This window comes from Cheilinus undulatus, linkage group 3 (genome assembly GCF_018320785.1).
Source record: "Cheilinus undulatus linkage group 3, ASM1832078v1, whole genome shotgun sequence".
In the NCBI taxonomy this organism is placed as follows: domain Eukaryota; kingdom Metazoa; phylum Chordata; class Actinopteri; order Labriformes; family Labridae; genus Cheilinus; species Cheilinus undulatus.
The window spans coordinates 41,765,165-42,195,445 of NC_054867.1; the positions used below are offsets into that span (position 1 = coordinate 41,765,165).

The 430,281-nt window shown below is 39.2% G+C and overlaps 6 protein-coding genes across 9 annotated transcripts; 3 read left to right on the forward strand and 3 right to left on the reverse strand.

Moving 5' to 3' along the window:
• Positions 1-15,563: 15,563 nt before the first annotated feature.
• On the reverse strand, positions 15,564-24,428 carry LOC121507047 (elastase-1-like). Its single transcript, XM_041783187.1, has 8 exons — positions 24,389-24,428; positions 24,180-24,283; positions 21,049-21,149; positions 20,573-20,698; positions 18,291-18,427; positions 17,999-18,141; positions 15,809-15,958; positions 15,564-15,633 (listed from the first exon to the last, which is right to left on the reverse strand). The coding sequence occupies exons 1-8, from the start codon at positions 24,426-24,428 to the stop codon at positions 15,622-15,624; spliced, it is 813 nt and encodes a 270-aa protein (XP_041639121.1). The 3' UTR covers positions 15,564-15,621.
• A 3,202-nt stretch (positions 24,429-27,630) lies between these two features.
• LOC121507175 (elastase-1-like) lies at positions 27,631-36,256 on the reverse strand. 2 transcript variants are annotated; one of them, XM_041783370.1, is made up of 8 exons: positions 36,200-36,256; positions 35,969-36,078; positions 35,772-35,863; positions 35,523-35,648; positions 35,132-35,268; positions 33,997-34,139; positions 32,912-33,061; positions 27,631-27,741 (listed from the first exon to the last, which is right to left on the reverse strand). In XM_041783370.1, exons 1-8 carry the CDS (start codon positions 36,237-36,239, stop codon positions 27,646-27,648), a joined length of 894 nt encoding a protein of 297 aa, XP_041639304.1. In that variant the 5' UTR covers positions 36,240-36,256; the 3' UTR covers positions 27,631-27,645. The 2 variants fall into 2 exon arrangements, with proteins under 2 accessions (XP_041639304.1, XP_041639305.1); XM_041783371.1 differs by lacking the exon at positions 27,631-27,741 and adding an exon at positions 32,674-32,815.
• A 390-nt stretch (positions 36,257-36,646) lies between these two features.
• Positions 36,647-42,406, reverse strand: LOC121528438 (elastase-1-like). Its single transcript, XM_041815914.1, has 8 exons — positions 42,248-42,406; positions 41,863-41,960; positions 41,669-41,769; positions 40,780-40,905; positions 38,179-38,315; positions 37,941-38,083; positions 37,653-37,802; positions 36,647-36,774 (listed from the first exon to the last, which is right to left on the reverse strand). The coding sequence occupies exons 1-8, from the start codon at positions 42,285-42,287 to the stop codon at positions 36,763-36,765; spliced, it is 807 nt and encodes a 268-aa protein (XP_041671848.1). The 5' UTR covers positions 42,288-42,406; the 3' UTR covers positions 36,647-36,762.
• A 29,804-nt stretch (positions 42,407-72,210) lies between these two features.
• Positions 72,211-380,501, forward strand: asic1b (acid-sensing (proton-gated) ion channel 1b). 3 transcript variants are annotated; one of them, XM_041783362.1, is made up of 11 exons: positions 72,211-73,500; positions 86,919-87,114; positions 344,664-344,814; positions 350,260-350,387; positions 361,929-362,079; positions 362,935-362,991; positions 363,510-363,663; positions 370,000-370,091; positions 370,436-370,515; positions 375,290-375,391; positions 379,113-380,501. In XM_041783362.1, the coding sequence occupies exons 1-11, from the start codon at positions 73,139-73,141 to the stop codon at positions 379,206-379,208; spliced, it is 1,569 nt and encodes a 522-aa protein (XP_041639296.1). In that variant the 5' UTR covers positions 72,211-73,138; the 3' UTR covers positions 379,209-380,501. The 3 variants fall into 3 exon arrangements, with proteins under 3 accessions (XP_041639296.1, XP_041639293.1, XP_041639295.1); XM_041783359.1 differs by lacking the exons at positions 72,211-73,500; positions 86,919-87,114 and adding an exon at positions 277,760-278,889; XM_041783361.1 differs by lacking the exons at positions 72,211-73,500; positions 86,919-87,114 and adding an exon at positions 328,735-329,453.
• Positions 380,502-392,197: 11,696 nt separating this feature from the next.
• smarcd1 (SWI/SNF related, matrix associated, actin dependent regulator of chromatin, subfamily d, member 1) lies at positions 392,198-415,513 on the forward strand. The gene is made up of 13 exons (XM_041783407.1): positions 392,198-392,420; positions 402,202-402,377; positions 403,212-403,254; positions 404,283-404,405; positions 404,863-404,985; positions 405,200-405,316; positions 406,018-406,119; positions 406,299-406,460; positions 407,409-407,506; positions 407,911-408,046; positions 409,788-409,910; positions 411,572-411,673; positions 414,064-415,513. Exons 1-13 carry the CDS (start codon positions 392,235-392,237, stop codon positions 414,115-414,117), a joined length of 1,545 nt encoding a protein of 514 aa, XP_041639341.1. The 5' UTR covers positions 392,198-392,234; the 3' UTR covers positions 414,118-415,513.
• Positions 415,514-419,141: 3,628 nt separating this feature from the next.
• On the forward strand, positions 419,142-429,323 carry gpd1b (glycerol-3-phosphate dehydrogenase 1b). Its single transcript, XM_041778218.1, has 8 exons — positions 419,142-419,296; positions 424,266-424,443; positions 424,556-424,696; positions 424,855-424,993; positions 426,338-426,450; positions 427,315-427,551; positions 427,657-427,763; positions 428,733-429,323. Exons 1-8 carry the CDS (start codon positions 419,253-419,255, stop codon positions 428,827-428,829), a joined length of 1,056 nt encoding a protein of 351 aa, XP_041634152.1. The 5' UTR covers positions 419,142-419,252; the 3' UTR covers positions 428,830-429,323.
• The last annotated feature ends 958 nt before the right edge of the window (positions 429,324-430,281 follow it).

Consider the following 430,281-nt stretch of genomic DNA (forward strand, 5'->3'; position numbering starts at 1 on the left):
TAGGTCTCAGTCTGGCTTGCATAACTGGACACTGCAATTTTACTCCATTCTTTTCAAAACTGCTCAAGCTCTGTCTGGTTGGATGAGGATCAGGTGCGAACAGCTTTTTTCAAGTCCAGCCACAACTTCTTTATTGGACTGAGGTCTGAGCTTTGATTCGGCCAATCCAGAACAATCACCTTGTTGCCTTTGAACAATTTCTGTGTTGTTTTTGCTGTATGCTTCAGCTCATTGTCTTGCTGGAAAAACAAATCATTTCCCAAGCCATACTTCTCTTGCAGACTGAATACGATTGTCCACTAGGATTTTCCTGTATTTTGCCACTTTCATACCCTCTTCCTCTACAAGCCTTCCATGACGCTTCACTGAGAAACACCTCCACTGCATGATGCTGCCACCACAGTGCTCCACAGTGGGGACGGTGTGTTTGAGGTGATTTGTAGTGTTTGAAGTCTGCCAAATATAGCATCTAGCCAAATCTGGCACTATTTTGGTTTCTCCTTCTGTATCCATTCCCTGACGTATACTTTTCAAAAACCTTTTCTCTGAGTTGCCTTCCAGTGACTTTTAAGGGGGTGAATATTTTTGCAGTCACTTATTTTACATTACATGTTTTTATTTAATTGGCGTTACTTTGTAGAAATCAGTTTGCACTTTCATATTAAAGCCAAATAGCTGACCATGATTGATTTATAAAGTCAATAAAAGGGTAAAACATGCAAGTGTGTAAATACTTTTTACAGGAACTGTACATAACATAGATAAAAAACAACCATCACCAATCATCATGTTGGAAACTTGAGAGGAAATTTTAAAAATTATACAAAAAAAAGCCAATTTATTCAAGAACTAACTAAAAAAAGAATGAAACCAGAGAAATACAGATTTCTCTTGCGGTCTCATCATTTTCCTAGGGCTGTCTGTTCACAAGGAGTTTCTCTGTGAAATATTCTTACTTTAAGGGCATCTTTTAAACTTGTTTTTATTTACCTCCCACCCATGGCTTCATATTATTTTGATTTTCTAATGTCTCATGCTGTCAGCTATCTGTTATTAGATATTAAGCAGCATGTTCAGAATCATCTAATTGTAGGAATACATGATGAAGAAGCAGCAGGAGAGTTTGGGGGAGCTAAATTGTTTTAAATGTGACTATTATAAGAATTTGTTTTGCATATCACATCTTGGGAAGACATAAGAGAGCAACATGATGTAAAAAGAGAAATTCATCTGTGGCTTTAATAAATAATGTATGCTGAGTCATAGCTGGCTCCTTATAACGGACACGTCTTTATTAATAGATGTGGGACTTAATCAGCAATGACAGACTGTCCCATCACTGACCTGCTGCACGGAGCTTCTGCAGCCTCAGTCCACGTGTACTGCAGTTCTCCCTGCTTTCACCGGGTGGCACTGTGTCCCCATCACAGGTGTTTCTGTAATCTCACCTGGTGTTCCTACAGGATCTGATGTTTGTGCAGAAGAGAGCAGTTCAGGTCTCTGCAGGAAAAGAACATCATGGAGCTGATAAGAGCTTGTGTAAGACTGACCTGATGTCCTGAAGGAGATCTCTGCTAACCACACTGAGCTCGGTGGTCCTGACACATCCTGAACCTTTCTCACTGCCAGGTAGTCCTGCTGCAGCTCAGCAGACATAGACCACTGCAACAAAGTAATTCAGTTTCTTAAGTTCTTTCTCAACTTTGAAAATTGTGTGGATTGTTATAAATGCCTCAATCTGTGCCACCAATTCCACTCCCATGTAGGAAAAAGCCTTTACTGAATATTTTGTATGTTTAAAGAGAAATCTGTCTCTGATTTCCTCATCAATATGAGCTCATTGACCAGAGTGGAACACTGTGTTCTCTATTTCCTTGAAAGACCTCAATAAAATCGACCATTTGTAGGTGTTAAGACTTTGAGAAAGTCTGAGATTCATGTGCTTAGGGGAGGTATCAGTATGTTCTGTCTGAAGTTTGTAGCTTTAGAGAGTAATAACTTTTCAAACAGTACTCCCTCAGTTCAGTGTGAAGCACTAAAAAAAAAAAAACAGATTTTAAGTTTGTTATAAAGAAGATTGATCCATTATCACCAGACCATTTATGGTAATGAAAAAAACATAGTCTATTGAATTAAGTTTCAAAATCATGAAACTGGCAGATTATGTGGTTCTGTTGGCTCTTCAGCCAGGGACCTCAGGCATGCGCTGGGGCGGTTTGCGGCCGAGTGCGAAGGAGTCGGTTACAAACCCGAGGCCACGGTTCTTTGTCGGAAAAAAGTGGATTCCCCCCTCTTGGTGAGGAGTGAGTCTTTGCCCTAATTAAAGGAGTTCAAGTATCTCAGGGTCTTGTTCACAAGTGAGTGTAGAATGGATCAGGAGATTCACAGGCGGATCGGTGTAGTGTCTGCAGTATTGAAGGCGTTGTGGCAAAAAAAGGAGCTGAGCCGAAAGATGAAAGTGCTCACTTCCCAGGTTGATCCTTGTTCAAGGAGCCTGATGAGGGGGTTTGGGCATCTGAGGATGCCTCTCGGTCACCTCCCTGTGAAGGTCTTCCAGACACATCCAACAGGGAATAAACCCAAGATCTGCTGGACAGTTGTTTATATCTCATCTGGCTTGGGAAGACTTTGGAATCCCTCAGAAGTGCTGGAAAATGTTGAATAGCCTTGCTTTGTTGCTTAGCCTGCAATCCAGCCCTGGATAAGCAGAAAAAAATGGATGGATGGATGGATGGATGGAGGGATGGATGGATGCTTGGATCATGAAAACTTGTAGACCTTGCAGATCCTAACTGTAAGACCCCACATCTGTCAGAAAGAAAATACACACTAAAAAGCTCAAAATAAAATCAGATTTGACTTCAGTTATGTTAGGGTAAAGCAGGCCTTGTAGCACCACATTATGTAATAACGCTGCATTGTGTAATAATGTCATACATTTTCAATTCAGTATGTAATAACACTGCATTGTGTAATAATGTCATACATTTTCAATTCAGTATGTAATAACGCTGCATTTTGTAAGCCACTAAGTAGTTAGGGTTAGGGCAAGGTAGTAGGGTAGATGTTTGGTCTAGAGCCCTGAAGGGAGGTTAGGTTTAGGCATAAGTCACTAAGCCGTTAGAGTTAGGGCAAGGTAGTTGGGTAGGGCATACCTTGGAGCCTACACTAAGTCCCATGGTTAGGGTTATTACATAATGCGGCGTTATAACATAATGTGGCTTTATAGGCCTATTTAATTAGCTGCCCAGGGGCCACATGCAGCCCAGGACCAACCCTCAAGCAGCCCAGCCTGTGGTCATGCCAGAGATCAACCTGTTTTGCAGTTTTTCATAACTTTCCACAGTATTTCAGACTGTGAATGAAACACTCCACGTAGCCTAGCAACAGCCTACCCACAATGGACTGCATTACTTTGAAGTGTGGCTAGCAATGCTGACAGAAGTAGCCCCAAGACATCGAGTATTAAAAAATGACCTTTTCAACTTCAGCTAACTGTGCAAATTTAGTTTTTATGCACCTAAAGATATGCCTGGGTAAGATGTGACCAAAATTATTGTTACAGAATTTCATTTTATTTTTTCATTCTATTTATCAAATTTTTATTCAAATGAAAAAAACATTTCTCTGTTGTTGTGTTTTATGCACTTTTTGATGTGCTTTTGTCATGCTGCCAAGCTTAAAACAAAGACTATGAATAAAAAGTGCATATTTTTCATCAAATTGATCTGTTTTCATTCGACATTTGACATTACCAGCTGCTCACTGGGCGCCGAACATGTCTGGCCCAGCTACACTTCTTGATTTTTAAATTTGGCCCAGTTGAATTTGTAATTGAATTGCCCTGGGGTTAAGGTTAAGGTAACAGTTAAGATACCTGAAATTGAAATTCAAAAACCTGAACTGCAAAACCTAACAACAAAAAGCTTGTCCTCCATTAAAATACTTTAACTTAGCAAAACGTAGTTTTTTAAATTTTCAGCTTTTTCACATAGTTGATTTCCCTTCCTGAGAGCGGTGATCTTTTATTTAGCTGACTGGAGGTGTGAGCAGTGATTCAGAGAACATTTTGTAGTACACGCTGTGGTCAGTTGGCGGTGAGCCTGGTTGTAGTAGGAGTTAAGGTCAGTAAGAAAAAGGGCACACAGGAAATATGCACTTCCTGTAACAGCGTGAGGGTAACACAGCCGGAGAGTGTTTATTTCGCTACTTCACTCCTGTGCTAAAATGAGAGATGAACATTTTTCATCACAACCAGAATATAATTAATCAGGCAGAAAAGTGATAAATGGGTTGTAATTAGTTCTACACGTGAAGAGTTTTTCATTAAAGTTGAGACACTAACTTCCTCATATTGCAGATACATTAACATTTTGATTTAGTTCCATCGGCTCACAAAGAGCTGAAAAATGTTGATAGTCATTAATTTTGTGCTGATTAACTCATGAAACAATCAGTGATTAGTTTTGCAATCACGGCTGGATATCTCAACATTATGGGCTGAGATAACTGAATATTCAAAGAGACACTGTGCTGTTCTCTTCACATTCAGGCTTCCTCTGATGAACAGCTATTTCAGACGTAACAACACAACCAACAAGTGTATATAAGAAAAGCAATCAGTTTCTTGAACCTGCATTTTGTGTCTGTCACAGGTTACGTAACGAATGATGTCCACATTGAAAATACGAAGCAATTGTCATCAGTTTTTTTTTAACTTTGGTGATCCTGACTTTTAGATTTATCATTTCAAATAATGCTGCAGACAGCTTCAAATCGCTTCTTTCAGTACAGTTTAACACTGTTAAGAATAGGTTGGAGTGCATGTACAAAATGACTCACTGATGTCCAGTTGTCTCCAGTTAATGTGACACCGCTTACACTTTTAGGAGTTCCATTTTAGTAGATTTTAATGTGCAACTGTCTGAGAGCAAGATGATGACTGCCAAACTGCTGAACTCATGGCTTTCATTCACCAAGTGGACAAAAGTATTTGGCTGCCTGACCAGCAGAGACTGTAATGGCATTGTATTCAAATACATGGACTTTAATATGGTCCCTATTTGCAGCTATAGCAGCCGCCATTACTCCAGAAGGCTTACCACAAGATTCTGTTTCTATGGGAATTTATGCCCATTCATTCTGCAGTGCATTTATTATGTCAGGCACTGATGTTGGGCGAGAAGGACTGGCTCGCAATCTCCATTCCAGTTCATCCCAAAGGTGCTCAATGGGGTTGAGGTCAGGGCTCTGTTTGAACTCATCATACCATGTCTTAATACTCTTCTGTTTTTGGGGCACACTCATGTTGGAATAGAAGAGGGCCTTCCCCAAATGGTTACCACAAAGTTGGAAGCAAGGCATTGTCTAGACCATTGGTTCTCAACTGGTGGGTCTGGACCCAAAAGTGGGTTGCAATGGGTTGTGAATGTGTGCCAGGGGAAAAACATGTAAAATAAACTCAATCTACAGAAGCCCTAAATGGACATACAGTAACTTCATACATGTATTATTCAGGTTCCAGTGATTACAAGTAAAATTCAGTGTTTCTCAAGATTTCTACTTATTCATCTCCCCTTTTTATAAATAAAGCTGGTTTGACCAAGTAAACAAGAAAATTCTTGGAGAAATTACCAAACTTCCATGCTATCTCGGGAAAATGGAGTAAAATAAGATGTATGCATGCTAATCCTTCTGTAATGATGTGCTTTTCTAACATGTTTGTTTTGTCCCATCTCTTTGCTCAATACGTTTTTCTATTTAGGGTCCAAACATGAACATTTTTTGGAGTGTTCTTTTGTCTCCATGGTGTAATAGTGGCCAAGACTACTGATTAACTAACATTCATGAAATAAATGAAGATTTTGTTTTCAAATTGGGTTGTGCTTTCTCTTAAGGAGGAGATGGTGGGTCCTGATACCTGGCCAGTTGAGAACCACTGGTCTAGACACTTCTGCTTTCTAGTAATGTCATTACAGTTGACCGTGGAATAACAACATTTCACAAACCATCTTATTGCAAAGGTGGCATCCATCAAAGTAAAATGTTGCAAAATGAATGCAAATTGATACTGCATGGCTAGGTGCTAGATTTCATATACCGGTGGCAACAGGTCTGATTGAAATACCTGAATTTGATACTTAACAGGTGTGGCCATATAGTGTATAATGGTGCACACACCAAAAAGCAGTGGTATAAAGAGTACAACAATACTGTGCTTGCAAGTCAAAATACAGTTACTTAAATAAAGTAACATTTCTTGTCCACAAATTTTTTAAAGTACAAGTAAAAAGTCATATTGTAGTTAATCCAGAACAATTCAAATATGACCAGCCAGGTTATTTGATTAAATGCACACCTTTACATGTGCAATCCAACAGCATATTCTGGATGTAATGTGCACTCATTTTCCAGCTCTGTGATATTGATTGCCATGTTATAATGTGACCTAACAGCTGGACAGATTCATACAGTTACTGAAAAGCTTGAACCATTTACTTTTTTTTTTTTTCTAATCAGTAATGGATGCTTTGTGAAATGTAGTGGAGTGCAATTCTCCCCTTCAAATATATTTAAGTACAAGTAAAATTATTAATTCTTAAAAACTTGTTGAAAAAAAAAAGTGCAAGTACATAAAAAACAAGTATATTAACTGTTAACAAGGTTCCCATTGGTTCTTCATTCAATCATTCTACATTTCTTAAATTATAATGCATTATAAATTATGTTGATACAGTTGGGTCTTTACTATTTTAACATTAAAATTAACCCTAAAAGGACCTACAAAAGGGTAATGTTTATGCTAAATGCCAGCTGCCTTTTTTGTTTCAGGAAGCAAGCCAAGTTTGAGACTGACAGATTCTTCATGACATTGTTTCATAAATCATTTATCAAGTCAGCTTTCATATTTGTCATTTTTCTGCTGGTGTGCATCTCAGAATCTCAAACAAATTTATCAATATGGTGATACAAATCTGTAGCAAAATAATCGTCCCTGTTTGTCATTTCCTTGCAGATTTATCGATTTAAAATTGATTCACTGTTTAAATTAATAAACTGTTGTCAGAGAAGGCAGAATCCACATGCCTGTTTTGAGGACTCAGGAAAATGTTACACAAGCTCACGTCCATTTAGCATTCCCTGCCCTCAAATATCTAATCCGATAAGAAGTTATTCATAAACTTATGCTATTTCCACATATTTTTGTGAAATTAAAACCTGTATAGCCTAATAAAGTTAAGTGTACTACTGAAATTGTGCTTGTCGTTGTTGAAGTATGAGAATTATGCTGTTTTGTTTTTTTTTGTCAAAAGTAAATGACAAGCATCAGTGGTATATCAAATGGTAAAACATAAAAGATTAAAAGGCCCACAGTCATTTTATGGTGTGTCTTTCTCTTTTCAGCAGCATTAGGGGGGTTCTGTTTTTTTTTTCGTAATTTTGTACTTGGATATTCATGCAGCTCCAATCATCTTCCAAGCTGCTCAAAGAGGATAAATTCACGCTTAACACACAACAGACCGCAGAAAATTTTGGAAAATAATATTTAGAACCATACAATAATCAGGCCTTTGCTGACTTTGGTCAAAGGTGTGGAATCTGACCCAAAACTAGGTAGGATTATCTTGTCAGGACAGGTAAGGGAGCATATGCTGGTTCAGCACTTCACCGCACCAACCTTGGTCCTGTACTGCTCTGGCCTCCTGATGGCCATCATCCAGACCTGCACCAGGCCCATCTTCTCAGGTAACTTTCCAGCAGACCTCACTATAATGCATATGGCTGCCCTGGTCCAACCCATCAGGTCCTAGGTACCCATTATGCAGTGAGCTTGATCAGGCCTGGAAAAGCATGCCAGGTGCCCTTAGAAGCGCAGCTGCTGCCCCCTCCAGCAGAGCAGCTGACCCCTCACATCCCCACTCTGCAGAGCATGTCAGCATTAGACACACAGGCTTACCAGTAATACCCCACAATGCACCAGAGAAACAAAGGAGTCCAACTGAAGCCTCTGGCCACCAGTCAGCATCCAGGCCTTGCAAGAGTATAATAAGAGTGGGAGGCCACACTGTCTTGCCCAGTGAACCCATCACCCTATGGGCAAGGTAGTGGGTTCTGCACCAGCCTTCAGCCTGATGCAAGAAGTTTGAGTTCACAGAGAAAGTTCACGATGAGCTTCACGGTACCAAATTTTCCTTAGATCTTAATTTATGGGGTTGGATTCTTGTATTTCCTCTGTTTGTTTTGCTGGACAGTGTGAGTCAGGTGTATTTAGGAGACTCATGCCACCTCTGGGTACAACAATAATGTTGTTAATTTGTTTTATTGGGTTTTCTGCTGTTGTGTGTTTATGTTTTGTTCTATTGTTTGCCTTTGCACATTTGTCAAGGCCCTTTGTAAACCCTTTGTAAAGACCTGTACAAATAAAGTTATTGTTAAAGTTATTATTCTTACTAGAATATAAGGCTTTGTTGAGCCAGCGTACTCAAAGAAAGTTTGAGCATGTGGATTTTGTTGTAGTGTGAGATCTCCAATTGTCATCTTGAAATTTCTTTAAAAGCCTTGTTTATCTCGTAAACACCCATGTTTCAAAAGCACAGCACAAACAGAAATAGATTTACTCACATAAAGTTATTATATAGTTTATACAATAATATATTCCAATATTTCCTCCATGCTTGATAATAATAGAAAAACTAAAAAAAGTTTGACACATTACAGATTCAAACCAGCTCTGTTGTTCCTCTGACTTGTTAACATGCAGTTTGCATTCCACTTAGCTTAAATTTACAGCAGATGGCCGTGTTACAGCATGACGGTATGACAGCCATTACTGTGGGATGTAGAGCCATCATCGCCACCATATGGCAGCACTGCTGCAGACACACATTTTTCACACACAAACCTTTAACAAGTGTGGACTAAAATGGACAAAAAGTTTTTAAAAAGTGTTAAAGGTGTCATTTATATCACTTGATTGATTTTAGTATTTTCATTTTCTTTATCTGAACGTTGAATGATGATGTTTCTCTTTAAATACACACAGAGAAATGTTGTGTTTTCTTTGCATTTTAAATTCTTGTTTTGTTTGTGTGATATCTAGCTTATACGTTTTGACAGTGATTCCCTCCCTCTGAGCCTGATGAAGGCTGACACATTTATAACTTCAGATTTAGAATCGCTGTTTATGCAGCCTCGGGGATTTCCTCAGCTTTGATTTGGAAATGATTTGACAAACCATGCCACATTTAGAGGTATATTTTTCTTTCAGAAGAAAGCATCCATCTGAAAAGTGGCATCATATTTTGTGCAGTGATGAGTGACACCAATATGCATCTATATGTTGAGTGAGTTTCCTGTGTGTTCCTCTTTTATTGTGCAACAATAGATCCCAATAGAAGGCAAAGTATAAAATGAAGCACTCTCATTAGATTAGATTGCATAAGATTTAGAAGTGAGAAGATTAACATTTTTGTACCAATGAGATATAATAACATATGTGTATTTTTACAACATCAGTAGATTAAAGCAGGGGAGAAGCGTCGAGCTAAGTGCAGTGTTCTCTAAAGAGCTGCCTCTTTAGCTTTCTCTTGAAGTAGAGAGGGGCTCTGCGGTTTGAATAGAGCTGGGTAATTCATTCTATCATCGGGGGGAGAAGAATGGAGCTGGTGACTTAGGGGCCTGGTGTTATGAAAGTACCAGGCACCTTTCACTAGCTGAGCATAGTGGGCAAGAAGGAATGTAGACCTGGATGAGGGATTCCAGGTAAATAGGAGCAGTTTTAATAACTCCTTTTTAAGCAGTGATTCAAGTTTTCAACTTGATGCAAGCTGCAACTGAAAGCCAGTGTAGAGAGATGATCAGAGGAGTTTGGTTTGGTTTGTTAAAGAGCAGACATGCTGTAGCATTCTGGATCATCTGCAGAGGTTTAAATGTGCGTGCAGGGAGACCTGGGATATAACAAATGTGATATTGCAATATGGTTCGATGCATATTTTACAAAGATATGCTCATTTGAATGTTCACTTCTAGTTCCTGTTTGTTCTGAGAAAACCAGGCTCAAAGCTTCAGGACTTTTCCTACCTTCAGGCAGGCCAGTTAATGGGTGTGAACAATAAGGCCACATTTACATGAAGTCCACCCAAACCAAGCTTCTGAATTGGACTGGTGACACTCATCAAAATATTCCCATAGGAAATCTGCCTTCATCAAATTTTCACTGTCGAGTGATCCTGAAGTTGTCCCAAGTCTGTTGATAATTCTTGCCACTTCTTCATCGTCTCTTCTACTTTTCTTCACTGCAGGGCACATCTTGAGGCTTGTTAATAAAAGGTGATAACTAGAAACAGCTGTATTTCCGTGCTGGGGGAGGGGTGGGGTTTGAGCCATGCGGGGTTTGTTATTGTCCATATCAATGGGCAAAAGTGGGAACAATGCCAGGCTGAGTGGCCAATTATCACCCCGCAGTTTCGCTTTCCCCTCCCCTCAATCTCCCCGCAGCAACTCCGAAAACAGGGCATTTTAAAACACAAAATTAATGCTTTTAAATGTCACATTTGTGTTACTTTTTTTCATTGAATGAGTAGTTTAAATGTCGGACTTGCATAAAATGAGAAAAAAAACAAAAATGATAATTTTGAAGAAAACGACTTTGTATCCATTTTTCTCAACCACCGGAATGCCGACTTGCAGGAACTTTATTTATAACCAATTGAGTGTGGCTTCTTACTTTTTGCGATCCTTTGAGCAGCCAAATAAGAAGCCCTCTGTGCATTTTCTGAGGTTGTGGTCAACTTCACCATTCGTCTTTTCTGGCTGATGTATTCCTCATCCTTTCATTTTGTTTTGTCCTTAAACTCTGCATGCTTTATTATCAGATGACACTTTAGTTTGGCAGACTTCAATGCTTCACATGAAGACACAGAACACATTTTGGTCTTCTGTCGCTGTTCTCAATAAAACCAAACTCCAGATAGCTGTCATCATATTTTCTCAGTTTAGCTGGTTTGGATGTATCATTACTTGATGAAGTGGACAGGCTTAAATATTTATCCATGGTTGCTAGCCGGACCTGCACACTAAATGCTTCCTGAGCAAAGTGACTGATGCATGATGAGTGGCAGATTTAGGTGATAAGTCACAATCATATCTGGGTTTTTATTGGCCCAAAGCTGACTTATGTGGGAGTCATTGGTTTAGTATGGTTGTTTTAAGGCGCTGTGGTTTCTATATGTATTTATTTGGTTTTAAATGACATGGCATTACTTTAATAATTTATTCTAAATTAGTTTGTGGACCCCCAAGATGTGGCTCGTGGACCCCCAGGGGTCCCCAGTCCCCAGTTTGAGAACCACTGCCATATGATATCATATCATATAATACAATACAGCATGATACAATATAATGCTGTATGTCACAGTACATTCTGATCTGATATTTTATATGATAGGACATAATAAAATTAGGTATGAAAAAATACAAAATCAAATGATATGAGCTAACACCATACATGTGAGGGCATTGTGTTTTTCTACCCTCTAAGGCTGGTGAGGGATTAACTCAGAGCAGAGTCAGGTGTGTTTGGATGATTGGTCTTGATGAAGACCAGGTGTGAGAAGATTATATATGTTCTCTCGGGCTCCAGAGCTCTATGCTTACTCATTCTCTCACCATCAGGGATAGTGAGAGCTTCTCTCTGTGTTTCTTGTCTAGTAGACGTGTGTGTGTGTGTGTGTGTGTGATTCTACATGAGCAGCACATTCTTCCTCCTGTCATTTTTGTACAATATCAAGCTGCTTTTATAGTGTTGTTTCTCTGTGCTGGGTAATTCTGACACAGCCTTCTTTCTTTCTCCTGAAACACAGGCCTGGTGGTCACTTCTTCTCTGTTGCCATTTCCTTTGTGTCCTTAATAAATCTAGTTCCCACTTAGCTGCTTGGCAGCTATAGTTTAGTTTCTCCTTATCTCAGCACTATTTAGGAGAGCTTGTTTTGTCTTGTAACTTCTAATTCTTTTTTCACCCATGTCCTATTTAATCAGTAGATATTAGTAGGTATCAGGAGTCTGCAATCGTGCCCCAGTCCACCTCATCCTGCAATACAATGTGTTGTGATATAGTGGAATAATACAATAGAATATGACAGAGCTTTCATTTCAGTAACTACAATATATTCAACAATTTCCCTGGAAACAAATTCAGAACTAGAAAGGCACTCAGGGAGCACAGACCTCCGCCATTAGCCCAATCTCCCAGTAGTGAAGAATCCTTTAAAAACATTCCTGGATCTGTGGGGCGCAGGTGCCTGAGTGGTTTGAGGCGCGCCCCATGTTCGTGGACAGCCCGGGTTCAAATCCGGCCTGGGGCCCTTTGCCACATGTCTCTCCCCCGCTCTTGTCCCTGTTTCCAGCTCTATCCACTGTTCTCCTCTATCAAATGGGGGCGCAAAAATGCCCAAAATAAACCTTAAAAAAAAACATGCCTGGATCCAGATGGTGATCTGGATCACTCCCAAAATCTAATTCGCCGATTACTCCCTCCCCGGTGGGGTGAAGACATGGTGAGGCAAAGCACTGGCTTCGCTACATGTGGACTGTCATGGCAGAAGCATTGCCTGCCGGTGCCAACAGATGCAGTGACAGTCTCACCCATGGTGTCACTGGACGACTGAAAGTCACGACAGAGGTTGAATATTCCTCTATTCCTCCCAGCACTGTGAATATTCTCGGAAACGATGATTAATGATCTCGCTGTCTTTCTCTCTGTTACACTCTGACTCATCTCCTCGACCGGGCGTGCGTCTTTCAAACTCTATAAACTCCAAAACGTTGAATAAGTTACTCATGTCCTCCATCTACTGGTGTAAAGTGGTAACAGTGCAGACCACTGCCATTAGCCCTATCTCCCAATAGTACAGAATCCTTTAAAAAATTCCTGGATCCACACGGTGATCCAGATCACTCCCAAAATCTCAAAAGTTTTGTACATCAGTTTAGGGGTCACCGTTTAGTTGGATGTTTAACAGTAAGGGTTTCTCCCGGCTGGTGGCTGTTGGTAATAATCAGGCTGGGATGTTTTATAGAGAGGAGGTTGGTGTTGCTTAGTCAGATGACAAAATCAAAACCTGTAGTTCACCTTTTTGTTTTAAGTCTTTAATGAATGTTTGGATGTTCTATCTACCTCTTGTCCAGTGACTCCCACTTTTCCTGCTGTGAGTCATAGATGTGTTTCTCTTAACTGTCATTGTGGTAGAATTAGTGGGGGGCAGATGGGAACAGTAATCTCAGCTACCTTTCAGAAATCCACATTTAATTTTTGTTTTGACTCCGTTTTGGTAAAAGTGCGGGTTTGTTTACCAATTTGCAACCCACTACCAAAGCTTTGTCTCATGGGAAATGAAACAATACTTTATTGTTCTTTTTTTAAGGTAATTTGTCTAAAATGCTGCATTCATTTAACTGCCTCTATTGTAGCATCAATAAATACAGAATAAAACGATGAAAAAGCATATACCATTTGAAGCATTCTGCACATTACCCATATATTGTAAAGATTGCATTAAAACAACAGCAATGGTGCTGCTATAAACCTCTATGGATTAGAAAATAGTCTTTTTCTCTGGTGGGCACAAACCCATTTTTAAAGTGGTTGAGTTTGCATAGAGGAGACTGTATTATCTGCCAGATGGTGAGCTCATATTCAGTAATAATAATGCCCATGTATTATCATAACTACAAACCCTATTTCCAAAAATGTTGGGACATTGTGTTACATGCAAATAAAAATGGAATACAGATACTCAGAGTCACAAATATTATTGTATTTTTATAAGTATTCACATTCTGAGGACTGAAGACACTAAGTGCTGAAGAATAGAAAGTGGAATTATTTTTTATTCCTACATGACTTACACCTCAATGTGCGTAACAGTGCTGGGTTTCTGGTGTCTTATTTTGCGCTGAATAAGGTACTGTACCTTTTCAGTGGAAGACAGATGTAGACTGCATGCAGGTCAGCTCCTGCATTCTTTTACTGTGAAGCCATGCTGGTGTTACTCAGGCAGAATGTGGATGAGCATTGTCTTACTGAATTGAACAGAGGCATCCCTGTAAAAGACATCATCTGAACTGAAACATATGGTGCTCCCAAACCTGTATGTGCCTCTCACAGATGTGCAGGTTACCAATGGCAAGGGCACTAATACACCCCAACACCATCACAGATGCTGGCTTTTGAACTCTGCAGTGATAACAGGATTTTCCTCTTTAGTCAATGAGTTTAGGCCCAGAGATGTGGGCTTTTGCTTATTAGACTCTTAACTTACATTTTAAAGACTTTTTGGGAGGCTTTATTGTATTAGGACAGCTGATGAGAGGCAGAGAGAGAAGGGAAGACATGAACCAAACAGCCACAGGATGAGGAATTTTTCCCACAACTACTGCATTGAGGATTATAGTCTCTCTGGGCACCTGTTCTACCAACTGAGCTAAACTGGTGCCCTTAACTTACATTTAAAGATGCAGTTACAAACTGTGTTATTTTAAAGTGATTTTCTTAAGAGTTCCCAAGACCATGCTGTAATATCCATCACAGAACGATGCTGGTTTCTAATGCACTGTTGCCTGAGGGATCAAAGGTCACAGGCATTCAGTCTTTGGTCCCTGGGTGCAGAGATTTCTCCAGATTCTCTGAATCTCTGAAATTATTTGATTCTGTTTTTATTCATGTTTACACAATGACCCAACTTTTTAAGAATTTTTCTGTTGTAATATTTGCTTTCTTTTAATGTAAGTCAGGGAAAACGATTTCTTCTCATTTATTAGTCAGCACTCGTTCAGATCTCTCTCCTCCCTCGCTGTTGATCAGCTATCAACCAACCATCGTTCATCTGTCATTTTAAAACCTATCATCCTCTCTTCACAGTTAGCTTTTCGTTTCAGTGGGGATGCTTCAATCCTCCTCCACCCCAGCCACCTCCATTCAGCTCATCAGTACCTAGATCTTCTGTTCATCTCATCCTGTTTACTTCAGTCTCCTCCTCCAAGCCAACTCACTGGCTTCTATGCCTCATCTGATCCTGCATCCCTCATCAACACCACCACCAGTGTCTAGAATCCCTAAGGGGTTATCCAATTCCTGCGTTTGCCTCACTACCACTTCAAATCCATGCAGTCATTATGATGGAGGTCTAATCGCCAAAGACATTACACATTTCTCTTTCATTACAATTTAAGTCTCTCCTGATTGAGCTGTCATTTTTTTCTGCCTGTTTGGAAGTTCTGTTGTCTCTTCTATGGTGACAGGAAGGATATTTTTTAAGTTTATTTAAATCATAAAAGATATTGTCACTCCTTTTTTAAGCTTTCGAGTCTTTTATCACTTGCTGTCTGAATATATTTGCTTTATATTTTCAGAAACACCTAAGACACTCTTCACCTTAAATTACTTCTTTTTTTATTAATCTGAAGATGAGCAGAGCCTGCTATCTCCCACACATCAAACAATGCAAACAATGGAGCCAGAGTCCAAAATGCACATCATGAGAGATTTTTATTCTGATGGAGTTTGGCAGAAACCGAGATGAATCCAGAGTGGTTTGCTCGTCTCCATGGTGATCGTCCTCCTTCTCAACCCATGATCTGGCAAAGCAAGGACACATGAGTCATTATGTGATTATCCTCAAGAATCCATCAAAAAGCTGCACAAATAGACGTGTTTTTGTGAAGGGTGGAGGGAAACGATGATTAAATCCTTCAGATACAGCAAGCTTAAAGTGAAACTTGTGTTAAATATTTTCATTTTGGTTTTACTTACGCTGTTTATCCAGCTGATGTAGGCAGAGACACGGGTGAAGACAGTGGGCTTCCTGTGGGAGTTGCAGCCATTGGAGGACACAAAGCTGGTGACACCATGGATCACCCACTGGCCATTGACGGCGCAGTTCAGGGGGCCGCCAGAGTCTCCCTGAATTCACAGAAAACAAAAAAACAACAGTAAAAATCAACATATAAGGACCTTCCAGTAAAGCTTGAAGCAGATACATCATTCTCCAATGCCTTCAACTCATTCCTACTTCTCATATCCTCATCCAATCCATGACAGCCTCAAGAAAGTTTGGACACAGAGTGAGCTTACAAAACTTTGACACTTTGTGCAGTTTAAGCACAAGTCTGGATCATTGTTACTGACTTATGCCCCTGCTGATGCAGCAAGTAATCCCGCATGTGTCCCCCAAAATATCTTCTCTTGACAGGACGGGGTCAGACCTCAGCTGGAGGAGGGGAGTGGGGTGGGGGTGCTCAGTTTGACTTTATCACACTGGAGTGGGACTGCATTGTGAAAAATTCTTCATAGTGTTTCTAAGTTTCCCAGTCTGCTTATTCTTGAACATCAGTTCTGTTTGTTCTAAATTCAGGGTGACACTGAAGAAACTGGGTTAAAAATCTCAGCTGTGAAGAGCCTGCTCTGCTTTTACTCACATCCTCAGTTCAGACTTAAAACCTTAATTCAAAAATCAAGGGTTTATTTTTTAAAAAAGCTTTGCAAAACTAATCTTTAGCATCATAAAAGTGAATGGTATTCAAAACTGCACTTTAACAGAGAGTGGTCATCAAAGAGAATTACATGATGACCACTCAACAGTTACATAGAGTCAGAAAATAAAACTTTATTTTAAAAGCATCTTGGTCCTGCTTAATGTAAAGTATCATGCACTGTCTCTTACTGCTTCACTGTATCTCAAATACTGTTAGAAAGTACGCTGTAACTTAAATCACTGTGGACAAATGCCTCACCTCATATGCATATTTGCACAAATTAATCTCCTTACCATGCCAATAACTAATGAATCTTTTTACCATACTCAAATGCTGCAACTAATTAATCTATCATGGTAACTCAAATGCTATAAAAGGCTGTCTGGTAAAATGCCTCACTTCTTATGCATATTAGCACTAACTGATCTACTTACCTTACTACTTACAAATTTTGTTTAATCTATTTACTATATTCAAATGCTGAGTTCAAGCTTGTTACTGTGATGGATGCCACCTTTGCAATAAGATGGTTTGTGCTGGATATTTCACAGTCAGCTGTAAGTGATATCATTAGAAAGTGGAAGTGTTTAGGAACAACAGCAACTCAGCCAGGAAGCAGAAACCCACGTAAAATCACAGAGCGGGGTCAAGGACTGCTAAGGCGTGTAAAAGTGGCCAACACTGCAGATTAGATAGCTGAAGAGTTCTGACCTTCCACATGCATTAATATAAGCACAAAACTGCAGGAGGAGCTTCAAGGAATGGATTTCCATGTACGAGCAGTTGCGTGCAAGCCTCACATCAACAAGTCCAATGCCAAGCCTCGGATGGTGTTGTAAAGCTCACCAACACTGGACTGAGCCATGGAAACAGTGGAGTGATGAATCATGCTTCTCTGTTTGGCTGTTAGATGAGGCAGTCTGGGTTTGGGTCAGGCACCTTGTCTCCGATGAAGGGCACTCTTAATGCTTCAGCATACCAAGACATTTTAAACAATGCAGTGCTTCCAACTGTGTGGCAACAGTTTTGAGGGAAGGCCTTTTTCTATTTCAACATGAATGTACCTGGGTGCACAAATAAAGGGCTATAGAGACATGGTTTGATGAGTTTGATTTAGGAGAACTAGGCTGGCCTGTATAGACCCATTACTTTAACCCCATCGAGCCACTTTGGGATGAAGTGGAACAGAGATTACAAACCAGGCCTTCACGTCCAACAACAATGACTGACTTCACAAAGGCTCAACAGACTGAAAGGGCACAAATTCCCCCAAAAAACACTCAAAAATCTTGCGGAAAGCCTTCCAAGAAGAGTGGAGGCTGTTACAGCTGCAAAAGGGGGTCTGACTTCTTCTTAAACTGCATGTATTTGAATACAAAGTCATTACTGTAACTGTTGGTCTAACAGTCAGGTGACCAAATACTTTTTTTCCATATACTGTATGGAATATGTTCCTGTCTTTTCTTACCTGGCAACCAGAGTCACTGTTGCCTCCACCACAGACCATGGTGTCCTTCACAGTGCTGCCCCACCATGCAAGGCTGGAGCAGGTTTTGTAGTCAACGATGGGCATGTAGGCCTGTTTCAGATTAACAGAGAGCTGACCGCCAGCTGAGGACGGCACATGAAACATCATTATCCAACCGCTACCACATCATTTACACGCTGAAGTGTCTATAGTGTTATAATCAGATAACATAATTTCCTTATGCAAATATTACACATTTTATTACATCACTGTATGGCTGTGTGAGACTTACTCTGGGTGCGACCCCAGCCGGTGATGTAGCAGGGGTTGTTGTGGGGCAGGATCTGACCCGGGGGAGGCAGAGCGCCGAGCTGGACGTAGTTGTTGAGATAAGCATCAGAAGACAGACGCAGGAGAGCGATATCATATCTGAAGGGCAGAAATATGAAAGTTGTTTTTATTCTTTATTTCACACAGAATCCTGGTCCAGTTCTAGTAAGACTGACAGTATGCTAAAGCTACATCCAAGGTCATCACTGAACGGGAGGCAGCCATCACAAAAAGCTTTAAGTACAACTAAACCCCGCCCATACCGCAACTCTGTACGGCTCTGAAAGTACACTCACTCACTCACTCACTCACTCACTCACATACAGACCCATGTGTGGCTGACACCTGCAGCCAAGAAGTTATATTTTTGATTAATGTAAAATAAAATATCAGTGTCAAAATTCCATAAACAGTACCTTTAATGATAACCAAAAAATTGCAGTTTTTTGGGGTAAAAAAAAAAAAAGAGAGAAAGAGAAAGAAAGTATCAAGTGCAATAACCAAAATATAACATCACATTGTTATAATAATTTGGCTAAGGCTATCAAGAGTAATCCAGTTAATCCCATTAATTTAAGGACCACAAATATTGCTCTATTTTTTTCTAAATCATGATTAACTTCATGCTGTAATATTCCTTTCAAAACACTTTGGTTGCAGCACATCAGTGTCTCCTTGCAGCCACTGTGATGTAAAGTCCGCCACTGCTCCTCAAAGGCTTATTTTACTTAAAGACCCTGTAAAGTGAAATCCAAAATTTATGTCTTAACACACCAGATATGTTGGAATATGCTTGCTGTAAATGTGAAAACACTGAGATCTTTGTGTCCTTGAATTCTGGATTTAGACTGTTAGAAGGTTTGCCACCTCTTTCCTGGCTGGATTTAATTTGAGTGGGGCAAATATGGGGGCTGGTGTTGTCACCAGCCCACAGTGGGGAGTTATCCCACCCCCCTAAAGCTAAGATGATATAAAACCCCGAGCAGTTAATCTTAGTACAGTCTGTTGTTAGCTGATGTCACAGCCTTGATTGAAAGTTAAAAGTTAAATGCTGTTTTTTGTTCATTGTGAGGTGAATTTGCCAAATCTCTCAGCAACAGTAGTTTATGATCATTAAAAGCACCATAACAGAGGTTTGAGCCAGAAAACTGACTTTTACTCTCCTCTGGCACAGAGCTAGGCAGCTGTGCTTTATCATAAGGTCAACATAAGGTCAAGGGTCATGCTAAAAGCATGAGTGCTTTCTTCCACTCAGATCGTAGCATATTTTTTTTTAAATCTGAAAGGATTGTAATTATTGTGAGTGGGTGTGGCTTCAACTCGTTCAAAAGGCACGCCCACACCATCCCATCCTGAAGCAGGTTGTACTGCAGGAGTGTCCAAACTATGGCCAGGGGACCAAATGTGGCCAGCAGCCCATTTTTGCACAGCCCGCTAACACTTCTTTTAATTAAATAAAATATGGCCCTCAACAGAGCATGAAGCTTGTGCTTGACTGTATTATTCCTCTCCCTTTCTGCACAAAACAGTGCTACCATGCTAATACTGTAAACAAACACTTTGACAAGTTTCTATGCTGTTTTTTTGTTTGTTTGTTTGTTTGTTTTTGTTTTTGTTTTTGTTTTTTTTTTTCAGGACAAAATTATATCATTATATATATCTGTATTCGCCCCCCAGTGGAAAAAGTTTGGACACCCCTGTTGTACTGCCTCATTTTTCATGATTTTGAAGCTTTTTGTAAACTTAGAGATGTTTTATCTGACTGAAATTTAACATAACACAGTGGACAATCATACAACAAGCCTAAATACAGATTTATTTTCAATTTACAGGGTCATTAATGAAAAATAATTTAGTGGACAAGTCAAAAGTCATCTGAAGCTTTTTAATGTTCTCTTATTCTATTTTCAATCCATTAAAACTTCTTTTTCTGTGGTTAAGTTCATGTTAGAATCTTTGATCTACATATAAAGGCAGATCTGTATCCAAACAGGAAGTCACTTACACTTAGTTTAAGACAGTAGAAAATCCAAACAGTTTGCTAAATAGTGGAATTTTAAAATTCAATGAAGGATGCAATTAATTTCTATTAACTAAATCAATTCTAAGGTTAATCTTGATTAACCTTTTGACAGTCCTATAATAACTACATCCACTCTACATTTCTCATTTGCTTCATACATACATAGCCGGAGCTATGCATGCAGGATCAGGTCATATCTTGACCCATAAGAATGCACTCACCCTCCAGCCACATTGTTGGGGTTCCAGTGGGGGTGGAGGTAGATTTTGCTCACGCCCATGTACTGCTCTTTGCCCTCGTGAGAGTTGATGTTGTGATCTCCAAGAACAGCACGCCAGGTCTTACCACTGTGGATGCACAAAAACAAAAAAAATTTTTACTAACCACTCAAAATGGCCTTCCTGATTGTTGGTGATCTCATGTGACCTCAGGATAGCTGCTGAAAAGATCAGCTCTAAACATGAAAACTCAGCTGTGTGGGCAAAAGTGAGTTTTCTGTGAAATATTTTTTTGTCTGATATTAAATCAGGCTAAAATACAAGAACACTGGAGCCTGATTTCAACTTTAAATGACCTTGATAAGAATTTAAAACATCAAGATGTAAAAGATGAAATGCCTGTGTGTTATTTTTCAGCTCTTTTTATGAATGTATCACTTCAGGCTCAGCATTTATTCTGTGAAGCATGGAAGTCATACCGATCCACGCAGTGAGCAGCGGTCAAGACCCATTCTCTCCTGATCAGGATTCCACCACAGGTGTGGTAGTAGTTGCTGCCAGACTGGTACTGAAGAGAGACCTGAGGAAACGAGGAAATAAAAGAGCATTACTGCCAGAAAAAGACACATTCACACTGTAGCTGAGGGTGCTTTGGCAGCATTCCCAACACAAAGTTATGCATAAAGCATTAAAGTGCACTATTAATTTGGCCTGGTAAACTTTGGAGATGTTTGCTTGCAGAAAAATGTATGTTGCAGCGACCTTTAAAGAAGTCAATCTTGTTTTATTTTTGTGCTCAATCTCAGGCACATAAACTTATAGTGTTTCCAAATCAGCTCAGTCTGTTTCATACAGCCACTGGTTTGCCTGACTTTACTCACAAATATATGATCAGCTTGTTAATTATGATGTGTTACTGCTCTGGGGTAGATGCTGGTGGAAAAATAGATTTTGCATGCCCACACATTTATCCATCCACCTATTATCTATGCTGTATGCCCTGTTCAGGGTTCAGGGTCAGCTGGATCAGATCCCAACTGTTATTGGATCAGAGGCAGGTTTCACCCTGGACTGTCATCAGTCAATCACAGCGCTGATATGCAGAAGAAAACAACCAGTTTGCCTCTATAGTTATACTATAGAGGCTTTATCTGGGGTTTAGATGGTGTAGCTAATGGTTGGGTCACACCTCATGTATGCAGGCGGCCCCCGTTCAAGTCCAGCCTGTGGCTCTTTAACCATAGGTCATTCACCATTCTCTTATTTCTGTTTCTGCCTCTATACAATGCTCTATCTTGACAGTACAAGCAAAAAAAGGCCCAAAATACAGTATTTTCTTTTAAAAGTTGTTATTTTTTAATAATAATAATAATAATTTTGTAGGATTACTTGTTTTCTATCATTAGGACAGGAGCTGGTAAAAGGTTCAAGTCTTTAAAAGTGTAAAAAAAATATTAAGAATACTTTTTTATGTTGAAATTTTGAACTAGGACATTTTTTTAAATCAGTATAAAAGAAAAATTAAATGTAAAATAAAAACAATTTTGCTGTTCTTCAGTGAAATGTCCTAGACTGTGTCTGTCAATTAAAAAAATCTCTAGCATTATTTTTCTTGGGTTATCTATGTAGAAATAATAGTCTGCTTGGACCACTAGACTGGCATTCAAAAGATGAAATTCCTCAAGAGATATTGATTTTTTTAAATTTACTTATTTATTTTTAACAAAAGCAGTCTTTTAAATAGGAAAAAAATTCTATCTTTTCTATATTTGATGACAGTAAAAAAATTTAAGGTGGGACACGGTAAAAAAGTAAACATGCATCAATATCAATTTTGCTCTTCATTGGTGACATATACAAGGCTGTATCAATTCATAATGGTGGGTTCAGGCCCACAGGCTGGCATTTAAAGGGTTAAGATTCATTAAAAAATTTTGGATCTTTTTTTATACTATCAAGACAGCATCTAGGAAAGAAGATGTTAGTCTTTTAAAGCAGAAAAAAAATTAAAGATTATTGTTACTATTATTATTGTTATTATTACTGTTATTTATTGTTATTGTTATTGTTGTTATTAGTTGGAATTTATCTATGTTGAATTATTGTTTTGTAAAGAAAATTAAACATGCATTCAGATTTATTATTATTATTATTATTATTATTATTATTGTTTAATCTATTTTAAAATAATAGTGTTGTGCACCACATTGGCATTAAAAGGGTTTCATTTCTAAAAGTTTATTTATTTATTTATTTATTTATTTATTGGCCTGCTGTTTTTTTGTTTTTGTTTTTGTTTTTGTTTTTTTTGTATATTTTTTGTATATTTTTGGTATATATTTTTTACAGGAATGTAGCTGGTAAAAAGATTTAATTCTTTTGAAATTTGAAAAATCCTTGTTTTATATGAATTGTATGACTGTGTGCTTTCTTTTTTTCCTTTTAATTAGACAGCATAAAAAAATCAAACATTCATCAAAATTAATTATGCTGTTCATCAATGACATGTCAAACACTGTCCATAACCAAGCTACCTTTTTTATATTATTATATTTACTTTTGATATTATTGATACTAATAATAATAACTACAATAAAAACGCTTATTATTATTATTATTATTATTATTATTATTATTATTATTATTATTATCATTTTAGTAGTAGTAGCAGTATTATCATCACCATTATTATTACAATAATTTTCACAAATAACTATCATTGATTAATAATAATAATAACAATAATAATAATGATAACAACAATAATAACTTTGTCTTTATTGCACTTTTACAAACATGTGCAGAAGCAAAAAGAACAAAGCAACAAAACTCATGAAAAGACAGAAAGCAGAACAATGACACCACCAACATGAGCAGGATCCAGACAGTTCAAGAACATAAACAAAAAGTGAAATAACCAAACCGTTAATAAGACCAACAGACCCAGACTGTCTAATACATGTGGTCATTAATATCAGCTTTTATAGGTCAGAATGAGATATCATGATCAATTTTAGTTTTCCTCCCGACCTCTTAAACTTCCAACAGTAGCTTGGATAAAGCTAAAGCCGAAAAGCTACATTATATCACAGATTCAACAACTTTTCTCATCTTCACAGTACAGTCATCATCTTTGCTGTGAGTTTCCAGTTCAGACCAGAGTTCTGCCAACATGGATCTTTAACCCAGGACATTTCTGTGAGGCTGATGCTGAATTTGTTGGTTCAGTGCCATGAATTTCTGACATTAAAACACAAACAATTCTACTGAAGTAGCACAAGTCTTGATAAAGTTAGCTAAAGCTTTTTTTTCCTCTTTAAATTGAAGGAAACTAAACTGTGCAGTCATTTTATTTCAGTAATATTTGGGTTAAAGGGGAGCTGGGATTTTTTTTAATCCCTTGTATGACTGTGAACAAAAGGTGGTCAAAAGCCTTTATCCATACTATTCATGACCAAAGCTCTGTTTCCAGAGATCCTGTGAGCTGCAAGTACTGAAAGCCAAGCCATAAAACATTCAAAGGTGTATTTTATCTTGATGATCAAAATCTGTGGTGGTCACAGAAAAACAAACAATGTGTGGAGGTTTTACAGTTGATACAGTTCTGTACCTGCCAGGGCCAGGAGTTGGGGTTGGCCACCTCGCCACCCACAACTCTCTCCTCAGAATAGTCATCCTCCAGGAACCTGGGCTGGGGCTCCAGATCGGCCAGCACTGAGACACAGAGAGCATCAGAGTCAGAAACAGATCAAGAGTTTGATAGGAGAGTTAGTGAGTCTGCAGAGTGTCAAAGGAGAAGAAGAAACAGGCAGTTCTTACCCAGGGCTGCGATAGAGGTCAACAAAAGAAACCTGAACATGTTTGCTGTCTCCTGAAACTTTCTGAGCTGGACTTCACTGCCCACTACTCTTTTATACCCTCTGGCCCCCCATGCTGCTAGAGTATGTGTGCATGTCTCTGTGTGTGAGACCAGTTCAGAACAAGCATGTTCACCTGCCTGTGTTTCATAGTTATCAGTACAGTGTCGACTTGTGGGGGAGGATTCATGTATGGAATAGCTGACAGAGCATCTGATTTCATTTTTTTCCACTTGATTTGGCCTCTACTTTCAGATCTGAGATTCTCCTCTTCTGCTAATTCCCCCTGGTTTCTGTCTCCTCTAAAGCTTTAGGTTTAATTTATTGAAAAAGTGTGTATGCTGATTATCTCATTCCATTATGAGACTTAATTTCCATCTTAAGGTGCATTTATTCTCCTGCACATTCAGATTTATTAATGACTTTCTCAGGATATCCAATCCACCTATCATGAAGCCCCACAGTGCAATCACATCCAGCTCTGAGGGCTCCATAGAAAAGTATCAGAAAGTTGGATTTTTTTTCCACTGGTTTTATTGAAATTTATACAGTTAGAACTTAGAAAAATGGTGAAATGATGTGCATAGGGTGACCAAGGCATGTTTTAACAGTCAGATCTGTTTGGCATAACTAACAAAAGCAAAGAGAACAAAACAGGTCTTTTCTTTGTTTCCTTATTTTTTGACCGAAACAAAAAAACAGCTGATTGTCTTGTTTTTTTGTTTTAGACAAAAAATAAGGAAACAAAGAAACAACCTGTTTTGTTCTCTTTGCTTTTGTTATTTACACCAACAGTGGACCCACAACCATCTCCTCAAAGAGAAATTACCCCAAATTTCCCCAAATTTTCAGCGACATAGTTGACTGAAAATTGTTCCAGTTTGGACTTTTGGTGGAAAAACAGAGAGAAGGGAGCTCTTCACTATAGAGGCCATGGATGGACATGCATGTAGCATATATGAATGTACTCTATGTCCTCTTTCTTTCCATCATAGACTCTTTTCCCATTTTTTATTTCCTGTCACACATTTTTGACCCACTGAAAATAGCTCTGTGACCAACTTTTGTGTCCCAACCCACCAGCTAAGAACTGATGACAGACTCTATGTGACTAAAACTCCAAACATGTCTGTTTTTGTATGCACAGGTTAGTACAAAGTGCACTTTTACACAAGCTGCTGTGACACAAAAATCACTTTGTGTGGCTATTATACTAGCTTACAAAATACCATATCTAAGTTACTTAAGTAGTTATTTTTCTATGGAGGTAAAATCTATGGAGCTGCAGAGATTCACTGCTTTACAGTTCTTATTTTTCTAATGTAGGGACACATGTGGGCACAATTGCCAAGAAATGTTACATCTTTAGGATTTTGATAGTGTTTTTAAGTGACTATTAAATTGGACATGAATTAATACATTTGAATCATATTACAATGAATAAAAGCCATTACAACATTTTGTTATATACCCTGTAAACAGCATCAAAGTTTTGAGGTTAACTTTAGTCAACCAATCAATTCTTCGTTTACTGTTTTAATGACTAAAATCTTTTCACAGCAGATGCTGTGACAGATACATGTTGAATGTTGCATGGAAAAGCTGAATATCATGTCAAAGACAGCCTGATAAGATGTTTGACCCCTTTATTGATTTTATGAATCAATCATGGTCAAGATCATTTGACCAAAAATTACAAAAAAAACCTTGTCGATGTCAAAGTGAAAATAGATCTCGACAAAGTAACGTCAGTTAAGTAAAATATGTAATATGTGTAAAGTAAGTGACTGCCGTTTACCCCCTCTTAGCCTATTTTGCCACTGCTTTTTACCACTTTAAATCAGTTTTATTGTTTTCACCCATTTTTTCTACTTCTTCTTGCTACTTTTAACCTATTTTGCGTGTGTTCTTTTTGACAGGTGTAATCCCTATTTGCCACTTTTAACCCCCCCCAGCCCATTCTGCCACTTGATTGCCACTTTAACCCTTTTTTTGGCCCTTCATACCCATTTTACAGCTTTGTTTTGTTTTTTACCACTCAGCATCTAACTGTTGTTTTTCAGCCATTCTGCAACTTCTTTTCACATTTTTTTTTCTGCTTTTTGCCCATTTTTTGCCACTTCTCTTTGCACTTTTAACCCCATATTTCTATTTCTTTCCCTATTTTGCCACTTAAATAACATTTTTCCACTTTATTGCCTATTTTGCCACTTCTTATTGCTACCTTAACCCATTTGCTGCCATTTTGCCATATTATGCCACTTTTAACCCATTTTTGTCATTTTTTCTTTCTACTTTACCCATTTTTGCTGCTTTTCACCCATTTTTTCTGTCCTTGTAAATAATTATTCAGTTCTTTTCCTTGTAATATGGCTCATTTTTTTCTACTTTATTTTCTAGCATCCTGACATTTGTGCACACCCTGGCCCAGCAGGGAATCATTTATATCTTTACATTGTTAATGATACCAATAAAGGTAATTCTGTTTTAAGAAAAGGGGTTTATACTTTTAAAAAGACTATATTGTGCTACTGTAAACATATATAAATTAATTTATTTTTTGTTTGTTTGTTTTTTCAGAAGGAGTGGTTATTATTCAGTTTAGAAATAAACTGTGGTTTTTCACTGATTAACTTTATAATAGACCATCATTTTGCTGACCTCCATTGGCCCTCAATTTCTGGACCCCTGAAAGTTACCCACATAATAGCGCCTTGGCCTCCCCTGGCAGCAGAATTGCCATGCAGTACAATACATCAGAGTAACTGTAACTGTAATATGCAGATCAAATATGTATGCACTTTGATATATTTCAAATGGTTTATTGTGATATTGGCATCAATAGACATTACAACATTGAACTTATTAAAGAATGTATGCAAGACTGCTATTTTCACATAACTGTACTGGAGTATCAGCAGGGTAAACTCATGCTGCAAAAGTTAGATTTATACTCAGGAAAGAGGAAAGGACCCAGCAGTGACATAAACAGGGAAGATGCCACCATGTAGCCAGAAGCATTTTGATTTTGAGGATCTCCAAAGCAATCACTCTATTGATTCATACAGTAAATCCTTTGTTGGAATGAAAGTTGTTCATTGTGCCTAATTTGACCCCTTATTCAGTTGTTGTAAGGGCTTTAGAGACTAAAATATCTTTTGTTTTGGTTCCAGGCTGGAAACACTGTCTCTGGATTGTCTTGTTCTTGGAGCCAGCCTGTTATGGCCACTCATAAAACTGGAGATTTGGCGTGTCTGTGTTGGCTTCATTACTCAGACCCCGATGTCGCAGCTTGGTATGGATCCACATCATGCTCTGAAAGAGCCACACACTCATCAGCCATGAATAGAGCCATGAATAAGCTCTCATAAAGCACAGAAATTCACATTTCTATCCAAGTAGTTCTGATGAAAACAACAATCTGTTTGGGCTGATTTAGAGCTTTGCAGAAGGTAGAGAGGAACACGCAGAGAGGAGATGATTGGAAGAGATTATAAGATGTGCTACAAGTTGAAAGTTGTTGCTTACATGAGATTAAGATCAGTATTTAAATTCACAGTTACAACCTGAGGCTGCAGTACAGTATTCTCCTTTAAGCCTTGGATTAATATTCATGAAGCACAGGACAGCAGATTTTTATAACTCTCTGTTTTCAAATGATGAAAATGCTCAATAAAAATGTTGTTGTAGCTACCGTATCCAAGAAAATCTGACCTTTGAACCTGTGATTTGGGCTGGAGAAACAATGTTGTACTTTATATTTTGCCTCATGTGTCAGTTTTAAGAAGGCTCCAGGGTGTCAGCATGTTCACCAATGCTGTACTTTAATGCTCCACATTGAAGGCTGCAAATCCTGCTGAGCAACATGTAGACAACTCAGTATGATCACAGCTCTTCACAGCATGTTAGCGTAGAAGTGGCCTTTTCATGGACTACAGTGTACATGCGATATGAGTAACTGAGGGGAGTACTTTGACTTTTTGGGATAAATTTTTATACTTGCTTTCAGAGTTAAATGAGAGGAGTGATAAGGAAAGAGTATTACACCAGTTGCTGATTAGCTTAGCTTAGCATAAGGAGACAAAACAAGATGAGAGAAAGCCTGGCTTTGCTAAAATGTAGCAAAATCCACCCGCCTGCTCTCTGAAGCCCAATGATCAGGGTGCATTTGCATGTAGTACTTGTTTAATCCAAACAACAGTACAGCAAGGTTATAATAGTTTGGGGGTTTTCATTAGTTTTTATTTTCATCTCATTTTTACCTTTTGTTTTTCCTGCTGGGTTTAGTTTTAATTAGGTTTTCCTGCTGGGTTTTAATTTCGTTTTTATTTTGAAAAAATGCTTCATCTTCTAGTTTTAGTGTTAGTTTTATTTATTTATTTATTTATTCAGCAAAATTGGTTTCCTGCCAGGGGCAAGACCCAAAAGGACTCTTCACTTTACATTCCATTTATTCAATTTTGATGTTTGTATATAAATTAAGACCAACTAGAAAAGCACTCAGAGAGCGCAGACCTCCGCCATCTGCCCTATCTCCCAATAGTGAAGAATCCTTTAAAAACATTCAGACGGTGATCTGGATGACTCCCAAATTCTAATTCGCCGATTACTCTCTCCCCGGTGGGGTGGAGACATGGTGAGGCAAAGCATTGGCTTTGCTACGTGTGGACTGTCATGGCGGAAGCACCCATGTTCTCACAGGATGACTGAAAGTCATGGCAGAGGGTGAATATTCCTCTATTCCTCCCAGCATTGTGAGTATTCTTGCCACAATTCGCTGTCTTTCTCTCTGTTACACTCCGACTCGTCTCCTCGACCGGGCATGTGTCTTTCAAACTCTATAAAATCCAAAACTTTGAATAAGTTGCTCATGTCTGCCATCTCATGGTGTAAAGTGGTAACAGCACAGACCTCTGCCATTAGCCCTATCTCCCAATAGTACAGAATCCTTTTAAAAATTCCTGGATCCAGACAGTGATCTGGATCAGTCCCAAAACCTAATCAGTTCTTCCTTGTGCCATTTCTGACATTTCCTGAAAATTTCATGAAAATCCGTTCATGGCTTTTTGAGTTATGTTGCTAACAAACTAACAAATGAACAAACAAACAAATAAACAAACCCACCTGATCACATAACCTCCTTGGTGGAGGTAATAATTGCCATTGTGTGAAGTAATCTCCAATCAAATCAGGGCATTTTACTCCCTCTGGGGTTGGGCATACATGTCAGTCAGTATGCTGCTGTCAAAGATTAGAACTAAGGAGATTCTGTCTTTAATTTAATTTAATTTTAGTCATTTAGTTTGTTTTCATTTTTTTTGAAAACTTAGTTTTTATGTAGTTTTGGTTAACTAAAATGATTTTTACAATTTATCATTAGTTAGTTTTAGTTAATTATAATAACTTAGCCGTACAGTGGTGCCAAAATTTAACTGAGCATAGAGTTGAGTGTCATCTGCATAATAATGGAAGTCTATCCTGTGTCAGTGCAGCATGTGGCCCAGGAGCAGCATGTAAACAGTGAATATAAAGGGACCTAAAACAAACCCCTGGGCAGGAATTTTTACTGTTGAACAATAGAAGACAGATGTCTGGGGCCTCCTGCCCCCAGGGGCTTCAAGATATAGTAACTATACACAGTATGTGCTGTAAAAAGTATTTGTCTCTCTCCTGATTTCTTTCTTTTATTTTATATTGTTGCACATTTGTCACACTTCAGTGTTTCTGATTATCACACAAATTTTATACAAAGATAACCAGAGTAAATACAAAATAAAGTTTTTAAATGATGATTTCATTTAATAAAGGAAAAAAGCTATTCAGACCTACCTGGCCCTATGACCCTAAGACGTTACGGCCAACCTGGTTGTTCCAACTTTGGCAGCAACAACTGCAAGCAAGCATTTGTGATAACTGGCAAAGAGTCTCTCACACCACTGTGGAGGAATTTTGGCCCACTCATTTAGCAGATTTTTTTATATTTCCGCCACATTGGAGGGTTTTGGAGCATGAACGGTCTGTTCAAGGTCACGGCACAGCATCTCAGATGGATTTAAGTCCAGACTGTAGACTCTTGCCAGAGGAGAAGACCTCATAAAGTCAGTGTCTGTGGTATGAGGAGTCAGCCAAAATTCAACCAGCACACCTCAGAGCCCTGGAGCTGTAGAATAACCTTACTCACTCCACACAATAGAGCATTATTTGGTCGAATAGTCAGTTGGGACCAGCCTCAAATAGGGTCACAGTGTCCTCAATTCAATTCAGTTCAATTCAATTCAACAACTTTATTAATCCCTCAAGGGGCAATTGGTTTGGAGCAGCTTGTCCATACAAAACATAGATAAAAAAATCATTAGAGGGGCAATCAGGCAGAAATAATAATGATTAAATTGACATTTTACTGTTTCACAGTCTTTGATTTATAACTGCTCTTAAGCAAAAATTGTCCAGCAAATAACCTCACTTACAGACTGAAAAAAGCTTTCCCACCATGTGTTACAGAAGATTATATAAATGTATACAGCAATAAGCATTTTTTTAAACAAGTATATATTACATTTATATTCAATAGCTAAAATAGAACTATTTCAGTACTGAAATGTTGCTAAAATGACGTGATTATGCTATGTTAATACTTAGCTGATCTGAAGTGTGACTGTGGTAGGTTTATGAAGATAGCAAAGCTGCCTGTTTCCACACATTAAATGCCACAAATTTGCAGCAGAACACCCATTTATTTACTTATTTATTTATTTATTGCTCTGGTACTCATTGGTTGAATAAATTTAGGCAGATGCAAATGTAACTTTGAGATAAACAGATGGATGGCTATTTAGTATAATGAGGAAATAGTAGTGTGACTTCTCTTCACACTGACTTTAGAGAGTCTTGCTAGAAACACCCACATAGAGATATCCTAATAAAACTATGGCTGGGAGCATCTACATAAATCATTGATAATGCTCCCCCAAAGGACTCGCTTTTTATGGAAGATATCCAAGTGTTTTAAGGTCAAAAGTCTGCAATATAAACTTTCAACATTACTGACATTTACCAGATTTTTCATAAAAGATGTGGGAAGTAGAAGTCTGCATTCCAGGGGAAGGAAAATACACAAAATGTTTTGTTATTTGTATTTTCATCATGACTCTTTTTCTGAGTCCCATTCTGATTATAGAGCAACGTATGTACAGTTCCCACTATAGGATGTCTTACCGTGCAGCTAGTGCACCTCTGGAAGAGCCCAGTGCTTTTCTAAATGTCAAAATATCACCTTAGAGGCAGCAGAAAGGGTAACACAGCTGTTTCTTTAACACCATTCAGATTTGACCAGTGAGGCAAAAGGAAAATAAGTGCTGGATTAAGAATATGAAAAATTAAAAGGACAAAAGCCAACAATACAAATCAAATCAAGAATGTTGGAGACAGTGCAGATTCATGGATGCCAAGCATGAATCCCCATATCCTGACAATCTGGGCATACATTTGTATAAATCTGAACCTTACAAACAAGATAAACCACTTCCACATATTCGTTGCATGGGATATTCTTCACATCCATCCAGGCAACAGTCCATACACCGTGAACAGAAGGCCATAGTGACTGGACAAACGTTCTGTCTGTCACATTCATGACAGGCCAATCAGAGCAACTAAGCACATGACATAGATGCCATGAAAGCCACCAAAGTTTAAAAACTATCAGCCTGCAGCTGTTACCATCATTAACTATCAGTGGAACGAGTTGTTTAATTAGACTTTTACTTAAACCAGAAAACTTTCAGGGCTGTTCTTTGCTCTATTCTTTAATTAATCAATATGTTCTCCATTTCTGATCAAAGAAAAAGTCACTGTAGCTAGATCTTCACAAATCTCTTCTCCAGCCACCATTGTTCACAGGCTTGCAGTTTAACTAAAACTCGCCCATAGCTTCTGCCTCATTCTCCTAAAATGATGCTGACTGATCCGGTTCTTCTCTGACTGTGAACACATTTAGCTTGAAGCTTTGTGTGATGTATCTGCCTAATGACAGATGTGGAATCTGACCAATCTATCTGCTTTGCAAGGTTAATTTTTTGGAGTTATGGGATACCAAATGATGAAGTACTTAATCTTGCTTCAATAAGAGACAGTATTGTTAATAAAAGACTGGTACATGTGAAAGATATTGTGGGGGGGAAATAATTACAGAGCAGTTGAATAACTGCAGCCAACACTAAAATGAAGGACACAATGCAGTTACAAGAAACCATAAAAAATACTGGTATTTCTATTATGAATATTTTTATTATTTGTAGATTTGACCAGACTAGCTTCATATGAAATATGAGCCCAGTCCATAGTAGTTTGAGCTGAAAAGGAATGATCCATTTCAAGGATTGCTCATGACCTGAAAGAAGAAAACACAAATACAACTCACATCAGATACTCATGAAATCCAGTTTAAACAGAAAATTAGACTCTTTTTTTCTTTAGTTTTACTGACCGAGTTGATCCAGTCGATGTAGGCAGAGACACGTGTGAAGACTGTGGGCTTCTGGTGTGCATTACATCCCATACCAGACACAAAGCTGGCCACCCCATGGACAACATAGCTACTGCCAACTGGACAGCTCAGAGGACCACCAAAGTCGCCCTATGGTGGCAAAAAGAACCATAAAGAGCCATTAATCTCCTGTTTTTAGCCTTTATTGAATTCTGGGAAACGAGCAAATGACAACAGAAGGTTGGGATGGTGCACTCAGGTTAGAAGCCTCAGTTGGGTTCACACTTCTGCAACAATGGACTGGGCCTCAATGCTTAGAATAGTTAAAAATAACATACCAAAGTCAACATGTGGCTCGCTTTAGCTACATTAGCTTAAGCTAATGTAGCTAAAGAAAGCCATCAAGTACTGCTAAGATATGATGCATAGACCTCTCACCTTTAAATGTTTTATTATTTAAATGTAGTTATTTCATGGATTTAATGGCAAGACTTTATTTATGAATAAAGTTAAATTTTAAAACAATTTTTAACTGAAAATACATTGTACCTGCTAATTACATCCCTTCTGTTCTAACAGAGGCAGCATCTCACAGTAGTGATCGGCAGTCTGCAGTCAGACCCCTCTCATATTGTAGGTACATCTAAAAAAAATCTTTTTTTTGCTGTTATTTAATTCAAACAGTTAAACTTCAAAATATTCAGTTTGTACAAAGTGAAATATTTAAGACTTTCTTTGTTTGTTCCTTTGTTTGTTAATACAAATGGAGCTCCAACCAAGTACTGAGTGCATTAATAAGCATAATTTTCAAGATGGTCAATATTTTATTATTATAAATCCTTTTGTATTGGTGTTTTGTCATATTCTAATGATGTGAGATAGTGGATTTTTGTGAGCTGTAAGCTGTAATCATCAAGATCGAAAAAAAGTGAAATATTTCACTTTGTATGAGATTAATCTCTATTGAAGATAATTTTTTTGCACCCGTATACAGGTGAACAGGTTCAATCACTGGTGTGCCTGGTTTCCATATGATTCACAAACACGTGCACGTTTGTGTGTTTTAGTCCTAACAGTATACTCACGTTGCATGCAGACTTTGAGCCTCCTCCTGCACAGATCATGTTGGTATTGACGGTGCTGCCCCACCAGCCGAAGCTGGTGCAGGTCTGGTGGTCGACAATAGGAAGGATTGCATACCTCAGTTTGTAGGAATTGCTTCCATTAGCTGAAGGTACACATAGATAAAATTAGTGTTTGGAATCAGCCATGTGGTGGATTTCATGAAACAAAGACTTGGCCTACATCGCAGTTTTGAAGCCTGAGTTGCAGTACTTTTAGTGGGGAACATTCCCTGTAAGAATATGTGTGTTGCTGCAAAGTCGCTTGAATTTTTAAAAAAAATTATGGAACTATAAAGACAAAACAAAAACTAACCAGAAATTAAAACTAAAAGATTTTTAAGCACTAAACACAGCAAACATTAACTGTTTTAAAGTAGTTCCTGTCTGCGGTGACTCTGAGGGCAAATTACAGCCTATCTATTATGAGTCATTCAGGCTCTCCTCTGCAGTTTCTAAGTCTGTGCACATGAGCTGTTTTGCAAACGGCACGACGAGATAACAGCCTGCCATTGATTGTCACAGCCCAGTCACAATGTATTCTGGGATATAAACAAACAATATGGCAGCAGGCTAACTCTCTAGCTGCAGGTATGATCCAAAAACCAATTATAAAATTGATAGAAAGACATCCAATGTCCAATGAGTTGCTCATGTGGATTTAATCTTTAAAGATCCAGGAAAGTCACCCAAGCTCCAGGATTGCTAGAAAACATGCTGTAAGAGCTGCAAAGGAATGGATAGCGTCATTAGAATGGCATGACAGAGGATTTACAGAGGAAGGTTACAAGTAGGGGGCCATGATTTTTGGTTCAAAAATTATTTAACTTTGAATAATACGTGTCCCTTCTTGGCATATTCCGCAAAACTGTTCTCTAAGGGTTAAATACTAACATTTATAAAATAATAATAATTTTTTAAATCTTAACTGTGAGACTGACTTTTGCTCCTTTTTGATGGTTGTTCCTTGTTTTTAGGGTGGTACCATGTTGTTAATTTTGATTTAATTAATATTTATAATAACTATTGTCATTTTAAAAATAACCAAAACCAATATTAGTTTGGGGAAACTGCATGTGAAAGATGGGCATCGACTCACTGGAGGTGCGTCCATATCCAGTGATGTAGCAGTTGGTGTTGTGGGGCAGGATCTGTCCAGAATAGGGCAGCGTAGCTGGCTTCACATATGAAGTAATACTGACCGGAGATGACAGGCGCAGCAAGGCGATGTCATTACTAAAAGTCAATGAAAAAGACAGTTGAAGAAGCTTATTAGTTCATTTTTGCATCCATCCAGAAACATCCCAAGCAAAAAAACAAAACTGAGTCCAAGTAAAAATGCCAACAGATGGAAATCTTTACTCTGTTTCAATTCTCTCTTCTACGTCAAATACGTAAAAATAACTCAAGAAGTTGCTCAAACTGGGGTATCAAAACATTTATCCATAGTTATGTTTTACATATGTGAATGCAGTGTTAGTTTGACCCACCCAGAGGAGATGCTGTGGCTGTTCCACTCAGGATGGATGTAAATGTTGCTGACACTTCTGCTTTGCTCCACATTACTATGACTGCTTGGGGTAAGTTCTCCAAGGGCCACATACACACTGCTGGCACTGTTTAACCAAGGGTTAGTTTATTAGTCTCCAAATCAAAAGGACTATAGAAAAGAGGTTATCAGTGAACAAGACATGTCGTACAACATGTGGAAGTTTTAAACCCATCATACTTCATGCTACCTGTCAACACAGTGAGCAGCTGTCATGACCCACTGTGAGCTGATCAGTATCCCTCCACACAACGGTTCATCCGATGTTGAGCTAATACGAGCCTAGCAGGAGATTTACAAAATATTGCCATTAAGAGTAGTTAATTCCACTTATTAATAATGCATAATTCTGCTTAACAAGATCTTTCTGGCTCTTCTTCACTGTACCTGCCACGGCCAGTACCAGTAGTTGTATGAATACACCTCATCGCCTCCCACAACTCTTCCTGTGATGCCGCTCTCTGTGTTACTGGGCTGCGGCCACGGCCTTGCCAGCACTAAAGCAAAGAGACAAATTTAAATATGGAATCTCCCTCTGTTAATTGTATAATGTCAAACATAAAAGATTACATTTTTCAAAAGTAAACTATTCAAATTACATCCGTTACATTTCCTTACCTGACGATGTGAGAGTAGTGAACAGCAGAAACGCCAGCATGTCTGCTGAGTCTCAACGTGTTTTAATCTTTCTTTTATACCCTGCACTGACCTTCATTTGATGAGCACACTGCTGAGCGTAGCAGAAAGACACCTGTGATTCCTCTCAGTCTTTATCAGAGTTTGTGAGATGCATGACAGCAGGTTGCCACAATACACTGAATTTATTCAAGCATGGACAGTGTTTCCAAGAATTTGAGAGTGCTGAACATTCATTTTCACAGCCTGTTTCAACACATTAAGTGATCTGTAATTCATGGCTTGTTATTTTAAGTGCCCTTTTACGTCTTTTTGCACAGTAGAAGGATGATTTGATGCCCAGTGTTTGGCAGGAGAAACCATGTAACCTTTATAATAACAAAAATGACTGCGTTTGTATGAACTCCTCAGTAATAAATGAGTCAACAGTCAAAGTTTAATGAAGTTTATTTTTGTTGAGAGACAAGTCAAAAGAGTAAGTACAGCTGATGAAAATATGGTGGAAAATTTCAGTCTCTGTGCTGCACCATGGATGACTCTCCTGTTTAGTACATGATCTGGAAAACAGGAGAAACAAATAATGATTATCCTTCTTCTCATAACTGTTAAAACTTACAGTAAAGTTCATAAACAAGAGACACTAGCATCTTTATTCTGGTTAGGAGAGGTTTTCAGTGACACAGGGTTAGCTCTGGCAATGGGCTTAGACCTAACCGCATTGAGGGAATTTTTATGTGGTTACTTTTTTGTTATTTTATTGTCATAAAAGCTAAATTATATGGACAATGATTGGTTTATAAAATCATTAGAAGGGTAAAACTTCCAAGGGGATGAATACTTTTTGTAAGAAATGTATCTCTGCCAAGAGAGAGTGAGTGAGGCTCAGCCAAGCAGAGCTGAAAATGTGTGCTTAAACAAGCCATTCTCAGATTTTCCCCTCATGATGTCATGTGGGGAGTTAACACCGCCTCCAGGTTGGGTTGGCCCTCCCCCCGCTTGGAATAAAGTTCCACCTTCCTCTCCAGATCCTCCTCTCAGCAGCCAGCTTAGAGGAGGAGCCACATCCATTAAGCCGCATCTATTTCCAGAGAGGGGCGGAGTCAGGGGTGGAGTCACAGCTCATTAACATTCAAAGCCACAGACACAGAAACAGCTCGTTCTGATCAAGGCTGAAACAGAAGGGTTTTTAGACGTTCAAAAATCCAATACTGGAGTGTTTTTCAGCAACAAACTTCCCAGGCGGGTTCTGGGGGCCTCTGATACCAATATAAACTTGTCTTAAAGGGGTAAAATATGTGACCTTTAGTTCACATGAAAGGCTTTGTTTAAAAAGTTTAGGGCTTGTGACGGTACCCCAGGCAACCATCTATCACCTATGCCCAGAGCCTGTAGCTACTTTTATTACATATTTGAAGTACATATGTGTAATACTGACAGCGTTCATCCAGTCGATGTAGGCGGAGACGCGGGTGAAGACGGTGGGCTTCTGGGGGTAGTTGCATCCATAGCCAGACACAAAGCTGGCAATGCCATGGACGTAGTATTTTCCGTTAACAAGGCAGTTCAGGGGGCCACCAGAGTCACCCTGCAGGAATATATGAAAAAGGAGAAAATTTTAAGTGAAGTGCACGGCAACAAGTTAGTGGTTGACATGTAATTAGATGTTCATGTACATTGTTTCCTAATGAGCATGAAACTATTGCATATATAGAAGAAGACTCACATTGCATCCAGCCTCAGCACCACCACCTCCACACACCATGCTAGGCTTGACAGTGCTGCCCCACCAGCCGCTGCTGCTGCAGACATCATGGCCGACCAGAGGCAGGTAGGCCTGCTTCAGCTGGGTAGACAGGCTGCCACCAGCTGCATAAGGATGAAATAAGACAGGTAAGATTCATGCAGAAATCCCAACGTAGATAGTAACTACTATTCCCAGAATGATCATGCAATCAACCCACTGGAAGTGCGTCCCCATCCGGTGATGTAGCAGAGGTTGTTGTGGGGCAAAATCTGGCCGGAGGGAGGCAGAGAGGCCAGCTGGGCGTAGGAGTTCAGGGTGGCATCAGATGACAAACGCAGGAGGGCGATGTCATATCTGAAATGGAGAACCAAACATCAACATTCATGCAAAATGACGGACTGATTACCAAAAAAAATTAATAAGTAACATAAATGTTTGTTTAGCTGTTATCTTCATTTTGAGGATGCTTGAAGCTTTTTAAAAAGGCAACAATAAAACTATGAAAATAAAATTTTATAAATAATTACTTTTAATTTTTTTTTAAATTAATCACGGTCTATCCACCTATTTCTCAAGGGCATGTCTTGGCTTTTTGGACTTGCATGTCCCAGCCTGCACACTGTACCTGCAGCACTCCTGTTTCTCCTAGGTTTATCCTGTATTCTAAGGCCACTTCTCATTTTCTTATTTCTCCTGGGAAACTTGTAATTTTCACAGCCTCACTAGAAATAGGCTACTTCATATCCAAGGATTAATATGCTTTGTTTGCTTGTCTGAGAATACCACACTTTTTTCATTTCTTTGTCCACACTTTAGTCCTTTTTCTTTCTCTCCATTATCATAATACTTTATTACACTTACAAAAAACAGCACCCTCAGGTCTCTGTTATGTATGGTAGAAGCAATTCTAAGAGTATTGATCATTAATGGGTTAAAAAGGTTAATTCCTCTTTCATGTTGAAATATGGATAATCAAAAGTTATGAAGAAAACTTCTCTATCGTTTTTGCACAGGCATTATTATACTATAATTGATGGCACTGATGTGAAAATATACATGGGAGCCGGGTCAGACATTTATACTATTTTTTATTATTTAAATGAAATAATGGGTTAAGTGCTTTTCTCAGCAAAAAGACAGACAACTTCATGACAGATGATTGTGGAATATTACATTAGAGTATAGGAAAAAAAGTGTAAAACCTCAAATTTCTGTGGACTGAAGCTAAACCTACACCTATGTGACTCAGTTTATCGGCTCACTTTGGAGCAAGTTTGGCATAAAAGCACATCTCCACAGAAGTTGATTTGGAGCCAATGTAAGGAATATAAAATGGGAGAGCTGTGAGTTGCATTGCTGGACCTAGTCAGCAATCTTGTTGCAGATTTTGAACCAATTGTAAGTGATAAAGGGAGGATTTATTCAAGCAGGTAAAAAGGGAATATAAAAACTTAAATGAGCATTTCCAACTCAGCTTGAGATACAATGGATTTTAGTTTTGAGATTTTTTCTAAGATGAAAGAAAAAAGAACAGGTCAGTGATTTAACATGTTTATCAAAAAGGATTGCATGATCAAAAATTACCCCAAGATTTTTAAAAATGTATTTCAAAGAAGACAGGGATTTTCTCTTCATGGGATTAGATGTTTTCTGAGGTATTGATGAGAACCCTATTTTATCAGAAGATAATTATCATTCATCCAACCCTTAACAGTCATGCATCATAACATGTTTATCCTTGTTATTGGGTTAAATTGATGTATACAGTTGAATGTTGTCAGCATACAAGTGGTACCAGACTGCTGACACTGTTCAGGGGAAACATATGTAGAGAACATAATAAAGGCCCCAGGACAGATCCTTGGGGCACACCACCGGGATGCACCCTATCTCAATTTGTCTCCACCAGTCTTATCTACTGGTGAGCTAAGACTTTTTTCTGTCTTAGACCACACCCCTTTGAGTAAGAAAAAATGTGCCCCCCCTTTGCAAACAAAGCACTAAAGCAGTTATTTAAGCCTTGTTTCTCCTACTTTCACTACTTCAGTAACACACTGTATTTCTTTACTTAAGATTTCATTCCATAATTTCTCATTCTTTAACTTGCAATGTTTGGTTATCTAACTTTGAAATCCTCTCAGCTTTAGACACAAAAGAAGAGATGTATTAAAGTTTACAGTTTTAATACTTTGACATAAGAGAATGTGCCACTTTGAAAGCTCCTGGCAGTGTTTCAGAGTAAAGCCCAAAAAAGTGATTTTGATATAAGCTCTGTCTCACAAAAGGCAAAAAGGCTAACAAAGTTTTTCCTTTATTTTAGAGGGCACGTAAGGTAGCTAATTAGCCTTTGAAGCAGTTGCCTGGGTCAGCCTGGTCTGGATTAATCGGATAGTTTAGGTCCCGCTATCATGTCTCTGTGATTTCCTTGGGAAAATTCTCTACAGTTTGAGAACCACTGCATTAGAGTATCTTACAGATATTATGTTCATATGTGCAATTTTTAACTTAGACTTAAAACAACACAGTGTCATCTTGCAAGTCCTCTAAGTTTAATTCTTTAAGGACTCAAAAAAAAGACCCCAGTCCAGTTTTTTGGGGGGGTGAATGCCATTCAAGGCGACCTCTCCTGACCTGCCCCTGCTCTATATACCTATTAAAACATTTGTTGTTTTCAAGAACCAATATCTTACCTCTTTTATTTCCAGGTTCAAACTGTTCCACATACTTAGATACTTACCCATCATTGTTGTGTTAGCACAGTTTCATGTCGAAGCCATGTGGGTTTTAAATGTAAGACATAAAAAAAAGCAGTCCTTACCCATTAGACACTCTGTTGGAGTCCCAGCCCTCGTGGATGTAGATATTGCTGACACTCTTTATCTGCTCCCTGCCGCTGTTGCTGTTGAGGTCATGTTCGCCAATAACGACGCGATAGTCCCTGTAACTGTAATATCAAAAAAGAAGAGGACACAATCAATTACACAGTGTTGGATTTTATTAATGATCAGATACATGTGTGAGTTCAATTAATGTTATATTAAATAGTCTAATGTTGCAGGTAAACACCCAAATACACAAGTACAGAGGATTTCTTGTGCTACATTATGAATATAGAGTATGAACCCTCTTGGTACTATGAGAGTTTGAAATGAATCTGTGAGTTTTTAAGACTGTTAGAAAAACTAAAATAGTTCTTAATCTCTCTGTTGTGATAAGGATTATTTTCACCATACTGTAATCAAAAATGACCTACAAATATACATCTCATGCCGATATGAGTACAGACCAGATCAAACCATTTTTTTGTCATTTATGATTGCACCATGTCAGACTACACACCAGACTAGCTTTGCTGTATTTTAACAGGTTTGCATCACTCTGTTAGACGATAATAGAATGGCATATTGTTGGTTTTACACCACTAATAAAGCAAGTGCAAAATGCCGTCCTATTGGTCAGTGTTAGGATGCATATTGTTGAAATCAGATTAGGGTGTCAAACTAGATGGAAGATGCAGGAAAAATTATGACATGGTTTTGGGGCATCCTGGATGCACACTGCAAGAACATTTCCCATGTTCACATTAAGGCCCCATGTTTGACAGGGGGTGGTGACAACGCAAGCAGGTCAAAATCTGGTTAAATTCATGTTATGTAGTCTGATTTTGAAGATTACTGAGTCTGTGCGTGGATTAATATTTATGTTACCTGTCCACACAGTGAGCAGCAGTCATAACCCAGCCTCTGTCAATCAGGCTTCCTCCACAGGTGTGGTAGAACCTGCTGCCAGACCTGTACTGAAGAGAGATCTAAAGGAGAAAATCACCCGTTATAGATCTGTAAGGCTGCCCTGAATTTCTACATTTTTGCTGAAACAGTGTGTGTCCTTTGATTTGAGTTACCTGCCAGGGCCAGGAGTTGGGTGCAGCCACTTCGCCTCCAACGACCCTACCGAGGCTGTCCTCCAGATACCTAGGCTGGGGCTCCAGCCTAGCCAGCACTGGTTAAAAACATGAAAAGAAGAGGCTTAAGATACAATCATGCTCTACCAGAAGCTTCATAATGTTATTTTTCTCTCAGCCTACAGAGAAAGGAGAAAAGAAAGGAGAGAAGAGAAAGAAAAGAGGGCAGCCAGAGCACAAGAGTGTGCTAGCAGAGCAGAGTATCACCTTGTGTTGACGAACTAAAACAGAGAGACAGACTTGATAACACAAGATCTGATTGAGTAGGAGAGAAAGAGACAGAAAGAGATCAATAATAACACTTTATTTTTGGTCATTTTCTCACCCAAGGCTGCAAGACTTGTCAACAGCAGAAACCTGAGCATGTCTGCGCTGCGTCAGAACGTTTTCGCAAAGGATCCAGAGTGTTCCTCTGTCTTTTATACCTGGACTCGACCTTTGCCGGTGTGGAAAATTTGTTGCTTTTCTTTTGCCCTGATGTGACAGCAGCCAAGAATGCACCTGTGGTTGGTCTCACAGTGTTATCGGTCTGTTAGCACACACCTCCTGCTTTGACCAGTAGAAAAGAAAGACACGTACTGTAGACTGAACGGTTTATCACTCAATGACATAACTCACAGAAATTCAAAGGACTTAGTCGGGTATTTATTTGTGTATCAGGTTTGATAAAGTCCATCATATCTATTTTGGGCAAGAGTTCACAGAACTCTTTGTTGTAAATTTGGAGGTATAAAGTTGATTTGTGGCCTTACAAATACAAAAAAAAAAAAACATTTAACAGGAAAGCAAACTTCACAGTTTAATCTTTGAGCATGATCATTTTTATCTTCATTTTCACCAAATGTTTCAAAAATGGCCCCTCTGGATTCTCTACAAATGAAAAACAACATTTCAGTTGCAACTCTCCAAAGCATAATCTGAAAATAAATTATCTTATGCAATAAAGTGCAAGTGCTTGTGAATATTTACAACACTTAATAATAAAAGGCCCATCTGAAGCAACGTGAATCATGGATTACGTTTGTGGAAAAAGGTTTCTGGGCACCTCTTGTCGAAATGGCTTCATTTCATGCAAATTTGCAATAATCTTGGAGTAAACACAACAAGACTAGCAGTCTTTTATATTTCATATAATAATCCTCCATTTTGTACGGTGTGGTAAATGTTTATTTTAGTTAATGAAGCATTTTGTCGTAGAAAAAACTTTTTATAGTGATTATATTTCTTGTTGAATGTGTCAGAAAATCTAAACTACACTACATATTTTAAGTAATATGCATCTTTTAACAGAGAAATATTACATGTGCTGTCGAGTGGATCCAAATTTGAGGTCTCAGTTCAGCTGCCTATCCCCCTTAAATCAGGCTAGACCCTTTACAGAAAGAGGGTTTGGACCCCAGTGTGGCTTCCAGAGAAGGCCTCAACAGGTTTCTAGGCCTCACAGATGGCAAAAGGAGAGACAGAATAGGGCTGCAGGCAATCAGAATAGGAAGAAGGGAGGCCAGAAGAAGGATAATAACAGGCCAGAGCAGTAACAGAAGAGCACTTACTTACCTTAAGTATAATCAAAATAGCTTAAGCAGCACAGCATTTACTAATCACATAGTAAGTAATAAGTTTTCATCAAATCACATAGTATAAGTGATAAGTTGAAGTAAAAAGTGCTTACATGTAACAAAAAGGGAAGTTGAGAGAAAGGATAGCGGCTCTGCCGGTAAAAGCCAGGTTAAAAGGGCAAGTACAGGATAGCCATTGGTGGAAAGCAGAACTTCTAGCCAGTAAAAAGCAGAAGTAACCTGATAGCAGTTAGAGAGGAAAAGTACCAGAATGTTCGTGTGTAATCCTTAGCATTAGTGTGTATGTACATCAGGGTTGAATCATGGCAGGGAGGAGAGAACAGTGTATGCAAATATGGTAAATATGAATAATGTAGCTTGTATCCCTATATAAGAGGAGGAGACAAAGCACAGCAGCCACCTGTACTGAGGCTTGTGGGATCAAAGACAGTGCCTAAAACCATTTAATATCTTTTAATATATCATTAGCCTCATAGCATAATGCATAAGTCTTTTTTATAAGATTTTCCAAAAAAAAAGAAAAAAAAAATGCCTTTTGGCAAACACATAGGTTTTCTTTTTATTCAAACTGTAACAGTAAGTCCTACCAGATGTCTGAACAAGTTTCTTAAAAAAAATAAAAGCCACAGCAAGGACTAAATAACAAATATGAGTGACTTAATAGATAATAACTAATAGGTGACTTAGGCATATAGTGATTATGGATTATGATTATGTAACAAGCAGTCTGATTGGCTGAGGATATAGGCAATAAGGCACCATGAATCAGCAACATTAGGAAAGCAGAGTTAGGCAGATATTACAGACTTAGGCAGCTATGCTTTGAGGCTAACAAATATATGTTTTTAGGTTGAAAAATTTAAGACAAGTTTTTACACAAATTGCAAACATGTAAGTCAGTCCATTATATAGATATGTTCACTTGAGCACCACCCTGATTGAGTTTCCTATCTGAATGGAGGAAACTATAAGAAAACAACCACATCCTTGTAGTGCAAAACAGTGCCACACATGGATAAAAAAAAATAAGCTGGAAGCTACAGACTGATTTAACTCTTGGTTATGGCTAAGCAATAGCAATGTCAAAGTAATGTTTACCAACCTTATTTACACATCATTTATCATCATTTATTTTTATGTCCTACTCAGGTGAAATTGTTTCCTGATCTCTTGGAACTTTGTATATCATAAAAACTGCAGAGTACTTCCATCAGCTCTCAGACAGTACGCTAATCTTCACTCTATTTATGCTTTGCTGTTGCCGTCCTCTTCATTACATTTTTAAGCAATAAGGCCAATTTGATGGAAAGGGGTGTTTTTCCCCAAATAACTGCATAATGGCTGAGCATCTCTGCGCACCAGTATGTGTGGTGGACCAGCAACATAATAAGTTGAGCATTAAAGCTGTGCCTTTGACTTTTTTTTTTTTTTTTTTAACAAGGTTTAAGTGCATTTACTTGTTATGGAGCTTAAACAAAGCATCACACAGCAGATGTGGTTATCTGCATTATCTTGTTATATGAGTGAGGAGAAGGGCTTACAAGAGACCTTACTTTGACTGGGAATCTGGGAGCAGGTATATCCTATCATCCAAATCCATTTCCTTGTAGGCGTGTTTCAACAGAGCCCAGTTGTTATCTGGCTCTGTCACTTACTCTTACCTGCTTGTAGCAAATGGAACACACATTCAACTCAGGTGTGACATCATTCCCAGCTCTGACATCCAACTTCTGAGGTAAATGGAAAGCAGCAGAAGTCCCTGAATGATGATTGGGTTCAACATTGTAGGATTTTTATAGAAAATCTGTTCATATTTATGACTTTTATAATGGCCCCAATATATAACTCAAGAAGTCTTTTGAGAAGTATCAAGGACAACTGGAGCAACAGTGTGGTAAGCAAATCGAGACTTACAGACACACAGACATACCCCTAATTAGAGTAGTAAGGTAACACCTGGACTAAGCAGTGAATCCCAATTAGCTTGTCATGAGGCAAATCTAGAGCCATGGGAATAAGTGGAACCATACATTATTACCAAGCCTATACAACACGTAAAGACATGGTGACAAACGGTGATACAGAAATCAGCAACATCTAACACTCAGACTCAAGTGAAATGTTAAAAACAGGCTATTTTCATCAGGTTCCTTCTGTGATACTGTAGAAACATTGTGGTGCAAGATAATGAAACACTAATTCAGACTATAAATACCATGTTCCATTTTCACCAAGTTTGTTCCTCTATATCCTTCTACACATTACACATTTTGCCTTTAAAAGGATATATCTTTCTTTTCTTTGTAAATAAGATGAATGGAAGATGATTTGTATGGCGTGTTGTAGTTTGACTTAAATGTGTTATGATATACTGTATATTACTAAACACACTGTTTCTGTACCAAGGTTATTATAGTTAACTAAAACTAACTAATTAACTAAAACTAAAATTCAAAAAGCATTTTAGTTAACTGAAACTAAATAAAAACTAAGCATTACCAAAAAAATGAAAACTAACTTAAACTGTATAGTGCATTTACAAAACTAACTATAATTAAAAAAATAGAGACAAAATATCCTTAGTTTTAGTCTTTGACACAACAATACTGACTGGCACCTAAACCTGAGCCTGGGGAGTGTAAAATTGCCTGACTTGATTGGTTAAAACTTCACAAAGTGGTGGTTTTATGTCTGGGATTATATTCAAACACCATCTTTAGATGAATAAGCTGATATGTGAAGAGTAGCTTGTTAGACTCTGTAAAAATGTATGATGTTCACTCACCCCCCTACATGTACCCAATAAAAACTAAAACTAACACTTAAACTGATTAAGGTTTAATGTTTATTTTCATCCAGGGACAGTGTGCAATGGCATTGATCATTCATACAAAGTAAATGAAAACATGGTTGCACCAGATTTAGCGAGTCGGTAAAACTAAACTAAAACAAACAATTTTTGCAAAATTAAAACTAAACTAAACTAACAAACCCGCCTAAAAAACTTATTAAAACTAAACTGAAATTAAACACAGGAAATGAAAACAAATAAAAATAAAAACTAATGAAAAAAAAACTTTATAACCTTGTTCTGTACATTGTAAATCATCTTATATTTTGACTGGTATTGATCCTCTTTGATACTGGAAAACACATCTATCAGGATTCTGTGAGGAAAGAACAGTAATTATTTTTAATAAAAATTCTTATGTGGGCTGCACAGCGGCACAGAGTTTAGCACTGTTTCTTCACAGCAAGAACATCCCTGGTACACTTCCTGATCAGGGCTTTTCTGTGCGGAGTTTGAATGTTCTCTCTGTGCATGCATGGGTTCTCTCCAGGTACTCCAGCTTCCTCCCACCACCAAAAAAATATGCTTGTTAGGTTAACTGGTGACTCTAAATTGGCCGTAGGTGTGAGTGTGAGCGTGCCTGATTGTCTGTCTCTATGGCTATGTTCACACCGCAGGCCTTAATGCTCAATTCTGATCTTTTCTCAGATCTGATTTTTTTGTTTGCCTGTTCACACTACAGTCAACTTCCAAAAGAGCAGATACGTATCTGATTTAGAACCACAAACAAAAGTGGCCTGAATCTGATTCAAAACGGTCAGATTCAATGTGACTTGCGCTGTTCACACTGTCAGAAAAAAAAATCAGATACGAGTCTGATACATGTGAGCAAAAAAATCTGATTCAGGTCACTTTCAACTGCAGTGTGAATGTAGCCAAAATGTCAGCCTTGGGATTGACTGGTGACCAGTCCAGGGTGTACCCCACCTCTTGCCCAATGACAGCTGAGATAGGTTCCAGCCCAGACTAAAAAATGTCTGGAAGTCAGTCAGAAAGCATGGAGAAAAGTTTTCAAAAGTAAGATTGATTTCTGTTTCAAGGTATCGTATCATGGGCCAAGGGGAGAAAAGTGGGGGCCCAGTAGAAGGAAGGGCCCACAGAGGTTTGTATAACATGGTCAATCCTACCCACTGACATCACCAAACTTTTGCATTCTTTTATTTCTATGATGCTTTTTCAGCCTCTTTCAGTTGTCGTTTGTTTTGGGGGTTACTCCCTTCAGTCTCCTCTTTAGCAGGTAAAATGCATGCTCTATAGTGTTGAAGTCTGGAGATTGACTTGGCCAGTCTAAACCCTTCCACTTCTTGCCCCTGATGAACTCCTGTGTTGTTTTGCCAATGTGTTTTGGTCATTACCTTGCTGCATGATGAAACATCTCCCAATCAATTTGGTTGCATCTTTCTATAAATTGGCAGAAAAAATGTTTCTGTAGACTTCTGAGTTCATTTCTGCTGCCTTCATGTGTTACATCATCAATGAAGATTACCACACCAGTGGTTTCTTTCTTCTTCAGGACGTTCCAAATAGTTGTACTGGCTATGGCCAATGTTTGCGCAATGGCTCTGATTGATTTTCCATATTCTCTCAGCTTCACAGTCACTTGTTTTTCACCCCTATGTTGGTTACACCTCTAACTTTAAAGGCAGTCCTGGGCAGGTAATAGGACACACCTGGGCAACAAAACACACCTGTCAGTCACATGTTCCAACACTTTAACTCACATGAAAAATGTGTGGGGTCAAACTTAAATGTTTTCAGTCTACAGCCAAAATAAAGGAATTAGCCTTACTGTTCCAACACTTTGGAGGGGACTGCTGTCTGCTTTAATTGTCTTAAAAAGAACTTGCATGCATCATTAAATGCATTTTTATGATAACCTAGATATGCAAATAAAAATACACAAATAACCATACATTTTTATATTCATTACACTATAAAAAAAACTTTAAACTGGTTTAAATTCTGTGTAAGTTGAATAGATCAAGCATTACTATTTGCATTATGCATGATGCATTTATTCCTTTTTTAATTAAAAGTAAATATATTTTTTTACAGAAAATATTTCACAATTTGGCCCTCTGTTAGTGAAAATAAAATCTCTGTGGCCCTCTCAGTTACCAGAGTTGCCCATTCCTGCCTTAGGATTACAGCCCAACACTAGATGGTGCTAAAGACCAATAATGTCACAGACTTGTGCCATGTAGGGACACTCATTATAAAGGCATTCAGTTGTATTTTACAGGGAACAGATAGATGACATCCAACTTTGGATTTTCTTTGCAGAAGCCCCAAATCTTAAACTCACTCTAAATTTGGATTTTAGTCTAAACTGAGCTTTAAAAAACACATTTCAACACAAATTTCAAATCTCTGTTCCCAACTAAAACTACTTAAATCCAGTGTGAGAACAGAGCGGAGATGAATTTCTCTCCTCTGCTTCCTTCTGACATTGAACATTTACATCACAGATAGACTACTTGATGATTTGTAAAGAGTAGGTCTCTTGGTAAATATATTCATTAATACTCTAAAAAGGCCATTTTCTTGTTCTTAACTGGTCACGCTGATATTTCTAACAATAGGTTTCTAAACAATACTGAGGCCTCTGATGTGGCTGTCTTTTATTAAACTGGCTTTAATTAAACTGAAAGTCATTAAAACTGTGGATTTAGGATTATTGCTTATCAGGCTATTAAAAAGATAGCCACGCTGGCTGGTAATTGAGCTTGCCCCATGACACAGAGGGAAAAGGTCCTAATGCTACAAGACTTCCTGATCAACAGGGCTCCACGTTGTTGTGTTTTCTCACAGACGTCCTCGTCCCCTCCAAACTCCTCGTGTACCCCTCCACCATGCCAGCGTCTTCTCGCAGAGGCATTAATCAAACGGGGAGATCAAAGACAGGAAGTATTCGGATGTGTTAATTAAAGATGTTTGCACTTGATACAGCTTCCCCTCATTAATGAATAGTCGATTTGGTTCCCATAAAGATGTCTCACAAATGCGGGAAAGGAAATTGAGGTTCGGAAAAAAAATTAATGGAATGCACTGATTGGGTTGGTGATAGAAAAGTCAGGCAGGGTTATCACAGAGTAACTGTTGATTATGTCAATGTGACACTATTTGTAAAGCTCAAACTGTTGTCAGAGTGGAGCTAAACGATTTAACCCCCTATAAGAATAAGAAAAACGCTTATGTTACTCAGCAGACATTTATTACAGCATGTTCTGTCATCTGCTCCTGTATGAAGCTGTAATCACTCTGGACCATGTTTTGGCCACATCGAGACAGCAGAATGACTCAGCTTTATTTACAAGAGTTGTTTCTAGATTAAGGAGTAGCCTCGTAGGAGCTTCCTCCATGGCTGGAAAAAGGAAGCCAGCGCTTAACAGTAAAAAACTGCAGTTTATCCAGTCTCTATTGGAGGCTTGCTGCAAAATCCCAGAGATTTAATTAATACCATATCAAAATAACCATTTTGTCAGCTGTAATACACCTATTTGCAGCCTGATTTAGAAAACAAATTTACTCTGAATGGCCAGTGTCTTTACCCACAATCACTTATCACAGGGTGAAATCTTTTATATCAGCTTTGATTGAATTAAGGCTGGGAGATATTTATAAAAAGGGCCATACTGACCGGTTTGATAGGTTGGTGCAATTGTAGCCATTTACCAGGAGGCTTCAGCCTACCAAAGCTCTGCCTCTGTCTGTTACTAGGTTGACCAAAGTTGGGTTGAGTCAGCATTTCTAATATTGCAAGAGCAACTGTTCAGCCTCAGAGGTGCACTTCAGAAACCAATGGGTGATGTCAGTAAGACTATATTCATGTTTATACACTGCATCATGTAAAGCACCCAACCTTCATTGCTGGCTTGGACCACCTCAGCTAGTCTGATATCAAATGGTCTGGTCTACAGTGGATTTCCAGGTTGCACCACCAGCCTTTCCTGCCTTAACTTTAATATTCGATGTACTGCCCATGTTGCTGAGAAATCTCAGCAGCTGCACTGCAACAAGCTAACATACCTACCATCAAGTGACTAAACCAATTATTTTAAAGATGTGTTGTTTTAATTCCCCTTTAGTTTTTTAACAAAAGTAGCTATGATTGAGTTGCAAACCTTGATATGTAAAAGGGTTTTTGTCAGCAGTGTGAGTCATCTAACTTTGGCTACATTCCATGTCTGTCATCAGATCCATCTTGCAAAGCTTCAACCTAAAAGGCTTGTTCTCAGTCAGAGACCGACCAGACCAACCAGTGTTATTTTGGGTGAAAGAGGCGGTAGCTACGGATGGGGTTTAGTTGAAGTGACTGCAAGTCTGTAAACAATGGCCGCTGAAGACATTTGTGTGGATGTAGCTATAGCAGTAGTTTTATGAGAAACAGAAACCTTTTTAATAACAAATGCAAAGAACTGCAATGCAAGTTTTTGCTCTTCTCCTGACCAGCTTCAACAACCAATTCCCTCCACTGATAGTGAATAACATGATAACAGCTGCTTGTTAAGCTTAACAGTGCCTTTCCCAAACTTTGTCTAGGGAAAGGTTGGCGAAAATTGGCTACCAAGGCAGCTGCATAAATTCTATTTTCATTGCCTGAGGTCCACATAAACTGTGGGATACTCCCAATAGGACAAATACAGTAGCTTATAATGGAACAAAAAGAGCATAGATGTAGCTTCAGCAAATTCATTGTATCAGCATTTATATTTTTAATCTCAAATGCAAATAGAAATGCTAAATAAATTGGTTTAACCTAAGATTAAACCAGATTAAAGCTACTTCTTCAACCAAATGGACAGTGGCTTTACTATTTACAATGTACATTTCCTTTCTCCCCAAATGTGTTTAATTATGCTACATCAAAGAGTTTTACAGAAACAAATGAAGTCAATTACCTTCATTAATTTCTTGCAAAGAACAAAAAATGTAATCCAGTAATCAAAGATTATATAAGTATAGCATACATATCTCTATACAGTTTTCCAAATTTGTGCTTCTTGGCTGATGATTTCATGTTTTCTTAGAAACTAACGCACAGGCCTCATATAAATGGACTTGAGCTTGTATAGTGCTGTTCTGGTCATCTGACTGCTCAAAGCTCTTTTACACAGCAGGTCACACCTTTACCTATTCACACCCATTCCCTCCTTATTTACACACCACTGATGAAGCAGGGGGGGCATAATGAGGTTAACTGGCTTGCCCATTGGCTCCATGCAGGAGCTGGAGATTTCTTTACAGCCCTCACAACGTCTCTTTCCTCAACTTTATGCTTTTTTTCTTGGTCTACCCATTGGACATTTGTTACTAGGTACACCAGTGGTTTCTTTCTTCTTCAGGACATTACAAATCATTGTACTAGCTATGGCCAATGTTGGACTCTGACTGACATTGATTCACACGTTCCAATTCTCCCACCCACATGAAAAATGGGTGGGTTCAAACTAAAGGTGTTACTTCCAAGTTGATCCAGATCTAGATGTAAATACCTGGAAATAAAAGCTGAGACATTGATCTCTTATCTCATATTCATCTTTTCATGTCAAACTTGAATGTTTTTAGTCTACAGCAAAAAAAAAAAAACAAAAAAAAAAAACAGAAAAGGCCTCACTGCTCCAATGCTTTTGGAGGGGAGTGTAAAGGTGCAACTAGCCACTGAAGTGGTTAAAAAGCACCTTCAACAGACGACACCAGAATTACCAGAACAACTAGTCATGCTGTGTTGGCTATGAGTCTCCCAGGTTGTTTGAACTTTTGCAGTGAGCCTTAGGATATGTTTTGCTGCAAAGAATACGCTCAATGGATTCTTTGATGCCCAGAAAAAAGGAGGATGTATTGGTGATCTTATTTGTTGGAGGCTTTGAAATGGGACAGCCGGAAGACAATGAAGGTATTGCTGTAAAGTTAAAATGGCACCCTATGGACACACCTGGTAGAGTAAAAGCAACATATGCATGCAGCTTGGCATAACTTCAGGTCATTAATCACTCCTGTAGCTCCATTTATTATTCCAGCAGCTCTCTTGGTGATTCAGCTCTGCTAGGCTGGCCAGCTAGTTGGCAACTAGTCAAAAGATATGATGGTTAGCAACTCTGTACATCTGCTTGTTGGGGACTAGCATAAAATTGGTTTATCAGAGAGGCTAGACACTTGCAGTGATTAAACAAAACCAGTGAATCCAGGAGCAAAACAATGACCCCAGACGCACTGAAACTCAAAGGGCTGAGAGAACCACAAAGTCAGACAGTAAATATGAAACAACAGTGAACCTCAGAGACTTATGGTCATTTTAGCTGAGTTTCATGAGACTGCTCTTTTAGCAAACAGTTCACAAAGTTCAGCAGGACAATGGGCCCTTTCATGGAAACAGTTTTTCCCAGAAGGTCTTTTTACAGTCAAAGCCAACCTAAACAAAGACATCTGTTCTCAATGAGCTACACTGCATGGCAGCCCTGAATATTCCAAGAAAAAACACTGAAACCTGAATACATAATAAAATGGCCTTTGTTCGGAGCTCTCTTATGCCTTTGATGTACATTAATGCTGTCCTCCACAGGAAACCACACAGACAATATGAGACGAGGACACAGCCTTCATCAAATTCAACATCAGACAGAGATGGCATGGACAAAAGGATAACAAGGACATTTAGATGTAAGCATGAGGGCTGGAGTCATTGCAATGCACTTTGGGTAATGTGCATGGACGTTAAATGCAGAAATGATCTCTCTAACTTCACAGAGTGACGATTAGTTAAAAGCTAAATGGTCGTACATCTGTTTGTGGCCGTGGTTTTATTTCCCTCCTAAAGAACTTTTTCATTCGATATGTGGAAGTGATCGGAGTGCTGAATTACTGCACGACATGGCACAAATCCACACAGTCTACAGCTGCCGACAGTGCATTAGCACTTTTCCCTGATGGCTGAGGAAAATGTGTGTGGGGATGCATCAGTGCTGCCATGCGTCCAGCTGGGTGACAGCGGAGAAACTGATCCACGGGCCTGTTTGCAACCTTTAATTGCAATTATACCACAGCGAAAACAATCAATACATGCTTCAACACACCCACTCACCCTGTGTATGCAGCCTCCTCACCGGCTCACTTTCCCTCTCATGTTTCCCTCCTCACTTTTCTTTCTCTGTACATGTAGAGGTGCCTTATAAGGGTGATGTGGTTTAGAGGAGGAAGGGACAAGGTGGTGGTGTTGCAGCACGATAACTTACGTTCTACTGAAGAAAGATGATCTTCTGTGGCTCCGAGTAGCCTGATTGATCCTGTGGAGGACTGTTCATCCATCTCCGTCCTCCTGTGGCGGCTGCTGCTGCTCCTGCTTTCACCTCTATGTGCTCGCTTGTTCCCTTGCTGCTGTTTCCCCTCCACCCTGGTCTCAGCTGCAGCATTGCTGCCTGGTCCACTACAGACCCCATCACTGCTGCAGCCCTGCTGCCAGGTCCTGGCCCTCAGTTGCAGCAGTGTCAAGGTCTAGTGGAGTGGAAAAGAAGTCTGCTGCTCTAAGCTTTCCTCACTGTGTGATAGAGGGAAGAAGAAGGTGATTAAAAAGTGGCACACCATGATGCTTTATCCTCACCACTCTGTGTGGAATATTGGTCAGGCCATTAGAGGGCCTTTGGGAGCTGATATTCATACTTAAACTGGAAATGCTCATTAATATACCCAAATGGAAGGCCTTTATAGTGGTTACAGCTCATGCCATATCAGTGCAGCAAAGCCAGTTCACTTTAAACCAGAAACCAATGTTGATATCAAATCCCTCTTTTGACCTATTTCCTCTCTGCTTCTGCCTTTTCAAGCTTTAAAGAGAATGCTCCAAAAATCAAAAGCTTACTTTAAAAAAACAGGTGTTTTTTTTAAATGTAACCTTTATTTAGTTAGGTTTTCCCACTGAGATCAGGTTTCTCTTATTCATGGGAGATCTGACCAATAGATATACTCAAACATACACAGTACACCTTAAATTATTTTGAAAAAGGATAAATCATAATTAAAACAGGTGCATCCAGGAAAAAAACTGGGTTCAAGACCCCTCACATAGGATTTAAAAACTTTTGCATTTTGCATTTTAAATTCAGTCTGCAAATTGTTCCTAGAAAAAGCCTTTTTTACCAGCTCAGAACTTTGGGAACAATAAATTGCACAAAGTCAAATGAACACAGGTTGTGCAGTTTGCCTTCCAAGATTGAAAAAGAGAAAAGGTGTTCAGAATTTTGCCCAGATTGACTTTTTAAATAAAGACCTACCAGTGTCCAAGACAATATTTACTTAAAGTAGTTCAGCTGACTTCAGACTTGAAAGTATGATGGTGAGTTAAAAATCCACAGTTTATGATAAATCTCATTGTTCCATGAAGCACAGTGTCTAACATATGAAGACTTCACGCATGCAAAATTTACAATGCATCACCATAATAAAGGAAAGGTTAAAAAAAAGGGAATCAACTTGTCTCTTTTTGACATCAAAGGAAAAAAGAACTTGTTTCTGTGGAAGAAATCAAGCAAGACTTCCAGCTTTGTAGAATTATCCTGAATACATCCATGTAAGATAAGTTTCCATCAAGTAAAAACCCTAAATAGTTAAAAGAACATGCCAAATGTAATTTCATGACCTTATTTAGTAACAATATGCTCAAAAAATATTCTTTTTGCTGCCCTTGAAGAGGTAACTATAGATCAAGTAGTGGCTGATGAAGCTGACTTTGGATTAAATCAAAAGCATTTTGAAGATTCGCAAAAGCTTGTAAAAACAACAGTAAATAACTGAATCTCAGCATAAAAATGAAAATAAGTATTTGGTTTATTCTGTCCAATGCAACTGGTATGAACAGTACATAAGAGTGGTCCCAAAACTAAACCTTGAAGTACTTCCTTATGAATGTGTTGCACCTCTAATGCATCATCTTCTAACTGAACAACCTGGGCTTTATCAGTCAAGTACAGTAGATCACAACCCACCCAACAGCATAGTCTGAAAACCCCGAAGGTTTTCAGATAGTCCAATAACATACTGTGAGGTTGGTATGTTTCACCTAAAGCCACTGATATAAATAGTAACTAAGAGTGGTCTCAAAGCCAAACCTTGAGGCACTCCGGAACCCAAACCTTTAGACTGTCCAATAAGATACTGTGATCCACAGTGTCAAAGGCCTTTGAGAACATTAACTTTAACTGGCGTTACATCTGAGGTAACATAAATCCACAAGGGGGTACCTCAAGGTTCAGTCTTGGGACCACTTTTTTTACTATTAATTGCAATTGCCTTGTTACAGAACATTCCAAATGCTTCTTTTCATTTGTATGTCGATGATACAGTCATCTGTGTACATCTGCCTGCAAAGTAAATCTTCAGCATGCTTTTGATTTAGTCCAAGGTCAGTTTTGTCAGCTGCATATTGTTTTAAATGCACATAAAATCAAACACATGCTCTTCACACCCTCAAGAGCAGAAGACGGAACATTGTCTGAGAAAAATGAAACTAAATAAAGGTCAAGAAATTGAGCTGGAATGTTTTGAAATATCTAGGGTTTTTACTTTGTGAAAACTTGTCTTTTAAAGAGCATATTTGCCAAAAGCTGAAGGTTTTACTTGTTTTTTATGACAGACCCACATTCTGTTTCTCCTTCAATGTCATAAAGAGACTATTTGAGACTACTTTTTACCTATCCTTGATGATGGGGATGTTTTGTACATGAATGCCTCTGCTCAGAGTCTTCACATGTTGGAGAGTGTGTCTCATGGAGCTCTGAGATTTATTACAAACTGTGGGTTTCTTACTCACCGTTGTACTTTATACTCTAAACTCAATAGGACTAACCAAGCTAAATAAAAGTTAAATTTAAAGAGAGAAAAAAAATGGGAAATATTTAATTTAGAAAATGATTCAGTCAGTAAAAATTTGCTAAATTCCCTCCAAAAAAAACAAGCATTTACTCACCCACCAAGACATTAATAGATGAAATTAGCTTGTGCTATGGATATTATAATTAGAAAGTAAAAAGGTCAGTAAAAGCAGCATGTGCAGTGATATCAGTGTAACACAAGAACCTAATTAAAACAAGCCCATACAACAGTGAAGGGAGCCTGTGCAGCTGTTATGTAAAGCATGTTTTTATGGCACCACACATTTATACTTGTCACTAGCTGTCATCATAATTATTCCCTGAGGGAAAGGAGGGAAATTAACTATACGTCAATTAGCACAGTTTTAACAGAAGGAGCGTCAAACAGTTGGAATACCTAAGCTGTGATTACAGCAACTTATTAATTTGAAGCTGAAAGAGTGGCAGCATGAACTGTTACATTATGTCACCCTATTAATGTTTTTTTCCACCACATAACGAACCCTCAAGGGGCATATAACAGTCACATATGATACAGGGAAGATTAAGCATGAGAAAATTAAGCTGTTTGAAGTCTGAAGAAGATGTGAGTGTAACAACAGCAGACCTGTGATTTCTAGATCTATTGTGTGTTCTGTCAATCACCTCGTACCGCTGACAATTGGAAGTACGGAGAGACAGAGAGCGCAATCTCAGAGCTCCACTGGTCCTTGAAATATTACTTTCATGCATGACTTCTGTCTTGGCTGTGAACGGAAGTTAGAGGGGAGAAAATTAACTTGGAGCTCTGTAATTTCGAAATTAAGTTAGAATGGCGAGCACACAGGCGGCTGCCAGGTGCTCTGAGTGTTCAAGACATTGTGCATATATCAATGCTCCAAGGCTGCAGTTTCATATGCAGTGTCCATAAAAGTCCTGCCCTGGTTCTTCACCAGGCAAAGCTTTATTTTAGAGTGGCAAAGAGAAAGCCACTGCAGAAAAAAACTAATATAAAATCTTGACTAGTGTTCGCCAAAGGCATTTGGGAGACTGCATGGTCAATTGGAAGAAAGTTATTTGGTCTGATGAGACCAAAATGGTGCTTAAGGCCATCAGACAAGATGCTATGTTTGGCAGATACCAAACACAGCGCATCACCATAAACACACCATCCCCATCATGATGCACAGTGGTGGCAGCATCATGCTTTGGGGATGCTTCTTGGCACGCAGTCCTGGAAGGCTTATAAAGGTAGAGGGTATGAATATATAGGAAAACCCTGGAGGACAATCTTATTCAGTCTTTAGAGAACATTTATTTTCCAGCAAGACAATGACCCGAGGCATACAGCGACACAGAAATGGTTTAAAGACAACAAGATGGATGTTTTGGAGTGGTTGAGTCAAAGCCAAGACCTCAATCCAATAGAAAATTTGTGGCTGGACTTGAAAAGGGCTGTTCAAGCCTCAAACTGTTCATGAGCTCGAACAGTTTTGGAAAGAAGAATGGGGTCAAATTGCAGAGTCCAGATGTGCAGGGCTGACTGAGACCTATCCACACAGACTCAGTGCTGTGATTGCCACCAAAGATGTATCTACTAAATACTGACTTGGAAGGGGTAAAATTATCTATGCAGTCACTTATTTTACAACACATATTATCATTTAATTGACATTACCTTGTAGAAATCTGTTTTCACTTTGATATTAGAGTGCGTTTTTTTGTATTTTTGTCACAAAAGCCAAATTCTTGACCATGATTGATTTATAAAAACAATAAAAGGTTTAAACATCTAAGGGGTTGAATACTTTTCATAGGCACTGTATTCTAAACTGCATTTGATATCAATACAGGGAGCAAAAGGTAACTTCCTTTGTCTTTTTGCCTTAAAAAAAGTGATTTTATTTCACTGAAAAAAGGTGGTGATCCATTTTTAAGAGTGGAAGATAGCTGAACTTAGCTCTTGCCTCTGTATTTCACTCTCCACTACAGAGCTAACAGTTTGAGTTAAAGCTATTGATTGAGCCCCATGTGGCCAGCCAGCTGCTTGGTAAATCATAGAAAAGAAACTCAGAGGATGTCTATATTCCCTTTGTCTCTCATGGAAATGTCAGGAAAAAGAGCACATCTCTTATTTATTTTATGTGAAAAGTTTCCTAATATGTGCAGTTTTATTTTTACAGTTTTTATATAAAATCATTAAGACCTTTCTCACAGTTCATAACCTGACAAGCACTCTAAATGGTCCGTTATTAAAAGTAATTGCAGGCAATTTAATTTTCAATTTTCCCTTCAATGAAAACTAAATCCTTTCAAGTCATATTACAGACTAGGTGCCCGTTCTGCTAAGCCCATATCTCATACATGCAGTGGTACAATACAATTCAAGTACAGGCAAACACTGTGTAGCAGACCACCTAAGAAATAAGAGACCAGGACAAAGCGTGGGTGTATGTGGTAGAAGTGGTGGTGGGTGGATGAGGGGGGCTCGAGTGAAAGGCTGCATGTGAATATTTAATTAGTTGTTAATGAAAAGAAGTCATTAGGATTAAATCCTCCTTAAGGCTAATTTAAATGTTTTTTGCACTTCTCATGAGAGTGTAAGACCGAGGTGGAGCTACCGTCTTGTCCCATAATGGGGCTTCAGCTGTGGACAATAGCCAATAACTCAAACCTGCACTGCAGAAATGAGCCTAAGATTCACCACCACATACAAAATGAGCAGTTCTCTCTAGCAAGATGTGGTTTTGCTTACAAAACATTTAGTACTGTCACTATTATATTACCTATAAGGCGCTAATGCAGCTTTGTTGTTCCAGATGTCAGCTGTGACTGTGGATCTGCCTGTCGGCCAAAATTGATGCAGAAGCACTTTAACTGCTTTTGCCTGGTGTCTCCATTTGTTAAAATGCCAAAACAGTAGGTGTAAAATAAGTGTAAAGGTCTCACATTAGTAGCTCTCCAAATATCTCATAACACTCCCCTGTTAAAAAGCCTGAGGCTGTAAATGCACAGAACTGTGTGTGATGATTCTTGAACTTTTTATTCCAGGGACAGATTATCAGTCTTGCTGCATGTAAACCTGATGCTAAATTGAACAAGAGACACAGATGAATTACCCATGTTTAGACGCAATCAACTCTAAGAGGGGGAGAGACACCAGTGAGATGACACTACCTCCACAAATTGCATTTCTTTATCTAGACACTGATATTTGGAAATAATGGCCAAAGCATTTGACTTGTGAAAAAGTTAACCATCAAAGGAAACAAGAAAATTCACAGAAACAGCTGTTTGATACTCATATAACTTTCACTTTACCATTTGGTTGCAGACAATTCCCTAAGATAGGTAAGATAAGATATAGTCATTTTCCCACGTTTAGGCATGTAGGGCACTAAGGATTCATCATGGGGCAATGTGCCACAACCTGGAGAGGGCTGGAGAGGGGGTAGATGGCGGCCAGAGTCAAGCTCCTCACATATCAACACGTGTGTTGTTCGGCAGCCAAAGTCAAGACTGACAGAATTTCTTTTGTCCTAGCCTTTTCAAAAGCAAAGCAAAACCAGGGCCCATGCCATTCTTCTACCATCCCCAACAGTACCCTAGGGCCTTAGGCCATGCTTACTTGCTACATCCACCCCTTACTGTGCCCTAAAGGAGTGGACTTTGTTACTTATTCAACAGATTATTTTCCCATTCCCCTGGTAATATGCAAGGACATCTAGAAAACAGCCTGGGTTTTGTCAATCCTCTTCTTAACCAGATGGAGAGGAGCCTACTCCCCATCTATGTGTATTACTTCCGTCTCAATATTTGGCCCAAACATGCCTAAAAGTGCTGCACAGTACTGTAGAAAAAAACTGTATTGTACTCTATCCTGTGTCCACATGTCCACTTTTTTCCTCGAGATGTCTTTATGGAAAGCTAATTCCAACTACTGTAACCATACTTCCCAAGTCACCTGGGACCATTCAGTTTTAAAGCTCTCTGCATCAAACACTGAAATGTCCTGTTCATGAACACCCCCCATCCTGATTCTAAACAAAAAAAATAATACGCCATGGATGTTTGCAACATGCATATATCTGTGGAAGATGGCATTTTCTAAAGGGCTCAAGGAGAGTTAGATCCTTTGGAAGAAAAACAGGTAATAAATATGCTGCTTATTGCACACATTGAAAGTGTTCATTTTCAGTTTCTCACTGTGGAAAGAGCAACCTACACAGCTATATTTAAACAAGAAAACACAAATAGTGTGTAAAGACTGGAAAAAAGCACTGTTGAAACCAACCATTACCAATGTAAAAGAAGAAATATGTTCTGTTTCATTGATGCAGTCCTTGTTTATCGTATCTTATGGCCTTATATATTTGTCTTTATTAGTAGCAGTAGTATTCTTATTCACCATACATCTTACAATAGTTTTGATGTCATGCTCACACTACAGGTCCAAAACCTTTGCGCAGAGCGATTTCAGTCAGAACCACTTTGTCAAGAAACAAACATGATTTTAGGCCGTTAACATTTCGTTATTTGCAGTTATCAATTAGCACTTATTGCTGTTATTTGTGTTTGGTGGTTCTGGGATCCCCCTGCCCCCCCAGGAGCCTACATGGAAAGCATTAAGCAGGAACAGCACATATTCCTGCTCTTTCTATGCCAATAAGGAAAGCGTCAGGCAGGGAGAGCAACAGCAATAAACCCAGAGCAGTGCAGACATCGGTGACAACGGAATGACATTGATTAAGTCTGAATGAAGGAGGAGCTGGGGTGGAGGAGGGTTACAAGAGCAGTTAGAAGAAAGAGTGGCAGAGCATGGTCAGGCCAGAGCAGTTTAAATAAATCAGCATTAGAGTGATGAGCCAATAGCATGCTTAAAGCAAATCGGCCTCAGCTGATGAGCTGTGGGATCAATTGATCATGGCAGCACTTGACTCCATGGCCCTCCTGAACTAATTCTATATGCTAAATGAAGATCTACTTTTAGTTTTTATGCCCCAAACACATTGAACTTGCCCCTAAAATTTTCAAACTGTCCACATTAATACAGATAAGACTATTCTAACTCTGCTAACTTCACTGATTTTAGTTACCCTTTTAATGCATTTTATTGTCCAACTAATTTGAATGATTTTACTTTTTTATTGTTAATTACTGCCAGCAATTTTATGTATAGCTAATCATGTCGTTCTTTTATACTTTGCCACTGAAATCAGAATTTTTGGGCAGATAAACATACATATTACTGATAAAATGTTAGAACTTTTCTTTCTTTATCTCATATTGCAAGCTAGCAAGTAGTTGAAGCTAATAGTTACTGCATCATCAAATATGTAGCTTTTAACCTGCAAATGGTTTAATGTTTTCCCAAACGTTATAATTATCATTTGTCTTTTCAGTTTGCTCAGTAATTTGATAAACTATGAAAGCTAAAATTAGGATGTGTTACAGTCATCCAACCTTGAACCTGGAAAACAGCAGTAGCCCAAATTATAACAGCAATTAAGCTTCCAACCCTCAGTGTGGCATCAGTGAAAGAAGCAGCCTTGTGAATGTAGAGCATTGCTTATTGCAAATAAAATTAAAAATTTAATTTATAGGAGGATTCAAACTTTCTGCAAAGCAGTGGCTTGGCATGACTGCTCTTACCTAAGAAGAACATAATAGCATGTTAGAAAGGCATTACCCTTACAAAGTCAAGCATGTCTAAGAGCAAAATTGCTTGAAAGAGGAGGCTTACTGGTGAACTGCATCACAAAGAGCAGTGGCAATTGGGGGTATCGAGGCTTTCTGTTGATGGATTCCCCTGCTGACGATAAAGGCGCCCTTGACTGATAATGATCATTGCCCACTAGGGTAGTATGCATTTATCTGGGCTGGAATCTGCAGAAACTCATTATTAGATCTAACGACCATCTGTCTATGAAGACCTTGTCTGTCACCTGCTGATGATGTCCCTCACTGAATCAGTGCCATGACAACAGTTGCTTAGAAGGTGGTTTGAGGTGTGGGCTGGAAAAAGACTGAAATCATTAGGGTCAAGAGCCTCTTGCTCCCTCTGTGTCCTGCTTGTGCCAATGGTAAGTAAAGAGACTTGTCAATGGGACCCCAGAGTGTATTCACATTCCCTGCCAGCTCCCACTGAGTTGGTTGGCACACCACGTAGCCTTGGCCAAAGTAAAAGCCAATCAGCATGGAGGGAGCTGAAAGGAAGAAGGACACAAGAGAGAGAGGATGAAAGAATGAGGAGGGGTTGAATAATCTGTTTGAAAGACTGCCCTCACTAATGGTGTCAATCAGTTATTCAACCTCACGAAGTATTATGGAACAATATCTCTGGTTCCAAATATGCTGCCATGATTCAGATTTAAGTAATTAAACAAGAGTATGTAGCTGCATATAGATCTTTTTCCTTAGTTCTGCCTTTTTGACTGTGGTTGCATGTGTCAGTGTCTCTGTTCTACAGCTGTGTCTCAAATCTAGAGTAGCATCCTCTGAAGAAGCCATACTGTGAAGGACACAGCCCTTATAATCTATTTAGGCTACTATAGTGTAGAATGCAAACATATATTGTAAGCATATATCTATGGAATCATATAGAAATTATAAATCTACTCAGCAATATAGATATACATGCATACAGTGTTTTGAGAAATTATTTGCCCCCTTTCTGATTTCTTTGTCTTTCTTTTTTCTTTTCTTTTCTTTTTTTTTTTTTTTTTTGCATATTTGTCATAGTTAAATATTTCAGATCTTCAAACAAACTTTAATGTTAGACAAAGATAATCTAAGTAAATACAATTTTTTTTTAAATGATGATTTCATTTGTTAAGGGGAAAAAGCTATCCAAACCTACCTGGCCCTATATGAAAAAGTAATTTCATCCCTGTTAAATCACGAATTAAATGTCATTAACCCCTTTTTTTGGAAAGCTTAGTTCCATTTCACTAGCCATACTCAGCCCTGATTACTGCCAGACCTGTTGAACCAAAAAATCATTCAAATAGAGCCTGTCTGACAAAGTGAAGCAGTCTAAAATATCTCAAAAAGCAACACACAATGCTCCAATCTAAGGAACAGATAAGAAACAAACTTATTTACATCCATCAGTCTGGAAAGGGTTACAAAAGCCATTTCTGAGGCTGTGGATCTCCAGCAAACCATTGTGAGAGCCATTACCCACAAATGTGGAAAACTTGGAACAGTGGTGAACCGTCTAAGGAGTGGCCGGCCACCCAAATTACTCCAAGAGTATATCAACAACGATAGGTAAAGTGCAACCTTAATACGCAATGATTGTGTACTCTATGGTGAAACTTACTGGTAATGATGTAGCTTGGGAGGTGGTTTGAGATGTGAGCTGGAAAAAGACTGAATCATGCACTAAGCACAAGGAGGGAGACCAAAGACTAGTGAATGTCTGAGACACTATCCAGGGACATCCAGGAATCTACTTCATGAATACCTCAGAAACTCAATGAGGAGGACAAGGAGTCAGAGGAGCTATCCTGGAAGGACAAGCCCCTGCATGGCATATACCACCAACAGATTTAAGGTGTGACTGATATTAGAAAGACTTGGTTAGAGAAAGCTGGAACGGACTGGGCTGAAGGACAGCAAAGAGGCACTAATTTTTGGCCGCACAAGAACAGGCCCTAAGAACAAGATTGATAGAGGCATGGGTCCACCACATCAGACAGGACCCTGGACTACGCAAATATGGCACTGAGACAGACTGAGACATCACAGCGAGGTGCAACACACTGGCAGGCAAGGAACACCATAACCAAGTGGTTGGCATAATACACAGAAACATCTGTGCCTAGTATGGGCCAGAGGTCCCTGGATCAATAAGGAAGACATACCAAAGGTAGCTGAGAACAGCCGAGCCATGGTCATGTGGGACTTCCAGATCTAAACTGATTGTGGCTAATCAGCCGCACATAACGGTGGTCCACAAACAGCAGAATAAGGCAGTGGTGATACATGTAGAAATTCCAGGTGACAGCAACATCAGAAAGAAGGAACATGAGAAGCTTGAGAAATACCAGGGGCTGACAGAACAGCTGGAGAAGCTGTTGAGAGTGAAGGCGACCGTGGTACCAGTGGTGATTGGCTCCAAAAGATTCCAGAAACAACATCTAAGATCCTTGCACAGGCGGTTTTACCATTAGTCAAAGGTAGGCAATTGCCTGGGGCCTCGTCATAAGGGGGGCCTCAAGAATTTGCCTAGGTTTGTTTTCCTACAATTATAGCTCACTTATGTTTTCGCCATTCCCCAGGTCAAAGAAAATTATTCATAGTTTACCATTTAGAGCTGTGAGGAACACAAAAAGACACACGGCAGAGCACAGCTGCAGCATCACCTCTGCTCTCTCAGTAAGGGTTGTCCTGTCCACCTCTGACTAGTTTCTTGCACAAGGTCTTAACAAATGTCAAAGCCAGAGGATTTCACCTTGTAGAACCAAAGTTCTTCCCCTGAGTGGGATTAAAACAGCTGCTCTCAGGATAACAAATGCTTTCTCTGCATAATTGCCCTCAACGACAAACGCAGACATCGCATCACATTTTGGTGAGCGACTTAGTACAATCTCCAGCCTAATTTAATCCTACATTAAAACAAATCTGTAATGCCAGACTAATATAACCTAATTTTATTTACATAAGATCTTATTTTATGTCACCAAGAAGTGAACTTGTGGTCTTGAACACTTAAGTTTAAACAGGACATCATTTATAAATGCTGTGGCATATTTAACTCCAGCTCTCATGAAATGGTAGAAATTCTTCTCATAACGGTGAAATGATTTAATAACTGAACATTCAATCCTAATCTGGACACAGACTGTCCTATGACAAGTGAGGTCAGCATGTTTGATAATGGTGCAGCTCATCCATAATTATGCACGGAGATGGCCCCGTTTATGATGCATGCAGGGATGTCAGGGGGATTCAGAGAGTGGACATGAAGAAGAACTACTCTAGGGGCTCAGACATGTGCTTAAAAGTCAAGTTTTTACTCAGCAGGTGAGGGTTTGTATCTCTATGAGCAGTAATAGCGCCGAAGTGCGATGAATCTCCACAAGATCCTCGTCTCTGTCTCTTTCTCTCCGTGCCTCCCCATCTCTCTCTCTCTCTCTCTCTCGTCTCCTTGCTGGACTCTGTGCACTGTTCCCAGGCCAAGTAAAATAAGGGTCAGATCAGGCATTGTGGACGACAGGTTGCTGTTATAAATCCATAAACAGTCATGTTAAATGTATATTTACAGTTCAGTCTTGTAAATTCATCATCAGTGGGTCCTAAAAACATTAAAATCTGTAAAATTTTTCATATGTTAAAAGGACAGCATATTTTTGCCTGACCTGTTTAGATTACTTGCAGGTATATTCTCTTTCTAAAGTAGCTAATTAACCCTTTAGTGTGCAAACATGCAGCACTCATTAAATGGCAGCTGCATGTAATATTGGATCATTTCTCTTTATAAATATTACATCAGCTTTTGTCATTTTGATGCTGCTAAAAATTCCCCAGCCAACAGGACATCTCATTGGAGCAAATCCGGCCCCTGACCCAAAATGAGTTTGACACCCCTGTTTTCCTACAGTATGATTCAATGAAAAAAATACTGAAAGTAGAGCCTATTGTATTTTTCTCTTAATAACATAATAAAAACCCATGTAATACAGCTGATTTGATGCAGAAATACAAATGAACTGCATCGAGTTCTTGATGGAACCTTGGGCCAGATACACTTACTAAGATACTGTATCTGAAAACATGAAACCCTGAGAACAGGAGAGTACATGAACTTCAGAAAATGATGAAGAGAAGCCACAAGGTTGTGCATTAAAATCATTTAAGTACAGAGAGTCTTTATTCTCATATCTCTTTGGAGGAGATGTCAGATTTACATTAGTTTTTTTATTCTCTGTCTAAGGTGGATGAAGTTTGTCCAGCTTGATGTAACAAACCATTCACTAATACTTAACCTAACAGATGTTGGTTATAATGCAGATTATTTTACACTGAATGGAGTTAAATGTGTTATTAGTGGCGGACTGCACACTTGTACTGCTTCTGTTAAATCACGTTCATATGGCGGTCATCAAAGAAGCTGAGGTGAGTGATATTAGGGGGGACCTCACATTGATCTTTGCCTGGGGCCTCCAAGTCACTAAAACCGCCCCTGGATCCTTGTCCAGGATACCAGGATATATACTGTTAAAATAATATTGATATTTCAACAGAATATGGAAATGATGCGAGAAGATCAACCACAAGTAGCTTTAGCACAGCTGGGTCAAATTGATCTGCCAAAAATGAGACAAATGGAGTGAGGCAAATGACAAACAGCGTTGTTTATGCCAAGTTTAGTTTCAGGACTTCAGGAGTGGACTTCCAAAGAAGTCAACTAAGGCAGAAACTTCTGATAGTTTATTTAAAAAAAAGCAGTTTTGTTTGGGACTTTGAGCTTATCTGCTGCACAGCTTGAGAGATCTCATTAAATCTTTGCATACTGACAGTGAGACCTGCCTGATCTGTCAAAAGTAAAACTAATGAGGTTGTTTTGGCCAAGTTTAATTCCACTAACCAAAGATAGCTAAATAATTAGAATTTAGCTGGTTTTAAAGCAACACATATGGGATATGCAACAAGATATTTCAGAAAAGCAACACACAAATCTAGCACACAAAGTAAGGAAATGTGTGTTTGGTACATTTTTTTTTTTTTTTTTAATTGTGACAATGCTTCTTGGCAATAAACCTTACACAACCGGCCTGTTTATTTCCCATTTAAATGGTGCCACATTTGTATGGATCATGCATTTGTGGGATGAGCAGCAGAGCTGAGTATGTGGGTTGTGCCCCTGAAAAATGTGCCAAATCTTCTCTGCCAATGCCAAACAGCTGCTTCTGCCATTGCCTCTTGTTTGGTGGATTTTATGATTGAAGTCTGAAGAATGAGACATATTAGCAATTTTAAAATGTATTTATTTAACAGACAGGAGCCTCAGCTTTGGCAGAGAAGCCTTGGCAAATTTTTCATGCCTGCTGCTCATCCCACAAATGCATGTTCCTTACAAATGCAGCATCATTTAAATAGTAAATAATTAGGCTTTCCAATGGTTTAAGATTTATTGCCAAGAAGCATTGTTACAACAAAAAAACATCTACCAAATGCAAATTGATTTTTCTGTCAAAACACAAGTTAAAAATTGCTTTATCGTGACTAATTCTAAGGATAAACACAAATCCAAGACTATGACGTCTATGACATGTTGACCAACGGCCTTACATGGGGTTTAATTGAGCACCATATCTGCATCAAACTACCTAGAGATCCAAGCAAACAGCCTACAGCTTCTCACAGCAAGTCTGGGCTACCAGCTTCTCAACTATGCCCATACAACATTCCCCCAACCCTCCTTGTCACACACTATGTAGACACAAGGTCACCTAGAGTCATTGCTCACTCACTCTGGTGAATTTCTGGGCTTTGGGGGTCAGCAAATTCACTCTATAGAGACAGAACTGCTATAGTTACTCTTAAACTAGCATCCTTATTCCCACACAGATGTTCAGACTCTTCCAAGTTTATACAGTTATCTGTTTTATGCAATTTTGAGGGCACAATGAATAAACAACTTTGAAGATTTTTGTCTTTGGAAAGTATAGTATAGTATAGTGAGCTTCTTGGTCACATACTATGCTGTATTGCAGTAAGGATAGAACAAGTAAAAACAATAACTCGTTATACTCTTGCTTTGGATTTGAGTTATCTTGGAGAGTAGGAAATGTACTCGGCTTTGGTTGTCAAGCCATGAGCCAGCATCCATTGGAGGGACAGATTAGCAAATGGTTAAATCCAAAAGCTGCCAAACTGGGTTCTTCTTGTATACTTTGTGACAGATTTCCTCTTTTCCTGCTCTCAAAATCAGCCCATTTTTCAGAGATGAAGACTCCTCAACCCTTTAAAAAAATACCCACTCCCTTAATGGCTGTTGGCGTCATTGCTGACGTTATTTTTTTAGACAGCAGAACTATAAGAGAAATATATAACTGCAAGGAAAAAGACATATGGGAGGAGGCACGCTCACCATCTTAATATGCTTGCTTTTAATACATATATTCTCGTGTGTTGGTATACACATAGAGGGCTAGCTGATGCTAATGCATTTCATTTCTTTGTTCCTGGCTCCTCTTAGTGCTTTCCTTCCCTCACAACACTCTTCACTTGCATTTAAAAACCCAGTGACTACTTTTTTCTTTCAGATTCTTTGTGCAAGTGCATTAAGAGGGGCCTGAATAAATCCTGCTTTAAAACAAACTCCTAATTTAGACAGTCCTTTTATGGCACCATTGCAAATCCAATGAAGTCAAACTTGTTGAACTCAAAATAACCAGTTTGGCAGTGATGCAAAGTTTCACTTTTGTACGTTTAACCAATTCTGCCAACAAATCAAACACTTTTTTTTCAACTTCTGTGCTGTCAATATGGTCTTTGTAAACTAAATAGCCACTTTCTTGATGCAAATGGATAGAAATGTCTACAAAAGCAGGTCTGAATTGTTGGAAAGTCTTAGCAGAGCTGAAGCAGCAAGCAAAGAAAGCTGCACTGACAATAGGACTTCAAACTCTATCTAGGTACCTTGGAGAAGCATAACACTATCATATTCTTCAGTATGGTATAAATGGTTAAAATTGTCCTTTTGGTATCATTTTGGCTACAGAAGACAATGTTAAAAACTAAATCTGTGTTAGTTTTATTGCTAGCATCTGCTTTTAAAGTTTTTTTCTCCGTAATTTAATATCTTCTGTAATATCAAACCCATGTGTGCCACTGCTGCACAATGACTAACCAGAATTCACACCACCTAACTGTAAGGGAGCATGGCTCATCTTCCCAGCACAGCTGATCAATATGAGATGCCACATTGTCACAGTCAATACTATGGCAAATGGCAATTATGGACGAATTATGAACAATTTCATGGGTGAGCTCCCCTCGCCTCTTGGCAATACGGTGTCTATGATAGATTTGGCAGCAGCAGTCTTGCGACACATCTGCCTTATCGCCTGCGTTTGGCTCACTCACTCACTCTGACATATTTGGATGTTACATTCAGTAAACTACAGAGAACTGGCCAAGGCAGAAAATGGATTTGTTCGGGGATTTGTTTGTGACACTGCATACAGCTTTGAGTATGTGGGCACACATGTGTAAATATGCTCGGGTGTGGATGGGCACGACATGCATGTGTGTAAACTGTGAATTGATGCTTGCCTGTATTCATGTTTATTCTAGTATTTGCTTACTAAATGACTGGTTTTGGGAAAGTACAAATCTATTTGGTTTCTGCCTTTGTGAACATTCAGTGCACTCAGAAAGTATTCAGACCCCCTTAACTTTTTTGTTTTTCTAATGTTGCAGCCTGATGCTACAGTCCAAGAAATTCATTTTCATTCTCATTAATCTACACACAGCCCTATAATGAAAAAGTGAAAACAGAATTTTTGAAATTTTATCCAATTTATTAAAAATAGAAAACTAAAATATCACACTGACAGTTGAAATTTAGCTCTGCTCCTCCCATTTTTCTCAATCTTTGCTGAGCTGTCTCTACACCTGATTGGAGTCCAGCTGTGGTAAATTAAATCTATTGGACATGATTTTGGAAAGGTACACACCACTCTATAGAAGGCCTCACAGCTGACAATGCTAAAACCAAGCCATGAGGTCAAAGGAAATGCCTGCAGAGTTCAGAGACAGGATTGTTGCAAGGCACAGATCTGGAGAAGGCTACAAAAAATATGTTGAACTGAAAGTTCCCAAGAGCACAGTGGCCTCCATAATTCTCTCTCCATAACTAGCACAACCAGGACCCATCCAAGCGCTGGTCACCTGGCCAAACTGAGCAATCAGGGAAAAGGGCCTTTTGTAAGAGAGGTGACCATGAACCCAATGGTCTGAGCTCCAGGGATCCTATGTGGGGACTGGACAAAGTTCCAGAAAGACAACCATCGCTGCAGCCCTCCATCGGTCTGGGCTTGTGACAGATTGGCTAGTTGGAAGCCTGTCTTCAGGGCAACCCCCCCCCCCCAAAAAAAAACTCCAGTGTAGATTAATGAAAACAAACAAAAAAAATACATACAATTTTTGACTGTAGCGTCAGGCTGCAAAATAACAAATTGAAAAAAAAGTTAAGGGGGACTGAATACTTTCTGGATGCCCTGTATTTGTGTAAATACAAACTGTATGTGTGAGTGGGTCTGATGAACTTGCAATGTATGATGGATATATAATGAACCTAAAACTACAACATTATTCATTTGGGAACTTTCAATACTTAATCACTGATAATTTAATTTTAAAGCTGTTTAAAAAATTCCATCTCAAATATCTGATTTTTTTTTATATCTAACACCAAAGTAATGCATTTCTTCTAATGGGATATGTCTTTGTCTTTCATTTTACTTCCTGGAAGCTGGGAGTTTTTCATGAGGAACTCTGCCCCTTTTAATTTTGAGTGCTAAAGTAGTCTTTTGGGAAACCTTTATTAAATTATCTGCGCACTAATGGGAATCTTCCACTTCAAGCCAAGTGCCCCTCTGATTGGTATCCTTTGCTCAGCTCAATTACTGCACTGGTATGCTACTCGGGCAAAAATTAACTGTAACTGGCTCTTTTTTCTCCCATTTCCATTCATTGTTCCACCATTACATCCTATTTCATTGGATAAAGTGCCACTGACTTTGTGTTTATAAGGTGTTGATGAGACAAGCTTTTTAAAGACACCTCTTGAAAATTACACGCCAGCTGAGTAAAAAGATATGTTTTCTTTTCAACGAACAGTGCTGAACACAAATTCATTCAAGTGCTCAGTGTCATGTTAAGCCGAGAACAGCAAACTGAAAATTAAAAAAATGAAAACATGATGTAACATTAATTAACAACATGAGCAATGAACACAATTAGAAACGATAATAAATTAAAACATTGAATATGAAATACAGCCAGGGTTATACATTAATCTCTAGAAGGTATTATTTATATGCATTCCTGTCCTCCATCCATCCATTTTCTATACTGCTTATCCTGTTCAGGGTTGCGGATGGGGGGGACTGGAACCTACCCCCAGCTGATACTGGGTACACCCTGGACTGGTCGCCAGTCAATCAATCATATAGAGACAGACAACCAGGCATGCTCACATTCACCTAAGGTCAATTTAGAGTGTTAAATAGCGGTGTAGCTTAATGAGTAAACTGCTGCTAAATATGCTTCAAACCAATATGCCTAAGCCAAAATAAACTTTTAAGAGAGATAGCTTACTTGTTTGTAAAACTAAATACATTTTTGGCTTTTATTCTCATTTTTCATTATTTATTTCAATCTATTTGTGAAAAGCAGTTACACTTACCGTTGTATCTTTTTTGAAACCCGTATTGTTTTGCCCTTCAGGGCCGCCATACCATAGTTAACTTAAACGTCTCCCAACCGTTGACGCAAATCGCTTTCCCTGTAACACCTTTACCATGTAATTCGGTTTAAGTTCACTTTTTTCTTCTTTCTAGTTGACGAACTAAGCGTATTAACCCAATTTACCTTAAGGTCTCGTAAAATAATTAATTTTTGGTCACAATTTTGCCCTCTAACATGACTGAAAGAAACTTAAAGCAGAAGAAAGTTTATGCTAGCTCGTGTTTAATCATCAAAGTTAAGCTAGCTCTGAGGACTGCCAGTCATCGAGATGTGAGTGACTAGGCAGCGGAGGAGATTTGGAGTCATGATATATCGCATTTACTGGATTCGTGGGCTGAATACGCCGACTTTGGATCGCCTGTGGATAACGTAAAGGCTTCTCCGAAGTGACACCAACGTTTAGACTTCGTCACCCGGTGTAAAAAGCACACCGTCCTATCATTGCTCGCTCCTGTTCGGGGCGAATTTAATTGATCCGGGCAAAGCGCGACTGCCTCAGAGGTGGATTCCCTGAATCCACACCGCTGAGCATTTCGTGTATCAGATGCTTTTTTAGGCGTTCTACTCATTGGCTTTGCACTCATTATACTTCCTTATAACTCTCTAAATGAAGGATAAACCAACAGGAATCCAAATGGAGCCGGAGTAATTATCCCTGCATTGTTGTGTGGAGGCTGCTCGGAGGAGGGAATGGACGCAAGCGAGCGAGCAGAGGCGCACCGAGGCAGCTACCTGACAGATCCAGCTCCTCTGTGATGCTGCCGTTTACGCTGGCTGAGAAAACCCGTGGACACCCCGAGGACTGCTTTATAAGACGCTAACGAGTGAGAAATCAGCGGCTATTTGTTATTCTGCACGTGCTGGGATTGCATATTGCATTGAAGAGCATGGAGAGCCAGTGCACTCTCCGCCTGCCGTGCACGGAGAGAGAATACAACACTGCTTTGATTTTCATCTGAATACGCAGCTTTTCTTAACGAGGTGATTTGTCTGCTTGTGTTCTCCCTCCGAACTGCTATCTTTTGTAATTCCTCTCAGATTTGTGTCTTTGTTTAGAGTGTGAAAGCCCAGCATCAACTCGGTCATTGTACAGAAGTGTGCGAGGAGAGGACAGCGTTGGCATCTCTCCATGCGCGCTCCACGCCGGGCTGTTTATTATTATGGAACTGTGACCCTAGCTGAAGTACAACCCATGCTTTCAAAATCTACAATTTCTCTACTTGTTTACATGCGTGGATGTGTGCATTTTGAGGATATCTTTGCTAACATGAGATGCATAGCGTGTTGCTTTACCGGCTCTCAGTGACGCAACATCTTACACAGACTGCATGAGAAATGTATGCGTAAGGGCGTGAACTTGCAGACAGTAACCTCCTTACAATTAAAACAGCATCTGCATATATAAAGCCAGGGTTTCAACCCGGTGCACTTCATTCAGCTTAACTCATCCCGAGGACAAAATGGATATCAAAGCGGACTCAGAGGACATGGACTACAAGCGGCCGGCTCCTATTGAAGTTTTTGCCAGCAGGTCCACGCTGCACGGCATCTCGCACATGTTCACTTATGAGCGGATGTGTATCAAACGCACCCTGTGGATTTTGTTCTTCCTAGGATCCCTGGGTGTGCTGGTGCTGGTTTGTGTGGACCGGGTGCAGCTCTACTTCCAGTATCCACATGTCACCAAGCTGGACGAGGTGGCTGCCCCTCAGCTGGCTTTCCCCTCAGTCACCTTCTGCAACCTCAACTCCTTCCGCTTCAGCAGGGTGACGCGCAACGACCTGTACCACGCTGGGGAGCTCCTGGCCTTACTCAACGGCAGGTGTGTGTGGTTCCCCTGTAGTTTACTTACACTATAAGGTGTACCTGTTGGTATTCATGATGTCAGAGGAAAGCTTTTAACCTTATCTTATATAATTTTGCTTAAAACAAGCTAAATCTCTGCTTGCTCTCTCTAAAATCAGACTCGTTGGCTGTTTGATAAGGTTTTGCCTCAGGAAGACCCATCTGTGAGGATTTAATAGGTGTTGATTGTGGAATTGATTGTGACCGCGGCACAACACTAGATAACAGTCAGAAGATTTAAAGATTTGGCTGAAACGGTACATTTCAATGTCGGTACACATTCTGCTGCAGTTACCAGGAAATTGAACAATTTGCTATTCCACTAAAATTAATTAAGAGCCAGTAATTCACTTCATCCGTGAACAAACAGACCAAGTTCTCCAAACTCCTTTAAACATTTTGTTAAGGAAAATAGAGCAAATCCCCCACTTTTTAGGCCTAACAGATTAAATCAGACACATTCTTGAGTACTTTTACTGTGTGAGAAATTCCATTTTCATTGTCAGTGGCCTTGATTTTTGTTTTAATGTCTGTCTCAGGGGAAATCTTATATGTCACTTGGAAGTGCAAAGCAATGTTTTAACGCCCGCTCTATTGGTTGTTGCTGTAAGGCCACTGAGACATGTGAAAATGACATGGTCAGAGAGTGCAAAACCTTTTCATGGCCCTCTGTAAATTTGACTCTGGACTGACCTCAGCCTTAGGAAATTGAGAAAAAAAGATAGAGCTGTGTTAATAATACAGCGTCATCACTGATCATACCAGCTGAAATCCACACTGCACACATATGCCACTCTATTGATGAAACTGTAAGCGACAGCATGAAATACACCCCTGACATCAATCTCTTGAAATATGTTGACACAGAGAAGTAAAACGTTTTATCTCAGATCATATGAATCTTCCTTCAGGTAACAGATAATGGATGAGCTGTTTCTAAGTGGTTAATATAAAATGATGAAGGACTAAATGCCCCTGGTGCGATTCTCTACCTCATCATTTTACAGTTCATGTGATACGAATATCTCAGCATAAGTAGAGGAGCAGATTTTTTTAAATCCCCTGTTGGTGAAGTGAAGAGAGATGTGTGTGATTCAGAGATGCGGTCTCCTCCCAATACACTTGTTGCCTTTTGCTGTGCTTTGATCATTTCAGACTTTCAGCAGGCATGACAAGCTCACCGCTCAAACTTTGACTTTAAATTTCTTCACTTTTACTCCGCCGCCCATGTTATTCTTATCACGTTTACCAAAGCAATAACGATAACTGTCTTTGACATTGTACGTAATCACACACAAACACGGACAGTTCACTACAGGAGAGCTACTACATCTAAATACCATTCTCCTAAACACAATAGTCTCCACTATTTTTAGCATATTGATCCACACAGCTCTGCAGCCAAAGGCACAGTAGGAGAGCACTTTTGCCGTACATGCTAGAATGACATGAATCCAATTCTCTGCTTTCATACTGAATATCATTGCTCTATGACCTCTACTGTATGTTTGCATCCATACTGCCAGTGGTAGCCTTACAGGAAAGGATTAGGCTCCACTGCTTGGAGCTGCAGCTCCAGTGCTCTGTATAGATTTCTACCAGTGTGCCTATATCCTACATGCTTATTTTCTCTTGTGCCTCTACTCTAAAATGTATGGTAAACAATGCAAAATTTCTTTGCAGGCCAGTCCCTCTCTTAGATATATTAGTAAAGCCTCAAAATGAATTTCTGTACACGAGAACCACCTCAGAGAAGGAACAGGCAAAGACTGAGAGGAAAACAGAAAATGAAAGCAGCAGCACTTGCACCAAGTGACTTTGGAAGGAGCTGATTTCAGATTGAGGGAGGGAACTGAAAGCAGAGGCAATTAACTTGTGTCTCGTAAGCTGTGTGATGAACAAGTCCTTATCCCCATGTAATTAGGGCTGTTTGTTAGGCTACAGAGTTGTCTTGTTGATTAACGCTCTCTCATCTTTCCAACTGTTACTTGCCCCCTCTTGTTCCCTTTGGCCTTGGGGAGGATGTCCCTTAACTTTATGCCAACTCAAACGTTGGTCTGGTATTTCTTGCAGCCACTAGAAACTCAAATCCAAGATATCCAGCTAATTGTACATGGATCGAGACTAACATTTTTAAAAAACCTTTAGATATCATATATGACTTGGGCTGCTTGGATATTTTTAAGATTTTGCAATTCATTCCACATCCAGTGAAGGGTGGAGCTTAGTTTGTTAATAATACAGTGTTAGCTAATGCTACAGATTTGGGTTGTGAATCTTTTGGTTCCTCCTAATACAATCCAATTCTACGGGCATGATTAAATTCAAAATGATTGATAATAGACTCAGACCAATTCCCATTCACAATACATTATACAATACATATTTTCTTTGCACACTTTGGGTCCCTTGGCACCAACTGAACATCGTTTAAATGCCACAGCCTACCTGAGTATTGTTGCTGACCATGTACATCCCTTTTTGACCACAGTGTATCAATCTCCTGATGGCTACTTCCAGCAGGATAATGCACCCTGTCACAAAGCTCAAATCCCCTCAAACTGGTTTCTTGAACACGACAGTGAGTTCATTGTACTCCAGTGGCCTCCGTAGTCATCAGATCTCAATCGAGTAGAGCACCTTTGGGATGTAGTGGAACTGGAGATTCACATCATGGACAAATCTGCAGCAACTATGTGATGCTGTCATGTCAATATGGACCAAAATCTCTGGGGAATGTTTCCAGTACCTTGTTGAAACTATGCATTGAAGAATTAAGGCAGTTCTCAAGTCAAAAAGAGGTCCAGACTAGTACTAGCAAGGTGTACCTAATAAAGTGGCCAGTGCGTGTATACATATCACATACATTTTTTAAAGAACACCAAGTTTCTCTTGTACTAATATAGAGTTGTTACTCTTATTGTGACAGCCAGTTTGTTTTTGAAAGACATTAAACAAGACAAGACAGTTTTGACCCAACAGTAAATGATAAATGTTTTAAATGTTTAAATGTTTTTTTTTTTTTTTTTTTTTTTTTAATATAGACATTCAGTAATGAAAATCAAAGAAATTATTTAATTGCATATCAGGGGCGTCCAAACTTTTTTCACTGAGGGCTACATACAGAGATGGTAGAGCCACTTTCATAAACTTCCCCTTGAGGATATTAAAGATAGTAATGCCAATCAACTAAGACATGCTTAGTGGGTCGCAGATAGCCTACCTGTTAGGCCATGACCCATGGACGTGGGCTGCCTGTGCCTCTTACCCTGACTCTCATCCCTGTTTATGCCTCTATCAGCTGTTTGCTTTTAGGAAATAAAGGCATAAAACAAACCCAAAATATATCTTTAAACAGGTTTGCTAAAGTTTGGGTATACTTAAAGGGCTAGTTAATGGCTTACAGGGCAAAGAGACAATCATTTTAAGGAAGGCCAATTAGATTTCAGGGCACCCTGGTTGGCCCTAGCTATCACTGCCCCTGGCATGCCATTGGTATTGCTATTTGCTGCTGTAATCCATCATGGCGTTATAAATCAAAGTACTGTTATTATTTTGGTTGGCAATATGTTAACTATTTACAGTGAAGTCACAAAAATTTGGCTTGTCAAAATGTTTTTCTACAGAATTAGCATGGCAGCACCACCCTGTGATGAAAGTAAGTAGTACAATACATTTAATCACAAGCTTTACATGCTTTCATTGGCCATATATTATTTTATTTATGGAATTTGCTGAGGGCCAATCAAAAGTGGACTGTGGGCCAAACTTGGGCCCCCAGGCCATAGATTGGACACCCCTGCATTTTATCTATAGTATACGTAACTACCTGTATCAGACAGTGAGCTCTGTAGCGTAATTAATAAAAGAGTGATCTTTTTAATGGAGCTTAAACTTTCAAATTATAATTAGTTATCCTAATTAAACAACAGGTTTGCAGGCTGACTTCCTGACACAATCCGTATGTGCTTGAAATGAAATTAAATACTTTCTCCTTAAGTGCAAATAATCTAACCATTTGTAATTTCTGCTTTAGTCCTTGGAACACACTTTGAATTTTAAGGAATCAAAACCACCTTATGAGCTCAATGATTATTGTATGTTCTGTTGATACGACAGTTGATATATTGATTCAATATTTGCCAGAATCTGCATATCTGACAGTGCTGATGTTCAACTTTTTAAGCTATTACCTGCTTTTATACAATCTATGCAACTGTACTTTTAAGCACATTTTCCTTTGAGAGACCCTAAAGTAGGTTTACTTGCAAGTCTTGAACTATATGGTACAATTTGCGGAAGGAAAATATAGGAATAGCGAAGGCTTTGAATATGAATGAAAAGAAAAACATTTTACCCTCTTAATTGGGTTTTGGTAGAAACAGTTTTGAATTAAACATTGATTCTGTGGAAAATGTTTTAGTAAGCCCCTTGGTATCAGGCTGTGAGCTTTCCATGAAATAAGTAGGAGAAACTCTCAAGTGTCATGTGGCTTTGAGTCTGTGTCCATCACTGTCTCAGGAGGAAGCGGCAGGCAATATCTGTTCTGGCAGTGATGCCACTCTGTCTTAGATGCTATGAAGTTTGTAGCTGAACTACTGGTAAGTTCACTTTAACCTACTCCACTCCACCACTTCATTTGAGTCTCCCTGAAAATCAATTACTTTCTCATCATGTTCTGCAGGTTGAAGTCACACTTAGCAGTGCAGAACATCACAAGTAAATTGCTTGATTTTATTTTTATTGTGCTGCAAAAGCAATTACATGATAATTAACAAAAGAAAGGTCATTTTGAAAAAGATGTTGGTTGTGCTGCTTAAAGTGCCAGATCAGCCCATGGAAGTCAGAGAAGCGAGTCTTCTGCTTACACAGTTATCAAGCTTTTACATGTTTCCTGTGCTTGCAATCATGCTTTAAATTCACTTAAACATCTTGTAAAGTGCCACAAAATGTAATACCTTGGCTGTATCATCCGTCTCAGCAGGTTCATGGGTATTGCTTAGGATTTGGGTCGTGGAAAAAGTGCATTGGGAGGACAGAATGGGGTTATCATTGAACAGAACACAAATAGCAAGGAGCTAAATGTAGCTGTAGGAGATTATAACTTGAGAGAAGAACATAAATAAATAATTTGGCAGAAAGTCAGGTACTGTAAGATGAAAATTTATACATTTTTGAAGGATGATGAATTATTGTCTGCATTTTACGTCTTGTGTGTGTGATTGCTTTTCAACGATAGAGACTCGGTTGGGTTGGTTTCACCTCTCTGTGGCCCTTGTTTGCATCCCTGTGATCTTGTCCAAAGTGGCATAATAACTGTCACAGGTGCACCATAATTAAGATGTGATTATCCAAACTCTGCTGCCAGGAATCATTACAGTTATTCATTTTCAAGGACACTGCACAAACAATCCCATCCTCATTAGAAGAGGAGTTCAATTAGCACTAATTGGATAATTACCTGAGATTAGATCAAGATGTGTTCATTGTTGTGTCATGCAGTTTGTGGTATTAACACTAACTTTATGTAATAGGAGTATAATCTGTGAAGATTGTGGTTTCCATGGAGTTGTGAGGTCCTGTGAGTAAAATTGAGTGACCAGTATCTTGATCAAAGTTCACTCTAAAATTCAGTGATACTCATATTTACTAACTCCTCTCCTGAGGCGGCAAAATGATGCAGATGCTCCCTCATTCGTTGTAGTTCCCGCAAGAAAATTAAAGTGCTTGTGGCCCATAATCCAATTTAGTCTCCCCCGCCCGTATGCACTGAGTTTGCTGTGATTGCTTTAGGGAGCAGTGGCAGGGCAATATTAAAAAATCTTCCCATATTATTGTGATTGTATGCGCCTCAGCTAAAGCCTCCTGACTCTGGAATCCGGGCACGGTGTCTTAAGTGCTCTCCTGGCAGCTTTGTGTTGCTTATAAGACAGAGGCTCACGATACAATTCAATTAAGTTCAGACTTTACCACAACAGGCTGTATCTTCTCATTACAAAAAGGCATGACAATGTTGTGAAGTCATGCCAGTGTGGGCTAAATGTGTTGTGCTTTTTAGTAAAGATGCAGCTGTGTCAGTCAGTAACTGAGCTGTGGTGTGACATGACCTGTGATTTCACAGCCAGTCCCATTACAAAGACATCACATTCCAACAGTTTGTTATTGCGTGCCATACGGATGCAAAAGGCACCGCCCTATCATCTGCATCTGGCTTTCGCTTAACTCTAATGTAAACACATCAGCTATGGATACTTAAATCAGTGGCTTTTCATGGCATAGAAGAAATATCAGGAAAATCATCTTGGGTGAGGGGTGAAGGATTGGTCAGAACTAGGGATGACATGAATTTGACTTCATGTGTAATCAGTTTATTTAAATTCAAAGTTTATATGCAACTTTTATCAAATATTTTTTTCTGTTATTTTACTTGCTTCTGGTAGCAATAAAGCACCACTGTCAGACAGTGGCTATAGCACACGTGAAAGCTGTTTGCTACCTGCTGTGGATAAAAGAATGTGAAAACAGTAGAGGCTGGTGACACATCTATTCTAATAACAGACTTAGCATCTATTAACTTCAGAGACAATACATTTTGCTGCCAATCTCCACTGTTTACTTGTTTTGACTCTGTTCACTTAAAAAAAGCACTCCATCTCATGCAGTAACCCTACGTTTTGTCTTCATTAGGGATTTTCACATACTTCAGAAGAAAAGCTGATAATAGTGGCTTTCCTGCTTAGCGCTGCAAGCAACTTGCAAAGCAGTATGGGATTACAAGAAGTGTGAGGATGGCCACTTTTGACAGCTTTTCTCCCTCATTATGTGAAATTCATTCATGTGAGGTAATGTAGAAAAATACACACCATATGAGTAGTCACTTTTTAATTAACAAAAACATTTCAGTGCAGGAATCTCTCAGAAAATTAGAATTTTCTTTGGACATTTGACAGGGACTTTTGATTGTTATTTCCCTTCAAATGCAAATCCTTAGTCAGAATATGGAGACAGGGCTTTTAGTCTGATATACAGACTGGCTCTAACCCATCCTGCAATTCTTCCTCAGTTTCTCCGAGTAGATTTTGTACCCAAACCTGACAAAGCTAAAACAATGATATTTGATGGCCTTGGATTGAAATTGGTTTGATTTTCAGGCCTTGGATGAACTTCTTCTAATAGTTCTATTTTAGCAGTGGTATCATCAAATCAGTCTATTTGCTCATTTTAAAACAATTACTGTTGCATCTTTGATTGTGTCTAGGTAATTTGGAAGAAATCTTGTCCAAGTTTAAATGTATCTTTGACAATATTGTGAACCAAATTTAGGCACAAATAATCCATAAATTAAATTTATCTCTGAATGGTCATAGAAAAACCAGCCCTTCTTATTGTTTAAATTTCTTTCTTTATCTCCTTCAGACTTTTGTAAGTCAATCACACATTGATCTGTTGTTTCTCTAACACATGAGGCTTGGGAATGACATCATTTCAAACCAATCACTGTCTGTTTTCCACTTCCTTGCAACTTTAAGAATAGTGTGAGCTAAATACCATGGGGAGTCTTTGAAATTTAATTAAACAAGTAACACTAAATGCTTTGTGTATTCCTGAAGGATATAGGTCATCTGTGATAACGCGTACTCTGTTTTAGGTGTTAACAGAAGATCTGATTAAGCTTGGTGTAGAGCCGCTGACACTTTTTTTCAAATTTAATGAACTTCTTTTTATGAAAATGCAACTAATACATTAGAGCCAGTCAGGTCAAACATTTAGTGTATAATCTGTTCACACAGTCACACACAATAGCTGTTAAGCATTAACCCTACAAAACCTCAATTTCCCTTTATCAACAAAGCCAGAGGAATAAAGAAAAGTACCAAGTAATTATGCATAACCTCTCCTGGGTTTATCATCTATTTAATTTATGAGCAAAGTGGTCATCAGCACTGTCTTATATTTAGCCTGCTGTTCCATAACAGAAACGACTACACATGCTTCTTACTTGTCTTTATTAAAAGATAAATAAAAGGAGACAGCTGTTACTCCAAAGATTACAACAAAGATGCTTCTTAAGTTGTATCATAGTTACAAACTAGCAGACGTTCCCTTTCTTAGTAACTGTGGAAATGCTAGGTTTATCTTAAATCTATGGTCACAGTAGAGTTCATTTAACATTCTTCTTAACTTCTAGGAAATAATTGTTGACAGTTGTCTAAAAAAATAGCAGAAGAAAAGAAGGGATACAGTTTGTCTGATGTCTTGCAAGAACAGTCATTTGTGCTGTTATATGTGGTTTAATTCTGCTAAGTAAAATATTCTCCTAGTGTTTCCATCTGAAAAAAAAAGAAGCAAAGTTAGTGTCAGAATGTCTGGAAGAAACTTGACCCAGGCCCTGTGTGGGATCAGGACCCCCGAGGGGAACAAGACACTGAGTGAGTGGGTTTCAAGATGTCCTTCAAATATCAATGAAAAATTGAAAGAGATTGAGAAAAAAATTCAAACAGTCTATTTTACCATTTTGTTAAAATATATCCATAAATTGAGTTCAGTTGAAAATAAAACCATAATGATAAGTAGGTGAGATTTGTACAGGAATTAAAGTACTGTGTAAAAAATCTTTTAAAAAACTGTGTTCATTAAATGTTCCATTCTATACATGGCGATTAGCTGTATTCTGCTCTGGTCTTTGTTACAGTAACAGCCTGTTAGTGAGTAGCACATATTTTATACTTTGCCTCGATTTCCCTCCAGGGACAGTGGTGGTCCCCAGTCTTTGGTACTGTTATTTTTGGGGTTATTGGGATGTGGTTGATTGAACTCATAGTGAGGCTGGTCAAGAGAAGTACAAAAACATCTTCATCATCAAGAGAACTCTCTGTGTTGCTCTGTGCTCTTGTTTTGATAAAGAAATGTGGCCCAGTTCTGAAAACTACCGCTATGCTATAGCTACATCCAAGCTAAACACTACGCTGTCTGCAGCCATTGCTATCACAGACAGGGTAACCACTGCCTTATTCTTCTCAAATGACGCTGCAGATTGGAGCTTTTCAGGACACATTTGCCTAATGACAGACATGGAATCTAGCCAATCCAGCTGCTTTGCAAGGTTAGAAGCTTGCCTTTTTAAACCTGGTTTATGCTTTTCAGCAGAGGCCTATGCACATAGCCTAACGTTTATCTCCTCAAAAATGTATGTAAGCACTGTGATTGGTCTCCTGATGGCACTGGGTGAGTAATGCCTACAGACATCCTGTGTGTGCTCTAGTGTGAGATAAAGGACTGCAGACAGTGATGCATCTAGTCAAATCTACTTGCAACAGCCAAGGTACATGTCCTTGTGGCCGAACAAGTTCCTTTAGCTGATTCAATGGCTGCACTGTAGATTTCCTGTGGTGTCTTCCCTTTTTTTTTTTTTTCTTTTTACTTTGCAATAACTACAGCACAAATAACCACTGCTAAATATTGATCAGCTCCAGCTCCAACATTACACTGAGTTTCATTTGTCATGGTTTTCCATGCACAAACAAGCAGGAAATGTGGCAGTGGGACCAGGAACTGGCATAAAAATGGCAATATTGGGTTGTATTTTGGCAAAGCATTGCTGAGTGCAGACCACACTAACACACAAGCATGTAGTACTTACAACAGCAATTGCTTCTACAGGATTGCTACATACAGATTTATAAACCAGGCTTTAAAGGGCCACCAACTTGATACTGAAGCAGTACGTGACCCTGAGAGGGTTGCTTTGTTTATGAACCACCTCTTGCCACTGATTGAAGTGAAAAATCCTAAAGTTTAAATGTCATTGTGTGCCACACTTGATTTGAAGAGTTTGCTTTGACTTTATGGAAAAGTGTGAAAGAGTGAAGATGAAGGCTGCTGGGCATAAAACATTTAACTCTCAGTTATTTTAAAGTGGCCTACAGACGTTTTTTATCAGATTCTTTGGCTTCTTTATAAATCTTTGTAGTGGAGATGTTAGAAAGATAAATTGTCAAGTATCATTTAATTGGTCTTGGCCAGATTTTTGACATGACAGTGCTGAATTTGACAAGATTAATATTTCTGCTTTTAGCCTCAGTCTTCACAGCACTTGTACCTCTGTCTTTAACTCCTCCAGAAGTATGATGGATTCCCATTTCTCATCAGTGTTATGAGTTCAGTTGAAAGAAATAGTTATTTCAAACCACAGCCTATGCTGTCTCACAAGGTGAATGTTTTATTTCATTCTGTTTGTAGCAAGTAAACAACAGTGGAGCTGCAGCGGAACATATTACATTTCTTGTAATTTGGTAGGGACATGAGTTCAAAACACACTGTCATTCGAATATTAAGGCAGCACTCACAAAAGAAGTATTAAAATATTCCATTTTTTATTCATGGATCAAATGACATTATTCCTGTCATCAAGGGACAAACTTGCTCATGAGCAGACAAAGCTTGACCTTGTGGAATTTTAAAAAAATCTATTAAGATTTACCGCCAATTATGTTTTGAAATAGTGCCTGTATCCATGAGAAATAACTGGGCTGTCATCATCCACAAAGTCATCCACAGATTTATTGTCAGAGGAGAAGGGTATGCCTTTGTCTTTCTCTGTCTCTCGTGTTTTCCATTCTAATTCTGGTGCCTTCAGCTTTGCGACTGAGTTATTCATGTTTGCACATTTAAATTGAGCTGCTCAAAATTATTACAGTAATACAGTGATATAATATGGCTGCTGCTCTCTCACATTACACACAAATTCAATTCTCCTCACCACCCCTATGCTATACGCTCAATTGGAAGACACAGAAAGAATGACAACCTTGTTTCTCTTTTAATTCCAAAACAAATTTAAACACTATTACGTGGCTTTCTTGTGTGTCCAGACAAATCATCCTCATAAGTGTCTGTCAGTAGTGCTTAATCATAGCACTCCATAATTTGGAAGTGTGTTCCACTGATGGCCCATCGCTCAGCAGGGGTCATCAATGGGCTGCGTTTTCCTCTGAGTGAGGCCATGCTAGTTAATTGAGGTTAATTTGTATCTGTGAATGGCTGTGAGCAGGTGCTGAAGGTTGATGATAGTTCTCCAGCAGTGGCATTTCATGAATGTCATTCTCAGCATTTTGTTTCTGAGAACTGCCATTGTAGATGAGCTTCAGCTTGGCGTGTGTTGGTATGCAAAATACTCATACTTTATTTGTATGAGGAGAAAGAGTTTGTGTGTATGCTTCCCCACATGATGCAGCTAATTTTCCAATTGAAAGAAATTGCAGCAGATGCTTTGTGAAGTGTTCGGTTTGGATTCCAATGCTAAATATTCTTTGTTGTATTTTCCTAGAGTGTAGGATTGCAGGAGTGCAGGATTCTCAACTTGATTCAGTGTGTTCTGAACAGTTTATGCTTAAAATGTTAAAACATTGCCACACCTAATTATTTGGTAGGACATTTCACATAATTGTGTGTGGAAAAATAGTCACATTTTTTAGATAATGAGCAATTTGTCCTACTCATCATCACCCTTGGATGGGACTGGCATGCCAACAATGGACTGCCTTTTGCCTTTTTTGCAAACAACATATAGAGATAAAATTGTTAGAACTGGCTAACTGCAGGTTTTCAAGTGTTAGCATTTACTGTACCTCTAGTCCAGTTAGAGGGCAAATATTCTTCCTAGCTGTGCCTTTAATGATTTCTTTATAAATAAATCTGTACTGGTATGCCAAAAATGTTTGTCTGCATGCCAAACTCCTGGAGTGCACATTGAAATGAAACAAAATATAAAATTATGCACAGCTGAATTTGTGTATTGCTCTACAGATTTAGGAAATCACTTAAAGGGATACTTCAACATTTTGGCAAATTTGTCCATTGTCATAATTCCTATAGTCTTAGTAATAGGTTTGTTACCTTTAGTTGTCGGTGCAAGCTGTTTTTAGATCGGCCGCTGCCGAGTTCGGACCTGCTTTGCCAACTCAATGTAAGCAGACGGTATTCCGGCTTTCCTTCATCAAACTCATCCAATACACAATCCAACAACTCCAAAACGCTCTCGTGGACAAGTTGTGACCTGTACATTCACCACGCAATGAAATAATAATGTATAATTATGTAACATTACGACGCATGAAGCAAATACTCGGAACTATTTCTTGAGTGAACCACTGGGCGGAGTGGCACAGTGCAGCAGCCATGCCTGGAGTGTAGTTCTGGCTTTGCATTTAGCTTTAAAACATCTCGGTCTCGTAATGTTCCATGATTATTTCATAGCACCGATATTCATTTATAGCAAAAATTAAAGTCCTTCAGTGAAATTCTGAATTTGTAGTGGCATAGATAAATAAGTACAACAGTAATAAAGCTGAGGATTTTTTTAATCTCTGATGACTGTACGTTTTTTATTGTTCATTGATGTATTGATGCTAGTGCCCCCAACTCAAGTAAAAGCAGCAGACCACAGCGTCAAATAGTCCAGATACAGCTATAAGTCTAAAATCTTGCACAAGTGTATTTATGGCAAACAAAATAAACTCAATGTGAAAAAGCAAAACAGGATTTTATAATAATATATTGTACAGTTGGGTTATTAATAATGATGCATTCATGTTTTTTGTTTGGGAAGGACAAAACCTTAGAAACTTGTGGATGGGGATTAGGGAACGTTCTGTCTATCACAATCATAACAGGCCATCAGGAGCAACAGAACATATGATGTTGTGCTGCCCCAGGGAGTTAACTACATAATGGGAGTTCAACAGGCAGCTGTTATTGCTGTTTGTTATCAGTTGAGACGGTTGGTAAATCAAACTCTTGCCAAAGCTGGGCAGGAGAAGTGCAAAAAACAAACTGTACACCAAGAAAACCTTTTTGTATGGTTCTTTGCACTTCTTTGAATAAGAAAGTGTTTACAAGCTTGCCCTACTTCTGTCCCATGCCTGTAGCTACTGCCTCATTCTCCTCAAATGACACTGATTAGTGTGGTTATTCTTTGTCCAGGAGCAAGTATTTCAGCTTGATGCTTTTTAAGCTGGACCTGCCTGATGACAGACATGGAAACTGGCAGGTCCATCTACTTTGCAAGGTTATGGACTGCTTGGTTTAGAAATGATTCACAGAATTACCGGAAGCTGAGAATGATTCTTTGTCAAAGTTCATTTGACTTTTTGCTATTTGTATTCAAATAAGTAAACCATTTCAAAATTATATTTTTTACTCATGTAATCAGTTGAAAGATGTTGCATGTCATTTTCAGAAAACACTGCAAATAGAATTTAACAGTTTAATCATAAAATCCCACTGTGTGCTGTTATGTTGTGTTTCTGTCTTGATTTAATAAGTGAAGGGATAAGTATAAATTGGAATGTTAGTCCTCGTGTCCTCAGTAACTAAGTCCAGAACCTTTCTGTGCAGGTATGAGATCCGAGACCCACACCTGGTGGAGGAAAATGTCCTTCAGATCCTGAAAGAGAGGGCCGACTTTGACAGCTATAAGCCCCGCCCCTTCAACATGCGTGAATTCTATGATCGAACAGGCCACGACATCAAGGACATGCTGCTGTCCTGCTACTACCGAGGCATGGAGTGCAGCGCTGAAGACTTCAAAGTGGTGAGTCAGGCATGTCAATGGTTAAACGTCCGCTGCAGCTGAGGCTCTGCCAGGAAGAGGGTCAGCAGAGCATATTTGTATTACAAGGTCAGCACTGCTATAGTTTATGATAACATCTATATAAGCTGACCTCAGTTGAGAAATCCTCACTGAAGTTTGCTTTTGAGGAATGAAATGTTGGGATATATATGGTTGTGCATTGTATGGATCTATTCTCGTCCTCACTTCAGTGTGAGGGGCTCCATCAGTCCTGTTCCCCCTCAGGATGAGACTGAGAATGGTTGTGTACACTGTGGCTGACTCACAGGCCAATGGCCTCTGAGTGTACATCTATAATGGTGATAACACAACGTGTCCAAATTTGCCACGAGGCACTGCATGCTGTGAGATAGTTTACAGTCTCAGCAAGCTTGAGCAATGCTCTCATAAATGGTTGATATTTGGGCATTTACTGAACCCTGGGTCAGTGCCATAACACTTTATGAGTAGGAAGTTAAAAATTGTGTCCCTGTGGGAGATTTTCTGGGTGTGTTTGTTTTCCTCATCAATTGGACGGGGACAGACATCCAGTTATTAACTGGAACCTGTGTGACCTTTATATCTGCGGTGTAGTGTCCGGATTCATTACACACAATGAAGTGTCTGCATTTTACCTTGTCCTCATAGTACTGCTTGTAACAACAGTTTGGTTGTCACTGGTTACAGGTTTTCCTTTCATTATTGAATGTGTTTAATCTGCATTTTTGTTGTCACCTGCTAAGTTAAAGAACAATTACTCGTGAGAACAGCTGAAAAAGAGCCCAGATATCTAGCGATTCTTTAAGAGGATGTCTCGTTTGACTTTCTTCTCAACCAAAATTTGTCTGTTAGTGGTTTGTTGCTTGGCAGATGGCATACAGTGTGTTTATCAGAGCTTGTCTGCTGGCAACCGCTGCTAACTGCTGCTGAAAATTGGGTTTACAAGTGTGGTGACTCTCAAGGATACTGTAACTGTTTGGGCCGTAACAGATTTCAAGGATACTGAGCGTCAGAGATAGCTCATGTTCTAGTCTCTGTCAAGATTCTTTTTACTAATTTGCCAGTTCTCATTTGTAATGCACAACCTTTAGTCTTTTTTAACTCTCAAAGTTATAAGGGCAGTAATTACAACATAAGCAATGCAGGAGGCATTTTTATATTAGATGAAATGATGCAGTACATTGTGTTTTAGTCAATCCTCCAAAATACACTGATGGTGAAAACTAATTTCAACATTTATAAAGACATTTACAAAACAATTCCTATTGAGATGAATGAGTTGAATATGACTGTTTCTAATTGTAGAAATTAATCTGTAGTCATTTTATTCATCTGTTGTGTTCTCAAAGATACCTTCAATTAGTAGGTTTAGAAAATGGCTCACTATAAAATTGCACACCTTGCAACTAGTGGCACCCTGCTGTGAGAGAGGAAGCTAATCCAGATGGAGAGACGATCCAACAGATGCTCACTCCAGAGCAGGTAGCATGTGATGATGGCAGGGTACTGATAGGGATGATGTCCCTTGAGATTGCCATATTATTGGACCTTAGCATAGTCTGTGACTGTGCCATGTGGAGAGTCCCATCACCATTTACACCGTAAAAAGTATTCACTCACCTGCCCTTACTGGCATATGAACTCTGTCCAAAATCTCTTTGTATGCTGAAGCATTCAGAGATCCTTTCACTGGAATTAAGGGGCCAAGCCCAGCTCCTGAAAAACAACCCCACACCATAATCCCCCCTCCACAAAACACTTAGCACAATGCAGTCAGACAAGTACTGTTCTCCTGGCAACCGCCAAACCCAGTTGTGTCCATTAGATTGCCACTCCAGAGAACATGTCTCCACTGCTCTAGAGTCCAGTGGAGGCGTGCTGTACACCACTGCATCCGACGCTTTGCATTGCACTTGGTGATGTATGACTTGGATGCAGCTGCTTGGCCATGGAAACCCATTCCATGAAGCTCTCTACACACTGTTCTTGAGCTAATCTGAAGGCCACATGAAGTTTGGAGATCTGTAGCGATTGACTCTGCAGAAAGATGGCAACCTCTGCGCACTATGCGCCTATGCATCCACTGACCCCACTCCATCATTTTACGTGGCCTATCACTTGGTGGCTGAGTTGCTGTCGTTCCCAATCACTTTCACTTTGTTATAATACCACTGACAGTTGACTGTGGAATATTTAGGAGCAAGGAAATTTCATGACTGGACTTGTTGCACAGGTGGCATCCTATCACAGTACCACGCTGGAATTCACTGAGCTCCTGAGAGCAACCCATTCTTTCACAAATGTTTGTAGAAACAATCTGCATGCCTAGGTGCTTGATTTTATACACCTGTGGCCATGGAAGTAATTGGAACATCTGATTTCAATTATTTGGATGGGTGAGTGAATACTTTTGGCAATATAGTGTATCACTGAGTGTCTTTTACTATGGGCTTTTTTCATTAAATACTTTGGGCGTTAATTCTAGACTTTTAACTTACTCAGAGGAAGTCCTTCACTATAGAGACTCATCTGCAAAGACATTATCTTCTACAGTTTGCCATGAAATAATAAGATCCTGCTCTTTAATGGTTGGCCCATCCACATCCACAAAAAGTGATCATTGCAACTAAGGATCAATTGAAATTGGTTTTCAGGGTCAATATTGATACTGATTATTAGCAGTGCACGTGAGCGATATTTGGAACCACTATGCATTTATTATGACAATCAAGATGTCCTTAATGTTGTGGGACATTAAACCTTTTAAAGTCAATCATATCATATTTGATACAATTTTGTGAGGCCTCTGTCCAATCAACACAATCAATAATTTCCTCAAAAACTTTTGTGTGTAGTCTGATAAATGATTTTAAAAAGCCCCTATAATGGATTATCATTGCCAGAAATGCCTGATGCATCAAATGTGATACAAAAAATATGTGAAATTTTATGGCAGTTTTTATTTTTCTGGATTTCAGTAGAAGATTGATGTACATCTCTCAATTTTCTGGCTGTCATTTAAGGTTTCAGGTTTTACAGGGTTCACCCAATCAGACAGTGCTGCGGGAAGGAGATTGTTTGTGGCTGTAGAGAGTGAAAACAAAGCCAGAGGAGACAGCACACCTTGCACTGAAGCCAAAGTACCACACCTTTAAATTAATTTATTTTGGCTGATTAACCCTTTTCAGTTAAGTGAGGTCCATTGTTTTTTACAAAAATTATATCCTCCTCTCATTACCATTAGCAGTCAGTTCTCTGATAAATAGACATCCACGAAGCCCTCCCTCTTAAATATATCATGTTTTTGCATTTTCCCATTAATTTCAGCATTCTTTAAACCCCTCTCCATTTTCCTATTGTCTCACAAACATACATTTACTGTTTATGCTACCTCTGCTAAATTTTATGCCCTTTTATAAGCCTTTCACTTTTTCGAAGGTGAGGGGTGATGTTGCACTGGGGTAAATTCCTTGTAAGTGTAAATACCCTTCTGATGCTGAGGTGTGCTTCAGATGACAAGCAAAGTTCCTCCTCCAGACTTGTGTACAAGTTTGATACATAACATTCTTGCCTGTGGGCATAGAGCGTGTCTGAAAGATTGCAATAAAAGGCATATTAAATGTGGCCCTCTGCTTCACTCATACCTGTGTCCTTCAGTGGTCCTTTGAGGTAGAATATCTCATGCTCTGAGCGATTTTTTCTTTATCCCCGCCCTGCAAAATCATTTTGTACAGCAGTAGCTGCGACACGGCCCACATGGTGCAGCGCAGTTAATGTGCTGATGTGTCCACATTTACTGTAGTTAGTTGTGCTTATGGCAGATGGTGCTTCGCAGGTCTCGGCTGTATTAGTACAGTAGTGGACCTGGATAGAAAAGCTCAGCAGAGAGCATTAATGGTGTGGAAAAAATCATCAGAGCGATTGAAAATAGGAAGAAAAAGTAGCATGAACATTCCCACCAGCCTCTGCCTCAAAAGCCCAGAGCATGGAAACAGTAAAACTGTGATTAACACTGTCGGCAGTTTCTGCTTGTTTACTCCCAGCATCAGCGGTGTGCCTCACTCGCAGCTCCCTGGCTGCAGAGGATCGCCAGAAACAAATGGTCTCTGCTACATATGGCATCAGGGAGTCTGGTTACTGCTCATCTTTTCATCAGTGCTCTGATAGAGGAGGAAATAAAACATTCAGACCACAGCGATGGTAACACTTTGTGCCAGGGTCTCAGATGGGATGGTGAGAATCTGCTGGGTAATATTATATATTCTGATGGATGAGCACACTTGGATGCTTCACTGGTTCTGCTATGTCTGAATTGATTTCACATTGTTTCAGGTTCATGTTCAGGTATTTTCAAAATGATGTACAGTATGTCCTTGTTGAAGGGCAATGTTGTCATGAATTAATGATAACTGGTCCCAACACCCAGGGGGAGATGTTGCCATATATCCAATTTTCCATCATTAATGGAGAAAACATAACTGTCTGGTAACTATGTTGCTCTTTTCTGACCACTTCAGTCAAACTCAGTGTGTCCTTGCTTCCTCTTAGTAATTTGAAAGACTTTTTCTAATTAGAAATGCAAAAGGTTGGACTTGCCCATTTTTTTTTTTTTTTAGCTCAGCTGATATTAAAGAACAGCAGGAGAGAAAAATTACCCTCAATTAATATTAATAGGTGGCCTGCAGCTTTTTAACCACAGCTGTAGGAGATAATAAGAAAACACTAAAAGTGAGTAAAATACAAAAAACTTGATATGATTCTTTATGACCTTGTGTTAAAATTAGATAGATGTGACGATACATGGAGAAGCCATGTATTTACAGAATTACATAAAAATAAAAATAAAAATGATAAAACTTATAACTTGTTGCACCATCATATTCAGCTTCATGCTACTATGGATTCACTGCTTCTAAAATCATTTCGTTTTCAATGCACATTGTCATTTATGTATCTATTCGTATTGGGGTTTCTACCCATGCACTCCCTGAAAAGTCAAAGCATGCTATTTGACTAACCCAGGCAGCATCTTTACAGCAGAGCCTTCTCCGCCAAGTTAAAATGTATTATATTCATTTTGCGGTAAAATGGTGAAATGTATGATGAGTGTTCCTGACTGATTATAGGTTATGATATAGAATGATTTATTGCTTGAATTTATTGCATATTGTATGTTGATATGTGTTTGAAGTCACAACCTCTGTTTTCCCCATTTAAAACACTTCAAGACACCCACATATAATCACTAGGGAGAACTCAAACTGACTTCTAACTTTACATGGCTTAAAACTGACGCTAAGGGGGCTGGCAGAGAGCATTAGGGAGTGAGACAGCAAATGGGAAGGGGAAAAAGAAGCAGAAAGAAAGAGACGGATGGACAGAGAGAAGCGGAGACTGAAGCCCAGCAACAACAAAGTCACTGGAATGAAACTGAACATAATGGTCAAGTGCTGCAGTGAGGCACAAAGACACAACAGCAGCTGCCACCTCTGCAGCAGCCATAGAAGTACTATCAGTAGACACACAGGTTTGTGCTCATTTAACCTCTCAGAGGCTGCACCCTATCTCCCCTTCCCAGCCACCCGATTGTTTCCCCAAAACATAATGAAGTGTGTCAGCTCAACAGGTCTCTGCTTTCCACTCTTAGACTTTCTGTTCAAAACAAAATGCTAGCTTCTATCTAAATGCATGAGGAAATAAAAATGTTACAGGTCAGAGGGGTATTTAGGCACTTTATGAGGCTGAACAATTTGTAAGAATAATCACAATTACATTACGATACCAAATGTCTGCCTGAGGATGAATGAAGTATTTTGGATAGCAGTTAGAGATGTTGAATTACTTTTGGCTCACTTTAACTTGTTCAGAAATATGTAGCAGTACATGTATGTGATCACTCCAGTGGTCCAGTGATGAATATTCTGACAGCATTTTCACTTTTTCAATGTTCCAGTTCATTTGTGTTCTCTGTTAGTAACACAGTTAAAGTAAGTGATTTAGCTAAGATATTATCTGACAAAAACAATTTGTTGTTATGATTTCACTTGTACTTCTACTGTCTTAAGGTCTTTATGGCATTGAACTTCACTACTTGAGAAGAAGCTTAACGAATGGGTGAAAAGTTTGATATTGTAAGGTCCATATTGAGTGATACATAGTGCGAATTGCCAGGAGGATTTCCAGGATGGGGGGATTTCAGCTCTTCTAGTTCTGGTTCCCCCCCCTCTGATGATACATTTTCATTGCTGGGGGAGATACATTTTGTCCCTGCCTCTGCTCGGACTGAATGCATCCTGTTCTGTGGTCTGATCTCAGCATTCACTGTGTGACTGAAACACTGACAACACACAACCAAAATTCAATATTTATGTGCTCACACTGCGGCCTCATTGTTGCGCACAGCCTGAGTTCTCACACTGAGGAGTGAAATCAGGACGGACCAGGGTTAGTGCAAGGATTTCAACTTTGTCTGGGTCTTTTCATATCTGAAGTTTAAATGAATTCGACTTCTTATGTTAAACAAAATGCTGGAGATGTTTGAGACATTTAGCGTAGAGACACCCTGGGGTAACTACTAACGAGACATATTCATTTATTGGCGCTAGTAAAGCATGCAGCTCCTATTGCCCAATCCAAAAATATGTTTGCCTTAATTTTTTGCTGTCCCAAAGACCCATAAATCAGTCATCAGAAGACTGATCTTTGACTTTAATGTAAGAAAATTCTCTCTTTTTGACGGTAAGCATTAATTATTATTTTTTATTGGTCATGGAGAGAAAGAGAGAGAGAGAGAGAGAGAGAAAGTCAGTGGGAATAGAGCGGCGTGCTGCACTTAGTCTGAGCTTAGATCAGTTTGATTTTTGCTTCAAGAAAACATAAAGACAAACAGATAAGCCTGGAACATACAGCTCTCTCTGTCTTTCCTTCTTTGTTTTGCCGGTTTTTAATGTGTCATAAAGAAATGTTAATCTAGTAGTGTATCAAAAGACTTTCAGCAGGTGCAGTATCAGTGACTTTGGATGAGATCGATGAGGAAAATGAGTTCATAAAACTTAGAGCAGTTTTCAGACTTTATCAGCTCAGAGAAGTTTATACAGGAAAAATGCTGTGACGTTTTGGAATCTACTTGTAATTCTGCAAGTGTGCAAGTCAGAAATTCATCCACATCATGAGTAGCTAATTAAGCAGAGGTCCACTGTTGTGTCCTCACAAACTACGCACTTCAGACTCAAAAATCATCAAGTGAGAACAGGCTTGAAGGCTCACAGTGTATGATCGGCTATAGATTAAAGGCATTTTAGCAATGGTGTACCTATATCAACACAATAGCACATGACTAATGCCTGGAGGCATTGAGGAGGACATTTACCCTAACACTGCTTTTATAGTTCCTTTTAAGTTTTAGTGAGAATGATGTTTGAAATAGTACAACAATTTGAGGTCATCAACAAATTAAAAAAGTTGCTTCATTTGAATAAATCTGGTCATCGTGCATATTTGTTAGCATCAAGATGCATTTTTGACCAAGTAAACAAAAAATTAGGTTTTAATACTTTGATTTTCATTTGTTAAAGGTAACACTAGTTGCTTGAACTGACTTCAGGTGCATTAAAAATCACTGGAAGACTTTAAAAAACCTTTTTAGCCAAAGCACATTTATATACATTACAGTTTGATTAATAAGTGCAGAGGTGGAGATTCTGAGCATTATGGGTAGGTTTTCCCAGTGTAATCCAATGGCTGCTGCCATGGTAGCTACTGTATTAGCTGGGATGTAGCTGTATAAGGAGCAGTTTAATCAGAACTTGACCACATTTCTTCTTAAAACAAGAGCGAAGAGCCACCTGGAAAGCTTGTCTTGGCAGAGGAGACATTTTTGCACATCTCCCAACCGGCCTTGGCATCAGTTTCATTCACAGAGAAGATCCACCATTAACAATCTACAGCAGCAGTAACCTGTCAGCTCAAGAGAAGCACATACCCACAACAACTTTTTTGTCTTGTCGCTCTAAATGGCCTGTTGAACATGAAATCTATCCATGCAATGGGTATATGAACCAGTCAACCTTGCATGTCAGATTAAAGTTTATATAGATGCATTGAGTAAAGGCTCAGTGAGCATGGACCCAACTTCTTGCACTGACCTCTTCACAATTGATCAGTTAAATTGCGTGAAACAATCAAAATGCACAAAAACTCCTTGGAAACCTCCTGTGTTCTGCTCTTATGGTATCAAATGTCATGTCCTGTCCTGTAGATGACTTTCTCAAAAGACGCTTTAACCTTGATTAAATTATTTCTAGATGTATGTAAGTTAAAATTATTGACATTTGAAACACACTTTCTGCCTTTCAGCTGTTTTCATCAGCCCATTTAACTCCCTGTCAAATCTTTGACAAGCCATTCACCACCACCACCTCCACCTTTGTGTAACCTCGACTCTTGCGTAATTACCATGATCATTCTATTGAGCCATTGGCTTCATTTCAGCGGTCCATTGGCTCTCAGAGTCCACCCTTGGTGGTACAGAGAACTGTCGCTAATGAGATGTGATCAATAGAGATAGCCTTTCAAAGACACCTGCCCGTGGATCACATTTCACAAACACCCTTTGGATCAATCTAAAGGAAAGGTCACTCTTAGATAACATTCTTTCTTCACATTTATAAGTTAAAACAATTAATTTCTACACCTTTAATCCAAAAAATCCCTCTGACCAAAAGAGTGTTTTTTGCTATTTTAATCTGAAAGTTCTCTTAAGGGCTTAAAGGGACTATATACCCAGAGTGAGCTGCAGTGGAAGGATACTAGCACTGGTATATTTAGGCTGGGACAAGGCTTGGAGCTGGGACCAGCTTCAGAGTTCTTAACTTTTCTTGACATAATCAAATTTAATTACATTAGTTATTAAATGTGATGAATGCAGAGATCAAGAGCCTTCTGAAGTAGTTGCCGTTTGTATATTAGATATTCAGACATGCTTTTATCTCTCATTCCTCATCAACTGTTTTTGACACAACTCACCTTTGTTCCACCCTGTTTAACTCATCACTATTCCAGTCTCATCCATCACCTCAAAGCCGATGATTCTGCTGTTCTTTTTGGCCGGACAATTCCCACCACTTTCCCTCCGGAGGGTAAATCAATCAATTCGCTATTACTGTAGAACTCAAAGACACGGATCAATTAGGTTGTTACTGAGTAATGAATGCATCCTTAATGAAAAAAAGGCCTCTTCTTTGAGTGTATAGAGGCCAGTGGCTCTGCTTGACACAGTCTTTTCTCTCATCATGTGGCAGGTCAAAGAATTAGTAGTAGTAGATTTAGGAGTGCTAGCACTCGCAGTACTGCTCATAGCTGCTTAAGCCTGCTATTTTGATGGGTTATTCTACAGTTTTTATTTAAACTTCTGTACAGTCTGCTTATTGTTAATACTGGGTGGTTCAGCCAACTACAAAGTCTTGTCCATCAAGTGTGTGTGCTCGGGGGGTTAATTGGGAAAAGAAGAGCTGGAGTAGGGTCTAGTGATTTTAAGTTAAAGGGAAAGACCAAAGGGATTTTATGAGACCATGATTTTAAATTTCATTATGATACTGAGGAAAATCACACCATATGGATACCTGTTTTGATGCTACAGCAACAACAATGAAAGTCTTAGGAACTAAAATTGTGTCCATTTCTTGTTTCAATTATCTTATAATTAGCAGCAAAATTGGGCACACAACAATATCCAAAGACAGCTACGGCAAGAACAAAGGGACAAAATATTTGATTTGACGACTTTTAAAGTACTCTTCTTGATAGAAATAGTGTAGTGTTGTCTTTGATTCAATTCAGTGATATTCATTAAACTTTGAACATATTCACATTGAATTATTAAAATGTTTTTCTTCAACCACGATTCACTCTGACTTGAAAAATTACTCTGAATTATAGAGAAGAGAATTTGGACGAATCAAAATAGAAACCATTGGGGAAAAATATACTCTTTGAAATATTGGAAGGATGTTAAAGGGAACTTGATTATACTAGGCCTTGATTTCCTTTTACAGGGTTTTTGTTAAAGCCACATTCTTTGCTCTCATATATTTGACCTCTTTGTTGAATTTTTAAATCACAGAATGTATTTTACAAAACAAGTTGTGTGATGCAGGATGTGTGGAGTGGAGTAAAAGTTAAAGAAGGGAAACACAGAGGAAAGTGAAGTAAGAAGAGATCTGAGAATTCGTTTATGCCACCCTAACAAAAATGGTTTCTAATAATGGGTTGGGGGGAGATAACACAGTGGGGGGGAGTGAGCGAGGGTAGAAAGAGTGGGGGAAAAGTTATCCCTTATAGAATCAATTATAAACACTTTGGTTTAGATCAGAGGCGATGGATTGCTGTGCAGGGCTTTGGAGTGTGCAAGAGAGTGGAAGGGGCAGGAAGCTGTCCTGAAATAAAAAACCGAGGTGTGTATGTGTGCCAGTGTGGGAGCTGGTGTTTGGCTCTGGGTTAGTGGTGCTGGGAAGCCAGTGGGAACAGAAGGAAGGAGGAAAGAGGTGGGGATTGATGGACAATGAGGGAGAACAGCAGTGCACTGGCTGAATGTGAAGCAGGGTCTTCTGAGCTCTTTGGTTCAGATCCTCGCTGCATGCAGTGTTTAAAACTTCCAGTTTGCAGCTGATGTACGGTTCAGATTAAGCAGACAGACTTGGTGATTATTTAAATGGCACAGGCAGGTGGCACCCTGCGGCATTAGTCAGCTAATTACTACTCAGAATCAGAGCCCCCCCCCTTCATTTTATTTTTAATGAACTTATCATATAGGAAAACTCTCCCATTAGCCTAAATGCATTATATTTGGTCCACTTTATTCTTCAGTCCAGCTCATTAGCACTGTTGAATTCCCAAAAGATAAATGACTAGAAATCATGATTAATGGTTTTGACATTTAAAGCTGATTCAGGTAATTACAGCAGCTGATTGATGACTGCGAGTACGAGTGTGCACTGTTTCCTGTGATTGCATGTTGTAGCTTTTGTCTGAACCATATTATTAAAAATGACACTTGGGAAGGTGAGCGTCAGACAGGTCGAAAAGATGTTGCTTTATTTCACAGACGACGGGCTACAGATGTTGTCATCTTGTGCTCCAGCGTCAGGGGAAAAACAGAGCGATAAAAGCAGTTGGAACACCACAAAGTTCCCATGGGAAGCTGTGTTTTCATCTTACCAGCCATTGTCTTGATTATTTATTTCTTTTCTTTGTCTCTTGGGTGCTTCACTACCTTAAAAATACTCCATCACCTTTCTTTTGACTGCTTTGTTGTTGTTTTTTTAAATCCAACAGAGCTTTGAAATGAGGAACATTAATGAATCGTTGGCTGTGACCTTGTTAGAGATTAAAAAAACAAATTATTCTCCTGACTATTAATGTTTTAAAATCTGATTGTTATTCCAAGTAAATTGATGTCTCTCAGCATGTAGGCAAGTACTTACACAAAGCCTGGGGCTATGCTGCATCTGCTTAAAAATTGTTCTTTCACTGATGGGAACATAATCTTAAAATTAGACCTTAAAAAGTTGCAAAAACTCTTCAGCTGCTGAAGTGTTGTAAGTTTAGATTCTAACAGTTAATAAAGTCCACTTCTGTTAGTGACATACACTAAAGGAATGTTGTTGTTAGACCTAGAAACTTGCTGCTCTACTCTACTGGGCCCTTGGCATCTTTAATTGTGGAGTTTTTTAATCTAAGTAGTGCTTTACAAGGTGTACTTAACAGTATACTGCTGTTTCCTTTAAAGCATTATTACAACCCAATGAGGGAGACAAGCTGCTGAAAAGTTATGCCACCAGCCTGGTCCATGGCGCCACTCATCCCAGCATTTTTTGAGCAGTGAGGCAGCTCCTTCTAATACACAGTAAATAGAGGCCAACTTTCAGCCCTAAAGAGTCGGGTTACAAGCAGTGAGTAAGAGCTTCTCTCCTGTGGTTATGATGGCACATCTCTCAGTACCTTGTATGGATATACTGGACCTGTAACCTTGCAAAGCAGATGGATACGCCCGATTCCTTGTTTCTCACTGGCAAATCCATCTTGCAAAGCTCCCATCTGAACCGTTTGGGCCCGTTTAGAAAGTGACAGGACCAATCAGCGCCAGGGGCAGTACTTTCAGGCGCGGCAGAGTTGTGACGTAAACAAGAAGCAGCAAGAGGACGGTGCAATTATGGTGGGAGAGCTTAGCGTGGATGCTGCTAAAGCACCAGTTTTATCAGAACTTGATGGCATTTCTTCCTTAAAAGAAGAAAAAAGAACAGCAGTGAGTTACTTTTCAAAAACAACAAAGGTTGAGTACTTACATGTCTACAGTCACCATGTTTCACGTTATTCCTCGGTAGCTGAGCATGCAAAGCTCGATAGGGGCTATGTCAAGTGTTTTATTGCTCTGATTGGCCTTTTAGAGATGTGACAGAACATTCATCCAATCACCCTCCGAGTTTTTTCCAAATCCTCTGCCTTTTCCCAATCATTTCCTATTGAAGCTTTCCCAGGTGGATGTGTGAAACAAATCCATCTGGCGTGTTATTTTACTGGACCTGTATACACAACCCCAATTCCAAAAAAAGTGGGCACTGTGTAAAATGTAAATAAAATGGAAGGCATTGATTTGTAAATCTCATAAATCCATATTTCGTTCATAATAGGACACAACATATGAACTTGAATTTAATGGCAGCAACACATCTCAAAAAGAAGGGCCAGGGCAACAAAAAGCTGGAAAAGTAAGTGGTACTTTTGAAAAACAGATGGGAGAACTTTTTGCAATTAATTAGATTAATTAGCAACAGATCAGTATCGTGACAGAGTCTCTCAGAAGTAGAGATGGGAAGAGGTTCACCAAATCTGCCAAAAACAGTGTCTAAAAATTGTGGAACTATTTCAGAAAAGTATTCCTCAACATAAAACTGCAAAGACTTTGAATATCCCACATTTCAGTACATGACATCAAAAGATTCAGAGAATCTGGGAAAATCCGAACCAACGGTAAATATTGAATGCTAATGATATTCAGAGGCTCTCAGGTAGCACTGCATTATAAACAGGCATGGTTCTGTCCTGGAAATGACTGCATGGGCTCAGGAGCACTTAAAGAAATAATTTTCTGTCAACACTTCGGCATGCCATCTATATATGCAAGTTAAAGCTGTATCATGCAAAAAAGAAGCCGTATGGGAACACGATCCAGGAACACTGCCTTCGTCTTTTGGCCAAAGCTCTTTTAAAATGGACTCAGGCAAAATTGAAAACTGTTCTGTGGTCAGATGAACCAAAATTTGAAATTCTACTTAGAAAGCTATATGGGGAATTCCAACTTTCATCCAAGTTAAACTATTACAGGCAACCCTTTGGAACTGCATTACCTCCGCCAAGGAGGTTATGTAATCGAGTGGGTTTGTTTGTTTGTTTGTTGGTTGGTTGGTTGGTTGGTTTGTTTGTTTGTTAGCAACATAACTCAAAAAGTCATGGACAGATTTTCATGAAATTTTCAGGAAATGTCAGAAATGGCATAAGAAAGAACTGAGTAGATTTTGGGACTGATCTGGATCACCATGTGGATCCAGGAATTTTTTAAAGGATTCAGTACTATTGGGAGATAGGGCCAATGACGGCGGTCTGTGCTGTTACCACTTTACACTAGGAGATGGCGGACATGAGTTATTTTTTTTCAACGTTTTGGAGTTCATAGAGTTTGAAAGACACATGCTCGGCCGAGAAGACAAGTCGGAGTGTAGCAGAGAGACTCACAATGCTGGGAGGACTAGAGGAATATTCACCCTCTGCCATGACTTCCACACGTAGTGATGCCAATGCTTTGCCTCACTGTGTCTCCACCCCACCGGGGAGGGAGTAATCAGCAAATTAGATTTTGGGAGTGTTCGGATCACCATCTGGATCCAGGAATGTTTTTCAGAAGGATTCTTCACTATTGGGAGATAGGGCTGATAGCGAAGGTCTGCGCTCTCTGAGTGCTTTTCTAGTTCTTACTGGTTTCAAATAAAAGGGAATCTATTTGTATGTCTATTTCTGAGGCCAGAGGCATTATGTTATCGGGTTGTCCATCCATTTGTACATCCATCCATGTCCATCCTTGCCCATCCTTGCCATTCCTGTGAACATGATATCTCAAGAATGCTCTGAGGAATTTTCAGTAAATTTTGCACCTTCAACTAAGGGTGAACTGATTGGACTTTTGATCAAGGGTCAATTCACTGGGTCTCATGTTGACCCCTTCCTTTCTAGACCATACTTGTGAATGCACTATCATCAGAACGCTTTGTAGCTTTTTTCCATATTTTGCACTTATGTTCATCCTACTCAGGGATAAACTGATTTTGGAGGTCAAAGGTCAAGGTCATGGGGCTTGTGTGTGTCGCTTGCTTGTGAATGTATTAATGCTTTGAGGGACTTTCATTAGGCCTCATCCCTACTTACAACATTTCTATAAATCAAACTACTACAGAAAACAGCACAGCCCTTCATCTTGACCCACCACTGTACTTCAACTGCTCAGCCTTGGAAACCTTGCAGAGGCATATAACCATCAGGTGGTGATTCTAGTTAAATAAGCATACAGAGAGCGAACAGCTAGGGCTGCACTTAAGAGCACTTAAGAAGCAAAACTAACAAGTAGCTATTTCAGAGTTAAACAAAGCCCTCATCAAAAGCCGCTGTCAACTTGAAAGAGAAAAAATGAAAGAGAAGGTGGTGGAGCAGTGATGCGTGAGACTCTGAACAAATACTGATAAGTTCTTTTGTTGTCCTTTTTTGATGCTCTGAATGCATGTATGATTTCCTTACTCAGATATGTGAAATTATTATCTAGTTTGATGTTTTCATGGCACCTGCACTCAGATTTCTGGCCTGTCCCTGTCAGTCAGGCAGTCAGTCAGTCAGTCAGTGTGCAGCTGTCTACTGAATTTATGCGAGATACTTCTGGATTTCTTCCCTCCATAAGGAAATAGAAACTTGTCACTCAAGGCTCTGACAACCTTTCTGTGTCCTTGCTCTCATCTGTTTACCCACCAAGGCCTGAAGGCAACAGCTCATCCATTGTTTACTGCATTTGTTCTCAGTATTTTGATATAAAGTTCTGTAGTTGCAGCCTTGTGAAAGTAGGGCTTTGGGAATATCGGTGTCTCATCCATCTACATCTTACTGAGGGCAAACACAAGTTTCAAGAGATGACAAGACTGAGAAATTCTCAAGAAATAAGGCCAAAGAGGTTTTTATATTTTCAAGACAACCTGACTCAGACTATTTCTTGAGAATTTTTTAGCCCTAAAACTTTTTGTCTAAGTCTAAACTCAGTGTTAGCTTTACCACTTTTCTACTGTAGGTAAATGTATTGTTATGTCTCCTGCCCAGTTTGGACAGATATGAATTAGGGATGCACTATAATGCAATTGTGCCAATATATCTGAGATAGCGATGTTTCAGTTATGATTTTAGCTGATACTGATATGATAAACTAAAGGAATTAGGATGAACAAAAAAAAAAGGCATCCACTGTTGGTCCTGCCTAAATCTCCACACACCTTTTCATACATGTCACCAATATTTACAGCCAGAATTGGCTGATATTTACAGCTGATGTAGGTTCTTTGCAGATGACGTCACACAGCAGCGGAGAACAGCATAGTGATTCCTACTTAGGGAACGCTTTCAAAAAGGCCATGTTTTGAGCTGTTTAGGATTATGACAAGTGTTCAAAGTGTGAAAATATAAATATTCTTAACTCTTAAGCTACTTTTGTGTCCCCAAAGTAGTGAAATATTCAGTTAATTTTTTTTTTTTTTTTTAATCACAGAGTAACGACAGAAGGCAGGAATTGAAAAAGCCTCCATCTGAAGCCTGGATGGAGCCGCTTGTGTGTGGATGGTTTCCGCAAAGCAGTCTGTTTTTTTGTTTTACCATGGTAGGGCAGTTTTTCCAGATACATTTACACAGTCAACAGCATGCTTTAATGACTGTTATTGGAGACATATATTTAACTTTGTCACGTTATTAATACCACGGACAGAGCAACAGGAACTGAGCATTACAGAAAATATAATTTTTAACTTTCAGTTTGTAATAACTTTAGCATGATGTTTGATTTAACAAAAATGAAGAAGTATTTACAACAGCAAATATTTCTTTCTTTCAGAACAACCGCTGTTGATGGTAAATCCCTCTAGTAAGCCACTGGAAGAATCGCGTTTCTGCTGTTACTGTTACTGTATCGTACCGTAAGTTCTACTCACATTGGCAGATACAGGAGACCCCACAGGAATATGGTGGATAAATAGGTTGGGTAATTTTTGCATTAAGAGACATGTTTTGTAAGTTACTTTTGGTGGACTTAGGTGTGATTGTGGACTGGAGGGTAGCTGCCAGGCCTGCTGCTCATAACTGGAAGCTGTTCAGTCAACAAGTCTAGGTTGTCCTGAGTAAAAAGCACTTCTCAGTGCTTTAGTGAGCAGTGGATAAAAGTCTAAAGCTTATGGATCAGAGATCCAACTGTTTAAACCTACATGCCTTCCAGCAATGTTTTAATATTCCAGCCCTGCCTGCTGGATCTAGAGCTGAGCACTTTTTCTCATCCTCATCCTAACACTGCCTGAATGTCACTTTTTAATGTTTAATTAAAAGTATTTTGTTTTATACAAAAAAGATTGTACTACTATAGCCCTTGTTATGCATCCTATGCTTTGTCTCTCCTAACCTTTCCCTCTTTGCTGAAGTCAACTGTCAGTCATTATCTTTTAATGTTCCCTTCACTTGCACTCTCTTTATCTCCCTATTCCCTTGGGATGGATTTTTTTCTCCCCAGCTGTGGGGGTTGGAAAGGGAATTTAAAGCATCAGAAATCACTTAGAGATTGCTGAGTGTACAGTTCACACCAGTCCAGTTCACTATGTGCAGAGCCCGGAAAGGTGCAGGGAGCATATTCATGCAGTCCATCTAATTTATGGCTCTATTCAGTATTTAATATGTGTATATGTAGGTTGGTGGTTGGTGGGGGGGGCTTGGGGTGTATGTGTGTGCCTGCATGTGTAAATGCAAGGAGTCCACTCTCAGTAAATCTCCAAAGTAAACATCCAGATTGAAGAGCTTCAGCTTTACAGTATTTGCTGACCTGCAAATTTATTGGTTAAACCCAAAAAGCTAAGTTTGTGGTCTTTTTTTTATCTCTTAAAGCAGACAGTTCCAGAAAGTTGCTCATACTAGTACAAAACTGGAGAAGACCTGCCTCTCCTGCTGTTTTTTAGCGATTTCTTTGTCTAAATGTGCTGTATAGCTGTGTTTTTGATGTCTGCCATCATATATTTACACACATATCATCAACAATGCTTGCTACCAATACTGTCCAGGTTGTATTCGTCATATCAGCAGAGTAAAGGCATTCATGTAATGCTGCAACTCGGGCCACTGCAGCATTTCTCTTGTAATATGGGAAAGTAATTTTGTCCTAATGCCAGTCTGTCGGTTGAAATGAATGTGCTAGGCCCAGGTCACAAATCAGTAGATGGGAGGTGGGGGCAGAGTGGACACAGCTAAAATACTGCAGCTGCACCCTTGCTCCGTCGCTGAGTTTATGCTCCTGTCTCCACGAGGAAGAAGCACTGGGCAGATGAACACTGAGATTATTGTTTATGAAAGGAGGACGGAAGGTTGTAGAGGTGTTAGGAAAAGCTGATATATTACCTAAACAACAGAGAGCAGATCTGACAAGTGGCTCCACTCATGCAACCCTGGGGTCTGTTACTTTTGGCTTAGTCATAGCTGCTGTTGCCAGTTTGCCAACTCTATGTCGGAGTCAATATGAAAAGTCAAATAACCCACAATAATGGCCTTATTTTCAAGTGCCCTCTTCTCACCATCTTGTCATCTTACCCTCGTAGATTTGATTACTGGAGGCCTTCTGATTCATCCTGGTCACCGAGATCACGTCAACTAGCCATCCTTTGACTTTTCAGCATTTTCTAAAGATTGTGACTGCTGAAACAGCAGGAGGAGACTATAATTTTTCTGACATAAAAATCGAGGGTTGAGAATCAGTATTTTTTGCCAAAAATACATCTTTAAAGTTGTGTTTAAAAAAATGCCTAGTGTTTTAATTAGTTTTATTTAGATGGGAAAACTGTAGTGCAACAGGAAGGTTGAGTGAAGAGAGGTATATCCTGTACTAAACCTGGTCACGATATCTATAAAATTAAGTGTTGTTTCATGTCTTAAAATTGGGTATTAGCCCTCATATTTTCTGTATTGATTCTTATTTGATAAGTAATCTGCAAAAACAAAAGCTATTCCTACAGATGTGTTTTGGTTTGGAGTAATAGCCTTATGGGCCAGATGCCATTCCTTTTAATGGTGGCTGGATGACTTTCATTTGAATAATTTCATAGGTGCAAACATTTCATTTGTTATTAAACAATGTGAAGGCATGGTGTAAAAATGATATCAGGTGGAAAGTAGGCAAGGCTGCAAGCCAAGGTTCTTTGCAAGGTGTACAGTAGTGCCCTATGTTTATTTGTAGGAGAAGAAATATATGAACCCTAAACAGATAATTTATTTAATAGCTATGTTACATGACCACTTGTCATCAGAATAAATACCTGATCTGAATAAAAATGCTTCATGTAAATACATCTTTCAGAATTAAAATTGGGTTATGAGGGGTGAGGGGTGGGTTTTGTCAATAGTCGTTCGGATCAGTGACCATGAAAAACACTTGATCTAGTCGTCCCTCCTTGTTTGGGGTGATTTTTGTCTTACTGTCACGTCTGCCCTACTTGACATAACTGAACATAAGTGTTCAGCTTTGTTATTTCTGGAACAGACAGAAACATGGCGGCAGCAAGAGAAAATGGATTTGGTTGTGAAGACAACTATTCCTATTACTCGAATTTTAAAAGAGCTCAAAATTATTGATCAGATTATTTTAGGTACAGACACAAAAGAGTGGAAAAATCCAGTATTTTTGAGCAGGGAGGAATTTAAAAAGAGACGAACTGACAGTGAAGAATTTTCAGGAGATATGACCGGTTGGACGATACTGTGCATACCAGAGCAGTTTTATTCAGATCAAATGTATGATGCATGAGCACACACATCGGAACCGGATCACATCTTTTAGCATCCATCTAAGTAGAAAGTTTAAATCTCAGATCAGAGTAAGTTTTAATTGGATTGGGAAAAAATTGCTCATATAACTGCGGCTATTGTAACAGTTGCACAGTTTGAATATACTGGTCTGTTAGTTTAATCAAGTACTTCCTTTAGTTTAGTTATTGGCCTAAAGCTCACAAAACCAGCCCAACCATTGACATCAGTTTAACACTTTGCCTTTTTTATATGACATGAGAAGCTCACTTTTCTATTCCAAGGCACTTCGCAGTGTCACAGTTAGAAGACACCCTTTTCCAGAAAGTTATAAGAAGTGGATTGTCAGTGCTAAGAGGGGGAGGAGAGCTCCTTTTTTCATATGTATGTTTTTGATAGTCCTTCTCTTTTCATGTCTGGGTCTCACAGTGTCTTCCCCTTCAGACACAAAATGTAGACAGCCTTATTTTTCTGGTTCAAAGCTGCGTTAACTTTGGGTGCAGATTTTAGCGTCATGTGTCAAAGAAATAAAAGCGCCCACTTAACACCAATGTGCATAACCTCATCACACAGATTCTAATGAGCCCATCAGAGGCAAAAGCAAAGAACTTCTTTTCTAAGTTGTTCTGTTTAATAGCATGCAAATAATATAATAACAAAAATCTCCTTATCCTGTCTGATGCCTGCTTATAACATGTCACCCACCCTTTCTGTGTATGCTTGACTGGGTCTCTGTGTGAGCGTGTGAACGTGATATATGTGTGCTCTCATATGCATGATTACATGTGTGTATATTCCCCAAGCTTTCAGTTGCGATCCACAGGTCACTGCACTCTAACCTGATGTGTGCTTCAGATTTTCTAGGAGACATAAGACCTCACACATTTAGCAGGAGTGAAGAGAGCAGCACTAAACAGCTATTACTATGCAGTGTCACAGCCCAGGCCTGCATTACAATTACTGCCTGTCTGTTGGTCAGAGTGGATCTGCTCACCTATTAGTGTCATATTTTAAAATATGGGTTACCAGAAAGGCATCATTTTTTGTAGTTAAACAGTTCTTAATGAACCGTTTGGGTAATGAGGCAGCCATCCATGAGGCAGAGAGGAACAACGGCAAATGTGGTTACTGGCAGCGCCTGCTGGGTTCACTTTGTCATCAACCTGCCTTTTTTTTCCACATGAAATGCACTCAATTTCCTGCTTTTACATTTGATATCATCTCCTCCATCTGTTCACAAACATCAGTATAGCAAAGGGTGATCACAGCCTGATGCATTCATATTATATTTCTCTCTCTTAAAGTAAAGAAAATGCCTCAATCTAGACCTTTAAATCCCCAAACACCACTGAGTCCACTGATTTGTCTTACAGCATGACATTGTGACAAGTAATCAATCCAATGAGCATCACAGGGGACTGATGATTAGCCAAACAGCGCCACGTGTGGGACTAGCGCTGTTGTTGAGTGTTGTCAAGCTGTCTGCCAGAACTAATGAGGAGTAATTACAACAATGGCCACCATAATCATAAGGAGACACTTTCACATAAATGTCACCTGATATCATAATTTTTTTCTCTTCACTTTACCTTTAAATCTCTGGGAAATCTAGCATTTTGGCATGGCTATGCATTGGTGTCACTTTGAAAGGATGTTGGATTCAGTCAGTTAGGTTGGTCTTTATTGATAGGTGAGAATAATCAAATACCTCCCTCCTCTAGAAATTGGTTAGAGTTGAGACTAAATCTGATCTCTAGCACTCAGTGAAACATTTGTCAATGAAAAGTGTCCATAGCAGACATGGATTCAGCTGCAGCTCCTCTGTTCTCTGAGTGTCTGTTAAACCTATATTTAAGTTTACTGTCAGAGCCCTCTGTGTAAAGAATAAAAGTCAATAAAACATTTGTTTTGAAAACTGCAAGCTGACTGGGAAAATATTGAGTAAGGGGAAGCTGGAGTGTCAGACTTATGATTGAGATAGAAGAGAATCAAAAGAGTAAACTGATCTGTCTGATATAATACAAAAACAAGAATTTAATTATGTATGAGAGCTTCTAGTATTTTAACTCCTTGGCTAGTAGACAGAAAAGAAAAAGCACTGATTCATTAATGAGGATGTTCACTATTATTCAGCTAAACTACTAAATACCGTGACCCTCAGAATGACCAGAATCATGAGTCGATTAAAGTGAAATATTGATACCTTATAAAGTATGACCCACAATGTTGGTGGCATTTTTTATGTGTGTTTTTTATGTTTTATGTGTGTGCATCACGTTTTTGCTATATTGACATTTTCATAGTGGTAAAAAAATCTGATATGGATGATCATTAGTAACCTTGCAAAGCAGTTGGATTTGCCAGACTCCAGGCAAATCCATCTTGAAAGGCTCCAATCCATAAAGTTTGTGCTAAACAGAACACTGTTCAGACCAATCGGAGTCATTTTAGGAGAACAAGGTGGTAGCTATGGGCGGGATTAAGTTGTACTTGAATCTGTTTGCAATGGCTGCCTGCAGATATAGTTCTAGTATAGTGTTAATTTTAGAATTTGACCAAGTTTCAGCGTGAAGTAAGGAATAAAAACAGCACTAAATGCTTTTCATGATAGGAAAGATGTTTTGGCTCCTCTGGAGACCTGCTTCAGCATGAGTTTGTGTACGAAGGTAAGGGGTTAGCTGATGCGTGAGTGGGTAAATACAATGGCTGATAGTGAAGGGATTAGCTTGGAGTTAGCCACAGCTGCAGTTTTGTATGAACTGGATAATAATTCGTTATTAGAAAAGATGTTTTCACTCTTCCTCCAGTCTGCTTCAGCATGGGTTTGCGATCGTTATGGGTGGGGTCTGCCTGTATATCCAATAACTGCTTCTGTGGTACCTATTAGCTTGGATGAAGCTGTAGGAAAGCAACAGTTTAATCAGTACTGGACCACACTGGATCCCATGTCTTATTAAAAGAAGAAAAAGAACTTAACTTGGCAGAGAAGACATTTTTGCACATCTCCCGACAGGCCTAAAAAATCTGTGAAGAAAGGAAGAGAAAATGAGCAGTTAATTTTGAAAAAAAAAACAAAAAACTGATAAATATAAACCACTAACCCCATCTGCACCAACCTATTAGGCCATTGCCCAAAAACGCAGCAAAGAGTCAAATGTAAGGGATTTGATGTGTATAAAGAGCTCCCCCCCAGAATCTGGCCACCACTGGACTTTCCCAGACCATGTAGGAAAAACACCATTAGCCTTCTCAGAGCAAAACTATTTGTAGGTGCAGCAAACATTTCAAGTGCCAATTAAATATCACCTTACACCATGTCCTAAGAGCATGTGAGCATCAGACATGTCATCACATTGTATGCTGGCTTTCCACACTACATCTATTAAAAATTTAGTTCTCTACCCTGTGAATTTCAGGCTCCTTTGGTACATGATGTATAATATCTAGTGCTTTTAATTTTAATGTGAACAGATGGGTGTGTGGCACTTTGTATTGACAAGGCTTTGACAGCTTTGAGACAAATAGTTTTCCCTTGTGTTGACAACAAATCAGAGCATAACATTTCAAACATGGATGTTGGCATTGTTAATTCATAACTATCTCCAGTTTGTAAAGCAAGGTTAGAAGCTTTTTTGAGTTGAGTCCTGTCCAACATTCCTGATGCCTCGTCATCTCCTTCTTCCTTGTTTTCCTGACCATCTCAGCGTGACCAACAAAGAGGAAAATAGGAACACCGGCTTGCTGTCAGGAATTACAGTGGGAGACATTGTTATCGGGCTGATTTTATTGCTGAAACTTGCTCATATTACATTTAATTAGGATATACTTTCAGCTTTATCTGTTTGCATGCTAGCTGGGACTTGAGCTTTAATACATGGACAAGCTCTCTTATATGGGTTGCTCTGCAACCTGCATGTTAAGTGGATGGATGGCAACTCATATAGCATGGAGCAGTTTGGTACTACATATTCTAGAAAATGGATAAACAGTGTGTAGTCTGTGCCCAATTAGAAGAGAGTATAACTGCTTTACTGGAGCAATGTGTAACAAGCACAAGCATGTGGAATTTAACCTGTAAGGAGAACTGGAGGCTGTCAGTGCTGGCACTGCTAAAGTTAGGCATGTCCTTCAAACCAACTTGGCATTTTTTGTTTGCAAACAGTGATATTTAGTTGTATTGGATAAATTGCCAAATTTAGGCTTTTTCTGACAGTCTTACAACTTTAGAGAAGCCAAGTAGTATTGATTTAAACTTTGTTTGATTTAAAATACCAATGGAACTGAAAGACTGAATTAGGGCCTGGGTCAATAGCTGTTTTTTTTAGCACTTGCAGCTCTTATTTTTTATTCAAAACCAATGTAGTCCAGCGTACTGAGCACTTAGCACCCTGGGCAGAAAAACCACCCTCAGCGCCAGCTGTTTTTGTTGGCGCCATCAATATCATTTCTCCCTCACTTGCCAATCAAAATCAAGAAGGGGCAGGACTTCTAACGACAGCAGAAGAGAAACCAATCTGACTGGTCTTTCTTCATCATTTTTCAAGGGTAGTTTTCAGGTCTGCAGATGCTGTGTCAGGACAGAATTCCTTACATTGTCTAAATGTCTGCAGTGTGATATTTCTGTGAAATACGCAAATCTTAAGCACATAATGCATTTTAAAACAATGTTACAGATTCTACAAGGGAAAGCGGGATCTATTTTTTGTAACATAGCAACAATAAGCGCTGGTGAGAAATGCTTTGGAATTGCGGTCCTGATTGTTGCCAGTCCCCCCCAAAAAAAACAGCTCTGGACATGCGGCCTCATAGACCACAATCATATGGATGTAAAAGCTGTGTCAGCTCTCACAGTATTAAACACATAGTGTGATACATGTATCCCCCACCTGGAAGCTGTCAGATCTCCTAGTTGTGAGTCATTGTCCCACTGCTCATCATGAGCGGAGAAAAAACAGAAACTTTACTTCACTGACACTCTATAGGAATATATAAACCATGCAATTTGTTTTTCGTTCTGTTATGGCTGCAAAAGGCATTTACTATGAGGCCATGGGTTGAAGGTTAGAGAAGTGGGCCAGTAAGTAGAAGGTTGCATCAGAACATTTGGTTAGAGCAAATTAAAGTGAAGCCAGCCCTGCTCTCTTAATATGTACCATTAATGTGCCCTTGAACAAGACAGGCAATCCAAAATCTGCTCAGCAGCTAGCAGTAAAATACTGGCAAGCCTGTGAACACAGTGGAAGAAAGAATATAAGAAGAAGAGGCAAGTTGATGGATTGGAGATGACGAAAAGGTTTGATCATTTCTATTAAGTATGGCATCAGTGATGACAGGATGTCATCACCCTTGGACTATTTTAAAGCACATATTTTTGCCTCAAGTAAGAGCTCAGATGGAAATTTAATTTTCTTTCTTTATGTTATACCTATTATCCTTTTTGAAGCTATGCAGCTGAATATAATGTGGTTGTTTTGAAAGGAGTGGTCACAGTGGGAAATTTTATGCCAGTCTTTTGCTTGGCTCAACGACAAAATGCTTAAGAGGACGACGTAACCCATACACCGTTTTGTTTGAGGAAGAAATGTTTTCTCGTATACATCAAATAGTAACAAAGAGTCTATGGGCCTGAGAACTCAATTTCTTCGAGTTTCTGCTCAGATGGTTAAGCAGAGGCTCAAAACACTGCAGACCCAGCTCTCTAATCCCAGGAGAGCCAATTTAACACCAACCTTTTCACAGTTTACCTCAAATTATGTGCTTGTTTTCCCCTAAATTATCAACCCCTCTTTACGACATTGGCATTACGACATTTAAGAGCCTTTTCATGAAACTTTAAGGCCGGATAAATTGTGCTTTAAGAAATTACAGATTATTTTAAACTAAAAAATATTGTTCAAGTTAGGGATGAGGCATGTGGGAATGCATTTGTAAAGTAAGTACAACTGTGGCACTTTAAACCAGGATGTTCTCTCAGTATATAATCACCTGTGTGGCTCTGAGCAGCTCAGTGAGGAAAATTCAAATGTTGCATAAATCAATGTTTATTCCTAGGTGTTCCCAAGTATTTTCAAAAGCTCTAACAAGATTATGTAACACTCCCTTTAATATACTCTCCAGAGCTTTCTATACACTCCGGGCCCCAACCAGCTATGATATGGCAGAGCGTAAGAAATGAATAATAAATCTAAATAAGTAATACTTTTACCTATGGGGGAGCAATTCACACACAATTCTCTGTGGAATAGTCAGACAGAAGACATGGCTGAGTAAAGAGCTGATTTGTCCCCTACATGTATTCCTTTCATTTTAAATGAAGGATGGGTGAAACAATGAGATAAGGCGGGTTTATATAGCCGCTCAAAACACAAGGCAACACAACGTGCTAAACACAGGACAGACAGGAATTAAGAAAGGATTTAAAAGAACTACAAGGCAACACAGCAAAGCCAGTCTGCTCCTCGGTCACATTTAATGTGTGACGGTTGACTTCACAAGCTGTCTATGGCTACAAACTCAGCTGTCTAACACCTATGAAACAAAGCAGGCCTTCTTCTTTATTTGATAAATAAGGTCTGTGTTCTTGAGGTCATATTTGATCTGGCTTTGAAGAGAGGGTGTAATGAAATGAGATATACAATGGCAGAGAGGCATGGCTCTTCTCCTGAAGGGATGACACGTATCAGACACAGGGGAGGGAAACAAAGAATAAGAATAAAACTCCATGGGGAGCAGCTGAAATGCTGTGGTAAAATTAAAGAGTCAAAAGTGATGTAGTTGTGCTGCCAAAGCAAGGCAGAGGTCCAGAGACAAACTATTATTGTTCTCCATTCACAACACCAAGTGAAATTGTTTGTAACCTTTCCCTGTTTGAATTTAGACAGAAGTGTGGTTGATAGTTTGATACATGAAGCAAATTACCTTGAAAACTAAGGGTTTGTCCTAGGTATAGGAAGACAAGAGGCAAAGATAAAGAACAGGATAGGTGCATACCTCTTTCTTAAACCAACAGGAAATTAGTTGGAGCTGAAGCAGCAGCAGTGGATGTGACACACCACTCAGGGAGGTAATTAAAGTACTTTAAAACCCTCTGTGTCCTTTGGGTCAGTGTCATAAAATACTGGAAAGAAGTCGGCAAGAGAAGAGAAGAATCCTTGAATACTTTTTGTAGTTGGGCCATTGGGAGGCGTTCCATATGCTGCTTTAAGAAAAGGAGTTGTTGCTCCTATTCATAGCCCTGGTAGTCAACTCGGTTTAAGGCAAATACTGGTTTATTTTCAACAGTAAAGCAACAACATGCAAGAATTTGTAATTCAGTGTGCCCAATGACAGACAAGGCATTGTGGTTTCTCTTTAACAAGACATTTCATGAATGTTTGATGTTTTAAACTTGGCACCAACACCCATTTAGACTGCGTTTTTGAAGTGTTTAAATTTTGAGTGAGCTTATTACACCCTATATAGTGCACTCATTTTTTCCCATAATGCATCTGAATATTACTGAATATTCAGAGTGGCTAGTAACTTTGGAAAACCACTAGTCACAATGGCTGGTGAGCAATAAAGTTTATGTTAAGCCCTGGTTGTAACTGTGGGTACTGATAAAATGCTGATAATATTGTTCATCCCTAAAAAAGACCAATTACATTGCTGTGTGCTTCTGTTCCAGTTCCTTTTAAATGCGTGTTTGGACTTTAAGGACAGTAGTGCAGATCTTATTAACAAGAAAACATACTCACATTTGCTAACATCTTCTGTTGCCTGAGCAGGAAATCTGGGAGATCTCACATAACAGTTGAAAAATCTCAGTTTGAAGGGCTTTATACCCCAAGCACTTCACCACACCCCTCCTTTCCATCATGAGTTGAGACATCCCGCCCCTAGATATGAAATATAGGCAGACGTAGGTCCAAGTGGTAAAGGCAAGAGCTGCGTTGTCTTTTTATATTGTTTCTTTGTATTAGGATTAAGCCTTAGTCTCAACCAGTGAAAGAACACATTTAAAAGACATTATTTTCAATCTAATGCAGTGAGTGAACCATTAAATGACCTAAAGCTATTATTCACAGAAATTTGCTGCTTAATATTGTCTTTAAGTGTTGGATAGACCAAAATGACTATTTAGTTTACAGATCAGACCCAAATCATTTCCATAAAACTGTTAATTATATCTGTTTTCAAGAACAGATGAAGGCTGAAAAAAGGAAAATAATATGGATATTCCATAGTAGACAGAGAGACAAACTGGAGGCCTGTGTCATCTAAACTAAATGTATTAGCTTAAGCATATACTATTATTATGATGTTCTGAGACACAGAGCGCTCCTGGCGTATGGCTTTTATACTTTTATTTACCAGAAAGAGCTGCTGGGAATCACAGACTTTCCCGACTGCATAGTTTTAGAAAACTTATTAATGCTTTGCAAGCAATAAGCACTGTTGTTAGGACCCTGAAAACTAAGCAGGCAAAATGAATGGGTCTGTCAGACAGCAGAGGGAAATGTGATTGAATTTTCTTCCTTGGCTTCAAATGATATGCAAACTTTATTGAGCTGTGTTCCTTTATTTGTGCTGCGATATTTAATTACTAAGAGTAGACGTTTTTACCTGAATATTTTAGCCATCAAGGAGAACACAGAATATTGAATTCTTCCCATAAACAACTTTTTTTAATTTAAACCCTCTCACACTTCAACCAATAAACAAAAAGAAAACTCTCTCACTGCAATCATGTTAAGACAGACACTAAAGAAGATGGCTAAAGTACTTCCTGCATTTCATTTACACTGGGACAGCAGAGATCACAGTGCCTGAGACTTGCATGTTAGACAGCAGAGTGCACACGGGGTGTCATTAATATCTCAGTGTCTGCTGGAACTATTGAGCGTCAGGTAGTGAAAATGTGATCCAGCACTCTCACACCCAAACGCACACATCAATAGCACTTCAACCAATACACTTGGGGGAAATATAAGTCCACCCTTTCCCTGCAAAGACGCCATAATAGGCAATTAAACAGCTCATCCGCCAGAAGCAAAACAAGGTTGATGAAAAGGAATGGAGCATTTAGAGGTTGACTAATTAACTCTAGATCTGGAAAGCAGCCAGTGCCATGTTTCCCTTTTCTGTGTATTGAACTATGGCAGCTGATGAGAGGCTGTATGGATGGCAAATTGCAGCTTTGAAAAAGATCCTTGTGTTACATCCCATTGAATCCTGTTCCACTATTGTTGTTAATCATGTCGTGTTTGAGCAGGTAATGAAGTTTCTGGAGCTGAAGAGTGCACTCATCCATCCTAATAATAGTGTTCATGGTATGCTTTACATGTTATTGTTTCTTCACATAGCAGAGGGAAATAAGTTTCCCAATAGGTCAGTGCAAACAAGCTGACAGCCAAACGGATTACAGCTGGTGTTTGTGTGTGTCAGGATTCCTGTATTTGGACAGGGCGGGGTAATATGACAGCTTGATGAATGCAATCTATTTAATGATAATCATACTTGTAATAATAAGAGCTGACCCATTTTGATTTACAGAACAAAAATATAAACTGAACTCAGTAGGGTTGCTGCAATGCCAATATTTTAAACTTGGATATGATATGAGAATAAATTAAACAATATCAATATCTGTTTTGGTACCATGGCTACATACTTAATAATGAAATAAGTGCAAGCAGTGGTTAAGTGGTCATTTATTTTTTTTAATGTGTTGATTACAAAATAAAAAATGCAAGTCATAAAAACCACCTGATATCAAAATAAGCAGTACTGAACATTTGGACAACCTTATCTCATGCAATTTGTCAAGAAACTTGCTTTAACCAGTATCTTAAACAATAAAGCTGTGTTCTTTTATGCAACCCTTGAAAATTTCTTGAAAATATCTAAAAGCCTGCACCAGAAAGCTTTCTAAATTACTTGTTCACACATGTTCCTCATAGTGGGAAGTCTTTGCTGTGATGTAAAAAAAGAGGCTTCAGTTGGGTCTAGTACTATGATGACAGCTTTTGCCTTATATCGGTACCACATGTAGTTGGCAATCTTCACAATAAAGACAAAAGAACAGAGAAAAAGTACTGGCAGGCAGAAAACATAATGAATACGTTTCAGTATGGGTATGATTGTCATACTGGTCATGCCCTGGTGACAAGTAAACGTCATCACCTCTGCTTGCTCACTTTTTGTGAATTCTCCTGAATATAACCTGCTGTAGTCACATAGCTGCTCTCTCTGTACTCTCAGGAAATGTTCCGAATAAATAAGTGAAAAGTTCAGCTGTCTGTGTTCGCATTTGCTGCTCATCCCAAATTTTTGGAACATTTTCAGGGGTACATGCATGTGAAAAAATGACTTAAGTGGGCCCTCTTTACTGCATGAGCAAGATAGAAATGCTGTTAATAAAATCTGCAAAGTCCTCAAACCTGCTAACTGTTGCATGTGCATAAAACTATAATTGAGCTTTACATCTTCTCCCCAGGGTGCCTGTCTCATAAATGCTCCTCAAGTCAAGACCTTGCATCATTACCCACTCGGGAGTTGATTTATCCCATGTCCCTGTAATTAAAATCCAGTCTCTCCAGTCGAGATGCTATATTTGGGTATTTATTATCTATACCGCCACAGCTATTTGACTTAGGGGCAGACTTTGTTATGTGAGTCACCAAACCCTTACATGCACCTGCAATATGTTGAGTGTTGTTTTTATTTCCCAGAAGAGAGAGGAGGAAAAGAACAGGTAGAATTGGTCCTGACATCTCACCACACATACTTTGAGAAAACCCCTATTTACTGACACCCCTTCATTATGGCTTTATTTAACCCCATGCCTCCCCATGGTCAGTAGACATAAATTATGTAGCATAAAGCAAATCTGATGCAGGTTTTCCTCTGGGTATATGGACCCCTTATGTTTTTGGTGTAATGAAAATGTTCAGTCACACTTAGAGCCGGTGTATTTCAGGACTTATAAGTCCCCATTGTTAGAGGTAATGTGGCAAGATATTATATAGGCTGCGGTATCTGTCTATTGATCTGAAGTTACTGTACCAGTTATTAAATAAAACAAATCATGTGGTTCTGTTTTTGTTTTTGTAGATTTATTTAATGATGAAGAAAGTTGTTTCTGTGGTTCAGCCTGGCCCAGACCCATTTTGATCTGGTTGCTGATTAGCAGAGAAAAATGCTTTAGCGATTACTGTCAAATTAACACTGCATTGTTATTTTTTCGCTACTGGAGGAGGAGTTGTCACATCCGCCCACCTGCCCATCATATTCATGCACCCCTGGTCAACGACTGCATGCTAGGGAGAGAATAGGAGAGTGATATCTGACTCTAAATGTCACTGAAAAATTGTGGTGCTTGTGATGCCAACCCAGAAACATAAAGAAGAGTTCCAACACTTCGGCTTCAACAAAGCCTTTTGATATGCAAAGGAGAACCTCAGTGTGTTTTATGAGGAGAGGGGCTCAGCAGTGGAAGCTTAAAGAAGAGTTTCCATTTTCCAAACCAGAGGAACAGGTAGCACTGATAGTCATAAATATCAGAGGAGTTCCGATCAAATTAAGTTCCACATTACAACAAAATTAGGTCCATCTGTTAAATAGTTTAATGAGATACAGTTGTCAGGTGATAAAAATGGAAGAGCACAAGCAGGATCATTTTTGAGATCTGAGTAATTTTGGCAATACATTATTTTTTTGTAAGTCTTGGTCCCAAGAAAGAGGAAACTTTCCATTTGGGTCTTGAGCTGAAAGAATTTGAAAAATAGTATTTAGCTGTAAGAGAAAATGAAGTCATAGCTTAAACTTAGGATGGGCCATGTCTTTTCCCTCGTGACTATGGGCCCTATAAAGCTTTACCCTTTCCCCCTTGCTTTAGATAACACACTGCTTCACTCAAGATACTTTTTACTGCCACCTCATTTGAAGCTAGGGGACAGGGAGCTCAAGTTATCTTTGCTCTGGCAGATATTTTGTCCCCTTAGGCCAGTTACAACAATCTATGCAATATGTGGTGCGTTTAAGCAGCAGTTCAAATTCATGAACAACCGTGATGGCTAATGTGCACTATTCTCAGTGTTAAATAAACTCACCTCATTACATTTGAAAACTAGAAAAGCACTCGGAGAGTGCTGACCTCCGCCATTGGCCCTATCTCCCAATAGTACAGAATCCTTTAAAAAAATCCTGGATCCAGACGGTGATCCAAATCACTCCCAAAATCTTATCAGTTCTTCCTTATGCCATTTCTGACATTTCCTGAAAGTTTCATGAAAATCCATCCATAACTTTTTGAGTTATGTTGCTAACAAACTAACTAACAAACCCTGCCGATCACATAACCTGCTTGGCGGAGGTAATAATCTAAATATTCCTGTAGTTTTACAGCATAGGGATGGTACATTGAGTATACCGCTGCTTTTGCCACGCGCGATGTATAAAATGACTATCGCAAACATCAAGTATCAAGAAACCATTATTGTCATTGCATAACGGGTGTACAATGAAATTACAGTAGTTCTCTGGCCAGTGCAGCATTAGGGAACTAAGTATAAATTATGTGGAAGTTTGGAGCCGTCAGCATGCATTTCTCGCTGGAGTTTTGCTTCTCCCATTGTCCCTGAACGCATCTCTCACAGCAGAGAGGTCACTACCCCGCATCTACTACCCTGCCCATCCAGAAGACTCTCTACTGCATGCGCGTTTTTGTATCAGCATAGAGAGAAGTGAGTGAGAAGAAGGTAAACAGAGCAGTGTGGCGACTTAGCGGAGAGTTAGCTACATTCAGAGACGGATAACGAGAAACAGGGCTATGTCTGTCATCCAGCAGTCGTTCAGCTTTGAAAAGGAAGAGGTCGAACTCATGCAGTATTCGTTAAGATATGCCGCAAGATGACACCGAGGTAACGGCAGCAGTAAGACAACACATCGCTAAAGGCATGAGCACAGTGTTTTTGAAAAGCTGGGATTAAAAAATCTCAAGACACTCCACTCAGAATACGTGATATGCCTGGGTGCAAACATTTTGCTGAAAAGTCGTACATGTCAGAGAGAAGACGGCCCGGCAGTGGACAAATGTGATCCACTTCACGGGGTGCGTCGGTAGTCGAGTGGTTAAGGCGCTAACCATGTACACGGGCGGCCCGGGTTCAGGTCCGGCCTGTGGCATTATTTCCCGCATGTCTCTCCCCGGTCTCTTCCCTGTTTCCGAGTCTATCCACTGTCCTCCTCTATCTAGTGAAGGCACAAAAGGCCAAAAAAAAAGTGATCCACTTCTCCACAACTGTGGAGCCTTATTTCAGCCTCAGTTAAAAACACAGACAATGCAGAGTTAAAATGTTCCTGCCTCCAAACAAGCTCTTTTCCTATTAATCACACAGGACAGCTTCTTGAATAAGGTCTAAAGACACCCTCATGTTATGAACTTGTCATAAACTGCTCCAGCGTACATCAGCACAGATAATGGGCTAATGTAATCAAAGCTGTGAACCTGAATGGTGGACTAGACTGTAGGATTTTGGCCTTTGGATGTATGCAGGATTGGTGAGTTTTTGAGGTTTGCTTCATCCTTAATGAGAAAAATAACCATTTTATAATCAGCAATAGTAAACATAACACAGAAGACATTTCAGGACTTTCCATACACTGTAAAAGACAGAGCATTTCATGCTTTATGTATTTTTAAAGATTGAATGAAGCCCTTTTGAAATAAAATAGCTAAACTTGACTTAATATTGATTTTTACCCTTTCTGTATAAAATGTTATTAATTTTTGTAAATCAGTAAATTTGAAAATTCATGGCTAACAGTAATAGTGATATTTTAGCATTAAAAATATCATTTGGGTTAAAGAGCTTCTACATATTGGTGTATTAACCATTGCAGAAACATCAAAATGATTTTGTAATTACCAATGCTGTTAATTTAGGGCAGCTGTGGCATAAACCTTACTTTGGTTAGGGTTAGGGTGGTCTAACAAATTTGTTAAGCACTGTATATATCGTGTATCAAGATATAACAATCCCGGGATATAGGGATATCAGTTTTAGGCCATATCACCCAGCTCAGTACAGCATACCACCATACATACTAATGCTGATGCTACTCTGTAAATAATGTTACACACACCAGCTAAAACAGTGAAAGCTCTGGCACAAAATATTACTGAAAAAACATCCTTAACTTCTTGAAAAATTCCCTGCTACATGTCATGGTGCCTTTCTTAAAACCTGCAATATTTTTAAACCTTTTTTGTTTTATTCGTCCTTCTTTCTTATCTTTTGTTCTGTCTTTTTTCAACCTGTGTATCACCAGGGATGAAGCATCACTTCTGTGGTCCATTTTTACCTTTTTCCTTTACTTTTTCCAGTTCTTTCTTTGTCTTTTGTATGCCCCTACTTTGTTTCCTATCTTTTTGCTCTTCCAACACCCCTCTCCTCTTAAATTCTTTCATTTTCTCTTCTTTCTGTATCCCTCCCACTCTTCCTGCAATTCCCACACCTTTAGTTGCTTTGTCTTTAACAGTTTCTCAAGCTGTAACTCCTAAAGCAATCATTTTGCAGTTCTCCAGAAAGGGCACTCTCTATAGTTTGTATTTTTATAAATTCTGTGCTTCAACATCTTTTTTATTCTCAAAAATTGTTGCAGACATACAGATGCCTGCTCAGAAATTATCAGTATGATACCCTGCTTTGTTGGTGTTACTTTTACAGTGTTTTTTAAGGCTATTCCATGAAACCCCAAGTTCAATAAAGTTGGGACACTGTCTAAATGTAAATCAAAAAGAATGCAATGATTTTCATATCTCACAAACCTATGTTCTATTTACAATATAACATAAAGAATACATGAGATGTTTAAACTGAAAGTATACTAGCTCATGTTTACCATTGTGTAGCATGCCCTACTTTCAACAACAGTCTGTAAAGGGATCAGACCTGTCGCTGAAGTTTTGAGTCTCTTTCATGTCTGATGTAAGATTCTAGCTGCTTTAACAGTACTGTGTTGTCTCTGCCAGGTTTTTCGTTTTATGATACGCAAAATATTCTCTATTGGTGAAAAATCTGGACTGCAAGCAGGTCGCTTCAGCACCTCGTCTACTGTAAAGCCATGCTGTTGTGATGGATGTGGTATGTGGTTTAGCATGGTTTTGCTGAAAGATGCAAGGCCTTCCCTGTTGCTCTAAAACCTCTATCTACTTTTCAGCATTGATAATGTCTTTCCAGATGTGTAAGCTGCCCACAGCCTAGGCATTCATGCAACCCCATTAAAGGTGCAGGCTTTTTAACTATGCACTGATAACAAGCTGGATGGTACCGCTTCTCTGTAGTCCACAGGACACACCGTCTGTGGTTTTCAAAAATGATTTCAAATTTTGATTTATCTGACCTCAGAACAGTTTTCCATTTTGTCTCAATCCATTTTAAATGTGCTTTGGCCCAGAGACAGCAGCGTTTCTGGATCCTGCTCACAAATGGCATCTTCTTTGCATGATATAGCTTTAACTTGCATTTGTGTACAGCATGGCAAACTGTGGTGACAGACAGTGATTTCAAGGACTGAATCTTGTTTTCAGTGCAGAGCAACCTGAGGGCTCGAAGTTCACAAGCATCCAGTATTGACTATCAGTCTTGCGCACAAAGATTTTTCCAGATCTCTAAATCTTTTCATGATATTATGTACTGCCATTGGGATATTCAAAGTATTCAAAGTTTTGCCTTGAAGAACACTTGAAATTTCTCCGCAATTTTTAGTTGCAGGTTGTTGCAGATTGGTAAACCTGTGCTGGTCTTTACTTCTAAGGGAGGCTCTGCCTCTCTAGAATGCTCCTTTTATGTCATGTTGCTGACCTGTAAACAGTTAACCTGCATAGTTGCAAAACTCTCCTCCAGCTGTTTTTCATTTGTACCAGTTCCTTTTTCAGCCTTTTGTTGCCCTGTCCTTACTTGTATGAGATGTGTTGCTGCCATCAAGTTGAAAATGAGCTAAAGTTTTTCATGAAATGATAAAATGTCATAGTTTCAACATCTGATATTTTCTATTGTGAATAACATATGAATGAATGAGATTTGCAATTCATTGCATTCTGTTTTTATTTACACTTTACACAGCAACCAAACTCTTTTGCACCATTAAGGGACCAAAATTGCCAGTGAGGAAGAACTGATTATTTCTAAGTAAAAGAAATATACCTGAAAGGGAAAAACAAATCGTTTTGTCTTGATGTAATGTCAACATTTATTGTCACTGTTCCTTTTAGAGGGGATTGTTTGACATTTCATATATGTAACCAACCTAGTTCGTTATGAATAAGTACAAAAACAAAATTTGGTTGTGGTCTAAGTAATTTGTCTGAAGAAAAGAAAAAATAGGACAAATATTAATCATAATCCCTGGAAAGAAAGAGAGGATTATGATTTTTACTTGGACAAATGGCTTTTCTTCCACTTTCCAAATTACAGTTAATATGAGATGTTGCAAATGAACAAATAATGAGCATGGGCCAAACAATGGGCCCATTGTTAAAACGCCTTAATTCCCTTCTCTGCACCAAGGTCAGATTTTCCAAAGTACAATGTATTTCCCATGTTTTCAGCATTTATCAACCCACCACACTGAAGTCTATGCATTCAGACTAGATGATTATATCACCATTCTCACCATACATTGATTAGAGCGGAGACAGATAATGTGCTAGTTTTTGTGTGACACCACCGCCAACAGAACGCTCTTCTGTATGTTTGGCAATGGAGCTGTGTCTGAGAAGCAGAGAGAGAAAAAAACAATGTTCCTGCAGTTGGATGTACATGTGCTAAACATACATTGGTTTATGGTAATGCTGCTGGCTTGCCTGTAGCCTTGGCTGGGATGATGATGATGATGAGGTGCAAATCTAAAAGCCATTACACCTCCCTATGAGTTCTATTATCACTCCTGACTGATAATTGCATTGGGCTGTGGTGCTACGAGAGCGACAGCCCGGTGCCAGTGCCTTTCTTTATGGTTCAGGTCCGATATGATCTTCAGGCGCACTGGTGCGAGCACGCCGGACTTTTTATGGTGTCCTTTTGTGTCACAAAGGGCCAGACGGAGCTGAGACTGTGAGATAGGACGAGGAAGAAAAGGGAGAAGAAGTTAATGTTAATTAAGAGGGAAGAATGAAGGAAGGGAGAGCAAAATCAAATCTCCTTTATGAGAATATTTACTGCCCCTCTGCTCTCGTTTTTATTCATCCCTTTCTTTAAAAAAGAGAGACTGATGAGACTGGTTTCACTATTAAAGGAATGGTGGGTCATGCAAGGACGGCTGAGTGGAGAAAGGTGAACCTAAATGACATCTCTCTCATACCATCACTAATTCAATGCTGTTATTACTGCTGGAAGTGGATTTTTCATCTCTCAATATGCATTCTGACATCTAGTCATCGATGTTTAACTCTCAGTGTACTTGAATAGAAAAAAATAAGGTTCCCAAAGGAGGAGTGTGTTTGTAACGATGGGGATTTTAGCTCAACAAAAATAATGAGGCAGAAGTAACCAAGCGGTGAGGATAATAAGCTTGTGGTCACTGGTGAGATACTCGGTGTTGTTGAGAAACTCCTGGCTGGAGAGAGGCGAGAACATACTCCATTAACTGAGCTACTACTGAGAGGCCTTAGAGTAAGGCACTGAACGTAATTAATCCAGCAGAGCCTTTAGGCATACGTTTGTGTTGATGCACAAACGTCCTGTAGCACAAACACAGCCTGTATAACAAAGGTGGTGAGATCAGTGGATTTGTAAAACTGTTTTGTAGACACATGGTCGGCATTCTGCTGTCTCTATTTTGTTTTTGTTATTTTTGGTGCCAAAAGTCTTTCTTTGGATTGGAGAGTGTGTATAGATTGCCACATCTCTATCCTGCAGTACAGGCTGCCAATCATACAGCCATAAAAACACCCTGCTTTATTGTCAATTCAGCGAAAAATATGGCTTTAAAGCTCCTCTTTGGAATTTTTGCTGGATATGAAACAGACTGAAATTAATACAACTAAATCAATATGAGCTACAAATCAAAGCAGACTGTCAGTTGAGACTCATTACTTCTACAGTGTTATTTAATATGCCAGTCTCTGCTGTTATGGAGTAGGTACAGGACAAGCAGTGTTTCCCACAGGATTTTAGGAGACTATGGGGGTACTCGGACATGCTTCCAGGGAGAAAAAGTGGACATTAGAAACTTAATGCATCAATCTAATGTACTTTGAGAGCCAAATTAAGAAGCTAAATCTGTGAAAACTTGATTATCTTTAAACAACGTTGTGCTCTTGTTGTAGTTAAATTAGAGGTGTATTGATTATAATATGATTGGCTGATTCAAATATTAATTTTTTTACTGGTCTGACCTGAGGATACATATATTGGATGATGAAAACTAGTCTCCACCAGAAAAAATGTCACAGCTTTTATTTCCTACATTCTTGTTTACTTTTATTCCTTAATTTAGGGTGGAGTTGTTATTTTATATTTATCAGCTAAATAAAACAAATTCTATTGAAGTCATTCATGAATTTAATTTCTATAATAAGTTTGCATTCTAGAGAGAAATAAGTTATCATTAACACTCCCATCACTCCTTATACATATGAATAGAAAATTAAATAAATCACAGAACAATGGACGTTTATAGCAGCTTTGTTCTCTTTAACTCCTAAAGGATTTATGAATAATTCAACAAATAACTAAAATCCGAGACTGCTTCAGTAAGCTAGAACTAAAAATCTTTGACCTGACAGCCTCTCTCCTCTCTGCCTCACTTTGTAAACATTATATGTGGGTGCACAAATAATGTTTAAAATCCCCTGTAAATACCGAAATGATAGTTCACATGAAGTGATACATCTAATTGAAGCTCAGTCTCCTCAATCACTCGCTCGCACAATGAGGTTTGTCCAGCCTGCTCACACATAAGAGAGACACAGCGGGAGCAGGCAAACCCATGCAGGTATGCAGATCTGCAGAGGATAAAAATCAGTGTTTTACCAGGTATTTTTTTAGAGCTTTGTCTTGTCTAGGCTTTGAGTGTCCCAAGCTCACAAACATGGTGCAGAGCGTTCGTCCGTGCCACACACTCTGGAGCTGTTGGTTGTGTGTGCAGCGTGGCTCATGTGAAATGTATTGTTGGTGGGGCAAATTAGACAATGGCAATAAAAATGAGACTATGGCCTAGAGCCATGGTCTTGGTAGTGGGAAACCCTGCATAAGCCAAGGTGCCCTTTTCTAAACATTTCCATGCTAAATAACTTTTTTTTCAGATTTGAGATCCATTTTAGAAAAAAAGCAAAGAAGCAGGATTTTTTTGAGAAGACAGCGCTTATTCATGAACAGCAACACCAAAGACAAAATAACTTCCTTCGTTTAGGGGTCGCAAAAACTGACCTCAAAAGTTCCTACAGAAGGGATAGTTGTCTCGTCACTGACTAATGGAGCAATTATTCAGCTAATCAGAACATGCTATATGCATTTACTTAATGGCTCTTACTGAAATAACATGGCAGGAAAAATTAAAATCCAAGCAATATTTTCCCTGGCTTTATACAACATATCAACTCAGCAGTAAGTTCATTTACTTCTCTGTTTCCAAAGTTTGAATTCTTTTTGCAGCCAGTGGAGTTGCTCCCTACGTGTGATGATACAGGATTTGGAAAGTCTGCATTGAGTTCATATTTTAAAAACCAAGATGAAAATCCACTGTCAAAATCTGATAAACTGTGTATGGTGGAGCCCAAGAGAGAGAGAAAAAACTTAGAAACATGTTGTGGTTAGGCACTGTTGAGATTCATTGTGTTTGGATCATGTTCTGCATAAAGAGCCATCACAAAGTGAACATGGAAAACATCAAAAGTTTATTTGCATGAGCCTGTTCTCAGGCAGCTTACAAAGACAGCTCTGAAGCATCGTGTTTCACATTTAAATGGAGCTGGTGAAGCAGTCAGAAGGTTGCTCATCTCCCCTCTCCCTCGAGCTTTTGAAAAAAAGATGCATCTGCAATTATTTTGCCTCTCTCCTGCCTCATCATTACCTCAGAGACCGCCCTGCATCGCTCCCTCGTTTCGTCTCGCTTGTCCATCAAGAGCTGCGCTTTGATATTCATGTAGCTTCATGATTGAGATGCAAAAGAGATAGTTGCAGGGTCCTAGGTCACCCTCGTCTCCTCCTCTGTTTCCTCTTCACCTTTTGCACCTTGTCATCCTCTTCTCCTCTCCTTTTCCTCTCCTGCCCTGGTTCATCCTTTACGGCTTCTTTGAGGCTGTGGAAATGAATTTGTGTGAGCTTTGCAGCATCTTTTTCTATGTGAGTCTCATAGTAATCACTGATTGTAACCACAGTACACATTGAAACATGTTATTAGATCAGTATGAGCTTAACTGAAGGAGGAAAGGAAGGGTAAAACAATCCTTTCTCACTCCCTCACTCTTTGTATGACTTAAGTGTAATATTCTACTGCGTATAGCATCCCATCCATATACGCCCTTGCTCTGTCAGTTTCTATTAGGTAAGCCCCTCCAAATGTAAGGTTTTGAAAATGTTCTGCCTATTAGCCTGCAGCCTTCACTGATCGGCTGTAAAGTTGTGATAATTTGGCCTCCAGGATGAGTTAAAACTACTTCTAATTCTTGAACTTGCGTTCGGCTTGAAGAAAGTTCTGACCCTCTGAGAAAAGAACACATTTGAGAACGAATTCAGGCGAAGCCACTTGATCCGGCTTTACTGTGGATTTGTGATTTCTTCCTGCAAGCTGAACCAAACTGAACCCTTACCCTCTTTTGCCTCATCGTGTCTCCAGGGGGGTTGGGGTGGTGGTGGGGGGGCCTGCTGTAATAGACTTTTTGTTGGGTTTGTCACACATCATTCTGTACTTCTTCATTATCCTGACAGCAAGAAGGTGGTGATGTGTCTCAGCTCATGTTTGTGACACATATGCTGTAATTCTTGTCTCAAACTGTTAGTTTACTCCCACGCCGCTGGGATTACATCTCTGACACTCACCAGCTTTTCAGTTATTCTCACACTCTTAAGAGATACTGCTAGCAAACCATGATCCAATCATCACCTTTTGCTCTCTAGGTCTTTAGAGACAAGTTGTGTAGACCTCTAAAAACATGTTAGCCCCCCACGGCCAGAGCACTTGCACTGCTGACCTTTTCAGACAGGCACGCCTGTGCTCAGCCCCGACCACGTCCGTAAAGCCAAGCCAATATCCAGTGATTTATTTCATTTGGCTGCTCGAGTACATCCTCTCAGCTGAACCTCTCAGCCTAAGGCAAAGATAAAGCTGCAGCCTGAGCCCTGGAGGGATGCTGCGGATGTCCCCCCTCATCAGCACACAGACACTGTCACATCCCCACCCCTGCACCGAAAAATCACCGCAGACACAACAACACAGGACAGGGATCAGTATTAAGAGGTTACTTGTGCCACGTCTACGCTTAGCATTAAGGTTCTGGAGGACGGCCAAACACATTGACTGTGAGCCACTTAAAACGGAAAAGCAGGCAATAAGAAAATCAGCATAGTGGTCAGTAGGCTTCTGCTTGACAACCAAGATGTATCTCAGGGGCTAAAACCCTGCTGTCTCTGTGTCACAGTGAACAGGAGTGGCAGGGGAAGGAGGCAGGGGGTAGAGGAGGCTGGAAATGGGCTTTGGAGGACGTGGACCTATAGAGCTTTGCCTGCAGCAAGAGCATTTGGTATTCACCCTCTGAGGGTTGTGTCAGCAAACTCTCAGAGGTCAGCATCTGAGAGTGCATCCCTCCCACACACTCCCACTCTTTGATATTGGATAAATATCACAAAGTTTTTAGAGAGAGGACGTTAGAGCGTCCTCTCATATAAGGCTGTCATCTGCAGTTCTTTGATATTCTAAGATGTCATGCACAATGTGTTTGATGATGGAGATTTCCAACGCTCCCTTTTGGCTAAAGCTTTAACAGCAATGGTTGTTTTAGACTTCTTAAAGAGAATTTTAAGCAAGAAGTTGTAGCACTTTGATACCACGTGGTAGGTAATTACTGATTCTTAGCTGGGAAAGTGCTCACCCATCACTTTTGTGTATTGCACGGTGAGCACATTTCTCTGTTTGGAGATAAAAAGTAAGTGCAAGAAATACGAAACATGAGTCAGATTAGAGTTTATCTCTATACATAAATATTTATGGCTTTAGATAAACAGTGATGAATCTTGAGATATTTCTCTGTGACAATTTATTTGAGAGCACTGTACGTTTCATAATCTGAGGTGTCACAAGTTGGATGTGTTTGAAATAAGGCTGCTGGTTTCAAGGGGAATTAATCCAATGTTTGATTGTCCAAACTCATCTGAAACACATGGTGCTCATTCCAGCACCATAATCTGCAACACAACAAGACCATGTCATGCTGTCTCCCCATCCTTCTAATGAAACAGAGTATGAGGCTTGGCTGTCTAATGTAAAAGCACTTCATGTTACATTCATTTGTTCAAACAGTGCCATACAAAGGCTAATGGACCCATATAATAGAAGCTTGATACCTCTGTATGGAGAGGTAGCTGTCTTAAAATATCCATAATTTGGCAAAGAAACTATTCTTGTCTTCAGAACATGGTTCTGTAACATTAATAACATGTATTAGTATGGAAAGTAAGGATCTATGATATTGTTTAATCTTGGCACAAGTTCCTAATGATTTATGTTTGTATTTTTAAACCAATAAGACAGAGCTGTTATTTATTTGCATAGTTTGCAAGCTGTTGAACCAAACCATTCAGATGATCTAATGCTGCAGATGGACAGGCAGGTGTAAGTACCTGTACATATAAGGAACATCACATGACAAAGTAGAGTTTTGACACAGATAAGATGGGAAGATGAGGGAAAATGAAAAAACAAACTGATGTCATTATTTGTGACTAGGGATGCAGGATAAAGAAATTTTTACCAATAACAGATGTTTCCAAAGCTAGTTTTGATATTTCCAAGCTCATGACAAAAATGTATAAACTTTAATCCTTAGTCCACATTTTTCAAGTTAAGCCTTGCAAATGATAATAATATGGAGATTTGCATTGTGTTATATTTTGTAATTTACCCGATTCTTTGTGTGTTCTTCTTACTGTTTGGGTTAATCTGCGCCACATGGATAAAAGTGTTCTGGCAGCTACATACAGTTCAAAGAGACTGTACCCATATCTCCAACAGGGCAGAGTGGAGTGGTGCTTCTGGCATGAGCTGGAAACTGACTAGAGCTCATGCGGGGTGCTGCACAGATGAAGTATGTTAAATTTAAGGGTTAGAAATGAGGATAATAAAGTTAAAAAAATTAGCCATTGAGTCCTCTCCAACTCTTCAGACTTTTTATTTAAGTTTTATTTCTTCTTTGCCGATATTTATAGCTGAGGCAGTAAACACTGAAATGTCTGACAATACTTTTGGAGTGCCTGTCGACCAATACAAATATCACCCTGATAGTATTGTGCATCCCAACTGTGACAATAATGTTGTTGTTTTTTTTTGAGCCAGGGATTTGGTTTTCAACAAATGATAATATTAATTAATAAATAATACACAAATACTATATGTATATGTTTAATTGAGTTAGACTGAGATAGTTGGGGAAAAGTTTTATAGTTTTGTTCAGTGTAGGCTGACACTCTATTCTGTAACACTTATCCATGTGTAATAAAAAGGTGACCTCTGCTCCAACATTTTTTTCTTAATTTCCAGTTGCCTGAATTTCAAGTTTCATATTTTCAGTCTATAATGGCCCAAAACCTTGTACCTAGAAAAATAGCTTTCGGCTACTGTAAGTGAACTGACCTATCATTGTTGGGAAAGTGGGAACCTGCCTTCTTTAGTTGAGTGCAGGAGGCATGTCCCTCCTTGCTTTTAAGGCCCTGGGGCAGCAGAGAGGACATTCGAGAAATGCCAAGGAGCTGCTGCTGCCATCACTGCTGCTGTCGTTAGCTCCGTCTTTCGGCTCCTCTCTTCTCCACTCTGCTGCTCCCCCGCTGTCGTCATCCCCCCTCGCCCCCCTTTTTCTTACAATCGGACGTTACATCTTTTCTTTTATTACTCGTTCTATTCTCTTCATCTTTAACTACATCCTTTCTAACTCAGAGGGCATTACATCAAATCTCATATGCTTTCACATCTTTATTTTATGCTTTGCTGGTGCAGTGAGATGTAGACGAAGCATAAGAGGGTTGTGGGCGGAAATCAGATAGGGGGATAGATTTTAAACTAAGTGACTGTAGAAAAACAAGACATAATGAAAGGAAGGTTTGGATTTGTCCATCTATCCAAATAGTGACACATCTGCAGGGGCTGACTGGTATTCTGTTGAACAAAAGAGACACTGAAAGAGAGCCTTTCACTCTGACAAAGGCTTAAAGATGTGAAGATATCAGTCTAACGTTGCAGTAAAGATTCGAAAGATAGCACTATTACAGCTAACTACATTGTTGTAGCTCAAAATAAACAGTAAAATATCCCGTGCGTGATACTGATGCTGCATAGATGGATGCTTGTGGGCATTTCTCCAGATGGTGCGTGTGTGTAGGGTTGTGTGTAAATCTGTCCTCCTCTGCCTTTGTACCTTGCCAAAAATACCTGAGAAGACTATAGTGAGATCACACAGTTGAGGCCTACTGTACTTTTTTAGGATTTCAGACATCAAAACAGCTTGTAGACACCCACACACACACATATATTATATATACATATCCTAACCTGTAGACAATGCTCCAGCTGAGTGTTTCTGTCAACGTGACATGCATGGATCATTTGTGTATATACAGACATTGTTGCCTCAGTGCAAATATACCTGTGTACACTCATGCTAATTTATTCTTAATTTAAAAGATATCAATACACAGCAAATATTGACCAACTCTCCTCCAGCAGATGGCAAATATTGGTAGCTGCTCTTTTGATTTGTGTATTTGTTTTGTAATGGGGGGCAGATATAATTTCAGTTGGCTGGAGAAATAAGTTAAGTATTTTGTCTGCTTTCTATTTAGATTAAACATGGGTCCATAGCTCTCATATATGTCTGTAGATCAAAGACTTGAGGGTTTCTCTTCAATGTCAAGTTAATTTTATGGGAAGGAGTTGCAGCTTTAAGCAGCTTCAGGGTAAAAAATGATGATGAGAGCAGGTGGTGAGTGTGCTGTACTGTTTATGACATCACACATGCAAACTTTCTAATCATCAGAGGTATGACTCAGGAAATTATGCTTAGCCTAGAAAAAGTATGTTATATTACTGTCCCATTACTATTATCAACATGGGAGGCTGTTACCACTATTAAGTGAGAGGCTGTCATCTGCTCCTCATGTGTGGAAACAGAGCCGTTGTTTTTGGTGAGGAGGACGTGATTGTAGCAATGAGTGCATATTGTGGTAAATGAAAGATGTGGCAGGCTATTAAAATGCATGGAGGTTTGATTTAAGGAGCTGTTAATATGCAGTTTGAGTCAGAGTTAGACAAGACAAGCTGTACGCTAGCACTGATAGCTTATTCAGGACAAGTGGATTTGTTTAACGTTTGTGAATAGACCTGAATTGCTTTTCAAATTTTCCGGTTGCATTATGTTCCTAAATGTAATAAGTCTCATCTCGTCCTGAATCTCGTTTTGTCTCAATTCGTTAGATAAGGGTCTCGTTACACCCTTATTAGTTGTGAAAAGGGTACTGTATAAATCAAGTGCAACTACTAACATCCTCTTTCATTAATATACTAAAACATTAAAGAGAGAACATTAAAATGACTGAGTGTAAAACGGTATGATGTAATTTTTATGACCCTGTCCTTCAAAATGATGGACAGCAAAAAAGTCTAGTGTAACCTCTTAAGGCAGGATGCTAAATCAGCATCAGGTCCCATTTAAAATGTCCATTTTTAAAGCAGGAATACACTTGTTTATAGCGTGGTAAATACTAATTACCACTGAACTATCATTAGAACATTTCTTAATTGTTTCTCACTGTACATGTGGTTATATGTTTTATAACTTATGCATTTTCATTATTAAACTGTATAGTTATTTTTAAATGTGCACAATTAGTGGCCCACTGGGCAGTTTGCATTTAGATTTTTAGTACTTTGCCTTTATTCCCAAACTTTTTAGCCCATGACCCCTAAAATAACAGACTGGGACCCCCACTTACCCGAGTGGATGTTTAAACATATAGTGTTGCACAAAGTCATGTGTGCTTCCTAACAGGCCTTTCCCTACACTGGCATAAAAATAACACTAAAGGTCACAAAAGTCTCAAAAGCATACTTTTTGGTCTAATAATTTATTGTTAGAAAGCCTTGAAGCAGTTTACAAGTAATCATTATGTAAATACTGTAGCACTGAGTGGGCATATTAAATTTAACTCTACGCAGGGGAAATCTGTGTGAATCATTTGAGGCCATTTTAAGTATGAAATACTACAATAATAGGTAAATATACCATTCAGAATCATTTAAAATTTTCTTTTCTTGACTGGTAAAAGTTAGTTAGCATCAGTATTTCCAACATGTCATCCACCATTGTTGTGATTCATAACGCCTCTATAAACACCAGTGCATTAGGTCATTCACTGTATAGCCACGTTTTAAACAGTGTACATTACCTAGGCACTAGATTACATTGAGATGAATGCAACACTTTATATACATGTTCAGACTGAAAATGCTAAATGTGCTTATGCTTAGCAAGTCTACTGACTACCATGTTCAGCTTAATAAAGCATGTTGGTACACAGTTGTTTGCTAACTAAACTATTGAAATAGTTCCACTAAGATAATGTCTAACCCAAATTTCATGGTGATCAAACTACTATTAAACTAATATCAGAGTGGGATGGGAGGAAAAGCCATGCAGAAGCCAGCATACTCTTTTTAATTAACCAGATGAAGACCTGTTGAGATCAAGATCTTGTTCACAAGGGCAACCTGGCCTAGACATCAGCAGCACATGTCATAATAACAAACAAACAATAATTTAGAATGTGTAAAACTACTTAGCAATTAAAGTGCAAGAAACTGAAATAACAGTAATAATTAATAAACACAGGCACTGTTCCATGGTCTTGCATTGTCTATCATTTCAGATAGAACAAGTGAAATAACACTTTCAAATCAGTCTGGAGAGTATTCCATGCTTTGATAGGCAAACTCAACTAATTAAGGTTAGAGAGTTCCTGTAAAGCACATCTAACTGTGCTCAAATCAACAGGCGTCAACTTCTCTCTAAAGTCTTTCTTCCCTTGCTATTCTGTTCTTTTAACTTCTTTCCTTGAAATCCCAAAATTCATCAGTGCTGTGACTAAAATCTTTAAAGATTTTGGAAGAAGACTGTTCCAAATCCCCACATACTCTGCTCTGTCAGTGATTCCTCCTGTGACAGCAGCACCATAGTTCATAACACATTCATAATGCATGATATGGTGGGAATCAAGCAACGGGGTTTAACTCTCCCTTTCTCTTGTCTAGGAAAACTGTTGTCACTGTGCTATCACTGCTTTCCTCACCCCTTTGTACTGAATCTTAAAAGATCTGACAAGTCCTCTGGATAAAACTTAAAGGCATCGTGGGAAATGTAGGAAGTCTGTAACTGCAGCATTTTATCACTTAAAGAGGCAGTGTTGTCTCATTTATGCAAAGTCATACATTTCGAAAACGCTTCAGAGGTTGATTGCTTTGTGTGAACAAAGTGTAGCGCACTGAAAAGAAAAGTCTAAAGCTGTACTCCATTTATTTAGCATTAGCAGACTAAATTTAATTTTTGATTGAGGACTAAAAAATTTGACAGGAGCTGAACTACAATTACTTTGTCTGTGTTTGATAAATCAAGGGATTTTTAAATGAAATGTATATCAGAGCATATTCATCTTATAAATGTGTTCATAAATTAAACACTGTCACCAGTTACAAAGTTGGCTAACTGGCCAGGTTGCAGTGGCAGTGGGCCAAGGAAATCAACTCAAGACATCCCTCTAAGCAACACTCCTCTTGGGGGGATCCCAAGGTGTTCCCAAGCCAGACTAGATATATAAGTTAATCCCTCCAGCGTGGTGTGGGTCTACCCTGCGGCCTCCTGCAAGTTGGATATGCCCAGAAGACCTCCAAACGGAGGTGCCAAAGAGACATCCTGACCAAATGCCCACACCACCTCCACTAGCTTTGTTTGTTGCAAAGGAGGGGCAGCTCTACTCTCAGTTCTGGGCCTCGTTCCTCGTACTTGGCTAACTCAGTTAGCTGGATAATTTCAGGATAACCTGACGTCATGTCAGGCTTGTTCTGTGCCTCGAAGCAGGTTGAGCTAAATCACTATAGCAACAGATCAATAAACTTAAACCTGCTCCAGGGCAGGTTTATTTCAAGAATCCATGCCGCATTTCATAGGGAAAGACTGATCTGAGATCGCCAAGATCCTTTATCATTTTCTGATGTTTTTTTGTATGAGCGTTACTGTTTCAGTCCCCAAGGCATTATTTATTTGCAGCAGCTGATAGGGCCATACATCGCCAGTACTACCCAGCACAGCCATGCACTTACTGTCACTCAGACTTTGTGTAGGAACAATTCTAATTTAACACCATGGAGCAAATGATACTCCCTTACCACACTGAATAATGTTCTTGTGTTTTATTTTAACTTGTTCTCAGGTTTGCTTGACATTTGGGTTTGTTTTATATGAAGCGATAAGAGGAGAAAAAGTGCACAATCTAAAAATATAAGAACAGATGACTGGGCCTATAGGCCATATAAAACATATTGTTTCAAATAGTATGCTTTCTGGTACCTTTAGAAAATACACAAGGTTCATTAATGATAGAAAGTAATTAATCTAGGTCATTAGGCTACGAGGTATCATGTTTGTATAGTGGTTTCTTCATTAATACGCCAGGTTTACTTGAAGAGAAATACTTAAGTAACGGTAGCCTCATTCATTCACATCTTACAGGTACGGTAAGCTTACAGCTCATCAGGCTCGTGAAACACTGCGCATGCTCCAACAACTACGGCGGCTCTTAAGGGAGGCAAAACATCTGTTGCTCATATCACTACACGAGGTTACGGCAAACACACACTTAAATTAATAGCGGGCTATAGCCTTATACAGCAATGCATAACTATAGGCCTACATATTCCTTACTTGCGCATTTAACTTGACCACAATCCTTTGCCAAAACTGCATGTCTCCACTGTCTTCGCTGCAGCCAAGGTGTTGGATTTCACAGTTACAATGTTTTTGTAATATTCAAACTCCTTTATGATAGTTTGCTGCTCTGTTTGTGTGAAAAATGTCACGCTTTCCTTATTATTCGCCATGAATTATGACAGACAATCATGATTTCTGTGATCTACACTGCTCCCTTTTTATGTAGAACAGGCATGCACAAGTATCCTGATCACTCATGTCTGGTTCCAATTAACGTCACTGATTTAGCGTAATTCAGCAGTGGAGGAACGGACTTAGCCAGCCTTCAATCATCATGTTAACTGAACCAGGCTAAAAGGACATTAGCTCTGATTATCTGAACCATGGACAAGGAACGGGGCCCTGGATGTCTGAACTCACTATATCTCTTAGGCTGAGCCTTAGAGACAGAATACATGCCCCTAGCAACGGATTTTAATTTCTTTGTAATTCAGTTTAAGCTAGCATTAAATGATTTCCAGGCAAGACTTCTTTTTCCATGTGCCATTATTGTCTGCTGCATAAACACAGCCATCTCTTGGATCATACCGTCCAAGAGGAGCACCAGTTTACTGTTTAGTCTTTGTTGAGTTCACCAGTTGACTCAAAGTTATGCTGTGGCTTCTCTTTATGGTGATTAAGTTAACCAAAAGACACATGATGAATCAGATTTGTAAAAGGAAATGTGCATGCTTTGTCAGGTCTGTTCTAAAGAGGGAAAACAAACTTTTCAAATGCGTGTTTATTGAATGAAGGTCTGATTAATAGTTTTAGATATGTCTCAGGTTGTGGGCAAAATTTCAAACCTGGTTTGTTCAAACAACACAAGCTCACAGCTCTTGTTATTCTCTAAAACAAGCTGGATCTTTTTGTTGCAACAAGCAAGGCTGGACGGACACTGGCTGTGGAAGCACAGGCAAGGTCAAGGTTTACTGTGCCTAACTTTAACATGGTGCACTGAATGAAACCGTACCCCTTAGAGGAAACAGACTTTATTTCAACTTTGTCTGCTTTCTCTTCTCCAGACTTTAGATGGAGACTTAAAATCAATGTCTGTCCTCTTTTTCAACTTTTTGCCTTAACATGCCGCTACTATTGGGATTCAGAAGAAGTTCAGGATTGTTTTTTTTTTTCACTTTAAAACAGCACAAAACTTTGGCATTTTGATTGTGCTTCTCTGCAGAAAGCACTTCCTTCCCCCCATCTGGAGTTCTCCACTGTGAGATGACTTCATCTGTAAACCACCTGTACACCAAAGCCTGCTACGTAATCGGTCAGTACAGTTTGGACTGCAAAAATGTTTCAAACAGAAATCCGAACATTTCCTTTGCTGACAATCCTGACCCCTGTGTACAGATTCTACATTCCTATGTAGAAAATGAAATTGAAGATACAAGACTGAAATTGTTACATAAGGGAACAGAAAACATACAAAATGAAGCTAATTAGTATAGCTTTTTTATTTTTTTTGAATGATGTGGGTGTACAAAGGGTTCTTCTGTCTCTGGTCTATGATCCGTGTTATCAGCAAAGGGGTACTGATTAAAAATAGATTTGAGAAATTATTAAACAGAAGTGATGTGGGTTTGAAATAGTTGTAGCAATAGTTTAAGAGTTTTGAAACTGAGCTTCATTATTTTCAAATATAATCTGAGTTATATGAGGAAAACATTTAGTTTAATAATTTTATAATTCATGGTTTGCGTTATTGACTCCAGCAGGCTGGACTGATGAGGATACAGCAAGGCAAAGCAGCGGGATTCAAGTGATTAAACAGATGTTTTGAAAATGTTTTTGTGATACAGAGAATACATTGGCAGACACAAAATCCCCAAACTGTAGCAGATGAACCTTGAGATTGTGATTAACGACCTGTCTTCGTCTGTGCACGACTCTGAGCAGTTTCTCACCTTCTAAAGAGCAGAGTGTTTGATCACACAAAAGAATATGAAACAAGTCGACTCTCTTTCATGTCCATACAGTTTGAAATGTTTCAAAGGCATCAAGCTCTCTCAATTCATCTACCAGTAGAGTTATTCGCTTATTATGTGTCCCTCTGTGTCGTAGACAGACGATGATCGCCTCAGGGCATGCGACCACAGTGTGTTCACAGATTGGACTTCATTAAAGCGCACAAGATTGCACCGGACAGGGATCACTGAGCCCCTCTCTCCGTCTCCCTCGCTCTTTTTCTCCTTCACTCAGTTTCACATGACAGACCGGACTAGTGTCCCGACGGCAGAGATTAAATATAAAATAAAAGAAAAAATAAATAAACAATGCAAGCGTGGAAAATGGTAAAAGTTATCGTATTAAAACTTGAAAGTGTGATGCAAAAGGAGAGGAGGGGCTGAACTCTGGAACAGGATTATTTCCAGCTGAACCACCAGTTGGCCAGATGGTCACTGAGTGTGTGTGCGTGTGTGTGTGTGTGTGTGTGTGAATGAGCGTGTGTACAGGTAGGTGGTGGTCATCATTAGCCTGTGGTTATATGTCAGATCTCCCTGCAAGCTCAAACTACCTTTAATTCTGTGTAGCCAGACCCCAACATCAAATAAACTAGCCTGTACATTATAACAGCCTTCACCATTAATGTTGCTTCCTTCCAACATAAGATGAACCTCTAATATAGAACTACAAGTCCATGGACAAGTCATCTCTCTCTTAAGATATTGTTTATGGATTCTTTATAAATAGATAGGAACTAGTCAAATCAAAGTGCAGACTGGGGCTCAAAAATGTAAAGTTTAACCGTCTCATTTGTGTTGCAAGGTGGGCAATGTCAGTCTTATGATCCATAGCATGGCACCAGTTTTCTCATTTCCTTGATTAATCTTCTTATTTTCCCCTCAGTAGTCAGATAACTGACCACTGTGCTCCCTTCCTGTAAAATCTACAGGCTACAGACAAAGCTGCTATCACAGATACACCAGCATAATGCTTGAGGTAGATGCTCAATTAAACATTTTAAATGAGTGTTTGAACTATAAGCAGGATCCAACCCCAGTGCTTGTTCATGCTGTGGCTACATACAGACTGCAAACAGCCTCTAAAAGTAAACAATTACTGGCATCTAAGAGCTATGGTTGCAGCTTGTGGGTAGTGTGAGTCACAAGCAGCTCACAGCGAGCTTTCTTAGGGTCAGATCAAATGGACTAAACTTAACTACACCTAATAGGTTTCAGAAGGAAAACATGCTTTGGTTTAGTTTTTAGTCAATACCTGGGATGCTGGAGATCACTGTTCGGCTCTCTGGAGGTGTTGTGCGACTAAGTGAAGGAAATACTGTTGAAGGGGGAATCCCACTTGACAATCCTGGCCAAGTGCTAGCTTCTTGCTGTCTATCAATCTCCATAATGGACTTGTAGTGGCCAATATTGAGGGCTTGCCTTGGTTTAGGAATTTCTTTACTGAGTACTTACACTTGTGTTTACTTTAAATCAAAAACCTGTCATTAACATTTATCCCTAGTTGAGACTAAACTCAGCAAGCAGATCAACACAAATTATTGCCAATGCTTCAAGAAAGTGGTGAAGTTTAAAGCTAACTGCCTCTTCTGCACCACCATTTTTTGCAATATAAGAAAAGCAAGTTTTACCTGACAGTCTGAGCTACTAAGTAAACTCTTTTTGTGTTTTCCTTCACAAATGTCAAAGTTTGGGTGATTTTTGCCATTAACTAACAAAAATGAGAAACATGAGTGACCATAGCCTTTTTTGACTTCCTTTTTTGTACCTGTTGTTTTTAAGCAAACTTTTAAAGTTAGGACTGCCCATGCTCAGATGAAAGATCGTTATAAAGGGGGTGACGCTGGCAGTTCTGAGCAGCTGGCCCTCTTGACATTGGAGGTAGGGCCCAACAATGAGTGTCTGCTGCAGGCCAGACTGACCCATTCATTAGGCTCTGTCATGTTCGTCACAGACTTTGCTCCGACTCGGCTGAGTGAACTCTCTGCAAAGGCCGTATTTATCTTTTGTTTAAGTCATACAGCCACTTTAAATATCAGCTAAATGCACAACTGTACCTTCAGGTATACTGTAAGTGGTTGCTTTTGGCACCACACACTGGGAGCCTGCTTGATTTTGATAAAAGCACAGGGGACGCTTGGTGTTCTTTACAGCTAAAAAGAGGTATGTGCATATTGGCATTGGTATTGGCGAAAATGCATCCAATATTAGTGAAAATCCAATATTTACATCCCTACAGTTAATTGCAGCTCACGTCCAGATTAACACAGGTTAAATATCCCTTTAAGGATACCACTGCTTATTGCATCCTTAAAAGCGCATAGAGCAATATCTAACTGTCATTTTTATGTGTCTCTGTGTCTAAGGCTACTTTGGAGCCTTTGTAGACATAATTGTTTAATGATAATGGAGCCTCATTGTCCTGATTCAAAGGTTTCCCTTTAAAATAATTTACCTTCAGAAATAATTTCATTATTTCCCTGCAATATTTTTAAAATAGTTTTGCTTCATGTAATTCCCTATTATCTCAGCCCCTCCAAAAGTAAGAAATGTGATGTTCCTCCTCTTCTCCTGTCATTGTATTTATTTATACTCAGTAGCTCAGGAGATTGTTTCCTACTACCTTGAAATGCCCACTGAAGGACTGTGGCTCTCTGTTTGCCATATATGTCTATATATGTGTGGTTTGTGTTGTGCATGAGAGCATGTCTGCGCTCCAGCATGCTGGATTTTGATATTTTTATGCAAATCAGTTCTTTCATTTATGCCAGACTGAAGAGGGCATGAATAAACAACAGCTGGACAGAGCATAGGGAATCAAATATGCATCAGGTGGGTGGTTTCTAACAGTAACTTTATAGGTCTATAACTTAAATGCAGACAGACATTAAAATACAGAAGACCAGCAACAGAGAAGGAAGTGGATAAATTACAATATGTTTGTTTGCTGCCTCTGCTCTAAGTTGTTTGCCTGCCAGTCAAAGTGAATGTGGACAAGACAGAAAACAAAGAAGGGAGTTTTTTTCTGGGAAACAGAACAACAGAACTGGACAAAAATGAGCTAAAAAGGACTGATGTATTTTTCCCATGTATCTGTCCATCAATGCAGTCGGGTCCCAACAGAAGCCTTGATCCTCTGAGGCGCTATTTGAAGAATAATTACAAGCCAAATGCAGGGTCACCCGTCAGATTGCTCATCTTCTTTAGAGAAATCCATCTCTGGTAATTATATTTCTCATTAATACCAAGAAAAGACTGAAGGGCAGCTAGGATGAAACAGAAATCCTGCTGACCTTTGATTAGAGCCTGATTTGGACGAGTGATGACCGTTCAAAGAGAATGATGTGACGCTCTTTGATCTCAAAACCATGAGAAGCATGGTTTATACAACTGGGACACATAGTAGCATTGACTGTATTGAATTCATATGACTGTTTTAACCTGGAGGGAAGGTTGACAGGATGCAGAAAACACTTACTGTGTACATGCATTTCCTACAATGTAGCAAATGGTAATAATAAATCAGGTCTTAGTCGAATCATAGGTTAAGAAATATTAACTTTAACAGGAATCAGATAACCATTAGAGCCAGCAACTATTTGATTTAGTCCTAGGAGACATAGAGAGATAGAAACATGAACCCTCTGAGATCAAGGTTGTGGTGTATGACAAGAAGAGACATGTTTTACAGGAAGTTAAGTAACTGTTGAACCATAAATCATAGCCAATTACTTTTTAACTCTGGAAGCTAGCTGTTGTGACGTTCTAATGACCCCTATGGCCATGCATTCATAGCTCTTACAGCAGTGTTGCAGTCAAGTCTGAGTTGAGTCTCCTTAATCTGTGTCTGAGTCCAAGTCTAGTTCAGATTGCCCATATTCGAGTCCTAGATGAGTCCCTAGTACTAAAAACACAGAGCTAAATTATTATAAATTATTTAACATTTTTAAGCCGTTCCAGCTTTCCAGGTGGGCTTCATTGATATGTAAAATGTATGAATTTCTTCATCTTTTATTTTAAAGGATTAAAGGAGCTGTTTATCATTGATCACTGATTTTTATTGATATTGGTACTCTTATTAATAGTCCTTGATGACTGCACTTACATCTTTTTTTAATACTGCTAATTAAATGAACATTTCTTCTTTAAAAGGACAGATTTATTCCGCTTTCTCACAAAAAAACTAAAACTTCGATTTTCTCTGACTTCTACAGAAAATATGAGTATAATGACTTGGATCAAGCAAGGAAACAACAGCGAATCACGAGGACATTTACTGTTCCTTTACATTATTTTGTCTTCACCTATCCTCTACATTTCTTCTCATTGTTTTAAAATCTTGTGACAATGCACTTTCTACCATTTTTTTAATAATGAAATCAAACCAGAACACAATAGAATTACAAGCTAGCCATATTGTGAGTTCAGCCAGTTTCTGTTAATTATTTTAGGATGGGCCAATGCATTTGCAAGTAAAGACCACAGATTTTACCACAGGTTTTATATCGAAACAGAAACATTAAATGCCAGTGACATTAGGGATGGGTACCCTTCACATTTGAATCGGTACAGTACCGATTCCCGGTACCTGTGAACCGGTACCGATACAAAACGGTACCCATTTTCTGTACTTTTTGGTGTGAATAATATGCAATAATAAATATTAACCTCAAAACTTCTTAATTTTAGATATTTATTTTTGAATATCAAAACACTATCAAATAAAAATATTATCAAAGCACCATTTGTAATGGCACATCACAAGTTTTTTTTTACAGATTACTCCAAAATGGAAAACCTAAACTACTATAACTACCCAGTGTTTTTTCTTTACATTGCACAAATGAAAAACCAGCCCCACTGCCCTCTATTCCTTTAATTTCCCCTCTCGGAAAAATGTGTGTTGGGGTCCATGGAGGGAGAATAAGTTTAAAACAAATGAAAAATAGAGTATGGAGTCAAAATAAGAAACTAAATAACTAAATGTATAAAATTTTACCAATTAAAGTAGCCTATTACAAATGAAAGTAAACTAACTACTTCTTCTACCATGAACTACGTGTACTGCCTGTCTTCTTTCCTCATAAAGTTCTTTTTCCAACAAAACTAAGAAGTCATCTTTCCCTAGTAAGCGCAGAGTCTGCTCCTCACTCATCAATCAATCATGCACCCGTCCATACAGAAGCACAACCGTGCCTTAATACGAAAAAACGTCACACACCTGAATCTTGCACACCGTTACATTCTATTTGTATTTACTGAAAAAAATTAATAGAAAGTGGCAAATTGTTTCATTCTGTGATGAAAATAAGCAGTAAGGACAAGCCTGTGGCTCTGTCACTCCTTCAAAATCACTCTGACTCCATCCTGACAGAGCGCTTCATACAGCACCAGCTGTGCCAAGTTAGAGAGATGGAGAGCAACTTTTAGGAAGCACTCACACTAGGCAATGCCTTAATCCAATACCGTGGTTTAATCCAGTGTCTGTTAGGTGACTAAGCGAACAAATGTATCCTTTTTTTTAGTATATTTCCATGGTTGATATCCACATGATTAACAGGCAAATAACAGTGTTTGAAATGAGGATTCTTTGTGAGCGGGTGGGCAAACGAGCAGGAAACAGTGGGAGCCGATCTGAATCATCAATCATCACTTTACCTCCTCAGATTAGAAGTTTTGCCGTGGTAAACCTTGAACTTCCTGTCACAAGTATTGCAGCGTAACCTGCATCGTATTTTGAAAAGTGGAGCACTACCTTCGACAGCTTCCTATCAGCCATGCTTGTTTTGTTGATTCAGTTCGCTGCCACCAACGTCATCATTCATGTGCAATGCTGCCTTTGTACCCGGCATGGAAAATTGACTACTCTTCCACTCTCTTGCAGTCACAAGGATGCGTTAAGGTACCGAAACATGGTACTGTTTGATTTTTGTGAATCGATACTCAGGAGTACCGACAAAATTTTGTCGGTACATATAAAAGTACCAAATTAGGTACCCATCCCTACATGACATTAATCATTGCAAATAAAATAGCCAACAGAAAAGCACATGTTCACATACAGAGTTTCATGTAGTGCATATTTGCCAAGATTCCCCATTTCAGAAAAACAACAATTTTTCTTTTATGAAATGCTGACCTAAGTTTGTGTTTTGATGTGCATGTGGATTTATGGTGTTTTGGGAAGCCAGCAGTTGCAGCAGCAGCAGAGTAATTATTACATAGAGTAAAATAATAACAAGAACCAAAACCATCCCAGAGAGGAGGTTGAGATCAGCTTGTATAGGTTTTATTTCTGTAGACAAGAAACAAAATATTTTGACATGTAGGTCAGAGAACTCTCCAGAGACAATGAACAGATGTTGCATTGTTTCAATCTTTAACACCATCCAGACAGGGAGAAAAGAAAGCACTCGCACTGTCTTGTAATCTTTCCCCTGCTCTTGTTAGCATGCATAAGACATGCAAAGTGCGCTCTGGCCTGGAGAGAAATGTTAACCAGGACAAGAGACATCAGAGGGGAATGGAATAAAGAAAAATCTAATATATTGCTTGAAATGGTTTTAGAGGAAGTGCTGCCTGCTTTGTTTTTTTGTAGACAACCAGACCACTCAGACAAAGTTATCAGTATAAAATGTGCTTTCTTTTTCTCCCTCTCTCTCTCTCCCCTTGAATGTCTGGCAATAGGAAGGCAGACTACCTCCTTTAACCTTGTGTGGGATAAACTGATGCTTGGGAAATGAAGAAAGACATCTTCCTTCTAAATGTGATTGTAAACCTCTCCAACATCAACAGAGGGTGTTTCTGCTTGTTTGATAGATGCCTGAGTGTGAAGACACAACGGTCCACTACGTTTTACTGCAGGGAGTTTAATTTCAATTTGTGCTTTGTGTGTAGAGCCTGTAACCATCCTGAGAGGTGTCTTTCCAACAACTCTATACATAATGGATTGCTTATTTGAAATCCTGAATGTCCCAGTTAAGTTTGTGTCAGTTAAACTCATGAATAATTTCCACCTTGTTTTCCTTGAGCTTGCACTGCCTTCTTTCCTCACAGACACCCTCTCTTTCCTCCCACTCTGTTTGTGTGTCTCCTCCTCAGGCTCTGTCTGGTCTTGAAAAAATATATACGCCTTTTTCTGTCTCTCTTCAACCCCACTGCAAACAAAATCTTCCTGTTTAGCTTTCTTCAAACCTCAATCCTTCTTTGTGTCATCATTAGCCTCCAGATGTTGCCTCACACAGGATGCTTTTCTCTATGAAGGACTTGCTCTTTTGAAGCCTGCTGCCGATGACCCCAAGAAATAAACTTTCCGGAATAAGGCCCACAGAGAGAAGAAGAAGGAGGAGAAAAGATAAAGAGATAAACAATCTGGAGACATTGCCTCTGTCACACTCTGCCCTTCAGAAGTGACTCCGTTGTTTATGACCATATCTAGCGAGCACAACCTCGACTTCTCTGCGCTTGGTGCAGTGTTAACTGTTGTTCTCTGTACAGAGTGGTGTGAGCTCCTCAGCAGGGTCGGCCTATCAGTCATACTGACAGGCTAATAAAGGGGCTCTGTTAGTAAAGAGGTAATAGTAATCCACAGGTGGTCGATCTTTCATTTACTTCGCTCTTCTCTCTCTTCTTTTACTCTCTTATTCGTACTTTTTTTTCCATTAATGTTAAATTCTGTGTCAAATTTTGCACTGCTAGTGTTTTCATCCGGGCTCACATGCTGCTGGTGCATTAAATCTAGCTCTATTTTTATGCCTGGTGGATAGAATACAAGTTCTTGGGGGAAAAGTGGTAATTTTGAAACAAGTGGAAAACAAAGTGTAAGACTCAGTGAGAGGTATAAAGTAAATGTGCCACTGGCTCAGCAGGGCTGGTAATAGACAACATTTGTCGGTTACACTTTGATGAGAAAAAATGGTCTCTACCTGCTTCAGTGTGAGTCTGCCTTCATGTTCCAGCGAGTGTGTGGGAGAAACAGACAGTGCATAGCCAGTCTCTCTCTTTTTGTTTCCTTCAAACTCTCTCCCTTTCATTCCCTACCCTGCCTTCTCCTCTTTTCATCTCCCTGCTTCTCAATTTACTCTTCCTTTCCTCTTTACTTCTTCTTCTTCGTCTTTGCCTCATCGACTCTTTTCCATCTCTCTTGGGTCTTAAGGCCATCCTGCACCATCGCTGGACCCAACAGTGATTCAGCCGCTCAGGTGGCTCCAGCCGGAGGAAATTGGAGCCATGCATCACCCGCCCTTAGATTGACGATAGAAAAAATTCCATTACAGTCTGTCTCATGTCTCCGGAGAGATGTCCAAAAGAGAGAGGAGAAGGAAAGCAAAATAGAGACAGCAAGAATGTTTAAGGAGAGATACAGAACAAGGGAGTATTTTGATAAAGATCGTCCAGCTGGGGGACAGACAGGATAAAAGGGTAATGGCTGCAAAGTATCACCATTACAATGTATCACTGTCATAACAGCTAGAGCAGAGCAGCAGCGGGACTGTTTGAACCCGTTCAGCTTGGCTCTCTGAGGAACTACGACGCGGGGACTGTCAGCCACATCTACACATGGAGTTTATTCGTTTTGAATAGAAATCTTTAGAGTAAACACTGTTGTGCAGCTTTAAGTTCAAGCCCCATCAATTATAGGTGTTTGTCCTGAGGTCCTTTTAAGCTCCTGGGATGTGTTGTGACTCCTAAGCCCTGGAGAGGTGGACAAACAAAATAGACTCTACACTTCTGAAAACTAATTATCTACAGCCAGTGTTCACTTTATTAGGTCCCACTGTACACCTGCTTCTGAGTGCATAAATAAAAATAGTAAGGTTGTAGTCAACAAAAGAAGAACTTGGTGGACTGCAAGTGCTACCATACATGACCAACAGAGTTATCTCTATGTCTGCCTAATCATTGGCATTGTCCTCTTGCATCCTCCTTGTAGTCTAAATGAACTTAAAAATGAGCATAGCAAGCATAACAAATTATTTTAAATTTGAAATAACAACTGACTCAAAGCTGACTAATGTGCACCTTCATATGCTTTCTGTTACCATTGCACAATAACCATTTAGAATTCTGTACAAAATAACTTAACAAATAACTTAATAGACCCTACTGCTTCAGCCTGCACTGTGGGATTTATGAACATAAAAACAAGCCAGCAACGTAGGTTTCTTTGACGACGTGAACCCCACAGGTCAGGACGAGAAGAACATTCTAGGGACCAGGAGACACTGCCTCTCTTCTCTGCCCTCTATCTGTTACAGGCATTAACATTAATTTGTTTACTTTAATAAGATGATAAAGGGACTTAATAAAATATGTTTTCTCACTGGTGAATTAAACAGGCAGCAGGGGTAGAGGCCGTGATAGAGGACAGAGTTGAGACATTCACGGTGTCACTTTAAGGGTTCAGCCCCACCAAATATGTCAAAGCAGCGATTTGCTGAAGCACCGTGCTCCGCCCACCTCAGTGCTTGTATGTCCTTTTTGAATTGAGGTCTTTTCATTGAAGTTTGAACTACAGGTACCATACAGTCAACCAACATTTAATTTTTGTGAATAAATTTCACTTACTAAGAGAGAAAAATTTTGTAAAAGTCCCAACACGTTCTTCCAAAATGCTTTGTGTGTAGCTCACACAAGGTGGAATACCTCTGCACTTCTAAAACAGCCCTTCTCTGTCTGTATGCGGGATACTGTTTGGTACTTAAACCTTGTGGAGTTCCCATTAAATAAAAAGGTATCTTTAATTAAAGACAATGCATAGCAGGAAATGGAGGGGGGATGCTCCATTGGATGGTTGGTTGGATGGATCCAGTGGGGCTGTATCATAATGCAAACAGAATGTTGCGCCTTCCAGCACGTTAATGTCCAGTTAATGATGTTTTTCTAAGTTCTCTGCTGTGAAACAATCTAATAAATACCACACAAGCTGCAACACTACTATTTTGTCAAAACTGAATGTAAGAAAAGCAATTTAATTTACTTTGCTGAGTGTAGCAAACATGTAGCAGTACTAGTGCTTCCAGCCCTTGGTCTTCCCTGAAGGCTAACATAACATTCCTGCTCTAAATGTGATTACATTTTGCTCTGGGTGATATTACAGTTAAACCTGACATGGACTGCATACATTTCTTGCTCTAATTTCAAGATCAGAGTTCTGCCAGCTGCTGTCTGTTTTCTGAGCTGCAAAGTGTACAGGCTGTGTGTAAATTGGTCAGAGAATGATTTTTTTTTTTTTTTTTTTAACTTTTTGGTTCCCAAGAGATTAGAGAAAAAGTCTGCAAAAAAAAACTTAGACATTATTGTTTACTGTGTGTATTACATAATAATCTTTGACTTATAATTTCTTTTTAGTTTTTTCTTTTTCCCTTTATAGTCCCATAATTCTTTAAAATTCTAAAATTCTTTAAAATTTAAGTGACATTACTTCAGCATATGTATTCTTAAAGCCCAGGCTGTCCTGAAAAAAGAGGTTTAGAGCTTGACTGTGCACCACATGGTCGATGTTTTATAAGCTATTTTAAGACAGTAAGCCCGGTGAGACACAGTGGTTAAAAAATAGCATTGGTCTCAGAGGGTTAAAGGAAGAAAAACCCTTTTCCACTCCAATTTGGTCTGGCATTAAACCTTTTAACTGACTTCTGCACTTGCAGATATTTTATTTCAATATGATAAACATCGATAAATCTTCTTCAGCTGCTTTTAAGCCAACAGATAAAAAATCTATTCATCCTTTCAATATGATTTGGTAACCATGGAAACCCATACAAGCTCCATGTTACTCTCTGGTTCAGCATTTAGTCGGATCAAGGCCACAATGAAGTGAAGTTTATATCTTAGGGCAAAAGAATGTCTGAGTTTATACTAGAGATGCATAAACTCTTTTTAAGACATTGCTGTGGATACAGTTGTGGATAAATTTTTTCCCCAAACATGCACAGATTGTAGCCATCAAAAGTCTGTTGTCTATGATCACAATACTAGAGATAGACATGTGTTTGTCAGTGGATGCTCACTCCTACGCACAGAAGCTTATGGTTAGTAAATGCCCTTTAAGCATTATAGATGATCATCAGTTACAACCGTGCTTCTGGCAGCAGCACTGTTGTTTCAGATTGCTTCATGCTGTAACGTGGATCTTTCTGTATTTAGTCAAGATGTGGAGTGATTCTGAAGCCTTGACACTGATCGACTGGTGCAAGAAAACGCTAAAGCTTCATCTTTACATATACTGACAGACCTGGAGCTTGCTCTTTGTGCACTTTAGCAACATTGCTGAAATGGTGTTGCAGAATCCATACTGAATGCCTCTGATATAGCCTTTAATGTAAGTTTAGGTACGGCTGTATATAAAAGTCAGTGCAACAATCAGAAATCAATTCATGAGGTCAGAAAAAAGCATTGCAATAGTCACAGGGCTTACACATAGAGAAAAACAGCCAGGTACACTCATACTCTCACCAACAGGCATCACCAGATAATCCAACAAGCATGATTTTGGACTGAAGAAGCTGTAGTACCCATAGAAAACCCACGCATTCACAAAGAGAACAAGCAAACTCTACACACAGAAAGGCCCTGGGATGGAAATTTAAACCTTATTGGAGCCCCCGCAGCCTGGTAGAAAAATTGCCACTGGGAAAATTCCTCATCCATTCACTGTAATCATTTAAAAAAAAACTAAAAAGACGATGACAAACACAGAGTTAGGGATGGTATGAAGAGATAGATGTAGACTCTTGATCCAGATCTTTCACCTCCTCACGTCTTGTTGCCAAATGTTGTCTACAGACGGGTGGAGAGGGAATATTACAGGTGTTCTGCTACAGCTTCGTTTTGCTAAAGCTGCACTGAGGCGATAAGATTTTACTGACACCAGCATCAACAAGCTGACCCCCATCTCTCATTCACTGTCGGGGAAAAAAAAACTGAGGTGAAAGACAGCAGAGACAGAGTGAGAGGGTGAGAGATGGAAGGAAAAGGAGAGAGGGAGGATGAGATCAGGTGGACAGGGAAGGCAGCAGTGATGAAATGTAAAGGGAAAGATGGAAGAAAGACAAGAGGAAAGGCAGAAAGATGGCTCTGTGGAAAAGGAAAAAAAAAACAGAAACTTGACAAACAAGGGGAAGACAACAACAACGGGAAGAGAGCCGGAAGGTTCAACAGAAGGTCGACATTTATCAGTTTTTTAGGACTGTTTCATGTCATTGAAGGCTGAAAATGTGACCTAAATTTCTGGAGTTGGAGAACATGGCCCAAAATATTTGTACATACCAACACCCATCATGAATGAACAAATGCATCCTGTAAAAAGAAACCAGAACATTGCACTGAATGCATTCAGACCTACATTCATTTCACTAAATCCAAAAGGATAAAATTAAAATAATTTCAATCTACAATTGTTACTCATACATCTTTGGATAGATGCTGTGAAATGCCAGTTAAGAACACCCAGACAAGGCCTGTTTCCACAGTCACCTTTTTATGCTGGCAGCACCTACAACCTTATTTCCAGAGCAATTCTAATCAGTGTTAAGAGTTGTGAAGTTATGAAAATTGGCTGCTGCCTTTTTTTGCCATATCTGTTAAGCCATTTTTAAATAGCACCTTATGCTTAACATTTTCTCTGTTCAAAGAAACACAATGAAAACAAAGTAAAGGAATCTAGGCATTTGCTGCAGCTGTTGACCTGTAAACTTGAAAGGATGAGTGAGATAGGTTACTCCTCCTGTAAACAAAGCTGGCAAGCGTAAGTCCTAGCCCTTCTAGATTGATTGAGTAAAAGAGGTTTGATATTGACAAGCTTGTCAGTGTTCAAGAACTCAAATATTTTCAACTGAGAATGCTGTGAGCATGGCAACAAAAAAGAGATGACTTTAAGGATGTTTTTTGAACTGAGGATGCGCTGAAAATGCTGGACTGCATTGGTATTGTTTTTCAAAATCAGTGCTTCCAGCACAAAAATGGCAGGTGTGGGCATGGGCCCATCTGCTTCATGGTCATGATCTTTGCCAGAAATGCCAGATTTACTGTTTCATATATCCCTTGCATGTCATGAAGAACTAAGTGAACGTCAAAATTCTGTGGCTGGTTCAAGTGAGTTTAGGTTCTCTGCCCCTGAGCAGGTTTGAGAGAGGGTTTTTATCCAGGTTTGGGTGTAACAAAAGGCTAATCAAAAACGCAGGATCAAAAGAGAGTGACAAGACAACATTCGATTACATGGGGTGCAGGATGCAGTCAATGAGAAGATATATACAATCAACATTCAACAGGAAGGAAGACTAGATTAACAATGAGGTGTGAAGAGTGAGTACAGAACATATGGGTTCTTATTAAAACACAAGCTGATACTTGGGTCCACTGAATAGGACATAAAATTCTACTTCCACACGTGATATATTTCACATTCATTTGGGAAACCTCCTCTTTACAAAGTGTTTTGGATGGGCAAGAGTTTTTTAAACAATTTTCTGAAAAACATAATTGGATGAAAATTTTAGCTGTCACCTTCATTACAAGCCAATCAGAGCGACAAGACAACATTTTTAAACCCTAACCCTCAAATGACACTGATTAGTCAGGTTTGTTCATGTACTAAGCAGAATTGTTTCACATTGGAGCTTTGCAAAATGGATGTGCCTGATGACAGACATGAAGTCTGACCAATCCATCTGCTTGCTAGGTTTAATTGTTAGTGAAAGATAGAAATTAATGCTGGGCACTGAGGAGATAGATGGCTGTAGTCTGGAATATATTAGTAATGCAGTTAGTATTGGGTGAACACCAGCCCTGTACACAAATAACAGCCCATGTTCAATAATAGACCGTGCACTGATTTGTTTTGTAACTTTAATACAATCCTGGCAGGTTAATGTACTTAACTACTGATTCAGAGAAAAATCAGACAAAAGAAATTTGATTTGTTGTCATGAACACTGTCTCGGAAAAATTATCGACACACAGTTTGTAAGACGTGTTTCAGTGACATTTCTACAGAGGGGACTACTACTAATTCAAACGTAACCAGTCATGGCTCATTTAACAACCAGACATGAAGAAATGTCAAATGTCATATATATGTCAAATATACTTATCCTCATGTCTCACAATATGAGGATCTTTAATATGCTCAATATTAGTTTAAAAAATCAATAAAGTTATGAATAATTGAAAACTATCTCGCAGATTTCTTTTAAAGGGACAAAGGAGACTTGCTCCGGTGTAGATTTGGACAGGAATTGTACGTCTATATCACTTAAAAAGTAGCATCAAAGATACGTCCCTCTTTTAAGCATTAACGGTTCCTGTAAGTCTGAGTGAATAAAAAATATAGCAAGGAAATCCAAAACTTCTTTCCAAAGGACAAAAAATTACATTTGGAAAGCAAAAATCCCCTTTGGTAACCATGGTGTCCCCAGCCAAGAGAACTAGTAACATCAGCCTTTAAATAACTGTCTAATTCAGTTGGCTGCTTTCTAAAAGTACTTTGGGGATTTGATGTCTGCTTTGAAATCATTTACATACAGTACATGACAGTGATAAAAGAGTGATATGTATCTTTTTTCTATGATCTGTTTTCTGGATAAAACATTCCTCTGACATCCAGCTGGGTACATGGCTTATTTCCAGCTTTAAATAATGCTAAATTTGGCCAAAGCTGCAGCATATTTATTCATGATATCGATCATTGGCTCATTTTGCAAGCAGTCTGAGGCAACACAACATTTATCATTTTTGATCAGTGGGAAAAAGAAAACACCAAAACTTTAACCAGTGTGTTATCTTCCTCATGGTGTGGTTTCTCTGTAGCATCCTCTATGACTCTGTCTTTGTTATCAGTTTGTGTCTGTGAGGCAGGAAACATTTTCTTGCCCGGTTGTTTGAAAATAAAGTACCGCAGGCTGTTTATCAGCCAGCCAACAGTCGGACAGGAGTAATCTGGGTTTGCAACATTGATAACACAAGCCACTGAATATGACTTTGGAACTGTTGACAAGTTTAAAGGCATCCAGCCAGGAAGCTGGTTTCACTGTAGTTTCACTAGCTTTGATGTGGCTGCTTTTGTTTGTGAGTGAAGAAGAGAGAGAGAAGCATGTCACCTTTCTCCCCAACTCTCTGTGTGTATCTCGTGCTCTGCTCTCAACTACAGGAGCTTTTAAGTTTGATGATGAGGCATAAAGAAAACATGTTGGAGCACTAATGGTCTTGCGAGCAGCAGGGGCCAACATGAGAGCAACAAACTGCCAGTCAAACCGACGGACAGAAATTACAGTAATTTAACCAAGGAGGCAGGAGTAGAGAGAGAAATAGGGAAGTAAGGCAGGTGGGCTGGAAAAGGAACAACTAATGACTGCAGAGAGAACGGCAGACATGGGAGAGAAGGACAAATAAACAGGCAGATGGGAACCAAGGATGACACACAAAAATACACACACACGGTCAATCTGTTGTCCTGCTGAATCTTCCGTCATGCATCCCAATTAGGCTCACCATTTTAACAACTGGTTGATCTTTCAACTTAAATCGATTCATACCTTAACATGTAGTTAAAATGCATCAGCAGGGCCTTTAGAGAAATTGCATTGTGTCAGCTGTCGACTACAGAAAAACACTGGGACCAATTTTGAAGGAACTTTGGCTGTGTGCAGGGAGCTTGGAGAGAGGAAGAAGTAGACACAGATAGATTTAGAAATAGAACGTGAAGAGAAAGAGGAAGATAGGGAGAAGGGTGGATAATGAGTTGAAAGGAAAGAGACAACAAAATACTCTATATGGACAAAAATATTTGGACATGACTGTTAATTATTGAATTCAAGGGTTTCAATCAGACTTGTTTCCACAAGGTATATAAAATCAAGCACTTAGTCATGCAGTCCCCATTTGCTAACATTTGTGATACAAAATGGGTCATTCTGAGGAGCTCAGTGACTTCAAGCGTGGAACTGTGATGGATGCCACCTTTGAAATAAGACAGGTCATAAAATTTCATCCCTGCTGGATATTCCACTGTTAACTCTAAGTTATATTATTAGAAATTGGAAGCGTTTAAGAACAACAGTAACTCAGCAACAAAGAGGAAGACCATGTAAATCACAAAGCTGGGTCAATGACTGTTAAGGCGCATGGTGTGTAAAAGTCCCCAACGCTTTGCTGATTCTATAGCTGAAGAGTTCTGAACTTCCACTGGCATTAATGTTAACACAAAAACTGTAGCTGGAACTTCATAGAATGGGTTTCTATGGCCAAGCAGCTGCATGTAAGCCTAACATCACCTAGAGTTGAATGGAGAGGTGGAAAGCAGACCGACATTGGACTGTTGAGCAGTGGAAATGTGTTCTGTTGAGTGGCGAACCATGCTTCCCTGTTTGAAAAAATGGGCAAGTCTGGGTTTGGCAGATGCTGGGAGAGCCTAACCTGCCTGCATACTAGAGGTAAGCAATATGGAAAAAATATCATTTCATTGGGTTTTTTTTGTTTTGTTTTGTTTTTTAGATTTATTTTTGGGCCTTTTTCATGCCTTTATTTGATAGATTAAGGACAGTGGATAGAGTCGGAAACAGGGAAGAGAGTGGGGAGAGACATGCGGTAAAGGGCCACAGGCCGGATTCCAACCCGGGCCGCCCGCATACATGGGTAGCGCTTTAAACCACTCGACCATCTGTGATCCATTTCATTGTTTTGTTATGGCCAGATCACAATCTTGATTTTATTACGATTTTTTCATTTAATTTTTTTAGACAAATTTGTAGGTAAGTGACCAGAAAAAAAAACAACTTTTTCTCTGAATTTTTTTTATCAAATACTGTCAACAAGTCAGGTTTTTCTCCTTTTCTTCTGCATCCTGTTGGCATATTTAACGCAATCTTGATTTTAATTTCAAAAGAGTCGTAAAAACATTAATTCATAGCGGTGCATGTACTGTGACGAGCAATGATGTAAACTTGTCACACTGGCACCTAGAGATGGGAATCTTTAGGCAGCTCACGATTGGATTCGATTACAATTTGATTCTTAATCAATTATTGGTTCATTTTGCTGCATTTGTTGTTTTTTTTTTGTTTACATTTCTGTTGTTCTCACTGTGTCAAACATAATAAAAACATTACATTTGTATTTAGAAAAATAGAGATAAATGAAATGTACACTATCCTCTAATGGAAGATGTGTGTAAACTGAAAATTTATCATTGCACTGAACCACAGCAGCATCTTTCCTTGTAACATTTCATAAATTACAGATGTAAAAGTCTCCTTTTTCACAGATGAACAACTGGTAATCTAAATCTTGTTTCACACTGCTTGTCAAAGTTCCACCTTTTTGTTCCTGCTATTCACAGTATTAAATATTTATATTACTAAAGATTATCGATTATTAGACATTTATAAATCGATTCAGAATCTTCCACCTCCACATTATGATGCATCTATGAATCGATTATTTCTCCCACCTCTAGTGGCACCTGCCTTCTGCTTACAGTGAAGGTGAGAGGAGGAGATGCAGGATTAGTTGTTGCAACATTCATGAATGTAGGCTAAAGGAATGCATTTAAATCAATGATTATACTGTTTAAAACATTTTCTAATGATGATCAGTGTCTGGACCTCGCAGACATCACCGCCTCCCCCCGTAGAAGGATGCTGACATTATAAAGTTTCACTAGTGATTATGTTACCCTGGCTTTTTTACCTCCCAGGCAGAAAGGCTTGTAAATGTCTCAGGAAAACTATGGAGAGCAAAACAATGTTGGCTGTAACAGTAAAACAGTAAAGCCTTACAACAACAGTAGGCTATCTGCCACTGCCACATCTTACTCCGCTGACCGCGGTATGTTTCATCTCTCTTTCCAGTTCGAACCTTGGCAGACCAGAGCACGCTGGTTTTAGAGCTCATCAAAAAACATTCTGAAACTTTGTGTATATTGTGCAAATAAATATTTTTTGTACACCGATGGTTCAGAAAACCAAGATGAAGCTCCGTATAAGACAGTTGGAAAGAACTAAATCTTAAGTTTCACTCCCCTGCATCGGGAGCAGAAGGGAATGGGGAGAGGGAGCAAAGAGCATGAAGTAATAGAGCTGATTCTATGATGAAACAGCATTAGCAGATCGCAGATTAATTCTATTTCTTCACTCTCTGAGATCATCTTATCGCCCACCCCTACTGCATAATAAGACATTTTTGGACAGTGCAATGCTTCCAGCTTTGTGGCAACAGTTTCAAGAGGACCTGGTGCACAACACAAGGACTATAAAGGACTATGATGACATGGTTTGATGAGCAAGGTGTGCACTCAGAGCCTTGGCCTCAACCCTATGGAGCTCCTCTGGGATGAACTGGAAGGGAAATTGCGAGTCAGGTCTTCTTGTCCAACATCAGTGCCTGACCTCAGAAATGCTCTGCAGAATGAATGGGCAAAAGTTCCCTCCAAAATCTTGTGGAAAGCCTTCCAAGAAGAGTGTTATAGCTGTTATAGCTGCAAAAGGGGGGCAACTCCATATTGAAATGCGTGTATTTCAACATAATGTCATTACAATCACTGTTGGTGTAATGGTCAGGCAAATGAATTCTTTTGTCTACATAATGTGAGAAGAAGACGGACAAGGATGAAGGGAAATTAGATTGGCTGGGATGAGGCAGGCTGCAGAAGGACTGACTGGCACACATGGTGGGTGGTGGCACTCCACCTGCTGAGGTCCTACATGAAGGACATCCCCTCTGCTTGTCTATCTGTGTGTTTGTGTTAGCATCAATGGCCTGTATCGTGTTTGGACACGTCCCTTGTTGTATTTGTGTTCTGATGTTTGTTCATCTGTGCTTTCTGTGTCTCACAATGTCCCTCTGAGCAGAGTGTGTGTTAGCATCTGAGTGTGTCTCGTGTTTGTGCTAGTCTGTGCAGCAGGAACTGAATGTTTGTGCACCAGATGTCAAAGATACTATGTGTTGGAAAATAAAGCAACAGCACTAAGAAAAAATGAAATGTGCTTATAGTAACATCTGCTCCCATCATCCACTGTAATAACCTGCCTAAGAGGAAGATTCTTTAAAAATAAGACTCTTTAGAAGACATCCAAGCTTATGGTAGGTAATAATGTATGATGGAAGGTAGTGATAGAGTTGAAAAGATAGGAGAGGGTCAGATTACTACTACTTAGAGTAAATTATTGATACACACCTCACATTATGATTTTTTTCTTTTTAAGAAAGCTCAGCTTTTGGTTACATCAGCTGTATGTAAGGTTAAAGCCTGTTGTATCATATTTGATACATACTTTTATGCTACCTCTGTCTAATTAATAATATCAATAAATTACTAAAAAAAAAAACTTCTGAATACAATCTGATAAATGATGAAAATGCCCTCAAGTGGATTATCAGTTACCAAAAACACCTAATGTATCAAATGAGATACAAAAAATATATGTAAAATTTTATGGAAATTTGGATTTTTTGGACTTTAGTACAAAGTTAAATAATCATTTAAGTCCCAAAAAAATAGAATTTTCTGGCTATAATTTGTGTTTTCAGGCTTTAAGGGGGTGAAGATATTGCACCAGCTGAGACAGTTGCAACAGGCTAAAGTTACAACTGCCTTCTAGTGGGTGTAGTCCTTTAGTCTTCTGTTGGTAGAGTTGTGGTGATGGTTTTTGAATGGTGGGATAACCCTCAAAATTGTTTGATGACTTTCTTTGGACTCATGTCTTTGTTCCCCTTGAGCTGAGACAATATCAGCTGTCAAATAATAGATTTAGGGGGGGTTTAGGACAGCTGAAGAGAGACAGGAAGTATTGGGAGAGAGAATGAGGGAAGACATGCACCAAACAGTGCCGAGAATCGATTACAGGACCAGTACATTGAGGACTACCACTTCTGTATATGGGCACCTGCTCTACCCACTGAGCTAACCTGTAGCCTGATTTCCCCACTTGATGGCACTGCATTTATACTATACTGACTGAAGGCTTAGAATGTTGGCTTTATTATCACGTAATCACAATGCATTGACATTTTCAAATACAATATTGCCTCTATTCATTGAATAGCGACAGCTAGCAGGAGTTATTTTCATCTCTTACTCTGTTCAGACACTAGAAACACGTCATATCTGCTACAGCATTTCTATTTGTTTGGATGAACACTCTGCCAGTTAGGATGAACTTCCTCTCTGTAGTTGAACCAAACAATGGCACAGCTTGAGTTTCAACTTAAGTAACTTCAATTTAGTTTTTTTGTGGGCTATACGCCTTAAATTTAGACATAACTAAAACATATCTGGTCCTCCAGATTACTGTTCTATGTTGATTCTGCACCAGTTTAAGATGAGAAAATTCAAAGAACTAAAGTGTCACGTTCTTGAATAACAAAAGGTATAAATACTAGATATTTAAACATTGATGCTATTCTTCCTATGCTGCAGACCGTGCTGTTAGATGAATATTGTGCTTAAGGTATTGACTCATCACTTCGGTTAAGTAGATATACACAAGGATGTCCCTCAACAGCCCACATACAACTTCATTTCCATTTTCTAGTTCAAAATAATGCTGCACCATGCTGTTTGTATGACACACTAAATGCTAAGCTTCTTATGTTGCGTCTGCAAAGTTTGGGGGGAAAGCTCTGCAGAAAGGCAGCAGCCATTAACTGAAGCTACAGCAGCTTCTAGTGGTGGGAGGCCTCATAACAGTAAAAGAGCTTTGACTGGGATTTCAGGCCTGTGTTTATAAAAAATGGTAGATTACTGGTTTTGCGACTCATATATTTTGCACCAGCTAATTTGACATCCGAACTTAACCATTTAGCTAGCTAACCTCGTGCATCTCTAATGAATTGGTTCCTGACTGAATAGTCTTCCTTTGTTTTGTAAAGTCTTTATTGGCACACATAGTTGTCCATTTTCATGTGTTGGTTAATGGCAGTGTGAAACCAGTACACAGAAGCTTTCCCTTTTATCCACCACTGTTTAAGCTCTTCATTATCACAAATCAAGGCTTGAGTTGATATGGTTGGAGAGGGAAAACACAATACAAGAAATTGCTCCTCCACAGTAAGACTATTGACAATCCACTACTGGCTTATTGTGGAACACCAATCTTGTCCCCAGACTGTGTTAGCTGTGGAGTAATATGTCAGGATGCCAGTAGCTCTACTTAACAAAACCTCTAAGGATAGGCTTTATTGACTCGCCAGGAAAACCAGCAAATTTGAGCAGAGGAGGCTCTTCCCGCCCACACACGTGTTTGGAGTTATTCCGGCTGATTAGACCTCGGGCTCGAGTTTGATGGATTTATTCTGGGAATTACCTGAGGTCACTAAAATCCATGTGATAAAAGGAGTGATGAAGAAATAAGTTGTCTCACCCTGTCAGGTGCAGAGAGCTTAGAGAGGGAGGAGACTCACTTTGAGTTTGAACTGAATTCTTTAGCTGGAGTGAAACGTGGGTGTCAGCAGCAGAGGTTGTATTTAATACCTCCTTTTACTGTTTCTCTTGTGTGTGACTTGAAAATTCAAGTGTAGTGATTATCACATTACGGGTTCTATCATCTAATCACCACGATGATAACTAACTCAGTTTGGTCACAGCAAGCTTTGCGGCAAGTTGTCTCACTTTCATTCAGCTGGCTTTACTTGTCTGTTCTTTAAGGCTGTCAGAAGGCGTTCTCTACCAGTATGTACTGAACTAGGTGCTGTGGAAATTCTGGAGTCTGTTTGGGCCCCAGGCAAAAGTAAAAAGGTTGGTGATCTTCCAATCAGGATTCATCACCATTATGTTATAGATAATATGACGCCAACAAAAATGATACATTCTTTTGAGGGGGGGTGGGGGGCTATTTTGCCCTTATTTGACAGGACAGTTGAATAGAGACAGTTAATATGGGTGGAGAGAGTTAGGGAAGATATGCACCAAACATGGGCTGAGACTTGGAATTGATTCCATGACCAGTGCACTGAGGACTATCCTCAGAATATGGGCCCCTGCTGTACCAGCTGAGCTAATCTAGTGCCTGACACCAACTAAAGAAAGAACAAACTCCACAAATATTTCCAAAGTTCACAAAGTTATACTGGGGAAAGACTAAAACACAACGTTATTTTCCCTCACAAGAGAGTGCAGTCAGATGAAGCCCCCTTAGGGAGGTTTTCTACTGTCATTGCAAATTTTGCACATCTTGCACCACTGCTCTGCTGTGCCATGGTTTAAGGTTTGTCAGGCCTTAAAGCACCTTACTAGCCTGCAGCACCAAGCATTTGCCTTGCATGGTGACAGTCAGTGCCTCTGACTTGATGTTGTCCTGTATGCCTTTCTTTTTAGTTATGTCTCATTTACAATCGATTGAAGTCGACAGGAGGGAGTCTCCTTGTATCTCTTTAGGATGAGAGAGCTTAGATTCAGACTGGGGTAAAATATTTTGCTATTAACTGCTAGAATGACACTTAAAATGAGGATTTCCATCTATAAACCTATCAGTGGTGAAGTCCAATTAGGCTGGGGTCAGGAGGGTTATTAAAAGTTGAACCAGCAGAGAACTGCTATAAAAGGCTGCATTATATGAGGTTGTATTATTTCCCTTATTCGTCAGCTTATTTGCTTCTTTTAAGTTCTTAAGGGTGTTTTTTCTTTCATTTTTCTTGCGCTGATATCTGCTTCCCGAGCCCGTCTTTAATACAATTCACCTCCAGTCCTGACAGCCACACTCAAATGTGCTATTTATATAGAAGCACTAATGATAATGCAGCAAAGATAATGTTGTAATGAAGCTACTCTAAGAGTTATGTGTAGTAGCAACCAAAACTAATGCATTCCTCTGATAACCTTCATATTTGTATGTTGCATTTACTCTGTGAAAGCATAGCCTCTGTTTACATAGTGCCAGAAATAACAGTTTCTGATAAATTGTCAAAGTATTTTAGGTTTAGACTCTTTGGACAAGCTGTGTTTTTTATCATGAGTTTTAAGCTGTTGTTCTCCTGTCAGCTTGTAACAGAAAGTAGGCTTTGTAACAGCACTCTTTTGTCAGTTGTGCCTTGTTAGACATTTATTTAGTCGCTTGTAGTCCCATGTTAAATCTCCCAGGTGCATAAACAGTTGTTGTACCTAATAACAGGAAAAACCCTACACCACAGGGGAAGCTGTCTATCAAATGCACGACATACTGCCTATGAGGAGGAATACAAAAAGCACAGAACATTATGGAAGCAAAACACTGCTGAAACACAACACCAGAAAGAAACTGTAAGGACACTTGAAATAAAAAAGCAGCTAAAATGTGCAGACTGTCAGTTGGAGGTGCTGTATCCAATGTTGTCTGCGTTTCCAGAGATTGGATGTTGTCACACTGTTTTGTCCTGCTAGTAATGCTTGGAAACATCCATATAAACAACACACTAAGTCCAACAGCTTCTTTCACTGGCAGCCATGGAGCTGGCTGGCCTGCATGCCTCAAGCCACAGTACACTGGCTGTTTGGTAGCCCACTGCTGAGTATTCTCTCCATCACCACCATATGTCTCTGTTGTCTCATGGCTGTTTGTCTGCGTCTTCCTCTGCTCGTCCTCCTGATTTCCCCCCTTCATATATCCTCCTCTTCTTTTGCAGCATCTCCACACTCTGTCCTTCTATCTCTGTCTTACACATGTATGCAAACACTGCCTGGTGACAAGGCAAACAACCATCATTTGTCTATCTGTATTCTCTCATTCTCTGCATAACACTTCCCCATGCTGCTAACAACACACAGCACAGTTGTTCTCCTCCTCCTCCTGATGGTGAAAACATGTTAACCACTTGGGGCCTGTGCTTTTGAAAGCTGGTGGAAGAGCTGTGGTTCATTTTTCAAAACATTGTCTTACTTATATGTCACCAGGGATCATACAGCTTTGAGATGAACATTTCAACAAATAAGCTCTAAAAGAAGAAGGTTGAGAATAGTTTATTTTTCTTATTCACATAGAAGGACAAACAATGACTCAATCTTACTAACAGGTATTTTCTGTGCAGCTGAAGTCTGATACTGCGTATTCCTATGAGAAGGGTTGGAGTAACATACTACTTAGGAATGTGTTACCTTAACTTCACTACTATAGGGTTTAACTAGTAGCTGATATTAAAAACCAATAATGAAGTTACAATGGCAGGAATTGAAAAGCACTTATCACTCATTAATTTACATTAAAATAATTATTTGTCAACAATAGGATGAGATGGTGGTTCATTTTCATTCAGTTCAGTAGACGATGGTACTCTAACATCAGCACACTAGCCTCCCGGGTGACAGGAGCAGGAATATAATGACTAGTTGTTGTCTATGTGCTCGAAGGAAAACCTTGCCCACAGCCAAGAATAGTAATCTTGATCTGAAGCATCTAGCCAGTAGGGATGACACAATGATACTGAACCATTCAGTATCCATGGTTCAGTATACCTGTAAGATCTGCATAGTTTTGGTGTTGCATTTAATTGCCTTCTGTAATTCTGGTGTGAGGAAATTCATGAGCATGAGCAAACACTTCATCTAAGATCTTAGCATCAGCCAAGCGCAAAATGCAGGTAAATTTTTTTCATTTGGTGTGTAAATTTGGGTGATGAAATAGTCATGTGTCAAGTTTTAGGCATTTAGAGCACTAAGGATTAATAATGGGGCCCAATGTGCCCTATAGGGGCCAAAGATGGGGAAGAGGGCAGATACAGTCAGGCTTGACACATGTTGACATGCCTGTGTTGCTCAGCAGCCAAGCCAAGCACAACGCCATCTCTTTTGTCCAGGAATTTCCACCCCTTGTAATACATCCAGAAACCACCGGTGGTTTTCAGGCCCTTGAGACATCCACAGCACCACCAGAAGCTCTGCCATGAAGGTGTGGACTTTGCTGTTTTTTCAGTCTGTTATTTTTCCATACTCCTGGTAATATTCAAGGACATCCAGAGCCCGAACAATGTTGTGTCAATCCACCTTCCCGCCTGAAGGTGCCCACAGGCAGCTTACTCTCCACATCTGTGTCTTACTTCTGCCTCAATATTTGTCCCAAACATGTCTCAAAATTCTGCACAGTACGGTATGTACCACATGGCAGGTGACTTGTTTTACCACAGAACTCGTATATAATTAAACTACGCTGAGTCTAAATTGCATTTGGTGCAAATCTGTCTCTACTCCCTGTGCATACAAGGGTATGCCTGGGGATATCTCATCTCTTATGCATTACTTTTTAGGTGAAACTAACTGAACCACAGTCAGAATGCTTGTAATCTGTGGATTGCTTTAAGTGATTCAATGTGGTGTTAAATGAGTTTACTCTCAACAAATCCCTATGCAAATTTTCAGTGAGGGGAAAGCAGCAGTACTAAGTGCATGCGCCATGGAGCCCTGCTAAAAACAGCCTTTCTCCGTTCTCTCTCTTGGCCAGAACCGAACCAAACCGAAAACCATTCTTGTCCTGAGAGACTAAAAACAGTTGCTGGACTAACTTTTTCTCTTAACAATGAACACTGGGATCTTAAACACCCCTTGCACTAAAAAATACATATTAATAAACAACTGAAAAAAAGTTTGTTTTAAATCCACTATAATCCTGCTTGACATTTGCCAAAATCTGCACCATCCAGCAGCTTCAGGAAGATACTCTGGCTTCTGTGTCAGTGACAGTCATTGCTGGAGGCATTATGTTTTCAAGTTGTCTTTCCATCCCATTCTTGTCAACAGGATATTCCAGAGATGCCTGGAGGGATTATCCTCATATTTTCCAAAAATATCCTCCTTGAGTCATCATGAGATATTTGGATTTCAGTAATCAAAGGTGAAGATTGTTACAGTGTTTCTTATAACATTATTGCCTTGATCCAAGAAACCAATGTGCCAATTATTAGAACATTTAAAATTTACCTGCAAAATAATCTTTTATTAACAAATATCTGATGAGTTTAACTGTACTACTCTTTTGTAAACATTATCATTAGAACCTTTTTGAGCATTAAGGATCAAGGATAGCTTTATTATCACTGAACGACATTTTTTATAACCTTGCAAAGCAGATGGAATCGCCCATTTTCTTGTTTCTCACTGGCGAATCCATCTTGCAAAGCTCCCATCTGAACTGTTTGGGCCCGGTTAGAAAGTGACAGGACCAATCAGCAACGAGGGGCGGTACTTTCAGGCCCAGCAGAGTCATGACATAAACAAGCAGCAGCAAGAGGCCGGTGCAATCATGGCAGAAGAGCTTAGTGTGGATGCTGCTAAAGTGTAAGTTTTATCAGAGCTTGACGACATTTCCTCGTTAAAAGAAGAACAAAGAACAGCAGTGAGTTGTTTTCTTTTCAAAAAACGACAAAAGTCAAGTACTTACATGTCTACAGACGCCATGTTTCACATTAGCAAGCTGGGCACGCACAGCTCGATAGCGGCTACGTCTCGTGCTTTGTTGCTCCAACTGGCCCATAGAAATGTTACAAACAGAACGTTTGTCCAGTCATACTCCGATTATTTTTCAAAGCCTCAGTCTTTTCCCAAACGTTTCCTATTGAAGCTTTCCCAGATGGATGTGTGAAACAAATCCATCTGGCGTGTCAGGTTACATTTTCTATACATCCAGCCAGGCCATTTTCTTATCCCTCTAATTTACAAATACATTCCCAGTCTTCCTCTATAACCACTTTCATTCTGTTGTATACACATGGATGCAAACTGCAGCTGGAAACAGCTGGCAGAGCCATACAACTGTGAGCCAGTAATTTTAGATTTATTTCACTGTTAAAGTGTCCCGATAACAACTATGTTTATCTCTTTCTTCTGAGAGTACAGCCTATGTATGCAGTGTATCATAAACATACAGTATGCTGTCTCTATGTTTTAGCACTTGAGTACGATCACTGAAAAGTGAAAAATATATTGCAAGTGCTGCATGAATCCACAAAGATTTAAGAGAGTCAGTGTATCTTCCATTGTGTTGGTAAATCCTGCAATACACTTGTGTGCAAGGCATGATTGTTGGACTGACAGCAACTCTCTGCCTGGTCTGGTTGGCCACGTGTCTGTCTGCTGTTCTGTTCTGCTCTTCTAAACCTACTGGGAGGTGTTGGCTTGAGATATAGTGCATCATTCTCTCTCTCTCTGTCTCTCTCTCTGTCTCTCTCTCTCTCTCTCTCTCTCGCTCTCTCTGTGCGCGTCTTTGAGTGATAGTGTAAGTGTTTGTGTCTCTCTGTATGACCATGTCACAGACAGCCATGATTGATGTGCTACCTGGCTAGCCTGATTAATTACACTCCAGGTGGATGTCAGGAGGCACACTCCAGCTGAATACATATATGCAGTCATGCTGTAACTCACTGACAGGCATGTGCACATAGGATGGAGACAGACAGCATGCTTACTCTGCAACTGCAAACACATGCAGAAAAAAACAACATTAACACACCTCATGGTTGTTGCCAATAATATACAGAAGGATTCAATCTTCCTCTGGAATACAACATAGATATATCTCAATTTTTTTTTTTTCCACTCAGATTAGGGTTTGATGGTAAACCAGTTTCAATACAGTGACCAGCATTCAATACCTTCATTACCAGCTCAAACAAATGCATAATACATACACAAAACAGCAACAATCCCATTAATTGCTGAATCTCTTGTGCATGTTTTGCATTGACTTTCAAAGAGAAGAACCATACAGACACACGCAATAACTGACGAAACCGCTCTACATCCTCCATGTGTCATAGCGGCACACAGTGAAAGTACATTGTGGAATAGCAATCAGGTAGACATAATCTTTCATCGGCAAGTATGACTAGCTTACAAAGGCAAAATCAAGTGAATGCTTAATAGGGTGTAAATCACCAGTTTCATATGATACAATACTTTTTTTTTCACAAAAAATCATGATACAGTATAATATCATTTTTTTGACAATGCGATATCTTCCAAAAACACAAAATCTGCCATATTTTTTTATATATATATTTGATTTGATTCAGGAGCCAAAAGTTGAAGTTGGAAAAATGTTTTTCACTTATTATTGCAAATGTTGTTATTCATTATTTAAAATTAATTGCCTCTTATTACCTTTAGATTAAAACCATAACTATGAACATTTGTATTAAAGCAAACTCTAAAATACCAAACATTTTAAGAGCCAGACATTTATTTTCTTTCTTTTCCTGTATTCTGGTCAATCTAATTCACCATAATGTACCTTTTCTGCTCTGTTTCATAATCATAATCAAACCTTTTTTCCTCCTTTTTCCTATTTCAAAATTTCTTAAACTATACTGATGCACCTGTGGACTTGAACAGCTATTTCTGCATTATTTCAGCCTTTTATGCTTTCCATATTATTGTGGCTTATAGTATATGTGTAGTTTTGTGTCACATTATGAGATTTTAAATGAGATTGAAGCTGTGACACACATTGATGTTGTGAAGCATCAACATACAAGGAGGCATGCAATAGCAGATCTTTCCCTCTCTGCTTAGCTGCAGAGCCTGTATCAAACATCACGCTACCTCAACCATGAGTCAATAATGAGGGGAGATCTGTTTTATCCATAGGATGTGATGATAGGATACAGATAAAACATTGCAAACAGGATTGGTGAAAAAGTAACTTGTGAATTTTGTGTCTGAAATTTGTAGAGTAGATATCTTTTTTATCTTCTTAATCTTGGCTGCTAGCTGTTAGCCCATGCACTGCTAGCTTGTTTAAAGTTTAGGGGGGCATGCAGGTGGGTGGAAACTGTCAATTGAGTATGCAAGAGGACTTTCAAAATTAAAGAAAAAAATTGCTTGAAGGTGACTGAGTAGATCGATGTTTTGACTTTCTGTCGATCTGATTGGATAATTGATCAACCCAATGGATGTATCGATCCACATCAGTGGATCATTACGTCCCTAGTGCTCACTTAATGGAGCATCTTCACCAGTCCATCTGGGCCTTTAACTCAGGATTTGAGTTGGATTGGATCGACTAGACCCCAACGCAGCATTCAACAGGAATAGGCTGAAAGGTGTGTCTTAACTGATGGCTTATTTGTGCTAAGTGGAGGAGGATTTGGAAGAAGTGGATGGTAGCTGTGACTTGTGGACCAAGGAGTGGCTGCAAATACTGTTGTAACTCCACTAAAGGTTGATTAATTCAGTGACAAACACACTTTGTTTCTTGCAAGTTATTCAAAATACAAGTCCCCAGTAATTGTGTTAACATTTTTTGTTATTCAGTGATCATTTAATGAAATTGGGGTTTTCTATAGCAGTTTAACACAACTCTGCAGAGAAGAAATAAAACTTCGAACTGCAGACTCAGTCTACATGCTACCTGACAACATGATGTGCAACAAGCTAAAAGTACAGACTTGAGCTGAATGGGTAATCACAGGCTTGTTTGAGGGGACAAGAAGGATACACTGCGTTAAAACGCATTTATATGCACAGTCCCTTTTAATTTAGTAATATTGTGTTATAATACCATTCCTGCCAGAGGGGGAGAAGCACAATGATACAAATGTCAGATCATATCACCCACCAGTACCTCAGATTTCTATTTAATATACTGTATTTTTTACTCCCAAGGTATAGTAGTCTACCATTTTTTCCAACAATGAATTATTTACATGAAAGGTATCAGAATTAAAGCTGGTAGTCCTTATTTTCTTTCTATCCATTATGACAAGGAAAAAACTATCTGCAAATAATAAACAATGCATAGCACAATTTATCCTCATTAATAAACACATTACCATTGTTTAATGTCCATGCATGCTATCAAAGCAGTAAAAACTGTTATAATAGCATCCAGCTCTGTTGTAGTCAGTGTCTCCTCTGCCTCATCTTCCCCCTCATCCCCCACATCGGCAACACTGCTATCCCAAGTGATAAATAGGCTTCAATTAAGGCTCTGCTTTGTAGACTGCAATGTGTCATCTGTGCCTAGGTCGCCTTAACATTTATTCAATAAGGACTCAGCAGCGAGCAAGAGAGAGAGGGAGGCAAGACAAATGGATCCCAAAGATTCCAGGTCATGTTCGTCTGCTATCTGGGAAAGAGCTCCCCCGATGATTATTGCATTGGCGTCACTGCGGCGGTTTAGTGCCGGTGTTGTATTCATCAAAACAGGCTTGAAGGCAGCTCAGTGTGATTAGGTTATTTTCTTGGCTAACTAATAATGACTATTATTCTTTATGACAAGAGATTCGCTGTGTGTCTGATTCAGTAAACAACCTCAGGCTTGTCTCCAATATGAGACTTTTTTTTTTTCTGTCAAACGCTTATAAAAAAGAAAAAGAAAATTGCCGAATTTGACTCGAGATTAGATGCACGTGTTGTTTCGCACAGATACATCTCCAAGTACACACTTTAATTAGGTATTTGTAGCAGTTTATTTGCAAAGATTGCTTTGTTTGTTTGTTCAAAGACTAAGATGGATGCTGTGTTTGTGATGGATACACAGCTGAGGAGACGAAACGAGGGTTACCTGTCTCCGCTTTGGCTTTAAAATGCTCATTATTGTGACTTGGTGCAAAGCAACACAGGTCACCTTGGGGAGAATTGCTTTTCTGTAACATTTGATTAAGGACCCACTATGTCTTGTGCCATTTTGAATACCATGAGAGTCTGAATCCGCTGAGCCCAAACTGACATTTCAAGAGAAAAGGCGCTGTCATACGTTGATGGTGTGGTAAATCTTGAAAGAAAGAGGGAGGGAGAGAGAGAGAGGGAGGAAGAGGAGGCAATTACTTTTTCTCAAGTTTTATGAGAGACTTCATGAGAGCCATATCTGCTATGAACACAATCTGCCTTCCTTACAGTAAAATCGACTAGTGTTTTCATTGAAGGAAGCATGGTTTACAACTAGCAACTGTTTAATCAAGAGCAGTACGATTTTGATGAGCTTATAACAGCTGATTTAGCTTTTCGCAGGATTGTGTTTCAAGCATGTGAGTTTGTGAGTGAGTATCCCTCTGCTAGATTCATTAGATGAGGCCCTTGGTAGATTGTTTCCTGCCAAAGTAATGAATGATCTGTCCTCTGTGGAGAACTTAAGAGGACGCAGAGGAGAGGAGAGAAAGAGAAGGAGAAACGGGTAGTACCAAGGAAAGATGAGCGATAGATCAGTGAAGAAGTGAGGTGCTGAATGTAAAAGAAGATAGAAGAGGAAGTGAGGGTAGAAGGAGAGATTGAGGAGGTAAGAGAAAGCTTTCAGCTCTTTCACACATGCAGTGCGCACTGTTGGTGCATGGGAGAATGAAAAAGGTCAAATCTGTTTGACCCAGACTTTCTCCTGTAAGCCTACGCCTATGAACTCTGTGCAAAGTCAGGGTGAGTAAATATGTCAACCCAGTAGCTAATAATCTTGAACTTTGATTTTGAGCTGGTGGGCTTTAAGTGATCATTGAGCAGGGTAGAACTGCCTTACACTCTTACTTTATTAGTCTAAGTTTGTAGTATATTATTTCTGACTCCTCTGTTTGAACTGTGAACCCACCTTGTGTTGCTTCATTCTAATCCAGCCTCTTCTTACCTTAACAAACCAAGGGCTTCATTCACAAAGAATGGATTGCAGCCCTTAGCCATTATTTGCTCCGAAAATCTGCTCCGTCTCAAGGTCTTCACAAAGCATGGAGCTGATTGTATTCAGGTGCAAACATGCCCAAAAAGGTGTCATGCTCTGTAATGTTTGCATTTAATTGTGAGAAAACCTGTTTGAAATAAGAGCTGAGCTGTTATGCTGATGGAGAACAATTTTGTCCACATAAAAATGATGAGCTAGAAGAGGATGGAAACCTTTTTAAAGCTCATTGGAATGCCAGGCTTGAAAACAGTAACATTTTTCAGTTAAAAACAAAGCTTTGAACCTGGTTAGAGAAAGCAAGGGCAACTCAGATTAAAAAAGATAATAATCCTCAGTCTGTTACGCATGAATATTGGCACAAATAAATTATTGGCCATGTTGCAAATATTTTATAGTATTTTATTATTCCGATAATGAAATGTTATTTTCATAATAATATTAAACATGCCTTTTCGATCTTTACTTGACTAGTGTGGGAGATTCTCATTGTTTCATAGGAGGATAACAAGACTGTTTGTAAAACATGATCCACAACTAACCCAAAAGGAGGAAAACCTCTTTGAGTTTTAACACAACAGATCTTATAATTCACATGAGTCATCATCCTAATGATGGACTATTAGCGGAATATGAAGCAGCAGTAGTTGCTTGCATTAGCAATTAGCATAAGGACCAAGCTGAAGGCTAATACTAGGCTGAGTGCTGATTCAGCAGGCAAAAGGCAAATCTGTTAATGACAAAATCAGTGGTTCAGTCTCATGATCTTCCACTCCATTTTAGACGTGGTCTTTCCTTCTCTGTTTCATGAAGTTTCATTCAGTCTGATCGATGACGTCAGAAACATCATCTAAACTACAAACAACAGTATTTTTGATTAACATAGAACATAATATTTTCTTAACTCCCTTTGTTAAGACTGCACTGTCAGTGCATATTTTGAATTTTTTATGAAAACATCAGTTCTCTTTAAGTTCTGTCTTAAAGTAACACAGCTGTCCCCAAACTTCTCCATGTATTAAGCATGACAACATGTGATCATTTATCTTCATGTGTTAATAAGTAGATAAATAAGCAACAGGCTTTAGGCGCCATAATTTTTAACTGAGGAATGCGCAATTACCAGTTTTTTATTAAGGAAACATGCCTGATTTAACATATGTCAGATGAATTCTTGTTTGATTGATTGAAATGCTGGATTTGACAATTTCTCAAGACTTCTCAAGATTTATCATGACAAACGTAAAAGAACAAGAAACCACTTCAAACCAAATGAAAGGATGTGGTTTCTTAGTTTATAATGTTTTTTGTTTGGTACAAAAATGTACCAGTTAAGCAAATTCACTATATATTGACCCCTCTTACCCCCAGCTGTGCATTAATAAATAAAATTAATTTATTTCAAAATCAGCGATTGGAAAAAACATTATATCAGTTCTTAACGGTTATCAACCATCAGGAGTGGGAAGATATCTGTATCAGTTCCAAAAATGCTTATCGTGCATCACTACTTTAAATGCTTTTGTTAGCATTCATCATTTCTAGCTTATAATCTGCATGGGGCAGTTGCTATGATGGTTCACCTCAATCTGGCTGGTATGCTAGTATACTGGGTGTACACTGAGGGCACATTCACTACAGCAGAGTTTCTCCTTTGCTGTGAGATACTGGTGTGGGCTACGTGAACTTTTCTGATGGACTTCTGTCCATTTCTTTAAATTGTGAAGAGCAAATTTTTCTTGGGAATAGTTAAGCCATCCTTGATCCTTTGTGCATTTTTTTTTTTTTTTTTTGTTGGAAAGTTTTCACATGACATCTGGTATCAACATTGCAGCACAATCATTACCTTATTTCAACAGTTGTTTCTCCACTCCCACTGCGCTGTTGTTAAGAGAGATGATATTTGTTAGAAGCCTTTTTTGCATAGACAAGGGCACATTTTTCCTCAAGTTTCTGCATAATGGCACATTTCAGTACGCCTGTACAGCACCAGCATACATGGGCAGCGTTTACTCTGCAGCATTAAGTAAATTAAACATTAGTTGATCATTCACATGTTTAGTGAGTGCAAAATGTCATATTTACATTTGTGAGAGCTTTTGTAACAAATACAAGTTCAATGTACTAAAGGCAAGTCAGGGAGATATCAGGGCCTTAATGTCCAGGAATTTTTGTGGGAAAAAAAAATCAGGTTTTTAAAGGGGCTGCAGAGCATTCTTCACTGGAGGTATCCCTGATTGATAAATTATACAGGATTCATCGTTGTTTAAGTAGTTACTCCTCTGTTACCAACAGTAGGGAGGAGTGATTTTCACCTCTGCTAAGGCAAACTATTAACCATAACCACAACTAGATTATTTCCAGATTTGACTGAGCATTCAGCACTGACAATCTCTGTCAATGAGGGACATGTGTGAAAGTGAAGGCAGAGAAATATAAGGACCTGAATGTTCTAAAAATTGTTAGGAGATCATGTGTGAAAGGGGGAACAGAGAGATCTTTGGTTCTGCAGGTTCTGTCACAGTTATAGTCTCAGCCCTTTGTATCCAGAAGATAGGAGAGGCGATCTTTATGGTCGGCAGCATTAAAGGCAATGGATAGAAGTGGAAGTGGAAGCTCTGTGAAGCACACTTGAAATATTATTCAGCTTGACTTCCCCCTGCCCATCTGTTCTCCACATGTTCCACTTGCATCTCAGCTTGGCTTGTTTTGGGTTTCATGTCCCCCTGCAGGCAGCCATTTAAAGACAAGCATCCATGTGTCTCCAGCTCACCTCTGCTGGATCCGCTCATGGTGGCTCAACGCTGTAAGTGAATTGACCTTTGAGCCCCCTCTGTGTGGGCGGATTTCCCAGAATGCTAGGTTTTAGAGGCAGTGTTCACTGGGCGCCTCATTATGTTGGAAGAGGAGTCTCGAGGGAGGAAGACAGGTTTTTGGGAGCAACATCCCTTCTGGCTGTGCTTCATAGAATTTTCTTGGCAGGGAAAATTGTGTTTTTCCTAGTGTTTGTTTTTCTCCGCTCTCACTCTCGATTGCATTGTTCCATTACCATGAATGAAACTGTTGTGCTGAATACAAATGGAGTGCCTCGTGCCTGAAAGGTCTGTTTCACCTGATTTTAACCGGTTTGGTAGGCAACCTCGAGATCTGGGCTCAGTGTTAATTACCTAAAATTAGACAAACAATTAAAATAAAGGCACATCTGGTGTTGTAAGAGTAGAGGAGGCCAAGGTGAGGACGATGCTTTTAAAAGGTTTTCTCTCATGTGTAACCTTCCAGTAGTACAAAAGGACATAATTTAACTGAAATCAATTGTCCCAAAATAATCCTGACTGTAATGAAGAGAAATGTGAGTCATGGTTAAGTACCTTCTGTCCTCGCTGTCAAACCTGGTGGCTTATTAGACATTTAGCTCAATAATTGCACAGATATGCTGTCTAAGTTAAGGGAACTAAATCATTATTATTATTCATATCAGTGAAATTTGTAAAACTAAAATGGAAAGGTAATGCAAGTTTATAACTAGGTGTCAGTCTTTTTGTCTTTTTTGTTTGTGGCTGTTCCTGCCATTGCAAACTATCACAAAGTGTTGTCTAACCACCCTTTCATTCACAGACACCTCAGTTCCTGTGTCAAAGTTGACTTTCTTCGATTTCCTTCCAGTTTTTTATGGCTGAAGGTGGAAGTATAGAGGATGGAATAGGAGGCTCATCTATGTGCACACATTTTCATGTGGATCAAGGCTTGAAACAATGTGTATGCTAACCACTGAATGAAACAGTTAGCAGGCTGTGACGAAGGGTTGAGAAGAGAGGCATGCAGTAAGCATGTATAGAGGTCTTTTAAAAACAACTTTTCTCCATACTCTCTCCTCGTATTTGCATTTATAATGCAGTTGACAGACAGCAGTCAGCAATTTAAGGTTTGTAACATTAACCTACAGCCTGGTGTCAACTTACCCATGCCAATGTTAAAGTGTGCTCCTAAAACAAAGGTTATTGTCTAGTACAAGAGTTGATGCTGGAGCAGCCAGTGATACACATACATGAACTTACACATGCACACAAACCATACATTATCTCTCTGAGACCAACGTTGTTGTATACGACATGAAGAGACACATGTACGATTCTGGCAGGGAGTTTTCAGCAAAATGTTCACACCCAGGCAAATCTTGTATTCTGGGTTAAGTACCTTTATGGGATTTTTTAAATCATGGCTTTTCAACAACACTGGGCTCATGTCTTTAGCGGTGTGTTCTGTTACTGCCGCCGTTATCTCTGAGTCATCTTGCAGCACATTTTAACGAATACCGCTTGAGTTCGACCTCTTCCTTTTCAAAGTGAAACGACTGTTCAACACTGCAGATCCAGCGCTGTTTCTCGTTGTCCGTCTTAAAAGGCATCCAACTCGGCGCGCCAGTAGTCGAGTGGTTAAGTCTGAGTTATTATTGTTAACTTGTTTTTATTGCACATAAAAGTCTTTGAGTTTTATTCCTGTTTAGTTTTTTCTTTTGCCTTTATAGTCCCATTAGTGTCATAAATTTCAACTGGCATCACTGCAGCACACATATTCTTAAAGTCCTGAGTGTGCTGAAAAAAATGATATTTAGAGCTTTACTGTGCATCAGAGAGTTGATGTTTTACACGTTTTTGAGGAGAGACAAAAGGGTTAAATAGCACAGGGTTTGAAGGGTCAAATGAATGATTTTTCTCCATTACCCTTTGCTGCACCTGTAAAATACCAAACCAAAAACTGTGATAAGAAAAGAGTCAGTATTGAGTGGAGAGCTGTCCATATTGTTTCATTCCTAATACCCATACAAACCTGTTCTTTTAAAGCATTTCTAAATTAAATAAACCACGAGTAGAAGACACATAAACCATTTTATTGCAGCTAATGATTTGAAATAAAATCGGTTGAATAGTGCAGCAGCTACACAGAGAATCTTAATAGTGTATGTGCATAAAAGCCAAAGAAATCCCATTTCACTGGTACTGCAGTTTGCTGTGATCTCAGTAAACCATTTCAGTGTGTTGAGCTCCTCTCACTGATGCAGGCCCCGCAGATTGACACTGTTTATGAGTTCTGCAGAGCCTCTGAGCTGGCCAACTCTTCAGCTTTAATTCATCATAGGTATCTAATCCTGTTCCAAGAATTTTAAATTCATAGCACTACAGAGCTTAGTGAGGAACTGAGAATGAAGGCTACCTGTTGCAGTTGCCTTCCTATTAACCACCTGTTTTCACTGTGGTTCAGCTACAATGACTGGCAAAAGTGGAATTGATCTGTTTTTTAGGAACTAAAGAGAGATTCCTTGGTAATAACCAACAAAAGGAAGGTATAGTGTGGTCTAACTGTGGTTCTAGTTCCTCCACTCATTGCTGTGAGCCAGTGTATCGAAGAGTGAGAGAGGCCAGAGACAAATCCAGGTGCTATGGTTCATCGCTGCCTTGACAGAAACTTCCCTGTCTGGTATTGAGGAAGTGTTAGGACACTTATTTTCTATCTAAGTATGTGGCTGTGGAGGGCACATGTGTCACAGACAGACAGATCAAAGATAAAAGACGTCATGATGGATAAAGAAAACTGACATCAAGCATAACCTCCAGGCAGACATTTCTTCTTTTTTAAACCAGTATGGAGAACACAAATGTGTCTAAAGCATCCATTTTTGCTTCAGTTAGGAAGAGATTTCTGGTCATAATTACTAATCACTGGCACAGTTTTATAGCTTCGCTTTTCTGCAGGATAACTTCAGTTTCAATTTGATAAAACTTCCCCAAACAGAAGCAAGACAAAATTTTCTGGCAATCTCTCTCTGTAAATGCTGAAATGTGTGTTTTAAATTGTCGCTGTGTGTGTCTGAGAATGTGTTTGCTGCTCTATTGAGTCTGACAGCGTGCTGCTGTTACAGGCATACTGCTCTTATTCTACCCAGCTGTGTTGGTGACCTTTTTAAACTTCCAAACATCCCTCCAGCAGTCTGTGATGACCTCCAGTACATGATAGACCTCTGCACACAGTTACTGAGCTCTTGGTGGCTTCCGGGTAAATAAGACCTGCTTGTTTAAATGTCTATAAGCACAACACCAACACTTCCTTCATGTACTTGTATAAAGAGATTGTTTCTGGGCATTGACTGCATCTAAACTTTTACCGTTTTTCTTCTTTAACTTTGGCTTTCATGAAAATGTGAGTTGATAATAGTTGAGGAGAAACTGTGCCAACCTTCAGTCTCCCTTAAGCATTTAGACTGTTGCAAAGAAAGTCACAGTGTTATGTGTTAAAAGGTTTATTTGTGCTTTAGATATTGCAATTAAGTGTTGTGCTATAGGAGCAGAGTATAAAGCATGTTAAAAGATAATGTTTCCATAATAGGAGAAGCATTATACTTTTCGAATGAATATTATAACCTTAGTAGCTTAAGATAATGTAAGCTTGAGCTCCAGGAGCCAGTGTACCAGCAGGGTTTAAAATACATCTTATCTCTTTTATCCGACCAAGCTGCAGCTGACTTGAAGACTTGAATTACACCAAGCCTCACTGAGAAGAGTCATAGCTGCACCTGGTCTGTCATCCACATGTATGTGCAAAGCCCTGAGTGTTGCCAAGTAACACACTTCCATCCTCTTTAACTTTTACTGTCAAACTATCAGCAGAAGATATCCCACAAACTAAATGAAAATGAAATATGGTTTTTTGAAACTTCCAGAGTTTGAAGAACTCCAAAATACTGCAAAATAGAGCAGCATCTACACCAGTCTTTAGACATCCAGCAATATGAGGCAATCATGATTTTAAACCAAACTTATGCTGGGTGTATGCTGCCTTCACCAATATGAAGGAAGTTCTGTAGACAGCTCTGTACAGCCCCAAAGAAACATTCTTATAACCTGTCTTATAGTGCAGGGCAATAAATCGAGTTTCTATTCAATTCCCCATGATTATGACAAGATAAAGTGAAATTAAATGATAAAAGTGCAACATGCCATGTTGAAGTAGTAACGAATGCCCCCCTTCACAGCACAGCATGTGCAATTTCACAGTGTTGTGCCTAAAGTTCTTCTTGCTCATATTTTTGTGAACAGTAAATTGGCGCTTCACAATTGATTGAATTTAAATTGTGATCTCAGTTTTGACCTTCCCATGATCAAAGAAACATAGTTGTTGATGATACTTTATGTTCTAATTATACGCTCTGCTCTGCGTCTTGGCCAGGACACTCTTGAAAAAGAGATTTTAATCTCAATTAGATTTTTCCTGGTCAGATAAAGTTTAAATAAAAAAATAAATCAGTAATGCACGTCATTGTCTATTTTAAATGTTGTTTATGAAGTACATTATTCTGTTCAACCCTCTGGGACTGACGTTGTCGTATACAACAAGAAGAGATGCAGGTTGTTTAAAGTTATAAAACTTTTGAACCATAAATTCTAGCCACTTACTTTTTCCCCCTCTGGAAGCCCTCTGTTTTGCAGTTCTAATGACACTATCCATGGCTTTGTAGCCCTCATAGGAGCTTTTCTAGTGAGCCTGGAACTTGGGTGACTTTTCAGGGTCTTTAAAGATTATATCTACACAAGTAACTCAGATACTAAACTTCTTTTTTTTATTATTATTATTATTTTTGAATCAATTTTCAAGCATTTCTTCTACTAGCTTGGCATTAGCTACCATGTTATGTTCCCAAAACAGATGTCACATGGGCTGTGACAACATTGCAAGCTGTTCCATCATCATGTCATGCTTTGCTAAACCACGCATGTGTAAACACGTAGAGACTGAAGTCTTTGCAGACAGGAAATGCTTCGAATAATGACTCAAAATCATCTAATATGCAGGGACTGTTTTGTAAATGTGTAAATATTTCAAATACTTTTTGTCACAGAATGATTAGTCTTTCACTTTTGGTCCCCAAAAGATGGGAGAACATTTTTGCAAAAAACTTTTCATGATTGTTTACTAGGTGTAACAATAGTCCCATAACTTTTTAAAAAAATCAAGTGACTTTACTGTGGCACACATATTTTCAAAGACCAGGCTGTCCTGAAAAGAAGATGTTAAAACTTGACTGTGCGAGCTTTTTAAGACAACAAGTCCAGGCGAGACAGAAGGGTTAAAAAATTGCTTAGGGCTCAGGGGGTTAAACCAGTTTTGGTTTTATATCCTGTTTTGTTAATCTCCTGGTTAAATTATCAACAATTACTAAATTGATTCCAAAAGCAGTCATAGTACACTAAAATACAAGATACCATTTTTTAAAATACATTCTTAGATGAGGATTAATACTGAACACAAAGACTTATCTTTTGACATTCACTTCACTTTGAGTACAAACATTGTGTTGTCCAACACTGGGGCAGTTGGTGCATTTAGGGGCCACTGCTGTGTCATATTTGACCAAATGTTAGGGCAGATGTAAGGGGCAAAAATGCCAGAGCAGAATTTTTGTCTCCATCTAGCCCTGGAATGAGGTCAATAGCAGGACATGAGTTTTTTTAAAACAAAAAATGAGCAAAAAAAAAAAAGGGGGGGCTCCAAATTAAGAGTTATAGTTATTAAAAATTGTGATCTCAGTTTTGATCAAAATAATCATTATTATTTTAGCAAAAATACACAGCCCTACAGTGAATTAAACATAGTATACTCCAAAGCCAGAACAAGCGTACCTGAGGTACATTTGTGCTGAAGTTCGTCTCTGTGTTCACAGTACTGGGTGCTTCCTGTCAGTATGCCCCTAACAAGAATGTAAGGTAATGAAGAGTGATTACTGTGGCTTTTTTATTGGTGTGAATTGATTTTGATTAACTTGAGCACACGGCTCTTCAACCTTTCCTGCAAAGAGTCTCTCCTTATGAAATGACTAAACAAATAAATTGTAACACTTTATACTTATGGCCAAAACTCATATATAAGAGTGAATAGTGCACAAAAGAAGCTTGATAGAAAAAAAGTGATCTTCCTTAGGTTTTGGTCCGTGAACTTAGTTCAGAATTTAACATTGTGAACTGAAATCATAATCAGACCTCGAAAAAATCCAAAATAACTTGCAGAAATTGTCACACAGCTGTGGCTGTCTCTCAAGGCAATACAACAGTTTATTTAATCATTTGATATACAAGCACAGGTGCAGATGCTGTAAGTTCAATTAGTTATCATGTTAATAATCATGATCTTAATATCAATCAGAGTAATTGTGATGGCGCTGCAGGCGCAGGGGTTAGTGCTGTTGCCTCACAGCAAGAAGGTCACTGGTTCACCTCCCGGTCGGGGCCTTTCTGTGCAGAGTTTGCATATTCTCCCCGTGCGTGCGTGGGTTCTCTCCAGATACTCCGGCTTCCTCCAACCACCAAAAACATGCTCATTAGGTTAATTGATCACTCTCAATTGGCCGTAGGCGTGAGTGTGAGCGTGCCTTGTTGTCTGCCTCTAAATGTCAGCCCTGTGATTGACTGGCGACCAGTCCAGTACACCACCTCTCGCCCAGTGATGGCTGGGATAGGCTTCACCCCCTTCCCTCGTGACCTCCAACAGGATAAGGGGTATAGAAAATGGATGGATGGATAATTGTGATTAGGATTTTTGCCATGATGGAGCGGCTCTACCGTCTATTATCCAATGAACATTATCCATGTCTCTCGCAGCATTTTGAACTGCCCTTCACATTTTCTTTGATTCACTGAGCCTCTTTGCCCCACTCTGAACTTCATTGTCTATTAAAGTAAATTAATAGACTACTAACTAAATACTTTCTAAACAGTAAATAGTATATTATCACTATTTTTAAATGTATGATTATGGCACAATAAGGGAGAGAAGCTTAAAAAAGAGGGCTCACACTCAGTGCGTTTGACACATGAATGACAGGGGACAGCTTTCTGTCTGACACTTGCCTTAGTCGATGGGAGAGCCCTTCAGTAAAATCAGACGCTAAAAATGAAGCCTATATGTGAATCAGCTCACCACAGCTTCCAATAGACTTACTGAATTCTTGGAACAATTTCTCTCCTTTAAATGACTAATAATATGCTGCCATTGTGTTTTATACTACCTACCTATACTACCTACCTACCAAATGTTCATTTTCTGTTTATATTACCTGAGATACATAAGTTCCTAAACTTGCACCTGCATACACAGGGCTTACATCAGGCTAGGATGAAGTCTTTAACTAAGCTGGTCATAACTTTCAGTTCTAAATTGGACTAAGTGTGACACCCAGGTGTATACCAAGTTGGTGCACTTAGCTCCAGGAACTCTTGGGTTATTCATCAAAAATGCATCAACCAAAAATAAATGTTTGTGACAGCTGCTAATCAGTTCCGTTCAAGCTGACATGCAGTCACCTGAACTGTTGAATGTGTGTTTGTCACATCATTTGAAGAAATCTTCATCATTTGTGTTATTTGTCTATATGAATGAACTACTGGCTGTTATTAATCTGATCCATCACAGTCCATGTCATTTTTAGATTTGAATCTCACTCTGGCAGAGAACAATGATGTCCCCCCCTTCTGATTCCTACCTAATAAGTTTTGATAAGCGAGGTTGTTTTCAAACCAGGGAAACAGCTGTCAGAGAGCACACCACACCTGAATGAAAAATATCAAGTCTGGAACAAAATTACATTGGAATGAAACCCTACCTGGAAAAATATAATCTTTTTCAATTTAGAATGCGGTTATTACTCAAATCTACGAAACTGAAAATAGCAGGTTTTAGTACTTTAGTCGAAAGGAACAACAATATATTGCCCCAGTGTGATTGTAACCACTGTCTCATCAGCTTTAACAGCTTGTAGCATGGGTGCTATGGCAACAGTGCAACAGATATCAGGAGACTGATGTGCCCAAATGAACAGCATGTGGATGAACAACAAAACACTGATGAAAATCAAACTAAATGTCGGTTTAGATGTATGCTTGTGATGAAGACTGAGGGTTTTTAGCCTCAATAGGCTTGTGAACTGGAGTCTGATCTCATGTGGTCAGAATCTTTTTAAAACCAGAGCATTCATGTGAAAAATTAATAAATAAATAAAAAAATATCAAGCAACGTCTGTCCTTCATGAATAATAGTGAGTCACCACCAGCTGGAAAATAGCTTATAACATGTGACAGGTTTTATTTGCCTCTTATTTTGTATGGTTATTAAATATATGTAGGCCTATGACACATTTCAGATTTGAATTTATGTATAAAGTATACAGTATTTCCCACAGAATGACACTGCACTTTGGCAACAGGGATGTTTCATTTTTTTGTTTCTGCTCTTCATCAACAATACCTTGGGTAAAGACCCTATAGCATCACATACTTTCTGATATGTTTTTCTTGATATTCTGTATCCACAGCAGTTGAGCTGTGTGTGTATAGGCTTATTGTTGATGAGGTAGTTTATTGCAACCATTATCCTGGATCACAGGATCAATTGGGCAGCAGAAAGCTGCCAAAAAATATTAAAATGACAGCACTGACATGCTTAATCTCAATTGGTGCATTTTTGGTAGGGACTTACTAGTGGATGTCTTTATGTTTGCAGAAGGTGAATATATACAGAATTTTTTTTTTTTTTTTTCAGATCAATGTGTGGGAAATACTGTCTCCATTTGTCAAGATACCGGTATTTTAAACTCCAGTAGATAACTTGTAAAATGTAACAATATCAATATCTTTAACAGCAACAAAAATAGATGGCCTAGGCACTGAATCTTGGATAATTTTGTGTTTTAAATCCAAAAATGCAGGCAAAGTCCACTGTCTACACACAGACAACATTTAGTTTACAAAATTGCCACTGTGTATATGCAATTTTGACTGTGTGCAGGAGTTTAAGTGCCATTTGATGGATTTATTTCTCTCATCAGCAACTGTGTAATAGTGGAGAATGTATTGTTTAAAAAGGAGTGATATTGAGAGTATCAAAAGCTGCTTTTCCATCACAGCAACTTTCTCCAGGAACTAGGAACTTTTATAGAAACTATGTATTTTTTGATTATAGCAGTGCTGAGCAATTCTGATTGGTAACAGGATCAACAACTCTCCCAAAGAGTCTTACGACCAGATCATAAGCATTTTAATGGTTGACAAACATTTCTGTCAGGCTCCAGACAGTTTTAGAACCGAAGCCTATCAGGGGAGAGTTGAAACTAGGGATGTTGGATTTTTGCAGATATCTGATATGCTGATGTTAACAAAATAATATCAGCCGATACTGATGCTGATGTTGATGTTTAAATGTAGTTTAGTCCTAAAACTTCGATCCTTAAAACACAATTTAAAGTTTTAGGTTAAATAAATGAACAAACTTCAGTCCCTAAAAGCAGTTTAAAGTGTAAGGAATGATGATGAATAGAGAGAGGTCTGTTGGTTCAGACTAATACTCCACTATCTTATTCTGTAGTACAGCCAATATCTGCAGCTGATATATGTCAATTTTTGGCAGAAATGTTCATACATAGCACATTTTTGAGCTGATATCTGCCCACACAATGTCACACCAATAATATAGTGCATCACTCCCTGAAGCATCTTTAACCACCTTAACCAAGTCCAGTTAACCTGCATAGATCAGACTTTGGATAACCTTGATGCAAGAGCATCTAATGATGTTTTTGTATTAAGAACAGGCACTGTCCCCAGACCTAGACCTTTCATTACATCTAAATTTAAAAAGGTGTAACTCTAATTGAAATGAAAACTACATATACAGTTTCTGCTAAGAAAATATCTAACCAATATATTTGATCTGTCAATTTTTAGATCCTGTACATTTAAATCTTTATTAGTAAAGATCTGATTGTCCATGGTATTAGTGTTTCTGAAATCAAGCTGTGTCAGGGTGCCTTGGGATTAGGTCCCATGGGGAAAAGTAGACAACAGTGGGCCACAGGAACCATTTAGTTCTTTGAAGCAAAGTACCCTTAACTAAATGTTCCTGGTACTTTTGGTCAAAGAGCACCTTATGTATCTAAAATTTTGACAATCTTATATATACCATCACAGTCAGCACCGATCTCAGTCAGTGCTTCACAAACTTTTCACAGCAATCCAGAGACTAGAATATGAGGTATTTCAGACATGTTTGGTCCTCAGAGGATGAATCGTGATGAATAGTTTCTGTTGACAACTATTTAGTATATTGCTGTGACATGTGATACAGCTATTTATGCTACTTGACGACAGGTTTTGGTGGTGTTTTTGTGATCTAATGGTAAATAAAAACCTCAGCAATTATTGGACTGATTGCTGCGAAATTTGTATTGCCATCACTTTACCAAAGATTGAAACTTTTATCTCCATAATTTTCTTTCAGAGCCACCATCAGCATATAACGTTACTCTCTGCCTCTGCCGTAGTTTCCTTACATAGAAATCTGGTAAAGTTGCATAGCAACAGTCAAAATGTATCTTTAATGTTGTGATTAGATTAGTGTTGTGCCGTGCCTTTATACAGCACATCTGACTTTGGTATGACTTTTTACTTGTCTTATTGCCTTTCAAAAGAACAACCAAATTTGATATCACAAAATCATACTTCAAACTGCCATTTTAACTAAAAGTCAAAGAAAATGCAAGAATGGTGTTGGCCGTCTCCTTGGAGCATGAAGAAAAGGTCATCTTCAGTTCATGTAAATCACTGAAGCCTTCTTTGGTTTTCTAATGGGACTAAGCTGTTAACAAGTGAAGCAATGGATTGAGTGGAATAGCTGATATAAATCAATCCACTCAAACAAGTTCAGATTAAACAAGTCTCTTCAACCTGGGTTATCTTTTTATGTTAAAAACTTGTGTCTATTTAAAAGAAGCACCAAACAAAAGAAAGTGCTTTGCACTCATCAAACGATCCAAGGTCGAGTCATGATCTTTCATGTTCGCTTTTATCATCAGTGATATATCTATTTTCATCTGAATCTTTTTGAGCATGCTGGGATGGATGGGATAAAAGTCACTTTAAAAGCAAACAAGCATTTTCTCAAGCAAAATCTTTTCATCAAAGAGAAGAGACACTCTCTTCACTGTAGCGAGCTCTTTGAAAGCTCATGTTGGCAAAAATCTGGACTCAGCAAAGCTGTCAGCTGCTCTCACAATGGATGATTGCTCTGCTTGTTTCTGAGACTTCTGAAGAATGAAAAAAAAGCTTAAAAAAGAGTGTCATAGTGCACAAGGTGGTATGTGTGTGCAGGTATGTATGCACAAGTGATGCTCCACTTTTTCTGTGTTTCACCTAAAAACACCTGAAAAACCTCCAGCTGACACTCCCTGTGTGGCTGAGCATCACTTAAAGCCATTGAGCTGCTTTTATGACTGCATTTATTAGTCTCTCCTTTCATGTTATACTACTCATTCCCTCATCCACTTTCACTCATCGCACTTATTTTAATTGAAAGGCCATCATGAATAATGTCAGATGGCCATGATGGAGGGACATTTGGCTCACCTCACATATGAACGCCCTCAGATGAATGAGTGGCAGCTGTGTGGATCAGCTGGTTATTTATAGAGGACGTTGGCAAGTGTCCTCAAAAACGGTGTTTGCCATGAGAAAGTCTGTGTTGGCAGCGGCTCTGGAAGAAGCGCCGAGACATGTTTGGAGTAGCAATGACTGTGTGAGTGATAGGGGAGGAGAGGATAGTGCTGCTGGATAGCTCCTACTTCAGACTGCCTCCTTAACGCAATTTATTCCTACGTTTGATTCAGTCGAGGCAGATCCAGGCAGGGCCATTTAGCTGCAGCCTTCAGTCTGCACATAAATCTAGATTCCTCTGGAATTTATTTGTTGTTTTCCCAATGTTAAGAGACCACTTGCTTACAAGACTTGTTTTCTCTCTCTTGGTGGAAAATGGCACTGCCAGGAAAGGAGGGGAAGCCTGCACAGTTTTATCTTACAAACACAGCAGACTCTTATCACACTTTGGAAGTCGGTCACACATCAGCTCAGCTCAGCTTACTCTGATTTCATCTGTGAAGAAATGCAGCCAGCAAATACAGGCAGCCACAAGAGAACGCTATGTTGGTAAACCAGTTATAAAAAGACCATTTAGTATATCAGTTTGCTTAAACAGACGGTGAACCACTCATGCATCTTATAGAAAGGCAGTCACTGAATGCATTGGCTGTTATATTCTCTGATGTACTAATACATTAAGTGTTATTTTTGCCACTACGTTAGTCCAGTTGAAATGTTAAAAACCAGTCTGTTTTTTAAAACATTTCTCCTATTGGTTTGACTCCTAAAAAGTTGTAGAAATGACCTTGTTCCCTTTATTCTCTTTATTCCCTTCATTCACTTAATCACTGAGGCTCCCCCACTTGAGTGACACGCCGCAGCTAATTTCAGGTTTGTTGTCAGAGTAATTTAACTCCAGGCAGCTGGGTTTTATGAAAACAAAACAAAACATTAGACTCCAGAATGCCCGATATTTTTTCATACCTTTATATAGCTTGGTTAAACCCTCTTTTTCCCTTCTACTGCCTAAAGGAAAAAAAACAGTTTCCTAGTTTTATGGTAAAATATGTTGCACTTGGATCATTAACAAAGCAGATTTCACATATTTTTGAGTAATGACTTTTAAAATAGAGTCAAATCACAGTGTTCACACTGTGGCTTCCTTTGGCTTGTTTATGTTTCACTCAGAGGCTCAAACAGGTTTCATACATGGTTTTGGTTATTAGGTGAACTTCTTCTCCCTCTCATTAGCCCTCCAGTTGACCATGTAGGAAACTAGTTAGGCCCCGCCTACTGAAGGACAAGCATATTGTTAGGCTTCCCTTCATGCACATTTAAATCTCTGCAGATGATCCTAGTGTTTCCCACACAGATGATACTTGGGTGGCACACCCAGGTATATATTTTCAGCTACTCAAGTGAAACCTTTCAAGAGGCGAGTGATGACATTTGAACCTCTTTTTCCAAGTACTGCTGATGAATACTGCAAAAAGAGACAGGTAAGATGATCCACCGTGCTATCCCTACCGCCCAAGTATGGTCTCATTCTGTGGAAAACACTGATCTCTCTGGTCGTCAACCAACCCAAAACAGCACATCACTCTATTCATCTCTCCCCATTGACTTCAAGTTGTAGCGCGCATCAAATTCATAACCCTACTTCTCGCTTACAAAACAGCAACAAAAACACCTCCTGCCTACCTGGAATCCCTCATCCAAGTCTACACTCCCTCTCTCTCACTGCACTCTGCCAGTGAAAGGCGCCAGGTGCTTCCACCACAACAGAGCATCAAGTCACTTGCCAGACTCTCCTCTTGTGTTGTCCCCCGGTGCTGAAATGATTTACCCAACTCGACTCGATCCACTGAGTTCCTTTTACCTTTAAGTACAGGCTGAAGACTCAGCTCTTTCAGTAACACCTACATACTGAGCTAGAGTTCTCCTCTATAGTCCCCAGTGGCAGAATGAGTTACCCAACCATATTTGGTCAGCGCAGTCCTTTTTTACTTCTGAGAAAGTCTCAGGTCCAGCTATTGTGCTCCCATACCTGCATCTGTGCACCCTGTGTATTGCCTCTAGCCGGCTTGTGTCTGGGCTGTCTATAAGCTGTCTGTGACACTGAGTAATGTTGTTCCCTCCTGCCTAGGTCTTTGCTTGTGTTGTATTTACTCTCAGACATACATGCCTTTGTGCTGAAGTGTCTGCTAAATAAATTGATATTATTGTAACATACAGAGGCATAATTGATGGAGTACCATCACAAGAGTACAGTTTAAGGAGACCCAGCAAACTTTGTCTTAAATACTTAGGGGAAATAAGAATCAAGTTGTCTTTTGGCTGCATATCTGAATGGAGATCAGTTGGAGCATTGAGGAAAAGATAGCGGAGGAGGGTAGGCAGTGCAGCTGGGTTTTGTTTTGTTTGTTTGTTTGGTTGGTTTTTTTTGCATCTTAGAGGCTGGTGCTACAGCTACAGGATGAAGTAGCATATATACTTTAATGGTTAGTCAGTTGGATGTGTTATTTATAAATGAGTGATTTTAATTCTATAAAATAATTTCTTTAAGTTAATTTTAACATCAAATGACTGAGGAGAGCAGAGCAAAAGGAAGTGGAAACCACAGTTACATCCATCCTTGCATACCAAGCCAAGTAACAAGAGAATGTGGAGGCTCCAGCGACTTTTAAATCTGATGTGTGGAAGCATTTTTGTTTCCCAATGTCTAGAAATGCAAAAGAAGAAAAGGTAATGTACAAACCAAGGTCTTACAAAGTTATTTAAACAAAGTATAAATAGATATTCTGAGGCCTAATGCACACCAACAGCACTTTTTGCATATACTCTAATATTCAAAGTGCAGTTGTTGTTTCATAAATTCTGACATCACTTTTTTCAGTTTTCATTTGTTGTTTTAGTTTTCTTTTTTTTTTTTGATACTGCAATAAATACCATAATGTAGACTTGTTATGGAGGTATTATGGTACTGTGAGATTTTAATACTGTTACATCTCTAGTCAATTCTAATGATAAAAGAAAATGATTTACATTGCTTTTGAGGTAGTGGTCTTTTGGCCAACATAGAACAAAAGCAGTATTATTTCATCTCAATTAACATTTTTTCATGATTTTTAGGAGCCAAAATCAGAACTGGAATTGAAGCTTGGTGAATTGCCCAGCCTTATAAAGCTGTATAAAAAGTGGAGTTGCCTTCCTGCAATGCACAGCAAGCAATCCCAGAATGCTTTGCAAGTGGCTTTCAGCTAAAAACTGCTTTTCTGTCTTACTATGTTAAAGCACACCTTATGGAGTTCCATTTTTCATTGAAAAAACACCTCACTTCATAAAAAGAACTACCAGGGTGGAAGTGGGCAGAGCTGGGCAGCTTGTCTCCACACAGGGTAGACATTTTATATTGGGGCTACACCACTAGTCTATGTGAAAATGTTATACTATTTGATTTTTTAATGTGTGTAATCTGCTTGATTAGCTATGAGCTGTCCTGATAAACATGTTTGTTTTTCAGTCACATTTTCAACATATATAATACAATGTATCATAGTGATCTATGTAATGGTTAATATTTACATGTTGTATTTTAATGACATAGTTCATATTGTTATTATGATACAGCATGTATATCAAGCCTTTTGTTCAACATAGCCCTGTCTTTTGTGTTTTATTGAGTGCGACTGAAAGTGAATGGAGGTTTAGTAGTAGAGAATCATAGATAATGTTACTGATGAACATACGTAGATAAATGCACGGTACAGATGGTGAAGGAAAATAATTCCAGTGCTTCCTCTGGAATCAACCATCCCCCAAACACACGTGCAGATTCTGACACACCAGCACATGCTGTAATGTATGAGCATACACTAAAATGATGAAGTTAACACAGCCATCATATGTACACAGACACACAACCACACGCAAAGCCTTCATTAGCCGTTCTCTCATCATTGTTTACCCTGTGCAGAGGCAGAGATGCTCCATTGCTTTTCACATCAATCTGCCACAGCAGTAGCATCACACTCTCCACCTCTCCTCCTCCTCCTCCACCTCCTCCCCTCCCTCTTTCATACATACACACACAGAAAGGCACTCTTCATACACTGCCTCTCTGTGTTGCATCACCCACAGTTCTTTCTCCAATACCAGCTGGAAATCACATACAGTACATCAATTTAACAAGTTTCTGAAGCAACACTTTGCATCCGTTTCATTACTCACAGCAGAGGTGGCCTTACACACAAACAGTCAGACACACACATACACAAGCAAAATGCCCTTGTCCTTCCAGCCTGTCTGTGGCAGATGGTGCTGGACCCACAGCTTCTGGCAGCGCTCACATCTCACTGTGAAGAGAGAAACAGATAAATGCACAGGTGAACCTGGATGGAGAAAGACATACTTTATAGGAAATGGAAGTAATAGTGATGCCAGCACAGACCTCAAATGTGGAGGAATAATGGTGATAAAAGGTTATTAAAACTTTAAACAAAGCCATAAGAAAAGAGATCATTTGTACAAAAATAAACTTTTTTAATTATCTGAAAACATTTTGGTACTTTATAGCAAAACAGGTAAACTTTTAATCTATTCTGTCCTCTCTGAAATAGTTTTTTAGCCAATTCCTCCTCACAAGTGCATTTTTATTAAAAAAAAAAACAGCCAATAACATCATTAATGTCTGATTAACTAAACAATATAGCAAAGTACAGTGACTGCAACTGTGAGCTTGTTTGTGGCAGAAAAAAGAGCATCAATCTAATGATGGTTTTAAAAGAAGGAACTCATTTAAATCTGTTGTGTCTGTCTCTCTAAATTTTTCATAATGTTGTTGAGTTGAAACCACAAATGGATTTTCTTGATTTTTATCTTTAATTCCGTATTCAAATCGCCCAATATACCAGACATACAGTCATTTGTGTAAGTTTTAAGCATATGGGGCGCTAAGCATTCATCATTAGGTCCAGTATGCCACAACCTTGGGCAGGGGAGAGAAGGAGTTGACAGCCAAAATCTGACTTGATTTTTTTATTTCACAGGTCAGGCAGTAACCAGGCCTGGATGTGGCAAGGGAAATTCAATTCAGCTTACCAAAATATTTAGTTTATTTACCAGGGTTTTTTTGGCCTGAAGTTGCTGCACATTTAATGCGAAAAATTATCCCATATTGAATTGCCACTGCACTGATACAGGAGTTTGTAAATAGCCCTAATATATGAAAATCTCTGTCAGGATGAATGGACTCAGTGTTTTCTTTTTCCCTCTAAAAGAATGAAAGAGCTATAAAACCCCTGCCACTGCTTTCTTTCCTTTGCAGTATGAGACAGTTTTCCCTGTCACTGCAAATTGATGCAATGAATTGAAAAATAAATGCATCAGAGGCATTGTGCAAGGTTTGGGTCCATGATTGCTTAATTGGATTATGAGTCCAATTTACATATAAAAAAGTCCCAGTGTACAAATACCTTCACAGTAATTACTGCATAGCTAACAGTTGTTATTACTTAATTCTCACTGGCCAGTTTAGCAGCTACTGCCATACCTTGGTAAATCACTGTTGTTGAGAGGAACAAACTGTTACTCAAAAAAGCAGATGGTTTGTGGGACCGCTGCTCTTTTCACACATTCTGGAGGACTAACTGTAATCATACCAATCAGCAGAAAGGAGCCCTGCTGATTTCATGTCGGGGTTTTTTTCCTGTGTGAAAAATGAAAAAGAGAGGACAACAATAAAGCAAAGTGGTTTTTAAAGAAAATCCTTGTACATTATGAGAGAGAAATCCATAAAACTATATGGAACCAAACCTAACACTTGAATTAACATACAATGGAAAATGTCAACAGATTTGAAGAGCAATGAGTCAGAAAAACTCAGTCAAAAAGTGTGCAGATTTATGCAGCTCTGCTCACCTTCACCATCAGGGGAAATCTTCAGTTTAATGGGATTAATGAAAGTTGTTTTAACTCATTTTATAGGTTCTACAGAGTTAAATGTTGCCATGGCAAAGCTCTAACTGTTGATTTCATCTTCCTGTTTGTTTGGAAGGAAAAATGAGCCTTTCTTTAAACAAATAAAATTACTTATGAGTCAGTTTTTGATTAAAATGATTGGTGGCTGTGTAATAAGTGGGATAATGAATCTAGAGTGTGCTGTTACCTCTGAGGGACCCCTCCAGGATGAGGCAAGACCCTGACATCTCTCTCTCACGATACGTTATCCCTTACAAGATAGTTATAGACGGAAATTTTATTTTCATTTATAGTTTTTTACATTAACATAAAAAAAATGGTTTAGTTCCAACTAAAGTCCCCCAAACTTCTCCTTGGGAAACCATGGCCTCTGTGTCACAAACACTGCTTTATAGGATTGTGTAGGTGAAGCGTTCCTCTAGGCTTCCCCTCCCATGGCATTAAAGTTCTGTGTACTCAGTTCCCTCTTCTAATCACTCCCACATTTCAGCACTCCTTTTGTCACATACAGAAGCACACTTAACACAAACAAATAACCACATGTTGGCAACATAACAGAAGAATAAATTGACAGCTCTGTAAATTGTCCAACATTTATGAATATATAATGAAATGGAAGTGAAAATTTATGTGCAAAGCCTTTTCTAAACTTCTCAAGTCTTTTTTAGAGGGCCACCCCCACACTTTTTTGTTCTGTCCATAGAATCACATAGATTCTTGTTTTGATCTGATGGAGATATACTGTAGCTTCCTCTGCTCTTTACTGGCTTGTAAGTCTGTGTTGAAAGTTTGTGATGACTCAGGGGTCTGTTTTGTACATCAAACATGGTAGCAGCTTTTATATCTGTTATTTTTAGCAGAACACTGACAGTCCATAGTGTTAGATTTTACTTCACAAACACAGCTGAAGCATTGCTATCTGCAAGATTTCACAGGCAGTGCAATGAAGCCAACACATTGGCCTGCCAGTTACTGTGTTATATTCAGAGTTTAACAGGATATTTAAGGCTGACAACAGCAACATAGACTGTGTTAAAAATGATGGCTGCAGTTACAGTGTATGCTAACGGTCTCTCACAAGTACCTTAGACCTTGTAGTAGTAGAGCTGCTAACCCAGCTGTAACACAACTGACCCTACGTTTGAGTGAATGTCAGCGCTCCACCAGAGGAGAAACCGAGAGTCTGACTGTAGCTTCTCATGGCTGGTTAGCTCCAACTACTAGCACTCTATGTCTCTATATGCTACACTGAGCGGTGGTCAGTCAGTTTCCTTGTGCTCCCTGAACCTGCATGCCACACACCGTGGACACAAGGCCACTCTGCCAAAAGCTATTACTCTTCCACTCCTATGTTGAATTTTAAACAACATGTCTGAAGGAACATGTCTGTTGAAAAATGAAGCCAGTGTGAAAGTGCAAAAAACTGCTGTCCCTCAAGAGTCTGAGTCGGCAACAGTAGGGGGACCAGAGGTGGAAAGAAACTAATGACATTTACTGTTTTTGAGTAGCTTTTTGTGTTCTGTGACTTTTTTGAGTACATTTTGAAATCAGTAATTTTACTCTTATGTAAGTAAGATGTCAGCAAAAACCCAATATTGTGTGTCCCTGATAGTGAGAGAATGATTCCACATCATATCCCGGAATAACTGATGTATCTTATTTTACTAGAGAGGTGTGAGTTTACCTGAAAAATCTGGCTGGAGATTCATGTTCTCTATTGTTGTTGCCAACACGGAAAATCATATTCTACAGTACAACTACTCACTATACTCAGTATCTACTTAGTACTCAGTACTTAAGGTAAACTTTTAGATTAAATATATTTCACTTTCACTTGAGTAGATAGTAGACAAGGACTTTTACTTTTACCAGAGTAATTTTTAACCAGAGTAACTTTACTTTTACTTGAGTACAATAGTCGTGTACTTTTTCCATCCTTGGGGCAACTGTGGGGCAACTGGGGCTTAGTAGGTAGAGTTGGTCATTTCTCAACTAATGTTGCATGATCTGGTCAAGCTGTACAACTGCGACTACACCAGATTGTGATTTGTGATTACAGTTACTATGTAATACATAAATAACATCCTGAGACTACTCATTTATTTAATTATATTTAGATTTTTATCTTATTTACAAGCATGTCCTGGCCAAGAAAGGCACCAGCACATTCACAGTTAAAGCATAAAAGAACCACTACAAACACAGATTAACCTACTCACAAAAAGTCACAGAGCAGAAAGTCATCAGTCAAAACATGTCCAACCTGTTGCATCATCCACCAAAGCTACTTGCTATGTTATTAAGAAGAATGCACCCTCAATTAGGGGTGGGAATCACTAGTGGCCCCACGATACGATATTTTCACGATACTTATGCCACGATTTGATATTATTGCAATTTTAATACTTTGTAATACAAAGTATTGTGATACCATATCTTGAGATTTATTGCCATCTGATTGCCTGATTCTGATTCTGATTGCCATCAGAACAAGCTCTGATCTTTGAGATAGGAAGGGAGAAGCTACTTGGTAAGAGGAATCTGCTTTTGGTTGTTTCAGTTGGAAGTAGGTTGTTGGCAGTTTTTGCTTAGGCTGAACGTGTTAGTTTCACTCTCTCTGCAACAATAGGTGAGGCAGTTGACGCGTGTGGCTCCCTCTATTGATTGCTAAAAGTGTAAACTGCCGGGGCGGAGTTTCACTGTAGTCCAAGCTTTAAGAGAGTTTGAATCTAAATTTGCCAGCAGAACAAGCTCTGATCTTTGAGATAGGAAGGGAGAAGCTACTTGGTAAGAGGAATCTGCTTTTGGTTGTTTCAGTTGGAAGTAGGTTGTTGGCAGTTTTGCTTAGGCTGAGCGTGTTAGTTTCACTCTCTCTGCAACAATAGGTGAGGCAGTTGACGTGTGGCTCCTCTATTGATTGCTAAAAGTGTAAACTGCCGGGGCGGAGTTTCACTGTAGTCCAAGCTTTAAGAGAGTTTGAATCTAAATTTGCCAGCAGAACAAGCTCTGATCTTTGAGATAGGAAGGGAGAAGCTACTTGGTAAGAGGAATCTGCTTTTGGTTGTTTCAGTTGGAAGTAGGTTGTTGGCAGTTTTGCTTAGGCTGAACGTGTTAGTTTCACTCTCTCTGCAACAATAGGTGAGGCAGTTGACGCGTGTGGCTCCCTCTATTGATTGCTAAAAGTGTAAACTGCCGGGGCGGAGTTTCACTGTAGTCCAAGCTTTAAGAGAGTTTGAATCTAAATTTGCCAGCAGAACAAGCTCTGATCTGTGATAAAGGAACGGAGAAGATACCTGGTAAGAGGAATCTGCGTATGGTAGTTTCAGTTGGAAGTAGGTTGTTGGCAGTTTTGCTTAGGCTGAACGTGTTAGTTTCACTCTCTCTGCAACAATAGGTGAGGCAGTTGACGCGTGTGGCTCCTCTATTGATTGCTAAAAGTGTAAACTGCCGGGGCGGAGTTTCACTGTAGTCCAAGCTTTAAGAGAGTTTGAATCTAAATTTGCCAGCTGGGGCGGTTAGCGGCTGTGCACAATCAACTCAATTGTGCACATCTGTGGCATATCTCTCTATATAAGTACACAGACTGCGCTGAAGCGTCAGCGTAAGCGTCAGCCCTTGTGGAAACCCAATTGTGTGAAGACCACATTGGGTAAAGACCAGCGAGTCTACCTGTGCGAGTCCACCGAGCAAGGCCACCGACAGGCAGCACTGCCTCATAACAGTCTAACGCACCCCAGCAGTCTAACGCAACATGTGCAACCAAAAAATACAAGTCATATATGGGAACAGAAAGAAGCACAATAGTTACAGAAAACGAAACCTGCATAATCTATCCACTTTGCAGAATGCCTCTTTTCCACAACCTTTTATCACAGTTGGCCTCTGGAACTGCCAGTCTGCAGTTAACAAAGCAGAATTCATCAATTCCCTCACTAAACTGTCTAACATTCAGGTCCTAGCCCTGACAGAAACTTGGGTCCGTCCTGAGAACACTGTAACACCAACTGCTCTATCAGTTGATGCAGTGTTCTCTCATACACCTCGCTCTTCTGGCCGAGGAGGTGGCACAGGCATTATTCTCTCTCATAGCTGGAACTTCAGCCAGTTCAAACCCTTGGACAATAACACCTCATTTGAATATCATGCAGTACAGGTCACTGCCCCAATAAAGGCTTACATGGTTGTGGTATACCGCCCACCTGGGGGTCACCTGGACAACTTTATTGTGGAACTGGACATGTTACTCTCAGACATCCCTGATGATGGCACACCATTGGTTGTCATGGGTGACATGAACATCCACTTGGATAGAGCCCAGGCTACTGATTTTATTTCACTACTGTCCTCCTTTGACTTGAAACTGGTTCAAACGCCTCCTACACACAAGGCTGGTAATACACTGGATTTGATTCTAACTCGCAATTGCTCCACGGCTAATTTGAGTGTAACACCACTTCACCTCTCTGACCACTACTTCATTCAGTTCTCACTTGGCTTACCTGAACTTCAACAATCTACTACTCAGTTAAGATCATACCGCAGAAACCTTCAGTCACTTGACCCAACACAGCTGTCTGACGAGGTCTCAGCTGCACTAGCCTCATGTAACGAGTCCTTCACACTCACTGTTAACGAGGCCACAGACACATTCTGCTCCTCACTGACCTCCTCTCTGGACAAACTCTGCCCTCTGGTGTCTAAGCCTATTCGTAATACTCCACCTTGTCCCTGGCTCACTGAGGTCATCAGAACCCAAAGGGCAGGGCTCAGAGCGGCAGAGAGAAAATGGCGTAAATCCAAACAAACCACTGACTTGAGTGCTTATCAGCAAAAACTGTCCTGTTTTACCTCTGCTCTAAAATCTGCTAAGAAGGTTCTATCAATCAAAGATCTGTGCTGCCACTGATGCACGCAAACTCTTCTCTGCTTTTAACTCGCTCCTCTCTCCTTCAAACCCACAACCCTCCAGTATGTTGACTCCAGACATGTTCGCCTCCTACTTCACTGACAAGGTTTCTGCCATCAGCAACCAATTCTCTGAGCCTGTCCAACTCAGTTTTCTGCCACCAGCTAGTGATGCATCACTTAGCTCATTCTCTCCACTAAGTGAGAGCGAGGTCACCAGGCTTCTGCTTGACTCTAAGCCCACAACCTGTCCTCGATCCGATACCATCACATCTCTTGCAGGCGATTGAGCCCACAATCAGCCCTGCTGTGAGTTGTATCATTAACTCCTCTCTGTCCACAGGTGTTTTCCCAGCTGCTTTCAAGCAAGCGGGTTACACCACTGCTCAAAACCCACTCTCAACCCAGCCCTGGTTGAAAATTACAGGCCGGTCTCACTTCTCCCATTCCTATCAAAAATACTGGAGCGCACAGTCTTCAACCAGCTCTCAGAACACTTGCAGAACAATGATCTACTTGATCAGAATCAGTCTGGCTTTAGGCGGGGCCACTCTACTGAAACTGCACTGTTGTCGGTAACGGAATCACTTCGCTTGGCCAGAGCAGCTGGTCAGTCCTCAGTTCTCTTACTGCTGGATCTGTCTGCTGCCTTTGACACAGTAAACCACCAAATCCTCCTCTCCACACTCTCTTCACTTGGTATCTCAGGATCTGCCCTACAGTGGTTTAAGTCCTACCTCACAGGGAGATCTTTTAGAGTATCATGGAAGGGAGGAGTGTCTAAACTGCATGGCTTATCAACAGGGGTGCCTCAAGGGTCTGTGCTTGGTCCCCTACTTTTCTCAATATACACCACCTCACTTGGTGCAATCATCCGCTCCCATGGCTTTTCTTATCACTGCTATGCAGACGACACACAGCTATTCCTGTCCTTTCCACCAGATGACACAACTGTCTCAGCTCGGATCTCATCCTGCCTTGCTGATATTTCTAAATGGATGAGGGAACGTCACCTTCAGCTCAACCCGCCCAAAACTGAGCTCATTATCATCCCAGCCAGTCCCACTATTGAACCGCAGATCAGTATCCAGCTTGGATCAAATAATCTCTTGCCCACTAAGTCAGCCCGGAATCTGGGTGTCATGATTGATGACCAGCTAACCTTCAAGCTCCATGTGGCCTCGATTGCTCGGTCCTGCCGTTTCGCCCTCTACAACATCAAGAGGATCAGACCCTACTTGACAGAGCATGCTACACAACTCCTAGTACAGGCTCTTATAATATCACGTATTGACTACTGTAACTCATTACTGGCAGGCCTACCTGCATGCACAGTTATACCTCTGCAGTTGATCCAGAACGCAGCAGCACGTCTTCAACCAACCCAAGAGAGCTCATGTCACGCCTCTTTTAATCTCTCTACACTGGCTTCCAGTTGCAGCTCGCATTAAATTCAAAACTCTAATCATTGCTTACAAAGCAGTAACTAAAACTGCTCCTGTTTACCTGGAGTCCTCATCCAGGTCTACACCCTTCTCGCCCACTACGCTCAGCCAGCGAAAGGCGCCTGGTACTTCCAGCACATCATGCTCCTAAGTCACTAGCTCGACTCTTCTCCTCTGTTGTCCCTAAATGGTGGAATGAATTACCCAACTACATTCGATCTACAGACTCCCTGTCTACTTTCAAGAGAAGGCTAAAGACCCAGCTCTTCAGAGAACACTTTGCACTTAGCTAGGCAATTCTCTACTGTTGTCCCCAGTAGTAGATTGAGTCTCAGCCAGACTATTCTCCACTGCTGTCCCCAGTGGTTGAATGAGTTTCCCAACTATAGTTAGCTCGCACTGTCCTGCTCTACTTCTGGGATTTCTTTGCCCAGCTCTTTGGGAATGATCCAGCACTTGGTACTTGGTAAATAGTTGTTGTGAAGCCTAATGAATGGCAATTAGTGATCCCACATTTTCCTTGATTCATTGTTGCTGTCTAAAAACAAAAAAAAAACAAAAAAAAAAAAAAAAAAAAAAAACTACATAAACAACGTATATTTTAGGTACTCTGCCTTAAACTCTACACGGCAGCACTTGCGTCCAATTGAACCTGAAGCACTTGATGGCACTTACTGATGTTGTTTCTTCTTGTCTAGACCATTGCTTGTGTTGTTCTTGCTCTCAAATGTACGTCGCTTTGGAGAAAAGCGTCTGCTAAATGACATTGTAACATTGTAACATACCATTTTTTCAACTGTTTAGCTGACTGAATGTCAGCCTTTTCCTTCATTTTTATTGTATTACCGCAGTGTTTTTTTTTTTTTTATGTGGCACTCCTTGCAAACCCCATGTGTCATGTCCATGTTGTTCATGCCCAGCTTGCATTCCTAATGTCCTTTCCCTGGTGCTGCCATATTGGGTGTACTATCTTTCTCCTGCTGTATCACTGTCACCTCTGCTGACCTAACTGGACAAAGGGCGCAACAGCATCATTGAGTGGAACTGATGCAAAAAAGCAACTGATGCCATTTATCCAATGTCATAGACTTCAGTTCATATCAGCAATTAATTTGAAAAAATCGATACTTGGCAGAAGAAACGATATATTGCTGTGCAAAATATCTTGATACTATGCTGTATCAATTTTTTCCCTTACCCCTACTCTCAACGGGACGAGCTGGAGTGAAAGGTTGTGAATGGGTATGTATTACCTGTTGTGTAAAAAATGCTCGGAGTACTCAGACCACTAGAAAAGCGCTGTACAAGCTAATGTCCATTTGCCAACTCTACAACAAACACACCATGTAAAAAGTCTGTTTTAAAGCATAAATAAACATGGTTACAGCTTGGTTCCAGTAATGATTTTGGACTGAATAGTTCTTGTCTTTATAGGAACACACTCAGACTTGGTCAAATACTTTCAGTCCATTGTTTCAGACACAAAGTAAAGCAAACTTCTATCTTATGTTGACTAGCTGTCTGCACAGACACGTGGATTGTGTTAGAACTTTCTCATGAGCAGGTGCACACAAAAGCCTCTAAATGCTGTCATCCCCCACTCTCTCGCCCCAGTTTCCACCTCCATCCATAGTCTCTCCAATAACAGTACAGAGGCCAAAAAATGAATCTTTAAAAAATCCAAGGTGATGAACCAAGCGAATATTGATTCATTTTTCAAACAGTGGAGCATCGATATGGTTTGTGTTAATAAAACCAGTAAGAAGAACAGATGTGTAAAGTCTGCTACCCTCTTATTTTAGACCAGATTTGGCCCCCGGTGATCATGGAAACAGGTCCATGATCATGGAGACAGGTCCCTATTTAAGGCTGATCACAAAGAATTATTGTCTAAATAATCCCCAAGTGTGTGTCAGTAGGATTGTTTTACTGCTCCACATTGGGTCAGAACCTCCCTGACCTTGAATCATGAATATCAAACATGTTTGGTATTTAAGAACAGCAGATGTGTAAAGTCTGCTACCCTCTTATTTTAGACCAGATTTGGCCCCCAGTGATCATGGAGACAGGTCCAGATTCAAGGTTGATCACAAAGAATCATTGTCTAAATAATCCCCAAGTGTGTGTCAGTAAGATTGTTTTACTGCCCCGCATTGGGTCAGAACCTCCCTGACCTTGAATCATGAATATCAAACATGTTTGGTATTTATGATTCCAGGTCTGACAGACTCAGAGGAAATACCCACAACAACCACTGAGGTCTTGTACACATGTAGCCGGGTATCTGGGAAATCACATATATTTTTATACGTTTAGGCCTGTCATCCACATGAAACCGCAGTTTAACGTTACTAAAAACAATCTTTTCTGAAAACTCCAGCCCAAGTGGAGATTTTGGAAAACTCCGGTTTCGTGGTTACACGTGTACGCCGGGAAACGGAGTTTTTGGTTCTCAAACATCACAGCTTGCGCCGTGTTTGAATCTCTGGCAGAAGAGACAGAATGACAGAAGTTCATTCTGATTGGCTGGCACGGGTTTCAAATCTGAAAAAACACTGCCACCTATGGGTTTGGCATGCTTAGAGCAGCATTTAACAGCGGATTTGCCAGTTATGTGTGGATGAGTTTTTTTTTTTGTAAACGATCAGGTGTGGATGAAAGTATCTTTAAAAACGAATGAAGGGGGATATTCGTTTTAGAAAATACTCATCTACGTGTGTACAAGGCCTGAGAATGAGCAAACTGGGAAGTGTCAACACCAGTTGGATTTTACCTTACTTACTTTTACACCTGACTTACTTTTACAGCTCACAAGCATGAACAGAACTATGCCTTCATCTCAGCCAGTTTCACCCATGTTCTGTTTTTGTTTTTCATTTTCTCTGCAACTATAGCACACGGCAGGACAGACAGTCCAAGATTTAGATTGCCTCCATGTTTGTTTCTCTGCTGAAGTCACATTTGACTACGTCAGACAGTTGGTGTGTGGTCTCATGGTCTGGCTGAGTCATATAGTGGATACATTCAGAGGACTATGAGGTGAAAAATCATTTGAATCTTTCCCCTTTTTTCAGTTAAGATTTGAAAATAGTCAAGTGTGTGGTCTGCCAAAGGTGCACAAGAAGTAGATCCAAAGCTAGTAATTTAACAATGCAACTTCAGAGAAATAAAAAATCAGGATGTCTGTATTTATTTCAGTAATTGTTTTAGGCTGTTTTCAGTTGCTGACTGAATTTGTACAATAGTATAAAATTCCATCAGTTGCTGATAAGGGGAGAAACTTAGATGGGGACTCCTTAGAAATTAAAATGGCACACAAGGCAGAAGTGATAGTGGCTGTGCTTTCTGTGTTGTATTTGACTGCATAATGAAACATGTCTTCACCATGTTCATGCATAGGCTTGTTCATTTGGGATGCAGCTTTTCAAAGTAAGATCAAATTAGTCTCCATATAGAAACAATCCCAGGCAGTACATTTTTTCAGTTTAGGTTAATTTGATTGACTTTAGCTTAGTTAGACAATGAGTGGGTTAAATAATTACTGCCTTGTGTATTTTTACTATTATAAAAATAGCAGTCTGAGTGAAAGAATTACAGTACTACAATGAGAGCAGAGAATATTTCATTAACCTTTGGTCTTCAGTTTGAATGTTTTTTTTTTTTTTTTCACATTTATAACAGCCACAGTCCCTGAGATGTTTACTTATATTTATCGATATTGTGCTGTTAAAGGGAGCCACTTAAATGTGAATTAAGAGTATTGATGGGATTTGGCACATGCTTCAAAGCCAAGCCAAGGTTGACCTTATAAGTGTAGTCAATGGGGAGAGATTGATCATTATTTGTTTGTTAAAGGCCAGCTAGAGAGCAGCAATAATAGCTCCTCTGTTTATTCAGTAATGATTTAACAACACATTTGTAAAAGTCAGGCTAATATGTTCCACCATGCTTCTCTCAGGTGAAGAGTACCATACTATAGCTCCTGAACCAAGACGAATACTTTATATGGCATGCAGTTCAGGAACGCATTCACTTGTATGTGTATTTTAAAACAAACAGAGTGAATTTATTTAGTTAACTGGCAAATTAGGTGTGTATAAAACTGTTTGTAGTTACAATAGAGGCAAAGTGAATGTTAGAAGAGCTGGTTTACGAATCTGGACAGGAAAGGTGATTAAGTAATACCCTCCTCTCCCCAAGCAATTAGTGCAAAGTTGCCCTTGATCAAGTCAATTAGCTCTAAATTTACACAGTGGAAATATTTACGAACCAACAACAGGAAATGGCAGAGCACAGCTGACCTACAGAACTGAGGAAAAGTGAAACTGGAGACAAAGGAATGTATGAAAATATGTGCAATATGTGTAAAGAAGAGCTCTGTTTAACTCTAATGGTAATAAAAAAAAATGTACATCCATTTGTCTTGTCTGAGACATTGTGAAGCCAAAGAGCAAATATCAAAAAAAGAAAGAAAGAAAAAGAAATTAATCAACTCCTTACTAGCACACACTGTACAAATGTACCATCTTGTCTCCACTTTAATAATTAAGGGATAAGTATATTTCCAGTTATGGAGTCACTGTCCGCTTCTGCTGTACTCATTATACAAAAAAGCTCTGTGCATTCACCTACCGCGTTTAAAAGGGTGAAACAGAAGAATAGAGTTCGTTCTGAGCTGACTAATTCATTGTGTGGGTTTGGGGATTTGGCCAAGAAGTAATTAGCAGGAAAAAGCAGCTGTTCTTCTTTTCCTTTTTAAAAAAATATACAATAAGCAAACTACATTTGAAAAGTAACACCATTAACTGCACTGCTGAAGGCCAAATAAGAAATCTCTCGAAGTCTCTCAGACTGCAGGAAAATCAGATTCGTTTCACGAGGCAGATTTGTAACAGACTGTTTGCTCTGACACTTCTTGCAAGATCACACTTTATTTTGTGTCCAGAATTCGCCAACTTATCTGCAGTGGCTTTTCAAAGCAGATACATAAGAACCAGAGACTCATCATTTTCCCCTCTGAACAATCGCTCTGTGAAGTTGGGCAACAGAACTCTGTCACTCAAAACAAAATCAGCAACAGAGACGGCGTGTGCACGCTGGAACTGGCCATTCTGATTTATTATGTGTCTCTCTGGATTCACCCGTCGCTGTCTGTGTCGCATTCAAGTGAAGCAAAAAAAGACACTTTGAAATCTGATTTGAGCGGCTAGAGCAGCCAAACTGAGACTCATCTGTAGAAATCCAGTTGTACTTGGACACACATTTCAAGGCACCTCCAACTGAGGCCCTGTTAGGATTCGACACAGATTTAGGCTGGCAACCTGAAAGAGGCCTCAGATGGTGCGTTTATGCTCAGATGCAAAATATTAAAGTTTTTGACTGGGGAAAGAATGCCAACAAACACAACATAGGCAATTATTCATACAGAATAATAGGTGCAGAGGTTGTACCAAAGGATACCAGAGAGTGTTAGAAATTAACTAATTCAAAGAGGACTTTCTATTAGAAGGCATTGTGTGTGCCATGCCTCCAACAAGGGTTGGGCACAGAGCAGGAGAGCAGTGGAACATGCTGAAATCACATCCATTTAGAGCTGGTGTTTGTAGTAGGAAAAGTAGATATTTTTCTTAAGATTTGGATGCATAATGAAAGTATGTGTCAACTGGTCAGAGGAAATTCCCAGCATTCTTCTGCTGAGGAGGTGGAGAGCAGAGAGGAGAGAGACCTGTATTCCTGTATATGAAGATGTAATTTAGGTCAAGCAAACATTTTATTTTTAAAACCATTTTTTTTTAATCTGATGTTTTTGCTGCTTTTTTAAACTCCAGATCACAGCTTTCTGTTTGAAGTCATCGCAGGCCTTAAAACTCAAATTATGGAGCTCAAAGAGGGACACTGCCAAGATTATTTTGTTGTTGTTATCTGTTCTTTCCTCTGATCTGGTCTTCCCTCCTATTGGACATGCCAAGGAGTTGTAACAGGTCGCTGCAGCCAAGTTGAAGTTTTTCTTTTTAAAATTCTGCACAGTAGCACAGCCGGCATGCGACCTTGTGCTGTGCTTAGAAAACAACACAGACAATGATTTGGTCCAACTCCAGCACACAGCTCAAACCACTATCCTTTCTGAAAGCTCTATATTTCATATGGCAGCAACAAGGTCTGATTATCATTGTCACTCACTGTCACTGTACATTTTTGTCAGCAGAAGTTTCAAACAGTACTTAGTGTTGTAGGTGCCAATCAGTCAAAGAACCCTGCCATTAGGGTCGTGTTGCTTTCTAACTCCTCCACTCAGCCTGCCCCTGCTTAGCCCCTATATGCCACTGATACTGCACTAATACTGCTGGACATGGATGCTTGGCAGTACATCACTCTGGGTTTAGACTCTGCTCTGACAGGGGCTGAGTGGATGCTTAAAGGAATGACCTCATGCTATCTTTACATGCTCCAACGTAGCTCTTGAAGTTGTTGTGGCAGCTGCTGCACATGCAGCAGGCTGTTGGAGCAGCTGTTTGTAAGAATTTCTTCAATAATCACACATTATTGTGACAGAATACATCCTTTAACATTCACGATGACACTTTCAAACACTTATGTGACCTTATGCTGCTGTCACTTCAGACAGTGATTGCAGCTGGCACAACTGTTGAAGTTTTGGCTTCGGCTTTTTTAGACACTTTTGTTCATATTTTTATGAGTAACAAAGTTTAAAGGGAGCTGGTCTCAGATTTTTACCAGCTGCTGATTGTGCTGACTTATTCAGCAGTTCTAGGTTGAGGATTTGCTTCTTTTATGCTGCTCCATGTCTAAGTACTGTTCAAGAATCCCACTTAATAGTTGCTTTAAGTGTCATAGGTAAAACCCTTTGACTTTCAGAAAGAGGGTGCACATTCTATTCATAGACACTGCTTTCACCACTTCAGTTCTGTTCAGTAAATGAACAACTGCACACCTTAAGTGCCATAAATGTACTTACACTTTGTGCATATCACCTTTTTTTTTGATAGAGGAAGGACAGTGGATAGACTCGGAAACAGGGAAGAGATGTGGTAAAGGGCCGCAGGCCGGATTCAAACCCAGGCCACCCATGTACATGGGTAGCGCCTTAAACCACTCGACCACCTGCACGCCTGCATGTTCACCTTTTGTAGTCCCTTTATGGGGTTTGCTGGTGTGTTTTAAATGCTAGATTGTCAACAAGCCTCTTTGGAGTCATTTTTAATGAATTTGCATGAAATGGTTTCACCATTTTGGTTCATATCTATAAATGAATGCAGTCATGTGTATGTTTTAGCCATGTAGGGGGCCAAGGATTCATAATTGGGCCAGATGTGCCACAACCTGGGCTGGGGGGAGTCAGGCGTAAAGGCATCTCATTTGTCCAGGCCTTTTAACCCCTGGTAAGACGCCTGGAGACCACTGGTAGATTATGGGCCCATAGGACATCCATAGCACAACCAGGGGCTCATGCCTGCTTGTATCCTAGGCCATCCTATTCTAGGCTTACTCGCCACAGCCATCCCTTAGTGCCTTCAAGGTGTGGACTTTGTTATTTTTTCAACACATTATTTTCCCATGCCCCTGGCAAGGACATCCAGAGCACCACTGGGTTGTGTCCCCCTGATAGTGCCCTCAGGCAGCTTTCTCACCACATTTATGCCTTTCTTCAGCCTCATATTTTGGCCCAAGCATGCCTAAAAGTTCTGCACAGTGCTGTATATTCAAACTGGTCACAAGAGAAAAGCAGGTAATCCTGTATTTTTAACCAAAATGCAAAAGTTTAATCTTTTTGACCTTATATTGATTATTTATCTTTTTATTATCAATCTATTGCCCACTGTATCTTAAAATGTACTATTATAGACGGTGTTCAACTGCTTGTGCTAGGGCTGCTTATATGTAGTATTTTAAATAAGTTCAACTGTAAATAATAAATCTTAGAAATGTCCTTTCTATATGTGTAATATAGTCATTCCCACCTTAATTCAACTATAAGTAATGTAAAAGAGTATTTAAGGAAGATTAATCTTTGCAGATTACCTCTGGTGTTAAGGGAATCCCTCCATAATGTCAGTGTTTGGTGTAGCAGATTTACACTGGACAGATTTACAAAGTCTTTAAATTATTCAATTCAACTGACTTGTCTTATTGAAAAATTTTAAGCTCCGCATTGCTGCTGAGCTACTCTTTACAAATTCTATCTAAAAAATGAAATAACTACTTGCAGGTGATAAGGCCTTGTATTAAAGCATTTTTTTTAACCAGTGTTTCCAGTAGACTGTTCCTCAGTATGATGCTCCTATATTTCCCTCAAGTGTACGTATTGAAATAGCATCTGCAGTTTATTTGAGGGAGATCAAAGATGGAGGAAGCATGAGTGAATGAATGTCCAATGTCCTACCTGTTAATATACACAATCCAGACACTTCATTACGTACACCTTGCTAATACTGGGTTGGACCCCTTTTGCCCACAGAACTGCCTTAATTCTTCATGGCATAGTTTTAACAAGGTGTTGAAAATATTCTGCAGAGATTTTGGTCTATATTGACATGATAGCATCACAGTGTTCCTGCAGATTTGTCAGCTTCACATCCTTGATGCCAATATTCCATTCCACCACATCCCAAAGGTGCTCTATTGGATTGATTGAGAGACAATGAGTTAACTGGAGTACAGTGAACTCATTGTCATGTTCAAGAAACCAGTTTGAGATGATTTGAGCTTTGTGACATGGTGCATTATCCTGCTGGAAGCAGCCATCAGAAGATGGTAAACTGTGGTCATAAAGGAATGGACATGGTCAGCAACAATGTAAAAATAATCAGGTAGGCTGTGGCGTTTAAACAATGCTGAACTGGTACCAAGGGGCCCAGAGTGTGCCCAGAAAAAATCCCCCGCACTATTACACTGAACCGATGATACAAGCCAGGCTGGATCCATGCTTTCATGTTGTTTACATCAAATTCTGACCCTACCATCTGGATGTTGCAGCTGAAATCGAGACTCACCAGACCAGGCAAAGTTTTTCTAATCTTCTGTTCTTCAGTTTTGCTGAGTCTGTGAGAATTGTAGCCTCAGTTTCCTGTTCATAGCTGACAGGATCAGCACTCAGCATGGTCTTCTGCTGCTGTAGCCCATCTGCTTCAAGTTCTGACATGTTGTGCATTTAGAGATGGAACTCTGCATACCTTGGTTGTAACGAGTAGTTATTTGAGTTCCTGTTGCATTTCTGTCATCTTGAACCAGTCTGACCATTCTCCTCTGATCTATGAAGTCATTTTTGTCCACACAACTGTGATTTGATAGTTTTCCTTTTTCAGACCATTCTCTATAAACCCTAGAGATGGTTGTGTGTGAAAATCCCAGTAGATCAGCAGTTTCTGAAATACATAGACCCGACTGGCACCAACAACCACGTCATGTTCAAAGTCACTCGAATCCCCTTTCTTACCCATTCTGATGCTCTATTTGAACTTCAGCAAGTCGTCTCAAACACATCTACACGCCTAAATGCATCGAGATGTTACCTTGTGATTGGCTGATTAACTATTTGTGTTAACAAGCAGTTAAACAGGTGTACCTAATAATGTGGCAGCTGGTGAGTGTATTTCATAATTCAAGACATGTTTTTGGGTGAGTTTATGAAATACACCACTGAAGAATATTAAGACAGTGCATAGGCTACAGGTAAAGAGAGGCTGCAGGAGAAACAATAAGGGAAAGAGTGTGTTTGTGGAAAAAAAGAGAACTGAGAGCATGTAAGTTAAGAAAATTAAAGTAGTTTGTCAACAGAATCTCAAGTAAAGTTGGAGAACAAGAGCAATAACCTGGCCAAATATGACTGCTTGATTTGGTTAGTATTTTAATATTTGTTTTTAACTGATGATTCTGGTGACAGATAAAAAGCCAAAGAGACCTTCTTAAAATTATTACCCACTGAAATCACTTAGAAGCCAGTCCAGACAGGATTACTGTCATCAGAAAACCTTTTCATCTGCTGAAAAATGTTGGTAATTTGCTGTGGAATTATTACTTTGAAAGTTAAAGACTCGGGACTAAACAGAAACACATCCTCTGCAATAATTAGAAATGATTAGAGGTTCCTGGATGATACTAATCCCATGTGAACAGAGCTTTTATAAGCAATAGATGGCTACTTTTAATACATAATAGTATAAGTAATAGTATAAGTAGCTGATCACTAAATATTTAATGTTGTAACAGACAAACATACATTGTGTCTTTGTTGCCAATTGACTGCTGAACTATGAATGGTTGGTCTGTTGGCATCCATACTGTCTGTTTTCTCAATTGAGGCACTTGGAGAAGCCTCCGCCTCTAAGACTATCTTAAAATAACAGTTGCTGTTGTTAAGTGATAACAACGCTAAAGATGATGCAGCTTTGGTGTGAAAGTAAGTAAGTGCAACTAAACAGTCTGTATTGATTTTACTCCCCCCTACAGCCTGAGCAACTACCAAATTCCTGATCTTTGTTCCTTGGGCTGAGCTTATTTAAGTGTGCTCACAGCTGTGAATACAAATATTGTAATATTCTGGGTAATGATCAGCCTCTTCGTTTTAATAGCTTTCATGCAGTATAAACTTTATGCAAGAGTTTACTGTCGAGATAAAACTCCCTGCGCGCTAAAACAGCTTCCCTCCCATAACAGGAGTCTGAATCCCCTCTGAAAGGATGCTAGGAACTCCCACCCTCAAATGGTAGGATGCGTGCATTTCATTACACGATTCCTTAGAAATCTTTTTGATACTTTGAGCTGTGTAATCCCCCTCTCTCTTTTCTTTCTCTCCTGTATACAAACTGCAGCTGAGAGCCTACTCCCTTTGGAAACTGTCCGCAGCAATTACAGACTTCAGAGAGTGTGCTGCAGGTAGTAGTGGTGTAGTAGATATGAATGACACCGTAGAACATCACAGCTTTGAACTAAAACAATATCTGTCACACCTTGGAGATGCAGCAGTGCTACAGATACCAGATGACTTACCACACTTACAGTCACAGGCTGTCAGCTCAACTTAAAGTCAAAGAAAATCCCAACAGAAGGCCTTTCCCTACTGGCTTTGCTATCGATGAAGGAAGACAAGAGCTTTTGTTCTGGGCATTTTTATGCAGCATACTGAAGCTTCTTGATATTTTATACTAGGAACTCTGGTCATGCTTTCTTTATTCACAAGGCAAGAGACTTTTTCAGCAGGTCAAGGAAAGTCATGTAGTCAGTATAAATAAAAAGTTTTGATCACACCAGGGTTGGACTATTTTTTTGCATGGAGCTTTCTACCATCGAAACACTGAGATTAAAAGGTTTGTCCTCCATCTGCGCCTGACTCTTGCTCCTGTAACATTGTACCTATAAACTTGTATGTTTAACCCTCTGTTACATGTTTAAACTTAAACTCACATATCATAAAATATCACATAACTCACAGGTAAGGAATGGGTTGTAATATGACCTTTGCATTGTTTGGCTAAAAATGATGAGATCAGCTTCAATTGATCAGTCTTTTTTGATTGATGACCAATTGATCATCTGTCCTGATATAACTCTGTTTTCAATATCTAATGCACATCTTACAGAATTAATATTTTTAATTCTTTAATGTGGAAAAACAAGGTTTTAACTATAAATCACTTTTAGCACCACTGTTATCAATGCCGTTAGAAGCATTTTGTGAAAGGAATAAAAGAATCTCTTGTAGAGATGCGCTCTCTGCTTTCTGTGGCTGTGTAGAGAACACCGCCTTGGGGGGCAAAGTGGGATTTCTGCATAGAGAAATGCTACCATAAAGGCCATGTTTTGAGCTGTTTACGACTATTCCAAGTGTTTAGAGTGCTAAAATAAACACATTTTTAATTTCTAAGATACTTCTGTGTCCTGAAAGTAGCATTTTTCAGTCAAAAATTTAATAGTTTAAAAAAGTCGTGTAGAAATGGCAGCAGTAAGGAATTTTAAAAGACACCATCTGAAGCCTGGACGTGCTGCTCATGTATGATCCATTTCCACAAAGCGGTTCAGTAGTTAACTACAGTTTTTGTCATGGTTTAGGACATTAAACTCTGATCTTACCCATCTCAGTTGTTTCCATCCCACCAATCTCCAGCTTTGCTGGGACAGGAAATCCATCTCTTTTAACAGATCCAGGTCATTTAGCTCATCTCAGAGGAGCTGGTTGTTTAACTCCCAAACAGCTCTTCAACTATCACCAGTTTGGCTTTTTGAATGTGGATTAAATTACGCCAGTGGATGGAGGAAAGGAAACTGGCACTCATACAGGAGCTAGCCACAGCGGTTCACATTAACAAGCTGTTTAGAAGCATAGGCTCATTTGTGAACGTGTACAGGTCCATGTTGAGCTGTAAAGTACTAACTTTCCTCCATTCCAATTCATTCCTAATGGCTGTTCTCCTCTTTCTGACCCCCAACAGACATTTGGGATCATGTGCTTGCAGACACCCTATACTGTGGGGCAGTGATACTGTATACCACTGTATTATTTTGGGAAGGTTTGACGTGTTAAAAAATGAATACCACCCAATCCTTGTCATACTCTGTTATATTATCTATAAAGAAAGGCCCAACTTTAATCCACCTTTAACTCAGTTGTGTTAGCTTCAGTGGCAAAGAAAAACATCCAGTTAATGCAACACAAGCAGAGCTTAAAAGCTGTTTTTTAGATGCTACCTTTCAACGCCAACCACCAACTCATTTCTAGCTTCCAAAGCTGCTATTTGACTGTTAACAAAGGCAGGAACGAGGTCTTGATTGAAAGTCCTTGTGCACTGACCACTGACTAGACCAGCACTCCAAAAATGTGCCCATCATTACAAGCAGCTTTATTGTTGTTGGCCAGCAGCCTCAAAGATTACTTTAGGAGAGTGATGGAGTTGCAATGCCCACTCTGTGTTCTCAGATACTACAAGGCTCCCCATATCTGTCTTTACTAATTGCTCATGCCCAACCCTACTTTGACTTTGAAATCATATTTGTGAGATGTGATTTTTTAGGGCAGAGTCAGCTGGTTGGTCAGGTCACCAGTTGGGTCAGGAAAAGACACTACAACTTTGGATTGCCATTCGATACGGCTAATAAAAGCTGACTTTGATGCACATTTAGTCCTTTTTAGCATCACAAATCAGTAGAAGGTCACTCGTTAAATTCATGTGGATGGATTCCTGACATTTTTGCACTTTTATTTGTGATCTTTTGTTTCTTTGGTGATCTCAAGACTTTTATTCTTCTTTTTCCTGTTGAGCTTTCTTTAACAAATCACATAAAAATCACAAGGCTTCTTGGTAAAGAATTGTGTTGTAGGATGCCCATACTGATCCTGTGTATGAGCTGCCTTTACATAGGACAGTTCACTGTCAAACAATTTAACAGTTGCAGTAAAGGATTAAATTGATAAGATGCATCTAAATTTGTTGAATAAAACCTCCCAGTGGATTGATGGAAAACAGGTTTGTCATTCCCCACAGAGCAGGATTTGATTAATCGTGTCACTCTGGCTGATGAATGAGACATTCGGCTTTTTAAGATAATTGAAAATTGAAGAGAGACACAGGTGTTTATTCCATGCATGGGTAAGATTTAGAGCAAAACTTAATTTCAGATTAATAGCCAGTGACTAATGCTGTTTGATTTGTTGCACCAGCTTACCTTAAGATTAATTTAATTACTTGAGAAAGGCATTGCATCGGCTTTTGCTGTGCCTCAACTCTCAAGGTATTTTTCTAGCATAATGACAATGTATAGTGCTGTTGGCTCACAGTGACTGCATTCATTTTGCTTGAATGGTTTAAGGATTTTTTTGAATAAAAGAGTACTTAGCATGAATTGAAGTGCACTGTAAAGGTTAACATCATAGAAGTATTGATAAAGCTCAAGGTGAAGAAGGAAAGAGGGATATAAACCATTGATAACATGAAGAAAAAGATGCCTCATTCTCTGATTTTGGAGCACAAAATAACCCAAGTTGTCCCTTACTGATCATTCAAGTACAAATATTTATTCCCTGTAGCACTGCTGAGATGCTCTTTTCATATGCAACAATTGTGCTCTGGATTCTAACAATGGAGTCTACTCTACTCTGCAGCCAGCCACATCTAAAACAACAAGAGGTCAGCAGGATTTGGGATGCTTTTAGGAAACTTTGAAGTCATGACAGTCCTTAGCAACCTCCGGCACTGCCTCAGCAATAATGGCGCACTTATCTCTACTTTGTTCCTGGCAGCTTCACTCTCACTTTCCTCCATGTTCCAGTCCAAATGAACTGCTGTTCCAGCCCCCTGACATCTTCCCACCACCCATCAGCTCATTGGCACCCTTAATTTTAAGAGTGGGTATCACATACATTATTTTCTGTTGTAATTACTGAGACATTTTACACTAATGGGCCGTCTAGACAGTGTTGATGCACTTGTTACATTTTCGTTTCTGATCATAACAACTCTGAGTGCCTAGCCTTAATTTCAGCTGGACTGTGGGTCGGGTAACTAGAATTTTAAAAGTCTACTTATTGATTCTGATGTCAATTTCTGACTTTATTGGGTTGTGAGGCTGGGCATTATTGGATTAGATGGTGACTGAAAAGTTGGAAACAGTTGCTGTTTTCCAAACTTTGTGAAACTTCTGCAAATACTCTAAATACAGTACAACAGATGACTGCAACTGCACTATATAGATTTTGTAGTCAGTTGAGCCAGTAAAACAATTTTCCTCTGTTTAATCATTTTAACATTAGTAGTGCTTATTTCTGATTACTGTAAAATCTAGACAAACATTATGGAGTGCTGGCAGTGTTTCCCATACATTCATTTATTTGTGGCAGACCGCCACAAATAAATTAAGCCCACCACAAATTGATTTTGGCGCTACCTGTTCGCCCTCACTCTGTGAATGTAGCGTGTCGTTACAACTCCAGTGTTTCCACTACCATTTTATTAGGGGGCGCCCCACCCCCCTTGAAGTTCGAGTTAAGTTTCATTTAATTGTATTTTTTACAATGCACCAGATTGCAACAGAAGCCATTTAAGGATACCTTTCATACAGAGCAGGTCTCTACCTAGTTCCTTTATTAAATAAACTAAATAGCCCTTTGTTGTTCATCTTGTTTACATGAACACATGTGATTTCTGAGTCCTGGTGTTCTGCTTGTTCCATCTGACTTTATAACCAGAGCTGAGCAAGCTCACTGAGCAGAGAGCCCCGCCTCCTCCTCCCTGTGTCAGAGCTGACTCAATAACATGAGAGAGAGTTCTCTCATGCAACGAGTTTATCCTCTAAAGTTGTGTATGAACCGATGTACCACTTGTTTTACGTCTGAGATAGTTAAACGAGTGCTGAATTCCGGTGTGAGATTGCAGCAATTGTCCGTAATTTTTTGAATTCTCGCAACAAGTCTGACACTTGTAATGCAGGAAAATCCTGAAATCCCCCCGTATTCACGCTGTAAACTGACAAACCAGTGGGAATACGGGGGATAAAATCAGCAACTTTTGGCCTCATGTCCACAACAACTCCCTCTTGATCTTCTCACCACAGCAGGCCCCTCACAGGTGTGTGGGTATCAGCTCAGTTCCTATACAGACTATGACTGAGCGGCCAATCCGCAGGCCATCTGAGGATAATTTTATCATTTTCAAATTCATTCATCCGGGATTAATAAACTGGTTGACGACCCTTTTTATCTTTTTTCTATTCCTTGCGTGCATTCTTATAGTGGCTGACGCTATTGGCGATATATATGATCATTATTTACGCTCTTAGATAAACTTCATCCACATGCAGATTACGACAGAAACTCATCAACCATTATAAACGTAGGGGTGTTGACAAAATGTCGCACAGGAATAGAGACAACAGGAGGAGACTGAGACATGCATGTGTGTGGTTAACAAAAGTGAAGAGAGAGAATAAACTGTTTAAAAATAATTACTTGGTTATTTATTTGTTAAATCTTTCAGATGTCAGACTCATTTGCATGTGGGGAGGCCTTTTAGACAGCAGAGGTAAACTTTACTCTTTATATTGTTCTGATACAGTCCTAAGGTTACTCCTGATGTGGCAGCAACAAAAAACTTCATTTCCAACCCTGTCATCCATACATGCATAAATAATGATAGATAGATAGATAGATAGATAGATAGATAGATAGGGATTTATTTCAGTTTTCTGTTTATTATGTAGACAGCAGGCAGTTGTGAAAGGAAACCAGGGAACCAGACCTGGCCATCTGTAGACTTGTTATATTGACAGTTGTCATTAAAAGAAACACATGGACACAATGATTCCTTTAAGTGTTTGTGTCAGTGTCTGTCACCCCATTCAGAGATGAATGGTCCCTATCAAGACCCCTTCGGAAATGCAGTAAAGCCTTAAACTGTACTAAATAAAAATTCACTAATGCACAAAGAAATGCATTTGTATCTCTGAAATGTTTGAATTGTTTTACAGCTGCAATGGCTACATACATATGCACAGTAGTCACATCACTTGACCTGAAGCATGGTGTGCAGGGTTAGGGTAGGGTAGGGTAGCACAGAGAGGCACAGCATACATCTCTGTGCTGTTTGATGGAAACCATAGCCACAAGTTTTCTCATTTTTATGGCTAAGCTGTATCAACAGGCAGTGATATCACTATCAGCATTCAGAGAACTGAGCACTCTGCATTCAGTCTGTGCGTCTCCTGCATGTTAAGACTACAGGCGACACTGCTGCCATCACATACACAGGCAAAATGTGCACAGAAGCTTAATTCCGTGAGGCCAATCTTAATTGAGTATTTTCTCGCTATCAGAAGCACTTCATCCTGGTTCTCATTTATTATGGTCCGTTAACATCAGGTGTGTGCCAATCCTTTAAAGCTCTGCTGTGTGTGCTGCAGTGTGTGACAGTCACAGCGGCTAAACATGGGGAGCTCCCGTTTAATCAACAGTCAGACTGATGGAGCTGAGACTAAATGTATATTTGAATACTGTCAGAAATGGTTGATGACATCACAAAATGACAAGTTAATTTGTTAATTGCAGTCCACCTTTTCCTCCTCTTGCTCCCTGTGTTTGTGTGTGTCAGAGCTGCTGTCAGAAGGCTGATTCAGTGTGTCATGTTTGAAATCTCAGGGTGACTCAAACGCCAATAAGAAAAAAATATAATATGCACAAGAGCCACTGCATTTATCAAACATAATTTCCTTTAATTATTAAAAATGTTACTATATATTTCAGAAGGAATATTGCAGTGTTAGTTTTTCAAATATTGTTCAGACCTACATGTATCAGAAACTATCTACTTCTTTATTACTTTATAAAATCAATAATAATGTGTCAGTTTCTAGTTTCAAGTTGTCTTCAGCCTAGTACAGAGTTAATTCTGGAATTTATGTTTCCATTTCAGTTAAATAGAGCAGTAGTTATTAGCGGGTCAGGTGCCAGGACCCATCACAACCTCATTATGAGAAATTTGGACCTTTTTATTAAAATTCAGCAGCACAAAAATTTTTAATGTAGATTGTTACAGTATGGATGGAACAAAACATGATAAAATAAAGAAACAGGACTAAACAAATGTGTCTGACAGGCAATAAATCACAGAAGGGCATTCATAAACTTTATTTTTACTTTGTTTCCCAAGATTGAATAGAAACTTTGGCAATTTCTCAAGAATTTGCTTTGTGTTTTTGGGAAAGCCAGGTTTTTTTTTTTGTTTGTTTTTTTTTTGTCAAGAAAAAAGATTGATCAAGTTAAATCCTGTATAAATGACTGAAATTTTCTCACCAGTGCCACACACTTTTTCAAAAGTTGTTGAATATGCCAAATAAGTTGCCTGATGTTTTACAAAAATGGAGGAAAAAGCTCCCAGCTTCATGAATATTCTGTCCTCTCCTTTTAAGATGATGTCAATCCTTTAAATTTGGGAAACATTTCATCCTTGCCTTTAAAAGTAGTGTCATTAAAGTATGAGTGTCCACTTAGGTTTTCTGTAAATCGTCTGCCTTTTGTCTCCTCTTAAATTCATTCACAACCCACTGGAAACAGCTTCACTATGATGAAGAAGGGCATGCTTTAGGACATGTCAGGTTACAAGAAGCAGTATTTGATTTCCATTCAAAAATAAGATGCTGACAGCAAAATGCCTTGAAAACATTGCTGTGCAAACCCCATTCATCCACATCTACCAAACAGTCTATGGATTTTGTCGTCTGTTCAGTTTTCTTTTGCCGAGGCGCCCGTTCGCTAATTTTCTTCATTTATAAAGCTCTGAGAACCAAAATGAATTAAGAGTTTGTCCTTTATGAATCAGTTAAACCTTCGCCACCTCTCTAAAATGTTGCTCATCAGTTAATGTTTTCATTATCAGACAGACTTCTTTCATCCTCATTTTTCACTCTCCTCATTGGAGAGGGATAAAATTAAGTGCTCCAAGTATTCATACTAGAGTGCAAGGCCAACGATTGGACACAATGATAGCCTCCATTATGCCACCGACATTCAATTCTTGTATTTTAATTGATTCACAAATTAGATTCTGGAATCAAGAAATTGGTCGGCTAATGAAACGAGTCGAATGCTGTGGGTTTTATTAAATAAACTGAAAACAGACAGCTAGTATCACAGTGACTCATGACAACTAAGAATAAGGATGTTTAACCAAATTTATGATGGTTTTATAGCTAATGTTCTGCAAAGTGGCCACTGTATAGCAGAACAAGTTAAATGTTAGAACAGGAAGTCTTCACTTGTACTGCACTCATCTACGTTAGTCTATATAATGGCACCACTCCACCATAAAATCCCCTCTTATGTGGCATGAAATAAACTCATATTTCATTGTCTGCATGTTCTGTGTGCTTATTGGAGCATTGAATTGCTGTTTGTCTCAGTGATGTGCTCACATTGCTTTATGACTTGATGGATATTGTTGAGCAACATGATGGCCAATTGTCTGGATATTTGAAGGACGTGTACGATGATATCACATTACATGGACATGTCATCTCAGAGATTGTCTGTGGAAATTCCAATTAGCCCGATCTTTCAGGCTGACACAGCCACTCAAGTGTTGTGTCACATCTCTTTCCCTCTAAAAGGATTTCTTTTTTTGCTTGTGTTGTGATAAAGTACAAGTTGTATGCTGTAATTTTAAGCTATGAAGGACACCATGTTTACTCCAGTCGTGTCGCTAATACTGCAGAATTTTCTGGTCAAAATTCAAAATAACAGGTTTCAGGTGCATTTGAGATTTGTTGTGTTGTTCCCTGTAGCGTTCAGGAAGGTTATTTTTGAAGCTCACATTTGTGTTTGAAGTGCTATTCGAGTGAAAATGTTTGCAACAATATAATTGCCCACTTAACCTCCATTCAGCCACCTGCTGGTAGCTTTCAGATCTCCCAATAAAATGTTGAATGAATTGCATGTATATGAGCAATTCTGACAGTGTGGAAACAAACATATCTTGCTTATCTGCTCAAGTAAGTGCTTATGCTCTTAGAAAAATTATGCTAATACACAGTCATGCTCTGCCTCTATTAAATCTCACTGTTTGTGACTTTTGAGTCTGAACAGAAATCTCCACAATTTTCAATTAAAGAGAGCATTTATAAGACCAGTATTGAAAATAAACATTGTTTTTACTTTTCTCTCTAATCCTCAATGATAAAGAAGCCTTTAAATGTCCTCTAATATCTTCTGTGCTGATATGCTATGAACAGATCAGGTACACGGAGAGGATTTATTATCTAAGTTATGCCAAAAATAGCCACGTCAATGCTTTATGAACAAACAAAGACAGCTCCTGCAGCAATCTTTGCAAAACTAGACTATACAACACAATCTGTCATCTGTTGATTTACACTTCGTCTTTGCTGTTTCCTTTTTGGTGCTTTTTATTGACAGGTCTAAAGTGTTGTGGAGCAGACAGAGGCATTCAGTGCAAACAGCACGCTTCCTGCACTTGCACTCCGTCTCACAATTATTGGAAGTCATGAAACAAAACCATGCAGAGTGACGGCTTTATAGATTTGACTTTCTGGGGTCTATATTTGCACACAAAGCTTCCACACGGAGAGTCAGGCATGTTTTTGTCCTTCAGCAATAAATCCTCAAGGCCTTTTGCCCACAAAGCAAACAATACCCACAAATTAACTCATCAGAGCCAACACACAGAGTGATGGCCCCATCCTCCATGACAATACATTTATTTAACTCTCTTTGATTGGAAAATGAGCTGCTGGATTCCACAGGGTCAGCAAGCAGTGGGATTTATTGTTGTAGCGTTGCTGATTTTCCACACAGCACTGTGTTTACTCTACTAATCTGTGCAGTTCTGTATTTTCCCTACTTAGGTGTGTCTAGAAGGAGGTATAGCCTAGGTGTCAAAGCCTTGCTTCATAAGATTGCCTCATGACATCAGGATTTGTTTCCCTGATGTCAGAAGCAAGAACCAGGGCAGTTCCTAGAGACTGATTTTGCTGTTGATTGAACACAGATGCAGACTTGTTGACAAGTCTAAAGGCTTAAACACTCAAAAACCACCTGTCCAAAAATCATACACCATGAAGCCTGCTACTTTGTTCTTTGAAACAGTTAATCACTTTCTTCATTCATCAAATTTATGACCCAAAATGTTCTATATGCATTAACTAGGAAAGCAATGGCTTATTGGGTTTCTGAGTATTGCTAACATTAGCAGTGCTATCTAATGTTGCCAGCCTTCTGTTGCAGAATGGCATCCAGGTTCCTGTGCTGAGTTTGGTTAAGCAGTTCCCTAGTAAAGTTAAGTCCCTAAATGCCATTTTACCCGTGTTGCTTCTACATGATGTCGTCTGGCCACTGTATTGGTTTACATCTGGGCAGTAGAGCTGGGAGCGCAGGCCTATTTAGTGGTGGTTGGCTGTGCTACAGTTATAAAGCCTCTGAGACTGACGTTAGAACCACTTTAGCCACCTACTTTTTCCCTCCATTCTAATGACGCTATCCATGCATTTGTAGCCCTTACTGAGGCTTTTCTCGCAAGCCTAGAGCTTTGGTGACTTTGACAGGTCTTATAAGATTAAATCCACTCCAATATTGAATGGTTTTTAGCTATTATTAATCCATTATCCACCATCTCTCCTGTTAGCTTCGCATCAGCCGCCTTGATATTTCTCCACAATGGATGTCAAATAGCCAGCAATAGCTGGCTGTTCTGTCATGTCATGCTTCGCCAAAGAGTGCATGTGTATACACGTAGAAACAAAGAGACAGCCTTAATCAGGCCTAACTGGCTCATAATGGAGAGAAAAAGAGACAGGGAGCCCGAGATGTGGCTTTCTGTGTCACTGCAGACAGAAATTACTTTGAATAATGGCTTATAATCAGCCAGTATAAAAAAAAATATGTTAACCCTCTGAGCCCCAGAATATTTTTAAACATTTTGTCTCTCCTGGACTTCTTGTCTTAAAAGTTTTAAAACATCAACCGTGTGTGCACAGTCAAGCTTTAAACATACTTTTTCAGGACAACCTGGACTTTATGAATATGTGTGCTGCAGCAAAATCAGTTGAATCTTAAAAAAAAAAGTGTTGTAGGAATATAGACAAATGAAAAACAAACTTGACAAACAATAATGACTTTTTTATACAAAATTTTGCCCCATCTCTTGGAAACCAGAAAGTGAAAAAATAATAATTCTGTGCCAAAAAGTCTTTAAAATATTAAACTAGCCTTGTGTCAATTTGTTAATAAACCATTGATCATAACTTTACTGACCAGTATTTGTAGTTGCAACTACAGTGTATAAATTCAATCAGGGGGTCTTTCAATCAAAGTTATATCAAAGATGACAAGTAGAGACCTGCTGCTCAGCTCCGCCCTACTACACTACACAATATCATTGGACTGAGTCCTCCCTTCCAACCAAAGTCAACAAAAGCCAGATTATCAGATGACTCTTAAGATTATCTTACTACAGAATGGGCTCTGTCTTTGCTGACCCAAAAAGTGAGCTGACAAGCCACCCCATCAGCTTTCTTTAAGTCAGTTTATTGTCACAGCTGATGTTTACCTTTATTTTTGTCTGCACCGCCTTTTTCTAAAGATGAGGTAAATTATTTCTTGGTGAGTTGTCACTCACAGCAGAGGTGCTAAATGTTATAAATACCTTGTATTTTATATACATACTGCTGTGCAATCTTCAGCAATGTCAGTATGAAAGATAAAAAGGATATGTGAATGATTTATTTTACACCATTATGACATGAAGACAGATTGACCAGCTGAATCTGAGCTGTGCTGCAGACAGGACAGCTGCTCCTGACAGCTGTAAGAGTCCAGAGTCTGCCTGTTGTGGATGGATGGATGCTTCCGTGGCACTTATGCACCACTGGTGTGCCTCCTCTAGAAAGAACATCATATGAAACTTTCACCAGACGTTACTTAAGTTTCAAAAGCAATGCCCATCTCAGCGCTATTGTTGATAAATGGCACAAAATCCTGAAATTTGAAAAGAAAAAGAAAGGAGCTGTCAGTCTCTGTCTTTTCTTTATCTTACATTTTCACTGTCTATTCTCGCTAACTTTTTTCGTCATTTTTTTTCTTGTTACATTTATCGCTGTGTTTCATTATAGTACATAGTGATTATCAGAGTGCTCAGACTGTTTCCCGTCTTCCACTGTAATTACGTCTCTCATGCTCATCTCATTATCTAAGTGAGTTGTCATTATTGAGAAATTTCCTCACACCGCCTGGTGTGAGATAAAAGCAATATTTGTCCCGATTCTCATTAGAAGCAGTTGAGCTTCAACGCACAATAATAAATGACAGAAGAGAAAACAGACAATTAGAGTGATGGTCTGCCGGGGAAGCGATGACATTCACTTATTTCATCTTCTATATTTAGGTTCTGTGCTCCGCTACACAGACGTCACGGGAAAACTAAGGAGACCCTTGGGATGTGGCTGTGTGTGTGTGGTGCTGTCTTCAGACACCCTACCCACATGTAACTGAGAAAAGAAGCCTCATTTAAACAATTGTGACTTAAAGGGTGTTGCAATCAATAGTGAGGCAGAGGACCAAAGGGCAAGGAGTCATCTTCCCACTCTAATCACCGTCTTAACCTTCAGCGGATCTGCAAGGCTGACAAGCGCACCTAGAAGCCTGGCAGCCTGCTAACTCCATCTCGTATGCTTGTCTTGGTGCTTTGAAGACACAGACAGCTTCAGAGGTGTTGGAAATGTATGAGAGGGTGTAGATTGCATGTTGGAAAAACTCTTTGTGGAAATGTGGGGCTAACGGAGAACAGCATTAGCATTGGCTCTGTTTAAAATGGCCCAAGTCTGTTTTAACAAAACATTTTCTGGCATTTTTAAGCCCTTTCAGAATTGGAAGTATTATACATCAATGCAATTAGGGCTATCAACATTAATGCATTAATCGCAGCGTGACACCTTTGTGCCCAAATGTCTCATTGCATTTTAAAAAAACATTTCAGTCAGGGGCGCCAATTTAGCTCAGTTGGTTGAACAAGCACCCACATACTGAGGGTTGTGTCCTTAACATATGCTGTATGGTGCGTGTGCTCCCCAACTCTCTCCCCATATTTCCTGTCTCTTTTCAGCTGTCCTATACAAACAAAGGTAAATGACCAAAAATAATAATTAAAAAAATAAACTGCAGACATGGTGCAGATGGCCTAGTGGTAGGTCACATCCCATGTGCATGGTTGGGTCAGTTTCAAGTTTGGTCTGTCACACCTTACCCACACATCATTCCACACTGTCATCACTGTTTTCAATTCTTTCCTTAATCTTCTCCCATAAATAAAGGTATGAAAAGCTTACAATGAATCTTTACAGAGAATGAAAATGCAGACAGTTCAGTGGACAAATCAAAACTCATCTACCCCTTGTGTTAAAGTCCCTGTAAAGTGATAATAAATCTGTGTTTTAGGTTTGTTGTATGACAGGCCAATGTATTGTGAACCACCAGGCCAAATTTGAGCCATGAAAAACATCTCTAAGCTTATTAAATTAAGATTCAAATTAATGAAAATTAGATAGTAGTTTCTGCTCTAGGATGTTCTGGTGCATGTCAGTTGAATGAGCAAAAGCCACGCCCACTCAGGAGAACTACGATCCTCTCAAATTTGAAAAATGCTTCTGATCAGAGCACAACTGCCTGGTTCTGTGCCAGAGCCGAGAGACAGCAGTTGGAGATTAAATTTACTGTTTTCTGGTACAGATCTCTCTTTCGTGATACTTTTAATGACCCCTAACTCCACTGTGACTAATAGATTTGGGAAATTTACCTCACAGTGAACAAAAAACACAGTGTTTACCTGGTTGTTAACTTTCAATTAAGGCAGTGACATCAGCTAACAACAGACTGTACTGAGATAAACTGCGCTGTGATTTTATATTGTTATAGAGGGACGGAGTAATTCCCCATCAAGACTGATGATGTTATGGGCTCTGATTTTTGTCCTGCTTGAATAAAACCAAGCCAGGAAGGAGGTGAACGATTTTGTAATGCTCTGAAACATAAAATTCACACATAGATCTCAGTGTTTTCACGTTAACAGGAACCTTATTCCAACATATCTAGTTTGTTAATATACAAAGTTTGGATTTCAGTTTACAGGGTCTTTGAGAAAAATTTCACTTTTTACTGTTCCCTTATTTTCCTTTTCAATCTTAAAGAAGTTCCTTTTTCCATGGTTAAACTCATGTCATGATCTTAAGTCTACCCGAGGTTCCTTATTTTATTTACAAATTAAGGACAGGAAGTCAGTCAGGAAGACAGGAAGTCCTTAGCGATGAGACAGTATAAAAATCCAAGATGAGACAATGACTCCATTAAGTGGAAAATAGGGAAATTTCATATTTGACTGAAGAGTAGATCAATCGAGATTAACCACAGAAATTCTAACATTAATCTTTATTTAAAAAATCAAATTGCTTGACAGCCCATACAACCCCGAAATTGACTAGTTGTACCTCTATTCATCATGTAATGAGATGAATACTGTTGTTTTCCTCTTTACTTGTCTGAGTATTAATGTCAAAAAAATCATCTTTACATATAGCTCAACTTCAATATCATATTATACAAAAAATACAAAAACAACAGGAAATATGGTGTTGAACATATTGTATGAGTTGAGTGTATTGTTGTATCCCTACTACTAATATACATCCATCAGTTTTCCATACTGCTTAACCTTCTTGTTGTATGGCTGCAGTGCTAACCACTGCATCACCATGCAGCCCACTTTTAAACTTGTTTAATATTACTCCTTTTTTGTTACCTGACATGCCAGAAAGACTTTCACATATCCTTTGCATGGGATGTATTTAATATCCATCTTGGCAACTACCCATAGTGTTTGGGAATGGAAAACCTTTCTAAAAGTTCTTGGAGAGTGATTGGACAAACGCTTTGTCTGTCATATTAACCACAGGCCAAGAGGGATGAAGCATATGACTGAGTGGGCATGTATAGCCCTGGTGACTAAACTACAAAATACAAGCTCCAGAAGAGCAAATACATCTTTTACACAAAGAACAGCTGTCAGTACAGTTCTTCTTTGGATATAGAAATGTAGTCCAGGTCTAATAAAAATGCAGCTAGCTTCATCACAGTGCCATCGTTTACCGACTTACTGTTCGACTAAACCACACCCTTAGCTAATGACCCCTCCTCTAATGATGCTGATTGGTTCATGTGTTGTCTGAGTAGGCGCAATCATTTCAGATTGGAGCTTTGCAGGTTGGATCTGTCTGTTGACAGATGTAGAATCTGGCTATCAATCAGCTTTGCAAGGTTACCTTTTTTGGTACAAATTGGAAAAAAAGTCAAGAAAAAATGGGAGCAGCTGCAGAACTTCCTGCTTGTACAGGTGGCGGAATCCATCAGCAAATGTCCCCATTGTTTTCAGTTTTAGTCGACTAGTGAGATTGAATCTTGACAGAGAAACAGGCTGTCACCCACTCTTGTGCTCACACTGATTCATATCTTTAAGGAATCATATAATAACACAGCTTCTCCTAAGGATTTTCCTTCCTCCTTTCCTTTCCTATTGAGATCTTTATCCAACTGTGTTTCCTTCAGCTTTTGTGTCCCGCTCCACATTCTCTATTTTTCTTCCTCTCCGTCTGTTTTTTTTCCTATTTCCTAAGCTATCCTTCTTCCTTACTGAAAACACCAGTGCCATTGGGTTTCTCTCGCTTCATATTGTCGTCCTGCTCGGAAAAAGCCAGCCTGTTTTTAATGAGCTCTGCGTCTGTGGCTCTCAGCCTGAGGCTGTCCACTACTGACCTGTTGGCATTTGCTTCTCTCGCGTCTCTTCTCCTCCTCCTCCTCCGCACTCATATTTTCCCTCTCACTGTAAAGCTCTTTTGTCTCTTAGATTAAAAATTAAGTGATGGGAGAAACACTTTGGTTTCCAGTCCTCCAAAGCATCTCCTACTGGAGACTTTGACTGGGAGCAATTACTTAGACATAATTCCTTTTATCCGCACAGAAGCTAACCTGGTTATAGCCCTACAAAAAGCCCTCTTTAACCTCAGTGATGAATTGATTTTCTTTAAAAGTAATTCATTGATTCATACATTACATCAACACTTTCATTGCTTCACTGAACACAACTCAGACTGATCTTAGCACCATTTTGGGAGCATTTTCCCCACGATAAGAACCAAGAGAAGGCTGAGGAGTTTAGACCAGCTGGCCTAACAAGCAGACATTTGATCTTTAGACTCTACTCCATCAAAATGGGAGGCAGTGGGCAGTTGATGAGTACAATGACCTTTAGCAGCATATCCACCACAGTGCCCTTCAATCACGGCTGACTGGGAGACGGGGCTCAGTCACCGGCCAGACTGGAGGAGGTTCACCGCTGCATGACTTGACGCTACAACTGCTCATTTCATTGATCCCCTCTGCAGTGCTCGGCAAATTACAGAGACAAGCTGTATTTGTAATCCTGATGGACAACGCATACACCCACTGTTATGTGTGCAACTCAGACCGTCAGCCATCTTCTGTCTTCTTTATTTTGCTCCTTCTCTTTCTTTATCTTGTTTGCTTTTCCCACTGCATTTTTCTCTCACACACAAACACGTATTTACCCTTTAGGTGTGCTACAAAGTTGATATTGACCTTTCCATTCTGCTAAGCCTCTTTGTAGCCTCAAACTATTGTCTTCACCGGGCATTTAAGAGAAGCAGTTTCTGTTTATGCTCATTATTTTGACAAGAACCTATTAAAAACATAAAATCCAAAAACTGCAAAGCTTCTTATCTTACTGGAGCTACACCTTAGGTTTGCATTGCAACTTGGCACGATTGCAATATTTAGGCTATGCTTTCATCTGCAATAACCCCACTTTTTGTTTCCCTCTGTAAGTTGATGTGTTTGACAGCATTTTGATCAGCTACACAGAGGTAAAGTCACCACAGCATGTTATGTTAAAGCTCTGCATTTTTACAGGCGTCACATTCTGACAGAGTGATAGAGCAGCGTACGCTGGAGCACGGTGTCAGCCTCCATCTGAGTCTGTTTGTCGCTCTCTCTCTATCTCTGTGCAACACAAGACGCCCGCAGAATCAGCCACCATCTCTGCCCCTCCTCCTTTCATACGCCGGCTCGCTTTTATCCCATGTCACAGCAGCACCCTCCGCCTGACTGCCTCACTGTGCGAAAGGAGCAACACATACACAAGAAAAACCAACACTATAAACATTAGATACAGACCAGCCATGGGCAGGCTACAGTTTTACAATGCATTTAAGCTGCTACCTCTACGTAGAAATTTAAGGCCAGATACAGCAAGACTTAAATATAAGACCTAAAATAACATGATATTGTTAGAAATCTGTAGCCAAAAATAACTTTTTACAAAACATACATGGCTTCAAATAGATTCCAGCCACTTTGTCTTACCATGTTAGCACTTAGTGACTCCTCACAGTGGTGCTTGTGACATGAATGAGAGTAATGTGATCAAAAGGTAATCAACCAAAGAAGAAGTTAACAGCAGGTTTCAAGAAGAAGAAGAGGAAGACAGCCAGATAATGTCAGACAGTATGATGAGGTGAAAGGAACTGTTAATTCCTGACACTGGTTATGATTAACTTTTTTCCCCATATGCCTAAAGGCAAAACCTTCCAAGATTACCTGCAAAATAAGCTGTCAGTGCACGTTCCCTTGATCAGCATACAGTGGTGGCTGGTCAATAGGGGGCGCTAAGGCGCCACCCCCCCATGACTCTCCACAAAGAAAGGACAGATCTTAAGTTTACTGAATAATTTTTAAACATTTGCTTTAAATATCAATAGATTTATATGAGATAAACTCTTTCATGCACTGTATAAAGGGGATTTATTGAGTGATTTAAATGTATAATGTGCAATAAATCAGTAGATCACGAAGGTGCTAAGCATTTGCGTTTACTTCCTGTTCACTCATTTCCTCCCTGGGGCGCAGGGCTCCTGCGCCCACAGCCTTCCGTAGACCTTCGTTATAAGCTGTGCATGCGCATTTGCTTCTCTTCAGTACAAGAGATTGGAGCTCTGTGGGCGCTACATGACTGTGCCCCCAAAGAGATTACCACTTACTACTCGCCAGACGCCAACAGGCAGCAGCAGAGAGATATGCTTCGTTATTTGAGACAAACAGAGGAAGTCATGCACTGTGGTGGTACATCTCTGGCTTTCTGCCAGAAATGTTGCCTGCATTCGTTGTTAAGCTCATCAAAAGATGCTAGGAAGACAGTTAGCAAAATGCAATAAGAAAACTCAGTGGAGTGTTTAAGAATAAGGCATTTGAGAGGAGGACATTGAAGGAGAAACTTAGAATTAATGAGCTTGGACCTAACTGGCCAGATATCAGGCTGAAGCAACAACGCTGTGACTAATATTAAGAAGTAATTAAGAAAATCAATCAATAAATAATAGTTTTGTGGGTTTAAGCATTTTTGCTGCATTCAGGTCATTTTTTCTTTTTACTTAACCAGTCACTATTAAAGCTGTGACTACTTGCACCTTATGCCTTTTGTAATTTTTTTCTGTTTAAAATAAACATTCAATCAGCTTTAACATAATTTCGTCATGTGTTGAGTTGATAATGTGTGATAAGTTAAAAACTTGAGTTGACTGTGATAAGCGTAACGTATTATAGCCATCTTTTTTAAAAATTTGTTTACCAACCAAACAAATTCAGATATAAATAAAGGCATATTAATATGACTTAACTCTCAGTGTAGTTTGTGCACGTCTTCGCCTACTCTCTATGTTTCCTGCTGTCTTTTATGGATATCACAGTACAAGTATTGTACAATTTTACAACTTTTGTCACAATTTAAACATGTCCTAAATTTTCCATTTTTTTATCAGCATTAATTGAGCATCAAACATTTCATCAAAAATATATGAAACTTTCATCATTTTTTCCCTATATTGCTAAAATCTTGAGAACATTTCATCATTAACTTTTACACTTCAACTCATGTTCAAACTTCTCTTCAAAAATGTTCAAAACTTTTGTCAAAATGTTTCCAGTATTACACTGAAAACACATTTCTGCCGCTCTTTCTCTTTCTTCCTTGCACTCTCCTGACCTTATGTTGCTGATGATATACAAAGCTGCAAACAAAGAGTTAGCACTCACAATAGTTGGCATGCATGTTTGTTGAGCGGGGCTTAGTTGATCGGTAAGAGGTACTAAACGGAGGGGCTGACGGTTCATTCCTCTGGACTGTTTAGGTTACAGACAGCCACTGTAACTGTAAGTGCTTGCTGTGTTGCACGTTTTGTACTCTAGAATTATCTTCTTTAATGGAGATAAAAGTTTTCTACCACAATGCCCTTCAATTATCAGCAACAGTTAACCTTAAACAGTTTGACTCGTGTCTGTAAAGGGCACAACACATCTTTTTCTTATAGAATGCTAGCAGAAGACAAATAAATGTTTGAATACTTAATGAATTGGCAGTGACTGAGTAAGTGTGTTTGCTTGCATTGGAGGCAATAACCAAGAGAAGTTTTCTTCCCATCTATAAGTTGCAGATAAATGTGAATTATGATGCCAAACATGCCTCTGCTTTTTTTATTTTCTCCCTCATTGTACACCATGGTAAATATGACTTTCTGAAGATCCAAAGTTAGTAACCAAGATGTTTCCTCTTGTCCAGACTGGCCTGTATTAGGTTTCTTATTTAAATCACACCACTTCCTCCCCATTGTGTTCTTTAATTGAGTTGTGAAGTTGCTGTTACGAGACCCGACGGTCAAGGTAATGAATTTCCACTCACCGTGTTTAGAGAGATAATTCTGTGCTGTGGTTTGCATAACCTACAAGCCTGACAGGACTTTAAGCCACTTTCACGCATAGAAAGCCGCAGCCCAAGAAGGAGGTTTGGGGCTTTAGAGGAGCTTATACAAGCAAAAGGGATTGAGCCTCCCTCAGTCTCATGGGGATACTCCTTAGGTTGTATTTTTGTCTGCACATACACACAAAGTGAGTTATCTTCTCCCCAGTTAAAAGTGACTGTTTATTCCAATTAAGACCAACAACAGAGAATACTAAATACCAGCAACACAAGACTGCACATAAGCCTATTTGCTGTTCATTTTATTGCGAGGAAAGCTGTTGATATTTGACAAGTTCTTTAAAAAATTCATGTGAATTTCCCTGACCTCGTTCCAATTCCAGCGACTCTTTCTCTGATTTCTCTCCCTCCCTCTCTCACTCTGATGCTATCTCCCCAGGAGGTTTTGTTACCAAGGGCATATGCTGGATCAGCATTTACTTTTTTCCTCTTTTTTTTTCTCCAAATATGAAACGCTCTCACACATGCCCGGTCAGTCTGTGGTGGCTCTGAGCATTCGCTCGATAAGGACATGCAACGTGAAGCACTTCAAGACGAGTGTTGTAGTACACCAGCCGGGCAGGGGGGCCTTAGTCTTCTCTGTTTAATTGGCCTTTACTTAACAATAAATCAGTCTACTCAAAATCACAGAGCGTTGCTACAGACATCTGTCACCAGTGCTGCGGGTGGGCTTACAATGACGGCATCCAACTGGAAACTTTTTTTCACGAGGATTAAAAATGGAGAACAGGCTGAAGAAAAGAGTTAAGCCCAATTGGTTTTCTGCATCCTTGAATGTCACTTATGTACTTCCTGCTGAAAAACGGTGAGTTTTTGCCTCAGTGCATGCATGATAAAGTATGTTAGCACCCCCCCTCCCAGAGATGGCATAAAAGAATTCATAAATGCATAATGCTCATCAGATAGGTTACACTGTGCTCAGCAGCCCAAGAAAGACTTCTTCCTACAGAGATGCCCCCCCTTCCCCTCCTCTCTGCTCTCTTTGTGTGTGCCAGATGTAATAAAACACGAGCAGAGCCGTTTGTGATATCACACATCAAAGACAGAGTAAAAGAAAGTAGCACAGAAGCTCATTTCCATAGCCTTCTAAAGTAATCTGGAGAATCTGTCTGTCAGAATCCGACTTAACAGCCATCATTACAGCCATGCAAAGGTGGGAACCAATGCGTGTGGAGCTCCAGAGCTTCATTTGGAAGTTAATTTTTACTTAGTAAGCTGTATAATAAGGTTAATGCACCACAGAGTACAAGCTCAACAGGATATCCCAGAAATTGATAAATTATTTGCAGCTCAAATTATCCAAAAAGGGAGGGACTGCTCATTGTTGAACCAGCAAACCAAATGAGTCAGAGCCAAGCATGACTCAAAGTCACACCACATCTAATGATCCAAAATAAGACCATGTGAATCACACGCTTGTGTCATGTTTTCAATGATCAAATTAGCATATTGTGACAGCAGAGCCAAAGAGGTATCTCCTAGTTCTAACTGCATGTGTTTACCTTTAAGTGCTTTCATTACATTCTGATGTACCTGTAAAGGAATTGTGATGTTTAGGTAACATAGTGCGCCTTCAGACTAGGATTGTGTTGTATCCAATTTTTAACACTCTTAAAGCTGCCCCAAAACATCCACCCCCATACTGTTCTTATCACCACGTGTTTAAACCCCATTGTACAGGAAATAATTCCAATCAGAGTACTTTTCAGTGAGCAGAGCATGTAGCTCCTCATGTTTCATTCAATCCCTTTTTAAATACAGGTCCAAAATAAATGAATAAACAACAGGGGCGGTTATGATAGAAGGAGTAATAGTGGCAGCATTTTCACACTTTACTGCTCAACTATGGCTTTTTGTAAAATAGATTTTGGGATCACAATTATTAGACACGATTACTTACTGATTTTACAACATCTGCATTACATGCATTCATCAAACTTTAACACTCTTAACACTCTGAAAAACAAGCAATAAATAAATAGTAATTAGTTTAACTTTCTAAGCCCTAAGATATTTTAAACCATTTTGTCTTCCCTGGGCTTACTGTTTAAAGGAGAGATATTTTACCCTTTTAAGACAAGTTTATATTGGTCTCAGAGGTCACCAAAACATGCCTGTGAAGTTTGCTGCTGAAAAAACACTCCAGTACTGGATTTTGCATGTCTAAAAACCCCTCTCTGTCAGCCCTGCTCAGAATGAGCCTTCTCTGTGTCTGTGGCTTTCAATGTTTAAGAGCTGTCTGACTCCGCCCCTGACCACGCCCCTTTTAGTGCATGGATGCAGCACTCCTGATGTTACAGACACTTTTATCCAAAGTTAACAACCTGATTGAGATTTTAACCAGCAATCTCCTAGACAAAAGTCATAAGGGTAATGAACTGAGCTATCCAGCATCATAGCTGGCAGCTGAGAGGAAGATCAGTGGAAGAGGGCGGAACTTTCTTCCAGGCGGGGAGGGTCAACCAAACCTGGGGGCGGTGCCAACTCCCCACATGAGTCATGAGGGGAAAATCTGAGAACAGCTTGTTTCAGCACACATTTGAAAGGTGGAGAAAGAGAGGGTGAAAGGGAATGGCTTTTTTTGGTACTTCAGGGGATTGTGGACAGGCCAGGGGCACATATTTTTGTTAGAAAAGCCTGAAAAAGTTATTTTTGCATAATATGTACCCTTTAAAAAAATGTAAAAAATCAACCCTGTGGTTCACAGTCAAGCTCTAAACATCCTTTTACTCTGATTCACCCTACAAAGAAGAATTCAAGTGTTTTTAATCTCATATTGCCATAGATAACATTACAACCAGCAGTGCACATTTAACAGTTTGATTTCAGAGAACACCATAGCTAGGTTACGTAAAGCACAGTGCCATCCCATGATGCACAAGTAGTAGCATGTCTGAAAGCTTATCTTTTTTGACAGGTTCTTTGACAAGTAAGGTCTCCATCATTAAAAGGAGCTCTGTAATCACTTTTATTAAGTATTTAAACACAGGCAGTGCGCTGCTGCTGGAAATGGACACACACTCTGAAGGCATTTATCATAAACATGTGCACATTACACTGCAGAGTTTTTCATGAAAGTAATTAAAGAAATAATATGTTTTTTTTTAAATACCCGAGGACAGTAGTTTCCAATTTCTTTTTTTAAATTTGCTGCGCCCCCTTTGACAGATGAAAATATTTTCAGTCCCCCAACCACCAACCCCACCCCTCACCGTACAAATCAACATGTAAAAATATGTAAAGAATAGATCAAACACTGTCAATGACAATTTTTGCTAACAAATTTCTATTCTTATTTACTGCAACAATACCATAACAACAACTATTGCCTTGGACAGTTTTAAAAATCTGACTCTGTGGATGATTAATTCCCAGAAAATAAAAAAACTTAGTTAACATTTTTTTGAAATGTAAACTTCCAGTCCTGCATTAATGTCAGACTACTGTGAGCTTGTTTTTGCTACAGAGACTGCCACTTTCAGTTAAAATCTAATGTCCAGCTTTGATCTGTATTGTGCCTTGCTCGGCAGAAAAATCTACAGTATTATCACACTAGTGGAATGTTGCAAATGGGAAGAGTGTGGCCAGGGCTCTCATGCCTGGCAGGGAGTGCTCCTTTTTCATTCCAGTCGAAAATACAGACAATGTCTTGGACTTGAACTGCAATGGCATAGTTGAATCTGAAGTGGCATCAATGAACTGCTCCTCTTCCTCATCAGCTGGTGTACTACAGACTGTCACTGACTAGACAACAAGGCTCAAATTCACCTGGGAAATAGTGGATTGCCTTCCTTTCCTCAAGAAGGCTGCAAAGTATTTCCTTGAAGTTTTGCACAGTGTCCTCTCTGATTCAAGAATGAACTGATTTTATATTTTTTAGGTCAAAGGTTAGGGACACTGAGCCTAATGCTCAGACCTTACTTTTAATATTCTTCAAATCACACAACCACAAAACATCCCAGCCATTCTTCTTGACCCACCACTGATATATATGAAATGTATGGCTCATTTAACCAACAGAGAACAGAAAGACGTTTCGCACACTGCAGGGCTCCAAAAATATAATTATTTATTGCACCAACGTGACGTTTCAAGCAGAGTAGCTCTTCATCAGACTAAATCAGACTTTAGTCTGATGAAGAGCTACTCTGCTCAACTAAAGTCTGATTTAGTCTGATGAAGAGCTACTCTGCTCGAAACATCACGTTGGTGCAAAAAAATAATTGTATTTTTGGAGCCCTACAGTGTGCGAGACATCTTTCTGTTCTATGTCAGTGTCTTTTTCGGCTCAGCACCTGCCCACCTAGGTTTGGATGTGTGTGAAGACTTTTTTCTTTCATTTAACCAACAGACAATAGTTGGGTAGTTCTTTAAACTTAAATTGAACGGATGTTTTTATTTTCAGTATTAAAGATGCGGGTAAGGTCATATTTTATATAAAGATAAATCTTTTATATTTTAAATCACTAAATATACAGTGCTTAACAAATTGATTAGACCAGCCTAACCCTAACCAAAGTAAGGTTTATGCCACACCTGCCCTAAATTAACAGCACTGGTAATTACCAAAATCATTTTTTATGTTTCTGCAATGGTTAAAAACCAATATGTAGAAGCTCTTTAACCCAAATGATATTTTTAATGCTAAAATATATTTATTATTGTTATCCATGAATTTTCAAATTTTCTGATTCACAAAAAAACTGAAAAAATAGTAAAGCACGTTATTATTTCTTGATTAATAGGTCAAATTATAGTTATTTACTTGCATTCCTGAACAGAAAAATGAGTTTTAGTGGTTGAATGCTATGTTTGATTAATTTCTGACTTCTCAGAGAAGCCCAGTGAGCTAGCTCAAATTTGGGTGAATTCAGTTTGAAATTCCTCATTCCTGCTCAAAACGGTAAAATGTGGAGAGCTCACTGAAAATGAAAGAGTCCGCATTATAAGCACTGTACATTGAATCAGTTTTGAGAACACAGTTCTGTCACACAATTATGCACACAATTCTGCAAATGATGCTACAAAGCTACTGCTGAAACATTTGAGAAATAGAACAGCACAGGAAAAGGGTCTAGACATGAGTAAACAACATCAATTAGTGCAAAAAAAAAAAAATCCTCAAGTCATTTCAGAAACAAATGCTGACAGGCAGTGTGTAGTGGCAATGCAGTGTGTAGAGAAGTACATTTGTTTTAACAACAGTCAACAACTACAGCTTCATTGTCAGTATTGTCTTCTGAATGCTCTATCAACAACAGTCTAGTATCATCATTGTCAGTATCATCATTTACATCAAATAAGGATCATTATCACTGTCAGTGTATTGTCTGTGATTTTGTCATTTAGTTCAATGTTGATTTGGTCTATACAGTATCATATCATGCAAAGTAACTGTAAGAAAATGCTTCACACAAGTCCAAGATAAACTTGAAATTCAATTGACACAGTCTCATTAAAAAAGTGAAATAAATAAAGATTAGTAAAAGAATACAAGAAATATCATTTGTAATCTGGAAGAAGCAAATAAGGGGACGTTTATTAGAGTGAGGTGGATTCTGTAAGGACCCACCATACACGGCATCACTTGTTGTTCATGTGGAGTGTTGGCGTTTGGGAACAGAGTAAAGGGCATCGTCCTTGTTAACAGTACCTTGCCTGCTTTTTCAACTATTCTCATGTGACAAGCCAGCTAGTTTTATTGTGTGGATTAATCTCTTCATGCAAGGTAAGAGCAGAGGCAGAGTGGTAACAGGCAGGCCTGTAGATGTAGACAGGCAAGTTAGTCATCTGATCTTTTCTTTAGGACTGAATGAGGTGATCAGAGAGGAGCTTTTACAAACTCTCAGTTGTACCAGATGCTGCAGTTTTTTTCTTAATTCAGTACTAAGCATCTTCTGTATACCTTCTCGAATGTGAATGTGTGTTACATTTCTGATTTCTATTTTACATTATCTCCATTATTGAAACAGACAGTATCTTTCAAAAACAGATAAAACTCCTGTTGGCTAAATTTTAGTGAACTGAATAAGGGATATAGCTTTGGAGCAGTGTTAATTTTGGCATCTTTTTAAATTTTAGTCTTAGTTTTAGTCTTTAAATGAGATGCATTTTAGTTTTAGTCCCATTTGAGTCATTTCTATCCTTTTTAGTTTTAGTCAAATTTTAGTTGATGAAAACTCAAAACATTTTAGTCTAGTTTTAGTCCATAAAAAGTCCTCATGTTTTAGTCTTTACTTTTAGTCCAAGCATTTATTTTCTTGCCTAAATCTGGTAAAAAATCGTGGTAGTGTGTTCTCTGCACTCTGTCGAATATGGGGTCCCTGTTTTCTACAGCTGAGAGGCAGAATAGCTACAACTGCATTTTTTTTTTTGACAGATTTACCCACAGTGGAGAAATATCACGGATTTTGAACTTCCAACGAAGACTACATTACATTTTAGACTAGTTTTAGTCATCTTAATGAAAACTGTCAGTTTTTGTCATCACGGATCTATTTTTGTTAGTCTTAGTCTAGTTTTTGTCATGGAAAAAAGGCTGCCGACAAATATTTTAAGTCATAGTTTTAGTCAACAAAATTAACAATGCTTTGGAGATAATTCCGTGGTTGATTGACTGTTTAAGTTGAAGAGAAGTTCTTCATGACTGCAAAGAGAGAATAAAGCAGATTTTGTACACAAGCAGATCATTTATTGGTTGTACTTGTTCAACTTCTCATTAATGAGCAGAGACCAATGCATGTAGGCATGTAGACATGGTAAACACAATCTGCTTAAGTTCAAACCAATTATAAGAGACTGTGATGCAGCACAGAGAGAGGAAGCACTAACATTTTACATAGAAACTAGAATGGCTGTCTGAGGCGGCAGACCCACGCCTGAGCAGCTTCGCCGAGGAACTTATGCTCCCATTGATTACTATGGTGTTCAAAATTTCGAAGTCCGAGAAAAACCAACGGGTGTTTGTTTGGTGAAGATCCAACTCTCTGTTCTCGAGTTATCTTGTACACATACAAACAAAGAAACAAACAAACAAAGATACCAAACCCTTTACAGAACCCCCTGCCGATTTCATCAGCTTGGGTAATGAGAAAAAGTGTTGGAAAAAAAAAAAAGATTGACATTACGAAATCTTTATCCAAACTGTGCAGGATTTTTACAAACCACAGCCTAGACCTAGATTAATGTATGAGCTTTATGCAACAACATAATGGAAATTTTCATTATTGGTATTTACTGGCTAAAGAACATTACTTTGGTGTGGTAAATTTTAGGGTTGTGCAATATTGAATTTTGCTGGTATCTGATATGTTCAATGTCATTTTAGCAAAGACCAATATGAATACTTTTTTAGTGTTAAAGAACTCAAGTGTCCCTTGTGCGAAGAAAGGTTGAGTCAAGGGAATCTTGGAGATAAGTGGGAAATTTGACAGTCTGGTAGTTGTTCTATGTTTGAGCCTCTATGCAGTTGTGTCTCATGATGGGCCTCCAAGAGTGTGTGATGCCCTCAGCAACTACCTATACCTGGTGATAAATTTGTATATTTTGCTGGCTTTTTAGGTAGATATATGATTTTTACTGCCAGTATGTATGGCAGATAAAACTGATTGTTTAAAATGATATTCAATTTACAATGCAGGTGAAATAAGTTGTTTCTAAAATCAAGATGAAATAAGTTAATTTCTTGGCACCTAAGATGTATAATCAGTCAGTTAATCAGATAATCATTATTTTTATAGTGCCAATATAACTGAAGGTATCTCAAGACACTTAAAATGGGAGCAGGTCTAGACCATACTCTTTAATGTGGCATTATTATAGAGACCCAACATTAATCACTGTGAGGTCAGCACTAGCAACAGTTAGCATAGTTAAGAGGGCAAGGAAAACCTTCCTTATAACAGGCAGGAACCAGACTCATGTGGACAGCTGCCATGCTGGGGAGGGAAAGGGGTAGGGGGTGGGGGTTGAAGGAAAGGCAGAAGAGAGGAGAGGCATGCAGAAAGAGGGACAAGAGAAACAACAAAACAACAAATGGAATATGAATTTATGGCTGTCATTGTGGCAGAGGCTCATTAACTGTTCTTTGCGAGCCCACAAACACTTTCCAAGTAATGTTAATGTATCTGAAAGCCAAGCTTTCGCATTGAAATTCCTTGTATATATTATCATAATATGATAGATGAGAGGTTAATTTTTGAGCCTGATGTTATAGTACATGATTTTTGTTGGTGGGCCCCATTAGATTTTCTGGTTTAAAACGGGGCTGCCCTGGTATATTGGTTATGCATCCAGGCTAGTGAAAGTAATGACAAAGATAGTTTTAACAGTGATTGTTACTGCAGTGAACTATTTGGATAATCAGTAGATAGTCTTGTTCTGAAGTCCATGCTGTACAGATGAGTAGATTTGTTGTCTTGTGTTCTCTGTAGTTTCCTTTCATTCTGCTTACGCTGTCATGTTCATACTTTCAGTTTTGGAGGCTGGTTAAGAGTTTAGCAGAGATTTATGCATATTCGTGTGCATTTGTATATAAATTTGCAAGCTAGCGCAGGTTCACGAAATATTGATGTGCATCAGTATCCGTGGTTAGCGACGTGAGACAGAGCTGTGGGTTTGCTGTGAGGCTTAGAGATGGGGAGAGGTCTAAATGGAGACATATCGGTGCAGGTAAAGCTCTGCTGTGCTACTCCACAGGACGGCTAATGAGGAAGTTTAGCCACAGGGGTCTTTCTATTAAGAACAACAACTGCAAAAGGTGGGGAGAAAAAAAAACAGATCCAATCACAATCCCTGCAAGAAAAAAAAACAGCTGTGAACGGCCGGTTCTCCATCAGTTTAGACAGCTTCGTTCCCTTGAGGTGTGGTTCAAAACAGGGGTAGGAAAAGGAAGGAAAGGTGCAGCACAAAAGAAAACAGCTGGTGGTAAGGAAGAGAGATGGGGAAGTGGTTCATGGGAGAGTGAGAGAGCAAAATGGATAAAAGTCCACATGAGAATAAAATGTAAGAATAAGAGATTTCCTCCTGAAGAAAATGTTTAAAAGATTTCCTCAAGCAAGAGCTGAGGATGAAGAAATATACTAACAGCTCAATCCTGATTTGCTGTCAAGTCCAATATATCAAGGTCATATAAAATTATGGTGTCAGTGTTGTGAAAAACACTCATATTTTTCCACTATCGTGTCTAGAATGTTTTACTTCAGAGTTTGCCCTCTACCCAGTGGCAAAGAAATGAGTTTTTGTTTATAAATGCAGAATCCGTCGACTCCTATGGGACCAAAACTGAATCAGCAGGTTGTTTTTATATAAAATGTTGCTGTGATGCTAAGTAGATTCTGGCACAGGTTGATGTAAAAATGATGCATGTCTTATTTGTTCTGATATTCTTGTTGTATTTTATTGATAATGGCCTCTGGCAGTGGTAAGAAATTTAGCAGAGAAAATGTGTTAGATTATGCCAAGGTGAAAGTGAATTAGGTGAGCGCTCCAGACATAAACAAGTCTTAAAGATTCCCTAGAGATCAAAATCAAGGTCAAGATTGTGCACACTCAACCTCAAATTGATTTTGTGTTTGCATTAAAGAATTCTGTCAAAGATTTGAAGACATGTTTTTTCTTTATGGGTCAAAAATTAAATCTATATTTTCTCTCCAACTCAGAACTGCTCTCCCTTGTTGATCTACTGTATTGATTTACTTCTAGGTGCTCTTCTAGGTGGATAACTGAAGGTGAAAAGATGTTAAGAAGTTCTTTAGTTTCACTCTTTCTCTGGTGTCATTTTTCTTCTTTGGGTCTTTGTTACTCACTTTGAATATGATCAAGATGACAAAACAGAGTAGCTGAACCCCGGAGTTTCAGCTGAGGTGCATCTACTCACCTTTAGAATGTCATGGACAGATAAAACACACCCACTCACTGAACCATAATAACCATTCAATATAGACCTACCATGAGCTACCTGACTTTAGAATGATGGTAGATACTCAGGGGGACGGTGTCGATTGAATGCTATAAATCTTGTTGTAACAGAAACCTGGGTTTTTTTGGGGGGAAAATGACGCTACCAACAATCCTAGAGTATGACAGAGATCTCTCTGTAGAGTCTGCTGTGACCTGCAATCTACTGCAGTCAGCTATTAATTTTATGAATGGATGTTTTGCATTTTTACTGCAGAGGATGCTTCCTGTACATGACACACATTTGTTTGTTATCAAGAAAAAGATGGCTTATTGGGGGGGGGGGGGCTAGTTTCTCCAAGCAACGTCTCTGATTGGTGGAGTTCACTGTTCCCCTGCTAAGTTCAGCTGTCATCAATTAAATAGTCAGGTTTTTTCCTTTTTACTCCAGAGGATTTGAATGAGGAAACAATAGTATGCTGACTCATAGAGAACATGTGTTTGATTTAAGAACAACGTGATGTGTTTGTGATCATAGGATAAAAGAACTACACTGCCTATTTGTGAGCAACCATAGCTCAGTAGGTAGTGAGAGTCATCTCTCCATCAAAAGGTCAGAGGTTGATCTCCAGCTCCTGTCAGTGTCCTTAGGTAAGACACTTAACCCCAAAATAGTCCCTCTGTTGAGTCATACATATGTATGAATGCCTATTATGTGGGAATGGGATTAACTAATACTGATAGGCACTCTACATAGCAACCTTCACCATATGAATGCAGAGCAAATGGGTGTGAATAGGGAATTGTGACATGAGGTATAAAAAGCACTTAGAGTTGTCTGACTGCTTAAAAGGTGCAACTCAAGCTGAAATCCATCGACTATTTCCCAGCTTGGACTGAAGTTCTTTACTACAGAGGATTAAAATGGTGAAGTTTACTTCCAAAACCTTTGCCATGAAAGAAGTGGACATTTGTCCTGTTTCCCATTAATAACATAGACTATGACACCTCACTATAGTCTAATCTCCTCCAAAGTCTAATTCGTCCCATTATAAACACATTCTCATAAGACCAAAACTGTACGTACGCATGCGACAGGTTTTATGCTGCGCATACAGCGAACAGCTTCATAGTGTACAGCACAGGCAAATGCTGTGCTTTTTGTGTGAGAAAGCTTAAAACACATACAAACTAGAGGAGGCTTTAAGGATAAACACTGAGCATTCACTGCACTTGTTCCTCTCCACCAAATGCTATAGGATCAGCATGTGAAAGTTCGCTGCTCCATGAATTCCAAACTTCTGTTGTCTCTCCCTCTGTCGCACATGTACAAGTAAGTTAGCGTGCTACGTTTATCTAATTAATATTTTTGTAATATCCTTTTTTAAATGATAAAACCTCAGTGTGTGAGCATGTTTACAAAGATTGAGCATCATTCAGAAACAGAAATATAAATCAGTATTGAGAATCAGAGGATATGAAACCTGATCAGATCTCATTACATGCACCCACAAACCCTATTTAATGAGACAGAGAAAAGGAGAAACTACGTGAAGTAATAGCTGAAAGAAACAGTCAGTGATTATAGTTATCTATCCATTTTTCTATACCGCTTATCATGTTGGGGGGCATGGGGGTTGGAGCCTATCCCAGATGTCACTGGGTGAGAGGCAGGGTACACCGTGGACTGGTCGCCAGTCAGTCACAGGGCTGTGATTGTAGTTATTTGTGAGATATTTACTATTTCTCCAGTCAGAATCTGCAGCCCGGTAAACTTCTCAGTTTCTATGATTTGATTTATCAAAGAGTTACATTAAGTAAAGATTGATAAACTTTTATTAGAATGTGAACTTAACCTAGAAATTAAATTGCATATTATTTAAATGGATCATTTAATACAAAGCATAACTAATGAATAATTGAAAAACAAACATAGAAAATAATTACAGCATAAATTAGAGAATGAAGATAAAATGAAATAAATGATGTGACAATTTTCTGGTGGAAATCAGTTTGAAATCAGAGATGATCATGTAGGTCATATGACCTACATGTCCAGTTTTTAAGCTTTTTAGTGAATTTATTTTTGGATAAAAAGTTTGTATTAAGTGTTTTATTATGGACATAAAATTGAACATCCTTTAAAAAAGCTTTTTGATAGCATTTATTTAATGACAATAACTTGTTTCATCCAAAATCTTTTTCAGGTCAGGCCAGGAAAAAGATGGAGATTAGAACTGGAGTCTGCATCCCTGGTTTAACAACTACAAGAGCACAAATTTGTTTCAGGACTTCTTAATTTGGCTCTCAAAGTGCAGCAGATTGATGTTATCATTGCTAAACCATGCTAATTCTTTTTTCAGGTGAGCATGCCTCCTGAGCCCCCTAGAAAGTGCGGAGTCCCCCTGCAATAGTCTCCTAAAATCCTGCAGGAAACACTGAAATTGATTGTTGACCTCCATTAAAACATCCCGATTAGAGCCAATATTAAAATCCCCATTTTTACAGCACAGGTAGGAATGTTTGCTGTTGATCTCTGAAGCTCATTTTATTATTGCTTGATACTGTACAGGGGTAAATACTATTTGTTAATCATTCATCTTGATTATAAAAATCAAGATGAATGATTTGCCAGGACGCTAAAGACTCATCTAGGCTCCACCTCTCTGTATGTTTCTTGACTGATTGCATGTTGAAGGTTGAGGTAGCCTTTTTAAAATGGTGACCACCTATAGAGTGATGAGTCAAAGACTCCACACCTTACACATAAATGAGTTATACAGAATCAGTTCACACAAGTGTCAATTAAAGTAAGGGATTCTGTTATAGAAATAAAAAAATGAAATTAAAATGTCTTAAAGATCTTCCAACCTGTGGGAAATTTTGATAGGAGTTTACCTTCTTTTTATTTAAACAAAGTTACTGTTAATACTTTTATCAAAAGTTTTATAGAAAAGTGGATTCAATAAATTGGACTAAATGAGATTTTTTCAGTTACAGAGGTAAGCAGATGCTAAACCAAAATTTAGACTTCAGCTTTCTACTGGAAACTCTTCACATGAAGCTCCTTTCATGATTTTATAAAATGTTGGCAAAAGCTATATCCTAACCTTGCAAACAAGTATTAAAAAAAGCCTTTGATAAACTGAATGATGTCTAAGAGCTAGTTCAGCAGAGCTACGTTTACATAGCCCTTACCATTACAGTATTGTGCAATACAATGTTCACATACCAAAATGTGCTTCAGACTTTGCAACAAGGTCATAAAAAATCATTAAAAGCTTTTCACTTCTTTGTTCTTTCCTTTACCTCTGCTGCAGAAATCTGCCACCTCTTCATATCTGTGTGCTGGTCACTCCTCACATCAGCTCTCCAACAACCCTTCGGGCCAGTAGCAGACTGTTTCTGTGCTGCTGTTGGCAGTTTTTAGACCATACCAGCCTCTTCCCTGAAGGTTTCCTCTCCTCTGAGATGCTGGAGAAATCACTGTGTCACTTCACTGAGCTACATATCTGCTGCTTGTAGTGACACACACGTCATGAGTTGAGTCTCTGTTCGGTTGGTGGCGTGTGCCCCGCAGTGTCAGGGAGCTATGAGGCTGCCTGTGCTGTCTCATTGCTCTCCTGCAGGTCTGCCTGAGGTTCATGTCTCATGTGGTGTTAAAATCTTTATAAATGGTTCAGTTTTCTGCACTCATGGTATTTCTAGATCATCACAGCTGCTGACATTTCTCTGAAGATAACTTAAAACTGATTTCATGCTAAAAGTTGTCAAAGATGATACTTTATTTCTGTCAGTGTTAAAAGTATGTCAATCAGGAGAGACTTAATAAGAGGAAGTGTTTGAAATTGTGAAACGTCTGGTGGATAGACTCCATCATGATGTCTTTATGAACTAGAAAAGGAAATGGCTGACAGTAGGACAGGATAGTCCCCGATGGAGTCTAGACACTGGAGGTGGTGATGGAAGGAGTTGGGTAAGATGAGTTAGAGACTTGTGAGGAGCAGATTTCCAAGGAGCTTGACCCAGACACTGATGAGATGACTTGAAAGTAGCGATAAAGCGATGCAGGATGAATGGAGGAGCTTGGCTCGGACACCAATGAAATGGCTTGGAGGTGGCGATGAAGGGATGTAGGATGCCTTGAAGGAGGTGAACCTGGACACTGATGAGATAATGAAGGTGGCTGGGGTGGAGGAGGGTTGTAGTGGTCATACTGAAACAACTGACTGCGGAGGAGATTTTAAAATATGACAGCAGGATGACTGGGTCGAGAGAGGTCGTGGCTGAGAAGGATTGGCTCAGAGGTTAAGTGAGAAGGCGCCCATACCAGCTGATTAACAGAGCAGGAAAAGGGAGACATGTGAGTGAGAGATTATTAATGAATGAAAGGATGAATGGAAATGAAACAGTCTTCCTGCTACTCTAAGCTTTATAAAGGCCAGTACTCAGTTAAAGGTTGTTATTTCACCATTCACAATAAACAGCAATGGACATGGCTCTCCCACACTGGAAAATTAAGAAAAGAAAAAACAATACTCATTTTTTGAAAATAAAGAATTATTTTCTCACCAAGTACAAACATTTCCAAACATTATAAAAGCAGAAAACACAATAAGCTATTTCAGGAAATCAAAGGCTATACAGACCAGAAGATACACAGCGTTTGATTTTTTGGTTTGTCTGATTAATTCACACAAAGGGCACATTTTGTAATACTAAAACCAGGCTCTTTAATGTTGAATCACTGTAAAGTCTCCATTAAGCATCAGGAGGGACTCACATTGCTGTATTACATTAAGGCTCCATTCAAGAATGCAGGGAAATGTCATTGTGTGCCTGAGATCATTTATATTTAAATGAAAGTTGCCCTTAAATAAGACAGCTTGATGCGTAAATCACAGGCGTGATAAGGCTGATGGTTATGGTAACACATTATTAATGCATGAGACTGAAAACTCTGCTGCTCTCATGAAAACATGCTGTTTCTTCAAACAAAGAAATCCCACAATAACACTTTAAAGAAGCCAGCGTTTTTTTTTTTTAACTAGATATTGTCAACACGTAGCTGTCTAAATTTGTGTTTTGAAAGAGCATGCCTGTGTTCCAGGAGAAAATGATTGGTGACAGGTAAGCAATTGCCTAGCTGTCTCACAGACACACAGAGCCCATTCCCTATTTACGTGGTTGTTGATTTAGCTCCTTTGCTACCACTTTCTTCTACATTGACTACCAATCTTTCCTATACCTGAGCCAGAGCAGCCAAGCAGGAAAATGTTCCTGTCTTTACCCGAGTGCAAGCCTAGCTATGTTAAGGACTTCCGCCATGTCTGTTCATTTTAGGACTATTTACTTGGAGTTTCAGTGTGCATCTGTTCCTCAATTTATGAAGCTGTACCCCTTTGCACAGTGTGATTCCACAGCAGTGCCCTAATGAAGGTCCTTTGTACTTACACATTGTATCCACAAAGGGTAATAGTGATGTCCTTCATGTGTTACCTCATATTCTGTGGCAGAAGCTCCTGAGACAAGGTGTTACTGTTCTGCCCATCCTGTTCCAACATGAGACACTGCCATTGTCTTCCTCTTCTTTTTAAGATCTTCATTGCTATATCCAATGGCAGATCAGGACTGGAAGGACTTCACCTCACAATTTAGTAGTCCTGTCATTTGAATAATATGCTCAGTGTGTAGTTCTGCCATTATTACACCTTTGTACAAAGGGCATCGACAGAAGTGCAATATAGTGTCCTTTGAGTGTGTTTTTTTTCCAGTGTTGTAGAAGCTCCACATGTGTAAGAGTACTGTTCTGCCTATGCCACCCCAACAGTATAGTTACTTATCACATCCATCCCATCCTGTGCCCCAAGTGTGTGGATATTGTAATTTTTCGAAGATAATTTTCCCATGCCCCTGGCAATATGCAAGGACATCCAGCGCAGGACTGGAATTGTGTCAAACTTGTGCCCTCAGATCATCTTATTCACCACATCTACACCTTTCTTCAGCCTCAATCTTTGGCCCAAACATACCTAAAATTTTGCACTGTAGTCTCCTCTTTCTTAGGCTTCTGTCAATACTTCTAATGGTTGATCAAGGATGAAACAATTTCCATTACTCAGCAGATGAGATGCAAAAGACGTGTAATGATCAAGCTTTATGACGGCAGTATGTTGGCATCAAAGGAAAGAAGCACAACTGATTTCAAGTTTCATTTTTCACTGTAGTCTCACAGAAATTATGCTCTTTGGAAGAAAATCTGCACTCAGCGAAAACTTCAACATTCTATTCTGATGATGGAGTTTTTTATGTCAGCAAAACATTAATAACCCGGCTGATTGACAATTTGCTGTCATATCTGACCTGTTTTCAATGTAGTCGTCCCAGAGAAGGTATTACTCAGGGTGGTTTTACCCAGGCTCAGATCTGGGTGCACTTGACCCAAAAGTGTGGTCTGTTTCATATGAAGATTAACACACCATACTGAGTAGTGATGGACTCAGGATTTTTGAGGGGCAGGGGTGAAAATGATAAAAAAAAAAAAAAAAAAAAAAAGGCACCAGCTGTATGTAGTGGGGCACTAGCATACAAAAAGCTGTCCTACATTAATGGTGAAGTTGTTGGAAACACTTTTTATAGGGATGTAAAATACTGTATTTTTCTGATATCCGATACACCAATATTTACAAATTAATTTTTGCCAATACCAGTATCAGTGCCAATATTTCATTGTAGTTCAGACCTAAAACTTCAGTCTTTCAAACACGCAATTCAAACTTTGAGGATGAACAAATTTACATTTTTCAGTCCTTAAAACACAAACTAGCTCACTGACCTGCCATCACTGTTTCTTGTAACTGTCTCTGTTAATTGTCAGTTGTCTATTGTGTTATATGTTTATGGTGTGGAATGTCAACGACTGTCATGACGTCTGTGGAGACAAATTTCCCTCTGGGACAATAAAAGAAATCTATCTATCTAACACGCTTTCGTGTGTAAAGACTAATTATGTATAAAGAAAAAGATTTCACCTGAAGTAGATGTGTTGGTCCAGCCTCAAACTCCACTAAATGATTTATTTTTTGTACAGCCAATATTAACAGGCAGATTTTTATATTGAAATACTGATTGAAAATATCTGTGGAAATGTTCATATCTACCAATACTGACAATTCACTTTATAAGCGGATATCTGTCAATACCGATGTCACGCCAAAAATGTCATGATTCCCTCTTTTTTATCATATGATTATACCTACTACACCTGTGTTATTTAACTATTTAACCATTTATTTCACAGAGACTCACAAGTCAGGATGTCAGTGAAAATAAAACTTCAAACCCAGGAGCTTATGGCACTTTATTGCATTTTCTCAACTACTGGACACACACCCTCAAGGGGGCACGTTATCATATTTAGTCCACTGGAAGGGTACCCCTGTGGGTGCTTCATTATGTTCTATCATAGGGGCTTCCAATAGGGCACTTGTGCGGTGTTTTTAAGGCACCAGAGGGGCAATTCCCCCCTACCCCTCCATGAGTCCACCAGTGATAATCAGGCACCATGCCCAAGCCTGCTTGACGAGGTAGTCTCAGGTACTATTTTTGTGGACTCAGATACGGTCCATCGGGTATGTGAGCACATCTGCGTCCCAGTAGAGGGTACTTGTCAGTGTGGGAAGTTGTCATGGAAAATCTTAAAAATCCCCTGTCTCACAGGTGCACAGCAGAGACACATCTCATCTTTCAAGCTGAAGACTAAATGCTGGCTTCTTAAGAACTGTAAAAACCTCCATAGTAGCAGGATGGACTCCATTGTTATCATAGAGCATTACCAAATGCATGCTTGGCCGACTGTGGCTCAGTAGAGTCATCTCTCAACTGGGAAGTTGGGGGTTTTATCCCTGGCTACTGAAGTCACATGTTAATGTGCCCTTGGGCAAGAAATTTAACCCCAAGTTGCTCCCACTGTTGTGTCAGTAATGTTTAAATGTATATAAATGTCTATGAAGTGGATCTGTTGCTACTAACCACCGATCCACTCTATAGGTGCTTTGCAGATGACGTCACACAGCAGCGGAGAACTCCCCTGGGGGGGCAAGACGTGAACTCTAAATAGAGAAACACCACCAAAGGCCATGTTTTGGGTTGTTGGCAAGCATTCATTGTGCAAAAATATAAACCTTCCTTAACTATCAAGCTACTTTTGTGTCCCAGAAGTCCAAAGCTTGGATGAGTGGTGTCACTTCACACTTGTGTATGTCTGTTTCAACAATCTGGTTTGGTTCAGTACAGTTTTGTTAAAGCTAAGTTCATCATGCACTGATCTTACCCATGTTTCCTCAGATGATGTGTGTCCTAACAAGCTCCAGCCTTTCTCATAAGGACAGGAAACCTATCCATTTTAAGAGATCCAGATCATTGGCTCAGGTCAGTAGAACTGGTTCTTCATTTGGTATCAGTTTGGCTTTTTAAATGTAAATCAAATAACTACAAAAGATGGAGGAAAGGAAACTTGCACTCAAACGGGAACAGCTAATAGCTAAAGTGTGAATGGGCCCTCAGATTTGCCTGCAACATGGCCTACTGCAATTTAAAAATTGCATAGGGTGCAATATTTTTTAAACTGAAAAGTGTGTCAGAATACCAGTTTAATATTTTTTGCAGCAGAGATGTTATGTTCTGCACGTGGCATTCAAGGTTCAAATTTCTCCAGAATAGAAAGAAAACCTTTATTTTTGTATTTGGTTTTATTTATAAGAATAAGAATGACACAAAATGATAATTACCTTCAGTACAACAATTCATGCATCAGTACATTTGCAATATGAGCCAAAATCACAGTTAGATACATTTTCAAAATCTTTCAGCCCTAGAATGATGGTTCTGATGTAAAAGCAGATCAGCAGGGTGGAGGGGATTGGAGAGCAATGAGGCTCAGGGATGGTATGAAACAGCTGTGCCTATTATGAAAATGTCCTTAGTAATATTACACACCTCTATTAGCTCTTTGTCCACTACACAACAGCTGCAAACAGGGAATAAAAGAAGCCATTAGACTCCTAAGATGGGTTATTGGACTATTAAGCGGCTCTTAGCTTGTTACTGCTCTAAACAATCGTTATCATATAGGATTCTAAAAAATCCACTATTGGTCTGCCTCCAGCAGAGATAAATGCTGACAGAGCAGCAGAGGTGCTGTGTTAAAACAGTACCCCCTCATGTATGTGTCCTTGTTTTCTCATGTGGATCAAGACAAAGTCACACTGGTCATTAACTCCATTGATCTTTTTTGAAGCTAGGTAATCATGATTGATTTGCTGCTCGTCAGCTGATTGGCCCCATTGGCATCTGTGTGTGTGTGTGTGTGTGTGTGTGTGAGTGTGGGGGTGGGTGTGTGTGTGTGTGTGTGTGTGTGTGGAGGGGGGGTGAACTGTCCAGCTGCTTGTTCTTTTGATAATGACATACAAGGTTAGTCACAGGCCTCCTAAATGCTTTGACTGCTTTCCAGTCACCTGCAGTGACACTATTAAAAGGCGATAAAAAGATGAGTATAGAGTTTTATTATAGTATGACTACTGAAAAATTAAGTCAGGCTTTAATAAATCATGCAGCAGGCATTGAGCATCAAAAGAAATCCTCTGCAGAGACGTGTCAGCAATTGTAATTTGTAGATTTGTGAGTGGTGATATAACACAAGCAGACGCCCTGCAGTGCAGTGTTGTTGGAGCCTGCCAGTTTCCCCTTATTTCCTCACTTCTTCCGCTCCTCGATCCCTTCCTTCATCCCTCATGCGCTCTTTTCAACCTTCCCCACCCCTCACAGTCGTGCCTGATTCATTTTCCCAGTAACAGCCTCAGTGCCCTGTGATTTATATGTTTATGGTCATTACTGACGTTGAGTAATACATTTCCGTTTTTCCCTTCTTCTCCGTCTTCCCCCATCTCTCTTTTGGCAGAGCCCCGGGGTCCTGCGAGGAATATCAATTACTTTGTGCCTGTTTAATCACAGTCTTCCACTTCTTTTCACAGCAAGCAAGAAAGAAGTTTGTTGTTTTATTCTATCTCTGTCAAAACCGCTATTATCCAGCAAGGACTAAAGCTTTCAAACCCTTTTCATGTTAGACAACAGCGGCAATTTCCTCTCATTAGCCATAAATTGCTGTGTTTTAGCTTGCAAGTATTTCTGACTGGCTTTTGTTTAGCATTCTTGTTATGCATTGCATGCCAGCAGCATGATGATATCTTCGTAACTATATTCCTGCTGTAGTCCCCTTTGCTCAATCCCTGCTCATGTTTCCTATTTTAGGGGGATGACTGATTGTATCTATTTCAGGATGTGACCCATATCTGATACCATCTAAACTGACAGCTAAGTCAAGTAAAAATAAGCAGAGCAGCTGTAACAAAAAATACATCACAATGTGTTTTCTTACACTTTGTGCCTCTTGCACTTGTTTCAAACACATTTCAGTTACACTTCATGTTCTTTTCTACATCTAATTTGAGGCATCGTAGCTAAAATCAAGTGTGTGGCTTCAGCGTATTTTTGTCCCACATTGCTTTGTCTCATTGTTTTTATTGCTGAAGCTGACTCAGTTTCGCTCCCATGGGTGCTAAAACAGTAAAAGATTCAAGAGTAACACAGCGAAAGGAAAGGAATGCATTGTGTCTGTTTGTGGCTCTGCTGGAGCAGCTCAGGGCCAAGTGCCTGGCTCAAGAGCAGGGTCAAGAGCAGAGCTTTAGTGGATTTTTATGTGTTAGCTAAGATGATGTCTTATTTCCTTTGGCTGCACAGATTCCCCCAGCTGGTGAAGGGATTCAGTGATGAGCAGGAGGCTAATGTGAAGGCCCAGTTCACACAGGGGCAGTTGGTGTTAGACCGGCTAGATGAGCAGTATCAACAGATGGACCCACACACACTATCAGCTGGGGTATGAGTATCGAGGGCCAGTGCTTAATTGGTTCTGGTGCCTGACTGGTCAGCACAGAAAAGATAATGATAATTTACTCACAAAACAATGCTGCTACCAGTATTTCTATTATGTTAATTCATTTAAATGTAGCAGAACATAGCTGGCATATTCCTAACTGTCCCCTAATGATGTCAGGCTGCTGGTGTTCAGCAGTTGTACATCTGTGTGTTTACATTCATGGTTGACAGTGTAAAATATTCAAACACCTGTTCTTACTTCACAAACTCAAAGCAGCAATGAGAAGCCTTTGCTTGTGCTGATTATGTGACCCTCCTGTGAAAAAAGCTGTGCTTGATCTGTGCTTAACCTCACCTTTACATTTATGTGTAGGCGTCTTAAAGAAAAGTCTTCTCTTCCTTCCCTTCCCTTGTCAGAAATAGCACTCCGTTTGAAATTTTGCCAGGGAACTGTGAGGGGAAAGTTCACGCAGTCTTGTGCGGGAAAAGACTGTCAGAACTCAACCCAGTGACTATGGGGGCAGGTACATTATTTAAGGCCACGCTTACACTGCAACGATCTGCAGAAAACGGAGTCAATTTTGTTTTTAGTTTCAAAAAAGCTCACTATACAGGCAACATTTTGAGAACAGCCAGTATACACATGGATCCACAAACTCAACTAAAAACACTTTAGTAGACAAGCCAGGCCAGTAGCTGGTGGTGGGACTTAATAGTGAAACAAGATCCAAAAGCAGGTCGTTCTGAGGAGTCGGGTGAATTTGCTCAACCTACCAACCACTGGGGCAAGTAGATAAAAGTGACATAACAGAGTGATTCTGTGACGGTAGAGTCACTACCAACTTCATTATCAGAACTGAGCAAGCCCACATGCTCACTGACCAATGAACCCTGCCTCCTCCTCTCTGTGTCAGAGCTGCTGTCAAATGTTTACAGTCAGCTGTGTGCTTGGACAGTTTGACTCAGTCTCATATGAGAAGCACTGCAGCTGGTGTATCTGCTAAAGGTGTCTTTGAACCAGTGTTTGACTCATCTTAAGTCCCTGTAAAGTGAAATCCAAACTTTGTGTCTTTACATGCCAGATATGTTAGAATCAGGTTTCTGTAAATGTGAAAACACTGAGATCTATGAGTGATTGAATTTTCAATTTGGGCATCAGAAAGTTGTTCACCTCATTCCTGGCTTAGTTTTGTTTGAGCAGGGCAAATGACATCACCAGTGTTGATGGGGAATGACCCGCCGCCCTAACACGGCAATGATATAAAATCATAGAGCAGTTCATGTCACTGCCTTCTCTGAAAGTTAACAGCCAGTTACATGCTGTGTTTTTGTTCACTCTGAGGGTAAATTTCCAAAATCTATTAGCCACAGTGGACTAAGGTTCATTGAAAGTATCATAACAGAGAGATTTGTACCAGAAAACAGTAAATTTAATCCCCAACTTCTTTCTCTCTGCTCTGGCACAGAGCCAGGAAGCTGTACTCTGATCAGAAGTATGTTTTAAAAATTTAAAAGGACCGACTTTCTCCTGAGTGGGTGTGGCTTCATCTCATTCAACCGACACACCCACACCATCCTAGAGCAAATTTTTCTGCCTTATTTTTCATTATTTTAAAGCTTAATTTATAAACTTGGAGGTGTTTTTCAATGCTGAAATTTGGCCTGGTGGTTCCTAAGACAGTGGCCTGTCATACAACAAACCTAAAAGAAAGATTTTAGTATCACTTTACAGGGTCTTTGAGTCCAAGATAGTTAAACAAACCCTGAATTCTGACCTGAGATTGCAGGAATCATGCACAACATATTTAATTTTTGCAGGTCTGACACTGAAAATAGAGGAAAATGCCATTGAAACATTTAATTTTAATCAATATTATTTAACTTAGATACTATATGCAGTTTTATTTTATCATACTTTATTACATGATATTGATCGTTAAACAAAAGTGGCTGGTAAAAGAAAAAAAAAAAAAGTCAGTGGCTGGCAAATCAAAAAGTGAGTGGCTGGTAGAATTTTGAATCCATCAGCCACAGTGGAGCATAGACAAGAATGTTCATTTCCAACCCTGACATGCACCTCCTTCCACAGAGAACTGAGGTATAAACATACGATGAAGCAGGGTTGCTACTCCTGATGACCTTAAACTACAAAGAGCGTCAACAGAGAGAAAAGAGAGAAAATGCCGACAGGGAGTGAGCAGCAAACAGAATTCTCGAGTCCACAATGGTAATTGTTGTCCATCTCCTCAGGCATGGCTGTTGACTGGAATAGTAATGTGCATGAGTGTTCATCTCCATTTCCAGAGGAAACTCCATAATGCCAGTTTACATGGCAGTGAAAATGGTGGTGTTTTCTACTTTGCACTCTGAAGCCACTTTTTTCAGAAACATTTCTTTTTTTAGGCACCTAGATTGTTGTCATGTAAGCAAACAGAAAACATCACAAAAGCTGGTCATTTTTGGATGAAATGGTTGTCAAGTAAAGGTGGCCTAAAATTCTACTGTAGATGAAGTCATTCTTTTATGTCAGGGGTGTCCAAACTAAGGCCTGAGGGAAAACTGTGGCCCACGGTCCATTCTTAATTGGCCCTCAGTAAATTAAAATAGAACAAATATGAATAAAATATGGCCCACTTTAGCTCATGAAGCTTGTGCTTGACTGTATTTTACCTCTTAGTTATGACACGAGGTGCTGTTGCTGTATTTATCCGGTAAACAAACATTTTGACAAGAATTCATTTAAATCCTTTTTATGTCTAAACTGAGATTTCTCTGTAAATTGTGAACACACTGACAACCAAAATTACAATATCTCCGTTCATAATGCCCCAATGAGATGCAAAGGGATTACAACAGCAAATAGAAGCAGAAAAATGCTCATTTGTTCCGCTGTCTGCTTTGTCTCAAAGTCTGATTTACAAGGCATATCATGTTAATCATCAACATCATGCTCCAACACTCCTATAAACATTGGCAGCTTCATGCTGTTTGCTCTTGTTTGGGTCTGAATGTGGAGATGGATCGTCAGCATCCCCCCTCTTTGCCTCATGGAGTTTCATTCTTATTCTGACCAGGGGCAGATCTAGTGAAAGCCAGGGATGACATGGGTGCCTCTGAAATTTGAAGAGCAACCCCAAAATACTTGACAGTGATTGGCTTTTCACCCCCTTTTAGCCATTAAGAGGAAGCTATGATATAGGCTGTTTTTGTCTTTTAGTGTATTAAATCACTGAGTTTATCTTCACCTTTACTGCACTTGTTTTTTGCCAACTTTAATACACTAAAGATGAGGCTTATCAGAGCAGCCCAGTCATCCTTAATTTTTTTCTGTATGTGGACAATCAGCAACAAAATGTTCTATGTGGTTGTAATGTTTTGTTTTTTTCTTGACATGTATTCTCTAAGTTAATGTATTCTCTAAGTTTGTGTGTTGGAATAATAGAGCATTGTGTTTGCTGTGAGTGCATTTATTTCTGATTTTTGCAGCTTTTTTTCAGTTGCAGCACATTTCCATTGTTGAATTTGTTTGGGAATTTTTCTGTCTCTTTTTGACTTTGCTTTGTTCTGAATTTCAATGGAAACCATCAGATTCAGTTGTGACAAGTTTGCAGTTGTCAGTCACTGTAACAGCAAGGAATTGAACTCAGAATAGTTCATAACAGTGGGTTGATCAGTCAAGGAATGCCCCAGTTCTGAAACTTTGAAGGGTCATCTGAAGGTGTGGCTCAGAACTAGCCAGATTTGTGACCAACTATCATAGTACATTCATACTTCTATCTATCTTCGTAACTTAGGTGTTATTTTGTACACATAAATACATTTATGAATCCTGTGCAACAGTATATGCATACACATGTCTCTATTTACAAGTTTTGTGCTACAGAGCTTTGTGCAGTCACAGCACTTTACATTATCAAATGTGCACTTTCACCATCACTTTAACCACGATGTGAAATACACAAGCACTTTAGCACTTAAGCACGCTACCTCCCACCTCCTCAGCACCTTATGCACTTTAACTCTGATGGTCACTTTATTCTTGGTGTGTTTTAACAATATTGCACAGTCACCTTTTCTACTGTTACATGTGTCTCTGTGTCAACTAATGTACTGTTTATGGTGTTGTTTGGTGTCTTCCTATCATTGTCCTGCCTTTGTTATATCAGGTTCTATGTAAATTTGTGCAGCTGTGGGCCATCAGTGTGCCAGGGGACTACAGATGGAAATCATCCTATGGCTATAGTCTGGTGTAATTACATTTTTATGTTCATTAATTTGCACTGTCCCTATTTTAGATAAATTAATAAAAACACAGCTCCAGGGCGGATATGCCCTATGGTCTTAGGCAGCCCAGGTTTGAGTCTGGCCTGTGGCATCATTTTCCACACTCCATATCATATAGATACTAAAAAAGCCTATGTTGTTTATAAATAGGAAACTAACAACTTTGTGTAACAAATACAGCCTTTTTTTGTTGTGGGATCCATCCAAACCTACCTGGCCCTATGGGAAAAAGTAGTTGCCCGAATTTTTGAATCATGAACACTGATCTTATCTGAGTCAAGTGAGGCCTAACGGCCTACAGGTGGATGAGTCATCAGTGTGCTCTGGGAGTAATTTTTGTTGTCCCACCATTCCTTGGAAACTTCACCACTGTTTCAAGTTTTCTGCATTTGTGGATAATGGCTCTCACTGTGGTTCTCTAGAGTCCCAAAGCCTTAGAAATGGCTTGGCATTCCTTTCCGTACAGATAGATGTCAGTGTTTCTCATGTGTTCTTGAATTTCTTGAGATAGCAGCATGACGTGTTGCTTCTTGAGATCTTTTGGTCTATTTCACTCCATCCAACATGTTCTATTTAAGGGATTTCTCGATTCAGCAGGTCTGGCAGTAATCAGGCCTGGGTGTGGCAAGGGAAATTAAACTCAACTTTCCCAAAAATGTGGTTAATCACAGTTAATTCATGATTGAAAAAGGGGGGGGGGGTACTTTTTCACATAGGGCCAGGTAGATTCCATTTATAAATTAAGTTTTGTATTCATGTGGGTTATCTTTGTCTAATTCGTTTGATGATCTCTAAATGCAACAAATATGAAAAAAAAATCAGGAAGTGTCAATAACTTTTTCACAACATTGTACCAGAAACTATCTGGTATATAAAGGTATCTGGTGTATATATATAAAGTACAGCATCTCATGAATTTTTGGGGGGTGATGCATGGGAATGACATGCAGGAAAGGAGTCACAGGTTAGACTCAACCCTGTTTACTGGGCATGACCACCCCTAGGCCATCTGAGCTCAAACATTCTGTACATTTAAGAAGTGTAACTTGACTTGACATGCTTCAGCAACTATCATGCTAGCCTGCAATGGTTTTAGCTGGAAGGCATGACTTCATTTCTTCATCATATGGACTGAGAAATCTTTAGTTTTTCATGAGAAAGTAAATGCATCTGCCTCACTGATTTTCAATTATGAAATCCCAGAATACAAGAGCATGCCTATCAGGTGGGTTTTCTGCAGTGCTGTTAGCCAAATGATTTTTTACCAATCCTTTTTTTGGCACATTTAATATTGGAAAGTATTAATGTTAGGATAGACTGACATCTGTAAAATCCAAAAATGATACCCAGTCCTCACATTAGCATACTGCCATGCATTGAAAGAGACAAAGTCTGAGAGCAGGGGAGCTTCAATAAGAGCAAAGTCAACCCCCCTCATTACTGGCTCCTTGTCAACTTACATCAAAGCTTTACACAGTCAAACACTTGAAAGATCCTGGTTAGCACCAGCTTTATTCTGTCTGATGAAAAACATGCTTGGGTTTTCGTTTGGGTGACTTTTCATATGCAGCTGACTTCCCTCCATATTATCTCTCATCCCTCTGAGCACCGAGCCCTAATGAACCCGTACACCTTGTACAGTACAGCCTTTCTTTCTTTGAATCTAACTTATCCAGCCAGGTAACCGCCTGAAGCTTTTTATCAAAGAGGACTGAGGCAGCATCCTTTCAGGCAGGATTTCAGTTCCTTAAGCAAAGTGTCTTGAAGTAACTCAGAAAGGAAAAGGGCAGCCAGTTCAACTCTTTAGACAAGTAGCAGTTTGTAAATACCAAAGAAGGGTTTTCACTAGTGACTTTGGGAGGGTAAATGCAAAGCTATATAAGCCCTGAATCAATGAAATAAAGTATGAGCATATGGCGTTTTTAACTCTTAGATCCATTATTCAGAGGGGGAAAAACATACTGTATAAGGAGCTTACTCTAGAGGCAGAAGAAAAAACGAAGATGCGAGTAGTGCTGTCCTTATCAGTCAGATAACAGAAGATGTGTTTCTTCCCTAAGCCGTGTTTTCACCAAGGAATTCCTTTTCCACTGATGCAAATATCATCTGGCTTGTAAATTGGGCATGGTGGTATAATACCAAACTACTTGAAGCTGCCACTGCACCTCCTCAGGACATGCTTTAATGACTGTCTCTTGTTGATGTAGAAGCCATGTGGGTTTGCTCTGAAAGTAATGCTACTTTCTAATACACAGATTTGATTGTATTTCTCTCTCTCTCTCTCTCTCTCTCGTATTCCATGTAAATCCCACTGTACCTTCATTTTTTTATTCCTGTGTGTGCCTCCAGAGGATGCAAGTTAGAGAATCCACAGCTGTGAAATGGAAAGTTTTGTTAGATTTGAATTGCAGCCTCAAACTTGGAGAGAAAAACGCATTGGAAAATGAACTTTTTTCTCCAAATTTATTTGAATATTTACAGCCTTCCCATGGGAGAAAGCTCAGAATTATGCTGTACAGGAAAAAAAACACAAAAGAGAAGAGATGCAGAGCTGTGTATCCCGGCATGATGAAATAGAAATGACCTTCCATCTCTCTGTGCTGGATATCTAAGCAGGCTGAATTAACTTTCCCCATCATTCTCACCTCTCTGATGTGAACGGCATACAAGCCAAAGCACCGCCCGGCACCCTCATGTTTATTAATTTCCTCCAGCGAGAGATGCGCTAAATCATTGACCCTCTTTTAGTGCCTCGTGCTCCAAGCGAGCATGGGAACGAGGAGGGCGTATTGATTTTGCCACCTTCTCATCAGCAGCCAGGCCCTTATTTGGGATGAGGAAATGGTAAATCTCATATACTGAGCCCCTGTCAAGGCCTGTCTAGATCCTAATCTTCACAAGTTGATGGCTCTCTAATCTACGACTCATTCCAGGCTGGGGAGGTAAATGTAAAGAATTAAACTTTGCATTAATTCTCAGGACATTCTCAGGGACCTCATAGAGGATGGTTGTTTTAATCATAGTTTGCATAAAACAGAGAAGAGAAAAAAGCAGCGTGGAAAGATGCTAAATTAAAAGGTCTTTACAATAGATATAACTTCTGGATCCTTTATCGCAGGGTTAAGGCTTTATTGTGTGGGGCTTTTACCAGATTATAAGGTAAGTGCTTTGGTTTGAATTGAGAATGTGAGCAATTAAATGTTGCTATCAGTGAGGGATTTACTGGTCAGTTAAAGTAATTATGAATATCTTTTATCAACTCAAGTCTAAAAAGGTGGTCAAATGAAGTGTCTAAGCAGCTGCCTGCTACTAGCTGGGGCCACAGCTCCTGTCAACAGTATATTATTCTACTACCTGAGCAAACAGTGGATGGATGTGGCCATAAAGCATGGAGGAGTACAACTAATACCAGTATTAAATGACACGTGTGCTCTCTTGGTCTCAAGTCGCCCACTGCATGCGACTAGATGGTACTGAAAATTAGCCTCTGTTTATTGTGTATTGCAAGCAGAGGGTGCTGACATATAGTGACATGGACCAGACTGGTCGTGCTACTTTTTAACAGCTTTTCTCCCTCATTAGGTCATAATTAGGGACACACCAATGCATCAGATAAACATCTGTGTCAACTGATATTGGCCATCTAGCAACATTATCCATTTTTAATTGGGCTGAAGAAGTCCCCTGTTTGACAACCTCTGACCCATTTTTACAGTCAAATACATGAGCGGGTCCTATCCCAGAAAAACATTGGAGCTTCAAAAGCCTTATTTCCTGTATTTTGGTGTGTTTTTGCACCAGTTTGAACTAAAATTGAAGTTTTTTTAACTGGGAGTTTTTAAGCAAAACTCCTAAGTATTAACCTTGCAAAGCAGATGGAATTGCTCGTTTCTTTGTTTTTCACTGGCGAATCCATCTTGCAAAGCTCCCATCAGAACCGTTTGGAACCGGTTAGAAACTTAAAGACTTTCATAATAGCCAGTATGTAGGGATGCACTGGTTGGCAGATGCTGATACTGATATTTCAATTACAAGGTTTATGATATTATTTGCCAATGGCTGAAATTTCCAATAGACTGATTATGGATACAGAAATTAAACCAATGAATCTGTGAATCTCTTAAAAAGGGTGGTGTTTTCTAACTGAAAAAGGATCAAGAAATCATAAACTACTCCAGCCTATATTCTGAATGCACAAAGTTAGAAGGCTGCCCAGGCTAAATCATTGTGTTGAAGGTTAATGTCCTCTCTTTGAAGGGGTATTTTGGATTTTTCAAGCTGGGTTGTATGAGGTTTGTGCTGATAGTAGTGCCATTGTGTCAGCTGTTGTGGTACAAAACTGAGCTGGAATACCTAGTTTGAATTTAGTTTGGAGTTGTTTTCTCTGCCAAGGCCTGCAGACCCGAACAGCTGTTTAGATACGCTGAGGTGGAAGGGCATGGTAGCCGAAGCTCACATTGCCAAATAATGCCAAACAAAACGGCTTTCTAGGTGAAAAATGAAATGCTACAAAAATGCTTGATAAAGTGTACAACTGAGCCAGCATTGTTGCTTTGCCCCTTTTTACCTGAGACACACTAGATTACATAGAGCAGCTGTACCCGTCAAGCGCTACATAGCCTTTCAAAAGATGTATTATTTTGCATGATTCATGTCTGACTAAAGTCTTTTAAACCCAGTCTTGAAATAGACAATTACGATTTTTTTCCACGTGATTGAGTCGTATTAAGTTCTTGTTTGTTTGTTTTCATTTTACTGCGTGAGACTCAATGTTTATCGTCTCTGAAATGCACAGGGCATATGAGTGACACAGAGTTTACAGTTTCAGTGCGCAGACTCACAGCTTACAGAAGCAGATGATGGGGTGACTGCAGCTAAGGGGTGACTAAGCTTTGGCTTAGTAGGTCATCTGGCAACTGGAAGGTTGTGGGTTCGATCCCCAGCTGCTACAGCCACACATAACCCTTTAGACAAGACACACAATTTGCTTCCTCTCCTGCTTCGGTGGTGTGTAAATGTGTATGGATGCATTTGAATGGGATTAGCAACAACGTGCTGTTAATTAAATGTGGGCTCATGGCAAATGAACATGCTGAATGTCAGCTGCCTACCAAATCACACATTAAAAACTATTACTTGCATTCTAGAAGTCTGTTCCTCCACTAGCTGAATATTTTTCCCTTCAACTTTTCTTTAGCTGCCGCCAGCCTCTAAATATACCAAAGATCGCATGTTGTTTACAATAGCATTCACTTCATCACCTGCTCCACCCACACACACAATCAGTGGCTGATATCAGGGGAGCAAGAAGTAATCTTGGCTTGTGATGTCTGTGCAATTGCCACAAGAAAACCTGGAAAAATGACAGAGTTCGTAACCTTGGTGGGCAGTATGGCAATGAGCATAGGGACAGAGCACACCAACAAGCATCTGCTTCATGCTAAGATTCCTCTGACTACTGCTTTAAAGCAGCAAAAATAACAAGTGATGTTCATTAGATTTTATTTGTTGAAGAAAACATGTTAGCACATAAGCCTTAACTTGCCATGGAGCTCATTTCCTTCAACACTCCAGTGGAAATAATCCCCCCCTTTTTTAAGGTTATGCCATCTTCTTCCTTGGGCCACTGGAACATGTCAGCCCTGCAGCACTCTTTGTGGGCGCTCACTTCATTTTGAAAGGTGACATTGAGGTGCAAAACAACATGACTCACCTCTAATTAAGTATGAGCTGTGAGATGAGACCATCACAATGACTCAGAGTGAGTGCAGATATCACTGTCCTGTTTCCTTCATTAGATTCCCTCACCACATATTGGACTCCTTATCATTCCAGTTTCAATACTTTGCATGCATGTAGAAAAAATATAAAAATAACTCGTGAGATTTAGCAACCACAGCTCTTTTCAACAATGTTGTTCTGTGCCTGTGTTGGGCCCACTGGTCACATTTACAGGAACAAGCAGTCACCAGGGCACAGGCTCATTATGAAGTTATTGGACGCTGGATTTTGCTGACTAATGCGTGACTTAAATGTTCCTCCCACCTGTTCTATTGTTGGATGAAAATTGATTTACTTTGAGCTGAAATTTTCGACTCGACAGCATGTTTGAAACTTGGTAGGAGCTTTAATGCAAGCGTGTAAAATGTAGTGGGCAGATTAGTGGTCTTTTAGCAGCAGATGGAAAGCTGCAGAACTTAAAACATGGTTGTAAATCAGGTCTCTCAGTAAAATTGCAGAGATCACCAGCCCTTTGTGAGGCCTCCCTTATTAGCCAAACTATCCACACCTCTGACAAATTTTTAGTTTCATTGAAAGACAATATAATCAAGTTAGCAAATTAACAAAATCGAATCTGTTCTGAAAAAGGATGAGGACGTCCAGCTCCTGTGACTGTTTGCTCTCTAAGTCCTGCAAATAAATCGAGGCACTCCCAATAATCTAGTTATAAACTCCCCCTTGGAGCGCTTGTCATATTATCTGACATGACAAATAGATCTGAGCCCAGGCATCTGACTCTCACCCCCTCCCTCTCTCTTACCCTTTTTCCTCCCTCAAGTCATTTTTCCCACCCCTACTTTTCCTCCTCTCCTCTCCCTTCTGCTCTCCTGAGAGATCCTCAGAGGTATCACCTCTGAATACTAAAAGCAGGAGCAGAGTTGCACCGTATGCTTGGCTCTGACATTCACGTGGGATTGGTTGTGATGAGCTGGGCAAATTCTGCCTTAGTTAGCCGTCCATCATCTGTCCAGGAACGACTGCGGGACACCAGAGAATGTTTGTTTGCCACCTGATAGGGGTCCTGTACATTTTGTGGCAGTGATGGAGTAGTTGTCAGCATCCCAGCATGTGTGAGTGTCAGATACAGGGGTGTGTTTAAGTGTGTGTGGTAGTGGCTAAAGGATAGTGGCATACTCTCACTCCCAAGTTGTCTATTATGTTTCTGAACACTTATTGTTTTGATTTGCACAACACATTATCAGCAGTGTACACACATTTTACTGCATACGACAACTTCCCTGAATGCAAATCTACTTTTTTGCCCCTTTCCCCTCTCCTCAAGTTGTCACTGTCAACTTTTGAATACAACAGTGCACAAGCTATCCCTGTCTTGCCGGTGTTATGCATGCAGGGTTTAAAGCTCAAATTTTTTCTGTATAGGAAAGAGGTTTTGATCTGCCTGAGTATGCTGGTCACTGGTCATGGCCATGATTCTTCCGTCATGCTTTGCGTCCATTAAAAATGGTCAAAAAGAAACTCAATATTTCTCTCTTGCAAGCCAGAAACTTGGGTCTCTAAAGATTGAATCCATACTAGTAAATCCAATAGTGAGCATCTTTTTGACCATTTTTAATCCATTTTCAGTCATTTTTGCTGCTAGCTTGGCATTGGCCACCATATTGTTTGCTGACAATGGTTGTCAGATGACAACCAATGGTAGACTGTTCCTTTGTCGCGTCATACTTTGCCAAATGTTGTATCAGTGGAGATGGCCCATTATTTTTTTCACTTTCTAGTCCCCAAGAGATGAGAGCACAAGTTTGTTCAAAAAAGTGTTTACTGTGTGTCACGCATAAAAATCTTTGAGTTTTAATTTCTTTTTAGTTTTTTCTTTTGTCTTTATAGTCCCATAATTTTTCTGTAAAATTAAAGTGACATTACTGCATCACACATATTCTTAAAGCCCAGGTATCCTGAAAAAAGGCATTTTTAAAGCTTGAATTTGCACCACAGAGTTGATGTTTTACAAGCTTTTTGGCACAGTAAGTCCAGGTGAGACCAAATGGTTAGAAAATAGCTTATATCACAAAGGGTTAACCATAGCGATGTTCCTTTATGTGTCAGATTTCTTAACAAAAGGATATCTGATAACAGAGGCTAACCAGCTAATCTAAAGGCAAAAAAATGCTCAGAAAATAGTCAGAAATGACCACAGTTTGTTTCAAATTAAGGTCATGTAAGGTCAGGTTTAGGAGCATATACCAGTTCAGCACTTTGCAGAACAAACCTTTGCTCTGTACCGCTCCAGCCTCCTGATGGCAATCATCCAGGCCTGCACCAGGCCCATGCCCCATCCCTCCATATATCCCTCTGGTCAGTTATTCAGAATTGCCAGTGATTAAGTACTGTTATGATATTTGCTAGGTGCAGCTAGTGTAGGCAGTGCCAGCCCTGCTAACATCCATCCATGAGCTGAATGTGGTTATGCATTTTTTTAGGAGATATCCCAGTTTAACCTGATACAGCCAAGGTACATGTTTATCTCAGTTTTCTTTATGAAGCACAGCCATATCTGCTGCCTCTATGAGATGCTACACTGTGTTTGTTTACATCAGAGTAGTAGGGCGAGGGGAACAGGTCCATTAACTGGGGCCTCAGTTGGCTATGGCTAATGCCCTGGCTAGTAGGGGTGGCTGCATTGCAGTTTGAGCATAACATTTGAAAAAAATATTTAGAATCCATTTAACCGACTGGGTGCCAACCAGCGAGGGTGATGACCTTTAACTGTTCAGTCTAGTGAGTGCACTCATCCTCACATTTCACAGCCAAAAATATCACTTGCTGAAAATCTTTGCCAATGAACATTTAAATAAAGGCTGTTTTAGCAACCCTGCTCTTGTATAAGACACTACAGGAGTGTCTTGATTTTCAGTTTTTGAAAACACAGGTCCACTGACCATGCTGCTGTATTTGTTGAGATGTCGATGGAAACCTGTTGTGTACAGACAGACAGAAAAAACTCAAATTGGCACTGACTGTTCTTTCACAGCATACACCTACTTCTATTCAGCAGTGCTTTGACATGTCTCATACAACCCCACGGTGATGATGGTGATGTGTCCTGCAGCCAGAGTGTCCAGCCTTGTTTGCCCTCTGGCCTCAGGAGCAGCGGTGATGTGTGTTCAAGCTCATAACTGATTAGACCGAATGCCGGTGTGAATTTATGGCTGCCAAGCTCTGACTCATCATGGCAGGATCATTTTTACAGCTGCTCTTTTATCATTCGTGTTAGCTGTAAGGATGGACTTTTTAGCAAAGACTGGTGATGTGGAAGGATTTTGATAACCTCTTTTGGTTGCAGAAGACAGGACGACTTGGAACATGATTGAAACTTCATATTTTTTTTTAACATTTTATGTTCAAGACATTTGAGAAGGAAATATGAAAGGCATGCTCCATGTGTGAGGCAGTTAGGGTGACAACCAACCAAAAACAAGACCTTACTTTAGCTTGAACTGTCAACTCTAGATGCTTCAACTGAAAGAGAATGAATATGTAATGAATCTGGTGCACTCTCTTTGGAGATTATGCAAAGAGAACTTTCATCATCTACAACCTTATTGCCAAAAAAGTTGGTACACTGTGGAAAATGTAAAAAACAAAAGAATGCAATGATTTACACATCTAACAAACTCATATCGTATTCACAGTTGAATATAAACAACCTGTGAAATGTTGAAACTGAGACATTTTACCTTTTCATGAAACAATATTACCTCATTTTGAATTTGATGGCAGTAACACGTCTCAAAAAAGTAGAGATGAGACAACAAAAGACTGGAAAGTAAATTGCACTCATGAAAAACAGATTGGGAAGGATTTTGCAGCCAAGCAGGATAATTGACAACAGGTCAATAACATGATTGGGTATAAAAGGAGCTTTTAAGAGGTTAAGAGACTCTCAGAAGATGAGCAGAGGTTCTCCAATCTTTGAAAAATTTTGGAGAAATCTATTTGTGCAGGGGACAAAGGCAATGATCAATACTGGTTGCTTTTGATCTTTGGGCCCTCAGGCAGCGCTGTATCAAAAACAGGCATGATTTTGTACTGGAAACCCCCCCATGGGCTCAGGAACACTTCCAGAAGTCATTGTCTAGTGTCAACACTGTTCACCATACCATCAGAGAAATGCAAGTTAAAGCTTGTATCATGCAAAGATGAAGCCATGTGTGATCACAATCCTGAAACACAGCTGTCTACCCTGGGCCAAGGCTCATTTAAAATGAAATGAGGCAAAATGGAAATCTGTTCTGTGGTTGGATGAATCAAAATTTGAAATTCTTTTAGGAACCCATGGATGCTGAGTCCTGAGGACTAAAGAGGAGAGGGACCATCCAGCTTGTTATCAGTGCACAGTTCAAAAGCCTGAATCCCTGATGGTATGAGGATTATTAGTTCCTATGGAGCAGGCAGCTTACACATCTGGAAAGGCACTATCAGTGCTGACAAATATAAAGCAACAAAAGCTCCCATCCAGACAGCGTCTCTTTCAGGGGATGCATTGCATATTTCGGCAAGAAAATGCTAAACCACATTCCGTGTCCATCACAACAGCATGGCTTCACAGAAGAAGAGTCCAGATGCTGAATTGGCCTGCCTGCAGTCCAGACTTTTCACCTATAGAAAACATTTGGCGCATCATAAACACAAATATCCAGTTAGAAGACACAAGACTGTTGAGCAGCTATAATCCAACATCAGACAAGAATGGGACAACATTCCTCTCCCACCTCCAGCAACTGGTCCCCTCACTTCACAGACGTTTACATACGGTTGTTAAAAGAAGAGAGGATGCTACACAATGGTAAGCATGGCCTTGTCCCTACTTTTTTTGTGTTGCTGCCATCAAATTCAAAATGAGCTTATTTTTTTCATGAAATGTCAGTTTCAACATCTGATATGTTGTTAACTACTGTTAATAAGATGTGGGTTGATGATATTTGCAAATCACTGCATTCTGTTTTCATTTACATTTTACACAGCACCCCAACTTTTTGGAACTGGGAACATTGAAAAACTTAGAATTTAAATGCATGAAGTTAATCTTGAAGTTTTCCTTATTGGAAAAAAAGATCAGTGGAAATATCTTAGCAGAATTGTTAGCTTGAAGAACAATCATTCCAAGCTTGTTAACTTCTCTTTTCTAGTTTTTTTTCTTTCTGAGAACATCAGTCAGAACCGCCTCCTTTAAATCTGAGAGAAACCCAAAGGTCTCCCGCTGTGTGACAAGCAGCAAAGTCACAATCCACGCTGCGTTTTCGAGCAACTCGAGTCTAATTTTAGAGCGGTGCAAAATTAATGACATTTTTTTTTTTCAACAACCATAATGAAAATCATACACTGAGACTGGAGTTTCTTTCTGAATTTATTACAGTGCAGTGACAGACTTTGAAAAATAGCACAGAAAAATATGGAATGATTTGGTCTGTCTGGCAAAAAGAGTTATTCAGCTAATGTCATGAATTTCACGTAATTCCTGTGCATTCTTTGCAGGTGTCAGTTGGAAATGATGACAAGAAACAGAAGAAAAAAACACATTACTTCTGAAACAGAGAAAGGACTCAACACAGCCTCAGCATGTCTATGAATTATAATATTGTATAAACACAAGCTGACTGTTAAACATGCAAAAATAAGCCTTATTGTCTTTGCAAAAGGTTTAGATTGAGTAACTCCATGCATATCAAAGGAGATGGCTTGTCTTTTATTTGTGTGTATTTAACGATGCAGATGAAGGTCCTGAAAAGTGGCTCAGCGATCACTGATATTAACATGGAGATCCCCAAGCTGTGTGACTCCCAGCCTGCCCTCATGAATGGCTTTATGAAAATGCCACCTTGTGACATATTTGAACTATTCAGCTAGATAACTGTGTCGCTTACGGCTCTTGTGTTAAAAGGCAGCATGCTGTCCCAATGGTACTCATCTTAGGAGCAGAGAGAGCGAGAGACACGAAGGCAGGGAAGGAGAGGTAGAGGACGGGGAGTCCGACTGAATCGAACAGAGATAGAATGGGTAAAAGCCGATTTGGGAAAGGTGAAGAGGAAGGCATGAGACGAAGGGGACCTCACCGTGGGGGTAATGGCTCGAACTGAGGGATAATCACATTCAGAGAGGAGCCGGTGCTGCTGTGTAATGCCGCGGGAGGCAGAGCCAATCAAAGAGCGGCTTTCTTTGACCTCAGACCTCGCTCCTGTTCACATCTGACATGTCAATCAAGAACAGAGAGAGAACGTGCAGACTCTGATGTGTCTCCCATCTGAACCAGCTGGTGTTGCTATGGGTTCCATTGATTTCAAAAGCAGACATATGATATCTTCATTGATTCTCTTCTTCTGCTATAAATTCCATCTGGCATCCATCAACAACTTCAATGCAGCGCTAATTGCAGTGACCTTAGCAACATCGCTCTCCACTCCTACCTCTGCTACAGTCTAATCTTACTGTTTTTTCACGCCAGAAGCACTTGGCAGTCTGACTGCTACCAGCTGCTATCATCATTAGATAACCATCACTACATGGTGTAAATTTCAAGCAAGTCATAAATATCAACATCACTTGAGATGCAGCATGCACGTGCTCCTTCTGTTGCTCCCTCATGTATGAACAAACATTTGAATTCAGTCTGCATAACAATGTGCCGGTCACAAGGAGCTCTCTTTTTCTGGCCATATTGTTGGCGTCCAGGTGAAGGCGCTGCAGTGGGTGGAGGTGAGCTGCAGAAGAACGCAGCACTCAGGCGTGGAGGAGTTCTTCCTTTAAAGGCTTTTGTTGGCCATGACAGTGTGTTGAGAAATCACAATCTGCTCTGTAGTGTTAAACAGGCAGGGACACAGACCTGCTGCTGTGGGGGGCTGTTTCTACAGTTTCTTTTCTTTTAAAATAATTAAACTGAAAAACAAAATTGGACAAATACTGGGAATAAAAAAGACAGTTACATGCCTGACTTTAAGCTCCTATGACAAACTTTTGTTTGTGTTGATATTGGTGCCCCCTGTGGACAGTGTCAGTTCTCAGTTGTCAGGTCTCATCTCTTAACTGATTTTGTCCTGTAAGCTTGGAGGTAGTAAATCTAATCCTTTAAAAATAGTTCAATATATCACCAATCAAAAATTTTTGTACTAGTAAATGTTTTGAAAAAGTTTTTTTTAGGGTTAACTAGGTGTTAGTGCTGCACAATTTGTTAATAATGTGTGATTATACTGCACAATATTAGGATTGTGATAATGATGAAATACATAAATGCTATCTGGGGTCTACCTGCTTAATTATGATAGAAAAAGCAGATAATAATGATAACTTTATAGTGTGTTCCGTACAGTAGCAATAATAGCAAAACACGATTCTTCCAAGGGATTACTAAAGTGATTTAGCGTCAACAGTGGTTGTTCTGAAATAAATATTTGCTGCCATAAATACTGCTTCATTTTTGTTAACTCAATAAAGTTAAATGAGCTGAATGTTTAAATAATATTTTCTGTAATGCTCTGTACCTGTTGCTTCGGTTGTGGTACTAATTACGTGACAAAGTTAAATATATGTTTTTAACAACAGTGTTTTAAACATGCTGTTCACTGTTTAAGTGCATTTGGGATGTAATTCTTTCAATATTAATTCATCATTAATTCAAAACTTGACATTTACCAAACTGAACAGCTGACAACTTCAGTCATGGATAATTTTATTTAATACAATTCCCACATTTTAAGAGGGATTGGTTGGTGGAATAAGGATTTCAGCAACCCCACAAACTAGAAATCTTATCTGAAGGTGGTGTCCAAACTCATTTAACAAAACGTGATCGTTTATTACTATACTGATATGAAGCTAGTAGAGTTAGCTAAATATGCTTGTCTAGGTTATCCGAGGTAATGTCGTCACTTTGTACTCTTTAGTATAGGGCAGAGAAATAATAATATTGTCCTGAGTGAGGTGAAGCAGTCGAAAGTTACATATTTTAATGTCCAAACTGCTCTAAAAATAAGGTTTCACATCTCGTATTCAATGCAAAGTCCCATTTTGATAGAAGGGACCGGAAGTTGCGCCCATATTTCACGCAAAGAATCATGGGGACTAGGAATAAGGTGTATATATATAAATTTTCCCTTCTTTGAAAAAATAGGCACATGGTACTTGCACTATTGTAAACTTCAAGACCTTTCTATTGGCATTTTTGTAAACGTTTCAAGTACCACTTAACACAAAAATAATTGCATTCTTTTATGTGATAATGTAATTGTACAGCCTGACACTGCAATAAGATGAATTGTGGAGCACAATTAGGTATGAAACAAGTACTTTATGATGTTAGCAATGGTGATATTCACACGGTTAACAATGCTGTTCAAAATGTAATCATCAGTAAAACTGTTTTAATAACTACACTTTGAAAATATCCCTTTAAATATTGTCTAGACTGTCTCCTTCACACAGGCAATACCGCTAAATATTTCAGCTGACACCTAGCCCTGTCAGTGGTCAGGGATTAAAATTACCATAAGAAAATCATCAGTCATGTGGCTGAAGGTCTCTTCTCCTTTCTTTGATGATGAAGAGACATCAGTATGGATTTCTATGTGTTTTTCATGTCCACTGAAAACTCCCCTGCTACTCATTGTAGCTTTAAACTTTTGTATGCTCTTTTACAAGGTGTGCAACAGGCATCCGAACCACTAGAATGCAACAAGTAGAGTGATTTTATGGCTGCTCTTAATCTGTTTGGATTGGCTTTAACAGACCAAACAGATTAGGAGTCTTTTGCAGAGTTAGTGGTTCATTTGTGCTGGTATAAAAGCTGTCTAACTAACCCTGGTGCGGTCTCATGCCACCTTTGTTCTGAGTCTGTTGCAGCTCAGTTGTAGTGAGAGCATGAACTGATCTTGATCCAACCTAATTACAGGAAGCGTTGCACTTTTGTGGATTGAACCAGCTACTGTAGCCAGTGTAGCATGCATTAAAAACCACAGGTAGACATTAAGGAGCTTCAGAGGCAGGAGTTTTTCCTGATGCACTCATCAAACTGCAGTTTATTTGAGAAATACTATGAAAGTCATTGATGTTCAGTCTTTTCCCACACAGACTGTCCCCAGACATCACTCCCAGATTGGCATATATTAACAATTTATTGATTTATTTTTGGAGAAATGACATGAACCAAGATCAATTATTAAACGCTCACTGTCTGCCTGCTCTGCCACTCACTTTGATAAACACCAGGTCTGTGCTATGGAGCAGCTTATTACATCCTTCATGTAACGCCCATTCATGGTTGTTTTCTGGATCTCTACTGATAAAAGTTATTTTTTAGTTGTTGTTAGTAAATCCAGCTGTTTGGACATGATGTCATTTAGTAATGATACCATGTTGATTAAAGGTCCCATATGATTCAAAATACACTTTTTCTGGCTTTCAAACAAAAATATGTGTCCCTGGCCTGTCCACAATCCCCCCAAGTACCAGAAAAAAACAATTCCCTACCCCCCTCTCTTTTGCCACCTTTCAGAAAATGTGTGCTGAAACAAGCTGTTCTCAGATTTTCCCCTCATGATGTCATGTGGGGAGTTAGCAGCGCCCCTAGGTTCGTTTGGCCCTTCCCGCTTGAAAGAAAGGTCTGTCCTACTCTCCTAATCAGGGGAGCCACATCCACTTCTTCAGAGGGGCAGAGTCAGACAGCTCAGTAGCATTAAAAGCCACAGACACAGAAACAGCTTGTTCTGAGCAGGGCAGAGGGGTTTTCAGACATACAAAAATCTAATACTGGAGTGTTTTTCAGCAACAAATTTTACATGCATGTTTTGGGGACCTTGAGACCATTATAAACTTGTCTTAAAGGGTTAAAATACGTGAACTTAAAGATTGTTTTGGTGTCTTACTTAATTTGCAAGGGAATAGAGTTTCACCACTCACATAATTTTATGTCATTGTATTTATCTAAGATTTATTTGTGACTCAGAATTATTAGTGCCATTTGTACTTCTCTCAGGCTTGAGTATTGAAGTCACACATTGTTCTTCATGTGTTTGTATTCATAAAACACATGAAATTCTGACCAGTATGAGAGCATTTTCATCATGAATCACTCATTTTGGTCCATTTGTGAATGCCCCCATGTGAACACAAACTAAAATTGAGGTAATCATGCACAAATTGGTCCATGAGTCAGAACAGCACAAACATGCTATATGTATGAAAACATTCTCAGTTACTTTTTTATAATGCTGCAAAGAAGTGTAATCTGGTTTGTTTGACAACAATCCTCCCTCCAAAAAATGACCTATTACTGCTATTTAAAGTATAAATAATGCATAGAGACAAATGGAAATTTGTGGATTTGCCAATCAGTTGATTTTTTTTCATTGAAATTGAATGTAAACAAAAACAATTCTTCAACATTTAACCTAAAATACAAAACATTAAATGGTTTCAGCCTCCAGATGTGAGGACTAAAAGCTTTTCATTTTCCTGAAATGACAGCACATGCTTCATGGTCAAAAAACTGAGATTAGCTACAGTGTGTGCAGCTGATTCAGGCTGCAAGTGTGCTACAGTAGAGGTTAACAGATGGTCAATTAACTTGGGTAACCTCCCTCACACACTCCCTAAGTGGTAGGGGGTCTTTGTCTGTCCAGTACTGTAATTTTCTGAAACTGTTAATTCAGATCCACTTCACACTGTAATTCTCAGTGGAGCCAAGGTTTTTACGTTCTCCTTCCAGCTCACCAAAAAAATGTGCATTTAAATTTATTCTTTGGACAGCTATTTCAGGATGCCAGTGTTTAAAGAAAAATTGGATTTTCTCCCTTTCTTTGACATTTGTCCGTTCACTCGGCCTTTGACCATTCAGTCAGATAGCTTTTTTTTCTCAAACCACATTTCTCTGTGAATCAGCACACTTTTATTGGTAATAGAAGTTTGCAAGTTGCAGCTTTGGAGGACTTTTTAAGGGTGATTCCCCCCATTTTCAGCTCCCTTCAGCCCCCCCCCCCCAGTAAAGACTTTTCAGCTCCACTAACAGAAAAGATAAGGAGGAAAACCAAGCATCAAACTTTATCAGATGTTTTGAAAAACCTATTCCTAGTCTAGTAGATTTAACATGTCAGTGATTTAACTGTTGATCTTGATTGATGGAAGCTTTCCGCATCAAAAAACAATCCAGATATTCTAACGAGTTGTCTGTTTGCTGATGCTAAATCGACTTTCAAATTCTGGATGGTTATGCAAAGCTGAGATTGGTCTTCAGCCTTCATTCTGAATGCACGGCAGACAGAAGAAGCGTCAATTTCCCATTATGCTTCTGATGAAAGCTTACGAAGCAGCACATGACTGTGAATCCACTGCAGCGAGTCGGCCTTTTATCATCGTCCCCAGATCTGCTGTAACGCAAGGTCAGGTTTAAAGGAGCTGCTCTGGTGCCACTGTCTGTTTACCTCATATATCTTCAGAGCAGACAGGGAGCTTTGCTCTAAACCTGTCACTTAGTACTTTTAGTGTGTTTACTTGGACTTTTACTCCACCTGTGATGGCTCTATCACACTAGCCTACTCTCATTTTTCACTTTTTTTTTACTCACAGTGTAGAGCTTGAAATGTCTGCATGACTCAAAACATTTATGTAAGACGTGTGTAGTAGAGCCAACACAAACAGACTGTTATAGTGTTACAGTGTACTCTGGATAAATCATTAATCTGGACTAAGTGGAACAGAAAAGTGTGGAAATACACACCACTCACGTGGAAAAGAGGGTTTGGTGTTGAAAATGGTATTCGACAGTTAAACTTGTCACTCTCTCTGCTGTTAACACAGGATATGAAATTCTCTGCAGCAATGATGTTTCCCTGCAGGGGAGGATGCTGGAGCTTTTTACTCTGCACAAAAGTAAAGTTGTTTCGATAATGGAACCAGTGGTGGAAATGCTTCCTGTGCAGCCTTAAACGCAGGATTACATATTCAACAGTATGCCAGTCAATGCACAGGCCTGATAACATCATTTATTTGCCCTTTAAAGACTTATTATTTCTCTGCAAATTGGTTTGACAGTACCCTATTCAGTGTCAAAAACATTAAAGTGACTTCTCCTTTATTATAGAATTTTTAATTAATTGTTTTGGGGCTTTTTGTCTTTATTTGACAGGACAGCTTGAGAGAGAGAGCAAAAATAGCAGCAGGACTTGGAGTGCAACCTGCTATCAGTGCAAAGAGGACAATAACCTCCATGCATGAGACATCTACATAGCTAAACCACTGTCCCAAAGTCATTTTTAAGCTGAAACTTCTATAAGAAATACTTTATAATACTTGCTGAATTACAAAGTGAAACCATACCCATCTGTATAGCCTAGCTTCTCCAAGTGCTTCCTGTTTGAAGGGTTAAAACTCACTGAAATCACTGGAGGTTAGTGCCACTACTATTGCCAAGTCCCTTTTACAACCCAACTTCATAAATACTGCAATATCCCTTTAATGTTAGCACTACTGCCATCTCAAAGAAATCTTAATTTGCAAATAACAGTAATAAATACTATCTGCATTTTCTTGATTATGCTGTTTGATTTTTATCTTACAATCTGTACATGACTGTGTCAATGATGTAACTGGTTAGAAATTAAAGATGCAATGGGGCTTAAAATATCCTGAGAGGATCTTTAAAAAGGTCTGAAAAAGTATCCACCAAACTGTAAACGATAAATGTTAACTTGGGCAGTGTGCCTGTATACTGAGTGAGCTCAGGGGGTGGTCAGTCATCTCCATTTTAAACAAAATCAATAGGGGCTCAGATAGCCTCGAGATCATGTCTCTTGCACAGAGACTAGAATCCCTCAAGCAGGTGGCCCAGGTTCAAGTCTGACTGGACAGAATTTCTTTTGCTATCCACTGATCTGTCCATTTCAAGACAAAAATATATGACTTTATTAAAAAGATCATTTTAGATATAGAAACCGTAAACTAATCCATCAACAAAAATAAGCTAACATAAGTGTTGGGTTGGCTCTAGCTCTTAAGGACTTGGTGTCTAAAGTAATGCTGGGCAATTATTTAATCGCATAAAAAGCAATTATTTCTGTTTATAGTGGTACTTGAAAGGTTTACAAAAATGCCTCCAGAAAGTCTTTACAATACAAACACTATTGCACTTTGCAGAAGTAACTAAAATGATCGCAATATTATCTGGTATAATCATAACAGCACATTGTTACCAAATTATGCATCACTAGTTATAACCAAAGCTTTAGTGAAACGTATTCTTTATAGTGTGAACATGCTTAATAACTGTCACCAATGGAACAATTAGTAGTAATGAAATACTACTAATTAATGACCTGAAATCAGCTCTTCTTTATCATTCTGTGTAGTATTTGCTGGTTTAAAGCTGAGCACAACTAATAGTGAAAGCTACTATTTTGGAGCAGTACAGAAAACTTGATTTCCTCTAAAGAAAATCATCTTTTGGGGGCTTTTAAATTATGATATCAGTTTGATGCATATTGACCTACTTGCAGCTATCTCCACTCCTATTGTGGGTTGTTCCAAGACTTTTTGGGTGTCTAGTGTTTCCCTCAGAACAATGCTGTACCTGAGTGGCTAAGTTGCCCTGGAGTTGGTGTTGTACCCTGTTTACTATGAATGCAGTCACACAGTCGTCACAGACAACTTTAATTTTCTCCATATTCTCTTAAGCACATGTAGACAGATGCACATGAGCGGGCGCACACACCAACCTCTTAGCATTTTGTTTCGCCACACATCATTCTCACTGGATATTGCGTTATCACATCAGGTGATTGGTGTGAGGAGGCTTTTGATGATGACACATATCACAATCATCTTCCTAAGAGTGCAGAACAGCATTGAGAGCAAGCAGCTGCAGAAAATCATTTCAACGCAGGCATAAGAACGTGAAGTTTCAGTTTCAACATCAGAAGTTGAACCTCAGTCAGTGTGTTAACTGTGGGGATGTACCAGCAGAATTCTTTCTTTTGTATTTTCTACCTTTCAACAGGTGCATACAATCGCAATTATCATTAAATCAAGTGTATATGGTACACTCTTAATACCTAATTTTTCATCCATTTCATCTTAAACACCAGTGCTTCCCAAAGTGTTGGTCAGAGCCCCCCTGGTTGACCCCAAAGGTACTGAAAATGGGCCGCAAGGAGTGTTTTACAATAACTTCTTTCTTTTTTTTTTTCTTTTTTTTTTTTTTTACTTTTTTGTCTGATGTATGGTACTGGTGTCATGGTTTAACTGGTGTGGGATTGATAGGTGACACTCTGTTAACCATTCTACTATGCCACTTGCTTCCTGGTTTTGATAATTTATCAGTACCTTTGAAGACTTTAATGCTACAAGGACAGAGTTTGCTGAGCCATTGAGATTGCTGACAGAGATAAATGCTGCAAAAGAAAACGTGTATTTAAGGGACTGATCAGATGCCTAATCAAAGCAAATTTAATGGCAGTGGCTTATTAACTGTACTTTGTGACCCTCACAAATACTTCCAGTGTAATGTTAATGTATCTTAAAGCTAAGGAATCAAAATGAATTTCCCTGTTAATAAACCAGAAATATGGTAAATAAACAGCAAATATTTGAGTCTCATAGTAAGGTTGTATAAGTTTTTTCGGGGGTCCCAGAAGATATTGGGAAGCAGCATACTAGAGTTTGGGAAGGCAGTTTTACACTAATCAGACCAATATACATGGAGAACAATTTCCACATGGCTTCAAGAAGATTCTGGACCACCATCCAGCGTCTCAGGAGGGGGAAGCAGTGTGTTGTCAACACCTTGTATGGTGGAGATGGTGCGCCGTTGACCTCGACTCGGGACGTTGTGGTTGGTGGAAGGAATACTTCGAAGACCTCCTCAATCCCATCGACACGCCTTCCGATGAGGAAGCAGAGTCTGGGGACTCGGGTGTGGGCTCTTCTATCTCTGAGGCCGAGGTCGCAGAGGTGGTCAAAAAGCTCCTCGGTGGCAGGGTCCCGGGGGTGGAGAGATCTGCCCTAAGTTCCTCAAGGCTCTGGATGTTGTAGGGCTGTCTTGGCTGACATGCCTTTGCAACATTGCATTGACATCAGGGACAGTGCCCCTGGACTGGCAGACTGGGGTGGTGGTTCCCCTCTTTAAGAAGGGGGACATGAGGGTGTGTTCCAATTATAGGGGGATCACACTTCTCAGCCTCCCCGGTAAGGTCTATTCGGGGGTCCTGGAGAAGAGGGTCCGTCGGATAGACGATCCTCAGATTCAGGAGGAGCAATGTGGTTTCTGTCCTGGTCGTGGAACAGTGGGCCAGCTCTACACTCTCAGTAGGGTCCTAGAGGGTGCATGGGAGTTTGCCCAACCAGTCTACATGTGTTTTCTGGACCTGGAGAAGGCATTTGACGGTGTCCCGCAAGGAATCCTGTGGAGGGTGCTCTGGAAGTATGGGGTGCCAGACCCCCTGATGAGGGCGGTTCGGTCCCTGTATGACCAGTGCCAGAGCTTGGTCCACATTGCCGGAAGTAAGTAAGACTCGTTCCTGGTGCAGGTTGGCTGAAATGAGTTTCCTCTGTAGGGTGTCTGGGCTTTCTCTTAGAGATAGGGTGAGAAGCTCAGCCATCCTGGAGAGACTCGGAGTAGAGCCGCTGCTCCTCCGTGTTGAGAGGAGCCAGATGAGGTGGCTCGGGCACCTGGTCCGGATGCCTCCTGGATGCCTCCCTGGTGAGGTGTTCTGTGCAAGTCCCACTGGAAGGAGGCCCCCGGGAAGACCCAGAACATGCTGGAGAGACTGTGTCACTCGGCTGGCCTGGGAACGCCTTGGGATCCCCGGGAAGAGCTGGACGAAGTGGCCGGAAAGAGAGAAGTCTGGGCTTCCCGGCTTAGGCTGCTGCACCCGCGACCCGATCCGGATAAGCGGAAGAAGATGGATGGATGGATTTATATTTAATAGGGATGATGCAGTTTAACATAGTTTCAGCACAGAACTAAAAGCTGATGTGCTGCACTGTGAGTTTATAGCTATTGCTAATTTCCAGCTCTTGCCCTTAGGTGGGCCTCAATGTTAACACCATCATCCACTGCACACACTGTGATTGCACTGTGATACAAAGCCACAAAGACCAGTCTCATGGAGATAAATACCACAACTTTTCCTCCTCATTAGGTCATAATGCTGTGATGAAAGGAAACAGGGGGTTAACTGTTTGATCAAATAAACCTTGGAGGTACTAACTTTATTGAAAAGACACATGAAGGACAACAAGTGATAAGCAGAGTTGGGAGTGCAACTCACAGGCTTTGAGTCTGTCCCATAGTAATCACTGCAGGCTGAGAGTTCAGCTCAGCTCAGCTGTAATACTTCCTTATATAGTTGGTAGATGAGCAAACACCATACAGCAGAACAGATGGTGCTAAAAGAGAGACTCTGCTATGCATAAACTGCATGCTGTGGACTTTGCTGAACAAAATGAGAATTGTCATGCCGTAATGACAGTTGAAGCTGCCCCCAAGTCCCCCTTCCCCATCGGTAGGAAAATCAAAAAACAGCTATGGCTTCTATGCCATGGTGACTTCCATCCAGGGTTTAAAGGTATAGAAATGTGCAGAACTCTTAAGCATGTTTGGGCCAAACATTGAAGCTGAAATATTACATAGATGTGGTAGTAGGCCACCTGAGAACACCATGGGGCTGGAAGAAGAATTGACATTACCAGGGGCATGGGAAAATTGTTAAAAAAAAATAAAGTCCACAACTTAGGGACAGAGTGTAGCAGGGATGTAAGCATGGCCTCGGGTAATGCCTGGGCAGGTAGTATCCCAAGAGCCTGAAAACCGACAGCTGTCTGGCACATACATGCGTCAAGCTTGACTCTGGCTGCCCTGCCCCTCTTCTCCAGCCCAGGTTTGTGGCAAATCATGCCCCATGTTGAATCCTTAGCACCCTATATGCCTAGAGCATATGCCCATGACTGTTTATTTAGCAATAACACCCAGGAGGATATGAATATACATGGGCAGTTTGCCTTAGTATTGTCTACGTGTGGAGAACAGTGGGTGTCATGAAAACTGTATGGAAAACTGTATGTTATAGCTAGCCAGTTCTGTGCACAGAGCACTGCTGGAGTTTCATTTGTCAACAGTGTTCAGTCATACCATCATACTCCTTTTAATCTTTTTTTTTTTTTTAATGTTTTTTGTTTTGTGCTGTCATCTATCTACAACCTTTCAAGCTCTCCTACTGGGAGGAGGTAATATGCTGAGAACAATGTGCTATTTTTTAAAGTGGGTTGCCATAGCCAAACACCATTCTCATACAAAACAGCACAAAGGTGATCCACAATTTAATGAACCGCTCTTTAATATAGTTTAAACCAGAAAGAGAGCTGCGATAAGATAAGGCAAGATAAGTATGATCTTATCCATGCTCTCTTTCTGATTTAAACTATATTCTGGAGCGGTTCATTAAGTTGTGGATCACCTTTGTGCTGTTTTGTATGAGGATGGTGTTGTTTGGCTGCAGCAACCCACTTCAAAAAAATAGGACATTGTTCTCAGCATATTACTTCCTCCCAGCAGGGGAGCTTGTGGCTCTAACACTCAGAGTATCAGATATCGTTGGCCTCCGTTGAAAGGTGAGGACAGAATATTGTGTTGTGGAGAGAGGGACACTGCCGCTGGCCTCTGGCTCATTCTACCACAGCAGTATCTTGTGGTAAAAAGCCCGAGTGCAGAGCTTGTTTACTTGTTCTTTGTTTTTTTTTTCCATGTGCAGGCCGAGTCCATTGAATCCAACAATAACCTAAGAATATGAATGCCAGACTATTGATTGAGCGCTGCCTCGGAGCAAGTAATATCTTTGTGTGTTAGCCTTTTTTTGCGTGTGATATCTTTATTTTGTCTCCCTTTGTCTGCTTCTTTTGAATCAGTGCTGGAATCAGATTTATGAGGTATGCATGAATTATACAGGAGCATTAAGCATCCTTCTTGTCTGTATTTACATGTCTGCGTGTGCGTATGTATGTGTTTGTGTGGAAGAGAGAGCAGTGCAGAGTCGCTCCATTTCTCCCTGTTTTTGCAGTTTATGAGTGTTTGTGAGTGTCCGTGTGTGCGTGCTTGTGTGGCTATATGCATGTTCTGAGTAATGGGCTTTGTGCATCCTCTCTCGCTGACGGCCAGGATGTATCCATGGCAACGCCAGGTCGATCCTAGCTGTGAGCTGGTGAGAGGGACTTGAAAGAGAGCGTTAAACCTCTCCTCTCATCTGCCCTGCGCTCTTCTCACTCTGACCATGGCCAAATGCGTGGCCTTGTTGAAATCTCGGCCCCTGAGGTATGTATATAGTTTATTGTTAAAGTGACAGAAGAGCTTAAATATCACAATACTGCCACCTTTTGACCTGATGCAAAAATGTCCCCCCTTAAAACAGCTTTGTAGTGTTCATGCCCTATATCTGGCAAAGTTTAAGGTTCATCTAATGAAACAAATTAGCTCACCTGAAAGTTGTAGTAAGGTTTGATGTTCCATTTTTTTATTGGTAGGCATTTAAGGTCTTTTTTACAGTTTGAAGTTGAGAGATGGAGGATTTTTGTAAATAGAGAGTAACATGGGTAAATTTCAATCTAAGCTCGGTAAGTTAAGGACCCTAAGCCCTTAGGCCAACAGGGCACGTAATTGAAGGTATATTTACATCTGGATTGATTCAAATCCTTCAGGATAATATCCTCTTCAAAGGGTGTTATGATCAAATATGTTTCCTAGTTTTTTTAGGATATGCTTTTTAATTAGAAGCCCAAAGCATTTTTCTGAGTCCACAAAATAACTAAGTTTCATGACTCTTATTTTTAGCTTTTAATCCCTCTCTCCTGCAGTTTTAAAGCAACCTTACCGTGCTTAATTTTGTCGACAAATCTTGTGTTTCAGTCAAAACCTCATGCTAAGAATGAGACAATATGACACTGTTTGATTTTAACGACCAAAGTTACATAAAAATGAAGTTTTCGATGCAAGAAAAAAAGTGTCAGAAGTACTTTTGTCATCACTTTGGCCTTTTGACCCTCTCAAAATGCTGCCTTTCAAGTCTTTTGAAGCTTTGTCTTGGCAGTTTCAGCCCCAAGCAAGGACTCCAAGAGTACATGTGATGCTGCTGCCCCCTAGTGGATGTAAGTATACATGATGAGGCAGAATGGCATGATTTGAAGGCAATGAGTAATGACGTTGGAAGGATAAGGATGAAAAGGCATAAAATAGAAGATAAATGTGGAAGAATTTAGTCAGACAATCATGTTTGGTTTGAATTTATTGCTTTTGTAGAAAATATAGTTGCCATAACAAACACAGATTTATTACAACCCTGTGTGCTTTAATAAATCTATCCTGACAGTGTAATTAAGATATTTCCACACAAAGTACATTAACCTAATCATCTGATGTTATTTAGGGGTTCACTGCACTTCTCTGTGCTGTTCAGTTTCCTCCACAGCAGTTTCACAACTTGGCGTCTTGTGCCAAACCCAGGATGTTTGTGAATATTCATGCTTCCTCTCAGAAGGCTCGGAGAAACTACAGCCGGGGGAGCTCTGTGACCTTCTTGTTAGGTCAGGCTGGATGCCGGGGGCTATCTAGCGATCACTAATACATATTCAAGAACCAGAGGCTATCAGGCGCTGCTGTTAAACAGGCTCCAAGATAGATCCGGATCAAGGCCGTGCCACAACTCTTTTGTTTGTTCTCTTATCATCAGCAGTTTTTTTTTTCCTCCTCGTGATGGATAATCTTCACAGCTGCAGTTAGACACATATTGACCAAGTCTGCTGCCTTTCTCACCCTCTCTCTTGAAAACACGCTAGCGGCTTGTTACAGTTTAAAAGCCTGACACAATGGATCGTTTTCGTGGTAATGTGTTTTCTATTGGCATTACGAGTTTAATGTGGCTTTCCCCTTAGAGGTTGGTATCATTAGCTGCTGGTTTTTATTGTAAAGAGTGCTGTCATCTTCCTCTGAATACGTCTAACGTTTCATTATCTGGCACCATCATGTTTCTGAAAATAATCTCAGCAGTCTAATGGAGGCCGATCGATACAGATGGATCAGTCTCATACGTTTCCTTTTCATATCACAACCAACACCACCTCTGGGAATCTGCATTTATCTCCATATTCAATAATGAGAGGATCCATTTAAGATGTATGTTTTTTCTTCTCTCCACTGCTTGTACATATTTGGTGTCAGTTAATTCACTTTCCAGAGAAGTGCCCGCAGCTATGTGGAGGGTTTGTAATTTGTAAGAGATCTGTTTGTAAAATGAGCCATTAGACTGAAACAATGAGCAAATGGAGGGCCTGAATGAATTCCTTGACTGTGTGGTTGCTCTGTGGCAGCTTATCTCTCGATTAGGCATCACACATGACTTAACACACCCCCTCTTCTACTTAAAAATGCATAATGATTGCAGCTCCTCAGATAAAACCCATGTATTTGAAGATGTTTAAGATTCTGATGTGTTAATCCCCTCAAATTCACTCATCTGTAGTCATTTCAACAACACCTAGGTATTATTTGCATTTGATTACACAACTGTGCTGACATCATTGTGTTTTCGGGGGTGGACTGAGGTCAGGCCGGACGGTAAAATCAGCACAAATAAACAGCCTATTTTTTGCAACTTTGCACACTGGCTGCTCTTCTGTCTCATTTTCTCTCTTCCCCTGCGCCAAGCCTGGGTGTTTTTTCCTGTAAACGGTGAAACTCTGCTCCAGCACGGTGACCTGTAGCCGGGCCCTGTGGGAGTATATCGTGTCTCCTGTGCTCTTCATTGCCTCACCTCCTTTCCCCTCCTCCTCCTACTTCTTGTCTTCTTCTTCTGCTTTCTTTGGAAATTGCTCTAAGGGATGGATCTGCCCCCCAGACACAAGGGCAAACCAAGCCTAGTCAGTTTAACTCAGAGTAGATGTGAATGGTGGGGTATGAAGGTGTGATTTTCAGTGATGCTCTTTGCTACGGATGACTTTGTTTGAGTCTGTATTTTGTTGAATACCATCTCTAAGGGCTAACCTACCTTATGAAAGAATTAAGTTTTAAGTTTTTCTCATTGTTAAAGTTCTTGTGATCTAGAAATCTACCACAACTCTTTCCCTTGGATTCTGGACTCAAGGAAAGGTTTTCTTATTACTTAGTGATTGGGATACTCATCTTGCAACCATGCCTGTCCGGATCATGTGCACCATCTCCTTCTCTTCGGATGACGAGCCCCCTCGAGGATATGGCAAAGATGGCTTTGACGACCACTACAAACGCGTCAAGAAGAGTTATGATGACGGGGGCTCACAGGACTACCTGGATAGGTGTAGTCAAACTGAGGATTTTGATGACGAAGAGGACAACGTCAGTGAGGTGGATAACTTGGCCACTTTCTTCAGCGGTTGCTCCCTCCATGGCGCTAACCATGTCTTTGTAGAGGACAAGAAATTTGGCATTCGCGAAGGTCTTTGGGCAGTGGTCTTCACCTTAGCTTTGTCCGCCTTTTTGTTCCAGGTAGCTGACAGAGTCATTTACTATCTCCAGTATGACCGCATCACCATGCTGGATGAAAAAGTGGCCAACAACATGACCTTCCCGGCTGTCACCATATGCAACTACAACTTTGTTCGGAAGTCTCAGATGAGCTACAGCGACCTGATTTTCATGGGTCCTCTGCTGGGATTTGAAGAAGGGATGGCGCCGGGGTTCCCACTCGCACCAGAGCCGGATCGCCCACCGGGCTCTCGCTTCAGCCTGGATGAGTTCTACAATCGCACTCGCCACCGCATGGAGGACATGCTCCTGGAATGTAACTTCAGAGGCTTAGAGTGTGGACCAGAGAGCTTTAGAGAGGTAAGGTACACCAAGACCCCTTTGAAAGGAATATGCTTCAAATACTCACCAATGTTTGATCTTTTTGGGAACCGGCAGACATTAAATTAGAAATTCAGAGTGCAAGATGGCAATTCATACATCAAGAGCTAGTTCATTTGACAGTGACAGACTTCATCACTTGGACTGATGGGTTGTTGCATATGAGGATCTGCAGTTTAACTGCAGCTTAAGATTTGCAGTTGCTTGTTTTCAATGAGGAATACTTCTTGTGTAAGTCTAATGCCAGAAAAAAAGAGATTATGGAATGGGGAGGAAAAATGTTAAGGCAGAAACTGTCAATTCATTTGATGTTAGTCATGCATGGACTCCAATCACAAGTCATTGCTCTAAATCAAAATGTATTTACAATTCTCTGAATTAGAATTCACCAGTGCATGATGCCACCAGCAGCTATTTCATATTCCTCCAGAAGACATGCTGTTTTTGATAAAATGAAAATATTGACAGAATCATAAATTGTATGTAGGAGATTAGTTGATGTCATCAAGGTGTATCTCCTCTCCAAGGCATAAACTCGGACATCCAATTAAACCTAACATTAAGAATCATACTTTCATGCCTACAGAGCTCTTTACTATTGGCATGGCTGCTCTCAAGGGGTGGGGCTTTCTGCGGCCCAGTCCCACTGGGGGGCCCAAAGAGATAAGATAAATTGTCTATTGGGCTGCAACAACGAATCGATAAAATCGATAAAAATCAATAATTAAAAGTGTTGGCAACAAATTTGTGTATCGATTCGTTGTGTTGCGCAATTATGGCATCACTTGGTGTGGCGCTGAGCTGTTTACATCATGCACAGATGGCTGATAAAGTTTACTTTCGCTTAGTTTAGCTCTTCTCAGATTATATTCTGATGATTACTGAGTAGAACTGAGTAGACGTATCCATCATCAACCATGTCTCATGATGGAGGTGAGACTCTAGTGATCTAAAAATAGCTTGTCATAAAACCTCTGGCGGAACTTAAGTTTCATTTCTGCTATGATACAAGCGTGGGTAAAACCAATAGCGATGGACCGTCAGCCATTCATGTAATCCGTGATATTTGCCTCACTTTGTGTTCTAAATGTCTGCTAAAACAAGAGAGAAAGAAGGAGGAGCACTTGGGTGTGTGTGTGTCTGTTTATGTGTGACACAGGGGAGATAGTTTGTGTGTCCGTCCATGAGTGCGGGTCCGTCTGACAGCAAGCATGAACGAACTAGCGTTAGCTTGTTGAATACGTGAATGACAAATGTTTTTAAGTCATCATTATATCAATAACTTTAAGAGGCTGAGGCTTACCTGTGGCTCCTCTGGGATAAAAAAAAAGGCAAGAGGACGCAAAAAAAAGAAGAATCACAATACAAGAGTCTTTCATTCAAATCATATCCTCAGGCTGTTTTCATTAGTACGGTCTTGAAGTGTTCATGTATGTTTGTAAGGGGGAAGGCAAGGTTAAAAACATAAATTATTTTCATCACTTTCATTTTTTTAAATCATTTTTGGGGTGTTTATTTTGTGGTATGTTACAGTTCTTTAATTTGACAGAACTCATAAAAATGTAGTTTTCAATAGTTTTAAGAATATAGACATTTAATCTCTTAGATTATTTTGACAGCTTTGGAATTTCCATGTTCAATTTTTAGTTAAGTTAAGGGATTTACTGACTCCAGTGTTAAACAGTTAGCTAACTCCAAAGCTAGGCATGGAGACAAATGTTTGCCAGAGGTAGGCGCTAGTGCTACTGATCCAGCATGCGTGGGTTTGTATTATTAAATGAAGTCCAGGGAGGGCCGCTTCTGGGCCATTTCTGTAGGCAAGCCTGGGAATGGGTGGAAAATAACTGAGTCAGAAGAAAGTGTTTTTTAAAGTTCATTGTGTAAATAAAAGTGCTTGATCTAAATGTCTGAGCTGGAATTACAGTTAGCTCTGTTTTTAGATATGATATTGTATGATACACTTTATTGCCCCCTTGGGAAATTTGTCTTGGATTCAAAATGCTGCACATATAGCTGCCACCACAGTAATAAATTAACCGTCAAAACAACACAAGGGTAGCACATACAAATAATGAAGCACATACCAGTGGAAAACCTCAAATCACATGCATTTCACTGGCCCATAATGCACACGATTTGCACAGAAATATTAATATTGATAACAATGAGATAAGGATAAAATATGGCAAGTAATATTTTAAAAAGGTAAAAACAAGAGAAAAATAATACTGGTATGTTTTTGTACAACAAATACAGCCTCAAAAAGCATAATTCAAAACTTTATTCAAAGAGGGCACAAACAAGTTCCCAACCAATTTACATTTTGGGATTGTTGTATTGTACACCAGATGGTAAAAGTTTATACTCAGAGTGGAGAATGTGAGACAAATCAGACAATACTCTCTTTGCTTGCCTGAAAACAGGCTGCTTATTCTTTTCAAATGGGTGAGTTGGGACGGGAGCTTATTCTTCTGGGAGTGGAATGGGATGGGATGTTTTTTTTTTTTTTACTCTGGTTTGGGACTGGGACAGGATGAGACTATTTCTGTGGGAGTGGGATGGCACTGGAATGAATATTCTCTCCCATGTGACCCTTTACTACGGCGCTCACTGCTGTTTTATAACCCTCTGCCAATGTCAGTTTGGATCAAACCCAGTTCAGGTTGATGGGACTTTAAAAAGGAAACAGGCATTACAGAGGATAGGCAAGAGAATTTTCACACGTATTATTTCTGTCTGTGAGTAAACTGCTTCATCTGTACAGTAAAGGACAGACCGGTGTTAGTATAGTGTGATCTTTAAAGCAGTGAGTTTTTGCGTCTTTGTTTGGACATACATGTTTCTTAAATGCTGCGTGTGTGGACAGGATCATTTTTGAATATGGATGAGTAAAAAAACTCCAGTTTTAAAATAATTCGCCTACATGTGGACGAGAACTCCCACGCTGCCACTATTTTTCTCATGTTTGCCCATGAAAACAGATCAGAATTTGTCCAAAAGGTGATTTCCTCTGACCAATAAAACCAGTAAAGAACTCTTACCTTATTCAGCAATTCAAGGCAATGATAAGATTGACACAAAAGATGAGCATCTGTTTCTGACATCGGTTCATGCCACGCTATGTTAAACCCATGAATCAGTGCATCCCTAACTGTGAGCTGATTTAGTCTCTTTACAAACCCAAGTCAACGCTGTAAATAAAAAAGTTTTTGGAAGTCAACATGTCTTCTTCAATGAAACGATTGTTGATTTAAAGAGCAGAGCAGACAAGCAGACATTATGAAACCAACTCTCATTACTTTAAGTGGGATTCTTGGCATAGAGCTGATGTTTTTGAATGAAAACAGCACTGACAGTCTTTCTGCCCCTGCAGGAAAGCAAAGGCCAGACCATTGCCGGACTCAGATTTGCTGGATTTTTGTGTTTTTGATTATGTGTGTGCTGCCCAATGTTCCCTGGAGTGTGCACATCAGACAGCACACAAGTGGAATACTCAACTACCACCAAGTGTTGACAATCTACAGCTATTGGATTATTGATTTGCTTGACCTTTGCACAGTTATGGAATCATACGAGCCGACTGCTAATGGATGTGCTAAAGTTACACAAGCTGCAATTACATCAGTTTGTAAATCCATGTACGAGACACATAATTCTTATTTAGGCTGACTGTTTTACCAGATGCTATTGTTTATGTTCAATTTATTTTCATAATCCTCATCACTGCTGTATTATTTGTGGCAGTTTATGTTGAGGATTCAACGGAAAATGTTTCAGGAAACTAATTAGCAACATTTTTCATAATCAGCTGTTCATTCAAGTCCTTCATCTTGCAGAAAAAAAACAGAAAATCAAAGTTTTTGGGAAGTAATTAGCAACATTTTTTACACTATGCCACTCACTGCAGTTTTTTAGCAAAAAAAAGAAAAAAAACAACTTTTGTAGTTTCTGAATGTCTCTAACCAATGGTTTTCCTCGCTGATATTCAGTACAACTTCTGTGGCTATTTGGCTGTGAACAATCACATCAAAATATTTGTGAGATATGAATCAAAAGAAGTATAACTTTGCTGTGCTAGAAGTGAATTTGAGGTGCCAAATAATCATTGGAATTGATGTTAATACATTACTGAGTCAGTCAAAGAAATATCAATGAAATTGTATTTATTGTTGTCATATTTTAAACTATTAACATGACAGATGAAAGGCAGGAGAAACCAGGCTGACATGACATTCAACATTTAAATCCTTTTTTTAAAGAGGTGATCAACACTGAAAGCTGATCTGACATTATGGGGTTGGGAACTCCACAAATAGAGAGCTGTTTAAGGAAATGGATCAGGCAATGTGAAATGAAGGACTTGGATGAGGACAACTTAGCGGTGTGAGTGTGTGAGGAAGAGCTGTGAGGGTGTTTTATCACACCAGGGTGTATCCCTAAGTGGAGGGCAAACACTTCAAGTCATAGTGTCTTTATTTACTAAGTAGAGTGTGTGTGAGCGGGGGGAAATTAATGATCCTGCAGTGAAATGGAATGACTGCCGCAGTGAAAAATTGGAGAAAGGAAGGAACAAAAGTAGCATTTTTATTGTCTCACAGTAATACAGAGGTTTTTATAGCCCGGAGGGATATCCCTGCACAAATATTCCATCGCTTTGAGGCTCGACATTGACTGTGTTGATAAACGACAGAAAAAAGGAGCAGGATTTTATAGTATCACATCAAGAAAGAGCTCAGTGATGCTTTGACAGCCACTGCACATCTTACTCTACATATTTTCCTCTAGATTTCTTTGTCTTATGCAGCACAAACTGAAAGATGCCCTAGGTTGGCAGGCAGTTTTAGAAACAGAAAAACGTGGGCTAAGCGGCCATTGTCCTTGAGGTGAAATAGGGCCTTCTGTCATTCTTCGTTGATCTGCTTTTTTTTTTTTTTTAAAGACAAAGCTGTGTGACAGCGGTGCAGCCTGCCGTTTTATTAGCGAGGCAGTGACCAGACATTATTCAGTGACAGCTGCTACGCTGCACTTCTAAACTCATTCTTGCCTTTAAAGTGGCTTACTTTCAATTAGATGTGGTGCCCCGTCGATCACATTATCATCTTGAACACCTTGGTGAGGCTGTTTGACATTCTTGCATTTAAATTAGAAGAAAGTGTGTCCCTATTAACATAATTAACTTCTTGTCTATCATTAATAAATACAAAGAAATTAAAGAGTGAGGAGCCAATCATTTTTGGCTACATATGATATTATTTCTCCTCTGCTTTTTGTAATTTTTATAAGCAAGGCAGATGCAACTTATCCTGTAATTTGTAAACATGTGACCGAGTATTCCTACATAAACCCACATTGAAATAGGTTAGAATGTGAGTGAAATGTGTAGCCAGCAGGTATCAAGAGTAGTTATACCTGCAGAGAAGTCAAAGACATGACTAGTACAAGTGACAAGTAATCATTTCTCTGTCAGCTCTGTTAGGATTAATTGAAGCTAATGGCAGTTCAAACTGGTTGTCTGTGTTACAGCCTCCCACTAATATAACCATTGATTGTTCCCTCAGTTCATGCAGCCATTATAAACCAAGGCCTTCTCACTGTTCCAGAGCAGATATAAAAAGTGTTATGTGATGCCTTGGAAATGTTCAAGGACATGTTTGATCACCACATAATTAAAGAAACTATCTCCTGTAAGACTTTAAAAGCTGGTTTATAAAATGCCAGATGGGATGTAAAACTGTGCCTTTCTATGTTTTATATCTTAAGATTAAACTGTCAGTATTGATTTTAAAATGATATCTGATGTCTCTTTCTTTATTATTTGATTGCCTGTTTTTCCTGCAGTTGTTCTTCTGTTTTAATTGTCCTGCAGCGTCTCATTCTCCTGTTTCTCTGCTTTATTGTGAAGCACTTAAAGCTTCTCAATCTGTATCAAACGTGAGGTTTAATTTTTCTTATTGGCATTCTGGGTTATTTTAAAGCCCCTGTGAGGAACTTTGAGGTTGTGTTTAATTTTGGCAGCCCCTTAACATACATAAAAAGTTCTCCAACAAAAAAATTAAGTCTTTTTTCAGCCAACAGTCACATTTTGAATATTTACTGTAGATAATGTTAAAAATAAAACTCTCTGGGCATATTAAATGTCTAGTCTTACACCTATTCCCCAGCAGTGGTTGCAGGATTAAATATGTAGCTGCATGGAAAATAGATTTAGTCTCTGATGATCGGGGCTGCTCGATGGTGCAGGGGTTAGCACTGTTGTCTGGCAACAGGATGGTTCCTGGTTCACTTCCCAAAGTTTGCATGTTCTCCCCATGCGTGGGTTCTCTCCAGGTACTCCAGCTTCCTTCCACCACCAAGAGACATGTTGCTAGGTTAGTTGGTGACTCTAAATTGGCCGTGAGTGTGGACATGCCTGGTTGTCTGTCTCTATGTGTCAGCCCTGTGATTTTACCTCACCTCTCGGCTGGGATAGGCTCCAGCCCCCAACGACCCCAAATGTAGAAAATTAATGGGATGATCTTGTTTGCTTTTTTGGTACATAAAGAGACATCAGAATCAATTTATGTTTTACAACCAATTAGGAACTTTTTAAAGGAGCTTTAAAGCAACACATTTAAGGAAAATGTACATTTGCTGACAAATAAAAGATAGTGAAGCTGGCGTACATTGTTAGAAGCCAAAAAAAAAACCACGTTGACTAACAAGGTATGGTACTATTAATCAGAGTTTGCACAAATATGACTCTGCCTGTTGTTTACATGCACACTGCTCAGCTGTAAAGTATGTACATTTGATGTCACAACCATGTTCAAGGGCCATGACAAACTCAGGAAGTACACAAGTTTATAAATGTGTTTTTTTGTTTTTTTTTTTTCAAAAAAAAAAAAAAAGCAACAAACCAAAGAAAAAAATGTGCATGCGCCAGATGAGATGAGTCTGAGTCAAGTGGAGAGAGAAACCAAGCACCCCCCACCCCCCTTCTCTGGCTCTCCTGAGTGGGTGTGGCTTCAGCTCATTCAACAGACACACCCACACCATCCTAGAGCAGATTTTACTGTCTCATTTTTCATGATTTTAAGCTTAATTTTATATATTTAGAGATGCTTGATTTGAAATGTGGGTTCGTAACACAGTGACTTGTCATACAACAAACCTAAATGCAGATTTATTATCATTTTACAGGGTCTTTAAGACCTGTTGACATGACGTCTGTAGTTACTTACTCAGCTAACTTGAAGATCAACAAGGAAAGAGACTTGCATTCAGTGGACTTGTGTATTTATTTGTACTTAAACCTGAGACATAACTTGGGTTTTATCAGGGGTCATGACTTAGTTTAAACTGGGGAACCCTCCTCAGTCCCACTCCCAGGGATCGTTAAAGGATATAATGTTGTTCACACTCACTTATAGGCCTTACTTGCCTAATATAAACACAAAAGAACACAACAGCCTAGAAACTGACATTATTATATTTATTCATTTCATATAAGGAATTACACTTTACTCTAAATTTATATAGCTTATCTGAGGCCACCTATAAAAATTACACACCTCTAAAGAGGAGCAGATCATGCTGTCTAGTCATGTGTAAAACTTAGGTTTTAAGATTTCTTTACACATTGCTTTCATTGTAGCACAACTCATCTAATGACTATGGTTTTATTTTAAATAGAACACATTTTAGGCATAGATTTTACAATCATGGATAAAATGTCCTCCTGAGACCTAAAATTTTGTTTGGAATTGATTTTTGTTTGTTTTTTTATTTCATTTTTAGTTTCTTTCACTTGTTTGGGATAAGTAGGACCTGATTAAAATCAAACCAAAGCTCTGTCTTTGAACAGGAAGTAGTTTTCATCCAAAAATGATGTCTGCATTTGAGGGCAATAGACCTATTTTACTGCACAATACAAAACAAAATCATTTCTTTACTTGTAAGAAGTCACTTTGGCAAAGAATATGTTTTTCCCCACAACCATCAATTATTAGAGATTTTCAAAACACAATAAAGCTCCTCAAATTTAGACATCAGACATTGCAAAAAAAAATTCTGTACCAATTAGGAGACATCTTTTTCAAAAATCACTTCTAAGAAATCCTTAAACATTTCCTTAATGTTTCAGTAAAACATTTTAAATAGCCTCAAGATTTCAATTTTAAAAAAACCTGAATATTCTTGAAAGTTTTTAAGCAAAATTTGAAAGCAAATTCCACCTGAAATTTCAAATATACCTCCTAAAAATCTATAAACAAATTTCCTCCAATTGCATGGGGAACTATTTAAGAGTTCCAGAAAAATAAACCCAAAAATCCGAACAATTTTCCTAAAATTTCTATTAAAATTAGTAGAATTTTTTTAATCAAATCTTCCCTAAATATTACAAATAAATTCCCGTGAAAGTTTCCCAAAAAATTCAGAGCAACCTACATGAGGAAATACGTTTTTCATACGACTGCTGTTTATTTTAATGATCAAAGAAGCTCTTTCAATGCTCTGAAATCAAGCTATGCTACTCAGACTCCCAGCTTCATCATATCTGTGTGCAGAGTGTACTCATTATACAGAATAGTTGGCACAGCTCTGATTTCAGGGGAGCATTTGCCAGCTTATCATATTTACAATTAGAATATTGTTGATTTACACCAATTACATAACAGTTTTTACTTGGAGTTGCAAGTCGGCATCCTGGGAAATTGTGAACTAAACTAGACTCCTACGAGAAAAGCTGTAGGGAAATGATGGTGCTATATTGATGCTGGTAATACAGAATAAAGAGAGAACAGAATTATCACTAATAATTTATCCATTCCCTATGGTGTTCAGCGTCAGCTTGGTGATATCTATAGTGCTGGCTACCTTACTTAACTGCATACATTTAGCATTTGTGTTCTGAGCAGTAAATCAATGAAGTGTATTTATTTTGTGTAATGTGGTTGTTGGCAGCACAGTCGGTCCCAGAGCGGAGAACACTGATGTCCTGCTGGTGTGTGTTTATTATATCTGCTAAAGAGCCACTAATGGCCCCGCAGACTCTATTGTTGGAGTACTGAGGAGCAGCAGGGAGGGGAGGTGAGCTGATTGATTGCTTTCTGTCTCTTTCTCAATCTCTGTGGCTTTCTGTCCATCCCTGCTCCCTCTCTATCCACCGTCTCTGGCTTGTTTATGTGCATGTGAAAGTTTGTGTCTGTCTGTGTGCATGCTGCCATGATCTCTGGCTAAGGCTGTGGGTCAATAGTGAATCTCTGCTACAGCCCTGCAGTTAGATGGTTCAGGTTGCAGCGATTGTGTCCCAGAGCAGAATGTGAGCTCCCCTCAGTGTGGTGATCCAAACCCCTGCTTCCTGCTCCCTCCCCAGCCCATTAGCTACTTCTTCCCTTTCTCCAGAGCTTAGCATTGTCAACAGAATCAGCCGGTGGCTCCAGTTACGCCCTTCTCCTGTGTCCTTAAGAGCATCGGTCTATATTCACCGGGCTTGGACAGTGAGACACACAGACAGAGAGAAACAAGAGAGAAAAATGAAATGCCATCAGTAGCCTCGCCATCTGGCTCTGAGCTGTAAATACTTGTTATGGTTCAGTACTTATTCAAAGCAGCCATTGGGAAGAGATTGTATCAGGGAAAGTGTAATGTAATTATCTTCAAGCATATGCCATGATAGATTAGATGTTAGCAAATTACCCTTAAAAAAAGAGCACGGTAGATCACAATATGTGCTCACCAAGAAAGCGAAGACTGAGTGATTAAGGCTGCCGACTTGGAGCTGAACTCAATTAGTTCCTGTCACTTCATACAGCAACAGTTCCTCTACACCTTTTGCAATTAGGCTAATTAAACTGTCACATCTTCAAATGGAAATTGATTTTGTTTCCCTTTGTTTGTAATGTGTAGTCATTTTGTGATTTATGCTGTTTTCCATCACCCAAGCCTGCTGCGGAGCTTGATCTATGTTTGATTACTGCTTTTTCATTAGTTGAAGTTCAGAGCCATCAGGCAAAAGAAATGCAAAAATACAGAGGGGTTGTCAGAGGGGTTGTGATGTTTCAATACCATATTAAAACCACCCAGTGAGTTTTATGTTCAGTACCGTAGCTTGCATGACACTGCAGATCTTTAATCATATTTTCTACCAAAAAGCTGCTGCCGGGCAGAGCTAGAAAGCTCTGTCTAGTCCATGGAGGGGGCAGCTGAATCACTTATTGGAGGATATGCTTTATTTCATAATTACAATTACTTTTATTTTTAAAAAAAGGAACAAATCTTTAGCTCTCATGCAAATGTATATACAGTAGTATTGCGTTATTTAAACATCTCACACAGAGACCAAAGTATGGCCCAATGAATATAATAGTTAACTTTATTTTAGTGTATTTTTCTTACCTATCTTGTTTTTTATATAGATATTAATAAAAGATGTTTACAGCAACACTCAAAGCCAATTATATCTTTTCTTTATACCAAAAACAATATACCAGTTATCAAAGATAATTATATAAATGTTTTGGTTTTTCATATTCTAATGGAAAATTCAACCATTTTTTTCCTTATTTTTACAATTTCTTAAGATTTTCAATTAACTTGAAGGCCACTCTGAGTGAGGGGGAGGGCTGCATGTGGCCTGCGCTGTTTACAGGTAACATTCTGACTCCAAAATATTGACATGTTTTTGCCATTAAGATGGTGTGCAGGAGTTTGCTTGCAATTTATGAAAATTCAAAACAATAAATGACTCAATATTGGAAGCTATGACCTATTTTTGAGGCTGTTGTATTGAAACAAATATTTATTTAATCTGATTGATTTGCATTAGTTTCTAGGGATGTAAAAGTACATCACAGTGCCTCAAAAACCTAAACAAATATGGACGTCTCAGATCAATTTGACATAATTGTTACAATATTTATTTAAGCAGCACAAGCTGCTGTCTTCCTCTTGCTTCTCTTTCCTGACATTGTCAGCTGAAGATGAGGAATCCAGACATGGCAGAGGCAAGTGAAGACTGGAGTGAAGAAGAGGAAAAGACAAATACAGTTCATCTATAGGAAGATCACAATATTACAACAATGATAAATAACTATGTATTACAAGAATGTAGAACAATGTTAATGGATGGGATATTTTACTTTTCTTTGTTGGAATTGAAAAAGTAGAATCATTATTATCCATGAATTCACTTTTCTTACAATGATAGAATAGTATTGTTGAAAAGGCATTGTATGAAGTACTTGTCAGTAGTATGTATTTTAACTGCAGGAGCTGCTGGTCAGCTTGACCCCTCTAAGGAGAGACCTGTTGAAGTGCAGACACTGAAGGAAGGCTATAAGGCTCTGCAGTCAGGGTCACGTGCTCCACATAATTCAACTTTACAAAGGGTGCTTTCTATAAGAGACCCAAGGCTGAATTTGAGAGCGCTTGATCTGAAAGTCTGGTTCTGTTTGGTCAGTATGAATGCATGCACACCCAAAGTCTGCTTGAAGGTCTTAAGGATGATTCATGTGGACTCAGGCATGGGATGCAGTATGTTTGGATGTGATAACACCTCAGTTCTGGACTCCTTGGTGAGTAGAGTTCCGTGGCTTGTCATATCCATGATCATTTTTAAATCAACTACTGCACCCTGTATTGGATTGTGTTCATACTAGGGCTGTCAAACATCTTTTTAATCAGGATTAATCTCAGAATTTCTGCTGCTAATTTCAATTGATTTTGTTCTTTTAATCATATTTGAAAGTTCCACTGTTGCACACATGCTAACATGTCAGTTTGTATCTTACACTGTCTTAAACTAAGTGTAATTGACCTCCTGTTTGATGTAGAACTGCAACTGGTAGGTTGAAGACTTTGAACTTAACTACCCAAAAAGGAACTTGTCATGGATTGAAAATGGAATGGCAAAAAGGTAACTGTTTGATAACACAAGGTGCAGACGACTTTTGATTTCTCCACAGAGCTGTCTGAGTTTTATTAAATGGAATGAGACATTTAGGAGCAGTGGTTGTCTTATTTTACGTGACTGCATGGAGAGGCTGGTGTGGCTAACCAAAGTCTGCTTAAAAGGGATGATAAAGAATGAGAATAATCCCAATTTCAGGAAATGAATACACTAAATATGAATCTTAGTTAGTTGTGGTTAAATTGATCAGTCTTGACTGTCCTAGTACATACACACAAACAGTTATGCCTTGTGTGAAAATGCCCAAACCAACAAAAAAAAGAGTCCATTCACAACTTACTGAAAAATCTAATGGTACTTTACTTTTCAGCTGTCAGTCCACTTTGTTTAAGTACTTGTCAGGATCTCTACATATAGCAACTTGCTCCTGAAAGGGGCCATGCTGATAGTCATCTCCTGTGGCCTCTCCAGCTTCAAATATAACAATCTGTACAATGCAGTATAAATTCAAAATAATGCCCAGGAAATAGTGATAAAATCATAGCAGGAACTCAGTATCATGCTTTGTGTAGTATTGTGAGTTGAGTATACCATTACATCCCTGTTAGGATGACAGCTAAATTTAAAATTCTGGTATGATAATCATGCAACACAGACAAAGTGGCAAAGTGTGTGCAGTTTACTGAAAAACAAACACTGCTTGATGCGTGTTTCTCTTCCCCCTGCTATGCCCGACAATATGTATGCAAATTCTTTCAAAGTAATGGATTTCAAATTTCAGGTTATGGAGTGTGATTACATATAGGCCTGTTCAGAAAGTGGTCATTATGGACTCTGGGGCTGAAAAACATGCCTGCGATGGTAAAGTGCCTCCACCTCCCGGAGAGGTGACAGCACAGAGTGGTTAAATATTTATGTTCACGCTGAAAATCTGATTGCTGTCTTTGAATTCCTTTCATCTTCTCGGCCATTATTGGCTGGGTTTTGAGGATAAGTTCAAAGGTGACCTCTTTCTCTGCATAGCTGCAGATAATAGCAATTAAATTATCTTTGGCAGAGCTAAAAAGTGGGTTTTGATGTGATTTAAAATTCATTTACATTGGATTTCATTATATCTAATGCATTACAGGGAAGCTTTTTTCCTCTAATCTGCATTAAACACAGTGTGATGATCTAATTAGTGAAATTGGTGCCTCTGATACTAATCTACTTTGTTTTCAAGGCTTTCCAGCAATTCTTTGGCTTGCAAGCATGTTTGATTCTACCCATATCAAAGAGTGATCACAAGGGGGCAGTGTTTTACAATTTCTAACAACCTTAACCAGCTTTCATGGGGCTCCTGGCACTGCGATGCAGCATGCCGTTCCTTTCTGTCCTCTGTTTTTGATAACACACTTAATCCCATCTGTAAAGCACCCTTTGGTTCTCACTACACAGAACAGCATCAGACCCTTTGAGCTGCGGTGACCAGTATCCAGTTCAAGCCTCATGTAGAAGCCGAGCGGCTGCCAGTGGGGAAAACAGTGGTTGAAAGGGCTGTTTTCCTGAGGGATTAGGGTCTATTTGTGTGTTGTGGGGATTAAAGAATAAATATTACAAATCAAACATGGAGCTAAGGTTCCCTTGCTGTGGACGGTGCTGGCTGAAATCCATTCCTCACTCATTTTTGCATTTTCTTTCCTCATTCTCTCTCTCCAGCTTTCTTTCAGTTTATGAACAATTTTTGTAACAACACTATCATGCTCTGTGTCCTTTCTCAATCCATTTGACTTATCCGTGTTTAAAATTAATAAAATATCTCATCAGTCTTCCTCTGACAAGAGCAGCAGCAGCATGCACGCCCTGTTAAGATAGAGTCTGACAGCTTTAAAGACCCTTGGCCACTTCATACTGCACAGATCCATTGCTACCTGTCTCCGATATCGGCCAATACTTCATAACCCAAATGCTAATGAATCATTAAAGTATCATAAATGAAAGGGTGGAACTTTCGCTCCAACTCTCAGACGAAGATAAATGGAGCCTAATGATGTGAAAATGAGGGATACCGCAGTCTGGTTGGAGCAATTATGTATGAATAAGACATATGACAAGTGTCCTATACTGTACAAGGCCAATAGCCACTTGCTAGCAGCTAATTAGGCTGATGAGAGGGTCTTAATGGCTGTTCCCCCATATTTGACACCCGAGCTAAAATAAATGGTTTGGCTTGAAATGACAGAAGAGGAGCTGTTAGAAGAAAGGTGGTGCCCTTTGAGGAGAGGTGGTCTTGCTATTTTTATGACTCCCTCTGTGGGGATGTGTGTTGTTCTTCCAGAAACTCTTCCACTGTGTGCTTACATGCTTCTCCTCTGTGTGCTCATGCATGGTTGGAATATGCAGAGTTGTACCACCCTCTTTATTACTAGATCAATTACATATTACTGACCATGCAGAGTGGGAAAAAAATCAATTCAGTTGTAGATAAGTGCATGGAATCACACAGGGTTAAATATTTTGAAGTGGCGTGTGCATAGTGGGCTAAAGATGCCTAAAGGGTGTTGTGTGTTCCTAGCTGAACTTGTGTTTTTTGCCTCTCCTCTCCAGAGTTTCATAGCTGACTGCATCTATCATGGTCAGCAGGACTCTGTTACAAAGTGTGGAGCTTTATGTAATGGAGTGTAGAGGCAGCACTGTACCTAACACTGAATGCTTCAAAAATACTTGAATTGGTAACCAGCAAGTCTTTTCTCCTCAGCTTAAGAACTGCATGAAGTGAGGTTGAGTTGCAACTTGTTAACTTGAGCCTAAACATAATTCAATTCAATTGTTTCATTGATCCGAATAAAGCAAGAGAGAGAGAGCGAGAGAGGGATTGAAAACAACACAAGATAGATAACAGCAAGACTGAAAATAAGGGGTGGCAGTGGCGGTGGCAGTTCACAAAGTGGGCCCATTTTCTGGTCTGGCCTGTGGCTTCTGTCTTGCATGTCATTCCCCTCACTCATAAAGCAAAGTCATTAGAAATTATTTTGATATTATGTTTTTATATTCTACATGAACGTGAAAGTGTTTAATGGCAGGAAAAACAATTCAAATACAGCTCTCAGTCACTGACTTTTGTGCTGTTAAAGTGAAACATCCCCTAAAAGAACAGGGTTTTTAATAAATAAATTATTTTGTTTGGTTGGCATTTATAATTTTAGAAAATAGCTTTGAGAAAAATCAGGAATATCCAAAAACCAAGCTTGACGTCATTTAATGTCATGCAGCCCAAAGATATTAATTTTACTGTCTTAGGAATAATGGTCTGCACTCATTGCCATTTTGTGATAGCAGCACCCACGTTCAATTTAAAAACCAATGAGGCATTTTCAGCCCTTAGTGTCCTGATTCTAAAACTACCTTTGTGCCCACTGTTTTCATCACTGTGCTCACAGTGCTCTCTGTTGAAAACAGTTCAGCTTTTTGAATACTGTCATGTTCGTCAATTTCACTTCATCCTCCCTCTCCCTCTCTAACCAATCAAAATCAACCGGGGTGTGGCTTAAGTTACTGTCAACAATAAAGGTGGGCAGAAAGTGATTGGCCTTTTAAGAGTACACTCCAGGTACGTGCTGCTGCTGCTGCTGTTGCTAATGCTAGGACTTCAAGAGATTCTTTGACATTGTTTTTGTGTTTTCTTTGAGATGTTTCCTTGATTAAAGGAAAAAAATAAAGTCCCTGTAAAATGAAATCCAAACTTTGTGTCTTAACACACTAGCTATGTTGGGATAAGGCTGCTGTAAACATGTAAAAACACAGATCTACGTGTGACTGAGTTTTGGATTTAGCCCGTTTGAAGGCTGTTCACCTCTTTCCTGGCTTGGTTTAATCTGGGCAGGGCAAAAATCAGAGCCCATGACATTACCAGTCTTGATGGGGAATTACCCCACCCCCCTAATGCTGTATGATATATGATATAAAATCACCAAACAGTTCTAGCTGATGCCACTGCAAGTTAATGATTGCGTCACACATAGCGTAACCTACAGCATGCGCTGCCGAACCAAAACGACAATGAAACACAAACGCTGTGTGTATAATCGTAAGTCATGGCTTTACAGTTGATTCGTTGAAAACAAAACCACAGGAGCCTTTTAACTTATTCACCATGATGCTGTTCTTGTCCTTTTCATTCAGATTCCACGGTACGATGTTGTCTTCTCTGCCTTCTAGCTTGCTCAATAATCTAGTGACGTGGGTATAATGACACAGATGTGTTTACCCTCTGCTGGCACGCTGCTACATGCCAACATGTCAACAAGAAGGACACAGATAGTGCAGATGCTTAGTGGAACTTCTTTTTTTCTTTCTCTCTTTTGTGACCACAGAGAAGTCAGGAAGTTGGGGATTTTTCTTCCAGTAATAGATTACTTTTATGAATATGGTAACTGATAGCAGATTACTGGAATTGTAAAACTAATATGTTAATTTACTTTTTACAAGGGCGTGCAGATGGCCTGGCGGTCTACAGCGCTTCCCATGTGCGCAGGTGCCCTGGGTTCAAATCTGGCTTGAGGCCCTTTACCGCATGTCTCTCCCCACTCTCTCCTGTTTTCAGCTCTATTCTCTGTCATCCTCCTATTGAATAAAGGCACAATAAGCCCAAAAATAAATCTAAAAAGTTACTTTTATGACAAAAAGTAATCTGAGTACTCAAACGTATTACTTTGTAATACTTGCCCCTCAGCACTGGTTATTGTTTTAATTGGCAGCCCTCTGGTGGCAGAATTGTATATATTGTGCATTCAAGTAAATAAAGATTTACATGAAAAGTATGTCAAATTCAGAGTGAAACTATTTTATTAAGTCACCAATAGGAGAAAATTTTCCAGGTGTAATGAACTGACTAGCTGGCTGTTTGGCTGGTGGTGCTTATGGAAAGCCCTGACAAGATGTGTCACAAAAGTCTTATTTTTTCAACCCTTTTATTTTTACGTTTCATTATTTTTCCCGTTATAGTATTGATATTTTAATAAAACCTACCAGGGGGCTGCAGATGAAAATTAGCACCACGCTAATTCTAGTACAAAACATCAGTTGGTAACAATGATGTTAAAAATGTCATGTAATCTGTGCCATTTTATTTCATTAAATGGTGGACAAGTAAAAAGCAGGCTTGATCCCCTCTACCAATGGTTGGCATCATCTTCCTTCTCTCATTGAAACTCTGAACTGCTCAGTCACTGTTAGACAGTTTGATAAGAGCATCAGCAAACTTCAAAAAGTAAATGAGCCCAAAATTATAAATAGGCTGGCCCTGAGCTGATGTTAGTGGAAGCTCTATTGATTATTGATTGATTGTTGTTTCATCCCAGACTCTGTGAGTCAATCTCAGTGGGGCTGCTGCTGCTGCTGCTGCTGCTGCTGCTGCTGCTGCTGCTTCTGCTGCTGCCTTTGGGCAATAGCAGAGGAGGAGCTGATTACATTATTCAGTACTGCAACCTAATAAGCAAAACTGATGCAAATCTTTACATCAATGATGTGTCTAAGGAGCATATGATAAAAGCATTAGAGGAGTTTGATTTAAATGACAACCTCTGCACACAGATTTAGATCAGGACTCCTCTGTTAAAGCTGCAGCAGTTAAAAGGAATATATAAAATCAAACATTATGCCAGCAATTACCACTCCTTACTCTCTGGTTTGGACAAACATATGGAAGACTAAGACTTATGGAAGACTAAAGCCATCAGACTGCTTTCGTTTAATGTACCTCCAAAAGGATTATAATGCTGCAGCCAAATATGAAATCAAAATGGAAGATTCATTTCAGAGCAAACCACCATGCGGCTGCTTTTGAACTGCCAGTTTTATCCTCTCTGCCAGTCTGATCCTCCTCTATATATGAGTGTGTGTGTGGTCTTTAGTGAGTGTGAGAGTGTGTGACTGTTTGCATGCATGTCAGTTTTCCTGGGTAGTTGTCAGCCAGTTGGACTACCATCGACCTTCCTTCGTTAGTCCTGCCTTCCCAGCATGTCTGACAGCCCCCTGACATAAGGTGTAACAGACACATGCACTCGCACACGCTCACATCTTGCCAACGCTTTAACAAGCTGCCAGTTTTATTCGGTGCAAAACAAGTTTCTGGACAAGAAGAACAAACATAAAAGTTTGACATGTATACATTCTGGTGAAGAAGCCTGAATAAACACGCTACATCTGGGCAAGAAATCGAAGAAGTAAGCAGGATGCTGTGGTTTAAAGCGGCTGATTGGGCTGTGATTGTAAGCTGTTCTTGTGCTTGGACTGATATTAACCAGACGTGACAGGATATCTGCTGAGGATCTCCTGGCTGAGAACTTCATGTATTTATGCTGAATAAGAAATCAAAGTGAAGTCAGTGTAATATTTTGAAAGAGCAAGACTCCATGATATAACATGTCCCTTGAGTAAGTGGAGGGCGCTGCTGGAGGCATTTCTTTCTGTTTTAAAGAAACCACATTGATGATATATGCATATATATATATTTCTGCAGAAAGAGAGAGAAACTTGGTCCTTTTGGTTTGAATGTGCCAGCAAAGTTTGTATCTAATTGATGTTATTTCTAGCATATATATACACGAGTGGCAAAGAATTCTCTACATTTTCTTATATTTATTATATTTATTCTGAAATGTGATTTAAGTCAGTTTATGAATGATTCTTTAATTCAAAGTCTGTATGAATAACACTGCAAAATATAGTTTTGTCATTTTTCTTTCTTTAAAAGCAGATAGCATCCTCTGCTTGTATAAATGTTGTATGACAATATATTTTTGTCCCATCAATTTAAATATTTATGCCTCTATGCCAGTGATAGTAGAGGCTGAAGGCATTGTGTTTTTGTGTTGTCTGTCCATGCTTGTGGATGTGATCTCTGAAGACTGCTGTGATGGATTTTTTTTTTTTTACCAAACCTGGCATAAATTTTCACCCTGACTCAAGAATGAACTGATGAGGTTTTGAAGGTCATATGTCAGTAGCTAAGCTCCTCTGACCTCATGTTCATCCCTTGCTTTTCAAGCCTTTATTGTGAACACAATATCTTTAGTTTGCTTTAAGGAATTTCCATCAAACTTTGCTGAAAGAAACTTTCTTAATCAAGGATGAACTGAGTGGGTTTTGCTCATAGACTGTCAAAAGAATTGGACAAGGCCTCTGTGACGTCAGCTGTCTGCTTACAATAGGCGGACTCAACCAGCTTTGGAAGCCAATCTGCAGCAGCTTCTATATCGAAATCGCTGCCTCAACCGAACTTTGGATCAACCTAACATTCCGCCCACTAACTCAACTTCCTGTCAGCTAGCTAGCTGGCATTCTGGTTGACAGAAAGGCAGCGTCTGTCTGTCAAGCTGTCAATCAAATGGGACGCGCACAAAGTCAAGGTCATTGGGTCTCATGTTCATCCCTTGCTCCTGAACCTGATATCTCATGTATGCCTTTAAGATTTTTTTCTCAAGATTTTTACAACTTCCCACCATGGCTCAAAGATGAACTGTTAACATTTTGGAAGTCAGAGATCAAGATAATTGTGCCTCATGTCATTCCTTGCTATCCAAGCCTTTCTGATAAACACAATATTTTTAGAATACTGTAAGAGATTTTCATGAAACTGCACGAATGTTCAATACAAATCAAGGATGACTTAGTTAAAGTTAGGAGGTTGTGAGTAAAAGATTAAGAGATTAAGAGATTTTCAATGTTTTCTTAACATTTCTCAACCTATTAGAGGCATTTAGTCCTTGTTAAGTTTTGTCTCAATTTTAAATCTTATTGCAAGACTTTACATTTTTAGGTAACACGTGGTCATGTTTAAATAGACTGTCATACCCCCAAAATCTCAAACACAACTACGACATTTTCAGTGTGACATTTTCATAACATACTCCTGCTTTGATGAGCAAATAAATAAATAATTTTTAGAACTTTCTTTAATGCCCTCAATTTTTAGTCATCATCATCTTTACTTAGACCAGTGAGGAACTCTCTTTCTGTGTCAGTTTTGGTGCCCTCTAAAAAATACCTGTTACCTTTTCACTGATTTTGTCCTGTTAACATGTAAGTAGATTTTTAGCCAATTCAAACCCTGCTTAATTGAAACAGTTAAATGTACAGTTTCACTTGCGGTGAAAAACTGCTGTAGAAAAAGTAAAAAGAGGCTGTAACAGTGGTGTGCAGTTGATCTTTGTTGACGCCTTTTTATATATTGATAAGTTAGTAATAATTTATCTTCTTTTTGATGGCCTCTTGTTTTTTAAGGTCATAAAGAGGCATCTCTTATAAGTTTTAGTTTGTTTCATAACTAGTTTAAAACTTCTCACATCAACTTTAACTCATCTCAAAACACATTGTGGGAGAATCATGATTTACAGTGGTGCTCAGGCAATCAATAGAGAAGGTCAGCATTACAGTGGAGAATAAAATGCTTTTTTTAAGTGTGTGATGAAACAAAAGTGATAATGTGAACATTTTAATAACAGTTGAGAATAGAAGTAAAGCAAAATATGTTCATGGTCACTTAATAAAAGTTTGCTTTTCTTTTAACCAAAAAGTCAGCTTTAAGTTTTAGTATCTTAAAAACACCAACTGTTGCAACTCGTACATATCCTCAGTTATAAACAAAGGGTCATAGGGTATGAAAACAGAGTTACAGTGTCAAAGGTGTTTCAGGTCTTAGTTCATTGGACACCCTGGCCTGGTTGACCCAGACGGGGGAGGATCAGTCCTTGGCTTGTGTGTAGCCTTGATGTGCCCTGGTTTCCCCCTGAAGCTTTTTCTGTTGCTTCTAAGATGTCCTCTACTGCAACCCTCTGATGCCAAGAAACTAAATGAAAGATTGAGAGACTGGCATGCAAAGTCCCTGCAGCCTGTTTCAATGGGCTCACAGCAGGGCTTATCTATTGGTTCCACAGTTCTCAACCAGATCCAGTTATTTTGCCCTCTTGCACTCTAATTTTAGTAAAAATAATGCTATATGCTGAGAGTTTTTGTGCAAATATTTCAATCAGGCAAAACATGAACAAATTGAAGATGAACATTTATCTTGCATGCATGTGATACTGAATTGTTTCCAGCAATTGATGCTTGAACTCTATAAACGCCAAGAAGGTCTAGGTTGATCGAAGGGCGTCTGCCCTGAGCAGCAGCAAAACCTGTCCACCAGGGAGTCCAGACACTAGTGATAAATGTATTGGCTGATGATTTCATCTAAGGCTGGAGAGAGGCCTGAAAATCAAGGCCAGAGATGTGTTCAGAGGGGGGCTGATCATGCTGGGAAGACTGGTGTAGACAGGAAGATGGCACTTTATCAGTGTTGGGGAGGTGGAGGGTCACATGCAACAATGACATGAATGAGCTACAGAAGGAGACAGCCATACTTAAAGGGATACTCCAACATTTTGGCAAATTTGCCCATTGCCATAATTCCTATAGTCTTAGTAATAGGTTTGTTTCCTTTAGTTGCACTTGCACATTCACCACGCTATGAAATAATCATGGAACATTACGAGACGGAGTTATTTTAAAGTTAAATGCAAAGCCAGAACTACACTTCAGACATGGCTGCTGCACTGTGTCACTCCGCCCAGTGGTTCACTCAAGAAATAGTTCCCAGTATTTGCTTCATGTTGGTAATGTTACCTAATCATACATTATTATTTCATAGCCTGGTGAATGTGCAGGTCCCATCTTGTCGAGGAGAGCATTTTGGAGTTGTTGGATTGTGTATTTGATGAGTTTGATGAGGGAAAGCCAAAAAATACCGTCTGCTTCCATAGCGTTAGCTGTGCAGCTGGTATATCGATCCCCCCAGATCTAAAAACAGGTTGCACCAACAACTAAAGGAAACAAACCCATTACTAAGACTAAAGGAATTATGGCAATGGGCAAATTTGCCAAAATGTTGAAGTATCCCTTTAGAAAGGACAGTAGCAATATGAAAGGCAAACAATGATGGAATAGAGCAGTGCTACTGGCTGTGACAAGGTGATGCAAACAGCTGATGAATACATGAAAACTAGTGAGCATGCGTGGAGGGATGCATGCAGTTTAGTGTGAGAATGGGCATTATATTAGCATACAGAATCTTGGCCTCATTTATATCTCAATGCATTCACTTCAGATTTATTGCCAGGACTTTTTAGCTTTCTCAAATTCCTGCAAGTTGCTAATACATGTTTACAAGCATCTCTAAACTGCTTTTGGCAAGTTGTATCTCATGTTTGAATCCATACCCCAACACAAATCTGCATTTTTTTTTCCAGACCTTTTTTTGCCATTTTATGTGCATTGGACACAACCCAACCACTAGGCCCCAGATCTCTTGTACTTTTTATTTCAAGAGGGGTTTACTTCTTGGAGCTTTTCTTTTTCCTTATCTTTTTTTTAGTATCTTATCTCTCTGCAGAGTCCTGAACAGGTTTTGGTATAGGTCTCTAGCGTGTCAAGCTGTCAGTGACAACACTTGACAACACTCCTGTGACTTCAGGAAGCTGTGTACAGTCACTGCACCTGCTCATGTTTGCCAAGAAAAGAGCTTCAGCAAAGTACGCCGCCAAAAAAACATCTTGACTTTGGCTCCATGTTTAGGGAGGAGACATGACATTGATTTTTCTCTACACGTCTCACTCTTACACAGAAAGCAAATCAGCATATTTCTGGAAATATTCAAGTCTTGCTGAATTTTGTATATTTATGTGAATGCATAATCACATACAGTCTTGAACTCCTCTTAAGTAGCCTTGGCCTCCACATACTAATTTCTTAAATCACCTCTTCTGTGAGGGATTATGACAAGAGAAGCACAAGAAGCCCACCCCATAAAGCAAATAGATGGATTTAGTTTTACGAGAGGGATTCATTGGTAAATGTCACACAGAGAGGGAGCATTTATTTCACAAAGGGCCATTCATTCTTCTCTCCCTGAGCGGCAAATAGGAGGCATCAGGCCTGTGGGGACTGGGAGACTGTTTGCTATAGCTCGTGGCCGCACTCTGAAAGTCATTCATCAGAACCATTTCCCCTTTTCCAAACTCTGCCCAGCCCGGCTGTCATGATGCTGCCACCATGAATAAGCGGTGTCATCCTGTGTTTCCCTGCGCAGGCAAGGATACTCTGACTGCCCACAGGGCTGTAAATATAAATCTGCTGCATCCAGCCACTGCACTTATACAGTTAAACTCCTCAGTCCTTCTACAGATTAATGCAGTGATGTGTCATACCTGGTAGTGCTGCCAAATTCACTTCTTTCATAACATGAATAAGAGGCTCTTGAGATCGACCTGCCAGCAGTGCATGTAAGCTTTGTATCCAATGAAATGTTACAGCCGTCTGTTCTGAAGCTGGAGGCAGATGGGTGTCCATCAATGTGTGAGTTCTGTTCAAGGTTTCTGCCTGTTGAAGAGGCACTATGACGGAATTTGGTGATTGATGTTTTTATGCAAGCCTGAAGAATTTCTTGGGTTAGACGACTTTCTGTACTGGCCAGAGATGTTAAACATGAAACAACCCTTTAACTCATCCAGGTACTTTGCCCAAATGATGCCCGCCCTGCCCTATTCTAGGTGGAAATGTTCCATCAAAACTATTGTTATTTAATTAAATGAGAAAAATTTGGTCATTTGTGATGTAAAAGCTTGAGGTATAAAAACCTTATGCTTTAATGGTTATTAAGAGCACAAATTTGATAGCAAGTGCATAAAATGTCTAAAAATTTGACATTTCTGATTAATTATTGGCATCGTAAAATTCATTTTAAAAAGTATTTGGTGCATATGAGTGTCTGTTCGGACTCTCAATCAAACTTGACAGACGGCCCCTTCTTGTGACTGCAGATGCCCTAAACCAGGACTGTCAAACTCAAGCACAGCAGGGGCCGGATTCTGAATTTAAGTCAAACCCTGAGAGCCTAACAGGGTCAACATTTAACTATAAACTGTCAAAGTAATTTTCACCTGTAATAAATTATGGGGAAAAATCAACACTGATGATAAATGATTTTGAGAATGATAGTTAAAATGATAGGTTTCAAGGGTCAAAATCAGAGATTAAAAAAAATTAATCTTATTTGTTCAAAAGATTAAAAACAAAATTGAACGTCAAAATCATGTTTTAGAAGATAAATAAAAGATAGAAAAGATAGTCAAAATAATGATTTTTCAAGGTCAAAATGTTAGAAGAAATTTAAAATAATGAGCTAAAAATCAAAATAGGACTTTAAATTTAAAATTGTGAATCTAAAGGTCAAAATAAGAGATAAAAAGTCAAAATTAGAAATTAAACAGAGGTCAGCATATTGATTAACAAGTTAATATAGTAAGTTTAAGTCATAATTGTGAGATTGATTTCCTTTCCCACATTTTTAGCAAATTGTTGTGACTCCTCACTTTTTCTAATTCTTATGACTCAACAAGGGTAGTTTAAATCATTAAGGTTAAGTTAATATTTTTATACTGGATGAAATCTGCAGACTCTCATACTCATATTAGTATGAGAGTTATTATAATACTCATATTATTTGCTGTTGTGGTCCTGGTAAAACAGTACCATGGGCTGGATTTGGCTCCTGGGCATTGAGTTTGACACCCCTGCCCTTAACCGCCATCACATACCTCATGGGTATATGATTAGATTATTCTGAACTTTCAAAGCGTCATGCATACAACTACAGCTCCAGCTCCAGCTGTTACAGAGCGATCACTGGCTTAAAGGCAGCAGGAACACAATAATGGTCCGAAATTTGATCACCATAATCTTTTCTTGTTTTGCTAAGTAGTAAACGCACTTGAGGTTATATCGTGCTTTTTTAGTCATCTGACTACTCAAAGCCCTTTTACATCACAGGTCACACCTACCCATTCACACTCTTTCACTCCACATTTACACACTGAGGAGAATTGGCCAACTCTACCTACTGAGCAACAGTCTCACCTAAGCACAGAGCTCTTCTCTTACACTCCTTCCTTTATTAAGGATTAAAAAACACACTAAATAATGGCTTTTTAACTATTTGATGCACAAATCACAATGCAATAGCATTTAATCGTGTTCGTGCTGTTATTTTCTAATCAACCGCTGCTCAAATGCCGGGCTTGTTTTCACCCAAATGGGGGCAGTATCACTCTGGAGACTGGGAAGCAACATCGCACTGTTTCTATCAATACTGATACAACCTAACAGCAGGTCACATTCAGTCCGAAATATCTGCATGTGTGTACACTCTGGCTGTGGATTGTTTCTTTTTTCTGGTTTCTTGCTGTGTTGATTTTGTTGACTGTAACTATGACTAACCTTTACCATGAGAAAGATAAGAATATAGGTTCATTTATGCTGTATGCATGTATGAAAACAGATCCAAGCGTTATCATTGCCCTCATACTGACATGTGTCTGTTATGATTGAGTGGACTTTGAAAATGAATCCACTAGAGGTCGCTGTTTCTCACAGAGCTGCACAACTACTTTGAAGCTGCTCCGTCCATCCCCTGGACTGAAGAACAGTCCATCTTCTGCCCTGCTGTGCTCTTATGGTTGTCTGTCTTTGTGGCCAGGTGAGCTAACATCATTGATATGTTTGTATTTTCAAACTACTCAATACTGGGCGATATTTCCTCCGAAAACTCAGAGCTCCACTTCTTTGTAGTATTTTGCTACTTTGGAAAGAATTGTTGGCTGGTTGTTTGGCTTAAGGCTGGTGTGTGAACTAGTCCCACAAAGCTGTATGCTCTCCTTGCAAGAGAGCCACAGCCCATTACCTAAGTTTCATAGTGCAGAAAGAAGGCGCATGCGGAAATGCGAAAAACATGAGTCCCCCCTTTTGAGAGTTGCCTTACTGTTAGATTAGCTTTGAGAATACTCTTTTAAGATGGAAAGTTGCATTCTGTTGCCCTTAACACAAAGGTTTTCTCTGCTACTATTGCAAAGTGCTGACATAGAATGTAACCTGCTCCATAGACTAAAGTGTTGTTAAAGAACTGCAGTAATGAGTATGAGTTAATTGATACATGTTCTTGTGCACTATTCAGTCATATAACTGTAGTTCACTTTTTTAAAATCTTCAACACAGCTGTTCCCCCGGACAAAGCTGTAATCACTGGTTTTTAAAAAGCTCAAAGGCTTCACACTGTGCCTGAAAGCGTTTTCTACTTTTCTAGTGCACAATTACCTAAAATGGGTCAACATAGCCCTTAAAAGAGCTGACCAGCTGAGGCCTTTCTGTGTGCATTTTTATGTTATCTTTGTTCCTCCAGGGCTTTTTCCAGCTTCCTCCCTCAGTCCAGACACATGCTGGTTAGGTTAATTGGTGACTTATAATTGCCTGTATATGTGAGTTTGAATTTGTGCCTGCTCTGTGATTGACAGGTGACCTTTTCTGTCCTATCATTCAATGTCAGCAGAGCTTCTTTTAGCGCCTATGGCATCCTCTAAGGATAAGCTGTATAGACAGATGTGTTGATCTTATGTGCAACAACCAACCACAACTCTTTAAGGCTATTAAATTTGAAGGATTTTTATTAGTGCAAATGTATGAGGACTGTTGAATTTGTTTGGTTTGAGGAATGAGTATCATACTCCATAAGCAGCCAAAATGTTACGTCACAAGTTCTTAGTTAACTATGGGGACATCATAGACATGGTTTCTTTGTTTTTCAAGAAATAAAGCAGTCTGTGTATCTAGCATTGTGCTGACTTGATTGGAAATCGTCTAAGATGGCACCCAGGCCTAAGCCCTTTAAAAGAGACTCATTTAAATAATAACACAATCAAGTACTATATGGAATATTTCATTATAATACAGTATAGCCATTTTTATTATTACTCAAAAGCTATTTATTTACAAGTGGTGATAGAAGCATTGAAATTACCACTATAAAAGTTGTTAAAACATACAGCTTGAGCATTAAACCAACAATTATTTCATATTTCAAGCTTTAGGATTTCAGTTAATTGTCCAAAATAACCTCAAATGGGTAATTCAAATAATTAATAGGCCCACAGAAGACCCTTCAAAGACATTAAAAATCACAGCAGCTTAGGCCAAAATGTTCAAACACTTAGTTTGCATTGTAGTTCAAGTGCCAGGACTATGTGTCACTTTTTCACACAGTGCAATTAAATTATGATGTCCATGAGGTTTTGACATTTTACAAAGCTCCTTAAGAACATGTTTCACAAGTTGACTTGTACGCCTACAGCTGAACTTCTCTGGATGGGTGTGGCTCAGAGGTAGAGCATCCCTTTTCTCTTACTGCAAGTGAAGTTTTGATTCCAGGCTCCTGCTGTCAAAATATCCGTGGGCAGAAAACCGAGCCTCAAATTAGCCCCAGAGGCACAGCCACCAGTGTCTGAATGTGTGTGGAAGTGTGAACACTGACATGTGGTGCGAAGTGCTTTTAATGGTTTTAAGACTTTGACGGCACTTTAAAAGTGCAGTCCATTTATCCTCATGTGTGACGTTGGTGAGTGCTTGTTCTTGTAGCAGGTCTTCAGACCTACAGTCAGAGTTTAATCAGGGACATCACGTCATAGGAATTATTATAAATCTCCGTTATGTTAATCACAGAGGTGAAACACATTCTGTGATTCATCTTCTCTTTATTCAGAGTGGTCATTTCACTATAGGTTTGCAGATGATGTCACGTCACTGCAAAAGACTCTAGATGGGGGCAGGAAGTGATCTCTGCAGAGAGGGATGCAATGAAAATGCCAACATTTTGTGTTGTTTATAGCTGTGTCAACTGGTTAAATCAGGAGGAAAAAAGAGCTACTTTCAAGTCTCAGAAGTGGTGGCACATAAAGGTGAAAAGTTTAAAAAGCTCAGGGAGAAAGGGTGGCAGACAAGTCTGGAGGAGGAGAGTCAGACAACACTCGACCTCTTTGTGAAAGGTAAAGTTACAGTCGTTTAGCCAGTTAACTTTATAAATCTGGCTAAAAACTATAAAATGCAAACCAGAGTGGAATTTTGGAAACAGACATCACTCAGTGGAGTTTGTTATAAAACCAGTGATTCTTATCACCAAAGCAGAATCAAGGGGGCAGTTATTCAATGCATTCCATATAGAGCTTTAGGGCACTCATTTTCCTCCATTCCCAACAATTCACAGCCAGTGTTTTTTTTTCTGTAAAAAAATCTTCATTTTTTGTATTGTTTGAGGCTACTTAATATTTGAAAGTTTTGACTTGAGAAATAAACACAATGCAGTGCATTCAGAAAGTATTCAGACACCCTCAGGTTTTTCAGTTTTCTTTATGTTGCAACCTGATGGTACAATAAAAGAAATAATCTTTTTCATTCTCATGAATCTACACTCAGAACCCTATAATGACAAAGTGAAAAAATTTTTTTACAAATTTTTAACCTGACATGCAAGATGGATTTGTTTCACACATCCGTCTGGAAAAACTCCCATAGACGTTGGGAAAGGGCAGAGCCGTTGAAAAAAATTTGGAGGGTGATTTGATGAATGTTCTGTCTGTAACATCTTTACAGGCCTATCAGAGCAACAAAACGCCTGACATCATGGATGTGCGCCGCTACCAAGGAGTAAACTCAATGTCATGAAGTCCTTATACAACTGACGCTATAGCAGCATCCACGCTCATCTCTTCACCATAACTGCACCGGCCTCTTGTCGTAGCTTGCTTACATCACAACTCCGCCATGCCCAGAAGCACTACCTCTTACTCCTTAAACAATGCTGATTGGTCCTGTCACTCTCTTGCAGGGCCCAGTCTGTTCAGATGGGAGCTTTGCAAGATGGAGTTGCCACTGAGAAACATGGAAACGGTTAACAAATTTTAGCAAGTGTATTAAAAAGAAAAAACTGAAATAAGTATTCAGACCCTTTGCAAAAACACTTGATATTAAGCTCAGTTTCCTCCCATTTCTCTTGATCATTGCTGATATGTTGCTGTACCTTGACTGGAGTCCACCTGTGGAAAATTAAATCTATTGGAAATGATTTGGAAAGGCACACACCTCTCTAAAGAAGACCTCACACCTGACAGGTGTTTCAGAGCAAAAACCAAACTATGAAGTCAAAGGAACTGCCTGCAGAGCTCAGAGACAGGATTGTTGCAAGGCACAGTGACCTCCATAATTCTCAAATGGAAGAAGTTTGGTACAACAAGAACTCTTCCAGGAGCTGGTCAAACAGCAAAACTGAGCAATCAGGGGAGAAGGGCTGTAGTAAGAGAGGTGAACAAGAACCTGATGGTCACTCTGACTGAGCTCCAGAGATCCTGTGTGGAGCTGGCACAACATTCCAGAAAGACAGCCATCATGGCAGCCTGCACCAATCAGGGCTTTATGCAGAGTGGCTAGACAGAAGCCTTTCCTCAGTGAAAAACACATGAAAGCCCACTTTGATTTTGCAAAAACCTCCATAGGAAAGCAAAGCCAAATATCCAAATTTATTTCACTTTGTCATTTTGGGTTACTTTGTAGATTAATGAGAATAAAAATGAATTCAAACAACTGTGGCATAAGGGTGCAAAATAACAAAATTAAAATAAGTCAATGGGGTCTGAATGCACTCTATCATCATTATCTGCATTTCCTTGATGATTCAACAAGGAGACTCTTGATACCATTTCTGTATAATTGCAATTGCAATATTGTATAATCGCAAGGGTACATGGTTGCCAAATGGTGCAGCACTATTTAAGACCCAAGGATGTTTATTTAAAGCTGTATCACTATATGTCACATTTCTTTTTTATGCTTCAGGTGCTGCTGGCAACATCTCATGATATTCAGCTCTCTGTCAGCTGTCTACCAGAAGCTCTATGTGTTCAAGATCTCAATTTTCTGTCTACTGACTCTCATCAGTCACATAATTTTCAGTACAGCAGCACTTAACTTAAACAGTTTTTAACTCACCCAATAGCATAAAAGATTGAAAGGCTTTCGGAAAAGTGACCTTGTGACACATGCCCCTTGCAGCATCTCATGCACACAATTATCCTCAAAATTGTCTCTGTGAATCTCCACCTGCTCCTCTGTCAGCCCCCTGCAGCGACAGAAATCTAACTGCTGCTGCATTCACCCTGTTTCCACTTCCCCCCTTCCCTTGCCTCCCTCCCTTGTGGATGCATTGACACCAAACATTCCCAGTGGGAGACAAAAAAAAAAAACATACAGCAAGCAGCAGAAGCAGCGAGAATAAGAACATCACAGAAAGACGAGGGGGAGAGATAAGAAGTGTGCAAGCGAGCAGGGTTGACTTAAAATTTTAAGACAAACAGTGGAGAGTGGTGAGGGCTAGGGGAAAGTCTTTATGCTTTAGTAAATAAGCACAGGGTTTGTAACTGTGAGTGTTGAGGGTAAACACGAGGTAATAGCAGAGGTAAAGTTAGAAAAGTAACAGATAGTGGTGAGGAGAGAGGGTGGTGAATGAGCTGGGTAGAGGTGTTCGCCTTGTGCCACGTCGTTTGACTCTACACATGTCAAGGTCCAGGCTGGCATGCCCCACCTCTGTCGTGACCCAGAATGACAGTTTGATTAAGTGCAGTGTGCCTCCACTTCTCAGAGCCCTCGCAAACAAACCGCTGCCTTCAGCACAGCGCTGAGATACGCAAAGAAATGTGGACAGCACAGCTTTATTTACTTGTCAGCCTCCACATACAGCTAAAGCGGTCTTTGCTCTCCCATCACTTTTTAAGATACAATAATTATTCAGTATTTGTGTGATATGAGCTCTTAGTAGCTGTGATTCCAATCCATACTCTTTCCGCTTATATTGATCTTCTTTCAGCCAACCACTTCCCTATTTGGTTATAGTACAAGTGTATTCTATCTCAGGTAGGTAAAGGCATCACCACTTTGACAACAGCAGACTGTTAAATCATCCTATAACTCATTTGCAAATTCCACTTTTTTTTCCTCATGCATTTCTCAAACCCCCTTTTCCAAATATCCAAAGGAACATACATAAACAGCCTTATCAAAATACAAACATACACACAGATGTGCATGGCCCAGTGCACCCAGAGTAGTCTGCAAATATACAAGCATAAATAGACCTCATCTACATAATGTATTTACACAGCAGAAAAATAAAATACCACAAAATAGGCCCTTTGCATATTTGTGTATGCATGCACAGCAGGAGAAAGTCCCAGGATGAAAATTAAGAAATAGAGGAATGTACTAAACACTTTATATAAATCTATATGCAGTTATTGATCTCTGTTTGCTGATTCTACATAGAAATGAAGAATCTGTATGTAGAAATCTTAGTATGTTTAGTGTTTTGATTTTGGTTTATGATATATACATAGTCCAAGCTGTGCTTATTAATGGTGTGTTAGCAGGCTTTGACATGTGCAGGAGACAGACCATATGGGCAGCAAGAATAAAGTGGAGCGTTATCCACATGAATGACATACCAGCTCCCATCAAAGACATACAATGAGTTATTTGTCTCTGTATTTGCATAAAATTGCAGCTATCAATCAAAAAGGCATTTAAACTTGAGCAACAAACCTGCTTCAAGCTTTGTCACCAAAGCCAATCAGCATTTAGATTCCTGACTACCTGAAGAGCATAGCAAATGATCAGTCCAACCTCCATTCAACATATGCACATTTTAAAAGTTGGTTACTTCTCTTAAGGGCAGACCTGATAAAACTTGCATTTTTAGTCTCAACAGATTGGCATCATGGTGTTTTTTTTCCATCCATCCTTTAGCTACACTGCTTATACTGTTCAGGGTACGAGGGAACTGGAGTCTATCCCAGCTGTCATTGGGCGAGAGGCATAGGCACACGCTGGACTGGTTGCCAGTCAATCACAGGGCTGACATATAGAGACTGACAACACTTGCACACAGTTAAGAGTCACCAATGAACCTGAGATCCATACCGTATGAGAGGCAGGTGTATAATGTGCATAAAATTGAAGTTCCAGCACTGAGGGTGGTCCATTATGAAAGCATCCAGTGTGTAATGCAGCTCAGCGTGTGTCACACACTGCATACCTGAAGGTGTAATCCGGCTTTCTAACTGAAAGACTGATAAGATATGACGTCAAGTGGCTGCTATTAAATTTCTGTGCTTGTCTCTGCCTTTTCATTCATCTCCAGTTGGCTTTAAAGCCTGCGCTGCTTCACTGGCTTCACTGATTGAAATTGAACTCTTTTTCTCATTTAGAGGAACTGTCATAGCAAAAATACACCCCAAAAAAAAAAAAAAAACAGCCATCTACTGATTACTCATATTCAAATGAGCTCCCAGCGATCAAGCAGCTAATACTCTGTGCTATTGAGTGGCCTGAGATTGAAATTCATAACATCACTTTGTAATGGATACCGACATTTGTGGACTGAGAATGTTTCTGTAATTACATCCTTTTTTGTTTCATTGTAGAGCTGCTGACAGGTCTACACTCCAAAATGTGCCCATAAATATCTATCCCTACGCTCTCTCAGGGCATTATTCAGTCCCAATCAGATTTATGTTTTAAAGCTCTCAGATTTGTCTCAATAACATCATTGAAATGACTTTGGCGGAGACAGATTCCAGCTCTAGAACGAAGACTGGGCAGCCAATGATTACAGTAAAGTCGTATGTGTATTTCCCTTCGAGGCAACAGTTTTCCGATGCATGAAATCTTTCGTCTTTGAAGAAATAAGTTCGCAGGCTTCGAAGTTGTACTGGTTGAATATCAATCAGACTTTGGAACGTGTCAAAGCACTTGGACTGCTTTTACAAAAACTATCAGCGAACTTGCTCTAAACTGATAGAAAAAATGAATCAGTTCCTCTCCACTTTGACCAAAACGCAGCTTTAAATCTGAACCACTGTGATCTTATGAAAAAGTTACTGAGTGTGGTATGAAACTAAAAAAGGGACAAAATTGAACATCCAGTCTTAAAGACCTTGTGCCAGAGAAAGCTGAAAACTAATTTCTTCCCCACTGTAAAAGATTTTTAAACCTAATATGATGGAAAACAATATGTTTAACTGTTTTGCTCCTGTGTTAGATGGAGAGAAATGATATATGACAGCACATTCACAAACAACGAGACTTTTTGGACTTCTTTCTACTGAAAATTTACAAAGAAGGTGAAACACAGGAGGATGCTGTGGAGAGGGCACAACATGGGCATTATGTGTAAGAGTGCAAGCTGGAGGTGAATAAAAAATTGATTTGCAGTGGTTGTTTTTCCTTCAGTCTCCTTGCTTTATAATTGGCTATCATTTCGTTCTGGCAGCAATCCACAGTGCGTGCTCAGCTGTTTCCAGGGTTCCTCAGACACAACAGGATACTGTATCCTAAATAAATGTCTAATAACAATTTGAAATCAGTGTGATCAAGATGTTCTCCCAAGTGGATAGGATCACTCTTAATGCAGCTCACACTGCAATAAATGGAATAAGATTATCCTTAGAATCATTAGAAAACAGGGCTGCCCTTTTAGTCATGAGGGGGAATCAGGCCTTAAAACAGTCCAATTACTTTGTGCCCCACTCCCATTTCCACAGGGTCTGTGTCCACGGTTTTGCTTTGGCAAATGGAGCACCCTTGCCCAGTGGTTCCACTCAGAGCTGCTGGATCACAAGTCCACCTGGGAATAAAGAAAACAACATCAAACAGCATGTTTCTCTGCCTGTACGGGGTTGATCTGTTCATCGTCTTGTTTTGATGTAATCTCAATGTATTGATGGGTTAAACGATCAGCAGTTTGTCCCTGGGGTTTTAGTTTGGAATTGACTGGATGCTCTGTACCTTACTTCCTGTATGGGTCGATCAGCTCTGTACTGAGTAGTGGGCATCTCATGCTGAGCAGAGCAGAGCAGAGTGGCACGTTTGGCATGCACCAGATGTGGATCGGGGCCCTCAAGAGGCTGACTAGAAAGGAAGCAATTTGCTCCAAAGTGCACGGCATGGAGGGAACGCTGTGCAGATGGTCTATGTTGAAATTGGGAGCTAGGGTTGCACAGGGGAGCCGCCTTGGTCTATTATTATTCTCACTGCAGATGCTGCAAATTGGACAAATGGTGGCATCTTATGCAGATGACACAACTTCAGTGTTTTAAATGCTGATGCAGCAACAAATTCTGTCTCCTGGCAAGATTCAAAAGAGGTGAGACTTTGTCTGCAACTTTTGAATAAACAAATACAGCTAAGTACAACAGTCAACTCAAAACTGCAAGATGCCTTGTCCAGAGCATCCTATCACTTTATAGAAGGGGATATGCATTTAGATTTTTGCTTTTTGGCTGCTGTTGTGGCTGATTTGCATGAATGTGAAGAGGAAAAATCCAAACAGAAATAGCCAAAACTGCATTTCAGTAAGTCCAATAATTGAGCTGATGCTGGAAGGAAATCAGATTGTGCAGCTGCATCCCAAAAATGAGGAGAAACCTCCTAATACTTTAAGGCATTTTTTATACTTTATTCCCAGCTTGGATGAAAGGAGAGTTGGAAATTGGCACAAAAATTTCCTTTAAGTGCATGCCTTGAAGAACACTGCAGTCATTAGCTTCTGCTTTATTGGAGGCTGGCTGCAATAGCCAAAGGAAAATTGTGCAAGGAGCCTTTTTTGTCAGTTGCAGCCCAAAAGCAATATGGAACTCACTACCTATAAATATCGGGAAAGCCAGCTCGCTAAATACTTCTAAAAGGAAGCTCAAACTTATCTGTTACCCTTAAGCCCTAAAGGAGCTATGGCTTTTGTGATAAAGAGAACTGCAGTGTGCTTTGCACAACTGCTTTCTTTACAATCCTCAAACATGTTTTATTCTGCTTCATTTCTGTTTTCATCTTTATGTTTGTCCTTTTCAAATAGACATCTTAATTTCAAATTAATTACAGACCCCCCCACCCCTTTGGAACCCATTCTTTGTCTACTTTCATTTGAAGGAGTCTGTACTCATACCTTACTTCCATATGATGGAGCACTTAGAGATGAATATGTTTTATAAAAGGTGGTGTACAAAGACAGTTTGTTATTGTTAAAGCTTCTGCAGAGTGTACACACAGCATTCAAGAATCAATAGGCTACATTTTTCTGTGTAGTGCTAATCAGAGAAAACCTTTTCTTATGATAGGGTTTCTTTTCAGTTTTTTCCCCACTATTGATTGAAGCAGTACAGGTGTGTTTGAACCTCTGTGTTTATCCATGAGTAAAGTCATAATTTATTCAGCAGTCAATCAAGCACAGACTTGATTTCACTCTCAGATGCAAAGGTATTAGTAGACCCAAGGTATGTTCCCTCAGTCCCCTCACAAATATCCTTGTTTGCTTTCATAACAGCTTCATTAGTGGGACTCTTTAACTGCAGTTTCACAGCGTCTTGCATTTGTTATTCTGCTGTTGGTACACTTGCTATGGGCTTGTGTTCCTCTATAAAGCCAGTACATCATTATCCCTTCACCCAGACGGATTAGCTTTGTTGCACAGAGGCTCTCCTACGATATGTCTCTCCGTGTTGATGAGCTGACTGGGGAAATGGGCTCGAACAAATGCTGCTAAATGCCACAAGTGTCAGGATCCATCTCCGGTGAATTCTGATACACCGCCCACCATTTTTATGAATAAAAGGTACAAATTTTATAAACATGTAACACAAGACAGGCCTGTAATTATTTTCAAACAAAATCAGAAAGACTACTGAATTGGAAATTGACTCCAAAAAGAAGATTTGAATGTGTTAAAAGAAGGATATCAGTGTACAAATTGAGTTGCAAATTACTGATTTGATCTTGCTTTTTAAGACTGCTCATCTCTGCCACTGCTACACTGTGGGGGAGAGAAGGAGACCCTGTAATCACTAATGGGTGCTCTGAATGATGCAGTCGCTACGGTCTGTGTCACTGTGAGCAGGAGGCATGACTGGTCAGCTTGCTTGGCCAGCTGCTCCTGGGCGAGCTTATGGAGCTCCACAGCTCCAAAAACAACAGCTTTCTAATCAACATACATTTTCATGAATCTTTAACCTCAGTCAGGAACACTATTGTCCTAGATTGGCCATTTGCTCTAAAATTGATTTACAGTTTAGCTGTGAGAAGCTTAAAAGATGCTCCTAAGGTAGGGCAAGCAGCATGCTTTGACCTTGAAACACAATGGTAAAAAACAAAAACCCATATACATAAATAGATACTCAGTCAGGAACACTCCTGTCATATATTTTACCATTTTATTTCATGATGGATTTACAGTTTTACTTGGTGGAGAAGGTTCTGCTAAAAAGATGCTCCCTTTAGAGGTCAAGCAGCATGCTTTGACTCTCCAGCGAGTGCATGGCAAGAAACCCCCATATGGATGGACACATTAATGATGATCAGTACTGACTACAATAAAATTAGTTCAAAAGCAATTAGTAGCATGAATCCCAACTATGAGGGTGCAGCAAGCCTTATGCTATTAAGGAGGCTGGGGTGGAGGAGGGTAAGCTTTGCCAGCAGCAGCATTGTGGTGCATCAGCTTAAATGCAAGCAGGGCTTAGAGTGATGTACATCATTCTTAAACACACAGCTGTGTTGAGAGAAAGAGCTGTGATTGGCTGTGGGAGGCGATAATTGGGATCAGCTGGCCATCAGCTGATCACCACTTGCCTTATGACTACCGTGTCCTGCATGAACTAATGCTGAGTGTCGTATAAATGACAGTGCATGTCATATGCAAAGAAATTTTGTTGTCCACCTTTTGCAGCATGAAAAGTGCAATAAACCATATTCATATGTATAATCTGTATGTCTATATTTCTAATTATGTATGTATATATGTGTATATAGGTGTGCATATAAATGTCTCCCCTATATAATCTGTAATATATTAAACATGTACATAACAGCTGTAAATAGAATTTATAATTTTTTTTATTTTTAAGTTACATTTCTATATTTGCTATTTTGTATTTATCCATTGTTCTAATCGAATGCTCTTTCTACTCTTGTGTGCTTTGTTTACTCCACTCTTGCTGCTGTAAATTTGGAATTTCCCCATGCGGAACTAATAAAGAAATATCTTATCTTATCTTCATTCCTATGAAACAGAGGTACTTAAACTTATTCTTCCCAAAGAGCCATCATTCATATTCAGATCATTTATATTTCAAAGGTGAAATGAAATGGGATGCAGTAGGCTACATTAAAAATGTCTGTGCAGTGTCAGATGAAAGGATATGTCACTGATAATGAGCATCTATTTTTTTATGTAAGTTGGAAGGAGGATATAAGGGAAAACTCTTAGTTAACAGCCTAATAGGCACAGATTATGACTTGTAGAATAAGGCGCTAATACTTTTGGCAGTTTGAAACATATTTGTACATTTCACTGAAAAAGTAGAAGGCATGATTAGATAAGATCTTATTAGTTAATATACAATTGAAAATTTGACTGGCTAAGCTAGTCAGCTTGGCATAATTTTTTTTTTCTTCTTCTTTTCCCTAACTTTTCCTGTTATGTTCCCGGCAGGCCAGGTTCTTCACTTATTCATATGCTGCAAAATTAGTCATTTTTGTCTTGGTAAATTTTGGAATAGATGTCCCAAACCACTGAATGGCAAAAACTGGACAAAATCATTCCCTCCCTCATGGCTACAGGTAGTTTCTATCAGGTTTCCATCCATCTGTAGAGGACTTCACTTCTGTGCATCGGGCATTAAGAGGCATCATCCATGTACAGATATAAGGACATCACTCTCATATGGATGTGGAAATGAGAGGCAAAGCCCATTTCAGACTGTGCGTGTGAGACACACGTCTTTGGCCGTATTTTATTTAAATTTTAGCAGTCAGGGCTTTCAGACTGCCTTTGTGAGTGCCATGTCTCACACCAGCACAATCTAGAGAATAGAAGGCTGGCCTGTTTTTGCAGCACATGGTTCATGGCCAAAATAGACAGAAAAATGATAGAGAGCTATATTTACCTTGTAGTATATCTGTACATCCACATTGATACAATGTTTGCAATTTGTTTCTTGATGATCCCGATGAAGGACACAAGCTCAATTGCATCTGTTTGATAAAGTATTTCTCTGTACAACTATAGTTAGTGAGGCTTTCTGTTTTCACACTGGCGCAGTATGTCACAGGAAAGATAAACATAGCACGGGTACACATCAGTTTATGCTTTTCAAAGTAAAACAGCCTGATTAAGCATTTCTTTAGAGAAAGTCTCTCCGAATGTTTCTATTTTTAATTTTTCCCAGCATGGTTCCACTTAAGGCACTCATAGGGAGGTTTACTGAGGTAAAACTTATGAGGATTGACAGAGCTGCTGCACATATATGCCATGTATGACGGTGCATCCTGAGTGGACACAGGCAGTAGCTGCATACAGCAGAACACTGCCAGTCTGAAACTGCCATATGAGTACAGCAAAGCTTTTGCCAGAAAGGAGGAGGCTGGGGTGGAGGAGTTGAAGCAGCAGTTCAGTGTGATCAGCTCTAGCGAAGCAGGAATCAGTGAGAAAGCCACCATATTAAACGAACAGCCTTATTAAGAGAATAGGCCTTTATTGTTTTTGCATGGTAGACAGTAATTCAATCAGCTGGCAGAGTGCTAAGTTAATGCAAAGCCTCATTTACCACAAGCACCATTGGCTTGACTCACAAATTCTAGAAGCATATTAAGTGAAAATATAGTGACAAAAGTCTTTAAAAAACATTCACGTTGCTCCCCTTCTCTTCTGCTGGTAGACCAGAGAGTAAAGGTCAAAGTCGGGTTGTTTCTTGTGGGGTCCTGTTTTGGTTTTTTGAAGCAGAAGTAGCAAAAGTTGCCTGCTGTAACTGATAAATGTTAGAGTAACAGATGTTGCCTGGTGTGAATGATACATTTCTTTTGGAGGTTGTCTTCCAACACGTTTTCACCACATATATTTCAAATCACTTTCTTTGTTTTAATATTTAATCATCTATTTTTATGCTCTTTTCATTATTTCTACCCTTGGGGCTCCTTTCTTTGAAAGAAAATGTTTGCTCTGTGATTGATAAATGAATGAATGAAAGCAATTAAAATGATTACATGTGGATCTATTTTCATCAAATTACATTTTTTTATTAAATAGACCTCAAATTAATCACTTCACATCACAATTTATCACTCCATTTTCAACTGAAATGCATTTGTATCACCCAATTATTTATTTCATGAGTCTCTATCACCTTGACTTTTATCATTTATTTTGTAACTTTCACCCCTCATATATAATACCTCTGAGTACCCCATAAATTATAAAAAGCTGAGTTCAATCAGGTTCATCTAGATTCCTGTTACATCTCTTGAATATGTGATCACACTATCTCAGTGGGAAGCCATCACGCAACCATCCTCCATGACACCCTCACTCGTTAAGACGTGAGTAATCACCCGAGAAGAAGACCTGATTGTCCTCAGAAGAGACATCATGATGTGTTTTATGCAGGCAAGGGAGTGGGAAGTACGAGTAAGAAGGCTGGAGCCAGAAACATGGACACAGATTAAACCGCTGGTGGTTGCGTGATCTCATCTGTTCCTGGGAATGCTTGACTCTCAAATCATGTACACTCTGTGCACAGTGTCATGTAGCCTGTGGGTGGGTGAGGCATCCACTGGATTAAAAAGTAGCCCGGTATCACTAAGAATAACACCGATGTAGGAAGTGATGTGACCTCTATTCAGTGAGGCAGAAAAGTAGGAGTGCGAGGATCATGGTTGTGGACGAGTATCAAGCAGATTCAAATTTAGATCAACTTTATTATCCCACATGGGAGCTTTGTTTGGTGCAGAGCTTCAGAAATAAATAAAAAAAAAACACCCTAAGAACCCCAGTGCTAACAAAACAGACACAGTAAGACTATAACACAAGAATTACAAAGCACACCAAAGCAGATAAACAAACATAAAGCAACAATTAAGTGTAATATAAAAAACAGTCTATCAGATTTGTAAGGAAAGTCTCAAGGCTGCATAATAAAGCCTGCATGCAATACACAATGTCAGTTCAAGAAAGAGAAAAGTTCTAGCATCAACTTGTTCTGTGTTTTCTTTTCCTGAGTCACGTTGTCTCTAGGATTGAATCTGCTGTAGAGTGGATGGTCTTTGGTCAATGCCCATGATTTTTCTGTTGTCTTGTTGTTGTGTTGCAGCCTGTTGTGAGTTAGAGTATGAAAATAAATCAAGAACGCAGGATTTTTAAGGGAGAGTATTTTGAAACTACTAGGAATCAGAGCCACAAAGCATGTGACATGGCAGTACTTTGCAAGCCCAAGGGGTAGTTTTTGACCCTGTATAAACCAGCTCTTCACAGCCTGTCTCAGAGTGGCCACTTTTGTCTCTTTAAATGCAAATAAGATTCTACTCAATTTGCTCCTCTTCTTTATGGTTTGAGACTTAGAGTCGAATACCAGGTGACTGGCAGGTACTTTTATAGTGTGATGCAGTGGTTCTCAGCTGGTGAGTCAGTATCCAAAAGTAGGTCTTTCAGTGGGTGACTAGTATGTGCCAAAAGAAATTTGCTTTGTTGTGTCTATTTGTTTTGCCACATTTTGTACTCTCTAATGTCCATTAAATAAATGTGATTGCTCAAAAAGTATAAAAAATTTGGGTCACAATTTCTCATTTGGGAGCTGATATTGGGTATTGCGGCTCAACTAGTTGAGAAGCATTGATGTATTTAATCTCACTGTGACATCACAGTGAGTGCAAATTTTGAACAAACAGTCAGATTCTTGACCCGACACACTAGATAGACAGCTTAATATATCCATTGCATAGGATATATTTAACATTTATCTGAGAAAGCTTCCTTTCAAGGCATTTGAAAAGTGCAGGACCTTTCATTGACGATAATTGGACCATTCTTTCTGTCAAATGCATTATGGGCCAACCAGAGCACCAAAACAAAACAAGGTAGTCAGGCATGGGCAGCTCCAGTAGTAACCTGAGCTTGACAGACAGGCACTACTGAACAGTGGAGCTCATGCTGAGGCCAGTTGGGATAAGTGCAAAAACATCTGCCGAAAAACTTTCGGTTTGGCTCTTTGCTCTTGTTTTGATAAAGAAATGTAGCCAGTTCTGATAAAACCACTGCCATACCATTGCTACCTCAGGGCTAAATGCTACACCAGTGGCAGCCATTGCTACCCTCTGTCAGTACAATTGAACAACACCCCTAGCTACTGCCTTATTTTCCTCAAATGAAGCTCCTCGATTAGATCCATTTTCAGCTTTGCAAGATGGATTTGCCAAATTAAAGGGAATCTGGCCAATCTGCTTTTCAAGGTTATCAGATTCCATGTTTTCAGACATGAACTATGAACAAAGCACTAAGTTAGCTTATATACGTGCAAAAATACTAACAAAAGATGCTCATGCAGGGCGTGGAACTTAAATGCCTAGCTGTGATCAGCTGATGGCCAACTGATCCTAATCATCGCCTCCCAGTTTCCAAAGCCAATCACTGATCTTTCTCTCAACACAGCGGTCCAATCAGATATGAAGTATTCCTCGCTTAACCCTGCTTGCATTAATGCTGATGTACTTGCTGCTGGCAAAGCTTAACCTCCTCCACCTCAGCCTCCTTAACAGCATAAAGCTATAATGGAATGTCAAAGCATGCTGCTTGACTAACCCAGGGAGCATCTTTTGAGCAGAGCCTTCTCTGCCAAGTTAAACTGTTTATCCATTTCACATTTAAATAGTTAAATGTACAACAGGAGTGTTTCTGACTGAAGTGGGTTTTCTTGATATGTTCCCTCTAAACAAAATGTGCTTGTGTCCTTTTTGCTTTTGACTTAATTAATAAGGTGTTTCAAAACCATGATTGGCAGCCACAATGTTTTTAAATCTAAATTACTCAAAGCCAATACAAAATTGGCTTTAAGTAATTTAGGCTTTAGGATTAGGTAACGCTAAGATCAACCGAAGGCCTTATTTTGTATGAGGACAAACCAGCTGGCAAACAGTAAAGGTGTCAAATGTGACAGTATTGAAGAAAAACAAAAACAAAACATTCTGTGTTAGAAGCTTTGAAATTCAGTGAATTTCATTCATATTCCCAGGGTACTAGTTGCCGACCTACTTTAACTTATGAGCCTGCCATGCTACCACTACTCATCCAAAGTAGCTCCTCAAAACTGTCCCTCGTTTCTCTCTGCTCTTCTGTTTACTTCAACCTCTGGCCTTGTTTCCACCACTAACCATCATGTTGTTAAATTAAAAGTTGTTGCTGAGGGAAAATAAAGCGCTACTGACCATTAGCGAGCTCATTAGGTTGAGTGGACAGTAAGTTCACACATCGACTCTTGTTTCACAACTCATTGGTATTTAGGAGGACAGTTTGTATTTCCTCAGAGCAGGTTGAATCAAAGGTCAGCGCTGTCAGAGAAGCTTGCTATTGGTCAGCGACACAAACAGACCAAAGCTGAAAAACCTTTTATTTAATCACCAGTGAATCCATCATTTGTGGCCATTTTAATATGCAGAATTAGAAGGGGGGGGGGAGATTGTAGAACTGAAATCCAATTATAAGGCATTTTAAGTGGTTAAAACAGGCCTAATTTAATACTAATGCCACTTTTTGACATTTAAAAGCAAACTAAACCACTGTGAAAAAGTCTGATGTTTTGTATTTTGCAGAGCTTTTTGCTGTCACTGAGCAACATCCAGCCAGAGCATTTAATGGGATGCAGACAACAAAAGCAAACTTTTTTTTTTTTTTTGACCAAGTTCAAACATACCAGTTTGTTTTGCAGCCTAACACATTCTTTTTGTTGTTATTTCAAGACAAACAGAACAACAAATCAAAGAGTTCCTTCCACAAGTTTAAATCCAGTCTGCATTTCATTCAATCAGCATCTCAGAACATTTTGATTAAATTAAATATCATTGCACAGAAACAGAGGCACTGCTTGTCCACAGGCAGCTGCCCAGGATTTAGGCCTGTAGAGGGCCCATGAAGGATAGCAAACATGAACCCACGGTCGTGGCTTGAGTTTGCAAAATTTGCAATGACAGTAGGAAACCTCCCTAAGGGGGCCCTGTCTGACAGCACTCACTTATATAATATTAAATGACTGAATTTTGCCATTGCTAGTCCTAGTCATGTGGGTATAAACAACGTTGGTTAACAATAAAGCAGGGTGTTTTTCTGGCATTTGTATCATTCTGATTTGTTTTTTATTATATGTTTTTATGGTCTTTATATTTAAATAATAATAATGTAAACTTTGTAAATTAGTTTTCAGTAAGTGTTGAATTTTAAAATTTTTATTCAGGTAAGATTATTTATGACATGATTGAGATGAACAGTGGTTAGAGGGGTCCCTGTGAGAATTTTTGCCTTGGGACCCATTTGACTAACCTCACTCATCAGATAGACTGTATCATATATCCACTGAATATCCATGAATATATTTACCATTCATCTTGGAAACCTCCCATAGGTTTGAGAAAGGCAGGAACTTTAAAAAAAAATCTGATTGGACAAATGTTCTGTCATATTCATTATGGGCCAATCAGAGTGACAAGATAAAATGAGGTAGTAGACATGCACAGCTCTGGTAGTAACCTGAGCTCGACAGTCAGGTGCTGTTGTAGTTTAGGAACTGTGGAGCTTGTTGGTTGATAAAACTCATACCAAGGCCAGATGAAGAGTGCAACATCTTCACCTTCAAGAAAAGCTCATTTCCCTTTTCTTAATACAGAAATGTAGCCCAGTTTTGATAGAGCTGCTGCTTTACTTTAGCTACATCTGAGCTCATCAAAACACTGGTGGCAGCCATTGTATACATCAGCTTTACAGTGAAACATAACCCCGCCTGTGACTATTGCAAACTCATGCCAGAGTGGGCCAGGAGAAGATTGAAAACATCCTCTCAGTCATGAAAAAGCTTTTAGCTCTGTTTTCTGCTTTTATTTAATAAAGAAATGTGGTCCAGTTCTAATAAAACTGCAGCTACACCTGTTGCAGCCATTGCTATAAGCTTCAAACACAACTAAACCCTGCTGGTAGCTATCACCTCGGTCTCCTTCTACAAATTGTCCTGAGTGGTCAGGTCCGTCTGGTCAGCTCAGACCTGGCACAGTTGTTTGAGATAATAACTTTGCAAGATGGATCTACCTGACATGGAATCTGGCCAATCCATCTGCTTGGCAAGGTTACTATAAGATTTCAAAATTGCCTTCGCACCATATGGTTTAAGACAGGAAATAAAACAGTTAATGCTCAAGCTTGCAGACCCATCAGTTAAGTCTGGAGTTGCACTCAAGCTGTCATTCAGTCTCTGTCACAGCAGCTGCTGTATTTCAACGATGAAGTATTAACTTCCACATATTTAAATTCTAGAGGACTTATATAAGAAAAAACAGCTCTGCTGGGACAGATGTGCCTCTTAGTTTTCAGTGCACCACCATCTTTGCTTGCAGCAACTCCCTTTTAAGGACACTTTAATGAATGAAACGATGATTGCAAGTAGAGTTATGCCTATGACGTTAATGGGCGTGTTTAGAGGGAGTTAATTGTATCCAGTCTTTTGAGTTGGGAATATGAGAGCTTCTCTTGGAAGATTTTGTACATAAAACAGTTAAAAGTGAAGCAGAAGGGGAGATTTCTTCAGCTAATACCCAGCACACAGTACAAGAATGAATCAGCTTAGAGATGAAGCCTAGCTTTTGTCAACAAACAGACAAAAAAAAATCAAAGTTCCTTATAGCTGCTCCAAGTCTGGTGCAGTTGCCATAATCCAGCCTTGCCCTTGCAATTAAATTAATTAATTAAAGCAAGAAGAGAAACTTGAAAAGTAAAACTTTCACCTAGATTTCTGATGAAAGTCAGTCACAGTTCAGCATCCTGGCACTTTGCAGACCTTTTTGTTTCTGCTTCCAGTTTCTATTTTACCTACCAGTGAAGTGACTTTAAAGATCTTGCAAAGCCGCTCTCTTTCTAACAACCAGTCTGACTGTCCCAGTTTCTTGCCTTGTATGATTTTTTTTTGTGATTTCACAGTTTTTCCCCCAAAGTTAAGTAATTACCTGTACCCAAGCTGCATGAGACATGATGTATCCTGGAAGAGAAAAAATGATTCACCTCATTCATGCTCTTTTTCTCCTTTCATTGGAAACAGTTTCCTGCTCACCCTTTTCACCTTGCGTAAACTACACACAGATGCACACTCTGCACGGGTAAGTAGGAGGAAGAATGAATCAGTTCTGCACACCGCCCAGTTTTTTCTCAGAACTGGTACACTGTGGCGACCAACCAAGCATGAACCACCACTTACCCATCTTCCCTCCCAAGAGAGAGTGAGATAGCGTTCACATACTGCTTCTGTGGTGCATTCAAGTATCCGTCACCTACCTCAAACAGGTTCCTTCTCATCAAAGCCTAAAACAGGGCTCAAGGGTCAGAAAACCCATTAAATCTGATTCAGGCTGTTTGGGACTTCAGGGGGGAGCTTTTAAGATGTGCATCATGATTTGCATTCATTTACCTGCAGTATCTTGACCTTTTTTGTTTCCCCCCTAAACATCTTCTACTAAATGACATCAGAGAAATGACAGCAGGGAATGTCAACCAGCAGTTTGTTTACACCTGTGCGTCACCAAAATGGGTGCTTAACCCCTGTGAATGTTTGGTTTGGACGTGCAGTGTTTAACATTCAACTGGTGGAGCAGTAATGAGAATGACTAGAGTCTCTCCAGCATTACCTTCTGTGATGCAACGTTCAATTTGGAGGAAGAATACAAACTGCGAGCCTGGAGGGATTATGGTGGATGCGTGTGGTGGAGTACTGTGTGTGTGCATGTCTGTAGGTATGTGTGTGGTTGGCTTGAAAAGGAAGACAAATGTTCAGTAGCTCACAGTGATTTCATTCAGCAAACAGAGCTGAAGAGATAGAGAAGAGAGGAAAAGTCAGATATGGATGCCAACAGAAGGAACTTGAAATTACAACATGATTGAGGTTGTAACTAAACCTGTTGTCTCTGCAGAGTTTCTTCTGAATTGTTACGAATTTTGATGCTACAATGACTTGAACTCCTTTTTTCTGCAGAGAAAAACGTTTAATAATTCTTAGTGACTTTGCTCACCCCTGTGGAAAAGGTGGATTTACCATTAGGTAAAGTACTGAAATCGCCTTGAGCTTGTGGAAATGTGAAGTATTTGAAATAGCTTTTGATGATTAAACATGCATTTTGAATTTAAATAAGTGGCCAAGAGTGAATAAAATAGCACTAAAATAGATTTTTCATTATCCAGAAAGCTAGGAATGCATGATGTTATCACTATGGTTTTGGTATTGGCATTTATTTATAAAGGAAGTTATTGGTATCGGCAGATATGAACACTTCTGCCTATATTTGCACCCAATATTTTGACTGTGAATATCAGCCTGTATTGGCCATTGATATTGGCTGAATGTGCGAATTATTTGTGGCATTTTAGGCTAGCCAACAGATCTACATCAACCTAAATCTTTCTTGGTTCAGCCTCATTCTTTAAACTTTGAAGTGTGTTTCACAGACTAAAGTTTATTTCTTTGTTCAGCCTTAAACTTTAAAGAGTGTGTTTAGGACTGAAGTTTTAGGTCTGAACTTCATATGTAAATCTCAGTATAGATATTGGTTTAGGCTTACATGAATATGCAAATATTGGATATTGGCCCCTGGCCCTAACAGCAGGGATCAAGACCATCAAAAATTCCCATGTCTTCATATGAATCATATTACAGTTAAGTAAATCCATGGGAAAGTGGCATGCAACCGGTGTTAATTTTGGCAACTATTTTGAATTTAATCTCAGTGGTCTTGAGATTAAAATGCCTTTCAGTTTAGTCACATTTTATTCTGTTTCTTCTGGATTGTTTGAATCTAGTTAGTCAACAAAAACTCGGGCATTTTAGCCCAGTTTTAGTCAATAAAAAGTCCTTACATTTTACTCTTTATTTTGAGTTGCAGTGTTCTCTTTGAACTGATTAAATGAGCCACATTGTATACAATACACAGTGTTAATTTTACAGTTTTACAGTATTAATTATGTTGACTAAAAGTATGACTAAAAGGTAAGTCGACTAACTTTTTTTCATGAAGAAGACAAGACAAGACTAGCTAAAAATAAATCTGACAAAAAGTAAGTTCAGTTTTCATCACCGAGACTTAAACAAGACTGAAACATTAATGCTTGACTGTTAGGCATTCAGAATCCATGATGTGTCTCCACTGTACGATACAAACCCGGAAAAAACACAAGGAGAGACTGGCCAGAGAGAATTTAAATTATGTCAGCATTTTCTTAGGTGTATTTTAAAGTAATGAAAATATTGATCATGAGTTATTTGAATTTGTATCAATTTTACAAGATGGATTATACAGTCAGTTTAAAGAGAATAAATGCTGTGACTAAATGTAAAGACTATAATGTAAGGACTTTTAATGGACTAAAACTGAACTAAAGTATTCATGAGTTTTTGTTGACTAAAACTTTTAATCTAAACTCTAACGCTACAGTTGAATTCAAATTAGTTGCTTAAATTAACACTGTCATTATTTTGAAATACACTGATAAACATATTTACATACCTCATATAGGCAGTGGAGAAATGTCATTGATTTTAGCACAATTTAGTCACATTTCAGCAGGTGTTGAAAGTAACTAATTACATTCACTCAGATTACTGCAATTGAGTTTTTCATGTACTTTTTTTTTTTTTAACACATCCCAGGATTTGTTTTGGGGCCTTTTCATGCCTTTATTGGATAGAGGAAGACAGTGGATAGACTCAGAAACAGGGATGAGAGTGGGGGGAGACATGCAGCACAGGGCCACAGGCTGGGTTCGAATGCAGGCCTCCCGCGTACGAGGTGCACGCCTTAAACCACCCAACCATCTGCATGCCCCAGTAATTGTACTTTTTTGAGTACATTCTGAAATCAATACTTTTACTTCTCCTAAAGTAAGTTTTTTTTTCTTGAATACAGTACTCTTGAACTCTGCTCTATTGTCTAAACAGCAGAGAATGATTCTACATCACATGATAAAACAGCTGTTGTACACATCAGAAACTAAAGTGCTGATATCTCAGGGTTAAACATGTCAGACCTAATATGAACTCCTTAAGTGTCATTTTAACTCCAGTCTGGGTGAAATGGTCTTCAGTGAAATTATCTAGGCTACATCCACTGCTATTTCAAATTTGGGGGATGTGTGGGCGGAGTTTCCCATCATGCCCTTGGGCAGAGTGTTTAGATCAAGCGGCAACCTCCGGTCCTAAAAAATGAAGCCAATGCAGAAGTGAAAAAAATTGCAATACAGCAAGTGTCTATTTGAGGCTGGCTGCAGGAACACGGAAAGTCCTGTTTGAACACCTGTTAAAAAGCCGGTTTTACACTAGAAATGAACTGGTTTACAGCCTGGTTCATAAAACCAAATGTGTCTCATTAGCTAATGTCTTCATGTGCTCTCACTGTACAGGGGGTGAATTTTTTTGTACCACAATCGTTTAAATTATATTTAGGAAAAACCTCACTGCGGACTGATTGTCACATCTCATTTGATTGACAGATAGCTCGACAGGCAGAAACTATGTTTCTGTCAACCAGAATGCTAGCTGGCAGACAGGAAGTTGAGCTTAGTGGGCGGGCCATTAGGTTTATCCAAAGTGCGGTTGAGACCAATATGGAAGCTGTCGTGGATTGGCTTCAAGAGCAGTTTGAGTCTGCCTATTGTAAGCAAACGGCTGACATCACACAGGGTTTGTCCAATTCTTTCTACAGTCTTTGGTTTAGATGTGTTTAGTTGTGTTTGGATGTTGCCTGTTGTACAGTGATCCCTGCTGGGGTTTTTTGGTCATGCTTCTCATAGATGGTTGTGCCTTTTATTGTGAAACACATTTGCACCATGAGTGAAGTTATCCACTGAGTTAGAGGTTCCTGTCTGTAACTTTAGGTAATCTAAAGGACACAGTTTATCAGTTTGCATTGCCTCACAATGAGGCTGACTCTGCTTTGTTTCTGCCAGAGGAGACGGACCTTGCTACAGACTCCAAGAGCTACTGCCACCCTGCCATACTGTAAAATATTTAACACTTTAAAAGTTTAGTTTAACTGGTGTAGACCAGCAATTAACTCTGCATGACTTGAATCAACACTGTCAATTTTGCTGTGTATTTTACTTCAGTATAGAGGTGGGACTCTACTGAAACAACCTGGTTTGAGATATATTTTGAGATTTATTTGCTTGTGGTTCTTGAAAGGATCATATTTTACTGTACAACTCCTCAGTAGCTACAGAGTGAACTTTGAATTAGATACGTTTTACTTAACATGATTTTTACACCAGTACTTTTCTTTGCTTGAAATACTCTTGTACTTTTCCCACCTCTGCATTTCAAGTCTCCTTGACTAACACTAAGCTAGAATTTTTGTCCGAGTTTTTGTCAACAAAGATCTCTTTTTAGCTAGTTTTAGTCTCGTCTTCCTTGTGAAGACAACGATAGTCGACGAACATTTGTAATACTTTTTTTCGTCTAAGTAACACTGTATGCATACATGGAAATGTATGATTTTTGTGGCAGGAGAATGGAAAGTGCTGGAACAGTGACCACATGTTTTCTTTTTGTTAGTTACACTGGCCTAGAGACATGCTACAATATTTATGAGTGATTTTGAGTTACGACGCTGTTCTTTGAGCTTTGGAGCAAGTGCTGTTGGCTATTTAGGTACTCAGATTTCAGGTAATTCCTGCAGTTTTACCGGGAAAAAAAGTGCTTTTAACATTTTCTTTTTCGCTCGTAGTGTTTGTCTTTGGCTTAATGTGGAAGAGAATAGTTTCAAACTATGCCTGGAGCCCCTAAATCACCAAAACCGCTCCTGCGGACAAGCTAAAGAAGCGCTGAAAAAATAGCCCTCATCACAGCCACAAGCTGCTGCTGAGCGCGTGAGAGGACCCAGCAAAGCTGCGCGCGCTTTTCTCTCCCTCTCTCTCTTTTCTCTCCAAAGTCTCTGACACACAGCAGCCATCTGAGAGCGCAGAGGCGAGTTCAGGCTCATTCACTGAGATGTGACCCATGTAGAGTACGCGCAGCAGCTGCAGCCTTCCTCCAAAATGTGCCAGTGCGACTCATCTGGATCGAAACCGGGTTCAAAATCACCGGGTTCCCTCGCCGAAGCCGGGAAGCTCTTCCTGAAACACACCACCTTGCATGGCTTGAGGCACATCTTCCTCAGCGGCTCCTACCCTCGGAGGGTGGCGTGGCTGCTGGCTTTCCTCGCAGCTCTGGCTCTGCTCTTCACCTGGTCGTCTAACAGAGTGCGGTACCTGCTCTCCTCTCCGGTTTACTCCAAAGCGCACATGGTTTACGCGAAAAGGCTCGTGTTCCCAGCCGTCACCATCTGCAACCAGAACCTGCTGCTGCCACGACGCATGAAGAAGACGGACATATTCAGCGCGGGGAGGTGGCTGGGACTTTTTGGGAGGAACTGGCAGGTGTCACCCGCAGCGAGAGAGGCGCTGACACCTCTGAGGGTGGACGGAGGAGAGAGCACCGGGGGAGAGCCGCCTTGGTCCCCGCTCTCACGGATTTTGGACTTTAACCACTTTCTTCCTCCTCCACGGGAGTCCCAGCCGTCCATGCGGCAGCTGCTGGACCGGCTGGGACACCAGCTGGAGGAGATGCTGCTGTACTGCCGATACCAGGGGGAGCTGTGTGGGCCGCGTAATTTCAGCACCGTGAGTGTGTTGCCAAAGTTCAGTGCTTTGTTTTGACTCCCCCTCCCCAACAGGTTGATGCAGCTTTTGAAGGTGGATGCAGCTTTTTCGATCATTAGGGGCTGTGCCACGAGGTGACGTGTGCGTAATTGCCTGTCAGTATCTTGCGTGTGTTGCTCTTCATGCAATTAATTTGCTTTGAACGCATGCTGCGCATTCCTCTGCACTGTTGCTTGGTGATGTGCCTCAATAGTTCAATTATCTATAACTGCACTTCATAAAACTGGCCATGTACGTGCTGCTATAATAACTGTACATTGGCTTTACAGATTTGTCTTGTATAATTGGTTTCCAGCTCACCATATATCTCTATTATACTGCAGTTTTATTTATGTAGTCCTCCTAAATTGGCTTCATTGAAAATACAGGATGCTTTGTCATTCTTATCAGCATCTGTTCCTCCATTCTCCTCTCTTTTTTACTCACTTATCACTTATCTGGTCCTTCTCACTGCATCTAAACCCCCCAGTTATTGTGCAAAATTCTGATTTCCATCTAAATTCTCCACCTAACAACATTAGAAGTTGAATAATTACATCAGAGGATATTGCAAACAGCCAGCAGCCTGACTCGCTCACCATCTGGTCTGAGAGGGTCCCTCCCCTGTCGTCCATCACTTGCAGGATCAATGTGTGTACACTCCCGTGCTCACAAGAGACCAATCTACCTCCTAATGAAGACTTTTGATTCATTTAGCGAGGCTTTACAACAACACTGTGATGGAAAACAGTTAGCTTTGGCCTCCCTGATAGACTGCAGCCCCATTGATTTCACTCCATCATCGCCTGGAGAACGACGTCAACGCTCGCGTTTTCTCCTTCTTTTTCCCTCACCTCATTACCCAAATTTGTTTTCAGTTAAGTAGATTTTCTTCCGGTGTTTGAAACACATTTTGATGTTTGGAAATCAGTGTTTATATTGCCATTTGCAGCAGGCATGTCGTGGAGTTTAATACTTTCAGGGAAGTATTTTAATTTGAAAGTGCTCGCATTGGTGGCAGCCCTCGGTCTCTTTGTCATCAAACCGTATCCAAAAGTAATGCATCAAATAGGAGCTTTTATTTCCTTACGGATTTAAATCCCAATGCATCTGGAACTACAAAACAAGTTATCAGAGACATACACATTTCCTCTAACCAGTATTTTCAGGAATGTTGTGCAGAGTCTTTTTAGAGACTGACCAAGCAAAAGCAAGCTATTTCACAGATAAACATAATGCTGGAGTGGTTTTTTGGGATATGTGACTGGCATAGATAATCGATGATGCCCTGCTTAGCCTCGGGGCGGGTGAGACGAGCCGTCAACAAGAGTTAGACCAACAGAATCAGTCACACTTGAGAAGTGAGGTGTGGAGGAGGAAGAGGGGGAGTCTGTCCACATACAATGGGTTTTCAGGATGTATTGACTTCTGTGCAGAAAGTCCCCACATGTTGCCCGGTCTCTCTTGAAACTCTATAAATCTGGTCCAGTGGCCTCTTAAATCCATCCTCCCTCCATGCAGCTGCTCCATCCTTCTTTATCTGAGCCCTAACAACACACACACATGCCCAATTCTCATCAGGCAGGCCTCTCCTCACTCAGGCATTGATTTTTTTAGTTACAAAATCCATCCGAAAACACGCAGTCAGCCTCTGTCCCTCCTGTGCACCCCTATTGACTGACAGCTTTCCACTCAGGTTTCTTAAGTCTTGCTGGGAAGGCTAAGTGAGGGTTTACTTCCTGCCTGCATCAGGGTAATCAGTGTTTTTTTTGTAGGTGCAGATGAAGTGTGACAAGGAAAATCCACTCTAAATCTTATAAACCTTTCTTTAAAAGCTGCAGCTTTGTTTGCATGTGTCTCTGCAGTATGTTTGGCTGCAATAAAACGTAAGTTTCAGTCATTTGAAGCATTTAAGATTGGAGCTTTCCTCTGACTTGCAGATGCACAAAGTTGCTTATCCCTTTATGAACTGATTTTTCAGCCATATGGGAGCAGCACTACAAGCTGTAAACACAATATTAACATATTATCACCCTGTAAAGATGCCACGTTAACATTTAGAGCTAACAGCTGTGTATTTACAATTCTACCAGACAAAGAGCAAAATTAGCACTCATTAAAGTCACGTTTGCCAATATTCACTCATCTTTGTATCATTCCACCAGCTCCAAGGGGAAGTACACTCCATTGCAAAATTCTCCACTTTGTTCACCAGCTAGTTGCCAACCTTGTCAATCTGTTATTTGGTGCTGGTGGGTAGCATTGAGTGTGTTTAGCAGATGTTTTTCATATGAAGCAGCTGCCTGCTCTGTCAGAAAACGCCTATGAGAGCTGTTAGAGAAAAAAGTGAAGTTGTGTGCAGTATGATGATGGAAAAAGCAACAGTCTCTCAAGCTGAGAAGTTATTTCCCATTCAGATCAACGTGACTTTATTAATCTCAAATATAAAAACTCACTAACACTTCTGTGTCTACCACCTGTAGCATTATTAGTCCATAAAGGCAAGAAAGAGTACACATTTGATATAGCAGATGTGACTCCTTTGACTCTATCTAACTGGGAAAAATATCATTTTCTCTCCTCTTATTTTACTCACACCTGCTGTGAGACAACATAGAAGAGGCGTTTTGAAATTTATAGCACAACAGGTGTACAGATTGATCTCCTGCCGCATAATGCCCTGTGATAAATAACACATTTGTAAAAGTGACAGTTTTTCTATCTGTCACATTTAGCAACTTTTCACGAGTTTATCACTGTGAAGCACAAGCCATATAGTATGTATGCCCAGTAACTCAACTTTCCATGATTAATAACAACTCTAGGACTTCTCTTTCATATAGGTTGTTGGAGATGATGCCACATCACAGCGAAAAGAACTCCAGATTAGAGACAGGAAGTGATTTCTGCGTAGAGAAGTGCTGACAAAATGCCAAACTATTTTGCTTTTGCTCTGCCAACCATTCAAGTTGCTGATAAAGAAATTTTTAAGCAACTTAAGTGAGCTTAAAGAAGTGACACATTCAAGGAAGAAAGTTTTAAAAAGTCACAGATAAACGGTCGCAGACATGGATTTAAAACCTCCATGTAAAGTCTGGACAAGCAGTGTCAAAGAAGGCTCAAATACGGTCCTTTTCCACCAAGCTTTCCAGTTCTGCTCAGTACAGCTGTGCATGGTTTGTCACAGTAAACCCTGATCTTGTTTGTTTCCATGCTTGTTGCAATGAAATATGTCTCTTTTTAGAGATCCGGATCATTTGGCTCAGCTCAGTAATAAGAGGAGGTCTTTTGACTCCCAAATGGGTCTTCATCGGTGCCAGTTTGGCTCTTTAGATATGTATTGAATGAAGGCAAAAAGGACAGAAAGGCAACTCACTCTAAAACGGGTGCAGTTTGTCCATGAAGAACACATCATAACTCGGTCGCTAACCCCACAGGGTTTATTTGGTTTATAGTATAACACTGTGTCACTTAAAAGCATGTATATGACATAATGAAGGAGAAATGTTAAAGAGGCGTTTCTCACCTCTTGGTTCAGTACAAGACTTGTCTCCCATCATCTAGCTAGATGTGTTGTAGGAGGTCTGCTGGAACAAGTAATATGCAATTCAGTCAGGACCACTTTGTCAAACAACTGGATGTTCAGCTGTAAATATTTCTTTAGCACTTGTTGCTGTCCTATCCTTCCACAATCCTACATGGAAAGCATTAAGCAGGGACAGTGGCACACATTTCTGCTCTTCTTATGCAGATAAGGAAAGCACGGGGCAGGGAGAGAGGCAGCAAAAACCAAACCAGTAAAGCAGACGTCAATGACAAGAGAATGACTGATCAAGTCAGAAGCAGAATGAAGGAAGAGCTGGGGTGGAGGAGGGTTGCAAGTGCAGTTTGCAGAGAGAGCGGCCGAGTGTAGCCAGGCTAAAGCAGTTTAAATAAGGCAGCATGAAAGCAGTTAGCCAACAGCTGCTAGGAGCAAATCAGCTGATGAGGGCTTGAATGAGATCAGCTGATCTCAATAATGGCTTGACTCCATGGCCTGCTTAAAGTAATGCAATAGGCTCGATTATTCATAGACTTCATGTCAGGTAAACTGGTTAACTCATGGTAAAAAATTAAATTTCTTTATAAAGTGCAGAGATCATACTTAGTATATGTGGAAATTATGTAATGATCAGCGGGCGTCCATTTAGATCTTTAATGTAGTAACATTCCTCCATTGTCGTTGATTCCTAACAGGTTTTCTTCCCTTCCTGACCCCTATCCAACATTCATACATTATCAGGATTACCTGACTACAGGCAACCTATTAGCAAAAAAGCTTCATTGTAATGTTTGATTTCAAATCCAGGAATCAACACTTTCCAAACAATCTTCAGAATGCTCTTTTAGTATTTTTGTGTGCCAAGAGGGAATGTTTGTTCTAAGCCTCCAAAACCTTCTCTAAAGCTTTAATTCCACTAGAGCCATACCAGTACAGGGTTTTGTGTGTGATAGAGAGAATGATTTTAAACCATATTGTTACAAATATGCCAGCTGATAAAACAATACTCTAAGATTGAATTGGAAAAGACTATCACACCTCCTGCAGTGCTTTTCACTTAGCTGTGGGGTCATCAGCTGGAAACCACCATTCACTGATGTTTCTCCCACATACCACAACATCTCCCAACGGGGGGGCAGTGGTTTGTTGGAGATATCTCTCTGCCACCTGTACAGCTGCCTCTGTAGGGGTGTTAGCTCCCAGCCGATGTCTTTCCTCCAGAATCAAAGCCATAGCTGGCTTTTTCTGCCTATTCTCCAGCTTCCTCACAACTCTGTGCAAGACTGACCCTGTCATGCCAGCACCACTGAGCAGTTGGACTGCACTGCTGACAAAGGCCAACCTCCATGTGGTAGACCTTGGCTTTCTAGCCAGTCCTTTGGCACTCTGCTGTTGGCTCAGAGTTCTTTAGAAGTTTCCTTTCATGGGCTGCTTTCATGTCCAGGGGATGGTAAGCTCAGTAATGAGGACCCTTTCTTCACAGTGGACCACATGTCTGGCCAGGGAGTTGCTGTGAGCTTTCTTGGGGAGGCCAGCAACTTTCTGAGGTCTACTGACATCTGCCATTTTTTGCTGGATCTGACTATGGTTTTCCTTTTTGTGCCAGTTTGCAGTGTGTTGCCTGGCTTGACAAATGTTGGTCGAGTTTTATGTGCGGATTATGCAACATTTTGGCCCAAAGTGCCTCTCTTCTCAGAATGTTCTCAGAAAATATCTTAGTTTTAACTCTAAAGTAAACAAACACGAAATTCTTATGTTAATGGATTTTATTCTGAACATGAAAACTATACCAAAAACTCCCACACTTTGTAAAATAAAACAAAGTGCAAATGGAAAAAAGATCAGGGGATCTACTAATTGGAAAATGATCGATTTGGGTTGATTTTAGGCCTCTTTAGGGATGCTTGTCTGTACAAGTTCTTATAGGCCTCTTTGCACAGTATGTGCATTCTCCTATCCAATACAGTTAAAGAAGAGGTCTCACATTACTTACAAGCTGTCTTAACAAAAAAAAAACATCCATTTTTGTGCAAACCACATCTGCTGCAGTGTGATGTTCTGCAACAGTGCTGAGCCTATTGTTAATTTTAGAGTTGTACTGTACCATGTATGTGAGTAAACGTGTAAAATGTTTTCCTTTTCTCAGGCATTTCTCTGCATTTTAGGTATTGAGAAAAAGGTTTGCCTTTGAGGGCACATCAGGCTGATGCAGATATATCTATGATAGGCCTACATCAGTTGATAACAGCGCTGGTAATAAGAATAATTTCATTTCAATAGCCCTTATAAAGAACAGGGAAAGAACAGTGCTCTTGCATACATTTGGAATCATAAAAATTTTTAAAAAGTCAACAAAAGATGCCAACAGCAAAAGAACCCGGACAGAAACCCACCAAGTATAGTCAACATAGACATAAAAGAATAGGTAACACGGAAGCCTGTACATAAAGTGATACCAGGAAAACCAAACATGAAATAAGAATCAGAAGACAGAAATGAGAGGACATTAAAGTGATTAAAGAGGAGTGAAAGCTTTAAAATGAGGTAAGAGAAAATAGAAAACTGAAATGATATTACATTAAAACTTGCAAAGAAAAAAAACAAAGCTATAAAAGTAGTAAAATAAATACAAGCAGTACAGTTATGAGGCAAGTTAAACAGTACAAAGACCATTTTGGCCTCATTAAGTCAGCCAAATAAGCATTGATTTTTTTGACCTATGACTAATATTTGTGCTTGTATTTCATTCCAGTTATTTTTTAGGTTAATGAAAATGTCATGTAATTATTTTGTGAAATATTTAATCTCTCCGAAGGCCTTGCAGGCCAAATGAAACCTTCTCTGAGCTGTATGACACCCCTGGTATGAATGTTATACCATCAAGCCCAATGCTTAGTACATGATCAATCAAATAACAGGAAAAAGATGTCTCTCCAACAGGATCTGGATCCCATCATTCACGTAAAAGATCAGGCTCTTTGAACCAGCTCTTTCATGATCAACACCTCACTAGTGGGGCAACTGGCCTTAATGTGAGTGTGTCCTAAGTTAGGCAGTGCTAATTTGTCAACCAAAACTATGACTTAAAATGTTTACCGTCTTATTTTTTCCATGAGAAAGATGCAACTAAGACTAGCTAAAAATAGATCTTTGATGGCTAAAACCCTTACAAAAGTACATTTAGTTTTCACCAAAGACATAAAATGAGACTGAAATGTAATTAAGTTTTCATAAGGCATTCAAAATTCGTGATATTTCTCTATTTTGGGTAAATCCGTCAAAACACGATGCATCTGAAGCTCTTCTGCCTCTCAGCAGTATAAAGCAGCCATCTCAGGTTTGACAGAGTGCATGGAATGCATAAGTATGGTTTGGCTCCAGATTCAGGCAAAGAGAATACATTTTTGACTAAAATTTAAGACTTAAATGAAATCACTTTGTTTTTCGACTAAAACTAGACCATATTATAAGGAGGCTCTTATAAGGAAGAGCCGAGGGGCCCTGATGGCCAAAGCACGGCTACTGTGAGCCTTAAAGGGGACATATTATGCAAAAATCACTTTTTCAGGCTTTTCTAACAAAAATATGTGCCCCTGGCCTGTCCACAGTTCCCTCAAATACCAGAAAAATCCATTCCTTTCCACCCTCTCTTTCTCCACTTTTCAGAAAATGTGTGCTGAAACAAGCCGTTCTCAGATTTTACCTTCATGATGTCACATGGGGTGGGTTTGGTTGGCCCTCCCCGCTTGGAAGACATTCCCACACTCCTCTGCTGATCTTCCTCTGAGCTGCCAGCTGAGATGCTGGGTAGCTCAGTGGGTTACCCTGCTGACTTTTGTCTGGGAGATTGATGGTTTGAATCCCAGTTGGGTCCTTAACTTTGGATGAAAGTGTATGTAACATTGTAACATCAGGAGTGCCATATCCACTTCCTGAGAGGGATGTGGTCAGGGGCGGAGTCAGACAGCTAATTACCAGGAGGATCTGGTGCTGCTGGCTACCTCATTAGGGCCAAGAACTCTTCTAACTGTTATGTACTGTAGCTTCATTCAGACCCATACATACTTCAAAAGTCATGAGTAAAATGAATCCTGGTGAATCAGTTGATCTCTGATTTGTAACACAGTTACCAAAGTTAAATTTTGTGAAAGGAAAGTTTTTTTGTTTGTTTATTTGTTTGTTTGTTTGTTTTGTTTTTTTTTTAAAAAAGCTCCTGCTGGGGTGCAGATCATATCATATTTTTATAACAACTGGCCCACTGGTATGAGGTCTGCAGATTTGAAATTTCTTTAAGTCATCAAAATGTATAAAAGTAAAGAGTAAAAATAATCAAATAAAAAGTCAGGATTGTGGGAAAAGAAAGCAATTTTTGTTTCTATTTCATATTTTCAATTTTGCATCCAACAATTATATCTTAAACATATGATTTTAACTTTTTATCTCATACGTTGACCTTTTAGATTCAAAACTTTACATTTGAAGTCATATTTTGACCTTTTTAACTAATTTTTTCAAATTTCATCTCAGATTTTGACCTTTTCTACTCCTTGCTGTGACTTCTAATCATATTTTGACCTTATAAATTCATGTTTTTGAATTTCTTTCTCATATTGTGACCTTTAAAAGGAATGATTATGACTTTCTATCTCATGTATTTGCCTTTTAAAATCATTATTTTGTCCTTTTATCTCATGTTTTGACTTTTTGAACTAATACATTTGATTTTGGGGCTGCACAGCAGCACAGGGGTTAGCACTGTTGCCTCACAGCAAGAAGGTCACTGGTTAATTGATGACTCTAAATTGGCTGTCGGTGTGGATGTGAGCATGCCTGTCTGTCTCTCTATACATCAGCCCTGTGATTGACTGGCAACCAGTCCAGGGTGTACCCTGCCTCTCACCCAATGACAGCTGGGATAGGCTCCAACTCCCCCGCGACCCCGCAACGGGACAAGTGATATAGAAATGGATGGATGAATGGACGTCTGACTTCTTATGTCAGATTTTGAGCCTTTAAACTCAAGCGATTTTGTGATTTGAAAAAATTATAATTATAGTTTAAAAGGCATCATCCATTTTTTCCCCCATAATTTTCTACTGGTGAAAATGAGATTGACAGTTTATGATTAAATTTTGATACTGTTAGGCTCTCAGGTTAGACCTAAATTCCTAATCCGGCCTCTTGTGACATCCCTGGCCCAGTGGTTAGGTCACACCCTAGAAGGACACGGGCAGCCCGTGTTCAAGTCCATCCTCTTTCACCGCTCATCATTCCTCACTCTCACATCCCTCTTTCAGACTCTATCCACCACTGTCCTGTCTCTTTCTAATAAAGTCAGAAAGTCACAAAATAAAAAGAAAAAACCTCCTGCTTTCAGGATGAGTACTTTTCAAGGCACCTTGGGGGTAAGGGGTGTTTTATTTCAGCCACCAGTTTAAAAACTATCTGGCTTCCAAACCAGAATGTTTGTTTTTTCTGTCTTTTTGCAGTTGTATTTTTCCTTTAGGTGAGACTGAGTTTTAGAGCGCTAAGAAGTTCACACTGTGGTATGTATCTTTGTGGAGCTTTATTGGATTTTACTCCAGTGTAGTGTAAGATTTTCCTTCTCTGGTAAATCTCTCCCCATACAGATGAAGTTCAGTGACTCAAGGTGAATACACAAGAAAAGTTAATTGGGAACTTAATTCTTTATTTGAGCTGAAGATGACTTGGCCACACATAAAAACAGAAAAAAACATGAGAAAAATCATATTTTTAGCCCACTTGATTCAGTGCGGAGTAAAACCCAGTCTAGAATAGGTGTGTGTTTATTTAGCTGTCACAGCATATCACACCTTTGTGCTAAGATCCGATGAAGAGGAGGGGGGAAGAAAGTGGTTCCTTGGCAACTTTAGGGAACAGCTTGTGCATCCTTGTCACTTTGTCTTGTGAAGGATAGCCCAGAGCCATCCAAACAGTATCGGGCTGTCTTTCTGTGAATTATTAATCGAAGAGAGAGGAGCTGACATTTCTACGCCCTGCGAGAAGTGAAGAGGGTGATGTCTCTCTCTCTGTTTTCCCTCTTAAGTGGGGTCGACTTAAATATTTAATACCCGTGTTTACACGTTAAGGAGATGCAGTCATTTTTTAATGTAGCGTGCTGGGCTTGATGTTGAGATATTTAAGAGGAATATATTGTTAGAAAAGCTTTTCAGGGGTCACAAATGCATGCTTACTGGTAACACTGGTGATGCAGTAACTTTTAGAAGACATATAACGCTCTGATTGCTCCCCTTTGATTCATTAATGAATTCATTTCTCTTAAAAGTGTACATTTTTTTTGCACAGTGTTGCCATTTTCCTTACTTTCCTACATGATTCCTATTTCTGTACACAGACTCTGCCCTCAACATAAAATCAGACAGACGAGCTGCTCTACAGACAAGCATGAAGAAGCATGTTGAGACCCCGGCACAAAAAGCTCAGAGCTGCACAACACAATGAAGATCCTGACTCCCCAAGGTCACCAAGCAGCACCCACTGCTGCTGCTCTTCACTCAGCACAGCCAGAACAATCTCTCGGTTACCACAGCAACTCTGACTACAGGGCCTGCTGTAGTAAATCACCACATTATCGACACATACACACAGATGGAGAGCAGGGGTGGCAAAATAATGTACACGCACAATCTGCCATGTAAGCGTGCTCATTCACATTCGAGTTGCGTGAGAATCAGTCTCACACGCTTCTACACAATCGCTAATGATCGCTCTTATCGCTGTTTTCTTGATTCTTATCTGCTAAATGCTTTTCTCTTTTCAGCGAGAGCTTCTTTCTCTGAGTTCCCAAACTTGTTTCTTGGTGAGCTGGAAAAGGGTTCATCTGTGAGACAAGTCGCCTCTCTTTTTTGTATATTTCTTGCATATTTTCATCTCACAGGGAAAAGTTCTCCACTCAAAAGTCTCAGACTGTAAGAAAAGAACCGATTTCTGTGCATGTGGGGCCATGATATGCTAATATTTCCCTTCCTGGTGCTCCAAAGAGTTACGATAAAAAGTGATCTGATTACGGTGAAAGCAGACTCCAGGGCTGAGATTGATTTCAGGGGAAATTTTATTGATGTTGTGTATCCTGCTCAGGATTCACAGCACATATGCAGGCATTTCAGGCACTTCTTTTGACTCAGTTTTGCCACTTACACACTCGAAAGGTCGGATCTCATATTGTGTCAGAATATCAGAAGGTTATTTATTACATTTCGCCACTTTGTGACTTAAAAGCTCGCACTATGTAAGCGCATCCTGGGAGGTAATCCATCGTGATTCATGCTGCATTCTTTCCCACACACTTCACTGAACAGGATTCATATTATACTTGATGTTTTTTTTTTTCCTTTTTCAGATATGGCTGCTTGTGAGTGGTGTTTGTGACATTTTACTGATTTGTCATCAAGTGCTGATGTCTGACTAACACGTCACCTATGTTATCAACGCCTCCTTACATCTTTCCAAGGTCCTCTGAACACAGAAATTAAGTTTCAACTTTTTTCTGCAGCCTCGTCTGAAAATAACCTTTTGTACAACATCTTTGTGTTTAGATGGAGTTATTTGTGCCAGCTATCTTTTACTGAAGCCTTATCTTCTTTGTATGTCATGCGTAGAGAACACAGACAAAGAAAAGAGGACATAGAGGAGACATATTTTAGTTATTACTTTTCTCCTCCTATTGTACTTCCCTCTCGATGCACAGCTCCTGCATATCCCTCTTCCATTTCCTCCCATGAATGTCAGAATGTTGAAGGTTAATAATGAATTAATTGTGAGCAAGGATGCTTTGATACTGGGCGAACAATCATGTTGCTTGATGAAAAAAAAGGAGGATATCATTTTATTTTGGATCCTGGCCATGGCTTTCCATTTCCTAATGTCTATGATTTAATTATACGTCCATTAGTTGGCTGGCAATCATGTCTTTGCCAACATTTTCCTGCTTGTATCATCTGGGGCTGATGCGACTGTGAGGAGTATATACTCTCACAAAAAGACAATACAAACTCCAGGAATGTAATCTGGGTGCCTGTGGTTTTGAGTGGAGTGAACCATATTCATTGAACTCTGGAGTTCCATCTGCAGATTTGTGTCAGGACTGTGGAGATGAAAGTGCAACCAGAGCGTGTTGAGCTCCCCTTGATCTGCCCTCCTTCTCTTCAAGAAGCTTTCAATCCAAATCTGAGAGAAGACAAGGACTCCCAGCGATCATTTTATTCAGACGGAATTAATTTGACCAAAAATTCCCAGATTTAAGCTTCTTAAAATAGTGATTGCCTTTGTCCCCCTGTTTGAGTATTTCTTATTTATCAAAGTGAATATCAAACCTGTGGTTTCAGTTCTGACACTGATTTATTTAAGATTATTTTGAGAGCTTTTTTTTCTCCCTTTATTGGACAAGACAGCTGAAGACAGACAGGAAATACGGGGAGATAGTCAGGGGAAATATGCTTCGAACAACACCAGGATCAGGATTCAAACCTGCAAGCAGTGCATTCAAGACTGTAGCATCTGTATTCGGGTGCCTTCTCTTCGATCTGAGCTAAACCAGTGCTTTATTCCTGACACTTAAATGGACCACTCATTAAACCTTGAATTAATCAGCTCAGTTGCTAATTTGAGAATTTTTAAGTTTTAGAATAGCAAAAATCGCTATTTAAACTTTTTATGGTTTACAAAGGCATCAGATAGTGATTAGCATTTGAATATTGTTATTTTTAATGTGAATGAATACTCCTACAACATTGTAATGAATGAATGTAAAGAATTCCCGCTCCTTCCCGATTTTGATTGGCAAGTGAGGGAGAAGTGACACTGACGAGCCCAATGCTGTTCTAAAAGTTAAACTGTTTGGGGTTTAAAGCGTCCTGACTCTTGAGCAGGTCATGGCTTAGGCCGGCCACACACTACAGGATTTTAAGCCCGATTTGGGGTAAGATTTGCCTCCCCTGACGATGGTGGGGGCGTATTCCAAGGGAAGCCTTGTGTGTGGTGTCAACACTATTGTTTTACTGCTCCAAATCGTGTCATATACCCAAAAATCCTGAATCCTAAATATCAAACACATTTGATATTTACGATTCTAGGTTGTAGTGCCTCTGACAAAGTACCCACAACAACCAATGACAGCGAGGAGACAGGGTAACGTCACCAGCCGGATCATCAAACTTTCACCACTCACAACCATAAACAGCTTTAACTTAATTCCAGCTAGGATTCCCTCCCGAGTCTTTCCCATGTTTTATGATTGTTGCTGCACCTGTAATGCATGCCAGGACAGCCTGTTGTAGAGGGACAGCAAGAGGGTGTTGACAGACATCTGTGCTTGTTTTTTTCTGAAGTCATGTGATCAAAAGGCTCATACAATTTTAAGAGACTGTGTGCATATTACTGAGGCAACATTACATAAGATATGTATTTTTTTCATTATATTAGCCTATTTAGGTTGAAAATAAAATAGAAATGCCCCTCATGGGCCCCCCAAAAGACAGGGCCACCAAAAGGATCCCCCTTTGCCTATAACACACAAGGGTTGTTGTTGTCCTGACATGTGAATTAATTTTTGAGTAGCTGGTAGAATATATGGAATGTTCTATTTTTAGAAATTCACTGTTCTCAGTGGATTTCTTTGCAAATTTGACTTGCTGTATCATGATTTCATAACTCTTTGTGGTGGCACTTATGATTGAGGGTAATGTGGGTAATAGGTAATTGGGAAATTGTATCAATTAAAACTGGAAATTAGTGGTTTGGACTTAAATCTTTAGGAAAGGTGTAATCTATTATATTAAATCAAGTGTAATGTGGGGTTGTTCTCTTATAGACGTCATTATAGATTTAATTGGAAAACCAGTGGAGACTCCCCCTGCTGATCATTAAAAAGAATGCCGGTTTAGATGCCTCTTTTAAAACACTAACTCTACGTTCACTACTCAGAAAGTCTTCTTTTAACCTTCATTTATTGTCTCAATGATTTTTAGAAGTCTTTACGAAGTTTCAAAGAGCTGCAGTTTATTTCTCTATTAACAGACTTATTGATTATTCACTGAACTGTGACGGTTTAAACACGATGGATCAGGAGATAGAAAATAACTTGACTCACTTTCTACACAATCCTCTCTGATGCCAGCAGAGTTCTTGTTGTTGTTGTTGAGTGTGAGTTTCCTCAGGCACACTCTGAAATACAAGTCATGTCAAGTTCACTCAAGCACTCACTGTATCATGCAGCACTAAGAGGGCAGAGGGGGGCTCAGTTTGTCAACAGCATCTCAACACGAAGACCTCTGAGGTCTAAGGATGAAAGCATAACAAGAGCTGGTTACTGAAGGTGCTTTTCAAGCCTTCCACTGCTCAGCACTCATTTTGTCTCCACCTTAGAATCACCTAGGGAAAAGAGCCTCAAATGAAGATTGTACTTTTGGGTCTAAATTGGTCAAAGATTCAGTATGGCTTTATATGCACAGTGAAGTCAAGCAAGTGTTAAAACTCGGTTATTTAACTGCTCTACAGTATTTGTCCCGGTGTAAAAGCTCTGAGGGGGAATCCATTTATTGATGGAGAAATGTCTGTCTCTACCAGGGTAGATGACTCTATGCCCCTTTTCAGCAAGTTACTATGGACGTTCCTCCTATTGACATTGTTAATTGCCAGCAAGAAATAAATGGATTCTGTGTTGAACAGTGTAAGCATGAACAAACATTACAGCTCTTTACATTTTGCACCCACTCCACTCTTCATGTCCAATGCAAATGCAATGACCGCTATCCCTCATGTTTAGGATAATATCTGAAGGCAGACGACATTGTGATTTCTGCTATGCTACACATTAATGCTCTTTGATTCTCTGGGCAACGGCCATGGAAACTGCAAAACGTGCATACAAAACACGCAGTCCAGGTTGGGTCTTTTTGATGTGTATACATTCAAGAGTTCATCAATCTCCAATCGCATTATCAAGGTGTACAAGTCAGACTTCAAGAAATTTGATTTGGTGCAGTTTCAGGAAGGCTAACATGTTTGCATGCACCTTAAAAGCCCAGCTTTAGGCACACTGACACAATAGTTCATTTTTTTCTGACTGCATGTAACTCATTATGTGATATATATATTTTGATTCTTTTTAAAATAGCTTTAAAAGTGGGAATTATACCTGATAAATGCAAGTGCATTACCTATTTAAGTGCATTAATTACAGTAAAAATAACTATTTTTCTATTTTGGAAAAGTAAATAAAACATAAAGTCCAGGATAAGTTGTGGCTGATAGCAGGAAAATGCTCACTTAAGATCAGCCTTTCTTTATATATCGTCTGCCTCGAGCATCATGCTGGTGTATCTGTGATGGCAGCAACATCACCTGTGCAGACTCTGTGTCCAGTGATCAGTTCTCTGACTACTGATAGTGATATCAAACATGATTTTAATGTAGATCATAAAAGTGAGACAACTTGGATTTTGGACTGCCTCAAACAACACAGTAGTGGCAGCAGGGCATGCTTCAGGTCATGTGACTCACATTGCATGTCCTGTGAAGTGACAGTGTGCACATCATCATAGCCAAATCTCTCATTATGTTGTGGCCATGTGGAACTAAATTTCTTCTATTTGTCTCTTTGTGTATTCCAGATATTCACACGCTATGGAAAGTGCTACACCTTTAACTCCGGGCAAGACGGGAAACCCCTTCTAGTGACGATGAAGGGCGGGATGGGGAACGGCCTGGAGCTGATGTTGGACATCCAGCAGGATGAATACCTGCCCGTATGGGGAGAAACTGGTAAGCTTTCCACACTATACATCACATACAAGCATCCCATTATCACTTCTGAAGCCTGAGTTAAAAGCCGTAAAATTAGTGTTTTAAGCGAAGGGTTGAAGAAATTTAAAATAATATATTTTTTAATAATTTAAAGAAACACCAAAGTAGCTTATTTATTTTCTGTGCTCTAAGGGACAAACCCATCACATGGATTGCTCTGTAATTTCTCAGGTGGAGTCCAGGCCTGTGGTAGGTGCTTTTAATCAATGAATGGGTGCACACTTTAGCTCACATAGGTTAAAAATTGATTTATCTGTAGCATATTTCTGCTGAGGTATGCACATTAAGGATGAAATTCTTTAAACTGTTAAACCTTCTCTCTGTGCTTCCATAAATTATGAGTGATGATCTTGAAAAACGCTCCCTCTCATCATAAGAAATGCACCTGCTGTGTCCACCACATATTATCGACTAAACCATATAAAGACAGATGGCTATTGATCAGGAAAATTTGATTTCATTTGAGTTAACTGCATCACTTATCAAACAGGCTTCAAGTCAACATGAATCAGACAGCAGCAGAGCCATTTGCCTGCAATAAAATCAATTAAAGGGGGAATCTTCCGTTCAGAGTCGACCCTTCATCAAAACGGTGGAGTCTCCTCTGCTGCTCAGGGAGACCCTGCTGCTTAATTTTAATGCAGCTGCATATGCTGCTGTGTGTTTTTATCAATATTTTATGCACACTAAGAGTGAATGTAAAGAGACACTTTAGTCACAGAAACAGTGTGCTCACTATCGTAATTAAACGTGAAGCAGAAGGCTGTTATGTGACTACGATATTTAAATATGAATTTTCCCCAGGCCTAAATGATTTATTTATAATGATAAGAAATGATAAGAAATGAATTTTATGTAAGATTATCGAATGATTAAATAATTTCATTACAAGGGATTTGATGAAAACTGAAGGATTCAGCTCCCACAGTCACACTTTTTAACACTCTACTTTCTTTATTCTTTAGATGTTATTAACTTTATTCTAAGGAAATTTAAAATGGTGGCAATCTAAAAATGTGGAAGATTTAGAAAACAAGATACAGTTTTCTTTCATTTTTAACAAATATAAACCACCTGTCCCTGAGATATCATACCCTCATTGTTTTTCAAAAACCTGGATCTTTTGTCTTCCAGTATAATGCAGATTGCTCATTAATTAGTCCTATTGTAACAGCATTTAGCAGCAGCCTGTGTAATCTGGTTGAATGCCGTGCGGTGCATAATGTGCTAGTTCAAACACCTGTGGCCTCATTTTTCATACCGCACATGTTCCAAGTGTTTGCATGCAAACTGTTTGTAAGAACAAGAGGATTGGTAGTCATTAAACATGCACACGCACAAATTAACACAAAGAACATTAATGATTATTGCATATTCATCCTTCTCCTAAATGTACAGGCTCAGAAGTAACACCGCTAAATATGCCAACCAAATACAGATTTCAGTTCCTTCTTAAAGTTTCATGTCGTTTTCCTACATTGTGCTCAACTCAAGTGGTTATTTTCAGTGAATGCAGTGAGTCTGAGGGTGCTGTGTCTTGCAGAATGAAAAATCACCCACCTGCTGTTACCCTTAATATTGCACAAGTCTTTCCTCTGTTAATGTCCTGCTGCAGAAAACCTAAGATCACCACAGTTCTAAATGATACTTATATTGAACAATGCCATCTTATATGAAACTTCCACATGTATTTCTATTATTAAACTGTTAAAGGGGAGCTCATATTAAAAGGTTGCACACAAAATAGACATTGAGCATTGTTTTACATTGTACATTGTTTACATTGTTTTACATATGTGCTTACTCTTAATCAGCTTTTAAATGATATATTTCCAATTATTTTCACCATTATTTTCATGATGAAGTAGAAATGTTGGCATCCAAGACATAATTTCACTGTGAAAGACGTGATGACCTTGTTTTCTAAAGGGAGCTGAAAATGTCTTCAGGAGCATGAATGGCTGACAGAATTTGAGTTTTTATGTCCTTATTTTTATGATTATACCTTTGCACCTGAGGGTTTTGTTGTAAAAACATTTAGAGATACAAGAAAAACTGATGGCCCCGATTCTATGTGTAGAAATTAATGTATGGAGGCTTGAGGCATGAAGCTGTGAGTGCGCAAAGTTGATGAGGCTATTTCCACACAGGATTCCAATCAATGCATCTGTCACTCAAACATATGTAGGGAATCACTTTAAACCTTACAGGCAATTTTTAGCTTTGACTTCACCTGACCTGTATGTGTGTTTTACTGTGGGAGGAAACTCAGGCAGATACCAAAGGGAGCTATAACTCACAGAAACAAAACTTCTGGATGTTTTAAACCAAGAGTGGGCAACCTGTGGCCCCAGGCCACAGGTTGCTCACTCTTGGTTACTACTCAGTGCAGCCCATGAGTCAGTTTCAAATATCACTAAATTGTAAACATAAAGGGCAAAAGGAAAGATAAAAACATGCACATGTATTTTGTCCTTTGCAGCAAATTAGTAGATAGAATAGGCTGTAATTCTTTCACTGTGCCCTATCATGCATTGCTAAATGCAATGGCTTTAGTCAATACAAGTCAGTACATATAATGCATTTTTTTGTCAAAGCATTCTGGTGACATTGAATGTCTGACATTACTGTCCATTACTAGCATTTAAATTGCTGTTTTGTCTCATTGATTACAACAAAACTACAAAAATATCTTTATCATTATGTGATACCTCACCTGTATTTATCAGATCATATATTTTGTTGCTGAAATTAAAACTGGTTCTGTAAGGCAACACTTAAGCCCTGTCCTGGTTTAACTTGAACTACCGCCTGGTGGTTACATGCTTTTGTGAGATGCACAGTTATCAGACTTTGAAAGAGCCATGGTGGGTCAAGAAGGTCAAGCTCCCAAGTAGCTACAATATCAATCTTTACTTGTATAGTGCCAATTCATAACCAAAGTGATCTTAAGACACTTTACAAAGAGGGTAGGTACAGACCATATTCTCTACACCCTCAAGACTGTACCCTATTATGACAAAGACCTGCACAAATTACTGTAAGCACAGCACTAGCAGTATTGGCCCCTTTAAAGTGGCGACAAAAACCTTCCCTTTAATGGGCAGGAATGTCAAGCAGAACAAGACTCATGCTGACAGCCCTCTGCTGTGGACTTGGGGGTTGGAAAGGGCTAGTAGGAGGGGTAGGGAATGGTAGAAAAGCGGAAAGAGGGACAAGAGAAACAACAAAACAGCACATGAAAGACAGATGCATGATGGCCATGGGTGGCCATAAACGTATCTACCATTTTGTAGGATATGGCTAGAAATTCAATGATAAGGAACAAGGTCACTGTGGCCTCACAATGAGCAAGGTCTCAGTGATGCTTGACATCTAAAATCAAATCAGTTCACCCCCAAATTGAAGGATCAGTCCCATTTTTAACACCTATTGTACAAGTGCCAACTCATCCATTGAAAAAAGACTTACCCAGGGTAGAAGTGATGTCTTTAAAATAGGATAACCCTGTAAGTTCATTTTCTAATCTTATTTACAAATAAACCACTGACATTTGTACAATTCTTAAGTAGCCATCTTACTCAGGATTCACACGGTGATCTAAGAGATTTCCCGTAACACCCTGTTTGGAATGTGCCTCTGGAAAATCTCCAGTTGAAGGGCTTTATAGCCCTTGCGCTTCACTCTGCCCCTCCTTTCCAACAAGTATCAGGACACCACTACCCCTAGACGTGAATGTGCAAAGTATAGGGGTAGGGACAAGGGGTGTATTGAGACAGAGCCCAAGCGTAGTCTTGTGCCACATTTAAAAAATCCCTCTGTGCATTCTTGAAATATTCTGTGTACAAGATTTGAGGTCGCAGTAACCTTGACCTTGTACCTCCAAAATGTACTCAGTTTAGTATTGAGCCAGAGTGGACATTTGTCCAAATTTAAAGGAAATCCCTCAAAGAGTTCCAGTCTTAGTAGAATCAGGAGAATGGCACAAATGGACAGACAGACCTTACACATAATGCCTCCAGCCATGGTCACAGAGGCATATAAACATAAGAGCTTACTATTAAGATGAAAATGAAAGAGAGTAAGAAAATGTGACTGGGCAGATGTGATGAGGTTTCATAGAATTTTAGTCTGTACTGCAACCATTATGTCTAAATAATTTCTGTTTTCTTTTAAATTAAAGTTACAGTATGCCTACAGGTCAGATCCGCTTTTTATTAACACATTTTCTGTATAAATTCTGCTGTTTAAGGTTATTTCACCTCAAAGTTCAGGGAGTCAATAAACTAAAATGCAGACCTGCTTGTGAGTCGGATCACATTTTGATTTAAATCTGATGTTTGGCCCTCATACCGTTGTTATGTTTTTATAAGAGTGACAGATGGCCATGATTTAAAGATGACATGGGCTCTTTCAGAAGGGACTCAGGCACTTTTTCTATCTATCTGCTGTGAGCCTCAAGCGTTTGTCTTGGCAGCAGCTGAAAATGGCTTCAAATCCAGTCTCTGAAGAGCGATGTCTAACAGTTAAAGTCTGTCTCTCTTTGTCGCCGCTCTTATGCTGAAATCCAGCTGCATCCCTGAGCTCTTTAATTGAAAACAGAGAGAAAAGCTCGGCACTTAGAAGAAAATGCCGGCTGACAAGCAGGAAGAAAGGCGTCGGGAAACAGACATCCTAGTTCAGCCAGTGCTCAGAGGATTTAAATCTCTTGAATCTCGCCTGACATTGCTGTGATAGGCTGCTCCAGGTCTCTGCTAATGTGATAGAAATATGTTTGCACTACTACAGGTCCGAGGTGCCGTGTCATTGTGATGTCCCCCCTTCTTCCACTGATCTCAGTATCAGAGAAGCCCATCTGCTTCATTTAAAATCCATACAGCCGTGTGCTGTAGCACTGGAAACTGTCAGTTGTATTGATTCTCCTTTTATCCTCAGGATCATTTATTTATTAATTTATCCTTTCACTTTCATTTCCCCCTGCAGTAAATAAAGCTCCTGTGGGGTTCTTATTGTCACACACCTCACTACTTAGGAGGTCCATCTTCTTTATCCTCTCACTCCTTTTCCTAGCTTTTCTTAAGTCCCCTAAGACTGCAGAGGGATTGTCAGCCCTGCAGGTCCATAGGTGAAACTAATGGATAAGCTACTTTACAGGAATGCCACTCTAAACATACGATCTCTAGTGAATGTCACTTGATCAATTTTTCTGTGTTTACTTTATTGTTTTTCAAGCTTACATTATGGTGTGTTTTCCCTTCTCTGCTGGAACATTTTCAATCACTGCAGATCTTGTTCTCCATTTGATTAGATACGACTGCTGCTGCTAGGTAGATCCAGCCAGCTCTTGTGTGCATACAAATCATCATCTCTGTTGTAAATGTCCTCACCTCTTCTTGTCAACAGACGAGACATCGTTTGAAGCTGGGATCAAAGTTCAGATCCACACCCAGGATGAGCCGCCGTTCATTGATCAGCTGGGCTTCGGAGTGGCGCCGGGGTTTCAGACCTTCGTCTCCTGTCAGGAACAACGGGTACGTCTCAGGAATGATGACTGAGATGAAATAGAAAAATAAATTACAGCACATTATGTCAGGGAGAGTCTGTAGCTTTGGAATTTAATTTTCAGGAAAGCAAATAACTTGTACTGCCTGTATGGTAGAAAGACAAACTGAACTACCCCAGCTTAAATAGTAATCATGAACAACATAATTATAGAGCACAAAAGATTGGTGTAGTGTAATGTAAATATTAAAGCTGACTGTGCATACCAAGTCTATTAATTTCAAAATTCCAATTCATGAAAACAAAGTAAATGAAAGTCATCAAGCTCTAATAGCAAATACAGCCCTCTCTTTTCTTTAGTTTTAAGCTTAGATTAGGGGGTGATGTTGCAACTTTTGAGTCAAGATCTCAGGTTATTTGCCGGTCAGTATAAAGTGGTTAAAAAGCACAGTTCTAGGGGAAAAAATAATTTAGTTGATAAAACCAGGACTGAACCTCCTTATTAACATGATAATGAAAAAAATAAAATTAAAGACAGCTCTAAATGGAGGATGGCCAGGTTATTGGATGAACTATTAAATTCCCATACTGTTCGTCACTGAGATTTAACACTGCTGGGTTTATAGACACATAAATATGTATTTTGTCTGCAAAGCAATGAAAAGAAACTATATTTTTAATTACTCATGTATACTGTGTTATGGCTTTGAAACATGTCTTGTCAATTAAAACGGTTTGAATGACACCAAATGGATAATTTGAGTATCCAGTAGGGCTGCTTGATTTGATCGTTGATTAATCAGCCAATTCATTTTCAATTAATCGGTGAATTGGAGGTAATAAAAACAGTTTACATTTTCAGCTCTTAAACTTCCTTGAGCTATTAAATGTAAACTTATGAATAATTTTGCAAAACGTTCGTTAAAGCTTGTCATGTCTGCTATTCGACTTTGGTCCTCTTACTGACTTACTCAAAAATGCACACCCTCAGAAACATAAATGTACTCACATTTTTACTTCTCTCATTCTTCACAAGGAGATCTTTTCTCCCTCGTACTTTTACTGACATTTCAAATGCATGCTGTTACAGATTCATGTCAAATTGCACTGCCTCCATAAAACGCTGCTTTTTATGATCATTCCCTTCTATAAAGTTCACATCACATTTGCAATATGAGTCAAAATAATCACAATAAGGTATTTTTGGGGGGAATTGCTTAGCCCAACACTCAGCTTTCTGTGCGTGATGCAGATAGCCCCACATGACATAAGTGACGCCATAACTGGGTGACACAACAAAATGATAATCAAATTTGTTACCAACACACTCTATCCACTGTCCTCAAAAGCCCCCAAAATATATATCTTTAAAGACAAAAATCTTGTTCCATTTCAAATACCAAACATTAAAACGCTACATGCTCCTGAAGCTCCCAGGTGGCCAGTCTGGCAAAGATTGTAGCCCCTGTACATGATACACGTGTGCGGACTGAGTTTAATCAGCACCACCAAATCTGACTCCTTTCTGTGTTCCATTTCTATCCCAATGTTAACATAAGTAAACAGAAACTAAAAACCTTGTGCAGTGTAAACATGCATGAGCTCATGCATTGGTTTATCTCATCACTGATGTGCACTGTGAACCCAAACCCCACTTGAGCTCATGTCCCAGTAGTCCTCTCACTCACCAGCTCGCCCCTCTTGATCCAAAACCATCTGGAAGATCTTTGAGCAGCCTCCTGATGGCTCTGCCTTGAACCCACCACTTCCACCAAACTGAGAGCTTAACTGAAGCCGACCTGTCAAATCTCCATAGTTTGAAACTGAAACAGTAAGCATCAGCTGTTCTGTTCTGTTCTGTACAGTTTATCAGAGGCTGTCTCAGTGGGTTTAATGGTAGAACTACACATAAATGTGCATTTAAAGCTTCCCTTAGCCATGAATGTTTAATCTAACTCTTAGTAATCTGAAAAGGTTACCAAATGTCCTGTTTTCTACAGATTTTAGCCTTTTGCTTCACACACAGGCTGCATGATTCTTGAAGAAGTGATGGTTTTTTCTGCTCCTTTACTTCCTTGGAGGGAGTCTTTAATCACTTCGTATAAGAATATATTACATTAAAAAAACATGCTAACCTTATGTTTTTACCTGAGGCTCCATGCAGACTGAAAACAAATTATATGGAAAGGGCAAAAAAAATCAGTCGATCCATTATTATCAAAAAATGAGCCAGATTCCCCCTAGCTTTTTGTCTTGTGCTTTCTTTGACTGCCTGAAACATAGATGTATTCCCAGTCACATTTCTCCTTTATTTCTAAAGGGATGTTTTGAATCCCTGTTATAGTGGTTGCCATGTTGGAAATGCTGATTCAAACTAACTTGGTCTATGCACTGACAGAGGGAGCTCAGGCAAACGGGTATAAAATGCCTGTTTGTAAGTCAGATCAGCCGTGCTCCAAAATATGAATAACTATTAGCCTTAATAGAATAGTGCAACACAAGTTACTGAGACTAAAATCATTTCACCACCTTTGAACCAGGCTGTAAATGTGTTTATTTCTGCCATCAAAATGAGCATTTTAATGAGGGTGCAAAGGTCTTTGCACACTGAGGCTAATGTGTTATTTTTAAATCATTGCAAAAATTAGCAGTACAAGAGTAAATAGGGACATCAAGCAGTAAAGGGATCTTGTGGTTCTTTCAGTCCTTGGAAAAATAAAACATTCACCCCTGACAGAATCCTTCATACATGGAGATAATTTGCACAAAAGCCAGATAGAGCATCGTAAATTAATATACACCAAGGCTTGAACACAAAGAGACCAGTAACATATAAAAAAGGACAGCAACAAGGAACTAAAAATTTAACAAAGTATCAAAGCATTATTGTTCATAATAAATCAGATCAACAGACCAAAAAGGGGCCAAAAAGAACAAAAGCAGGAAGATATAAAAAGAGAAACCAAAAAACAGGATTTCTGGCAAACTACAGCCCACACTTAAACAACAAGTCCCAACAACTGAGGCATACATGGGGACGTAAACAGAAGGGAAAGAAACTGCTTGGAAATAATAGTAATTGGTTAAATGAAACTATAGGAGATGAGAAAAATCAATAAACCTCCTCACACCATCATTGTCTGGGATTGTGAGTCAGTCATGTAGTCCTCTCCCTGCTCCTCTGAATTCTCCCCACCTCTGCCCTGAGAGCAGATCACACTCAGATTTGCTGCAGGTAGAGGGAGGAGGGAGACCAGACAGGTGGAGGAAAGGCTATCATTTTTATAGGAGTGCCAGCACGGTTTCTCTCCTGGTATTTAAGATAGTCTGTCATTTTCGTTTTAAATATAATCATGAGTTTTAGTTCAATTTCAGTTTTTTTAACCAAAATGCCATGTAAGGATTAAACATTTAAAATTCAAACCCTTCTATTGAATGACAATGAAAACCCACCGAAAAAATGCACAGCACCAAAAAATTTAACTCAAACTCAAAATCCCATGATCCCACAGCTTCCAAGAAACAAGTCCAACACAAATTCCACTTCTGGGTTTTCTCAGTTCAACAAAAAAACTGAAAAAATATCTTCAAAACGGAATAAAACAAATAGTTCAGTTCAGGAGGAAAAATTTTAAAAGTAATAAGATTGAATGCACCTTAAGGCCAAAAACATTACTATTGTTTAACTCCTGGTCAGTCAGTCCATCAGTCTAGGCCATCGAGGTCAGGGTAAAGTGGGACTGACTTCTGTGTAGGTGAGTAACAGTTGTGAGGAGTGGATAGGGGATGAATCTAGAGCTTTGCAGAGGTTTTTGTGGAGTTTGGAGTGAAAAAGATAAAGGCTGTTGATAGCGGATGATACAATGGGAGGGACTGAACGCCCTCACTTGTTTTTGTTAACCGTGCAACAAGCTCTGTTGCTCTGAGATGGACTCACAGCATTTGTTCCTCTCTCCACTCTGCTTGGCTCATACTGGGGGAAATATACAGGTGAAGAATTGAATGGTGGCACAAATGATGAGTGAACGGGTGAGTAGATGGAGGGGAATGGGTGTGAAAGTAGGTGGTGTCTCGTCAGTCCACAGAAAATTTCTCCAAAAGTCTTGGGGACCATCAAGATGTTTTTTGGCAAATGTGAGATGAACCTTTGTGTTCTTTTTTGTCAGCAGTGGTTTTGGCCTTGGAACTCTCCCATGATGCCATTTTTGCCCAGTGTCTTTCTTATGGTTGAGTCATGAACTCTGACCTTAACTGAGACCAGTGAGGCCTGCAGTTCTTTGGATGTTGTTCTAGGTTCTTTTATGACCTCCTGCGTGGGTTGTCGTTGCACTCTTGGAGTCATTTTGGTTGGCCGACCACTCCTAGGAAGGTTCACCACTGTTCCTTGTTTCCTCCACTTGTGGATAATGGCTCTGACTGTTTCGCTGGCGTCCCAAAGCCTTGGAAATGGCTCTGTAATCTTTTCCAGACTGATAGATTTTAATGACTTTGTTTCTCATTTGTACTTTAATTTCTTTTGATTGTGGCATGATGTGTTTCTTTTTGAGATCTTGTAGCATACTCCACCTTGTCTGACAGCTCCTATTTAAGTGATTTCTTGATTCAACAAATCTGGCAGTAATCAGGCCTGGGTGTGGCCAGTGCAAACATATCCAGAATCAGAGAGGGGGCAAATACTTTTTCACGGCACTGTAACAGATAGAACCCATCTTTTAAGTTTGGTCTTTCTTGCTTTATGTGGTTGTGAGTAACTCTGGCCTTTATCTATCATGTTCCATGGTTGAAATCCACAGAATGGGCACAACACTGTGCTTAAATTAAAGTTTCAGTGCAAGACAGAGACAGAGTAGCTGCAGCCGCTACACTGACGAGTCAATCAACTCTCTACATAACATGGAAGGATGTGGGGAAAAAAAGTCAGAAAATCCAACCTGTAATCCAACAGTAATAATTGTGCACACAAGTGACACAGCGTAAGATTGTACTTCTTATTAAACATCCGGAAATATCAGACAAAAAATAGTCAGTGTTCAAAGGCCTACAGTCAGACTTGGGGGCTTTTATAGCCAGCCTCAAGTGGACACTAGCAGTTTCCTGCATGGCTGCATTGGCTTCATTTTTCAACATTTGCTGCTTGGTTGGGCCCCATTTTCCTATTTAAGCATGAATTCTTTGAAGTTTTATTAAAAAGGATCTCCTTTATATAGAGGTGGTTTACTTCAAATAACTTTTTGAGGTCCGTAGAGCCAAAGTTATTAATTTTTCACAGAAAGCAGAGCAGGAACTTTCAGTTTTTCCCCATTAATTTACCGCTCCATTTATTATTCACAACCCCTTAAGTGGCCCATAAAAAGCAGTCTGACAAACTGCAACTGTAAAATATTGCTTACAAATTGTTGCATCAGTATAATGATATCATTTAATTAATAGTTATCATACTTAATTTTTTTTTCCTGCAGAACAATCACTTTCATGTTGATACTAAAAGTGAACAAAGTTAACTTTACTTAGAGATGAAAGATTTTTTGTAATCAGGTTTTTTGCTTGTGTCTGAGTACTTTACGGTTGCTTATTTGGTTGTTTCATTAAAGTACCTCAAAATCCTGTGAAGAAAATGCTCTGAATCCTGGTGCTCTTAGTCATCACTGTTCATGCTCCTCTGTGATTAAGTCTTCCAAGAGTGTTTGTTATTTGTCTCTGGCCTTATTCAAGGCTCTGCTGGACCCTAGGGAGTTGAAATAAGGCACCCCACATGGTAAGCACTGCACTATCAGCACTTTGCTGTGTTTTGAAGGACAAATTCTTTTTTCTGCTTTCACACAAAGGAGGGTAGAGACACAGCGCTGGCTGGGAATCAATCCTGTTTTTCACAATGAAGGCAAAAAGTCTGCTAGAGACCCATCAATGACGTCAAAGTCGGAAGGACAGCTACTTCGTATTCTCCCTTAAAGTCATGGAGGTTAAAGAAGCTGGAAATAAATGGCTGAGCCGCAATGTTGGGGCATGTACCTCATTTATAACAATCCCTACTTGAGCTTTTGTGCAGCTCTCACTGTTCACTCAGGCCTTTAACATTATTATGGAAACAAACTTTCTCTGTTGAGTGCAGGGAGTCTGTGTAGCTGAGTTAAATGGTCTGAATGTGGGTTATTCCACTTTGCTGTGAATAATTCTGCAAGTGTGATGGTGAGCTTACATTCAGACAAATCATACTCTCTTGCCCCTAATATGCTACAGAACCATGCATAATGAATGGAGGGAGAGAAGGGGCTGGAATTTGGAGCAATCTTAGTCCCTCCACGTCCACTCTACTACTGAGTGTGTTCCAGTGTCTGCAGCAGGACTTTGCATGCTGCAAATGTCGCGTCTGCAGGAAACTGTCCCTCTTTGTTTTTCTTCATTTCTCCCTTGCTCTTTTTCCCTTCCCTGCATACATTTCAATTCGTCTAATACAGCTCCTCTCTCTTTTTTACGCTCCTCCTTCCCCTCTCCCTCACTCCCTTGCTCTGTTTCTGTTTCTTTATTTATTTCTATGGCTGGCAGGCTCACTCTTCATTAATCTAATGCAGTTTGCTCACATCCATTCAGCTCCCTTCTTCAGCAGTCCTGTAGTGTAAAACTGTCGGCCTCTTTCCGGCTGGCCAAACTGTCACTCACAAAGATCCTGCAAAAGAAAATTTGCAATTCCCCTCTACTTAACATGAAGAGCAACAACTTTAAAATGTTCCTTTGCTGCATCGTCCTCTTTTGACATCAGAATCTTGCCGTCTCACTCCTGAGTTCGCGCAGCCAGTGAAAGGGGGATTTAAGTTCACCAACTTAACATGATTTGTTTTCTTCTTCATGGTCATTAAACAGCTAACAGCACAGCCAGCGTGTCCCAAAATCTCTCACGCCAGACCCTCCACATTTATAAAATTAAAAACTTAAGCACAAGTTTAACCAATGGTAAATAATGTTCCTACGAGGTGGATCAGGACGGCTGAGTGGAGCTTTTGAAAAAGAAGAAGAGAAATCCAAATAGTAGAACTCAAAGCTAAATAGAGCCATTTCCTTTTCAAACAGCTCCTTCAATAGGTCTAGCCCTACTGAGGAGATGAACAGACATACAAGCACCTACTATTGATTATCACATTTTTCCCTGCTCAGATGGTTTTTATGTTCTGTTTGACTTTGTGAAAACGTCCTTGATGTGAAAACAAGCAGAGGAATCATCACAGCCTCCTGATTTGATTTTAAGTCTTGAGTTTTCTCATTTTTCATCTGTGTGTGGTGTGTTTGAACCCTGTATGTGCATGTTGAACATCGCTTTGGGTTATTAGTAACCAAATCCAGAGCGTGACACACGTGGCTGCCTCTTGCACTTCGGCACTGATTCTAAAGTGCAGGTTCATAACACTGGCCTTTAATTTATTGCTGTGTGAGCACTCAGTGATGCACTGTTTGGACTGATGGGACGGAAACACATGCCGGCTCTTTTATGGCTTCCCACCTCATTTAATGCCACAAATCTGGCCTCTCTTTTTTTTAAGGCAGCTAAAATGTAAATGGATATGGCTAATATTTTAATACGATATGCAAATATGCACTCTGCTGGAGTGATTTATGACTCCTTTTACCTCATGAGCAGCGTGGTTCAAGCTCAGGTTTGAACAAGGATCCATGGGGCTTGCTTCAGAGGGAATGCATACATGTTTTAGATTTCCCCTGCAATATATTTATATATTTTTTATTTCTTGGTTTCTTCTCATGTCTGTTCTATAGGGGCAAAGAGGCTCTGATCATAGAGGCCAGACACTTGTGAATCCCAGTGTCACAGTATCTCTTATGTTCAGGCAATATCATGCTACAGGAGGGAGCCTCCATATGAAATATGTTCAGGATCTCCTGTCATGCAGGGGCTCTTTTGTTAAATTACTGAAATATGGTCTGCAGTGACGACAAGCTTAAGTGTTAAGTTATTTATTTATCTTGGTTTTGCATAAGATAAATCAAGTCGGTTGCTACAAGTAATGATGCAAGAAATCAATGATTCACTTCAATATTGCATTATTATTAATGTTTTTGCTCAGACTGCACAAAAAGTTAGTGTTATTATGCTGGATGATAAAGTGCATGTGATGAATACAAATGAAGATCCCACTGATATATACACTATATCACATTATTGCTGTTTGACTGAAGCAGACCTTCTAAGAAGTGATCTGTATACTGAACATTGCAGATGAGTTAGTGTGCATAGTGTGAAGGATGTTGTGGTCTTTACAGCATGATGTCATTTGGTTATGGAGTAGCATTAGCTTTTTACTTAAATCATCAAAAAGAATTGTTGGAGGTTCAGTCACATGCACTTAAAGCTAGAAAAGGTGAAATTTTTGCACTGAAATGTCTTGATTATTAAAAATGGCTTCTCATACAGTGCCTAAAAAAAGTATTCACCCTATTGGATGTTTTACCCTTTGATTGATTTTATAAATCAGTCATGGCCTATATAATTTGGATTATTTGGAAACTCGTTGATGTCAAAGTGAAAGCAGATTTCTAGAAAGTATTGTCAAATTAATAAAAGGTATGTAATGTAAAATATCTGATTGCATGAATATTCACCCCCTTTAAAGTGACTGACCTAATTCAACAGTGGCCCAACCAATTTGTGCTAGTTGTCTCACAATTAGTGAATGCCATGAATGTGTCACTGATTAATCAGTATTCCTGGCTACCATTACACCATGAAGACAAAAGAACACTCAAAGCAATTAATAGAAAAGGTGAAAAAAAGTATAAGTCAGGGGATGGCTACAAAATATGTCCAAGGCACTGAACATCTCCCAGAGTTCAGTTCAATCCATCATCAAGAAATGGAAGGAATATGACACATGAGTAAATCTACCTAGATCAGGCCGTCCTCACAAACTGAGTGACTGTGCAAGAAGGAGTCTAGTGAGAGAGCCCACCAAGATGGGAGAGACTCAGCATACAGCAACTGTTGTCCGGGTTCTTCACCAGTCAAAGCTCTATGGGAGAGTGTTAAAGTGAAAGCCACTGCTGAAGAAAACTCATATTAAATCTCCACGAGAATTCACCAAAAGGCATGTGAAAGACTTCATGGTCAAGTGGAAGAAAGTTTGTTGATTTAATGACACTGAAATAGTGCTTCTTGACAATCAGACATGATGGCATGTTTGGTGGGAAACCAAACACTGGGCATTACCACAAACACACCATCCCCACTGTGAAGCACGGTGGTGGCATCATCATGCTGTGGAAACACTTCTTGGCAACCTGCCCTGGAAGGCTTGAAAGTCAGAAACAGTGCATTTATTGTCTGTATATTTTCAGACTGTTTGTGTTATTACTGGTATCAAGAGCAGGTGGGAGGCTTTACAAGGCCTAAGCCCCAAATGTTTTCTCCAAAAACCCCAAATCTTTCAGGTCTAAATAGATGATTATAAATAATTTAATCCTGCTGATCATAGCATGAAATTTTTGTTGCCAAACTGGCAAACCAAACATTTTTTAAATGCACACACTACAGTATAAAGAGTACTAATTAACATTTTTCTGAATTTCAGCAATTGTTGCAATCTATATTTGAAATCACACTTTCCAAAATTTATTCTCTATTTAAATGGGTAGTGTAAGTCATACATTTTTAATAATGATAATAAAAACATTTTTATAGCACTTTATTGCAGAACCCAAAACAAGAGAAAGACAGTAAGACAAACAACATAATATACCCAAACAACACAAAATTCCTACTCTAAATATGTTTTGCAACTTTAATAAAAGAGAAATAAAAATCAAGCAGTTTCTGTTCTTGTGTAGGAGCTACTGGTTTTACTTTTAAAAATGAGGTTGGCTGTAAGGTTTTTTTTGGTGAAACTGTATAATTTTTGCCTAAAAGGGGAATAGGTTTGTTTGCATTTTAAATCTAAGTGGTATTTTGAATGGCTTGAAAGTCATGCACATTTCCCACTTATAAGAAAACTCACAAGTCTGAGTTAAACCCAGGATATGTAACACTTCTGGCCCCATCCTTGTTGGTAAATGGACTTGGACATCAGCTTATATAGAGCTGTTCTAGTTCTCTGACAACCAGGGTAATTTTTACACCACAGGCCACACTTTCCCATTCACTCCACATTCACACTCTGATTGGAAAGGCAACTCTGTAAAGTGTCCATTTGTATTAACTAATCCTATTCATGCACATTCACACACACTTTTGCACACCACTGATGCAGCACTGGGAGTAAATTAAGGTTAAGTCTACTGCCCAAGGACACATCAACATGAGACTGCAGGGGCTTAGGGCCAAATCCCCAGCCTCCTTGTTGAGAGACAACTAACTCTACCTACTAAGCCACAACCACCCACAGACATTCATTTTGCAGTAGTAAGAAATATGCAGTTTATTTTGCACTTACACCAAATCTCAAAGTGCTTCTAAGTGAAGGCTACAGCAGCATGTGAACTTTTATAAATGAACATTTGATATTGTCTGGTACTTTACATAGTGTCAGTGATTTATTATGTTGGGTGAAAATGAGAGGTTTTGTAAAAGAGCTTTGAGCTGTCAGAAGAGTATAAAGCACTATAAAAGTACAGTCTATTTACCATTTATGCAGTTAAATGCCAAAAAGGTTGCACATATGTAAGATTAAGTCAAAAAAGCAGATTATTTTGCAATGAGTAACTAAACACTTGAAAAAAGCAAGGGAGTTTTTCTATTTTTGCAGATGATCAACATGTCTTGCATTATCAAAGTCACACTTGTGGCTATCTGTAGCTTTCACAGATGTACAAGCCAAGTAAAAATCCATCAAGAGTTCTGACTTTTGATTTTAGCTTTCACTGAAAGTAGAGTAATTAGGCCAAAGTTCAGAGAAAAGAGTGCATTAATAAGTTGGAAAACATTATGGAGGAGAAAATGTACATACATTTAGTCACAGCAGTAACTTTAATACAACTGAGAACCCTGCTACGAAGACTGACACGTAGAGGTCACTGAGTTTACTTTCCTGATGGCCGGGGGGTAGAAGCTTTTTCTTACTCTCTGTATTGGACTCGTGTCTACAGAGATCTCCACACGTCTGCCTAAAGTCGATACTTGGTTGCACAAGTAGCACAAGATAATAGAAAAAAGTACATTTGTGGAGCTGAACAAAAAGAACACAGCACCACACTTTGGTGCTGCCGCAGAGCTGTTAAAAGTACAACTTGGAACATGACAGTTGTACTACACAGATGATACTATTGGGCTCCTGCAGGAGTGGGCAGCACAATGAAAGGCAGACAGAGAGAACAGGAATACAAAAAAACGTGGGAGAGAGGCATTAGGCACTACTATGCACATGCATTGAAGAACTAGATTCATTTTCTGTGCCAGATTCAATAAATGTGTAACAGCTTCTGATGCGGACAGAGTAACTAGTTTATCATCATATTGACAGAAAGTACAAGGTCAACTGAGCGCATTAACAGGGCACCGGGGAGGGTTTTTTAGCAGACAGCTTGCTCTGTGGCTAAAGTGGTTCTGCTTTGTTGCTTCTCTCCCTCTCTCTCAGCTGACGTATTTGCCTCCACCATGGGGGGACTGCAAGGCCACACCGATGGACTCAGACTTTTTCAGCACTTACAGCATCACAGCCTGCCGGATCGACTGTGAGACCCGATACTTGGTGGAGAACTGCAACTGCAGGATGGTCCACATGCCTGGTAGGAACCCAAAGAGCAGATAAAGACTCTTACTCTGCAATAAAGATGTACAGTAGATGAAATTGAATCTGTTGTTAAGGGTAAAAATGCTTCCATTTAATACTGATGTGAAAAAAATAACTGCTTTTCACCAGCATGTGCAGAGTATCAAATCCCTCCATGCTCCAGTGAATTGGAAAACTCTACTATTTCACTGTTTGTGCAGTGATTACAGCTGGCATGTGCCGTCTACCTCCTACATTTAATCACCACGTGGCATCTGAGACGGCAAATTGAAAAAGGAGTTTGGCACATGGAAGCATTTGGATTTGGCTTTCGTTAACCTGCTCTCACCTGTCCAATGATTGTAAACGTCTCTCTCTTCAATCAGGGTCACTTTGAGCTCCTTGTTTGCATACAGAGAGCCAGACAGTCCAGATTAGTTGCTATCTCTTGGTGATTGCGCGGTTGATTAATGCGAGTCTACATGCAACTCCCTTGTTCAAGTCTTCTGCCCATTCATCTCTCCTATCTTGCTGTCATTAGAGGGATTTTCTTTAAAAGAGGATGAGCCAAAATGAAGTGAATAATTGCAGCTGGGAAATCATAAATATAAGGGTGCATGTGTTGTCAAAGGAGATGAAGAGAGTGTTGGTGACAAGGTTGACAGATGCTAATAAAGGGAGAAGGTAATGAAATCAGTTACAAGATATGATCAAATTTGCAATGCATATTCAGTGTCAATAAGGTCGGTAATGACAGGGACAAAAATAACCTTGCATGACGTCAGCCTTTGTGCTTCTCTTAATCCCTCTTCCTCCTTTTCTACTTCTTTTTGTTCACTCTGAGAACATTATGTTTCTTCTCCATCCTCAGGAGATGCTCCATACTGCACCCCAGAGCAGTACAAGGAGTGTGCGGATCCTGCCTTGGGTAAGAAGATAACCCAGCATGCAGTGTGTGAGTGTGAGTGCGTGTGTGTAGATACTGTCCAGAGTGTATATCCCACTGTTCAGAGCCCCTGATGCCAGCTGATAACAGATAATAGGGTTCCTTCAGCCTCATGGCAGCCAGTCTCAAATAGAAAGCTCCGGCCTGCCTCTGCGGCTCATCTTTTCACACTCTCCCGTCTCTTCATCAACTGATACCTTTCAGGCCTTTGATGTTTGTTTGTTTTCTTATTGACTTCCAATCTTTCTCTCTTTCATGACTCCACATGAGTCACGTGTCGCCCCTGGCTGCCGCTGTCCCTCCGACTCTGTCTTGTAGCTTTTATGTTTCTCATAAGGGTCTCTGGGGGTTGTCTCCTCTCAGTGTCTTTTCTCAAGTTTTCTTTGACGCCTCTCAATCGGCTGGCATTTTTGTTTGTCATGCAGGGGTGGTGATACATCTATCTGCCTCTCGGTGTGTTTCTCTCTTTCAATCTCTGCCTTGCTCTTTTCATTTTTCAGACTTTCTCGTCGAGAGGGACAATGACTACTGCGTGTGCGAGACGCCATGCAACCTGACGCGCTACGGGAAAGAGATGTCCTTTGTCAAGATACCCAGCAAAGCATCTGCCAAGTACCTTGCAAAGAAGTTCAACAAGACGGAGCAGTACATCTCGTAAGTTCTATTCTTGTGACAGATTTATCAGACAATGAGCACTGTGTCACTTTTTTGTTCCGTTTATTTTACAGTGTGACCAACTTTACCAGAGAGTTGAGCAGGGGCGTAGCTAGGGATTTTGGGCCCCCAGAAAAAATATAACACATGGCCCCTTACTCGGCTAGCCAAGCAACAAATGTTGCATAATTTTTACAAATATTTATGCATTTTAATGTATTTTTGAACCATTATTCTGCCATTTATGAGCAATATTTTTACTGTGGTTTAACTGAATATACTTCCATTATTTTACAGCACTGGACTACACCATTTGGACATTTTAAGGGAGGAGCAGAGCCCCCCCCCCATTTGATACAAATTTCAGTTTGTGGACAGATTCATTCAGTCACTTTTTATTCAATAATGACACTAATTGCTAAGAAAAAAATATATAAGAACACTCTTTTCATTGCAGGCTTCTCAAGGGCCCCTCCGTACTGTGGGCCTGGGTAATCAGTACCCATTTTCCCCCCTGTGCTACACCCATGGTGTTGAGAGTAAACAGTCTGGTACTGTTTACCATGATGATGCCAAATATCAATGACAGAAGCTCATGCTGAGCTCATGCATCTTTTTAACCATCTTATTTCAGTTTGACATGGATCTCAATTAGGGAAAGGTTTTAAAAATTGGATAGACCCACATATTTCTGCACTTTGCACACCATAAACTGACCACCTCAGTTGGGGAGATGTGGCTAACCATCCAAATTGCTCTTTATTTATTTTTCAAACATGCAATTGCAGATAAAATTGATCACTTACAGTAGTGAGCAAAACTTTTAGGCATGTTTGGACCAAAAACTGAGGCTGAAGTAAGGCGTAGATGTGATGAGTAAGGATTGACACGATCCTGGTGGTGCTCTGGATGTCCTTGCATATTACCAGGAGCATGAGAAAATCATTTATTAAGGAAATAGCAATGTCCACACCTTTAGGGCAGAAAAAGGGGTTGATTTGGCAAGAAGGCACTGCCAAGGACAAGTTTTAGGGTTGCCACAAGCCCACACTTTTTCTCCCCTTCTTCGAACTCTATCCACTGAATGAAGGCAAAGAAACACCACATAAATCTTTCGAAAGTCAGCCTTTACAGAACTGTGTAACAAAATTGTTCTGAGTTTGCAAATCATTTTGTGGACATAATACTTAAATGCAAATAGAAGTCTCTACCAACCTTACATTCAGAAATGAATTCAAAGTTAGAATTCAAAAGAAGAGTTAAAGTTCAGTTATTCTCAAATGGTGCCTTTAAGTTCTTAACTGAATAGTAAAATAGATAACATCTTTGTGGACAGATCACATCAGTTAAATTGAAAATAATGAACTATGTTCTCCCTTTTTATACAATGTGAGTCTAGGTTTATGCAACTAAATAGATGAAAAAGAAGCGCCTTTGTGAAGCTACCACAACTTTCTATCTTAGTCAGAGAAAATGTTGAATCACATACTCATGGTTCAGACCTTCAGGTGTGAAAGTCTGTGAAGTACAGCTATAAAATTTCCCATTTGGAGTAACAGGGCATTTTGAATGCCTTCATTGTGAAGATGTTTAAAAGGAAACTTATTTTTATCCGTCTTTCTCCATCATGATTTAAAAAGTCTTCAAGGCAGATTTTGATAAATATACTGTACGTGCATCGTTGAATTTTCTTAAAAGCGCATATACTCCTTACTCCTCAAGCATGACATATTTGAATGTACAAATATTTCTAGTTTCACTCATTGTTCAGTTGGACTCAGAATGTCTCAAACTTCACTGAGAAGTCCGCTCTTCTTGCTTGTGACCTTTAGAATCCTTGTTTTCATTCAAGCATTCAGAAGAGTTGTCATGTTACAAAATCATACTTTCTGGTCATCTCACTCTCATGGAGGGCTCATCGTTCGTCCTTCAGCGGGCGAAAGTGAAAACAGACTTCTTAATGCCAAACTCTGCACATAAATCATTCTGCATGGTGAAGGTCAAACGTCTCACTGCAAGAAGAAAAACACATTTTTAAATGAAAGGCAACCTCATATGTTATAAATCACCTTTCTTTTCTGGTGGGAATAATTCAGGAGTCCAGTTATTATAAATCAACTTTTCGTAGAGTCATATTGTGACAGTTTTATTATGGTTGATTAATTCTGTTATTTTAGTTGATGAGTTTTGAAACTTGCCAAAAAGTTGCAAGAGTTTAGGCTCTCAAGAAGTGAATTAATCAAAGGAACCAAAGGGAAGCATACTTATTTTATTTTGCATCAATTTGGTATTTTTAATTTTCAAGTTCTAAGACTTCTGTCCTGTTTCGATTGAAAAAATTAGATTTTAGGTTAAGTTTTTACCTTTTTTCCTCTTTTCAAATTTAAAAACAAAGGGAAGGATCAGTTCCTCTTGCTTAAGCTGTTAATTAAAACAAGGAGATGGAAACAGAAAGCTCCAGCAACACTTGTATTCAAGAGAGCTTGTCCTCAAAACTACAAGTGCTGCTGGAGCTTTCTGTTTCCTTCAAGACTTTTAACTCTGCACCTGGTAAGATGGTAAAGGTGTGCCAGAAAAACTTGCTTTAGTTTTAAAATAAGAATTTAAATGCAGGTCCCCACACTCTTAAACAAAGAAAACAAGACAAGATAGAAATAATATGTTGAGACTCTGCAATGTAAAGCATTAGCTTATTCTTGACTGTAAAGGCATACAGAAAGCTTGTGATTATGGTCTTGATAGTTTTTGTTTTTTTTAACTAAAACCTGATGTGTACCGTTGTTTTAAGTGGGTCAAAACACTAAAAAATAAAGACAATTAAAGCTTTGCTGGAAATCTCTTGATACAAAGTTGCATCATCTGCACTTTGTAAGTTTCCCATGGGAATAAGACAAAATGCTCCCAAGCAAATTAGGGTCCCTTAAACTTTTCTACATAACAGAATTAAAATGTTTTGGGGTTAATTTCCCTTCAAGCATCTCAACTAGTGACTCTGGCAACTACTTCACTTTTGTTTTCACTGAGCTGATGTTGTAGAATGGGGGCTTCTACTTGGAGATTAACTTGATTAATCACTGAGTATTAAGTGTTTTCTTTCCCAAAACCACTGACAAGATCAAAAGTAGTTCAAGGAAGGAGGAGAGGGTGCAAAACAGTTGAATCTTTTATCTGTCATTCCCAGCGGAGCTGTTGAGGACAAGATAATTACACCAGATGTAGTCAGAATGCTGCAGAGACCTTTCCCTTCTCCCTTCAGAGTATTTGAATCCCCCGTGGATGAATCCAAGTCCACCCTGTTCATTTTTTTTTTTTTTTTTTTTTTGACTGGCTGTTTTCCAGAGTCAGTCTGATGAACATTAGCTGGGAGAGCTCTGGTATCAGAGCTGCATGGTGCTCAGTGGTGTGAAACTGAAGTCTGTCACAGTGGGCTGTTTGTCTATCTTACCACCCAGAGCCACTAACGCAGGGAGACACACAGACACACGGCTTTGTGGGCTGTTTGTCAGCAGCTCTGATCAGATGTGATGCAGGTCACACACTGAGTAACTCAAGCTGCAGGCTCACACCTCACACAGGTGTCCCCGCAAATCAGGAGAAACAGCCAGGAATTTAATTTATGACCAAATAAAAATCACCTGGTGGTACGAACCAGCAGTGCACAAGAACGTCTTTGCAAGCTAGCAGAGAATTTACATTAAGTTATTGCCTCAATAACTTTTGTTCCAGCAACCGCTTACGACTAAGTGTGTTTTAAGAACTGAAATGTGTGAATTTTTTCATCCTCAAAAGCTAAATTGTGTGTTTTAAGGTCTGGAGTTTTAGGTCTTTACTACATTTAAGTATCGGTCTCAATATCAGTGTCAGCTTATATAAATTTATAAATATCAGCATATCATATATAATCAAAAATCCACTATCACGCATCCCTACAATCATTTATATAATCTGTGTTTTGATACAGCAGCTGGTTTAGCAATTGGTCAGTCTACCTAGCTTTGTAGTGGACTCGAACCTCCTACAGGTGGCAGTGTTACCTGCTAACAGGACCATAAATGTCATCCTTATTCAGTCAACATGTTTCTACTTACTCTGCCCACCAATAAGCAATGCCACAAATATCCTACAGAAAGGAAAATTGAATTTCACAATGTGATAATTCATTCACTGCTTATTTTCATTTATGAGTATTCATTGACATTACTATTAATAGACTAAAAACAAATGTATTTTTCCTCCAAACAACAGTATCTTAAGTTTTTTGCAAAATATAAATGTTAATTTTCTAAAGTTACCCACTGTGATGAGGAATTATTTACCATTTCCTAACAGTCATTTTTATGACCACAACTTAAACACACCATAATGTTACTTCATGTTGCCTCATCTAGCTTTTATCCTGCCAGTTTAAACAGAAATTTCAGCACTAGATTGCCATTGGTACAACTAAATCCCACCCATAGCTACCGCCTCATTCTCCTCGAATGACACTGATTGGTCCAAACCTTGTACGGCGCAGTACAAGCACTGTGGATTGGAGCTTTTCAAGATGGAGTTGCCTGATGACAGAGTGATAAAACCACCTGCTCTGCAAGGTTAGCTGTGTTAATCTTTAGTCAGAGCATTTGACTTGGATTGTAGACCCGAAATTAGCAATAATACTAAGAGTCAGAATAACTGACTTGTAATTCTGGTGCCAACTACCAACGGACAGGGCGTTTAATCATTTGGCCCAATAATTGTGTGCATCCCTTGTGGATCTCCAAAAGGACAGCCTGAGTTTAAGTGGGACTCAGCTTGTACTTCCTTCCTGCAAATCCCCCCACTTACTGAAAAGGGACGCAAAAGACCAGAAAACTCCAAAAAAAGATAGCTAACATATCATTTTACAGTTTTATGCAGGGAGATGAAAGTAAAGAATAAACAGTTTAAATGGCTAAAAAATAAAGAAAGGGTTAACTTTGAGATGTTAAATAGTAAAAGATCAGACTGCATTCACATGGCATGTGAATACAGTTGTCTGAATGCAGCTGTGATTGCATTTGTCTCGTTTTATTTTGTCTTTATTTCTGTGCTCAGGCTGTGAAACAGAATTGGCCTTCTGAGACAAATAAAGCCATCTGAATCTGAATCTACAAATGAAGAATAGTTTAAATGGCTTAAAAAGAGAAGTTCAAACTGATTGCCAACAGATAAATGCATTAAACATCAAGCTTCAATCAAACAAAATAAATGCAGACAGCAAATACAGACTTAAATCCCATCAACACAGTGACTATACCTGTACTTCATTGATCCATTAAAAGCATCAAAAAGCATCCAGTTAAAGTTAAATGAAACAAATACGATGGCACCTTAAAGTAGGAAACACTCACAGATGTAATTAGCATTACTGTGGGCTGGATTCTGTTAAGCTGAGCCAGCTCCAGCTGTCCTTGTTTTGTAGAAGCCGCCTCACTGAAAGAACCTTGGACACTTAACTGGATCAGAGCCACTGCTAATGTTTGTTCTTCCACCTGTGCCTTTCCTGCTGTGATTAGCCAAAATATCTGCTGTGAGAAAGGTCTGTGTGTGGAGCTCATCTGACAGGCCCGTGGGTGTACGGCTGACAAAAAAAAAAAAAGGTTGGAAACTGCTAACAGAGATTATTTCTTAACAGACGAGTAAATAAGCCTATGATGGGTGTTTTTCATGCTGTTTACTTGTGATGTTTCATACGATTTTAATGAAGTCAGTACAGTCAGACTGCAAGGGGCTGGAAGTACATCTCCAACACTTAGCATGAAACGAGCAGATGTTACTGCTTCATTTTGTATCAGTGCATATCCATCTTTACATTATCAGCTGAGATTTGCATTAAACTCAGTTCCCTGCTTTGTAGACTGACGGATACTCACTTTAATTTAAATAATGAAGGAGGAAAACTACAAAGTCGGTTTTGATCTCAACTCCAGTGGGGGGTTTGTAGTCTGATCGGCCCTCAGAGAGGATATTCAGGAATCAAAATAATACTCCGCCTTGCTTCAGGCCTTTAAACTAATCCCCTTTCAATTATTTTCTGCTGTAGTCACGAGTTTTTGATGTTTACATTGTACACAATCAAACAGATGTCATCATTTCCCTTGTTTTCCTAAATGACCATGCACACCTTAGGGAAATTATTTAGTTACATGTTATTTTCTCAACTTTATACATGTGCTCTGTGTCTGCAGGAAGTGGTGGACTCACCAGTCATCTCCTTCGCCTATGGAGACCCTGATAAAAAATAAGAGTTTAGAGTATAAACTGAGACATTTGAATATGCGACTGAAGTCTGTGTGCTTTTCTTTCTGTTTGCAGTGATAACATTTTGGTTCTGGATATCTACTTTGAAGCGCTGAACTACGAAACCATCGAACAAAAGAAAGCCTACGAATTGGCAGGCCTTCTGGGTAAGGAAATGGTTGTCAAGTGCGTGCATGGAAAAATATGATATGCAGTATTCAACCCGACAGATGCTTTTTATCCACAATGACAGTTACACAAGTGCTTGCATTTTTTTAATAAGTGTTCAGGTCCCAGAAGACACACAATAGTCTCTTTAATCTATTGTGACTTCTCAGCTCTATCTTTGCTTTGTTGTCTGTTTTCTGTCACATTTCTCACCTTTAAGAGTTTAGTAAAGATAAAAAGTCTGTCTTAGAGCTTATCTTTTTTCATAAAAATGCACAGACATGACTTCACGCTCTGCTTTATATTGAGGATTCACTTTTTGCTTCCTTTTGTATCTTTCCAGGTGATATTGGAGGTCAGATGGGTCTGTTTATCGGTGCCAGCATCCTCACCATTCTTGAACTCTTTGACTATCTTTATGAGGTGAAATAATTCATTTTATCATACCCATTAGAAGCCTCTCAATAACGTACATTATATACTGATATAATGTTTGCATTCCAACAAGGACAAGTTTGAGCAAGCATGACGAACGCTTTGTCCTTCATGACCCTATCTCTGTGGGACACACATAAACGCATACACTCACATCTCAGCTGCACTGGAGATGAATACATTAACATTTTGGAAGTATTATATTTTAGATTGGGCAGGAAGTCTCTGTCCGCTCTCATTAGAGCCGCTCTGTTTGTATACTTCCTCAAATGCCTTCGCTTGTATAAGCCTCGCAGAAAGATTTTTGTTTCTTTTAGTTCCAGATAAAAGATAAAGAAATGTATGTATGTGTATGAAAAGACAATCTCATGTGGAGTTGTTTCTATTTTTCTTTGGTAATTGTATTTCTTGTACAACCCCAGTTAAAAAACGTCGGAGTACTAAGTACAGTATAAATAATAACAAAATGCAATGATTTGCAAATCTCATAAACCCATATCTTATTCACAAAATATTATAAATAACATATCAGATGTTGAAACTGAGACATTTTACCATTTCAGGAAAAATATTAGCATCCCCTCTTCTTTTAACAGCAGTCTGTAAATGCCTCAGAAGTGAGGAGGCCAGTTTCTTGTTTTGGGAGAGGAATATTGTTGCATTCTTGTCTGATGTAGGATTCTAGCTGCTGGGTAGTCTTTGTCAGATTTTTGGTTTATTATGTGCCAGATGTTTTCTGTTGGTGAAAGGTCTGGACTCCTTGCTGGCCAGTTCAGCACCCAGACTCTTCTACTGTGAAGCCATGCAGTTGTGATGGATGCGGTGTGGTTTTGTATTGTCTTGCTTAAATATGCAAGGCCTTCCCTGAAAGTGACGGCTGGATGAGTGCATATTTTGCTCTAAAACCTATAGGAACTTTTCAGCATTGATAGTGCCTTTCCAGATGTAAGCTGCCCATGCCATAGGTGCTAATGAAACCCCATACCATCAGAGATGCTGGCTTGTGAACTGTGCACTCATAACAACTCCTCTTTAGTCCAAAGGACACAGCATCCATGATTTTGGAAAAGATTTATCTGACCGCAGAACAGTTTTCTATTTTGTCTCAGTCCATTTTAACCAAGATTTGGCCGAGAGAAGACGGCAGTGTTTCTGGATTGTGTTCACATATGGCATCTTCTTTGCATGATACAGCTTTAACTTGAATTTGTAGGTAGCACAGCAAACTGTGTTGGCCAACAATGATTTCTGGAAGTGTTCTTGTGCTCATGCAGTGATTTCCAGTACAGAATCATGCCTGTCTTTAATGCAATGCTGCCTGAGGGCCCAAAATAATGGGCATCCAGTATTGACAATCAGCCTTGTGCCTTGCACACAGAGATTTCTCCAGATGCTCTGAATTTTTTGATGATACCATACTGTAGATTGTAGGATATTCAGTTTTTGGCAAATTTATGTTGAGAATATTTTCCCCACTCTTTTGAGATATGTTGCTGCCATTAATTTCATAAGGAGCGAATATTTTTCATGAAATTGTAAAGCATCTCAGTTTTAACATCTGAAATGTTGTTTTAGTTCTGATGTGAATAAGATATGGGTTTATGAGGTTTGAAAATAACTGGATTGTGTTTTATATATATTTTACACAGCACTCCAACTTTTGTGGGATGGTGTAGAATTTATTCACAAATACTTGTACAGTCAAAGCTAACTTTCAAAGTGATCCTTTTATTCTGATCTTTCCAGTATTATTATGAAATAATCCAAAAGAAAAATATGAATGATAAAAATCCTAATTTAATCACAGGATGTCTTTCCTTATCATAAGAAAAAGCAAAAAGAGGTATGAACAGGTGTATATAATTTTGGCAAACCTACTTATTAATGTAAGGGCTTTCAGGGGAGATATGAAATTCCCATCTTCCCTGTAGCTCCTTAATTTAGTTTTTTTCTGAAGCCTCAAACAACAGGTGGTTTTTTCCATTACATTAATACAGTCTTCTATACATGGAATACCCTACTGCCTCCCTGGCTGTAGCTCTCAGCATTCCAATAAGTATTTGTGGGGGATTGGTAGGACTGGAGCACACTGTGAAACCAAGGTTCCTAAAAATCCTAAAAATTATCTTGATTTAGATTTTTAACATTTGACGCCCTAAAGTGTCTTTAAACGCCTTGTTTTCAGTTGTGAAAATTCTTAATTTTTATTTTGCACTTTGACTGAGATGTCGGAACACTCAATCAAATCTTAACAGTCTAGTTTGTGTTTTGGGTTTTTTTATGTGAAGGAAATAGATGGAAAAGTTAAGGAAATGAAAGTTCAAAGAAATTTGGCTCAGAGATAGAAAACAAGGAATGTTTGGCAGAGGCAGCGACTTTTTTTTTTTTTGGTGACTAGAGAGTTATGTAAGTAGGTTTTTCAAAGGGACTCAGAGCTGTCCAGGTTAAGATGAAACCTGAAAAGCACCAACACTACATAGGGAAAAAATGGTATCAGTTCTTCTTTGTTTGGATCTTAAGAAGGTCTTAAAAATTCTTAACTAATCTTAGATTAGGGATGCTCTGACTTCAAAATTCAGGGGTGATAGCAGTCCAGATGTTTAAAATAGCAGTTTAGCCGATGGCCGAGAACAATGCCAGTGCTTTCTTTATCTCGTCATTTGGTGTAACACTCCCACTTTAGCAACATTTTCTCTTATTTTTTACCACAAAACAGATTAGAGTTTGTCCAACAGGTTACATCTTCTGCCCAGTAATAGTTCTCTGAATTAGCCATTATATGTGCTTAACCCTCTGAGACTGTGCTTTGGAAACAACAAGAGGTGGCAAAGTTTAGAAAAATTAGATAACTTTTGCACTATAAACCATAGCCTCTTACTTTGCTCCTTCTTAGAGGTTCCAAAGATGCTATCCATGTCTTTGAATACCTCACAAAAGCTTTTATAGCAAGCCTGGAACTTGGGTGACTTTATGGGGTCTTTGAGATTAAATCCATGCCAGAAATCTAATATTGAACGTCTTTTTTATCAATTTTTAATCAATTTTCTATCATTTCTGCCATTAGCAGCTAACACCATTTTGCATCCCACAATGCTTTGTGATAGACTGTGACAACCAATGGCAGACTGTTCCATTGTCTCATCATACTTTGTCAAACTGCGCATGTCTTAACACTATGCTCATTAAGGAGAAGGCCTCAACAGCTCTTTCTCAGTGGAGAGAAAGAGAGACAGAGAGCCTGTGATGTGGCCCTCTGTGTCACTGCAGACAGGAGCTGCTTTGAGAAATGGCAGAAAAAGAGCCTACTCAAAAAAACACCATGTAAATTTGTCAACATTTTGAAGTTCTTTTTTTTTCCTGTCACAGAATGATTGTTTTTTTTTTCACTTTTTGGTCCCCAATAGATGGGAGAACAAGTTTGTGCAAAAAGTCCCAGTCATCATAGTTTACTGTATGTCACACATAGACATTTATGATGGTTTTTTGTTTTGGTTTTTTTTTTTGTCTATATAGTCCCAGAACTTTTTTTTAATTCAAGTGGCATTACTGCAGCACACATATTCTTAAAGCCCAGGTTGTCCTGAAAAACTTTTATATAGCTGGACTGTGACCACAGGGTTGATGCTTTTTTAGACAACAAGTCCAGGTGAGACAAAACAGTTACAAAAATAGCTTAGGGCTCAGAGAATTAATGCCACCATTATATTGATATAGCACAACAGATAAATGTCTGCTCCTGACATTGGTTTATTCCCACATTATTCACTGATGGCCGATGCTTGTCAAAAGGATCAATAATTGCCAATACCAGAGTTAAAGCGATGCATCTATTCATCCCTACTTTAGATAAATGGGCTGACTTGGGCCCATTTTCCTCCTTATGACAGAAAAAAAGCAAATTCCAGTTTTGTGATTGTTTTAAGATTACATCATCAGTTTTTCTTGTAGCATGTGATGTGTCTGATCTGCTTGGACAAAAGGCCATTTGTTTTTGATCTGATATCCTGATGTGTAGGGAGAGAGAACAGGGCAGCTGAAAACCCACTCTGTGAACTGGGACGTGAACGAGCCAGCTAGGAAGTGAGCTGACTTTCAAAGGAAGCACGACAACAATCCTGAAAAAAAGTACTTTACTCCTCCAGTCCTTGCTGTAACATAGATAGCCCGTGATTACGGTATCTCTACAGCTGCACCCCTAGTCTTTTAACTTATTTCTTCATTAATTTTCAGTGAAAAGTGGTCCATGGCAAATTCTTCCCTCCTTCCGTCTGCTGTGTTTGTACTCTGAAGTCACGTCTGAGATTTTGTGAGATTTTCTTTTCTCAGAGACAGGATTCTGGTTGTTAGTGAATGAAATCTGTTTTTGTGTGGTGTACTGTTTGGTCATACCTTTGTTCTTCCCACACTATAGGAACAGAACTGTTTTAGTTGATCATTATTTTTGTTACATGTGAGTTCTATTGCATTTTCAACATCAAGACATCAACAAGATTTCAAAGATCTTTTAGTGTGGGCTGGATCTGAGAAAAATACATTAACAGATGCATAAAATCAATCTTATTTGAATTTCAGTTTCCTGATCTTTCAAACTCCAGTGCATGTGGGCTTGAACTGTGTAAACAGAACACAAGAAGCAAACCTTCAGCTGCCCTCAAACAACAAACACACATCCTGATATTTTGAGTACATTGACATACTGACTGGAATAGAAAGTTCTGATCCTGAAAGGTTAGGTATTGATGTATTTCCTCTTCTTTTTTAGGTGATCAAGTACAAGCTGTGCCGATGCGTGAAGAAGAAACACAAAGGCCGCAACAACAACGACCGAGGAGCTGTGCTGAGCCTGGATGATGTGAAACGCCATGTCAGTGCACCGCTGCTGAGCACTTTGACTGCATCGCTTTGACAGTGTGTCCCTGTCAAAGCGATGCAGAGTAAACTTGCAGAATAAACATGAGAGTAAAGAGACAGAGACGAAGGAGGCAGGAGTTGAGAGACACTAAAAAGAGCCAAATGTGATTGGAATTCGTAGAGGAGAAAATTGAGAGAGAGAAGTCTGAGAGTGGTGAGAATTTAATCAAAGCTGGGGGACAGGAGCAGCAGGGATGGGCCAGAGTTAGAGCTTTAGAAGGTGTGACAGCTCACTTATCTCCCAGTGTAAATGAAGCCAGTTCGCTTTAATTGTAAGTCTGAGCTGCTGCAGAGAAGAAAGGGACAGATGTGCTCCTCCTCAGATCTCCTCTCCTTGACTCACTTGGTAGTCGCCACTTTCCTCACAACTTCATTATTTTCATCATTTTATTTCAAACTTCAGAGTATTTCCCATCAATCAGTTTTTTGTACCTCCCGGCTAAAGTTGTTGCTCATGTCATGTTTTTATGACTGAGTTTAAGACTCAGAATTTTCCACTGCAAAAATTGTATCTTGGCAATCGTATTTGTCAATTTAATTGGAAAGAATATCTCATTAATCCTACAAAGTGTCTTATTTCATCACATTAAGAGCAAAAAATAAGGTCAGAATTGCCTTAATTAGCTAAAAACATGACCAGTCAGTGCAGTAAGACAAATTAACTTGTAATATGTCCTGAGATGAGATACACTTTCTAGTTTAGATAGCATATATTATCTCAATGAGTCAGATTTTCGTCTTACTTGATACCAACAATTCAGGACTTATTTTTGTTACAGTGTTATTATTTCATTTAGCCTCTGTCCAAGGCGGCACACGTCTGAGAATGAGTGCAACTCTAGCAAGGTTCTAGACAGGAGGAAATATGGGTGCTAACAAGATGCATGGGATGTATTCATAGTTTTTATGTGGTGTCACACAGTTATGGAACCGTCCACATGGACAAGAAAGGCTTCAACCTGCTGTACAACATGGAGACGTTATCAGTCTCCACTTTCATGCTGTAGAGACACTTGTTTCCTTGGATGCAGTAACCAATTAGGGGACAAGTCTAGATTGTACTTCTACAGAACACCATCAAAAACCCAGAGATTAGTAAATTGTGTAATAATACTAATAGATCCCCTGCTGTTCTTTGAGTGAACAACGGAAGAGACTTCAGACATAAAATATTCTTTTAACCTAAGCAAAATGTTGAAGACTTTTAGCTAACTGAAAGTGACAGCTGAAAATGAACCTGGTACTTTCATAAGAAATCATAATGTTAGCAAGTTACCAAAGAAGCTCTGACTAGATTCTCTGTTCATACATACAGTGCTTAACAAATTTATTAGACCACTTGTCTCAGAGGCCATCCAGCATCATGAAGTGCTTTAATGCGGACTCTTTCATTTTCAGTGAGCTCTCCATGTTTTACCATTTTGAACAGGAATGAGGAATTTCAAACTGAATTCACCTTTTTATACCCAAATTTGAGCCGGCTCACTGGGCTTCTCTGAGAAGTCAGAAATGAATCAAGCATAACATTCAACCACTAAAACTCATTTTTCTGTTCAGGAATGCAAATGAATAACTATAATTTGACATATTAATCAAGAAATAATAATGTGCTTTACTATTTTTTCAGTTTTTTTTGTAAATCATTAAATTTGAAAATTCGTGGATAACAATAGTAATTATATTTTAGCATTAAAAATATTTGGGTTGAAGAGCTTCTACATATTGGTGTATTACCCATTGCAGAAACATAAAAAATGATTTTGGTTTTACCAATTTTTACCAATGCTGTTAATTTAGGGTAGCTGTGGCATAAACCTTACTTTGGGTGGTGGTCTAATAAATTTGTTAAGCACTGTACATGTGAAAAATGTCCTAGCTGCAACACAAAGAAAGCAAAGTAGCACTGGCTTATGCATTGATGATGAATAATTTCTTTCTCTCACTTCCCAAACAGCAGCATTATTGACCAGCCACATCTAAAATACATTTTAAAAATGTCAATACTTTCATAGACTTTCATCCTGGTGGCTGTGCAAGGGGAGGGATTCTCCACTAGACATAAGTTAACATCACAAAAGTGAAGTTCTGGTAGTGGCTTTGCCATTTTTGTGCTTTAAATAGTTTTGGAAATGCTGTGTAAGAGTCACAGTAGCCCAAAACTTGCAATTTGTCTTAATAACTCCATTTTATGCAGTTCTCAGGCAATTTCAGTGTGTCTTTCTGAAACAGTTAGCTAACAGGCCCATGAGGCAGCTCCATATAGTGTTCAGTGGTGGCTGCCACTTTCCCAAGCTCTTTTTGCCCTCAAGGCATCTGTGCCAGTCATGTCACTGACAGCTATGAATAGAAACTAAGCGACAATCTCCACTGTTGAAAACTGAGGCTAAGTATAAGTGCCAAAAAAGCAGTTAATCAAGTTTCCCCTTGAGGGTGGCTCCAAAACCCCCAAAGGTCCATCAAACAGTCACACTAAAATGCCCATTCTACCTGGCAAAAAAAACCAAATGTGGTCTACAGAGCACATTTTTTCCAGCATATGCTGTGCTTGGCTGAATTTTTTAATATATCTCAACCATTTTAATGATTTAAATGCTGAAGAAAAAAAGCAAAATTCAGGGCATAGCTGATTAGGCTGGTTGGCATGCTGTTTGCCTGGAGGTTGAGGGCCAACCCCTCAATTACCCCACCACCCTAACACTACAATGAAATAAAACCGCAGAGCAGTTCATCTCTTTCAGCCTTCATTGAAAGCTAACAGCCCATTACATGCTGTGTTTTTGTTCATTGTGAGGTAAACGTTCCAGATCTATCAGCCACAGTGGCTTATGGGTCATCAAAAGCCTTGTACAGAGAGATTTGAAACCAGAATACAGTCAATTTAATCCCTAACTTCTGTCTCTGCTCTGACACAGAGCCGGGCAGCTTCGCTCTAATCAGAATTTTTTTTTTTTTTTTAATTTGAAAGCATCATATTTCTCATGAGTGGGCATGGCTTTAGCTCATTCAACTGACACGCCCACACTGTCCTAAAGCAGATTTTACTGTCTCATTTTTGATGATTTTAAGCTTAATTTTGTAAACTTAGAGATGTTTTAATGACTGAAATTTGCCCTGGTGTTTGACACGGTGGCCAGTCAAACAACAAACCTAAAATACTGGGGGTTTTTAAATCACTTTATGGGGACTTTAAAAGTATGTCTGATGTTTGATTTCTTCAGTGACCTTATCAAATGCGTTGGCTGTAAGTCGAACATAATTAGATTAATCAGTTTTGGTTGTCCAGGAGTTTTTGTTGCTGTGGTATCAGCAACGAATATCAACATTGTTTCATTCTTACTAGTATGATACAGAATTTAAAATCTGACATAGAGACAACTATCTAGGCCTGCAGAGTATCTATCAATATCTCATTATGAGAAGTTTATCTTGACATGTTTGATGAATGTGACTTATATTGAATGTAGTGAAATATTTTTGGCGTAAAATCAGAAAAATATACCTGCTAAAATTTGAGTTTTTGCAGTGTGGCAGTGAGACTATGACTCAGATATTCAGTTTTATATTTCTGCTTTGACTGTCTCCCTCCCCCTCTGCTCTTAGTACTCCCTTCTCCTGATCATTTTCTACTTTATCTCACCCACCTTCTCTCTCGGTTCTTTGTTTCTTTCTCTCAGGCTCCTTGTGAGAACCTGCGTACACCATCGACATATCCCGGCAACATGCTACCTCATCACCCAGGCCAGGGCAACTTTGAAGACTTCACTTGCTGAGCAGACATGAGGTGAAGCAACAAAGTGCGCGTTATGCAACCAAAGCAAACAACACAACGAGAACTTATCCAACACAGGGAGCGTGAGGAACTGATACAAAGTCTAACAAATGCACTTTTTGCTTAGAAATGGGAGTAACGCTGACAAATCAAACAAGACAAAAGCAGTGGAGGAACTTTTACCCAAGAGGAAACCCAAAATATAAAAATATCTGTTAATTTTCCAGCAAACTTTTCAAGCAGCACTCTTCTATCTCTGTGTTTCTTTTTCTGGAATACTGCCGATAAGGACGCTCAAGGAGAAACCTCGCCAACAAGGACCTCTCTTTCAAAAGACCAGGAAAAAAAAAGTGTAAAAATAACCACGGGAACATGTACAGTTATCTCGCCATAGACAGCAGATCAGAAAAAGAGCCCCCATGCCTTTATATAACAGCACCACATTATGGTTTCACACACAACACGGGACAAAAATCCACTCTGCTTTCTCCACTGTTCATGTAGCAACATCTGTAACTGTTGCAGCGCTCAGTGAAACAACAGCCGGACTCTGTGTCGTTTGTACAAGAATGTATCTATGTTTGCGACGAGTGTAGTTGGGCGTGCAGGGATGTTTTTCTGATGGGGTCGTAGAGGTAGAGGTGCTTCATCTACCATTTGAAATGTACTGGTGAAGATTTCAGGTCTCATCATGTAAATGCATGCTTGTATTTGTCCAGTGCATGTTTTTCATTTCATTTATAATTTAGATTTTTTTTACATATTAATATATAAATATTATAATTACCAAGTTTGCCTCAATGATATACAGGAAAAGGAAGATGATACATCCCACATATTTCTGTCTGTGTGTCGCTAAGCGGTGTGAGTGCGTTCATGGGTGCCTACATCCGAGCAGGAGCAGAGAAGTGTTTTGATTGAATGAGCTGCGGCTAATTTTAATTTCTCATCCGTTCTTTTTTTTCCACATGTGCCCGATGAGTCAAAGAATCTTCTTTTATCCACTCTTATCTCTGCTGCGAGCTGACATGACGTGAGTTTTTTTTTTTCTTTTCCAGGAGTGTCGATGATTACTGAAATCCTCGGGAGTTTCATGGGGCTGTTACAATTTTTTCTGTATCTGTGTTCTAGTTGCAAAACGTCTTATCAAAGCACAATACCGCCGGTATGTAGAGGTGATGTAAAAGACAACGTACTATTCTTCTTGATATATTGTCATATTATTAATATCGTGTTGATCCAACTGTTTTTTCAGTTGTTTTTTTCTTCTTTTCATATAAAAACATACTCAATATTGCCTGATAATCCTTCTTCCAGGTAATAGGCTGGTCTATTTAGTTATCAAAAGCATAAATAAAATGTAAATATCATTTTGGAAATTGTTATTCTTCTGGGGTTTTATTCTTCTCTGTGACTCTTCCTCTTTGTCGAAGAGGTAAACAATCAAATTGCTGTTTTTCAACAGCTAGTACTGCGTAAAAGCTCATTTTTAAGCCCTGAGTAGCTCTCAAAATATCTAATTAAGGATTCTGCACTGCACCTGAGACATTTTGCTATCTCTGTTCTTTCTAATCAACATGTTATCTGGGTTTTTTTCCTCATGCAACATTTTTCTCAGAATTAAATCAGGATTAAGTGAAAGGGGGGAGTTTAGAGTGCAGGAGAGGAGTCTGGAATTAAAAATAGATATTCCTTATCTACTTCAAACGTTCATCTGTGCTTCAGTTCAACAGCTGCAAGCAACCAAATTGGTGTTTTGGTGCTCTCTTGAAATGTAATTACAGAGTCTGCTGCTGTCTGACAAAAGGATGGATGAGAAATATCCTGCACAAGTTTTATCAAGATTGTCAGTCAGCGAGCAGATGCCCATTATGGACAGCTCCTCTCCTATTCTACTGTACATCTGGTGCTGCCGACTGCCGTGCTTGAATCAGAGAAAGCAGCTCGGCGATGCATGACTCTGAATATTAAAGCTCAGTTATACTTTCTTGAACATGCTCCGCCTGTGAAGTTTGTAGCTCGGTCAGCCGCACATCTGTCCACTGAGCTCAGACGGGTTATTCCAGGACGAGGAGTTTACTTTAGCTGTATCATTTTTTCATGATCACTTTAAGCAGGAAACCAAACATCATCATTGTTCATCAACTTAGCAACAGCATACATTCTTTATTATTTATGGAAGAAACCTCAGCTGCATTAATATACAAGTGTTAAAGCTGCCGGCAACCAGCTCCACCATCTGATGAAGATTTTTTTCCTTCCTGTTCTGAATGATTGAAACCTGATTTTGCCCCCTGATGGTTTTATTACTTTCTGTTTGTACCTGCCAAGAAGACAAATTAATCAAAAATAAAAGACGATGCTGTTCATTTCCTGCTGGCATTTTGTGTCTTTGTCTGAGCGGCAGCCTGCATCTCTGAAGATTGCAGAGGAGGGTCAGGATGCAGGAGAGATGCCTGCCTGCCTCCCAGTGACAGAAATCCTGCAGAAGATGCTTGCTGCATCCTGATAAGGCTCAGGGGCAGAGCAGGTGGGGTGGGAGTGCGTGGGAGGCACCGGAGGGAGTTCATACAACCTGTAAATATTCCCAAAAACGATGAATAAGTAAGGCTTTCCCGCAGCTTGTGGCTTTGTAAGAGTTTGAATGTGGTTAGCAGATCTTAAAATTCTTGGCAAAGTTCGTCTTTCCTCTCTGCGTGAGGTTAAATGATTATTTTCCCTCATTCAGTTCCCCATTAAAAAGATCAGAGAGGACTGCTCCCTCCTTGATTTCACCTTGTTGCTTGACTCCCAGCCAATCTGTGGATGCTATAAAAGAGAGATGCTCTAAATGGGTTCTCACCCAAACTGCCTGCCCTTCTTAAATGGCTGTAACACCCTCATGTAATCACCCTGGGCAGCTGGGTGTCATTTAGAATGGGAGGGGCTCTATTCATGCTGGGAACTTGTAATGAGTGTTTGCTGTGCTTTAATGAGACTAGTTCTTTGCCTGTTTTCTCCACATATCTGTCAGTTTAAGCATGTCTTCTGCAGCACTCTGGCAAAAAATAATCTTGTACAATCAGAGGTAATATCCTCCTAATCCTATTATCACATCTCATAATCTGAGCCAACAAGGAGATTACACGCTTGTTTTACACCTTCTTAATGTGGTACTCATCCTGTTTTATAGAGCAGCACAGACACAGTGCTGGGTCTACTCTGCAAGATGCCAAGGGGCTGTTTTGACCCCATGTCAGTGGTATTTTGTATAGCAGCTGGATTACTCATCCGTATTCTGTATTTAACTAAAACACTGGATGGAGTTACATGTAGGTTAACCTTAAAACTGTTCTTTTAGAGCATTTTCTATGAAGCGCCCAAAGCAGTGTGCACTTTATGTCCAGAGAGAATAACAGGTTTCCAGGGAGTAACGCACTATGAGCAAGTTTTGGCAAATATCTTTTTATTTATTTTATTTTTCTTTATATTATTTGGCTGGGAGAACCCACTGTGTTTTTCCAGGAGTGCACTGCTGCAGTACAGGTAGTAATAAGAAAATATCCACAGATAAACAAACATTTGTAAACCAGACTACACTAGCTTAAAATCAGCTAGTAAAGATTAAAGCAGACAATAATACAAATAACTAAATAGCAGCACATTTAGAGGATAAAACAACTGGTATATTTATTTGATGTTTTTGCTTTTAACAAACAGTTTTGTCTCATTACAGTCTTGAATTTAGGTTGTGCAGGGTGGACATCGGTGCACATTTTCTTGTATGGTGTATAAACACCAGCTCATGATTCTCTTTCCTCGTTCCTCTGTGTGGAGCCAGGAGGTGTAAAAGGCAACATAAAGTTCATGTCATGTGGTTAGGGTTTCGGGCCTTGGCTGGTCCGAAGGCGCAGGCAAGGTTAGCAATCAGACAAATGACAAAGACCCCCTACCCCATCAGGCTGACACCCAGGCAGTTTGGAGTAGGGAGCTAAGGGAAGAGATGCTGGCCAGTGCATGTGGCTCAGGCTACTCCAGTCGAACACTTGCCATGGACACTGTGATTGCAAATTAAAAACTGTGTGCATTCAAACCAGGCCATGATGCAGCATCATTCTCCACCCACCTCCATTGCTTATTTGCTTTTTTGACATGAGGGTTTCTTTTTTTAAAAAAAAAATGTGTTATGATTTGTATTCACTAATCATTTTACCATGATCCTCATTTCACTGATGAATTTCACACAATGAATGTGAAAATCTGTTTCAGAGGTGGCGACACCTTCTGGCTTTGTGTCACATGAAGCATCTCTGGAGTATGCAGCAGTGCAATGCCAGATGGTGTTGCCACTTTTAACCACCTTTTCTCCCTCAGTGTATGAAATTCATCCATGAAACATAAACAAGTTCAGTTTTCACTGAAAAGACCTTATATTCAAGAAGCCTACTAAGTTGGGCAGAGCATGACACTGTCACTGTGCGGCATGGGTGCATTCGGTTGAGGTTGGATATCATTTGTTTTTTTTGTCCAGTACTGTTGCTGAATCAATACTATTAAAACTACGCCGGTGCCAAAACAATGCCTTATTCTTTTAAGAGTAACAATCTGTGTTAAAAGTCATGGGGTGAATAAAAGCTTTCTCAGCAACATGAATGATTCTGAGAAATATCTTTAAAAAGATACAGGGGCGTAGATGACCTAGGGGTTAGCTCACATTTCATGTGGTCCAGGTTCAAGTCCAGCCTGTGGCTCTTTCACCGCATGTCACTCCCCACACTTTCATCCCTGCTTCAGGCTCTTACCGCTGTCCTTTCTCTCAAATAAAGCACATAAATTAATTAAAACAAAAAAAGATGATAGAAAATAGGACAAGAAAAGGACTTGTGTAACTTTTTGCTCTGGACAGCAGATTGATTAAAAGATGTTGATACTCTGCTGAAATAAGTGAGTGCACAGAAATCGAGCATAATTCCTTTTTGCGCCTCACATCAGGCTGGCAAGTGCCAGAATGAATCATCAAAATCTGTGTTGTATTTCAGCCTGGTAGGGATTGGATATGTGATATGGATTCTGATCCCTACTTGTGTTGCAGCTTCCACATGCCCAGTGACTGAAGTCTAATGTCTGATATCTATTATGTCAACATTCATATAAAGTGAACCACTGGAACAGGGGCCATCAAGTACACTTACACAAGGGCCAGATTTAGTCTTGGCAGAAACTCTGGGGGCTGGACTTTAAAATAAACAAAAGTTGAATTTAAAATTTTTGCCTCTTCCAAACCAATTTTTCCCACTTTTCACCCATTTGCCACTCTTTAACCCCTTTTTTTACAACTTTCTTGCTAATTATTGCCTCTGTGTGCTACTCATTAGCACCTTTCCACTACTGTGCCAGGCTATTTTTGCTAAATGTTTGCCCCTTGTCCCTTTTTGATACTTCAACCCAAATTTTGCCACTCTTTAACCCCTTTCAAACCACTTTTCCTGCATTTTTTTTATCACCATTGTGCTACTCTTTTATCCATTTTGCCACTTTTCTTGTGTTTTTGCCACTTTTAAACCTATTTTCATTACTTTTTGCACTTTTTTGCTAAATTTAACCCATCTTTGACACCCCCCCTTTCCTCTTTTACCAATTTTTACCACATTTTAACCTCTTTTCACACTTTTCCTGCCATTTTTTGTCTCTTTGTGCCACACAGCAACCCATTTTGCCACTTATCAACCGTTTTTACCACTCTGGAACCCCTTTTCACCACTTTATCTGTCAATTTTTGCAACATTTCTACCCACTTTAACCCTTTTTTAAAAAAATATTTACTAATAATGGCTGGCAAGTAAATTTCTATTAAGAACGATCAGATGTTAAGTCTTTCTAAAATTTCAATATTAATCGTTTCTGGGGCGGATTTAACAACTGCAGACATTTAAAGCCAACAACATCTTCTTTTTCTCCTTTTCTGAATTTAATGATCTTCTAGGGGCCAGACAGGAAGCTTTGGGGACCTGATATGGCCCTCGGGCCACCATTTGATGATCAGTGCACTAGAAAGCTCTACATTGAGCTATCACAACATTTAAGCATACTTGTTAAACTGACATGAAATGACTAGTTACTTCAAAGAGTAGTTTTTACACTTAAACACGCTTTGCTTTACTACACTTATTAGATAATAATAAATGAATATTTAGTGTAAATATGGGTGCTGTTGAATATAAACGAATGACTTTAAATCTAAACTGAGCATGGCGGAGGCCTCGTAATGGAGGTCTGCAGCCAGACTACTTTGTGGGGTATAACTTGTTCTTGTTTGCTCCATGTTTATCCAACTCCAAAGTCTGTGAAGATTTGTGTGATTTACACAAACAAGGTTGATTTTAGCTCAAAGTGAATTTTTATTTGCTCCTGTCTCAACAAACTACAAAATTTAAGGAGGATTTTCACATGATTACAGAACCAATTGTTATTACAAAAAGACTATTTCTTCTATTTTTGGTACACAGTGCATTCTCCTCTTTCTCTGACCTCTAATTTAAGGAGAGCTACTAAGACTGCAGGTCTCTATACAGGGTCAGCAACAGTATATGTAAAATTAACAAAATGCATTTTATTTAGTTTTATTTGTTTATAACAAATACAGTATATATGGATAAACTGCCATCCCATGCAAGTATAATAGTGTTTGTAGCGTATGCCAATTTGCAGCATCTGTCCCTAAAGGGTCTTTTGTAAATATTTAAGGTGAAAACCACAAGTTGAGAGGAAAAAGTTGACCTGGGTAAAAATGAAAGTAAAAACACATTTAGCAGCAACAGTGTTACAGAAATCCTACATGAGTGCAGCTTTGTCGTTGAATGAGCCAGGATGGGGTAGCCCTCTTAAAGCTGGTGAGGTTTGTAATATGTTTGAAGTTCCAGGATTTAACTCTTCTCACGGAAAAATCTCTCTGAGTGAAAGATGTTTGGCAGAGTGAAACATTAGTTTCCACTTGGAGCTGCTCTGGTGGATCTGCTACAACTCTGCAGTCTCTTTGTTGGTGTGCAGAAAGGCAGGGGAGCGTCTGAACATCAGCTTCACAGAATGGAAATTAATGAATGTGTTTAACACTGCTGAAAACAAAAAGCTATTTAAAATGATCTTGCATAGACAGAGCCGGTCACAATGATGAAAAAATAGCTACGTAGCATGGCATTAAAAAGAGCAGCTACACTAAGTGCTATAATAAGGTATAATTACTATAATACCAATGTTCTTGTTTACTCCACCACATTTATCTGACATAAGATCAAAATAAATATATAATTTTGAAGATTTAGATTGTCACATGCAATGATAAAGTTAAAGTTTTAAAAAAAAATGCATTGGCCACTTCATTAGGTACACTTGTTCAACTGCTCATTAAATTCAAATATCTAATCAGTCAGTTACAGAGCAGCAAACATTGCATTTAAACATGCAGACATGGTCAAGATAACAAGCTGAAGATCAAACAGAGTATCAGAATGGGAAAAAGATGATTTATATCACCTGAGTGGGTTTGAACACACACGGCTGTTGGTGCCAGATAGGCTTGTCTGAGGATTTCACAAACGGCTGGTCCAAAATAAGAGAAAACATCCAGTTAGCAGCAGATCTCTAGGCCAAAATGTCTTGTTGATAGCAGAGGTGAGAGGAGAAGGACCACACTGGTCTGAGCTGATAAAGAGGCAACAGTAACACAAATAACCACTCGTCACAGCCATGGTCTGCAGAAGAGCATCTCTGAACGTACATCATGTCGAACAGGAGAGACTTAATACAAGTTTATTTTACAGATTTTAATGAAAGAGAAATGTGCAATGTCTTTGGCGATTAGACTCCATTGTGATGACTTCATGTACATGAAGGAACCAATGAGGTGGCTTGGAGACTGAGGTATGCAGGATGAGATGAGGAGAAGACCTATGAGAATCTGGGTGAGATGCTGATGAACTGAATGGAGGTGGCTTGGGTGGAGGAGGGCTGACTGTGAAAGAGAGAATGACAGATTTTGGGGTGCATGATGATTGATCAAGCAAGATTGTGGCAGAATCTGATTAGCTTAGTACTTAAGTGAGTGAATGCCCATAATCAGCTGATCACCAGAGCAGGAAGAGAGAAAGAAGAGAGAGATGTGAACGAGCGGTGACTAATGAATGAGAAGAAACACTCTTCCTGCTTGAACTTTCACTAAGTGTTGACTGCTGCCATGTGATTGGCTGGTTAGATATTTCAGCAGTTGAAGGGTAAACCTGATGAAATGGTCAGTTAGTGAACACAGGAATAGTCTGTCTTTATGCTGATGATCTCAGCTGCTTTTGAAGATCATAAGAGGACAAATGTCAGTCTGTTTCCTAACCACTTAAAAACTCTTCACACGGGAGTTTTAGTAGAAGTTAAGCTTCTTGCATGCTGTCCAAGTCACCAATTCCCCTTGGTGATAATGACCACTGAGTAGCTCTCAGCCAAATATTTAAACCCCAAATATGCCCATTTATGAAGCTTTGAGTTCTAGTGTACTTACTACGGCTCCATATCTGTGAATCTTTACTGCACAGAGATGAATTTTTAAGCAGGATTGATGCTCCGGCTCCTCTCCCTGCTCTCACTCCTGCCAGAATGTCAGATGAGTCACATTTCTGGTGTAAATTTATCCTGTCACATCTCTCAGTGCAATTAGGATGCTCAGCCGTTTGTCATAGATAAGGCCGCAGCCCTGCTCCTCTGGGCTCCACTTTACATTCTGCTTGTTAAGAAGATTAATAATAACTGAGCAGTCGAGTTTCTCAGCACTCAGAGACGTCATATTAGATTTCAAACTTGAGTCCACCTGATTTGTCCTTTCATTTGTTTAAAGTATGAATCCATTTGTCTCCTATCAAGCTTGTCAGCAGGCCTGTTGAGGATAAAGTCAGCAACAGAAAGTGTGTGCAAAATCCTCTCTTGAGATTTGAAGCACAGTGCAGCAATTTAAACCATTTTATTGTCTGTTGAATTCGGATTGTATTCAGAAAAGTAATAACATCTCCCTCCTCCTCTCTTGTATGCACGCAAGCACGCTCTGTTCAAACACAAACAGGCTCTGCAAACAGATGGGATGGCGTGTTTGTCCTTTTGTAGGTCCATACTAATTGGAGAGAAGTGTAATGGCATGAGGGTTTGGTCAAAAGATTCATGTGGGTGACATACAGGACCCCAGCTGCTCCGCTGTTAACTTGTTGTTTACTTGTTAATGGGAGAACCACTTCAGACGTCTCTCTGTGTCACTGCCCACATGAAGCATAATAATGAGGATGATGGTATCCATTGAAAGATTCAATCAGAGAGTGACAGCTCTGTGTGGAGGTAGTGTTATTTATCAACCTCTCTGGGATGAAAGAATTGACTTCATGTGTTGCTCCCTTGAAATCTGATGATTTTGATTGTTTAAAGAACTCTGACCAGGCTCAGTGTCGCCAATTAAAAGACCAAAAATTCAATAAAATCTCAAAATATGCTCAGAATCATGTTTCAACTCCTACCTCTTTGGTCTTTTATATCTCTTTTAATCATCACTTTTGAGCAGGTAGTGCTTGCTTCACATACAGTAGCTTTATTTTAATATACCCTACATATATACAGACCGATCACTTGATTAGGTACACCTATTAACTTCTCATTTATGCAAATATCTCATCAGCCAATCACAATACAGCAACCAATGCATTTAGGCATGCAGACATGGTCATGGCGATGTGCTGAAGTTCAAACCGAGCATCAGAATGGGAAGGAAAGGCAAGTGAATGTGCCATGGTTGTTCATGCCAGACAGGCTGGTGTGGGTATTTCACAAACTGGTGATCCACTGGGATTTTCATGCACAAACATCTCTAAGGTTCACGGAGAATGGTGAGAAAAAGAGGAAATATCCACTAAGCATTAGTTCTCAGGGGCAAAATGTCTTGTTGAAGGCTAAAGTTAGAGAAGGACCACACTGGTTTGAGCTGGTTAAAATGAAAGAATAACTCAAACCACTCCTTACAACAGAGGTCTGTGTTACCATCTGGCTTAGAGGGAGACCACATGCAGATTTAAGCAATAGTAAATGAAGTATTTATTTAACAAAAGGATCAAAGATATTAAATAACTAATGTGATATGTAAATATGAGCAATCAATTCTGTCTGGAATGCATTTAAGTTTCACTTAAATCACAAGAAAAGATGAACATTTTTATGATATTCAGATTTTTTTTAGATGCACCTGTATGTCTTTCTGAGGGCCCTGCTCAGCTGAGCAGGAAACAGCTTAAGACCCTCCCAGCTCCACCCTAATGCCAACTCCAAACATCTGAGAGAGGGAAAGAATGCTGAGACAATGCATTGAGATGGTCAGGCAGAGTGGGAACTTAGTGGGAGTGGTCATCACATGCAGAAGAGCATCCATGAATGCACAACAAGGCAAGGCAAGTTTATTTATAGAGCACCATCAATACACAGACCAAATCAAAGCGCTTTAAAGAGTTAATAACAGACCTTTTATAAGATTAAAAGACAACAGAAATACATTTGAATTTAATATAATACAGAATAAAAAGAAATGAAAACTGCATCAAGAAGAGATAAGAAAAAAAAAACAATGTATCACTTGCAAAAATTTGAATAGGCCAAACCTTGGTGCAGATGGGCTACAGCAGCAGAAGACCACTCCAGGTGCTACTCCATTGGCTGAGAACAGGAAACTAAGGCTACAACACAGACTCACCTGGACTGGACAATATCAGCCTGGAAAAACATTGCCTCTGGTAAGTCTTGACTTCTGCTGCAGCATTTGAATTGTAGGGTCAGAATTTAGCATGACCGTGAAAATTGTGCCAGACCACCAACAACAATGGCAGATTCAAAGTCACTTAAATCACCGTTCTTCCCCTTTATGATGCTCAGTTTGAAATCCAGCACATTTTAGCCTTGTCTTCATGTCTCTAATGAGTAGTGGAACTGGTGTACCTAATGAAGTGGTCAGTGAGTTTATATTTACATGTTTTCTATCTAAACAGGATCATTTGGGGAAAAAAGAGCTTTTTCGTATCTCAATGAGCTTCTCTTGGTCTTGTTGTCCAGGACACTCTTGTAAATGAGATTTTTGATCTCAATGAGGTTTTCCTGGTTCAATAAAATAAAATAATAAAATAAATAAAAAGTGAAAAAAGACATAAAATGTATAAAATAAGGAGCATATTTTGTGTGCTCCTCTCTCTGGGAGCCCCGGATGCTGTTTGGTTTGGTTTTATTCACTTTGCAGATTCCTGCAGACAGCTTGCCGGGTGACACCACAAACAGAAAGACGTTAACCTCCCCGGTGCTCTGCCAACAAGCCAGACAGGCTTGTTTGGTTTGGGCTTGCTGAATATCTGAAAATCTATTTCTTTTGCAGGCAGAGCTCAGACTGGTAAAAACCCACATGTTAAGAAAGAGCCAGAATCAAAATCCTCTTTATTGGCCAGGTATGCTTGCAAAAGTTGCCTGTGCTTTTTCTGTACACCTATTCAATATTGCCGATTAAACAACAAAGAAAAACACATATATGGAGCTTTTATTTACAAGCCTACATAAGGCAGCAGTGCAGTTGTCAATAGAGTAAAGGATGATTGAATAAACCTTATAATGAATAATGTAACAGATGCGTCCCTTTGCAAATAGATTTTTTCAGTGTTTATGTGATGTTGAAAAAACATAGGATGTAAAGTTTAACCTTGGTCATTCTTATATTAAAAACTTTTTAAATACAGAGAGGTTTTAAAAGATGTAAGGGTAATGAAATTTACGAAAAATTCTTTAAAAATCTTTCCAATTTTTTCCTTTCCATATTTGGTTGGATTAATGTCTTACTCTACTTGTGCTGTTAAAGGCCAGTAGATAAATGATGTATAGAAACTGTCTGTGCCCTTTAGTATGTTTGATCTACATTAAGTGTGCCATGGAAACAATGCCTAATTTTAATTATATGACTAAAACCTGATTTGTTTCTTTTAAATGTGTTTTTCTGACTTGCAATGGACTCGAAAGATTTTGAAAATGTATTATAGGATAAGGAAAGACAGGATTTAACTTTTTTTTAATCCAGAATGAAGAAAATTTTCAGTATGAGCAGCAAAAAATGCAGAAAATGAGAATGTCTGCACTCTATTCAGCTCTCAATGGACAATTTGATTCAAACAGGTCTACATTTTCATCTTAATAGATCCCCCTCAAGCCCTTGAGAAGCCCTCACAGATCGATATGTTGGCCTGTTTCAATCTGTTTAAATAAAATTGCCCACTGGGAACTGAAAAAAGTGGAGACCTTTCTCATTTTTTCTGCATTAAGCGATTTTCTTGTCTTGCACCTACAAATGATTCACCCAAATGTGTGTGTACTTACAAACAGCAGCATAAACAGAGGGATGACTCTGTGCATATGGTGGACAAAAGATTAAGCTGCTTGGCTAAGAGCTGTCAAAGACACAATCATCAGATAAGGATATTGCTCATTAAGTTAGCTTACAGTGTACAGTAATGGTTGTGTTTAAAATTACTAAAAACAGGTAAACAAATGTAAGTACCTATAAATTTTGAAAGAATGGTAGCTGAATACGGTTGAATTGTTCGCAATTCAACATTTGGTGTCATATTTTTAGCGTTGTGTGTAATACTTCATTCTTAATCCATCATCCATCACTTTTTATTTTTATTTAAGCTTTATTTAACCAAATTAGTACTATTGTTATCTCTTTTTCAATGAAGACTTGACCAAGAATGACCATTATGATAGTGGCAGGCCTAATCTGACTTTTGTGATTTTTTTTACTATTCTATCTTCTTTAGTTCTTTAATTTATATTATTTTCTTCAGATCTTAAATTATATCGGTCAATTATCAAGGACTCATTTATTAGTTGTTGCAGTACCATCAGCACACAGCAGGAGTCGCTGGGGGCCGTAAACGCCACTCAAACGTCAGTTCTCGCTCTCGCGATAGCTCTGCGCCTCCACCGGCAGCGACACTGAGAGGAGATGGCGGCCAGAGGGGGGTTTCAATCGGCACCTACGGGAGGTGGTGGCGGAGCAATGGGACCTGGACCACCGGTACCGGGAGCGGGACCAGGCATGGGCCCCGGGACTCCTTCTGGCAGGATGGGACCGTCGGCGGCGGCGCAGAATCACATGTACCGCTCCCCGATGCCAGGGCCTGGATACCCGGTAAGATATCACTCCATCGTTAGCCTGTCCGCTAGAACAAAGCCTCTTACCGCTGCTTTGTCACAGGCGGCTAACGATAACCATGCACATCGGTGCGTTCTACGGCTCTTACTAACTGGCACTCCCACCGAAAAAAAAACAGTGCCTTAAAATCAAAGAAATACCCTACTCTGAGTTAGTACCAGAGTTTGTTTTCTGTTTGAATTTGCTAACCCTCCCGCCCGCTAACGTTAACGTTAGCCAGTTAGTCACGGTAGCCAATTAGCTTAGCCTGCTAACGCTGCTGGCCGCGTTTCGCTTACTTGATTACTACGTATATAAATGGCTTTGAAAACTTTTCAGGAAATTTGTGTTCGTTAAACTTACCGTGTTGTGCTAGATTTAGTACTTTTACATGTTCAAACTTTTGTTGAGCTCTAAAGTTTTCTTAACAAGTTTTACGCTATGGCGTCTGGTTCACTTTTGAATGAATAGACAGATGGAGAAAAACCGCAAGTTTTAGTTATCTCTTACACATAAGTACTGAACAACAGTCAGCACTAGCGTTCTCATTGGACTAGGAGTGATTCAATGAGTGCTGATATGGAGAACATCACTGCGACTTCTCATAATATATATCCCTCCGCCTAAACCAGGTGTTCTGAATACTGTAAATTACCGTGAGAGCTCTACCTCTAGATATGTATATAGTACAAATTTATTAGACCACCTGTCATATTTGTCTCAGAGACCATCCAGCATCATGAAGTGCTTTAATGCGGACTCTTTCATTTTCTCTGAGCTCTCCACGTTTTACCGTTTTGAACAGGAATGAGGAATTTCAAACTGAATTCACCCAAATTTGAGCCAGCTCACTGGGCTTATCTGAGAAGTCAGAAATGAATCAAGCATAACATTACACAACCAAAACTCTTTTTTCTGTTCAGGAATGCAAGTAAAAAAAAGGATAATATATATATAAATATATATATATATACTAGCTGCGACTGATTGTCGCTGCGACTGATTGTCACTGTCGGCTGTCTGTATGATATTTACACTCTGTGGGTCTATGTTCTTAACATAAGCTTTCTATCACAAATCGAAAATACCAGCATTATCCTAAAATTATAGCAGTTTAATTTTAGGCATACATTACCCTTTCCCTTACCCTTAACTGCATTTTATAGAAGAACCCCCCCCAAACTCAGTTGAATAGTCTTCGAAAAATCCAACCTAAGTGATTTCATATTTGTGATGCTTAGAAGTAAAAACGATTCCTAAGTTCATATACTTTCAATACTGTGTTTTGAAATGCAACACTTAATTGAATCAAAAGAACTTGAAGTCAGATTTAAAACAAGAGAAAGAAATCAGATTTTTGCCCTGAGAGAATGGGCTGTTATAGATTGGTGAGCTTAAGAGAAGAAAGAGCATCGTTAGCAATCATCATTCATATAAAAAACACTGGTCTGTTTGGACCAAAAATCTTTGCTTAATATTTTTAGTTGACTGATGATGCATGATGTTTATCTGGATATTTTTGTAAAGAAATTGATAAATCAGTTCCTCATGCCAAATACCACATAGACACATGCACATATCAACGTAAACATGGAAAAACTACCATTTGTGAAATCATAGCTGTAGTATTCAATCAAATACTCCACAGGGCCCGCAAGACAGTGTCAGATTTTGTTGAATGCACCGTGCTCTGTGTGCAGTGTCCTCATGCTCCCTGCTTGTAGTCTTAGCTCATCCCTGCACTCAGTCAAACAGGCATAGAAGAGATAAAAAGACTGCATGCACACTGTAGAGCAGAGTGACATGATTCTAATTTTATGTTAGTTTATTTAATGACCTAGCTCTGTTTCGTGACCCACTAAACAACACAGGTCACATTCAATCAATCCGACCATTTCATAACTAGTTTTGGGTACTTTGGCATGTGAATCCATTGAAGGGAATGGAGGAGTCAGATGCAGGCCACATCTCAGCTGGTAAATGTGAACAGACATGCTATTAATCAGCCAAGAAGAAATTAGAATTGTGCATTGCTATCAGCTGCAGCTGCTGTGGAGGCAGCTTAAAAGACATGAATGTATTCTGGTTACCACTTCCATAAGTTTTGACCTTACATTCTGCAAACTGATATTTGCCTGGGGCTACACACCACTGCACAAAGGCTGACACAGAAAACTGTGATGAGCACAGCAAAATATGACAGTGCAGAACAGAGGGCAATATAGCTCTCTCTCTCTCGCAGAAACAGATACTATCTAAGGTTTTTACTGTCGTAAGAGATGATAAAGCTTCAAATATGAGCATGTAGTTACTTTTTCCAAGAGAACTGAACATATTTCTTGATACTTTTCTTGAAGAGGGAATCTTTAAATACAGTCTGTATCAGAGACCTAAATTCAGTATTGGAGAAGTTTTGGTTTCTGTTTATATTCTGAGGACTGAAGTCCGCTCAGCCCTGCTAAGTTAAGACAAACAGTCTGTGTGGAGACTGAAAGAGGCAGACATCATTGCTTTAATGCAGTCCCAGAGCCAAACCTTGCTGCCATCTGGTTACAGTTTTGCTTTTATTTGTCTGTTAAGAACATAGATCTCTTAAGTGTTTCGGCTAACAATCCAGCTGCATGAGGTTTTCTTGTCTCCAGCCTCTGTCTGAAATTGCTGGTTGGACTGCATACTCAAAATGCATGACACAGAAATAATTCACCATTATTTGACTAAAATTGTTTGTACACATTCTGTCTTTAGCTGTGCCAGTACTGTGTATGTAGCCCCCCCCCCCCCCCAGTTGTGGAGTTTAAAATTAAATTTTTGTAGGGTATCTAGGATTGTTATAGCTTGTTAAATGTATTGATGTTCAACGGGATAAAGCAGTATCCAATTTTTAATAACATTAAACCTTCCACAAATTTTCCTGCATTATGCCCTATTTCACACCATGTGATCAAAATTACAATGTATACAACTCTACCCAAACTAAACACTTGCCAGCAAACTGCATACACTTGTACACAAGTTTCATTAAATTCTTTAAGAAATTATAGTTCAAAGTTTTAATCCACCACATCTGCACCTCCTCTTTTCTTTTGTTTAATGGTTTATTCCTTTTAAAAACGTTCCCTATCTATTCCCTTCATATACATAGCTACACACATAAAAAAAAACACTGCAGTAGCACACACACACTCGCTGAAACCACCAAACTTGTACTTTCTGATATGTTCTGTCTCTCCTATTGTTTTTGTCTATGTTCTGTAGCCCCTGTCTTTAGTGTCTACATATATTACTGTGGTGTTTCCTCACATTGTAGTTCTCATTATTCTTGTTTATTTTTTTTTATCTTTATTTCATTATGTACACAGTACATCACATGTTTTGTACCGTCTTGCATCACTAAATTTAAAAAAAAAAAATCTTTAAAACATGCTCTGACTCTTCAAGCAAGTCCAAAAAGGCAATAAGGGCACTAAGTGTTTATCACAGTATTGCTGGAAGCATTTTATACTTTTAGTGAGTGCTGTTGACACTTTCACTGGTAAATGAAGATTTGTTTCTTTAATTCTATCTCTGTGTGATTTTATACATTTTTCCTCTTTCCTCAAGTTGTCTTAAAAATGATGATGAACACTGACAATCAGCCAGGATCCAATAATGTAAAATAATGTGGTGTGTGCTTTAAACCAGATAAAGATCAGATCAGTAATTATTTTACCACTGTTTCCTGCTTGGTAACAATAGCTAAATTTTGTTATAGCATAGTAACAGAATCAATAAAGTGGACACTGAACTATGTCTGTGGCAGAAAAATCTTGTTATACTGCTCTGTTTAAGAGGATGATAAGAAACCCTCTCGTGCTTTCATTTTGCTAAAAACCTACTCAACAGCTTTATGAGTGTGCAATGAAGACCACCTCCAGCTGTGATTTCACTTTGTCTTCAGTAAGTTTTATAAACGAATGGCATGCCACTGAAGCATCCAGAAATAATTGACACATATCAATCTGCTTAATCTTCTACTAAAAGGGGCTTAACTGGTGGCTTTAATTTTGCCTGATTTTTGGAGCTTCTGTAGCAATCAGCGTTTATGGTTCATTAACAATAAACTTCTCATCGCTGATTTACCCAAAATAAGAATAATTAAATACTATTTTATGTGTACATTGCTGTAGATCACATCAAAAGTGGTGCGCATTACAGTTTGACCTCAGGGAACACCATAGCCCTTGCCATGACATAACTTAAGAGTATGATCAAGTTTCAATTGGGGGTCAACTGGTAATTGGTCTGGCTGATTATCAGGGTCGATATTTTGCATTTTGTCGATTATCAGCATTTTATTCTACCATTTGCCGATATGATTTATTAATCAAAAAGTCTGCTACTTTGACTCCTTTGCATATGTTTCTTCCCCTCTGGCTCAGCTCTTATTCAGTCACAGTCCCCCAGTGTCCCGCTCACACAACCTGACTGGCTACAACATCATGTGGATTCTAGCCAATCAACACTGCAGCCTTTGAAAACGGACACCAACCTGAGCAGCGGTCTCTTGTGTGGCTTCATGAAGGAAACACATCTCTGAGGATAAAAACATTACAATCCTCCACACTTAAGTTTCAAAAACCCCAGAATACTGGTGGTTTACTAGTCGCAAAAAAAACACAGTATCAGTTGACGCCTCGTTTCAATAGTCAGTCTTTTTTTGTTTTTTATTTGACAAATAAAGCCTGCATCGTTGACAGGGGTCTGTTATTTCTTTCATAGCATTTTTAAACAGTTAGAAATGCTGCTGCTGTAAACAGATGCACACTTCTAAGGCCTTCATTGTAAACAAGTGCATTGCACAGCAGATTTTTATGTGACACTTGTTACCGATGTTGTGGCTGATGTCAAATACCCTTGGATACAGTACCACCCTACCTAAGTTTATATTCATTTTCTCTGATATTTCCACAGGTCCAGGATACATATTTGTGTTCCTGCTGTTGGGAATTTAATACAGGTTGGAGTAAACGTCACCCTACTTACTCCCCTATCCAGTAGCTTTGATGTCAGTTGATATTGCTATGTAGGTGTGCTTAATTCTTGTGTTTGCGTTTATCTATTTTCAAAATACAGGTATTAATCAGTTAATCTTTTAAAACATTCCAAACACAATCAGAAACTTTGATTTTTAGTTTCTGGTTTCTTAAATTCCTTTTTTAGGGAGATTTTCTGTGTCAGTTTTCACCGTTGAAGTATTGAGTTTCTTGTCATAGCCAAGTGAGATAGCTCCTCACATACATAGTGATGGTTTCATTTAGAAACAACTTTTTAATCCTCTTATCTGTGGTTAAATGTGTTTAGAATAAGATGATGTGGATGTCTAAAATTAATTTTCTGTCTCTAAGGATGGCACATTCATGTTTTTGTGCATCAAATTCTTGATAAAGGATAAGTCATTTATCACAGGTTGTATAGCTCGCTGCTTAGCTACTGGCAGCCTGAAGTTTAGTCGAATGAAAGGATGTTACATCTGTTTTCTCTCCAGTGGCCTTGATGGCTTTCACTCACACAAGCAGCCTTTCAGCACATATCCAAAGAGGCTTCATACTCCGAATACCGCAGAACTCTGATTGTTCTCATGTAAGCCAAGGTTGTACTGATGTATGGCACGAAGAGCACTTAATGATCAACATTCAGTGGCTTACTGCCCACACTGCACTGTGTGAAAAAGGCAGAGTGCATTCATCCTGCTTGTATTGTTGACAAGTTGAAGTCTGTCAGTCTTCTACCCTTCACTGCAGGCACAGGAGAGAGACAGAGAGAGCGCTTTGCTGTAATCTCTCAGTTGTTAGAGTGACGACTGGAGGGGAAGCTGCAGTCAATAATTTGTCATCTATATGTTGTTTTCACCTGTCTTCATGCAGTTAGATACACGGAGTCGCCTGTTTGAGTTCTTAGCGCACGGCTTGGTGAGTTGACTGTAGCTGTTTTGTGTGACCTTGTCGATGGAGTCAGTGTGAGAACTGTTGCTACATCTTCTTTTAGGACCTGCCTCATACTGACATTTTCAGTATCAAAGTATGTGGATTGAGGTTTTTATTTTTTGAAGGCTGTAGAGTGTGCTGCATGTGATTTCTTTATGTTGCAAATGTTTGACAGGAAAACTTTTGATTTGATTTTTTTGCATTGAAATATGTGCTGCTCTTGCATAATTTATGTTGACCTGTGCAAACAAATATCACAAGAAACATGCTAGACAATATTTAGATCAAAGTAAATGTCAGACAAGATACAGCAGACTTAGATCTGCTTATGAGTTGTTTAGGACTTCAAATATTTACATTTGTCTTGAGAATACAGGAGTTCTTAGTTCAATCAGGCAGTGTATGCACTCAAAGTATTTTGGGGGTTAACAATGTCACAACACAGGAATCCACAAAGTTAATATGAAAACGGACAAGGTTATAATTTTTTTAGTTTGAAGCCTTATGACTTTGACTCATCACTTTTATCACTGATTTATGTGGGTTTTTTTTAGTTAATTATCTAACCTAGAGGGGATGAATGCACATCAGTTTCCCAGGGATGGAAAAATGAAGCCATACATCTTTTGAATATTTTTATTTAGTACAACTAATGGTGACAAAAAACGCTGATCTTGACATATAAGCAACACGAGCAGCAAATGCTCTCTACATTCTGCTTGATCATTATTTAATCCTCCATATAGTCTGCAGTAAATTGTGTTTTTATCAGTGTTTCCCCTACCATTCCATTGGGAGGGCAGGGCGCCCCCCCAATGGCAACCCCCACCCCCCTTGAATGTCGAGCCAATTTTATTTAATTGTTTTTTTCTATAACAGCAGAAGTCATTTAAGAATAACTTTCCTGTAGAGCAGGTTTTTACTTGGTCCTTTTATTAAACAAACTAAATAGCCTAAAGTTATTTATCTTGTTTATATTAATGTATTTAATTTCTAAGTCCTGGTTTTCTGCTCGTTCCCTCTGACTACATGAGCAGAGCTGAGCAAACTGCTCACTGAGCAGAGAGCCCCGCCCCTCCTCTCTGTGTCAAAGCTGAGGTCACATGTGTACTGGGATGCTTTGACTCAGTATCATGAGAGAAAGTTCTCCAATGCAACTGATTTATCCTCTAAAGTTGTGTATGAACTGATGTACTGCTTGTTTTACGTCTGAGATAGTTAAACGAGCGCTGAATTTTGGCACGAGATTGCAGCAGTTTTGCACAGTTTATTAAATTCTCGCTACAAGTCTGACGCTTGTAATGCAAAACCCTGTAATCCCACGTATACCACACTGCAAACTGACAAACCGGTGGGAAACGTGGTCAGAATCAGCGACAGTGGGTTCCTATCCGCACCAGCTCCTTCCTGGTCTTCTCACCACGGCAGGCAGAAATACACACGGCCCCTCACAGGTGTGTGGGGGCAGGTGAGCCGTGAATATCGATCATTTTATCATTTTCAAATTCATTCATCTGGGATCAGTAAACTGGTAGATGGCCCCTTTTGTCCTTTTATTCCTTGCGTGCATGCTTCTCATAGCGCCTGGCACTATTGGCGATATTTATGGTAGTTGTTTACGCTAATAAATAAACCTTGTCTGTGCAGATTATGGCAGAAACTCTTCAACCTTTATAAACCTAGGAGTATTGACAAAAGATCATACAAGTATAGAGACAGCAGGAGGAGACTGAGACATACTTGTGTGAATAATAATATGGAAGAGAAAAAATGAGTAGATAAAGTCAGTGGAGAACAATCAGTCATTAAGAACATTTACCAAAATACATAATCTAACCTATTCAAAATATGTTATATGTTGCAATAAACGATTTCCTAAATAATTTGTTTTGGTTGTTTATTAGTTAAATCTTTCCGATGTCCGACTCATTTGCATGTGGGGAGGCCTTTTAGACAGCAGAGGTAAACTTTACACTTAGTATTGTTCTGATACAGTCCTAAAGTTACTCCTGATGTGGCAGGAAGGCAAAAAGTTCATTTCCAACTCTGTTATTCATATGTGCATTATGCATAAATAAATAATTATAGATAGATAGATAGATAGATAGATAGAATGTTATATTGACAGCTGGAATTTGAAGTATCACATGAACACCATGATTCCTGTAAGTGTTTGTGTTGGTGTCCGGCTTAATGTAGTTGCAGCTTTGGAGCCAGAATTGGCTCATCTAGAAGACATCAAGAAATAGAGATTCACTTGACACTGTTATCTGATGTGACTTGTGTCTTAAGAGTTTTGGCTGTTGATTTCTATATTAAAGAGTAGGGCTGAACAGTTCCTCGAATTATGTGAGTGATTCGATTAAAAAAATTCCTCGAGGCAAACTATCTGCCTGGAGCCTTTACTTAAGTCAGTCACTTATCTATATACGCCCATGCTCTAAGCTTGGACATCGCGCCGTGTGTTTGGCACAGACACCTATTTGTGTGGCACAATGCACTTGTTTTCGCTGTTACTATAACATAACATGCATGATTTGAGGCGTAAAAATCACAAGGGAAGAGGAGTTGATGCAGTGATGTTGGCAGGCACTCATCCTACGTTTTTACGCAGCCCCTGGCCTTCGTTCATATCAAATATGGCACTATGCCTGCACCGGTGAACCTACGCAGATCTCCAAGTTTACGCATTGCCTGCATGACTCACTGGTGTGAGACAGCACTCGGTTTGTGTCTGCAGGCTTCAGGGAATTTTATAAACTTCTCTGATTGACCCGATGGTTTCACAGAACACAGCCAGGCTTCACGATTCAAGTCCTGTATTGGTGCTTTCCCTCTCTCTCTGCATGCACACGTTATACATTTGATTATAAATTATTTAAAACTCAGCGCACCACCGTCTTGATTGCAGCATGTTTTTCAAAAAAGTTTCAGCATCTCGAATAATTTGATAAGACTTATATTGATAATGAATTGACACCAATTAAAAAGAAACACGCTATTGCCACAGACAGTGACTGAGAGATAGACTAAATAGGTTAGAGTTCATCATCATACAGTCAGGATAGTCATAGAAGCAGCTTTATCCCTTAAAATGAGTTCTTTATGTCGGTGGATGGCCTTAAATAGTCATATTTTTAAGGTGGATGAACTCAAAAACAAAAAAGTCCAAAATTAAAAGTGAACACCCTTTGAAAAATAGACCATATTCCTGTAATCTAAAGGTTCACCTTTCAGACATCATCAGACCGCTGTGTGAATGATAGAACTTGCTATAATGTGAAATATTAGATTTATGCATTAAGTAGAGGGTGTTAAAATGATTAAGTGTCCCTTTACTTTAATGACAAATTGGAAAATAAAAATAAACTACAATATAGGAAATACAGTGTTTGCACCAAAAATTTCCTGAGAGGATCCCTAAAAACCCAAATATGGAAAAATCTAATGTAAATATTTAACTTCCTTTCCTTGTAACTTTAAGAAATGTAAATTGCCATCAGAACTGTATTGCACTTTTTTCTTAGAAAATCTGTTCATACCAATTTTTTAAAATATAGAAGTAGTTCATTTAAGGGGCCCAGCTTCTTTTCTCATTTGTCTATTCCTACTTCTCTTAAATGCAATATCTCTTATTAGAGTACTTGATTACAAAATGAATCGATTGCTGCAGCCCTATTAAGGATACATGTTTTAAGATTGACTATTGATAAGCCGGTACTTTAACTAAACTACTTAAAAAAAAACTGGTTAAAAAGAATTCCTCACAGAAGTCTTGTATTAAGGAAAAATGTTTCCATGTGTTCTCTACACAGAGACCAGGCATGCCTCCATCCAGCCGAATGACACCTCAGGGACCTGCCATGGGCCCTCCGGGGTATGGCAACAGTCCAGTATCTCGCCCGGTGATGCCTGGCGTGATGGACCCGTCTCGAAAGAGGCCTGCCCCCCAACAGATTCAGCAGGTGCAGCAGCAGAACCGCAACCAGCAGTAAGTCTTCTGTTTTTACCTGGCAGTAGCTGAAATGCTTCACCCTGAGAAGATCATTGTTCAAAGCGTAACTTTAATCATGTTCTTGGCTATTTTAAGACCCTTCTGTAATTAACTGTGGAGTGTTGATGGAGAAATTGTGTGTTTTTGAAAATCTCCGGTAGGGATATCAGCCTGTAGAGATATTAAAGAGTTTTGATATCAGAGGTCTGCATGGGTATGATATTTAAACCTAGCAGCTGCCCCCTCTAACACCACACCAGCTCAGTCCTGCTAAGACTTTTATTACAGACACCCTAAATAATATGTACTTAAGGAAATCCCTCCCTGTATTATATCCCAGGTTTCAAATTAAAGAAAGGGACACAGATAGCCTTCTCTTTAACAAAGCCACAAAAGAAGACTGAAATTTTTGGAAAGAAATGTGATTAGTAACTAAACTTTTAGCTGGGTGTGAACTAAGAATTTCTCTAATAAAAAATTGTATCAGTATCAGCTTAATAATGATAACTAAGGGTAGATATAACTTCCCAATCCTTTTAAATCAAATTATCATGTCCAGTTATTGTTCAGACATGAACTTAAATAATTGCATATGGTCCATTTCAGCTTTTACATTACATGAGATCCTAGTGAAAGCCATATCAGCTTGTCACAAAACAGAGCATGGTAGTACTTATTTATGAATGAGAGGAATGCAACAAGTATATTTGGACCTGTGTGATGTAGATCCCACTGGTTCTTGGACTGGATTATTGTTGTTATGTAAATGCAACATTGCTCTGCTGTGACCCACACTCAACTTATCTTTCTGTTGTTAATTTGTTTTTGCAGTACAAAGAAGAAGAAGATGGCTGATAAAATTCTACCTCAGAGGGTGAGTATTAATCAAACAGCAGGAAATCCATTAATTCAGACCTCTATTATGTTGAAGTGATTACGTTCCCTTGTCCATTTGAATTTTAATTCAGGTCCTTCCAAACAAAGCAAAGCTAAGCAAAGCCGATCTGTATTAAAAGTGCATCGCCTGTGAGCACTTGAGATTACCTGCCTCGCTCCTGCTTAGTGCTGTTGTGTCCATAATAGATTGACTAAAAAGACTACAAAAATCTTCTTATCCCTCTGTAAAGTCAATTTCCTTGTCCACTAGTCTGCTGTCAGTCAGTAACAAAGAAATATTCTGTAAAGACTAAGGATTATTTAACCCAAATGAAACTAAAAATTGCAAGAAACTTTCTGAGCAGCTTTTTATGCTGTCATTGTTCAACATCCTCAGATCAAAGGTACAGAGGCGTACATAGCTTTACTTGGTTGTTATACGCCAATGCTCTGAATCTTTAGCAGAGAGGTCAGGGCTGATACCAACACCAATTTTTAACATAGAAGTTTAGCCAATGCCAATGTTTTTTTCCATCACTTCCCTTGGTGGAAGACTGATAACCCCAACCATATAAACAGATGAGAGTTTGTCTAACTGGTTGCTTCTTGTGCCCCGTCAAAAAAATCCTTTTTATTTTTATTTTTTTTGGTTATCTTTTTATTTACCTCTGTGCGTCGTTTCTCTGCACGTGATGGCACCCCTGTCTTATACATTGTGTGAATGCAAGCGACATTTAAGGTGCATAGAGTTGGAGAGATTACATTTTCATGTATTCATGGTGTGTGTGACTGTCAAGGATAAGCTTGAGCTGTATCAATAAAGTGATGTTGCAACAACCAAAGCTTTAACAGAGTTCTCAGCATGTAACTGTTTAGAGCACTCTCAAGAGACAGAACACTATCAAAAATGGTATAACAGTTGCTGGAGCTTTAAAGAGATTAAGATTTTTTTATTTATTTAAACTTATGGTTTGTTTTTCTGAGTGTGTCCTGTTGATCATCATCAATGCCCTTGATGTCTTTCAGATCAGGGAACTGGTCCCAGAGTCTCAGGCTTACATGGATCTGCTGGCTTTCGAGAGGAAGCTCGACCAGACCATCATGCGCAAGAGGCTGGATATTCAGGAAGCCCTAAAGAGGCCTATAAAGGTTTATTTCTATTTGATTTTAAAGTAATTCAGATCCCTAGGAATCCTCTGTGCTCCCTAAGACTGGAGAGCTCAGAGAAAAGTGACATGCAAAGAGTTTGTTCAGCCAAGTTTATGGATATTTAAAGTAGCAGACTGGTGCTGCTGTTAGTTTTTATATAGAAATAAAATATTGACAGCTGCTTTTATAAACACTGAGTCAGTGGATATCATATTGAATGGTACAGCAAGTCTGTTTGATGTTTGATATTTTATATAAATTGAATTCTGGATGTCCAGACTCCATAAACACAGAAATTGATCTCATCATATATACACAACCTCAAACTGTCACAGTGGAGCTATCTCATTTTCCCCTTCAGTAAATCTGACTTTATCCTGTGAAACAGAACTCAAGTCATTTTACAAGAAAGCTGTTGCATAAATATAAAGTTTCTTTTTGGCCAACTTTTTTCCAGCAAAAGAGAAAGCTTCGGATCTTCATATCAAACACGTTTAACCCTGCAAAGCCCGATGCTGAGGATGGAGAGGGCACGGTGGCATCATGGGAGCTTCGTGTTGAGGGGCGTCTGCTTGAAGATGTAAGCTTTGTAATAGAAATCTGTTTGATATTTGATAACTTGAATATTTCTAAATGTTTTTGGGTCAAAACTGAAATTACTGTACTCGAGAGTGAGATCTTTTCTCTGTTGCTTTCAATTTCATTGTTTTGTTTAACTAATTTCAGCTGAGACTATGAACAGCAAAGATTTACTTTTCACACAACGTCAGTTTGATAATGAAATGTCTTTGCAGACGGCTGTGTCAAAGTATGAAGCCACCAAACAGAAGAGGAAGTTCTCCTCTTTCTTCAAGTCTCTGGTGATTGAACTGGACAAAGACTTGTATGGTCCAGATAATCACCTTGTGGAGGTAAGATGAGTATTCATGTCATGTATTAGAGTATATGCATCTGTAGATGTTTGCCCAGCTTTCCTTGCCATTACTAGAAACATTACTGATTATTCTTTTGCCTTTCTGTGAAAGAAAAAATTGTTTTGAGTTTCCTTTTCATTGCTCTCTGAAATGCTGTATTAAACCAATGCTTTCATCATTTTTTTGATCATTTTTCCCAGCAATTAATGATTTTAGGAATAGAATTGCCTGCTATGCAATGTGACAACTGAAAATGTCATTTTTTGTAATCTGAGTAATGTGCTTGAAAGAAATAACTGTCAAACTAAATAAAAGTTAAGCCTTACCTTAGAGCACCCATAAAGTTTTGCTTTAAAATAGCTGAAGCTGTTAGTGGGTTTAAAAGTACTTAGCATTTTAATGAAATGTAATTTTTGATACTAATTACAATATGATATTCCTAACATTTTGCTTCTCACGTGTGCGCTTGTGCTAAATTAATGTTCACCAAATCTTTAAAGGGTTTAATTTGCCTTCTATACTAATTTTATAAGAAGATGTTGTGGTAATTTTACCCCAAGGCTGTTTTGATGCTAGCTAGTTCTTACTTTTTGTACAGGTGATAACCGAAGATTTTGATTCTATCTGAAGAATCTTGAGTTATTTATCTATCAGTTGATAATGTGGTTGTTCGTTAAAATGTCTTTTTTCCTTTTTAGTGGCACAGGACTGCCACCACCCAGGAGACTGATGGTTTCCAGGTAAAGAGGCCCGGTGATGTGGGGGTCCGCTGCACAGTTCTGCTCATGCTCGACTACCAGGTAAATGTTAGGGGGCTCTAACTTACTCAAAAAGTACTTACCAATGTAATTACTGTGCTATCAGTGGAAGGGTGTCGTTGCTGTTAGATGTTTTAAAACAAAGAGAAACTCGGTAATAAAGCAGACGGAGCTTTCTTTAATTTTTGTTATTCTTCTCTAATTGTTTTTGTTCTAAACAGCCCCCTCAGTTCAAGCTGGACCCCCGGCTGGCTCGTATGCTGGGCATTCACACCCAAACTAGACCTGTCATTATTCAGGCTTTGTGGCAGTACGTCAAGACCCACAAACTCCAAGACCCCCATGAGCGCGAGTTTATCAACTGTGACAAATATCTGCAGCAGGTGAGACCAGCTTGTAAAGCTACACCAAAGTTATTTAACACATTTAATAGCGCATAAAATACACCTGGAACAGCCTCTATGTTTTTCCTGATCTTGATGTTGAGCAGTGCGCCTTCTTGCTCTCCCCTCTGTCCTTTAAAGGAGACTCCCTCTCATCATTAGTTTAAGTGTCTTTTCTTCTACTGTGCCAAGATCAACAAAGGACTGTTGAGACATAATGAATTCTTGTGAGGTTAACATGACATAAATTTAAACGTGAGCGAACGATATCCTATTACTAAAATGGTGATTTGGAAAATATTGTGGAAAATGTTTAAATACTAACAGATTTAAGTGTCAGTTTTCCCTTTTTCTCAGTAGCAGCAGTTGTAATATCTTTAAGCATAGCAGGAAGACCAACAGAACCTAGAGGGAGAAGAGGTTATTATGGCATTTGTTGAAACAGAGGGGATGTTTGTGCCCACCATTGACTTTAAAACATTAATGTTCAGTAAGCAACTCTTCCAAAATCTTGACCACATATGTAGTTTTTTTCCAAAACAGACACATGCACACAGACACAAAAGGGAATCAATTGCACTGTTACTGAGCATAAACAACTCCTGATCAGAATTTGCCTTTTGGCAAAATTTAAACTTAGATCATTTTGATGCTTATGAATGTCTTGTTTTGTAATTTCTCTGAAAGTATAAAAGCAAAGAGAGCCAAGCTAGCTCTTTAAAACTTGGGTTTACAACATTTAGTCAGTGCTTTTACACAGCATGTGCAAACTTTAGTGTCTTTTTCCCAAGGTTTAGAATCATCAACAATAATTTCCATAATTATAGATAAACACTAAGAAAGCTTGTGAACAATCACATTAGAGACAAGACAGAAATTAAAGAACAGGAAGCAAAGTCCCTAACTTTAAATTACCAAAACGTGAGCATGTCCATTTTAACTTTTCAGATCTTTGAGACTCAGCGAATGAAGTTCTCTGAGATCCCGCAGCGTTTGCATGCACTCCTGATGCCACCAGAGCCCATCATTATCAACCATGTGATCAGGTAAACTCATTACCATGACTGGGCTTCTATCTGTACATGACATCACTGTGATAATACTGTGGCATTGATACTGCATTTTTCTGTGCATTTTAACATGTTTAGAAATTAAATCACCTAAAAGATTGAAATTCCTTGCATTATGATTTTTATTCTGTAACTGTCTTTGTCTTCCTTCTGCTTTAAAAATGTATATATTAGTCACATATTTTGCCTTTTTATTACTGTTCACATTTACCATGTTGTTACGTTCTTGAATTTTACATAAGAGCAGCTGCAACTCCAACACATCCCCCATGGATAAATACAGTATCAGAAACTTTAAACAATACTAATTTGGATTGCCTTTTATTACATTCCTGTTCAGTTTTATAACAGTACTAATACAACTTGCTGATGGTTTCCAGTGTGGACCCAAATGACCAAAAGAAGACTGCATGCTATGACATTGATGTGGAGGTGGATGATACACTAAAGACCCAGATGAACTCCTTCCTGCTCTCCACAGCCAGTCAGCAGGAAATAGCTGGACTGGACAACAAGGTACCAACCCCTCTCCACCAGCTTTTTTCTTCTTCCTTGAAAATTTTTGGTGGACACATCCTACTCTATTTCATGAAATTGGAAAGTGTATCCTGTTTCTCAGTATTCTTGTGCCTTCTGTGAGCATTTCATCTCTCAGATAACTTAATCTATCCCAATCTCCAAACAACTTTTACTCTGTCAAATACCAAAGAAAGACTTCTTGTGAATAGTAGTTGCACAAAGCGCCCAATTCTTTGCATATAATGTCTGCTGTCGCTGTGGGAAAGCCAATTTTAGTAAACTGAATTTGCACTTTGAATGGGCAGGTTTTTGTACATTAAAACCTTTTCTATTGACTTAGTAGACATTCTTTCCCTTTTTGGTCCACCTGCTGAGGGCTATTTCACACACTTGTGCTCTCCCAAATCACTGCTTCTGCGTTTAGTCTTTTGTGATGTCGGTCAGGTTTTCTCGACCTCCTGCGCACAAACATTACCTTGACTTGGATGGCTGTAATCACAATGATAAGAAAGCAAGGCGTCCTGCTGGGTCGTCTTTTTGCTCTCAGACATATCAACAATGAAATGGAGAGTGTTTGTTTATGGTTGATAGGCGCCACTTGTTTTGTTGTTTTATTCTGGGTTTGGTAGCATTCAGAAATACACAGCCAGTTCCTACTGGTCTGTTATCAGAGATGGTTTTTAGCAGAGCCTATAAAGAGGCTGGGGACAGGTCAGAGATTCCCATGATACTCATTACATCCAGTTCAACCCAGACACACAGAGCTGATTCTTTTTGTCGCAGACATAATGACCTGCAGTATCCCTGTCTCAGAAGATGATGGTGAAACAATACAAACTCAGAATAAAGAGTCTCAGTCTGTTTTGTTTATAAGCCTGTCTATATAACAGTCTAAAGGGGGGCATCAATAATACGAAACTAGACAGCTCAGAGGACATTTGGAAGATCCATCAGGTGTTTACTGAAGCAGCAGGCTATTCAGCTAAGCATAACAGCATCCTAATTACTGCAGTGATTTTTTTTTTCATATGAAATGTCATCCTGATGAAGAGTTTAAATTAATACAGCTCTTTCAGTTGTTAATAAGAAACAAACCTTATCTTACTAGGCAGTCTAGTTTTGTCTTCTCTTATTTACTTAATATCAAACCATGAAGTATGCTTCACTGTTTCTATTAGTCTAAATACGCTTCCAAAAGTGCTACTTCAGATGTCCTCTGTGGTTTGTAACAAGTGATCAAAAGCTAGTTTAGGTTCAGTGAAACCATCCTAAATCTGTTTTGAATTATTCTCCTTACCATAGAAATTCTGCAGAAACAGCATTCTGAGCAGATCTGATTTTGTTTTGCATCAGTTTTGACTAAATAGCAGTCTTCCTACTTTATGCCTTTTGCTGTTTTCCTAACATGTAATTACAGACTTTTAAAAATGGTATGAGACGAACTAAATAGCTCCTCTCATAAAAAAACACCACTCAGAGCAATACTAAAAACGTGGGGAACAAACACTGAAGCTTTGAGGACAGAACACAGCTGCTGCAGAGTGACAATATCATAAATTTGGCTGACATTTTGATGATGGATGATTGAAACTTCTGAGAAGATTTTTAATAAAGTTTTTGCTACATTGCAGTACACCTTTTGTTCACTTTCCCAGGTACACAGCAGTCATAAATGTCACAAGAGCAGTACAGCTCATGCTACCTGATGCTCAAACATCTTTTCCTTTATTCTACTCAGATCCATGAAACCATCGAGACCATCAACCAGCTGAAGACTCAGAGAGAGTTCATGTTGAGTTTTGCCAGAGATCCTCAGGGCTTTATCAACGACTGGCTCCAGTCCCAGTGTAGAGACCTCAAGGTGAGTCACTCCATTACGACCTCGCACTGAATGCTCAAGGAAGTTAAAGCACATTTATCTAAGTTTCCATATCACAACAGATACCGTGGTGCTTCAGCTTTAAAATCCAACTCATAGCACTTACATGGCATGGTACAGTTGCATGCTTCCCTTAAAATGTTTTGTTTTTGGTACACACAATGTAAGGGCAGTTCAATAAGACGAAATGTGCCTTTAGATATTGCATTCAAAAAGATAAGTGTGTCCCACAGACAGCTAAGCATACTACAGTTTTGCATAAATGGGCATTTGGTTAGAGAAATCCATCATAGATTAGAGAGAGGACTCCTTGTGTCCTCTTTAGATCAGATGCAACTAGGGATGTAACGATATGAAAATTTAATATAATGGTTATTGTGACCAAACTTACTGATACTCTGTTCTCTCCTTCATGAGAAATAGAAGAAATAAAATAATAAGAATAAATAATATAAATCTATCTATTATTATATAAAGAATTATATTATAAATTACTATTATATTGTATATATTAATATGATATGTAATTATATTAATATCTATCGATCCATCCATCCATCGAATTTTACCGTGGTTTATAGTGATACTGGTTATCGTTACATCCCTAGATGCAACACAGCCAGAGGACTCCAGTGTACAGACAGGATTTGTCTTATCAGCTAACCCGAAACATTTTTATTTAAATGCTATCGCAGATGATTTCTCCTACTTACTTGCTTCTTAGCTTAATTTATCATGGTCTCAATTCTCTAACTTGTTCTGTTATTTTGATATTGAGGTTATTAAGCTTCTTGCTTTTCTTTAAGCCCTTTGTGATTAGACAGTTGTGTAATGTGGAATATTATAATGAATTTGACTTTGAAACCTCTACAACAAGCTTAAACTACAAATGTATTCTGCAGGTGTTTTAACAGGACACTAAGGGACGTAGGAAAACAACAGAGAGGGATTACGGTTTGATAGTTCTGGAAAGTGGATATGAAATATGAATATATGGTTGGGTTTCTCTGAAGGGAAGACTGTTTAAATCCAGCAGACACCACGTGGAGTCATTCATTCTGTTCATTATCAAAAGTTAGGTACTGGACAAGTCTGAAAACATAAACAAACCCCTCTGGCTTCTCTAAGCCTGAGTAATTTTGGAGCTAAGAAAATCCCTTAGGTCCCCTTTCAGGTTAATTGTTATTCCGCACTGTGACAAGGTGACTTGGTTTTAGCTGTGGGCAGCGATGACTTCATTTCCTCGGTACATGGACATCATGCTCTCTCTCGACACAAAGCTCGTACTGCTCTCTGAGGTGTATCGCAGAAGGGCGCAGACAGAGAGTACTCTGTGAAACATTTAATAAACATGTATGACTGGCTGCAACGCTCGCTCATGAACTGCTGACCAGATGTCACCACCCCAGAGCTCAGTCGGCCGGATCATTCTGAAATTAAAGGAATTCAGCCCAAAGCTCGCTGACTCACCTCCACAGCAGCACTGAAGTCAAAACTGATCAACAAATGAAATCTGTGACATTGTGTTAGTCATAGCATTTGATTTTGGGCACTTTGATCTGTCTTTTAGTATAAACAAAGATACATGGGCATTTTTATTTATAAATTGGATTTATTTGTGTATTTGTTTATTTATTTGTCAGACCATGACTGATGTGGTTGGAAATCCAGAAGAAGAGAGAAGAGCAGAGTTTTACTACCAGCCGTGGGCTCAGGAGGCTGTCTGTCGCTACTTCTACTCCAAGGTAATCTGTTTGTCCCTTCCTTATACTTCACCTGCAGATACATCCCTGACATGTTCTTGAGATGAGGCTGGGATTGTGGTGTGATACAGACACAAACTCTGATTTAAAAAATGGTTTGATTTTTCTATGAAAATTTAGAGACATTACTTAGAATTCGTTTTTCTTCTTTCTTGCTCTATTTTGCCCGTACTATGTCTTAGCATTAGACTGTGATTTGACTGAATTACACTTTTTTGGTTGAATATAAGGAATGATCCAGATACGCGGGCTAAACTGTTAAAGTTGGTTCCTTTGGTAGTCAGTGTCAGAGTTACAAGTCAATTAAACTATTTTTTAATATCTTTCATCATTTCAGGCCCTCAAATTTTTGTCAAATGCTGTGTCTGAACTAGTAGCCCCTGTAGCTGTTCTCAATGACCACAATGCCCTTAAATCCGATGTAAATAACTGAACTGATAGCATCAACAGTATCTCGTAGGAACAGAGTGGTTTAACACTATTTGGCTCAAGAAAATGCAGATTAAATTGTATGGAGGCATTGTCAGGTTATGCTCGAATATAAGCAAAGCATTCAGTGATGATATTCAGCACGGTAATGTGGACACGAACTTGCAGAGGTTCGAAGGCTAGCAGTGCTAGCACTGCTAACACTAGCCACATAAATCGTTGGGGTAAAAAGTTTGTTTTCTGTTACAGTGTGAAGCTGAATAGTGTCTTTTGAATGTGTTTTCTTGACTTTGAAATAGTCAGCTAAACACAATTACATACTTACTTAGGAATACCGCTGGTTTTTACCAGTAAGATCTGGTTTAAAGAACAGTTGGCAGGTGTTGCAGATAGCATAGCCATGATGGTATACCTAGCATAGTGATAACCATTTTTATTTCTTTGCCTATTATTTTCTGTTAAACCTTTCTCCCCCAAGTTTTGTCAGATAACTGTGATAGATTCACATTACTTAGTCAGTTAACAATTCTAAAAATATCTATCATTTATCCTTTACCACAAAGAAAGCAGAAAGTCTTAACATTCAAATAGTTAAAGGCAAAAGAACATCTGGTATCTGTGCTGAAAAATGAATTAAACATTACTTTAACAGTTGGTTTATCTTTAAGGATTGGAATTGATAAGATTGTATTGATATGGAGGCCATAACGATTCTTCTTATTGATTCAGTTCTTTATTGTTTCCCTTATCGATTCCTTTACTTTTCTTTCCTTTTTGGAAAAAGTAGACTTTATAGGTTTTCACCGTTAAAAACTCAAATTTTATTGAGTCTCTTTCTCTCTGAACACTTAACAAGATGTATGCCACCTTCAGTGAGAGTCAGGGACAATATGACTTTATTACTGGCCATAATAAACAGTTTTGATAACTAAAAATATTTAACAACAAGTTTTAGGTGGGAGAACGTGCTTAATTACAACAATTCTCTTTTTATTGGAAATGTCTCAGTTAAAATAAACTGCTCTCTGTGTCATCAATTTCTGAAGTTCCATTAGAATACAATAGTGCTGCTCATTTTCTTTAAAGATACAATCTTCAGATAAATATAAAACTAGTCTCTGAATTCTAGATCTGAAGATGGTTAAAAATAAACTGAAATCGTGTACAAAATTAACAGTTCTTGTGCAAAAAGATCACTTTTTGACAGTCATTTGCTTCATCTTTTTACAAATTTATTCTCCCTTTTGATTTGCAAACACTTAAATAAACACGGAGGGGTCACAAGATTTACCTTTGTGGTAAAGACTGTCTGTTGTTATCAGTACATAGATGCAGAGCAGCAGCTGCCATGGCGTTTATTTAATATTGAACTGGAAATTGCTGCAGAAAATGCCTCTCCCCCACCACACACACTTTTTAGTCATTTGTGTGGCAGCGAGAACGGATCACAGCTAATCAAAGATGTGTTTGAATCCTCAGGAAATAAGACACAAACATGTGAGCAGTTACATTCATTACATCATGAATAATTGTAACATTTATAAGTGGACCCCCATTTTCTGCTTTATTTGACTTGAAATCAAATGAAACAATATTTTTCTGATCTAATATTTTGTTATGAAATATTAAATATTCTTAAAATCTTGTCTTGCCCTGTGAACCAAATGTCATCATAAATTTACTGAACTCAGAACATAAGATCCTCTTAGTATCTTTGTGCTAGAACTGTCAAAATGAGCTCATTATCATGCTGACATTAGTCTACTAATCAGTCAGTCACTATCCTGACAGGAGACTCTTAATGTTGCGTCAGTATTGTTTTATCTCATCCACTGGTGACACTTTATCACAGCATTTCACTGATTGTATCTTAAATGATTGTGTGTGATAAATGTCCTTCACTGTCCTTACTTGATTAGATCTTCTCTTAAATCGTCTTTCAGGTCCAGCAGAGGCGACAGGAGCTGGAGCAGGCGCTCGGCATCAGGAACACCTAAACGCATTTTGTCCGCAGGCCAAAATAAGGAGACATCTAGTGTGTTTGTGTGCGTGTGTGCTTTTGTGTGTGCGTATGAGGGATGTTCAAAGTGAAGTCCTGACAGAGTTTTCTGACAAACTTAGAGAGATAGATACTAGACGGATTTACTGTTTCTATAGGATGTCTGTTTTTTATTTTCACCCTGCAGCCTGGCTGCTTTTGCAGTTTGGCTGCCATTTCCACGTTTTTCAATGTTTTTTTCCTCACAACACAGCTCGTAGTATTTTTTGTGCGTGTACTAAAGCATCACCTGAAAGCATTCCTGTCATTTTTGATTTGTGTGCCCACACAAAAATGCAGATTGAACATGAATAAAAGCAGAGAGCAGATTATACCTGGCAACTCTTAAATCAGCTGGAATGTGTTGATTCTGCTTTTGGCTTTTTACCCCCTTTTTTGAAAGGAAATTTAAATTTTCCACTCCTAACCATCACTCATTGTGTTGGATATTGTTTTATAATCAGTCGAGATGTTTTTTTGCAGCACATTGGCTGTTAATGTGTCACTTTGTCTTAAGTTCTCAATGGTTTGTTTGTGCTGCAGTCTGAGAGGTGTTTGAAGCTCAGTCTTGCCAGAATATTCATCTTTTGTCCAATCTAGTGGCATTTACTATGAAGTTTTTCCTTTCTTTTTTATTATTGATGATTCTTGTTTTAAAATATGTATTATATCAGTACTTGTCTTGTTAGCTAGTACAGATTATCAAGGAAGTAGCTAGTATGAGTACCTCTAGTCTATATAGTTTTGTAAATACTGAGCAGAAATAAACTGAAGATGGATGTGAAGTGAAACTGTATCTCTTATCCTGGCAGATGTTTTCTTAACTTTTTGTCTATGCTCAGATAGTTGAAGCAGTATTTATATTATTATTGGCCTTCGTTGTCAGAGCACAGTGACTTATCTTTGCGACACAAAGACGGCGCCATAACATTTGACAAACCAGCTGATCTGCAGGACAAAACGTTGCCTGCATGCTGGGGAAAGTGAAATCTTCTGCTTTTAGTTTGTGCTTTTTTATCTGTGCAGAGAAGCCATACACTTCAACCCTTCAACAAACTGTCAAAGTCATAGCTTCTTCGTACACTGGCTGGAGATCTGCCACCGCTTTAAGTTTGATGGTTTAAAGATGAGATCCTGGCTAAAACTTTAGTGCGTGTGCATTTCCACTGGTTCCAAAAAACAAAACACTAATCTTGGTTTGAGCAGGGACAGGATTAAAATACATGGTGGGAACATGGGGAGTAAACTAAAACACTGGGGGAATGTAGTATTATTTCAATCTGCAGACTTTTTCATGGACCAAACCTATTTTTCTGTATGTTCTTATGTTATAATAAAGGCTATGTAAAATGTAACTTCAGTGGTTGTTTTTATTTCTTGTCTACAAAATGGATAGAGTACATTTGGGCTTTAGTAAATTTTAATTATGATTTAACAGGATTTCTCTCCAGAGATTTCTTAATTTTTAACCCTAGTGTTTCATTTTTTATTTTTTAGAGAAAGTCTGACTAAAACCAAAAGACATGAAACTAAAACTTGATGAACCAACAATATGAATCTGTTCATCCGCAAACATTAATTTGAAAATGAATAAAACCCAGGTAACTTTTTTTTTTTTTTTATTTTACAGAACTCTTCTCATTGAGTGCAGCTGATCTGAGGCAAATAAAAACAACAAACCTGCAGAGAAAAATGATCTAAGTGCTGCTTATGTTAATAGACAGTCCTACTCATAGACAAAGGTAGGCCATTGTCTGGGGCCTCATGCTTTAAAGGGCCCTGATGATATAGCCAAAGATTTGCTTGAAAAATTAGATTCACAGCTAAAATTACTGGCAATGCTTGATATGTTAGCGTTCAAGGAAAGAAGGGGGTAACTGAATTGAAAGAGCACTAAAGCAGATGTTGGTTGTTGCACAGTCCAAGGCTGTCTAAAAGTCCGAATACCCGGTCAATTTTTGTCAAGATGCATACAGACCTCCTGAAATAACTGGGTGTACCTATACATGGAGACCACTGTCCTCACCACACTTGTCAAGGATTTAAGTCCAGATCCTAGAGCTGTCTGGTGCATGTCTTCCACACTCACCTTATATTTATTGTCTGCGTTCAGCTGTCTTGTCCAAAAAAATACAAAATCCCTAAAAAAACTTTTTAATAGATATTTTGTTCACTTACTATGATGTACTTAGCTATATGGGGTCCATATTGGTCTACAAATGAACAAACCCAAGAAGCAGAACTCCTGGTTGGTGCACTGATTTTCTAAGGACTTGCTTGCAGACCTGTCCAAAGAAATGCTGTGGTTTGAAGGCCAATACCAGTGCATGTTACCAGATCAGCAGTGTGAGTGCTAGCCTCTTGGCTGCCAGGTCTTTTTCAGATTAGATTTTGGAGCTGAGAGGAAAAAGTTTGTTACCAGGCTTTCATTGTGCCATCTCCCTCAGTCCTTGTTTTGGAGCCTGACCTTTTTAAAGGTCCTGGTGTGCCAGTGAACAGTCCAAATTCAATGGACCTGCTCACTTTGTTAACTTTTAGGGAGAGGGAATTTAAATTTTGAAACTTAGCAAAAATTTTTAAAATATATATATATTTTTGCTGCTCCCATATATGGTGAGTATTCAGATTAGGAATAGGAATCTGGATGTCTTTCCCTGAAAGTGGGATGGACCGTGTTTTTTCATCATGGGCCCCTCTATAGTACTGGGCCCCAGAAAGCTTTCCCTTTTTCCCACTTATAAACAGCCTTTCTTGCTTGCGTACAAAATTGGGCACTTATTCATTAACTATGGGGTGCATATTTATTGTGAATGTAATGAAGAGTTAATAGCATCAAACTAGATTTTGATTATTGAGAAAAGTCACTGGAGAGGACAGTTGGCCCCAACAACAATGTCCAAGCCCTTTAAAAAGCCCCAAATATCATATCAAGCCAATTATAGTTAATTCCTTTAGGCAAATTTAACAATTGGTTGGCTGAAAACTGTGGTAAAATAGCATGCAATCAATTCAATGTATGATTTGTGGAAGAATATTGCACCAATAATGATTATATGTTTTTACACACATTTCACTTTGCTTTAAGACAAAATGAAGTATGATGTGGTGAGTTTGAGTCAAATGCCCTTTTAAGAGGTAAAGTACTGTAAGGTGTTTGGGTACATTTATTTATTCAGATTGGGGTAGGTCTTCTGTGGCTTTGTTACATAAAAAGAAAGAAATGTTTTCATAATGCATCTCCACCATCTTTACACCTTGAGACATTCATATTGATACCACAGTACGTAACACAATGTGTCCCCATCTCAGCTTATTTCAGCTTTTTGCAGAGTAGCAAAGGAGCTTTAGGTAAAAAGACATTTTGATGCAAAAAGGAGATACTGTCATCCTTCAAATGCAATGGGTATAATAATAAAACTGAAAAATCAATCAGAATATTTGAGGGACAGGGGCATCAATAATAAAAAGGGCACCTGCTGTGGTGGGGCACTAGTACACAAAAAAGTTTAATGTTTAAAGTGAAACAGAGGGAAATCCTTGGAATTAAAGGTTTTTATTACTATGATTACATCTGTAATAAAACAGACAAGGAATTCTGAACAATTTAAGCATTTATTTCACAACGATACACAAGTGAGACTGTCAGTGAAGCAGTTGTCATTGCCGCTGTGGCATTTACAGTTCTTTTAAAGCTTGGTCAGGGTAGAAAATGGTCCTTTATCAGGTTATGTCCAAAGAGAGGGAACCCTGGAAGGCACTTCTCACATTTTATCCACTGGAAGCACACCCTAGAGCAGTGTTATTCACACTTCATTTGCACAAGGCACACCTTGAATCAAGCAGAAATCTCAAAGTACAACATGCTCATATTCATGCAAAATAGCATCTCTAACACTTGTTTAACTATCTTTAGTTATTGTATAGTTGTACTAATATATATGTTGCAACTGTAGACCTAAATGTGCCTGGTGTGCCTTGAGAACCGTGCTTTAGAGCAGGGGTTCTCAAACTTTTCAGCCCGCAACCCCCAAAATAAAGGTGCCAGATACCAGGGAGCCCCACTGTACCCAAGGGTTGTTGAAGCATAGTTGAACACAGCTGTGCACATTCAAGAATAATCGTCAACTTACATTATAAGATTTTTTTAAAACATTGTTTTAATTAGAGTGTAAATCTCACCAAATGACCAGTTTTTTTATAAATATATTTTTGAGCTTTTTTGGCCTTTATTTCCAGAGAGAAGGACAGCAGATAGAGTCAGAAACGGGGATGAGAGAATGAGGGAGAGACGTGGTAAAGAAGACACAGGCCAGACTTGAGCCCAGGCTGGGTCATGTTTTAATTTCACATTTCTTAATGTTTTTATTTATTTACTTTTATATAAAAATGAAAAATATAGCATTTGAAATCATATAAAAATACTCTTTATGTTTTGAAAGGCATCTGGCAACCCCCTCTCAGTGCCTCTGAGGTTCTGACCCCCAGGTTGAGAACCACTGCCCTAGGGGATACTTTATAATTTTTTGGTCGACTGGAAGGGCCCCCCAAGAAGACATTTTATCATGTTTGGTCCCCTAGAAAGGCAAAAAATAAGATAGAATAATGAAAGTTAATTAATTTAATGTTCAAGTTTTTTATTTTTATGAACATTTATAATTTTTCTACCCTTCAAATGATGAACTGCTTCTTATATCTTAAGCCTACTCAGCCTTCAGGGTGGAGTGTGGTGGGGGGGGGGGGGGGGGGGGGTAGTTTTCTCCATGTATTTCTTCTTTTTAATGTGTAGACTGTGAGGCTTGAACAGCTTGATTAACTTTCACAATACGTCTGATTACACAAGTTGTAAAAATGTCTTCTACTGGTAGAAATACTTCAGACATCACAGTGTAAACTATCCTGTTACTTCAGGGTTGAGTGTGTAAGAGAGAGAGAGAGAGGGAGAGAGAGAGCGTCCCTCAGAGCAGGTGGAGCAGACCAACCAGCAGCAGAGGGAGTGCCGGAGCCTCGGCTCTGTGTCCGGTATAAATACCTCCTGTCCCGGCTACAGTCTGTCTCCACACCGAGAGCAGCTCCTTCTGGTCGGTTAGACGCACGATGGCAGCAACGAAGAAAGTGTGTGTGGTCGGCTCTGGTAACTGGTGAGTTTAGAGATTTATAAACCTTAGCTTAGAATAAGTTTGAATTAACTTTATTGCACGTTGGAATAGACAACACGTGACTACAGAGTTTAATTATGAGGTACTGTCAGCTCACAGGCGCCACTTCTTCATTAGAGTTCACACACTAAGCTGTTGTGAAAAGTAAGGAAACTTTTAGATACTTGCAGGTAACTTTGGCTTTTGTTAACAGCATGATTCATGGCTTGTTGTGTAAGGCTGGTTTTTGCTGTGAAATTCTGAGCTTAGGTTTGACTGACAGGTTATGATGACCTTTGATGCATCAACACTAAATGTTTGTTAAAGAAGCAGCTCCTGTCTTTTATCATTAGCGGAATTAATGCTGAGTCAGCCATCAGCTGGTGTTGATATCCTTCAGCCATCATGACATTTACTTAAGACTGTGCTGCAAGAAGGGTTCAGATGTTTACTCAAGTTAAAGAAGCAATACCACAATATAAGAGTGAATCACAACTATTCATGTCCTGCATTTAGAGTAGAATTAAAGGAAAAATCTGTGATGCTATTCTCAAAAATGTAACAAATATTATAGAGAAGGCTCTTTTTGTGGATCATAATGTACTATTATGTGAAAATAATTTTATCTGCTTATAGGGTGGCCTGGCAGAAAAAGTTTGGGAACCACTGCTCTAAAATAATCACTTTCCAATATTTAAAGATCAAAATATTCAAAGAGGAATAACATTTTATGAAAGTAAATAAAAGTTAAGATGAGGTATGCTGTATTTTTGTCATATGCTTATTTATATTGGACATGTGCAAATAGAGCATATTTAGAGCATATAAGACAAATATTGCACCAAGTTAAAAGTATTTGTAGCAGATCATTTAAGAATGTAAACTTTGATATGGAAAATAGCAAAACACCAAGTTTTTTTGAAGGCAACAGAATGTTGAAATATTTGGAAAAAATCCATTCCCCAATTTTTATTGTACAACTCTGTAACAGTACAAAAAATATAAAATATGCTAAAATATCTACTTCATAAAATCAAAGGAAAAAAACTCAAAAACACTCCCTACATGGTCATGTAGACCCTTAAAACTCACTTTGACATGATGCTGAAATCTATCAGAGTGTGTTTTAAAGTCTACATGACCATGCTGTGAACATAAAGAGCATTTCAATAGTTTAAAGAGAGTCTTTGAGTTGTTTCTTGTTTAATCCTGTGACTACATGAATCCTATGTCAAAGAGACCCTCAAAAATACTCACTGTGAGTCCAGTTTTTAAAATATCAACTTCATATCGGTATTTGAAACATTCTCATTATTCCATAATGAAGATATGCAGCAGCTCTTGCTCAGACAAAGGTTTCTAGTAGATAAAAAGATGACTGGTCTTTCAGTGTGGTAAAGGTAGATGAAAAAATATGAACAAGTGTTGGGTGCCCCTGGAAAACAGAGGCTTACTCAGGTACTCCAAGCATGGAAAATGGTGAGGAAAACACTGAAATGGCTTTTATTATATGTTATTTGGCTAAGATTTAAAAAGCCACCATCTTTCAGTCACAGAGGTCTTCATCAGGGCTTACAAATGGTTTACAAGATTTCCCCCCATTTTACTGTGTTTAACAAACAGATGTTTGTTTTATTCTTGTCTGTGAAAGAATCTGAAGAACAATGTCTGTCATGTGGCACTAAATGTCTTTACTAGAATCCAGACTAAAAGAGGCTCTCATGTCATGGGTCGATCTGTAACTGTAAAGGAAATAGTGAGATAAGTTACTGTCAATAAATAGCTGTAAGAAATGAGGCACGAAATAGTTCAAATTAACTCATAAAGTTATGAAGTGTGGACTTTGTGCTAATGATATTAGAAGACATTTTGAGTAGAAACTGGTGAAACTACAGAGTTGAGATATTCTGTTACAGTAAAAGTCATGCTTTTTAAGTGTTAAACAAAACAAGTACTGCAGTTTCAACATTAACAGTGCATCAGAAATGCTATTCATCCTACAGAAGGGCCTTTTTTGAGTTATGCTACATTGTATTGCAGCATTAAACTACAATGGATTAATGGGGTTGCTTTTACTTTGAACTACTGTGGAGCAAAGTTTATTACAACACATATTCATTTGATTGCTTTAAGACCTAACTTCCTGTTTGGATTGGTAAAGTAATGTGTTAAACAGATGCAGTTGATTTATATATAAGTATGTTTTTAAAATAAAGAGATTTAAGTAGGGCTGGGTGATTAATCAGAAATTTAGATTATATCATAATGTGTCTTATTGCAATTTCCCAATCACACAAGATGCAGTATTCCTTGAACATAAAATATGTGTCAAAATAACAGTTTAATTATTATTATTATTATTATTTCTGCAGTAGAGTTGGTATATTCCACAAATAATGAAAGCATTCAATTGACAACTTTTCTAAAATTGTTTGCCAAAAATCCTTATTTCCCTGTTTTTGTTTATGTTTTTCTTATAAAAAATGTGACTGACATATAATATTAATAATTTCCTTCAACACAACAGTTTACATGGCCTCTTTTGAAAATCATTCTGCCATATGTAGAATGATTTTTTTTTACCTGTGTTTGTTGAAAATTTGTGAAGTGAGGAAGTTAAAAATAATCACATATTAAATTGCAATATTGGGAAATAAATTCAATTGCATTATTTCCCCAAATAGTTCTGCTCTAATTAAAAGCATTAGCTCTTGACTGGTGGGTCAGGACCCAAATGTGTGTCAGTAAATGTGTGCCTGGCCAAAAAAGACTGGGTGAGAAGGTCTATATAATAAGAAAATACATTTTTATTTTACTTATGTCACATATGTCAACAGATCCCATTAAAAGGGGGTTATGTACATAGTTTAAGTATATTAAAATGTAGTATTACTTCATGTATAACTGTCTTAAGTTAATTTTGTTCTGTAAGGACAATTTACATGTCACAATCATCCATTTAATCACATGGATGACAGAGGATGTGATGTGAAGTACCCTTCAATATTACCTTATTCCATCTCTATGTCAACTCAGCATTGTCAGATTTAGTTTTACCTGAGCTCACTTCACTATGTGACCTGCCAGCTCTGAAAATCAAACCACAAACCAACAAAGTCAACCAACTCTACCACTGATCCATAATCGGCAACGGTTTAGGCCACAGTTATTCTTAGTCAGTCATATTGAATTTATTTAACAACATATCTTAATAAATGAGCAATTAAGTGGTATTTGTGTTGTGAGATTTTAATGATAGCCTTTATTTTTCATCCTGATTTGCTCTATGATGAGTGTGCTGAACGAACACAACTGAACATGATCAGAATGTGAATAAAGCAGAGGTTTAGTTTTTAACCCACCCCAGACTCAGAATCCTACATGTGCATATTCAAGATCTGAAGATTAGAATTAGCTCAATTTGGATACCTAAGCAACTTGACTTTGTCTTTGTATGATCAGGATTTTAAAGCTTAAGCAGGAAGAGCTTTGAACGATTGTTGACTAAAGCAAGAAATTAAAAGAATTTGAAAAGAAACAGGAGGCATGCTAAACTTTAAAAACTAAGTCCTTTGGGTCTTAGCTTGCTTGTACCACCCTTGTTACACTGACCCTGTGCACTGAGCTTCTCAACATCCTAGGTTTATCCAACAGAAGCCCATCCAGGACAATATCACTAAGCAGGTTTGAGTTGTTCTAAATAAAGACACTTTACTGTTGTTGATAATCAAGTCTTCAGATTAAGTTCAACTTACTTAAGTCAGTCAATAAGTCTATATTTTAACTGAATAATTTGTTCTGACATATGTTTTATACAGTCTGAGGTCCAAACTATCCTGTTTTTATTGCATAAATCTGATTGGTTGAGAATAATAACAGTGGATCATATCAAATACCTTGGACTAACAATAGATAATAAATTCAGCTTTGATCAACACATACGGGAAATTCAGAAGAAAAGCAATCAAAGACTCTCAGTCATCCGCAAACTAAAAAGCCTGAATGTCACATCAAATCTCCTCCTTCACCTCTATAAAAGCATTGTTCAACCTGTTCTCATGTACCTATCCATATGCTTTTACAATATGCTCACAATCAAAAACTGGAATGTCCTCACAAAAACAACCAATATTGCCACAAAAATGCCATAAATGCCAAAGCCATCAGACGCATCACAAATGCAATAAAACAAGATCACACCCACCCACTAAACCAGTACTTATGCCTTCTGGACGCAGATACAGGACACTCAGATACAACAGAGCACAGCTTAAAAACATTCTCATACCCTCCGCCATCATAGCACTAAACCAAAAAAAATTTGAATGACACCTGATTGTCCTCATTTATTTGTAATCATTGCCGGAAGTGAATGCTATGTGTTTTTGTGTCTTGTGATTGTTCCCTCTTGTAAAGGCGTCCTCAAACCTTTATGTACAGAATCTGTAAAAATGAAGGGATAATAAATTAACTAACTATAAGAAGTTTGAGTCATGATTTCTCATTAAGGAGTTTGGGGTGGGTCCTGAGGCTAGACCAGTGGAGCATTACTGATTAAAAGGATAATACATATACAGAAAGTAAACGTATCAAAATAAAAGGCAGCACTTAAATGACTAACTGGTGACATTTTGTAACCTCTGCTTATAAACTGCTGGTCGTAAAGCAGGGTCGTTCCTCTGTAATATCAGAAAAATATGGTTCAAAGAACATTTTCTTTTGCAAGCATAAATAAATAAATGAAATGACAGACAGAGGAACGTCAAATAATCAATATATTCTTTCCCACTCAGGTATAAATGTATGACAAGTTTCCAATATTTTGTCTCCTTGCTGCAGAAATAGAATCAGAAAGTACTGTACACATTTAACAAAAATAGATTAAAAAAAAATCTTATTCTTAGAAACAGTCTGTGGAACAAGCCATTGTCTCATCAGCTGCTTGCTCAATGTCTGTCTCATGTGTCCACAGGGGCTCTGCCATTGCCAAGATTGTGGGTGCTAATGCAGCCAAGTATGATCAGTTTGACACCACAGTCAACATGTGGGTGTTTGAAGAGATGGTGAATGGCCGCAAGCTCACAGAAATCATCAACACAGACCATGAAAATGTGAAATATCTGCCCGGACACAAGCTGCCCCCCAACGTGGTGAGCATGAAACAACTTTAATAGATATTTGATACCTATTTACTCTGTATTTTCTCAGTTTGGTGTTGTCATATGATTGACATTTCACCATATTTGTCTCTCTTGTCACCAGCTGGCTGTTCCAGACTTGGCAGAGTCTGTGAAGGGAGCTGACATCCTCATTTTTGTGGTCCCTCATCAGTTCATTGTCAGAGTTTGTGACACCATTAAAGACCACATCAAGAAGGATGCAGTAGGAATGTCTCTTATCAAGGTAATATTTTATTCTCTCAACATTTTTATACTTAGTCTATCAGAAAGGAATAGGCAGTTTAATTCATCTAGACCAGTACTGTAATACTTTACCAAAGAATGGGATGCTTGCTCTCATGTATTACTGTTGTTTTTGGGGGTTTTTTGTGCATGCTGCAGGGTGTGGATGCGGGTCCAGAGGGTCTGAAGCTGATCTCAGAGGTGATCAGAGGGAAGCTGGGCATCGCTATGACTGTCCTCATGGGTGCTAACATTGCAAACGAGGTTGCTGATGAGAAGTTCTGTGAAACAACCATCGGTATGGAAGAAAATGCAGCATGTGCTTTAATTCTTTAGTAAAATGTCAGCAATTGCTAAATGCTAAATTTCCCAAACCATCTTATTATAAAGGTAGCATCCATCACAGTACCACACTTGAAGTCACTGAGTTCCTCAGAACGACCCATTTTGTATCACAAATGTTTGCAAATGGAGACTGCATGGCAAGGTGTTAGATTTTATACACCTGTGGCAACGGGTCTGATTAAAACACCTGAATTCAATGATTAACAGGTGTGGCCAAATACTTTTGTCCATATAGTGTATGGACATTATAATTAAACCCTGTAAAATAGTGATTCACAACTGGTGGGTGAGGACGCAGAAGTGAGTTGTGGAGAAATACTGTGGCTGAAAGTCTGTTGTATAGGGCCCTAGGCTGACAAACATTCATATATTTTATTATGCCAGGTATCTTGGCATACCAAAGCTGGTTTTCCCTTTGTAATGTTTATTTTTTCAAGAACTATAGAAAACAACCAGAATGTACATGTTCTTACAGAAAATGGAATAAAATAAAATAGATTTATGCTTGTCCTCCAAGGGTGTCTGCAGTAATGCACTTTTTAAAAATGTTTGTTTTGTTCTGCCTCTTTGTTCAATTGTATGTTCTGCTCCATCTAAATTTCAAACTAGGCTGCATGGTGGTGCAATAGTTAGAGATATCGCCTCATAGTAATCTCTGTAGAGTCTGCATGTTCCCCCTGTTTATGTGTGGGTTTTCTTCAGGTACTCTGGCATTCCTCATAGCCCAAAGACATGCTAGCTAGGCACTGCATGTTGGGGATTGGCTGGCAATCAGTCCAGGGTGTACCAGGTCTCTCGCCCAATGATGAACTCTAGGCCCCTGCAACCTCAAATGGAAAAACCGGTGAAGATATTGAATGGAGGAAAAATCTTATATGCCATAATTGTTATTTGGGGAAATTGGGTCAGGTTTGGGTAGTTGATGGAGAGTCCTAAAGATAGACCAGGAGAGAACCACACTGGTTAAGTATAGATCTGGTCTTCTCATGTACTTCAGTACACTAAAGTCCAGTTATATTTCCATTCCTTAAATCACAATCAAAGGTTGTGTTGATCTTTTTCCCTCTGGTATACTGTGTAAAAACTGTTATGTAATACCCCATAACTACAATACTTTTGACCCTCTCATATTTGGAATCAAATTCCTTATAATTGAAACTCAAAATATCCTGAATTTAAATGTCATTTTCAGTGTTATTTACTGTTGCAAATATGTATTATTGCTAGATAATAAACAATTCCGTTAGCGCTGCATTACAAAAGCTGATGGTGATTTTATGCGTTATTTTTGTCACAGGATGCAAAGACAAAACTCACGGGCCCATGCTGAAGGAGCTCATGCAGACCACCAACTTCCGTGTGACCGTGGTGGAGGAGTCTGATGTTGTGGAGATCTGTGGGGCGCTCAAGGTTGGCATCTTTACTCTTTCAAGAATTAATTCACTCCTTAATTTTAACAACCACCTGAGCACAAGCTAAGATAATGTCGGAGCAATTTCATATGATTAGGCATCTGCTGTTATTTATCTCTGTAGGCATTGCAGATCATAAAGACATATTCAAAGTCTCAAGGTTGTTAAACTTGTTAAATTTACAGTTTTAATGAAAACTTAAATTGATCCCCCTGATTTCTGACTCTATCCACTGTCTTATTAACCTTGCAAAGCAGATGGATACACCTGTTTCCTTGTTTTCACTGGCAAATCCATCTTGCAAAGCTCCCATGTGAACCATTTGGGCCCAGTTAGAAAGTGACAGGAACAATCAGCTACGAGGGGCAGTACTTTCAGGTGCAGCACAGTTGTGACGTAAACAAGCAGTAGCAAGAGCTGGTGCAGTTATGGAGGAAGAGATTAGCGTGGATGCTGCTAAAGCGCCAGTTTTATCAGAACTTGATGACATCTCTTCGTTAAAAGAAGAACAAAGAACAGCAGTGAGTTGTTTTCTTTTCAAAAATGACAAAAGTCGAGTACTTACATGACTATAGTCGCCATGTTTCGCATTATTCCTCAGTAGCTGCGCACGCGCAGTTTGCTAGCAGCTACATCACGTGCTTTGTTGCTCAAAAAAATGGCCCGAGAGATGTGACAGACAGAACGTTCACCCAATCATACTCTGAGGTTTTTTTCAAAGCCTCTGCCTTTTCTCAAAGGTTTCCTTTTGAAGCTTGAGGCGTGTCGGGTTACTGTCTTATCTCAATAAAGGTATAAAAGCCCAAAAATAAAATATAAAAAGTGCAATACCAGCAGCTCCTCCTCTGTAATTTGTCTGCAGAACATTGTAGCAGTGGGAGCAGGTTTCTGTGACGGCCTGGGATTTGGAGACAACACAAAGGCAGCAGTGATCCGTCTCGGCCTGATGGAGATGATCGCCTTTGCCAAGGTCTTCTGCACAGACTGTCCCGTCTCCCCGGCCACCTTCCTGGAGAGCTGTGGCATTGCTGACCTCATCACCACCTGCTACGGAGGACGCAACCGTAAAATTGGGGAAGCTTTCGCCAAAACAGGCAAAGTAAGAGGAAGAAGCTTTGACCTGCTTTTCCTTTCTTTTTAACCACTCAGTCACTCTATTTTAAGGAAACTATGATAATAATGGATTAAACATCTCTGTGTTTAGACTATCGAGCAGTTAGAGAATGAACTGCTTAATGGACAAAAGCTTCAAGGTCCAGCAACTGCATCTGAGGTCCATGTCATTTTGAAACAGAAAAACATGGTGGATAAGTAAGTCTTTCTCATTATATTGATAGATTTTAAACATAAGATTACTCTATTATTATTGATATAATTACTAACACAACGTTTTAACTGAGTGTATTTGAAAGAGGATTTTACTGACATCTTTAGTTATAAATAGGGCTACTTTACTTTCTTACAAAGGGTTGGGTGAGAACACTGGAACTACCCTGAAGCAACAGTTAGCAACTGGTGTTTTGGTGCAACGAGTGACCAGTAACTGACTTTGACTGTTTTTCAGTCAAGTGTGTCTGTAGTTGTCGCAGTTACATGTATTTAAGCTAAGGAGTCCTGCAAATGCCTCTTTTCTTAGGTGTTGATTTCATAAAGATTTGATAACTGTATGTTTACATTATGACAAAAATCTAAACAGAAAAATCTGTGAGGACTCTTTACAAATCTGTTGTAATAACAAAAACCATAGATATTTTCAGCTGAAAGTCCCCAAACATTGTTTCCAGAACTCTGTCAAAAGTCAATAAAATCTTCTTTCCCACAAATAATGACTATTATATGAATCAGAAAAAAATGGAAAACAAAAGAATGGAAACAATTACTTGATTTATTGAAGTGTGATGTGCTGGGGTCTTGAACAGGCAAAGTATGCTTACTTCCTGAAATCTTCAGGCAACAAACCACAACATGCTTCTCTTTTTGCTGTAGATAAATAAACAATGAAATAAAATAAATTAAATAAGGTGTAAATTGTTAAGAAAAAAAGGTAAGCTGATAGATGTGAGTAGATATAGCTATCTATTTTCCCTAGCACAGCTTTTCCCTTGTTTATATTTTTAAGCTAAGCTTGGCTAACTAGCTCCTAGCATAAACTTTACATTTTAGCATACAGGCACTGTGTTTTAATCAAACTCCAGAAATGAAATATGCTTGGGTTTTTCTCTTTTATATGAAAGTATTTCTACAATAATTCACTCATTTCAAATTTTTTCTCCTTCCCAGGTTCCCTCTTTTCACTGCCGTGTATCAGATCTGCTTCAATGGACACAAAGTCACAGAGTTCATCCAGTGTTTGCAGAACCACCCGGAGCACATGTGAAAAACTGACAAAAGGACCTATGAATAAGTGGAAGTTGAGAAAGGACTTTTACACTACTGTATTACACAGGTGACTACACGGGGGAGATTAGGTGAAGGCCGTTTCTGATCTTGTCTAATGTTTGGATCTCAAACAGAAACCAAAAATCAAGCCAAGTTTCCCTCTTAGAACTGAGCTGCTGTTACTGACATAAAAACATAACTCCTGTTTTTACTGATTGGACACTTACATGTTGAAAAATGTTTGAATTTATCACAAGTCTTAAATTTGAATGACTGCCTTACAAAACACACAAACCGACCTGAATGTTATGAAATGTTGCATAATGTCTTGGTAAAAAGTGCCTTAACTTGCCTTTTCACTGGCATGTACGCTTTCAAACAAAGCACTGAATAGTTCAAACTCCTGCTGTTTTTTGTCTTCTGGAGTCTTCTTGGGATTAAGCCAAAAACATCACAAGATTTATTTTGGAATAAATTATTGAACTTGTTGAATTTGTGTTCACTTTTAGTGTTTCTTCTTAACTTGGTGGTGAAATCTTCTTGCAGGAAACAGTCTTGCTCAGCCTCCAGCCCCTCTGTAACCTGACCTAAGCTCAGACAGGCTGCCACTCTAAACGCTTCACCTTTACCATTTTCTACTTCAACCTTTCTGTAAGGGCACATCCAGCCTCAGCTCTCCAAGGTGATGGCTGTTCTGTGGATTATTGATGATACTGTCAGTGATTTAGTTGAATTGCAAATGATGAAAACCCTTTTCACTGTCTTTTTGAACATTGATTCATTCAAAAACATTCATGGAGACTCTGAAAACTCAAGAAGCCCATGTGTTTTCATTAATAGCCATCTGTCTTCACACTATACGCCAATGCATCCCATCAATATTAAGTTTTTTAATTCCTGTGGGTCAGAGTTTCAGCTTAAGGCACTATGACAGACAAGAGGGTAGTTTATTTCCTCTGGCTGTGAAATGTTATTATATATTCAGTCTTCCTGGCAAGTATTCCAAAAGATAAAACACTCAAGAAAAAAAAAAATCTTTTGCATGTATGCTCTTTGATCAAACTTGAGTGTTTTTCATATGCTTTGTTGCTTGGATATGTCGTAGATGGTAATGTTACATCATTCACTAGTTGTTTGAATTCAGATTCCCTCGCTGAAATCCCTTGCATAGTTATTGAGTCAACTGCCCTGTGAGATCTCTAATAATAACACACTCCAAAGGGGCAAATGTCCATCTATAATTAGACATTGGACAGCAACGCAGCTGCTTCATCCCTGCATAACAACACAAACAGAGGGATGCAATGCTTCTAAATATTTTAGAATTGTGTTGTCTTTTAAAAAAACACTCTTTGATTGTATAACTCAGCCATTTTCATTTGAAAGTCTGCACAATTTAAGAACGGTTATGTATGATGACTTTAATCTAATGCAATGCATACCTTTACAA

What these genes read in the sequence shown, in the direction of transcription:
- LOC121507047 (XM_041783187.1), bottom strand. Translation starts at nt 24,428, where the DNA reads ATGTTCAGGTTTCTTTTGTTGACCTCTATCGCAGCCCTGG. An exon ending in GACCTCTATCGCAGCCCTGG is followed by an intron (nt 24,284 to 24,388) that starts GTAAGAACTGCC and finishes TCTGTGTCTCAG; the next exon opens with TGCTGGCCGATCTGGAGCCC. An exon ending in CCCAACAATGTGGCTGGAGG is followed by an intron (nt 18,428 to 20,572) that starts GTGAGTGCATTC and finishes TCTGCCCTTCAG; the next exon opens with ATATGATATCGCTCTCCTGC.
- LOC121507175 (XM_041783370.1), bottom strand. Translation starts at nt 36,239, where the DNA reads ATGCTGGCGTTTCTGCTGTTCACTACTCTCACATCGTCAG. An exon ending in ACTGGTACTGGCCGTGGCAG is followed by an intron (nt 35,864 to 35,968) that starts GTACAGTGAAGA and finishes ATCTCCTGCTAG; the next exon opens with GCTCGTATTAGCTCAACATC. An exon ending in TGGATATGGACGCACCTCCA is followed by an intron (nt 34,140 to 35,131) that starts GTGAGTCGATGC and finishes GTGTACCTTCAG; the next exon opens with CTAATGGAAGCAATTCCTAC.
- LOC121528438 (XM_041815914.1), bottom strand. Translation starts at nt 42,287, where the DNA reads ATGCTCAGGTTTCTGCTGTTGACAAGTCTTGCAGCCTTGG. An exon ending in GCTGCTCACTGTGTGGACAG is followed by an intron (nt 40,906 to 41,668) that starts GTAACATAAATA and finishes TTGATATTACAG; the next exon opens with TTACAGGGACTATCGCGTCG. An exon ending in TCCAACAGAGTGTCTAATGG is followed by an intron (nt 38,316 to 40,779) that starts GTAAGGACTGCT and finishes TCTCCATTTCAG; the next exon opens with ATATGACATCGCCCTCCTGC.
- asic1b (XM_041783359.1), top strand. Translation starts at nt 278,218, where the DNA reads ATGCCTGTCCGGATCATGTGCACCATCTCCTTCTCTTCGGATGACGAG. An exon ending in GTGTGCGGATCCTGCCTTGG is followed by an intron (nt 362,992 to 363,509) that starts GTAAGAAGATAA and finishes TTCATTTTTCAG; the next exon opens with ACTTTCTCGTCGAGAGGGAC. An exon ending in CGAATTGGCAGGCCTTCTGG is followed by an intron (nt 370,092 to 370,435) that starts GTAAGGAAATGG and finishes GTATCTTTCCAG; the next exon opens with GTGATATTGGAGGTCAGATG.
- smarcd1 (XM_041783407.1), top strand. Translation starts at nt 392,235, where the DNA reads ATGGCGGCCAGAGGGGGGTTTCAATCGGCACCTACGGGAGGTGGTGGC. An exon ending in AGGGGCGTCTGCTTGAAGAT is followed by an intron (nt 404,986 to 405,199) that starts GTAAGCTTTGTA and finishes ATGTCTTTGCAG; the next exon opens with ACGGCTGTGTCAAAGTATGA. An exon ending in TGCTCATGCTCGACTACCAG is followed by an intron (nt 406,120 to 406,298) that starts GTAAATGTTAGG and finishes TGTTCTAAACAG; the next exon opens with CCCCCTCAGTTCAAGCTGGA.
- gpd1b (XM_041778218.1), top strand. Translation starts at nt 419,253, where the DNA reads ATGGCAGCAACGAAGAAAGTGTGTGTGGTCGGCTCTGGTAACTG. An exon ending in TAGGAATGTCTCTTATCAAG is followed by an intron (nt 424,697 to 424,854) that starts GTAATATTTTAT and finishes TGCATGCTGCAG; the next exon opens with GGTGTGGATGCGGGTCCAGA. An exon ending in GTTCTGTGAAACAACCATCG is followed by an intron (nt 424,994 to 426,337) that starts GTATGGAAGAAA and finishes TTTTTGTCACAG; the next exon opens with GATGCAAAGACAAAACTCAC.